The 576,716-nt window shown below is 38.8% G+C and overlaps 6 protein-coding genes and 2 non-coding genes across 13 annotated transcripts; 3 read left to right on the top strand and 5 right to left on the bottom strand.

The window, feature by feature from the left end:
• The first annotated feature begins 25,375 nt into the window (after positions 1–25,375).
• Positions 25,376–37,844, top strand: OCIAD2 (OCIA domain containing 2). Of its 3 annotated transcripts, none has more exons than XM_068975295.1 (7): positions 25,376–25,430; positions 27,879–28,006; positions 32,025–32,121; positions 33,756–33,809; positions 34,114–34,161; positions 35,331–35,448; positions 36,681–37,844. In XM_068975295.1, exons 2-7 carry the CDS (start codon positions 27,941–27,943, stop codon positions 36,760–36,762), a joined length of 465 nt encoding a protein of 154 aa, XP_068831396.1. In that variant the 5' UTR covers positions 25,376–25,430; positions 27,879–27,940; the 3' UTR covers positions 36,763–37,844. The 3 variants fall into 3 exon arrangements, with proteins under 3 accessions (XP_068831396.1, XP_068831395.1, XP_068831397.1); XM_068975294.1 differs by having other exon boundaries at positions 25,386–25,444; XM_068975296.1 differs by having other exon boundaries at positions 25,411–25,444; positions 27,883–28,006.
• Positions 37,845–46,560: 8,716 nt separating this feature from the next.
• OCIAD1 (OCIA domain containing 1) lies at positions 46,561–70,632 on the bottom strand. Of its 4 annotated transcripts, none has more exons than XM_068975068.1 (9): positions 70,516–70,632; positions 68,911–68,973; positions 68,408–68,488; positions 62,397–62,450; positions 55,772–55,819; positions 54,862–54,997; positions 53,812–53,987; positions 49,655–49,807; positions 46,561–47,073 (listed from the first exon to the last, which is right to left on the bottom strand). In XM_068975068.1, exons 2-9 carry the CDS (start codon positions 68,966–68,968, stop codon positions 47,036–47,038), a joined length of 744 nt encoding a protein of 247 aa, XP_068831169.1. In that variant the 5' UTR covers positions 68,969–68,973; positions 70,516–70,632; the 3' UTR covers positions 46,561–47,035. The 4 variants fall into 4 exon arrangements, with proteins under 4 accessions (XP_068831169.1, XP_068831173.1, XP_068831168.1 ...); XM_068975072.1 differs by lacking the exon at positions 70,516–70,632 and adding an exon at positions 70,295–70,378; XM_068975067.1 differs by lacking the exon at positions 70,516–70,632 and adding an exon at positions 70,131–70,214.
• A 62,476-nt stretch (positions 70,633–133,108) lies between these two features.
• On the top strand, positions 133,109–133,248 carry LOC138082468 (small nucleolar RNA SNORA15). The gene has a single exon (XR_011145098.1). It is a non-coding gene; the product is annotated as a small nucleolar RNA SNORA15 (small nucleolar RNA).
• A 5,054-nt stretch (positions 133,249–138,302) lies between these two features.
• LOC138082495 (U6 spliceosomal RNA) lies at positions 138,303–138,409 on the bottom strand. The gene has a single exon (XR_011145122.1). It is a non-coding gene; the product is annotated as a U6 spliceosomal RNA (small nuclear RNA).
• A 30,035-nt stretch (positions 138,410–168,444) lies between these two features.
• Positions 168,445–384,377, top strand: FRYL (FRY like transcription coactivator). Its single transcript, XM_068974804.1, has 63 exons — positions 168,445–168,520; positions 193,790–193,919; positions 244,902–245,101; positions 255,425–255,478; positions 258,501–258,640; positions 259,918–260,014; positions 273,383–273,462; positions 273,846–273,926; positions 277,730–277,898; positions 278,191–278,283; positions 281,703–281,801; positions 283,244–283,345; positions 289,192–289,295; positions 289,488–289,596; positions 292,592–292,678; positions 294,458–294,629; positions 295,146–295,278; positions 300,631–300,738; positions 303,663–303,900; positions 304,756–304,941; positions 305,209–305,295; positions 307,279–307,547; positions 309,769–309,964; positions 310,714–310,838; positions 312,753–312,810; positions 315,100–315,191; positions 317,285–317,457; positions 318,589–318,749; positions 319,298–319,408; positions 320,339–320,493; positions 320,792–320,891; positions 322,073–322,241; positions 326,213–326,472; positions 326,850–326,990; positions 330,364–330,532; positions 332,468–332,552; positions 333,058–333,170; positions 334,151–334,301; positions 334,965–335,068; positions 336,618–336,803; positions 338,076–338,280; positions 339,770–339,891; positions 340,910–341,100; positions 342,467–342,561; positions 343,707–344,314; positions 344,629–344,726; positions 348,547–348,717; positions 350,808–350,948; positions 352,321–352,518; positions 354,976–355,137; positions 355,253–355,327; positions 355,646–355,822; positions 359,231–359,434; positions 362,041–362,208; positions 368,230–368,480; positions 371,161–371,368; positions 373,074–373,223; positions 373,954–374,052; positions 377,127–377,195; positions 379,856–379,873; positions 380,669–380,779; positions 381,792–381,982; positions 382,301–384,377. The coding sequence occupies exons 3-63, from the start codon at positions 244,982–244,984 to the stop codon at positions 382,557–382,559; spliced, it is 9,048 nt and encodes a 3,015-aa protein (XP_068830905.1). The 5' UTR covers positions 168,445–168,520; positions 193,790–193,919; positions 244,902–244,981; the 3' UTR covers positions 382,560–384,377.
• Positions 384,378–387,508: 3,131 nt separating this feature from the next.
• On the bottom strand, positions 387,509–391,327 carry ZAR1 (zygote arrest 1). Its single transcript, XM_068975588.1, has 4 exons — positions 390,488–391,327; positions 388,927–389,019; positions 388,769–388,843; positions 387,509–387,652 (listed from the first exon to the last, which is right to left on the bottom strand). Exons 1-4 carry the CDS (start codon positions 391,325–391,327, stop codon positions 387,509–387,511), a joined length of 1,152 nt encoding a protein of 383 aa, XP_068831689.1.
• A 1,415-nt stretch (positions 391,328–392,742) lies between these two features.
• On the bottom strand, positions 392,743–397,991 carry SLC10A4 (solute carrier family 10 member 4). The gene is made up of 3 exons (XM_068975693.1): positions 397,369–397,991; positions 396,446–396,656; positions 392,743–393,252 (listed from the first exon to the last, which is right to left on the bottom strand). The coding sequence occupies exons 1-3, from the start codon at positions 397,989–397,991 to the stop codon at positions 392,743–392,745; spliced, it is 1,344 nt and encodes a 447-aa protein (XP_068831794.1).
• Positions 397,992–446,812: 48,821 nt separating this feature from the next.
• On the bottom strand, positions 446,813–518,722 carry SLAIN2 (SLAIN motif family member 2). The gene is made up of 8 exons (XM_068975388.1): positions 518,313–518,722; positions 487,866–488,014; positions 483,102–483,266; positions 479,658–479,819; positions 476,437–476,796; positions 475,912–476,049; positions 448,748–449,066; positions 446,813–447,267 (listed from the first exon to the last, which is right to left on the bottom strand). The coding sequence occupies exons 1-8, from the start codon at positions 518,699–518,701 to the stop codon at positions 447,201–447,203; spliced, it is 1,749 nt and encodes a 582-aa protein (XP_068831489.1). The 5' UTR covers positions 518,702–518,722; the 3' UTR covers positions 446,813–447,200.
• Between the last annotated feature and the right edge of the window lie 57,994 nt (positions 518,723–576,716).

Below are 576,716 nucleotides of genomic sequence, written 5' to 3'. Positions count from 1 at the left end.
GTAGACAAGAAGAGATACAATCCCTGCATCCACTTAAGGTGAAAGGCAGAGGGAGAAACACCCTGGCCCCTCTCACCAGCCAATTCTCTACCAGTGTTTTCCACTGGCTAAACCCGGTTGGAAACCAGCTACCAAGGGACCTGGAATCTCCAGCTGATCTAAGGCAGTTTGAGTCTACAGATATTGATGCTCACTCAGGGTCCCGTCTCCTCTTGTCAAGGCAGGGCCGTCTCTTCTAGCTACATGGAATCCAGGAGAGGTTGAATCTGCCCATTGCTGGGATTCTGGATGAAGTCTTTGTAGCCACTGCCCCACTCACCAGAACAAAATGCGGAAGTCGCTCAGTTGTGTCTGACTCTTTGTGATCCCATGGATTATACAGTCCATGGAATTCTCCAGGCCAGAATACTGGGGTGGATAACCTATCCCTTCTCAAGGGGATCTTCCCAACCCAGGGATCGACCTGGGCTCTCCTGCATTGCAGGTGGATCCTTTACTAACTGAGCTATCAGGGCAGCCCTACTATCACTCGCCAGTGACCTCTCCGAATCTACGGGTGAGAAATTTTGAACTGGTGGATTTATTTTTTTTAAAAAACTCCTGATTGTGTGCTCCTTATCAGTTTTCCTGGGATAATCATATTTTCACTTTTCTGAGTCCTGTTCTCTTTAGTTCTGCTCTTCCTGTTTGTCAGTCCCTAGTCCATCTAGTCAAGGCTATGGTGTTTCCAGTGGTCATGTATGGATGTGAGAGTTGGACTGTGAAGAAGGCTGAGCGCCGAAGAATTGATGCTTTTGAACTGTGGTGTTGGAGAAGACTCTTGATGGTCCCTTGGACTGCAAGGAGATCCAACCAGTCCATTCTGAAGGAGATCAGCCCTGGGATTTCTTTGGAAGAAATGATGCTAAAGCTGAAACTCCAGTACTTTGGCCACCTCATGCGAAGAGTTGACTCATTGGAAAAGACTCTGATGCTTGGAGGGATTGGGAGCAGGAGGAGAAGGGGATGACAGAGGATGAGATGGCTGGATGGCATCACTGCCTCAATGGACGTGAGTCTGAGTGAACTCCGGGAGTTGGTGATGGACAGGGAGGCCTGGCATGCTGCGATTCATGGGGTCGCAAAGAGTTGGACACGACTGAGCAACTGAACTGAACTGAACTGAACTGACAGCTGTTCACACGCAGGAGGCGATGGCACCCCACTCCAGTACTCTTGCCTGGAAAATCCCATGGATGGAGGAGCCTGGTAGGCTGCAGTCCATGGGTCGCTAACAGTCAAACACAACTGAGCGACTTCACTTTCACTTTTCACTTTCATGCACTGGAGAAGGAAATGGCAAGGCCACTCCAGTGTTCTTGCCTGGAGAATCCCAGGGATGGGGGAGCCTGGTGGGTGCTGTATATGGGGTCGCACAGAGTCAGATATGACTGAAGCAACTTAGCAGCAGCAGCAGCAGCAGCAGAGCTGTTCATAACCCAGTGGCTCCCACTTGCAGGTAAATAGTGGCATTGTTTGCCCTACCTCCTTTGACAGCAAGTGTGACCATGTGACTTATACTGTCCAATGAAATATAAGTAGAAGCAGTGTGTGCTGCTTCTGGTTGAAGCTTTAGGAACAGGACATCATTCACCACTTTTCCATTTTCTGCCTTAGGGACCATAAATGCATTAGTCAGAAGTGAACATAGGTCCCTGTATTCGTTCTTCTTGCTTCTATAACAAATTGTCACAAATTAAGTGTCTTAAAACAAACTTATTGTCTTATAATTTTGGAGTTCAGAGTCCAAAATCAATTTCACTGGGCTCATCAGAGCTCATTCCTTCTAGAGGCTGCAGGGGGGAATCCATTTCCTTGCTTTTTTTAAAGTGTCTGGAGGCTGCCCGCACTCTGCTTGTGACCCTCCCTCACATCACTCCAACCTCCTCCTTCCACTGTCACATCTCCCACTACTCCTGCCTTTGACCTGCTCTCCTCCCTCTTAAAAGGACAATTTAATGATAATTATAATCCAAGACATCTTCCCATCTCAATTCCTTACCTTAAACACATCAGCAAAGCACCTTTTGCCATGTAAGTTATATATTCACAAACTCTAGGTTTTAGGACATCGACATCTTTGCTGCTGCTGTTAAGTCGCTTCAGTCGTGTCCAACTCTGTGCGACCCCATAGACGGCAGCCCACCAGGCTCCCCTGTCCCTGGATTCTCCAGGCAAGAACACTGGAGTGGGTTGCCATTTCCTTCTCCAGTGCATGAAAGTGAAAGTGAAGTTGCTCAGGAGTGTCTGACTCCCAGCGACCCCATGGACTGTAGCTCATCAGGCTCCTCCATCCATGGGATTTTCCAGGCAAGAGTACTGGAGTAGGGTGCCATCGACATCTTTAGGAGCCCTTATTCTGTCTACTACAGTTCCTGAGAGGTTTCAGTGAGCAGAGCCCTACCTACCAAACTGCATTAGACATGTAATATGAGTGAAAACTGAACTTTCATGGCATTGAGTCACTAAGATTTAGGGGGCTGTTGCTGCTGCTGCTGCTGCTAAGTCGCTTCTATCGTGTCGAACTCTGTGCGACCCCATAGACGGCAGCCCACCAGGCTCCCCCGTCCCTGGATTCTCCAGGCAAGAACACTGGAGTGGATTGCCATTTCCTTCTCCAGTGCATGAAAGTGAAAAGTGAAAGTGAAGTCACTCAGTGGTGTCTGACTCTGTGTGACCCCATGGACTGCAGCCTACCAGGCTCCTCTGCCCATGGGATTTTCCAGGCAAGAGTGCTGGAGTGGGGTGCCATTGCCTTCTGATGCACAATTAAGTCCACCTTTATACCCTGTTTCTTTTCTGTCTCAGGCTATATTTTGAAAAATAACTTAGTTTTTTATTTTATTTTTAATCGGAGGGTAATTGCTTTATGTGGTTTTGGGGGCTTCCTGGTGGCTCAGATGGTAAAGAATCTGTCTCCAATGCAGAAGACTCAGGTTCAATTCCTGGGTCAGGAAGATTCCCCTGGAGAAGGAAATGGCAACCCACTCCAGTATTCTTGCCTGGAGAATCCCGTGAACAGAGAAGCCTGGCAGGGGGCTCATGCAACCACGGGGTCGAAAAGAGTCAGACATGACTGGTTGACTAACACTTTTACTTCTTTCATCTTGAATTCTGCCATACATCAACATGAATCAGCCAAAGAATCACCTCCCACACCATCCTACCCCTCTAGGTTGCCACAGAGCACCAGGTTCGAGCTCCCTGTGTCTTACAGCAAATTCCCACTGGCTATCTATTTTACATGTGATAAAGTATATGTTTTAATGCTACTCCCAATTCGTCCCACCCTTTCCTTCCCCAACTGTGTCCACAAATCTGTTCTCTGCATCTCCACTGATGCCCTGCAAACAGGCTCACCAGTACCATCCTTCTAAATTCCATATATATGAGTTAATATGCAATATTTGTTTTTCTCTTTCCGACTTACTTCTCTCTGTATAATAGTCTCTATGTTCACCCACGTCATTAGAACTGAATGCATTCCACAAATGCATTCCTTTTTATAAGTGAGTAATATTCCATTATATATATGTACCACAACTTCTTTATCCATTCATCTGTCGATAGACATCTAGGTTGCTTCCATGTCCTAGCTATTGTAAACAGTGTTGCAATGAACATTGGGGTACATGTGAATTTTTCGATCATGATTTCCTCAGGGTATATGCCCAGTAGAGGGATTGCTGGGTCATAGGATAGTTTTATTCCTGGTTTTTTAAGGAATCTCCATACTGTTCTCCACAGTGGCTGCATCAATTTACATTCCCACCGATGGCAGAAGTATTCCCTTTTCTCCACACCCTCTCTAAGATTTATTGTTTGTAGAATTTTTGATGGCGGTCATTCTGACCACTGTGAGGTAATACCTCAGCACAGTGTTTCTGGGTTTTTTTGGTTGTGCTAGGTCTTCAATGCTGCTTTGGGTTTTTCTCCAGTTGTAGCGAGCAGGGACTACTCTCTAGCTGCAATGTGAGGGCTTCCCACTGCTGTGGCTTCTTTTATTGTGGAGCACAGGTTCGAGGGCACAGGCTCAGTAGTTGTGGCACACGGGTTAGCTTCTCTGCAGCATGTGGGGTCTTTTCTGGATCAGGAATCAAACCTGTGTCTCCTGCATTGGTAGATGGATTCTTTACCACTGAGCCACCTCATTGTAGTCTTGATTTGCATTTCTTTAGTAATGAGAGATGTTGAGCATCTTTTCATGTGTTTATTAGCCATCTGTATGCCTTCTTGGGAGAAATGTCTATTTAGATCTGCCTGTTTTATGATTGGGTTGTTTGTTTTATGATTGGTATTGAGCTGCATGAGCTGCTTGCATGTTTTGGAGATCAATCATTTGTCAGTTGTTAAAAATAACTTAAAGTAATAAGTATGATATTTTCTGCATAAAGTACACTTTAAAATTCTGTATTATTTATTTTTGTTCTTGAACAAAAGTAACTTTAGGTCTGTAAAGTAGACCTAAAAATGTATATTATACACATTCAACTCCCTAACAAAATTCTTTGCTGATTCTGAAAAATGTTCACAGATTCCCTTTGTTTCCCAAAACTAACAGGGTAACGATGTTGATTTACTTAGATGTTGAACCAGGTGAAAGTAAAAGAAAAAATAAACAGCTCATTGAAAGATTACTAAACACAGTCTTGTTTTTCCTAGAAGTTTGAGGTGGGGGTTAGGGTCCTGACAATTGAAATGAAAACATTTATGTGAATTTCTAAAGTATAACCCTTACCTTAATTCTTCTGACTATGACATGAGTCATAGAGAGTAGAGTGGCAAGTGTCTTGCCATCTTAAAGTGCAGAATCCTGGCTGCCCGCCACACACACACACACACACACACACACACACACACACACCTCTTCTTAATAAGTCAGGTAGACAGATGGACACATCAGTTTCAGCCCAAATCAGTCATCTGCAGCTTTTGGGTCATGTCTCTCTAATCAGTAATATGTTTTCATACATGCTTCCAATATGTATGTATGCCTACCCAGCTATTACAAGCATTATAACAGGTGCTACAAAAAAGAAAATGAAAAGATGATATCAAGATAAAATAAATACTATTTTTAAATGCCTTGATAATCACATGGCATTATACTACATTAGTTAATATTTCAAGACACAAACACCCTTAAGTAGAGGTTCCTTATTAATGAGAGTAAATATAAATCAATAGATTGTAAATTGAAATTGTAAAGCAGCTTCTTGATAATTTTGAATAGTTTTGTCTGAGCTTTTTTCAGATCTATTTTTTTTCAATTTTTACTATTTTATTTTTTTAATTGGAATATAATTGCTTTACAATGGTGCATTAGTTTCTGCTGTACAATATCACGAATCAGCTATCTGTCCATGTGTATATAGCCTCCTTCCCACCACCTCCCCCATCCTCCCTTCTGGGTTATCACAGAGCACAAGGCTGAGCTCTCTGTGCTAAACAGCAGGTTCCTACTAGCTATCTATTTCACACAAGGTAGTGTTTATGAGTCAATCCTACTCTCCCAATTCATCTCACACTCTCCTTTCTCCACTGTGTCCAAAGTCTGTTCTCTACAAATGCGTCTCTATTCTGCCCTGTAAATTATCAGTACCGTGTCTCTAGAATCCTTGTATATGCATTAATACTTGATATTTTTTCTCTTTCTGACTAATTTCACTCTGTATGACAGACTCCAGTTTCATCCACATCAGATCTGATTTTATCCTCATTATTTTTACCTTTTCATGTGAACAGCAAGGACTTTGTTCTAAGAGTAAAAGTGCCCGCTTTGCCATTTTTGTTTATTTGCTTGCACTCATGTTCCTGTTTACACTTCATGGTTTCTTTGCAGGAAATCTTTTTAAGTCTTGTGTCTATTTTATGAGAGTTAATGTCATTAGAACTAGTAAATATTATCTAAAAACGGTAGTGATAATGCATCTGGGCATACATAAATATGTCATCCTGTGCCAAGAGCAAACAAAAGAGTGAGGAAAGCTCCATCAATCCCTCTGAGTTCTGGAAAGCCCACTCTTTCCTCAGGATGGCTCCCTGCGTGTGATCCCAACATCTTCCGACCTTGGGATTAGCGAGGGTGCTGTGTCAATCCATGTAGTTATTATTATATCACTTCTGAGAGGCATGCAGTGGACTTGGTAGAACTCTAATGTAAAAAGCTAAAATGCAAGTTTCTAAAAAGACTTTTACAAGAGCAATGAGTTTAGGTATGTAGCAGAAGATCCATAATCCATTCAATTAACTTGTCTGTTATAAAACATCTTACAAAACACTGAAGCCCAGAGGGTCTGGATGACTTCCCCCCAATCCCCAGTTAGAGGTTCTTGGCAACTAGGACTAGAAACCAGATCTTCTGAGCCTCAGGCCAACACACTTCTCATTACACTGGGAGATTATGAATGAGTAAATTTAGCAATTTCGTGACTGAATTAAGTCCTGCTGGCCTCTCTTCAGCATCATGCTGTGTGATGAGATAGAAAGACTCAAGCCAAGAACAAGGAGAAGAAACTGGGAGGTAACAGCTCTGGAGATGGGAGATTTTCAGTTCTTTGCAAGATATGAGGGTGAAGAATTTATCTTTCTGCCGTCTCTCTAGCCCCCAGTTTCTGTTTGTCTCACTGACAAAGATCTCGATACAGATTAAGGTTATCCTGAAAAGAGTTCTTCTGTGCCTCCCGTATAAGACATTATATTCAGTGTCTCATTGATTATACTGATATATATTCAATATGTTCAAGGACAGACAGCCAGAAAGCTGTGATAAAATGCCCCTAGAAATGTGATAGGAAAAAGTTAATTATCTTTCCCTCCTATAATAGTAAAGTCCAGTCAGAGAAGCAATACCGCTATGAGTATTATGGGAGAGATCGTTTATTATGGAATTAGATGTTGCACAATTCTGGGGGAAGTTGAGGAAGAAGAGGTCCAGAAATACTAGCGAAAAGTACCTGGTGCAGGTGGACAAGTTTGATGCTCACTGAAATCAACGGTGGGAAGGCCAATGGAGAGGTGTCAGGAAGGAGGTCTTTGTTTGCTCTTTTGGCTTCCACCACAGTGGGCTTACAGCAAAACATTTCCTGATGGGTCTGGGGTAACTGCTGGTCAATAGGGCCAGCATTTGGGAAGAAGAGCTGGACTAAAACTCACCAGCACTTTGGCAACTGCCCCAAACTCCCTCCACCAACCTTCAAATGGCTGCTGCTTCATTCTGCCTCTTAAAGATCACATTTCTCTCGTGGGCTGCCTGGTGCTGCCTCTGAGGATGCGGGGCTATCTCCCTGCAAGGCTGCTGCTTTATGTGGGGAATACTCTGGTTTGGAGCAGACCTGGATCACTGAGGATGTGGAGGTGAGGCAGCAAGGTGCCCCCTGCAGCTCTTCTTCTCAGCCTTTTCCTGGAGCCTCCAGAAAGGCATGCATCTCTGCTGACACCTTGACTTTAGCTGACTGCTATGGTCTGTGTGTTTGTGTCCCCCTAAACTTCCTATGTTGAGGTCTTAATCTGCAATGCAATGGTGGGTCCTTGGAGAGTTGATGAGTTTATCAAAGTGGAGCCCACGTGAATGGGGTAAGTGCCCTTATAAAGAAAACCCTGCAGAGCTCCCTAGCCCCTTCTACCAGTGACAATACAAGGAGAAGTCTGCAACCCAGAGGAGAGCCCTCAGCCCATCATGCTGGTATTTTGATCTCAGACTTCCAGCCTCCACACTGTGACAAATAAATTTCTGTTGTTTATAAGCTACACAGTCTGTGGTTTTTTGTAATAGCAGCACAAAGGGACTGAGAAACTCTCCTGGTGGCCCACTGCCAATGACTCACTGATTTGAGGGTATAAAAGGCCAGCCCACTGGTCTCAAGGGGGGATCACTCTGTACTGCAATCATGCTCCAGAGCTCCCCAAGGGCCAGTCCACACCAGCTGAGGCCTCGTCCTTGCTTAGCTCCTTTATCTGCTCTCTTCTGCTTTTCTCTCTACATTTTTCCTGAGAGCACATCCTTAATAAATCATAGGTACCAAGGAGATCCAGCCAGTCCATTCTAAAGGAGATCAGTCCTGGGATTTCTTTGGAAAGAATGATGCTAAAGCTGAAACTCCAATACTTTGGCCACCTCATGCGAAGAGTTGACTTATTGGAAAAGACCCTGATGCTGGGAGGAATTGGGGGCAGGAGGAGAAGGGGACGACCGAGGATGAGATGGCTGGATGGCATCACCAACTCGATGGACATGAGTTTGGGTAAACTCCGGGAGTTGGTGATGGACAGGGAGGCCTGGCGTGCTGCGATTCATGGTGTCGCAAAGAGTCGGACACGACTGAGCAACTGAACTGAACTGAATTGAACCTGAATTTCCATTTTAGGCTCTTCTTTGAATGAACCCCAAGGGCTTCCCTGGTGGCTCAGCTGGTAAAGAATCCACTTGCAATGTGGGAGACCTGGGTTCGATCCCTGGGTTGGGAAGATTCCCTAGAGAAGGGAACAGTTACCCACTCCGGTATTCTGGCCTGGAGAATTCCATGGACTGTACAGTCCATGGGGTCACGGAGTCGGACACAACTGAGTGAATTTCACTTGAAGGAGTCCCAGTGCATCACCCCTCTCTACTGCACTTTCCTCTTCAGTCACATGGCCCACTTGCAGTTCTTGGGCATTGGTTCATGATAAAGTTTCCAAAGTTTTATTAAAGCCATTTTACAGATGAGGAAACTGAGGCACATGGAGGTGAAGGTCATATGGCTTGTAAGTGATGGAATTCTGACCCTAGGTTGTTTGACCCTAGACACTGTGCTACTGTATTGCATTTATTTACATTATTTAATTATTTCCTTTATTTACTTGTTTACTTTGGTCATTGTGTGTCTCCTCTACTAAAATACAAGCTCCCTGAGGATACATATTTTTGTGTATTCAGTCCACTGCTGTATCCCTTAGCACCTAAAGAAGTCCAGACATCATACTAGGCCCTCAAATATTTATTAAACTACATAGTTTCTGTGACTTCAAGCCCTTCTTTCTGGATTCAAGGGGGAAACGAATTATAATAAGGGTAGACTGATTGTTCAAATTTCAGCCAACATCCATATCATGCAATAAATGCTTCTTCTTTCCCATCTCGATTCAGCTCTGTAATAAATTGAATGCAATATATTTAAGTTATGTGGTGATTGTTTAAGGATTTGGCTTCCATTTGAGAACTGTGAGTGCCATGTAGCTGTGTACTTGTTGGCTAAAATAGTGATCTCTGGCATCTTGAATGCCAGAATTTGCAATCATGTCATTAAGACCTTAACAGAAACATCAAGGCTGGGAGAAGACCTGCATGAGTCTAAGTGGAAAGTTCATGGCCAAAGTCATCTGTTATGACCATCTAGTACTCTCACTGGGACTTAAAGTGAAAGTGTTAGTCGCTCAGTCCTGTCTGACTCATCCAAGTTCTGAACTATTTTAGAAATATATTTCAATAATAAGACACAAAGAAATCAAAATATCAGGCTTGCTACTATGAAGGGTGGTACTGCAGAATGTGGCTTGGACCTAAAGCCAAATGTTTTCGTAATGCTAGACCCCTGAACTAGACAAACTTACCCATAGTGACTACAGAACCCCCAAGGCAGGGCCTTGGTCCTCTAAACTGATAGCATGAAAGAACAGAGCAGGGCACACATTCTCCGCAGGGACACCAGCTCCCAAGAGGGGCCCAGAGGGAATGGCTAGGAACTCTGTCCTCGTTCTCCTTCTAAATTCACCTGTTAGCCAAACTGCTTTCCCATCCCAAGAGCAGAGCAAGGATAGTGCAGAGAGAGGCCAGGAGTGCCTCCTGATGGATTTCCCTTCAATAAAAGGAAACATTGAGTAGGAAATGATATCGACCTTGCCACAGTACCGCCCATGGGCAATTGGATGACTCTTGGAGGAATTTGAATTACATTTTTGCTTTATGAATTTGGTTATGTATTCAAATACATACCAGAGTATGTATATTAGCCTCTTACAGCTAACATTTTGCTTCTTAGTTTCCATAGCTGAAACTAGATTAAATCATAGAATTTTGTAGCCAAAAGTGAAACTTCGGAGATCATCTGGTCCAGTGTTCTCCTTTTTACAGATAATGAAACTGAGGCCCAGAAGGTGGGATGTTTTGTCCTATAACAAAAATGTATCCAGGTCCCCTAGAGCCAGAATGGGACTCTCTGTTCTCTTTCTTAGTCCAAAGTCTTTATCCAATGCTGCTGCTGCTGCTGCTAAGTCACTTCAGTCGTGTCCGACTCTGTGCGACCCCATAGATGGCAGCCCACCAGGCTCCCTCATCCCTGGGATTCTCCAGGCAAGAACACTGGAGTGGGTTGACTTATCATCAAATTGTCCCTAGTGCCAAGGAGAGGAAAGAGAACCCCCCCCCCCACCCCGGCAATAATAAGAACCAAAACATAAAGATTATGAGATGGCAGTAAGATGAGGTGTTCAAGGTGAAGACAGCAATCATTTACACTAAATGATGTAAAATGATGGCCTTATCCCCTCATTGTCCCTTTCATGATGTGATACCTTGCACTGAAATTTCCCATCTATTCCTGTGCATGGCGCTGTGCTTACCTGAGACTCTCTGTTCAGGAAGATTTTGCTTTTTACTTTCATAAAATTCAGGAGAACTAGGTAGGTGTTTAATATGAATATAAACTCCAATATCCTAAGGTCATCTGTTTTAAATCTTCATGCACAGCTCAAACCTCCTGGGCATTGTTATTCAAAAATCTGACATTTCTATGAATCATATGAGCTTTTTCTCAATAAATGGTAAAAGAAATGAGTGCTATCTTCAGAAACCTGAAGGAGAGGAAAATCTTATTTCAAGATTCTTTCACTTCCTTTAATATAATATGCATGTATTAGGGCTGTAAAATGGGACTCAGATATAAAGATCATAAATCATCATATTTGAAAATAGAAGTAAAAATGTGTTCATCATTATAACTGTATAGTATAAGGATGATGATTTAAGAATTTTATATGCTCATGATTACTGCTGAAGGCATCCCATTATTTGCTTATCCCAGTACTTTTCAATATGAAAAGCTTGTGCTCTATTTTAAATTATAGAAAGTTTAGATAGGTGCAGAAGCTGCCTATAGGGAAATGTCACTATTTTTAAATGTCTTATTGAGACTCCTTGCCCATGTAACATAACAAACAGCAACCTTGAACCATAAATTATAGGTTAGATGTACATTTGGGCCATGGTGTTTGGAGATGCAGGTGCTTTGGTGTGCACTTTGGGTTCCCTAAGTAGGTCAGGCGACTGCAGAGGTTGTTATAGTTTGCAGCATGAGGGCAATTTGGTTGCTAAGGGAGTAAAAATCTTACCTGATGAACTACAGTCTCTCCCAGCAAATTCAGGTCATTGTATTACGGAAATACACTGAGGTTTTCTTTTTTTTTTTTGTACTACATGAAAATTATTGCAACCAGGTATCTATAACAGAGAAAAATAGTCCACTGGCTAGGCAATGCTGAATTGTATACGGTATTGCCTTATGTTCACAAAGTTTGTCTAAAATGGGTGATGATTTGAAAAGATACAGAGAAATGTATATGTGTTTGTGTGTGTGTGTGTGTGTTGATTTTTTGTTTTTTAAGGAAGTAGCTATGTCAAAGAGTATTTTTTATTTTTGGTTTTTGTTTATTTGTTTTTCTCAAGGAGTCTAGCTTTAGTCCAGATTTTCACTCTTTGTAGACTTAGGATGTGTTTGGGGACCTTTCTCCATCAGGGAAAAGAAGCCATCTTGTAGAGTTAAGCTTATAAAAAGTCAGGCTGGAATGCCACCTAGCCATGGAAGAAGTCGTTTTCAATTCTAACTGCTAGACTCCAGAGAATTGTGTTGCCAATTCTCAAAGCAGGAATTTTGATGCTTTATTCACCTGTGTATCTCCAGAACCTAGAACTGGGCCTGCCTGACACCTAGTACTACTGCTGTTAGTGCTAAGTTGCTTCAGTCGTGTCCGACTCTGTGCGACCTCATAGACGGCAGCCCATCAGGCTCCTAGTTCCTGAGATTCTCCAGGCAAGAACACTGGAGTGGGTTGCCATTTCCTTCTCCAATACATGAAAGTGAAAAGTATAAGTGAAGTCGCTCAGTCGTGTCCAACTCTTAGCGACTCCATGGACTGCTGCCCACCAGGCTCCTCCGTCCATGGGATTTTCCAGGCTAGAGTACTGGAGTGGGGTGCCATTGCCTTCTCCTAAGCACTCAACAAATATTGGTTGGATGAAGAATAGATCATTGATTCTAAATTTCAATCCAGTTTTTAACCTGTCGGCATATCAATTATCTCAAGGGAAACAGGCATGAACGATCCTTGAGTGTTGTGATAAGCTATGAGACATCTCATGTGAAGTATGTTAGCAAGGTATTTGTCATTCAGTGTCAGGAGATGTTAAATTATTCATGTGTATATTTCAAATAAAGTTTTTCTTTTATGAAATTATATATTATATAGTAACATCATAACAATGTTCTCATTTCTGAGGCTGTAAGTTTGATAGTGCAGACCTTATCAAATAAATGATTTTCATAATTTATCATAATTGTAAACTTTAACCTAGCCCTTCTGGACTTCCTCTAATACACATCCATTTAATCTTGAGATATCAGCTTACTCTGAAACCTAAGATAAATGTGCTGTTGGAACAATTTGCAAAGTCCTCACAGTGCCTAAAGTTCACAAGCTCTGTTTATATTAGAAGAAAGATACTAAAAAGTTATTAACCTGTACTCAAGGGCCAAAATTGACACGAAACACTGAAAACTAAAGCCATTTGAAGTGTTAATTGAGGGACAGCATTTATCTAAACTGAAAATCTGAAAATATAGTTACAAAATCATATTTATTGTCTTTCTATTCTGTTAACGACAGAGACCAACTGTAGTCCTAAGTCATCATGTGTCAGATTTGCTTGAAGGGATGTATTTATAAAGCCATGTTATATTGTGTGTTAGATGCAGATATGTATAGATATATATCTCCTGGCTTCCTTGTTGGCTCAGTGGTAAAGAATCTGCCTCCCAGTGCAGGAAACATGGGTTCAGTCCCTGAGTTGAGAAGATCCCCTAGAGGAGGAAATAGCAACCCACTCCAGTATTCTTGCCTGGATAATCCCATGGATAGAGGAGCCTGGAGGGCTATAGTCCAAGAGGTCACAAAGAGTCAGATACGACTTAGTGACTAAACAACAAACAAATATATCTCCTGCTGGATAGGCGAAAGAGACAGAGGTTATGAGGAATTGGCCTATGTAATTATGGAGGCTGAGAAGACCCATGGTCTGCATCTGCACGCTGGGGAGACAGGAAAGCTGGGTCAAGGGGCTGAGAATCAGAGGGGCCGATGGTGCCAATTTCAATCCAGGGTTCAGCGAGAATGAGATGAGGAGTCCCAGCTCTATCAGTGAGGCAGCGAAAAACAGAGCGAGTCAGACCTTACTCCACCTTTTTATTCTGTTCAGGCCCTCAACCGATTGGATGATGCTTACCCTCATTGTGGAGGACAATTTACTGAGTCCACCGATTCAAATGCTAATCTTATCCACAAACATCCTGGATCAGATAATTGACATAATCAAAAAAAATTTTTTTTCATTTTTATGTATTTATTTTTGGCTGCTCTGGGTCTTCGTCACTGCTCAGGGCTTTCTCTGGTTGCAGAACACGGGCTCTAGAGCGTGGGCTCAGTAGCTGAGGCACGCGAGCTGAGTTGCCTCATGGTATATGGAATATTCCCAGACGAGGGATAGAACCCGGGTCCCCTGCATTGACAGACAGATTCTCAACCACTGGACCATCAAAGAAGTCCACTTTTAGTGAGGGCATCTATGGGTAGTCAAGTTGACACATAAAGATAATCATCACACATTATTTTCACTAATTTTCTTAAAGAAAAGATGAATTTGGATTCTAGCATCTCTAATAAAGAAGTATTCCTGTCAGAAGATTCTACTTCTAGTAGTATCTTTGCTTATCTATTATTTAACTACACTTAAAACTTAGGATTTTTTAATAGGACACTAACCCCAAAGCCTTATTATAACCAATGAGAAAAAGAAAATGTTTTTAGGTCTCATTGTTGGTGGTGTCCCAACAATGGATGGAACATTTCTCAATATACTGTAAGGAAGAACTCAGAGATGGGTCCCTAGGAGTATAGGCTTCCCACAGCTACTAAAAACATATCAAAAATTTCAAGAAGCTGTGCTGATTATATCAGTTTTTGCCAACACAGCATCTTCTAGGATCATACGCCTTAATAACAAAAACAATAATAATGATAAGAGCTAACACTTAGCAGTTTACTTTGTGCCAGGAACTGTTTTAATGAGCTTATGTATACTAACTCATTTAATCTCATAGTTACCTTCTGTAATAGGTTCACTAATACTACACCTATATCACAGCTGGGAAGTAAGCACAGAGAGAAACATCCAAATTCACACACTTACTAAATGCAAAACACACCCCAGATTCCATGTACTTTCCCTACCGAGGTATTCGTGTACCATATCTACACTCGTGTACAGTAAAGCAGACTTTCACAGTAACTGGATCATGTAAGGAAGATCTAATGTGAGATATAACTCAGTTCTTCCAGATTTTATTCTTTTATATTCTTTTTTTTTTTTATGCTGGACATCATGGCATTTCACCCCTAAATACTTCAGTATGCAGCTCACAAATATAAGGACATCCTATGTAACCAAAATGAATACTTTTTACTCCTAACAAATCACACTATAAATCCTAATATTAAAACTTAATGAGCTTTAATATCATTTATAACCCGTCTTATTCCAATTTTCACAATTATTCTCCCAATAGATGTTCAAAACTGTTCAAACTAGAATCTAACCTAGGACCACAGGCTGCACTTGTGGTTGGGTCCCAATTTCTTTTCCTCCAGAACTTCCTTGGTTTCTATGGTGCTGACTTGCTGGGAGTCCAAAGCAGTTGTCCACTGGAGTATCTCACCTTTCAAGATTTGCCTGAATGCTTTGTCATACTGTTTAGCCTGTTCCTGCTTTTCCAGTTATTTTCTTTCTTGTAAATACTCTTCTGATACTTAGAAGGGCAAGAAAATAAATCAAGTCTGCAGGTTATTAGAGCAATCTAGAAAGAAATCTCTGAAGACTGAAGCTGGAGAGGGGAATGAGCAGACACTGAGAAATAAAGGAATATTTTTATTACTATTATCTTTAGATTTAAATCGTTTGAGTAATTCTCAGGTGAATGACTGCAAGTAACTGAGAGGAGACCAGCCTAAACAACTTTCATTCTGAACAAAGACCGGGAAATGTAGGTACAAGGCAGCTTTGTGAAATGAAGGGCGCTATGATCCTCACAAAGTAGGGTTTGGGTGTTTTGCCTAACAAGCTTTACCATATTAGGTGGGGCTTTGTGATACAAGTTCTGACTGGAGACTCCAATCTTTCCGGGGTCCAAATGTTAAGCAGCCAGGCTTAGCTGCCTGGGCAACCAACAAATATAAGACTGAGAGTTATAAACTCAACTTGTTGCTTACTTGCAGTCATGAAAGTCTTGTGAATCCTTCTTCAAAGACAGCTTATTTGAACGTTCTTTAAAAGCTCAGGAAATTGCCCTGGAAAATCTTTATTCAAAGCTGGTAAACAAAAACTACCCTTTCTATAGTATTATTCAAATAGATTGGATCCATTTCAAGATGCTTCCTGTGTCATCCACTTACCAAACACACTCAGGACTGCTTTGGCAAGGACCAGGCACACATTGCATGTGTGAATTTTAGCTCATCTCACCAGGGTTCAGAAAGAGCCACGTTCTTATGTCTCTAGATAAAACTGCAATTGTTAGGTGTACACTGCTACTCAGGAAATTCAAACTTGTGAATTTGATGGGGACAGAGAGGGGAGGTACCCTTCTCCTAGGGTCAAGAGTAGGGCTCTGGGACTCTGGCACAACCCAGAGCATTTTAGACGGCCCTCTGATCCCCTGTGGTGCCGTGGAGATGGTCAATGTCAAAGTCCACACAATCCCTTGAAATCTGTGGCCCCAACCCAGCACCACAACTTATGAAGGCAGGGAAGCTAAATGTTCAATGAACCTCCCTTCTCGGGGCACACTGGAGCTCTTTTGCCATGAGGTCCTTTCACAGACCAGATCTAGAAAGAGGGAGAGAAGTGTTGGCCTCCACTCCTCCAGGTTCCACACATTTCTGTTTCCTCTCCAGTCCCTCCAGAAACTCAAAATCTTCCCTCTAGGATCAGTCCGCTTCTCCCTCTCTCAGCTAGGGCTCTTTTTTCCTACAACAAAATTTTACAAAGGAATGATGTTCCAGATGCCTGCTTCACGCTTTTTTAAATGATCTCTCCCTTTATACTTCTGATGCAAAAGACATCAACAAACCTGGAGGTTGTCACAGCAACAACGGAAAATGAGTGAACAACCTTTGGCACATACCAGTCAAACAGGCCTCAAGTTTGGCCTACAAAAATTAAACAATCTTGGTTATTCTTTAGCTGTTACTACTAACAAACACGTGTAGCTGGACTTGTCCTTCACAAAGCAAATTACTCTCTGACCCGTAAACTATACCCTGCACCTCGCTTTCTTTTCCCCCTACACTCTTGTAGCATTTTGCATCTCAAAAAAGAAGGTCACAGGCGGATAACCTCAGAACACAAGACCCAGTTACTGAGTTATCTGATGCCAGCTGTGGCCATTTTGAAACTCTGCAAGAGAGGAAAAAAAAAAAGCAAAACCTTCAAGAAGATATTAAACCTCTTCCTATTCTTGCTAAAGGGAGACACAGTTCTTGAGACACTAGCCTGCTGTGTTTCTCTTTTGCCTGGCAAAAATAATAAAGCTCCTCTTTTCTATTTCCTCTAAACTCTGTCTCTGTATTTCTATTTGGCATTGCAGGTCAGGGAGCCAAAATTTTGGCCACAGAGTTAAGGCCACCCTTGAGGATTTTCTTGCTATGGGGCAGTCCCACTATTTGCTCAAGCTGCTGAACAAGTATGAAACAGAAATTAATATCTTAGGGTGGTTTTACCGCCACAGACATGAAGGTGAAAAAGACAGTCCCTGCCTCCAGGGATCTCACATCTTGAGAGGCAAATAAAGAGGTCATTCAAGTATAGCACACAGGAAGGATCACTGCACAAGAGGCTAGGGAGGGTTTTTCTGAAGGAGATGGGCATGAACACAAACTGCTTGCTCTACCTATGTGTCAGCTACCATGCCAAGCCATTATGTATATTAATATAACTATAGTCTATAGGCATACGATGGGGCTATAACAGAATCCAGGCAATCTAGCTCGAGTCCAAGTACTAAATTCCTAGGCTCTGAACTCTGGGTGAAAATAATGTGTCAACATAGGTTCACCCATTACAACCAACACACCATTCTTTTGGGGAAGGTTGATAACGGGAAAGAGGTACAGGATTGGAGGGGGGGGAGATCTTTGTACCTTCCTCTCCATTTTGCTGTGATCTAAAACTGCTCTAAAAGAGAAAGTCTATGTTTTCAAAACACATCAGCTTTACCCAAACTTCGATCAATTATATTTTGATTAATTAGCCTCTCTTCTAAAGTAGAATTATGCCCTGCAAGGAGCCAAATCCGTTCTTGTGTTTATCAGTCAGTTCAGTTCAGTCGCTCAGTCGTGTCTGACTCTTTGCGACCCCATGAATTACAGCACGCCAGGCCTCCCTGTCCATCACCATCTCCCGGAGTTCACTCAGACTCACGTCCATCAAGTCAGTGATGCCATCCAGCCATCTCATCCTCTGTCGTCCCCTTCTCCTCCTGCCCCCAATCCCTCCCAGCATCAGAGTCTTCTCCAATGAGTCAACCCTTCGCATGAGGTGGCCAAAGTACTGGAGTTTCAGCTTTAGCATCATTCCTTCCAAAGAAATCCCAGGGCTGAACTCCTTCAGAATGGACTTGTGTTTATACCCTGTTGTATTTTTCACCATAAAATCAAATTGCTTTTCTGAATCTGCCTGCAATGTAGGAGACCTGGGTTGGGAAGATCCCCTGGAGAAGGGAATGGCAACCCACTCCAGTATTCTTGCCTGGAGAATTCCATGGACAGAGGAGCCTGGTGGGCTACCATCCATGGAGTCGCAAAGCATCAGACACAGCTGAGTGACTAACACACACACACACAACACTGCTACCCCTACTCCAGCCACACTGGGAGGCCCTTCTAGAGAGAGGCTCAGATCAGACACCAAGACACCAAGATGACAGCGCCCCCTTGGAGAGAGGTGAAAATATCTGCCACAAGATATTATTGTCCTCTGTCTGACCGCTTATTCTCTCTGCCACAGCAGGAGCATTCTGGGTTTTGCATTCAAAGGGCTCCGCACATTGTAGGCTGTGGGAAGCAGCTCTGGAATATTAAAGTACTAAATTAACTTTCAGGATGTCAATCATGGGCATTCATGAGCAAAATAAAGGATAGGCCTGTCTCAGGAAGACTGGAGACAGGACCAAATTGATGTACACTCATCTTCATATTTCAGATTTTCCCCATTTGGGCCAAAATTATGATCCTTGGGTCTGACTTTGCTTCTTGCTGAGTCTGGCAGCCTGAGCATCAAATCTAAACAAAGCTAAAACAGCGGGGCTCTGGGTTGATGGCCCCAAAGCTCAAGCTGAGAGCCTGGCAACACGCCTATCCTGGCAGCCATGCCCGTTCACAAAGGAGAACAGAACCCGTGCTCCATCTTTGCATCATGCTTTCTGTAAATCCAACTGTTCAGCTTTTGTGAGACTTGACATTATTTATTCCTCAGAGAGGGAACAAGTGACTCAACGAGATCTTGTGATTCACAGAAGTAGGCAGCTGGCAAGTGGGGAGCTGGCACAGAAAAAGGAAGGCTGGAAGGTGAGAGTTGCTCTGGCCACTCCAAGGTCATTCAAGATGCCCACCCCCATCCCCCCCACACACTCCCCCCCCCCCACACACACACACAAGGAAACGTCCCCACCAGATCCCAGAGTCCCTTTTAACCAGCAGGGCAGAGGTGGTTGTGAGTGAGCCCAGAGCTCCCTAAGGCACTTATAGAGATTCCCACCAGGACTTTGTTTTCTATGCACCCCCCACCCTGCCCTCCCAACTAGGGTCTGCTCTTCAGTCAGTCTCGTGGCAGGCTGCTCCTAAGTGCTTATCAGGGTCCTTCTCCCTACCTCGCTGCCTGAGTTTCCACACTCTGTCTCTAGTTTTGCATCCGTTTTTGTGTCTTTTCTGCCCACCAGGGCTAGTGGAGACATATTTATTCTAGAGGTTCAGAGCATGAGTCTGGAGCCAAGCCACTAAGGTTTGAATCTTGGCTGTGCCTGTTCCCAGCTATGACCTTGGCTATGTTACTGAACTTCTCTTGGCCTCATTTTTCTTACATGTAAAGCTGGAATAATAATACCAATTTCTCAGGTTTTTTAAAAGGCCCTGCAACCATTTGGGGAAGGAAAAAAGGAGAAAAAGAGACTGTGAGTCTCTTGAAATAAAGGACCAGGTATTATTCACTTTTTAAATTCCATGCCTCATTAAACTCATTTACTCATTCTTGAGTTCATACTGTGTTCCATTTACTGAGCAAGATCAGTCCCTGTCCTCAAGGAGCTCACAGTCAAGAGGAATGGCCATGAATGACATCAGTGGTTGTAACATAATGTGATGACAGCTGAGAGACAGTTCTGACATGTACGGCCCTCAGTCCTGGGTTCAAATGTCGGTCCTGTCACTTCCTGACTAAGTTACTAGCATCTCTGTCAGGTGACTGCTGTGCAGATGGTTAAAAGGTGAAAAGAGACCAGAAGAACATGTGGCACATAGTGTTTAACACATGTTAGTTATAACTGTTAAACTTGTATACACATACGTCCGTAACAAATACATATGTATGCACACACATACACATAATAGGTATCCACTGCAAAGTGCAATGGGAACCCAGGAGTTGGGAAAGCAAGCTTGAGTCTGGCCAAGCTGTCAAGAAGAAGTGATCCCTAGGCATAGTCTTTAAGAATGAGTGAGACACAGCAGGATCCTCTATGATCCACCTCCCAGAATACTGGAAATAAAAGCAAAAACAAACAAATGGGATCTAATTAAAATTAAAAGCTTCTGCACAACAAAGGAAAATATACGCAAGGTGAAAAGACAGCCTTCTGAATGGGAGAAAATAATAGCAAATGAAGCAACTGACAAACAACTAATCTCAAAAATATACAAGCAACTTATGCAGCTCAATTCCAGAAAAATAAACGACCCAATCAAAAAATGGGCCAAAGAACTAAATAGACATTTCTCCAAAGAAGACATACGGATGGCTAACAAACACATAAAAAGATGCTCAACATCACTCATTATTAGAGAAATGCAAATCAAAACCACAATGAGGTACCACTTCACATCAGTCAGAATGTCTGCAATCCAAAAATCTGCAAGCAATAAATGCTGGAGAGGGTGTGGAGAAAAGGGAACCCTCTTACACTGTTGGTGGGAATGCAAACTAGTACAGCCACTTTGGAGAACAGTGTGGAGATTCCTTAAAAAATGCAAATAGAACTACCTTATGACCCAGCAATCCCACTGCTGGGCATACACACCAAGGAAACCAGAATTGAAAGAGACACATGTACCCCAAAGTTCATCGCACCACTGTTTATAATAGCCAGGACATGGAAACAACCTAGATGTCCATCAGCAGATGAATGGATAAGAAAGCTGTGGTACATATACACAATGGAGTATTACTCAGCCGTTAAGAAGAATACATTTGAATCAGTTCTGATGAGATGGATGAAACTGGAGCCGATTATACAGAGAGAAGTAAGCCAGAAAGAAAAACACCAATACAATATACTAACACATATATATGGAATTTAGAAAGATGGCAATGACGACCCTGTATGCAAGACAGCAAAAAAGACACAGATGTGTATAACGGACTTTTGAACTCAGAGGGAGAGGGAGAGGGTGGGATGATTTGGGAGAATGGCATTGTAACAGGTATACTATCATGTAAGAATCGAATCGCCAGTCTATGTCCGACGCAGGATACAGCATGCTTGGGGCTGGTGCACGGTGATGACCCAGAGAGATGTTATGGGGAGGGAGGGGGGAGGGGGGTTCATGTTTGGGAACGCATGTACACCCGTGGTGGATTCATGTCAATGTATGGCAAAACCAATACAGTATTGTAAATTAAAATAAAGTAAAAAAAAAAAAAAAAGAATGAGTGAGACAATCAGCAAAACTAACAGATAACCTACTGAATGAGAGAAAATATTTGCTGATAAGGTTTAATATGCAAAATATATAAAGAGCTCACATAACTCAACATCAAACAAACAAACAACCTGAGTAAAAAATGGGCAGAAGACCCAAATAGAGATTTTTCCAAAGAGGGCATGAAGATGGACAATAGGCACTTGAAAAGGTGCTCTACATTGTCAAAGAAATTCAAGTTAAAAACCACAATGAGGTTATCACCTCACACCTGTCAGAATGGCACACAAATGATGAATGTTGGCAAGGATGTAGAGAAAAGGGAGCCCTCATACACAGTTAATGGGAATGTAGATTGGTACAGCCACTGTGAAAAACAGTATGGAGTTTTCTCAAAAAACTAAAAATACAACTACCATATGACATAGCAATACCACTCCTGGGTATATATACAAAAAATCCCAAAAAACACTAATTCCAAAAGATACATATATGCAGTGTTCATAGCAGCATTATTTATAATTGCCAAGATATGAAAGCAACTTCAGCATTCATCAGTATGAATGGATAAAGAAGATGCGGTATACATACAATGGACTACTACTTGGCCATAAAAAATTTTTTGCCATTTGCAACACGTGTGGACTTTGAGAACATCATGCTAAGTGAAATAAGTCACAGAAAGACAAATACTGTATGATATCATTTATTTGTGAATCTAAAAAAATACAACAAACTAGTGAATATAACAAAAAAGATTCAGTTATGGAGAACAAACAAGGGGTTAACCAGTGGGGAGAGAGAAGGGGAGATGGAATCAAGAGGCACAAACTATTATGCATAAAATAAGCTACCAGGATACATTGCACAGCACGGGAGTAGAGTCAATATTTTGTGATAACCATAAGTGGAGTATAACCTTTAAAAACTCTGGTTCATTACTTTGTACACCTGTAACATATAATGCTGCACATCAGCTATACTTCAATTTTTTAAAAAATGGGTGAGGGAGGGGTGGAGAATGCAGAAGCTGAAGCCCCAGCATATGCAAAAGCATGAAGCATGAGAAGGGAGAACCTCAGTCTTTCTGTAGGACCCCTGAAGGGCCTAAGATCACTGTGCTGGAGAGACAGGCAGGGGCTGAATCCTGTAGGGCCCTGCTAATGAACTGGGATCTTTCCTGGGGACAGCACAGAGCTATGGAAATTGTTCACGCTGCAGCCTGCTATGAACGTTTTTGCACTTTCTAAATCAGCCACAGTTTCTGTAACATTAGCCAGCGATAATCAGCTTTGCCATCATGATCCTGAGGCCCCAGCAGCTACTGAGGCATGACCTAAGAAAGGCTCTGTTCACAAGATTGTAAATCAACTATATTTCAATAGAATTAAAAAAAAAAAACTGAAACTAACACACTGAAAATCAGCTATATTACAATAATTTTTTAAAAATAAAATTTTAGTAAAGAAAGGCTCTGTTCAGTATTATCCACTTCTAGGGCTACATATATTATATTTTATCCTAATTCTTTGGGAAGTGATCTGTCCTTTGTGAAAGGGACCCATGTCTTTTCTCTTTTATCTCTGAAAGTACCTAGAACAATACAGGGGCACCTCACATTTGTCCAACCAGTACCAGGTGATGAATTTATATAATCCATGCCCATGGCATATGGGTGCTGTGCTTAATCTCTCAGTCGTGTCTGACTCTTTGTGACCCCATGGACTGCAGCCTGCCAGGGTCCTCTGTCCATGGGGATTCTCCAGGCAAGAATTCTGGAGTGGGTTGCCATGCCCTCCTCCACGGGATCTTTCCAACTCAGGGATCAAACACAGGTCTCCCACATTGCAGGTGGATTCTTTACTATCTGATGCATAACTTCTAGTTATTTCAGACAATTAAGTAGAACATTCTGGTGGAAAGTAGAAATGAGGGTAGGGACATAGACTGTACTGTAGCAAGAGGTTAAAAGGTCAAATGCCTGTAGCATATTTGTTGGAAGATAAACTTCGGTGTAACGTACGGCTATTCAATTTTATCACAAAACCAATTAGAAAGCTCTTCCTTTTAGACCATGAAATAGAGTTATTTCTGACTTCCGGTAACACAAAGCAAAATTAGCAACAGAATTGTACCTCCTTTCATTTAGAAGGGGGAAGTGGGAGTGAAAAGAAAGCAGTGAATCACATGGAGGAACAGTGGTCTGGGGGTGTACTGGGAACAACAGATTCTCCCAAACAGTATCCTGACATCCAGCCTTTGAACTCAGACTCATCAGCTCATTCATTCATTCAGCAGTTCTTCACTGGGCCCTTCCAAATATGAGATGCTAAGTATACAATGGTGGGCAAAATAATACCATCTTATCTCTACCATCGTATCTCAGGAAGAGGACACTGAAGAAGGGGAAACAAATTTTAAAGGAGTAAGCACACTAACAGGAGTGTTCATGATAACGCATGATAAGCGCTATGAACAAGCGAAAGGGAGACCCACTTTAGGCTGCATGGGGTCAAGGCAGGTCCCCATGAGGAAGAGTCAGAGAAGAAAGAGCAGGAAAAAACCAGCACAAGCCTGATGGGGAGAGGAGTCCAGGCAGGGGGAGGCTCCATGCCAGGCCCCACTCAGGTGGGAAGAACTGGGTGAACACGAGGAACAGAAGGAAGGCCCAGTGGATGGCGGAGGGGCTCGCAAGAGGCCAGAGGTGTAGAGACTAATTAGGGCAGTCGGAAAAGATTGATAAGGGCCTTCCATCTGATGCACAGCCTCTCTTCCAACTCAAGACATTCCCTGAGTCCCAGTGGCATGTTCCAGGGAGGAATGGCAGCTGAGGTTGGGGTGAGTGACCCAGGTAGTAAAGACGTATCTTTTATTTTTTATTTAAATACTTTACCGACAAAGGTTCATATGGTCAAAGCTATGGTTTTTCCAGTAGTCATGTATGGATGTGAGAGTTGGACCATAAAGAAAGCTGAGTGCCCAAGAATTGATGCTTTTGAACTGTGGTGTTGGAGAAGACTCTTAAGAGTCCCTTGGACTGCAAGGAGAGCCAACCAGTCCATTCTGAAGATCAGCCCTGGGTGATCAGCTAAAGCTGAAACTCCAGTACTTTGGCCACCTCAGGCGAAGAGTTGACACTGGAAAAGACTCTGATGCTGGGAGGGATTGGGGGCAGGAGGAGAAGGGGACGACAGAGGATGAGATGGCTGGATGGCATCGCCAACTCAGTGGACATGAGTTTGAGCAAGCTCTGGGAGATGGTGAAGGACAGGGAGGCCTGGTGTGCTGCAGTGCATGGGTGGCAAAGAGTCAGACACCACTGAGACTGAACAACCAGTGTGGCCTGGCACAGCTCAGTTGCCTGGTCCATAAAATGCAGATAACAGTATTCTCTGTAGAGAGTTGTAGAAAAGATTGCATAGAGATCACCAAAATGAGTGAAGGGCATCAAAGGTGGAAAATTCCAGTTATAAAATAAGTCATGGGAATGTAACCTACAGCATGGCAACTATAGTTAATAATACTATATATATATATATATATATATATATATATAAATCCTCATCCAAGGGGAGGGGTGGGGTAATTTTTTTTGGTAACTACAAATAGTGAGGGATGTTAACTAGATTTACTGAGTGATCATTTTGCAACGTATACAAATATTGAACCATTATGTTGAGCTCCTAATATTAATATAACGTTATGCCAATTACACTGCAAAAAAAAGAAAAGACAAGACAAGCCTGCAGATAAGTGGAAGTAGCCGCCTCGTCCAAGGAGGGAGGGTGTTCAATAAATGGTTGCCGCTGTTTTCGTTGGGAGGAAAGGAGTTATTTGAAAGGCAATCGAGGAAGTATTCAGTAGAATCTACCGGGTGTCTGGACAAGACTTGGGGGTGGAGTCGGAGATTCCAACAGGAGCCGGGTTTCAGCCGGGGCAGTTGTGCGTGGGTGTGAGGCCACCGACAGAGAAAGGGACTGCGAGACGGGGGATGGGGTGCACTTGTTGAATGACTCACGCGAGGAAGCGAGGGGCGGGGCGCCACGGGGGCGGAGCGAGAGGAAGAAAGAGGCGGAGGGAAGGTGCAGAGCACAGGCAACGTCCTGGAAGCGAGCGCGGTAAGGGGACCACGGTAAGGGCTCCGGGGGTTCGCCAGGGGCGGGCGCGGGCACCGGGGAAGCCGGAGCATCCGAGCTGCAGCCGCGGCCGCACAGGGTGGCGAGCTTGGCTGGGCGCGCGAGGGAGACGCGGCCTGCGAGGCGATCCTCAGCCCCGCGGGTGTGCCCTCTTGGGGGGTGGGGGCAGGTAACAGCGGGTGCGATAGCGAGAGGGGGTGGCCTTCTTTGACTGCATGACTTCTGGGGTCCTCAGGACGGTGGTACTTAGCCTAGAATCGCCCCTTACACCGCCACCCCTCTGGCCCGGCTCCGGATGCGACCCCGATGGCAGCAATTTCCTGCACGCTGATCCCGCTCCACCCCAACCCCCACTCCCCGTCCCTACTCCCCTACCAGAAAGTGCAGGGACCCGCCCTGTGTCCGATCACACGCTCCCACCCCCCTATCCTGCCGACCGCCTCCCTCCCACTGCCCACCCGTCAGGACTTCTGCCACCCCACCCCCAACAACTAAAGAAGCAGAGGGACCCCAAACCAGATCTGGGCATAGGGTGGGGGCTACACCTTTAGGCAACACCCTGAGAAGCCCAGCTTAAATGTGGACTGAAGGCTAAGTGGGTGTGAAGGGACTTCACCACCAAAGCCCAGTTGTAGTGTGTTTGCTTCCGGATTTGAGGCAATGGCCTAACTAGGCAAAGATAATCTAATTTGGCCTTATGGCAGCAAAGACTTCCTGGAAGTCCTCCAGAAATAGGGTGCTCAGGGTTCTGACAGCTGCCCTTTACTGCTCACACACACGCTGGGTGCTGGTGTGGAACTGCTGACTTGTGGACCTCACCCCTCATCCTTGTTCTAGCCCCTTAAGATCCGTTACCTGCGCTTGGCAGTTGGGAAGCTGCGGCACAGACACTTCAAGTTACTTACCCCAAAGCCAGGCTACCAAGTAGTCAGGATCTGAACTCAGGTCTTCCTGATTCCAAGACTTTCCACCCTAGGGCATCATACTCCCTCTACAATAACATCAAGCACCGAAAGTGAAACTTGGTCAAGTATGGATCCCCTTGGCTGATATTCCTGGCAGCTTAGTAGGAAACTGAACTGTGTATGAAAATATGTTCATTTTGCATGGAAGTCAGTGGTTGTCATGGAGTCTGGACCTGCAGAGGACAGTGGCCCGTTGACTGGGCAGGAGGTTGGGTAGGGTTCATGGTTCACCTGGACTATGCCCGTTGTTCTGAGCCACGTGATACTGATGATTTATTTCTTCCTCAGACACTCTTTCCTCTTTGTATCAGATCTTCTTTCTCAGTCCTTTCCTTGGCCTGTTGTTGTTCTTCCTCCTGTGGTATTCCCTTGGCCTCGATGTTCACATTCTCTAGTCCTCTTCTTACACAATTTTAGTCCTGTTTCCCACTTTACCTGTCATCTCCTGGATGGCAACTTCCAAACTGATCTTTCCAGCCTACTCTTATTCTGTAACTCTAGACCCAAATCCTCAGATATTCTAATTCCTAATGGCTAATTCCAATGTATGCCCCAACAGGCACCCAAATCCAACATTTCCAGATGCAAAATTATCATCTCTAGCCAAGACAAGGGTCTTGGTTCAGGCCTCTTGACTTCATTCCCTAGACTATGATGGCTCTTTCCAATCTGGTCTCCCTCCCTTGAAGTCCATCCACTCCCCACAGGCCATCTTGAAAGCTCAAGAGTCTTAGCCTTTGGTGTCTTCAGATCTAACCAGAGAGAACATGGCTTCTTTCCTCTCCTTCCCCAGCACCCTGTGCCTACCTCTAGGGAAGACTTCTACATGTTGTATAACTGCCTGTCTTCCCAGTAGACTGTGAGTTACTTTAGTATTGATTTCGTCTTCTTTTGTATCCTTTGGTCTGGCACATAATAGACAGTAAATATTTGTGTAAGTTAATGACCTTGTAATGAATTGACATTTTTTCAGGGTAGTTGATAAGTCTTAAGGACTTCCCTGGTGGCTCAGATGGTAAGGAATCTGCCTGCAACACGGGAGACCCGGGTTGGATCCCTGGGTTGGGAAGATCCTCTAAAGAAGGGAATGGTTACCCACTCCAGCTTAGAGAATTCCATGGACAGAGGGAGCCTGGTAGGCTACACAGTCCATGGGGTCACAAAGAGTGAGACACGACCAGGTGACTGACACTATAGGTTGTAAACCATTTTACTGTGCCTTCTTTGACATCCCACTTGACTCCACCTCTGATCTGTCACCATCAGTCTGTTAGTGTGCGTGCGTGTGTGTGTGTGTGTTGCTGGGGTAGGAGCATTAGAAAGTAAGTTTGCTGGTGGTTGGAAGTTAAGATTAATGACAAAATGAAAGTAAGTTTCCCAAATAGGGGAGTTGATCCTAAGGGTGTTTTTATGGTTGACATAAATGTTCAGTCACTGCACGGTGACTCTCTTCTACTTTCCTTAGATAGTGGGTCAACCAGGAAGCTGAGTCCACTCAGCTAGAAGAGAAGCAAAGACAAAGTCATCATGGCTTCAGTGTCCACACATGAAAACCAAGAAAAGGGTCCCCATTTGCCACCACCAAGCAAGCAGGTATGTATTTATCATTTGAAGTCTGCCATCTGAAGAGGAATATACAGGACTTCCCCTTAAACCTCATCCTTGATCAATTGTCTTACTTTTCTCTGCCTGCCACATTGTGGGATAGGCTCAAGGAAAATAGAATGGAGAAGAAAAGTATGTTTCTGGCTGTCTTGAAAAGGAGATTTTTATTTACAAAATCTTTTCTTTACTCTTCCCTGTTTAGAATTCAACTTAACTAACTCTTCTATAGGTTGTCAGTGACTGAAGAGGTTTCCTTTAGCAGAGCAAAACTCTTTATTGAATCTAACAGAATGATACATGATGCAGGTTTTTTACATTTCTGTTACCAAGGCTAATCATGCTAAGGATATGCTGCTGACTGTAGTTACTGTTCGAGATGGCAGAGCCCTTAACTACTAAATTAGTCATCAGATTGAGAACCCAAGTGTTAACTGGGGCATAGTTTTTCAGCTTGTTGAGAATGAAGATTATATGTCTCAGGGACACATGAATGAAAAAAAGAGAAGGTATTGTGATGGGTAAGTAGAGTTAATGTTCTCTGAGGTCAACTTTTCAAGCTAAAAGTGGGTTATGAGGATTATATTTAAGAGCAAAGTTTAGGAGAGGCAAATGATATCGTGTCACAAGGAAAAGAATTTAGACACCCAAGCTGCCTCTGTGAAATGGAGAGCCATGAAACATTTACGGCTCCACAGAAAAGGCTCACCAGAGGTCCCTGAGGACACTCTGCTGGAACTTCAGTCTTGACTGTAGGACTCACAGCAGCTGTGATAGTCGGGTTCCCTGACCCTGCGTGTGTGTGTGTTTAGGGGAGGGGAAGGAGAGAGATGCTCATCTCTGCCACAGGCAGAACCAAGAAGAACTATTTACACTGGGGTAAGGAGGAGTGTTTGCTGAGCCAACATAAGTGGAGCATAAGAGCAGCTCCTCCTCCGGTTGCTGTGGCTTACCCTGACCACTGCTTCCGCGTGCTGCGCTGGGGGAGCTGTAGAGGAGGAAGAGAGGAGTGGCCTGCTTGGGTGGTAGGTAGAGCTCTGAAGGCACTGGCACCGCAGGGTCCTTGTACCTCATCTCACCAAGTAAAGTGCTTGGCACAGTGCCTGGCCCAGGGGCAAGTGTTCGAGAAATGGTAATCACCATTCACACTGACATCTACTACAGAAAGTCCAAAAAGAACATTTGCAAAATCAACAGGGTGAACTTCAAAAGCCATAGACCTGCAAGAAAATCACTAAAATTCCAAGAGATAAAAGGCAAAGGACCTACATAAGTAATTCACAAACAAGGAAATATAAGTGTGATTTAAGGAAAAATTTCAATAAAGTTTGTTTCTAAAAAACAAATGAATCACCCACAGAATGGGAAAAATTATTTATGAATTATATATCTGATAAGGGTTTAGTATCCATAATATATAAAGAGCTCTTACAACTCAACAACAGAAAGACAACCTAATTAAAAAATGAGCAAAGGGCTTGAATAGGTATTTCTCCAAAGAAGATATACACATGGCCAAAAATCTGATGAAAAGATACTTAATGTCATTAGTCATTAGGAAAATGCAAATCACAACCACCATTTCACAACCACTAGCATGACCACAATCAAAAACAGAAACAATTTAGCTTTTTAGTTTAAACAAATTAATAATTTACATTAAAAGCATTTAATGTGCTAATTTTAAAAAAGAAATACTGGGGTTCAACCCCTGGTAGGGAACTAAATCCCATAAATTGCACAGTGCAACTAACAGAAAAGAAAGAAAACAGAAAATAACAAGTGTTGACAAGGATATAGAAAAATTGAAAACCTCATACATTGTTGGTGGGTTTGTAAAATGGTGTAGCTCCTATGGAAAACAGTTTGGCAGTTCCCCAATAAGTTAAACACAGAGTTACAACATGGCCCAGCAGAGCGGAAAACTAAAACTTGTACAGGAATGTTCACAGCAGCATTATTCACAATACTCGACAGTGGAAACAGTCCAGATATCCATCAGTGGATGAATGGATAAACAGAATGTGTTATGTGCATACACTGGAACATTACTGAGCCATAAAAAGAAATGAAATACATGTTACAACGTGGATGAGCCTTTGAAACATTACACAAAGGGAAAGAAGCTAGCCATACGAGGTCACATGCTGTATGATATTGTTTGTACAAAATATCCAGAATCAGTTCAGTTCAGTTCAGTCGCTCGGTCGTGTCTGACTCTTTGCGACCCCATGAATCGCAGCATGCCAGGCCTCCCTGTCCATCACCAACTCCTGCAGTTCACTCAGACTCACGTCCATCGAGGCAGTGATGCCATCCAGCCATCTCATCCTCTGTCGTCCCCTTCTCCTCCTGCCCCCAATCCCTCCCAGCATCAGAGGCTTCTCCAATGAGTCAACTCTTCGCATGAGGTGGCCAAAGTATTGGAGTTTCAGTTTTAGCATCATTCCCTCCAAAGAAATCCCAGGGCTGATCTCCTTCAGAATGGACTGGTTGGATCTCCTTGCAGTCCAAGGGACTCTCAAGAGTCTTCTCCAACACCACAGTTCAAACGCATCAATTCTTTGGCACTCAGCTTTCTTCACAGTCCAACTCTCACATCCATGCATGACCATTGGAAAAACCATAACCTTGACTAGACGGACCTTTATTGGTAAAGTAATGTCTCTGCTTTTAAATATGCTGTCTAGGTTGGTCATAACTTTTCTTCCGAGGAGTAAGCGTCTTTTAATTTCATGACTGCAGTCACGATCTGCAGTGATTTTGGAGCCCCCCAAAATAAAGTCTGACACTGTTTCCATGGTTTCCCCATCTATTTCCCATGAAGTGATAGGACCAGATGCCATGGTCTTCGTTTTCTGAATGTTGAGCTTTAAGCCAACTTTTCACTCTCCTCTTTCACCTTCATCAAGAGGCTTTCTAGTTCCTCTTCACTTTCTGCCATAGGGTGGTGTCATCTGCATATCTGAGGTTATTGATATTTCTCCCGGCAATCTTGATTCCAGCTTATGCTTCTTCCAGCCCAGCGTTTCTCATGATGTACTCTGCATATAAGTTAAATAAGCGGATTAATGGTTGCTAGGTGATTAGGGAATGAGGAGAGACTCCTCGATGGGTATGGAATTTCCTTTGAGGGTGATGAAAAAGTTCTGGAACTAGATAGATATGGCTGCACAATATTATAGATATACTTAATGCCATTTATTGTATACTTTTTATTGTATACAATGGTTAAACACATTTTTGTAAACCAACTATACTTCAATATAGAATTTTTTTTAAAATAAAGTATACCAGAGTATGAAAAAAAATTTTAAGTAAAATGGTTAAAATGGTAACTATTATGGGTATTTTACCATAATAAAAAATTAATGAGTCACTGAACAACAAAAGATTACAACCCAGAGAGTGAGTAGAATTGCAGGGGAAGTGACTGTGTGCAGAGGCTAGAAGTAAGAAGAAAATGTGGGGACTTCCCTGGTGGTCCAGTGGGTAAGACTCTGAGCTTCCAATGCAGGGAGCCAGGGTTCAGTCTCTGGTCAGGGAACTAGAGCCCGCATGCCACAACTAAGAACTGGTGCTGCTGCTGGTAAGTCGCTTCAGTTGTGTCCGACTCTGTGCGACCCCATAGACAGCAGCCCACCAGGCTCCACCATCCCTGGGATTCTCCAGGCAAGAGTACTGGTGCAGCCTAGTTAAAAAAATATTTAAGAAAGAAAATGTGGCCTCAGCAGTAACGCATTCTGACCAGATATCTGCTTTATGCTCGCTAAACCATGAATCACTGTTTGCTTCTCAAAAAAATTCTTTTCTTGCTCAAGTTCACCCAGCGCTTGCATCTGGAAAGCACTGGCTGAAACTGGCTATTGCTCAGTGCTGGCAGCCGGGATCTAAGGCACACACACTGTGAGACCAGAGGGAAGAGACCTCCTTGCCCTCCTCGGGGGGAAAATAGAACAGATGCTTTTCTGATGATTTCAGTCAACTCATCATGTAACTTCTCTTGCAGAGTCTGTTGTTTTGTCCAAAATCAAAACTGCACATCCACAGATCAGAGATTTCAAAGATTATCCGGGAATGTCAAGAAGAAAGTTTCTGGAAGAGAGGTAATCGCACCCCTCTTAATTGTTGTTAACACTTTATTTGCTGCCTGATATAAACTGCCTAATATCATATTAGAATTATCGTAATGATTTTTTTTTTTTTTGAGCAGGAACTTTGCATAATTCCGGGAAGAACATTGGTATCTGAGGCTGTTTGGAATTTAAATTCATACTGAGACTTTTTTAAGGGCGGGGACAATATCTGATGTAGGAGCTGTTGACCCTCCTTAGGAAAAAAGTGATTCACCCCTAACACTTTCCTTCATGTGACCGAGACAGTGAACCAAGAGTGTTAACTTAGAATTTCTTGAAAGAGTAGACCTTCCACAATTCCACTGGACTCTAACCTTCATCAAGTTCAGGTTCATTGCGCCCTCCTAGAGCCAAGCACAGTGCTTCACGTATAAAAATATCTGAACCAGTTAAATATTTGTGGAATGAATGAAGAGTGGGAGCATTCTGTTAATACTTCCCTTACAGTGTCTTGAAATAACTTTTTCTGTCAAGTCTCTTTCTCTTTCTGGGCCTGCTTTATATAAGACAAGGGTGTGAATTCAGGCAGTGCGTTAAAGTCCCATCTAATTTTAAAAATTCATGACTTTTCATTTGAAAATGTCATACTAGAGCCTGTAGATATAGTCCCATTATTGCTGGCATAGAGATAATTTTACTTTGAAATACTCATTTTGATTTCTTAAATCATTTAAATCCAGTATCAATTGTTTTGGAAATAACACTGCTTAGAAGTTGATATTTGCTATGCATTACTGTTTATTGATTATGCTGTTAGAAATTATTTTCTGATAACCCATGAGTAAGTTATTGAAGTAAGCCCCTAGTAGATTAACATTACAGTATGACTCATTTGCCTACCATCAGGTAGATAGATTTGAGTGGAAAAGCTGGTTGCTATTTGATTTGGCTTGGTTACTAGGAAGAGCTAGCAACTAAGCCAAATCAAATAGTATATATATTATATAATAATCCTGTTAATATATATAAGATTATATATATGTATATAATCACTTCTCCCTGCTGGGGAAGAAGTCATTTGACACATTTTGACTAGAAACTGCTTTTGCCAGACCAATGTGTCTGTTTTTAAAAATCATCTCTAAACATTGCCCATGTTTACTGCAAATATAGTAATTTTCAGAAAATAAACATATCCAAATTGTGCAACAAAATGGCATTAAAAGACAAAAGCAGGGCACTATCCTAAACAGGATGTGCAATTTATTGTCCTTTTTAAAAAAAAAACTTTTTTGCAGGATTGAAATTTACTAACTATACAGCTCACGGCAACTCCCAAATTCCCCAGCTCAGTGCACACTCACACAAAGATGCCTATGTTGTATGTAGTGGTGAGAGTCATGATGCATGGTGGGTGCTGGGAGATGGAATTGCAGGAAGTCTAGATTTTGTTATGTTAATGCTGTGCATTAGGTTGAGTGCCTGGGACAGACCCCAAGAAAAGTCTCCATGTGGTGCTTAATATTTGTCAAATAAGTAAAGTAACAAATGACTAAGATCTCACTGCCCAAGTAAGAAGAAAAAACCAGAATAATTCTCCCTGACATCTAGGGGAGGTGCCAAATTTCACAATACCAATACTTAAGGGCTTTTTTGTTTTACAGCTCTGCCTTTTTCTCTTGTAAGCATGCTTGTCACCCAAGGACTGGTCCATCATGGTAAGAGTCGGTATTTAGTAAATGTTTTAACTTAAGAGAATCCGGTTTCCTGTGGTCTTCCTGTGGTACAATACTTGGCATTTCTGTTTTGGTGAAGGATTTATTTATGCAGGCTTTAGACTGTTTCTAGTCTATGTCCCCATACTTCTTTCCCAGAGATGTCCTCTTCCCTGGAATGAGTGACTGTGTTAGGTTACATGGCAAAGGGAAATTAAATTTGCAGATGAAATTAAGACTTCTTTATCCTTTATAAATTTAAATGTTATAAAATGAAATAATAATGTCTTTATACATTACTTCCTAGGTTATTTAGCAGCAAATCCAAGATTTGGTTCATTGCCTAAAGTTGCACGTAAGTGATAGAAGTTAAACAAAGATTCGTTTTTATAAAAAGGAAATGTTTATAGTAACTGGAGATAGGAATGTCCAGGTCAACCTCTCTGAAACACTAGTGTCCATTTTTTGCCACATTGCAGTTTTTTAGTTCATTCAACACTTTCTGACTGAAAGCTGAGCAGTAGGGACTTCACCTTAGTCTTCTCTGAAGCGTGGCCTAGGAGGGCCTGGCAGGAGACACAAGAGGACATTGCCAGCATAGCCTCTGAACAACAGCTCCAGAAGGGATTTTAATTTTTTATTTTGGCCAATCTTTTCCAAATATTTTCTATAATGGACGTGATAAATGAATAGTTTTTTTTTAAATCAGGGCTTTCTGATAACGTTGTTGTTTAGTTGCTAAGTCATGTCCAACTTTTTCGGGACCCCATGGACTGTAGCCCACCAGGCTCCTCTGTCCGTGGGATTCTCCAGGCAAGAATACTGGAGTGGGTTGTCATTTCCTCCTCCAGGGGTAATTCATAACTCAAGGATTGAACCTGAGTGTCCTACACCGGCAGGCAGATTCTTTACCACTAAACCACCAGGGAAGCCCGTTTTCTAATATACATTTACCATAAACTTAGGCTTTCACCTTCTTGCACTGATTATGCAGAGACCTTTTATGCCCACAGAAGATGCATTCTGGTGTACCATCCAAAACCTCATTCCCGGCAAGAATAGCATGTTAGAAATGTTTTCCATGGTCCTGCCTCGTGACCTCCCTCCCCTGCCTGCAAGATAATGTGGCTCCCCATACTCGATCCTTACAGAGAATTAAGGGGTCTCCTACCTAGTGATTTGGAGGCTACCCAGAGCCACAACTCAAGTCCCACCTCTCCCTTCCTGGGTGACTTCACAGACTGGTCTGCCAGTTGGGCCTCCCCCTGGCTGCCCGTGTCAGAGCATCACCTTGGCTTGCTGTAACCTGGCCCTTCTATCTCCAGTTCAAAACTGAGGAGATCAAAAAGTCTCTAGTTCCCAATCCTGCTCTTTAATAGAGAGCTTCATTCCCAGAGTTTTTGCTCATTGATTTAGTAAGGTACTTTTGATATAAGAATTGTTGCTGTTAATAAAGAAAGTTCTAGCAGACAACAGAGGTTCCAAATATTTAAATTGTTTATCTTTCCTAACCTGCTTTTACAGTTGCTGGTATCTTAGGATTTGGCCTTGGAAAAGCATCGTATATAGGAGTATGCCAAAGTAAATTCCATTCCTTTGAAGGCCAGCTGCGTGGAGCCGGTTTCGGTCCAGGGCATAACAGGTTTGTACTCTGTTTGGTTAAGGGATTATAATAAAGGTAACTATTAAAAAGTAAATGAAAGGTCATTCAACCATTTGTAATATTAAAATAGTTTTTAACATTGATATGTTGAAAAAAATTCTAAGTTTGAGTTGTTGCTATTTAACTTCTTTAATAATTATGATTTAACTGAGTTACCTATTTTGTTTGCTCATCAGTCAATTAGTAAGTACCTACTATGTTCAAGACATTGTACAAGTGTCTAATGAATGCCTTAATCAGCCAACACAGCTTCTACAGTCACAAGATTACACAAGTTTAATCAGGACTCTGAATTGCAAGACTTCTCAGAGCCTTTACTATTAATATAAGCTGTGATGTTCATGAGGGGATACAAGCAGTAGGACTCTGGAGTTAGCCACATTACCTCTGCTGTTAGAGTCGCTGGGTTCAAAGGCAGCTCTGTTTGCTTACCAAGTTGTGTGACCTTGGACATGTTTCTTAAACTCTCAAATCTTCAGTTTTCTCATCTGTATAAAATGGCGATCAGAATTTTTTTATGGGATGTTATAAGGAATAGGAATGATTGTTTATGACACTCAGTGAGTGCTCAGTGAATAATAACTATTTCTACCATGGTACTATAGGACTCCTGTTGGGGACACCTTACTCTAAACACCCCATACTTGTTTGAAAGGCAGCACAGCATGCTGACAACAACATTGGACAGGAAGATCATTGTTGGCCTTCTAGCGGATGGAATGCCAGGAGTCTGAAACCAAGAAACAACTCCGATTATTCCTGAGAAAAAACAAGCTTGAAAACTTTAGCTTAGAAAATGCTTCTAAATAATCTAAAATATGATGTAAATGAATTTATTTACAAAACAGAAACAGACTCAAAAACATAGAAAATAAACTTATGGTTACCAAAGGGGAAAAGGGGATGAGAACAAATTGGGAGTTTGGGATTAACAGATGCACAACTACTATATATAAAATAGATAAACAACAAGGCCTTACTGTATAACCCAGGGAACTATATTCAATATCCTGTAATTAACCATAATAGAAAATAATATATATATAAACATATGTATATGGAGAACTGAATCACTTTGTGTACACTAGAAACTAACACATTGTAGACTAGCTATATATCAATTAAATTTTTTTTAATCTCTAAATAATATTGTGTTCAGACTAGAGCTTCCAGTGTCAAAGTACAAACCAACATTTTTGCTTCTGTTTTAGGCACTGCCTGCTTACCTGTGAGGAATGCAAAACAAAGCATGGATTAAGTCAGGAGAGAAGTTCACAGCCTTCAACTTCCTAAACTCTGTCTGTGGGCACTGAAGTCTCTAAGAGCATCTGAATTTGTCCACCTTTAAAATGTCAAGTGTACTTTAAAATAACTTACTTATTGTGGAACAGCAACATTGTGATTCTCTTGCTCTATTGAAATGCTTTCCTGTTAATTCTCAATTTTGAGCATTCCATGTTTTCTGCTGTTTAAGAACATGTTGGGAGCTTTCATACACCAAATAACATTGCATTGCACTCTTATTTCCTTACAACTAAATGAAAGAGTTTGAAGTCTTCTCTGATTCACCCCCATTCACTCCCATTTCACTCTTGCTTTTGTTCAGGGTTTTAAGATCTCTGATCGAGAACAGGAATGAATGCTGAGAAACTTGGGAAATCATGCCCAAAGAAAACCAATGTGTATGGAGGTAGAAATACAGAAATACAAGAAAGACTGTGTCTATGGGAAGTGGTTTCTAAAATGTAGGGGCCAAGCTTTTTTAACTTAATAAAAAATATTTCATTTGAGTGCGTCACAATATAAATCAGCTATCCTTTTAGTGACCTTAGCGACTGAAGCAACTTAGCAGCAGCAACAGCAGTGATTTTATGTCTGCCCGGTTTGGTGAAGTTTTGGGAAAGCTGGTTGTTTTAGGTTACTTGCTTAGCTCATGGTCAGTTCTCGAGAACTGGGGCTCTTTTGTATGCTGCTGCTGGCTTAAAAGAATAAACACAACTTCTCCAAATGTCCCTCTGGAACAGTTTGCATATTTCTGGGAAGAATCACTGGAAGAATTAATTCAGACTGATAAACTTCAGGGTTTTAAAGGAGCTCAGAGGGAGCCAATCCAACCCCAAGAGTTGTATTCCTATTCTCACGCCGGGTTTTTTTTCATGAAGACAAACTCTCCCACTGGGGACCTTTTGTCTTTGTTAGGTTGTCTGAGCCTACATGAAAATTTCTGCATCTTTGTACTTTCTCAGGAAAATGCTTTATATATATGTGTCAGCATTCATTTAATGAAGGTTTGTGTACGTACACTTTACGTTTTACTTAACTCATCTTGAAAACTGTATCATGGAGGTAAAAAGGAAAACCTCATTGAAAGTTAATGCTTAAAAATAAAAAAAATTCAAAGAAAAAATTAATGCTTGATATATATTTTATTTTCTACATCAAAAATATTTAGAAGTTTTTATTTTTACATGGATATTAAGTATATGAAATGGAGTAATTTTGACCATGTCTCTTTTTATATTGAGGGCTTCTCTTATGGCTTATGGTAAAGAATCTGCCTGCAATGCAGGAGACTCGGGTTTGATCCTGGGGTAGGGAAGATCCCCTGCAGAAGGGAATGGCAACCGACTGCAGTTTTCTTGCCTGGAGAATCCCATGGGCAGAGGAGACTGTTGGGCTATAGTCCATGGGGTTGAAAAGAATCAGACACAGCTGAGCAACTAACACCCACACACTTTTATATTACATGCCCTGGGTTTTCTTCCTGTCAATAAAATTCTTTTTGTATAAATCAGGATGCAGAGTCAATATCCTGGGTTCATGGGTGCAGTTTAACTCCTGGTTCTGACAACTAGCAATTGATGACTCTGTATTATCTCAGCTATTGGCAGAAATTCAGAATTGGGCACGTTTATTTTCTGTGTTCCCGAAAATGAATTCCCAGGGATCAGAGTATTTTCACATTGTTGAGCACAGCAAGTCAATGTGAAAACCCATCTTGGGGTAGTGGGGAAGGATGAATCTATTATTGCTGAAAGGGAACATTATGCTTATTGCTGACATCTTCATAGTCTTTCTGACTCCAATTGGGATTATGGTTTGGGCTCTCTGATTTTCCTAAGTGGATAAGTTTCTTATTGAAGCAGTTTATCACAGTGATCTTAGTGTGAAAGCAAATCAATCAGGGAAAAAACCTCGAAGGTCAGCCAAGAAATCTTGACTATCTGCTGCATTATCTCTTGTGTTTATTAGGAAACAGGTGTCTGAGGGTGGCTCTGTTTTTGGAAAGATGTTAAAGGAGCAGCATTTGTCTGTTAGCATTTAGCAGTTATCAACACTCACCAGCAAGGTGGTCATAAGTTTTTGAAGCTGTATTTTCATGATTTACAACAAAAAAACCTTGGCAAAGAACAAGATAAAATTTTACATAAAATTGCATAAAAGAAAGAACTGAAGAGACTACATGGTAACCATTGGCTATCTAGCCAGCTTCCTTGGCAAAACTATCCTTATTCCTTATTGGACTGATGTTCAAGAGTGAAGAAAATGGAAAATTTTCACATTTGGTCTTTGGGATTTAAAATGTAATGTTTAGATACTGCGAAGAAATAGAGGAAAACAATAGAATGGGAAAGACTAGAGATCTCTTCAAGTAAATTAGAGATACCAAGGGAATATTCACGCAAAGATAGGCACAATAAAGGACAGAAATGGTATGGACATAATAGAAGCAGAAGATCTTAAGAAGAGGTGGCAAGAATACCCAGAACTATACAAAAAAGATCTTAACCACCCAGATAATCACAGTGGTGTGATCACTCACCTAGAGCCAGACGTCCTAGAATGTGAAGTCAAGTGGGCCTTAGGAAGCATCACTATGAACAAAGCTAGTGGAGGTGATGGAATTCCAGTTGAGCTATTTCATATCCTACAAGATGATGCTGTGAAAGTGCTGCACTCAATATGCCAGCAAATTTGGAAAACTCAGCAGTGGCCACAGGACTGGAAAAGGTCAGTTTTCATTCCAATCCCAGAGAAAGGCAATGCCAAAGAATGCTCAAACTACCACACAGTTGCACTCATCTCACATGCTAATAAAGTAATGCTCAAAATTCTCCAAGCCAGGCTTCAGCAGTATGTGAACCATGAACTTCCAGGTGTTCAAGCTGGTTTTAGAAAACACAGAGGAACCAGAGATCAATTTGCCAACATCTGCTGGATCATTGAAAAAGCAAGAGAGTTCTACTTCTGCCTTATTGACTACATCAAAGCCTTTGACTGTGTGGATCAAAACACACTGTGGAAAATCTTTAAAGAGAATGGGAATACCAGACCACCTGACCTGCCTCCTGAGAAATCTGTATGCAGGTCAGGAAGCAACAGTTAGAACTGTACATGGAACAACAGACTGGTTCCAAATCGAGAAAGGAATACATCAAGGCTGTATATTGTCACCCTGCTTCTTTAACTTCTATGCAGAGTACATCATGCGAAATGCTGGGCTGGATGAATCACAAGCTGGAATCAAGATTACTGGGAGAAATATCAATAACCTCAGATATGCAGATGATACCACCCTTATGGCAGAAAGCGAAGAACTAAAGAGCCTCTTGATGAAAGTGAAAGAGGAGAGTGAAAAAGTTGGCTTAAAGCTCAACATTCAGAAAACTAATATCATAGCATCTGGTCCCATCAATTCATGGCAAAAAGATGGGGAAACAGTGGAATTTTGGGGGGCTCCAAAATCACTGCACATGGTGATTGCAGCCATGAAATTAAAAGCTTACTCCTTGGAAGGAAAGCTATGACCAACCTAGACAGCATATTCAAAAGAAGAGACATTACTTTGCCAACAAAGGTCCATCAGGTCAAAGCTATGGTTTTTCCAGTAGTCATGTTTGAATGTGAGAGTTGGACTATAAAGAAAACTGAGCCCTGAAGAACTGATGTTTTTGAACTGTGGTGTTGGAGAAGACTCTTGAGAGTCCCTTGGACTGCAAGGAGATCTAACCAGTCCATCCTAAAAGAAATCAGACCTGAATATTCATTGGAAGGCCTGATGCTGAAGCTGAAACTCCAATACTTTGGCCACCTGATGCTAAAAACTGACTCATTGAAGGCAGGAGGAGAAGGGGACGACAGAGGATGAGATGGTTGGATGGCATCACTGACTCAATGGACATGAGTTTGAGTAAATTCCAGGAGTTGGTGATGGACAGGGAGGCCTAGCATGCTGCAGTCCATGAGGTCGCAAAGAGTCAGATATGACTGAGTGACTGAACTGACTGAGATACTTTATTTGTGGATGTAACTATAAGAAGAGACAAACAGTATCTGAAATCACAAGTGTTGTCCTGCGTGTGTATTTTATTTAGATACCATGGTAAAATGTTCTTAACAGTGGCATGCGTACCTGCTAGGTTGCTTCAGTTGTGTCTGACTCTTTGCAACCCCATGTCTGTAGCCTGCCAGGCTCCTCTGTCCATGGGATTTCCCAGGCAAGAATACTGGAGTGTGTTGCCATTATCTCCTCCAGAGGATCTTCCCAATCCAGAGATCAAACCCATATGTCTTATGTCTCCTGCCTTGGCAAGCAAACTCTTTACCCCAGTACCATGTGGGAAGCCCATTAATAGTGGAGAAGGGCAGTAATGAGAATAAGGATGATCCTCATCCAATCAGAAAACATCATTGAAGTGATTTATTTTATTTCCATGTGATACTTCCTGAATATACATTAGAAGGACTGATGCTGAAGCTGAAAAAGAAAAAGGAAGCTTCCTATACTTTGGTCACCTGATATGAAGAACTGACTCACTGGAAAAGGCCCTAATGCTGGCAAAGATTGAGGGCAGGAGGAGAAGGGGACGACAGAGGGTGAGATTATTGGATGGCATCACCGACTTAATGGACACGAGTTTGAGCAAGCTCCAGGGGGGTTGGTGATGGACAGGGAAGCCGGGCATGCTACAGTCCATGGGGTCGCAAAGAGTCAGACATGAGTGATGAACTGGCCTGACACTCCAGTGATGCCAGAAGTGTGTTCCTGTCTAGGTAACGTATGTATGGGTGACTAGAAAGGACTCTATAAAAGATATTTTCAATTCTGAGTCATTGCTCAAATGATCCACCCAGTTTTAGCTAGGGTGACCATGTTTCTAAATTTTGCTTTGGTGTGATCCTGAAGTTCAAAAGTTATTGCTGGAGTTTAACTATATTCTCCATGAAATAAACATCTCACAATTTAAAAAATAGTAGCAAAATCCTCTTATGTCTGATTCATTTACCAAAGTAGATCATAATTTCCAGATTTTTCAATATATATTGTATGTTATCTATCTATAACTATATATAATGATACACTGTATACAATGCTAATATATTTTCTAAATTCTCATTTAAGCAAAGATTTTATCTTCCTATGCTGTCAGAATGATTTTCCTAGCTTCTGTTAACATCGTGATAGTAATAATCTTGAATGACTTAAGTAATACAACTGTCATGTAGGTAATTTTCTTACTATTCAACAATGGAATTTGCTAATCAACAGAAAACATTTTCACTTTGAAACTCTACATCCAAATCTGAACTATGAAATCTGATTTCATAGACATTTATAGAGTTGTAGAGATTTCAGTGATTAACCCAGAGGCTTCAAAGTCTGGGACCAGAACATGTAGCTGTGTGAAGCTGGACCAGCGGCATATTATACAGTAGCATATTCTTCACTTCCGCACACATGCAATAATAGTTGCACCAATAAAGTCAAGGACTTTTAGTTCCTCCTCAATGTCTGTAGCTAATACTCTGAGCATGTCCTTTGGGATGTTTCGAAGATACTAAAACTCCTACCAGGTGGGAGAAGTTAACTGTATGCTGCCCACAAAACACATAGACCTCAAACTGTTGGAACCAGAAGGTTGATGATGTCAACTCCCAATTACCTCACCACCAACCATTCAGGCTAAGATCACCGGCTGTCTGCACCATGGTGGTTCAACCTGCTTCTGACCCAGACACCAGAGGACCACACAAGGGAAAAAGGAGGCGGCACCAGGAAGAACCCTCCCTCTTTTCAGAAAAGCAATGCATATGCCTCCCCCTCATTAAACTTGCCCTAAAATCTTGCCTCAGTCATCTATGTAAGAAGTTGATTTATGAACTAAGTTCCCATGTCTCCATTCTCTGGCCATTGAGTAAGGCTTCAATTTCAGCTTTGAACTCCTTTTTGACTGCATGAACCCCAATGGAAGAAGAACATTCCTCACTGAGGCAGGGGCCTCTGCTGGGCTAGAGCCCAAATGGGATCCTTATGACCTAATTCGCTAACAAATGGATGTTAGCTATGAGGATAACAACTAATTACTGCTATAGTCCAAACCTGTGTGATTGTGTCATGCCTTTGGCCCATGCTAGGCTTTTTCAGATGATCTGCCTTCAAGTTTCATCTGCCTATTTTATGCTTACGAGCTGGTCATTCTGAACTTCAGCATAACTCGTTATACACTTATCTCTTCTCAATTTCATGGAACTATTTTCAGACTCAAGTATCTGTCCTTTTCAGTCCAAAATTTGAGATTAAAGTTTTGTGTCACCTGTACTGAAAACTAGTATGACCTTTTGCTTTATTAATGTGTAATATTCATGTTGTCTAAAAAATCTTTTGACTGAAGGACTGTCTTGAAGAATTTATATTATAAAATACTTTATTAGATTCTCTCATTTCTAGAAGCGGCTGGGGCAAGAATAAGGATGGAAATGGGGAAGTGACAAGAGAAGGAACCTGGGAAGTAGAAATTAATGACGGTGAGGAAAGAAATATCAACAAGGAAGCTCCCTGGGGCTTCCCTGGCGGTCCAGTGGTTAAGATGTCATGTTTCCACTGCATGGGGCACAGGTTCGACCCCTGCTCAGGGAGCCAAGATTCTACGTGTCCCACAACATGGCCAAAAAATAGAGGGGGGGGGGGGGAGAAAAAGGAAGCTTCCTAACAATGTTTTGAAAACCAGAGCTTATGATTTGGAAGCCCAGAAAGGCTTCATCCATTAACTCCACAAATACTTTTCAGGACCTTCAATACACAAGGCAATGTGTTTGAAGAAATAGGGATACATACATATATAAACTAATCCCTGCTTTCAAAGAGATTAGTGCAGGAGGTAAGATATTTAAATACATAGCTATAATACAATGTGATGTAAAGTCTGTGTGAGATAGATACAAGCTAAATGCCTTTAGAATGCCAGGGGCAGGACTGGTCACTTCTGCTCCCCTTGTGATTGTACTACTGGCCCAATTCTTTTAACGATTCATTTATTTGGGTACACTGGGTCTTACTTGTGGCACACAGTCTTTTAGTTGAGGCAAGCAAACTCTTAGTTGCAGCATGTGAGATCTGGTTCCCTGACCAGGGATTGACTCCCCTGCATTGGGAAATACCAGGGAAGACCCTTGAGTTAGCCAATTCCTTCTCTCTCTTTACATGCAAGCTTTCTGCCATCTAATTTTGTATTTCTCTGCCATTGTTAGTGGGATGTATCTCTTGACCTTGGGCTTGTCCATATGACTTGCTTTAGGAAAAATATGAGGCAGAAATGAAGGTATGACAGTTCCAAATTTAGGCCTAGAGTGACCTGTTTCTACTTAGGTCTCTATCGTGACTGTAAGAACATGCCTAATACTAGTTGAAGACACAAAAAATAGACTGATTTATCAGTTTCACCATTTCCTAAGGTCTAATTCCTTAACAAATCTCTTTCATTCAGAACAATTCTACTTTCTTATCAAACTCTAATACAGAAACTGGGTAGCTGGAAGCAAGGAGCTGCCATAAACACCTAAAACACGTGGCACTGGTTTGGGAAACAAATGGCAGATGGATACTGGCAGGACCTTGAGGAGGTTTTCATGAAAACCTAAAGGGCCTGGATGAGGGTGAAAAGCAGGAATTATAGGGAATAAACGAAAATGTTATTAGAAACTGGAAGAGACCCTGTGTAGTGAAAGCCGCTTAGTCGTGTCCGACTCTTGGTGACCCCATGGACTATATACAGTCCATGGAATTCTCCAGGCCAGAATACTAGAGTAGGTAGCCTTTCCTTTCTCCAGGGGATCTTCCCAACCCAGGGATCGAACCCAGGTCTCCTGTATTGCAGGCAGATTCTTTACCAGCTGAGCCACAAGGGAAGATTGTGTAGTAGAGTTTAGCAAAACTGCTACCTGTGGTAAAATGGAAAATAAAATATATATATACCTAATAAACTTGATCTAGTTATTTCAGGTCAGTGCTGAGGATGTCACCTGGATTTTCCTAGCTGTGTAAGTAAAATGAGAGGCGAAACCTTACATAAGGGACAAATGTGATTTGGAGAAAACATAAAGGCTCAGAAGAGTCTTTTAAGCCAGTAAAGTATTCTCATATACAGAAATAGCTTCCAGGCAAAGGTCAAATTCAGAGAGGGGCACTAAGATTTCATTTCAGATCTGAGAAAGATGACAGTGCCTCAGAACATTTCAGACGCAAATGGCCTTCTATGAGTCTTAAAGGTATACTTTGAAGACCCTGTCCAAGGCTTCCAAGAATTTTAGGGAGGTCGTTCATCAGCCTCACAGGGAGGCCAACATAGAAGAGACTATTTCTAACAGACTTACAGGGGCTTTTGTGTAATCAAGTGGACCTACAAGCTCCACAGGTTTAAAAAAATCCTATCAGCTTGGATAGGAATAATATAGAGACCTTGGAATCCCTAATTCCTACGGGAAAAAGGCAGCTTGAGAGCACTACTCAATGGCAACCATGTGCTACCTCTGTGGGAAAGGATGACTCAGAGGGCAGGACCAAGAGCCCCAGGGGTTATGCCTAAATCCTAGTCAAAGCAACACAAGACTGGCTGGGTTTAAGTGCTGAAGATAAGTGTCTCTCATTCTCATTCCCCCTTTAAAAAGGAAAGTCTAAAGCAGCAAGAATTTGGGACAAACAGGGAAGATTACTTCTAGGTTCGCAGGTATTCAGACTGAGAGGAGTGATACTTAAGGACCTTTACCTCAGCCACACCTGGACCTGATTAGACGATGAGCTCCTAGACCCTGAGCTGTCACAATGGAGTTCTGGAAAAAGTATGACTTTATTTTGCATGTGAGAATGGTGTGAATTATTGTGGTCAAATAGGGGGCTGAAGAGAGCTCAACATCTTCCATCCCGTTTTTTTTTAAAAAAACGTGACTAGGTGTGAAGTTTATGCTCCTGCCTTGAGGCAGGTTTACAAAAAATGCTTCGGGACTTCTGAGGTAAGGTCAGGAAAAAAAAGGCAAGTTTCTGAAATGCTTGCTGCACTCACACAAGAGCCCTAATGATGAAGTAAACAGTCTAATGGCCTTGAGCACAACATGCTGTAGGGAGCCCACACTCTACCCAGACACAGCAAGGTCCTGAAGCTAAGAGAAGCCTGGCTAGGCCTCAGCCCAGCTGCCTGCTGTTTCCATTCTATCCAGCACCTGACTGCAAACCTCAGAGACACAGAGTCAATTACTCAGCTGAATCCTTCCTTAAATTCTGACACAGAAAAACTGACAATGCTGTTTTAGGCCACAAAGTTTGGGGATGATGTGCAGCAGTAACTAACTGAAATACTGTTTCTGGTGGAAATGTAATACAATTAAGTATAATTTAGATGAGATCACAATTTCACTTTCCATTCACCTGAACCAGAAACAAACATTACGTCAACAATGAAGAAAATACAGTATACCAAATTTTTATTCCCCTGGAATTTGCAAATTTTTCAAACACTGCTTTTTCAGGGCATTGGGCTATTCACTGTATGTTGCTTTATTTGAGTCACATTCTTTGTATTATAATTAAATATTCAGATAGATGACTTTATTTCCTATCCCTACAAAACTCTTTCTTATGATTGTACTTAAGAAGAGGGCAACCCACTCCAGTATTCTTGCCTGGAGAATCCCATGGGCAGGAGCCTGGCAGGCTCCAGTCCATAGGATTGCAGAGTCAGACACGACTGCAGCAATTTAGCACACAGGCAGACTAGAAACAATAAGACCATAAAATCAATGGAGATACACGTTCCTTTATATTTTATTTACCATAAACACTAAGAGAATACAGCAAACACTGGAGAAAGGCGTTTTAGTAATTTTGATGTAAAGTTTAACACTTAAAATTATGCTTGCTCCCCCCCCCCAACCCCAATTCAACATGCAGGTATCATTTATTTCCAGATGCAGTGATTGTAGAGCATTACATTCTCTTGAAAGTTTTATAACAGAGTATCCTTGTCCTGTAACTTAAAACAATTTCATAAACTATGTATAATCATGGCATAATAACATCAAAGAGTTTCCCAAATGACTATATTCACACAATATTAATATTAAAGTCTTGAGTTTTTAAAACATCATCTCAATAAGCCAAACCACAAAAACCCAGGTTCTAGTTTTAAATGTGTTTATGAAGACTGCTGCTGAGCTCAAAGCATGCAGATGTTCATGACCACCTAGATGAAGCTGGATACTGAAATTCCTTCAGTAGGTCCAATGATGCAATTTTTCACTCATCCCAAGTATCTCCATATTTGTTTACTTTGACTAGGAAAAAAGCACAAATAATTGATGATTCCAAATAGTAATAAGTGAAAGGAACTGTTTCATGTTTGCTATTATTATGACTTAAATTATGTTTCTCATTTGAATAAATGTACATGAGAGTCAAATTATAATTATAAAAAGGGGCTGGCTAGCCTTTTGTGAACTGGAGGTTTGACATAAATACAGTATCAAGACATTTACATATGTATTTGATCTCTAAAACAACCTGATAAAGTAAATATAACCCCCGTTCTAAGGAAAACAGATTAGTAACTTGCCCAAGGTACAAGCCTAATAAAATAGGTAGAACTGAAACGTGAACACAGGTCTATTTAGGTCCAAAGCCTGGGTACCTTTACAACTTTACCATCTAAAGTAAGCATGGTATACATTACAGGATGCACAACAGTTACCAGTAAATGAAAAATAAAACAATAATGAATATTTGAATGCCATTTTCCACAGAAATCTCAGATTAGATTAATTTAATCTCTCTTAGGAGATTAATACCAGTACAAGGAGGAAATGCTTTCCAGTATTTTTGTATTTTATGTGATATTATATTTTGAAATATGTTCTTCTATCTTCTCTACTCTTACTTTTTAGCCTGTCTTCTACACAGCCGTCATCTGTGAATTATAACTCTTCAGAAGACCCAAGTATTCACAACAATGTAAAGAAGCAGTTATCAAAGTATAAGGGGATTCCCTTCCTCAAGACTTTTTCAGTGAAGTCTTTAAAGTCAAAATTATTTCATTATTACACTAAGACATTGTTCTGCTTTTCCCCCTTGCTCTTCTTCCCTTATGTGTAGAAGGCAGTTTTCATGGAGCTACATGATGTGTAGGAACATCACTGCTGACAGCTAACTGAAAATATGCTTAGATGTTTAAAATTTCTGCCATAATTTCTAACTAGCTAAAGTAACAACGAATATAATCCACATAAACAAAAGCTGAGGATTTTTAAATGACACTTTCTGACCTAGTGAATCTACATTGTACTGTTAATTTTCTAAGTTCTAGAACAGAAATCACAAACTGTTCATAACTTTTTTCTTTAAATTATATAAAGCACAAAAAAAAAGCTTTCTTTTTACAAAGGAAAACAGTTCACATCACTGTATCATGAAACACAACTTCAAAACTGTTCACAGGCAAAAGCACCAATGTCCAAATCCAGCAAATATCACTCATCTACCATGTTATCTTTTCTTGGTTTTTAGCACTAGAAGGCCCAACCAAAACACAACATTCCTGACATATCAAACAATGGCACTATGCTACGCAGACACACAGCAGAGCAGATGACAAAAATGAGAAGAATACTGCCGCCTGCCCTCATGGAGCTTACAGTCTAAATTCTCAAATTAATTAGAAGATCAGAGTACCAGTGAATCTTCACATATTACAGAGTAATAACTACTAAATACATAAGGCTTATGTTTTACGGCAAACATTAACAAGTATTGCTGATTACAAATCTATTTTAAAGCTGTAAAGAACATCAATAATATGACAGAGGTGGATCACTGCTGTAAAATAGGATTAAATGAAACAATTACTACCGATTAGAAATAAAACTAGCTCTAAAGGAATGATCATAATAAAAAATACCAAGTATTTTTAATGTATTTTTGCATTCTCTGTGGTATACTCTCAAGAAGGTACAAAGGACATTTTTGTTCCTTTAATTTTTAAAGTAGTAAATAGAAAACCTTGAAACAATGATATATCCTCTAAAATTCCTCAAGATATTACAAAATTTTATACTGAAACAGCTACAAAGCCCTATTCAAAATGCCCTCTTGTTACTGACAAATCTTTGGTGTCAGAAAATTTACTCTGGGTTATGCGCAGCTGCTCCAAAAAGTCTTAAATCATGATATTAAAAATCTCTATGTATTAATTAATTAGAGAGTGAAGTACTGTTTAGGGGCTTCCCTGGCAGCTGAGTGGTAAAGAATTCACCTGCTAATATAAGAGATATGGGTTCAGTCCCTGGGTCAGGAAGATCCACAGGAGGAGGAAATGGCAAACCTACTCCAGTATTCTTCCTGGGAGCCTGGTGGGCTACAGGACATGGGGTCGCAACTGAGCAACTATGCACAAAGTACTGTTAAAAGTCAAACTCCCTATTTGGAAATGCCCTAGAAACTAGTTCATAAGCATGTAACTCTTTCAATTTCATAGACATACAAGACCATCATTTTATTACTCAATCAGGATTCTGTGATTCTGCCAAAAGTGGCATTATCAATCCAATCTGGTTTTATGCAGTAGATACATCATTTTAAAAAATGTTGTCAATTCCCAAGGTGGCTTCTCATACAATCAAATGTTTGTATTTCAATTTAGTCTTACTGTTTTAAGCCATACTATTTGGACTTCATTATTTTCTAACATAAAGTGGCTTTTGGAACACTAAAAAAGGAAGAACTGATAACTATTAATAGTTACCGTCTTAAAAAATGTTATTTTGGTTAATTGCTTGAGGGATTAAATCACACGTTAGTATAATTAAACTAGTGCTGCAGTTTCTAATTCTAAAGAGTAAAGTGATTCAGACTAGACTATCATACCTTCTTTTTTTGGCATTCTTTCCTGCATAGGCCTGACTGAGGGGTCAGTCTTATGTGTTAAAGTAACTTCATATGACTCTCTGTTCTTATTCCTTAATTCCTCATATGTAATATTTTTTCTTTTAGGACTTTCTTCAATGTTGGGATCAGGTCCTAAAACAACAAACAGTTAATAAATGGTGATAAAAGGATTTGAATAAATCTAAAGCAACTAAAGTTTACAAATGCTTCTTACCTACTAAAAAATTAAAGTGAAGGATCAGATTATTACCAGTATTCCAAAGGTTCTGTATTTTCCCCAAGGTAATTATAAAACCAAAATCTACTTTCTCTTACGATTTCAAGCTTATATTTCTAAAGTTAAAAAAATATTTTTTTAAACTACCCATGGCCAGAAGAAGAATGGATATAATATATACCAGCACAATTCACTCATTAAAATGCTAGTGTTGCTCTAAACTGGGAGGTTATTCATACAGTTTATATAATTAAAGAGAAATATATTCTACTAGCGACAATTGAACAAAACTAGACATGGTGTAGATTTAGTAATAGTTCCATAGTTAAATGTTACTGTATCCAGCCTATATGTACACAAGCAACTCCAGCAATTAAAAAACATTTATGCTTTCTTATATTTCAATAATACTTGAAAATGGCTATTGAAAGGTATAAAATATAGTCTTTAACCACAGGAAGCATCATTTTGATTTAGGTCTAATGGATACAATACTGAGGCAGAAAAAAGTAGCAACTTTTACCTGGGGAACCAGCATTTATTCTCTCTCTCTCCCAAAGAAAGTCAAAGTATGAAAACATTTTATCAAAGAGTCAAATACTGATATAAAAATAAGGAAATGGTTAGGTGACAGGACTAAATTTTGAATATAGTTTATAAAATATATAGTTAGCAAGCAAAGCCAGATAACATTTTTTAAAAGTCAATTAATGCTTACAGTGAACTATCTAACTTACAAAATCTAACAAACCACTCCCCAAATAATATTTTTCAGAGGTTTTTAATGAGACATAGAAATTAGGTATATCATTTTAATAATATAACCATATGAATTAAAATAATTGTTTTAAAACGGTTTTTATAAATGGTACTATTTTGAAAGTCAATAGTAAGGTCCCAGCGAATATGCACATTTTTCAAAGCAACATAACTATTCATTGAATATATTCAACTACAATCTTTTACCATAAAGTATACTTGCACTGATACAAAGCAGACAATTTAAATTTCTAATTAGTTCTAGTATTATATACCATGGATAAAACCAAACTTTTCTTGCTTAAAGAAAAATATTAAAACTGTATACTGCATTTAAAAGCACCTTGCATTTCATTAGTAATAAGTTATTGAATTCATTTCCTTTCAGCATAAATGATATTTTTTAAATTCTGAAGGAGACAGCTTATACTAGATGAGTAGTTAGGAACCCTAGATTCTCATTCCCACTCTGACAACATTTAATGAATGTCCTTGGGCAAATCACTAAGCTTCTTTGAGTCTTGGTTTTCTCAACTATGAAATACGGAAGTTTGAACTAGATGATCTTCACTAAAGTTCCTTCCAGGTCTAATACATTTTCTTATCAAAAAGAAAGACATTTCATTGTTCTGAAATTCTGCAATGAATAATGAAAACACAAATCAGACAGAAAATAGGGATAATTTCTTTCACTTGTAAAAGCCAAATGAAAATATCTTGCACTGTGTAGGGAGCAAGACTTACAGTAAAGAGCTGGAAGGAACAGGAAAATGTAAAAAAGCACTGATTTAAATCTAACTGTAATAAACTTATTGTAGTTTCATAACAACTATGAAAGAATGCTTTCTACTCTGAGAGATTAATAACTTCCAATTCCTGTTAAGAGAAAGCAGAGGACAAATAGGACTTAAACAAAAAGGGAGGATGTCCTGGTAAGGGAGGACTCCAGGAAAGCAAAGGAGGCCACTGTGGGCTCACGTGGGGAACTAAAGTGCAACTTGGGGGGCAGGGCTAAGACAGCAGAGCATGACGGATGGATGGCTACAGTGGAGGACTTAAAATACATGAAAGCTTGGTCCTTGCTGTAGTCTGTGGGCAGATACCAAAGGGCGTTTTGTTTGTTTTTACTGGCAGAGAAATTATGTAACATGGAATGAAATTTTCTAATGCAAATGCAAGGAAAGATGCAAGACACAGCAAGGGAAGACTTGGTACACGGCTAGAACAGAAGTAGAACAGATTTGAATTTGGGAGACTGGAGAAATGGGAGACTCTGTGAGACAGCTGACTGTGGAGATAAAACGATGACTTTAACCATTCTCTCCTATGCTGCTGACCTCTTTTCCTCTCTCACTAATCAGGTGTCTCATGTCCAGCCACTAAAGGGGGAAAACAGGTGAGAATTAAAAGACTTTCAAACTTTCCTGATGATCCAGTACAGCACATGGGTTTGATCCCTGGTCAGAGAACTAAAACTCCACACGTTGTACAGTACAGTCAAAAAATAAGACTTAATAATCTCTTCAGTTATCTTAACCCTTTAACTTCACTTTCTCCTATCTCTTTTGAAAAATTAAATACTCACCCCCCCCACCCCCACCACTGATTCTTGCTCTGAGACAGTGCTGTCCAATACAATTTTCTATAATGATGAGAATGTTCTCTACACAGTCCAACACAGTAGCCAGTAGCACATATGGCTACTGAGCAACTGAAATGCTACCAAAGCAACTTAGGAACTGAATTTTCAATTTGTCTTAATTTTAATGAATTTAAACAGCCACATATAGCAAATGGCTATTTTATATCCTGACCAACCTAGAACCCTTTCTGCACCATCTGGAACCTTACTTGATCACCTCTCTTTCCACTCTATACCTTCTGTCCTTTTAACATATTCATACATAGAGAATAAAATCTGTTCTGTCTAAAAAGAAATGAAGGCCCGAATGTCCCTTTAACCTTGTTTGCTCCCCACAGGTAGTAGCTTATTGTATTTATTTCAAAGTACGTGTTTTCAAATTCTCAGGTCCACAATCCCGTCTCCAAACCCTTGGGAGTCAGAAATGCTTCAAAAATCAGAGTTTTAGATTTTAGAAAAAACATTACCGTATATATCCCTTATCACTTAATGTCCATTGAAGTAGTGATGAATAAGCAAACACAACATTCCTAAAACAAAATCTAGAAAAAATATTAAGATAAATAAAGATTATCAATATAGTTCTATCCAGCTGAAATTGGTTTGAGTTCAGGTCAGAATTTTATCACTAATTATTTAAAAACCTGTTCTTTTTTAAAAAATTTTGGATTTTAGGTAAGGAATTACAAACTTACACTTTGTTTCCAATTCATCTTTCATGGCAAATTAGACTGAAGAAAGCAAGGAAGCAAGCTAGCTAACATTTGCTGACAGTCTATTATTAATACTTTTCGGGCATTACCTCTCATTAGTTCATTTCATTCCCAAAGTTCTTTAAGAGAGGTATTATCATCTCAATTGAAGAGATCAAGAGACTGAAGGCACCACAAATTACTTGTCTAAAGACATATAGCTAGCAAATGTCAATCACGATTCATATGCAGGCCTTAATCCAAAGTTGATGTTGTTTCACTCACATCACGTGATCTTCAAAGCTAATATTCACACAAACTTCACAAAGCACTTTCACATGGATTTTCTCACTTGACAACAGTTCTGTAAAGCAGGTAATTTTTCTCACATTACGAAGAAGCTAAAAGAGCCTTTAAGACCACAGTAATAAGTGAAATTTTTAAAAGACTCTTTCAAGGACCATTTATCATTTCATCTTTGCTATTTCACTAAACATGGTTAGCATTTTCAATTAATGGAGCATATTAATAATTTATTCTTCTTTTTCTATATCTTCCAGCAGACTGAGAGAGTTTTTCAGGGCAAACAGCCAGCTCTTATTCATCTTTACTTCCATACCTAGCAGAGTACCTGATACCTACTGGACCTCAAAAAGTGTTGAATGAATGAAGAATGAATTCAAATGAACAGATGAGCAAACAAACATGCTGAGTTTAGGCTGATGGTGGAATACATAGGTGATATCCAGCTAAAAAGGTCATCAAATAAAGTTTATACATACGTTGGACCATAAAAGCTGAAATTCATTTCAAGAGAAGTTTCTACCTTGGGCAATATGATCAGTAATACCAGTTGGAGTAGATTCATTCAAAGAAGCACTGAATGGAATTGGCTCATAATGAGGAAGCATCTCTTTTTCTAAGTTGTCTGCTGCTGGGGATGTTGCAAAAGATGAATGACCACTCACATTTGAGTCATATTTTGACCTCTGAGAATAGTGCCTACAAAATAAAATCATATTGTATAAAGAAACAGGGTTACTGTCTATGCCTTATTTAAAAAAGTGTGTTACAATACAAAAACTTAAGTCATTTTCTAAAGGAATTATATAATGTTAGTACAGTTATTTAAAACAGTAAAATAAAGTCTGTTTTTGCCACAAAAACAAAAATATGTTCTAACCCACTTATACAACTAAAAAATTGTCACTCTTAACATAGAGAAGAGAAAATATATACCCATTTTTCTATTATTAGGCTTCAGAGATCCTTTTAATGTGTTTAAAGTTCTTGGAAAGAAAAAGTACCTCAGATCAGAAAATGTGTCCATTTCTCACATTAACTTGGAAGTTACTTCCACAGGGAGTAGTCCATATCTACACAATTTTGCTGAAGCAAATATAAATGACAGCAGTTCTCATGGGGTTTCTGTTGCTGGCCATTTGTGACAGGACAATTTATCTACCAAATCTACTTAATTACCTTATTATTTATCTACCTCTCAAGACAGATTCACTTATCTGTACTTATAAAATTCTAAACAACAGGATTAAAAAGTTGAAATCTGTCAAGAGATGAGACTGATAATATTTGGCAATTAAAAAAAATAAGAGTATAGTAAGCAAACGAGTTTGCCAAATTAAAATCTCTCATTCTTGGACATGAACTCCCAATAGGATGCAACTCTTTATTTTAAACTAAACAAATCTTGTTTTTACTTTTAAAAATAAAACTAGCTTTAGCTTGCCGCAAAATGGCAAGTTTCCAGTGGTCCTTCAGTAAGGCAATGTTTCATGCACTCAACTACATCAGTATCTAGTTACAAGTTTTTTTTTTAGCTAAAATGAAAGCCTTTATAAAGATCTGAACGGCCTACCCAGTTGGTGAAGATCGTCGTGCCTGTCCTGATCGTAAAGCTTCTCCGAGAGGGGAATTCTCAAGATTCTTGAACTTCTCCTGGCAAGTTTTCACATAGGAAAGCTTTCCAGCAAAGTATCCCATGATGCAAGCAACTTATTTGTAAAAATAAACAAAAAGTGTAACTCAATGTGCCTCTTTAGACAAAAATCTTTTCTAAAAGAACACTTCAAAAAAATGTAGTCTAAATATGTCTCTGCTGTGGAAAAACAGATTTCCTGAAATACTGGTAAAAGTACAACACTGAGTTGCATTAAGAGTTCACAGAAAGATTCAGTGGATATAATTCACTTTCACAAAATCAAGTTAAGTTAAAAATTATGTGAAACAAATCCCTTAAAATGATAAATTATGAAGTGCTACCTAAGCATGTCTACTGTTTTATCTTTCCAATACAGAAGACAGAATACCCTGGAAAGATTCATAAAAAGCTTCAGGCACTCTCTTTAAGGGCAATTTACTATTTTTTATTAACCATATCATAAAATGTAAAGAAACTATACTTATAAATGCTATTACATTTATTTACTAATTGCAAATTAGGGTTTTTTAAAAATTACACTTAATTTTAAATATTCTTTGATTAATCAGAATAGCTGAACTTTCTTTCCTCATAGACCAAGATAACTTATTTTCAAATATTATATTTTTACAAAATAATTTAAAACTAATGGTTTTAGACATTATAAAAACAGGGGAAAATGCCTCTTTCAACTAACTCATGGTTTTTAATGCCAACAATAAAATGCCACAATGATTTATCAAAACAAATAACCAAATAACTGTTATTAGTAAGATAGAACATTTGTAAAAGCTATTTATTTTACTTAGGCAAAAAAGCTAAGAGAATTAGTATTGTTCATACTTACATATAAGTTTAGGAATGGAACCATATTTGGGATGACTTGAAAGGATTCCTAAAAATAAAACAGTAAATATTTCTGAGCAACACTGTTACATTTACATAATAAAGATGTTTTTTATTTTTTATTGCAAGGAAAGAAGTTTATGCTAACAGTATAAGAACGGTACAGAAATTATGGTCAATAATACAAAGAAAACAATTCTGCTAGTCACATATTCTGCTGGTCTTTTATAATGTGAGACAAAAGTAGTTGTAAGTTTAGCAGTACAGTATAAAGCAAGATATATATATTTCTCAGTGGCTTTGAGCAACCCACAAAGACATAAGGAAAAATTAGTACAGACTACCTTTATATATTATCTGACAGCATTAGCTCTTTCCAGAACACCAAAGCAGCCTGAAGCTATTCAAAAGAGAATTCAACATCAAGAGAAATATGAAGAAATCAAGATTCTAATCTATCAGAATGGATGAATTCAGCAAGATCACTTGATACAAGGTAAATATACAAAAATACACAAAAACAAAAAATACACATCTCTATGAATCAGGAACAAACAAACAAAAAACCCAATAAAAAAGGATACTACTACAGCACCAAAAACCATCAAAGACCCAAAAACAAATCTAATAAAAAATTAGAAAGATTCTGAAAACTGCAAAATTTACTAAGGGAAATGAAAGCTAAGTAAATGGAGAAACACACCATGTTCATGAAGTCAAAGATTAAATAAAGATGGTAATTCCTCATAAACATCTATATATTCAACACAACCCAATTAAAAGCTAAGAAAGTTTCTTCCCCAAACTGAAAAGCTTATTCTAATATTCATGTGGGAACACAAACGGTCAAGAAAAATCATGGCAATGTTGAAGAATACCACAATGGAGAACTAGCTATCACCAGGTATCAAGATCTATGATAAAGCTATACTAATTAAGATAATGTGTTATAAGTACAAGAACACATAAACTGATCAAATTCAGAAACAGACCCACAAATACAGTCACTTGATTTATAACAGAGGCAACAACACTGCATTGCAGTGAACAAAGACTAGTCTTCAAAATATAGTGCTGGGCCCACAAATCCGTACGGGGGAGACATGTACCTTGATCCTACCTCATATAATGTTCAAAAGTAATTCAGGATGACTCAAAAATAAAAGTATGAAAAGACAAAACAGGGAATTCCCTAGCATCCCGGTGGTTAAGGCTTTGGGCTTTCACTGGCAAGGGCCTGAGTTCAATCCCTGGTCAGTGAACTAAGAAGTGTGACAAAATAAATAAATACAATAAAGCTTACAGAAAAAGCACAAGAGTCTTCATGTCTTTATACCAGATAAATATCCTGAAGAGACTACAGAAAGCCCTTCTTATAAGAAGAGATCTGATAAACACACAAGATCAACTTCATTAACCACGAGGGAGATGCAAATTAAACTACAATGCAATCACTATCGTGTTCACTAACAACAGCTAAACTTCAAGACACAGAAGTAGCATGTGTTGGTGATAGTGGCACAAACAGAAATTAATGAACTGATAGTAGGAGTGTAAATTGGTCTAAACAGTTTGGAGAGTTTAGAAAGTATCTACTAGAATTGAACCTGGACATAATCTATGACCAAGCAAAACGTCTACAAAGAGACATGGAGTTCATGGCAGAACCATTTGTAATGTCAAAACTGGAAACTGCACAATCATCAATATACAAAAGGATGGACAGACTGGTATGATATATTCACATAGCAAAAAACTACATGCAATGAGTGTATATAATTTACAACTACATGCAACAATGTGAATGAATCTAGTGACATGCTGGTAAACAAGCTCTCCAAATAAAAGGGTCTGATTTGTAATGTTAGTTGATTTCTGTGGTGTAAATACTTGCCCTATGACCAATTTCAAGCTACCAATGTTTTTTTTTTTTAAGCTACCAATGTTTTAAAAATTGGTTTGTCAAGTTCCTAAAATTTTTAACAATTAGCCCTCTGGAGCTGGTAAAAGCCAGTTTGGGCATACTACTGGATGAATCTCACAATGCTGAAAGACGGTACATAAAAGATTATATCATGTATATGTAATTTTGCCATTTAATTTTATATAAAATGAACTGAGATGATGAGAAAAGGGAGGACTGTAACAGCATCTACATTTACACAAAAATATTGTTTCTTTATTCTGTCAGCAAATACCTATAAACCACCTATAATACACAGGCACTACATTCTAGGAAATAGGAATATAACAGTAAAGAGACATTATCTTTAACCTCACAGAGCTTTAGTCTACAGAGCAAATGAAGACAAACAGAATATAGTGTAATGGTTGCTATTCATCCACTCAAATATGGACACAGATTGGAGATAACTGCAGGTTCAGTTCCAGACCAGTGTAATAAAGCAAATCACACAAATTTACTGGTTTCTCACTGCATATTAAAATTCATGTTTATACTATGTTGAAGTCTATTAAATGTGCAATAGTATTATGTCTAAAAAACAATGTACATACCTTAATTTAAAAAAAAATACTTTGTGCTTAAAAATGCTAACCACCTGAGCCTCCAGCAAGCTATAATCTTTGTAACAGCAACATCAAAGAGCACTGATTACAGATCACCATGACAAATATAATGAAAAAGTTTGAATTACTGCAAGAATTACCAAGATATGACAGAGACACACAAGTGAACAGCTACTTTCAAAAAAAAATGATATCGATAAGACTTGCTCTATGCAGCTTGTCACAAATTTTCAATCTGTAAAAAAACAAAAGTATCTGTAAAGCACAATAAAATGAATTATTCTTGTATTTTAGTGTCTACTGCATGCACTATGCCCTGTCAACTGCCAAAAAAGAGTCCATATTTTAAAGGGAAGTAGCAAGAATGGAGACAAATACAATTACTGAGATTAACGCAATATTCTTACCAACAAATGATACATGATAATTCATGGGAGTGCAGATGAAAATAGATAGCTTACAGAAATACTTAAGAGCTAGACTACAGAATGGACAGTTGTTGGACAAAGCAGGTAAGGAATAGAAGTGAAAAATGTCTGTATCCTGGCTAGAGAGTGATGCCATTCAGACTCGGGGAGAATGGAGGAATTAATTTATGGAGAAGTGAATTCAGCTTGGGACTGAACTTGAGTTCAATTTGAGGAGCCTGTAAAAGGGCCATTCATGTGGAGATGTGCAGAACGTGGTTCTGGAGCCGATTACCTAGACTCAAGATAATTATGAGGATTTAGAGCAATAAATGGTCACTAAACTTCCCATCATTGTTGGATAGTACATGGAGTAAAAATTCAAAGGCAAAGTAAAACTTAACACAATGAAGGAAAAAACCCACACTAAGAATGTAGGCACTAAGACGTTGTGGGGTTGTGTCTTCAATGCTACATACCCAGAACAGTATATAGTGCATATCAGACATTCAAAAAACATGAAAAAATGGAGAAGTTGCCTGCAATAGGAGAAAAACCAGAAGAAAGTGCTACAACTGAAGCCAAGAGAAGAGAACATTTTAAGAAGGACTGGTTACAAAGTTGTGTAGTGGTCATGAAGAAAACCTGTCTATCAAATTCAAGCAACAAAAAGGTTGCACTGGTATGTTTTAGTACATGTCAGATTATATACATAATCTGTGACATATACTGCAGTAGGTCAAAAGAAAAAGTGAAGTGCTCATTCGTGAAGTCTGGCTTCAAATTCAAGACAACTAGGAGCAGCTGTAAAAGGATAAAAAAGATTTTTTCTTTTTTATGTTCTGAAGTTAGAAATGATCTGAGCATATTTAAATGTTTTGATTTAAAAGAATGACTAGAGCAGGAGCAGCCAAGACTACGTAGAGTATGACAAACTGGATTAAAAATCATACACGTGCATAAAATCATACACAAAATGTTAGGCATTTTGATTAAATGCAAAATGCTTTGCTGGATTCGAATTCCTTTCCTAAAGTCTCTCTCAATATTTTTTTTGAGATTGACTTTTTCATTAGAATACCTCACCCTCCAAAAACAAGACCCCAATACAATTTCAACAATAATAAAAAGCCCTCAATTCTGGGAGATAATTATATGGGTGACATATCACTCAATATTCTTTTCTGTATTTTTTACTCAAAGTATCAAAGTCTTTTTACTCAAAGTATCAAAGTCCCAACAACAAACTCTGACAAAGGTATAAAGGTGACGTGACATGCTCAATAGAAAATGTTATTCTACAAATTAGGTAAGTCATTTTCAACAATTCATCCTTTTTAAAAAATGGATTACTAAATCCCACTGAAAAGCTCCAAGCCCAGTCAGTCACTATGAAAAACTATAAAGATGCTGAAGATGGTTGTTGCTCATGGTATGACTTCTGCAAACAAAACCAGAGGCATAAATCACCATTAATTTCAAGTCAAATAATCACCAAACAGTAACCAGAAGCCCAAGATGATTTGGGCTGCAAAAATAATCTGTCATTTCAGTACTAGGTCCTAAGATTTTCAGTGGTAACTATGTAAGAACCATCCTGTGAAGATGTGTGTTCAACTACAAAAAGGAAATTTCTGTCTGTGGTTTGGTTGTATGTATGATTACCTACAAGGCATTCCCAAACAGGCAAAAGCCCAGCAAGTGTCATTTTATTGTTGAAAACATAAGGTCCAAGTGAGTAGGTGCAATCTGATTCTCCCAGGCTTTACCACTTGTGTCTTACCTTCAAGCTGTCCAAAGTCTCCTACTCTACGGAAGCCCCAAAGTTCCAAAATTTTGCGTTGCTTTCTTTTTTTTTCTTTTCAAAATTACCATTTCTCTTGGTTCTACCTTAGCTAAACATTTTCATTCTTCCCTTCATGATTTTGCCACTCTTAGCCATGTCAGTGGCCTGATTGTCCCCCCCAGCTGTCATGGTTATCATTCTGACAACCAGGTCCCTCCTTCCTGAGATACTCTTACATTTCCTTTAATCTAAATCCTACCTATCTTCAAAACCTTCATTACAGTAGCCCTACAAAGATCTTTCTTCTTTGAAAACCTATAGCTCTTGGAGTCTCTACCACAAAACTTAGAAGCTTATTTAATTATATTCTCTATTTGCTTCGACTTTGTATTCACAACTTTGTATTCATTCTGTTTTCCTTACATGAACCACTAGCTGTTATTAATTTTTCTTTTCTATAATCCACCCCACCCCATGTCTAGCTCCAATCATTAGTTAAATGACTGACAGAACTCAGATAAATAAAATGGGTAGCATAATAATAGACACTATAATTTCTCCATTGCTCAGTTTTTCCTTAAAATTAATGAAACCAAAATGTCTGTTTCACATTATAGAAACAACCCTAGTCTATAAAACAACTCTGAAAGACAAGTAAGAGTATATGTATCTTGATTCATTTGCTTTTAAAAAATTCCTGTCTAGTGAGGTTCTTTGGAAATTCTTGAAATAAAAACAAAATTTTACCTCAAAAACTCCTCCCATTTCCCTACAAAACTACTTTTCTCAAGTAGTTGTGTCAATACTACTAAGTATTTCATACTGCTAATATGAAAAGGCTATATGTTCCTATCATAGTAACATCTTGGAAGGAGCTTGTTGACTATCCTTTTCTGGAACATCTTCTAATTCCAAGATGACAGTTCACAAAATAAATGTAATGAGTATTTCTACTGTTTACACAACTAAATTTAAAGATGTAGAGACTGATATAGTTAATACCTACCTAAACGCAACTATTCTTTCCAAGTAGCATATTTTACTATGTAATTCAAATTTTTCATTTATTTTACTATATGCTGAAGCTGAAACTCCAATACTTTGGCCACCTCATGTGAAGAGTTGACTCACTGGAAAAGATCCTGATGCTGGGGTGGATTGGGGGTAGGAGGAGAAGGGGACGACAGAGGATGAGATAGCTGGATGGCATCACCGACTTGATGGACATGAGTCTGAGTGAACTCCGGGAGTTGGTGATAGACAGGGATGCCTGGGGTGCTGTGATTCATGGGGTTGCAAAGAGTCAGACATGACTGAGCGACTGAACTGAACTGAACTGAACACAATATCTATGTATTTTCTTTTTGCTCTGGTTATTGAGAGACTGCCAACTTCACTATTTAAACCAACAGAATCTGGACAAGGAAGACCTCCATTCCCCCATTATAAGACAAAGCTGGTTTAGGAAGCTAGGTAGAGAATTCAGTCTTTTAACCAATACACAAGATTCAGCTGGAGCCTTAACTCAGACTCTTGATTCAGTAGGCCTGGGATGGGGCCCATGAATATGCATTTCTAACAAGCTCCTAGGTGATGAGTTATGTGGATGGTCTACCTACCTAAGCCAGGTTTATTTCTCTACCTTCCTGTAAACCACCACTGGCTTTTAATTACTTTCTTGTTCTTATAGTGTTAATACACTACAGTGCAGGAGGACATCAAATTCTCAAACTTGACATTTGACTCTGGATTCATGGAGATATATCTCTTTTGATGTAGAAATTTTTAATGATAATTTTTAATATGATACATTACCATATGTCCCCTATCTAAAGATGAGAAAAACAGAACATAAAAACATGATATCCAATGTGCTAAACAAATTCAAAGTTTAAAATATTTACCTTTACTAATCAATCCTTGAGTAATCAACATACTTGTTGCAGCCAAAGGTACAGCTATAGGGGGAAAAAGAATTTGTCAACATCAATAAAAGGAAAAGATTTTGTCTGAGTTCATTAGGATAAATAGATGTATATCAGTAAATTGCAATTAAGATCTTCAAAAGAGATTGCTCCACTTTTAAAAGCTGTGCTATATATACTCAGGAAAACATAAAAAACATTTTAAATTTAAGAAAATGTAACAAATTATTAAACATAATTTCAGAACCACCCAGATTTAGGCTCTAAAATAGCCATTCACTGATATCATCAATTAAAACAACACAGTAATAAGTGATCAAAAGTTACCTCTGAAGTTGAAGGGGGAAAAAAATTACTGATGAGGTAAGCAAGACATATATTACAAACTGCAAAATTCCATGTACCATGTTAAGTGCTTTCAGCACATTATCTCATTTAATTTCTACCACATCTTTATAAGCTATATATTACTATTGCCCTTTTAAAGATAAGGAAACTGAAGCTTAGAGACATTGAGTAATTTGTTCAAGATCTTACAGCTACTTCAATGGCAGATTCCAGATTCCAGTGAATTCTGATGCCAGATATCAAGTTTTTAAGATCTGTATTACAGAGTGAACCAATACATAAGATACATTACTTGCCCAAAATCATATGGTGATTGGTACAATTAGAAAGCATATATTTTAAATACCAATGCTTTCTCTTAAACCAGGGAATTCTGTAAAACTCAATGAAAATATGACTGACATACATATGCATATTAATGCTGAGTGAAAAATCCAAAACTCTCATAATCTCAAAGAGGCTCATAATTTATGAAGCCAGTCTTCTATACCCAAACTGCCCAAAAGAATTTTGATGTTAAGTCTATATCTCTTTCCCAGTTAGGCAGTGTGCAGGAAGGATTTAACATGGCAGCCCGGAGACTGCTTTCCTTACAAAGGCTTGCTTTCAAGATTGGTCCTTCCCTTATATCTGGGAGGTTGACAGGTAAACCGATATAAAACTTTACCTGGATGATACGTGGCTCACTATGCACAAACTACTTGCACAAACACTGTTCATACCAAACACCTCCTTTCCTTCGGGGAGTCTGGAATTTTGTTACCTGCTAGGCTGAGGGAGCCTATGTGACCAAATCCCAATAAAAACTGTGGGTGCTAAGTCTGTGATATGTTACTACAACATGCAACTGGAGAAATTTAGTACCTTCCGTGTGTGTGACTACTTGGAGAGGACTCAGAAGCTTTGTCTCTGAATTTCACCCACTCCTTTACCTTTGCTGATTTTCCTTTGTATCCCTTCTGCTGTAAACTATTTTACATTGCAATAGCTACACATGGCTGCCACACTGGAGACTGAAGTTCCTGACTAGGGGTTGGGTACTGGTCTGTAAAGAGTCATGTGGTAAATACTTTAGGTATTGTCCGCCACACAGTCTTTGCCCCAACTATGAATTTTAAAACAAAAGCACTGAGATAAACAAATGAATACACCTATGTTCTAATAAAACTTTATGAATGTGAAAATAGGAATTCTAGGTAAATTTTATGTGTAATGAAAAATTCTTCTGCTTTTTTTCAACTATTCAAAAATGTGAAAGTCACCCTTAGCTCACAGCCATACAAAAACAGATCTGGCCCTTGGGTTACAGCCTGCTCAACTACGGTCTACAATATATATGGGCAATTTAAGAACCAAAGTCATTAAGCATTTGAATTATTAAAATATTCATGATTAAAATCCATAATGCTGGAACAGGGCATTAGCTTTGCCATCAGACACAATCTGCAGAAACTCTTAAGGCTTAAATCCTTGCTCTATTACTTACTAATGGATTTTACCTCAGCTGGAAAAATGATCTAACGTTGGTTGGTTAGAATGCCTTCATATATTATTTAAGGTTTTTCAAAGGATATTCCTTTAAAATTACAGCATCAGTACAATTTGCAATCACTTTCTCCTTCAGCTTGGTTCAAGAATTGCAACTTGAAGCACTGAAGAATCATTAAGGATAAAAGGCAATGAGTTAGTTGGCCATCTCTACAAAGGACAATTTCCCCATTTTGCTTTCTTTTTAGGCCAAGATGGCATAATGTAAAGAGCAACAGTTTGGTTAATGAGATTCTAGTATTAGTTCTGCCATTCACCACTGTCTATCTTTCCATAAATCTTCCAACTTCTTTTCATACTATAAAGGGTAATCGAGTAGAACTAAAGTCTCTTTCCAACTCATGCATTCTGTTTCAGAAAAAAAGAATGGAAAATTAAGAGACTTCAGAAATTTAGTCTTCATTCTAGTCAAAGTAAAGAACAAGTCATTTGCTCAAAGCAACCCAGATGGTTTGTGGTAGAATTTAGATCAAAATTCAAGTCTTCCGACTCCCAGGTCAGTGGTCTTTTCCCACTGCACTACTTGACTCCCACTCCAGAGTCCACTAAATGTTTCTTTAGGCAAATCAGTAAAACTGCTGACCAAATGCTATATTATGACCATGATCTCAATCATATTCAACACAAGAACCCCTAAAATTCCTTTTACTCTTTTCTTACACTAGCAAAATACTTCTCTAAACTCATAATCATTTTCAATTGAAACTTTTCATTCATCACAACAGCACTGACAGCCATTCAATATAACAGCTTAACACATAGTAAGTTAAACTGAATTAATCTCCTTAACAATCCCAGGAGATATGCTATTATTATCCCCACTTAACAGAGAAGGAAACTGAGGCATACAGAGATGAGGAACTTCTCCAACATCTCACAGCTAATATTTGTTGGAGCTGTAACTTGAATCCAGACAGTCAGGTCTCAGAGTCTATGCTCTCTCTTACATAAATCATATATTATTTTATTCGAAAACCAATACAGATGTATGAAACATCTTTCACAAAACCTATAAGATGCATGAAACAAATATGAATTCATACACTTTTCAGCAATTGCAGAGATTGAGAACTGCTGTAACATATAATACACATTAAACTAACCCTAGCATGTAGAATGTTACATTACCTGTATGTTTGCCCAGATGGAACTAGTTGTACACCTTCTTATTCTTCTAACCCATTCTGCACACTGCTAATGTTCCTTTAAAACAATAACGTTATCATCCCACTGGCCCAAGAACTCACAGGCATGTGCTAAGTTGCTTCAATCATGTCTGACTCTGCAATCCTATGGACTGTAGCCCACCAGGATCCTCTGTCCATGGGATTCTCCAGGCAAGAATACTGGAGTGGGTCGCCATGTCGTCCCCCAGGGGATCTTCACAACCCGGAAATTGAACCTGCGTCTCTTATGTCTCCCGCATTGGCAGGCAGGCTCTTTATCACTAGCACCTCCTGGGAGGCCCCAAGAACTATTTCAAATCCTGAAAGATGATGCTGTGAAAGTGCTGCACTCAATATGCCAGCAAATTTGGAAAACTCAGCAGTAGCCACAGGACTGGAAAAGGTCAGTTTTCATTCCAATCCCAAAGAAAGGCAATGCCAAAGAATGCTCAAACTACCACACAATTGCACTCATCTCACATGCTAGTAAAGTAATGCTCAAAATTCTCCAAGCCAGCCTTCAGCAATACATGAACCATGAACTTCCTGATGTTCAAGCTAGTTTTAGAAAAGGCAGAGGAACCAGAGATGAAATTGCCAACATCTGCTGGATCATGGAAAAAGCAAGAGAGTTCCAGAAAAACATCTATTTCTGCTTTCTTGACTATGCCAAAGCCTTTGACTGTGTGGATCACAATAAACTGTGGAAAACTCTGAAAGAGATGGGAATACCAGACCACCTGACCTGCCTCTTGAGAAATCTGTATGAAGGTCAGGAAGCAACAGTTAGAACTGGACATGGAACAACAGACTGGTTCCAAATAGGAAAAGGAGTACATCAAGGCTGTGTACTGTCACCCTGCTTATGTAACTTCTATGCAGAGTACATCATGAGAAACGCTGGGCTGGAAGAAGCACAAGCTGGAATCAAGATTGCCGGGAGAAATATCAATAACCTCAGATATGCAGATGACACCACCCTTATGGCAGAAAGTGAAGAGGAACTAAAAAGCCTCTTGATGAAAGTGAAAGAGGAGAGTGAAAAAGTTGGCTTAAAGCTCAACATTCAGAAAACAAAGATCATGGCATCTGGTCCCATCACTTCATGGCAAATAGATGGGGAAACAGTGTCAGACTTTATTTTTTGGGGTTCCATAATCACTGCAGATGGTGACTGCACCCATGAAATTAAAAGACACTTACTCCTTGGAAGGAAAGTTATGACCAACCTAGATAGCATATTCAAAAGGAGAGACATTACTTTGGCGACTAAGGTCCGTCTAGTCAAGGCTATGGTTTTTCTTGTGGTCATGTATGGATGTGAGAGTTGGACTGTGAAGAAGGCTGAGCGCCGAAGAATTGATGCTTTTGAACTGTGGTGTTGGAGAAGTCTTGAGAGTCCCTTGGACTGCAAGGAGATCCAACCAGTCCATTCTGAAGATCAGCCCTGGGATTTCTTTGGAAGGAATGATGCTAAAGCTGAAACTCCAGTACTTTGGCCACCTCATGTGAAGAGTTGACTCATCGGAAAAGACTCTGATGCTGGGAGGGATTGGGGGAAGGAGGAGAAGGGGACAACAGAGGATGAGATGGCTGGATGGCATCACTGACTCGATGGACTTGAGTCTGAGTGAACTGCGGGAGTTGGTGATGGACAGGGAGGCCTGGCATGCTGCGATTCATGGGGTCGCAAAGAGTCGGACACGGCTGAGCGACTGAACTGAACTGAAATCAAACCTTTAACTTCTTGGTATTTTATTTATTTTCCACCCCCAACAAAACACCTCTGCTCCAATCCCTTCAGACTCAAGGCTCCAGAAGAGATCAAGTTATTAGAGAACCTGCCTTTGTTCATTTAAATGCTCCCCCACCATTCTTCATTTACCTGAGGTTCTATTGGTTGTTAAGCCTCATTTGTTTAATAAAGCCTTTTATAGCTAAATCAATTCCAACTAATTTATCCTTTTAATTCTATTGCTGTTATGCACTTAATCTTTCTCAAGGTGTCTTATGAGTTAGTTTTGTCTCAAGTACATCATAAAAGTACTTCAAGACAATGACTGTCTCATAAAGCATATTCCAAGCACAGTACCCCACACACTATATGCACAAATACTAGGCTGACTGATAAAAATGTACATCCTTTTTAATTACTTGTCACCCCCTCCTTTTTCAAAATCCCACCTTGTTTTTTTTTTTTTGCTAGAATTACCTTATCTGAAAGGACTGCAGTTACCTCTTGAAGAAACAACATGGTTCTATTCAAAGGAAAATTATGTTGTGTTGCTTTCACCATTCTCTGTACTTAAAAAACAAAATCTTCACGTATAAGATCTCTAGTCAGAAATCAAGAGCTGTAGTGTAATAACACTTCACATCAATAAAACAGAAACTAACAAATTTTTATCCTATAGCTGTTAAAAGTTTAAGGGGCAGAATCATGAACTTGTTTCAGAGAGACATGGCTTTAAGTCCAGACACCATCGCTTACCAGCTGCGGAACACCAGATAGTATCTTTAATAGCTCTAAACCTCAATCTCTTCATCTGTAAAGTGAGGGTAATAGTTATCAACCTTACTGGGTTACTTTTATATAACCCATGTACACAGTAAATGCTATCACTATTGTCAACAAAAATACTTTACAATCTTGAAAAAAATCATTACTTTTAAATGCATACAATTCTGATCATTTCATGATGTATGCAAAGGTTAAATGACTATGGAGTACACTTGAAACTAACATCATACATCAACTGTATTTCAATTTTAAATGCTTAATAAAATGTATACAACTTTCTTTCTTTAACCAACCTCTTTTAGCAATAACCATACCAAAGTTAAAAAGCTGCCCATTCTTTCTATGTGAAGTCATCATAATTTCAGATATTAAAGATCAAATTTTGTTGATTAGAAAATTTAACTTACATCTGAACCAGAAGCTTTCATCATTGCACTCTGCAAAGACTCTTCTTTCTTCCTCCGTTGGAATGTAATCAGCCCCTATGTCTTTTTACCAAGGAAAATCAGTAAAACGTTAAAACATCCATGAAGAAAAACTAAGTCTAAAAAATTACCTTAGTCTAAACATTAACAAAACATAATTTTTAAATAAAGTAATGGAATAAGTGGATTGTAAACTTTTAACAAACTTTGACTTCAAATATAAAGTTAGTGCCAATATTCTACCAGCTATGTAGTCAAGATTGGCTACAAAATGGGCTGGGTCTAGTGCAAAATTAAAATTTGGGTCCTTTGTTCAAATTACTAAGAATTTAAGGGTGCCAAGAGTAGACCATTAATGGGTCCACGTGCTACCGCAAAGGTCACACAGCCATGAAGCCAGCCCAGTGGCTACTGTTATTCAAGGCAATGAAAATTTCTCTACATAAAAAATGCTTTTAATTATAAATAATTTAACTGATAGTTACGGGGAATTGGTCTTGGAACTTCTGCATTTGGCTCTCGAAAATCAGCCCTCCCATTCATCTTTCCTGCATCAAAAACATTTATGAAAAGCATTAGAAATGACTGCAACTGGCCAAAATAAATCAAGATATAACATAGTAAAATTACTAGTCTACATTGCAACCAGTCAACAAATATTTACAGAACACAACTACATCTAGAGTACTTGAAAAGTTACCTAAAAAAGTCTCAAACCTATTAACTATTTTAGAACGATTCATTAGGTCCTGTAATTGAAGAACAGATGCTTTACAATTATTTATCAGCTGGTTATATCAAGATACAAAGGTTATCGATTTTAAAAAAGATTTTTTCTTCCTTCTGAAGCTGGTTTATTTCACATTATCCTGTGTTAAGATCCTCTCCAAAACATATTATTAAGATAATTCACCAAAATAGAGAAGGAAATCTCAAGTCATTTCTGGGTTACATTTTTAAAAAATGAAATAATCACCAGGAAACATAATCTCTTCTACAAAACAGTACTTCCAAAAAAAAAAAAAACTGAAATAACAAGGACGTCATTTTGTTCTCCCAGTGGTGGGAAGCTAACAGCACATTCGATTGTATCCTCTTTCCTCCCTCCCCAAATGGAGACCTAGAAAAATAAACGAGATACACAAAAGGCATAGCATTTCAAGAACATACACTTTATTATTATTTGTAACCCATGTCTCTGGATTTAAGAGATCAACAGATTTAGACAGCTACGTATTTTACACAATGTTCACATATAGTCTTTATTCTCATCTTAAAGACAATTTAAATGAAAACGGGAAACATCCCACGCGATGAGGATAGCAATTGGGACCCTTCCAAAATTCACTTATTCAGTAAGTCGTCACTGAGGGCCTTCTATTAATTCATGCCAACCTCTTGACTAGGGAAAAAGAATAAATAGAGTAAATCAATGCATGGATGGATAGAGATTCCTTAATAAACTACGTATATCCTCAAACAACCGTGAAAGACAAAACCGAAAACCTCTTCTCACAACAGCATCCTACCTAGAAAGAGACTGTCAGGTTTGACAGAACTATTTTAATCTCTTGCTCCCAAAGAATAAAACCACCGTCGATTCCTGCACCCCATCCCCCACGCACTGCGTCTCCCACCTCCAACACCTACACACATCCGTCACCACCAATTTCTCCCATGCACACCCCCAGAAACGTTCCCTCACCAGCCCTGGTCACCGGCACCCAGGAGCCCGAGGCCCAAAGAGCGATCGGCCCACCCTCGCAGGCGGGAAAAATGGCGGCAGGCGCAGGGGAGCAGCCGGCCGCACAGAGATGGTGAGTGGGTAGGTGGGGGGCGGAACGGGGCTTTCTGCGTCATTTCACCCACCTCCCGACGACGACGGCGGCGGGCGGTGGCGCGGCGAGCCCGCTAGACCAGGGACAAAAAGCCCGAAGGGGAGTCGGGTGAGGTGGAGGGGGGAGGGGAAGGCGGAAGGCGCGGGACTGCAGCGGGGCTGGGGGGTGGGGAGCGGTCAACGCCACGACCGCCAAGAAGTCACCCAGATACGGACTCAAAATGACCGCGACCCGGAAGCAGTGGTGACCTACGCAAGGAAATGACGTCAAGACCTCCCTGCGGAGTCTGAAGGCGAGCAGCCTCAGAATGGACGCGAACTCCTGCGTCGGTCGGCCTTGTCCGCCTTGGCTTGTTCCTGCAGCGTTCACCTCCACCGCCGGCCGTGGCGCTCACGAGCTGCACTGCGGCTGCGCATTCCACCACTGCGGACCCGAGCCCCGCCCCCTCCTCACTGCACCCCGCGGGAGGAGGCTAAGGTTTAGGCTGCTGTGACGCACCGATGTAATCTTCCAGTTACTGGCCAGCAGGAACGTTCTGGAAGGCCTTTTATCCTCTGTTGAGAGTTGGCTATTTAGCTTTCTCTGCTTTTAGGCTTTACATAGTGCACTTCTTCCTTTGGGCCTCTAGGCTAAGTAGTAGCAAATAATTATTAAACGTGCACTTGGCTGGTACTTTTGAGCCTAACTTCTGTCTAGTTATAGAAACCTCAGGCAAGGTACATTCCAGCTCTCTCTCAACCTCAGGTTTTTCTGTGCTGAAAAATGGAAATACGACCTCATAGGGTTGTTGGGCCGTCCAAGTTCTCTAGTAATGGAAATTTGAGAGCGGGACTCATGACTTTTCAACCACCATTCATTCATTTCTTCACTATACAAATATTTGTTGAGAGCCAGCTACTGAAAGTTATTGGTGATTAGGTCAGGAATCAAGAGTTAGAACTGGACATGGAACAACAGACTGGTTCCAAATAGGAAAAGGAGTACGTCAAGGCTGTATATTGTCACCCTGCTTATTTAACTTATATGCAGAGTACATCATGAGAAACGCTGGGCTGGAAGAAACACAAGCTGGAATCAAGATTGCCGGGAGAAATCTCAATAACCTCAGATATGCAGATGACACCACCCTTATGGCAGAAAGTGAAGAGGAACTCAAAAGCCTCTTGATGAAAGTGAAAGAGGAGAGTGAAAAAGTTGGCTTAAAGCTCAACATTCAGAAAACAAAGATCATGGTATCCTGTCCCATCACTTCATGGGAAATAGGTGGAGAAACAGTAGAAACAGTGTCAGACTTTATTTTTGGGGGCTCCAAAATCACTGCAGATGGTGATTACAACCATGAAATTAAAATACGCTTACTCCTTGGAAGGAAAGTTATGACCAACCTAGATAGCATATTCAAAAGCAGACATTACTTTGGCAACAAAGGTCCGACTAGTCAAGGCTATGGTTTTTCCAGTAGTCATGTATGGATGTGAGAGTTGGACTGTGAAGAAAGCTGAGCACCGAAGAATTGATGCTTTTGAACAGCGGTGTTGGAGAAGACTCTTAAGAGTCCCTTGGACTGCAAGGAGATCCAACCAGTCCATTCTAAAGGAGATCACTCCTGGGTGTTCATTGGAAGGACTGATGCTAAAGCTGAAATTCCAATACTTTGGCCACCTCATGCGAAGAGTTGACTCATTGGAAAAGAGTCTGATGCTGGGAGGGACTGGGGCAGGAGGAGAAGGGGATGACAGAGGATGAGATGGCTGGATGGACATGAGTCTGAGTGAACACCAGGAGTTGCTGATGGACAGAGAGGCCTGGCATGCTGCGATTCATGCAGTCACAAAGAGTCAGACATGACTAAGTGACTGAACTGAACTGAAGCAGTGAACAGTCAGCCCTCTCCATTTAACTCCTAAAAACCTCTCAGATCACTTTTATTTCTTACTGAGCCCAACTGTGGCTATCCTCATTCCATCTTTTTTTCACTGCCTTCATTTTATTCACCTACAGACATATTTGGGAGACAGTCTGTGGTGATTCTCTAAAATTCAATCCTGTGGTTCATTCCTTAGAGCCTTTGCTATCTCCTATCATGCACAGGATATCGAGCCCTTTCATGGCTTGGCCTCTGTCCTCTTGAGCCTCACTTTTTTCTTTTTTTGTGTTCACTGTAGGAAACTCCTTTGCACTCACAATTCCCTGTATGCTTTGCCCCTGACGTAGTTATTCTTCCTGCCTTGTCAACACTATTGATAGTTCAAAATCCTGCTTTTACATTACCTCCTTTGCAAAGACTTCCCTGAAATACACCCTGAGGATTAATAACTCCTTCCTACCTCTTTGTGCAAAATTCTGTCAGTATAATGTTGTTCTGTCACTTTTGTGATCTTTTTGCTCATTTCTGTCTCTATTGCAGAGCTTCTTTCAGACTGAGAACTTGGCTTATAAATCGCTATACTCCCAAATATATCCATAAGGTCATCAATATTAATAATTAATATTAATTTTGCTCCTAGAACATGGTAGTCTGGTTCTGGGTTCGGGGCCTTTGCAATCATCGTTCCTCCTTCTACAACCACTGTTACTTTTTCAATAACATTGTTCCTCCAGATGATCACATGACTTCTTGTTTGTGGTTGCACCTGATGTCATCATATCAAAGAAACCTTCCCTGATCACACAATTAAGATAGCTCCCCAGTCACTCTCCATGTTACTCCATTTATTATTTTCATACCATTCATCGTGACCTAAACAATTATTTGCCTATTCTCTCTTCCCCCTCTCCCCCCTCCCTCTCTCCAGCACCTCACTAAAATGAAAGATCCGTAACAATAGAAGCCTGTCCAGCATAAAAAATGATTAGCACATAGTATGAAATCAATAAGTGTTTCTTAAGTGAATTTGAGTACATTTTTATAAAAGAAACAAAAATAGGAAAATTAGAAGACACACTGAGTGAGCTTAATGGTAAAAGGTAATCTGCTCTTTGTTTTCTGAATAAATTGCAAGAGTACAGAACATAATTTTACCCTATTTGTTATATTACTGAGCCAGCCCTAACACTTGGCACATGATAGACATTGATGAGTGTATTTTCTGTTGCCCACATATTTCTCAGCAATCAAGTTAACCGAAAACTTGGATTTCTATTGAAGAAAGGGTATGGTACTCTTTCTGTGGGGAAAAATAAGATTCTAAACATTCAAGGTAAATTGGCATTTTCTCTTCTGGCATTTAGAGGTTAATGAGTCTATTGGTAATGCAACAATTAAAGAATTTAAACATAGATTGGGTAGGCACCAAAGGCTTACTGAAAGTTGATTCACCTTTTGACTTCTCTCTCTCTCTTTTTTAAAATAATTGAAACATAGTTGATTTACAATACTATGCCAGTTTCAGGGTACAGCAAAGTAACTCATATAATTATATATATGATTTTTTTCAGATTATTTTCCATTATAGTATTGACTGAAAAAAAAATGTACACCATAAAAGTTGAGAATTATATTTTAGTCTGTGGACCTGCTGAGATCATCAAGCCCAGGAGACAGCCTCTCAGACAGCTCTGAGGGACTGCTCCAAAAAGTTCAGGGAGGAGCCAGGATATACAATATAGGAGTTTTGCAACAAAAACCAGGTAGTCAGAACATCAAAAGATTACTGTTGATTAAAGAATACCAGACATCTCAAGTTAATGATTTTAGTATTTTTCTATGTATGGAAAGATGCAAGAGTCATTGAGATCATTTCTTTAACATGAACCTTAGCTACCTAGAGCTAGTGTCCTGTTCTTTCTCATCCTGAGTCCCCTCATTGTACAGCACTGGGGGTGGCTGCAGTGGCTTGAGGGCTTGGCATCCAACAGCCCTTTTGTCTCCATCTTCAGTTCCCTCAGCTTACGGTTGTGGGCTGTGGTAGTACCGGTGGTTTGATGGCCACAGCCTTCTTGATATATCAGGCAACATTTTTTAATCCACAATAGGCTATTACAAGATATTAAATATAGTTCTCTGTACTGTACAGAAAATTCTTGTTATCTATTTTATGTATAGTATTTTTGTCTGGTAATCTCATACTCTAAATTTATCCCTCATACTTCCATTCCCCTTTGGTAACCATAAGCTAGTTTTCTATGTCTGTGAGTTTGCTTTTGTTTTGTATATAGACTTATTTGTAATATTTTTTAGACTCATATAGAAGTGATAACCATATAATATTTGGTATCAGTCAGTCTTTCTCTGACTTACTTCACTAAATATGATATTCTCTAGGTCCATCCACGTTGCTGCAAATGGCAATATTTTCATTTCTTTTTTATGACTGCCTGATATTCCATTGTATATGTATGCCATGTATCCTTAAGTCAATTGTTTGTTGAGGGGTACTTGGGTTGTTTCCATGTTTTTGTTATTATAATTGGTGCTGCTATGAACATTAAAGTGTATAAATATTTTTGAATTAGAGTTTTTGTCTTTTCTGCATATTTATCCAAGAGTAGGATTGCTGGAACATATGGTAGATCTATTTTTAATTTTTAAATGAATCTTCATACTATTTTTTATGGAGCCTGCAGCAATTTAAAGTCCCACCAATAGAGTTCAGTTCGGTAACTCAGTCATGTCCGACTCTTTGTGACCCCATGGACTGCAGCATGCCAGACCTCCCTGTCCATCACCAACTGCCGGAGTTTACTCAAACTCCTGTCCATTGAGTCGGTGACGCCATCCAACCATCTCATTCTTTGTCATCCCCTTCTCCTCCTGCCCTCAATCTTTCCCAGCATCAGGGTCTTTTCCAATGAGTCAGCTCTTCACATCAGGTGGCCAAAGTATTGCAATTTCAGCTTCAACATCAGTCCTTCCAAACACCCAAAAGGATGGATATCCTTTAGGATGGACTAGTTGGCACTCCTTGCAGTCCAAGGGACTCGCAAGAGTCTTCTCCAACACCACACTTCAAAAGCATCAATTCTTCAGCGCTCAGCTTTCTTCACAGTCCAGCTCTCACATCCATACATGACTACTGGAAAAACCATAGCCTTGACTAGACGAACCTCTGTTGGCAAAGTAATGTCTCTGCTTTTCAATATGCTATCTAGGTTGGTCGTAACTTTCCTTCCAAGGAGTAAGCATCTTTTAATTTCATGGCTACAGTCACCATCTGCAGTGATTTTGGAGCCCCCCAAAGTAAAGTCTGACACTGTTTCCCCATCTATTTGCCATGAAGTGATGGGACAGGATGCCATGATCTTTGTTTTCTGAATGTTGAGCTTTAGGCCAACTTTTTCACTCTCTTCTTTCACTTTCATCACGAGGCTCTTTAGTTCTTCTTCACTTTCTGCCATAAGAGTGGTGTCATGTGCATATCTGAGGATATTGATATTTCTCCTGGCAATCTTGATTCCAGCTTGTGCTTCATCCAGCCCAGAGTTTCTCATGATGTACTCTGCATAGAAGTTAAATAAGCAGGGTGACAATATACAGCCTTGATGTCCTCCTCTCCCTATTTGGTCCAAGTCTGTTGTTCCATGTCCAGTTCTAACTGTTGCTTCCTGACCTGCATACAGATTTCACAAGAGGCAGGTCAGGTGGTCTGGTATTCCCATCTCTTTCAGAATTTTCCACAGTTTATTGTGATCCACACAGTCAAAGGCTTTGGCATAGTCAAGAAAGCAGAAATAGATGTTTTTCTGGAACTCTTTTGCTTTTTCCATGATCCAGTGGATGTTGGCAATTTGATCTCTGGTTCCTCTGCTTTTTCTAAAACCAGCGTGAACATCTGGAAGTTCATGGTTCACGTATTGCTGAAGCCTGGCTTGGAGAATTTGGAACATTACTTTGCTAACATGTGAGATGAGTGCAATTGTGTGGTAGTTTGAGCATTCTTTGGCATTGCCTTTCTTAGGGATTGGAATGAAAACTGACCTTTTTCAGTCCTGTGGCCACTGATGAGTTTTCCAAATTTGCTGGCATATTGAGTGCAGCACTATAACAGCATCATCTTTCAGGATTTGAAATAGCTCAACTGGAATTCCATCACCTCCACTAGCTTTGTTCATAGTGATGCTTCCTAAGGCCCACTTGACTTCATATTCCAGGATGTCTGACTCTAGGTGAGTGATCATACCATTATGATTATCTGAGTCATGAAGATCTTTTTTGTACAGTTCTTTAGTGTATTCTTGCCACCTCTTCTTAATATCTTCTACTTCTGTTAGGTCCATACCATTTCTGTCCTTTATTGAGCCCATCTTTGCATGAAATGTTCCCTTGGTATCTCTATTTTTCTTGAAGAGATATCTGCTGCTGCTGCTAAGTCACTTCAGTCATGTCCGACTCTGTGTGACTCCATAGACAGCAGCCCACCAGGCCCCCCCGTCGCTGGGATTCTCCAGGCAAGAACACTGGAGTGGGTTGCCATTTCCTTCTCCAATGCATGAAAAGTAAAAAGTGAAAGTGAAGTCAGTCAGTCGTGTCCGACCCTCAGCGACCCCATGGACTGCAGCCCTCCAGGCTCTTCCATCCATGTGATTCTCCAGGCAGGAATGCTGGAGTGGAGTGCCATTGCCTTCTCCAGAAGAGATCTCTAGTCTTTCCCATTCTATTGTTTTCCTCTATTTCTTTGCAGTGATCACTGAAGAAGGCTTTCTTATCTCTCCTTGCTATTCTTGGCAACTCTGCATTCAAATGGGTATATCTTTCCTTTTCTCCTTTGCTTTGTGCTTCTCTTCTTTTCACAGCTATTTGTGAGGCCTCCCCAGACAGCCATTTTGGTTTTTTGCATTTCTTTTCCATGGGGATGGTCTTGATCCCTGTCTCCTGTACAATGTCACAAACCTCCATCCATAGTTCATCAGGCACTCTGCCTATCAGATCTAGTCCCTTAAATCTATTTCTCACGTCCACTGTATAATCATAAGGGATTTGATTTAGGTCATACCTGAATGGTCTAGTGGTTTTCCCCACTTTCTTCAATTTAAGTCTGAATTTGGCAATAAGGATTTCATGATCTGAGCCACAGTCAGCTCCCAGTCTTGTTTTTGCTGACTGACCAATACACTGACCAATAGTGTAGGAGGGGTTTTATTTTCTCTACACCCTCTTCAGCATTTGTTAGTTGTAGGTTTTTTGATGATGACCATCCTGACTGGTATAAGATGATACCTTACTGTGGTTTTGATTTGCATTTCTCTAATAGTTAGCAGTGTGGAGCACCTATATTATCTGATAGATCTCATACGTTGCTTTCTCTTTTTTTCTTTCATTTGTCTTTCTGTATGCTGTTCTGACTGAGTGGTTTCCATTATTCTATCTTCCAGATCACTTATTCATTCTTCTGTGTCACTTAGTCGGCTATTCATTGCTTCTAGAATTGTTTGAGAATGGAAAGAGTTAGTAGGAGGTTGCTGTCCATATGGTCAGGACCCAGTTTACTTCATGAGCCTCAGGAGTAAAGTCTAAATGTATCTGTGTATAGGATCCACTGTAGTCTTCAGACTTTTATCAATGTGCAGCACTTTTTGAAGACCCTCTAAAATGCAGGATGTGAATTCACTGGTACTTTCGCAGCTTGCTCTAAATAAGCATAATTTTAGACAAAGGAAGTTTCAAGACAATTTATCCCCAGCACTTCCTTACAAACACATCACTGTTCCTGAGTCTCTTCTATGGAGAGACCTTGCATCTGCCACTGTATAAATGTTTTCAAGAGCTGGGTGGAAGGCAGAAATCTTGAAATCATAGCATGCATCTGAACTTAGGCATGGACATATTCTCCTGGGTGTATTTTGTGTTTGGTTTCCCTCTGACACCGGGGCTTCCCTAATGGTAAATAATCTGCCTGCAGTGTGGAAGACCCGGGTTCGATCCCTGGGTCTGGAAGATCCCCTGGTGAAGGGAACGGCAATCCACTCCAGTATTCTTGCCTGGAGAATTTCATGGACAGAGGAGCCTAGCGGGCTGCAATCCATGGGGTTGCAAAGCGTCCGATACAACTGAGCCACTAACACTATACTTCCCTCTAACAGCAGAAGAGACAGAGAAGAATATCAATAAAACCAGGGGCCCAAGTTTCTGTATTAATGTGAACCTAAGAAGAAAGAGTCAGTTAATATTGCTGAGATCCCAAACCATATTAAATTATAAGAAAACACCTAGTACAGGGCCCAGCATTTAGTTTATATGCAATGAATATGAGTTTGTTTTTACTTTTCTTAAAGATTTGAAGTCCTAGAAAGGAATTTGAAAAAAAAAGGGGGGGGGAGGGATAAGCATACAGATGATGTAGCCTAGACTATTAATTCCTGGTTACCAATCATAAATAGTTAAAATTTAAAACAAGTTTATTTTTAAGGGCAATATGGGACTTCCAATGGTGAATAGTTTAGTACTAATCCAATGCTGTTTGATAGTAGTAAACAGTAGTACTAACCAATGCTTATAAATTCCAATTATATTAGTTCTTTGTTCTTTCATCTCTACCTCCAATCTCCTGAGTATTGTGTTCAAACAGGAATGTACTTTGTTGTAACTATGCAGAGAGTCAATTCTTTGTCAAAGGTTAAAAAAGAATTTTTTCCATGTCTAGGTGATTTTTTCTTTTATAGAAAATCTTTTCACTACAATGAATGTTTTTAAACAAAGACACTCTTAATAGCCATCCCTGCTTTTCTTTCTTATATGACCCTTCCATTTGCAGGCAGAAGCAGGAGTGGGGGTTGGGAGGGGCAAACCTTCACAGGAGGTGACCCTTGCCTTAGAGCTCCTCATGCTGTCAATCAACCAGGGAACCATCTGTCCTACTTTAGATTTCAGAAGCCATCTTGCACATCTGCTGCGCCTTTTCTAATGTCACTTATAGAACCCACTAAAAGCTGTTAGATGGATTAGGGCAGCCAAAGTGCAGCTGCATGTAGCTGATTTTGAAGTTTTGAATCTGGGTTCCACTCAGAAATTTCAGCTTTGAAGTTATTTTCTTATAAGATTAGAACCACAAAGGGAATAATTCATTTTATCATAGTAACTCCTAAGAGAGTGGGCCTTAAACTTCTTTTAAAGTTGAAATATATATATATATTATATTTATATATAATTAACTCCCCAAAAATGTTTAAGATTCAGGCCAACTGTAAATATTTAAATAATTATTCATGAATTCTTTAAAGAAAAAGTATTTCATGAAAAAATATTTTTAAAACTTTGATTCAGAGCCAAGGAGTTTCTGATACAGAAATAAGTCTGAGGTCTAAAAATGTAAAGTATTAACAGTGTCAGACCAGTTTCACTGTATCAACCTCAAATTGGCCAAAAAGCAAATACAAATATTTACTCTTCCATCTATGCAGGAAATGAAAACTTTCACATTGTTATAATGTTAAAACACAGAATTTTGCAAGTTTGCTCGGTACAGTTCAGTTGATAGTTGTGTCCGACTCTTTTCGACCCCATGAATTACACTACGCCAGGCCTCCCTGTCCATCACCAACTCCCGGAGTTCACTCAACTCACGTCCATCGAGGCAGTGATGCCATCCAGCCATCTCATCCTCTGTTGTCCCCTTATCCTTCTGCCCCCAAACCCTCCCAGCATCAGGGTCTTTTCCAATGAGTCAACTCTTCACATGAGGTGGCCAAAGTATTGGAGTTTCAGCTTCAGCATCAGTCCTTCCAATGAACACCCAGGACTGATCTCCTACAGGATGGACTGGTTGGATCTCCTTGCATTCCAAGGGACTCTCAAGAGTCTTCTCCAACACCACACTTCAAAAGCATCAATTCTTCGGTGCTCAGCTTTCTTCACAGTCCAACTCTCACATCCATACATGACCACAGGAAAAACCATAGCCTTGACTAGATAGACCTTTGTTGGCAAAGTAATGTCTCTGCTTTTCAATATGCTGTCTAGGTTGGTCATAACTTTCCTTCCAAGGAGTAAGCATCTTTTAATTTCATGGCTGCAATCACCATCTGCAGTGATTTTGGAGCCCCCAAAAATAAAGTCTGATACTGTTTCCACTGTTTCCCCATCTATTTCCCATGAAGTGATGGGACCAGATGCCATGCTCTTCGTTTTCTGAATGTTGAGCTTTAAGCCAACTTTTTCACTCTCTTCTTTCATTTTTATCAAGAGGCTTTTTAGTTCCTCTTCACTTTCTGCAATAAGGGTGTTGTCATCTGCATATTTGAGGTTATTGATATTTCTCCCGGCAGTCTTGATTCCAGCTTGTGCTTCCTCCAGCCCAGCGTTTCTCATGATGTGCTCAGCATATAAGTTAAATAAGCAGGGTGACAACATACAGCCTTGACATACCCCTTTTCCTATTTGGAACCAGTCTGTCGTTCCATGTCCAGTTCTACCTGTTACTTCCTGACCTGCATACAGATTTCTCAAGAGGCAGGTCAGGTGGTCTGGTATTCCCATCTCTTTCAGAATTTTCCACAGTTTATTGTGATCCACATAGTCAGAGGCTTTGGCATAGTCAATAAAGCAGAAATAGATGTTTTTCTGGAACTCTTTTGCTTTTTCCATGATCCACCAGATGCTGGAAATTTGATCTCTGGTTCCTCTGCCTTTTCTAAAACCAGCTTGAACATCAGGGAGTTCCTGGTTCACGTATTGCTGAAGCCTGGCTTGGAGAATTTTGAGCATTACTTTACTAGCATGTGAGATGAGTGCAATTGTGTGGTAGTTTGAGCATTCTTTGGCATTGCCTTTCTTTGGGATTGGAATGAAAACTGACCTTTTCCAGTCCCGTGGCTACTGCTGAGTTTTCCAAATTTGTTGGCATATTGAGTGCAGCACTTTCACAGCATCATCTTTCAGGATTTGAAATAGCTCAAATGGAATTCCATTCCACTAGCTTTGTTCACATAGTGATGCTTCCTAAGGCCCACTTGACTTCACATTCCAGGATGTCTGGCTCTAGGTGAGTGATCACACCATCATGATTATCTGGGTTGTGAAGATCTTTTTTGTACAGTTCTGTGTATTCATGCCACCTCTTCTTAATATCTTCTGCTTCTGTTAGGTCCATACCATTTCTGTCGTTCATCGAGCCCATCTTTGCATGAAATGTTCCCTTGGTATCTCTAATTTTCTTGAAGAGATCTCTAGTCTTTCCCATTCTATTGTTTTCCTCTATTTCTTTGCATTGATCACTGAGGAAGGCTTTCTTATCTCTCCTTGCTATTCTTGGCAACTCTGCATTCAAATGGGTATATCTTTCCTTTTCTCCTTTGCTTTGTGCTTCTCTTCTTTTCACAGCTATTTGTAAGGCCTCCCCAGACAGCCATTTTGCTTTTTTGCATTTCTTTTCCATGGGGATGGTCTTGATCCCTGTCTCCTGTACAATGTCACAAACCTCATTCCATAGTTCATCAGGCACTCTATCTATCAGATCTAGGCCCTTAAATCTATTTCTCACTTCCACTGTATAATCATAAGGGATTTGATTTAGGTCATACCTGAATGGTCTAGTGGTTTTCCCCACTTTCTTCAATTTAAGTCTGAATTTTACAATAAGGAGTTCATGATCTGAGCCACAGTCAGGTCCCGGTCTTGTTTTTGCTGACTGTATAGAGCTTCTCCATCTTTGGCTGCAAAGAATATAATCAGTCTGATTTTGGTGTTGACCATCTGGTGATGTCCATGTGTAGAGTCTTCTCTTGTGTTTTTGGAAGAGGGTGTTTGCTATGACCAGTGCATTCTCTTGGCAAAACTCTATTAGCCTTGCCCTGCTTCATTCTGTACTCCAAGGCCAAATTTGCTTATTACTCCAGGTGTTTCTTGACTTCCTCCTTTCGCATTCCAGTCCCCTGTAATGAAAAAGACATCTTTTGGGGGTGTTAGTTCTAAAAGTTCTTGTAGGTCTTCATAGAACCATTCAACTTCAGCTTCTTCGGCGTTACTGGTTGGGGCATAGGCTTGGATTACTGTGATATTGAATGGTTTTCCTTGGAAACGAACAGAGATCATTCTGTTGTTTTTGAGAGTGCATCCAAGTACTGCATTTCAGACTCTTTTGTTGACCATGATGGCTACTCCATTTCTTCTGAGGGATTCCTGCCCACAGTAGTAGATATAATGGTCATCTGAGTTAAATTCACCCATTCCAGTTGATTTTAGTTTGCTGGTTCCTAGAATGTTGACGTCCACTCTTGCCATCTCTTGTTTGATCACTTCCAGTTTGCCTTGATTCATGGACCTGACATTCCAGATTGCTATGCAATGTTGCTCTTTACAGCATCAGACATTGCTTCTATCACCAGTCACATCCACAACTGGGTGTTGTTTTTGCTTTGGCTCCATCCCTTCATTATTTCTGGAGTTATCTCTCCACTGATCTCCAATAGAATATTGGGCACCTACCAACCCAGGGAGTTCCCCTTTCAGTATCCTATCATTTTGCCTTTTCATACTGTTCATGGGGTTCTCAAGGGAAGAATACTGAAGTGGTTTGCCATTCCCTTCTCCAGTGGATCACATTCTGTCAGACCTCTCCACCATGACCCGCCTGTCTTGGGTTGCCCCGCGGGCATGTCTTAATTTCATTGAGTTAGATAAGGTTGTGGTCCGTGTGATCAGATTGGCTAGTTTTCTGTGATTATGGTTTCAGTGTGTCTGCCCAGTGTGTTTCATTGTGTTTGCAAGTTTACTGATCCAGAATATTAAGCCTTAGAAAATTAGTCCTGGCTGCATAATTAAATATTCTGAAATTTTTCTCCAATGCTTTTCTCAGTCTTAGCTCCTGTCGTATTTTCAAATGCCTTTTTGATAATACTTTCACCACCACATTGTTTGTCTACTTATTTCACCCACAGTACTAATTCTTGCTAGAAAAGATTCTGTGTCCCTCTATGTTTCTATCAACAGTATCACACATACTAGGCTCTTTTAAAAATAGTTAAATGAAAGGTCATTTATATATGCAACAGAATATGTGTTCTGACATTTCTTTAAAGGGCCTTTAAGAGATGCAATGAGAAATCTCAGGCTCTTATCACATCTGCCAGCCTACCTGCATCTGTGCCCATATAGTCTGTCTTTCCTCCTGTTACTGTGTGTCTTTTGCCTGTACTGCTGTCCAAGACCCACCGCACACTTGTAAGGTGGATCTCATTCTCTCTGATCTACTCCAGGTCATCCTTTCAGCAGGTCTTCTCACTCTCTCCCACATCATTGACTTCCCTTTACTGTTGGAATATTCCCACCAGCTTATAAACAAGCTATAATTCTCACACCTTTAGCAACAATAACTGCCCCCCACCAAACTTCCCTTGAGCCCACATCCTATTTATTTGCTCTTTTATGGAAAAACTTGAAAGAATTTCTGTACTTCCTAAATCCAACTCCTCCCAGTTTCTCTTGGACCTACTTCAAGCATGTTTTTTCCCTTACTCTTCCACTTACAAATGCCCTTGTAAAAAGTCCCCAAAATCTCCATGTTACTAGGCTGATTTATCAATTCTTAATTCTTGTATTACTTGATCTATTCCAGGAAAAGCATTTGACACAATTGATCTTTCCTTATTTAAACATTTTCTTCACTTGATTCTAAAATTTCCCACTTTTCCATTCTTAAAATCTTACTGGCCAGTATTTTTTGCTGATTCCTCCTCATCTCTGTCTTGTAAATTTTCGAGTGCCCTTGGATTCAGAGTTTGGACATCTCTGTGGTTACTTTCTTGTTAATCTGATATAATTTTCAGGTTTAAATAACATTTGTGCCCTGATAACTCCCAAATTTAGTTTTCCAGTACAGACCCTTCTTCTGGAACTCCAGACTCATATATCTGTCTCTCTTTATACTTAATAGGTGTCACAAACTTTGCACATCCCAAACCAAATTTCTGATCTTCAACTCCACAACAGAAAAAAATTAACCTCTTATTTTCAATCTTCCCCATTTCACTTGGAGGCAATTCCTCTTTCTAATTGGGCTAACATCATTGGAGGCATTCCTGTCCTCGACTCCTTTTTTGTCTCACACCCTACATGCACTCACATGGTAAATCCTTTTGGCTCTCTCTTCCAGTCATATCACCATAATCTCATTCCTTTTCACTAGACTCACCACTACTACCCTGGTCCATGTCATCCTCTCTTGCCTAAATTATTGTTCAAATCCCCTAACTGCTCTCTCTGCCTTGCCTCAGTTTACTCTTAACATGGCAGCCGCACTGATCTTATTAAAATCCAAGTCAGATATTCACTCCTCTTCTCAGAACCCTCCAATGGCTTCCCAGTGTTCTCCAATAAATGACAAAGTCCTTATGATGGCTAATAAGACCCTGCAAATCTTTCTTTGCCTCCCTTCTGACTTGTGTTTTTTTTTTTTTTTTTGAGGTGGGGGGGCATACCATGTGGCTTGCAGGATCTCAATCCCCCAAATACGGCTTGAATTTGGCAGTAAAAGCCTAGAATCCTAACCACTAGGCCATCAGAGAACTCCTCCTGACCTCATACTCTGCTGCCCTTCCCCTTCTAACTACACTACAGCAACACTGCTCTTGCATTTTCTCAAATATGCAAAGCAGATACTCATTTTGGGGACTATGTAATTGTTTCCTCTTCTGAATGGGATATCTGAGTGCCCTAGGATATCAACCTCTCATCTACTTAAGATCTTTGTTGAGCCTGATTCTTCTCAATGAACCTTTCTTGATCATCCTATTTAAAAATTGGAATGCTTCTCTTCCTTCTCTCCCATCAGCAACACTTGTCTGTCACTAGCATTTCCCATTCCCTCTCTGACTCCCTGTCTACAGCTACATGACATGTTTTACTTATGCCTTTCTGTCTCCAGGTAAGCACTATGTAGAATAGTGCCTGGCATAAGTGCTCAACTAATATTTGTTAAAAGACAGAATGAATAAAAGATGTATAGTCATTAACGAGTATATACGATATGGTAGGGACCAGATGAAGAGCACAGAGGTTAAAAAAACAAAACAAGACATAAACAAAATCAAACATAAACACAGCCTCTGCTGTTAAAAAGCTAAGTTCATCAATGGAGATAATAATAATAACTGATAGCTGTTAAGCACTTACTTTGTGTCAGTTCAGTTCAGTTCAGTCGTTCAGTCATGTCCGACTCTTTGAGACCCCATGAATCACAGCACGCCAGGCCTCCCTGTCCATCACCAACTCCCAGAGTTCACTCAGACTCGCTTCCATCGAGGCAGTGATGCCATCCAGCCATCTCATCCTCTGTTGTCCCCTTCTCCTCCTTCCCCCAATCCCTCCCAGCATCACAGTCTTTTCCAATGAGTCAACTCTTCGCATGAGGTGGCCAAAGCATTGGAGTTTCAGCTTTAGCATCATTCCTTCCAAAGAAATCCCAGGGCTGATCTCCTTCAGAATGGACTGGTTGGATCTCCTTGCAGTCCAAGGGACTCTCAAGAGTCTTCTCCAACACCACAGTTCAAAAGCATCAATTCTTTGGCGCTCAGCCTTCTTCACAGTCCAACTCTCACATCCATACATGACCACAGGAAAAACCATAGCCTTGACTAGACGGACCTTAGTCGGCAAAGTAATGTCTCTGCTTTTGAATATGCTGTCTAAGTTGGTCACGACTTTCCTTCCAAGGAGGAAGCGTCTTTTAATTTCATGGCTGCAGTCACCATCTGCAGGGATTTTGGCAGTGATCTAAGAATTTTATGTGTCATATCATTTACTTCTCAAGACAAAATAGGAGATGACTTATTAAAATAATACTTTTACAAACAAGGTGACCAAAGCACAGAGATTAAGTAGGTTAGTGTCATAGAGCTGTAACCAGTGATACCAGGACTCAGATCTATATACTCTGACTCTGGAATCCATATGCTTAATTACTTATGCATATAGTTCATAATGCAATTACTATTGTAACTAAGGGGATCCTATAGCATCATAGGGAACAAGGTTTTTGCAACAGGTAATTTTGAGAGACAAAGGAGTTATCTAAAGGAAGAACCAAAGAAAGGGTGCTCAAGGAGGAGAGTGCAGCATATGTGCCTACAGGCGAGAGAGTGGGTTGCTTTGAACATCTCCAAAATAATCGTATTAGTTATAGCAGAGAAGAAGTAGAGAAAAAGTGTTCAGAGTAATAGAGACCATACCATGAGGGGCCTCATATGTCATAGAAAGGACTTTCTATTTTATCCTAAAGGCAATAGGGAAGGCATAGATGGATCTGAAACAAGGGAATGAACACAGGATCAGATTTGAATTTCAGAAAAATCACCATCAGGTGTGTAGTTAACAGATTAAATTAAAGGCAAGGAGGGGGGAGAAAAAAAAAAAAGGCAAGGAGGGGACTTACCTCGTGGCCCAGGGGTTAAGATTTTGCCTTCCTTTGCAGGCAGTGCAGGTTCTATCCCTGGTGGGGGAGTTAAGATCCTACATGCCTCAAGGTGAAAAAACCAAAACATAAAACAGAAGCAATATTGTAACATATTCAATAAAGACTTTAAAAATGGTCCACATCAAAAAAAATCTTAAAAAAAAAAAAAAAGACAAGAAGAACAGCTATATCAATTAAGGCTATTTTATTCCAAAAAAGAAAAGATGAAAGCCTGAACTTATATGGTTGAAGTGCTAACAAAGACAGGAGAACAGATTTCAGGAATAATGAAGATGTATAATCAAAAGGACATTGTTACTGAGTAGGACAGTTAAAGAGAAAGAGGACAAGAGTGACTCCCAGGTTCCTGGCTTTGGGCACAGTGTTGAATGCTGGAACCACTGGCTGACAGAGAGTCAGGGGCCTCATGTGTCAAAGGACTTTCTGTTGGAAGGGGGTATTTTGATTGTTGGGATGAATTCTGAATGTGAGGATTTTACAGTATCTACAGGATACCTAAGTGGAGGGCTGTCATGATCAGTTAGGTATGTCGATCTGGAGCTAAGGAAAAGGCCTAAGCTAGAGTTGTCAGGCCATCAGTGGAACTGATGTTACAGTAGTGAATGGGTAGGGTGAATGCTGGGCAATACCAGCGTACCAAGCACTGATTCCCAGTCTGAGGACTTTGAGCATCAGATCACCCTGGGAGGATTTAAAAACACAGATTCTCTGGAATTTGTTTTCAGTCCGCAAACTGACTGAATCAGAATCTTCAGAGATGAGACTGAGGGATTTCTAGATTTTTGAAAGCACTCAGTTGATTTTTCTCTGGTTAGCCTGCAGCTTCCAAAGAAGCAACCTGGAGCCAGTGGTTTAAATGATGGTTGAGTCCAAGATGGAGAAGGCAATGGCAACCCGCTCCAGTACTCTTGCCTGGCAAATCCCTCCTGGTGGGCTGCAGTCCATAGGGCCACTAGGAGTCAGACACAACTGAGCGACTTCACTTTCACTTTTCACTTTCATGCACTGGAGAAGGAAATGGCAACCCACTCCAGTGTTCTTGCCTGGAGAATCCCAGGGACGAGGGAGCCTGGTGGGCTGCCGTCTATGGGGTCGCACAGAGTCGGACATGACTGAGCGACTTAGCAGCAGCAGCAAGAGTCCAAGAATTATTACTTGAAAGAAGAAGCAAGAAGAGGTAACCACTATAAATAATACCTAACATTTTTTGTGCCCTCACTATTATAAGGCAGGCACCATTCTAAATATTTTAGTGCAATATCGTGTGAAATTCTCAAAACAACCCTATAGGTCATAGGTACTATTTTTGTTATTGCTTCATAAATGAGGAATTTGAGGCACAGAGAAGTTGAGTTATTCAATGTCACATAGGTAGTAAGTCATAGAGGGAGGATTTGAATCTAGCCAGTGCTCTTAATTTCAAACTCCTTATGAATGACCTGGAGACTTATTAAAAAGCAGATTCTGCTTGAATGAGTCTGAGATGGAAACTGAGATTCTGTTTATGCAACAAACCACTCTCAGGTGAAGCCAGTTCTGCTGATCCTAAGATCGTTTTTGAATAGTAAGGGTCTACCACACCGCTGGTTCTCAGGTTGGTTACCTATTAGAATCACCTAGTCAGATTTGTAAAAGGAATGAGTCCAGGTCCTGCCCCAATCTAATTCAAGTGGAATTTTCAGGTGTGGGATGTAGACATGAAAGACACTGGGGGTGGGGCATTAAAAGTGACTGAAATTAATTTTAAGAATGGGGGTGGGGTGGGGTGAGGTGGAGGGAGTGATGATACTGGGCCATCTACCAAAAAGTGAAATCAGTCAAATCAATCTAATCCTGAGTATCTGTGGTCTAATTTTAAAAACAGCCACAACTTGAAATGATTTTTTAAAACATACTCTAAATCTAAAGAGTCTTTCTGAGTGAAGATAAAGAAAATTATAAAGGCAATTTAGGGAAAGGTTGAAAACCAACAAAGTATAAAATCTATTCCCAAAGCTGATAAAGAAAATGTTCTAATGAAAGCAATAAAAACTGATTACATTTTCCCAAATGTTTTCCCGAATTTAACTGACAAATGCTAAAGCCAGACATAAAACTATGAATGAATAAAATGCACATGGTTCTAATTTTAAAAAACAGGGACGTCATCTTTTCTAGATAGCATTAATTTATGAAACCAGCATAAAGTGTAGAAATCCACATACCCATGTAATAAATAAATTGCTCACCACTAAAATTTAAGTGATGTAATTTCTTCTAAATAACTGCAAACTAAACATACATGGATACATAGATAAACTTGAAAAAGAGAAAGGGAGAGTTCTGATAAATCTTATGTGACATGTCTTTTTCCAGATCTATCTGAAGTAAGTCAGAGTATTAGTCATGTGTGTGTGTTAAGTCACTTGAGTTGTGTCCAACTCTTTGTGATCCCATGGACTATAGCCCTCCAGGTTCCTCTGTCCGTGGGATTTTCCAGGCAAGGATACTGGAGTGGGTAGCCATTTCCTTCTCCAGGCAATCTTCCCGACCCAAGGATCAAACCCACATCTCTTACATCACCTGCATTGGCATTCGGGTTCTTTACCACTGGAGCCACCTGGGAAACCCGTATTAGCCATACAAAAATTCAAATTGTCCACCATCTGTATAGTGTATGTATTAGCTATCCGTTGTTATGTAACAAATTATTGTTAAGCTTAGGAGCTTATAACAGTAGACATCTATTGTCTCACAATTTTTGTGGTTCAGGAGTTTGGGGGGTGGGTTTGCTGTGTGGTTCTGGCTCAGGGTCTTTCATAAGGCTTTGGTCAAGGTGTAATGTGGGGTTACAGTCATCTGAAGGCTTTGCCTGCGGCTGGAATTCAACATTTCCAGGGCAGCTTACTCTCCCGGTTACTGGCAAGGGCCTCGGTTTTTCTCCATAGTGTTGCTTGAGTGTCCTCGTGACCAGGCAGCTGTTTCTGCAGAGCGGCTATCTAAGAAAGAGGAGGAAGTGGCAATGCCTTTTATGACCTAGCATCTGAAGCCATCACCGCTACTTCCTCTGCATGTAGTTGTTAGAAGAAATAAGTCCAGTAAAGCACTAAGTCTAGCCTATACCCAAGAGAAGGGGAAACTGAACTCTAGCTTTTTAAGGGAGAAGTATCAAAAGCTTTGGGCTTTCCTGATAGCTCAGCCGATTAAGAATCCACCTGCAATGCAGAAGACCCCAGTTCAGTTCCTGGGATGGGAAGATCCCCTGAAGAAGGGAGAGGCTACCCACTCCAGTATTCTTGGGTTTCCTTGGTGACTCAGATGGTAAAGAATCCATCTGCAATATGGGAGACCTGGGTTCAATCCCTGGGTTGGGAAGATCCCCTGGAGGAGGTCATGGCAACCCACTCCAGTATTCTTACCTGGAGAATCCCCATGGACAGAGGAGACTGGTGGGCTACAGTCCATGGGGTTGCAAAGAGTCAGACACAACTGAGTGGCTAAGCACAGCACAATCAAAGGCTTTAAGGACATATCAATGAATTATTTTAGTTTATTTTTTGGTTGAACCACATGGCCTATGGGATCTTAGTTCCCCAGGCAGGGGTTGAACCCATGCTGCCTGCAGTGGAAGCATGGAGTATGGACATGTGTTAAATCCACCACCGTCCCTATCATGTAAAATTATAGCTTGATATCAGGGTTGTCTTTTAAGTGGATGATTATGTGTTTTCTTGGAAAAAGCTGTCTACCTTCCAGATCTCCAGCATCTTGCTTCCATTTCATTTCTCAAGCTACTACTGTCTTTTACCCACAATTCTCCTCTGAAGCTCTTCCCCAAGGGTCAGTAATGGCCTTCTAGTTGCTAAATTATTTGGATTCCTTTCACATCTTAAAATCTCTGTAGCATTTGGTGTTGTAAATCATTCTCTACCTGAAGTTATCTTTCTTTTGGCTTCTGATACAGTACTGTTTCCTGGTTTTCTGCTTTGGTGTATTCAAGCAGTGGTGTCTCAACCCTGGGTGCACATATGAGTTTGTATGTTTACATAGTTTGTTTTATTGTTATTTTCGTATTGAGGACTATGTTTCTAAAATTCATCCATGCTGCTAGGGATTGTGTATATGTAACCTGTTATTTCTTCTTTTTTTAATTTATTTTTTTATTGAAGGATAATTGCTTTAAATAATTTTGTTGTTTTCTCTCAAACTGAAACATGAATCAGCCATAGGTATACATATATCCCCTCCCTTTCGAACCTCCTTCCCATGTCCCTCCCCATCCCACCCCTCTAGGTTGATACAGAGCCCCTGTTTGAGTTTCCTGAGCCATACAGCAAATTCTCATTGGCCATCTATTTTACATATGGTAGTGTAAGTTTCCATTTTACTCTTTCCATACATCTCACCCCCTCCTCCCCTCTCCCCATGTCCATAAGTCTGTTCTCTATGTCTGTTTCTCCATTGCTGTCCTGTAAATAAGGTCTTCAGTACCATTCTTCTAGATTCCGTACATATGTGTTAGAATACGATGTTTATCTTTCTCTTTCTGACTTACTTCACTCTGTATAATAGGTTCTAGGTTCACTCACCTCATCAGAACTGACTCAAACGCGTTCCTTTTTATGGCTGGTAGCCTGTTATCTCTAATGACTGCATGATACGTAGTCGTTGGTGTGTATTTACCACCTTTTCCCTTTGCACCTACTACCCAGCTATGGCCACACAGTTCTGCTTCAAACTTGTGACCACCACAAGTCACAATACACAAACCTCCTTAAACACATACCTTCATGGACCTTTATGAGAATTCTTTAGAACCTAAGTACCTAGGAGGAGAATGGCCAGGCATGTTCTTTACTGGGCTAAGCACTGTTAGCTTGCTCTCCAGAATACATCCCCCACCTGTGCTTCCCCTAGCAGGGCATGAGACTTCCTGTATACACATCCCCACATCCCAATCAAACCTTGGCATTGCCCAGCCTTCTAATTTTTACTGTCTTTCAGGCACGAAATAATGATCTCATTGTTGTTTTTATTGCATTTTACTGACACTTTGGGGGCAGGAGGAGAAGGGGACGACAGAGGATGAGATGGCTGGATGGTGTCACCGACTCAGTGGACATGGGTTTGGGTAGACTCCGGGGGTTGGTGATGGACAGGGAGGCCTGGCGTGCTGCGATTCATGGGGTCGCAAAGAGTTGGACACGACTGAGCGACTGAACTGAACTGACACTTTAGAGTGCTCCAGGGGAGGTAAGTACCATATCTTAGTTTCCGAAGGATAGCATATCAAAGAACCAAGAATCAGGTGGTTTAAAATCAGAAATTTACTGTTTCCCAGTTCCAGAGTTGCGAAGTCTGAAATCAGTGTCGGCGGCGCTGCACGCTTTCTCTGACGGCTCTAGAGAAGAGTTCTCTCTTGCCTCTGGAACCTTCCGGTGCTGCTGGCAATCCCTGGTGTTCCTTTGCTTGAGTGTGTGTCACTCCAGTCTCATGGCCCTCCTCTCCCTGGGTCTCCACATGGTCTCTCCCTCTGTGTGTCTGTCTCTGTGCCCAAACTTCTCAGTTCTATAAGGACACCAGTCCTGCTGGTTAGGGTCATGTTAATTTGATTACCTCTGTGTGTGTTAGTCTCTCAGTCAGGTCCAACTCTTTGCGAGCCCATGGAATGTCACCCTTCAGGCTCCTCTGTCTATGGAATTCTCCGGGCAAGAATACTAGAGTGGGTAGCTGTTTCCTTCTTCAGGGGCTTCTCTTGACCCAGGGATCGAACCCAGGTCTCCCACATTGCAGGCAGATTCTTTACTGTCTGAGCCACCAGAGAAGCCCGATTACCTCTGTAAAGACCCTATGTGCAAATCAGGTCACATTCTGAGGCACTGGGGGTCAGGGCTTCCACCACATATTTTGGAGGGTACACAAGTACACAAATCAGTCCATAACATGGGGTGTGTTTATTTCCATGTGAAATATTGACAAATTAATAAGAAGGCTGTAATGTATTATGTAACAAATATGAAATCAGTTGAGTGCTAAAGATGCTTAAAACTTAAAAATAAATCAGACAATGTAAGTACAAAGTCTATCCATTTAGACTATTTGGTAAGAATAGCTGAACTGCTCATCAGCAGATTAGTTATGGAACAAATTGTGATCCAAAAACCAAGTTAAAAAATAAGCTATCACCCATTGTAAGACAAATCTATACATACCGTGTGTGTGTGTGTGTGTGTGTGTTCTTGGTCACTCGGCTCTGTCTAACTCTTTGCAGCCCCATGGGCTGCAGCCAACCAAGCTTCTCTGTCCACGTAATTCTCCAGGCAAGAATACTGGAGTGGGTAGCCATTTCCTTCTCCAGGGGATCTTCCCTACCCAGGGATCGAACCCACGTCTCTTGCATCTCCTGCATTGGCAGGCAGATTCTTTGCCATAAGCACCACCTGGGAAGCCACTAGCAAGTATTTATTGGTGTATCTGCCCAGCCTCCTTCCTTTCTTCTTTTGATAGCAGTGCCCTGATTTTCCTTTGTGAAAGCAAGTTTTACTCATTTTCAGTTAGTGTGTGAGGCTGAGGTTGATTCTGCCTCTCAATTCTAGCTGTGAACCCAGGACCCAAGGTGCACTGATGACTGTCCATCCTGGGATTTTGGCTCTAAGTATTGGGAAAGACACACACTCCTTTCACGGGGCTTGATAAGCTGCTGGTATCTGCCTGGGAAGGAAGCCTTTGCAATGGAAGGCAGAGACCAGAGTGGGAGAGAAAGAGGGTTTCTTGATGCTATCTTCAAAGGACTTGGACCCAGCTGCACACGAGATATAGATCTACCTCTGGACTTCCCAATTATGTATGCAAAAAAGCAATCCCTTTGAATCTAGTTTGGTTTGAATTGGTGTGTAATTCTTGCCATAGAAAGAGTCCTGATAAACACATGAACTGACATGGAAAAATTTCCGTGAAGTTCTGCAAAGCAAAAAAAGCAAAGTGCAAATCATATATAGAATGATTCTATTTCTTTTTTTGGTCAGAAAAATTAAATGAAATTAAAATAGGAAAAAGACCCTGATAGATAAAAAGTTAAGGGATAAAGATATACCATGCTATCACTAATCAAAAGAAAGCAGGAGTTGCTATATTGAATAGTATACAACTGGATCTTATTTTTTTATCCACTCTTCAGTTTCTGAGTCTATAGTTGGTGTATTTAGGAGATTCACATTTAATTATTGATATAGTTGGATTAAAAACATGTTTATAAAAAAAATAAAATAAAATAGGAAAAAGAGTCCTGCAAAAATATATACAAAACTGTTAGAAGTGATGAACTCAATAGAAAAAAAAAAAAGAGAGAAAGAGAAAGAGGTAGGAGTAGAATTTCTTTTTGGAGAAGGGTGCTACAGAAGATTTTTACTTTCTTTATGATATATTTCCTTATTTTAAAAAAGTTTCAGGGCTTCCCTGGTGGCTCGGTGGTAAAGAATCCACCTGCTAATACAGAAGACATGGGTTCGATCCCTGATCTGGGAAGATCCCACATGCCAACGGAACAACTAAGCCCGCGCACCACAACTACTGAGTCCGTGCTCTGGAGCCCAGGGGACCACAGCTACTGAAGCCCATGTGCCCCAGAGCCTGTGCTGCATAGTAAGAGAAGCCACCACAATGAGAAGCCCCAGCACTGCAACAAAGAGTAGCCCCCACTCACGGCAACTGGAGAAAAGCCCATGCAGCACAGAAAGCCCACAAGTAAACAAATAGATTTTTAAAAAAGTGTTAGATATTGAGCATATATTTGAATATTATTAAACAAAAGAATGTTTAGTGAAAAATCGGAAATAAATTTAAGTATCCCACAATAGGGGGCTAATTAAACAAATCCTGACTCATCCAAACTACAAAGATTATTAAAAACCATGCTGCTAATTACTATATAATGACATAGTAAAATGGCCACTATTTCACAAGTGAGGAAAGTGGCAGGCACAGTAGGATTGTCGTACATGAAATAATGGAGTGCTCCACAGTAGGGACTTCAGCATCCCTAGGCAGCCCCCTGTATGTAACTTTCAGCAAGTTAATCTCTCTGAACTGATTCTTCCTCTGTGAAAAGTAGCAGAGGCTCACAGTATCTGCCTCACAAGGTGGTTGTGAAGAATAAATTAGATAATTCATATAAAGCCTCCGGCATGTACAAAGGGGCTTCCCAGGTGGCCATAGTGGTAAAGAATCCATCTGCTAATGCAGGAGACATAAAAGCTGTGGATTCAGTCCCTGTGTGGGGAAGATCCCCTGGAGAAGGAAATGGCAACCCACTCCAGTATTCTTGCCTGGGAAATCCCGTGGACAGAGGAGCCTGGTGGGCTACAGTCCATGGTGTCGCAGAAGAGTCAGACATGACTGAAGTGACTTAGCATAGCATAGGTATGTACAAACACTCCATAAGGTTATACATATGCAGTATGAAAAGATAAGAAAGAAATGCCACAATTTTTAATAGTTGTATTGTTGGGTGGTGAGGTTACTGATAAATTTCATTTTCTTTTATATATTTTCTGTATTTAAAAAATTATAATCATAAAAAATGACGTCAGTATCTCTGATTTCCTGTAAAAGCCAATAATTATAGAAGATATTATTGACAATGATATTCAATATCTCTGAAAGATTTAACACAGTTTCCCATTTAGAAGATAAGTTTATGATTACACTACTAGGTTTGTCTCCAGATTAAAATGCATGGGAAAGGGGAAATCCTGGGAAAGTTCTATCAAAAGGGGACATTTGAAGGAAGTAATAATAATACCTTGTATTTGTGTAGCACTTTTTACTTCACAAAGCATTTTTACAAATGCTACTGAATCCTCAGAAAAGCTCATATAGATATGGTTATTTCCCCTTTACAAACAAGAAGCTGAGGCTTGAAGAGATTAAATGACAAAAAATAACAAAAGTTGCAGATGACCAAGCTGGGACTTGAATTCAGGTCTTTTACGTTTTTTAAAAAAGAAAAGGATGAAGGAATAAAAAAGACATAGCATTGATGTTATTTCAGAATCTGGAGAACTTTTTCCTAGAAGTTACCCGTGATAAAAATATTAGATAATTTTTCCTGTGACTCATTCTGAAAAATCTTTTTGCCTCTTAGGGAAATTCCACATGATTTTCATCTTTTAAGAGTACTTTGTTTTTGGTGTTGTTTGATTTACATCGGACCAAAATTTTCAGTGTGGATGATTGCTTGTGTAGTTATTACAAAAATGATCAAATTTCGGGAGAAATTTGAATAAGGCAAACAGCTCTAGAGATTTTCAGTGTGTATGTGTTGTTGGGGTGGAGTAAATGGGAAGATTGAGGTAAAATGAGGAGCTCTTGTTGAGCAAAACTGAGTAAAATGTTTACAATCTAAATACTAATGAACATTAAGCTCAGAAACTGAAAGATAATCAACCTATGTGGAGAGGAAAATGACATGTGGGTTTGTAAAAATAGGTAGGAGCCTTAAATAAATCTGGGCAGAAATAGTGTGTTTGTCATCAGGGCAGGGCCCAAAGCCTGCCACTCACAGGGAGACCAGCAAAGGCCATTAAAGGGAGTTTTAGGATGGGAGTGACACTGTCATAATGGCAACAGAGGAAGTTGATTTTGGCAGCAGCTTTGGGAAAGGACTTGAGGAGGAAAAAAATTATGGAGAAGAAGCTTTTTTCAAGGGGAGTGATCGCATAGGTGAAGTTGTAAAAAGGGAAATACTTGAGCATGCAAGAGTTACCCGTTTTAAACTTTTATGGAACCTTTCTAGTTCAAGTCCTTTTAATCAAATCTTGTTCTTCATCTGACTCCCCACTATACTTTTAAATGTAGCTTTCATGAAGACCTATTCTAAATCATTGTAACAACAGTGTATTTTAAATGTGACTGTCTGCTCTGACCATCTGCACCTTTTGTTGTGTCCCGACAAGATTCAGACATGTTGAATCAGTTGTCAAGCCCAACCATCTGGGCATTCCAGACTCCAGTAGTAAGCAGTAACACCTTGGACTTGAAATTTTAAAACAAAACACCCATTGTTTCAAACATCATTCTATGTCATGAATTTATGTTAAGAGGTGTTGGGTAGGGGTGAAAGGTTATTAGTCAGGCTCTGTTAATAGCTTTTAGCTTGTTGAGATGTGTTTCAGTTCTTTGAACTCAAGTCTTCTTACCATTCATCCATAATAGTTCATTGCTGAATAAACACCTGTAGATTTTCTGTCTGTTTTTTTAATGTGTTTCTAATTTATGTAGCACTAAGCTTTTTGTAGTTTTAAACTATATCCAGACAAAAGGTGACTGTCAATATGTGTTTGAAGTATGCTGGGAAGTACGATCACAACTGTTGGAAAGAATATAATTTAAACAGTTATTATTTTCATGTATGCTAATTTTTTATCATGAAATTTAAGGAGTTTCATGAACATCAGTTAGCCTCTTTTTTCTTCATGACTTGATTTAAGTCTTTAGGATAGAGTCATTCCATCTTCACATCAATTTTCACTGGTGTAATTTAGGAAAGGCCAATGCCATTCCTGGATGGATGCTTTTTCATCTCAATACTGGAGGATTTGTAGGATAAGCAGGCTACGGTAGAAGTAATTACACCATTGATTAATGTGCCTGGGAGTCAAAGCATATGCCTTTGGACACTGAAAGAAGGAATTTTCTAAGGGAATGTGTTCCTGGAGGCTTAATGGAATACATCTTTTGAAAGGCTCAGGGGATTCCAGCAAGACCATGAGCATTCATTTGACCTTGGTAAAATCAGTCCTCTCCACGCTGTCATAGTACGATTCAGCAGGATTGAAAGCAAGGCCACACATCTTGCAAGGCTGCCACTTCATGACAATCATGATACCACCAGTCTCTCTCCTACAGAGTGCCAAGAAATCAGGCCCAAAGCACAGGCTACAGTGAAGGTCGGTACCTTCTCTTAAGTGACCATCAGAATTAATCTCATTATGTCAAATGCCTGCTATATTTCAGAAGCACAAACAGAAGTGTAAGCTCCTGGGTCATTCATTATCATTCATAGAGTTTAGTACATCCACTGATCTGAATCAGTTGCTCACTCTTCCCCAATTAGCCATACCCTTCTACTGTGTCTTGGAACTTATAGTACTTCTTTCCTTGACTGAAGTTTGGCTTTGAAGACATATTTACTCAGTTGTCTCAACTAGTAGTCTTGTTTCCTCCTACACCCCACTTGCAGAGGACCCCAAGGTGATACCCTTGATTTTCAATGCTACTTTTAGGTATCTTTATTGTTTTTCCTCCCTAATCAACATTGACAACAACAAACTCAGCTTTGTACTTCTCTGAAGTACATGCTCTCAGACCACCCATCTCTCTTTATTGAATTGTCTACCATCCTCTTGCTAACTTTTCCTTTTTCAGTGAAGATTTCAGATTCTGGTTTTCTGTCTTCTGCTCCAGCACTACTCTATAATCTTGTGTCGGGTGATATCAGCATTTATAAAAATTATTCATGTAAACACCCTAGCCTCTGAGTTCCTCAGTCTTCTCACTTCCAATATTATGTTCCTCCACTGCATTTTAGCAAAATGCTATCATGGTCATATGCCTTGAAGAACTTCCTACCATATTACTATATCACCTCTAGAAATCTTGATTTCCAGTATTCTGTTTACTCTTCTGATCAGTCATCTCTCGACTTTCTATCTCTACCATCACTACCATGCCCAGTCAACCTTTTTGGAGCAGCCAGCTAGTAGCCTACTACTTCTTCACTGGCTATTTTTTCTCTTGTGTTGCTGTCTTTTCTGTTTTTGTGGCTTACTGGAACCAATCATTCCATTGCATATACCACAATTACCACACCCGTCTCATTTTCCATCTTACTCACTAGAAAAACCCAACCCCATATTAAACAGAATTCTTTATCTACTTCACATCATCAATGAGCCATTGAACATGGCTTGAAAAGAGTATACAACTATGTTGACTGCTCTTATATCAAGAAAAATTTTAACCATAAATTTCAAGTCAGCCTTACTCTGTTCAATAGTCTTGCTACATTCTCTTGTTCAATTCACCTCTCCTAGGTAAGTATTTCACAGCTTTCCCTCTACCTTCAAACCTTAAACATCCCCCCAGTTTACTTCTCAGTCTTAGGTAATGACCACTCTTCTGATTTGACTGAGAAAATAGAAGAAATTGGAAGAAAACCATCTCATTTTTTTCTTCACTAAATCTATCAGCCTGCCAGCATCTGTACCTAAATATTTCACCTTCCCTTCTGTTATCCTGAATAACAATCAGTGCTCCCATATGAACTCAACATTTCCATGTATACACCTTATCCTGTGCTTTTGACCCATCAACAATTTCAGTCCAGCATTTCTTCCATTTCTTGCATCCACAATTTTCCCTTCTACTCTTGATCATTCCCATTAATATACAAGCAGGATATAAATTCTCCCTAGTGTCCTTGTTCTTCTAAACTAATATCACACTTTCCTACTCCTTTTTACTATAATGCGTGCATGTGTGCTAAGTTCCTTCAGTCTTGCCTGACTCTTTGCAACCCTATGGGCTGTAACCCACCAGACTCCTCTGTCCATGGAATTTTCCAGGCAAGAATACTGGAATGGGTTGCCATTCCCTTCTCCAGGGGATCTTCCCGACCCAGAGATCAAACCTGTGTCCCTATGTCTCCTGTATTAGTAGGGAGCTTCTTTACCACTGGCACCACCTGGGAAGGCCCTTTACTACAATAGTCTGTTACAAAAAGTCTATTATTAATGTCTCCACTTTGTCACCTCATAGTTTCAACTCAACTCTATTTCCAGAATTTACACTTGTCACGATCAAATAACCACCTCTGTCTTGCCAAATCCAGAACTCAGGTCTCAGTTCTCACTTGCTTGGCCTCTTACTAGTATTTAAACTGGGGATCGTTCCCCACTTAACCATTTCTTCACTTGGTTTCCAGATCCCATCTCTCTCCTGCTTCTCCTGCTTCACTGACCCCTGTTTGCAAGACTATTAAATATTGGAGCACATCAGGGCTGAGTTGTTTGCCTTTGTTTACTTATGCTTATTTATGCTCATTTTCTAGATGCTTTAGTCCCATGGCCTTACATACCATCTATATACTGAAGGCTTCCAATTTATCTCTTTCCGTGAGCTCCAGACTCCGAGCCCAACTCCTGCTTGATAACTCCCTTTGTGTGACTTGGATGACTACTTGTTATCTCTGACTTCTACTCCTAACTTCCTTCCCCAAAACTGCTCCTTTGCCCTGTGTCCCCCTTCTGAATGAGTATTTGCCACCATTGATCTGACAGTCATTCTAGACTCCTTTCTAAATTCCCTCATATTTAATCCATCAGCAAGTACTGTCAGCTCTATCATCATAGTATATTCAGAATTCAGTGAAATTTCACCACCTTCATTGTTACCACTCAAGTCCAGGCTAACAAGACTCTTCTTCTTCCCCTTTCTTCATCTCCCCTGTGGGCCCACATCTCTTTTCTGCATTCTTCTCTTTTCCCTTCATTCTTATTCTCCTTTCAAAATCTTAGTTCAGTTCAGTTGGTCAGTCGTGTCCAACTCTTTGCAACCCCCTGGACTGGGCCAGCAAGCCAGGTTTCCCTGTCCATCACCAACTCCCAGAGCTTGCTCAAACGCATGTCCATCGAGTTGGTGATGCCATCCAACCACTTCATCCTCTCTTGTCCCCTTCTCCTGCCTTCGGGAGGCATCTTTCCCAGCATCAGGGTCTTTTCCAATGGGTCAGTTCTTTGGATCAGGTGGCCAAAGTTTTGGAGCTTCAGCTTCAGCTTCAGCATCAGTCTTTCCAATGAATATTCAATACTGATTTCCTTTAGGATTGACTGGTGTGATCTCTTGCAGTCCAAGGGGTTCTCAAGAGTCTTCTCCAAACACCACAGTTCAAAGCATCAGTTCAAAATCTCTCCTCCAGTCTTTTGCAATATTCCTCTAACAAGTCTCTCTGGTTCAATTCTTGTCTTCACAAAACACATACTTTATATGTAATCCAGAAATATCTTCTTTAATTGGTAAATCCAATCTTGTCATTCATCAGAGTAAAGCCCTACAGTGGTTTCCCATTGCATTTGGAATACAAACCCAGTCTTTACCCATGTTTACAAGGCCCTCATGACCTGGCCGACCTCTCTTTCCTTCACTCTGATTTAGCAAGTTGGACTCCCTCCTCTTCTTTGAATGTGCCAAACTTGTTTCTATCATAGGGGAAAATACAGCTATAGAGAATCTCGCTTTTAGGGTAGACAACAACTTAACAGAGTTCTGGTTAATTAAACATGTTGGAATTCAGATGGATCTATCAGTTGAATCAAATTGCATCTTGTATATATTTGTGGATTGATTGTTGATGAGCAGTGAACCCCACAGGCGTGTCATAAAGCTTATAATCATTCAGTACTTTGGCAACTGCAGATGCTAGTTGCTCTTTAGCCAAGACTGCTTGATTTGGGTTATTTATATCACAATGTACTTCTTTTTTCCACTGGGATGTGAGATGGAAGACATCGCTTTCATGATTGATATCTTAATAAGCACTCAAGAAATCTATCTTTGGGTTATATTTGAATCAACTCAGGATTCTTCTTTCCTTCTCTCTCTTTCTTTATCTCTCCTGTGGGAAAAGACCCACACATCTCTTTTCTGCTTTCTTCTCTTTTTCCTTCATTCTTATTCTCCTTTCAAAATCTGTTTTACTTTCCTCAAATACTAAGCTAGTCTGTACTCCAAGCAATTTAATGGCAAAGTCAGTGCTTATGTTCTTCACTGGCATATTGCTTGGCGTATAACTGGCATTAATAATAATTATAGAATGCATGGATGAATGGAAAATAGAAATTACTCAGTTTGCAAACAGGAACCAAGCATTTTGTTGTTGTTAGGGCCGAATAGGGGAAAAGACCTGATCTTTGTAGAATTCAAAATGTTTCATTGTGGTTAGAAAAGGGTTGTCATGACAGAAAGGCCAGCAGTGGTCCCTTAAAAATTTTCTTAACAGTAAATGCTGGAAAGGATGTGGAGAAAAGGGAACCATCCTGCACTATTGGTCAGAATGTAAATTGATACAGCCACTATGGAAATTCCTTAAAAAACTAGGAATAAACAGTCCATGGGGTGACAAAGGGTCAGACATGACTGAGTGACTGAGCATATATACACAAACACAAACCCACACCCCAGTGTTCACTGCAGCACTATTTACAGTAGCTGGGACCTGGAAACCACCTAGATGTCCATTGACAGATGAATGGATAAGAAGGTGTGGTACATACACACAATGGAATATTACTCAGCCCTAAAAAGGAATGCATTTGAGTCAGTTGTAGCGAGGTGGATGAACCTAGAGCCTGTTACAGAGTGAAGTAAGTCAGAAAGAGAAAAACGATTATTGTATATTGTATGTGTGCTTAGTTGCTCAGTCGTGTCCAGTTCTTTGCAACCCTATAGACTATAGTCTGCCAGGGTCTGCTATCCATAGGATTTTCTAGGCAAGAATATTGAAGTTGTTTCCTGCTCTGATAGTATAATAACACATGGTGTTGGTTTAGTAGCTCAGTCGTGTCTGACTTTTTGCGACCCCATGGACTGTAGCCTTCCAGGTTCCTCTGTCCATGGGATTTCCCAGGCAAGAATGCTGGAGTGGGTTGCCATTCCCTTCTCCAGAGGAAACCCTGGGATCAAACCTGCATCTCCTGTTTCACAGGTGAATACTGCTGATCCACCAAGGAAGCCTGTAATACATACGTATGGAATCTAGGGAAAGGGTACCAGTAAACCTATCTGCAGGGCAGCAATGGAGATGCACACGTAGAGAACAGACTGTGGACACAGCAGGGGAAGGAGAGGGTGAAGTGAATTGAGAAAATAGCATTGACCTATATACACAGTGCTCAGTTGCTAAGGCAGGTCTGACTCTTTGCAACCCCATGGACTGCAGCCCTCCAGGGTCCTCTGTGCGTGGGATTTCCCAAGCGAGAATACTGGAGTGGATTGCCATTTCCTTCTCCAACATATAAACTACCATGTGTAAAATAAATAACTATTGGGAAGCTGCTTTGTAACACAGGGAGCCCAGCCTGGAACTCTGTGACAACCCAGAGGGAGGCAATGACACCCCACTCCAGTACTCTTGCCTGGAAAATCCCATGGATGGAGGAGCCTAGTGGGCTGCAATCCATGGGGTCGCTGAGAGTTGGACACGACTCAGTGACTTCACTTTCAGTTTTCACTTTCACACATTGGAGAAGGAAATAGCAACCCACTCCAGTGTTCTTGCCTGGAGAATCCCAGGGACGGGGGAGCCTGGTGGGCTGCTGTCTATGGGGTCGCACAGAGTCGGGCATGACTGAAGCAACTTAGCAGTAGCAGCAGCAGCATATATGGAAACCCACTCCAGTACTCTTGCCTGGAAAATCCCATGGATGAAGGAGCCTGGTAGGCTACAGCCCATGGGGTCGCAAAGAGTTGGACACGACTGAGTGACTTTACTTTCTTACTTTCTTTATAGTTACATAGTTATGACTGATTCACGTTGTTGTATGGCAGAAACCAACCAACACAATTGCTGTAAAGCAGTTAAACCAATTAGAGCCTGGCGGGCTATAGTCCACGGGGTGGCAAAGAGTCAGACACAACTGAGTGACTAAGCGACAACAACAGGAATTTTCCTAGGAACATGCATTACCTGAATGGTGGGATTTACAACCATGGCAGTCATCACAGTTGAGGGCTCAGCCTTAGTCTCACAGGCTCTAAAAACCAATATTGTCAACACACAAAGAATCCATTCATTTCTTAGGACTGGCCTAACATTACCTAAACTCAAAATAATGACGTAAGAACCAGGAAGTCTGGACGTGAATTTGAACAAACTCCGGGAGAGAGTGAAGGACAGGGAAGCCTGGCATGCTGCAGTCCATGCAAAGAGTCGGACACAACTTAGCAACTGAACAACAACAATGAATGTCAATTTATTAGTTTATAATGAGAACTATAATCATTGTGAGAATTAGAATATATGAAGTCTGTGTAATCATACATGTCTGCGGGTAGAACCTCGTAAGAAGCTATATCAAATAAGAAGGTTACTTGGTGAACAGGGATTGGGGACACATTACAACATAGTGATTAGGACTCAGACTTGACTTCAGATCCTGGGTCTACCATTGACTAGCTCTGTGACCTTGGGCAAGTTACTAAAGCTGTGAACACCTTTGTTTCTCCATCTGTAAGATGGAAATAATAATGGTTCCTACCTGCAGCAGATGTATTTTGGGATGTTTTCACACTGGTTGACTTCCTCTAAGAATAGCCATCTTCCCTCCCTCCATCCCTTCATATATATTGGCCTCTCATATCCATGTTTTATGGTATGATCTTGTACCACTGTGCAGAGAGAAATGAATGAGAGGACTCTTTATTGAGATGTGGCTAGTCAGATTATTTCTCTCAGAAACTTGCAATTTAGACCCAGAGACTGTATCCAGTCTCCTTTTTTTTTTTTTAATTTGGCTGCACTGAGTCTTAGTTGGGACATGCAGGAACTTCACTGCAGCATGCTGGATCTTCAGTTGCAGCTCATGGGATCCTATTCCCTGACCAGGGATTGAACCTGGCCCCCTGCACTGGGAGTGCAGAGTCTTAGCCACTGGATCAGCAGGGAAGTCCCTGCTCTATTTTCTTGAATGAAATAATGTGACCTTGGAGTTAGGGGCTGCCTATCTGTGTGCTGCCAGAGCTAGTTGAGGCTGGCCTGCAGAGAAAGGCAGAAGGGAATGAAGCAGACTTTGCTAAGAAAAGAAGAAACCAGGGGCCATAGGCCCCAGAGAGAGCGCCTGGGGCAGTGCCTGCCAGCTCCCTCTTCCAAGTCCTTCAGAGGCTCAGTGGCTTTACCTTTTCTGGAGACATCCCTGTGTTCTCTTATAAAGCTCTTCTTCTTGCTTAAGCTAATTAGGGTTGTTTCTGCTGTTTGCAACAAAAGAACCTTGACCATTACAGCACTGCATGGTGTTTGTAAGATGTCAGTAAGTTAAGACATGTAGAACACCTGTAATAATAGTGTTCCTACCCCTAGGATTGACAGATCAGCTTGTTCAGTCCTGGTTCGTTTCAGTTTAGTTCAGTCGCTCAGTCGTGTCTGCCTCTTTGCGACCCCACGGACTGCAGCATGCCAGGCCTCCCTGTCCACACCAACTCCTGGAGCTTGCTCAAACTTATGTCCATAGAGTCGGTGATGCCATCTAACCATCTCATCCTATGTTGTCCCATTCTCCTCCTGCCTTCAATCTTTCCCAGCATCAGGGTCTTTTCCAGTGAGTCAGCTCTTGTGTCCTCCCTCTATAGGGGCTGGATGAAGCCTGCTCTCAGTTTTCTGTGACTCTTCTATTTGTCTGCCTTCGTGGATAACCATCCCCATTCTGATGGACTCTTGTCTTTTTTAGATATAATAGCATATTTTATCCTCTTCAGACAAGTCTGGTGGGAGCCATTCTCTTCATGGTGACTTTGGATTTCTCCTCTCTGATTCATTATGTGTTGGTTTTCCAGTGAACTCCAGAATGACACTTAGAGTCCTCTCATTTCCAAGTTCCTTAAGGACATCTCAATGTGGTCTCCAAACACTTACAGCAGTCCGTGGCCCACTTGACTTGTCTGCTCACGGGTATTGAATAACCTGAGAGGACTTGACCATTCTATTCTCTGTCTCATTTTCACCCTCTTCAGATTCAACTGTAGGTTTCTTAGGGGCGTTTATTGGGGTTACAGCCAGGCTTCTCTAGCTCAGCTGCTCTCAATTCCTTCATGGTGGTTTAGTTGCTAAGTCATGTCTGACTTTTACGATCCTATGGATCGTAGCCTGCCAGCTTCTTCTGTCCATGGGGTTTTCCAGGCAAGAAAACTAGAGTGGGTTGCCACTTTCTTCTCCTGGGGATCCTCCTTACCCAGGGATCGGACCCCAGTCTTCTGCATTGCAGATAGATTCTTTACCAATTGAGCTACCAGGGAAGCCCCAATGCCTTAATGATTAAATATTAAATCTCTTGATTTCTTTGTTTACATTCTTGGACCCTGCTCTTCTGAGACCTTTCTCTGTGATGTAGGCAAGGGTAATGAAGGAATCTGGGGAATAGTGTATAGACCAATTTGATCCAAACATTAGAGCAAAGTGGAAGATGGTGCTAGAAAAATAGGATGGGGTCTATAATTGGATTGCTATTAAAAACAATAATCTGGATTCTCTGAGACTGACAGAATCTCCATGTCAGGAAAGGAATGAACTTGAAGGTCAAGTGCTTTTTCTCTCGCCATCACTTGACAATCACTGCTGACTCCATTATGCTGGTGAGGAAGAGCTCTCTCCCATTAGCACTGCCACTTCAAACTTGTTATAGTCACCACTTTTACTGCTTTTGCTGAAGGTTCTTCAGTCACAAGTTCTCCAACGTGAAGGACACTTTTTATGTTGGTACCATTTTGGAGGCCAGAACAAACTGTTTTCTTACTTCCCTGAAAATTACCAGGCTGACATCACACAGACTAAAAACGTTCACATAATGGGACTTCTAGAAACAGATCCAAAATACTACACTTTGTTAGGAGATTTCACTACAGCCATCAGATATCTACATATGGTTTGTAAAGCTTGTCTTATGGAAAATATGACCTGCTAAAGTACCGGCACATGGAAAGTTGAGAATTTTCTTGAAGAGTAAAAACCCACACAGATAAGATTTACATTGCTTTACTGATTGAGGGAAACATCATAATTTCTTAAAGGTAAGATGTCTCTTTGCAGGACAATTTAGAATATTGTTTGGTTACTATGGACTTTTTTCTTTCTGTGTTAAATGAGTAATTTATTGAAATAAGATTTTATTTTTTTCAGTTGGTTTGTAAAAATATTTACTTATATTGGCACTTTTATTATATGTAGAAAATAAATATTTTCCGGTGTGGTAAACATCCTGAAAAAATGAAAAATCCATCACATTGTTTTGGTGCTTGAATCTGAGCTTCTGCTTCTCTGTTATCATATTATCAGTGTGGCTACTATATTACTAATCTACTTGTCTTCTACTTAATTAATAATTAATATATTCTATGTCAGTTATTAATACACTAGCATTCAGGCTAAATTTACACTTTCAAAATAGTAGTAAAACATTAATGCTTTTATTTGGATACATCAAACAAACAAACAAAAAGACACTAACCAATAGATGACAGAATATCAAGATAATTGTGGCAAAGCTTTTTTTAAATGTATCAATTTGATTGACCCAATTCCCGATTTCACTTTGCTATAGATGACCTCATAGGAATATGTACCTATAAACCACTGTGTTCTTTCATTATTATCTTAGTTGGATAGTAAGATTACTGTTATGTATATATCTAAAGTGGTTTTTGCAGTATCTCAGAACCACCTGGAAAATAGGCAAGTAAAGCCAAATTTAGAAGATAAACCTTGAAAAAGATAATGGAATAGGGCCTGAGCCAAAGGCTATGGTCCTACAGAACCCACTTTTTTCATATCTTTCTGTCTCCTCTATTCTTCTCACTCTGTCCTGAGAGCTGACCTGATAGTACATTTCATTCTTTTTTTTTAATCAGATGAGGCTTCCAGCTATAGAAAATTGTGACATGTTTATCAAACCTTTTCTATTTACCTTGGAAAAAGTTATCAGTTTTCATTTTGAATCAGATTTAAAGGCAGAACAGAAGGAGAAAAAAAAGGGTTTTTCTGGAATCTGTAATAGAATCCAAGATGCTTCCCACTGGGTTTCTCCTGAACTTTTTTTTTAGTAATTTATTTAATTATTTGTATATTTATTTTTGGCTGTGCTGGGTCTTCATCGCCGTGCACAGTCTTTCTGTAGCTGCAGTGAGTGGGGTCTACTCTCTAGTTGCAGGCTTCTCATTATGGTGCCTTCTCATTATAGTGGCTCCTCTTATTGCAGAGCATGGGGTCTAGAGCATGTGTGCGTCAGTAGTTGTGGTGCCTGGGCTTACTTGCCCTGCATCATGGGGGATCTTCCTGGACCAGGGATCGAACCAGTGTCCTCTGCATTGCAAGGCTGATTCTTAACCACTGGACCAGGGAAGCCCCTTTCCTGAATTTTTGATGTATGAAGTCACAAGGGTGAAAAGAAGTTGAACTTCCCCAAGAAAATGATGATGTAACTGGTAAAAATGGGCCAAACTGGATGTGACCAACAGAGGTATCCCTCTTTATCCTGAATGCTGGCAAAAAACGATATTGAAACAACTTAAGAAAAAGTGCTTATTGTCTTGAATGCTGGCATCAGAATTCTTCTTAGGGAGAATGTCAAACTGTCTTTGTTTTGGAGGAATGCCTCAATAAGTGATCCTGAAGTCTTGGTCATCTGCTGGTGACAAAGCTTTAGAGAGGAGTCAAAACTGCTTCATTTGGGGATTTGCTCAATAGGAGGAAAGAAATTCTTGGCTACTAAAAGACTGTTGAGAAGACAGAGGAGGGAAAAAACCATGTTAAAACAATGAGCATGACCCAGGGATCATGGCAGAGGACCATGAAAAACCACTGGTGGTAGTTGGTTGAAAGGACTCTCAACAAATGAGTATAATAAAATTCTACTTTGAACTGTTTGCAAGGCTGTGCTTGATGGGACTGCTTCCTGTAACTCCTAGCTCTCCTGTGGTATCTACCATTCTCACAATGTTTCCAACTTTGTTGGTTTTCTTGATAGTGAAGGAGTTCAAAAGTGAATCTTCCAAATGGAAGAAAGATAATATGGTCCTCCATCCCATATCTCTGCCTTGGTAATTCCCAAAGTCCTTGAGAAGGTGTCTGCTTGAGTAAACGGTGTGCAGGCTAATTTTTTAAATCTTAAGGAGCTAGGTTTCTCTAGCTGATATCTTGGTTTTATGTGAGGGAATGTATTTGTTCCTTAATATAGGTTTGGGAGATAAAATACAGTATGCCTAGATTTGAATTTTAGATAAACAAAGAGGATTTTTAAAAATATAACTAAGTACCAAACATTGCACTGGGTATGAGTTCAGTTCAGTCATTCAGTCGTGTCCGACTTTTTGTGATCTCATGGACTGCAGCACACCAGGCTTCCCTGTCCATCACCAACTCCTGGAGCTTGCTCAACTCATGTCCATCAGGTCGGTGATGTAATGGGTATATTTCTGTACAAATGAGCACTCTCTTAAGGGTTTCCACAGAAGCCCAAGGCCGTCACCTCGCTGAATTTGAGGTTCATTCCCAGTAAATAGTACAACCTCTTGGGGAAAAGACTAGGGTCTGACCCAAGGCTATCCCAGGGAACACGTTTCTTCCATTTCTTTCTACTTCTCTCTCCTCCTCACTCTTACCTTTCTCCTACAATTCTTTCCCATGATTCTCTAAACTTAGCTGGGGCTGCACCAAGGGAAGAAATTGATAGGTAGCACAAGTTAAGTCTCCTCCTCCAAAAAGGGATGATAATAATGCCTTCTTATGGATTAGTTATGAAATTCAATTTTGTTAATATAGTAAGTCTCCTACAAATGAACAAGTTCTGTTTCAAGAGTGCCTTCGTAAGTCCTATTTGTTTGTAATGTCCAGTGAGGTTAGCCTTGGTACCCAACTAACACAACTGTCTATACAGTACTGTATTGTTCAGTTCAGTCACTCAGTCGTGTCCAACTCTTTGTGACCCCATGGACTGCAGCACGCCAGGCCTCCCTGTCCAACACCAACTCCTGGAGTTTACTCAAACTCATGTCTGTTGAGTCAGTGATGCTATCTAACCATGTCATCCTCTGTTGTCCCCTTCTCCTCCTGCCTTCAATCTTTCCCAACATCAGGGGTCTTTCAAATGAATCAACTCTTTGCATGAGGTGGCCAAAGTATTGGAGTTTCAGCTTCAACATCAGTCCTTCCAATGAATGCCCAGGACTGATCTCCATTAGGATGGACTCGTTGGGTCTTGTAGTCCAAGGGACTCTCAAGAGTCTTCTCCAACACCACAGTTCAAAAGCATGAATTCTTCAGTGCTCAGCTTTCTTTACAGTCCAACTTTCACATCCATACATGACCACTGGAAAAACCATAGCCTTGACTAAATGGACCTTTGTTGGCAAAGTGATGTCTCTGCTTTTTAATATGCTGTTCAGGCTGGTCATAGCTTTCCTTCCAAGGAGTAAGTGTCTTTTAATTTCATGGCTGCAGTCACCATCTGCAGTGATTTTAGCACCCCCCAGAATAAAGTCCACGTTCAAGGTCAGGAGAGGCAGTGGTGAGGAGGTACTCCTCGTCCACGGTAAGGAGCAGCAGCTACGCTTTGCTGGAGCAGCCATGACGAGATACCCCACGTCCAAGGTAAGAGAGACCCAAGTAAGACGGTAGGTATTGTGAGAGGGCATCAGAGGGCAGACACACTGAAACCATAATCACAGAAAACTAGTCAATCTAATCACACGGACCACACAGCCTTGTCTAACTCAGTGAAACTAAGCCATGCCATGTGGGGCCACCCAAGACAGGCGGGTCATGGTGGAGAGGTCTGACAGAATGTGGTCCACTGGAGAAGGGAATGGCAAACCACTTCAGTATTCTTGCCTTGAGAACCCCATGAACAGTATGAAAAGGCAAAATGATAGGATACTGAAAGAGGAACTCCCCAGATCGGTGGGTGCCCAATGTGGTACTGGAGATCAGTGGAGAAATAACTCCAGAAAGAATGAAGGGATGGAGCCAAAGCAAAAACAACACCCAGCTGTGGATGTGACTGGTGATAGAAGCAAGGTCCGATGCTGTAAAGGGCAATATTGCATAGGAACCAGGAATGTCAGGTCCATGAATCAAGGCAAATTGGAAGTGGTCAAACAAGAGATGGCAAGAGTGGACATTGACATTCTAGGAATCAGCGAACTAAAATGGACAGGAATGGGTGAATTTAACTCAGATGACCATTATATCTACTACTGCGGGCAGGAATCACTCAGAAGAAATGGAGTAGCCATCATGGTCAACAAAAGAGTCCAAAATGCAGTACTTGGATGCAATCTCAAAAACGACGGAATGATCTGTTCGTTTCCAAGGCTAACCATTCAACATCACGGTATCCAAGTTTATGCCCCAACCAGTAATGCTGAAGAAGCTGAACGGTTCTATGAAGACCTACAAGACCTTTTAGAACTAACACCCAAAAAGATGTCCCTTTCATTATAGGAGACTGGAATGCAAAAGTAAGAAGTCAAGAAACACCTGGAATAACAAGCAAATTTGGCCTTGGAATACTGAATGAAACAGGGCAAAGGCTATTAGAGTTTTGCCAAGAGAACTCACCGGTCACAGCAAACGCCCTCTTCCAACAACACAAGAGAAGACTCTACACATGGACATCACCAGATGGTCAACACCAAAATCAGATTGATTTTATTCTTTGCAGCCAAAGATGGAGAAGCTCTATACAGTCAACAAAAACAAGACCGGGAGCTGACTGTGGCTCAGATCATGAAGTCCTTATTGCCAAATTCAGACTTAAATTGAGGAAAGTAGGGAAAACCACTAGACCATTCAGGTATGACCTAATCGAATCCCTTATGATTATACAGTGGAAGTGAGAAATAGATTTAAGGGCCTAGATCTGATAGATAGAGTGCCTGATGAACTATGGAATGAGGTTTGTGACATTGTACAGGAGACAGGGATCAAGATCATCCCCATGGAAAAGAAATGCAAAAAAGCAAAATAGCTGTCTGGCAAGGTCTTACAAATAGCTGGGAAAAGAAGAGAAGCGAATACCAAAGGAGAAAAGGAAAGATATTCTCATCTGAATTTAGAGTTCCAAAGAATAGCAAGGAGAGATAAGAAAGCCTTCCTCAGTGATCAATGCAAAGAAATAGAGGAAAACGACAGAATGGCAAAGACTGGAGATCTCTTCAAGCAAATTAGAGATACCAAGGGAACATTTCATGCAAAGATCGGTTCAATAAAGGACAGAAATTGTATGGACCTAACAGAAGCAGAAGATATTAAGAAGAGGTGGCAAGAATACACGGAAGAACTGTACAAAAAAGATCTTCATGACCAAGATAATCACGATGGTGTGATCACTCACCTACAGCCAGACATCCTGGAATATGAAGTCAAGTGGGCCTTAGAAAGCATCACTATGAACAAAGCTAGTAGAGGTGATGGAATTCCATTTGAGCTGTTTCAAATCCTACAAGATGATGCTGTGAAAGTGCTGCACTCAATATGCCAGCAAATTTGGATAACTCAGCAGTGGCCACAGGACTGGAAAAGGTCAGTTTTCATTCCAATCCCTAAGAAAGGCAATGCCAAAGAATGCTCAAACTACCACACAATTGCACTCATCAAAGTTCTCCAAGCCAGGCTTCAGCAATACGTGAACTGTGAACTTCCAGATGTTCAAGCTGGTTTTAGAAAAGGCAGAGGAACCAGAGATCAAATTGCCAACATCCACTGGATCATGGAAAAAGCAAGAGAGTTCCAGAGAAACATCTATTTCTGCTTTCTTGACTATGCCAAAGCCTTTGACTGTGTGGATCACAATAAACTGTGGAACATTCTGAAAGAGATGGGAATACCAGACCACCTGACTGGCCTCTTGAGAAATCTGTAGGCAGGTCAGGAAGCAACAGTTAGAACTGGACATGGAACAACAGACTGGTTCCAAATAGGAAAAGGGGTATGTCAATGCTGTTTATTGTCACCTTGCTTATTTAATTTCTATGCAGAGTACATCATGAGAAATGCTGGGCTGGATGAAGCACAAGCTGGAATCAAGATTGCCAGGAGAAATATCAATAACCTCAAATATGCAGATGACAACACCCTTATGGCAGAAAGTGAAGAGGAACTAAAGAGCCTCTTGATGAAAGTGAAAGAGGAGAGTGAAAAAGTTGGCTTAAAGCGCAACATTCAGAAAACTAATATCATGGCATCCTGTCCCATCACTTCATGGGAAATAGATGGGGAAACAGAGGAAACAGTGTCAGACTTTATTTTTGGGGGCTCCAAAATCACTGCAGATGGTGACTACAGCCATGAAATTAAAAGACACTTACTCCTTGCAAGGAAAGTTATGACCAACCTAGATAGCATATTCAAAAGCAGAGACATCACTTTGCCAACAAAGGTCTGTTTAGTCAAGGCTATGGTTTTTCCAGTGGTCATGTACGGATGTGACAGTTGGACTGTGAAGAAAGCTGAGCAATGAAGAATTGATGCTTTTGAAGTGTGGTGTTGGAGAAGACTCTTGAGAGTCCCTTGGACTGCAAGGAGATCCAACCAGTCCATTCTAAAGGAGATCAGTCCTGGGCATTCATTGGAAGGACTGATGCTAAAGCTGAAACTCCAGTACTTTGGCCACCTCATGTGAAGAGTTGACTCATTGGAAAAGACTTTGATGCTTGGAGGGATTGGGGGCAGGAGGAGAAGGGGACGACAGAGGATGAGATGGCTGGATGGTATCACCGACTCATTGGACATGAGTTTGGGTAAACTCTGGGAGTTGGTGATGGACAGGGAGGCCTGCCGTGCTGCAATTCATGGGGTCGCAAAGAGCCAGGCACGACTGAGCGACTGTACTGAACTGAACTGAAAATAAAGTCAGCCACTGTTTCCTTTGTTTTCCCATCTATTTGTCATGAAGTGTTGGGACAGAGTGCCATGATCTTAGTTTTCTGAATGTTACGCTTTAAGCCAACTTTTTCACTCTCTCTTTCATTTTCTTCAAGAGGCTCTTTAGTTCCTCTTCACTTTCTGCCATAAGTGTGGTGTCATCTGGATATCTGAGGTTATTAAGATTTTTTCTGGCAATCTTGATTCCAGCTTGTGCTTCATCCAGCCCAGCATTTCTCATGATGTATTCTGCATAGAAGTTAAATAAGCAGGGTGACAATATACAGCCTTAACGTACTCCTTTTCCTATTTGGAACCAGTCTGTTGTTCCATGTCCAGTTCTAACTGTTGCTTCCTGACCTGCATACAAATTTCTCCAGAGGCAGGTCAGGTGGTCTGGTATTCCCATCTCTTTCAGAATTTTCCACAGTTTATTGTGATCCACACAGTCAAAGGCTTTGGCATAGTCAAGAAAGCAGAAATAGATGTTTCTCTGGAACTCTCTTGCTTTTTCCATGATCCAGTGGATGTTGGCAATTTGATCTCTGGTTCCTCTGCCTTTTCTAAAACCAGCCTGAACATCAGGAAGTTCATGGTTCATGTGTTGCTGAAGCCTGGCTTGGAGAATTTTGAGTATTACTTTGCTAGCATGTGAGATGAGTGCAATTGTGCAATAGTTTGAACATTCTTTGGCATTGCCTTTCTTAGGGATTGGAATGAAAACTGACCTTTTCCCGTCTTGTGGCTACTGCTGAGTTTTCCAAATTTGCTGGCATATTGAGTGCAGCACTTTCAGAGCATCATCTTTTAGGATTTGAAATAGCTCAACTGGAATTCCATCACCTCCACTAGCTTTGTTCATAGTGATGCTTCCTAAGGCCCACTTCCCTTATACTCCAGAAAGTCTGGCTCTAGGTGAGTGATCATACCATCGTGATTATCTGGATCATGAAGAGCTTTTTTTTTTTTTTTTTAGGTTTGTAATACTTTTTACACACATAATACATAAAACACAAGCAGAAAAAAAGAAAACATTTAAAATCTTACAGTACAGTATCTTGAAAAGTACAATAGTACAGTACAACAGCTGACACACAGGGCCTGGGATTGAGTGAACAGGCAAGAAGAGTTAGTGACTGGAGGAGGGAGAGTGGTCGGAGATGGTAGAGCTGAAGGACTGTCAGCAATAGGAGACAGTGAGCAAGCTGCAATTTCACTCATGCATGACATTGACGGCACCGGCTCTGGTTACTTGCCGGATTCAATTCTATGTACGATTCTATGAAGATGATCGAGTGATGTCTGTGTAGTAGCTCTCTTTTTCTCGTCATAGATGACATGGTAATACTGGACTTCATTCTCAACAGCTACTGCAAACTTGGTGTAGCATTCTACGTTAGGGTCCTCACATAAAAACGTTCCCCTTGCCGTTTTCCACATCATGAATCTCTTCTTTTCTTCAGTTACTTCTTCTTCCTCTTGTCTCTCTTCATCCTTTCTCTGGGCCTCCAATTTCAACATATCTTCATTAATAAGCTCCTTGTGTTCCACAGTAAGGAATTCAGTGAAGTCGTCCTTTACAGATTTAGCTTGAAATAAACATACTGTAGTTCTGTATTCTTTATAGTACTGTAAAATACACAAAAGCAGAACCTCTTGTAGAGGATGCTCGCATGCGACAATGTATGCCAGAAACGTGAACTAACTCATGATTGGACATGTAAACACATGTTCACATCTTTGAAAGTTTGCAACTTGAAAGTTCGTATGTAGGGGACCTATGTACATGTAAAATATTAAGAACATACTGGCTATTACTACTTTACTAGGTAAAATACTTATGTTAGACTCTAGGGCATGGAGTCTAGGGTCTAGAAACCTTTGACTATTGCAGTCATTATGGTTTCCCCTCATTAATTTTGCCCACACTGTAATGAGTGATCTTTGAAAAATGAAAATCTGACCATGTTATTGGCTTTGACTTAAAGCTTTGAAGGTTTTCTAGGACTTTGAAGAAAGACTTACTCGGCCCTGAATGCTTTTCCTTTACCTATATCTCAAAGTTAACTCCTTATGAACTCATTGTTTAACTTCTATTTCTCCAACTTAATTCCTTTCATTTTGTATTTTCCAGGCAGACAGATTTTTCAGTGCCATTAAGGTTCCCTATATGCTGTGCCTTCTGCCTGAATATTTTCCTTCTCCCCCCACTCCCAGCCCCTGCACTTCACTATGTCAGTTTGTACTAATTTTCCAGTCCTTGTCGAAAGTGAAGTCTTCTCTGACCTCCTAGTCTAGATTGCAAGTCACAGTTTAGAGCACCCTGTACTTTTTTTCATAACCACTAATTACAGTTTCTAACTTTATCTTTATGTGGTTATTATATCATAAGCCCCATGAGGACAGGGATTACGCCTATCTTCTTAGCCGTTATAGTCCCCAGGCCTAGCATAGTACCGAACATGTACTAGGTTGCTGCTGCTGCTGCTCTTTCATTGCTAAGTCTTGTCCAACTCTTTGCGACCCCAGGGACTGTGACCTGCCAGGTTCCTCTGTCCATGGGATTTCCCAGGCAAGAATACTGGAGTGGGTTGCCATTCCCTTCTCCCAGGCATCTTCCCGACCCCGGGATTGAACTTGAGTCACCCAGTAAACTCCTTTGGCAGGCAGACTGTTAACCACTGAGCCACTTGGGAAATCCACATACTAGGTAGTCAACCCCCCTCAAAATGTTTTTAAATGAATTAGGGTTATGTTAGACAAGAGGTCAGTACCACTGCCCATAGACAGATCTGGCCCAATACCTCTTTTTGCATGGCTTGCAAGCCAAGAATGGTTTTTATATTTTTAAGTGATTGGGACAAAATAAGGAGAATGATACACCTTGATATATGAAAATTAAATAAAATTCCATTTCAGTGTCCATAAATAAGGTTTTATTGAAACATAGCTCTGCATATTCATTTATGTATTCTCTGTGGCCACTTTTGTGCTACAGGAACAGTTGAGTAGTTGTGACAGACCCCATATAGCCTGCAAAGCCAGAAATATTTACTGTCTGGCCCTTTACAGAAAAAGTTTGCTAACCCTTTTAAACAATAGTAATTCTGGGCTCTGGGGCACTTTGTGTTCATAAGCACCTGCAGGTGGCTTTTCTCAATTGTTAACAGTTTGCTTCTGTTGCTGAAACAAGTGATCTATTTATTTTGCTTAGTGGGAAGGATTATTTAAAGAGACTTTCCTTTGTCCTTTGTTTTTTCTGCTTTTCTGTCAACAGACAGAACCCCCAAGGCAGTTAGTCATATGGTAAACGTCTTTGCCAGTGGTATGATGGCATAACTGTTTCCCTCCAACCCACAAACAATTTCCCAATTTTCTAGATGATTTATTAATTCCTTTCCCAAATGAGAAAATAAGTTGATAGGTGGTAGCAATGAGTTTTAATAGAATACCTACATTTTCCCATCAGTTTTCCTTCAACTCATAAACTGGGAATGAATTAAAAATGTTTTCTGTTTTCTCATAAAGTAATTATATTCCCTTCCAGTTACAAATTCATACTTACCAGAGCAACACTTTAAAATACATGTTAAAATCTATGAGGTTTTAAGATAGTTGCAAACTGATTTCACCACAGTACTGGATGACCATCCCAACAGGGACAGGTGAACTGTTCATTCTTTTACATAATTTAATAAACAAATCTAATCTGAAAAGTAACCACTGTTTATGTTCTTGGCTACTGAATTTAAAGATATTTTTAGTGATTGAGTTGATAAAGAGGATTGTACAGAATATGGGTGTCTTTTTTTTTTTTTTTTTGTCTGCACTGCATGGCTTGTGGGACCTTAGTTCTCCTACTAGAGACTGAACATGGATCTTGGTAGTGAAAGTGCGGAGTCCTAACCACTGAACGTATAGGGAATTCCCTTGCCATCTTTTTTATATTATGCCTTTTGCTTCTGAGAAGTTGTTTCTGAGTAAAAATAGATCTCATTTGAATAATATTCTAAAAATTCTCTGAGTAATTCACTTATAAAGTCAGTATTCCTTAATTTATCTCTTCTTTAAATTCACATTTTTACACAAGGAATCTGTTTAGAATGGAAGTCCCCTTGTAGTGATAAAGGGAAAGAAAAATGGTAAAATACCAACAAACCAGCAGTAAAATACTTTGGAAAAAATTATGTTACTGATAAAATATCTCAATTATAAAGCTCCTAAGTGATCTAAAATATGTATAGAATTTGAATGCAAAATGAATGTTATGTTTTATTAATGGAAGATGATAGGTGATACATTAATCACATATTCCATGAAACAAGAAATCAACTATTTGACTCAGTTTAGCAGGTGGTATTTCCAGACCTTTACCATGGCATCAGATTTCTTCTACAAGATGCTTAGGCATTATGAGCTATCCTATGATAAATAATTTATATCCAACTGGGTTGCATAATTTTAAAGAGCACTTTTATAAATAAATAAATAAATAAATAAATTTAAATAAATATACCTAAATATATATATTTGAATTACTCTAACACAAACATTTTTCCACTTTAATATGCTTTAATATGACTTATAGCATCATTACAATAACTGTGATACAGGATAGACACTATGATTTTCGTTGACGGCTACTGGACACTTAACCCACATTTTTTGAAACTCAGAAAATGTACGTATTATATGGGTAAAATTTTTTATAAAAGAGCACTTGAATTTTTATTGTTTGACACTTTGACAAAAAGGGGCAGCATTCTAAAGACTAAACAATGGTTTTCAAAGAGTGGTAAGTTTCCAAAATGAAAGGAGGGAAACTCCGTAAGATCTGGTAGATGCAAAAAAGAATTCAGGAAGCATTTTGCCAGGGCCTCCCATAAACAATAAGACTTTCTGTACAAAAATTCTGACAGGAAGCTAGCAAGTCTATTACTTATGAGGCTCTAATATTTGTTCATGGGTTCAGTGAAAATTAACAAAAAGTCAAATAGTTTTTCCTCTTCCCCATAAATGTTATGGAGGGAGAAGAAAATCTTAGGAATATTTTAATTTCTAAGCCATCTTTTTAAATGGATGAAAAGGAGCATTGGATCAAGTACTGTGAAATGTAATGAGTTTTCTAGACTCAGTTGGAGGTTTGTACAAATTCTTTATAATGTCAAATTTATTCAAAGAACTTTGATTCTGAAGTTATAACTCTCTCTAACCAATTTTTGGTTTTCAGATTTTCCTGTTTTATGAAATAAACTTCCCAATTTAGGTTTTAAAAATATCCTTATTTTATGAAATAATGGGGAGAATAGAAAAATGATTTATTTATATTTATTTTTATACCACTACTTTATGAAATAAAAAAGTTGTTAAACCTATATCAATTCTCAAAAATTCCTTGCAAATTTTATTGGTCATGAAATAAAAAAGTCCAGGAACCAGTGATCTAGACTAAGTGCAAAAATAAATAAGATATAAATAAATCTATGATAAGATAGATTTACAATAAAATATTAAATAATTAAAATACTCCTAAAATAGTGTTCTGGTTAATTAGATTTTCACATTGTAGGTTAACCTTTTTGTCTCAGCCTTGTTCATTCAATTTGACATGCATTTATTAAAAGCCTTCAGTTATGTCAGGCATCATTCTAAATGATGCTGATACAAAGATGTGTATGCATGGCCTTTGCTGTTGGAAACAAACCAGTTTAGTGCAAGAGGTAGAAATAGAAACATTTAAAATTCTTTCTTTAGTGCGATGCGCTGTGCTGTGCTTAGTCACTCAGCCGCTTTTGCGTCTTTGTGACCCCATGGACTGCAACCCGCCAGGCTCCTGTCCTTGGAACTCTCCAGGCAGGAATACTGGAGTGGGTAGCCTATCCCTTCTCCAGGGGATCTTCCTGACTCAGGAATTGAACCTGGGTCTTCTGCATTGCAGGTGGATTCTTTACCAGCTGAGCTACCAGGGAAGCCCCTTTAGTGTGATACCTATAATCAAAAAAAAAAAAAAAAAAAAAAAAATATATATATATATATATATATATATATATATATATACGGTATAAGAATGATTAAATCAGGGAGCGGGTACAATCAGAGAAGTCTTCACAAAACAGGTAAAGCTTCTTTTAGGTTTTGATGGACAGATGGAAGAGTCTGCCAGGTAAGCATGGAAGGGAAGTCTATTCCACACAAAGGAAACCTCATGCCACAAAGCACGGAGGCTTGAAAAATCATGATCATTGATACCTAAAGAGCAGCCATTTCAAGTGTCAAATGAAGGAGTAGCCAGAGAAGAAACCTGAGAGGTTATAAGAGACTTGTATGTTTTGTTGAGATGCTTCGACTATATTCAGTATATGCTTGGAGAATCTTTAAAGAGTTTTAAGTAGGAGAGTACTGGAAGTCTTTTAGAAAATATATTAGTATCATTTTTTTTTTCCTGCCTCAGTACCATACCGAACAGTAAGTACTGAACATAATTGAATCTATTACTGATAACTGAAGATCTTTCAGTGATCTTCTAAATGAATATTAGTTCTCATTTTATAAAAGAAGACATTGAAGTATAGGATGCATAGGACTTCCTCCTCTATAGAGATCCAGGAAATACTTTTTGAAATTTCTTTATAAAACAAATTACTATGAACAGATTTTGTTTTAATGTGTCTTATTCTTGTTAATACTAATAAAGGGCTGGGGAAAGAGATTTTGGTAGACAGCTTTTAGTGACTGGGTTTTTTCTTAATTTTACTATGTAAAATCACTGATTAATAGATGGTATCCACCTACATGAGAGATAAAATTGTGCCGCTTATGGATAGAATTTGGAAATTCATTATACTCTCTGGAGAATGGAGATACATTCATCAATTTCCCCCTATTGTTTACTCAACACATAATAATTCCTATGTGAATGTATGGTGAACTGAAAAGAATTTGCCATATACATGGTAACATAATTTTTCTGAGGAAAACTAAATTACTGGCTTAACTGGTAGTTCTTTGATATGGCTTACCGTTCTATATAAACAAAGGGAGAATAAGATATCATAGTGTGTGAATTTCACCTTTCCGAAATTTCACCATGTCTGAGTCTTTGTCACCCCATGGACTGTAGCCCACCAGGCTCTTTTGTCCATGGAATGCTCCAGGAAGAATACTGGAGTGGGTTGCCATTTCCTTCTCTAGGGGATCTTCCCGAACCAGGGACTGAACCCAGGTCTCCCACATTGTGGGAAGTCTCTTTACTGGCTGAGTCACCAGAGGATCCCTTTAAAAGTTTTTAACAAAGATCTATATGCAAGTATGTTGAAAAGCTTTGGTCTGGCATAAATTGGGGGAATATTTTTTATGGCTGTGCTGGGTCTTCGTTGCTGCACACGGCCTTTCTCTAGTTGCTGCAAGTAGGGGGCTGCTTGCCAGTTGTGGTGCGGGGGCTTCTCATTGCGGTGGCTTCCATGGGCCGACCATGGGCTCTAGGTGCGCAAGCTTCAGTAGCTGCAGCTCTGTGGGCTCAATAGTCGTGGCAGAAGGACTTCGTTGCTCCTCGGCTGTGGAATTTCCCCAGACCAAGGACAGAATCTGTGTCCCCTGCATTGACAGGTGGAATCTTAACCACTGGACCACCAGGGAAGTCTGGAATATTTCTTTTTGAAGAATGGGTATCTGTCTTAGAGATGGGAAACAAACGTAGGAAATATAAAGTCCCTCTGAAGGTAAAAGGGCAAATTATCAGTTTCTCCGGGGTTAGAATTGGAGCTCTGTTCAATAACATAGAACATTCTTAAGAATGACCTGCACATGCAGGCTTGTAGATTTTCTAAATTGTTCCTCAGTGTAAAATACCAATAGCAGTATTATTACCAGGAGTCTGGGTGTATAGGCTAAAAAAGTAATAAATCTATTGTGGGCAAGTGTGAAATAGAGAGAACACAATATAAATTACATTTGTTAGGTTATGATCATGGTTGGTTAGGTGTAAGGAAAAGAATCCAGAGGTTACTGTAGACTGCTTTCTGGAGTTATGAGCCCAATGTGCTAGTGTAACAAAATACTCATGGCCTCATGAAGCAAGAGATTTACAAAGAACTTGAAAACTTAACCTGGATCTTGATTTTTAAAAAATACCTGTGAAGGCCATATAAATATAATCCAGGTTATTTCCTTGTCTCTTGCCCCTAATAGAAACACCTAAACCGCCTACAACCTTTCCCTTTTCTCACTCTTCCATATTTAGGGTATTTCCAGGAGATTTTCCCCCTGAACTCTCCGAAAATTCCTGTCTACTACTGCTGTTTATCTCCCTCTTTCTGGTCCTAAATCCCTTCTGGGGTACTGCCAAGCGCTGCCACTTTCTTGGCACCGCTTGTTTCCGCTGGGCTCTCACTGCAAATAAACTAAATATCCTGAGGTCCAAAGTCTCTCTAAGTTCATTGGCAAAGGGAGGCATACATTTAACGATTTCTCCTTAACATTCATAGATAGGTACCAAAGCACTTGAGTACCGAACCTTAGTAGGTACAACCCTTCCGGTTCTTACAGTTCCCATGGGAAACTGGGGAGCTCCTAACACAGACCTTACCAGGCTGCCGAAGAATTCCTCCTTTTTCCATGCGTGAGGTTTTGCTGCAGGGTTAAGCTTCCGGTGCCAGACTCCTTCAATTCTCTCAAGGAATAACCTTCTGGTGCCCAATTGGGCTCAACCCAGGCTCCCCTTACGCAGCTCTAGCAAGAGGTAAGGACTTCTTCAACTTTGGAGGATGGCACGGTGGGTGGGCATCTATTCAATCTTTTCAGAAGAGTAGCTTAGATCTCGTGACAAACCCGAGATAACAGAGGACATGAATTAAACGGAGCTTTAAATAGAAGCGATTTAAACGAACGACTGTGGAACAAACAAGGGCACCCCTAGGTTTGCAGATATCTTTATTAAAGCTCTTAGGGGCAGTAAAATGCCAGTGGGATCGACAGTAGGAGTAGAGTGGACAGTGAGTGAAAACTTGTTGATTACATCTCAAGAGTGAGTACTAGAATTGCAGGTATTCTTCCTCATTCTAACCACTCCATTCAGTAGACCGAAGGATGATATTCCGCTGGATCCCAGCTCCAGTTCCCCGATATATTAAGTCATCAGAAGATTTTGAAATTTTCTCCTTTCCCTTTCCGTCTTTGCCCAGCACAGACTATGAGTTTGTCTACGACCCCTACCAACATTTAAAGGGAAAGGCGCTTCGAACTAGGCAAAGTGAGGAGGAGGACTTGGCGGTTGTGTTTCTCAAACCCGTGTAAAGAGAGCAATAATGGGTAAGGGGCGTGCAGACTAACTCCTTCCTTGTCCAATCAGGTGCACAGGAAGATGTCCTTTTACCAATAAAAATAAAGTTCGCTTTCCGGAGGCGGGAGGGTAAGCCTTGACTGCCAGTTCTCCAAAGCAACGACAGAGTAGAAGACAGAGAATGATTAGAGGTAGGACCAACCCAGGAAAAGGGGCGGGGTGAAGGCGGGGGTAACTCTGAGCGGCGGCTGCACTGGCCAGTGGGGTGTGAGAACTGCTGTTCCTGTTGTAGTGTTTCTCGCCAATCAGGAAGACCAGGGAGTAGGCGGGGCGGGGAAGAGGTGGGAAGAGCTCGCAGCACCGCCGGGCGCCCGTCGGGCTCTTGGGGAGTGAGAGAGAAATCCGGTTAAAATCTGGAGTCGGAGGGAGGTTTAACCACAGATCGGTTCCGATCGGATTATTCCTTAAAGGGGACGCGCCATTGTCAAGAGAACGGAGCCTGGGGCCCGAGGGCGGGGACCGGTGGCGCCTGAGGAGCGAGGCAGCTGCACTTGGACTGGGGACGGGTAGGTGTTGCCTGGGGAAAGGCGCTTCATTTCACTTTCTCTTCCAGCTCCAGAGGCGGGCGCCGGGATGCCCGTCGGCCGGCGGCCACAGCCCCGGCGGGAGACGAGATCGCCGGCCCTCGCCCGCTTTCTGATGGGGGCCGAGAAGGGAGGCGGGCCAGGATGGCTGGCAATCTGCGCCGCCCGGGCCAAGACCCTTAACGGACACTAAGCCGCGCCGCAACCCCCGTCTAAACCGAAAACTCGCCGGAGCGGCTGCTGGTCCTCGGGGAGCGCCGCGCGCTTGGCTCCCCCGCGCGCCCGGCTCCCGGTGCGCGCGCTGCTTCCTTGCGCGCCCCCTTCCCCTCGCGCGCCCAATTCTGCTCTCGCGCGCCGCGTCCTCGCGGGAGCCGCCCGGCGGGGAGGAAGGCGGCGCGGCGGAGGGAGGTCGGCGGCCACCGCTCTGCCGCCCTGGCCGTGAAGGCAGGGCTGGGAAGCAAACTTAGCGCGGCAGCTTGGCGACCCCGGGCGAGAAGGGGCGCTGGGGACCACGGAGAGTGCAGAATCGCCAGCCGGGCCCAGCATTGTCCTGCTTTTCTTCTGCTCTGGTCTCTCCGCCCACTGCTCGCGGTCGTGGGGAGGGGTGCGGATGCGGGCGCCGTGCCCGCGCTGCTCCGGGCCGGCGGCGCACCCCTAGACTCCCTGCCTGCCTGAGCTGGAGTCTGCCCCCACTGACCCCGCAGCCGCCGCCCGTCGGGGCCAGGGAGCGTCTTTGCAGCTCTCCCGTCTCCGCACCCGCGCAGGCTGCCTGGGTGCTGAGCTCTTTGTAACTTTTCTTTGCCTATTGATGGAAGTTATGGCTTCCGGGCGGCAGGTTCTTTGGGCAAAACATCGTTCCCTGCGTTTTGGAAAGGCTCACTTGTAGGACGAAATGGTTCTTGATAGCTGTCGGACTTTTCCTCCCATCTCAGTTTCATTCCTGGCACCTAAAATCGTTTCTTTTGTGGATTTGCATTGTAAGGGAGCATTAACCTCTCTTATTTCAGTTCAGATCAGTCGCTCAGTCGTGTCCGACTCTTTGCGACCCCATGAATTGCAGCACGCCAGGCCTCCCTGTCCATCACCAACTCCTGGAGTTCACTCAAACTCACGTCCATCGAGTCGGTGATGCCATCCAGCCATCTCATCCTCTGTCGTCCCGTCCCCTTTTAGGTCAAGATAATTTGAAAAAAAAAGGGGGTGCTGATGAGGAGCAAGATAGAATTTGGGTAGAAATAAAGTTAGTTTAACTATTCTGCCCAGCAGATACCTTCCGTAAAGTTAGTTTCTGCTACTGAACCCATAGACGTTGGAGTTAGTAACAGCAGCTTGTACTATTGATAAACAAGAAAGTTTTCCTCCTCCATCTTAAGCATTAGTGGTATTCTATACCTGTCAATCCCTGGAGAAGGGAATGGCAACCCACTCCAGTATTCTTGCCTGGAGAATTCCACGGATAGAGGAGCCTGATGGACTCCAGTCCATGGGGTCGCCAAGAATCGGACACGACTGAGTGACTAATACACATACCTGTCAAAGCATGCTAAAGAAGTTACATTTAGAAACAGTACATCCTTGTTAGAAACCTTATTTAGAAAAGGAATATTTTCATGAGCCTTCATTTTTGACAGTTTCTTCTTGTGCAATACTTTGTAGAGTACTTGCATGTGCAAGTTACAAGCCTATAAACAAAGTTGTGGTGGGTGTGTTATTATGTAGTCTCTTTTTGGCTACTCATTATCAAAGATAGCATTCCATCCTGGCTTTTCTTCCATTCTGAGTTATTTTGTAAAATTACTTTTTTAGAAAAGTGAATTTATTGGAACCTCTGGCCCAGTGGTTGGTGTGTGTGTGTTTAAGCAATATAACAACTTTCCAAAGTGTTCATTAACTGTTCAGTAACTTTATGAGTGGATGTGAAGCATTATAACATAAATTCACAGGCTCAGCAATAGCAAAGAAAAACTATACCTGGGAAACTAAAAGTCAGTTTCAGAGAATAATATTTGAGAGATGCTTTACTCTTCCTATAGAATTTTGGAAGTGTAGACGTACAAACACATGATCTTTCCTAGTAATCTTGATGGTATCTGGCATTGTACACATAATGCTCCCCTTTCTTCTCCTTTCCTTTGATAAGTATGTCAGGCAAGCTTGCTAGCATAATCTTCCTTTCCATCTCATAACAGAAAGTAGAAGATTAAAGCAAGTTTCCAAAATTCTATTTTTGTTCACTTACCAGCTTATTTAAACAATAAAGGAGAGAATTCCGGAACTTTTAAAAGATTACATATAAAGAAAACACTCAGAATTATCTTTGAAATATCTAGGCTGTGTTTCAGGGAGAACATATTTTTCCTGTGTGCTTTTCACATTGTTTTAAGCACATTGTCTTAAATATACACATTGCTAAGGCATTTCTTGAATTGTAAAGTGTCCCTTGAGATCCCTGGGAACTAGGACTGTCCTCTATTTCTGTGCAGATTCGCTCTGTCACCTAATACATTTCTAGTGCCCAGTAAATGGATTTGTTGACTTAGGACTTTGTGAGGGAAAAAGATAATGTTCTGTAAAGACTGCTTGAGAGGCCTATTTATTTATTTTTTAAGATACCTTTCTGAACAAGTTACACCAGAGACCAGCAGGTATAGTGTCTAGGGGCAGGTATATTAATCTAGTTGCTTTTTGTTCTGTGTACAAAAACGTGACTTAATTGTTAGTAGTGTTTGATCCACAGACATCTTTCGTGATGGTGATTGTCGTCCCAATTATTAGAACTAGGTTTAATTTGTCAACATCTGTTGAGTACCCATTTATTTGAGGAGTATTATGGAAACATAAAGTAGAAATGGATGATAGTCATTACTTTCAAAGTCACGGAGATTCATGGGGAAGATGCAAAATGATCACCCATAGGGAAAAGATAATGTGTATCTCATTGCAGTAACAGGTGCATAGTAACAGTGACACAGGATTCATGCCAAAATGGTAAAGGAATAGTGGAATTGTTAGAAACTTAGGTGATGTGGGAAAGTTTTCATTGTTTTATGTAGCAAATCTTATATTTTTAAAAAATAAAGTATGTTGGGGTGTATGTTCACTACTTGAACTATTTTTAATATGTAAAATATTGGTTGGGGGGCAGAGCATGTACTCTGAACTTCAGTTATTGTTACCTCATCAGTGGGATCATCCCTCTAACCCAGCTCATGTTACCTTGTCTGCAAGCTCTCCTGTTCTAATGCCAAGTGATGGCTCTTTTCTCTTGATTCTGTAAAGTCCTTTTCAGCTCAAGCCATGCTTTGACTTATATGTGTATTTCTTCATTATATTTTGAACTTTGGTAAAAAGCATTAACAAAAGTTGGAACTTTCCCTCCCCACTCCCATCCTAGCCCCTTTTCAGTTCAGTTCAGTTGCTCAGTCGTGTCCGACTCTTTGCGACCCCATGAATCGCAGCACGGCAGGCCTCCCTGTCCATCACCAACTCCCGGAGTTTACTCAAACTCATGTCCATCGAATCAGCAATGCCACCCAGCCATCTCATCCTCTGTCGTCCCCTTTTCCTCCTGCCCCCAATCCCTCCCAGCATCAGAGTCTTTTCCAATGAGTCAACACTTTGCATGAGGTGGCCAAAGTATTGGAGTTTCAGCTTCAGCATCAGTCCTACCAAAGAACACCCAGGGCTGATTTCCTTTAGAATGGACTGGTTGGATCTCCTTGCAGTCCAAGAGACTCTCAAGAGTCTTCTCCAACACCGCTGTTCAAAAGCATCAATTCTTCATTGCTCAGCTTTCTTCACAGTCCAACTCTCACATCCATACATGACCACTGGAAAAACCATAGCCTTGACTAAACGGACCTTTGTTGGCAAAGTAATGTTTCTGGTTTTTAATATGTTGTCTAGGTTGGTCATAACTTTCCTTCTAAGGAGTAAGCGTCTTTTAATTTCATGGCTGCAGTCACCATCCACAGTGATTTTGGAGACCAGAAAAATAGTCTGACACTGTTTCTACTGTTTCCCCATCTATTTGCCATGAAGTGATGGGACCAGATGCCATGATCTTAGTTTTCTGAATGTTGAGCTTTAAGCCAACTTTTTCACTCTCCTCTTTCACTTTCATCGAGAGGCTTTTGAGTTCCTCTTCACTTTCTGCCATAAGGGTGGTGTCATCTGCATATCTGAGGTTATTGATATTTCTCCTGGTAGCCTTGATTCCACCTTGTGCTTCTTCCAGCCCAGCGTTTCTCATGATGTACTCTGCATGTAAGTTAAATAAGCCCCCTTTACTATTGTCTAAAGTGCTTGAGCAGTTTTATTAGCCCAAAAGCTTCTGTAAAACCATAAAACAAAAAAAGTTCATATTGTTTTATTTGGGTCAAGTGTATATGTGTGTTTAAAGGAAAAACCAGGTTTTTCCATATCACCAGTTTCACATGCTCTTTGTAAAATATTGTTATGAAAAAAATGTAATTTAGAAACTAAATATCCCCCATAAAATTGCCTTCATCACATTATAGCTACTGATCATGGTTTGACTTTTAATTCCAGTTTTTTTCCCTTCTTTTTTTTATTACTTTCAGATAGGAATGCCTTAAGCTGTCTTACTTGAAAATTTTAATTAGCAAGTTACATTTACTGGAATGGAGAAGGGTAATCAATTTTATATACTTATTTATTTTTTATTTTATATAATGAAATGATTATTATTTTCTTCAGGCTCGGTAATTATGTTTATTTTTACCTGTTCTTAACAAGGCTTCCACCAGTATTTTTATGTTCAAAACAAAGTCTATGATTATAGACTATAAGAATCACAGTCATTTCAAAAATGGTCAAAATCTGTGTCCTTGAACATTTTAAGTGTCTTTACCCTAAAATGTTTTTGGAGTGCATACCACAAGCCTAATCTCTTCTCATTTCTTGATTCTTCTCATCTCTAGAGATCCTTAAAAATTGCTCTAAGGCTGCCAACTGGCACATCTCATAGTAGCCCCAGGAGGACTGCAGGAAGGTATTTGTTCCTGATCAGTTTACATGCAGAGGTCTTACTCTACCCTTAATGTTGCTCATTATAAAAAGGGGAGCTACATCTTAGGCTGATGAAGAAGGTGGTAAGATTCTGTTGTTCTGGGTGCTTCTTTAAGGCAGCCCAGAAAGGAAAGAGGTTTTCCAAAAGTTCCTAAATAGAAAGCCCAGCTGCAAGCAGCCAGTAGGGCTAATCAGGCAAGAAATCTTTTTATTCAGCAAGTTTTTAATTGAGAACTGCACCTAATTTGTGCACCACGTAGGCACTGAGGATAGGATGATGAAATTTGTCTTCACCACGAGTTCCTCTGAGTAGGATCCTTAAATAGACAGAGTGGTACATGTAGATGAAAAATAGCATGCACAAAGTGCACTCTTAGGTGTGTGATTCACCCTTGTTTATTATTTTGTATAGTTTGTTTAAAAGTATCCTAGCAGACAGACCTGGTATTCCGTAGGACGTGGGTTGGGATCCATGGAGCCTGTTAAAGTAAACATATGAGTTCTAGAATTTTTTTTTTTTTTAATTTCAAACACTGTTATTGCCATGAGGCAGAATATTTGTGAAATTATGCAAATGTTGATGTATCTTTCCTTATACCCTCCAGGGATCATACATTTCATGTATGATGACACTACATCTTTATCCTAGTAGGTGATTCCTAGTTTGCTGATAGAGTAGTAACACATTCTTTAAAACTCATCAGTTCAGTTCAGTTCAGTCACTCAGTCATGTCTGACTCTTTGTGACCTCATGGACTGACTGCAGCACGCCAGGCCTCCCTGTCCATCGCCAACTCCCGGAGTTTACTCAGACTCAGGTCCATTGAGTCAGTTATGCCATCCAGACATCTCACCCTCTCTTCCCCTTCTCCTCCTGCCCTCAATCTTTCCCAGCATCAGGATCTTTTCAAATGAATCAGTTCTTCGCATCAGGTGGCCAAAGCATTGGAGTTTCAGCTTCAGCATCAGTCCTTCCAATGAATATTCAGGACTGATCTTTAGGATGGACTGGTTGGATCTCCTTGCAGTCCAAGAGACTCTCAAGAGTCTTCTCCAGCACCGCAATTCAAAAGCATCAATTCTTTGGTGCTCAGCTTTCTTTATAGTCCAACTCTCACATCCATACATGACCACTGGAAAAACCATAGCTTTGACTAGACGGACCTTTGTTGGCAAAATAATGTCTCTGCTTTTTATTTTATTTTTATTTTTTTTAATTAATCTTTTTTTATTTAATTTTTAAATCTTTAATTCTTACATGTGTTCCCAAACATGAAACCCCCTCCCACCTCCCTCCCCATAACATCTCTGTGGGTCATCCCCATGCACCAGCCCCAAGCATGCTGTATCCTGCGTCAGACATAGACTGGCGATTCAGTTCTTACATGATAGTATACATGATAGAATGCCATTCTCCCAAATCATCCCACCCTCTCCCTCTCCCTCTGAGTCCAAAAGTCCGTTATACACCGCTGTGTCTTTTTTCCTGTCTTGCATACAGGGTCGTCATTGCTATCTTTCTAAATTCCATATATATGTGTTGGTATACTGTATTGGTGTTTTTCTTTCTGGCTTACTTCACTCTGTATAATCGGCTCCAGTTTCATCCATCTCATCAGAACTGATTCAAATGAATTCTTTTTAACGGCTGAGTAATACTCCATTGTGTACATGTACCACAGCTTTCTTATCCATTCATCTGCTGATGGACATCTAGGTTGTTTCCATGTCCTGGCTATTATAAACAGTGCTGCGATGAACATTGGGGTACATGTGTCTCTTTCAATTCTGGTTTCCTCGGTGTGTATGCCCAGCAGTGGGATCGCTGGGTCATAAGGTAGTTCTATTTGCAATTTTTTAAGGAATCTCCACACTGTTCTCCATAGTGGCTGTACTAGTTTGCATTCCCACCAACAGTGTAGGAGGGTTCCCTTTTCTCCACACCCTCTCCAGCATTTATTGCTTGCAGATTTTTGGATCGCAGCCATTCTGACTAGTGTGAAGTGGTACCTCATTGTGGTTTTGATTTGCATTTCTCTGATAATGAGTGATGTTGAGCATCTTTTCATGTGTTTGTTAGCCATCCGTATGTCTTCTTTGGAGAAATGTCTATTTAGTTCTTTGGCCCATTTTTTGATTGGGTCGTTTAGTTTTCTGGAATTGAGTTGCATAAGTTGCTTGTATATTTTTGAGATTAGTTGTTTGTCAGTTGCTTCATTTGCTATTATTTTCTCCCATTCAGAAGGCTGTCTTTTCACCTTGCGTATATTTTCCTTTGTGGTGCAGAAGCTTTTCATTTTAATTAGATCCCATTTGTTTATTTTTGCTTTTATTTCCAGAATTCTGGGAGGTGGATCATAGAGGATCCTGCTGTGATTTATGTCTGAGAGTGTTTTGCCTATGTTCTCCTCTAGGAGTTTTATAGTTTCTGGTCTTACATTTAGATCTTTAATCCATTTTGAGTTTATTTTTGTGTGTGGTGTTAGAAAGTGATCTAAGTTTCATTCTTTTACAAGTGGTTGACCAGTTTTCCCAGCACCACTTGTTAAAGAGATTGTCTTTACTCCATTGTATATTCTTGCCTCCTTTGTCAAAGATAAGGTGTCCATATGTGTGTGGATTTATCTCTGGGCTTTCTATTTTGTTCCATTGATCTATATGTCTGTCTTTGTGCCAGTACCATACTGTTTTGATGACTGTGGCTTTGTAGTAGAGCCTGAAGTCAGGCAAGTTGATTCCTCCAGTTCCATTCTTCTTTCTCAAGATTCGAGGTTTTTTGTATTTCCATACAAATCTTGAAATTATTTGTTCTAGTTCTGTGAAAAATATGGCTGGTAGCTTGATAGGAATTGCATTGAATTTGTAAATTGCTTTGGGTAGTATACTCATTTTCACTATATTGATTCTTCCGACCCATGAACATGGTATATTTCTCCATCTATTAGTGTCCTCTTTGATTTCTTTCATCAGTGTTTTATAGTTTTCTATATATAGGTCTTTAGTTTCTTTGGGTAGATATATTCCTAAGTATTTTATTCTTTTCATTGCAATGGTGAATGGAATTGTTTCCTTAATTTCTTTTTCTACTTTCTCATTATTAGTGTATAGGAATGCAAGGGATTTCTGAGTGTTGATTTTATATCCTGCAACTTTACTATATTCATTGATGAGCTCTAGTAATTTTCTGGTGGAGTCTTTAGGGTTTTCCATGTAGAGGATCATGTCATTTGCAAACAGTGAGAGTTTTACTTCTTCTTTTCCAATTTGGATTCCTTTTATTTCTTTTTCTGCTCTGATTGCTGTGGCCAAAACTTCCAGAACTATGTTGAATAGTAGCGGTGAAAGTGGACACCCTTGTCTTGTTCCTGACTTTAGGGGAAATGCTTTCAATTTTTCACCATTGAGGATAATGTTTGCTGTGGGTTTGTCATATATAGCTTTTATTATGTTAGGGTATGTTCCTTCTATTCCTGCTTTCTGGAGAGTTTTTATCATAAATGGATGTTGAATTTTGTCAAAGGCCTTCTCTGCATCTATTGAGATAATCATATGGTTTTTATTTATCAATTTGTTAATGTGGTGAATTACATTGATTGATTTGCAAATATTGAAGAATCCTTGCATCCCTGGGATAAAGCCCACTTGGTCATGGTGTATGATCTTTTTAATGTGTTGTTGGATTCTGATTGCTAGAATTTTGTTGAGGATTTTTGCATCTATGTTCATCAGTGATATTGGCCTGTAGTTTTCTTTTTTTGTGACATCTTTTTCAGGTTTTGGTATTAGGGTGATGGTGGCCTCATAGAATGAGTTTGGAAGTTTACCTTCCTCTGCAATTTTCTGGAAGAGTTTGAGTAGGATAGGTGTTAGCTCTTCTCGAAATTTTTGGTAGAATTCAGCTGTGAAGCCGTCTGGACCTGGGCTTTTGTTTGCTGGAAGATTTCTGATTACAGTTTCAATTTCCCTGCTTGTGATGGGTCTGTTAAGATTTTCTATTTCTTCGTGTCTCTGCTTTTTAATATGCTGTCTAGGTTGGTCATAACTTTCCTTCCAAGGAGTAAGTGTTTTTTAATTTCATGGCTGCAGTCACCATCTGCAGTGATTTTGGAGCCCCCCAAAATAAAGTCTGACATTGTTTTCCACTGTTTTCCCATCTATTTGCCATGAGGTGATGGGACCAGATGCAATGATCTTAGTTAAAACTCATAATGCTACAATAAATAGATATCTTTATCAGTATTTTTTTTTGGTATGGCATGAAAATAATTGTTTTGAAAAATCACTTATATTAAAATACAGTGTGAAGTATTTCTTGCTTTTACAAAACGGACTGCCTCCTTCCCTCATAAACCTGTTCTATTGCTTGATCTTTGTATTTGTGGAGATAGAATTGGTTAAGAAAGTGGGCTTGTAGGACTGTCAGTGACTGGAGTCAGCTAGGTAAGAGAGAGGTAGATGGAGGATACATCCCATGGACTTTGTAATGCAGCAAGTGTGATTTGTTGAGTTTTGAAAAGAGTTAAAAATTTTAAATAACAGCTTGGTATATAATTTACATACTGTACAATTCACCTATTTAGATTGTACAAGTTAGTGGTTTTTAGTGTATTCTGGAGTTATGCACTTCTATCACAACCAGTTTTAGAACTCTTTCATCACCCCATCACCTTCCTGACCTCCTTCCTCAGCCCTAGGCAACAGCTAATCTCCATTCCATCTCTATACATTGGCTGTTCTGATATTTAATATAAATGAAAGATAACATTTTAATTAATGTGTATTCTTATATAAATCTGTCCCTGCAATGTTCATAAATCCTAGGAGTAGAGAGGGTGCTCTCATGATGCTCCAAGTTTAGAAATATTTTCCTTAAGAGGAAATTTATCTAAATCCTTATTCTGCCTAAACCTGGAGAGCATTTTGTCTCCCCTTATAAAAACCACAAGATTAGGCATGGCTGAATACTGTGTTCTTTTTGTCAGTAGTTTACACAGCCAGACACCATGCAAAAGTAAAGTTTTCCTTTTAAAATGGTTTGATGGTATGCTAAGTTTTTTCATAGCATGCTGTTGTTAAAAAGGGGATACAAATGAACTAAAAGCTTGCAGGATTTGCCATGCGCTCCTTAAATCACTCTGTTGTTTGAGATGTTGCTTGTATCGCTTTCAAATGCAGTATTAAACTTGTTGTGGATACATGGGGAAAAAAAAAATCACAAGATTCATTTTGAAAGGAAAAAAAATACTCATTTTGGTGACGCTTTTAAAAAATATTCATTTAATCATTCGGTGACTCTACAAGTCAATAATTTATTTCTTGAGTTCTGCATACTGGACTTAAATAAAGGACAGTGCTTTGAAAGAAGTTGAAAGTACTTGGTTAAGTTCTAGTCATTGCAGAATGTAGTATGATGTTTACCTTACTGGCTTAGAAGGTATTGTGCAACTTGTCATTTGTTTGATCAGAGATAAATAAACTTGCTGTGTAAGTTGCTTGTGATGAACTTGTATTGCCCTGCTAGAGACCTTGTAGGCACTTAGTAAGTGTTTATTGGTTGCCTGATCACTATAATCATAGATGTTTTCATCAGCTTCCAGTCCTTATTTTCCAGCTTGTTAATAATAATAGTAGCCACATTTATTGAGCACTTAATAAGTAATGTGATAAGTACTTTATATGTACTATCTTTTAAAGTAAAAGGATGTAATTTATTTTTGAAAATTTTCCATCATTCTCCTTTGATTGTACTTTTACAGACTTCTGGTCATTTTTTTTTAAAGAGTATTTTGAATGACCATTTTTGATCAAACCTAAGCCTGGTAGGCTTGCAGTCCATGGGGTCACAAAGAGACAGGACTGAGCGATTTGACTTTCACTTTTCACTTTCATGCATTAGAGAAGGAAATGGCAACCCACTCCAGTGTTCTTGCCTGGAGAATCCCAGGGACGGGGGAGCCTGGTGGGCTGCCGTCTGTGGGGTCGCACAGAGTCGGACACGACTGAAGCGACTTAGCAGCAGCAGCAGCAGCAAGACACTTTGATGCCACTGCGTTCTTGATCTTTCTAGGAAATGTCAACGTAAAGTTTTACCAAGTAAATCTTGCTGTTGGGTGACAGCAGTTGTGAGATACATTGTTTTTAGGACAACCATACTTCAGAGAGGTTGAAGTGGTGGTGGTGGTTTTTTTTTGTAAAGAACATCTGGGAATCAAAGACAGGATACTAGTTTGTTCATTTACTGCAGTGCAGCTTTGTTTTTTAGGTTGTAAAACATTCACAGGTATGCCTTATTGCCTGCATGAATTTCAACATAATATTTCAACTTCTCAGGATTCCTTGTTGTGTTTTGTCCTTGTTGTTTTGGTATGTCTCTATTTCATGGTAACATTAGATGTGATGTAATTTTGATTTAGTTCAGTAATAAAGAATGCTGGAAAGATAATATAAATGTGATTTTCATTTTTCTTTTCCATTAGAAAAAGTTAAGATGGATAATGTTGTCTATAATACTGCTTAAAAAAAAATACTACTTTGGTGGTTCCATTCATGTGTCTTGGGTGTCATTGAACTCTTAATGATGTATTTGTAGAATCTCCAGTCATTAATCTCCTCAGTCAGCAATATACAGACCACCATATTTTGTTCGTTGGTGGAGCCATTCCTTCCTAAAGCATGTCTGGCTTGGGTAGATTTGCTTATTATTTTACTGTTAATGGTATCTTTTTGTTTGCTCTCATTACACACACCTGCAGTAGTTAACACATCTTTCTAATTTGGTATTTTCCATGCAATAGGAAAATAGAAACCATAGCTACTTGTTGAATGGTAGATAAAAATGATAGACGGTTCTGGGTGAGAAACCAAAGAATGTCCTGTACATGGAGCTTTAGTGGTAGGACCTTGTTGTGTTTTTATTGCTTAGAAGACTGTTGGCTTCTTTCCTGGTTTTGGCCTCTGTTTCAGGTAGGTGGTATTTCTCCATAGCAGAAGGTGGTGTAACAGGGTGGTATAATCACCTTGTAGATGTTTAACTTCCCCTGAATAGTGAGTGAATGTCTTAAAATTACATCTTATTAAGTCTAATTCAAGTAGACGGAGAATAATTACGTGGATGGAAAGTAATTCTCTTCTGGATTTCTTGATAGTCTACTTCTTGTGAGATACCAACCTGCAAACTTGTGTACAAGGACACCTGTATGCATTGGTGTATTATTTGCTGCAATTCAGAACCTAATATAATTCCATGGGCAGAAATTAGAGGCTCTAAAGAACTGTGAGATTGCTTGTAAAATAGTCACATGTACCTGTTATCTATATATATTTCAACAGGATGCTTTGGTAATCTGTTTTCTTTGAGCCAAAATTATCTTTGTAGATACACTTTTCTGTGTTTGTGTCGATGATGACTTAGACTATGTCTTTATTTAATATTCCTGGCGATACTGAATCCACAGTAATAGTTTCAAGAAATACTGGTTAGAGTTTTAGTCATACATTTCTTTATGGTTGTTTCACTTCTTCCTGTTGTAGAACTCATGGAGTCGTAGTGGTTTTAGAGCTGGACTGTCCTTGGGAATGATCTAATACAACTTCTATATTTCACAAATGAGGATGAGATTGTTACTTGTTTATATGGTTACAAATTGAGTTCTTTTTGATTCTCAAACCCATGTTTTTCCTGTTCTTACATGTGCTTGCCCAAGTAAAAAAAATGTAATAGACAGTCTTAGATTATTATAACTTCTGTAACAGAAGTCTGTGAAACTTTTATGTCTTACTCCAGCAGTGTAAAAAATTGTATCTGCATTCCCAGTATGTGTAAGTCTGTTATAAACTATATACTGTAATATTATGTACATAGTAAGACATTACCAAAAACAATGATAAAAATGAAAAAAATTTAGAACAATTTAAAATATATTATTTCCATATTTTTTGATTCTACCTAAAATATTAGTAATTTTAAAAATAATGATGCTTGAATGTCATCACTTTAAAAATTTTATTTTGAAGTAATTATAAATTCACATCAAGTTGCAAAAATAATACAAAGACTCCTGTGTAACCTTCATTCAGTGTCCCTCAGTTGTAATATCTTATATTACACAACATATTTATAACAACATTAAACCAGGAAACTGACACTAGTACAATACTGTTAAGTAGTCGTATTCAGATTTCATGGTTTTCAGTGTGCTCACTCATGAGTATGTGTGTATAGTTCTGTGCACTTTGATAACATTTCACGTCTAGATTTAACCACCGCCTCAATCAAGGTACAGTACTGTTCCATCACTGCCCAGAAACTCCATCATGTAGCTCAAGGTCTCCTCTTTCCCAACCCTCTGCATCCCTATTTATTGGCAGCGGGTAATTTGTTCTCCATCTCTGTAATTGTGTCATTTTGAGAGTGTTAAAATAGAATTGTACTATACGTATCTTTTTGAGATGAATTTTTTCACCCAGCCCAGTGCCCTAGAGAACCATCCAAGCTGTCCTATGTATCAGTATTTTATTTTTTTTTAATTAATTTTTTTAATTTAATTTTAAAACTTTAATTCTTACATGTGTTCCCAAACATGAACCCCCCTCCCACCTCCCTCCCCATAACATCTCTGTGGGTCATCCCCATGCACCAGCCCCAAGCATGCTGTATCCTGCGTCAGACATAGACTGGCGATTCAATTCTTACATGATAGTATACATGATAGAATGCCATTCTCCCAAATCATCCCACCCTCTCCCTCTCCTTCTGAGTCCAAAAGTCCGTTATACACAGCTGTGTCTTTTTTCCTGTCTTGCATACAGGGTCGTCATTGCTATCTTTCTAAATTCCATATATATGTGTTAGTATACTGTATTGGTGCTTTTCTTTCTGGCTTACTTCACTCTGTATAATCGGCTCCAGTTTCATCCATCTCATCAGAACTGATTCAAATGAATTCTTTTTAACGGCTGAGTAATACTCCATTGTGTACATGTACCACAGCTTTCTTATCCATTCATCTGCTGATGGACATCTAGGTTGTTTCCATGTCCTGGCTATTATAAACAGTGCTGCGATGAACATTGGGGTACATGTGTCTCTTTCAATTCTGGTTTCCTCGGTGTGTATGCCCAGCAGTGGGATCGCTGGGTCATAAGGTAGTTCTATTTGCAATTTTTTAAGGAATCTCCACACTGTTCTCCATAGTGGCTGTACTAGTTTGCATTCCCACCAACAGTGTAGGAGGGTTCCCTTTTCTCCACACCCTCTCCAGCATTTATTGCTTGCAGATTTTTGGATCACAGCCATTCTGACTGGTGTGAAGTGGTACCTCATTGTGGTTTTGATTTGCATTTCTCTGATAATGAGTGATGTTGAGCATCTTTTCATGTGTTTGTTAGCCATCCCTATGTCTTCTTTGGAGAAATGTCTATTTAGTTCTTTGGCCCATTTTTTGATTGGGTCGTTTATTTTTCTGGAATTGAGCTGAATAAGTTGCTTGTATATTTTTGAGATTAGTTGTTTGTCAGTTGCTTCATTTGCTATTATTTTCTCCCATTCAGAAGGCTGTCTTTTCACCTTGTGTATATTTTCCTTTGTTGTGCAGAAGCTTTTCATTTTAATTAGATCCCATTTGTTTATTTTTGCTTTTATTTCCAGAATTCTGGGAGGTGGATCATAGAGGATCCTGCTGTGATTTATGTCTGAGAGTGTTTTGCCTATGTTCTCCTCTAGGAGTTTTATAGTTTCTGGTCTTACATTTAGATCTTTAATCCATTTTGAGTATTTCATTTCTTTTTAGCCCTGAGTAGGGTCAGTGAATGGGTGTGTCACAGTACACAGTTTAACTCTTCACCTGTTGAAGAGCATGAGTTACTTCTAGCTTCTGGCTGTGATGAATAAAGCTACTGTGCACATTTGTATACAGGTTTTCTGTGTAAAACTAAGTTTTCATTTCTCTGGTGTATGTGCCCAAGAGTATAATTTCTTGGTTGCATTTAAGTGTGTATTTAGTTTTACAAGAAACAGCAGGACTGTTTTCCAGAGTGGCTGTATATTCCCAATAGTAGTGTACAAAGATCCAGTTTCTCTATATGTTTGCCAGAATTTGATTATTTTCAGTTTTTATTTTATTTTTTTTCATTATTATTATTATTTTTAAAATATGGAACGCTTCAGGAATTTGTGTGTCATCCTTGCACAGGGGCCATGCTAATCTTCTCTATATCATTCCAATTTTAGTATATGTGCTGCCAAAGTGAGCACTTCATTGTTAAATGTTTGCTCATTCTAATAGTTGGGTAGTGATACCTCATTGTAGTTTTGGTTTGCCTTCCCCTCATGGGCAAATTGTTTCCCGAATGAGCAGATTGGGTGGTTTGTTTTTCACTGTTGAGTTTTGAGAGTTCTTTATATATTCGAGATGTAAGTCTTTTGCTAGATATGTGATTGGCACAGATTTTCTTCCCATCCACAGATGTCTCATCATCCTCTTAACAAGGATTTTTTTTTTAAAGAGGCAAGAAACATTTAAATTTTCATGTAGTGCATTTAATTGTTGTTTTCTATGATTGTACTTTGGGTGTCGTATGTGAACTCTTCACTTAGTCCTAAGTCTCAAAGACTTTTTTCCCCTGTGTTTTCTTCTTAAAGTTTTATAGTTTACATTTTACAAGATAATCACATTTTTACCTTATAGTTTTTTTTATAAAGTACTGGTATTGGTAACAGACAGTTGTCAGCTCTATTTTCTTATTGCTTATTTGTATTTTGCTATATTAATACTATGTTTAATCTGCCTTTCTTTACAAAACATTTAAAAATTCATCTGTGAATGATAGCATAATTCTACTGAGATCTGCAGGTATTCTTGCTTGGGCCCATGCACTCTGCAGCACATTGTGATCTGATGAGAGTAAACAGGTGAGGACATCCCAGACAACCCCTCCAGGGTGTGAAACTGCCATCTCTCCCTGAGGGGATGTCTACCTACTGCAGGAATTCTAGAAAAACATCTACTTCTGCTTCCTTGACTGTGATAAAGCCTTTGACTATGTCGATCATAGCAAACTGTGGAGAATTCTTAAAGAGATGGGAATACCAGGCCACCTTACCAGTGTCCTGAGAAACTTGTATGCAGGTCAAGAAGCAACAGTTAGAACTGGACATGGGACGATGAACTGGTTCCAGATTGGGAAAGGAATACTCAAAGGCTGTAATTGTCACCCTGCTTATTATTTAACTTATATGCCGAGTACATCATGTGAAATGCCAGGCTGGATGAAGCACAAGCTGGAATCAAGATTGCTGGGAGAAATATCAATAACCTCAGATATACAGATGACACCACCCTTATGGCAGAAAGTGAAGAAGAACTAAAGAGCCTCTTGATGAAGGTGAAAGAGGAGAGTGAAAGAGCTGACTTAAAACTCAGCATTCAAAAAATGAAGATCGTGGCATCTGGTCCCATCACTTCATGGCAAATAGATGGGGAAACAACGGAAACAGTGACAGACTATTTTCTTGGGTTCCAAAATCACTGCGGATGGTGACTGCAGCCATGAAATTAAAAGATGCTTACTCCTTGGAAGAAAAGCTATGATAAATCTAGACAGCATATTAAAAAGCAGAGACGTTACTTTGCTGACAAAGGTCCATATAGTCAAAGCTGTGGTTTTACCATTTGTCATATATGGATGTGAGAGTTGGACCATAAAGAAGGCTGAGCACTGAAGAAGTGATGCTTTCCAACTGTGGTGTTGGAGAAGACTCTTGAGAGTCCCTTGGACATCAAGGAGATCAAACCAGTCAAACCTAAAAGAAATCAACCCTTAATATTCTTTGGAAGGACTGATGCTGAAGCTGAAGCTCCAATACTTTGACCACCTGATGCGAAGAACTGACTTACTGGAAAAGACCCTGATGCTGGGAAAGATAGAAGGCCAGAGGAGAAGTGGACGACAGAAGATGAGATGGTTGTATGGTATCACTGACTTGATGGACATGAGTTTAAGCAACCTCTCGGAGATGGTGAAGGACAGGGAAGCCTGGCGTGCTGCAGTCCGGGGGGCTGCAAAGAGTCAGACATGACTGAGCAACTGAACAACAAATGTTTGTCTCAACGTCACAAACAGAAGCCTTTCTGGATATTTTAAGCTGAAGAGATTTCATACAATGTATTAGGTGCTTGCAGAATTGTTAAAGTACCTAACAGCAGGTTTTAGGGGATCAGTCCAGAGGTAACCCACCAGGGCAGCTCAGAGGCCATGCTGGGAGCTGTGCTGGAATCCATACCTGGAGCCACCTCTTCCACAGCTGTATTAATATGTGCCTCTGGACACTCTGGAAAGTGCCGGACAGACCCCGAGCTGCAACCCAGGGTTAGGAGGTCAGACCCAAATACCTCTGCTGCTGGTGCTCCTGCTTTCCTGCTTCTCATTACCCAGGAAACTGGGGGATGGATGCTGGAATGATGCTGTGAAGCAGTCTCATATTTCTACAATTGTGCTTGCTTCCCAAACAACTAAGAAGCTCCCTTTCTAATTGCCCATAGGCAGGTGGGAGGTCGAGTGAGGCAGATCTGTCAAATCCAGCATAGTAAAGGCCCTAAGCAGCGTGACGCAAGACCAGGAGAGGGTACTGTTGTCAGTCTCACACACTGAATATTGTTAAATTTCAAATTTAAGATCACACATGTAATGTATCTTCTGCATGCATGCTAAATCGCTTCAGTCATGTGTGACTCTTTGCGACCCCATGGACCGTAGCCTGCCAGGCTCCTCTGTCCATGGGATTCTCCAGGCAAGAATACTGGAGTGGGTTGCCATGCCCTTCTCCAGGGGATCTTCCTGACCTGGGGATCGAACTTGTGTCTCCTGTATCTCCTGCACTGCAGGCGGATTCTTTACTCACTGAGCCATTTGGGAAGGTGGCTCATTATATCTTCTAGTATTTTCTTTTTATCTAATCGGCTTGAGAATCTATCTCAGGGTTGTACTTACTCCACTTTGCATGACTAAGTAGCAGGAAAATAGTAGGTCTGGTGTGATATTTTTTTTCCCCAAATATTTACATTGATCTTATTTCCCAAGTTTTGAAACCATGCCTTCCCTTATTTATAAATATGTACAAGTATAAAGTGTTACTGTTTTGGGAAACACTCATTAAATTCAGTTAGTATTCTCTTTACTGTCTGGACCTAAACTTTCTCTCACACCCAGCTCTTCCTGGAGAATTCTGCAAAAGAGGTGGGTTTTCTCCTAGAGCTGTGCTTTGGTGTCAGAGGCAGTACCTCCTGCAGCCATCACTATTTTGGTATCTGTTTGTTGAAATAATTATGAAGTTTGGTTTGTTTTACTGCATACTTTGAATTTTGTTTCTGGGTGTAACAAATTTTGGCGTAAAACCAAAAATTGAGACCTGCAGATCTCTTTCCAAAGACTGATTTTATATGGTCTGTAATGGCAGTACGTTTAAAATGCAATAAAAAAAGTTATATGAAAACTTTTGAATATGTGCTCATGTGCATTTTTCTAGTGAGAAATCCGTAGGTTCTTCAGATTCTCAAAACAGAGGGCATGACCCAGGAAAGATTAAAAACAGCTGCTCTAGAGGTATAAGTTCAATCAAGATATTTGCCAATCATTTAACGCCAAGGTTTCTGCTGTCAATCACATATCGCTTCCCTAATCCCCATCATGTATCTGTAGCCTTTTTTCAGTACATGAAAAGAAAATTATTTTTACCCAGGTGTTCAGGGAAGGCCCAAGGAGCATCCTTAAGAGTTCATTATTAGATGAACAGGGACACCTGGAAGTCAGTTACATCACCCCAGTAACCTTTTTTTTTTAAACTATTGATAATATGTAGTTCAATATATTACACCTTGGGGGAATTTATCTGAATGGTTGAAACAGTCATACATGTTCAACCCTAGAGCCTAAAATTGTACTAATTGGGAAAGAATCTATGACCTTAAACTCTGTAATCCATTTAAAATAGGTACGAGATGATTCAGTGACACATAACTTGTTCGATTTTCACATCCAATGTGTCACCTTTTCACATAGTTTTAGCCTTGTTTCTTATGACCTTTTCTCATATGCTGAAACCTAAATGGAATGTAGCATGGTTTGTAGAGGTTTAAAAACTGTCTCTTTAAACAAAATTGTGCACAGAGATCTCTAGTATAGAGTAAGGAATGGAGAGATAATTTTGCAATTTTAGTTGATGTGGTGGTGGTCCAGTCGCTCAGTCGTGTCCTACTCTTTGCAACCCCATGGGCCGGGCTCCTCTGTCCTCCTGTGTCTCCCAGAGTTTGCTCAGATTCATATCCATTGAGTCAGTGATGCTATCTGGTTGATGTAGGGGTCAAGAAAAGCCTTACTTTTTGTACATTTCCTTTTATATCCCTCTCCTTCTCCAGCATGCACAAATGGAGTTGTGAGGGTTTTAGAAACAGGTGGACCTAATGTAATCACAGGATTTGAAAAGAAGCAGGAGTCAGTGCAGTCAGAACCAGAGAGATGGCATCATGAGAAGGAAGAAACCAAGGCACTGCTGGCTTTGGAGACAGAAGAGGGCTGTGAGCCAAGGGAACTGGGCAGCTTCCATAAACCAGGAAAGGCAAGAAAGTGGACTTTTCTTAGAGCTTCTGGACAGGACCACAGCTCTGTTGACACTTTTGTTTTAGCCCCGTGAGACCTGTTTTGACTTCTGAAACTGTAAGACATGTATTTGTTACCACTAAATTTTTGGTAATTTGTGACTGCAACAATAGGAAACTGATACAGTGCTTACCTGATACATTTGAGAAGTTAAGTAAACGCAACCTGCTGAATTTTATCCTTGTCTACCTCAACATTTCTTTCTCTGTACCTAGTTTGCCCCTTTCAGAAGGGGAAGAACCAGAGGACCCTAAGATGTCTTCAGCTTTATCTGATAATTTTATTTTAATTCTTTATAGGTTTATAATATATGTGATATAAATTAATAAAAGAATCGGAGTGCTTACCTTTTTTATGTTGGTTGTGATGAAGTTAGAAAAGAATGCTGCAGAACCCTATTGTAGATAATAATTATCAAACTGTTAACAGCAATAACTACCAAGCATCAGATGATTGAGTGACTGGTGGGAATAGTGGGTATCATGAAAGGGCAAAGTAGCAGCTATTTTAGACTAGAATAATCTCGGAAGGCTTTGTAAAAGAGATTTTCGAGCTAGGAGTATGCTCTTAGAGGAACTGGGGAAATTGGTTTCAATAAGATAATCTGTTATTAGAAAACACAAAACTTATCAAATTGAACTGTTTAATTATTTTATTAATTTTGTGAGCATATGGGAGAAATATTTTTTTTCCTATTGAACTTTTTATGGTTGAGAGGAAACTCTTGTAGAATTTTAAAAACTTATAAAGTACAGTAAATTGACAACATATTTGTCTTGATGATGTGGAGTATAACAGGAAACGTTTTTATTCCCTATGTTGTTTCGAGTGATCCATACTGCCTTAAGTGATACATACTGCTTTTCCATTGTATTTTATTTTTTAAATTTCAAAATATTATTGGAAACCTAGTATGATCTTATCTGAGTTCATTGTGTTATAAGCACTAAAGACACTGACCATGATTACATTTTTGAAGGATGGTGTTACGTGCGCTCACTAAAGACAGTTATGTTAGACTAATCTTACTTTCTAGATAGGCTTATTAGACTGTGGGTCAAGAGACTGAATCCACTATAACTGGATTTTAGCCAAAGTATTTTTTAAGATGTCTCTCTGTTGACAAGGCTGTGAGCTGAATGGCCTTACAATTAGGTGGAAGTGTGATTGGCTAAGTAGCAGCTCTAAAAATTAATAATGAATTGATGACAGCTGGAGAAAAATTTCTAGTTGACATGTTGAAAGTCACTGTCCATATTTTTGTAATGATGTGAATGAAAATGTTTCTACCATGTTTATCAAATTTTTGGTTGAAATGAAATTTTTAGGGTAAACTTTTGGGAAAATATTTCTGACTGAAGTGGTAGGTCAAGGTTAAAAAGAAAGCTTAATGGGTATTGATGTGAAGTCCTGTATATGAGTTCAGAAAATAGCTGCATAATTATAGCGGTGAGGGAGGATGTGGCTGAGTACAAACCACTTAGGTATTTTAACTACTGTAATAAACTCAGTACGGATATAAAATGTAATGTAACTATAAGAGCGACTTCATAGGAGCACCATCTGGACTACTGGGGGAGGTGGTTCAAAGAGGAAAGGTGTTAGTCTTACTTCTGTATTGTCGAGACTATACCTGGAGTATTGTGTTGAGTTCTGGATGTGACATTTGAAAATGAGTCAGAAAACAGAAAATAACAAGTTTTGACGAGGACATGAAGAAATTGAGACACTTGTACATTGTTGGTAGGAGTTGAGGATGGTACAGCTATTGTGGAAAACAGTTTGACCTCAAATAGTTAAACCAAAAATTGTGATATGACCCAGATGTTCCATTTCTGTGAATATACCCAAAAGAGTTGATGACAGGTATTCAAATAAACACTTGTACATAAATGTTCACAGCAGTACTTACAAAGCAGTTTATCTAAAAGGTAGAAACAACCTGAATGTAATCAACTGATGAACTGGTAGCCAAAATGTGGCATATACATACGCTGGAATATTATTCAGCCATAGAAATGAAGTACTGATAAATGTTTTAAAGTGCAGGAATTCAAACATTATGATTGGAGAATGAGCTAGACACAGATGATGACATTGCATTTAAGTCAGTTAATATGAAATATCTGGGGCAGGTAAATCCTTAGACATAAATCATTTAGTGGTTGCCAGGGGCATGGGGAATGGGGAATGACTGCTTGGAAAATGTTTTGGAACTAGATAAGAGGAGGTGTTGATTGAAAAACACTGTGAATATAGTAAATGCCATTGACTTGTACATTTTAAAGTGATTGTGAAAGTGTTAGTTGCTTAGTCGTGCCTGACTCTTTGCAACCCCATAGACTGAGCCCGCCAGATTCCTCTGTCCATGGGAATTCCCAGGAAGGAATAATGGAGTGGGTTGCCATTTCCTTCTTCAGAGGATCTTCCCAACTCAGGGACTGAACCCAGGTCTCCAGCATTGCAGGCAGATTCTTTACCGTCTGAGCCGCCAGGAAAGCCCCTTAAAATGGTTAATTTTATTTTACATGGATTTTAGCTTAATTTTAAAAAGTGTCAGTACATATGGATAGTATTGAGTGTCCAGAAATAAGCCCTATGATTAGTTGACTTTTTCATTTTTTTATTTGACTGAAGTACCAAGACAATACAATAGGAAAAGAAGAGCTTATTCAGCTGTATTGAGGCACTGGAGATACCCATGCAAAATGGATTTGAATCCCTTCCTCACACTATAGACAGAAATGAACTAAAAATGGATCGTAGATCTAAATGTAACAGCTACACTTAAAACACTCTTAGAATAAAATAGGGATAAATCTTAGTGACCTTGGGTTAGGCAAAGCCTTCTGAGATATGACACCACCACAAGCAACAAAAGATGAAATAGGTAAATTTTACTTCATCAAAATTAAAAACATCTGTGGCTCAAAGGAGACCATCAAGAAAGTGAAAAGACAACCCACAAAATGGGAGAAAGTATTTGTATCTAGGATATATAAGAACATTTACAACTTAACAATAAAAAGATAAATGTCCTAATGAAAAATGATGAATAAATTAATGAATTTTATAGTATGTGAATTATCTCACTTAAAAACTTAAAAAAATGAATCAAGTGGAATATGTTTAGCGGTTTCTAGTCTTATGGGAATGGGAATCAAAATTGAAATCCTACGTTTCCACCGCTTTTCCTTTTGCCCTTTCCCATTCCATCTCCCAGCTTCCATCAGCTCTGCCTTTTATCCTGAAAGGTTGTAAACATTCTACATTCCATTCTGTAACCTTAGTGAAATCTTTGGTCCTTTGTGTTTATGTTGGTGATTTTTTTTTTTTTTTTGGTGATATATCTTTCAATCATCATGCAAATATTGACTGCAGAATGGAGTAGTGAGTTTATGGTTACATTTCTTTCTCTGCATGTGTATCATGATCCCATGCCAATAAAAGGATGATATTCCTAGTAAAAAAAAGACGAATGGATTCTCTCCTCCTGTAATCTATCAGTTGTTCAAAATCATGTTATAAGTGTATGTTTTCACACTTCAACCATTACTTCCTTAAATAGCTTTTTTATTTTTCCTGGTGTGTCATCTTGATTGTTTTTGGCAGCGTTTTACAGAATATCTACCCACAGGTGACATACCCGATGGTTCTGACCTTTCTCTTATTCCCAGTGGCTGCTGTAGCTCCCAGGCCTCTTTTTTTTTTTCACTTACTAAAAAGCAGGAGGAAGGGAATAGGATGGGTGCTGCTTCTTTTGAATCTTCCTCCCTTTAAAATATATTTTTGAAAATTTTGGAACATCAAATTGTGAAAATAGTAATACGAATTGTCTTTCACCCAAGTCTATCAGTTATAAACATTTTGCTATACTTGCTTTTCCCCCTCTTTATCTTTGTCTCTGTATATCTAGATCCATCTATTTTGGTGAATCTTTTGAGAGAAAGTTGCAGAGGTCGTGATTCTTTACTCTTAAATACTTCATCACACATCACATAAGAAAAGATGTGATCACGGAACAGTGATTAAATTAAGGAAATGTAGTTGTCACAGGTTGAGATCTCTGGGAAGCAGATGCTGAGCCAGAATTGGGATTGTACCAAAGTAGAAGGAAGCAGGATTGGGCAGGTGGCGCTGTCAGATTGTGATGACACCCTGTCTGCCAGTACAAGAAGCTGATTTGGAGTTAAGACTGTCCATCAGGAGAGTTTTATGCTAGGCAGAAGGTGCTTGGCTTGTACTTAAAACTTGTACAACTATACTTGTACTTGCCTTTCCCACTTATGGGTTAGGAGTCCTCCAGAGAATAGTGAGACCCTCTCTTAAAGGCTGAAGCAAACTCTGATGAAGCCTACAGCTTAACCACACTCCCCATGCCTGGTAGTGAGTTGTGGATGTGAGTGGTAAATTTCCATATCTACCACAAACCAGTACTATTAGCTAATATATGGAACATGTTCAAATTTACCAGTTGCCTAATAATGCTTTTTAAGGCAAAATCTTCCCTCCCACCCATCAGATCTCTTTTTACCTTGGAGGAAAGTCTTTCAAGTTTTCCTTGAAGGAAGCTCCCCAGATGACTTTCCTGTAAGTCTCATTGGCTTAAACTGAGTTGCTCTTTCACCTCAGTTGCTCAACCCAATTGCTGACAAAGGAGAATGCGATTTCCAGGGCTAGCTGAGACCTGTAGTGATTTATCCCATAGATCTGGGGGAGGGCCTGCCTGCCTTCTCTAATTCTGTGTTTCTCACCTGATACCTTAAGGAAGGAAAAAAAAAGGAAAAAGTTAATTTCATTTGGCAAGGAGTAAGGGAGGAAAAGCTGTAGATAGATAGCATTCTGTTGGAATTTTGGTTGCATATCTTTCTTTTTTTCTGTTGAGAAAAGAAACGTATGCATTCCTATCATTAAGCCAGCTTTTTAGTTATTCTGTCTTTTGAGGAGAATCCATCCGCTTCTTCCTTTCATGGAACTCACTAATTTTCTGTTTTAATAGGATGAATTATTGTCTAGTCCTGCTGCATAGCTGCCATTCTGGGGTTTCTTTTTCATTTCACTCTTGGATCATTTCCACTGTTTCTTGTGTTCTCACATCCACTTTATTGGTTTCCATTCTTGTTTGCTGAAGAACACCCTCAAGTAATGTTCTTACATGTCTGAAAATGTTTTTATTCTGCCTTCTTACTTGCCTGATCTTTCGGGTGTAAAAGTCTAGGTCAAAATTACTTACTTCTGGGAGTTTTCAAGACATTGCTCTGTCTTCTACAACTGAGAATTTGATTTTAGGTCAAATTCTTAGTTTTGTTTTTTTCCTCAGATCATTTAGAATAATTTTTTTTGGTTATGAAGTTTCACAGAATTTGTCTAGATGTCCTTTTCATGAAACCGAGAGTAGGTCATTTCTTCTATTCACTCATTGTATACCTGTATTTAATTTCTGATCTTCTTTTATTCTGCGTGATGTTAACATCAGTGTGGATGGTCCATTTAAAGCCCTTGACAATACCTTTGACAAACACTGCACTCACTAGTTGTTCTCTTTCTTAAGACCAGTTTTGTTCAGGTATTTGTTGTTCACAGGCTTCATGGATTCCTCCCCAACCCAAAGGAGGCAGCTGGTAAATGTTGCTCAGGCAGTATTGTTAGTATCATTCTCCTGGCCAGTGATTGGTTTAAGCACGGTGACAAATAAAAGAAGTGCTTCGGGAGTCTGGTTTCCTTCGGTTTATGAAGGCACGCCCCTTCTTTTGGATGTGGTCATGTGAGCTCATGATACATGTGGCCATTTTGTCATTGGGAAGAAAGCATGATGGATGATGACCCCAACTCAAAATTAACTTGTCTAAAATTGAACTCCTGATTTCCAGTTCTCTCCCCCAGTTTTTCACTTTATCTTTCCAGTTGCTCAGGCCAAAAAATCTTGCCCTTACCCATACCTTTATTGTATGCACATAGAATATGCACAGCCTGTATCCTGTTCGTTAGTTGATGCTGTAAACTTCCCCTTCGGATTGTATTTGCAATCTCACTACTTTTTCCTATTGACACCACTGCCGTCCTGGTCCAAGTCACTGCCATTTCTTGCCTGGGTTATCACAACAGAGTAGTGGCATTTTCTTAGGGTTCAGCTAGATAGATGTATGGGTTGCCACAGGCCACACTGGACTTCAGGTTTGCTTAAGAGGATATGGGACAGGAAGCACAGCTTCCCAGCAGAGAAGAATCATATAGTCTCTGGTAGGGGTCCCTGTAGCAGTCCACAGAGAGAACAGCCAGCTCCGTTCTTTGCGCCTCTCCTCTCTTCCAAGGGGAGCTTAGGTATGAGTAATGAGACTCACATGGTATGTAACTAACTTTACTTAGGAGCCCCATGTTCCACAAGAGCCATTATCTTATATAACAACCCATGAGCATAGCTTCCAGGATCCCTACAAGGTGTGTGCCTAATTATAGGAGCCACTGAACTAAGAAAAGCCAGCATTACAGCCACTCACCAGGTATTTATTGTTTCTTGTTTGTCTCAATCCCAAACAATTTACCGATGGTCATTTTTACCATAAGTGATGTTGCCTAGTAACACAGCTGGCATTCTGCCTGTATGGTTTCCGGGGGAACAGAGCTAGAATATGAACTGAATTCAAGAGCAATTTCTCATGCTCAAAGAGAAGGGTTTTGCGAACACTTCGGTCACAGATAGTCCCATACTGAGAGTTCTCCTGCGTCAGTGCTTCTCCCCTGTCGTCTGTTCTCAGCCAGAGTGATCCTTTCAAATGTATGACAGTCATGTTCCTCTTCTGCAAACCCTGCAGTGGCTGCCCAGAGCAAGTTGCCCACAGGCCCTGCCTGAGATGGTCCCCCGTTATCTCGGATCTCCTGCCTGAGTTGGTTCCTCACGACCTCTCTGATCCTGTTTTCCCATGACTCCTTTCCTTAGTCATCTGCTCTAATCATCCTTGTTCTTGGTCTGATGTTCCAGGCATGTTCTCATCTTAGGGCCTTTGTGACCGATCTTCCCATGACTGAACATGCTTACCCCTGATAGCTACCTGGTTGAGTCTTCAATTTTTTTTTTTAATGAGATGTATTCTGACTATTTAAAAATTGTAACCCCTGCTACCTCTGGCACTTGTTGTTCTATAATTCTTTACTTTCCCCTTTTTTTTTTCTCCCATAGCTTCTCATCTTTTTATGCCTCATAATTTGCTTATTTCTATTGTTTATTGTCTCCTCTTGTTAGCATGTAAGCCATAAGAAGGGCAGGATTCTTCTCTTTTGTTCATTGATGTGTCTCAGCTGCCTCTGACGGTGCCTGACACATAGTTGATGCTTAGCAGGTTTAAGTAACACACGATCACAAAGGGCTTATTGTACACTGAGCATCTAACATATATTCATTCAGTCTTCATGAAACCCTCTTGAAATAGGTAGTTTTATTATCCTTTTAAAAATAAGAGTAGAAACAGAGGTTGAGAGACTTGTTTCATGTTGCATAGCTCATAAGTGAATCCTAGCAAGCTCACTCTGGGGCCTGTGTTCTTAGCTATATGCAGTTAAGCATCTTTCCGCAATTTTTTTTTTTTACTTGATTTTATGTTATTTTTTTTTGGTAAATTCCCCTTTATTGAGTTAGAAGATACGGACATTTTAATGTCTTGACACATGTAGCCCAGTTATTTTCCAGGATTCCATCTACCACATGTGAATATATCTTTTTTAAAAATGATGATTATTGGAGTAATTTAATTGACTTCCTTTTGTGCTCTTTCATCTAATAATGAGCTCTTATGGTGTTCCCTAGTGCTTCCCTCAATACTTGGGTGACAAATTATTTTCTTTTTATATCCTTGGAAAGGGGAACTGATACAGGATGGAGGTCAGAGAGGGTTTCACGGTTAACCGTGTAGAAACCTCAGTTAAATAGTTAAATAGTAGGTGAATGTCTTGATTTAACTGTTACCTAAAAGCTTGCCATTTTTAATCTTTTTTTTTCAGATTTTTATTTATTTTTTAAAATATAAATTTATTTATTTTAATTGGAGGCTAATTTACAATATTGTATTGGTTTTGCCATACATCGACATGAATCTGCCATGGGTGTACACGTGTTCCCCATCCTAAACCCCCTTCCCACCTCCCTCCCCATACCATCCCTCTTATCTAAGTGATAGTCCCCTTTGAGAATCTAATGAAAACTATGAACATCTCACTTGAAAAATGCCTATAAGCACATATTTTATAATTTTTATACAACTTATTGCATTGTAAATTGATTTATATCACAGATCATGTAAAACCAGTTTCTGAAAATGTCTCGTTTTTCTTTTTGTGTAAAATTATTTTGTAAGATCCAAATATTTGATAAAACATTGAATTTTCTTTTCAAAAAGTTAATTTTAATAGGGAGACTGGTTTCTTGTAAGTCAGAATTGTGGGGCATTGCCTTTAATATAGCAATGCATGTGTTATTTAAACATTTCTAAACAAATTTTGTTTTAATGGCAACTAAAGCTGAAAACCTGATTTTTAAGATTTGTAGAAATAATTGAAATTAGAGTCAGATCACAAAAGGCAAGGTTTATTTTTTAAACTAAAAACCATTTTAATAGAGTTTATTTTTTATAAAGACTTTCTTTTCAGAGAGCAGTTTTAGGTTCACAAGCAAATTAGGAGGAAAGCACAGAGATTTCCCATATAATCCTTCCATTCATGCATAGCCTCTGGTGTTAACAACATCCCCCATCAGGGTGGTGTATTTCTTACATTTGATGAACCTCCATTGAACATCAGTATCACCCAGAGTCCATCGTTTACATTATAGCTAACTTCTGGTGTTGTATAGATAGATGTGTACTAATATATATCCACCATTATAGTATCATACAGAATATTTTTCCTGCCCTAAAATCCTCTGTGCTCTGCCTGTTCATCCCCTGACTCCCTCCCAGGCAACCACTGATCTTTCTACTGTCACCATACTTTTGCCTTTTCCAGAATGTCAGTATGTAGCTTTTGCAGATTATGCATTTGAGATTCCTCCATGTCCTCCTGTGACTTGATAGCTCATTTCTTTTTAGTGCTGAATAATATTCCATTGTTTGGATGTAGCAGAGTTTATCCATTCACCTACTGGAGGGAATCTTGATTGGCAATTATGAATAAAGCTGTTGTAACCATCCATATGCAGGTTTTACATGGACATGGTTTCAACTTGGGTGAATACCAAAGAGCACAGTTGCTGAGTTGCAAGAGTATGTTCAGTTTTGTAAGAAACTGTCAAACTTTTCCAAAGTGACTATACCATTTTACATTTTACCAGCAGTATATCAGAATTCCTGTTGTTCCACATCCTCTGTAGCATTTGGTATTATCATTATTTTGAGAGTAGCCATTCTAATAGACATGCAGTGGTATCTCATTGTTTAAGTTTTCATTTCCCTGATGAAATATTCTGTGACATCTTTTTCTATGCTTATTTGCTATCTAAATGTCTTTTTTGCTGAGATGTCTGTTAAGGTTCTTGGCCCATTTTTAAGTGTCATTTTTGTATTGAATTTTAAGAGTTCTTTGTTTTTGTTTTTTTTCCCCAGCAGCCCTTTATTAGGTGTGTATTTGGCAAATATTTTCTCTCAGTCAGTAGTTATTTTCTTATTCTCTTGATAGTGTCTTTTGCAGAGCAGAAATTTTTAATGTTAATAATGTCCAGCTTATCAATATCCCTACCATTTCTTTCATTGATTGTGCTTCTGGTGTCATATCTAAAACATTATTGCCAAACCCAAGGTCATTAAGGTTTTCTACTAATGTTATCTATGAAGTATTTTATAGTTTTGCATTTTACATTTAGGTCTGTTATACATTTTAAGTTAATTTTTGTAAGGGGCCTGGTACTTTCTGTGTTGGAATGTTATTATTGATTCAGTTTCTTTAATAAAAATAGGCCTAGTCAAATTGTCTATTTCTTCTTGTGAGAATTTTTGCAGATTGTGTCTTTGAAAGAATTGTTCCATTTCACTTAGGTTATCAGATTTGTGGACATAGAGTTGTTCATAGTATTTATTCATTCTTTCACATGTTCATAGGATCTGTAGTGATGTCCATTTTCATTTCTGTTATTAGCAATTTGTATCTGTTTTTTTTTTTTTCTTAGCCTGGCTAGAGATTTGTCAATTTTACTAATTTTTTTTCAAAGAATCAGCTTGTGGTTTTATTAGTTTTTTTCTGCTAATTTTGTTTTTAATTTCATTGATTTCTGCCCTAATTTATTATTATTTTTCTTCTCTTGGCACTTAGTTGCTCTTTCTACTTTTTAGAAATGGAAACTTCATTTATTGATTTTAGGATTTCTTTTTCTAATATATGCATTCAATGTTATTAGTATAAATTCCTTTCTATGGATTTTTTTGCTCTTTTCCACAAATTTTGGTAATTGTATTTTCATTTTCATTTAGTCAAAATATTAAAAAATTTTTTTTGAGATTTCTTCTTTGATTTGTGTTATTTAGCAGTGTGTTGTTTTATCTCCATGTGATTTGAGATTTTTCTTATTATCTTTGTCATTGATTTCTAGCTTAATTTCACTGCATTCTGAGAGTAGATGTTGTGTGATTTCTTTTTAAATTTGTTGGTGAATATTATCTGCGAGCCTGAGAAGAATATGCATCCTGCAGTTGTTGAAGTAGCCTGCAGAGGTTGGTTATAACCAGTTGATTGACAGTGTTGTTGAGTTCTGTGTCCTTATTGATTTTCTGACTGCTGTGCCTTTTTATTTCTGACAGAGGGGTATTGAAGTCTCCAGCTATAATAGTGGGTTCATCTATTTCTCCTTGCAGTTCTATCAGTTTTTGCTTCAGGTAGATACACATTGAAGATTGTTATGTCTTTGTGGAGAACTGACCCCTTGATCATTCTGTAATCCCATATATGGGCTTCCCAGGTGGCTCAGTGGTAAAGAGTCTGCCTGCCAATGCAGGAGCTGCAGGAGCTGTGGGTTTAATCCCTGGATTGAGAAGATCCCCCTGGAAGAGGAAATAGCAACCCACTCCAGTATTCTTGCTGGAATAATCCCGTGGACAGAGGAACCTGGCAGACTACAGTCAGGGGGTCGCAAAGAGTCCTGACTGTATGCATGCATGCACAGTCCCTTCTATATTCCGCATAACTTTCTTTGCTTTTAAGTCTGCTCTATATGGAATTAGAGTAGCTAATCTGTCTTTTATTAGGGCTTCCCTGGTGGCTCAGACAGTAAAGAATCTGTCTCTAGGTTTGATCCATCGGTTGGGAAGATACCCTGGAGAAGAGAATGGCTACCCACTCCAGTATTCTTGCCTAGAGAATTCCATGGACAGAAGAGCCTGGTGAGCTACAATCCTAAAGAGTTAGGTACAAAAGAGTGAAGGTCACAAAGAATTGGACACAACTGAACAACTAACACACAGTCTGTCTTTTACTAGTTTTAGCAGGGTATATCTTGCTCCATCCGTTTATTTTTAATCTGTGTCTTTATATTTAAAGTGGGTTTCTGGCAGATAATATAGTTGGGTCTTGGTTTTCAGCCCACTTTAATAATGTCTTTTAATCAAGTCATTTAGACCACTGATATTCAGAGTGATTATTGATACAATTGGATTAATTTCTTTCCTATTTGTTTTCTATTTATTGCCCTTGTTCTTTTTTCTTTTCTTTTCCTTTCAGTCTTTTTCTGCCTTTTATGGTTTTGAGTATTTCATCTAATTCTCTTTTCTCACCTTTGTTAGCATATCAATTATACTTCTTTTAAAACTGTTTTTAGTCATTTCTCTATAGTTTCCAGTATATATTTATAACTAATCCAAATCTACTTTCAAATAACACTATACTGCTTCATGAGTAGAGAATAACTTATAGTAAAATAATTCTAATTCTTCCCTTTCTTCCCTATATCAGTGCTGTCCTTCATGTCACTTCTAGGCATACATAATTGAATCCATTGTTGCTATTATTATTTTCAGCAAATTGTTGTCTATTAGATGAGTTACGACTAAAAATAGTAAAAGTTTATATTTTACATTCTTATTCTTTCTTTGATATTCTTCCTTTTTTAGTGTAGCTCTGAGTTTATGACCTATATCATTTTCCTTCCCTCTAAGGAACTTCTTTTAATATTTTTTGGAAGGCAACAGATTTTCTCAACATTTGTTTGAGAAAGTCTTTATTCTCTTTCTCTTTTGCAGGGTGACTTTGAGGGTACAGAATTCTAGGTCTGTTTGTTTTTCTGTCAACATTTGAAATATATCATTCCCCTCTCTTCTTGCTTGCATGATTTCTCAAAAGGAGGTGGTTTTAATTCTTTGTTCCTCTGAAGGTAATGATTACTTTTTCCTCTGGCTTCTTTCAGAATTTTTAAAATTTATCTTTGATTTTGGACATGATATATCCTGGGTGTGGTAGGTTTGGTTTTTTTTTTCCTTTTGTATTTTTCTGCTTGGTGTTTTCTGACCTTCCTGGACCTGTGGTTTTGGTATCTGATATTAATTTGGGGAAATTCTCAGTCATTATTGTTTCAAATATTTCTTCTTTTTCTTTCTCTCTTTCTTTTCCTGTTCTTATTACATGTATGTTAGATCCTTTGTAGTTGTCGCACAGTTCTTGAATATTCTGTTTTGTTTTATTCAGTGTTTTTTTTTTTTTTTCTTTGCTTTTCAGTATTCTATTTCTTTGCAGGTTTCTGTGATATATCCTCAAGCTCACATAATTTTTTCCTTAGTGCATCAGTGGTTCTCTTTATTTCCATCACAATTTCAGTTACAATGTTTTTGATCACTAATGCTTCTTTTTGATTCTTAGAATCTCCATCTCTCTACTTATTTTGTGCACCTTTTCTTGCCTGTTTTCTACTTTATCCACTAGAGCTATTAGCATATTAATTAGTTGTTTTGAATTCCCAGTCTGGAAACTCCAACATCCTGCTGTATATGAATTTGGTTATGATGCTTACTTTGTCTTTTCATTTTATTTTCCTTTTAGTATGCCTTGTAATATTTTCTTGGCACGGGCTTACGGTACTGAGCACACAAACACAGAATCAGGTGGGGCTCTTGGAGATAAACTCACACAAGTATGGGGTTCCCCCCTAGTACTGGTCCCCTTGGAGTTTTTAACGCTCATAGTTGTCCATGCAGAGCCTCTCAATTTGTCAATTACAGTTCAGGTTTTCTTACCCTGGCATTAGCTCCCATGGAAGCATCTGTTCATGAGTTTTGTTCTCAAAAGTACTTAAGAGCTTTTACTTAAAGTAAAAGAGACTGACTTAAATAGGCCTTCTTCAGTAATGTGGTGTTGAGATGTGGAAGGAGGGGAGGTGTGTCAAGACCCCATGATTAGATCGCAGCCTTTTAGTCAACCTATTCCTCCAGACTGTGAACTTCACAAGTGCTTCTCAGTTTTTTCTCCCACCTTAGGTGGTGGTGCAGGATGGCCAGAGGGAGCTGGAGTTGGGTATTTCCCTTCTCCTAGGTCAGTTAGGTTCTAGGAAAAGGCAATGGCACCCCACTCCAGTACTCTAGCCTGGAAAATCCCATGGGTGGAGGAGCCTGGTAGGCTGCAGTCCATGGGGTTGCTAAGAGTCAAACATGACTGAGCGACTTCACTTTCACTTTTCACTTTCATGCACTGGAGAAGGAAATGGCAACCCACTCCAGTGTTCTTGCCTGGAGAATCCCAGGAATGGGGGAGCCTGGTGGGCTGCCGCCTATGGGGTCACACAGAGTTGGACACGACTGAAGTGACTTAGCAGTAGCAGTAATAATTTCTTAGTTTCTCCTGAGGGCAAACTCTGTCAAGGAGAACAGAATACTTTGGAGTATTTCAAAATATTTTCCCCTTCTCCCTGCCAGAAACCTGAGGAGATTTTTCTTTGATATTCACTATTAGAACCAGGGGGCTTTCCAGGTGACTCAGTGGTAAAGAATCCGCCTGCCAAGGCAGGAGGCACAAGAGACTGAGGTTTGATCCCTGGGTTGGGAAGATCCCCTGGAGGAGGAAATGGCAACCTAGTCAGTATTCTTGCCTGGGGGAAATCCCATGGACAGAGGAGTCTGGAGGGCTACAGCCCATGGGGTCACAAAGAGTCGGACAGGACTGAGCACACAAACACAGAATCAGGCGGGGCTCTTGGAGATGAACTCACACAAGCATGGGGTTCCCCCTAGTACTGGTCCCCTTGGAGTTTTTAACGCTCATAGTTGTCCAAGCTGAGCCTCTCAATATGTCAGTTACAGTTCAGGCTTTCTTACCCTGGCGTTGGCTCCTGTGGAAGCGTCTGCTCATGGGTTTTGTTCTCAAAAGTTGTGATTCTCTGCATCTGCCTACATCTAAGTTTGGGACTAGTGGTTATGAATCTAAGAAGAGTTGTTGCTTTTTCAGTTTGTTAATCTTTTTACTTTTTTAAAAAGATAGAGTGGTATCTTTCATGCCAGAATGAAAACTGGAAGTCTCTCCTTACTTTTTCTATTACTTTAGTTTCCTTTCGTGGATACAACCAGTATTATCAGTTTCTTATGCATCCTTTCAGAGATAGCCTACTATTAAAATTTTTTAAGTTAAGATGAAATTATTTTGGAGAGATATTTTACTAAAATCCTCTGTTTCTGTGGATGGTTATAAACTCTCTCTCATTATGCTGTCATGTGTGTATGTTTTTCTGTCTCTGAAATATTTTCCCTTGTCTGATTTTCTGGATTCGCTAAGTTTTAATTAATTTTATTAGAATTTTAAAATAATCAAGTTAAGTTAGCCTATGCTGCAGTGAAAACAATCCTCAAATTATTTGTGCCAAAAATGCAAGAATTTCTCATTCAAGTCCATGCATTTTGGGCAAGTATCTTCTCTCTACAGGTTTAGCATTGTACTTTCATATCAGTTCAGTTCAGTTCAGTCGCTCAGTCGTGTCCGACTCTTTGTGACCCAGTGGACTGCAGCACGCCAGGCCTCCCTGTCACCAACTCCCGGAGTTCACTCACACTCATGTCCATCAAGTCGGTGATGCCATCCCGCCATCTCATCCTCTGTTGTCCCCTTCTCCTCCTCCCCCCAATCCCTCCCAGCATCAGAGTCTTTTCCAGTGAGTCAACTCTTCGCATGAGGTGGCCAAAGTACTGGAGTTTCAGCTTCAGCATCATTCCTTCCAAAGAACACCCAGAACTGATCTCCTTTAGAATGGACTGGTTGGATCTCCTTGCAGTCCAAGTGATTCTCAAGAGTCTTCTCCAACACCATAGTAGCTGCCTCTATAATTACAGAGACAATGGGAAAGAGAGGTTTGGAACCTAGTGTCAACAGTTAAATACTTCCATTGGAAGTTTATTTATCAATTCTACTCACATTTCATTGGCCAACATAAATCACATGACTATGCCTGACTTCAAGAGGGAGAAGGAAAGCCTAGAAGGAAAGGGGAAGTGGGTATTGTTAATATCCCTTGTATCTTTGTTATTCTTATGGAATGTTTTTTTTACTTTTTGAGAGGAGTCTCCTCAAGTCCCTAACCCTGATTGTAGATATACCTTTGTGGAATGTCTGCTGGACTGCCACTCCATGCCCCCAAAACAGTGAATATCTTAGAAAATCAAATGGCTTCACTTTCTTACCTCTTTGTTTAGAATTCTGCCAAGATCATTATCTTTGTCAGAACATTTTGATCAGTTCTGTATCTGCCAATTCTCTTCTTCAGACTGGTGATTGTTCTGTGTACACCCTATTCTGTGTTGATAAATAGTACAGGCTCACAGCCTGGCATGAGATTCTATTCTGTCTTCTTCTCTTAAAGGATAGTCAGAGTCTGTTGAAGGTTGCAGTTAGTATCTAGCCCCGTGAATTTGATGGCGGGACAGACTGAGCATTGGCCTCTGGTGTGTACCTCAGTGGAGCAGACTTGGAAGCTAGCTCTGAGGATACAGCCCATCAATGACACATTGCTTCTCCTTTCCCATTTTTCTTACTTTAAAATATCTTTGTGGAAGCTCAGAATTTCAGGGGTGGGGGCAATACTCCTTTTTAATTTCCAGTCTCTTGCTGAAGTTTTCCTTTTTATGTTGACTAAATTATCTTAGAGATTAGTGGAACAGGGGTCTAGTCAAATATGTATTCCTAGGTTATCCTCTAAGTATTGTTCCGCCTTTTAAACTGACTGTTTGGATGCAGGTTGATTCAGGTATTTAACAAGAAGAAAAGAAATAGTTTAAAACTTGTTATTTTCTGGAGACATTAGGTTCCATCTGAAAACGTATATAAGGTAGGGTATGCAAATATATTGAATTTATGTGCTGAAGACAAGAAAGTTCATTTCTTCTCTTCTCTCATTCTATGCTTCCCTTATCTCCTCTAAAGGTTGTAAAAGAGAACCTTATAAAGTGGTTAATATTCACTTTGTTCAATAAAATGTTTGAAAGTCTATATATTGGTTCTTGTTTTTTTTTTTTAGTGCATATCATATATTTGCCATCATTTATTTAATAAATTTTTATTGTATACCTGTGAGCTAGGAGATGATGATACTGGGGATTACAAATGATAGCCTCTGCCCTCCTGAAACTTCCTTTTTAGTCGGGTAGGCAAACATTAAACAGATATTAGATGATAGGCTCTATAATGAGAAATTAAGTCTGTTTAGAGTGTGATGAGTGTTGGTTGGGCTTCCTCAGTGGTTCAGCAGGTAAAGAACCCACCTGCAGTACAGCAGACACAGGAGACTCAGGTTCAGTCCCTGGGTTGGGAAGATCCCTTGGAGGAGGAAATGACAACCTGCTCCAGTATTCTTACCTGGGAAATCCCATGGACAGAGGAGCCTGACAGGCTACAGTGCAAAGAGTCTCAAAGAGTCAGACACAATCGAGCAACTAAGCACACATGCACAGGTGTGGGTTATTTCAGATAGGGTGATGGGGATGGCCTCCTTGCAGGAGGTGGCATTTGCAGTCTTCTGAAGATGGGCAAGAACAAGGCATACTCAAAGGAAGGCACTTTCCCAGCGGAGGGATTAGCAAGTACACAGGCCCTGATGTGGGAGTAAGCTTCTTGAATTTGAGGAATAGCAGCAGAGCTGGTGTAGCTAGCATAGAGGAAAGGAAACTTTAGGGAGACCACAGATATTTTCTACATTTGATGGAAAACAAGTGGAGAATCTTTGAGCACAAGTGGAGTGAATAAATTTATAGTCTAAAAAGATTACTTTGGGAGCTCCTTGGTGGTCTAGTGGTTAGGATTAGATGCTTTCACTGCTTGGTTCAGGCTCAATCCCTGGTTGGGGAACTGAGATCCTGCAAGCTCTATGGTGTGATGTGGCAAAAAAAAAAAAAAAAAATCACTCTAGTGACTATGTGGAGAATTAAGGGGTGAGCAGATTCATGGGTACCAGTTAAGAGGCTCCTTTAATTGTTTGGGCCAGAAATGATGATGGCTGTGACTAGGTGGTTGCAGTGGGTGGGAAAGAAAGAAGTGGTCAGATTTAAAACATCCAGCATTTTGAAAGTAGGATTGACACAACTTGTTGATGGATTAGATGTGAGGGTATGAGGTAAAGAAAAGAATAAAAGTGACTGCCAGATTTCTGGGCTGAGCAGCTAGAAGAATGATGGCGTTGTTTACTGCGGTGCAGAGCAGGGAGTAGGCAAAGGTTTAGGATACTGTGTTAAGAGTTGTCTTTGATACCCCATTAGATGAACAGACAGGTCTTTGAATTTGCAAGGCTAGTGCTCAATAGAGAGAGATCTGGGCTAGAGATACCATCTATATGCTGACAAGTTCCAGGTTTGAATTTAAGGCCTTTGGCCTGGATAAGATCTAGAGGTAAATGTCAGTGGAGAAAAGGGGATAGTAGTGGCCCTGGGCTCTCTAACATGTTGAGTTAGGAAACAGGCAGAGGAGGAGCAACTCCTGAGGAAAAAGAGAGAACCAGGAAGTGTGGCATCTTGCCATCCAAGTGAAGAAGGTTTTCAACAATGAGGGAGAGAAATGCTGCTGGCGAGTCAGTCATGATGAGTCCTGATTGTTGACCTTTGGATTTCATGAGGGGTAGAGGTCATCAGTGACACTGGCAACAGTCCTGTGCATAGAAGAGGGGAGGGAATGGAATTGTGAGATGCTGAAATACTGACTAGAGAATGTTGTCTGGAAGATGTTAATTATAAATGGGAGCAGATTAACAGGGCCATACTGACAGAGAAAGTTTTGTGGTCCAGGAGGGCTACCCCCTTTTATTCTCTTTAAGGTGAGTGATCCTTATGGTATGTTTGATACTGATGGGCATGATCCCTAAGGAATGGAGAGAAAAGATGTGAGATTTTTGTCACCTTACGTTGATATTCTCCACTTAAAAAAGCAATCCGCAGCTGGTTGGGGTTGGATTAGAAGTTTTATCGACTTACCCTCTTCAGGGAACCTTTGTAATTTTCCTTTGCTTTCCGCTTTTTTGGCTTGCTTAGTCTTATTGTGTATCTTGATAGATTTCTATCTTTTGCATTTCTGGTAAATGGTGATTATTAGGAAGTGGAACCAATTGTGTATTCAAAAATATGTGAAAGACATTTACCAGAGAACATGTTTGCCAAGGCCCATTGTTTACCACAAAAAGGAAACCACTGACTTCTTGTTACATCAGTGAAGATAAAATTATTTTGTGAATACAGTACTTTTGTAAGTAGCATTTTTCAAACTGTGATGAAAAGAAATTTATTTTTTGAAAACAGTAAACTAATGGGAAATGTAGACTTTTGTTGCAAGTGGGAATTTATTTAGTGAGAGCCCTTAACATTTTTTTATTTCTCTGAAGAACATTTAAAATTCTTCTTATTGTGAAGATATTTTCATTTAGATTATGAAAAAATGCAGTTTATGACATTTAGAAATTAGGCGTCTAGTTCTTAATTTCTTGAAATGTAATGAAAAATTTTAAGCAATTTTAAGGGAGAAAATGTAGCAGTACAGGGTGGTGGGAATATTTTTCACTCTGAAACAGAAAAAGGAAATCTATAATGTAATGTAAATATGGTTAATATTATAGTGACGATATATTCAAGGGTAACTAGACCATCCATCACAACCTAGTGTCTCTCCTATTATAAATTCTTGCTTGGTAAAAAAAAAAGTCCTCGGGTGAAGTTTGATTAAAAAAAACCCAAAATTTATAGAAGATGAGGATGTTATAATAGCAGATCTGGGCTTACTGGAGATCAGCCTTCTTGGACCCTTGGATTTTTTACTTGGAATTTTATTCCCTACTTCTGTCTTCCAATAACCCCCACCTCCCATACCTATTCAAAAAAAAAAAACAAACCCTATATCTTTGGCAATAATAAAGTCTCCCAACTTCTGAGTATCTAAGAAATGTACCTGTGGACAAGCATCTCAGAAAACCTAGAGATTATAAAATGTTCAGATTCTAAGCAGCATTGTATTATAGATATAACTTTGTTGCATAAATGTGATTCTTAACTTATTTTTTGCCTACATATAAGTTGTGCATAAGGAAATAAATGTATGTTTGTATGTCAGATAGTGATAAATGCAATGATAAAATGGAAATAGGGCAGTGACATGGGAGGTCCTCTGAATCACCTTTTTGTCATTTACCTACCAACTGAGAATAGTAATAACCTTTCTGTTTAGAGGTGTGTGGATTTCATTGTGTGTAACATGCACCTAGTTTGATACCTGGTATCATACCAGATTGTTGAGTACATGTTATTCTGCTTTCCCTTTCTTTCTATAATTTGAGTCAGGCAGATCTGCAGTCTAGTGCCTTATAATACAGAGTATGGTAAAACTATGAGTTTAAACTAGAATATTTGTTTAAACCATGTCCTTTATGTGGTTTTGAAGTTCTTGTTGAAAAAGTAAATGATAACACAAATGAACCTCAAAGAGGCCTCATGTTTAGTGAAATAAGCCAGTGACAAAAGGACAAATACTGTATGATTCCACTTAAATAAGATACCTGGAGTAGTCACTTTCCTGCATTGGAGAAGGAAATGGCAACCCACTCCAGTGTTCTTGCCTGGAGAATCCCAGGGACGGGGGAGCCTGTTGGGCTGCTGTCTATGGGGTCGCACAGAGCTGGACACGACTGAAGCGACTTAGCAGCAGCAGCAGCAGCAGAGTAGTCAAAACAGAGTAGTAGTATTAGAAACAGTAGAATGCTTGTTGCCAGGGCCTGGGAGTAGGGAGCGGAAGAGGAGTTATTGTCTAGTAAATACAGAGTTTCAGTTTTGAAAGATAAAAAGATTTCTGGAGATGGATGGTGGTGGTCTTTGTACAACAGTGTGAATGTACTTGATACCACAGAGCTGTATGCTTAAATTGGTTAAGATGGTAAATTATATATTATATGTACCTTACTTTTTAAAAACGTAAATGATGAAACTACTTTATGTTGATAAGGCTTGCCCTCACCGCCCATTTTTGGTTAAATGTTAAATTTTATTAGTTAAATTTTTTTCTTTCCATTTTATTTAGGTATAATTGACGTGCAACAGTGATTAAGGTGTACAGCAACATGACTTATATGTATGGTGAAGTGATTATAAATCAAGTTGTTCTTGACTAAATCATGAAATAGTGGGTTGCTGTTCGTACATGATAAATCTGTGTGAGATTCCTAGAAACTGGAAAGTTTTGATTATCAGAAATTTTCATCATCTTAACTTCCAGAGGTATCAGATCTTAAACTGTTGCTTTGAGAGCAAAGTTTATAGTATGGTGGGATAAGACTTCTTTGTTTTACATGTCAATTAAAAAATATGTATTGAGCCCTCATTATGTTGAATGGATAACAGTAACAACATTCTGTGCTATATGTTGGCTATTTTTCTAAATTTACACGTAGTAACACTTATAATACTTCTAACATTTATAATCCTTATAAAAAGTCCTTGAAGCTCTTATGGTTGAGAAACCCAAGCCTGTGATTTAAAAAGTGATTTTCTACTTTAAAAATGACTTTAAAAGAATGTAATGCATAGAAGCAAAGGGAGGGCATTCTAGATGGAAGGAAGATCTGGGCGTAGGAAGGAATGGCGTTTGTTTGCACAGAGCAGAGTTCTAGAGAACATTAGGGAGATGAGCTAGCAGTTTGTTCTCTTCCATTAGGACCGCGACTGTGAGGCTAAGGGATTTCTGGACTTTATTCTGTAAGCATTGGGAGTACCACTGAATTACCGAGTCAGGGAGCTTTGTGATCAGAGTTATACAATTTGAAAGATATACTCGGGAGCAGTATCTGAGGTGCATCAGAAGAGTGAGAGAGGGGAGGTGAGAAGCCTTGTGGAGTCCTTTTGACAGAAGGGCATTTTAGAATTGCAGTGGTTGGGGTCAGAGGGTAAATGGCTGACTTGATGAGTTGAGACTTGAAGAAGTAGAGGCCCAAATTGTAGTAAGAGGAAATAAAGAGAAGTCTGTGGCGCATGAATGTAAGATTTTTTTTTTTTCCCCTTAATGGTCATCTGAATATACAGGTCAGATATAGGTTTGGCTTCAAAGAGGGAGGGTTCAGAGGGCCCAAGAGCCCAGGAAGAGGGATTTTAGCAGCCTTGAACTGAATTTGATAAGTTTACATTGGGCATCTTCTTTCAGTTTGAGAGATGAAGTTATCTGTAGAGAGTACAGGACTGTGGTGGTCCTGAGACTTGAAGGATAGAAAAGTTTCAGCCTTTCTAAGAGACAACTCAGGAGGGTCAAACATCAGTCTTTTAGAGTGTGAGATAGAATACTAGTAATAATAGTGTACTTCTGTTAGTCTTTTATACAAATAAACTACATGCAATAGAGTCTCTTTTATACAATATTGATTGTGTAATCAACTAGTAGTTGGGATCATGTTACATAGGGATGAAGAATCATAGGGAAGATATATGCCTTAAATGTTTTATAGTTAAGTGTATAAATGCTCAGATATCATCAGTCTTTTGATGTAGAGCTGAGGCCTTCTCTTTAGGATATTTTAAAAGTGACTTGCCTTTTTCACATTCTTCGGCTGAAGTTTCAGAGACAAAGCATTTTCTTTTTGCACTCATATTTTTGATATATTTAACTAAGATATATAACTATAGTAAATACAATTAGCAAAGGTGAATTTTGGACAAATATAAGATAACTTACTCTTGGTAGGCATGCACTTCAGTCGCTGGGAGAAAAATGAGGTGCTGTACCAAAGAGGACTCCTCATTCCCCACAAAAGGAAATGGAAACTTGGGAGTTACGGTTTATCAGTGGTTTTAGGACTGATGAGAATCTGGTTTTATCTTGAATCTAATGCTTTTCCTGTTATATAGTGTTGCAAGTTGATAAGGAATAATATGTGAAATATTGTTGAGTGGTGAAGAAGTGATAGACTGTGTATATTTTTTTAATATAATAGCTTTATTGAGATATAATTCACATACCATGCAAGTCACCAGTTTATAGTGTACAATTTGAGGTTTTTGTGTATTGACAGAATTATGCAGCCACAACCACAATTGATTTTAGAATATATTCATCATCCCCTAAAAGAAATCCTGTATCCATTACCTCCCCATCGCCTCACTGTCCAGAGTCAACCACAAATCTGTCTTTTCTCTATATATTGATAGATTTGGCTGTTCATATAAGTGGAATAATGTAATGTTTAACCTTTCGTGACTTGCTTCTTTCACTTAGCCTAATTGTTTCAGATTCATCTATGTTGTAGCATGTACCAGTATTTTTTATGGCACACTGGATGGATACACCACATTTTATTTATCCATTTATCAGTTGATGACATTTGATTGTTTCTGCCTTTTGACTGTAATACAAATAATGCTATTATGACAGTTTCTGTAGTATAGGGTTATCACAGATAATGCTATTGTGAACATTTATGCACATATTTTTGCATGGATTTATGTTTTAATTTCTCTTGCTGTATACCTGGGAGTGGAATGGTTAACACATATTTTATTTTTATTTTTGAGGAACTGCCAGACTGTTTTCCAAAGTGGCTGTACTATTTTATATTCCTACCAGCAGTGTGTGAGGAGGGTTCTAGCCATACACTTGCCAACACTTATTATCTTTGTTTTGATTATGGCCTTCTTAGTTGTTATATATATGTTTTAAAATGATTATATTTTTCTAACTATAAATGCCCTTTGAAGACATTTTGGAAAATACAGAAAAGCATAAAAGGTAAAAACATCATTTATTTTAAATCACTATTTAGAAATAATATTATTTATCTGTTTCAATATAATTTTTAAAAAATGGATAAAATTATATATAATTTTGAGTCCTGCTCTTTTTTTGAATTGTTAACATCATTCTGCCCCCCTTTTTTTGAAATTGTGTTTTAATTTTATCCTGTCAAAGAATGTCTATTCTGTTCTCTCTGGCTTCTGTGTTCTTATTTCTTATTACTTTTTAAAATTTTACAATTATTTCAGAGGAGCCAGATATGGAGTAGGGATAAATATTTGCAGTTAATCTAACATGTTTAACTAGAAATTACTTCTAGGTTAACTGTAGCATACTGTTCGATCTGCTGAGTAAACCATAATTTAGCCAACTATTTCTCTATTTCAGGCGTTTATATTCCTTAGAATTTTTCTTTATAAATAATGTAAAATTTCTTTTAAAATAATGTAAAAAATTTTTCTTTATAAATAGTGTAAAAAAATTTGTATATAAAATTTTCTCTGCATTTTGCATTCGTGGGAATGCAGTTACTGGGTCAACAGCTATGAACGTATTAAAGATTCTTGTTACGTATTGAAAAATTTACTTTTCAGAATGGTTGTCAAATTTACATTTCCTGGTGGCTCAGACGGTAAAAGCGTCTGCCTACAATGCCTACATGTGAGAGACCCAGGTTCAATCCCTGGGTCAGGAAGATCTCCTGGAGAAGGAAATGGCACCCCACTGCAGTGCTCTTGCCTGGAAAATCCCATGGATGGTGGAACCTTGTAGGCTATAGTCCACGGGGTCGCAAAGAGTCGGACACGACTGAGCGACTTCACTTCACTTCATTTCTAGCAAATGTATACTTATTCCTTTCTTAGTGTACCTTCACTAGCAACGAGTAAATGAGTGACAGTGAATCTTAAGGTATCTTGGGTTTGTTCACTGATACATGTATTGCTGGTAGATAGTAGGCACTGAATATATGTGGAATTACTCCCAGTAGGAAAGAGAAGAGTTTCTCTGAAAGAAAAGGAAATAATTTGCCATTCACCATTCCAGGGCTTCCCTGGTGGCTCAGTGGGAAAGAAGCTGCCTGCAGTGCACAAGCCACAGGAAATAGATGCAGGTTCAATCCCTGGGTTGGTAAGATTCCCTGGAGAAGGAAATGGCAACCCACTCTAGTATTCCTGCATGGAGAATTCCATGGACAGAGGAGATTGGCAAGCTACAGTCCATGGGGTTGCAAAGAATCAGACACTACTGAAGCTACTTAGCACGCACTTAGCATACACACACATTCCAGGAGAGTAGCCTTGTTATACTGATCATATAACAGCTTGTGTTTTAATAAAAAAGGAATGAAGGAGTAAAAATAAAGCTTATTTGAGGAACTTGTTTTAAATTTTATTTTGTTTAACATTTACATGTTTTGGAAGTCAGAGTGACACTTTGAAATCTTAGCTTCCCTGTTTCCTTACTGTCCTTTATTGGTAACCAATCCCCTTGACTCTCCCGCCCCCTGCCTCTTTTTTTAGGCAATTTCTTACGGATCTTTGCAGTACTTTTTAGTAAAATTTAACCAATAAATATAGATTTTTTTTTCTCTTTTTCCCTCCCCTTGTTAAGAACACAGACTATAACAACATATATGTACATACTCTGATGATGTTTCCATAGAAATACACAGAGTGCTTCCTTATTCCTTATAGCGGATGCATCATAGATGATTTTAATCCTCTTAGGTTGTTTTCAGTGTTTCATTTTTATAGATTATCCCACAATAATCTTGCTGTACACTATATTTTGTGAGCGTGTAATTGTATCTGTAGGAAAATGTACCAGAAAGAGGATTGTTGGGTCAAAGAATAAGTGCATTCTTGATACTGTAGATGTTGATACTTCCACTAGCAATAGAGAATGCTTATTTCTTGGAGTGCCTTAGGGTACCCTTTGAAAAGGTCTATAGGGTCATTGCCCCAAAATGTATGTATACTCAAGTACTGTGGAAGGACTGTTATGATGACCCTTGTATCAAGAAACAGGTAATTTTTCATAGATGGTGAAGAAATTCATGATGTACTTGAAAAAAATGTTACCAGTGATGAAAGATTTAACTTAGAACCTATAAATGACAAATACTCCTTTCTTGTTTTTTCTCTCCAGACAGATTCTTTCCCTATATAGTTTGAGATTTTTTAGTAAGTAAGTTCTTGGCTAAATTCTCAAGTTTTAAAAACTAAGTTCAGTAATGATATATGTTATATGAAACCTGCCAAGTGTTACAACTATTGTTTTAAACATGGCTGTTATTAGTAACTAATAACTTACCGTGTTTCTTTTCTCTCTTTTTTTTCTTTGTCGTTCAGCCTTTAACATTCCACATTCTGCATTGTACATGGTGAATCACTACTGTTTTGCACCAGTGTGCCCACTTGTGTGCCTATAAAGTACAAGCTCCAGATTGAAAAAGCTTCTAGATGGATCCTTTCCATGTTTGGTATTTTTTCTACAAACTCTGTGCCTCAGCAACCCTTTCTAAGTGGTAAGTGGTATGTATGTATTGTGCTTTTAAAAAGGAATAATAGGGATTTATAAAACAGCTTTCATTTGAATTACCTTCCCCTTTTTGTGCCATATTCTCTTTTTACACATGGGTAAGCACCTATTCTTTTGTGTATTTGTGGTAATTTTCAAAATCATATCTAAGAATAACAATAATACCTAATTTTTGGAGACTTCAGAATATTTTTCCATATTATAATCTGGGTATAATAGAATATGCAATATTTATGAAGAATACAAAAATATGTAAACACCTTTTTGTGTGTGTACTTTTATATGCTCTGTATTATCTATTGCTATTCTATAATTTCATTTTCATTTTGAATGAGGTACAAGCGGTAGTTACTGATGTCATAAGATCATAGTTTATATTTATTTCATAATTAGAGATTTTTACTACAAGTGTTTCTTAAATAATGATCTAAATTTATATTTACTGCTATAGGTGATTACCATTTTTAGTGTTTATTACAATAAGTGAGCTTGCAAAAATGGGTTTACTAAAACTAGTTTTATTTGGGAAGAAAATTATTTTATGGAATGATAAAAATGTTAGAAGTAAAAAAGCTGTGAAAATAAAAGAGTAATTTCACTCCCAAACTAGAACTTGCATGGTAAGTGAATTGTGTTAGTATTTTATGATTTGTTATCGGTTCTGTTTTCATTTTGCTAGAGCCATGGATTCCAACTTTACGTCCATACTCTATATTCTCTTATGATAAGGCTGAGGTAGTTCTTCCTATTGCTATCTTTTCCTACCTACTTAGGTATTTTGAGTCCACTGGGTCAAGAACATCCTCTTCCTAACAACTGTAAATTATGTGCACATTTATGGAATTGATAAGAGAAGTATGTAATGCCAGCTCTTCTTTTTATAGCATGGCACTGGGTGTCCCTTTTTGTATTTTTAACCTTTTTTTTTTTGCAAGCATAGGTGCTAGTTAGCCAATATGTTTTTTGAACATCTCTGAGATTTATTTAAAACACATGTTTTGGGGTGGGGTGCAGAGGAGTAAAATTGAGCAAAACAAGTTTCTGACATGGGAAACCATTAAAATCATTGATGTAAAATATTGAAGACTCATTTTGAGTGTCAGTCAACAAAAGTTACCAAATTTTTATTTATAAATAAAATATATATGATGACAGTTAGCACTGTAAAGAGGTAAGTCTCCAAATAGAAACCATGTAGTTAGATGAGGAGGTCGAATGAAGAATGAGGTACTCTTTAGCTCTAATTCTAATAATTAATTGCATAGTGTTCTTAAGTGCAAGTTAATTAGTCTTCGTAGCCCTTGGTTTCCTCATCTATGAAATGAGTGAATTAACTAAATAATTTTATAAGGGTTTTTTTGGTGCTTTCATACACACAACACTTTATGTCTGTAATGAACAAGTTGATAGATATTTGTTTTTTTAGGATACCTTTTCTTTCCCAACCTATCTGATAGAGATATTTTTAGACTACTTTCTTTGAATTGTGGGGTTAGAATAAGGTCCCACTCTCAATTAGTCATTGTCTTTGGATTGTGATATCTTTTTTTTATTCTTTTTCTTCACATTCTTATCCTTCTGTCGTCCTGACTGTTAGAATTCTTCACTTAACTCATTTGTTCCCTTTCTGTCTCTTGTATCTTATTAGTGACTCTCATCATGTTTCCTTGACCTGTTTAGTATCCATTGTTTCCACCTTCGTATTTTCCAGAATCACTGCATCTTATACCAGTGATTCTAATCCTGGGACCCTTTTAAAAAATACAGATTCCTTCTAAAAATGAGCTTGGGAGAAGGGTGAGCTTGGGAGGTAGCTGAAACCTACTAGAAACCAGTATTACTAGCTCACCAGGACTGGAGTCCCAAGGTCTCATAGCCTGTCACTTCTTGCTTTAGATCACATCATCACTTAGTTGTACTTCTGAGGCCTTGGAGTCTCCTCTCATGATCATAACACTCTATCTGCTCTTTTTTCTTTATTATGACTTGTTTCTTGGCATTTTCTTGCTTTTCTAATTAAAACCCAATCCTCGTGATCGTATTCAGAGCAGCATCTTATGTTCTGTTGCCTTTTTAACATTCTGGAGACCCTGTCCAAACCACAAACTTAAGTTAATTTGCCAAATACATATTTCCTAGTTCTAGCTGCCTCATGCAGTTGGAAAAGGTCACATAACTAAGTTTGGATCTAGTAGGCAGTCATTTACTTTATCTCTAAACTAGTTCCTTCCAAGCTTGGCTTTTTACCCTTCTTTAGAAGACCCCACACCTTGTCACAGTCAAGTTGCCTTTTGGGGGTAACCTAGCATACTTCTTGACCTGTTCTTTTTTTACTTCAGAATTTTTCAGTGCCTAAAGAGGAAGTATTATATCTTATTATAATTTTTATTATAGAAAATTTAAGACATATAAAAGTTAACAGACTAGTGTAATGAATCCCCTTGTATTCATTACTCAGGTTCAGTAATTATCATATCATGGCCAAATTGTCTGTCTCTCACCAACTTCCCTCCCATTCCTATACTGTTGTAAAGAAAAATCCTAGGCATCATAAAATTTATTTGTATTTTTACCATTGATACCGTTATACCATTATTAACTTTAAAAAAGCAATTCCAGTATAGCCAAATATCCAGTTAATGTTAATTGTAATTCTCACACATTTTATTTATTTATTTATTTATTGGCTGGACCTCATGAAATGCAGGATCTTAGTTCGCTGTGCAGGGATGGAATTTGTGCCCCCTGCAGTTGAACTGTGGAGTCCTAGCCCCTGGATTGCCAGGGAAGTCCCCTCACACATTTTAAAAACAGTTGACTGGATAGGCTCAGGGTCTAGTTAAGCCCTTTCCCCATTGCAGTTGGTTGATTTTTCTCTTAAGGTTTCATCCTCCCCTCCCTTTTTGTCTTTAAAATTTATTTGTTGAATAAATTGGTCTTTGTCTCGTAGATGTGGATATTCCTGATTACATTCCTGTGCCGTGATTAAGCATACTCATCTGACCTTTATATTTCATGTTAATTGGTAGTTGGATCTAGAGAATGCTTAGATTCCAGTTCAGATTCTTTCAGCAAGGCTTTGTCTTTGGGCACGTCTTTTTCTGCTGTTTAGTTGCCATTTGTACTCCATGCTATAGATCAGATCTTACGTTTTCTGTAAGGAGGCAGATAGTGTGTATTTTAGGCTTTATGGCCCATCTGGTCTCCTCTGCTGCTATTACTAAATTCTGCTGTTGTAATGAGAAAGCTGCAATTGACAAAATGTAAATGAATGGGCATGACTGTATTCCAGTAAAACTATATTTACAAAAATAGGTGATGGGCTTCCTGCTTGAGATCTGTTAAATCCTTAAGATTTGCAAAATGGTGATTGTAACTTTGCTGTTCATTTATTAGGTGAAATGGTCTATAAAGAGAAGCTATTCCATGTATACTATTTGTTATGTGGTGGTTATTGTTGTTCAGTTGCTCAGTTGTGTCTGACTCTTAGCAACCCCATGGACTGTAGCCTGCCAGGATTCCCTGTCCTTCACTGAATCCTGGAGTTTGCTCCAACTCATGTATATTGAGTGATGCCAGTGAATTAATGCTATATAGTAGTACAGTTTCTATGGGAAAGGTTGGACAAAAGCTTGACAGTTTCCCTTAGCTTACCTATTTCAAAATAGTGCCTTGGTTATATTTGCTTTCTCCAACAGTGACTGAGTAGGGTCTCCCCTTCACCTCTAGATTCTTTATAGACTCTTTAAACATATTGGAGTTTTAAAAAATTCACTATGGTAATTACCATTGTTAATGCTTAAATTACTAAATCTTTGGCCAGTGGGACTCTTAAAGTTGCTTACTGAGTTATTTTGACATGGCTAGTCATTTTTGATAGCTTCTTGATTATCTAGTCTAACTCATCATGGACATTTCATCCCCATACCCGGTGTCAGCAATGTCTCCAAAGAGTCCTGATTCCTTTATTGGGGAATAGAATTTCAAGACCGCAGTTTGGGCTCTAGGGGTTCTCATTGCTAGTGGATTGACCATTGTATCTAGGCCTTTTCAGTACTCAGAACTAGGGAATTTTTTTTTTTTTTTAGGACAGAGTACCTCATGATTTGATACTGATATTTCCAATTCAGTTTCAATACTATCAGATTTTTTGTTAATCTTTTTTATTTTATATCTGTATTTTTCAGCTGAGAATTCTAGTTCTCAGTAATACTAAGGATAATATCTTATTAAAATATTTCATAGTTACTCATTTACAATACCCTCATTATACATGTAACAGTCTCAGAGTAGCAGTACAGGCATTTTGTCTTGTCAGGTTTCTTTTCTCATCTCTGTGAGATTTCAGTTCAGTTCAGTCACTCACTCATGTCCGACTCTTTGTGACCCCATGAATTGCAGCACGCCAGGCCTCCGTGTCCATCACCAATCCCCAGAGTTCACTCAAACTCATGTCCATCTAGTCGGTGATGCCATCCAGCCATCTCATCCTCTGTCGTCCCCTTCTCCTCCTGCCCCCAATCCCTCCCAGCATCAGTCTTTTCCAATGAGTCAACTTTTCTCATGAGGTGGCCCAAGTATTGGAGTTTCAGCTTCAGCATCATTCCTTCCAAAGAACACCCAGGACTTATCTCCTTTAGAATGGACTGGTTGGATCTCGTTGCAGTCCAAGGGACTCTCAAGAGTCTTCTCCAACACCACAGTTCAAAAGCATCAGTTCTTCACCACTCAGCTTTCTTCACAGTCCAACTCTCGCATCCACACATGACCACTGGAAAAACCATAGCCTTGACTAAATGGACCTTTGTTGGCAAAGTAATGTCTCTGCTTTTTAATATGCTATCTAGGTTGGTCATAACTTTCCTTGCAAGGAGTAACCATCTTTTAATTTCATGGCTGCAGTCACCATCTGCAATGATTTTGGAGCCCCCCAAAATAAAGTCTGACACTGTTTCTACTGTTTCCTCATCTGTTTCTCATGAAGTGATGGGACCAGATGCCATGATCTTCATTTTCTGAATATTGAGCTTTAAGCCAACTTTTTCACTCTCCTCTTTCACTTTCATCAAGAGGCTTTTTAGTTCCTCTTCACTTTGTACCATAAGGGTGGTGTCATCTGCATATCTGAGGTTATTGATATTTCTCCCGGCAATCTTGATTCCAGCTTGTGCTTCTTCCAGCCCAGCGTTTCTCATGATGTACTCTGCATATAAGTTAAATAAGCAGGGTGACAATATACCGCCTTGACGTACTCCTTTTCCTATTTGGAACCAGTCTGTTGTTCCATGTCCAGTTCTAACTGTTGCTTCCTGACCTGCATATGTGAGATTTAGCCATGTTGTTGTATGAAATAGTTTTGTTGTTTGTTTGTTTTTTCCATTTCTGTGTAGTAAATATTCTGTTGTGTGAAATGCCATGACTTATGTATGCATTTTCTAGTTGGTAGATATTTGAGTTGCTTCTAGTTTAGGAGCTGTTAGGAATCAAGTTGCCATGAGCACTCTTGTATGCAGCTTTTGGTTGGCATATGTACTTTCTTCTCTTGGCTATAGTCCAGCAGTGGAATTTGCAGTTCATTTTTGGACTTAGGGCTCATATCCCCAGGAATGTTTACTCAGTGGCCTGTGTGTGTTAGTTATCTATTGCTGTGTAACAAATCACCCCAAAAGTTAGTGACATAACACAGCAAATGTTATTATCTCACAGTTGCTATGAGTCAGTTTTTGTGGGGTACAGTTTAACTGGGTACCTCTAGCTTAAGGTCTCTCATATAGCTATAGTCAGGGTGTTAGCTGCGGTGCATATATCCCTGGGCTCGGTTGGAGAAGCCACAAAGGAGCCTTCTGGAGGTGCTTCAAGCACACTTAGGTCATCATTGGTAGGTCTCAGGTCCCTTCTGGCTGTTGGCTGGAGACCAGTTCCTGTGCCTCTCCACGGGGCTGCTAACATCATGGCAGTTAGTTGTGAGTTCAGAGCAAGGGAGGAAAGAGTATCCTTTTTAGTGGCCTTTTTAGTAATCTGTTCTTTGAGTGACAACCCAACATGTATGCTGCATTCTTTTGCTTATTTTTTAAATTGTTGTGGTAAAATATACATAACATAAAATGTCAGTTTTAATCATTTTTAAGTGTATAGTTATGCCACCAACAGAGTATACATCTAAGTTATTTTAAATATTTTGATATTTAATAACTTCTAAAATGTAATTTGGTTTTATAATCATATATAATAGTTTTATGCCTCCAAAGTCATCCCCATAAAACAAGGCTTATTGAAAGGAGTCTAACTTCTGTCTCTGTTTTCTCTACCCTTTTCCCTTTTTTCTCTTTCTCAGTAGTTATATGCTAAAAACCTAAGTTTATTCTTCCATTCTGCTTTTTAAAAAATATTCCTCTTTAGGCAAATGATAATATATGCCTTGCTTTTTTCACTTAATATATTCTGGAGATCACTCATTAGTAATAAATTATTCCTTTTTATAGCTACATAATATCTCATTGCATGAATAGAAAAGACATAGCTTATTTAACCAATTTTCAGTTGATGGGCATCTGAGTTGTTTCTAATTTTTTGCAAATAGCACTGCAGTTGGTAACTTTATTATCCATATATATATCATTTTATGTTTTTGCCACTGTATATTTGGAACAGATTCCTGGATGTGGAATTGCAGGGTCAAAGGGAAAATGAGTACACAGTTTTATAGATATTGACAGATTTATCCTCATAAGAAACAAATCACTTTGTGTACCCATCAGTAAAGTACGAGAGTGCCTCTTCATGTATGTATGTGTGTGTGTGTGTGTGTGTGTGTATATATATATATAAAACCTTATGAATAGAATATATTGTCAGAATTTTTTTTTGTCCCAATGGAATCTCATAGTGTTAATTTTTGTCTCTCATTATGAGTCAGATTGAATATCTTTTTTATAATTTATAGTTTTATATTTACACATTTCAGAACCATTTACATCAACTGTCTTTTAGACATAACATAGCATATGTATCTTGGACACCTTAGGCTGAGTATCTTTTTTATATGGGTGAGAAGCATTTGCATTTCTTTTTTTTGTTAACTGCCCATTTCTTTAGCTCTTTTTCTATAGGTTTATTGGTGTTTTCTATTTTACAAGCTTTTTACATCTTAGGAATATCCACATTTTATCCATTTGTTTCTTCTTCCTACCAGTTAGATAGAGATATTCTCTATTCTGCTTTTCTATATTCTGCCTTCAGCTTGCTTTGTTTTGCTTCTCATCCTTTTCTATTAATGTTACATTTTTTTCTTCTGGCTAAACAGTTATTCAGTATTTAGTGACTCTACTTCTGCAGCTCAAACCTATTCCATGATTTCTTCAAATTCAGCATACCTCAGATAGAGTTTGATTTTATCCACAAACCTGAAGTTCCCCTTGTCAGGTAATGGCATTACTGTTTTCTTACTTGGGAACTTGAAGTAATCTTCTATGATTTACTTATTGTTAATTCAGCAAGTATTTGTTGAGTACCCACCAAGTGCCAGGTACTGGACTAGTCATTAAGTAATTACAGTCCTAGCTTTCAGGGAACAGTCTGATATGGGAATAGCTAGTAAACACAAGCCCATGTCTAAACAGGTAGTATATATTTCAAGAGAGAAGTTAAGGGTGGGACACATGATTAGATTGGAGAGTTTAGGAATAGTCTTTTGGAGACAGTGACTCTTTTTAAAAAAGATTTATTTATTTCATTTTTTGGCTTTGGTGGGTCTTTGTTGCTGTATGAGGGCTTTCTCTAGTTGTGATGAGTAGGGACTGCTCTCTAGTTTCAGTGTGAGGGCTTCTCATTGTGGTGGCTTCTCTTGTTTCAGACTCTAGGCATATGGGCTTTAGTAGTTGCAGTGTGGGCTCAGTGTTGTGACTTGCAGGCTTTAGACTCTGGCTTTAGTAATTGTGGTACACCAGCTCTGCTGCTCTGCGGCATGTGGGATCTTCCCAGACCAGGGATTGAACCGGTGTCCCCTGCATTGCAAGGCAGATTCTTAACCACTGGGCCAGCAGGGGAACCTGAGGAAGTGACTTTTAAACTGGGAGTTGAAGGCTTGTTAGGCTTCACCTGGTGAAAAAAGTTGGAGTTCCAGGTAGAGGAAACAGCATGTGGAATGATCCTGAGGCACAAGAGAAGTTGAACTACATTTTAGGAAATGAAATGGCCCATTTGGCTGGCATATAGGCAGAAGAGATAGAGAACTATGAGATGTGATCTGATTTACTTTGTAAAATGAGGTTGAGGGGTGCATGCAGAGGTTGGTTAGGAGCCCGGTTAGGAGGCTGTGGTGGTAACTGAGAAGTAGTGGTATCCTGTTCATTCTTCTGTGAAATTCTTTCAGTTCTATACCTTTAGTGCTTTGTTCATTCTGCCCTAGTTCAAAAAGTCATCTCTTGGCTGGTCTGATAGGTTTTTATACAAATTGGTTCCGCTCTGTTTTAGTTTCTGTTCACCATCCAGCCTGCTTCAAAAGTGAAGAAATCACAAGTCTGTTCATATCGCTTTCTTTCTTGAAAACTCATGGTGGCTTCCTGGGATTGATAATTTTATGTGTCTACTTGACAGAGCTGAAGGACGCCCAGAGAGCTGGTTAAACATTATTTCTGGGTATATCTGTGAGCGTGTTTCCAGAGGAGATTAGCGTTTAAATCACCAGTGTGGGTGGGTGTCATCCAATCATTGAGGATCCAGATAGAATGAAAAGGCAGTGGAAGGGTGAATTTGTTCTGTCTCCTTGGGGCTTCCATCTTCTCCTGTCCTCAGACGTTTGAGTTCTTGGGCTTTGGATTCTGGGACTTACACCAGCAGCACATCATCCTCTGGCTTTCCAGGTGGCTCAGTGGTAAAGAATCCACCTGCCAATGCAGGAGACACAGGAAACGTGGGTTCAATCCTGGGTCGGGAAGATCCTCTGAAGGAGGAAGTGGCAACCCACTCCAGTATTCTTGCCTGGAAAATCCTGCAGACAAAGGAGCCTGGCAGGCTACACAGTCCACGGAGTATCAAAAAATCAGGCATGACTGAGCATCCCGCACGCACATCACCTTCACCCCCCAACCCCAAACCCTTCTGGCCTTAGACTGAGAATTTTACCATCAGCTCTTCTGTGTCTCCCTTCAGACTCATACTGAATTTTATCACTGGTTTTCCTGGGTCTCCAGCTTGCAAATGGCAGATCATGGGACTTCTCAGCCACCGTAACTGTGCGTGTGTATGTTAGTCGCTCAGTTGTGTCCAACTCTTTGTGACACCATGGACTGTAGCCCACCAGGCTCCTCTGTCCATCGAATTCTCCAGGCAAGAATGCTGGAATGGGTTGCCATTCCTTTCTCCAAGGCATCTTCCTGATCCAGGGATCAAACCCAGGTCTTTTTGCTTTCTAGGCAGATTCTTTGCCATCTGAGCCACCAGGAAATCCAATTATAATAAATATCCTCATATATATATTTTTTTATCCCATTGGTTTTGTTTCTGTGTACTCTGTGAAACCTAACACATTCCCTCTTTGCAGACAGATGAACGCCCACCTGAAATTGAAGCCTTTATCATTTTCTGTAAGCTCTTAAGTTCTGCTCCTTTGAGACTACGTCTCTTTAGGAGATCAAGACTGGTATTTTTCTACCTCTTCTTTTTAACTCATCTTCATCCTTGTCATGATATCTCTGCCTCTTGAACCCTACTCCCCCCCCTTTTATTTTCTTTCTCCTAAAGTCTCCATTTATATCCCCTAATCCTTCTTAAATCCTCTCAGTCAGGTTGGCTTTTAACTTTTGTTAATATGCTAGTTCTAAGATTCATCATAGCCTGTGTAAATATTAGAATTATTTTTATATTTTTTTGGAGTGCAACAAATTGTATATATTTCATTTTTGTGACTGATAAGAACTCAATAGATATTTGTTGAACTGTTGGAGATTAGGGAGCTTTCCATGTGCTAGATCCCTAACTGAAATCTCTTATAAAAGAGGTAAGTCTCAAGTACAAGTTTATAAATATCTTGTATTAAACCTTCAGGGAGTGACCTTATTTAGAAATAGTAAGATCTGACTTTGCTTTTGAAACAGTCTTTACAATTCAGTGAATATTGGATAATCCTTAAACTCTTTATGCTAGTTTGGCAAAAGATGTTTATATGATAATATCAAAGAATTCTGATGATTTACTAGGGTGTTTAGAACACAAATAGACAATTTCCATGACAGTGAGGAGCAGCCAGTAAACTTCTGACTGTGTGGCATATCTGAATGTACCTCTGCTTTCACTTGAGGAATCTTTCTGACTAATTGTCCATGGGGCCAACTTCTTTTTCTTTAATTAATTAATTTTTTAATTAAGCTTTTTATTTTGTATTGGAGTATAGCTGATTAACAATGTTGTGATAGTTTCAGGTGGATAGCAGTGGGACTCAGCCATACATGTACATGTATCCATTCTCCCCCAGACTCCATGAGGCCAACTTCTGAACAGGTGTCTTGCTAGGTTAAATATAGTGGTCTTGCATGTTGACTGGGTTTCCATGATGGCTCAGCTGGTATAGTATCGGCCTGCAATGTGAGAGACCTGGGTTTGATCCCTGGGTTGGTAAGATCCCTTGGAGAAGGAAACGGCTACCTACTCCAGTATTCTGGCCTAGAGAATTCCATGGACTGTGTAGTCCATGGGGTCGCAAAGAGTCGGACACGACTGAGTGACTTTCACTTTCACTTTTGTTTGTTGACTAAGTTTAATATACTTGATTCTCGTATGTGATTTTGTTTATACTGGGGCCAGCCAGCATGTTTCTTTTGTGAGGAGAAGGGTACTATCATTATGTATTCCATCTTTTAAAATTATAACAAATTTTCTTTTCTTCCTCTCTTATTCTCTCCCTCTCCTTCCCCCTCTCTCTTTCTACAAATGAGGCTAAGTTACTTTGTGTGAGTTAATATAGCTTAGTATTGTGTAACTGTGCTACATACATTGTGTTGCCTTCTCATACGAGGTCATTTCTCTGAACTTACAATGGAAATGGGGTTTATACAGATTTGTCTTACATGTGACTTTTTGGATATAAATCTACCTTTTAAGTCTCTTTGGATCACCTCTTGAATTAAGTGACTATTTTTGTCTTCTAATATATATTGGTACAATGAAAGGGATAGATTATAATTTTGCTTTCATACTAAATGAAATTTAATTTTGCCATTGGGTATGCAATAGATACTAAACCTTCTAAAGCTATTTTAAAATTAAATTTCCTAAAGTCACATTTCAGATTTTTTGTGTTTCAGTAGTGTTAACTAATGGGAAGTATTTTGGTTGTATTATTTTAAGGTAAAAATATCTTAATGGAAATTTTAAATGAGCTTGCTTAAGATGAAACTAGGAGATTAAGTCTTAGTTTCTGGAATTTGAGTTTTAAAAAATCACCATGAAATATCAACTAGGGTAGGTGATTATAGGTAAGAATTGAATTATCATTTGGTACTGTGATCTTCAAGTTTAGAATGATGAAAGATTTTACTTTTAAAACTAAATACCTATAAAACAAAAAACGTTTCGTGTAGCTCATGGTTTGACAGGTTTATGAAAGGCTTGAAAGAGAAAATTGTCATAGATAAAATACTGCATTATCTATAGGATTTACGTAACTAAGTAAATGAAAGTGAAAAAACCTGGTGAGGTGGGATAAATGACTCAGTTCCTCACTTTGCACTCTCCATATCTTATTTCCTCTCATTTTAAATTTTGCATGAAGATACAGCTTCAAATATAATCATAACATTAATTCAGAGGCTGATATGTTAAAGGATAAGCTTTTATTTTGTAATACTCCATTTTTACCATATTGGAACTTTCTAGAACACTCTCCTTCTAGGACAGTTTAGGAGTGGTCGTGTTGTTGCTCAGTTGTGGCCTACTCTTTGCAACCCCTTGGACTGCGGCATGCCAGGCTTCCCTGTCCTTCACATCTCCCAGATCTTGCTCAAACTCATGTCTGTTGAGTCAGTGATGCCATCCAACCATTTCATCCTCTCTCGTTCCCTTCTCCTCCTGCCTTCAATCTTTCCCAGCATAAGGGTCTTTTCTAACTGTGTGAGAGACCTGGGTTTGATCCCTGGGTTGGTGAGATCCCCTGGAGAAGGAAACGGCTACCTACTCCAGTATTCTGGCCTAGAGAGTCTAGTGAGTCTTTTCATCAGGTGGCGAAAGTATTGGAGCTTCAGCTTCAGCATCAGTCCTTCCACTTAATATTTAGGACTGATTCCCTTTAGGATTGACTAGTTTGATCTCCTTGCAGTCCAAGGGACTCTCAAGAGTCTTCTCCAACACCACAGTTCTAAAGCATCAATTCTTCAGCCTTAAGCTTTCTTTATAGTCCAACTCTCACATCGATACATGAATACTGGAAAAACCAAAGCCTTGACTAGACTGACCTTTGTCGGCAAGGTAATGTCTCTGCTTTTTAAATACGTTGTTTAGGTTTGTCGTAGCTTTCCTTCCGAGGAGCAAGTGTCTTTTAATTTCATGGCTGCAGTCACAACCTGCAGTAATTTTGATGCCCAAGAAAATAGTCTGTCAGTGTTTCTGTTGTTTCCTCATCTATTTGCCATGAAGTGATGGGACTGGAGGCCATGATCTAAGGTTTCTGAATGTTGAGTTTTAAGCCAACTTTTTCACTCTCCTCTTTAGGTCTTTAGTTCTTCTTTGCTTTTGCCATCAGGGTGGTGTTATCTGCATATCTGAGGTTATTGATATTTTTCCCAGCAGTCTTGATTCAGCATTTCTCATGATGTACTCTGCATATAAGTTAAATAAGCAGGGTGACAATATACAGCCTAGATGTACTCCTTTCCCAATTTGGAACCAGTCCGTTGTTCCATGGCAGGTTTATAGAGCTGGGTAAGTCACACCACACAACTAGTTTCTTAAGGTTTATGTCTTATTCATTGTTTGTGTCCTTCACTGTCTAGCTTGATAATATAGTTGGGCTCAGTGAAGGTCATAGAACTATGTCTGTTTTCATCTATTATACTATACCTGGCATTAGGTTTCTAGAAAGGCTAATGTGTTTTCTTTTTGTCTTTTTACTTTTATTCTGATAGATTTTCCAGTTAGCATTTATATCTAGCTTAGTATGATTGGAACATGTATTATTGTTCTTAACAATAAGAGCATAACCTGAATTGGGAAGTTGGTCCAGAATCAAGATTCAAAAAGTATAATTCCAGTGACCTCGAATCCACTAAAGTGAGCTAGAAACTAAAAGTTCTTGCAAGGTAGAGCAAGAATAAAGGAAAAGGGGCATGCAGGGACTCAGCAGGAAAAGGATGATTTAAGTGGAGTGGAGGGAAGTTAAACCACAGACAGAGCAACTGATACTTGCATGCTTCGTCAGGTTTCCCCTATAATGTAAATATTGTGGGCAGAGCATTTTACAGCTGATTTGAATTATCACTGTTTGCTGCTGCTGCTAAGTCACTTCAGTCATGTCCAACTCTGTGTGACCCCATAGACGGCAGCCCACCAGGCTCCTCTGTCCCTGGGATTCTCCAGGCAAGAACACTGGAGTGGGTTGCCATTTCCTTCTCCATATCACTGTTTAAACTGTGATAATTAAAAGTTATCATTAAAAGTTAACTATCAAAGTTAAACATCTTTGGGAAAACGTGTTTTAGGTTAAAGATTATTTTGAGAATTCTGGCTAAGACAGAGAAATGTCACTTTCCTTTCGAAGATTATTCTTGGACCTTTCATTTAATAGGGAGACATTAGCAGTAGAGGATTGAATTTCATCTTAAATGAGCATCCCTATGACTTGGTAGCCATAATATGATTTCCTCCTTCCTCCCTATTTTTTACTTCTGATAAGGCAAATTTATTCTTTCTTCATGAAATAGTCAAGGTAAATTATGTGTTAATTATGCTTAATTATCCTTTTTTGAGAGACCTCTTGCTTTTGTTCTAATGTTCAGAATCAGTATAAAAATACTGAAATCATAATTGCATTTTAATTTGAGAACTTTATCTTGAATAACTCCATATAAGAACTTATTCTTTTAAAATATAAAAGCATCCAGATGTGCAGTTTTTCTCATTTTACCTACTAGTTGTCAGTTTCCACAGCTGCATAGTTGAACATTTATAGAAATTATGGGTTTGTTTGGGTTAAAATGAAGTAATGTATTATGTTCAGCACCTAATCCCATATTTTTCATACATAGGCAGCTCTTAGTGATTAGTGATTGTTATTGATTTCAATTTCTAGGGCCCCATTTCTTAGGGTGCAGTGAATTAATTCTGAATTCTACCCTCCCATGTTTGTAATTTGTTTAGACTGACTTAATCACTGTGGAGAATAAAGCATATTGGTGGGGTGGAGCTTTTTGTGTGTGTGTGAGTCCTTTTTAGAGTTACTGGATGTACTGGAATGTGAAGGATTAAACTCTGTGGCATGTTCTATATGGTCATTCATAGTGACCAAACTGATTTGGAATGTTGTTTTGTTGCTAACTTTGAAATGTGTTATTTTCTGAACAGAGAATGTTGATCTGAATAAATTGCTTATTATTCTTTATAAATATCTAGAATGAGATGAATTGTCAATCAGTGTAAATCTTATCTGACTCAATACTTTCTTTCATAAACACAGGGAGGAGGCAATCCCAGGGTAACCTTTTGGGAATAAAAGACAGGCATTGCTGTGCGATTCAGAGGGTTATGTGGTAGCACCAGCTTTGGAGCCTGTCACAGTAGGAAGTCATGTTTCAGAGACCTACAGCAAAAACTCATATTTATTAATCATGTTTATTAAGCTTTAATATGTCACTTAACTGGCTCTTCTGTCAACAGCTAGTCAGTTCCTCAGAGAGAGACGAAAAGCTGTTCTTGTAGATTGTAGTTCCAGTTACTCCCTGGCAATGGAGGCTGTGAGGACCACCTCCTTGGCAAAGTCTTTCCTGTCCCGTCCTCCATTTAAATTGATGATTGACTCCCTTGTACCCAATTGTTGCTTGAACATATTTAAGTAACTTGTCTCAAAGCATCTAAAAAGGGTTGCCCCATGTATCTCTCCTCCAACTGGCCTGTAAGCTCCTGGTTGGTTGCTGTTGCATCTGTGTTAGTGTTACTTAGAGCAGATTCTGGAAACTCAGGGTGGATCCTCGGTCTGTGTTAAGTGTCCATCACACTGTGGCTTGTGGAAAGTCCTCAACACTAACTGGTCCAGTTATAATTGTTATAACTGTTTTATTAGTTATATTTGTTCCAAGTGCTCTCTAGTTCTTCAATGAAAAACCTCTACAGAGGCTCATTCTACCCTGAATCCTATACTCCAATTCTTATTTCTTTCTCTGCTGCCAATGCAAATTATCTCCATTTCCTTTATTTCTTTCAAGGAGCAATTCAAGTTTTTTTTTCCATGAAGGTTTTTAAAGGTATGTTTAATTTTAGTAGTAAATTCAGAAAGCCAAGAAAAAAGTGAGAAGTGTTAACTAGAACTGCAAACTTAGAATTGGCCTGTTAAAATACATTACACTTTTAAGTAACAAAAATATATTTGTAAATATTTTCCTCTTAAAAATTAGAAGTTATGTTAATTTTGGTAAAATTCTAAATTTTTTTCAAATTTAATTTAGAACCTTGGAGAAATGGGAATTTGGACTAAAGCTTATGGAAAGAAATCAAGAGGTGTGTTAAATTTTCAGGTTGTCATGAAAAAGGTGTCTTATTGCATCATATGTCATTTGATAACAATTTAAAAGGGATAAAGTTTGATCTTATTGTCCTTATTTGTAAAAGGATTTATTGGGCTTTAAAATTGGAAGTCATACATAGACTCCTTTTTCATCTTTCACCCACTTAAAATAAACCATCATAGTTTATTGAAAGTTAATGTGTATAGGAAAAATCCACAATGTCATTGACTTTTTTTTTTTTTTTTTGAGAAAACTGTTCCTTCTTAGACTAAAGCAGAGGAGACTGTTTGAGCCTAGAACTGTTAGACTTTAGAATGCCGAAAATCGTGGTTGAGTTATAAAAGTTCTACATTTTCGAGTACTCTGTTGTTATTTTTCTTCTTTACTGAGGCCATTGCTTAATTCTTTGTTCATTAATAGTATTGTTAAGGATGAAGGGAAAAAAACATATTATTGAAACTGAAAGTTAGTAATTTGATTTGATTCTGAGTTTTAGAGTAATTTTATGGTGAATTGTTTTTAATACCTTTATGAACGAAATAGCATGAATGTTAATAGTAGTTTTGTGACATGTATATTATCTATTACACACACATACACTGCTACATGATATGTATATATATTTTACAAATTTTATGCTTATGAGTTTGTAAATAATATACAATAGCATTGATTTTACATTTAATAGAATGTGGAAAACATACATTTTAAGGACAGAAACTTTTACGCTTATGCTTATTTTGCATATTATTGGTTGAACTTAATCTTTATTTAGTACTTTGTTATTTTTATGAAAGCTGGCTTGCTAGGTGCTGTGGGAGATATAAAATGAATTTCTTGCCCTTTAGGGACTCATAATCTCAGTGCTAACTCTCAGAAGCACAGGATTTTAGAACATGAAGAGATTTGAGAGATTCTCCTCTCGTGGGTGGGGGCACCAGTTGTGTGTGTTTAAGTAGTAATCCTTTGATTCTTGTCCACTTCAGTGTCTCCTGGACCCTGCTCCCCATTCTCCCAGACAAGTACTGATGCTATTTTCCATACAGGGTTGAGAGGAATTCTTCTGCTCTGTTTGGTAAGCAGGAGGACCTCGTTACAGGCCATTTTTTGGTTTGTTTTGTTTGCAGGCCAGTTTCTTAGTTCAGTATTTAAAACTATGAAGTCAAGATTATCATTTTAGTGGGTAGTAACTGGGTGGGAGGCTATTAAAGTGTATTGCAAATGTATCACATGTATCATGTGGGTATATTTATATTGACATGTTATATAAAATGTATTAAAAGTTCATTTATGCAAAATTCTTTTTTTTAAACTGCAGTGAGAGAGTTTAGAAAACATGTGTCTAGTCTCTGTTTCTTCCTTGCTTTAAACTTAGGGAACAGCCATTGATCCTTTTATCACTGGTGCTGCTGCTGCTAAGTCGCTTCAGTCGTGTCCGACTCTGTGCGACCCCATAGACAGCAGCCCACGAGGGTCCTCTGTCCCTGGGATTCTCCAGGCAAGAATGCTGGAGTGTGTTGCCATTTCTTTCTCCTTTTATCACTAGATATATTACTTAATTCTTTTTGCTATGCTCTTTTGTTATCATGTTCAGTTTAGTTCAGTTGCTCAGTTGTGTCCGACTCTTTGCGACCACATGAATTGCAGCATGCCAGGCCTCCCTGACCATCACCATCTCCCAGAGTTCACTCAGACTCACGTCCATCGAGTCCATCATGCCATCCAGCCATCTCATCCTCGGTCATCCCCTTCTCCTCCTGCCCCCAATCCCTCCCAGCCTCAGAGTTGTTATCATGACCTGACTCTAAGATAAAGTGTTTTCTATATAGTTAGAAATATACACAGGTGACATTTTCCCACAGTACTAAAGATGTGCAGTGAGGTAGTATTTTCATTATACTTGCATGCCTCTGCACTTTGGTGGATCTAACTGTTAAGCTGCAAGTATTGTTTATGATGTGCCTAGCTTGGTACCAAGATGTGATTTAAGCACCAAGAGAATTTGGATTATTTAATACTAGTACATAATAAAACTACTTATCAAATATTCATGTGGGCACATACAGAGGCATAATTGTATTCTTGTAATGCACAATATAAATACTAATATTGTCTTGGAGAATCAGCATGGTATGCTGAAGCCATGGTTTGGAAAAAGGCATTGTAGTATGTTTTTATCTGTGGGAATTACTGGCAAGTGTAATTGAGAGATTCTAAATACTGTAGTTGTTTACTTCACTTTTGAATTTGGCTTAAATATTTTTGGTCTTATATTTTTATAATGATTGAATTATGGTAGAAGTTTATAATTGTTTTGTAGATTTTAATTTATTTCTTAAAGATTTATTTTAAAAACAATTTCCCCTTGAAGATATTTAATATTTAAATATTTATATAAATAGAAATTTTATATAAACATTTATAGATATTTATACATTTATATAAATATTGTATTTAATATTTAAATATAATGATAAAATTTTAAACAGAGAGATTAGTGGAATGAATGTTCATATACCCATTCTTCAGCTTCAACATTGATCAGCTCTTTGTTAATTCTATCCATTCCGTTTCCCCAGTTCCCACTTACTTTGATGCAGTTCCTCTGTCATACATATCATCTGTAAATATTTTAGGATGTGTTTCTGAAAGACAAAGACTTCTTTTTCTAGTCATAAAAAGTAGATTCTTAAGAATCTTTTTGAGGAATGTACTGAAGTTATGAACACTCAAATTGTGTTTGGGATGTTAGAGTGATATAAAGGAAAAGTGAACTTCTTTAAATAGAATAAATGGAAAAAGAGAAACACTTGAAAAGCAATTGTACCAAAACACAGCAGAAAAGTTACAATGAAAAAGCCAGTTAATATCTTTGAAGTACCCATGGAGAAAGGAGAGAAATTGGCAGCTTTGAACACTTAGTATGTGTCTACATTCTATAGAGGTCAGTAGGAAGTAAGGCCAAGTGTATTTCATACCATTTGAGATAGAAATTCTGATTTTAGACTCTTTCTTGAGGGAAAAATCAAAGATGTGTACAGAGACTGCCAATCAGGATATTCATTGCAGTTTTATTTATAGAGTGAAGAACTGAACCTTATGTTCAATACCAGTGGAATGATGAAATGCACATACTATATTTATAAAATTTTAACAGTATTTTGTAACCAGTAGAAACAGTAAAACTTAACACCAATTGTATAAAATGTTGAATGCATGTTGAAAGATATGAAAAAAAATTAACCCAGATATTTACATGAATTAATACTGGCCATCTCTTGGTATTAGAATTATGAGTAACTGAATTTCTTTATTTCATTTTTTTAGAAGTATTACAGATTTTATCTATCAGCATATGGGATATGAGTTAATAAATAATAACAACATCTGAGTACTTATGTCAAGCACCATTTAAGCACTTTTCATCCAAAAGTGAATTCTCATGATAGCCCTGAGAGGTTTTTATTATCTTTATTTTATAAATAAGGACATGGGCATAGAAACATTGACTGCCTTGACAATTTGAGTCTGTCATTGTAAGTTTATTCTTCATTTCTAAATGTAGTTTTATCTCTAGTAATTGCAAAGGTACTATAAAGACTTTTGTTTTTCTACTTATTACTTAAAAATATATAGTGAATATTATGGCATATTAGTAAATGATTTGTAATTGATGGCTAACATTTCATCTAGTGACTATACCATGATTTGGTTTTTTTTTTTTTCATTGTCTGTTTTTGTCCTGCCCCTCCCCTGCAGTATTCTGCTCATAGGAATAATAGTACAATGATACCTTTGTGAATAAATCTGTCTGCATTTCTGATCATCTTCCTAGAAAAGGCTTTAGAAGTAGAATTATTGGGTCAAAGAGCATAGACATTTTAAAGGCTTTTGATCCAGTTTATGAGGCTGCAGATAACAGATGATCATTCTTCCTTAAATTTAGAGAAATTATTTTGGTGCTATAAATTCCGCAGAAATGGGTCAGCTAAACATCAGTGGGAGTTTGTGCTTTCATAGTTGCTCTTATAAAAGCAAGACCTCTCTTAAGTTTACAGACTATAAACAGAGAAAAAGAGAAAAGACACACTTTGGAGATGAAATTGTGGTCATTTACTTGCTCTGTGATCTTGCCTAGCTACTTCTTCATTTTTCTGAATAACTTAAAATTTGGATTAGCCTTGAGACCTCTTTACTATCAGTTGTTTCATATAACATATAAAATATATATACCGTATTTTCATAGTTTTCTTTAATGTTTGGTATTTTAGGACCTTAGGATCATAATTAGGTAATTTCCAATGTATAATTTTAAAAAATTATAGGTATAAAAAGCATAAGACATTGCTTAGAGACAGTAATAACCTTAGTTTTAGATGTTGTATTTTTAAGTAAAAAGCTTTTTACTAGTGGATCACTCTCTTCTTGTGAAAAGCAAGAATAAAAATTTGGGGGTCATTGATGATTTCTGTTAAGGTTAAAGTTTTATTGTGGTTTCTCTTGAGCATGTATATCTTCTTGCAAGCACTGTGGGTGACTTCTGTGGAGACTTCAGCTGAAGAGTTGAGCAGGGGGAGTGGGAATTTTAACTCAAGAAGGTCCAGAGAATAAATAATGAAGTCAGAAAGTTTACCTATGAAGTTATTGAAGAGGTTAGGATCAGTTTTCTCCTGGAAAAACTAAAATTGATAAAGGATACTATCAGTAGTCTAGAAATTTGTCTGAGGTACAAATAGAATAAATAGAACACATTCTATTGAAATTTGAAGGCTTTAAGTATTTTAATGAGTAAGAAAAAGCACAGTTGGTTCTCTATTTGTATATCTTCCACATCTACAGATTCAACCAACCTTGGATTAAAATTATTCAGAAAAAAGTTCCAGAAAGTTCCAAAAGATAAAACTTGAGTTTACTGTTCACCACAGAATTAGCATTTTATTTATAATTATTTACATAACATTTATGTTGTATTAGGTATTGTATAATATAGAGAGGGTTTAAAGCATATAGGAGGATTTGCATGGGTTATTTATACATACTATAAACTTTTATATAAAAGACTTGAGCATCTGATGCTTTTGGTTTCCACAAGGAGTCCTGGAACCATTATCTCCTGTATATAGAAGGATGACTGTATTACTTCTTAATACTATGAATAGTAAAATTATGACACTATCCACTATAAATGGCAGACAGAAAGTAAGCATTAGGAGGGTTTTTATCAGGGATTTTTAATCCATAATTAGTAATTGGATTACAGAGGTTCATAACCCTGCAAGATTCGCTGTGTTTACATTTTGGAAGGAGAGGCCTCCAACACTTTTTTCAGATTCTCAAAGGAAGGACTACAAAAAATTCAAGCTCATACTGGAAGGTAAGCCCTGTGAGCCTAGGGATTTTTGTCTCTTCTGTTCACTCTTCTGTCCCTGATTCTTGGCATATAGTTCTGCTCAATATTTGTTAAAGGTATGATTTTTATAAATTCATGTGTGGCATACATAGTTACAGCAATGGATTTTTTAGAAATTAGGGATGGGAGAAAATTCCAGATTTAGTGACATGATGTCTTACTGGGCTGTTTCTACATTTGTCCAAAAATTTTCTTCTTATTTAAGTCTAAATGAGTAGGTAGGGCACTTATACGGAGAAGGCGATGGCACCCCACTCTAATACTCTTGCCTGGAAAACCCCGTGGGCGGAGGAGCCTAATAGGCTGCAGTCCATGGGGTCGCGAAGAGTCGGACACGACTGAGTGACTTCACTTTCACTTTTCACGTTCATGCATTGGAGAAGGAAATGGCAACCCACTCCAGTGTTCTTGCCTGGAGAATCCCAGGGACGGGGGAGCCTGGTGGGCTGCCATCTTTGGGGTCACACAGAGTCGGACACGACTGAAGTGACTTAGCAGCAGCAGCAGCAGGGCACTTATATGATAGTTTTGTGATCTAGTTCTTTTTTTTTTTTTGCTGTGCCAACAGAAATGCTGTTGAATGGGTTAGAAATACTATAGAAATGTAATGCTGTAGAAATGTAAAAGGAAAATTATTCTAAACAATGCATGTTCATTCACCAGTTTACTAGAAAATGTACTTTGGGGCTGTGTCCGTATGATTCAGTGAATGAAACTGTTACAGAAACCTTCCCTTTGAATTTGTGAATGGAAAATTTTCCTAATTGTTTTCATTAAGACAAGTAGTATGATAACTGTTATTTTCGCTAAAAATGTAAAATCAACAAAATATAGAAAAATTTACCTGCAGAGAACATTGCTTTATCAGCAAGAGATTTAGATTTTTGCAGTGAGCCCAATTATTCTAGCTCAGTGCCATTATACAGCATTTTTAGCAGGTGATATTGTATAATCCATGCTTGCATTAGTCAGCATCGTAAGTTTCCATACTTCTTAAAAGTTGAAATAAAGAATGACAGAAGATTAAAATGCAGGTTTGTTTTAGATATTGTAAAAATTAAAATATTTGTAAAGTAAGAGAAAAAATGAATTTCTAAAAATTAGTGTAGTGGAGTCAGTGTTGATTTATGAATCATTAATTTTCTTTCTTAATTAAAGGGATGACTATAAATTCTTTAATAACTTTTGTCAGTCAGACAAAGAGGATAATTTGAGTAATTATTTGCTGCCTACACTTGAGTCTTTGTGCATAGATTTTTCACATCTTCCATAATCTTTGGCAGATTAAAAAAATATTTCATTTTCCATACTTATTTTGCCATTATAGATAGGAGCTATGATTATTCCAATTTATTTGAAAATCATTGCATCATTTTGGTCTTTTGCATCATTTAAAGAGGTCTTTCAATATTCCCAGAATAATTTTAATAGAAAGATGTTATAGATTTAATATCTTACATTGTGGTTTCTTTCTTTAGTTGAAATATGATTGAATCTTTAGGTCACCACACTTTCCAGTATTCAAGTGTAAGTACAAAATATATATTAAAGTGAAATTTAGGATTTCAAGTTGGAATCTATGAAGTAATTTAGCTTAGTGTTTTGACTCAGTGGTATAACCCTTTCTATAGCATTTCTAACAATCTTTACCTAAAAACTCAGCAGGAACTCCATTTCTTTATGAAGCAGGTTTTAAATGAATTATATAATAATTAAGTTATTCTTTTTATTATATTGAGCTCAAATCTACCTTGTGCTTGGAACCATAGCTTCTTGTTCTCCTTTTCAGATTATGAAGTATTCCAAGCCTGTAAATATTGAGAGTACTTACATTGAACATCACTGAAACTCATTTTTTCTTAATTTCTGCTCTATTTGTTCAAGATTATAATTTTATGTATCAATGTATATCAGAGATTTTTATGTCAGAAGTTTTACTACAGGTAGGGTACATTAGATTTGTGGCATTTCTTTTCTTCATTATTCTTGTAATCCTTTTCAGAAAGGAAATGATGTTAATATGTTACCTGAGCACCTATTCAACTTTCTCTTTTACTTTCTAGACTAAAGTGAAACAGAGTTGTCCCTGAAGGACCTCATTTGATCTGAGAATCCTTCCAAGCAGAGCTGGGCCACTGTTCTCTTTATTACACATGGAAGGTTCTAGATCATTAGTCTTATTGCTGATTTAAAGCCTTGAATCTTTAAAGCTTGTGCTATTTGACCAATTTACAGTCTTCTTTTCAGTGTTGTCAAATGCCATCTGACCTCCTTAAGTCACTCTTGAGCTTATTCTTTTAAAATAAGAAACAACAGGATCGGTCATGTGCGTACCACGACCGCAGTTACCTGACCTCTCTGACCTTGACCATCTCAAAGGTAGTAGTATAGAAGCAGTAATAAAATCTGTTCTTTTCAGGGCTTCCCCAGTGGTCCAGAGGTTAAGACTCTGCCTTCCAGTGCAGGGGCTGGATAAACTATTCTCCAAATTAATCAAGTGAAATGAAAATAAAAGCTCCATTTTAGGTAGTCTATATGGAGAGAAGATAAAAGTACAATTGACCTGCCCCCCCAAAAAAAACCCCATCACCACCAACAAAAAAACCCCAAACTACCCCTGAACAAAACAAAAATAGTATAAATTTCATTAAATGCAGACTAGTACATGACTGCTCTGCTCACTGTAGGCAAGAAATGATATGCTGTTTGTCACATAAGTTTTATTTGCTTTGAGGGAGAAATGATTCCATGAAACTAAGATAAAGTATCAAAAGTTATGGTGGGATTGTAGATAACCATATTGTTAGTAGATGCAGAAATATTTGGTAGGGCAGTTAAAAATTCATAAGTCTGAATGATAATTGATTATAAACAAGTACATCTATATTAAATTAGTAGGTTCGTATTTACCAGTTTGGGGCTTCAGAGATTTGGTTTTAGTCATGATTTAGCTGATTATGCTTGTGAATAAATGAAATATTTTTATATTTTTCTAACTTGGCTAAAGGAATTTCAGATTAAGAACTTTTAAGTACACAATTAATATTTTACAAAGTAGTTCTTTCTTTTGGGCTGGGAATTAAATTCATTAAACAAGAAAATAGTAAGAAACAGGATGTGATTTAAAATGAGGTTGATTTGTGGTTCAATGACAAATTAAAAATGTGACCTATTGAAAAATGCGCAACCTTTCATGGTACTAAAAACATGAAATGTATTTGATTGCATGTGAGGCCTTATATGCAGTTAAAGGATAACTCCTTTTGGTCATTGGTTTCATTCTTAGTAGTCATCAAATTATTACATATAAGGTATAATAGTTCATAATCCAGGACCTGCTCAGAGTTATTATAGTTGGACTTTGAAAAATGTGCACCATAAACACTGTCTGCAGCTGGAATAATATTAGGCCTAGTGGATATATGAACTATTTTGCAAATCTGATTATTTTGGTGAATAAAATGAAAATGGATTTAATTTATTATTGAACAGTTAGGGTATTGACGTATTAGTTCAATTTTTGTCTAGTAAAAGCTTTGTCGCTGCAAAGAGAAGAATGGAAGGGGAAAAAAAAACCAACTGTAGATTAACAGGGATTTAGGAGAAACAGTAACAATTGCCTGTATGGATTTTGTTTAGCTTTGAATTAGACACTTATGAGACAGTTGGAGAAATATGAGCCCTGATTGGTAGTTGATGTAATAAAGAAATTATTGTGAATTAATTGTAGATATTACAATGATACTGCCTTATGTTTATAAAGCAAATCTTTGTCTTAGAAAGAGACATACAGAATGGTCTGCAGATAAAGTGGTATAATGCCTGGAATTTGCTTCAGAATGCCCCAGAGTGGTGGGATAGAGGTTGAGGGGTGGGTGAAGAAGTAAATGCAGTAGGATTGGCCATGAGTTGATAAGGGTGGGTTTATCATAATAGTCTCAATAATTTTGTATTAGTTTGAAAATTGTCATAATAAAAACTTAGAAAAAACATAACACTAATTGAAAGAGAATAACTGTAGTACCTAGTGACCCTGCAATATAATATATTCATAAGTAAGGGTGGATGTGAGTCACACACAGATGTACTTATTATAAACATGTCTAATGTATCAATCTCATATTTTGTTTTTCTTCAGAGCTGAAGCCATTATTTAATCTTGGATGATTAACACCTAACTGCTTAATTCTCAAAACTGCTCAAGAGTCCCACAGCCAGGATTAGATGATCCAGCTTACCGCCAAGAAGTTATTGTCTTGAATTCTACGGTAAGATTATAATAAATATTCTAAAGGTGAAATAGTGACTTACAGTTCTCAAAAGATTTTTAAATGCTCTTTGAGTGACTATCCCTGTTAGTTATAATTTATAACTGCTATAATTTCTTAATTCTTTAACTGTTAACAGCAAGAGTTCAAAGTTTTGATAATCAACCAAAGATCTTAGAAGTAGCTTTATGGCATTTCGCCATCATAGATTCAGCTGGTAATGGATATTGCAGGCCCATGCTTTATACCTCGCTGTTACGTCTCAGGGACGGTCCTCCAAAAGCTGACACTGAAAAGGAGTTTGACTCCTAGATGTTTATTAGGAATCCACACCTGCAAAGAAAGGACGTTATTGGACAGAAGAAATTGAAGCATATTGCAGGCTCAACAAAACCTTGACCAAGCCAAACAGGGAGTCTTGTAGTTGTGAGAGTTAAGCTTCCTGGGGATGAAGATAAATCCTTAGTGCGTTTGCATCATGCACAGGCTATTAAAGAAGCCTCTCAGCAAACATTTGTTGAAAGAAGGAAATCTGAAAAAAAATCTTGTGGTCTCTCCTATATCACCTAATCCTTGCCCTTTCTTTTTCCAACTGAAAGTGTAGTTTAGAACAGTGAGGTTAACAGTGACGTGTGTGGTTGTCTTGTATATCATGAACGAACATGAAGGTAATTTTGCCCTCATAATCAGCATGTTTGTTGCATACTACTGTATTCCTGGGCTCCACAGATAAGGAAGACCTACAAAGGGACCTGAGAAAAACAACACACAAAAGTTTCAATGTGCTGGCTTCCATTGTAGCTCAGTTGGTAAAGAATCGGCCTGCAGTGTAGGAGATCCTGGTTCGAGGAGAAGGGATAGACTACCCACTCCACTATTCTTGGGCTTCCCTTGTGGCTCAGCTGGTAAAGAATCCGCTTGCATTGTGGGAGACCTGAGTTCAATCCCTGGGTTCGGAAGGTCCCCTGTAGAAGGGAAAGGCTACCCACTTCAGTATTCTGGCCCGGAGAATTCCATGGATGGGGTTGCAAAGAGTTGGACACGAGGGACTTGAACTAAGTTTTAAAGAACAAGAGACCATATCAGTAAAGAGGAAGCAAACAAAAGGCCAGCATGGATCTAGAGGGCATTATGTTAAGTGAAGTAAGTCGGACAGAGGAATACAAATACCATGTGATTTCACTTATATGTGGAATCTCAAAAACAAAAAAAGTAACACAAATAAATCAGAAATAGCTCATAGACACAGAGAACAAACAGGGGCTTGCCAAAGGGGAGGGCATGGGGATATGGGTGAGATAGGGTGAGGGAGATCAAGAGGTACAAATTTTTAGTTATAAAATAAGTCATGGAGATGTAATATATAGCATAGGAATATAGCCAGTAATATTGTAGTAATGCTGTGTGTGTGACAGGTGGTAACTAGACTTACCATGGTGATCATTTCATAATTATCCATATAAAAATCTTGAATCACTATCTTGTACACCTGAAACTATTATAATATTATAAGCCAGTTGTCCTTCGGTTTAAAAAATATGAATGAGGTAAGATGGAAAAACAAAAATAAAAACCTGGGAAGATATAGGGATAACTTCTAGGTTATTAAAGGACATGGATTATGGTTCTGACCAGTTTGTTTTTGCATTTTGTTGGCAATAGGATGATCATATATGAATTTTTATCCTTCTGTGCTCCAGGGTTAAGAGAGAATCTACTTCTGAGAAGGATTTTTTTTAAGTCAGTGTTTCTTTCTAGTTGGTATAGTCTTGCTTTAGGGCAAGAAACTTGAGTCCTTTACTTGACTTCCTTGTTTTTTTTTTCCTCCTTTTTACTGTAGAATTCCATGAGACAGGATTTGCATGAATAAATCCTCTAAATTTCCTCTGAACCTTAATAATATATTAATGCTTTATGTATAGAGGATTTTTACTTAATATCTTTTAAATGAATGAAATAGAGAATAATTGACTTCATTATTAATGTTAAGGATTAAAAACTCCTCTATTCAGACCTTGGTGGCTCAGATAGTAAAGAATCTGCCTGCAATGCTGGAGACTTGGCTTCGATCCCTGGATTGGGTAGATCCCCTGGAGGAGGGCATGGCAACCCACTCCAGTATTCTTGCCTGGAGAATCCCCATGGACAGAGGAGCCTGGTGGGTTATACTCCATGGGGTCACAAAGAGTCGGACATAACTGAGCGACTAAGCACATCACAATTCAGACCAGAAATTTACTTGTTTGTATATTATAGCAATTTCCTTGATATCTATGTAGACAACTTTATGCTTCATCTTTTAATATATGTAGATCATTCTCTTCCTACTGAGTGCTGGAAGAAAAAGATTGTGTTTCACTAAATGAATCAGGTTTTTTTTTTTTCTCTTAAGTGTGTATCCTTCAAAGTTATCAGTTTGACTACTTAGGGAAGTTTATGTCTTATCTGTTCATTTTGTTTGTTTTCATTTCTTTTTTGGTCACTTAGTAACCCCACCAGAGGGCAGGCAAAGAAAGGGAGAAAAGAAGATATTAAAGTGCACAAAGTCTTATTTAGTACCTTTCACTGGCACATTTTATCATGCTTCTGGATTACAATAAGGCAGTAGGATCAGTTACTTTTGCTGTTTTAAAATATTTAATAGGATGCTTAGTTATTTGGAAATAAATTATGTAAGGTTGATTACTGGGTTTATTGAATTGAACATTTATACTTTAAACTGTTCAATTTTATTTTCTTAGATTCATATATTTTAAATTATCAATTTTTTTTTAGTAATTCATCCCAAGATTTCCTTTGCTACTTTAGATAACTTATGATTTTAAGATTATAACTTATGATTGATTATAATGAACAAGTTTTTTTGGTGTGTGTTTAAAAGTACATTGGTACAGATTGGTAAAGAATCTGTCTGTAGTGCAGGAGACCTTGGTTTCATTACTGGGTCAGGAAGATTCCCTGGAGAAGGAAATGGCAACCCACTTCAGTGTTCTTGCCTGGAGAATTCCCATGGACAGAGGAGCCTGGAAGGCTACAGTCCATGGGGTTATAAGAGTCGGACATGACTTGGTGACTAAACCACCACCACCACAGATATATTAGAAAAGATAAACTTTTAAATGAAACAGCCACCAGAAAGTAAAGCAGAACCACAGCAGCAGAAAATAAAATAAAAATAAAAGTACATTGGGATGTTCATAATACAGTATAGTTTTAAATTACTCCTTTTCACCTTCTATAAAACTTGATCCTCCTGCAGTCTGCTAGTGAATTTCCGGAATGATAAGAATTATCTTTTGAGTTCAAGTTACTGTTTCACATTTCAGCTGTTAAGTGTGTTTAAAAGTAAGACACACCTCAGACCAAAGTAAATTTGTCCTAACATTATCACAGTGTAGGTTTTCAAAGTCTAAATGTTAAACTAGATGGATGCTAAGCATTTTATAGTCTCAGTATTGCTGTTACCACCCATTGTACATGTACTTGTATATGTATATATGAAGTGCAGTTTCACAGTTGGTAGCTGTTTGACTTCTTATCAGTATGAACAGCAAATGTCCTAAAAATCAGCTTCAAAACAGCTGGTAGTTGACCCACCTAAGTTCATATGACGTTTCTTTGCTCTTTGACACAAAGAGTGGACCTAACCTTCTCATCGAGGAAGTTGGTACAAATACTTGTCTGTGTACTTGTGGGTCCAGTAATGTAGAAAAACCTTAATATGGAATTTTTGAAAAGAGTTGTTCCTCCTGTTGTTTCGGGAGATATGGTTTTGGGCCCTGTAGAGAGTTTTCAGGAAAGTTCTCCAAGATTACTGAAATTGAAACGTCTCGGTTTGCTTTCATCAGAGAAGACAGAAGATCAGGAAGGTGGAACCCATTTCTGTCACAGTCATTATGACAAACACCAACATCAACAACTAGGTAAAGATGTGTTTTCAATCCTTTAATAAAAAGTATTTTAGAAAAGTAAAATTATTTTTACAAGTATGTATTCTAGTGAGCATAAATCTTTATTTGAAAATTAAGTTTAAATATTAAAAAAAATTTTTAATAGAGTAAATGTACAGTTGGCATAAATGTTTTTAGTATCCGAAATTTTGCTTAGGATTTAGATGGAGAAATATTGATTGCTTCAAGTTGAGATGGAGAAATATTGATTGCTAAGCCATTAATAAAGTTAACAGTTTAGTGATTGTGGAAAATATTTTGATTATGCTTATTGACAAAAATGTTATTGTTACAACCTATAGGATATATAAGTGAAAAAGAAGATACTGAGTTTTATCTATTGCTACAGAAATCACTTTTTTTTAAAGTTCCATTCTTTTTTTCTAAAAGATAAAGAGTATTTGAGGTGAACTATAAAAAAAAAACCCCACAACTTTGAATATAATTGTGATTATTTTGTGTCACAATACCTTTGTTTCATATAATTCTGCAAAGTTGAGTATAATGCATTTTAAAGTTTGAGAGCATGGTACTCGTGTTAGGAGAACAATCAGATTTGCATATAGTAGCTAGAAAATATTTTTTTTAGAAAGAAAATCTTTAGGAAGATGAAGAAAAATGCCTGCTTTAATATTTTGATTAAAACACTTTAAGATATTAAAATGTTCTTTATGATTATTGATTTTTATTATAGGGAATACTTAACTGCTCATATAAATTAACATAATATTTAGTAGAAAGAAAAGATTTTCTCTAAATTCCTTGAAAATTTCATATATATTCTTACAGCTGTTTTCCATGTATATTTAATATGTGTTTATGCATTTTATTTATATAATTCAAAAATTATATTTACTATCTAAATTGTTTTGATACTCACTTTTTCACTTAATGCATCATAAACATTTTTCTGTCTCATTTAAACTGTGCACTCCATTGTGTGATACAGTAGTTTATTCAATCAGTCCCTTATTGATGAACACTTAGAGTGACTTTAGTTGTTAATTATTAGAAGTAATTATTTAATAAATATCCATTTATTTTTTATTCATTTATTGTATTACTTTATGCCTTTGTATGATTGCTTCTTAGTATAAATTTCTGTGTGCCTTGAAAATTTTGATAGACAATGCCAAGTTACCTTTCAAAGGTATTTCAGTTTAAGCTCCCCAGGGCAGTATCCCTGTTTCTTTGTATCCTCCTTAACACTATTTCTTGTCAGTTTGAGAAATAGAGTCATATTTATAAGAAACCATACTTTTTGTTAAAATATTATGTAGAAGAAAAGAGAAGGAACTTTTAAGAAGAAATAAATATTGATATCTAGAATGTACTGGTAGTAGAAGTTAGTTTTTTTAATACTCTTCACTCATTTGAGTGTATAAAATGGAGGTGAGACCACTTCAGTTCAGTTCAGTTCAGTTCAGTTCAGTTCAGTTCAGTGTCAGTTGTGTCTGACTCTTTGCGACCCCATGGACTGTAGCACGCCAGTCTTCCCTGTTCATCACCAACTCCTGGAGCTTATTCAAACTCATGTCCATTGAGTTGGTGATGCCATCCAACTACCTCATCCTCTGTCGTCCCCTTCTCCCGCCTTCAATCTTTCCCAGCATCGGGGTCTTTTCAAATGAGTCAGTTCTTTGTATCAGGTGTCCAAAGTATTGGAGTTTCAGCTTTAGCATCAGTCCTTCCAATGAATATTCAGGATTGATTTCCTTTAGGATCGACTGGTTGAATCTTCTTGCAGGCCAAGAAACTCTCAAGAGTCTTCTCCAACACCACAATTTAAAAGCATCAATTCTTTGGTGCTCAGCCTTCTTTATAGTCCATCTCTCACATGCATACATGACTACTGGAAACACCATAGCTTTGACTAGACGGAACTTTGTTGGCAAAGTAATGTTTCTACTTTTTAATATGCTGTCTAGATTGGTCATAGCTTTCCTTCCAAGGAGTAAGCGTCTTTTAATTTCATGGCTGCAATCACCATCTGCCATGATTTTGGAGCCCCCAAAATAAAGTGACTCTTAATTTCAATTAAAATCTGTGAATCATTCAGCAGTTAGTTTTGTGTTCAATAATGTAGATATGCATAAATAAGCAATATGAATATGTTAGTATATGCAGTTATTTATGTTATTAGAAATTTAGTCTTTAGCTTTCAATCTTGAATCATTTAATTGCTTTCTTCACTGTCAGTTCAGTTTAGTCGCTCAGTCATGTCTGACTCTTTGCAGTCCCACGGGCTGCAGTACTCCAGGCTTCCCTGTCCATCACTAGCTCTCAGAGCTTGCTCAAACTCATATATAAGGGACCTGTGTTTAAATGTAGTATCCTATGCCCATTAGTTTAATACGGCTCCTTTTTTATTTTAAAAGACTATTTTACATATTTTTGGATATAGTATATATGTTATAAATTATAATAGAGATTTTATAATTTATATTAATTTGCAAAAAAGCATTCGATTTGCCAGTTAAAAGACTTTCCTTACTGTATATCTTTTTTACCAATCAGTCAAAATAAGCAAAATTATGGAACTGAAACAACTGAAGAATCTGTTGTTTGACGTTTCAGAGGCTACAGGTCCTTTGTGGAATTGCTCTTACCTCGTTTTTCTCTTCAGAAATAAATCTCAACTTTAGGAAATGATTATTAAAATTAATGGACTTTTTTGGCAATATCTGTAAAAAGATTTGGTTTCTTAAATTTCTCTTTATCAATAAAGTCCTTTTCTTAATCTCAAAATTTGATACTATGTTTTACACCAGTCTATGCACATGATTAACACCAGTCTACACATTGATTACTTGTAACTCAGCATGAATAAATTTTACCTCCTGTTTGCTGGTGGTTCTGGGATAGAGATAATGCAATAGTTTATTCAGAAGTGATGCAAAGAACTGGGTACAGTTCTTTTAAAGGGTGTTACAGTTTTGCTTATTTAATGAAAGGAGAGACCAAGAGTGTGAAAAGATTTCATATCAGTAGGGCAAAGAAGAAAGTACTCTTTTAGAGAAAAACTGGTATGTAATCTCATAGCTTTGTACTTGGGTCAGTTGTTTCCAACTTTTTTCATTGTTCATTCAAAATAAAAAAAGTTATTTCTGAGGAATTTAGACTGGATTTGATCAATCATATGGATTGATAATTGTACTTTTGTGAGAGGACAAATTGAGAATAAGTTTGCAGTATATAGAAATTGACCTTGTGTCTTTTAACTCCAGAAGTATTTATAGATGTTTATGGTTTCTTTAACAAAAATATGCATATTTGCAGGGGTTGATATTTTGAAGAACATTTTTCTTTGCTTTTGATAAATTTTTTCATTTTTTAAACTTTCTCTAAATATTAACTGACCTGATGTTTTAAAAGTTGATAGAAATTCTCAAACAACCCACTGAATTTACCTAAAATCTTCTATTTCTCTAGAATATATTAACAATTGCTTGTAGTACACTGCACACCATTTAAATCCCCTGCCACCACTTCTGCTCCTAACAAGTTTAGTTGTGGGCTTACCGAGACTTGGGTTTTCAACCAGACTTGTTTATGCCAATTATACTTGTAATTGTGATCATGTATTTTAATTAGGTATTACATAGCTCAGGAAAATCTGAGGCTGAAAAGAAAGTTATTTTGGTATAAACAGAGTTGAATACTTTGGTCATACTCCCCAGAAGTGAATTCCTCAAGAAAATTTGTTTTAAATTACACATAGGTCAGAGAAGTGTTCAAGAAGGATTTTGCCCTTAGAGCCCTTTAACTTCCCACTCCACTTTGAAGAAATTGAGACTGGGTTATCATAGATGATGTACATGGACTGGAATCTAGACGAGAAAGACAATAATTGAGTTATCAGCAAATTCACCTTAAGAGACAAGGACTTGGCACTACATCAGAAAGCTAGGGAATAAACATGGATTTTATGTTTAAGTTAAAACCTTTAGTAGACCTTTTGATTTTTCCCTCCTGATTCCTACTGTAATGGAGCTTTTTGATTAAATGATTAGCTAACAGTTATAACTTACGGTAAAGAGACGCTACTTTATATGGCTGTATAATGTTGTAAATTTGTTGTAACAAAGTAAATCATTTATTTGCTAACCTATTTCCTTAATGAGGAAAAGGAATTACAATTTTCCTGTGTTCATGTTATGTAATCTATTCATAAATCCTCGAATATCTGTATACTTTCTGTGTAGAGTCCTAATTATGTAATCAAAGGCTGATTTTCTGATAGATATTATTCATGCCAGTTCTACTAATATTAATATTTATCTTCAGGCATAAGAGTTGGTGGGGAGAAAATGCGCTTCACTGATTCAGAATATACTACAGTGTTGACTGACCATTGAAGGAGAATGAATGTTAGGCATAGTTATGAGTCAGATCCTAAGAATCAGGCAGTGTGTTTTCACAGGCTTCTGTTGTAACAGCTGCAAAATCCTTCTATCTCCAGGGTTGGGTTATTTTTATTCAGATGGAATCAACCTTAATTTTGTTGTTGTTCATTCTGTTTATAGTCAAGAAGTGAGTGTAAATATATTATGGCTGACTTTTATAATTCACCAAGAACAGAGATAATGAGACATTGAGCAGAATTGAGTATGTATCAACATTATTTGAGCACCTTATTATTCTGGGTCTTGTTTTCTTGCTTTAATTTACCAATTACTTAAATGGTCTCATTTGTCTACCCATTTAATGCATACCTCTCTCTTTTTCCCCTCAAATAAAATATTAGTTGAGCATTGGACTTTGCTCTGTCTACTGATGTCTTTCAGGGTTTGGAATATAATAGTTGCTCAATAAATATTGGTTAAATAACCAGATGTTGGAGAAGGCAATGGCAACCCACTCTAGTACTTTTGTCTGGAAAATCCCCTAGACGGAGGAGCCTGGTAGGCTGCAGTCCATGGGGTTGCTAAGAGTCAGACACGACTGAGCGACTTCACTTTCACTTTTCACTTTCATGCACTGGAGAAGGAAATGGGATCCCACTCCAGTGTTCTTGCCTGGAGATCCCAGGGACGGGGGAGCCTGGTGGGCTTACGTCTGTGGGGTCGCACAGAGTCGGACGTGACTGAAGCGACTTAGCAGCAGCAGCAAGCAGATGTTATCTAAGTCCTCATGAAAATCCTGTAAGATATGTTGTTACACAAAATTTTAGATGTTCAGGAAGGCTTAACCAAATTATTTGAGGTTTCTTGGCTACCAAGTGATACAGTAATGCCACTGTCCTTTTACTCTACGTCATGGCTGTGTTTGATGTTTTTGAATCTTTATGTATGAAATGTTTTTTAAAACACTAGTGTATCTGTCAAGATCTATTGTTCCACTAAGGAACACATACTTTTTTCTTTTGGTGCTTTCATTTTAATTAAGAGCGATATTTCAGGAGGAAAATACTGTAATTTTGATGTATCTGCATCTCTTTCAGATCCTTTGTTGCACTTTAATGAACAGTTGATAATTATTTTTATAACACTCTGGTTAGGTAAGCTGATTAAGTATATAGCTGTTTCACATGACTTTAATAAAAACAAGTGAGGCTCACATTAAGATACCATTTTCATTTCATTACAAAGTGTTAATGACTTCATGGAATATAAACATTTAAATAGAACGCTGGTATATCTCTCTTGAGGTGTTCAGCATAGTTCCCTAGGAGGAAGAAATCAAAATGTAGCACTAGTTATAAAATTCCAAATGCTTTTTGGTTGAGTTTTAAGGAGTTGAACAGTTTTACGAAGACCTACAAGACCTTCTAGAACCAACACTCCCAAAAGATATCCTTTTCATTATAGGGGACTGGAATGCAAAAGTAGGAAGTCAAGAAATATCTAGAATAATGGGCAAATTGGCCTTGAAGTACAGAATGAAGCAGGTCAAAGGCTAACAGAGTTTTGCCAAGAAAATGCACTGGTCTTCGGGAACACCCTCTTCCAACAACACAAGAGAAGACTCTACACATGGACATCACCAGATGGTCAACACCAAAATCAGATTGATTATATACTTTGCAGCCAAAGATGGAGAAGCCCTATACAGTCAACAAAAACAAGACTGGGAGCTGACTGTGGCTCTGATCATGAACTCCTTATTGCCAAATTCAGACTTAAATTGAAGAAAGTAGGGAAAACCACTAGACCATTCAGGTATGACCTAAATCAAATCTCTAATGAATATACAGTGGAAGTGAAAAATAGAGTCAAGGGATTAGATCTGATAGAATGCCTGAAGAACTATGGACAGAGGTTCGTGACATTGTACAAGAGACATTGATCAGAACCATCCCCAAGAAAAAGAAATGCAAAAAGGGAAAATGGTTGTCTGAGGAGGCCTTACAAATAGCTATGAAAACAGAGAAGTGAAAGGCAAAAGAGAAAAGGAACGATATACCCATTTGAATGCAGAGTTCCAAAGAATAGCAAGGAGAGATAAGAAAGCCCCCCTCAGTGATCAGTGCAAAGAAACAGAGGAAAACAATAGAATGGGAAAGACTAGAGATCTCTTCAAGAAAATTAGAGATACCAAGGAAACTTCATGCAAAGATGGACTCAATAAGGGACAGAAATGGTATGGACCTAACAGAAGCAGAAGATATTAAGAAGAGATGGCAAGAATACACAGAAGAAATGTACAAAAAAGATCTTCATGACTCAGATAATCACAATGGTATGATCACTCACCTAGAGCCAGACATCCTAGAATGTGAAGTCAAGTGGGCCTTAGGAAGCATCACTATGAACAAAGCTAGTGGAGGTGATGGAATTCCAGTTGAGCTGTTTCAAATCCTGAAAGATGATGCTGTGAAAGTGCTGCACTCAATATGCTAGCAAATTTGGAAACTCAGCAGTGGCCGCAGGACTGGAAAAAGTCAGTTTTCATTTCAATCCCATAGAAAGGCAATGCTAAAGAATGCTCATACCACCACACAGTTGCACTCATCTCACACACTAACAAATTAAGGATCAAAATTCTCCAAGCCAGGCTTTAACAGTACATGAACTGTGAACTTCCAGGTGTTCAAGCTCATTTTAGAAAAGGCAGAGGAGCCAGAGATCAAATTGCCAACATCCATTGGATCATCAAAAAGTGAGAGAGTTCTAGGAAAACATGTACTTCTGCTTTATTGACTATGTCAAAGGCTTTGACTGTGGATTACAACAAACTCTGGAAAATTCTTAAAAGAGATATGGATTCCAGACCACCTGGCCTTCCTCCTGAGAAATCTGTATGCAGGTAAAGAAGCAACAGTTAGAACTGGACATGGAACGACAGACTGGTTCCAAATCAGGAGAGGAGTACGTCAAGGCTGTGTATTATCACCCTGCTTATTTAACTTATATGCAGAGTACATCATGAGAAATGCTGGACTGGATGAAGCACAAGCTGGAATCAAGATTGCTGGGAGAAATATCAATAACCTCAGATATACAGATGACACCACCCTTATGGCAGAAAGTGAAGAAGAACTAAGAGCCTCTTGATGGAAGTGAAAGAGGAGAGTTGAAAAAAGTTGGCTTAAAACTCAACATTCAGAAAACTTTTAAGATAATAGTATCTGGTCCCATCATTTCATGGCAAATAAATGGGGAAACAATGCAAACAATGAGACTTTATGTTTGGGGGCTCCAAAATCACTGCAGATGGTGACTGTAGCCATGAAATTAAAAGACACTTACTCCTTGGAAGAAAAGTTATGACCAACCTGCTGCTGCTGCTAAGATGCTTCAGTCGTGTCTGACTCTGTGCGACCCCATAGACGGCAGCCCACCAGGCTCCCCCGTCCCTGGGATTCTCCAGGCAAGAACACTGGAGTGGGTTGCCATTTCCTTCTCCAGTGCATAAAAGTGAAAGTGAAGTTGCTCAGGCATGTCCGACTCTTCGAGACCCCGTGGACTGCAGCCTACCAGGCTCCTCCGTCCATGGGATTTTCCAGGCAAAAGTACTGGAGTGGGGTGCCATCGCCTTCTCCGTATGACTAACCTAGACAGCTTATTAAAGAGCAGAGACATTACTTTGCCAACAAAGGTCCGTCTAGTCAAGGCTATGGTTTTTCCAGTAGTCATATATGGATGTGAGAGTTGGACTCTAAAGAAAGCTTAACACTGAAGAACTGATGCTTTTGAACTGTGGTGTTGGAGAAGACTCTTGAGAGTCCCTTGGACTGCAAGGAGATCCAACTAGACCATCCTAAAGGAAATCAGTCTGAGTGTTCATCGAAAGGACTGGTGCTCAAGTTGAAACTCCAATACTTTGGCCCCCTGATGTGAAGAACTGACTCATTTGAAAAGATCCTGATACTGGGAAAGATTGAAGGTGGGAGGAGAAGGGGACGACAGAGGATGAGCTGGTTGGATGGCATCACCTCCTCAATGGACATGAGTTGGAGTAAACTCTGGGAGTTGGTGATGGACAGGGATGGATAGCCTGGTGTGCTGCAGTCCATGGGTTCACAAAGAGTCAGACATGACTGAGCAACGGAACTGACTAGTGAAGAAGTGACTAGTGAAGAATGGGGGATGCTAACTGTTACCAACTGGATTTTCTTAATAAGTGACCTTTTTAGTTTTGTTTTTGTCGAACCATTGCTCTCAGTGGTTAGATTTTATGTCACCTGAATAACTTGCTTTTGTTTGATACAGCCTGTATTGGGTAGAGGAATACCATTGCAGACCAGCTTCCTTTAAGATGGGAATGAGATGAGTAAAGAGTATTCTAAGTGTTCATCAAAGACTAGATTATTAATAGGGAATTTAGAGAAAGTCTTGTGAGAAAATCGAGATGAAGTTTTTCTTTTGCCATTTCAAATGCTAATAGACCAAAAGAGATGGAGAATCCTTTGAAATTCAGATGTCACTAAAAGATTGTTGGGCGCAGTAGAGTCATGGAAGAACCTGAGCTCCAGGTCATTTTCAGTCTGCTTTACAATTTCTGATTTGACCCAAATGATAGCTTGTTTTCATGTGTAAGTGTCTGAAGGAGTTCACGAATTCTTTTTTATGCAAATGGGATTTGGAAGTGCTGAGCTTTTCATTGTTGTTATTTTTCAGTATCTAAGCCATGTACAACTCTTTGCGACCCTGTGGACTGCAGCATGCCAGGCTTCCCTGTCCACCATTTCCCTGAGCTTGCTCAAACTCATGTCCATTGAGTGAGTGATTCATTCCAAACAATTCATCTTCTGTCCCCCACTTCTCCTCCTGCCCTCAACCTTCCCCAGCGTCAGGCTCTTGTCCTAAAATCAAGTAGGACTGCTTCCTTAAGTGGGCCTTTGGTTACTTTTCAGGCAGTACTTACGGAAGGTTGTAGGAGAAATCTTGTGGGTGGTTACTTTCAAGCCTTCTCTGAGTCTATGAGAATTCTTATGATAGAGAAGTGATATTGGAAAGACCTCCAAGTGTGAGAGGAGAGAGGCAGTGAAGTCTTGAGAACAGAGTCGAGTGGGGGCTTTGATCTAACCTGAGCTGAGCTCCGCTGGTGACTGGCTATGTGTCCTTGAACAGGCTACTTAATCTCTCTAGGCCAGTTGACTTCACCTGTCAATTTGAATGATATTTTCTATGTAGCATTGTTTTTAAGATTACCAAAAATGGCAATGAAATTGATACACAGTTCCATACATGGTGGCTACTATTGTTTACAAAGAATTTTGGATTTTTGACTTGGAGGTAGATGAATCAGTTTAGCTAGAATTTATCTTTGGAGCATTCCATCATAGAAAGCATTCTAGGAATTTGGACCTAGGTCTTTCATTGTGCATAATTCTGAACCATTTTAGCATGTGATTTATAGCTTCATGACAGATCATGGGAGCTTGGGTTGCAGCACCTTCTCCTGTGCTTTCCTTCTTTGTCTATAATGTGCACTCTTCCAAATAGCTACGGCCAAATGGTCTTGTGATTCAGATATGAAGGTTTTTAGAAGTTGGTATAACAGTATTCAGTAGTTTCTCTTGGCTGGTTTTAAAGTTCACATAAGACTTCTTAAGAAGGGTCATTTTGAACTGTCTCCTCAAATTACATGGATGTATATTTTTGAAAATCGGGGCAGTAAAATGTGGCTAGAATTAGGGGCAGTGTCTTTACTTCTTTGGCTTTTAGAAAGACTTTTAGAAGTCCGCCTGTAATGTCCTTTTAGAAAGGACTTGCAAGAAAATTAACTGAAGTGGAGATGTACCTGTTTCCATTTTTAAGAGGCCTGGAATGATTTCCTCTCTATCCCACTTACTCTGTTGTTTTCCTAATCACAGAACTGATGTTGATGTAGTATAAACACTGGTATGGTGATACCGGTTGTTCAAACACTACAATTTCTACTATCAGTTGATATGCAGCTATAGCTACATCCCTTCCCCAAGTGTTCCTGCAGTCTCAGCCCTCTTGCCCTACCCCAGGACCCTCTTAGCCTTTCCCTTCTCCAGGGGATCTTCCAAACCCAGAGATTGAACCCAGGTCTCCTACATTGCAGACAGATTCTTTACCAGCTGAACCACAAGGGAAGCCCAAGAATACTGGAGTGGGTAGCCTATCCCTTCTCCCAAGGATCTTCCCGACTTAGGAATTGAACTGGGATCTCCTGCATTGCAGGTGGATTCTTTACCAACTGAGCTGTAAGGGAAGACCTTGACCACCTCAGGTTTCATAAACTAATCAGTGAGTCCTCGCCACACCAGGGTCCCTGGACCCACCTCCACTCTGAGGCTGGGCTGGTTACATTGTTCAGTTACCATACTATCCTGGTGGCTATTTTGATCATCACTTCTGCTTATTCTCAGTTAGAGAAACAAAAGGCAGGAAATAGGGTGTCTAAGATAAAATAGTTGAAACAAAAGGGGATAAGAAAAATATAAACAAATATTAGAAATAATGCATAAAAAGATGAAAAATTGATAAAAAATAATATCCATATTGGAAGATTCTGAAAAAAGAATATAGAGGTTAAAACATGCACAGCAGAGCAGGTTAAGATGACTAAAGCTGAATGTAAATTTAAAATGTAACTAAAAGAATTATACTAGAAAGGTTAGACAAAAATAAAGTGTGCTATAAAGGGAATTCAGGAAGCAACATCCAGTCCAAGGGTTAACTCCACCCACCTGTAAGTTGTGGCCTTTGGGTTGAGGCAACAATCCGTAGTTATAAGCTTCTAATCATGCTTACTTCCTGCAGCTGGAACTCAGTAGGGGGAATAGAAGTCTCTGTGTGGTTGTTTTTGGGGTTAGCTAGTTTCTGTCAGCCCTAACCTCAGTTACTTATTCTCTGTCTTTGTCCACTAGCTTCTGTTATTCCATTCAATATAAAAGTGTTGCTTCTTTTTCTAGGTAGTGAATTCTTTGAGAACCAAGTTGGTCTTATCTGTGTGGGTAGCCCCAGAGCTTAGCCCCATGGCAGGCACTTAGTAAGCACTTATTAAATGTTGGTTGAAAGTTAAGAGTCTTCTGTCCTTTGATTCTTGTCCTTTATGTGCCAGAACAAGTTTTCACTTGTTATGAAGAGCTGCTGTCAGTTGCCATATTTAGCTCACTGACTTTTTCCTTCTAAACCATCTAGCACATTGCTCAGTGGGCAGTGGTTCCTGAGGCAAAACCAGCCTTCCATTAGTTTGAAAAGGAAAAAAGGTGGGGGGGAAAACACCTTCAAATCAAAGCAAAAAGTGGTCTAGAATAGAGATTGGCAAGCTTTTTCTGGGAAGAGCCAGGTAGTAAATATTTTAGGATCTGGGGGCCATAAGTCTCTGTCATAACTGTTTAGCTTTGACTCTGTAGAGCAAAAGAAGCCTGGATGGTGGAAGAATGTGTGTGGCTGTGTTTCAGAACAAGCGATGCACCAGATTTGGTCTAGGGACCTAAGTGTTCCGGCCCTAAGCTAGAATATGGAAAAGGATGTTGCTAACATCAGAGAGCTACATACAGGTGATTTACCTGGGAAGTAGAGAACGGACCGCTTGAAGAAGGGCTCCACTCTTATACTTACTTTCTGTAACTCTTGGAATAGTGTGTTATCCACAGTAGGTATTCATTAAATATTCATTAATTTGATTTGGATCCAGTTACATCATTTATCCTCCCTGGGCTTCAGTTGTCTCATCTAAGATTTGAGGGACTATGTTTCATGATCTCTAAAAATTCTTCAGTTAAAAAAAAAAAAATCTGTGATTCTCTATTTGTGGAAGGCCAGATGGTTCATTCTTTAAAGATAACAATTGTTGGCTTAACAGATTTCCCGTATGCCCTTAATACCCTGATGTGGAGTTTTAAAATAGTTGCTTTTTATCAATCATCTTGTTTTATGGACCTTTCTATAATGGAACTCATTGTCTACTAGGCTATACCTGTACTTTCCAACCACCTTTAGCACCCCATCCTGCTACACATGTGGATAGAATATGTACCTTGTCTTACTTTAGCCATAAGGTTTTTTAAACCTAGTCATTTTTTAAATAGAATAAACTAACTCTAAAGGTAATCCATTGCATATTTCTTTTTTTAGAATACAAGGATTCTTTAAAGACAGATGGGGATCAAGATGGGGATCAGTCCGCCTTTGAGAATTGTTTTACCAAATGCCATATCAGCAAAGTGAACATTCTATCATTGATTTATTCAAACTGTTAACTAATAATATAAAATAATTTTAGATATTATAGATGTAAATTACTGGCACATTAACTGAATTTTAAAGTCTACTTTTACTTAAACTTTTGATGCTTCCCACATGGTGTTAGGGGTAAAGAATCTGCCTGCCAGTGCAGGAGATGCAAGAAACATGGGTTCAGTCCCTAGGTCAGGCAGATCCCTGGGGTAGGAAATGGCAACTCACTCCACTATTTGTGCCTAGAAAATTCCATGGGCAGAGGAGCCTGGCAGGCTACAGTCCATGGGGCCACAAAGGGTTGGACAAGACTGAGCACACACACACATAGATTTTTGACAAAATTTCTGTTTCTAAAGAGTGATTGTTTAAGGTTAGGTAAGCCATCCAATGATCTCTTATACTGTTCTCAAGAAGTATAAACTGGCATATATTTCTAGAAATTTTAAAAAAACTCTAAAAAGCTCTTTATAAGGAATGCAGAAAATTTATTATATCTTAGGGCTCTGAATTTTCTTAATCTCTATTTTTAAATAAATATGTGCTATTATTTTAAAATAAGAGATATGTTAAAAATGATATAAGCAAGATAATTTTATATCAGTATATCTTATATTAATATATCTTAAAATTAGCTCTTCTTAAGCTTTACTGTGCTTAAGAATGACCTAGGGAATCTTATAAAGAAGTGGGTTCTGATTTACAAGGTTTAGAATGAGGTTTTAAAGAATATTAATGTTACGAAGGTAGGTTCTCCCAAATTAGTTTTTAATACAGTATAATACATTGTGATTAAGATTGATCATTCATAAACATTTCCTGGGTTTCAGACTTGCCCATTTAATTACCGTGAACAGTCTCTTCATCTTCCTAAAATTGCTGGTACTCTACTTCCTAAGTGTAATTTTTGTCTTTACATTTGGTTGCCTCTGCAGTTTGGTACTTCCTTTCCTTTCGTATTCTTTATTACAGCCTTGCCAACACACCTTTTGTTTTAAAAGTAAGAATGGTATTAAAAAGTGGCTCTAACAATAAACATTTCTAGTTCATTGAAAACTTATTGTGCTACTGACAATGTAGGAAAAATTCAGAAAGACAATGTTGGCAGGAAGTCATGAGCCTTTGCTTTGTGATGGTGCTTCATGGAGAAAGTGACCATTGGTCTCCATTGACCTTGGCCAGTTAATGGTTTACATCTCTGTTCTGACATGTTGTTATTAGCTAGTGCCCATTTTCCCATTCAAAAAAGCTCTTCTTTGGGCAATACATTTTAAGTTCACCTTCAATTATGGTCCATAGAATTTTACCTATTTTTCCCATTCAGTTCAGTTCAGTCGTTCAGTCGTGTCCGACTCTTTGCAACCCCATGAATCGCAGCATGCCAGGCCTCCCTGTCCATCACCAACTCCTGGAGTTCACTCAGACTCATGTCCATCGAGTTGGTGATGCCATCCAGCCATCTCATCCTCGGTCGTCCCCTTCTCCTCCTGCCCCCAATCCCTCCCAGCATCAGAGTCTTTTCCAATGAGTCAACTCGTCGCATGAGGTGGCCAAAGTATTGGAGTTTCAGCTTCAGCATCAGTCCTTCTGATGAACACTCAGGACTGCTCTCCTTTAGGATGGACTGGTTGGATCTCCTTGCAGTCCAAGGGACTCTTAAGAGTCTTCTCCAACACCACAGTTCAAAAGCATCAATTCTTTGGCACTCAGCCTTCTTCACAGTCCAGCTCTCACATCCATACATGACCACTGGAAAAACCATGGCCTTAACTAGACGGACTTTTGTTGGCAAAGTAATGTCTCTGCTCTTTAATAAGCTGTCTAGGTTGGTCATAACATTCCTTCCAAGGAGTCAGCGTCTTTTAATTTCATGGCTGCAATCGCCATCTGCAGTGATTTTCCCAGTAGGATTGACCAGTTTTAATGCATATACTCTTTTTTCTTCTCAGTACATCTGTATATCCTGTACTGACAATGAAAGTATCTTAGTAGTAAGAATTCTGGTTTCTTTGGGGGCAATGAATATACATTGTGCATGTTGTAAAAAATATAAATCCAATAACTAACCTTTTGACTAGAAACTTTCTATCTGGATTTTTTCACCTGTATTTTCCAAAAGCAATTTCAGGTGATTACATTTAATTTCTAGTGTCTAGAGTTCTTAAGGAACTCAGGAATCAGTTTTAAATATATTCAGAAATAGATTTTTGTTTTAATTCAAGAAATAATAATGTCTTAGCACTGGGCCAAATGATAGCAAATTGGTATGGTTTTTGAGGGCAGAGAAGAAAGTATACAGGGTCTGGACTACTTCATTTTAGGCAAAGGAAGCAATTTTTTTTGTTTTACGTGTGAAATACATAAAAAGAATTCAAAGCTAGGAATAAATTGGGCTATTAATCAATACCCTGTGTCAGGAAGGTAACAGTAATTATACCTTACGGCATTCTTGAATAATGTATTGCTGTATAGGTAACCACTCTCCAAGTTATTGACCTTAGTTAAAAGGCCTCTTTATTGCTTTTATGGTGCTAACTTGTGAATACACTAATGCATTGATCTAATCTGTGACATTGTCTGAAGCTTATTTTTATTAGAGACTCTGTTATATGACCATTAATTCAGAAACTTGATTTATACTTCTAAAATAAGTAGTTTACTTGGTCACGACCTGAATCCTTTCTCTCCAGAAATCTAGATGGAATTCTGGTCCTTGTATTTCAGGGGAAGAGTCCCATCATTACTCTTTTGTTTATTTTATTTTTAAATTATTGTCTCTTGCTTGTTTTTATTTTTCTTGGTTTCAGCTGAATTTGTTACTTTGTGGTTAGTATTGGCTAGCATGTACTTGGAGGTAGTGAACTCTGCTTACCCCCTTCATAAATGGAGAAGCTGGGGAACTTGTGAGAGTGGCTGTGTACTTCTGTCTTTGTTCTTCTCTTGCTTCTAGCCCTGATGCCTCTTTTAGACTTGAGATTTATGTTGCCCAAACTCTCCTTGCTACCCCTTGCAAACTACCCCTTGCCAGCCCATGTTTAATACCACTGTCCACCCAGTCACCTAAGTGTAAGGGTCACTTTTTTTTTTTTTTTTTTTACTATTTTAGCTTTGCCTCTTTTTTTTTTTTTTCTGTATGCTAACAATCACCAGATCCATCAAGAAATACCTATTCAGAAAAAATGAAATCTGTCTTCCTAGTCCCATTTTTATTTCCTTTTTCTGAATTATTCTAAGTATGTATGTGCTCATTTGGGTCTAATTCTTTGCGGCCCCATGGGTTAGCCTGCCAGGCTTCTGTGTCCATGCAATTTTCCAGGCACGAATACTAGAGTGGGTTGCCATTTCCTTCTCCAGGGGATCTTTCCCACCCAGGGATCGAACTTGCATCTCCTGTGTCTCCTGCATTGGCAGGCAGATTCTTCACCACTAGCACCACGTGGGAAGCCACTAAGTATGTATACTAGTTATCTTTTTAGTCCTTACCCCTTACCTAAGCGATATAGATAGCACATCAGCTTTCACTGCGTTCTCCTTAAGTCCATTCTCCCCTTCACTAATCAGGTTGGTCTGTCTGACCTTGTTCTTGATTAGAGAGCTCTGCTATGGCGTCCAGTTATAGACCTCAGTATTTTGTGGGGAGCCTATTCGTATTTCAGGGATTCTTTGAGAATCTCCTCAGGCAAGTGGCTAGGGCTCTGATGCTCTAACCCTGGTCAGCCAGAGTTACTTTGATTTCAGTCTGATTTCCTTTTGGGGATTAAGCATAAAATTCATTCTTCAGAAGAAGGTCCACTGCTGAACAGATTTCATAGTTGATATTGTTCCCTGTGAGTGGCCATCCCCGATCACTCTATCTTAGCTAGGCCTTCTCTGATTTTTTTTTCTCTGTCACTACACCTGCTTTATTACCGTCACAGCACTTACTCACAACTGGTTGTTTTGTATCTGGATGTATGTATGTAGTGACATGGACTTCCCTGGTGGCCCAGATGGTAAAGAATCCAGTCCTACAATGTGGGAGACCTGGGTTTGATCCCTGGGTTGGGAAGATCCGCTGGAGAAGGGCATGGCAACCCACTCCAGTATTCTTGCCTGGAGAGTCCCATGGACAGAGGAGGCTGGCCGGCTACAATCCACTGAGTCCCAGAGTCGGAGACAACTGAGTGACTAAGCACACAGCAAGTAGGGACGGGCACCCACACATACCACATACTCTTTATCACCACCATTGGATCCCAGCCTTCCCAAGGGCGCAAGCTTTGTTTTATTCACTAAATTATCCTTTTTGTACCTGGCATGATGCTTTCACACAGTGGTTAGACCATTTAGACCATTTATATTTAATTAGGGACATGGTTGGATTTAAATCTATCTTGCGGTTGTTTCCTGTTTGTCCCATCTGTCTTCCCCTCCTCCTTTGCTTTTTAGTACTCTAATTTATTCTACTATTGGCTTATTATTTAAAAATTTTAAAATAAAATTAGGGGTTTTAAATCTGAGGTTTAAAAAATGAATTTTACCTCATTGTAGTCTACTTTCAAATGATAGCACATTTTATGTAGACTGTAGGATCTTGAAACTTTATACTTGTTTCTCCCCTTCATCCTTTGTACTATTGTAGTCAAATGTTTTATTTTTACACACAGTATAAACCTGATTTTGTTGTAGATGGTTAACCACTTTTGCTTGAAGCAGTCAATTAACATAAAGAAAATTTAAAACAAGAAGCAAAAGTTCTTCTCCTTCCTGCTAGTGTACCATTCCTGACACTTTCCATCACTTGTTTTCGATGGTATTGTTTAGGTTATACAGGTTTTCATCTGGTATAATTTCTTCTTCTGCCTAAAGAGCTTTCATTAACATTTTTGTATGTAGATCTACCGGTGACAAGTTCTTTCAGTTTTTGTCTGTCTCAGAGAAGTTTTTGCTTGATCTTTGCAAGGTATTTTCACCAGATAATAGAATTATAGGTCATCAGTTTTAAGCTTTTCAGTGATAGCATGCATTCCAGCTTCTGCTTTGTATAGTTTCAGATGAAACGTCTTCATTTTTATCTTTGTTCCACTGTACATAGTTTATCATTTTCTTCAACTGCTCTTGAGATTTTTCTCTTTTGTCGTTGGTTTCCAGCAGTTAGCTTATGATGTGGTTGGCATATTACAACATGTATTAGATGATCTGATATTGCTCCAAAGGTCGCTGAGGCTTTGTGCATTTCCTCCCCCTTGTTTTATCATTTAGACTTCACTTTGTAGAGTTAATATTTCCATTTCGGCATACTCACTGATCTTTTCTTCCATAGACTCTAATCTTCTCCTTGTACCAGCCATTAAATGTATTTTTTAGATATTGTTTGTTTTATCTGTGTTCTAGTTGAATCTTTTTTTTTCCCTTTATCTTTCTTTTTCTCCTCATAGAAAAGATGCTCATTATAGACTCAGATTACAGGATTTTTATTGGGGCTGCTGACATGGCACATACCCCGTTTTGGACTTGCTGGAGGAAAGCAGTTGTTCAGCATAAACTATATTGTTTGTACCAAAAATTTAGGCATAATTGAGCGGCTCTTTTCAGTTCTGGGAATGGTCGCTGATGCTGCTAAGTCGCTTCAGTCGTGTCCGACTCTGTGCAACCCCATAGATGGCAGCCCACCAGGCTCCCCCGTTCCTGGGATTCTCCAGGCAAGAACACTGGAGTGGGTTGCCATTTCCTTCTCCAATGCATGAAAGTGAAAAGTGAGAGTGAAGTCACTCAGTCGTGTCAGACTGCTAACGACCGCATGGACTGCAGCCTACCAGGCTCCTCCGTCCATGGGATTTTTCCAGGCAGGAGTACTGGAGTGGGGTGCCATTGCTTTCTCCTGGGAATGATGGGCCCCTCTTAAAATTTAAGTTCCTTGATGCTAGCCAGGGGCCAATCAAAGCAGACCTTTCAAAGAACATCAGTCAAGCCTGGTAAGTTAACACTTCTGTATGTACAATATGAGATTTGTCTCTTCTCCTTTATTTACTTAATCATTTATTTATACAAGTATAGCCTCAATGCATATTTATTTTATACTTTGGGTTATATTCCATACTACATTGTTTATTTTGTTGCTCCAAGTGTTAGCTTTGACTGTTGGCAGCTCTATCACTTGGCTCCCATTTCCCTTTGACATACCCTCATTATTTTGTGTTTTGAGCCCTTTCCCACTTCCTGCCCTTACAAGATGTTCCAGGCCTATCTTGTGTGTTCTATGCTCTAGCCCTCGAATCAGTCATTTCTCCAAGGAAATGAATTTTTTAAATGTTAAATCCAATTCATGGTAGACAATTTGAGAAATATAGAAAGTAGAATTAAGTGTACTAAAAAGTAAATGTTAACTACTGTTATAGATAATTATTGTTAATTTTTTGTTGTATTATAAAGCAAAATAGGAAGTGATTTCTACAGCCTTTTTGTTTTTTCTTTTTTACATTTCATGTGTGATGTTAATTACCTGGTAGACCCAAGAGCATCTTTCCTTCCATACCAAAAAATTTTCAGTCTCTTTTCTAAACTCCAGAAATGATGAGGACTTTCCAAAGAGGCTAAAATCTGTGGGGACTGTGAAAGGCTCTAGGAGTGATAGGATATTTGACATTTTTTGCAGAAAAACTTGTCAAGTTTCTATTTTTTCCATACTATGATTATTTGGATACCAGTTTAATAATTGCTGAGATATTTTAAAAGGTGTTAATATAAGGCATAATCCATTATATTTGTACTGTTCATAAGAATTGTTAATAATTGAAGACTTTCGTTTCCTTTTAGGTTCGTAGAACATTAAATTTTCTTGGATTGTATTGTATGATATAGTCAGTTAAGTCCAAACTTCATTTTTTATTAAAGAACATTTTGTTTGGATACTATATCTAAATGGGAATATTTTTGTAGGATTTACTGGGAATTTTTCCTGGTATACACACTTGGTTTATTAGGATATACTGTTATCTGCCTTCTACTTAGAAATGTAAAGCAAGTAACCAATTCCATGAATCCTTAAAATGCCAGTGAAAAGAACATAGAATCAAATGGAAATTGATTAAAAGAAAGAACATCTACTTTCTAATTTCTTGGGGGCAAAAAGACTGGCACAGCCTACTTCTGTTCCCTGTGCTTGATAGTATCTGGCCCATGCCAAGAGGACCTCAGCAAAGGCTGATAATATTGAAATTGTGAATTTTTAAAAAATGTTCTAAATCTTAAAAATGTTCTTTAATATTACAGTCTAAAGTGTGGAGAGGTTTGTTGAAGGAAATGATCCAAAATAAATTTTTCTGCTTTTCCAAGAATATGCCATCAAGAAACGATTTGTGCAGCTATCTTTTTATGGTGATTAGACTAAAAAATATGTATGAATGATACAACTTGGAGAATTCTGAATTTATGGAATGAATAAAATGGAAGACTGACATTTTGACTAGTCTTCTGTCAAGCTTGCAATAAACTCTAGGCTATGTGATTAATTGATAGGTTAAGCTCAGCTGTTAAAGAATCCGCCTGCAATGCAGGTGACCCCTGTTTGATTCCTGGTTGGGATACGCTGGAGAAAAGGATAGGCTACCCACTGCAGTATTCTTAGGCTTCCCTGGTGGCTCAGCTGGTAAAGAATCCGCCTACAACACGGGAGACCTGGGTTCGATCCCTGGGATGGGAAGATGCCCTGGAGAAGGGAAGGTCTACCCACTCCAGTATTCTGGCCTGGAGAATTCCATGGACGGTACAGTCCATGGGGTCGCAAAGAGTTGACATGACTGAGTGATTTTCACTTCACTTTTTTAAGCTTGCAATAAGCTCTAGGCTATGTGATTGATTGATACGTTGAGGATAGAGAAATCACTTGAAGATGATAGGACTATTATTATTTGTGTAATATAAAAGTTTGGTTAGTAATTGAGGGATTGAGAAGCATTTGGAATGTAGTACGACTCTGGCCCAGTCTCCTGGAAGAATTGTTGAATGTATACATAGTTTTCAGGTATATTGGTGATGAACATTTGGCAAGGGTTTAGAAAGGAAATACTTAGTCCATTAATGTTTGTTAAAGTTTTAAGTAATAGTTGGAATAATAATGCTACTTATTTTGTTTTTTGCATTTCAGCATAATGGTAAGAACCCAGGCTCTGCTCACATGAGGTTGTTGAATTACTCTCCATAGGAATGGAAAGTGTCCTTTTCATTCACCTTCTGTTACCAGGAAGACCTGGTGTAAATGGAACTTCTGAAATAGGCCCCAAAATTGATTCTTATGTAGTCCTGTCTCAAAGAAGCTGTGGGTTTGCTTCAGCTGTATGCACCTAGTAATTGATTAGGTATAAGAGAAACTTTAGGTTCTGATTTATTCTTTTAGATCCATGTATGTGAAACTTAAGCAGAAGAAAATCCCCCTTTTTTTAAGACTGTGAAAAAAATCACCTATTATTTAACCCCTAGCCCCTGAAAAAATTGTCTTATTTGGACATTCTATGTGACAGTTAGAGTTTATAAAAGTTTATATTTTACAAAGGTTTACTAACAATAAGCTCTGATTACTTTGGTGGAACAAATAATATTAAGTAGGTTTTAAGTTTTGTGTAAGACTAACAGGCTTAGCTCAGTAGTGGTAGAAAAACTATGATAAAATATCTGTGTGTATGCCTTCTGACTTATCTGCTTGCTGAAATGCTTCAGTTCTGTGTCTTGACATTTGCTGGTGTAGTTTGTTTGGGTCTAGATCAGCTTATTCCCTGACTCTATTAACAGCCATTTGATGAAAAGAAGATTGTATTGTCAAATCACTTTGAGGAATATTTGATTAAAGGGAAAAATTGAACCAGTTTGTGTGTAACCGAGAGCCTTTTGTTGGTTGACATACACTGTTAATGTTCAAGAATGGATGTTGTGGGCAGTGTTTTTGGACTATGGAGTACCCTTTGTTCATGCAGTTCCTTGAGGCACTTGTGTTCCATTAGGCCAGGAGAAACCTTGTTCTTCCCTGATCCTGAGATGTGTTTGATCAAGAAGATGTGCTGAAACAACAGTATTGTGGTATTGGAGTTCTGTGTGGTTATCCTTTGTAGCCTTGGTTCGAATTTCGAATTTAGATCTGTTCAGGGGTAGGAATGGCTGCAGACTTATTCCAGAGTTCCTGGACTGCTCTGAAGAAATAAGCTTTAAATGATGCTCTCAGTAATACTGTTACCACTGAATGTGTCTTAATGAGTATGACTATCTTTTCTTCTTAATGTATTATGCATAGAAGAATATTCTTTTAGCTTTTAATACAGTGCCTAGCCTTTTGGCTATGAATTAATCTATTCAGTTATGACTTTGATCATGGAATTTACTTATTCCTTGTGGTATTTAAAGGATACAAAAGTATATAGATGGATCAGTACAAATGTATTGCCACAGATGGAAAAATACCACCTTCCCCCCCTCCTCCCAATACTGATCTTCAGAGTAATGGTAAATTGTGAGGTCAAGACATTTTTCTTCTGATATTAACATCAAATATTATTTGTCAGATTTGATTTTAGAATATTTCTACTATTTTGAAGAACAGTCAGACTTTAAATAGTGTCAGCTTTCCATTTAAAAATAGCTTCTATAGAATAAAGTTTTTAAAACGTGTGTTTTATTTGGCCAGAGGATTTCTCACTATTTACTGGTACTCGGACTCTAAGAGTTTGAGGGGAATTATGTCCAGTGTTAAGAATAGAAGACCCTATGTTTTAAAATAATCCCATTATTCTAATAGAGTTCTCTCTTGAATAAGTTGCCTGTAGCAGAGGAAACTTTGTCCTGAGCTGAGCAGTTTTAGAGGCTGATGGAAGCTCAGCCACGGTGTTCATTACATCATCCTTTCATTCCATTAGCCAGCGTTCTCTCTGGCGGGTTAAGTGAGGCAGTGGACTCTGCATCATCATAAGCCCGCTGAGAAAGTCACTGCTTACTGCCTGGGTGTGTAGAGGGGTGGAGAGAACTGACTATGAAAATCACCTAGAGAAACTGATTGGAGTGGAATAAACACCTCCGATGCTTTTTTGGCAGCAGAGAGGGTCAGCTGTTACAGGAAGAGACTTAAAGATCTTAGTGTTGGATCCAAATTCGTTTCTGACTTCTGAGGCTCTGAGCTAGAAAAGTTGGCACCCAAGGGCAGAGCGCTACCCTTGTCTGTTTACTAGCAGTAGTGACTACACTGAAAGCAGCCAGAGACACAGCTCATCAAAACTGATAACGGGGACAATAAACAGAGCTGGTGATTTCGGCCACGTGTGTATCTCCAGCAGGAAAGGTGAGGGTGTCCTTCAGGGCACTTGTGATAAACTTATAAGCCTTTATTCAGCTGAACAGTTCATCTGCATTCAGCAGCATTTCCACTATAGTTGTGCGTCACTGCGAGACTGCATGGTAATGAAGCTGAGGCTCTGTGGGCCAAAACTCTGCTGCCTGTGAAAGCAGAAGGGACAGCGGCTCAGAGAGAGATCAACAAATCCATTGCTGCTGCTACCGCTGCTGCTGCAGCCAGTTGGGACACAATGTTGAGTCTACAGGATTCTGTGTTTTTTGAAATTAGCATAAAGTCCTTGTTAAAGTCCTGGAGCAGCAGCTGTAAGTATATTTGCCTAAACAGAAATGCTTGAGGTATGATCATTGCCATTTCTTGCATGCTAATAATTCTTTAGCCCCATCCAAATTGAATGAAAGCTGTTGAAAATAACATGAAGAATCAGTAAGACAGCTAAAGCAACCTAGGTACGCACATGCTGGCAGCTATAAAATGAGTAAATATTCTCTGACCAGTCTGGGCTTTTCTTATTAATTTGTGTCCTTCTGGCAAAGTTTCTCTCTATTGGTCAAAAATGGGGAATAAAGATGACAAATAGACTCTGATCTCTGTCTGCAGGGTTATCGGATACCAGTACTATTCCACAGCTATGTTTGCACGAAATGTTGATTAGAAACAGCATCAGCTATCTTAAAGCATCAGACAATGTAATGTAATGACTGCAACTTTCCCGTAGTCCTATAACTGAAGTTACATTGAGTAATTTTCACGTGTAGTCAATTTTAGGATAAAGAATATTCAGGATGATATACTTTTGTATTCAAAGTTTAGATAAATCATTAAAACCAGTATCACTGAGCTCTTATTTTATTCACTCCTTTCCTAATATATGGACTTGGCAAATACTGATTTTGTTCAGTCTCCAGTAAATTCCAGTGGTACTTTTCTCTGAAGATCTCAAAGCACTTATGAAAATTATTATCATAGTCTGTTTTTCTTTTCTTTCTTTTTTCTGTGAAAAGTATCTTAATAAAATGATACCAGATTAATGAAGTAATAAGCAAGCAGAAATTCTGCTGTAATATCTGTTTTGCCCAAAGAAGACTGAAGGATAGAAAAACTGTGACTTTTCCAAGGTCATATGGTGGCAAAGAACTGGAATTAGAACCCAGTTGTTCTTACTCCCAACTGTGCTGTCCGTTTCTGAGGAGACTAATGAATAAAATATGAGAGACTAAATTTAATTTTTTCTGGCTAACTCTCTAACCAAAATATTTGATATAGTTTTGTTTTGTAGTCAAATAATATAAAAGAGCAAATGTTGATATGGGGGACCTCTTAAAATAGAACTTTATAGACTATAATTTGAGCTTTGTATTATGCCAAATATACTACATTTACAATCTCTTATTTCTCTTTTATTTTTGATATGTAAGTAATGCTTCCATATGGAGATATTATTGTGCCAGATGGCAGAAAATTATCTTTATATGAGGAAAGCTTCTAAGTGAATATACATAGTTAAAATATTGGAGAATTATAATTACTAACTAATTTAAATTAAATAATTTACTACTTAAAAGGATACTATAGAATACATTTTTACTAAAATAAACTAGACTCTGGTTGTTAATTTTTTTTCCTCTTTCCCTCTCCTTCTCCCTTCTTCCCCCATCCTTACCATGTACTTTTTTAAAAATAGTAAGACAGTTTTATAGTGAGAATGAAGCTATAAATGGGTTCTTATAGAGAAACAGTGTATATTAGATTATACACAGCAGCTTGTCCTGTAAAAACTTAGTTTGTTTAGATGCTTGTGAACTATGTGGTTATTTTGTTTTGTGACCATTTAAACATTTCTACATGTCATTACATGAACCATATAACAATCCGCAGCCAAATCTCATGCAGTCACATTCCTTGAATCCAAGAGTGAAACCAAAACAGATGTTTGTAAAACCTTTGCTGTTCTCTGTTAGTAAAAAAATGATTTGGTTTGTGGGCATCCCATTGCCTTTGGGCATTCATGGTACAAACCTCTTGAAGGTGTTTTTTAATAGTTTTAAAGCAGTAGATAACTACTGAAAAGAAGTGACAACTCTCACTGTTCAATAAGGCCCTAACCATGTCTACCCTAGTCCTGGAAAGTGGGAGAATATTTTTATTTCACCAGCATCTGTGGATATCTTTTTTTGAAAACTTTTAATCTTCATTTAACCCTACTGTATTTAAAGAGAGAGAGAAAAGGTAGTCTTAAGACCCTAGAAAAGGACAGTGATTATCTATCTCTTCCTAGTATCTGTTCATAATATGACTTCCCTCGTGGCTCAGATGGTAAAGAATCGACCTGCAGTGTGGGAGACCCAGGTTCAATCCCTGGGTTGGGAAGATCTCCTGGAGAAGGGGCTACCCATGCCAGCATTCTTGCCTGGAGAATCCCCATGGACAGAGGAGCCTGGCGGGCTACAGTCCATGAAGTCTCAGAGTCAGACACAACTGAGCAACTTAACACAAGCACACACAAGCACAACACTTGAATCAGCCAACGTTTATTGAGTACATAGTGCTCTGTAACCTTGTGATATTTGATTATGAGGAACTTCTATTGATAGTTTACTCAGAGACAGAAAATATACATGACAAGTTCACAGTAAGGAAGTTAAATGAAAAATGTTACATATGCATTATGACTTAACCAAATATCTGGTACACACTATAGACACAGGGAACCCTAGGGTGGAAGGAATCATATTGAACCACAGAGGGCAGAGAAGACTGAGCAGCAAAGGCATTTATTGGAATTCAGTTTTGAATAATAAGATGCTCCCCATGGTGGTAGGCAGTACAGCCACCCACAGTCTCCCCAAACCAGAAGCCAGGTTTCTGACTCAGCCCTTTGAGTCACTCACCAAGACTTGCCTTCTGAATTCTATCTTCTGAAGTGTCCTTAGTCTCTCCTGCCTCTGTTGCCACCACCACTTAGAGGTGCTTTAGTTCAGGCCTCTGCCTTATCACCTGGAATATGGCCATAGCTTCTTTTTCATCCTTTCTGCATCTTCCCCATTGCTGCCCGGGGCCCCTTCTAAATGCCTGCATCGTGAGCCTCTCCCCTCCTTACTGCGTAGTCTTCCTGTCCCCTGTGTGGTGGAGCCTGTCGTTATCTAGCCCTGCTCATCTTGCTGGTCTCCTCCCTTGCCATACTCACCCGGTTCCTGGAGCATGCTGTGCCTGTTTGCAGCTGCGTTTGCCTCGAATGCACCTCCTACCCCCTCACCCCTTTGTCTGCATCACAGTGAATTCTTACTCCTGTTTGAAGACCTACCCTTTCTTGAGTCAGCCAGATACTAAGTGCTTTGTCTGTCCTGTTCTTCACTTTAATATCACTGTTATCACTACACTAACCACATCATTCATGTCTTCCTCTGCTACTTGAGGATAAGTTCCCGAAGGGCATAGGTTGGTTGTGGTTTTGTTTTTCTTTGTAGACTTAATGCTTAGTTAACTTCTGATAAATGTGTAGGCAATTAAGATAAAGCTTAGAGCGGCACACATTTTTATTGGAATGGATTAATAATAGGAAAAAAAGTAGGAGGAAAAATATATGAGCCCTCTTAGATTATGTGATTATTATTATACTAGTGATGTCTCTCAGGGGAACAGTTTCTGAAGTAGGAATGCATAGAAGGATCCCTCAGTGATTAAAAAAGATAATAATGTTTGACTAAATTCTGTTCAGTAAATTCCTTGGGAAAAGCTGAGAAAAACTAGCTTTATTAATAGCTTTTAGGGAGAAGAAAGAAATGGAAAGTAATTTTTCCATTAAATAAGTTAATATATGTTTCAAATATTGCACCTAAGCTCCAAAGAAAAAAGGAAAGAGAAAGATCTGATTTTTGTTATTGAAAATAACCTAATAGCAGTATATATTATAATTCTTTATCATTAAATATAATAATGTTTCATGTAGGTGCATTTGCCATGATTTGTATTAATGATCGATGCCACATTTTATGTTATTTGCTAGAGGCCCTCTGGTTTCGAGGCCTGCTTAGCTGGCAGAATGTTGATGCAGTGCTGCTGAAGTTTGATTATAGTTGAGCTTATTTCTTTCAGTAACAACAATGAAGTGACATTCATATGGCCTAAATTCAGGATTTTGTCTTTGTGCCAACAGTTTTAGGCATTACTTCTTTTAAAAACTGAATCAGGAACATTCTGTTAAACCAACAGTGTAGTGAGGATGTTATCATTTTAAAGATTAGCTTAGCTCTCTTAAATTGATAAGACAAGGCAAGAATTAGTACTAAGATCTATTTAGTTATATATCTGCAGTGCAAGGTAACAGATACAGTTATTATCAATATACTACCTCTTGTAAATATATTAATTTATAGAATTTACATTCATAATTTTGTGACAGTGTTTCAAAGAATTCGGTTTTTATCACAGACATAGAAGAAATAAATGGACTTATTTAACCACAGTTTTGTAAATTAAAATGTGCGTAAGATAAAATACGTTAAAAAATGAGATTTGCATAATTTACTTGGATTTTTACACAGTGTAAAAATTCATAAGTAGTGTTTTTAATGTCCAGATGTTTTTCTTGAATTGCAAAAATAGTAAAAATCAAATCCTAAAAGCACAATTATGCATTCATCTAATTTCAGTTAAAACCTATGTTATTTTCTCAAAACAATATGCACCATTTATTGAAGTACTTATGGGTCTGGTATGTGTTAAGTGCATAGTATAATTGTGTAAATGTGTGTGTGTATACAATAACATATACATACTTTAAATCTCTTTAATCCTTAAAATCTGAGAAAAACTATTATTGCTTTTTTTAAAAAAAATAGCAGCTTTATTGTGATATACTTCACATACCGTAAAATTCATCCTTTCAAAGTATACAATTCCATAGTATTTAGTGTATTTATAACAATCACTACTTTCTAACTGTTGAACATTTTTATCACCTTAAAAGGAGACCACATCTTCATAACTTCTGGTAAAGTCTTCTGACTTCTGTTTGTTTATATAGATTTGCCTCTTCTGGACCTTTCACATACATGGAATCATACTACAGATGTTCTTTTGTGACTTCTTTCACTTACCATATTTCCAAGGCTCATCCTTGGAAATATTATGACCATCCAAGGAAAGTTATGACCAACCTAGATAGCATATTCAAAAGCAGAGACATTACTTTGCCAACAAAGGTCCGTCTAGTCAAGGCTGTGGTTTTTCCAGGGGTCATGTATGGATGTGAGGGTTGGACTGTGAAGAAAGCTGAGCGCCAAAGAATTGATGCCTTTGAATTGTGGTGTTGGAGTCCTTGGGCTGCAAGGAGATCCAACCAGTCCATCCTAAAGGAGATCAGTCCTGGGTGTTCATTGGAAGGACTGATGCTGAAGCCGAAACTCCAATACTTTGGCCACCTCATGCAAAGAGTTGACTCACTGGAAAAGACCCTGATGCTGGCAGGGATTGAGGGCAGGAGGAAAAAGGGACAACAGAGGATAAGATGGCTGGATGGCATCACCAACTTGATGAACCTGAGTTTGGGTGAACTCTGGGAGTTGGTGATGGACAGAGAGGCCTGGCCTGCTGTGATTCATGGGGTTGCAAAGAGTTGGACACGACTGAGACTGAACTGAACTGAACTGAAGGTTCATCCATTTGTAAGATATATTGGTACTTGATTATTTTCATGGCTGAATAATATCCCATTGTATGAATAGACCGTATTTTATTTGTCCATTCATCTGTTAAAAACTGATACTTTTATAAAAGAGTAGATAGGGTCACAGACAAGTTAAAGTGCACTAAGAACACTTCCCCTACAAAAAAACAAACACACATGCACACACACCCAGATGTTTTAATCCAACTAACTTCTTCTAATCCTTCATATTTCAATTTTAAAGTTTCCCTGAGACTTTTTCCCAAATGGCACTAGTGGTAAAGAATCTGCTTGCCAATACAGGAGACGCAAGAGATGCAGGCTCAACCCCTGGGTCAAACAGATCTTCTGGAGGAGGACATGGCAACCAACTCCAGTGTTCTTGCCTGGGGAATCCCACGGTCAGAGGAGTCTGGTGGGCTACAATCCATGGTGTTGCAAAGATTTGGACACGACTGAGCAACTCAGCATACACACACAGTGAGACTTGAGTGAAATGTGAAGGAAGAAATAGTTGACAGTTTCGGGGGGCAGTAGCTGGGTAGAAGGAATATGATGTGCTGGGAGTAGGAGGAAACACACTAGTTTGACTGGAGCTGAGGGATGGGGGAGAATGATGGGAATGAGCTAGAAAGGTTGTCAGAGGCCAGACCACATATCCTAAAGACTTTCTCATATATTTTGATCTTAAACCTAAAACAGAGGGGGAGCCATTGATGGACTTTGTGACAGTGATTCAGGTGATTTCATCAGAGATCCATTTTTCATAGGTTGGGGACAACAAAGGGGGTGAGAGAGGGTTGCAGCATGTATAGGAAGCTACGTTAGGTTACTACTGCAGTAGATCAAACATGAGAGGAAGGTGGAATGAATAAATGTTATTTCCCTAGTAAGCATGTATGTAACGCCTCCCACATGGGTGGGTCTGTGGGTACTCTTATAAATGCTTTACAAAAGATTAGCTCACTGGTGGCTCAGACAGTAAAGCATCTGTCTACAATGTGAGAGACCCGGGTTCGATCCCTGGGTTGGGAAGATTCCCTGGAGAAGGAAGTGGCAACCCACTCCAGTACTCTTGCTTTGAAAATCCCATGCACAGAGGAGCTTGGTGCAGACTACTATCCATGGGGTTGCAAAGAGTCGGGCACGACTGAGCGACTTCACTTTCTTAATCACGGATATGGGAACTATTTAAGAACAATAGTTCTTGGGTTAAATATGAAAGGTCAAGGAAGTTTTTAACTATGGTTTTATAAAATGAATTTGATAGCGTAATTTATGTTCTCATTGCTTCACAGATATATTCACTGGTCAAAGAGAACATAAATTACCTAGTTAGCAAAGGCATTCAAAACTTGAAGAATCTATTAATATCCATTAACATGCAATATAGTAACAGTATAACATAATAACAAATAAGAGATTTACATTAGATGCGTTCAGTGGATCTTTGTTGTTTAAAATAAGCTTCACTGGTGTTTATAGCAGCTTTAGTCATAATGGCTGAAAATTAGAAGCAACCAAGATGTCCTTGAGTAGATAAATGAATAAACAAACTGTGGTACATCCAGACTATGAAACATTATCCAGTGCTAAAATGAAATGAGCTATCAAAGCATGGAAAGACATGGAGGAAACATAATTGCATATTACTAAGTGAAAGAAGCCAGTCTGAAAAGGCTACATGCTGTATGACATTCCAGAAGAGGCCAAAATTGTGGGGACAGTAAAAAGATGAGTGATTGCTGGGGATTGGGGAGAGGGAGGAATGAGTAGGTGGTGCACAGACGATTTTTAGGGAAAATAAACTACTCTGTATGATACTGTAATGATGGATGTTGTTGTGATTCAGTCTCCCAGTCATGTCTGACTTTTTGCGACCATATGTACTACAGCTTGCCAGGCTTCCCTGTCCTTCACCATCTCCTGAAGTTTGCCCAAGTTCATGTCCATTGCATTAGTGATGCCATCCAACCATCTCATCCTCTGACACCCTCTTCTTCTACCCTCAATCTTGCCCAGCATCAGGGACATTTCTAGTAAGTGGGCTGTTCGCATCATATGACCATAATACTGGAGCTTCAGCATCAGTCCTTTCAGCTAGTATTCAGGGTTGCTCTTCCTTAAGATTGACTGTTTTGATCTCCTTGCTGTCCAAGGGACTCTTTGGAGTCTTCTCCAGCACCACAGTTCAAAGGCATCAGTTCTTTGGCGCTCTGCTTTCTTTACGGTCCAACTCTCACAACCGTATGTGACCACTGGGAAGACCATAGCTTTGACTATAGAGCCCTTTGTTGGCAGAGTAATGTCTCTGCTTTTCAACACACTGACTAGGTTTGTCATTGCTTTCCTGTCAAGAAGCAATCGTCTTCTGATTTCATGGCTGGAGTCACCATCCGCAGTGATTTCAGAGCCCAAGAAGAGGAAATCTGTTAGTACCTCCACTGTTTCCTGTTCTATTTGCCATGAAGTAATGGTGTCAGCATTGGAGAAGGAAATGGCAACCCACTCCAGTGTTCTTGCCTGAAGAATCCCAGGGATGACGGAGGAGCCTGGTGGGCTGCCATCTATGGGGTCGCACAGAGTCGGACACGACTGAAGCAACTTAGCAGCAGCAGCAACAGTGGGGTCAGATGCCATGATCTTAGTTTTTTTAATATTTAGTTTTAAGCCAGCTCTTTCACCCTTCTCCTAAAGAAGCTCTTAAGTTTCTCTTCGCTTTCTGCCATTAGGGTGGTATCATCTGCACATCTGAGGTTGTTGATGTTTCTCCTGCTTATCTTGATTCCAACTTGTAACTCCTCCAGCCCAGCATTTCTCATGATGTGCTTAGCATTTACAAAACAGGGCGACAGCAGACAGCCCTGTTGTGCTCCTTTCTCAATCTTGAACCAGTCAATTGTTCCATACGGGGTACGTTTGTTCAAACCTATGGGATGTACAACACAAAGAGTGAACCCTAAGGTAGACTCTGGGTGATAACGATGTAGTCTCATGAACTGCAGCAAGTGTACTAAAGGATGTAGATTATGGGGGAAGGATGCATGCGTGGGAGCAGGAAGTATATGGGTTGTCTCTGTACCTTCCTCTCAATTTAGCTGTGAGCCTAAAAACTGCTCTTTAAAAAATTGTTCTAAAAAAAAAAGATGAAAATTCACATAAAGTTTTGAACCATTCGTATTGTAGGGAGATTGTGGAAGAACAGAAAATGATGATTCCAGTAAAATGGCTTTAGTAATAGTCTTGAAAGTAAGGTTAGTGGTGCATTTTTTTGCAGAGTACAGAGGCCCTGCATTGCGGTGTTTGATATATAAGGACTTGTGTGCGTGTGTTCTCAGTCTCTTTCAGTTCAGTTCAGTCGCTCCGTCGTGTCCGACTCTTTGCGACCCCATGAATCGCAGCACGCCAGGCCTGTCCATCACCAGCTCACGGAGTTCACTCAGACTCACGTCCATCGAGTCCGTGATGCCATCCAGCCATCTCATCCTCTGTCATCCCCTTCTCCTCCTGCCCCCAATCCCTCCCAGCATCAGAGTCTTTTCCAGTGAGTCAACTCTTTGCATGGGGTGGCCCAAGTACTGGAGTTTCAGCTTTAGCATCATTCCTTCCAAAGAAATCCCAGGGCTGATCTCCTTGTTGTGTCCAATTCTTTGTGACCCCATGGACTGAAGCCTGCCAGGCTCCTATGTCCATGGGATTTTCCCGGCAAGAATACTGAACCCCAACCCAGGGATCGAACCCATGTCTCTTGCAGTCTCCTGCATTGTAGGCGAATTCTTTACCTCTGAGTTACCAGCAAAGCTCATATAAGGGCCCTTGTGTTGTTTAAAGTGTTACTTGCTCAATTGTGTCCGACTCTTTGCTACCCCATGGACTGTAGCCCACCAGACCCTCTGTCCTGAGATTTTCCAGGCAAGAGTACTGGAGTGGGGTTGCCATTCCTTTCTCCAGGGGATCTTTCCAACCCAGGGATCGAACTCAGGTTTCCTACATTACAGGCAGATTCTTTACTGTCTGAGCTACCACGGTCTCTGTATATAAAGGCCTCTGCTCAGTCGCTCAGTCATGTCTGACGTTATCCCATGGACTGCAGCCTGCCAGGCTCCTCCATCCATGGTATTTTCCAGGAAAGAATACTGGAGTGGGTTGCCATTTCCTTCTCTAGTATAAAGGCCTAGTCTGGTTCAAATATGGGCTTCCTACGAGGTGCTGGTGTTAAAGAACCTACCTCCCAGTGCAAGAGACATAACAGATGTGGGTTCAGTACCTGGATGGGGAGGATCCCCTGGAGGAGGGCATGGCAATCCACTCTGGTATTGTTGCCTGCAGAATCCCATGGACAGAGGAGCCTGGTGGGCTACAGTCCATAGGATCTTAAAGAGTCAAACATGACTGAAGCAACTTAGAAGGCAGGCACACACACATGGTTCAAATATAAAGTAGTCCCTTTGGCTGCTATATGAAGTTGATATTTCATCAGCTAAGAGGCAGGGATGACTGTGAAGGAAGACTTTTAAGGAGTTTACGTAGACTATTATTAGGACCTGAACTTAATTCAGTTATGCAAAAAGTTCAGCTGTGCAGAAAAAGGAAGTGGGGATTACTTTTAGTAGTCATGGTATTTGATGGCTAGACTAGATATGAAATATAGGGCACAGGGATAAATCAGTGATAACTCTTTTAAGTTTAGATCACTGAAACTTTATTCTTTGAAATCACAGATAATGAAAGGCAAGGATTGATTGGCAACCGAGATATGTGGTTTAGGTCATGGACAGTGAGTAAAGTGAAGAGACTGAAAGCCTGAGAGAAAAATCAGTTTAAGATTTCTAGTATGAATTGAGAGAACTGTAGATAACTTTTTAAAATTAGGTTTTTTATTTGTCCTATGAATGATCCTTTTCTCTGCTCCCTAGAGCTCTGCCCCTGACATGCATTCCTCTAACTCTGATGGATGTTGTTTGTGATATTATATAAGTTTCCTTGTTTATGGTGTTTTTGAAACTTTTTATCATCAAAATTAGTTTTAAATAAAATCATTGTGTAGAACCAATGTTCTGCTTTGGAAGAATAGTGAAAGACAGTGGTTTTCACCCTGGCTACTTCTCGATGGTTCAGCTGGTAAAGAATCTGCCCGCAATGTAGGAGACGCAGGTTTGATCCCTGGGTCAGGAAGATTCCCTGGAGGAGCGCATGGCAACCTACTCCAGTATTCTTGCCTGGAGAATCCCCATGGACAGAGGAACTTGGTGGGTTACAGTCCATGGAGTCGCAAAGAGTTGGACATGACTGAGCAACTAAGCGCAGCAAAAGAGTCACGTTGGGGAGTTTTCAGAAACATACAGATGCCTGGATCTCCCTCCAGAGAGTTTGATTCTGATTTAAGGAATTGCCAGAGAAGGCCAGCAAAGACCGCCATCAGGTCAGGAAATCCTGACTTTGCCAGAATGCTGAGAGTGGATGTGAAATCTTTCTCAAGGGGCAGAATTGTTATAAACAGTCTTCTGACAGAGACAAGCTCTTACATGTGCCAATTTACTAATTTACAATGAGAAATATGCCAAGTGAAAGAACGTTAATGCTGGAGCTGGCAGACTGACCATTCTTTGCTCTGCTTGTGGGGTAGGTCATACAAAGTTAAACTGTAATCAGGAAGTTGCGTGGAGAGCCTAAAGATCAAAGAAATTTATTATCTGCCCAGGCTCTGCTATAGGGGCCAGAACACTCATCCTTTGTCCACCCTACTTGACTGTTGAACAGGACTTTTCCATCAGCAATGTGTTGTGTTAATTTCCTTGTACCTTTTCAGCTATACATCCAATTATTCTTTTTAATATTTGCCCCAAATTTAATGTTTGTGTATAAAGTGAAAGCTCACTGCAAGTTTAATTTTCATTTTCTGGCCAGTACAAAGTCTGAATATTTTTTTCATATGTTTGTTGTCTTTTTAGACTGGTTCTTATGAGAGTTATCTAATTACATCTTTTGCCATTTTTTTCTCTGTTGCCTTGTCTTTCTATTGTAAATTTGTAAGAAGTCTTTGAATATTTTATACTTTCTGTCATCTACATTCTACTCCCCCCAACTTTTGTCCTTTCTTGTTTATGGTATCATTTCCTTATAAATATTTTAAAATTTTCTTTGGTCAAAGGCATTCTTTTTAAATAATTTGGGCCTTCTATCTTCACTAAATTCTCCTCTTTCCTGGATTATGCATGTTGACTTTGAATTTTTTTTCTAAGACTTTAAAACATTTTTACTTCATATCCATCTGGAATTTGGTCTTTGAATATATTATATTTATTTTTCTGCAGACAAGTAGCAAGATATTCCAAAATTATTACTAAATAAATCGCCTCTTTTCTTCTACTTTTGCTATGTTGAATTCTTTTTCTGAAATTTTGGCGAGGTTCTCCAATCTTTTATATTAATCTGGATTATGTACATTTAATATTCACTGAGTTAATTACTTTTACATAACATTCTGATATAATTATATGTAGACAGATATATTTTACCTATTTTACTAAGTTTTTTTAAATTTAGTTATATTTGATGTACAATATTATACAAGTTACAGGTGTACAATATAGTGATTGACAATTTTTAAAGGTTGACTCTATTTATAGTTATACTATATTGGGTATCAGAGAAGGCAATGGCACCCCACTCCAGTACTCTTGCCTAGAAAATCCTATGGATGGAGGAGCCTGGTTGGCTGTAGTCCATGGGGTCGCTAAGAGTCAGATATGACTGAGCGACTTCACTTTCACTTTTCACTTTCATGCATTGGAGAAGGAAATGGCAACCCACTCCAGTACTCTTGCCTGGAGAATCCCAGGGACAGGGGAGTCTGGTGGGCTGCCATCTATGGGGTCGCATAGAGTCAGACACGACTGCAGTGACTTAGCAGCATATTGGGTATATTCCCTGCGTTGTACAGTGTATCCTTGTAATTTATTTATACAAAACAGTTTTTCCTTCTTAATCCCCTGCCACTGTATTATTCCTCTCCTCTTCCCTGCCCTGTTGAAAATCACTAGTTCTCTATATCTATGAATCTGCTTCTTTTTCATTAGTTGGTTAGTTGTATTTTAGATACCACATATAAGTTATATTATTCAGTATTTGTCTTCCTCTGTCTGGCTTGCTTCACTTAGCACTATGTCCTCCAGGTCCATCCATGTCATTACAAATGTAAAATTTCATTCTTTTTTAAGATTAAATAGTATTCCACATACACGGACATACATATATGCCACGTCTTCTTTATCCATGCACCTGTTGATGGACACTTAGAGGGCACCTGCCGTGCCCTCTTCCTGGCCATCTTCCCAACCCAGGGATTGAAACTGCATTGCATCTCATTATGGAGAAGGAAATGGCAGCCCACTCCAGTATTGCCTGGAGAATCCCGTGGATGGAGGAGTTGCACAGAGGTGGACACGACTGAAGTGACTTAGCATGCATGCATGCATTGGAGAAGGAAATGGCAGCCCACTCCAGTATTCTTGCCTGGAGAATCCCAGGGACAGAGGAGCCTGGTGGGCTGCCGTCTGTGGGGTCGCACAGAGTTAGACACGACTGAAGCGATTTAGCAGCAGCAGCAGCAGCATGTCTTCTGCATTAGCAGTCAGGTTCTTTACCGCTAGCGCCACCGAGGAAGCCCTCCTCCTAGTATTGTTCAGTTGCTCAGCTGTGTCCGACTCTTTGTGACCCCATGAAATGCAGCACGCCAGGCTTCCCTGTCCTTCACCATCTAGTATACTCTAAGATAATTTTATCTAATACAACTTAAATAAAGTTGTACTGAAATCTTAATTCAAATTGTACAAATATATTTTCTGGGAATTGACACTTAAAAGAATAAATGCTTTTATCTGTAAATTTGTCCTTACCTTTGTTCAGGTCTTCTTTTTATGTTCCTTAAGAAGTTCTTATCGTTTCCTTTATGTAAGTCCTATGCTTCTTTATTAAATTTATACCTTGTATTTTATATTTGTGAGTAAGTTTTTATCCATTTTCATTTCTACATGATAATTGCTAGTTAATAAATTTCATATCTTCTTTCTCAATATTTATAATAATGATTTCATTTTATTATGTTATTGCATTTACTTATTATCCTGTAAACTTTAGAATAGTAGTGAATGGTAAGGCAAGAATCAGCATCTTTGTTTAGTTTCTGTTATAATTGAAATAGATTTGGTGGTTTGAAATCTACAGTGATATTTGCTGCTGGTGTATGGTAAATATTTTGTTCCTTTTGTCTCTGCTGGATACCAGTAAATTTCTTTGTCAGCTAATAAAGTGTGTGGGCCGTACAGCTATATGACTGTTTTAAAGTGTAATCCCAAGAGTGATGGAAGGAAATGCAGGCTCCGTGAGCCTTTCTTAGTTAGCAACCAATTAAAATATTAAGAGAAAGTCTGTTTTTTCTTGATCTCTTTACATCTTATCAGCCTCAAGGGTATAAAGAACTCAGCCCAACTGTTTAGATTCTGCTCGCTTTTTTGTAAGTCGAAGAAAACCGGGTACAAAACCATATGTAGTTATTTACCTCTCCCAGGCCCTGGGTCTAGGTACGTTTACTGGATGAAACAACTGGGTATGTTTACTGTAGGATTCTGGTATTCATATACATTAGGTTAGCAGAAAGTTTGCTTAGGTTTTTCCATGAGCTGAATGAACTTTTTGGCCAACCCAATATTTTTACTTTACGGCTGTGCTGTGGTAGCGCCCAAGCTTACGTCTGGCCAGAGGAGAGTTTGCCACTGTGGGTTTTTCATTGGCAGTGAAAATTTTTATGGGCAGAAGAACGGAGAACAAAAATGAAAACAACTTTTTTTGTTGCTTCTGATACCATACCCACAGTTGAGCTAAAACTCATTCATTTTTGGAGGGGGAGCAAAGCTTAGAGAGCTTCAATATTTTGACCAAGGTTATAATGACAGTCAGTAGCCAAATCAAGTCTAGGGCTCTCATCTTCTGACTCTTAGATCCATACATATTTTTAAAATACTACGTTATTACTAGATTTATAGAATAGTTTCCTAGCCAAGATTCTGATTGTTCAAAAATAATAACCACAGGGAGTTTCTGGCTGAGTAATGGATTATTTAGATGATCGGTCATTTTTCTTCATCTTTATAGTAAACAATATTTCTGTGGTAGATTTAAAGTAAAAAAAAAAAAGTTGGAAATGTGCCAAAGATGTCATAGGAACTTCTATGTTTAGAAATTGTTTTTGATGGGAATAGTTTAGCCTAGGATAAATAAACATTTTATGAACAGCTGTCCAAAGAACAAGCAAAAGTCTTATTTTTCCTCTCCATTGAAATTCATCCAGAAGCAAAATCTGTGGATTGAGTGATGAGGAAAATAATTTAATTTACACAGAATAGACAAAGTATTTAGAAACAGAAGAATTGGAGAGTTTCTCCTATGAAGCAAAATAGACATTTTTCTTTGGGTTCATGAAAGAAGACAAATTAGTAAGGGTATGCCAGGTTCTAGATAAGAAGTTAATTAAGGTGTCAGTTGTCTTCTAATTATTTTGTGAAGGTTTGTATAAACTTGGAAGTATAAGTAAATGACAGTAAATGAGAAATTCCTGAAGATAATGAGTAAATCAGGAGTATTTGTTTCCAACAGATAATAAAACCTATTATAAAGCTACAATAATGAAAAGAATGGTACTGATACAAAACTGATTGTTGATGAGCAAAATGGAAAGCATATTTGAGTATGAATTTAGTTTATGATAGTGAAAATTAGGGACAAAATTTTAGTAAAGATACTGAGAAGAACCAATTAAATGTTAAGGAAAATCTTTAAAATCTTTATTGTGTAACACCTCAAATAAATTCCAGTTGGACAGATTTAAATGGTGGAGTAAATGAGACTAAAAGAGAGTTAAAAGTAAACAGTGGTAAATATATGTCTGATCAAAATGGGAATACTTTTTCTTTTTTAGCCTATTTTATGTAAATGAATTTGAAGGTGCAACAATATTTGACTTGGGATAGTTATTCTAAGCAAATAGTACATTAATAATACAGACTTTTAAGGAGGAAAAATGGATATATCAAAATCTGGCAGTTTTAGAGGACATAAAACCATTGATCTGAAAGTTCTTAAACTGAGGACTGAAGTTCACATTCCATCCACATGGAACAATCGACTTTAATTAGAAGGCAGTTTCCTTGTTGTATGTGAACAATAGCTTGATGTGATGTTTTGGGTCTAGTTCCTTCCAGGAATTTTACCAGCTGGTTGATAAATTATTGATGGCTTGAAATCATCCATAAATGGGAGTGATTAAACAATGGAAATTAGCAAATGCTACAAATCAGGACTTTTTTTTTTAAAGAGGGCCATTTACCAGCTTATCACTTGAAATAAGATTTGGTTTGTTAGCATAAAATAAGATACTATGCAAAATGTCTTAATAAATATTAAATAATGTCTCCAAAATCATCAGCGAATGGTGTCTGGTGTGAGGTTCTTTCATTTATGAAGGAATTTTGAGGTATACGTTCCTTGCCTTTGGCTAAGTTGATTTCCCTTGTGGCCCTGATGGTAAAGAATCTGCCTGCAGTGTAGGAGACTGAGGTTCGATCCCTGGGTTGGGAAGATCCCCTGGAGAAGGAAATGGCAACCCACTCCAGTATTCTTGCCTGGAGAATTCCATGGGCAGAGGAGCCTGACGGCTTACAGTTCATGGAGTCACAAAGAGTTGGACACGACTGAGTGACTAACACTTTCAACTTTCCTTGCCTTATGTAGCAAATTGTGTTTGTGCCCTGAAGCCATCATATGATATTTTCATAATTTATCTCTTAACATGTTCAACATGCACATTATTTCTATTTTCTTTTTTCCTCTTCAGAAATAATTGCTTTCAAATGTACAGTTTTGCTTTGGATAATTGGTAGAAAGATACACGAATCCAGCTGGTCTCCCCAAAAGTTGAAATTTTCATTTATTCCCTAATACTGATTCTGCTACCTTTGTCTCTGTGTTCAGTTTGTCTACCATGTAACCTGATTTGTGTTTTTGATGTTTTAGTTTAATTGACTTAAAAACTGTTTTGCTCCTTTTTTCCTCTTAGCTCAATCCAAATACATTTTTGTTTTAAGCTTTGGCTTGGGCTGTTGTTTATTGTGGCTCTTCCCAGGCACCTTTGGTTCTAGCTGACAGGAATAGAATAGGCCTTTCTTTCTTTTCTGAAAAATTAATAGACTTTTTTATAAAGAGCAGTTTCAAGTTTATAGAAATTTGAGCAGAAAGTACAGAGAGTTCCCATGTACCTCTTTCTCCTGCCCTCCCTGCTCTGCCCATTTTCCCTCCTGTTGACACTTTACATTAATGTGATACATTTGTTAAAATTGATGGACCTACAGGGACACATCATAATCACCCAAACCCCATAGTTAACAGCTTCAGTCTTGGTGTTTTGCTTTATATGGGCTTTGACAATGTATAATGACATGTGTCCAGCATTGCAGTATCATATAGACTAGTACCATGCCCCTAAAAATCCTCTGTGTCCCACCTATTTATCCTGCCCTCCCTCCAACCCCTGGCAGTCACTCATCTAAGTTGTCTCCATAGTCTTGCCTTTTCTAGAATGTCAAATAGTTTAAATCATACAATTGGAATATAGCCTTTTCAGATTGGCCTCTTTCACTTAGTAACATGTATTTAAGTTTCCTCCACATCTTTTCATGGCTATGTAATTCATTTCATTTTAGCACTAAACAATATTCCATTGTCTAGATGTACCACAGTTTGCTTATTCATTCAGCTACTGAAGGACATCTTGGTTGCTTCCAAGTTTTGACAGTTAGGAATAAAGCAACTACAACCATCTGCATGCAGGTTTTTGTGTATGTATGTTTTCAACTCCTTTGGGTAAATACAAAAGAGCACAGTTGCTGTGTTCTCTGATAAGAGTATAATTTTGTGAGAATCCTTCAAACTGTCTTCCCTTTTACATTCTCACCAGTGATGACAGAGAGTTCCTATTGTGCTCACCACCATTTGTTGTTGTCACTGTTGTGGATTTTGATCACTAAGATAGGTGTGTAGTGCTGTTGGCTGAAAAAAGAAAAAAAGTGCAGCCTAAAAACTGAGAATTGTGTTTTATTTGGCAGACTTGCTGAGGACTTAGGCCTGGGAGGCAGATTCTCAGATAGCTTTGAAGGACTGCTTCTAAGAGGTAAAGGAGGAGTCAGGATATATATTAGAGTTTTTACAACAAAAAGCCGGGTAATCAGAACATCAGAAGTTTACTGTTAGTTAAAGAAAAGCAGACATCTGAAGTTAGTGAACTTAGCCGTTTTCTATGTATGGGAAGATGGAAGCGTCTGGGCTCACTGAAACCATTCCTTTGATATGGACCTTAATTACCTAGGGCCAGTATGCTGTTTTTCTCCATCCTGACTCTCCTCAGAGTGCACACGTGAGGGTGTCTGCAGTGGCTGATGGCTTCATAACTACAACTTCCTTTGTTCACTGATGAGCAGGTGACATTTTTCATCCAGAGTGGTACCTCATCGTTGTCTTAATTTGCATTACTCCGAAGATGTATGATGTGGAGCATCTTTTCATATGCTTGCTTGTCATCTGTATGTCTTCTTTGGTGTGCAGTCTGTTCAGATGTTTTGTCTGTTTTAAAACTGGATAGTTTATCTTCTTATTGCATTTTAAGAATTGTTATATATTTTGGATGCCAAATACATGTTTTGCAAAGGTTTTCTCCCAGTCTGTGTATTTTCGTTCTGTTACCAATATCTTTTGCAGAGCTGAAGTTATTTTAATAAAGCTTCAGTTTATCAATTTTTCTTTCATGGGTCTTGCTTTTACTGTTGGATCTGTAAAGTCATCACCAAACCCAAGAACCGTTAGATTTTCTCCTTATAGTCGGAATTTTATTGTTTTGCATTTCACATTTAGATCTGTGATCCATTTTGAGTTAGTTTTTGTAAAAGATGTAGGTTCCTTGTCTAGATCTACTTATTTTTGTAGTATGCAAATGTCTGGTTATTCCAATACCTTTTGTCGAAAATTCTCCGTTTTCCACCGATTGCGTTTGCTCCTTTGTCAGAGATTAGTTTCAATTGACTCTGTTTGTGTGAGTCTATTCTGGGCTCTCTTTCTGTCCCGCTGATGTCATCATGTATTTTTCATTAGTAGCACACTGTCTTGTTCACTGTAGCATTAAAGTAAGTCTTAAAGTTGAGTAGTGTCGGTCCTCCAACGTTGTTCTTCTTCAGTATTGTGTTGGCTATTCTGAGTTATTTGCCTCTTCATGTAAATTTCAGTCAGTTTGTTGATAGCCACAAAATATCTTGCTGGGAGAGGCTTGCTTTTTAAACTAAGAGTTTTGCTTTTGTCTGGTAAAATAGATATTTTTGACTTTTGGTCTTGTTCAAAGGCCATTTACCCTTATACCTTTTCCTTCTTAGTTCATCATCGACATGTTTATTATTAACAATATAAGTAAATAATTATTATAATAAGAAATTGTGTGGTATTTTGTTACTTTTCTGTATTATATAAATCTCTACATAAATATGTATGTATAAGATTATGACCAAAGAGTAGTAATTTTTATACCTAAAGACCTGGCCTTGGGCGTGAGGGTGCTGCATGCAGTTTTCATGGACTCCACTGGGATCTTTTAAAACTACATCTACTCACCACTACTCATCTTTTTTAGGGCAGCTCAATCACTGAGAGTCACTGAATTTAGACAGAGTTATTGTATAGAGTCGGGGAAGGCAATGGCACCCCTCTCCAGTACTCTTGCCTGGAAAATCCCATGGACGGAGGAGCCTGGTAGGCTGCAGTCCATGGGGTCGCGAAGAGTCGGACATGCCTGAGCGACTTCACTTTCACTTTTCACTTTCCTGCATTGGAAAAGGAAATGGCAACCCACTCCAGTGTTCTTGCCTGGAGAATCCCAGGGACAGGGAACCCTTGGTGGGCTGCCGTCTGTGGGGTCGCACAGAGTCGGACACAACTGAAGTGACTTAGCAGCAGCAGCATTGTATAGAGTGTTGCATGTAAGAATATAACGGAGGCAGAAAACAACAAGAACCACTGCTATAAAGTAATGAAATCAAACATGATTCAACTTAGGGTTTTTGTGTCTCTTCTCACATGTCTGTTCTCCTTCATTGAATTTAAATTTATCCTATAAGGGAGTAGGAGACTCATGAGCATGAAGAAGGTAAAAATTTTTTTTTTTTGTAATGAAACATGCTAAGTACAATGTTATACAGAGCTCACTGTCTAAAAATACCAAACTTCCTTGGTGGTCCGGTAGGTTGAAAATCTTCCTGCCAATTCAGGGGACATGGGTTCGATCCTTGTCCTGTGGAAGATTCCACATTCCTTGGAGCAACTAAGCCCATATACCGCAGCTACTGAAGCCTGAGCTCCTAGAGCCCCTGCTCTGCAATGAAAAGCCACTGCAATGAGAAGCCCTTGCATTGCAACTAGAGAAAGCCTGCACACAGCAACAAAGACCCAGCACAATCATACAAATAAATAAATACTTTTTGAAGTGCCATATTTACATTTTATTTGCACCTTATCTATGAGAATGGAGAAGGAAAAGGCTACCCTTTCCAGTATTCTGGCCTGGAGAATTCCATGGACTGTATATCCATGGAGTTGCAGAGTCAGACACAACTGAGCGACTTTCACACATATCTATGAGAAAGAGTACACAGGCTAGCTTTTAATTTTTATATCTTATCTTATTTTATATGTTAATCACTCAGGTCTTGCTTTATTCTTTTTATTATCAGAGTTTAATAGATTTATATTCCAAGGATGTTTAATATGACATTGGGTTTTTACAACTTATAATTCAATGCCTGAATTGTGTTAAGAATTACATTCTTAACAGTTACGTCATTATTCTCTAGTTCAGTTCAGTTCAGTTCTGTCGCTCAATTGTGCCCGACTCTTTGCGACCCCATGAATCGCAGCACGCCAGGCCTCCCTGTCCATCACCAACTCCTGGAGTTCACTCACATTCACGTCCATTGAGTCCGTGATGCCATCCAGCCATCTCATCCTCTGTCATCCCCTTCTCCTCCTGCCCCCAATCCCTCCCAGCATCAGAGTCTTTTCCAATGAGTCAACTCTTTGCATGAGGTGGCCAAAGTACTGGAGTTTCAGCTTCAGCATCATTCCTTCTCTAGTAGACATATGTAAAATTTTCAAAAAACTTTAATAGCATGTAGAGAAATAGTACTATTTAGCTTCATAAAATATTTGACTCAAGCAGTCTGGTGACATCAGGTTAATCTAGTTATGTAGTAACTAACCTTCTTAACCCTGCTTAGAGTGACTATCCCTTTTTCTTAACTATTAGCAGAATATGAGAAAAATTTACATATCTTAGCCAAGCTGAACATTGTAGTGAAATACACAATTGGGGGAAACCATTTTGGTACATAAAAAAAGTTATCTAATTTTTATTTATTTTAAAAATATCAGTGAAGTTAAATATTGTTTTCATGGTTACTGGCTTGTTTTATCTTTTGTAGCTTGTTTCTTCATCTTTTTTGTCCAGGTTTCAGTTCGGGTGTGGGTCTTTTTCTAACTGATTTCATTTTGAGGTAAAACTGATTAACTCTTAAACACTAAAAATTTGATTTTTCTTTCAAGTTGAAGTATTTTGATGTTAGAATGTAATGCAGATATTTGGAAGATAGACCTTTATTTGGAAGATAAATACAAGTTTCCCTAAAACTTCTGGTTGTATTGGCAAATGTCTTGAAAATGCAATTATGATACCTAGGGATATTTATTTATGGTTAACTTATGTTTATGCTTTTTAGGAAGTAGAAGACAGTAATGATGAGTTATTTGAGTGATCATTTTAATTAAAGTTTTTCTTTTTGAGAAGACTTTAAAAGTTAAAATCCATTAAAGTTATACCTCATCAAAGTCTACAGTTCAAGTGCCAAGATCTATTATAGACTTCTTATTTAAAACATTTATTATAAAGTTAAAGCCAAAGAAACTTTGTAACTCGCATATGACCTTATGAATCTTAATTACAGGAAAAGATATATTTTGCATCTACTACCATAAGTCAAAAATTTTAAAATGTTTTATCCTCATTTTTATTCCTAAAATGTAAATTAAAATTCTAGAAACTGAGTAGCCTTTTTGACTATTTTATGATTCTCTACAGCTATCCAACATAATGTGGATATAAAATATAAAATATTCTTAATGATCCAAAATAAAATTTTTAAATTTCAGATCTTCTTTCCCCATGGTGACATTTGTTAACACATTCTCTCCTTTATAATACGCAATGTTGGATCGTGAAACAGAGTAAACACGTCATTGTTTAAAATAAATAGCATACACTGTGTTCAAAGGACTGTGAATTTTATTTTGAACTCTTTTATATGATTTTAGTTCTGGAATACAATATATATTTTAATTTTATGTGATACAAAGATATTTATTTTATATGCAATATTAACTGTTTTTTTTTAGTTTATTTTTTTATTTTAATTTTTTCTTAATATATATATTTATTGAAATATAGTTGAGTTACAGTGTTTCAAGTGCACAGCAAGGTGATTCACTTATACATATACACATATAGTCAATATCTTATAATAACCTATAATGGAAAATAATTTCAAAGATAATATATGTGAATATTAACTGTTTAGAATAGTCTTTAGATTATTATTATTTTGAAAATATAAGCATCATGCATGACTAATTCGTAATCTTACCATTGGAGGACAATATTCTGTACTATGCAAAAATAAGTAAATGTAGATAATGGATAGGACATGAAAGTAAGCCATTCTTTGGCATTTATAAGTTCAGTCTTTAAAAAATATTTATTTTTTAAATTTGCAGATGATTTTTTTCTGAAGTGACTGCCCTCACCTGATTTTATATTACTTTCTGGAATTTTCTTTTGGAGTTACCACGGTCACTTCAGATATCTTGACATGTTATGTTTGGTAGAGTAGGTTTTTTTGTTTTTTTAGTTGACAGAAGAATTCCTTATGAGTTGGGAATGTATTTCTTTAGATTAAATTTATTGTCCTATGGTTATGTAACACACACATGAACAGAAAGTGTTTGAAAAATTGTGTTCTGCTTCCTATTTCAAGGAGGGAGTAATTTCTAGGACAGTGTATTGAAAGTACAGTCTCTGGAGATCAGGTCAAGGTAGAGAAGTACATTTCTTACAGGTTTCTCCATGGATATTCTAGGCCAAAGGGGTTGTCACAAGCTGAAGTTAGAGAATGGGAAGGTCTGTTTGATGCAGCAGGTGGGAAGATCAAGGCAACTGGAGAAACTAGATAAAAGCCAGGTAGGCTGCCCAGGCATCAAGAAAACAGAACAGCTGCTCTTCTTAATGTCACCCTTGGTTCAAGGTACTGTTTGCCAGGCACAATGTCATCTTGATCTCTCTTTTGAATGGTTCAAAGAGAAGTCCTATGAGTCATTGTTACTTGCTTGCCCTCCTGTCAGTATCAAGTCCACTAACATCTGACAGACCCTTCTCTTCTGTGCCATCATCATCCTCTTAGCCCAAGCTGTGATCATCTCACCTGGATTTTTTGTAGTGGCTCCCCCGATTCTACATTTGCCTTCATCTAATTCATTCTCCAGAGGAGCCAGGAATCTTTTAAAGAGAAGCCAGATCCTCTTCCTCTCCAAGTCATCACTTTGCACTGAATTTTAATTGCATTGAGAGTAATATCCATTTTCCTTATAGAGCTCTAAAACTTTGGTCTCTGACTGATGCTTCTAACTTCATCTCACATTGCCTTCCACCCCTGCTCCATCCCTTGAGCTTCAGCCATACTGGTCCTCTTTTTGTTTTTCAAACATTTAACTCAACTTTGTACTTTCTGTTCCTGGTGCTTTGCCTTGCTTCTTCTTTTTCAAAATTTAGATGTGAGTTCAAATGTAGTTCACTTTTTCAAATGTGTTTCCAGAGCATTCTCTCCAAAATAGTGTATTTTAACTTAACACAATTTGCATTTTATTTATTCACACATATTTCCTTCGTTGCATACAACTTTGTTTAGAATTCATTCATTCATCCACTACATATGTGTTGTATCCCCAGTATGTACCAGGCATTGTTCTAAGCACTTGGGATTCATCAGTGAACATATAGAATTCACAACATCAAGGCGAGGAGAAAAAGAGCACATAATAAATAGTACATAATAAACATGATATATAATGAAGTTATAGTTATGTTGGGCAGTATGTTAGAAGGCAACAAGTGTAATAGAAAAAATAGAGTCTGGTAATACAGATTGGGAGATCTGGTTGGGGTGTAGGGGCAGGATGCATATTAAACCAGGTGGTTATGGTTGGCCTAATTGAGTTGATTATTAAAGTAGAGTTCTTTTGTTTCTTTTCTTTTAGCTTCAGCACCAGTCAGCAAAGTGAATAAGTACTGCACTTCTTCCAACTCTCATTCCACTTTGGGGAAAAAGAATATCATCATGTCAAGCATTACAATTGACCCAGATGTCAAGCCTGGTGAATATGTCATCAAGAGCCTCTTTGCAGAATTTGCTGTTCAAGCTGAAAAGAAAATTGAAGTTGTAATGGCTGAACCCTTGGTGAGTAGAGCTGACCTATAAACCTGAAATATTTTCTTGCCTTAACCATTATATTATAGATTTTCCAAAGAAAATAACAGTTGAAAAATATTAAAGGAAGCCAATCTGAAAGGGTATATACCATATAATTCCAGCTATATGACATTTTGGAAAAGACAAAGCTATGGAGACAGTAAAAGATCAGTAGTTGCCAGAGGTTGGGCAGGGGTAGAGGTGGGATGAATAGGCAGACACAGGATTTTTAGGGTAGTGAATATGTCCTGTATGATACTGTAATGGTGATACACATCGTCATAGGGTTATCCAGACCCACCTGTTGTGAGCCATAGTGCAGTCTATAGAGTTTGCGTCATTAGGATGTGTCAGTTATGAATACGCCCCTCTAGTGCACAGTTGATAATGGTAGGGGCTATGCATGTGTGGGCACAGGGGAATACAGTAAATCCGTTCTTCTGCTCAGTTTCACTGTGAACCTAAAACTACTCTAAAAAATAATGTCTTTTAAAAAAATAAAGGGATAGGTGATAATAAGTGTTCATCTAAAAAGCTGTAATGACTCTAGAATACACTTAGATGCGTTACTGCAGGTAACAAAAGAACAGAAATGATTTCACCAAGGGGAATTATTGAGACAGATAAAACATAAGAGAAAATGAAAGAAAATCTAAAATATTCGATGAGTTGGTGATATGACAATAGCCAAACTTAGAACAAGTAAACAGCTTTGAATTTACAGTACATGAGGATACTTAAAAGCATGAGGAGCTCTACTTATGGTGAGGAAGAAGGAAGGAAAAAAAAACAAGAACAAGGGTTTGGGTTGGATTCTAAAGAATTGTGATGACTGTTTAATGATAGATATACAGTGGTTGGACAACAAGGAGAATAGATGAAAGGCAGAGACTATTTAGCTGTTGTATAAATCCAGGCTGAAATGAAAAGAGTCTTGAATTAGGGCATTAGCAGTGGAAAAAAAGTGAGATAAATAACAAAAGCAGAATCAGTAGAATTCGATGCACAATTAAAATGAACTAGGTGTTTTGAGTGAACATGAAGGGTTAAAGATTTTTTGAAGTGTTCGAAAAGATGGTAGTGTGTTTACTTCGGTAAAGAAAACAAGAGTTTTATTGGGATAGTAAGGATGATTAAGATGTTTGTGTATGTTAAGCTTGAACTACTAGCAGTCTAGACCATGTGGAATTATTTGGCAGCCGGAAATTCTTTTGGGGAATTTGCAGGAAACATAGATTTTGTCATCATCCACATGAGGGTGATGATTGAAGCCAATACGGGAAAGAAACTATAGAATGGCATTATTATTGTCAAATAATAGACGCAGAGTACAGTGAACACTGGGGAACAGGTTATTGGACTTGGAAATTAAATAGCCTGAGAACCGTTTCTGCAGGGTGAAGTAACTTTAGAAAGTAACTCTTGGGATTTGAAGGGAACGGATATGTGACGAATCAAGAGCATGTTGGTAGATTACAAGTTGGGTGGTGATAATGAAGATGGAGGTAGAGGATGTAACAGCTGAAATGTATTTATTCCTAACGTAACTGAATTAGAGATAGATGTTCACCACTGTTTTGAGACCCAGAGGGTCTGTTACTTGTCTGAGGCCCAAAGCCAATAAGCAGCAGAGCAAAGAGTTAGGCTTAACGCACCCTGCTGTCCTTTCTCAGAAGGAAGGAAGAAAGGAAGGGAAGAGAATAAAGATGACTTAAGAAAGGAGGGAAGAAGAAGGAAATACATGTTCTTAATTTTCTTAGTTAAGTAGGACTTACTGCTCATACTGTGATGGTCTGTGGGTGGGGTGCCTGGAAGCATCGAGTTTCTTTCTGATCTTTAAATAGAGGACACTACTCTGAGGAAAGCGTCTGTGAAATCATGTATTTGAGGTTTAAGAAATAATAGTACATAAAAGATCACTAACTAAAATGTATATTTCAGAACTGTACATCTCATCATTAATATATTCAGTTCAGTCATTCCATGATTGCTTTCTGCGTTCAGTTCAGTTCAGTCACTCAGTCGCATCCGACTCTTTGCGACCTCATTAATCACAGCACGCCTGGCCTCCCTGTCCGTCAATATTTATGCTAATGTATATATATATACATGTATATATATACATGTATGTAATATAAAATTCTGTTTTAAAAATTAGGATTATGAGAGTTTATAGATATGAAATAGAGCTTATAAGGTTCAATTAGAAAGGTACTTACTCTATAAAATGTTATTTTCTTCATCCATGGTCTGTGAATTACACGTTAGATTGCTTTACTGGCCTACTTAAATAGCATACAGTCAGAAAGGAAACCACTTTTGAAAGATACATTAAAAAAAGGCTTATGGACCATGATGATTATAGTTGATAATACTATATTGTTTAACTGAAAGTTGCTGTGTACACCCGTGGCAGACTCATGCCAATGTATGGCAAAACCAATACAGTATTGTAAAGTAAAAAATAAATAAATAATAAAGAGCAAAAAAATAAAAAAAAGTTGAATTTGTGTTCTCACTTAAAAAAGAAAGAAAGAAAAAGTGAATATGTGAGGTGATGGATGTTTTAATTAACTTGATAGTGGGAATCCTTTCAGAGTATATATGTATTTATCACTTTGTATACTTGAAATATATTATACCTTTATTTACTCATATATCTCAATACAAACTTATAGAAAAGTAGAGATTATAGTATAGTGACCCCTCTAGACCCATCACTTGGCTTCACCAGTTTGCAGCATACACAGCACATTTTAAAAGCTCTTTTCCTATTTTATAAAATGTTTTATAAAAAGCATGATGTAGTATGGTCCTGACAGCTCTAAAATGTCTTATATTTTTAAAGGAATTTCAGTTTTGAAATATAAAAGTCTCGAGAGTAACATAATTAAAAGAGTGTGAGTGAAATTACCTACTTTTAACGAGTCTATAACATGGCAGTTTTATATCTTGCTCTTTCCTTTTTCTACCAATGTAGTATTACTGACCTAACTCAGGGTCAGATTCTGTCGTGTTAGACCATTGCATTAGCCTTCTAGCCAATCAGGCAGTAGTCCGTCACCTTTCCATTTTCCTTGTTCTCACCAAACTGTCCCTCATCTACAACCCAAATAGCAGTATTATCACCCTCTTGCTTTAGAATTCTTGCTTCCTTTTCATTCCCATGTATTAAATTCAAGTTCTTGGGGGAGTCATTTCAGCCTCTTGAAAGCTTTGTTATAGCTTGTATAATGTTTCTTGATTCTCCTATTCTGATGTATGCTGTGACAAAAGTATTGGCCTAAAAGTATCCTCTGTATATTCTGTTGTTCTGATGTGTTTGTTTTTATTTTTCTCTTGATCTAAAATGCTTTTAACTCCTCTGTTTTTAAACCTCTACTCATCCTTGCAGCTTCCCACATGTTCCTTCTAACATAGTGATCCTTGCTTAAGCTAAATGAATCTGTGTTTTACCATTGTAATTTTGTTCACACTCCTAGATTCTGACATTGTCATATTATGGTTTATTGTTTACATATTTATCTTTACTGATGTAAGCTACTTGATACCAGGTCTCTCTCTCCTCTTATACCTACAGCACTGTCCTTGGTGGTAGGCTCTTAGTAAAAGTTTGTCATATAAATTGAACTTATTCTTGAGAACACTGCTGTGGCCTGCACCCTTATTTTCCTTCTCACAAAGCATAGTATCATTGTGCTAGACAGAGCTTCTAATATTTCTTTCAGAATAGACTGATGCTGACTGTATTTTATTCATTCACTTAACAGTTCATTTCAGAAACACCCACTATGTAATTTAAAGTGAGATTATTGAGTTATAGTGAGTAGTGCTCAGGATTCCATTAAAAAATAGGTGTTTCTACCCCATCATCACACTTAAGAGAGAAGAGACATTCCTTCCTTCTCCTTCTGACACCCCAGGAAAATACACAAATGTTGTAGACTCTGGCTGCTCAGGACAAACACTGGCTGAGAAAATCCCCATCATATTTTATAGATTTTACCCCCGACACTCCTATGTGTGCGTCGTGCTAAGTTGCTTCAGTTATGTCCAACTCTGTGCAACCCCATGGACTGTAGCCCGCCAGGCTCCTCTGTACATGGAATTCTCTAGGCAAGAATACTGGAGTGGGTTGCTATTTCCTCCTCCAGGGAATCTTACCAACCCAGGGACTGAACCTGTGTCTCTTATATCTCCTGCACTGGCAGGCCAGTTCTTTACCATTTGTACCACCACATCCTATGTACCAGCATAATTTCTTCCTGTCTAAATCAGATCTCTGCCAGCTCTGTTTCATTTATGTCCAAGTCTAATTAGATGGTGTATCATCTACCCAGCATCACAATTAGATAAATGAAAATACATTTAATCTAAAATTGTCACAGTGTTTTTATTACAGCCTCAGATGCCTTTATTATGATCTCATTTGTTTTGAAATGTATTTTGTATCCTTTCCAGTAATAAACTGCTGTTCAAGATGACTCTCTCAAGTTCTCGAATGAAACTCTCATTCTGTTTTAAAGAAAATAGTATCAACAAATTGTTACATACAAGGAGCCTAATGTGTCTCATCGTCAGATGGACAGTAGGTTACATGGAAAGTTAGAAGCACCCACGTGAAAGAATTCTGTTAAAAGAATTTAATCAACCACTAAAACGAGAGAACTGGCCTTTTCATTCTCATATTAGAATTCATAATAAAAGGAAATTAAGGAAGCTGAAAGATTCAAAGGTTAGCTGAGCTTGACTTCAGCCATGATTTCATTTTTATCTTGGAAGATTCAAAAAGGAAGGGCAACCATTGATTAAAATTTCAGCTTGTAAGCTATAGGTTTCTTTATTCCTAAAAAGAGGTAGATCAATCCTGGATAATTGATCCAAGCACATTTGTGCTTATTTGTCACTGTTATTAGATTACCAGTGACCTATAAAGAAGATGGGGAAAAGGGCTTTAACCAATCACCTGCTAATATAGACTGTATGTATTTAGTTTAGGACCGGCATTTTTATGACTGTGCACTATCCACTGTTTTTTGATAGTATTAAATATCTTTGTATTTTAAAGAGTTTCTGGTCTTGCATTTTTCTGTTAGCTTCCCCCCTTCTTCTCACATGTTTATTGTTACATGGTATATATTATTTATTATGATTGAGGCATTGAACAGCTGATTGGAAGCCCCACCTTCATGGAGGGGCCTTTTTGACTGTGGTCTTTAGTGTGTAGTTATCTGAACCATCAATGTCAGCTCTTTAGCTGGGAGCTAGTCAGAATCTCCTGAGAGGGGTGCTTCAGTAGCCCAAATGAGAAGGTTTAGGCTTGGCTACTAACATTCAGGGGATATAGAGGCAGAAGATAACTGTGGGGTTTTTTTCTTTTTTTTTAATATTTAGCATATACTTTTTCACTTAAGCTCCCTGTCTTCAGGATGATACTCCGTCTTCAAGTGTAGAATCTCCCAGCTGACATCTCTGTTTTGCTCTTTGCTAAGAAGGGCAATTCCTCTATGTGCAGGGTGGAGAGACGGCCAACTTGCTAAGTAAGAGTGGGTGAAGGGAGTGAGAGGTAGGGTTTAAACTTTTCCTAAACATTCCACCAACCTCTTTTTTTTTTTTTTTTTTTTAGTTTTCTCTTTTTAATAAAAAACCTATAAAACAGATCAATACAGTACCAGCCCTCTTATTTTTTAAATTTTTTTGGCTGCTCTGAGTCTCCATTGTGGCACACAGGCTTTTTCTCTAGTTGTGGCACATGGGTTTAGCTGCCCCATGACATGTGGGATCTCATATCCTCTACCAGGGATTGAACCTGTGTCCCTGCGTTGCAAGATGGATTCTTAACCACTGGACCACCAGGGAAATCCCTCAACATTCTTATTTTAACTTCCCCTTCATCCACACTTTCATAGTACTGAAGTCCTCCAATTCCTGAGCCTTTGGGGAGTTCCAAGGTACTGACTGGATTATCTTTCCCTCACTTTGCATGGCAAGCTCAGTCCCTTCCCTCTGATTGTGACTCAGATGTCATCTTCTCAGTGGTCATTAGGAAGTCCCCACCTCCATTGCAGCTTCCTATCCTAAAGTCTAAGATAATGTGCATTTTCTTTGCTCTGTCATTGGACTTTTTAATCTACAATGATAGGGATTGTTTAGTAGGACAGAAGGCCATGTTTAGTTGCAGATTATTGAAATATTTCAGTATCATTGTTACACTGTCAAAATTTTTTCAGTTAGCTCTCTTGCTTTTCCTGGAAGCTACATGTTGCTGTTGGTACTCTGCACACAAATACTAGTTAAAGGGTCAAATTAGAGTATAAGGGATTGTGAACTTTAGATTCATTATTAACATATTCTATTATTTTAAAATAATGACATTATAAAAAGTGAAAATAGTTTTAAAGGTTATGTAATAACAATAGTGATCCTTTCATTTTTTTATCAAGGTAATCACTGTCTATAGTTTTAGTTTACTATTTTTCATGTCTGTTATTTATCAATCTCTGTAGCACTTTCCACCTGTTAAAAAGAAAAAAAAACACAGCCATGAGATTTTATATACATATATTTTTTCTGTACCTATTTTTATTCAAAAAAATCAGAGATTGTTCTATTGTCAGCCCATATATATTTGTCTCATTCTTTCTAACAGTTGAATACTAGTTCACTTAGAGAAAGTACTATAATTTTTCTTATACCACTCTCTATGGATAAGCTGTTTGGGACCCCAATTTGAGGTCACTGCAAAAAAAGATAGTGTAGTGTTAGTTGTTCAGTCCTGTCCCACCCTTTGCGATCCCATGGACTATAGCCCACCAGGCTCCTCTGTCCATGGAATTCTCCAGGCAGGAATACTGGAGTGGATTGCCATTCCCTTCTCCAGAGGATCTTCCTGACCCAGGGATTGAACCCAGGTCCCCTGTGTTGCAGGCAGCCTCTTTACTGTTAGAGCTACCAGGAAGACAACAGCAGAAAAAGATAGTACAGTAAATATTCTTATACGTAAGTCTTTGCATTCATCTATATGTGAATATAGAGAATAATTTGGATGGCCATAGCACTCTGAATGCACCCGGATCTCATCTGATCTCAGAAGCTAAGCAGGATTGGGCCCAGTTAGTACTTGGATGGGAGAGTAACTTGTATGCTTTTTAGTTGTCATGTTAATGGGTTGCAGATACTATAAGCATGTTTTTAAATAGTTTATCTGTTCAAAGTCTCATATTGAAAGTACATCTGCTTGAGCAATGATTAGGCTGTCCTCAACCATATTATAATCAAACTAAGAGGTTAATACAAAGTCCTTGGTTAGTAATCTGTGTTTAGTGCAGTACGCTTTAGTTCAGTTCAGTCACTCAGTCGTATCTGACTCTTTGCGACCCCATGGACTGCAGCACGCCAGGCCTCCCTGTCCATCACCAACTCCCAGAGTTTACTCAAACTCATGTCCATTGAGTCAGTGATGCCATCCAACCATCTCATCCTCTGTTGTCCCCTTCTCCTCCTGCCTTCAATGTTTCCCAGCATCAGGGTCTTTTCCAACGAGTCAATGCTTCGCATCAGATGGCCAAAGTATTGGAGTTTCAGCTTCAGCATCAGTCCTTCCAATTAATATTCAGGACTGATTTCCTTTAGGATGGACTGGTTGGCTCTCCTTGCAGTCCAACGGATTCTGAAGAATCTTCTCCAGCACCACAGTTCAAAAGCATCAATTCTTCGGCACTCAGCTTTCTTTATAGTCCAGCTCTCACATCCACACATGACTACCGGAAAAACCATAGGTTTGACTAGATGGACCTTTGTCAGCAAAGTAATGTCTCTGCTTTTTAATATGCTGTCTAGGTTGGTCATAACTTTTCTTCCAAGGAGCAAGCGTCTTTTAATTTCAAGACTGCAGTCACCATCTGCAGTGATTTTGGAGTCCAAGAAATTAATGTTTTTTAGCTGATAGTGACATGAGTATTTCGCATTCAAACATCATTTCTGAGTTCTTATTAGGTAAAAAACAGCTAAGTCTCATTTTTGTTTTAGGGAACTCTGTGAGGGTATCAAATGTTCAGAAATCTTTGAGAAAGTGTGAGTTTATTGAGAAATGAAAAATGTTGAGTATAAGAAAACCGTGTGAATGTTTCTGGAAAAGTTAATTGCTCTCTTTTAGTCTTCTTGGTCATTACTTTATTTTATAAATACCCTATGGGGTAATGAACTATGTAGATCAGCGTTCCTCAAAATATTACTGAAAACCTTTCAATTTAGTATTACAGTGAAAGAGGGATCAAGTGAGGGGGATCAAGTAAGTCAAGTAAGTTGGGAAGAAACAGCTTATTCTCTCTTCTACACCATCCCTAGCCCAGGTTTCAAATACACAGTTCACATTAGGATAGCTCAGTAATTTTCAAACTTTTCAGATACTTACAGAAGCAGTGTTCTGTTGAACTTGCTGTGAGACTTGGAGCTAGTTAATTGGGCATACATATTATTGGACAGTATCATTATCATGTTGCATGTTTATCATGCATGCTGCTGCTGCTAAGTTGCTTTAGTCGTGTCCAACTCTGTGCGATCCCATAGACGGCAGCCCACCAGGCTCCCCTGTCCCTGGGATTTTCCAGGCAAGAACACTGGAGTGGGTTGCCATTTCCTTCTCTAATGCATGAAAGTGAAAAGTGAAAGTGAAGTTGCTCAGTCGTATCTGACTCCCAGCGACCCCATGGACTGCAGCCTACCAGGCTCCTCCATCCATGGGATTTTCCAGGCAAGAGTACTGGAGTAAGGTGCCATTGCCTTCTCCTTTATCGTGTATAGTAGTTGGTTTTAGAGAGAGAAGACATGTCTGCAAGATAATTACCAAAGTGTGCTTAGCATTTAAGGACTCAAGTGCCAAGGACATACCAAAAATCTTTGCCTATTAAGAAAGTCAAGTGGCATAAAACCAAAATTGAAAGAGACACACGTATCCCATTGTTCACTGGAGCACTATTTACAATAACTAGAACACGGAAGCAACCTAGATGTCCATCAATGGATGAATGGATAAAGAAGTTGTGGTATATATACACAATGGAATATTACTCAGCCATGAAAGGAACACACTTGAGTCAGTTCTAATGAGGTGGATGAACCTAGAACCTATTATACAGAGTGAAGTGAGGTCTGAAAGAGAAAGATAAATACTGTATTCTAACAAATATATATGAAATCTAGAAAAATGGTACTGAAGAATTTATTTACAGGGCAACAGTGGAGAAACAGAGAGAACAGACTTATGGACTTGGGGAGAGGGGAGGAGGGGGTGAGATGTATGGAAAGAGTAACATGGAAACTTACATTACCGTATGTAAAATAGATAGCCAACGGGAATTTGCTGTATGGCTCAGGAAACTCAAACAGGGGCTCTGTCAACCTAGAGGGGTGGGACCAGGAGGGAGTTTCAAAAGGGCGGGGATATATGTATACCTATGGCTGATTCATGCTGAGGTTTGACAGAAAACAGCAAAATTCTATAAAGCAATTATCCTTCAATAAAAATAATTTTAAAAAAAGAAAGTCAAGCAACATAAAATTCAAGTATTTTACCGACTCCAATTAAATTAGTTAGAAACATGATTCTCTGATAGTTAGATTAGGAATTTTTCAGTGACAAATATGTTTGTGAGTTTATTTTCATGAAGGTGAGCCATAAATGAGAGAAGGAAATTGAGGCTCTTAGATAGCTTCAGAATATACAAATTTCTTAATTTCAGTTTTTCTCTAAATTCTGAAATTCTAAATTTAAAACTCCGGGAGTTGGTGATGGACAGGGAGGCCTGGCGTACTGTGATTCATGGGGTCGCAAAGAGTTGGACACAGCTGAGCGACTGAACTGAACTGAAATCTAAAATTCTAAAAATTCTAAATTCTCTCTAAATTTCTAAATTCCAGTTGAAGAATGGCATTGGTTTTTTATGATACATATTTCAGGTAAAAATTCAATAAGAAAGCCTAATGTAGAAAGTTTAGAAAATCATCCTAAAGAATCTCAATAAAAGAATCAGTTGTAATAGATTTGAACATAATTTGAGACACCTCTCACATTCAGTAAGTTAAATAATTCTATGTGGAATAGGAAGCAAGAAAAGTAGATAGTAAGGCTGACAGAAAGGGTCACACTGTGTATGCTCTTCTAAATTAATTAAATTTTGTTTGTATTAGCACATCAGCACCTTTCCTTAAAACTAATTAATTACAAAGAAAGCAAAACCAACTTACAAATCTCAACTGTTTAATATATGTAAAATTTCTAATATTTTGCATATACTTTTTTTTCAATTGCAGGAGAAGCCATTATCTAGATCTCTTCAGAGGGGTGAAGATCTTCAGTTTGACCAGGTATGCCAGTATTTTTTTTTCCTGAAAAGAAAATGTTTATCCTAACAGTCTGATCCAAATATACACCCAGTATTTTATATTTTGTTTAGTGGCCCTATATATCGTTATATACTAGATTCTGTCTGGAGCTGATAGTCTGTTTTATATAAATATATACATATATTTTATACACACACACAAAGATACCTGACCAAGGACGAAACCCAGGTTACCAGCATTGGAAGCATGGCATGCTAACCACTGGACTGCCATGGAATTCCTTGGTAGTTTGTTTTTTAACAAAACAAATAGAATGAGTTATGAGCTGTAAACTTTATTGATATCTGTTTATTAAATATTTTAAAACTTTGCTTTTCATTGGTACTCTCTTTACTGTGCCCTTTGAAAATTTTCAGAAGGTTTCCAATTATATCTCTCAATCTTTCCTTGTATACAGTTTTACATATTTGACCTCTTAACATTTACTATTTACTGTTTTTCCTGTTGGGGCTTCAGAACCTTTATATTGAAGCATCTAGCCTGGTTTTCTCCCTTTCCACCCCCTTCTAAAGACAGAGCCAGAGACAAGGACTGGGCTCTAAAAAGAGATTCTAGGGAGGAGACTTGAGAGAGTGATGCAGGGGAAAGGAAGAATTTTGATAGAGATCACTGCTCTGGGCACTGGGGGTTCATTCCATTCTGAGAGCTATCGAGAATGTTGCCCATACTTGTCTGTCTGATGAATGGAGGGCTGCAGCATGTATCTGCAGCCCCCTCTGCAGTAGTTGTGGGTTGTCCTAGGAGGCATTGACTACACCCTGTGCTCAAACTTGTAGCTGTGCTTGTGCAAAGATCAAGGGGAGTGCCTGTGTTAGAAAGCCAAAGGAGCTTAAAAAGAAAATATACAATGGCCATCCCCCCACCCCAAAATAATCCCCAAACCAGAAATCTTTATAAAGAATACTAATATCTAAAATTTAGTGGTATTTTTCTCATGTCAGTTCTTTCCTCTTGCTAATATTGACTATTTGATCGAGTGTTATTTTTATCATAATTATGTTTGCTCAATAATTATTTCATTATATACTGATTGTCTGCAAAACTCAATAACCGAGATCAGCTTTCTGTTGCCACCTGGTACTCCTGAGCTACTTTTCCCATAATTAGGTATCTAGGAAATAGAAGTTAATGCTCATGTTAGTCTGCTTGATTAGATAGAGATGACTGGTTAGAATTACTTGGTGGAGGCGTACCAAAATACTGTGTTTCTGGATCCTGCTCCAGTTCTGCTGACCAAGAGTGGTGCTCTGGCACCTGTATTTTACAATAGCTCTCTAGGTGATTCTGATGCATACACTTAGTAAATAGCTGCTGGTCTAAGAGGAAGCTATAAATAAGAAGGCTTTTGTTATGGTAATAATAAGATCACTTCATACAGCCCTTTTCAAATCTTAATGCCATTACAGAAGATACTAAGTACTAGTTATTATTAATGTATTACTAATATTTTAAAGATAATCTAAAGTATTTTAGATTATTCACATCTTGAATCTATTTAACTAATGATGAATGAATGATCAGAATTTGAAACTTATTAAGCCATATTTTAAGGAAATTTTCATTTCTTTTCTTAAGTAAATGATTACTAAAACTAAATTATCATGCCCAATAGCTTGATTCTTTTTTACAATAAAAGCTATTTGTGAAATAAACTTTTATATATTTACAGTAGCAGATGATGTTTTATTGTTCCTTCTCTAAATATTAAGAGATTTCCTTTGATTGATAGTATTCATTGTTAATGAAATATAAAATTTCAAAATGCTTAAATAAAATTAGAATCTTGTTTTTATTTTAATTTTCTAGATTAGAAACTATTCATCTGTCAGGTTATGATAATTTATAAATAATAAATGCATGATTAAAGGAAGACAGATTATAAAAAGAGAGAAGAATGCACAATCAACCTGTTTCATTCTTTGTTACATGAAAAATATAAAATATTAGGAAAAATAAATGTTTAATTCCTAGAGGTAGCCATTTATCTTCATTAACTGACACTTCCTACAGTTGTGGAACTGAGTGAAACGTTGAGTATCCCCGCAGCCTGCAGTTTTTTTAGTTAAGTCAAACAAAGTGAAGCATATTTCACTGTACCCTAATTTTAAAATACTAATTTTATGAACAATGGATTGAATCAGATACAGAGTTTCTTATGAAGAGAGTATGTTTTTTCTCTGGATCCTCAAGATGAAGAGTGGCCTTAGGGGTGACTAATGGTAGCTGGTGTACCTCTTGCCACCACTACAGGCAAGCTGGGTTCATTCATGAAATGAATCTGATAAAGCTAACCTACAGTTCAGATAGTTTAAGGGATGCCTCAAATTGAGTGGCAGGCATCCGGCCCACTCCATTTATTTTTATGCTGTCCATTTATATATTTTGAGCTTGAAAAGCATGTATATAACACATTTCTAATATGTTTATTTGTGAGTATCACAAATTGTGTAATTATAATTCTCTGTTCCGTGTCATAGCAGCACAGAGGCAAGTGGAGCTTTTCCCATAGTTCTAACTGGTATGATCTCTGCATCTCTTTATCCCTTCCAGTGGTAACATTTTAGAACGTTTCACTCACATGAGTAGAGAGGAACTGGCCAGGAAAAGGAAGTAGGTGTGATTGTTTCATGTTGTGTGTAACAGTTCACCCAGAGGTGTCGTGAATATAATCAGGGATGTTACTGATAGTCATGTTTTCACACGAGTAGCATATGGAGGCAGGTAAAGGGGGGAAAGCCACTTAACTAAACTGCAAGGATTTGGGTAAATTTTGATAGTCAGTGAAATGTAACTCACTATACTTTATTACTTGGCTAGACTCCCAGCCCTTATTTTTATTTTGAAACACATTTATTGCTCTTGAATTACTATGTTTCGTGTTAATTTATTCCAGAAATATTGCTCATTTCTAAGTGATTGCAAGTAGAGTTAGAAGCATGGCACTTTGATGTATTTTATCTTTGGCAACATCTTGTGTTTTCAGTTGATAAGCTCTATGAGCTCAGTAGCAGAGCACTGTCTCCCTTCCTTACTCCGCACCTTGTTTGACTGGTACAAACGCCAGAACGGAACTGAAGATGAATCGTATGAATATAGGCCTCGGTCTAGCACAAAATCTAAGGGGTAAGTGGCACATTTTTTTACTTTTCTGTCTGGGCTTGAAGTACTTCCAATGAAGAGGCTATAGTGTTATCAGCTGATGATTGTTATTGTTCGGTTACTTTTGTTGAACAGGTAACAGAGGGAAAAGATGCTCACACTTAAACTGTGAATCAAGTGAAGGTAGCGGTTAAAGTAGGTGCTGCCCTACAGGAGTCACTGCTGGAGCTAGTCTTGCCAAAATGCGTTTCCAGAAAGCCATCTCTGTGGTGCAGAGAGGAGCTTTACCAGTCATCGACAAAGTTAAAAAATATTCAAAGAAAGTCTTGTTCATATGGTTTGTGAAGGGAAACAATTGTGATATTGGAAGACTGCTCAAACCTTATGTTCTTACACTTGAGACTCTTCTTGGAGTTAAATCCTTGAACTTGTCTTTTCTGTTCTTCAAATTTCCCAGGGAGATCATGGATTTAAGTAAAACACGTTTGTTTTCAGATGATGGCCCGTGGTTTAGAATTGGACTTCAGCAGAAGCCACTTGTGATTTTCCAACTTAGATTTGTGAAAAAATGACCTGGCACTGTATTTTCATATTTTCCTTCCTCTTATTCTTTTATTTTTGTATTTATTTTAAAATATGGTTTTATTTACTAAAAATTTTCCATTTGTATGTTTAATTTTTATTTTTTAAAATTATGAACATATGATAACACACTTACAGGAGACTTGGAAAATACAGAACAAGGTTACATATCGTTCCATTATATATTACAATAATTTTTTGAAGTAGATAAGATTTTTAGTTGGAGTTTCAATATCAAACTCTAAAAATTAACAGAATGAATATACAGAGAAGTAGAAGGATATCGTAGGCCTGAAAAGCTCTGTGAACCTATTCAACATAATTAAGATTTATACAATTTTCACACAACAGTAGGGTATAAATTATATTCATTTTTTCGGCTGTGCCACTTGGCATGTGGGATCCTAGTTCCCTGACCAGGAATTGAACCCATCCCCCCTGCACGGGAAGCACGGAGTCCTAACCACTGAACCACCAGAAAGTCCCTCTCATTCTTTTAGATTAGGTTTAATTTCTGACAGATGTAGTAGTGAGATTTGCATGTAAGTTCTTAATGTACAAAATGAGAACACAAGAAATGCAATATATATGTTGGGTGATTACAAAAACTTAACGCTTGCCATGAAACACCATATGTACTAGGAATTCAGTAAATAACATGAAATACTAACCAAGAGCTCTTTTCATAATGCAGTCCTAATCTGAGATTCTTGTTTCAGGGATGAACAGCAACGTGAAAGAGACTATCTTCTTGAAAGGAGAGACTTAGCAGTAGATTTCATTTTTTGTCTAGTTTTAGTTGAAGTTCTAAAGCAGGTAAGCTCTTTTGTTTCTGCAAAGTCTGTATTTCTTATTTTACACTGATTTGCTTTCATGTTTCAGTTACCTAATTTAGGATGTTATATCTAAAATTCTCACAGAAACACAATTCCTGTAATTTAATTTTATGCCTTTCAATTGCCTGAGGATTGCATGTCCTGTACCTGTCTCTCCCTATTCTTTCTACCTTCATTTGCCATCTAAGACATGAAACCATGTTAGTAAAATGGAGCTGAATAGAAACTGTGTTAAATATGGGTTTTAGCTGTCACTATAGTCTGCCTGTCATTTACCTACTTCAATACCTTTTTACCTCCACTTTTAAAGAAATTCTCTTCCTAGCCCTCAAGCCTGCATTTCAGCATGTAATAATTGTGCAGTGATTGTTGAGCAGTGGGGGTGATCTGAACTGTCAAGTGCAAATGATTTTCAGGATAATGAATTATTTATGTTTGTTCATTCAGCGGGCTTACCTGATAGCTCAGTTGGTAAAGAATGTGCCTGCAAAGCAGGAGACCCCGGCTCAATTCCTGGCTCGAGAAGATCTGCTGGAGAAGGGATAGGCTACCCACTCCAGTATTCTTGGGCTTCCTTGGTGGCTCAGCTGGTAAAGAGTCCTCCTGAAATGCGAGAGACCTAGATTTGATCCCTGGGCTGGGAAGATCCCCTGGAGAAGGGAAAGGCTCCCCACTCCAGTACTCTGGCCTGGAAAATTCCATGGACTACAGTCCATGGGGTTGTAAAGAGTTGGACATGACTTTCTCTTTCACTTTCATTCATTCAATAAGTGTTAAAATGTCTACTGTTGGGTGGTATTGTTCTAGGTACTGCATTCCTGAGCTCACCATCTCAGTGACATAGATAGTGAAGATATAAATATGTAATTTAGTATCAGCTATCATGTTATACATATTTTTACTATTCACGATCAGTACAAGTATATGTATAAGTGCCTGTACTGTTGTGAAAGTATGTTTTCTATAGTTTGTATTCTTTAAAAACTTATACAGTGTTCAAAGATGATCCATGTATTTCCAGCCATGCATGCTGTAATGTTTTGGGAAAAGAAAAAATCAGGTCACCTAAAAGAAAAAGAAATCATATTTTGCATATGACACATTTGGACAGGGAGTTTTGTTTTTGTTGTATAAAATGGAATAGAATACCTAATATGACATGAAAAAGCAAGTGTAAGATATAAAAAGTTAATTGATTTGATAGTCTTTTGACATAACCACTATAAAAATATTTGGATTGTGTAATCATGTGTACTTTGCCTTTGTTTTTATAATGTATGTGAAAAAAATATTGAAATCTGAATATCTGAAACCCACAGATAAAAATACATTTTTCTTATTTTTTATTTTGTTTAAAATAAAAGTTTAATAACTTTGAATATGTGAAATAGATAAATGCATTAATCAAAGGTAAAATCACTTTAATTTGTACCTTTCATAAAGATTTATTTAGTCAATGTGGGAAAGAAGTTTCCTCTGAAAGTTGTGCTTTCTGAAAGCCAGATTTGCTTTCTGTGATCTCTTAGTTTAGCTGGATCCTAGATCCTAGGGCTGAAGTCAGTAGAGAAATAGAAGGAGCTGAGGACCAGAAACATGATACAATGAACAGACTTGGGCTGGGCGTTCATCAAGGTTACATGCATGCTAAGTCACTTTAGTTGTGTCCGGCTCTTTGTGACCCCATGGACCATAGCCTGCCAGACTCTTCTGTGCATGGGGTTCTCCAGGCAAGAATACTAGAGTGGGTTGTCATGCACTCCTCCAGGGGATCTTCCTGAGCCAGGGATTGAACCCAAATCTCTTATGTCTCCTGCATTGTGAGGCATATTTTTACCACTAGCTCCACCTGGAAAGCCCATCAAGGTTGATCTCGTGCTGAATGTAGATCTTGTGACAAATTTAGTCATCAGTATTTGCATTTCTTAGTTACATGATAGAGGAATTTCTTCTCCCAGCCAAAGAAAGTGCAAACTCGTGCACTGACTTTCAGGTCCCTCCGTGATCCCTGACTCGTTTGTGCCTTTTCTCCCTTGTTTGCCATGACGGTCTTCCACTTAGCAACTGGCCTGTCTTCTCATCCAAAAGTTACCTATAGTTGCACTGGCTTCAGAGCTTCAGTGCACAGACAAGCCCTTGGAGGGTTTTCTTTCTCCCCTTACCCTTCCTTCTCAACTGTCCTTTACCCTTCTCTGTTGTCTTTGTCTTGATCTTCCTTTTCCTCCTGTTCCTTTAAAAAATCTAATAGTCCAGATAACTCTTCTAGTAGGGAAAAAAAAATTCGAGGTCCGTAAACCTAAGAAAATTCTTTCAGGCCCATTTTTCGAGTCCTCTGCACAAAATCCTTTCATATCCATGGTTCACATGGATTCACAAAGTATAAAAAGAGGAAATACAGTGGCTCTCATAGCTCATCCTTGTTTTTGGTTCTTGCATCATACTCTTCTAACCTACACTTCCCTTTCTGCTTAACATTTCTTTTAAAAAATTTTTATTTTTTAATTGGAGTACAATTTCTTTACAGTGTTATATTATTTTCTTTTGTACAACAACATTTATACCCCTTTTCTCTTTTACCGTTATCCTCATATTTTCATTTAATTGCACTCATCAAAGAAATATATACCAAAAGCATCAGTTCAGTTCAGTCACTCAGTCACGTCCGACTCTGCGACCCCATGGACTGCAGCACACCAGGCTTCCCTGTCCATCACCACCAACTCCCAGAGCTTGTTCAAACTCATGGCCATTGTGTCGGTGATGCCATCCAACCATCTTGTCCTCTGTGGACCCCTTCTCCTGCCTTCAATCTTTCAGAGCATCAGGGTCTTTCCCAATGAGTCAGTTCTTTGCATTGGGTGGCCAAAGGATTAGAGCTTCAGCATCTGTCCTTCCAATGAATATTCAGGACTGGTTTCCTTTAGGATGGACTGGTTGGATCTCCTTGCAGTCCAAGGGACTCTCAAGAGTCTTCTCCAGCACCACAGTTCAAAAGCATCAACTCTTTGGCGCTCAGCTTTCTTTATGGTCCAGCTCTCACATCAATACATGACTACTGGAAAAGCCATAGCTTTGACTAGATGGAACTTTGTTGGCAAAGTAATGTCTCTGCTTTTTAATATGCCTTCTAGGTTTGTCACAGCTTTTCTCCCAAGGAACAAGCATCTTATTTGATGTTCATTATTCAAAATCCTATATAGGTTTTCTCTTTCCCAGTAAAATGCAAGTCTTTTTAGCTTCTTCAAAATTACTGCAACTACAGAATATGAAGTAAAATCAATAGAACTTTCTGAACTATCATGACAAATGAACCCAATTTTTTCTGTGTCAAAATGATGTAGGGTTTAATAGATTCAGAGAGTAATCAATGGTAGTATATTTTGAATTTAATATGAATTTAATATGACTATTACTTTTGTCCCACATGATATATATGTATTAAAATGTGATTCAGTTTTATTTTGATGAGATGGATGGGTAGTACATGTTGTTTGTGGGTTAGTGCTTGATCTCATATATTACGAATTGTTTGTTTCTTTATTAATTTGTCATGTCGTTATCACACGTTATTATGTGTCATAATCACATATTTAGAACTCTTCACAATACACAAAGAGCTCTGTATCCTTATACCACCTGATCATTCTGATGAACTTTGGGAATGTTTTTTAATCCCAGCTGTGTCATTTACTTGCTTTGTAACTTGGACAAGTTATTACTCACTGATTTCTTTCCTCCTCTATAAAAAAATCATGAGAATTAAATACAATAATTAGATATGATAATATGAACATGGGAAGTGTCCAATAAATGCTATCTGTTGTTTTTATCTTATAGATAAATGTTCTTAGTTACAATGATTTGCTGAAGATGATAAAGCTAGTTCTCTTTTTAAATAAAACTATTCTTATTGGTAAAATCAGTGATATAAAATTAGGTGAAATGACCAGTATCTTATAAAATTAAAGTTTAAATCATAAGTTAGACAAAGGATTGAGATTATATAAATGTGATGGGAAAAAATCTGGTTAAATCAGTGTGATACATCATGGGAACAAAATTAAATCAAGATGATAAAGGACTAATTTTATTTTTTCAAGAAAGTCAGAAGAATAATTTTGGGGTCATGGCCAACTACAAATGTTAGAATGTTAGTACCAGAGGCTTTAGAATCCTTGATAAAAAGCATATTTAAACAGCACCATAGCATTTAGATGGAGAAAGCAATGGCACCCCACTCCAGTACTCTTGCCTGGAAAATCCCGTGGACGGAGGAGCCTGGTAGGCTGCAGTCTATGGGGTCGCAAAGAGTCGGACACGACTGAGCAACTTCACTTTCACTTTTCACTTTCATGGATTGGAGAAGGAAATGGCACCCCACTCCAGTGTTCTTGCCTGGAGAATCCCAGGGACGGGGGAGCCTGGTGGGCTGCTGTCTATGGGGTCGCACAGAGTCAGACATGACTGAAGCAACTTAGCAGCAGCAGTGTAGCATTTAGAATGTTTGAGGAAATTTTTTTTTCATACTGAATTTTAGCCATACATTTGTTCATTGAAACAGACAAGATTAGGAAACCAGTCCTGTGAGCCACTTCAAACTTTTGGATTAGTCTTATCAATCCTTACTGTGAAGTATCAGAAGGTGGAGTAGTAGATCCTTAGGATTTTCAAATTTGACATTGACATTTTAGATGTTAGTGAGCAGCCCTGAATGTTATGATGTTATTTGTGATTTTGCTGAGTCATGAGTTTATTCATTCTTTTTCATTGAGGACTGGTCATTTACATAATGAATGAACCTTGCTGACTCTCAGGTATATATATCTTATCTGGTTTTGTGGTTTTCCACTTTCATGATGTGCTAAAAGCATTAGATTTAGGGAATAGGTTTGGAATAAAACTTGAATATTCTTTAGATTCTACTCGATATAGCCTTCTTGAATGTTCAAGTAGAATTTGAGCTGCTTCTAGTCATGCAAATGATAAGATTTGAAAAATTCTTGATACTATAGATGAGGCTATTAATTTACTCCATGAAGTAGAGCTTTTTTCTATAAACTGAAATAGGATTCCGCCCCACCCCCACCCCCTTTTTGGAGATTCAGTTTGGAAATTTTTGTTGTTGTTGTTATTGTAAGTAAGGGGGAAAAGTAGAAATTTCAAGAATGTCTGAGCATTCTAATAGTGTCCATTCTTAAAATTTCTAGAGATTGTGCTTTTTTTTTCTTGTAAAAATTAAAACTGAGATAATGTTTCTTCTCTCACTTCTGTTTCTCTGTCTCTTTTCTAGCTACAATGTGATAAAACTGAAAGCTTTTTTCCTCATTTGTTCCATTTATTAAATGTATTTTCATTAATCAGAAGCTGAGCACACAGTATATTTTAGAGAAGTATGCTCCAACTTCTAAATTTCAGTCCTCTGATCTGCAAAACAGGGGTCAGATACTACCATGTAAGGTTGCTATAAGTGTCATAAATAATGTATATAAAATGCCTGGCAAATAAATACCCAGCACAGACACTTGGAAAGTGTTGGTAGTTCAGTGTTAAGGTAGTAATAGAGATCCAACCAGTCCATTCTAAAGGAGATCACCCCTGGGTGTTCTTTGGAAGGAATGATGCTGAAGCTGAAACTCCAGTACTTTGGCCACCTCATGCGAAGAGCTGACTCATTGGAAAAGACTCTGATGCTGGGAGGGATTAGGGGCAGGAGGAGAAGGGGACGACCGAGGATGAGGTGGCTGGATGGCATCACCGACTCTACGGACATGAGTCTGAGTGAACTCCGGGAGTTGGTGATGGACAGGGAGGCCTGGCGTGCTGTGATTCATGGGGTCACAGAGTTGGACACGACTGAGCGACTGAATTGAACTGAACTGAGAGAGCACACAACATGGCCAAATAGTGTGCCTAGCTGTCACTGTTAGACTTCTGGCATAATTGGAGCCAGTAAAGACTATGTAAAAGAAAGCATGGGTATAAGTTAGCTTCTGTTTCATATCTCTGGCCTAGAGCACACCAGATATCCCTGTGAGGAAGTCATTATGGTAAAACCACAACACCGCACAGTGAGTGGGGCACAGGAAATTTTATTCCTATCAAATGTAGTGTTGCATTATTGCAAGGTCACTGATGTGTCTGGCGCCAACCTGTATGATTAGCACTGTGAGCTCTACAGGAAGTTCTGGGAGTCAGGCTGCTTGATCCATATACAGCCTATTCCCGAATAAAGGTTGGCGTCACCTAGTGGTAGATATCTACTTTGTTTTAACCATCAATGGGTTAATCAGATGGCTTACTGGGACTTAATGGCAGAAAATGAAGAACTAAAGAACCTCTTGAGAGTGAAAGAAGATAGTGAAAAAACTGGTTTAAAACTCCCCATTCGAAAAACCTAAGATCATGGCATCCAGTCCCATCACTTCATGGCAAATAGAAAGGGAAAAGTGGAAACAGTGATGAATTTTTTTTTTCTTGGACCCCAAAATCACTGCAGACAGTGACTGCAGCCATGAAATTAAAAGACACTTGCTCCTTGGAAGGAAAGCTATGACCAACCTAGCCAGCATATTAAAAAGCAGAGCCATCACTTTGTTGACAAAGGTCCATATAGTCAAAGCTGTGGTTTTTCCAGTAATCATGTACAAATGTGAGAGCTGGACCATAAAGAAGGCTGATTGAGGAAGAATTGATGGTTTTGAACTGCGGTGTTGGAGAAGACTTGAGAGTCCCAAGGAGATCAAACCAATCAAAAAGAAATCAACCCTGAATATTAATTGGAAAGACCAAAGGTGAAACCAAAGCTCCAAAACTTCAGCCACCTGATGCGAAGAGCTGACTCATTAGAAAAGACTGACGGCAAAAGGAGAAGAGGGCGGCAGAGGATAAGATGGTTAGATAGCATCATTAACTTAATAGACATGAATCTGAGCAAACTCCAGAAGATAGTGCAGGACAGGGAAGCCTAGCAGGCTGCAGTCCATGGGGTCGCAATGAGTTGGAGATGACTTAGTAACCGTACAACAACAACTGGGACATAGGGGACAATAGCAGTGACTTCAGTAACCTTTTAGTTACCTTTGGGCATATTTTGTTTGGCTCAGTCTGGGGAAGATCTGTCTAGGAGAATACATCTGCCTCCCTGCTTCCTAATGAACTCTGGATTACTGCCATTTTCCCCTACAAGACCTTGTCCTCAGTGTCTGCATCCTATGTTCTAGTTCCCTCATCTGCCCTACCTTCCTAGGAGGTAAGAATTTTGTCCTAGTCCTTTTTAGAGAAGGGTAGAAAAAGTGCAAGGACAAGAATCAATCTCCTATTGTAATGCATTCTCTCAGTTTTTTTTTATTTCTGGTCTGATAATTACGGGCTCTAATCTGTTATCTGCAATTTTCACAGGTAAAAAAGTGGAAACTTCCTCCAGGTTATATAATTCGTGAATAGAAAAGCTCAGCTTTTCTTCATTAGAGTGATTAAAAAGTGTAGAAAGATATCTTTTATCACTTAAATGAAGAAAATATTTTACAATAGTATAAAATGATTTGATTATAATTTACTTATAATAAGTTGAGCAGCTTAGTGTGAATTTAAGGGAGCATTTTGGAGTTACTGGTTTTAGTTTCTGCTTTTGTTTTGTTATTGACTGGGGGATTTTTGCAGAAGCAAACTCCTGTGGTCTGCAGTTTGATTATATAAGTGAGTATTAATATGTCTCTGGTCAATAAATTGTTAATATGAGATGAATCGTGTAGCCCTAAGAAGAAGTACTCAAGGTACCACGTAAAAGATTGCCATGCCAAGATCGTACTTAATGGCCCAGCCAATATTCCAAAATTCCTATATCAGTGAGACGTGATTATTAACCTTATGCTTCTTTAATGGTGGGATGTGTTTGCCTATAAAAGATTGGAAAGCTTCTTATAATGCAGTCAGTCATAAAATTCCTACTTAAAAGTATCCCTAATTGCAAGAGGAATTTGGGGTTTATAATTTCAGTTTACCAATGGGAGAGAAAGGTTAAGACTGTTCTGGAGGCTGAGCTCTCTGACTTTACTATGTAGAATAAATTTAGGTCCTGGTCTGTTATTATCATGGGCTAGTGGTAAAGACCCCGCCTGCCAATGCAGGTTAGATGTAAGAGAGGCAGGTTCGATCCCTGGATTGGGAAGATCTCCTGGAGGAGGGTATCACAACCCACTCCAGTATTCTTGCCTGGAGAATCCCATGGACAGAGGAGCCTTCTGGGCACCAGTCTATAGGTTCGCACTCTCAGACACGATTGAAGCAACTTAGCATGCAGTCACACAGTTATTAGCATGGTATTTAAAAATCTCAGCTTCTACAAACTGATGCATAAACTTCATTTCTTTCTTGTAAGGTCAGGTTATTTTTAAATGGTTATCTGAGACCTTGAAAGATTTTGTTCACAGCTGGTTACTCAGCCCTTTATATGATGGATAGCATGGGGGTGTCCCTCAGAGTACATTTTCTTCTAATTGAATTTCAAGTTCAGGCTTTTAGGGCAGTACCCATTTCTAGGAAATTTCAGATGAATGTTCTTTCTGATTTCTTCTGGTCAACAGTAAATACTGAGCCACTTAGCCAAGATGTGGCTGTAGCCTTTGGTTCTGGAGTCAGGGTTCACCACAAGCCTTTTAGAGCCATGTCAGCTGCTGTGCCTCCGTCTGCTTGAGACAGTGTTTGAAAAATCCTAGTACTGTGGGAAGAGATGAGAGAGTAACACTGACATATATACACTACCATGCGTGAAATAGATAGCCAGTGGGAAGCTGCTGCATAGCACAGGGACCCCAGCTTGGTGCTTTCTGATGACTTAGAAGGGTAGGGTGTTGGTAGAGTGGGAGGGATGCCCAAGAGGGAGTGAAAGTGTTAGTCTCTCAGTTGTGTCCAAATTTTGTGACCCCATGGACTATAGCTACAAGGCTCCTCTGTGTCCATGGAATTCTCCAGGCAAGAATACTGGGGTGGGTTGTCATTCTCTTTTCCAGAGGATCTTTCTCATCCAGGGATTAAACCCAGGTCCCCTGTATTGCAGGCAGATTCTTTACCATCTGAGCCAATAGGAAGGGGATATATGTATACATATAACTGATTCACTTCATTGTACAGCAGAAACTAACACAACATTATAAAGCAATTATATTCCAATAAAAAATTTAAATAAAAAAAAAAAAACCCAGTGCTCTACTTACTGTGGTGTGAATTTGGTCACCTTCTCCTTAAAGTGAATAAATGTAAACTAATAGTTCCTTACCGGATTTCTTGCCCATCATTGTAATTTAACTATCTTTATTCTTATCTAATGTCTGTCTTGTATCCACCGCTTTTGGACTAGTTCTTGATCATTATTAAGGCTGAAATTCAGCCTCCTCCTGATGAGCACCTGGTTAATCTTTGTAAGAAATAAGTTATCTTCATTTTAAATATAAATCTCTTCTTTATCTAATCCCTGAGAAGCATTGTGATCATCTCTGAGTAGCTATAATCCTTTTTATTATCCCCAGTCTAGTTTGTGACTTTCTTGGTTATATTTAATATCTTTATTACAATTTCATCTTACTGATGAGGTGTTTTATAAACTATATTATTAACAATTTTAAGGCTTCCCTGGTAGCTCAGCTGGTAAAATTTTAAGCAAACATAAAGAATTCCTATGCGTTTGGTTCTAATTGGACCCTGAGATGCAGACTGGATAAATTATAATCCTGGTTCAAGACACACTTTTGTTGTTGATCTCTGCATGACTACTTGTATATTTATTTACAGTGTAAGGTAGCTTATAAGCCTACCACCTAAGACTGAGAACTCAACTATTACCTAAAATTTTAATCCTAATTATGTAAAGCTCCTATTTCACTCCCTGGCTACTTCCTTACTATCATACTGATTTTTATGTTAATTATTCCCTTAACTCTTAAAAAATGTTTTCATGTATGTCTGAATAATATATTAAATTTTTCTTGTTTTTGAACTTTCTAAAAAGTTGTATTATACTGTTTCTTTCCTCTGGGACTTACTTTTTTTCATTCAGTATTATGTTACTAAGATTAATCTGTGAAGTATGTAGCTAAACATCCTTACTTTCTTATAATGTGTGTAACTGCTAGTATAATGGAGCTCCTCCCTCTTAGGTTTAGTAGCTGGGGCCTACAGATTAAACTGACAGAAGTAAGCTTAGTAGAAGAAAAGGTTTACTACATATACATCTCGAGGCCTTCACAGAAGAGAAGTGAAGACTCAAAGAATGGTTCAACCCGAGAACCTGTTTTAACAAAGCTCAGTACATTGTGGAGAAGTGACAAGACAGAGAAAAGAGAGTGGGCTCCTAGAGATGGTGAACCATGGGAAGGTAGACACATGGGGGAAGCCGGTGGGAAGTAAGGACTGTTCAGTAAGGCTTCTTTGTGCAGCTCCATCTCTGTGCCTACTTTTGTGTTTCTAGTGACAGTGGTTTGTCCTCTTCTTGGTTAGGGAAAAGGAAGAGAGGAGGCTGCTTTTAGGGAGAAAGGAGGAGCAGAGTCCTTTTCCCTCATCTGTTCTTTCTCTCTTGCCTTCAGCTTAAAATAATCCTTACGCCCAAGGGCCATGTTTTGTGGTGACACACTGTGGTCTTCGCTAGGTTGCAGGCTATGTAAAAAATTGATCTAAAGTCTGACCAGCAGTGTTTGTGAGCCCTCACTCATTTACCTTATTTCTACAATTTGGTATTGTCAGACTTAGTTTTTTTCCCATCAGGTAAGGGCAAAATGATACCTTGTGTATTTTCTTTCTATATAGTCCAACTCTCACATCCATACATGACTACTGGAAAAACCATAGCCTTGACTAGACAGACCTTTATTGGCAAAGTAATGTCTCTGCCTTTTAATAAACTGTCTAGGTTGGTCATAACTTTTCTTCCGAGGAGCAAGAGTCTTTTAATTTCATGGCTGCACTCACCGTTGGCAGTGATTTTGGAGCCCCCCAAAATAAAGTCTGTCACTGTTTTCATTGTTTCCCCATCTATGTGCCATGAAGTGATATGACCAAATGCCATGATCTTAGTTTTCTGAATGTTGAGTTTTAAGCCAACTTTTTCCCTCTCCTCCTTCACTTTCATCAAGAGGCTCTTTAGTTCTTCTCTTTCTGCCATAGGGTGGTGTCATCTGCATATCTGAGGTTATTGATATTTCTCCCAGCAATCTTGATTCCAGTTTGTGCTTCATCCAGCCCTGCATTTCTCATGATGTACTCTGCATATAAGTTAAATAACCGAGGTGACAATATACAGCCTTGACATACTCCTTTCCCGATTTGGAACCAGTCTGTTGTTCCATGTCCAGTTCTAACTGTTGCTTCTTGACCTGCATACAGAATTCTCAGGAGGCAGGTCAGGTGGTCTGGTATTCCCATTTCTTTAAGAATTTTCCACAGTTTCTTGTGAAGAATTGATGCTTTTGAACTGTGGTGTTGGAAAAGACTCTTTGAGAGTCCCTTGGACTACAAGGAGATCCAACCATCCATCCAAAAGGAAATCAGTCCTGAATATTCATTGGAAAGACTGACACTGAAGCTAAAACTCCAATACTTTGCCCACGTGATGCAAAGAACTAACTCATTTGAAAAGACCCTGATGCTGGGAAAGATTGAAGGCGAGAGGAGAAGGGGACGACGGAGGATGAGATGGTTGGGTGTCATCACTGACTCATTGGACATGAGTTTGAGTAAACTCTGGGAGTTGGTGATGGACAGGGAGGCCTGGCGTGCTGCAGTCCATGGGGTCACTAAGAGTTGGACATGACTGAGCAACTGAACTGAATTGTGTATTTTCATTCTTATTACTGATGAAAGCAAGCATCTCTTCATATGTTTATTGTCTTAAGAATAACAAAAGACAAAATCAGAAAACAGTAAAACTTTCCTGAAAGCCTTTAAAGAAGTGGGAAGATATTTCATGCAAATGTATAAGAATATAGTTATCTCCAAATGGATCTGTAACAGACAGTTTTTGTGGACCTAGAAAAGATGGCTCTAAATTGAACAGGAAAGAACAATAGCCAAGCTGTTGTGGAAGAAAAATAGGGAGGCCTTGCAGTGCCAGACATCAGAACCTAATAGTAAGCTCTTATAATTAAGACAGAATGATTTTAGTATAGATGTGAATTAATTGATGAAATAGAGAGGTCAGAAACAGACCCGCACATATAAAGAACTAGAATCTCTGTAAATGATGACTTGGATAATCTTTAACTCATCAGTTCCTCCTTTTGAACTCTTTCCCATGGAACTATAAAAGTAAATAATACTAAATACATAAGATGTTTATTGTATAACATCATATATATTGAAAATCTAGAATGAAGTGTTCATTAATAGGGAGCTCATTAAATAAATTATAATATACACAGAGTTTTACATGGCTGATAAATAGTGTAAGGAGTGCTCAGTACTGACAGGGAAAGATGCATCATTCCATCAAGTAAAAATAAGGTGTGTGGGTGGGTGAGTGTAGGAAAAAACCTGCAAATAGATATATACCAGTAGTGATTATACATGGGGGAAGGGGCAGGGATTTTACTTTCTGGTTTTAATGTTTTAATGTGTTTTCCATATTAGGAACTAACATGTAATTTTTAAATAACTAAATGAAACAAACATTTAAATGAAAAATTTCTAATACTAGTAAAACCATAACTAATTTTAAATTGTTTGAAGTTGGAGTTCCTTTTGGATACTATTATGGTAGAATATCAGACTATGTGGAATATGGACCTGGCTCAATCAAGCTCCCTTTCCTAGAGGTGTCACAGAGAGTTACCCAGGAGTGCGTTTTTAAGTTTCTGGTACAGAATAGTACAACAATGACTGTTTTTTCATCTGCACAGTTTGTAGTTTAAGGGTCTGTGGTTATGAAGCTAACATTCTTGAATTTAGAACTTGTTGAAGTAGATGTTGAAGGCTTCCCTAGTGGCTCAGTTGTAAAGAATCCACCTGCCAATGCAGGAGACGTGGGTTTGATCCCTGAGTCAGGAGGACCCCCTGGAGGAGGGCATGGCAACCCACTCTGGTATTCTTGCCTAGAAAGTCCTATAGACAAAGGAGCCTGGTGGGCTACAGTCTACCAGGTCACACAGAGTCGGACATGACTTAGCGACTAAACAATAGCAAAGTAGATATTCAACTAAATTCTTAGAGAAAAATAATAACCTTCTTAGAAAAGGGGAAGATTGACAGATTAGTAGTAGATTATATGATGAAAGTTAAAATTGGTTATTAATTTGGTTAGTTGAAATGATGAGAATACTCATAAAAGACTTATAACCTATTTGGCACACAATTTTTTTTCCCCTAGATTCCTGTTCATCCTGTGCCTGATCCCTTAGTTCATGAAGTTCTAAACTTAGCTTTTAAGCACTTTAAACATAAAGAAGGGTAAGTAAAATACTTATGGCAATGTTACTTTTATCTGCAGCCTAGACTTAGACTGTTAATTTGAATTTTCCTCAATTATTTGTTACTGGAGTTCAAAGTAGTTATGCCTTTATATTTTTTAATCCACACAAGATGCTTATGGAAAGGATTTTGTAAAAATAATTCTTAAAGCCATTGATTGGATTTTTAAGAATCAGGTTAAATTTCCTGGCAAATTAAAATGTAGAGATAGGAGGAAATTCATGTGGTTTTTATCATCCTGCAAGTGAATCTTCAGAGAAAATTTATACAACACCCTGATAAGGGATTTTCAGATTTATTAAGAAAGAGAGTTTGTAGAAAAATTCAGTGAAATAATGTGTTTGTTCTTTTTGTTGCTTTAGATATTCAGGAACCAACACTGGGAATGTGCATATTATTGCAGATTTATATGCAGAAGTGATAGGCGTTCTTGCCCAATCAAAGTAAGTTTCATAAATCACTGATCTTGATATGTTTTAGAATGCCTCATTACTGACTGACAGAATAGACACTAACTACTTTACTCTGTTATTTCTGTTTTCCATAGAATTTTGTGAAGTTGGCTTCACTTTTTATTATTTTGCTACTGTGTTTTTAGACGATTTTTAAGGGACACCCATACTTCAATTCTACAAATTGTTTTCATTTATTTGGTATTTTCCATAAAACCTGAATTAAGGAAGTCAGAAATTGCCAAAAATTGTCAGGTCATTACCTTATTCCCTGTGTTTCACAGTTCTGTGAGAAGTGTTTTTCGAACTCTTGTCAAAGCTAATAATTACTTTTAGTGGTTTCTAGTTGAGTGCTTTTATCTCTGAGATAGCACTGCAGTGTCTTCCTTCTAACCATCTTAATTTGTTTTAATACTGAACAGTGTTTTGAATAGATAGAAGACATACCAAAAAGGGACGATAAGATATACTAGAGTGCTCCATAAAAAGGGTCATTCATTAGGAGTTACATGCATTGATTATATTGAACCATAATTATCATAAACACTAAAAAAGATGCTTGTCTTTCATATCTCTAAAGACTGTGGAAGATTTTGAATTGCCTTTGTTCCTGTTGGGAAATCTATAAGGCAGAAAGGATCAGTTTAGATTTTCTTGGGTGCTTTTTAAAGAGTCAGTCTTTGGCCCTGAAATCATTATATAACAATCTTTAAATTCTAAAGGACCAAACACAATTATTGTTAGCATTTAGTAGTTCAGATTTTAATACTAAGTAATGTATTTTATTTAGTATTTACTATCTTTTAATTTGGGCTTCCCAGGTAGGGCTAGTGGTAAAGAACCTGCCTGCCAATGCAGGGGACTCAAGAGATGTGGGTTTGATCCCTGAGTCAGGAATATCCCCTGGAGGAGGACATGGCAACCCACTCCAGTATTCTTGCCTGGAGAATCCCATAAACAGAGGAACCTGGTGGGCTACAGTCCTTAAGATCACATAGAATCGAACACATCTAAAGTGACTTGGTGTGCATGCATCTTTTAATTTAGTATTTTTTTTAATCCTTTGTAATTTACAAGAGACCCTTGTATACCCAGTGCTACAGAACTTGGAATATATTGGAGTATTTGAAATGACTTAGACAATAATATATTAATATTGCATTTATGTTTAATCAACAGTGAATCCCTGTCTCAGGAATATAGCTACTAAAACATGAGCAATGATATATTTCTTTTTATGGCCCTGTAGTTCATGACAGTTTGATTTTTATTTGGAGCCTATTATACAGAATGAAGTAAGCCAGAAAGAAAAACACCAGTACAGTATTCTAACGCATATATATGGAATTTAGAGAGATGGTAGCGATAACCCTGTATGCGAGACAGCAAAAGAGACACAGATGTATAGCACAGTCTTTTGGACTCTGTGGGAGAGGGAAAGGGTGGGATGATTTGGGAGAGTGGCATTGAAACATGTATAATATCATACATGGAACGAATCGCCAGTCCAGGTTTGATGCATGATACAGGATGCTTGGGGCTGGTGCACTGGGATGACCCAGAGAGATGGTATGGAGAGGGAGGTGGGATGGGGTTCAAGATGGGGAACACGTGTACACCTGTGGTGGATTCATGTTGATGTATGCAAAACCAATACAATATTGTAAAGTAATTAGCCTCCAATTAAAATAAATTTATATAAAAAAATGAAAATGATTTTCTATCAGGAAATGCTAAATAATACATGAACAAGTTGGATCCAGAAGAACCCTACATGATTGCTAAGTTAAATCTAATATGGTAAGGATAGTAAATAAAAATATTTATAGTAAAGGATAGTAAATATAAGGTAAATATATGAAATGTTTCTCAGTCTCATTGGTCTTGGCATAGGAAATGGCAATCCGCTCCAGTATTCTTGCCTGGAAAATTCTATGGACAGAGGAGCCTGGCAGCTACAGTCCACTGGGTCACAAACAGTAGGACATGACTGAGCGATTGAGCACACTTGCTGGTCTAGTTGTTAGAGAAATGCCACTCGAGCAGTAATGAGATGTTTTCCACCCTCACATCCAGTGAGCATGAGAAAAGACAAAGACATAGACATCCTCATTTGGTTGGGCTGACGGCACCACCATTTGAAAGGAAAGGTGGTGAGGTGGGAAAGGGGTGAGGAGAAAGAGAAAGGCTGGGGGTGTTTCAGAATCTTGTCTATGCATTTCCTTTGATTATAGTGACTGATAATTATTATAAGAAATTTAATGACAGAAAAGAATCTTTAGATTCTAATATTATTGCAATGAAAGGAATTTTATTCACTTTATATTTTCTTTATAAAATGTAAAAGAATACTTTCATGGAAAATGGTGTTGTATTCTCCAAGACTGAAATGGAAATAGATAAGTTATACTTCCTATCATGTGTCCATATTTCATTAAAATGTAATTAATATCTATATTTATTAATATTAATATGTAATCAGTGACCATTGGGTAGTATGCTTTGTCATTTTAACTTTCAAGAACTAGTTTCCCCAAGTAATATTAACAGTAAACTCTTCACTTAATATAAGCAATCTGTTTATTGTATTTTTCATAATATATATTATATGTTTCATAATATATAAAGGGTAAATGAAGTATTATTGATTAATGAACTATCAGATATCTTTTTGCAATGTAAACAAAGAAAAACTTAGTAGCCTTAACAACTGGGGTCATTTGAATCCAAGATGGTGCTCAATGTTTTGAAAGCATTGTGATTCTCTAGCTTTTTCAGATTGTGAGACCAGTGTCCCCCCATGCTTCTTATTCTACAATGTAAGAAGATAATAATTTTTAGTGATAATTAGTAGTCTACAGTTGATTGGTTTATCTCATTAAACAAATGTATTGCTTCAGTCTGCCCTCCTTGTCACTCAGATTGCAGACTTCATTAAAAAGGAACCTTAAAATTTAGAGACACTCTCTGATTTACATATGGATGTTTTATGGGTGGGTTATTAGATCTTATTTTTATGATGATTATTAATAAGTGGTAGTAGTGTTGTATTGCAGAGAAGGCAATGGCACCCCACTCCAGTACTCTAGCCTGGAAAATCCCATGGACGGAGGAGCCTGGTAGGCTGCAGTCCATGGGGTCGCTAAGAGTCGGACACAACTGAACAACTTCACTTTCACTTTTCACTTTCATGCATTGGAGAAGGAAATGGCACCCCACTCCCGTGTTCTTGCCTGGAGAATCCCAGGGACGGGGGAGCCTAGTAGGCTGCAGTCCATGGGGTCGCTAGGAGTCGGACATGACTGAAGCGACTTCAGTTTCACTTTTTACTTTCATGCATTGGAGAAGGAGATGGCAACCCACTCCAGTGTTCTTGCCTGGAGAATCCCAGGGATAGGGAAGCCTGGTGGGCTGCCGTCTCTGGGGTCGCACAGAGTCTGACATGACTGAAGTGACTTAGCAGCAGCAGCAGCAGCAGTGTTGTATTGATGGTATTACAGCAATAAGAAATTATAATTCTAATAAGAATTTCTAATTCTAATATGGAATTCCTAATTCTTATTAGAAATTAGAATTTCTCCTTAAGGCATTTTTGATTTGAAAAACTAAATGAATAGCAAATTTAGAATAACAAATAATTTTGTTTTCATCTCTGTGTTTTTCTGGTAGTTTTGATGAGGGCAGAGAAAGGAGATGGTGTTTAGGTAAAACACATTTTGATTTCAACCTTTAATATCATGTGAGACATGAGTATTTTTAATTCGTATCAAATTATGTATCCGTGTATTTTAAAGGTTTCAGGCTGTGAGGAAGAAGTTTGTGACAGAATTAAAAGAACTGCGGCAAAAGGAACAAAGTCCACATGTGGTACAAAGCGTCATCAGCTTAATAATGGGAATGAAGTTTTTCCGAGTGAAAATGTATCCTGTAGAAGATTTTGAAGCATCATTTCAGTTCATGCAGGTGACCTACCCTTTTCAACTGCAGTGATTAGAATTAGCCTAACGGTAGTTGCTTTTGCTTTAAATGACTTTTTTAAAAGAAACAAGATAAATATGAATTAATGATAAGAGTTAATTCCTTATTCCAAGTGTTAAATTGTCACAAGTGTGAATTAACTTTCTTTTTAAATTTGAGCATGAATTTGAACTTAGTTTTCTGATAAAATTGCAGAATGTTTAAGAAATTATTGTGATATTATCATTTCTTAATCTTCTTCCTTTGTTAATCTAATATATCTTTTTCTCCTCTCAAGGAATGTGCTCAGTATTTCTTAGAAGTAAAAGATAAAGATATAAAACATGCACTTGCTGGTTTATTTGTGGAGATTCTTATCCCTGTAGCTGCTGTAAGTCCATTTTTATTTTTACGTTGTATTTGAAAGTCTCTGTTCACTGAAGAGTTACCAGATGATACATTCTTACTTTCTCATAATCTCGTAGACAATAAAGTGGAAACTTTGAATGTTATGTGGGTGTAGGGAAATCTTCATTAGACAAATAGCAGAACACTGATCAGTCTTTTAATTAAAAGAACAAGCCCAGGCCCTTAAGATTTAGAGACCATTAACAGGCAGTGTTTTTGCAACCTGGAAGTAATGCTTATCTCAAGTAGCTCAGCATAACACACTGCATTTAATGGCATTTGCTCCTTACAGGGTGGCTGCCATTTTAATGCTTCTGAAGAATTTAAAAGTACTGTGACATATATCTTAGATTTTACAGGACTGTCTCACTTTTAAATGTTCATTTGTATAGTTGCCATAACATTCATCATACCTGTCAAAATATGTATCCTAAGTTATTTATAAAATATGATTATTATAAATATGATCATGGTAACTTCTAGGGAAACAGATTTATGAAAGCTTTTCTTGGTCTAAATTCATTGTATTTCTCAAAATTAATTTGTAGTTACTACTAACATGTGTGTGTATTAGTCCCTCAGTCGTGTCCAACTTTTTGTGACCCCATGGATTATATAGTCCGTGGAATTCTCCTGGCCAGAGTACTGGAGTGGGTAGCCTTTCACTTCTCCAGGCAATCTTCCCGACCCAGGGGTTGAACCCAGGTCTCCCGCATGGCAGGCAGATTTACCATCTGAGCCACCAAGGAAGCCCACACACTAGTCACATAATGTGATATAAATAGGATTTAGGGATTTTCGGGCTTCCCTGGTGGCTCAGACGGTAAAGTGTCTGCCTGCAATGTGAGAGACGCGGGTTCATTTCCTGGGTCGGGAAGATCCCCTGCAGAAGGAAATGGCAACCCACTCCAGTACTCTTGCCTGGAAAATTCCATGGACAGAGGAGCCTTGTAGGCTGCAGTCCATGGGGTCACAAAGAGTCAGACACAACTGAGCGACTTCACTTCACTTCACTTCAGGGATTTTAGCATACTTAGACATGCTAGAATTTTTTTGCTTCCTTTGTGGCTTTTTTGTGTGTGTGGTATGTGATAATGCTATTTACTTTCAGTTTACCATGTACTGCTGTATGAATGATATTCTTTATAGTTATACATACACACACATATTTCATTTTTAAAAACTTAATGGAGGTAAAATTGACTTAAACTACACATATTTAAATTGTACAATTGGACATATGTATATATCTGTAAAACCTTCACCGCGATGAAGATAGTGTACATTTCTACCATCCTCCAAAAATGTCTTCATGCTCCTTTTTAATCCCCACTACCACTCACCCCACATTTTTCTGAGATCTAACCATGGATCTTTCTATTCCTCTACTTAGTTTTGGGTTTCCTAGAATTTTATACTAATGGAATCTTTCACTACAAACTCTTTTCTGGTTTCTTTTGCTCTGCATAATTATTTTGAGTTCCAGCTATGTTACAGAATGTTTATCAGCAGTTTATTCATTGTTGACTAGTATTCTATTGTATGGATGCACAGTTTGGTTGTGTATTTACCTGTTTGGAGATATTTGTTCCTTAGAAGTGATTTGAGTTACTGCTTATCCATTCCGAATTGTCATGTGTGCTTCCCCTTTGTCTGAAAATCTGTTTTTACCAGGTATCTGAGAGTATGCTGTAGTTTTCAAGGCAGTTCATCAAGAGGAGCAGATTGTAGGAAGAAAGACTTTTGACTGTGGTCCGTTATTACTGTTGCCTAGTTCTTCTTTAATGCCATGTTTACTTTTTTAGTTTATTTACTAGGATTGCACACTAACAAAGTACCACAAACTAGGTGGCTTAAACAGCAAAAATTTATTGTCTCACAGTTATAGAGGCTAGATATCTGAGACCAGGGTGTTGGCAAGTTGATCTTTTTGAGTGCTGTGAGGAAGATCTGTTCCATGCCTCTTACCTAGCTTCTGGTAGTTTGCTGAAAATCTCTGACATTCCTTGTCTTGTAGAAGTTTCACCTGATCTATGCTTCATCTTTACATGGTGTTCTCCTTGTGTGCATGTCTATGTCTGCATTTCCCCCGCTCTTTGAGGACACTAGTCATGTTGGAGTAGCACCCCCTTCCCCCGCCAATACACACATACTCCAGTAGGACCTTATCTAGCAGATATAACTAACTATATCTGCAATGATTTTCTTATAAGGTCACATTATGAGGTATGTGGGGTTGGGACTTCAGTGTTTGAATTTTGGGACAATTCAGCCCATAACACCTGCCTCTGTACATGGAGCTTCTTCTGTCTGGAACATTCTTACCACTCTAATAACCCCCAGCCTCCTTTCTTAGTTGACCTCTGCTTGTTTATTCATTATCTGTATTGAGTGCTTCTTGTGTGTCAGGGCCTCTCCTATACACAGAGTAGAACAATGGTCAGGGTAGGTAAGACTTTTTTACTCTTCTATATCTTACATCCAGTTCAGCTAACTCAAAGTCACTGAATATGTACAATATGCAGTATGCCAGATGTGTTGGTGAGTACTATGGAGAAATGTAAAGCAAGGTAGGGCCCTAAAAATGCTGCAGTGGGTAGGGGAGTTGAAATTTTAAATAGAGTGATTAGGAAGATCAGGCTTCCCTGGTGGCTCAGCTGATAAATAATCCGCCAGCAATGTGGGAGACCTGGGTTCGATCCCTGGGTTGGGAAGATCCCCTGGAGAAAGGAATGGCCTCCCACTCCAGTATTCCGGCCTGGAGAATTCCATGGACTGTATAGTCCACGGGATCATAAAAGTTGGACGCGGCTGAGCGACTTTCAGCAAAGGCCACCACCTTGAAAGGGATGATAACAGTTGACCAAAAACTGAAGGAATGCAGGAGCAAGGCATACCAGATTTGGGGGAAGACTTTCTTAGGCAGAAGGAGCCAGCACAGTCATCCAGAAGCAAGAGCATCTTTGATGTGTTCTAGGAATAACAGAGATGCTAGTGTGGCTGGATCCCAGTGCAGGGGCCAGAGCAGTGGGAGATAAGGTCAGAGAGGTTACATGGGATGCTATAGTATCTTAGGCAAGGAAATGCTGGATTCAGTGTATATATTACTTCCTTATGGAGTTTTTCACTGGGGTCCGTTCTGAGTGCCCTAAGAGCACACAGAATTTTCTCTTGGAGCTTTTTTTGTCCCACATATTCATTGTCTGTTCACTTGTCTCTAGTCTCTGCTTGTTCACCCAGGGCGGGGACCTGGTTTGTCTTATTTACTTTATGGAACTTCCATTAGATACTCAGAGAATTATTAACCAATTTCAAACCTTACAAAACCTCTTTGTAATCCTGTATAGTTTGATGTAACATTTGTAACCATTTTCTTTGTTTTTGTATTATCTTTTTACCAAGGCTGTGAAAAACGAAGTGAATGTTCCCTGCTTGAAAAATTTTGTGGAGATGCTTTATCAGACTACTTTTGAACTGAGTTCCAGAAAGAAACATTCATTGGTATGAGAAACATTTCAAACCTTCACATATTTATTTGGAATTTTAATAATTGATTTATGAATTTTGTAGAGATTTTTTTTAGTAGAATTTAAAGAGAATTATAAAACTTCAAATTGTAAAATATCCAAAGTGTAAACACAAGGGGGAAATTTTACCTATTTTATCCTGCTCTTTTAAAAACTGTATGTTCTTAATTTTATTAGCTCTGTATTTAGTAGGTTATTCAGACTTTATTCTAGGTTTTGACAGATGCTTTAAATTTTGTATTAGAATATGTAAAGTGAAAGTGTTAGTCACTCAGTTGTGTCTGACTCTTTGCGACCCCGTGGACTATAGCCCGCCAGGTTCCTCTATCCGTGGGATATTCCAGGCAGGAATACTGGAATGGGTTGCCATTTCCTTCTCCAGGGGATCTTCCCAACCCAGGGATTGAACTTGGGTCTCCTGCATTGCAGGCAGATTCTTTACCATCTGAACCACAAGTGAAACCCGTATTAGAATATAGGAAAATTTAAATGTAGTAAGAAGTGAAAGTGTTAGTTTCTCAGTCGTGTTTGGCTCTTTGCAGTCCTGTGGACTGTAGCCCGCTAAGCTCCTCTGTCCATGGGATTCTCCAGGCAAGCATACTGAAGTGGGTTGCCATTCCCTTTTCCAGAGGATTTTCCCAATCTAGGGATCTAACCCAAGCCTCCCGCATTACAGTCAGATTCTTTACTGTCTGAGCTACCAGGGAAGTCCAGTTTGATATTATAATAAGTTGTATTCTGAAGCATGTGATTGTCTATATAATTACATCTTCTCTTTTCAGAAATTTAAGGTGATTTTTTTCCCCATTTAACCATACACTTCAATGACTTTGAGGGATTTTTCTGTAAATTTGTATGCAGCTTAGAGAAAATGTGCAATAGTGGATGAGTACTTGACCACTTAAGATAGAGGTATAATAATAATCAACAGTGACTGTGCCAGGCACTAAGCCAAGTGCTTTCCACTCTTTATCTTACTTTATGCCTCAGAACCCTATAGGATATGTGTGATGATCATCCTCTCTTTTCATGTTAGGAAAGTGAGACCTCTAGCACTTTAACGTATAAGTGACTGGAGCACACACTCCCTAAAGTCACCTGATGAATTGAAAGCTGAAACATTACCGTTGGTCTGTGCTCTGACCCCCAGGGCCGCTGTTCTAGTTAGAGGAGTATTGGGTCTAGAGAGAAATAACAGCATATTTCTAACTTGGGGAGAGGTGATAGGTCAGGAAATTGTTCTTACAGAAAAAATGCCCTTTGTCATTTCTTTGATTATTCCCTGATTGTATTTTTTATTACAAACAGAAAAATGCTAATAGAATTTTTTTTATGAGAATGAATGAAATATAATTGACAAGTCCAGTGCTGCCCTTTTTATGAAAAATCTTAATTCTGTTTCTTCCTCTCCTTTAGGCTCTATATCCATTAATTACCTGCCTTTTATGTGTCAGTCAGAAACAGTTTTTTTTAAATAACTGGCATATTTTCCTACAGAACTGTTTGTCACATTTAAAGGTAAGACTTAATCTCATTTCTGACCTGTAAAGACTGACTGTAGTACATTCACTCATGCATGTATATTAGACAGTATATAATAAAACTTTTAGTACTATAGTTCATTTGAATAGAGATATTTTACCATATTTCTTTTCTTATACATACTTCATTTCTTCTATAGGGAATCATGTTACAGACATGAATAAACTATTGATTAAATTTAGTTGGTCTTAATGAATGCAAAATTATATATTTTTAATGATTATTTATAATATCTTAGATTTAGCAATATTTATTAATTCCTTTAGAATTTTAGAGTATTAGTTAATCTTATTAAATTCTTCAAATTGTTATTTTGTGTTTTCTTTTGAGAAAATTCAGTAATGTTGGCTCAAGTCTGAATAAAATGAAAACAGCCTTGATAAAATATCACTAAAGGCACATTTAGTGTAATTATGCCTGGTCAAATCTAGAAGGATGGTTCTTGATCCTGACAGCTCCTGAAATGTTCTGGGTTGAATCAAGGGATAATTACTTGTTATTAACAGTATTTGGCACATCTGTGTTCAGTCTGAAAAGAAAACTATGAGGTAGAAGGATCTTCCCAGGATACTCTGCTGAAGGATCTCACAGGATCTTTTCTTCTGTGGACAGGAGCACAGTTAATATCTGACACAGAATGGAAATGTTCCACATCTGAATGTCATATGAACACTGGATTTGAATACTGTTTTGATGCATAAATGAATATATTTGAATATCTGCTTACATATTATAGAAATATGGCTGCCAAGTCACTTCAGTCGTGTCCGACTCTGTGTGACCCCATAGACGGCAGCCCACCAGGCTCCCCCGTCCCTGGGATTCTCCAGGCAAGAACACTGGAGTGGGTTGCCATTTCCTTCTCCAATGCATGAAAGTGAAAAGTGAAAGGAAAGTAGCTCAGTCATGTCCGACTCTTAGCGACCCCATGGACTGCAGCCTACCAGGCTCCTCCGTCCATGGGATTTTCCAGGCAAGAGTACTGGAGTGAGGCGGACATGGCTTTTTATTTTCTGTTATTCCTCTAAGTTAGGGTTAAAACTGAAAATCTTAAGCTTTGAAGATAATGAAACCAAGGCACAGAGAGATTAACTGACTTATCTCTGATCCAACAGCTAATCATGATGTGAGAAATAGGACTGGCTCTCTTTTTCTCACTTTTAAAGATTGATTTACTGGGCAACATTATTATATATGCATTTTTTAAATGATTTTACATATCATTTTGAAAAATACTTTTATTTCTTAGTAAGATATACTAAAAATAGGTCTTCCCAGAAGTATTTTTGGCTGTTTCCCTCCATAATATACATACATTGATGTTATTCATATTTGGATGAGAATTGATATATTCTCTTTGCTTTATTTATGAAAATTCTCAGGATTAGTCAAACTGGTTAAATTCTTTATGCCATGCAACCAGAAAATAAGTTTTGTTATATTGTTTCTGTCCTTATTTTGGTAATTCATACAGATTTAGGTGCTGAAAGGGAGGTGATAATTTTCTGGGTAGTATGATTCTTCAAACTTATAATAACATATTTTAAGGCACACAGTTTAAGTGTTTCTGGAAGATTGCTTTGTTTCATGACAATTCATACTTTTCTGTTGCTTGTTGGAATGTTTTATATATATACGTTTCCACCTAACATATTTGCAGTTCTTTCGCAGTACCTTAACTTTTTTTTTTTTTTTTTTTTTTTGTCTTAAGGCTTTCATTTAAAATGCTGTTTTCTTTGAACCCTTACCTCCTATTAAACATTTCTGGCATATTGTCCATTTTCATTAATGGCTGTGTCAATCTGCCAGGCTAAAGGAGATAAGAGCCACTTAGCATGAATATTTGGAATATAGTTGTCTTGACCATTAACCCTTAACTTACATTAAGGCTCTATTCAGCAGAAATTTTATGACTTGGTTCCTCCTTTTTAAGTTTTATATACTGTGGCTACGCTGCATAGTTGAGGTAAGGAGTTGAGTATTCAGGGAAAAACTATGTTAGTTATCTGTTGTGACAGGTACAACTTATTTGATTTGTATATAGGGAAACCTGGCCCAAGATGAAGGTCTTCCCTAAATTGATTTTGCTTTGAGATTCAAGTAATCTCTTGATCTCAAAGTAATCTTTAACACTGTTTTTAGAACTACTACTTCTTAAAATAAATTTTTATTAATATTTATTTTAGGCTAGATTTTCTAAGTATGGTATCTCATTTAATTTTTACTATAACTGAGGCGAATAGAGATAAGATTTGCATCTAAATCCATCTAGTTCCATAGTTTTTGTTCTTTCTGGTCTACCATGTTACCTTATAATGTACTAAAAAAGAATATTGCTATACTTAAATATTTAAAAATGTGCTTTTGGCTATAATTCTGGGGTATTAAAAAGGCATTATTCTATAGATTCATAGGAATAAAAATGATACATTTTCAAGGTACTTTAAAATAGTGCACAGTTTTTAAAAAATTATCATACTAGTTTTTTAAATTGGTGACCAGAAAAATGGCCATTAATCTGTAGGTCCATAAAAGCATGAGAGAACAACAGTTTATTTTCACTGAAAATGTTAAATCTGCTATTTTTCTCCCAAATGTGATTTGGTAGTTTCCCATGCCCCTGTATTTATGTCAGTTGAGGTCATTATTTTAAAAATGATTTTAAAGCTTCTGAAGAATAAGAAAGAGAGGAATAAGAGTAGGTGCCATATAAAAATAATTGAAATATTTTTTCTACAGTGTATGCTTCTTTTCTTTTAAAAATGGAAACTTGCCTAAAATTAAATGCTGTACTTTTAGAGGAAAAATTAGACAGTTGAAAATTTTAACTATTTTCTCTCAGCTTCAGTGTTGTAGGTGTATCCCATGATCCATGATGCCCAAATTATAGAATTGTTTTCCCTCAGTGTTTCTAGCCACTGTCTTGGAAATTTCAGATTTCTTCTAAATAGAGACCTTGGTGAAGAGCTGTCTTGTTTTGTGCTTATTTTCATCTAACATGCATGTGCTGCATCTCATGTTTATGTTTGCTGTCTCACATTGCTTTATTTAGATGCCATCTAACAACAGTATCAGAAAACAAATAGAAACTCTCCAGGTGAGTCGTGTTGATGTTACAAAGTAAAATATTGCTTTATCTCCTTAAGTGTGGCTTTTTTCCCCCCTTTACCCATTGCTGCCTTGCATGTCCAATGTATTTATTCAAACCTGCTTCTTGTGTTGTAAAAGAAGAGACGCATACAGCAGGAACTTTCTACCAAAGGTTTATGTTAATGTGGCCCCAAGAAGATGAATTTAATAGAGAGATATGATACCAAATACTGATCTTTAGCCATCATCTTCCATTTTAATATATTCTATTTAATTTATGTTAGCTGTTATGATACCTTTTTATATAGTTTTTTTAATAAATTATACTTTTAAAATATTTTCCAATGAAATTAAAGGGACAGTAACTCTGACTGAATATGATTTTGATGCAACACTTTAAAATTTCAATCCTACTGGTTTAAGTAAATCTCTTTTTTTGTTTTTGTTCATAGTAGGAAAAGGTGAAGAAACACTAAAATGATTGCTGCCAAGAGCATATTTGACTGACATCAAAACTTTATTATATGTTAATAAAACTGGACTTTATTAATGTAATCTGATTATTCAAATTAGACCAGAACTGTAACTAGGGAATTATGTATCTTTGTTTAAGGATTAGATTAACTGAGGATGTCTTTATTATTCAGACATGTATAGCAGCATTTCATTGACCAAATAAACAATTATATTATTTTTAATCACTTTTTATCTTGTTTGGCATTGTTCTTTATAAAATAAATCTGCTTTATAAAACACAGTAGTCCATCTTGGAAAGTTTGAAAATCAAATTTTATTTCACGTCAGATGCCTCAGCATATAAGATATTCTAAGTTATATGAGAAGAATTTTTATGTGAATTAGACTTAGATTTTTAATATGTAATTTATTACATGTTGGTTTATAATATTCATATTTTGAAAATATAATTAACAAAGTGAAAGTAGTATTTGTAATGTACCTAAAACTAAGTGAAAGTGAAGTCGCTCAGTCGTGTCCAACTCTTTGTGACCCTGTGGACTGTAGCCCACCAGGCTTCTCTCTGTCCATGGGATTCTCCAGGCAAGAATACTGGAGTGGGTTGCCATTTCCTTCTCCAGGGGATCTTCCCGACCCAAGGATCAAACCCGGGTCTCCCGCATTGCAGGCAGACACTTTAACCTCTGAGCCACTAGTGAAGCCCAAAACTGAACTCTTATTTTGATATCTGAGACCTTGTATTTAAGTGCTAGAAAAGAAAGTATTTCAGAAAGCTTGGTTGTTACATTAGAAATATACATTGTGTGTAACTATATATGTTACTTTATTTATATTAGTAATAAATTAATAAAAAAACTACTTGGGGAGTATATTTAAAATTTGGAATCATGGATTTGACAGTAGAGGAAAAGACTGATTTTTAGACTCTGACGAACTGAATAGTTGATATTCCATTCTGAATTATATCAAATCTTCATATACATAGATGTACAAAATTATAGCCATTACCTTCTGTAGGGGGGATCTTTCTGACCTAGGGATTGAACCCAGCTCTGTTGCATTGCAGGCAGATTTTATCGTCTGAGCCACCAGGGAAGCCCTATACTTTTTTCCCCCTAGTTTTTGTCTTTTTAAAAAACAACTCCAGTAGTAATCTTTTTGCATTGCTTCTAATTATCGGGAGCAGATGTCTATTTTTCTGTAGTCTGAGAAAATACAAGATAGAATGGCTCAGCTACTTCATATTTAAAAAGTCCCTTTTGTCCATTGTTACATATAAAATAATTGTTTAACAATAGCAAATCCCTCAAGCCAAATTAAATAAATGCTAATTTATAGGACTAAATGCATTATAATTAACAGATGCATAAAGAATTTCTCCTAATAAAAATGATTACTAGCTAATTTCAAATTTTACAGTTAACTCTCACTACATGACTTGTCATTTGAGAATTTCACTTTTTATAATAGCTCATATGAGGAAAAGGTTTGTTGACCAAATTGTACCCGAAATGGGTGCTTTTCTCATTTTAAATAATAATGTTCTTGTTCTAAACTAAAAATTAAGGGCAAACACTTGACACATACTGAGCATTTAAGATGTGCTAGGCAGTGTTCCAAGTGCTTTTCACATAATATAATAACTTCCTTAATCTGTGAGGTAGGTACGGGGTACCTTGTACCCTAATCTACATTTTAGAGATGAAGAAACTTTCACCAAACAATGTAACAGTCTCCAAGGATGAGGTTTGGCTAGTTATTCCTAATTTCAGAGTCTATGCTTTTAACCCACCATTCCATATTTTTTTTTAATATAATCACTCAATAATATTTTGCATTGTTTCATAAGTGCAAATATCTATAACAACATTTGGTGTTCTAAATTTTAACTGTTTATGAACTACAATGAATTATGGCAAAGATGAATAATCCTTTCATGATTATGTCAGTATTGTGGGACCCATTTACCATCAGGTAAGTTGAACTATATACACAGAAAATACATAATTCTAGTATTTTACTCTTTTGTTTTGAGAATACAAGGAATGACTCAAGTCCCTTATTTATGGTTGCTTTTGAGCTTTCTGTACTTACCATATACTAAACATATACTTACATATTGAAACCTGTTTTGTATTCAATAAAAAAGGGAATGGAAAGGGCTTTTAATTGTTGATAGAATATAATTGATCTTAAATTTATTGCAAGTACTTTAATAAATAAGCTTATTTTTATTCTCTTTTGTTTCTAAACAGAATAAAGATCCCAAAATGTCTCGAGTTGCACTGGAATCTTTGTATAGATTGTTGTGGGTCTATGTAATTAGAATAAAATGTGAAAGCAACACTGTAACTCAAAGGTGAGTGCCTTTGTTTTAAAGCATATTTCAAATAACATCTTGGTTAAAAAAAAATAACCACACTGATGAATATTAGTTAACAAAAATACCTTGAGGAGGAATATGAATTACCTTGACAGGATGGGAAGGATATTTTGCTAATGTTTTGTTACTTTCATTGTCTCATCATGACTAAATCTTTTCTCCTTCTAGTCGTCTTATGAGCATAGTGTCAGCACTTTTCCCGAAAGGTTCACGAAGTGTGGTTCCTCGTGACACACCTCTCAATATATTTGTGAAGATTATTCAGTTCATTGCTCAGGTGAGTGACTGACTCATAATACATATATACGTGGAAGTTATAAGAGTGACTCAGACTCCTAGAATTTGTTACACATCTAAAAGCATGGTAGTAAAACATTTATTAATACTGAATAGTGAAAAAAGTATGCTTTAAAAAGTAAAAAATAAATGAGGCTAATGATTGATTTGTGTGTGTGTGCAAAATATGTTTAAATCATTGATCTACACACTTGGAGAAGGAAAGGAAATTCCCACAAATGGAAGCACTCAATTTAGAAAGAGTTGAGGAAATCTCATAATCCTACTTTTAGTCTATAAACTAATTAATGCCCGAGTATTTTGAAAGATAGTGGAACACTGTTTTCATAATAATATTAATCTAGGTTCTCAGGTGCAGACACTAGAATCCACTGTAGAGAGCTGAACCCAATGGGGTCTTTTTATTTTTATTTTTTGACCGCCATGTGGCATGTGGGATCCTAGTTTCCTGACCAGGGATTGAGCCTGTGCCTTATGTAATGGAAGGGCAGAGTCTTAACCACTGAACCACCAGGGAAGTCCCCAAAGTGGTCTTTTAAGGAGTATAGATTGTTTACAGAATTGCTGATAGGACAGAAGAGACCGTAACACTGGACTCCCAAGGGAGCTGCTGCCTCTGCCACAGTCAAAACAGCTGCCAAATTAGGAAGCATACCCCCAAGGTGCTTCAGAATCATGCTGCTACCATGATCCCACCAGTAAAACAGATGCATTTCTCCCTGTCCTCCTCCTCCTCCTCTACCCCAGTTCCCTGGGTTTCAATCACATTCTGAAGCCTCTTGTTCAAAGGCATCCTGGGAAATGTCATGTTAGCTTTGGAGCCTCTGCAGTAAAGGCAGGTTTATTTGAAGAGGAGTAAATGGAGACTGAGTAAGCACATCTACATTGTCTTTTGTGACATCAGCCCTGGAGAAGCATAGGTAGGGTTACCGTCTCAACTTAGGAAAAACACTGGGATTCCAGGATGTTCATTGAGTTCTCTTTGAACTAAAACTGTTGACAACGAAGATGACCCATAAGGTAATTATTCTTGACAGTGAAGAAGTAAAGACTATTTTAAAAAATAATACATTTCTATTTACAGAAGCACCAAATTAATGATAATTAGGTAAGTATAAATGTGTCAGCAACATGAATGAAAGCAGATTGTGCTTTAGATCTGTGGTTCAGAGAACTTTTGCCATTTTATCACATCCCTTCTTCTAGGGTTGTACCCACTCCCTTGGATTAATCACTTCACACCAGCATTCCTCCAGAACTATAGAGCTCCTCTCAAACATCAGCTACTCTTGGTTGACTTTTTCTTTTTCCTTGGAGATTACCTTACTGGAGCCCAGTTTTTTCTGTCCCAGTTTGAATTTCTTGCTCTCCGGGCCTGCTGCATAACTATTATCATGAAGCTTCCTTTCATCATTATTTTGGAAATTACTTCACTTAGATCTTCAGTATGATTTTGGTAAATGAGTGTTTAAAACTTATATCCTACTGGTTTGGGTATTAAACTAATCATTTGATAATTAAATCACATATATATAATCATATACTTTTAACATTCAGTTCAGTTCAGTCGCTCAGTCATGTTCGACTCTTTTCGACCCCATGAACCACAGCACACCAGGCCTCCCTGTCCATCACCAACTGCCAGAGTCTACCCAGATCCATGTCCATTGAGTCACCGATGCCATCCAACCATCTCATCCTCGGTCGTCCCCTTCTACTCCTGCCCTCAGTCTTTCCCAGCATCAGGGTCTTTGCAAATGAGTTAGCTCTTCACATCAGGTGGCCAAAGTATTGGAGTTTCAGCTTCAACATCAGTCCTTCCAATGAACACCTAAAGGACTGATCTCCTTTAGGATGGATGGGTTGGATCTCCTTGCAGTCCAAGGGACTCCCAGAGTCTTCTCCAACACCACAGTTCAAAAGCATCAATTCTTCAGCCCTCAGCTTTCTTTATAGTCCAACTCTCACATCCATACATGACTACTGGAAAAACCATAGCCTTGACTAGACAGACCTTTGTTGGCAAAGTAATGTCTCTGCTTTTAATATGCTGTCTAGGTTGGTCATAACTTTCCTTCCAAGGAGCAAGCGTCTTATAATTTCATGGCTGCAATCACCATCTGCAGTGATTTTGGAGCCCCCAAAAATAAAGTCTGCCACTGTTTCCACTGTTTCCCCATCTATTTGCCATGAACTGATGGGACCGGGTATCATGATCTTAGTTTTCTGAATGCTGAACTTTAAGCCAACTTTTTCACTCTCCTCTTTCACTTTCATCAAGAGGCTCTTTAGTTCTTCTTCACTTTTTGCCATAAGGGTGATGTCATCTGCATATCTGAGGTTATTGATATTTCTCCCAGTAACATTAATTCATACGTATTCTCCTTTTGTCCAACTAGATTCAGGAACTTCTTCTGGTCACAGACAAGTATTCTTGACATTGTTTGTGTAATTCTTAACATGATCCATGGTTTGGGAAGATTCCCCAGAGAAGGGAACTGCTACCCACTCCCGTATTCTGACCAGGAGAATTCCATGGACAGAGGAGCCTAGCAGGCTACAGTCCATGGAGTCACAAAGAGTTGGACATGACTGAGCTAGCGTGATAACCTAACATATACTGGCAGAGCCCTGTTTTATTTAGTTTGCTTTATTTTTCCTTGTAGATACTGCACTTTTTTTAAAAAATCAAATTGAAGGTTTGTGGCAACCCTGTGTTGTCAGATGATGGTTAGCAATTTTTAAGCAATCACGTATTTTTTAGTTAAGGTTGTGCATTGTTTTTTAGGTATAATACTATAGTACAGTTAATAGACTACAATATGGTATAAACATAATTTTTATATGCACTTCTAAGCCAGAAAATTTATGTGACTTGCTTTATTGCAGTCTAGATCAAACCTACAATATCTCCATAGCATCCCTATAGCAGAAGAAACTTCTAAGATTTTATTGATTATTTTTCTCTTTTCTAGGAACGTTTGGATTTTGCAATGAAAGAAATAATATTTGATCTTCTCAGTGTTGGAAAATCTACTAAAACTTTCACCATTAATCCAGAGGTAAAAACATTATAGTAATTTACTATCCTATATAATTAAAAAAAATTTTTTTTAGAGCCCAGTTTCTGGAATCAGAACTCTTAGGCTTAAATTCCTAGTTAAAGACAAATTAAAATAAATGTTATTTCCTACTTCTTTGGTCCTATTATTCCCTAGTAAACTCCTATTTATACTTTAGATATTAAATTTTCAGATTGTTTAAAGATGTTTTGTGAACTAATTGCTTATTGGACTCTAATGACACTGGAGAATATATAAAATTATTGTGCTGGTTCTTCTCATAATCAAATCTTAGGTATATATTTAGTAGTTTAACAAGTGAGCTGGAAAGTTATTGAAGCTTTTTACTTGTCGGATTTTTAAGATAGGTTAATAATTATTTCCAGATTTTTAAAGTGAGCAAAAATGACTGATTTTTATAGATGACATGCTTAACAAAATGTCTTCTATGACTATGTGAAATGACCTTTTGATATTTAGACTAATTTCACCAGCGTTATGTCATATGTAAAGACAGGAGTAAACCTGAAAACCTTGATCTTGGACAAAAATATATATATAAAGAAAAGTTTTATTTTATTCCTGTATTCCAGTGAACTGTCTTACACACCCATTGGGATGCATATGTCCATTTAGCACTGGTGTAGGTCATGAATAGTGACAGCTTGGGCTGAGATGGTATGGTGGATAGAGAGATAATTTACTGAGAAAAGAAACACTGAGAAGATACTGAGTTTGTGGGGAAAGTGCCTTTTGGTTTGAACATGGTGAATCTGAGGCATCTTTTTGACATCCAAGTAGAAGTATCAGATTGGTCTAAGGGTTCAAGCTCAGAGAAATGAGGCTTAAAATTAGGGGTACTCTGGTACGAGTGGTAGTTGAAGACATGTAAATATCTGAAATTACTTTGGGAGAGAACACATAGTGGTAAGAAAAGGCAGCCTGGGAACTTGCCTTGAGGCAGCATAACGTTTAATACCCAGGTAAAGGCGGGTAAATCTGAAATGCAGGTAGATAAGATACAGCCCACAGTGGTACAGATGTAGTCAAGGAAGGGAGTGTTTAGAAAAGAAGAACTCTTCGGCTGTGTTCCATGCTGCTGAAAAGTCAGATAGAATGAAGGAAAAATGCCCACTGTTTTGAGCAGTATGCTCACTGATGAGTGAGAGGGAAGTATTAACGGGGAGGGATCATTCCATTATGCTAGTTGAGTATAGTGAACAGGAATCGGATATGTTCAGTTAAAAGGGAAATGTTGAAGGTGCAAGAAAGAGAAGGAATGATTTGATAGTGTAATTTCCCAGTAATGCAAGAGCAGGTAGGATTCTATATAATAACTAGGAATATCAGCACCCCTTGATTGTAATAAGAGCAAAGGAGAGGAAGAAAAGGTGCAGATATAAATAGATCAGTGTACTTTGTAGTGAGAAATTGAGGAAGATTGGTGGTTTTTTCCTATGACGTGGAAGACAAATCATCTACTCAGAGAAGGGAAGGTACAGTGTCAGGGCAGTAGAGCTGAGGAAGGAATGGGAGAGTTTTGAAGTAAGCTAGAAAACAGGAGAGCCAGTTGACCTCAGAGTGAAAGAGTGGCACTTGGGAATTGGATGTTAAATTCCAGCACCTGGGCTGGTTTAAAAAATGTTGAACAGAGAATGTTGTTCGTTTTTCTTCTATCCTTCTTCCTCCCATCCCTCACTGTTACTTGATGAGATGTTTTTAGCATGAAGAAAGAGGAATTTTCTGACATTTTTATTTTGAAACTTTTTTTCTCTGAAGAGAATGAACATAGGCCTCAGAGTCTTCCTTGTCATAGCGGACAGTTTGCAGCAAAAAGATGGTGAACCGCCAATGCCAACGACAGGAGTTATCCTTCCCTCAGGAAACACCTTGCGTGTAAAGAAAATTTTCCTCAATAAAACTTTGACAGATGAAGAAGCAAAAGTCATAGGTTAGTGTTAACTGGAATAAATAAATAATACAGTTTAATGTTCTTTTGTGAAAGTTTATGATCCAAGCTAAAATGAATATATTTGCCTACATACATTTATTTGCCTATGAATGTATGTGTCAGGTTATTCCAGGATATAGAGTGATACAAAATGAATACATTTTCTATAATATCTGTAAATTTTCATGTTAGGAGACTTTGGATTAAATATTTTCTTTAGTTCAGTTCAGTCGCTCAGTCATGTCCGACTCTTAATATTTTCTTACATGATACTATCCATTGCATCTTGTCCTTCTTCAAATTCAGTTGTGTGCATAATTTTTATACATTTCCTCCAGTATACTGAAGCTGATCATCAGGGAGAAGAGTATGTCAAAGTCAGAATTTCTTCTGTAACATCAATAAGCTAATGGCAATTAAAAGTCAATAACCTTTTATATTTTACAGAGAATAACTAATTATTCTGTGTCTAATGTTTTACATTTTGTAACTGAGCTTTTTTTTTCCCTCCTCCAGGAATGTCAGTTTACTATCCTCAAGTGAGAAAAGCATTAGATAGCATTCTAAGACATTTGGACAAAGAAGTTGGGAGGCCCATGTGTATGACTAGTGTGCAGATGTCCAATAAGGAGCCTGAAGATATGATTACGTATGTAGTCAGTAATTTCTCTTCATTGCTATTTCAGTTTTCATAAGTATAGAGGGTTGATTCTGCTTGTTTGTTCCCTGACTTTTTCTTCTGGAGTTTGCCCCTGTTGCCATCTGCTGCAGTTTTTGATACAGTGCTTCTTTCCACAGGCTCAGTTTTACCCTTTTATGTGCTGTCAAATCAATATAGATAGCAAAAGTCACCCTTGATCTATACAGTTCGTTGTCAGTGACGAGGCCTTATGGATAAATCCTAACTACCCCAGATGTGTGTGGACATGGCTGGTTTCAGTCAGTTCAGTTGAGTTGCTCAGTCATGTCCGACTTTGAGACCCCACGAACCGCAGCAGGGCAGGCTTCTCTGTCCATCACCAACTCCCGGAGTCCACCCAAACCCGTGACCATCGAGTTGATGATACCTTCCAACCATCTCATCCTCCGTCATCCCCTTCCCCTCCTGCCCTAAATCTTTCCCAGCATCAGGGTCTTTTCCAATGAGTCAGCTCTTTGCATCAGGTAGCCAAAGTATTGGAGTTTCAGCTTCAACATCAGTCTTCCAGTGAACACCCAGGACTGATCTCCTTTAGGATGGCCTGGTTGGATCTCCTTGCAGTCCAGGGTACTCTCAAGAGTCTTCTCCAATACCACAGTTCAAAAGCGTCAATTCTTCGGCACTCAGTTTTCTTTATAGTCCAACTCTTACATCCAAACATCACCACTGGAAAAACCATAGCCTTGACTAGACGGACATTTGTTGGCAAAGTAATGACTCTGCTTTTTAATATCCTGTCTAGGTTGGTCATAATTTTCCTTCCAAGGAGTAAGTGTCTTTTAATTTCATGGCTGCAATCACCATCTGCAGTGATTTTAGAGCCCAGAAAAATAAAGTCTGCCACTGTTTCCCCATCTATTTGCCATGAAGTGATGGGACTAGGTAGCATGATCTTAGTTTTCTGAATGTTGAGCTTTAAGCCAGCTTTTTCACTCTACTCTTTCACTTTCATCAAGTGGCTCTTTAGTTCTTCTTCACTTTCTGCCATAAGGGTGGTGTCATCTGGATATCTGAGGTTATTGGTATTTCTCCCGGCAATCTTGATTCCAGCTTGTGCTTCCTCTAGCCCAGCGTGTCTCATGATGTATTCTGCATATACGTTAAATAAGCAGGGTGACAATACACAGCCTTGACGTACTTCTTTTCCTATTTGGAGCCAGTCTGTTGTTCCATGTTCAGTTCTAACTGTTGTTTCATGACCTGCATACAGGTTCCTCAAGAGGCAGGTCAGGTGGTCTGGTATTCCCATCTCTTTCAGAATTTTCCACAGTTTATTGTGATCCACAGTCAAAGGTTTTGGCATAGTCAACAAAGCAGAAATAGATGTTTTTCTGGAACTCTCTTGCTTTTTCAATGATCCAGTAGATGTTGGCAATTTGATCTCTGGCTCCTCTGCCTTTTCTAAAACCAGCTTGAACATCTGGGAGTTCACCCTTCACGTATTGCTGAAGCCTGGCTTAGAGAAATTTAAACATTACTTTACTAGCATGTGAGATGACTTCCATTGTGTGGTAGTTTGAGCATTCTTTAGCATGGCCTTTCATTGGGATTGGAATGAAAACTGACCTTTTCCAGTCCTGTGGCCACTGCTGAGTTTTCCAAATTTGCTGGCATATTGAGTGCAGCACTTTCACAGCATCCTCTTTCAGGATTTGAAATAGTTCAACTGGAATTCCATCACCTCCACTAGCTTTGTTCATAGTGATGCTTCCTAAGGCCCACTTGACTTAATATTCCAGGATGTCTGGCTCTAGGTGAGTGATCACACCATCGTGATTATCTGGGTCATGAAGATATTTTTTGTATAGTTCTTCTGTGTATTCTTGCCACCTCTTCTTTATATCTTCTGCTTCTGTTAGGTCCATACCATTTCTGTCTTTTATCGAGCCCATCTTTGCATGAAACGTTCCCTTGGTATCTCTAATTTTCTTGAAGAGATCTCTAGTCTTTCCCATTCTGTTGTTTTCCTCTATTTCTTTGCATCGATGGCTGAGAAAGGCTTTCTAATCTCTCCTTGCTATTCTCTGGAACTCTGCATTCAAATGGATATATCTTTCCTTTTCTCCTTTGCCTTTGGCTTCTCTTCTTTTCACAGCTATTTGTAAGGCCTCCTCAGACAGCCATTTTGCTTCTTTGCAATTCTGTTTCTTGGGGGTGGTCTTGATTCCTGTCTCCCGTACAGTGTCACGAACCTCCATCCATGGTTCATCAGGCACTCTATCAGATCTAGTCCCTTAAATCTATTTCTTACTTCCACTGTATAGTCATAAGGGATTTGATTTAGGTCGTACCTGAATGGTCTAGTGGTTTTCTCCACTTTCTTCAATGTAAGTCTGAATTTGGCAATAAGGTATTCATGATCTGAGCCACAGTCAGCTCCTGGTCTTGTTTTTGCTGACTGTATAGAGCTTCTCCATCTTTGGCTGCAAAGAATATAATCAGTCTGATTTCGGTGTTACCGTCTGGTGATGTCCATGTGTAGAGTCTCCTCTTGTGTTGTTGGAAGAGGGTGTTTGCTATGACCAGTGCATTCTCTTGGCAAAACTCTATCATCCTTTGCCCTGCTTCATTCTGTACTCCAAGGCCAAATTTGCCTGTTACTTCAGGTGTTTCTTGACTTCTTACTTTTGCATTCCAGTTCCCTGTAATGAAAAGGACATCTTTTTTGGGTGTTAGTTCTAAAAGGTCTTGTAGGTCTTCATAGAACTATTCAACTTCAGCTTCTTTGGCATTGCTGGTTGGGGCATAGTCAAATAAATGCTCTTATTTCCAGAGCTTTGTTCAACAAAAAAGAAAACCTGAAAACCTCCTGGGAACTGAGGGTACAGAGGGAAATAATGTATGAGTAGTTTCTTGTATGAGAAACTGTACCTCACGTCACCCTCCACCCCACTCCCAGAACTGCTTGTCAACACAGAGTTTCCGTTTATTGTTAGGGACTTCCTTCTGAGAAAGATATATTTTATGGCAACAAGTTCTTTTACTTGCTAGAAAGTATCCGTGTACTTTTTACAAGAGGACTTCTTTATGCTGTTAATATCTGCTTTGTAGGTCTTAGACCACCAAATTGGATTCTGGATCTCTCAATGAATGCATGGTTACTATATACTAGTATATGCTAACATCTCTGTGCGTGCTAAGTCACTTCATCGTGTCTGACTCTTTGTAACCCCATAGACTGTAGCCCACCAGGCTCCTCTGTTCATGGGATTTTCCAAGTAAGAATACTGGCGTAGTTGCCATTTCCTTCCCCAGGGGATCTTTCTGACTGAGGCATTGGACCCTCTTCTCTTTCTCTCCTGCATTAGCCTTGGCAGGCAGGATCTTTCCCACTAGCGCCACCTGGCAAGCCCCAGGAGAGTTTCTCTAATGTGAAGGGGTTCTTTTTCCCCTTGCGTTACTTCCTCTGGGAAGTCATCCTTTTGGCCGCACTTGCCTCATTTATGCCCATGAATGTGCCTCACTGAGTTCCTCTGACTGCATATGTTGGATCTTCAGTGATAGCAGTGTCAGCTTCCCCTCGTCAGCTGTTTCTTCTGTAACTCCATTAATGTTTGATTTGAATTTCACTTCCAGTGTTCACTTCCTTTTTCCTTTGCTGTACTTTAATTTTTGCTGGCCAACTTACTCTTTTGATTATCCATTTTTGTCCAGTATCACCTGAGTTTTCCACTGGAGACAGGGAATCAACACAGCTACACACTTTTGCCGTGTGAACCAAATAACAGATGTATAGTGACCAATCATGACAGACTTAGACAAAATTGATGTGAAGAAATCATTGGTTATGATACACATCTGTTATTTACATCCTGATTTGTAGGCTGAAGAGCTAATAGGGAAGCTTGGCTATACAGTTACTTTCAGTTAATATCAGGTAACAGAAAATTGAACCACCCTGTTGGGGACTGGTATTATTTGACTAAATTATGGTAAGTAAAATCATGCATATTGGGACAAAGCTAAGAGAAGACTGACTATATATAAAATCACTAAAAACAAGTAGTAGATTCATAGACACTATAATGAATACTGACCCCAAAACTCTTAAAACATCCCAATTCTTTTCTATATAAAAATTGTTTTATTGGGCCAGCTGAAGGACAATTTGTGTCAAATAAATTAACAGCTTTCCCTTGAAATATAGAGCACAATAAAAGCCAGTATATAAAAGGTTAGATATTTAAAATAAATAAATAAAATCATTGAATAACTAGGGAAAATACAGGTGAATTAAATTCTATCAAGCATATGGAAGATCCAGGATTTCCAAATTTCACATATTTTATTACATAAACAATATGCTTATTTTTGTGTGTGTTTGTATATTCTGAAGTAAAATAAAAAGACAAGAACAAACCATACCACCAGTGGTATATGAGAATGTCTGTTTTCTAAAACTCCTGTTAGTATATGATCTTGAAAATAAAGAAAAATTTTTGTTAATTTTATAGGCCCCCAAATAACTAATATTAGGTTATTTAATGTCTATATTATTTAATAATTAAATATACATCAAATGTTAAATCAGAGATTTAACTTATTTGAAACAATTAATAAATATTATAAATGTATATGTGTGTGCTCAGCTATGTGTGACTCTTTGAAACTCCATGGACTATATAGCCTGCCAAGCTCCTCTGTCCATGGAATTTTCCAGGCAAGAATACTGGGATGGGTTGCCATTTCCTACTACAGGGTATCTTCCTGACCTAGGGATCAAATCCATGTCTGTTGTGTTTCCTGCATTGGCAGGCAGATTCTTTACCACTGCGCCACCAATAAATAATTTGCTTAATATTTACTATTTGAATATTTGTTATGCTTGTTTTCTTTTTTAAAAAGTTTTTTAATTGAAGTTTAGTTGATTTATTACAGTGTTGTGTTAGTTTCAGGAGTATAGAAGGGTGAATCAATTATATATATACATATATCCACTCTTTTTTAGATTCTTTTCACATGTAGGCTATTACAGAGTATTGAATAGAGTTCCCTGTGCTATGCAGTAGGTCCTTATTAGTTATCTATTACTAGTTATCTATTATTAGTTATTAATTGCTAATTACTGAAAACCTTTTTTTCTTGTTAGCTGTGTTTTTTTCCTTAATTATATATTATTTTTTTGCATTTATAAACTGATAGTTATTTACTGGAAATGTATATACTCTTTTTATTATGTTAAATACATTAAACTTTTAGAGGTGGGCTCATATTTTCTGTAATAATTTTTCTAAGTTTGCTTTCATTGTTTGATGTATGTAAGATTCATTTTATTAAGTCCTCTTGTAATCTGTTTTTTAGCGGGGAAAGAAAACCCAAAATTGACTTGTTTAGAACTTGCATTGCTGCTATTCCAAGGCTGATTCCTGATGGTATGAGCAGAACTGACCTTATTGAACTGTTGGCAAGGTAAATGAGAATTCCTGTTTGTGAGTTTAACTTTTATGTCAGTCAGTCTTTTTAGATTTCTAAAGCATCCCATTACTATTATCACTAAAAAAAAGTAGTGATAAAGACATTTTTAATCTGTGGATAACTCTCTAAACTCCCATTTTTGTCTTTTGTTTTGTTAACACATTCTCCTTACTCATCTTTCAACTTTTAAAATTCTTCTGGGTTCCCCTGTAAATCCTATTTTTAAATTCCTTGCCTTTCCATCTAGTATTTATTATTTCTTGGGATTTATAGAACATGTTCTGTTAACATATGGACATTATCAGTGTGTAATGACACTCACTAGGCAATTAATTATTGTGTTAACTCCTATAGTCCTTTCTTTAGCACCTAAGGTGATGACCAGGTCTCATTTTCACTTTTTTTCTCTTATTGGAGAGCCCATAGAGTTGAAGTTTTTATCTCTTTCCTCACTAGGCTCTATAAAAAGAGTAATTAATATGACATCCAAACTTAAATACCAGTTCCTGGAAATAATTCTAAGTTGAAGTGATGGCCTTTTGAAAAACTGTTTTGCTGATACAGTTGGGGATTCTCTTTAAATAAGGGGTCAACAGACTTTTTTTGTAAAAGACAAGATAGTGACTGTTTTAAGATTTGTGAGTCATGTGGTCTCTGTCACAGCTGTTCATCTCTGCCATTGTAGTGAAGAAGCAGCCACCTGTTAAGGAGCCTGGCTGGATTTGGCCCTTGAGCCATAGTTTACTGGCCCCACCCTAATGGGAAACCAAGCACAAAGACTATCAATGGAGCAGTGATATCTTACCATATTCGAAGATTTTTACTGCTTGCTGAACTCTTATTACTAAGTGTTAAGTTAAACTCACAATGAATAAACAGTTAATAGACTGCTCCAGCAGCCTTTCCCACCTCCGTGGTCACAGAGCATTTCAAACACCCATACACTACCCACCCTCAGCTCTTGAGGGTTGCACTAGGAGACTGAATGGTATTGGATGAGGAGGAGAAGAAAGAGGTGACTTTGAAACTTGGCACCATGAGATAAAGTCATCCCTTCCCACTGTATCTCTTAACTCTTGCTATAAATTAGATTGCAGAGTTAACAAAGTTCCTGTCAGCATTAGGGAGGGAAAACAAGTTTAATTATTTATATTATTCCTTGAGAAAGCAGTAAACAAGTGTCATTCACTTCTGCTCTTACGCCTCCCACCTCCATTTAGTTCACCATTTTGTGGATGGCAGTCCATATTCCCCACCAAAGTGAAGTTGCATCCGCAAGGGGCAGCGGTGGAGGAGCCGAGTAAAGGAGCAAACATCTAGCCAGTGATTGACAGTTTGCTTTGCTATTGACTTTGCTTCTTTCCCCTGTGATACTTAATTTATTTTGGCAGAGAGAAAGATTCCCGTGTCTGCTTATTTTGTCCCTAGCTCCTATCATTTGGAATTGTGATGTCTAAATCTTAATTTACTTAGAATAAAGCAAGCAAACAAACAAAGCAAAGATACACTGTAAGTTTGCAGATCTGTCTGCTGTCTCCCGGGAAGGTTCAATAGTTCTCCTGCCATAAATGAATCCGGCCCCTTTCTCTGCGTGGATATATCCTAAGACAAACAGAGAGGTGTAAATTCATGGATTTATGGAATGTTGAACAACCCTTATAGCCAGCAGCATGGAGTTGGTCACTCTCCTTTCCCACAGTCTCTCCTTTGCTGCCACTATCAGAGACAGAACACTGGACTGAGACCCTTGATCTGACCCTGTGTGGTATTTCCAGTGTGCTGCTGTAACTGCTGCTGCTTCATGGCTCACTTCCGGGTCTTTGTATTAAACAATTGTAATACATTTTCTCCGCAGTCTCATTATCAGTTGAAGGTTAGCTTAGTGAAGACCAGAACTGAGTTCTGCAGGGCAAAGACTGATATCACACAGCGTTCTTCCTCTATCATTGAGGATAACTCCATCTTTTCAGCTGCCCAAGCATGTAACTGTGGCGTATTTTTAAATATCACCTACTTATCTTTATTCATTCAGGCTGTTTCTAATCCTGATACATGTGTCTTGATGGTCAATCATGTAAATAATTCTCTGTAGCCCCAAACAGAAACTCTTAGTCATATAGCATTAAATATTAGTAGTTTCATTGCTGCAGCCATCTTTTATGATTTTCTTGTTTATCAAAATCCTTTAACTAATATTACATTCCTGTCCTCATATCTTATTGATGTCTTTAAAAGGTAACTATATATAGCCTCTCCTATAATTTACTTAACATAAATTCTCTTGAAGACTTCATATGTTACTTTTTTTTTTCATCTTCTTTCTAGGCATACCCCATTTATGAAGTTACAGCTTAATTCTCATTTTCATTTTCAGGAATTATTTCTGTTAAATTCATTCCATCTTGATTTGTATTTTTTTCTTCACAATCAGCCATCTTATGTTTAACTGTAAACTCAGCAGCGTGAAAGGAGCAATAAACTGTCCTTTCCAGTGATAGCATAGGACTAAATCAATGTGAGCTAGTACTAAGGTATTATATAATTCAGCATAAATTTGACTGATTATAGAATAATATATGGCATTTTAAGGATTAAAGAATTTTTAAATGTAATTCTGGTTCATTAGCCTGTGTTTTCTAAAGTACAACATTTGAGTTATGATCGAACTTACTATTCTGAATTATCAAACTTACTATTCTAATGCCAACTGATATTAATAGATTGATGTGAATTTAAATAAATGAATACAGGTTAGCATAAGGACAAATATAGCACAAAAAGTGAACATTGGTTCCTATTTTCTTACTTCTTATGAACCAATTGAGAGGATGTATTTTTTAAATTTAGTTTTGAGTTTTAGATGATAAAACTCTTTGGAAGGTTTTTGAGGTTTGCTAATGGAATTTTGTTCTTGGTAGGCTCACAATTCATATGGATGAAGAACTTCGTGCTCTGGCTTTCAATACCCTGCAGGCACTAATGCTTGATTTTCCAGATTGGCGTGAGGATGTCCTTTCAGGATTTGTTTATTTTATTGTTCGTGAAGTGACTGATGTCCATCCCACACTTCTTGATAATGCTGTAAAGATGTTGGTACAATTAATAAATCAGTGGAAACAAGCAACCCAAATGCATAACAAAAACCAGGACTCACAGGTACCAGACTCTTTCATAATGTTCCTCTGTGCATGGTCAGTGGTAAATGACTGGTTATGATGTTAAAACATTGACTCCCACAAAAATTAGAAGTTTCATTAGTTTTACTTCCTTTCAAAATGTTTGTAACCCCTTAAACAGAACTTTCCTATAGTTTATGTATTAAATATAGAAATTAAATTCTTCCTTTGGTAATAATTAGTTTTCAGTGAACATACAAAGTGGAGACAATTCTAACTCACATATAGGCTGTTTCCAATATATTGAATGCTGGTATAATAAAAAATGTTGGTAGCCTTTCAGTTGAGTTATTTGGTTGCTTATCAAAGGCACCAGTGGTCCCCATTTCACATATACAGTATATGTGCTTCTTAACCGAAAAGGGTGCTCAAATTATTGATTTGTGAAAATGTAGAAGCCGTAGAACCTTGGATATTAGAGCTGGATCATCTAAGCCAACCCAGCTTCTCAATGTTCAATAAGCCTGCACATCACCATCTCCTAGGTGATGCCACACTGCTGGTCCAAACTTTGAGTACAAAGGATGCCATTCAGTCCTTCATTTTCCATATAGAAATGTTGGACCAATAGTGATTAAGTGTCAACTCTAAAGCTTTTTACAAAGTAGCCAGAGAATGATAGAACTTAGGTACATTGCATATTCATGTGTTTTAGACTGTCAATTAAATGCTTTTTTCACTATATGATGTGAAATTTTTGTAAATTAAATGTTATTTAAATTTCTTGAGCTGAGGCAGACCTGTAGCAGTCATTTTTATGATTTGCTTTACTCTTTACTAATTGTTTTACTGGAATACATACTTTTTTTTTTTAACTTGTGTTTTATTTTTCAAGCATGGTGTAGTTAATGGAGCCTCTCATCCCCCTCCTCTGGAAAGGAGCCCATATTCCAGTGTATTCCATGTGGTCGAAGGGTTTGCACTCGTCACTCTCTGTAGCAGCCGACCTGCCACTAGGAGATTAGCTGTCAGCGTCCTTAGAGAAATACGGGCTTTATTTGCACTTTTGGAAATACCTAAGGTAAATTTTAGATATTTCATTCAGCTATCTAATGAAAATACTTAAAAAACTATCCTTTTGTCCATCTTTGTTCCATTTCTGTTTTTACCGTGCAGGTATAATTTACTTTTTAACAAGATCTTTTTGAGAGGTTCTAAGCTCACCTGCATGCCTTCTATTCCATTTGTAACAGATAGGGCTAAAGTATATTTGTAATGCTTATCTAGGTTTGGCTGCTGTTCTTAAACATTCCTAAACTTTAATAGACATGTGATGTCTTTTTTATAGGGTGATGATGAATTAGCCATAGATGTGATGGACAGGCTGAGCCCATCCATTCTTGAGAGCTTCATTCATCTCACTGGGGCTGATCAGGTAACTGTAATGATTTCATGCTATTCAGCAATGTTTTGAAACTTAAGATGTACATACATACATACCTGAGTTTCTTTTACAAATATCATGCATTAGAAAGTATTTGTGAATAAAAAATAATTTTTAAAAAGTGGCATACACAAAGTGGCACTACATTATGCTATGGTTAGTACTCTTCCCCACAAAAATATAAATATTTTATCTTTGTAAAATTCCAATCTTTCCAGTCTAAGAAGTTTCTATTAAATCTGGAGTTGCAATTGACTACTGTTTGCTATTGATTATGGCATATAGTATTCTTGACCTGTATGTGCTGGTTAAAGGGCTATCGAAATTTTTTCTGTTGAAATTCAAAGCAAAAAATTTGCACTCTGCACCTTGCAGTAAGTGTATTTGTTTGCTTTGCCATATAAATTCAAGTGCATAGAGTAAATATGTAATATCTTATGCCTGAGTCATATGTAATTTGGGGCTTCCCTGGTGGTCAGTGGTAAAGAATCTGCCTGTCAATGCAGGAGATGTGGTTTCAATCCCTGGGTTTGGAAGTTCCCCTGGAGAAGGAAATAGCAACCCACTCCCATGTTCTTGCCTGGAAAATTACATGGAAATAGAAGCCTGGTGGGCTGCAGTCCATGGGGTTGCGAAAGAGTCATACACAACTTAGCAGCTAAACAACAGCAACATATGTAATTTCACTCATTAAAATGAAGAAAAACACTTCATCAACACATACATTACTAAGAAAGCTTATGCTATCTTTCTTAGTTTGGTTTGGGGGAGAAAGGTCATATATGACGTTTTCAAAACTGATAAGAATAAGTATCAAACTTTACTAATTGAAATTATTTTCTTCCTGTTTTGCAATACCTGCACAAGAGGTTTCTATGCTTTCTACATAACTCTTGACTCTTACAACTCAAAGTTACATGTAACCAAGAGAGATAATAAAATTCTGTTCAATTTAAAGAATTCTGTTTTAGATTATTAACTATGACTTGGCCAACAAGAAGAGAAGTGAGTGAGTCTCTTCTAGTGCCTAAAGCAGTGCCTGACTGAGAGCAGGTCCTTTGTAAATATCTGTTGAATGATCAGGTGAATCAAGCCTCTGTTCAGTTTTTAAGACTCTATTTTTTGTTGTCTATTGAATCAAAAATAATTTGCTCTGAAGTCTTTATCTCTTCATTTTAAGAGCTTTGACTATTATTGAGCAAATATTTGAGAATGTGTAGCTCTTCTTGCCTGGAGAATCCCAGGGACAGTGGAGCCTGGTGGGCTGCCACCTATGGGGTCGCACAGAGTCAAACACGACTGAAGTGACTTAGCAGCAGCAGCAGCAGCTCTGGAGAGGAGCCCATTTTCCATTCTGTTCCACTTATGCAGACATAGTACACAGTGGCTCCCCTGACACCTCAGATAGTAAAGAATCTGCCTGCAATGTGGAAGACCCAGGTTCGATCCCTGGGTCGGGAAGATCCCCTGGCGAAGGAAATGGCAACCCACTCCAATACTCTTACCTGGAAAACTCCAGGGACAGAGTAGCCTGGCAGGCTACAGTCTGTGGAGTCGCACAGAGTCGGACATGACTGTGCAACTGACATTTTCACTTGTCTTGCAGTGCACATCAGCATGAAAGTTAATGGTTCATTTTTGAGTTCTCTAGTATCTTGAGTATCCTGTGAGTTGCATATTCATACAAGAATTACATAAGTGGTGATTCTTAACCTTTTTGGTTTATAGATCTTTTTGAGACTAATAAAAATTATATAATCTCTTCTAGAAAACTGCATGTGAACAAAAACCTTATATACAATTTCAGGAATTCTGTACCTCCTTAAATGTATCTCAGACTTCATATTATCCCTGTTTAAGAATCTCTGTTGTAGAAACTACCTGTAGACCACTTTTATAGTTTAAAGCAATTTATATGGTAAAACTTACAAAAGTTGTTGAAATATGCAATAATGAATTTTTTTCTCTGCTTAGACTACTTTGCTGTACTGCCCGAGCTCAATAGATTTACAGACATTAGCAGAGTGGAATTCCTCTCCCATTAGCCACCAGTTTGATGTGATCAGTCCATCACACATATGGATATTTGCACATGTGACCCAAGGCCAAGACCCATGGATTATAAGTCTCTCCAGTTTTTTAAAGCAAGAAAACCTTCCAAAACACTGCCCTACAGCTGTGAGCTATGCTTGGATGTTTGCCTATACAAGGCTTCAGTTGTTATCCCCACAAGTTGATATAAAGTAAGTGATTTTCCTAGTGTAAATTTTATAATATATAGGCTGTCAGCCTTCATAACACATGCACTTGAAAAGTTCTACAAATTGGAAATCCCATAAATGACATGCCATAATGTACTGGTGTGTTAAGGAGGACAATGAAAGTTATAAAGGATATAGTCATATAATCCTTTCATTCTCTTTGTATAATTTGGTCTTACAAATTATAATTGTTCATTTACTTAATTATCACACTGCTTGGTACATACTTTGTGTTCAATGATTGAATGAATGAGGAGAGAGTCTGAAGATGAATATGGATGTGGATATAGATAAGCTTGTAGATGGAGGGTGGGAAGTGAAGGGAAATGAGTTCAGTGAGTTTCTGAGCATGATAGTTAAGGGTAACTGACAATGTGACAGAGAGTTGACCATGGCTTTATAAACTGCAGGTTAGTCTTATTCTTAAATTGCAAAGAAAATTTGTTTGAAAAAGCATATATACGTTTTTTGGTTTTGTTTTTATTGTTTGTATATATGCAGTGGCACCCCACTCCAGAACTCTTGCCTGGAAAATCCCATGGACAGAGGAGCCTGGTAGGCTGCAGTCCATGGAGTCGCTAAGAGTCAGAAACGACTGAGCGACTTCACTTTCACTTTTCACTTTCATGCATTGGAGAAGAAAATGGCAGCCCACTCCAGTGTTCTTGCCTGGAAAATCCCAGGGACGGGGGAGCCTGGTGGGCTGCCGTCTCTGGGTTCGCACAGAGTCAGATACGACTGAAGCGACTTAGCAGCAGCAGCAGCATACATACTTGTTAATTATATATTGATACAGATTCTCAGGTATTGTTTATTGGATGCCATTTTTTTAATGAAGATTGACACTTGCCACCTTGTATAATATTTATGAACTTATTTAGTCTCCTTTATTTTACCATATTTTAAATGATAAAATACCTCTCCTACCACCTAATATACACTCTCCTACCACCATTCCCTGTATCCACTTTCTGCTCTATTTTTCTTCATCAAACTTAGCACCATCTGACACTTTTATTTCTGTGTTGTATATCTCCCCTAGCACACATGATGGTGGTGATTTTTTTAAACAGGTTTTTTTTGTTGTTGTTCTTTTACTCCCATCACAGTGCTCTGAACCTTTTTTAAGATATTAAGAAACTATTGATGAATCAGTGGCATGATATGTATTGTTTATCTTAGTAGATTATAAGCCTACTGAAAGTGAGGACTAAAACTTAGTATTTTTCCTGTTTTGTTTTGCTCTCAGTCGTTAATCCCAAAAGAATTTTCCGTTTTTGAGAATATTTATGGAATTGTTCCAAAATATTTTAGTGGTCTAATCTCTCAAAACAGAAATTTGATAGAAGCTTTAAAAATGTAGATATTCTTTGACTCTGCAATTCCAGTTTCAGGAATTTACCCAAGAAAATAATTAAATGTTATTATAATTAAGCATATATTCAAATGTTTAATATTGTGTATAATAGGGAAAAATTACTGTTAGCTTAAATATCCAACAGTGAAAGTGTGCCTCTATAAATCATCATAATCTCTATGATATATGGTCATCAAAAGTGAGGTCATGGAAGTATATTTATTTACATGAAGGATGTTTCAACATATATGTTAAGTATAAAGAGCAAATACAGAACAAATGAAGTAATATTATTCAGCTTTTATAAGCTAAAAGAGATACATTTATACCTTTATTCATGTGTCTGAATTGAAGATGAGTAGAAGAATATATAGAGCTTATTTTGGCGTTGGATTAATGGTGATTTCCATTTTGTTTTCACTTTTTTTCCTCTGCGTTGAGTATATATAATAAGTTATAAAATGTGACCTGATAAAATATTAACTGTACCCACAGAAATAATAGTTTATGTTAAAATGATCCTATAATGTTTTAACTTTCAATCTTGTATTTTACTCATTATATCTTATTCCACAGAGATTCAGTGGTTATGCTAACCATCTCCCCTAAATTGGTAGAAATTTACCTTTAGTTGGACTTTCCTGGTAACTGAGATGGTAAAGAATCTTGCCTGCAATGCAGGAGACCCGAGTTCAGTCCCTGGGCCGGGAAGATCCCCTGGAGAAGGGAATGGCCACCCGCTCCAGGATTCTTGCGTGGAGAACTCCATGGACAGAGGAGCTTTCGTTTAAAAGAAACTTTTTTAAACACATGTTATTTACATCTGCCTGTTCTTCTTTTTCTCAGTAGCCCCATCAATGCTAAGAAAGTAAATACTACCACAAGCAGTGACTCATACATTGGCCTGTGGAGAAACTACCTGCTTCTTTGCTGCAGCGCAGCGACCTCCACAGCATCCTCAACATCTGCAGGTTCTGTGAGGTGTTCTCCTCCTGAGACGCTGGCGTCCACCCCTGACAGTGGCTACAGCATTGATTCTAAAGTAAGTTTTTGAGTTCTGTCATTGAATCCAAATGACAGCATAAAAGGAATGTTTTAAAATTTCTTTTTCAGGACAATAAAGTAACTTGATTGAAAAGTGTGTTAGTTACAGGCACTAATACTGAAAATGGTTCAAGAAATCCCTGTTACTATTGGGTTGGCCCAAAAGTTCCTTCAGGTTTTCCATAGCAGCGTATGAAACCCGAACGAACTTTTTGGCTACCCCAATGTTTTAACGGATGCTTAGTTGGAACCAATAATATATAAAGTTTTTCTTTTAGAATCTCCCTAAATTATGTAGTAGGACAAATAACTTGATAAGAACAGTGATATGGTCTCCATGATATGAAATAAAATATTATCAGATGGTTGAAGGAAACTGACAAAACTTAATACTGGGTGTTTAACTTTAACACTGATGATTCTTTTAGAAGTAGTTTTTTGTTTTTACTTATTTTTACAGGTCAAAAGAAATAGGCTAAAGGAGGGATTCAGCCTGTATTACATGATAGTGAGTGTCTGTAAGGAATTAAGAGGCCTGCAAATCCCACTTCTGTTAACAAATTTGTAGTGAGCAAATTCACAGTGACCCTTTTAAGATGATGTACATTAGAGGTGAATTCTGAAGCACCATTCATTCTAAAATGTCATTATTCCATTGTCTGTGACCAAATATTGTTGAAATGTCATATTATTTATTTGAATGTACTATCATTAGTGGCTACTATAAATACAATATCTTTTTTTCAGATTATTGGCATCCCATCCCCTTCATCCTTGTTTAAGCACATAGTTCCAATGATGCGCTCTGAGAGCATGGAAATCACTGAATCCCTTGTTCTAGGTCTTGGCAGGACCAACCCAGGAGCATTTAGGTATTTATCTTTATATGTTTCTCTATGTAGTAAAATAGTAAATGTGGCTACTTTTTGAGAAGGCAAGGTAGCATACTTATCAGGATAGTTTCATATCGATCCTGACTTTTACCAGCTAGCTAGCCATTTAACATTTAGCAGTTCCTTTAATATATCTGCACCTTTATTTTCTAATTTTGCTTAACATTTACCCTATTTTCTTCAAAGACTGATTATGAAAATCATATATTATACATAAACATGTTCTAGAGATTATAAGATGCCATGTAAAGGTATATTTTCCCTCCTGTCTTACATAGTGATTCTGTTGCTTAAAAATAGTTTTTCTCCTTCTTGTTCAAGAGAGTGACTATTCTTAAAAGAATTATTTATGTACATATTTTATATCATTCTTGATGTTTTTAACAATCATAAAGCAATTCTTCCTTTTTGCCTGAGTTTCTTCTTTGTTATTGCTGACTATATCCTGAATTTAAAAAAATATTTATTTATTTATGGCTGCACTGGGTCTTCCTTGCTTTGTGCAAGTTTTCTCTAGTTGCAGCGAGCATGGGCTGCCCTTCACTGCGTAGTGTCGGCTTCTAATTGCCATGGCTTCTCTTGCTGAGGAGCACAGGCTCTAGCATGTGCAGGCTTCATTGTTGCAGAACGTGGGCTCAGCAGTTGCAGCATGGAGCTTCTAGAGTGATCACGGTTCAGTAGTTTTGGAGCATGGGCTTAGTTGTTCCACGGCACATGGAATCTCCTCGACCAGGGATCAAACCTGTGTCTTTTGCATTGGCAGGCAGATTCTTATCCACCGTGCCACCAGGGAAGTTCTGGATCCTGAATTTTTTCTTTTGAGGTTGTCCTCTATTGATGTGGTGTAATGTTTGATGTTTTGTCTCCAAGGTAACAGAGAATAGGTTAATAAATTATGTCTGTAGGTGTGGATAGCATTCATTATAAATGAAGTGTTGGAAGATTATTTTATGACAAGTAAATACACTGTTGTGCTAATAGAAAACAATGAGGTACAAAAATTATCTTAGTTTCACAAATCCCCATAAATAGAAACAATTCTGAAGCAGATACTTTGAATGTCTGCAGTAGTTTCTATAGACAATTAAATTGTGGATGGATTTTATTTTCTTCTTTTTTTTTTTTTTTTTTGTATTTTCCCAATTTTCTACAGTGAGTACATTTACAATTTAAAATCAGGATATAAGCAAAAAAAGATGATTTTCATGAAGTTCATACCTTTTGACTGATAATTTCATTTGTAAGGACTAATCCTATTGAGATAATCAGAATTGAAATCAAAGATTAATATATAAAGGTGTTCACAGGACATTATTTGTTTTAACAGATAAAATTTAATGAGTCAGTAATAACTGAAAATGGTTAGGAAAATTATCATATTCAACCCAATACTAGGGTATTATAAATTAATTAATGGCATGTGAAAGTGCTTATACTAGTGTTAATTTAAGATAAAAGGATAATATTTTATGTATGTTAGAGTTTCAACTATGTAAAGTATATATGGGTTATAAAATGATTGAACAGGTATTTATCTCTACAAATTAGAATAAGTGGCCTATACCATTTTTTTCTATTTTTCAAATATTCTACAGAGTGTATGTGTTATTTCACAATCAAAACAAAACAGAGACTTCTGGCGGTCCAGTGGTTAGGACTGCATGCTTTCACTGCCAAGGACCCAGGTTTGATCCCTGGTCAGGGAACTATGATTCCATAAAGCCATGTAGTATAATCAAAAAAAAAAAAACCACAATAAAAATTGTGTTTAAAACTGTAAGATTAGGGTTAACATTTGTCAGGTTATATCATATATTAATATTTACATATTTCTACAGGTCAGAGTGTATGTTTGGCTATTAATTGAAAGAATGTATATTATTTTTCTTCTAGGGAACTAATAGAGGAATTACATCCCATAATTAAAGAGGCACTTGAACGAAGGCCAGAGGTAAACTGTGTAGTTTTATATCATTAAATATTTATTTGGCAAACACGTAAAATTGGCTTCTATATTCTATATAGTATAACAAAATTTAGAAATTCAGAAGTAAATAAGTCTAGTGCCATTTTCAACATTTTTAAAACATGTGGAAACCACTACCATCCCCACTCCCCAGGAGATCTTACTCAGAAACCCATTCTGTAATACAGATGTTAAATTTTCTCTGCCTGAAGTTAGGGTGGTTAGAGTCTGGATCAGAGTCCACTGATCTCTGTAAACGACCAGATAGTTATTTTCATCTTTGTAGGTCATCCCATCTCTGTTGCAGCTGCTCAGTTTTGCTGCCTAGACAGCTAAATAGGTGGGTGTGGCTCTGTTACAGTTACAGGCAGCAGTGAGCTGGATCTGGCCTGAGGGGTATATTCTTCCAACCCCAGGTCTAGAACCCCAAATCTACACATCAGGTTCTGAGCTACATTGAGAAATCATAGTTCTTGTGGAACAGATGTTGTATAATCTATAATTACAACAATGTATTATGCACACAAATCAAGTAATAGGTAAAGGGTTAGATGAGCTACAGAGAAGAAAGCCTTTGATTCTGCCTGTGGAGTAAGGGAAAGCTTTTTAGTTGAGGTAGTGACATTTGAGGTGAATTTCTGAAGCATATTTCCCCAGTAGACAAGCAAGGGAAAAACATTCTAGGTAGAGGGAACAGCGTTTGCAAACTTTACTTTTAAAAATTTTGGACATTGCATGTTTTTCTTTGTAATTATGTTATGGGGAAAGTGATGGAATGTTAGGCTGGAAAGCAAGAAAGGAACTATCACGTGAAAGGATTAAAGCTCCTGGTTTCAGCTTTATCTAATAGACCAGTGGTCCCCATATGGCAGTAGAATCTGAGAATTAGCCAGAGAGCTTGCAAAAAATTATAGATTCCTGGGCCTAGCCTATTCAATGAGAATCCCTGGAGTAGAGCCCAGAAATCTATTTTCTTAAGCACCTTAGATGAGTCTGATGTAGAACACTGAATTAGAATGACTGCTAGCAACGATGGCAATCCTCTGAGGAATTTTAGCAAGAGAGGAAGATGACAGTAGCTACTTTATATGGGAACCTTATGACAGCATCTGTAATTCTTCACTTCCTTTTTTTCTAATTCAGCCCGGTGGAGTAGTGATAATTCTCCATTTTGTAATTGATTAGATATTTGCTTCAAAATAATATGTCGGTTACAGTGCAAGTGGAATTGGAAATAAAATTAAGTGGCAGTATGTATACTAATCAATTTCAGGACAAAAAGTCATCATAGCAAGGGAATAGATATGCACAGTGATGTGTCTGAATGTGCACTGTATTTTGAGAGCATTAGACTCACAGTCTTTCTATGAACACAGAATGAAAGCAAGTCAACTAAACCTTTGCAGAAATCCTCAAGCACTGTTAAGAAACCATTTCATTCAGTATGAATTGCAGCAAACTTGGTAAGAGCTCAGAGAAGCAGTAAATTTAATGAACTGGTTATCCACAACTGGCCTGTTTTGGAAGACAGAAAACTGGGTTGTAGGCAAGAAAGTGAGAGACGAATTCTTAGTAGTCTGTATTACATCATGAATGAAATGATGAGCTCAAGAAGAAAGTGATATAGGAGATTAATTATAGCTTACTATTATATTGGTTCCTGTTAGAAGGAGAATCAAGTTGAGATGTTACAATGACTCTTCTAGGCATTAATACTTTGGCCTTAGTAGGGTAAACATATTTATTCACACCATAATGATCAAAGGAATTTCTTTCTGCTTGTATATTTGTGTCAGAATTAACTGATAAGTGAAAAATCATGGTATAAATGAAATCTCTGAGGTTTCTTTAGTCCCCTTTGTGATATTTTCCCTCCCTTTCTGTCATATTATTGGGAGCATCTCAGGGACTCTTTATCATCCAAAGAGAGTAGTTTACTAACTGTTTCAGTTCCTCTAAAGTTGTCAGATTAGGAAATCTGACCTAAAAATAACCATAAAGTAAATATGGACTTAATTCTGTTTCTCCCTTCATAAGTTTAGTACTATATAAAATGTCATTTTATTTTATTTTCTTGTTAATTTCAAATTAATCCACACATACCTTTTTGATGTAATAGCCCGTAGACTGTCTGACATCTACCTTGCAGAAGCAAAATAACAAGCCTCCAAACTCGTAAGGCATTCCCAGTATTCCCTCTAAGTTACACCAGCAAATTTTCTGTCAACTTACTTAAAGGACTTTTAATTAGAATCTTTGTTATCTTTGGAATAGAATATGAAACGGCGCAGGCGTCGAGATATTTTACGAGTACAACTGGTACGAATATTTGAACTGCTGGCAGATGCTGGTGTCATCAGTCACAGGTAGGTATTGGATTTTGATTTTTTTTTTTGGATTTTGATTTTTAAAACCTGAAATTTATTAGAGAACATAATTTTTTTTTCTCTTAGGAAATATATAAAAACCGAAAAGTACCTTTGTAACAACAAAAAATCTGCACCACTATAAATATTATTTACTAAAGCTGTATCTAGCCCATGGCTAAAAAATATATTGAAGAACTATCACTCGTACAAATTGCTTCAGGCAAAGGTTGAGTGGAATGTACTTATGATTTTAATATTTCTTGAGATCTAGTAATCTAAGCAGTAGACAGCGACCTTTTCTTTTTCCAGGGATGGGTGTCTGTTTTAACTATGTCTTACCTTATTCAAGATCTATTTTTTCTAGAGTTGTAAAAATCATGTTATTTAAAGGCTACATGAAAGTTTAGCCTTTCATGTAGGCTAAAAAACTTGGCGAATTTACTTCAGTCAACTGTTAATCTATTGTGCTTAGAGCAATTATGAAATCCAAAAACATAATTTCTATTTCCACGCTTTACAAATAAAAAACATAAAACCTAAAATTATTGTTGACCCTAAGGCCAGCGCCTTGAGGAAAATTCCATCAGCTTTATGTAGGGAAATAACTGTTTCCCTAGAAACATAATGGTGTTGGCTGACCATTGAAGGAGTAAAAAGATGAATCTGACCATTTCCAGAAGAGATCATGAGGAAAAAAATATTAATAAGCAAGTATAGTATTTATTATTACTTTACCATTTATCCTGATCATTTATTTCAGAGTGTGCCTAACACATTTCATATTTAACATCGAATGTTTTTCACAAGTGCTTTCAAAATATAGCTTTAATGAGAGAGAATCTAAACCATTGATTTACTATTATAGTAAATGAAAAGCAAATGAAAGAAAAAAGAAGCATCATTCTTTTTTTTTCCTTTGCTACTTCACAAAAATAAAACAATGGAAGTTAGCCAAAATGAATTTGACACTTGCTGAACTTGATGCAAAAAATTAACCTAAAATACATCTGAATCTTTTTTCTTTTTTTCTTGCTTTTATTGTAATGTTAGTAATGCAGTTGCATGTTTTATTTTTGGATTTATCTTTTTTTGGTTGTTTTTTGCCCCAAGAGAAATCAAAATAAAATGAACACTATTATGGACTTTTTTTTTTTTTTTCTCTCTCGCTTAAGGTAAAAAAGATGAATTCTGGCATGGCCAGGAGGCAGGGATCTTCAGTTTGTTCAATCAGTCGATCCTCTGTGCCTGGCGCATAGTAGGTACTCAGTTATTCTGAGTCAGCTTACAATCTACCATGTTGGTTTCCCAGCCACTGTGAAGTGTTGACCCAGAGTTTAAAAACATTCACTTGAGGAATAAAGGAGAGTTTCATCATGAATACATTCAATGTATTTTTATAGTCATAGACCGGTATTTTTTATATGCTGTACAATCACTGTGGCTCCTTACTCTGATTTTCATGGCTTTAGGATGTTTATAAAAAACTATTTGTAGCTATTGAAAGAGTATTTTTACTTTTGGAATCATAAACTTTAGAGGTATTTTCAAATAAATATAACAAGGAAAAGATAACTAAATTTCTATTGGCAAAACACTCTCAAGTACCTACCGGTCACATACTTAATAACTGATGGAACAAGACTGGAATCCAGGATTGGGGACTCTCTCACCAGTGACATTCTTGCAGTTAGTGGACTCTAGGCCCAGAACCCTGGCCTCAGAGAATCTTCCTGTAGAGATTCTTGAAGAAACTTCCAAGGTCTAAAATAGAAGATTAAAAAACCAACAGTCTTACTTGAATTCTCTTAAATTTTTGCATCCCCAGTAATAGCAGTCATTTTTGCTGAGAATAGGTACCTGATGGGTATTTGATTGATTATGCTAAAGGCATATATGTAGGACAACTGTGTAAATATACACAATTAGTCTTTCTTCTTTCTACCTTCTAAACTGATCTTCCCTGTTCCGGTTGTGTCTCCTTATATTTTTATTTTGAAAAGCCATAGATTTTGATGGAGAGAATAATGTTGACTTAAATTATAGTTTAAAATCATGTTTTCCTTAACATGAATTTTCTTCCATATTTTCAGTGCAAGTGGTGGCCTTGATAGTGAAACACATTTCCTCAACAACACTTTATTGGAATACGTAGATTTAACTAGACAACTCCTGGAAGCAGAAAATGAAAAAGATTCTGATACACTGAAGGATATACGATGCCATTTTAGTGCCTTAGTGGCGAATATCATTCAGAATGTTCCAGGTATGATTTTTAGTTCCTCAAACCCATAAATGAATATTAAGAGACTCTCATAATCTTTCTCCCCCTGAGGAATGGTAATCTAAGTTGACAAGCAACTTGTGAACATTTGAAAAATATGTCAGGGTAACTTTTGGAACTTGAGAAGTAAATGATGCTCTATAGAGGAAAAGAGCATGGTTTCCTCTACATTGTCTGAGCTGAAGCTCACTAATGTAAAGATATGATTTAATCCATTACTCAGCACTTGTCTACAACTTCTACTTTGGTTCATTATGATCCTGTTGAGTTTCTTCAACAAGGAGTGCTGCAGAGAGCTTGTAGAATAGATTTTTTTTTAAGTGAAAAGATTTCTTGGAGATCACCTAAACCAGCAGCAAAAGGCAGCAGAGTGGGTTTTGACTCCAGACCTCACGCTTTACTGCAGGTAGATCAGCTCCCTTGTTGTCTGTTATGTATCAATATGTCAAGATTCCATGTAATGATTGTTGTATAGCTGAAAACGGTATATATAGTCCAAAGCCCTCTCTTACCAGTTAATCATGATCCAGAAGTATGTTGTGTTAATGTTTTGGCCAAGGTTAGCACGTAGCCAACAGCAACCCAGGGAGAGAAGCAGGGTCCTGATGCCCAGCTCTGGAGCATTGTGACTGCCATGCACTTCTACTCGGCCAAGATGCTGTATTTCACATAACACTGCATCTCACTTAACATGATAATGTACACTGCAGCTCTGTTCCTGTGATATGCATAAATGTAAATAATTTCTGTTACTATGGAGGTTGGGAGTAGGTTAAAATGAAAACTTTTGCTTTCTTTTTATATAATATTATATATCCAGTAACAATCCTGGGTGCTCAGACGGTAAAGAATTTGCCTGCAGTATGGGAGACCTGGGTTCAATCCCTGGATTAGGAAGATCCCCTGGAGAAGGGAATGGCAACCCACTCCAGTATTCTTGCCTGGAGAATCCCATGGACGGAGGAGCCTGGTAGGCTACAGCCCATGGGGTTGCAAAGAGTCAGACACAACTGAGCGACTAACATCACCACCATCCAATAACAAATAAACTGACATGCCTATTAAGGGAAGAAGAAATGGAAATAATTTTTTCTGCCTGTTTTTTATTTACAGTGCACCAGAGAAGAAGTATTTTTCCTCAGCAGAGCCTTCGTCACAGTCTGTTTATGCTGTTCAGTCACTGGGCAGGTCCTTTTAGCATCATGTTTACACCCTTGGACAGATACAGTGATAGAAATATGCAAATTAACAGACATCAGTACTGTGCACTGAAGGTATTTACCTAAAAATCTGACTTCTTTTTTCTTAGGTTAAGAGTGGAGTTAAAATTTTTTTCTCTCTCAGTGCCTGGTGTTATAAAAAGGATCAGGATTTCTTCAGAGTACCTGAGAGTAATAGAATATATATTTGCCTGTTGTATTCAAATACTTATTCTGGAACTTTATTTAAGTGCATAAAATGTAATATAGAAATATTCCAGAATCTATGAAAATTGGAAGCCACATTCTTAAAGAATTGAGGATTGCTTCCAAAAAATACTTATTTTTTTTCTTACTTAAGTACTTTCTCTTGATCTTTTTTTTCCCTTCACCTCCAGTACTGTTCAAACTCCATGTCTAATGTAGTATCATGTACATGTATTTATGTACTGCTCATAGTAAATTTCTTAGTTTCAAAAATTACTATTATGCTTTTCTTTGTAAACAAAAAAAGATATTGTGGCTATATAAGCATGAGTAAAATATCGTGCCTCTTCTCATTAAGCAACCAACATTTAACCTCTGAAATGTTTTAAATGTAATTCTAATATTATTGTTTGAAGGCTATGTCTGCTGTACTCTGTTGTGGCCCTGTTGCAGATAATGTAGGACTTTCATCAGATGGCTATTTGTACAAATGGTTGGATAACATTTTGGACTCTCTGGACAAAAAGGTAATTAAAATTCTGTAGTAAATTACCACTGCATTGCATTATTTGGGGGCTTCCCAGGTGGCACTAGGGTTAAATTATCTGCCTGTCAGTGCAGGAGACGCAAGAGATGCAGGTTCCATCTCTGAGTTGGGAAGATCCCTTGGAGTAGAAGATGGCAACCCACTCCAGTATTCTTGCCTAGGAAATTTCATAGACAGAGGAGCCTGGTCGGCTACAGTTCATGTGGTCTTAAGAGAGTATGGGCCCAAAACATATTATGTAAAACTAAATAGGACACCATAAACTAAGAGATTTCTAATTCTTATTTAGTTCTCATGTAAATAATTTTTATTTCCCTCTTAGAGGATTAGAATAGTAGTGTGTATTTATCTCAAAAAGGGTTTTAAATCAGTAAAAGAGTATTATTGTGGAATACTTTAAGCTCCATGGAAGAAATACGCTGTTTGCTCTGTTTAATTTTTTTGATAATTCTCCAATTAATCACTTTTCCCCCCTTATTACTCATACCATACACAGACTTCACAATTTAAAATAAGCCTTACATTTCTTCCCCTTGGAAGAAATGTATTTTGTATTGGGCTATCAAAAATAATAAATTTCGACAAAAATAGCTGGGGAGGTTAATCACTCATTTTCCTGAAAGCACTTAATCACTGTTCCTATTCATCAGCCACCTCCGGGGCTCTGCTGGAAAATTGAATTGTACGACTAAGAGTCTTATATAAAAAGCAGGAGACCATATTTAATTTCTCTGTGTTGGTGGTTCTGCTGGTTGAATAAAATCAGAAAGAGTTGAACTAAAGGAGACTTGAGTTTTGTGATGAAATACAATAAATATATGCACTGTATTATTTTAATTGAAATGTAAGAGGAGTAGATAAATAATATATCCCTTTCTTTGTCCTGGGCAATTTTGTGACCTTTACTTAGGTTCATCAGTTGGGCTGTGAGGCAGTTACATTACTGCTGGAGCTGAACCCGGATCAGAGCAACCTGATGTATTGGGCGGTGGATCGCTGTTACACTGGTTCCAAGAGAGTGGCAGCTGGCTGTTTCAAGGCCATAGCTAATGTTTTCCAGAACAGGTACTCTAGATTTTGCTGTCTTTCATTATTTAGCATCTCTTAAACAGAATGTGTCTTTTTGAACTCAGCAATGTTAATAAACCAATATTTTCTTACCTTAAACTCGAACAAAATCTAACCAAATAGTGATAATGATTACTATCTGTCGTACCTATTGCCTTTAAAAAAAAAAAATACAGTCACCCCATAGGCTTAGCTCCTGCATGCCTGCATCCTTCCCTTTATATCATATCATGTTTATTAACTGGCATGAAAGCCTCTAAACATTGTTTATCTAACATGTGAAATTTGTCCCTAGGGATTATCAGTGTGACACAGTGATGCTCCTCAATCTGATACTGTTTAAAGCCGCTGATTCTTCTCGAAGTATCTATGAAGTTGCTATGCAACTTTTACAGGTTTGTAAACAAATGTTAATTAAAATATATTTTTGCTCGGGACTTAACGAAGCACAGCAGTCTGTTCTTACCTTAAAAGTATGCTAATGTTCATCTTCATTTTTAACAGTGATGTATGGTATGATTCCTAATTATCATTAGAAATAGAAGACTAAGATAATATGGGTCATTTAAGTCTATAAATAATGCAGAGTTTTGAGTGTATTGTAGAGGATTGTGTGTGATAACCCCCACACTCACCTGTGTGTGTGCCTCTGTGTCTCTGTGTGAGTACTTGGAAAAGTTGAGTGGTTAGGGCCTCTGTGTGCCTTCACCTGTTTCTGTTGAGCAAATAAGAATAATGTGAGTCAGTTTTGGAGAATCAAGTGAAAAGTAATTAGCTCTTTTATGATAACCTTTTGTGAGTTTTATTACACTGAGACGAATAACTTAGAAATTTCACTTGGATATATGGTTATATCCATTGATGGTAGGATGTGGTTCTTCATTCTTAACCTTAAGAATGGGATTCAAGGAGATGCACATTTTTCCAAAGGGTTTGAAGTGGTTCTGAGGGATCATCCCTAGTATCTTTATTATATACGTATAATCTGAGGGATTATACCCTGGTGTCTTTATTAGTTAAGAAGAAGGTTGAGTGGTATAGCTCTTTGTATAGTATAATATCAAAAGAATTTTCTGCTTGTATTTTATATTTAATCCATGATTAAGCAAAATAGGTTTGAAGATTTTTTTTTCACATATGCATGTTTTTATATAGTCATAATTTTGAATTGGAAAAGTGGTAAATCTTCTTCAAATAATTGTATATTAAGTTGCAGGAGTTATTTTCAAATTGTTACTGGCATCCAATACAAGGAATGTTAAAGTCTTGTAAAGAATTACAGAGCTTGTCAAGATGGGACTGGTCCTTTTTTTTCCTTAAGTGCTATAAAGAAAGATAAATTGATCCTTATAACCCTCTGTCCTAGTATTCATTTGGAATTACAAAGCACAAGAGTTAGAGACCTTTTGCAAACATTTCTGGGAATTAAAGATTAGCATCCAAGAAACTTTACAATGTATACAACTCTGTAGCTTTCAAACTATAATGTTTCTTGGGAGAAAATTTTATGTTTTTAATTATAGCTGAAATTTAGAGGACCCACAAAATCTTACATGGATGGATTACATTCCTGTAGATCCTGGAACCGAAGATGTTTCGCTATGCTCACAAGCTGGAGGTCCAGAGAGCGGACGGTGCTCTCAGCCAGCTGGCCCCTCTGCCGCATCTGTATTCCGTGTCTTACTATCAGCTGTCCGAAGAATTAGCAAGGGCGTATCCCGAGCTAACTCTCGCCATGTTCTCAGGTATGATTGTTCAACAGGCTAGTAGTTTTTTTTTTCAGCAACCATTTTGAAAAAACTACTTTTCAGTTCAGTTCAGTTCAGTCACTCAGTCGTGTCCGACCCTTTGTGACCCCATGAATCACAGCACACCAGGCCTCCCTGTCCATCACCAACTCCTGGAGTTCACTCAGACTCACGTCCGTTGAGTTGATGATGCCATCCAGCCATCTCATCCTCTGTCGTCCCCTTCTCCTCCTGCCCCAAATCCCTCCCAGCATCAGGGTCTTTTCCAATGAGTCAACTCTTTGCGTGAGGTGGCCAAAGTATTGGAGTTTCAGCTTTAGCATCATTCCTTCCAGAGAACACCCAGAGCTGATCTCCTTCAGAATGGACTGGTTGGATCTCCTTGCAGTCCAAGGGGCTCTCAAGCGTCTTCTCCAACAGCACAGTTCAAAAGCATCAATTCTTCAGCACTCAGCCTTCTTCACAGTCCAACTCTCACATCCATACATGACCACTGGAAAAACCATAGCCTTGACTTGACGGACCTTTGTTGGCAAAAAATGTCTCTGCTTTTGAATATGCTCTCTAGGTTGATCATAACTTTCCTTCCAAGGAGTAAGTGTCTTTTAATTTCATGGCTGCAGTCACCATCTGCAGTGATTTTGGAGCCCAAAAAAATAAAAGTCTTCTAGGAAGTGTAAATCTATGAAATTTGAGGTTGAATTAAAACAAAACCGGTCTTTATATAAGAGAGGTTTTTTTCCTTTAATATGAACTCTTTAATACTGATCTACCTTGATACTGAGATTGCTTATTAAAGATCTCTAAAGGGATTCTAAACTTGACCTCTCTTCTCCACCTCACACTAGCCAAAAAAAGAAAAGTAGGAGGGGGCTTCACAGGCAATTTGAAAATAATCCTTTAGTAGACATAAAACTTCCTGAATCTTCTAGTGTGTGGTTTATCTTGTATATTGGTCTATTTTTAATAATATAAATGGGCAGGGATAAGGGTACAGGTTTCTTTCTATAAGACCTCTCATCATAGGGGAACATACTGCACTGCCTTAAGCAGAACTATAGCTAGGAACCCACCTTGCTTCCTGGTCCAGTTTCCTTTCCTTGGGTCCAACAAACATTCCTGCCTTGAGTTTCTAAAGCATGGGCTATGTGTCAAGCAAGATGTCCTATATGTATATATATGGGTTTCCCAGGACTCAGATTTGAGATAATTAGGGAGCTCATCCAGGTTGAGCCTTTTGGTCGATGAACACACTATTGCAGATGCCTCCATAGTGCTTATAAATCCTTTAACTGAATAGTTTATTAGTTATAATACAAAAGACTCTTCTGCTCTTCATCTTCAGTAAGATCTCGTTCTAATCTTAGTGCTGCAAATGCACCAGAATTGGTATGCAGGAGATACCAGGGCTCTGAACCTTCCATTCAGGTTCAAGGCACAGAGGCCTCCGCCTTCGTGGCCCATCTTTTCCACAGTGCCTATTTTAGCACTGGAGAGAGTTTGAGTCCCACCCCTAATTGATCTGATTGGTGGAAGAAACAACTTAAATCCTCCTAACATTCAGTGTTTAGAGCAGCACACACGTTAGGTTTGCACTGGTAAATAGCAGCAGTCATGCCTCTTCCTTCTTCCCAACTTCCGCAGTCCCGACATCCCTTTCAGGATGGACGTGGATGGTCGTCAGTGCAAAGCAGTAACCACATGCGTGCTAAGTCACTTCAGTTGTGTCTGGCTCTTTGCAGCCCTACAGACTGTAGCCCACCAGGCTCCTCTGTCCATGAAATTTTCTAGGCAAGATTACTGGAGTGGGTTGCCATGTCCTTCTCCAGGGGATCTTCCCTGACTCAGGGATCGAACCTGAGTCTCCTAAGTCTCCTGCCTTGGCAGGTGGGTTCTTTACCACTAGCATTACCTGGGAAGCTAACCGCTGTCTCCACTAATTCTTCTGCTGCTAGGCTTTTCTTGGAGGTTCCTGGGCTTTTCCTGGAGGCTTTAGCACAGAAGAGAGGAGTCCTTGGTATCTCAGAGGTCATGGAATTGGTCAGGATGGCAGTGGGTGCTGCCATAGCCTTGGCTCCCATACACACTTAAAATCCCTCAGCCAGGATCTCTTCATTCAGAGCTCCAGGTCTCATATTTCATACTTGTGGTAATAATATTGACCTGTTAACAGAAGGGGTTCTTTTAGACGGTAATAATGATCCTATATCCAAGGCAGCAAAAGAGACACAGATGTAAAGGACAGACTTTTGGACTCTGTGGGAGAAGGCGAGGGTGGGATGATTTGAGAGAATAGCATTGAAACATGTATATTACCATATGTGAAATAGATCACCAGTGCAAGTTCAATGCTTGAAGCAGGGCAGTCAAAGCCAGTGCTCTGGGACAACCCAGAGGGATGGGGTGGGGAGGGAGGTGGGAGGGGGGTTCAGGATGGGGGACACGTGTGCACCCGTGGCTGATTCAGGTCGATGTATGGCAAAAACCACCACAATATTGTAAAGTAATTATTCTCCAATTAAATTAATTACTTTAAAGAAGGGGTTCTTCTAAAAAGTTGGAATTGAGCATAATATGTGCAAGGCACTGGACTGAGCAGATTGTTGGCACTGTGTTGAGTTTGCACAGTAACTCCGTGACACAACTACTTTTGTTACATTCTTGGAGAATAATAAGGTGAGGATCAAAGGTTGATAGTTGGTCCTAGGTCAATCTGTGTACATGTGGTAGAACTGGAATTCAGACCCAGTTCTGAAGTTGTAAGTGTAAGATGTAGTGGGCAAAGGGGGACTTGAGGAAAGAGAAGGTTTTTACTTAAAGTGATTTATGGAGAGTAAACAGTATATAAAAACTCATGGGCTTTGGAATCAACCTTGTATTTGAATCCTCCGCCACTTGATCATTTTCTGACCTTGCACACGTTACTCAAACTGTGCACCTCACAGTTTATCATGAGCACTATATGAGATGAATGTAAAAGTAATAAGCACTTCATAGGAGTCTCCCCTAGATAGAACCTAAATATGTGAGGTTTTTCATGGGTCACTTTAAATTAATCCATGTATAAAGATTGTCTTACTTTTTTTATTTGTTAAGAAGCACATATAGTAAAATTTACCACATTAATCATTTTAACTGTACAGTTCAGTAGTGTTAGTGTATTTATATTGTTGTGAAACAGATCTCCGGCAGTTTTTCACCCTACAGAAGTGAAACTTATACCTACTAAACAGTAAACTCCCCTTTTCCTGAACTTCCCCCAGCCCCTGTTAACTTCCATTGTGCTTCCTATTTCTCTGAACTTGATTATATTAGATACCTTATAAAAGTGGAAGCTTACAGTATTTGTGGTTTTATGATTAGCTATTTTCACTTAGCATAATGTCCTCAAAGGTGATCCTTTGATGTTGTAGCAAGTAACAGGATTTCCATTCTTTGTAAAGCAGCAGAGTATTCTATTAAGTGTGTGTCAAAACACATTTTGTTTATCTATTTGTCTAGCAATGCACATTTGGATTGGTTCCACTTCTTGGCCATTGTAAATAGTGCTGCTGTGAACTAGGTCTTCAGGACCCTGCTTTCAGTTCGTTTGGATATATAGTCAGCAGTGAGTGGGATTTCTAACTCATGGTAGTTCTATTTTTAATTTTTTTGAGGAGCCATTACACTATTTTCATAGCAGTTACACCATTTACAGACTCACCAATAGTGTGCAAACATTTTTCTTAACTACCAGAGATATTTTATATAAAAGTTAAGTATGTGGTGTATGTTAGCTGTTTCCGTTTCTTTATGATGTCATCAAGGTCAGATTTATTAAAAGGAGAAACAATGCTCATAATTCTTTAGTGAATAAAATCTGGCTTGTTGTTTTTTCAGAATCAAAGAGCTACATTTAAATTCATTACAAATCAAAGGAAAGCACAGTTACATCAGTTGTTCCCTCTTTGACTTGTCCTTAACTACAGAGATAAGCCAGAGAATTCAGACAGCTCACCCTGCTGGGAGACAGGTAATGCTGCACTACCTATTACCGTGGATGAACAACATCGAGCTGGTGGATTTGAAACCCTTGCCCACAGCAAGGCGACACGATGAGGATGAAGATGATTCCTTAAAAGACCGAGAACTGATGGTGACTAGCAGGCGCTGGTTACGAGGAGAAGGCTGGGGATCCCCGCAAGCCACTGCCATGGTTTTGAACAATCTGATGTACATGACAGCAAAGGTAACAGGTTTTGTATTTGTGGTTCCTGCACAGAATTACCAAATTAGGAGGAGTAAACAGGTTAGAAATAGACAAAGAGATTAGATAATCCAAACAAGTATGTGTTATAAGTAAGTTCCTTTCTTTAAAGAAAAAAAAAAAGCTTCATATCAGATATAAAGTATCTTTTGGGGAGTGGAGCTAAAATCATATGTGATTAATGATATTTGTATTTAGATTTGTTGAAAGAAATGATTATTTCTCTACAATGTGGGGAAGATTAAAGCTGTCTGTCAAAGCATTATTTGCTAATATTTCACGATGTTATGAGTTTGGTATTGAATGGATGGTTGTTACTGAAGTGCTGCTGAAGTGTGTGCTGTATTTCCTGTATCTAGTATGGTGATGAGCTGGCCTGGTCGGAGGTGGAGAACGTGTGGACCACACTCGCAGATGGCTGGCCGAAAAACCTGAAAATAATATTGCACTTTCTGATCAGCATTTGTGGAGTAAATAGTGAACCAAGCCTCTTGCCTTACGTACGTGTTCAAGTTCATTCGCTTTCATAAATGTATATGTATATGTATACTTACCCAGTGTCTTGTGATGTCAGAATCTGGGCAGCAGCGGAACAGCAGAGGCGAAGCAGGGGCCAGGAGGAGGACAGTCAGGAAACAGCACATGGATTCGCTCATTGACTCACTTAATAAATATGACCTGGCTGTACTACAGGCCAAGTGCTCTTCTATGTTCTGGGCATTATAAGCTGATGGATGCCACAGATTTTATTCTTTGAACCTACACCTAATTTATTTAATGACTAAATCACTAGGTTAGTGATGTACAGTCATGGTAAGGGCTAGGGAGGAAAACTGCAGAGTCCTGAGAGTGGATAACTTTCGAGCCACCACTGTCTGAGAGGATTAGAGATGCTATTGGACAGAAAGTAAGATGAAAGTGGAGAGATGTTAGTAGTTTTTCCTATCAGCAGCTGACATTGGGATATTAGAGCATGATGAGAAGTGAGAGCTCAGTACCTATAGAATCATGCCCTAAAGGCTTCTGGAAGCAGGGAAAATCATAAGAGATATACAGTGAATAATGTACAGCCTTTATCTTCTGAAGAAAGAACAGTACTTAAATCTGCTCAAGAGAATAATATGGAACTATCAAACACAAAGGTTAAACTGAATATACACACATGCACACAGACGTGTGTATATGTAGATATAACTGTTAGACACAGGGTAGCATCTCCTTAAAGTATGTTCCACAGAAAACTAGCTCTACAGTGTTGCTCTAAAAGTTCTTATGGATCCTCCTTGAAATGAACCACTGAGTAGCCTTGCTTTACCCATCATCTCCTGTCCTGAAGGCATGTCACAATAATCTACATTGAGAAGCACTTGGAGAAAGGTGGGTATGTAGTACAAAACATGATCCCACATTAGCTATCTGACCACATGTCCTAACAGTCCCCCTCAAGCCCCCTGCCCTTGAGCCATGCTGAACCCCCTGCTGCCCGGCTCTCACTCAGGGATTTCACCCAGGGACCTTGCCATTTGCTTTCCTCTCTCCCCAAACAGTCAGTTGCTCATTTCTGCACATTCTTAAGATGTTTCCTCAAATGGCTGTTCTCACTGATACCTTTGCTGGTCATCTAGTTCAAATCTGCAAATGCCCTGCCCCCACATATACACTCTTCTTTTTCTTGCCCTGTTTCATTGGTTTTCCTAACACTTATCATTGAACTTACTGTATATTTCTTTGCCTCATTACTTTTGCCTCAGTTAGTCCAGGAGATTCTGAGCTCTTAAGAGCAGGAATCTGAGAATTCCCTGGCAACCCAGTGGTTCGAACTTGGTGCTTTCACTGCCATGGCCTGGGTTCCATCCCTGGTCAGGGAACTAAGATCCTGTAAGACGTGCACTGCAGCAAAAAGAAAAAAAAAGAGCAGGAATCTTTGTTTATTTAGTTCATTGCCTTCTTGTCAGAGCCTAGACTAGTGCCTGGCACACAGGAAGTTCCCCTTAATTGGAGGAATGAATGACTGAGTTGGGATTGGCACTAGAAACAGGCATGAAGTTGTAATTCCAAGAAGCCGAGATGAAATTCCTGGGCTTTCCTGGTAGCTCAGATGGTAAAGAATCTGCCTGCAGTGCGGGAGACCCAGGTTCAAGCCCAGGTCAGGAAGATCCCCTGGAGAAGGTCAGGACAATCCACTCCAGTATTCCTGTCTGGAGAATTCCGTGGACAGAGGAGCCTGGTGGGCTACAGCCCATGGGATCACAAAGAGTCAGACACAACTGAGTGACTAACACTTTCACTTTTCAAGATGAAATTCAGGGAATTGCCATTTGCCAGAAATTTTAAAATAGCTGTTTTTCATGATAATAATTTCTTAATTATCACTTCTTAAGCACTACTTACAGGCCAGGCATAGTACAAGCACTTCATTTACATTACTTAATTTCTGGAAGAAATCTGTGAGTTTGGTAAGATAACTGCAGTTTTACAATGAAAACAGTAAGTTAGCGAGAAAGAGTGACATAGCTCAAAGTCACATAGCTATTTAGGTCTGTCTCCGCAGAGCTGGAATTCCAACCCAGAGCTGTTGATGAAAAGTCCAGGAAAGCTTCCTGACAGGCCCTGCAGCTGGAGTGGGGGGTGGGGCTTGAAGACTTGACAGGATTAGAGTATCATCTCAGAGGTCCTGAGTCAGAGCAAAGACACAGAGGCAGAAATGTACCTGATGTGATTGGAGGAGACTGAACTTGCTAACAAAGAATTAGCAAGTAGAGCAGGTTGGATAGATCTAGAGCCGTGTGGGAGGCCAATTATCAGAGAACCATTATCAGATTGCTGGTGTGATGTGGTAAAGCATGTTTTAAAATTTAAGGCATGTCCGGGAGTGATGTAAAACAGAGCTTCTCACACATCTGAATGCAGCGTGAATCAGCTGGGGATCTTGTTCTCATTCTCTTTCTGGAGTTGGGGGTGGGGCCTGAGATTCTGTATTTCCCAAAAGGTTCGGATAATAATGCATGTTCTATGAGGACCACATTTTAAGTACTAAGGTTTAAATAGGGAGAAAAAAGAAAGATCGCTTACTAATTGATCAGCCTATTTCAATAATACATACTACCAAAACATATTTTTTGATCAAGTATGATTGATCAAGTAAGACGGATCAAACCAGTCAACCTTAAGGGAGATAAACCCTGATAACATGGACTGTATAGTCCATGGGGGTCACAAAGAGTTGGGCATGACTGAGTGACTTTCACTTCATTTTCCACTGAAAAAGAAACTGATTTATAAAAAGGCAGTTATCTTTTGCTTTTCTAAAAATAAATAAGGGGAGTGATGACTTTATGGACACCATTAAGCAATATATCTGCTGCTGCTGCTGCTGCTTGCTGCTGCTAAGTCACTTCAGTCGTGTCCGACTCTGTGCGACCCCATAGACGGTAGCCCGCCAGGCTCCCCCGTCCCTGGGATTTTCCAGACAAGAACACTGGAGTGGATTGCCATTTCCGTCTCCAATGCGTGAAAGTGAAAAGTGAAAGTGAAGTCGCTTAGTCGTGTCCAACTCTTAGCAACCCCATGGACTGTAGCCCACCAGGCTCCTCCAATCCATGGGATTTTCCAGGCAAGAGTACTGGAGTGGGGTGCCATTGCCTAACCAATATATCTAGGTCATCCTAATTCGATACGATATTGAGGGCTGAAGGGAAGAGTACTTATAAAGCTAATTAATGTCTAATTGCTGATCAGTGTCTATTCAGATTTAGATTGTGCTTATTCATCTACTACTTAAAGCTGAACTTACTCTGATAAAATTTGTCTCAAGACAAGTTTGTGTGATAAAAATTGTGCTTTTTCTTTTCCAAACGATTTTTTTTGTGACAGGTGAAGAAAGTTATTGTATATTTAGGTAGAGACAAAACAATGCAGTTGCTTGAAGAGCTGGTGAGTGAGCTCCAGCTGACCGAGCCCGTCAGTTCAGGGGTCACTCACATGGATAACCCCCCTTATTACCGCATCACTTCCAGCTATAAGATCCCTTCTGTCACCTCAGGTGAGAAGTCATTTAAAAGTGATTACTTTGTATGAGAAGCTTTCCACAACTGTTCATTTTAGCAGGCGTTTGCTTTAAACATCCTAGAGAAAACACGCAAACGTTAAGTTATAGATGTAATTAACTTGACAGAACTTTGTAAATCCTTATATGAGTAGAAAGGTTTGACAATGTAAGGATTTGTAATGTGATAAAGGGAACATTTATATACCTATTCAGAACTGGAATATATCCATTTTGTCCATTTACAACAGATGCTCTTATAAATGGATATAATTAATATGTAAATATTGGAATTGCTCACTTATTGAAATAACTGTGTAATTTCATATTATAATTATTTGAGACTATATTATACATAGTATTCAATCATGTGAGTGTATTTACTTTTATGTATATCTATATTATAATATTTTGAGTTGAAACTACATCCGTTGAAAATTGACATAATATCTAGACTGTTGTAGATTAAATTTATATGAAATTCTTTGTCACTCAGTTTATATTAAATGCTTTTTTGATGTTAATAACATTGTATAATTAGAGATCTTTCATGCTATGTTTTATAATTTACTTTTGTCATCTGGTTTCATCTTTTTGTTATACTTTCTAGGAGATTTCTAATAATGCTTTTATTGAATTTTTTATATCTGCTAAAATGTTTTTAATTCCAAAAAGAGTTTTTTAATTAAAAAAATTTTAGGAGCATCCCATTCATGTTTCACAGTTGGACTATCTTCTTCTATATTTTATAAAGCTTTCTACCTGGGAAAGTTCCCATTTTCTTTATATTGCTGTTTCTTTGTTTTGATTTGTCTTAGTAAAAGCTTTCTTCAAAAGCCTACCAATTCTAGATCTGTCTTTCATAAACAGTGGAATATTGAAGAGTTGATTGGATGGTCTGTAGGTATATATGGAACTTATTGATGTCCTTTTTTATACAATGATTTCATCAATGTAAGTGTCCATTGGTCTTTTCTCTTGTACTAATCAGATTCCCCAGAGAAAATTCTTCCAATCCTCTGCCTAGAATAGAAGATGTAGGGCTGTGTGTATGTGTGTGTACTGATACATATAATGCATAGATACACACACTTACAGTCTTCCAGCCTTCTGATAGCCCAGTGGTATAAGAAGGTTGCAGGGAGATATGTCTTCTCAAGTTACTTATGAATGTATATTTCCACTTAGTTCCCTTATTCTCAGTAAAGTACTTCCTCCTTCACCTGTGTATGATGTGCCGTAGTCTAGAAATCCTCTGATTTATTGTCATCAGAGAAGACTTCAAGTGAGCAGAGACAGTCACCCAGTTATAAGAGGTAGAGGGGTAGCTCTTGGGGCCCAGCTACTTCTGAAATAGATTTTCAACCATTCTTGCCATTTTTAGCATCTGGTACAACCCCTGCTTCCAGAGGTACTCTGTTGCCACTAATTCCTAAGTCTTTTGGAGGTTTTAACAGTATCAATACAGAAGTTTCTTGTTTCCTCCACTAACAGCTCTGGATTCATCTCTTTCAACCTTAGTTACTTCTTGTCCATTTGTTTTCCAGCATCCCTAACTTTGTTGCTGTTGACTCCTTACTCTGTTGGTCATTAAGAGTACCTTCCTTTTTAAAAATCACCTTTGTCTCATTTGGGCTTCCCTGGTGGCTCAGCTGGTAAAGAATCTGCCTGCAATGCCGAAGACCTGGGTTCGATCCCTTGGTTGGGAAGATCCCCTGGAGAAGGGAAAGGCTACCCACTCTAGTATTCTGGCCTGGAGAATTCCATGGACTTGTATAGTTCATGGGGTTGCAAAGAGTGGACACGACTGAGCAACTTTCACGTTTCCTCTCATTTTAGAGGAGTTTTGACATCTGTAGTATGAAATCTTCTGTTCTTATTGAGCTGTCCTAAGCTTTACATTCACTGATACTGTTTTATTTCTGATGACAGGAACTACTTCTAGTAGCAATACAATGGTTGCTCCCACGGATGGCAATCCTGATAATAAGCCCATAAAAGAGTGTATTGAAGAGAGGTAAGTACTTCTCTGTTCTTCATTAATCTTTCAGTTTGACGTATCCTGATTATCATCAGAATAAATGATAATTTCTGCTTTTGGAATGGTGTTAATATTCTAGTGAAGAAATATATCTCCATGCTGGAAATTTTTCGCATTAAAGACACTTGCATGCTAGATTTTTTTAATATGCACCAATGGATGAATAGGTGGAGTATGGTGAGTCACTTTTTGTGTTGCTACATTTTTTTAACCTTTTCTAAATGGATATTTCACTCTTGCCTGTTTTATATGGAATAGGTTTCCCCAGAAAGTTATTATCACAACAGCTTAAGAAAAAATTCAGGCAGAAATAACTGACTTCAAAGCTTTTGAATTGTAATGTGGAAGTTAAAATATATCACAGTAAACTTTAGTTAGTAATTTGTGTACTGTGTTCTTTTTTAAGCATAGAAAGTGAAACATACAGTACAAATACCATTTTACCATGAACTGTGACTAACTTCAGTGGTCATTCCCACAGCTACGTGCATCTAGACATCTACAGTGGATTAAACAGTCATTTAAATCGTCAACATCACAGACTAGAATCTCGATACAGTAGCAGCTCTGGAGGATCTTATGAAGAAGAAAAAAGTAATACATTCCAAATGTGTTTTTTTTTTAATAACTATGATCGTCAGGTGTACTGTCATTATAGTAATGTTAATAATTGTATTCTTCCAGTAAATTGTTCTTAAGAAGAGTATTTAACTGCCACTAGTGGTGTTCCAACATAATCTGAAATGTCTTGACTTTAAGAAGCAGCATCAAGTGGGGGAAATACATTTTAAAAGCACAGGTTCCCTGTAGGTTGATCAAAAGGAACATAAGAATTGGTTCTCAAGAAGCATCATAGAAAGAATCACAGAACAGACACACACGCAACAGGCTGCTTTTTTGAACAGGTTTGATCTTTGGTGGGACTCAGGTTTTATTGAACATTCTCCCTTGCAGTTGCAAAATGAGCACTCTGTCCGAGTCTCATTTTAACACTAAGGTAGGGTGAAATGGAAGCACAAGCCTTCAGACTGCAAGGGACCCTGAAGATGATCTGGTCCAATCTCCTCATTTTGCACATGATGGAACTGAGGTCCAGAGAGGTTAAGTGACTTACCCACGTCACACAGAACTCACATGTCTTGATGGCCTTTTTTACTACACCCTGCAGCCCCACTGCAGTAGAGCAGATTTCCTGTGAAGATGGGTTTATATCGGCCCTATCTCTAGAAATTTGAACTGAGTAACTTACCAGAAGGCCCTTGATACAAGGCAGCTTTACCTATAATGTGGTCTCATAGCTTGGACATCAGTTGTGAAATCATGATGAGGTGCTCATGTAGTTTTGCTTTGATTTGAAATAAAGGAATTTGAATTGATATATCTTTTTCTCTCTCTGATTTGCTTAATCTGATAATATTGGTACCCAGGTCTACCTAGCAAACATTTGTCAAAATAGTGGGAAATTTTCTTTTTTATCACTTTCCAGTGCTATAAATAGTTGGTATCTTACTAGAGTTTGCTTATATTGGCAGAAAGTAGATGGTGTAGACAATGAGATCATTTTATTTTGATAGGTGACTCAATGCCACTTTATTCTAATTGGCGACTGAAAGTGATGGAGCATAATCAAGGAGAGCCACTACCCTTCCCACCAGCTGGAGGCTGCTGGTCACCACTGGTGGATTACTTGCCTGAAACGTCATCACCTGGATTACCTCTTCACAGGTGGACCACAGCGTCATTCCTATTTCATACGAGCCAAACCGCTGCTTAATACTTTCAGCTGTCTCTATGCTATCTGACAACACAGAACACAACCAACCTTCTTTCCTTTGATAGTGCCACAAATTCTATCCATGTATTTAGATTTTAAGCGATCTGAAAACTCAGACTTCTCACTGTTTACAATGAATGGTATTAAATCTAATTCTGCTGCTGCTGCTTTTCTGGGTGTCTGGCATAGTTACTTGACCTTTCTGGGACCCAGTTATTACATCTGAAAAATACTATTTTACAGTAGTAGGCACTCATTTTGAGTTAAGCTGATTTCCTGCTTAGCAAAAATCACAGTAGAACAGTGACTGCATTCTTTCAAAATGTATTAATGTACCAAACGTGTACCGAACACCGACTATGTGGCAAGCAGTACACCAGGTCTTGGGGTTGAAGATGAAATAGCCGTTGGCTGGGAGGAGCCCTTAGCAGACAGGCTGTTTGTAAAACTATCACTGAATGGTTTCCTCAGCTGTATTTCTTTTCTTCTTTTTTTTTTCCTTGAGAAATTGTATTTTTCCATAAAATACAGTATTAAAATCTTAGAGTAATTTGCTTAAGATTTTCTCTAGGTTTGCTCTAGTGGAACATTAGTAACGCTCGTGTTTGTCATAGGTGTAACATAGCCGTGATCCTTTTGACGGATCTCATCATTGATCACAGTGTGAAGGTGGAATGGGGAAGCTACCTCCATCTTCTTCTTCATGCAATTTTTATAGGTAATAAATATTTGGTGCTGTTTCTTTCATTGTGTATTTCTGTGATCGCTGAAAGGCAGTATATGGTATGTTTGTTTTTTAGAGGTTGCATTTTATTCATTTATCTTGACTGAGGTGTAGTTGATTTAAAATGTGAGTTTCAGATAATGTACAAATAATGACTCAAAACTTTTATAGATTCGACACCATTTATAGTTATTATAAAATACCAGCTAGAGTCCCTGTGCTGTACGATACATCCTTGTAACTTACTTATTTTCTGCACAGTAGTTTGTAGCTCTTAATTCCCCACCCCCAGCTTGCCACTCCTCCCCCACCATCCCTCTTTCCACTACTAACTACTGGTATGTTCTTTGTATCGGTGAGTCAGCTTCTGTTTTGCTATATTCAATAGTTTGTTTTATTTTTTAGACTTCACATCGAAGTGATAACACACAGTACTTGTCTTTTTCTGTCTGGCTTATTTCACTAAGCATAATACCCTCCAGGTTCGTCCATGTTGCTGCAGATGGCATTATTTCAATCTTTTTTAACGGCTGTTGTAAATAATGCTGCTGTGAACACTGGGGTGCATGTATCGTTCATAGTGTTTTTGTTTTCTTTGGATGTATAGCCCCCAGGAGTGGAATTGCTGGATCGTATAGTAGATCTATTTTTTTTTTTTTTTGAGGAACCTTCATAGTTTTCCTCAGTGGGAAAAGTGGTATGGTTTTAAGAAAGTTTCTACATATTTCTGTTCTTATTTTTGTGTGTTGTTTCCATGACACTTTTTACTGGGATTCTCATGATCTAGAGGGGTGTTATTCCTAGCCTCTCTTTTAACAGACAAGTCTGTTACACCCATTCCTGTTCCTTTCATACAGTCTCTCCGCACACAAAAATACACATACTTTCCAGCAGGAAAGATTCTGTAACAGTAGCAAGAGTAAAATTAATTTACCTTAAGGAATGGGAACTTTCAGAGTAAATGGAAAATTGAAATGGGTACTGACTGTTTCCCAAAATAATTAGATTGTAGACAGTCTAATTATTATAGTTAAAGCTCCGCTGTGCCCTCTGTAACAAATATGTGGGGTCCATCACATCTCAGCAATACTTTTCATGCTTGTAAGATTGTTTGCCTGAAACAAGTCAAAATAGCCATCTTCTCCTTAATTTTCCTGCTATGTACACATATTATATATTACTTCCTTCCTTCAGTAAGCAAACATCTACTGGCTTTCTGTTGTGTTCCAGGCACAAAAAATGCTTGCCTTTAGAGGTTCATGTCGATCTAGTGTTAAGTAACAGAGTAATGGTTTCTAAGAGATTACTAAATTTTAGACATAAAACAAATTGGAAACTTGTCTTGACTCGCCCTAGTCCAGTAGGACCATAGAATATTGTAAAAGTGTGAACGAACTCTAGGGCAATAAAAAAACTTGATGTAGTATGTCATCTTTCACAAAATGTTTAATTTGTGCTTTTCTTTCTAAAATACACATTTGGTAGCAAGAATACTACTCATCATTTTCCTTTCCTGATGATAATTGTCTACTACTCTTTTTAGGGTTTGACCACTGCCACCCTGAGGTGTATGAACATTGCAAACGCCTGCTTCTGCACTTGTTAATAGTAATGGGATCCAACAGTAACATCCGAACTGTTGCTTCTGTCCTTCTCAGGAACAAGGAGTTTAATGAGCCCAGGGTGCTTACCGTCAAACAAATTGCACACTTAGATTATACTTTCACAGGTATTTGCTTTAAAAGTGGTTTGAAAATAGAACCGTACTCTGTTAATCTTGCATTAGAGAAGGTCAACTGAAGTTGAGATACTAGAGATTACTTTTTAATATAGTTTTATTATTTTAGGTACCAGTGACATTATTAATTCATAAAAGAAGGAATTAAACTTGGAGTATTTGAATCTCTGTTACCTTTAAGGATCTTTGTCATAAAAATGTTGAGTGGCTTAATTTGAGCACTGGTTATGAAAAAAAATGGTAAACTTGTATTAGACTCCTCCTTCTTTCAAGAGCTAAAAAATTGATGAAGGAAGACATTTAAAATTTTTTATTCATTCAGTTATATTAATTGCATTTACAATGTTATACATCTCAAAGTCTAGTAAGTTCCAAATTATATATTTTTAAGTAGTGAGGTCCAAATTAATGAGACTTTAATGTAGAATTTATTTCACTGTTGATACGAATTTGTTTTACTTTTCAAATTGTATTTTCTTTTTTCCTAATAGCCCTAATTCATTTATTTCATTCATCAGTACCATCAGGTTTATAATAAATGACCCAGAAAATAATTGGGTTTAAAAATTGAAATAAGGCTACTTTTTTTCCTAATCATATAATGCCAGATACAGGGTTAATCCATTTTAAAGTTACTTACTGCAAGCCCTGTAGCTTACTCAAAGCACCATAGTTAGTGAGAAAACAATCGTTAGTAAACTTAGTTGCCTTGTTAAACTATGATTAAAAGATGAATGGAATAAAGTTTACTGCCTTTTTTAAGTTAAGCATTTCTATTCAGAATTCCATAGTTTATATTTGTTGTTTGTTTTTAAGGCTCCTCTTGCCATTTTATAAATATGGGCGTTAGTGATAACCTTTAGAATTATTTAATAATTGCATAATATAAATATTACACACAGACTTTAAAATTGTCTTGATTTAAGTAAAGTGAAGCAGAAAGTATGGACCCCTTAATGTAAGAAATTAAAAATCAGCTAACACTGTAGAAATTATTTCCTTAACACATGTTGAGGAAATACGCCAATGTCAGGAAACTGCCAGTTCCAACTTTGTTCAGCAGATGGCAGCATAGGCTAGCACAGTTAATCCGAACCATTAAGTTTTAATAGGCTCTGAAAACAGTGTTTGCTCAAAAACTCAGTTGATGTACTCTGGTGCTTGTGAGGCTCCAGTATAATCTGTAAGGACCCATAGCTTAATCTTTAAATATTGTGGGAGATGGTTTCACATCTGGGTATTCACACCCATGGTCTCTTTCAGCAGGTGTTAGTGATTTTATACCTGATTACCAGCCCTCCCCCATGACCGACTCAGGGCTCAGCTCAAGTTCTACCTCCTCTAGTATCAGCTTAGGAAATAACAGCGCTGCCATTTCCCATCTGCACACCACTATCCTCAACGAGGTTGACATCTCAGTAGAGCAGGATGGAAAAGTCAAAACCCTCATGGAATTCATTACCTCAAGGTAACATTTGCGGCTCTTCCCATCCCAGCCATAAACCTCTGTTAAGTCGTCGTTTCATTTGTCAGCTTCAGCGAACCCTGTTTTTGTTTTCCAAAGTGTCATTGATTTGGAAAAGACAGGTTTATCTTGTGCAAGATTCAGGAAATTTGATGCAACCAGGCTTTCTTCTTTTGCTCACACAAGATTACATGTGAGGAAGGCCTTAATCATGTCTGAATGATTAAGTGCCCAAAGAGAGTGTAGTATTATCTGAACGTATATTCTGCCTTCATTAGCTGCATTACCAGTCAATCATCAAATATTTACTTACGGTCCACTCTTGGCAAAACACTCTAAGTAAAGAAGAAACACAGTTGGGGAGGAAGGGGCTGGCACACCATAGCAAGAGCAAAATCACAGATGTGAGAAACAAGGTATAATTGTTACTCACTCAGGCTGCTGAGTAATCCAGCTTGGATGTAATGTTGAGGGGCTCCTAGACAAGAAAGCTTGGGAGAATCCAAACTGGAGAACCAGAACCAGGAAGCCCAGGCCAGAGGTTACAGATCGTTCAAGAAAGGAGACATTATTGAAAATCTTTGAGCTAGAATGAGGAGTGTGGAGGAGGGCCCAATTAAATAACTGTGTTGAGAAAGTCAGTCTCATAGTACTTGATGAATCAGAGGTGTCAGGAACTAGAGGCAGTGTGACCACATTTTTTTGCAGGGCACCTTGGCCTGTGCTGATAAGGGGCTGAAACCTGAATAACCAAGCTGGTAAATGGCACAGATATTTTTAAAGAAAGAACCGAAGGATATTATTCTGTCCTAAACTTGTCCTGTAGTTTTAGCTTATACATTATTTTCTTTGCCTTACAATCTAAATAATGTGTCACCTCTATAAATTTTGACCTTTAATATCTAAGCAGTAACCAGTACTCTTCTCACTTGGCAAAATTTGCCATCTTTTCCTACTGCCTCTGAGAGCATTTGACTGTAACGATGGAACATTTTGAAATTATATGTAACTTGGATCTTCCGCTACTTGCGCTACTGCTGCTGCTAAGTCGCTTCAGTCGTGTCCAACTCTGTGCGACCCCGTAGACGGCACCCCACCAGGCTCCCCCATCCCTGGGATTCTCCAGGCAAGAACACTGGAGTGGGTTGCCATTTCTTTCTCCAGTGCATGAAAGTGAAAACTAAAAGTGAAGTTGCTCAGTCGTGTCTGACTCTTCCCGACCCCGTGGACTGCAGCCTACCAGGCTCCTCCGTCCATGGGATTTTCCAGGCAAGAGTACTGGAGTGCGGTGCCATTGCCTTCTCTGGCTACTTGCTCTAGATCATTGCAAATCCAGGTAGTCTATAAACGGTAGCAGTAGACTGTATGACATGCTGTTTGATTTACTCAACTACTATCCTTTCTAACTGCAAAAGCACATTTTAAGTGAGTGTGAGTAAAACTTACTATCAAATTAAAAACCAAGGGAATCACATCTGTTCTCTGTTTTCAGAAAAAGAGGGCCCCTTTGGAACCATGAGGATGTTTCTGCCAAGAATCCTAGCATAAAGAGTGCTGAGCAGTTGACTACATTTCTGAAACATGTGGTTTCTGTTTTTAAGCAGTCAAGCTCAGGTATCTTTTAAAAAATGTCTCAGATAATATTTACTTTCAAGTAGATCTTTTACTGTGATGTCAAAACTTCTGATGATGTTCAGCAAAAAATTGACAGTTGACATGTCTAAATTCAAAAGTCATAGACAGGTTTTCTTTTTTAACTTATTAGTGGTAACAGATTTGTTTTGGTTGAAGAAAAATTACTACTTGAAAATAAGACTGCTACTTTGGGGACTTCCCAGGTGGTCCAGTGATTAAGACTTTGCCTTCCAATGCTGGAGATGTGGGTTTGATCCCTGGTCAGGGAGCTAAGATTCCACATGCCTTGTGGCCAAAAAAGCAAAGCATAAAAACAGAAGCAATACTGTAACAAATTCAATAAAGACTTTAAAAGTGGTACATACCAAATAGATCTTTGAAAAAAAGAATGCCACTTTGACGTTCTTTGTTTGACATATGATAGTATAATAAAATGATAACATGATTGTTCATCATGAAACAATTATTTTGAAGGAACATATATAGAGATGACAAACTGTACTGGTTTGGGCTTCTGTGATTGAAAATTGAACACATCCTGAAAATCACAGTAAAACGTGTCTAAAATGGTGGTTCTTAGCTAGGGGGTGATTCTTGTTGGGACATTTTTCTTGCAATTAGGGGGTGGGAAGTCAGTGATTAGTTGCTACTGGTGTCAAGTTGTCAAGAGGCTGGAGATACCATTACACAACTGCACAGCACAGGACAGCCCTCAAAACAGAGTTATGTTGTCAAAATGACAATAGAGGTGACGTTGAGAGACCTATTCTCAAGGATTACTTCCCTGGAGATTATGATGAAGAGTCATCTTAAGTTCAAATAGAATTGTATGAAAAGGAGAAGCATTGACTTGGAAAATGTTAGCAAATGTTACTGCCTTGTTTGCCAGGTACTATGCTGGCACTGAATTTAATATTTGGTTCCTAGCTTCTGACCATCACCCCTATATATATCCTGAAAAACAGGAAGCACTTACTCGTTTCCTTTGTTTTCACAGAAGGAATTCACTTGGAACATCATCTTAGTGAGGTTGCTCTGCAGACAGCACTTTCTTGTTCTTCTCGACACTATGCTGGGAGATCCTTTCAGATTTTCAGGGCCCTAAAGCAGCCTCTCTCTGCAACTACACTTTCTGATGTTCTCTCCAGACTTGTAGAAACTGTAGGGGATCCAGGAGAAGACGCACAGGTAGTTCTTTCACTTCTTTCAGCAGGTGTTGAGCAGTTCCTCATTGTCAAGGACCTGTTTCCAAATGTGAATCACGGCAGGTATGACATTCACTTGGAAGAACCAAGTGAATGTCATAGAGAATTATGATGTCAGATGCTAAGAAGCAGAGAACTAAAAACAAAGTTAGATAATTCATCTTTGATTGAATTAGGTGGTACCTATAAAGATTGAATTAAGTGGTGCCTATAAAAACAGCTTTATGCACACACACCTGGATATTCTGTGATGACTACAAGGTAAAAGAGGAATTTAAAGTTAGATGTAAAGTAAAACACTGAAATTCATTTTTTAAGATAAATTACATGAAATACTACAGTAGAAAACTTAACATAGGTCTGTAAAGACCCATGATGTTATTTAATGCTGTTTTAGATACTGAGAATATAGTAGTGGACACCACAGAGTTCTTAGCATGGAGCTTACATTTCACTGGGGAAACAAACCTTTTAATCCATCAATAATGTATAATACAATTTTACTTAATGGTGAAAGCTATGAAAATAATAAGGTAGGGTGACAGTTTAAACAATGATAGGGGAGAGGGGTATTTTTTTGTTTTTATATAACCATCTAGAAGATGAGTTCTGAACACATGTGTAAATGAATAAGTGAGCCCTGTGATGATCTGGACAGAGAGCAGAGGGAAATAGGATTAACAAGTGCAAAGACCCTGAGGCAGAAGCAGTGGGCTCTTCGGAGGAAAAGCAAACTGTCCAGAGTGGCTACCGTGTATGGGATGGGGACTCCAGAGGCAGGCAGGCAGCAGGCCCAGATCACATGAGGCCTGGGGAGGTTCTGGCGAGAGGTGGGATTTTACTCTGAATTGATGGGAAACTACACATAGTTTTAAAAGGAGGAGGATGGGTGTGATTTGCTTTCTTAAAAATTCACACTGTGTGTGGCTTTGTGGCATCCTTAGGAAGGCAAAAGAGGTCAGTTAAGAGGCTATTTGTAAGAGCCTAGGCCAAAACGGTGATAGCTGGATTAAAGGAAGCTATGGAAGTAGAGAAGTCAGATATAGGATGTATTTTTAAAGTAGTATTTTCAAGACTTGCTGATGGATTCAGTTTAGACGTGAGAGAAAGAAATAAGGATGTCTCCTAGATTTCTGGCCCCAGCAACTTTGGGTGGGTTGTGTTGCCATTATAATCAATTTATACCATTAGTTTGCTACGTTTTCATCCATCCGCAAGATCATGTTGCTCAAGAGTTTAATTATTTTGTAATATTAATGTGGAACTTGTTCTATTTTAAAATCTCATCAGGATGTGCATTACAGTTTCATTCAGAACATAATTAATTAAAATCTGCCCCTTTTTTCTAGGGATTTGTGATTGAGCTGCTTCTCACGTTGGAATCTGCAATTGATACTTTAGCTGAAACCATGAAGCATTATGATCTTCTGTCTGCCCTTTCTCAGTAAGAATTGATAAGCCAGGCAACCAGTGGATTTGTATACAAAACTTCAGTAGCTAAATAGGCACAATATTATATTGTTCTAATATTGGTAGTGAGAGGAATACCCCCAAATTCAGATGAATTGCCAGTGGGAAAATGAGCCTTAGACAGTGAGGATGGGTGAAAGGTCTCAGGGCTAGTAAGTGGCAATACTGTTCCTCTCTCGTCTGTCCAGAGACCTTCCATACTGTGCTTCTAGGCTTCAGCCCCAGTAACAGGCTCTGTTCCCAGCACACTCAACAACCCATTGTCCCCCCCAGCAGGCCAGGCTCCTCAGGACTCACACTTGCCACCTATTGGTCCTTCTCCCTGGACCAGCCTCTCTTCAGATTCTCTCCTCTTTCTAAATCCCAAATTGATTTATCCTTCAAATCCCACCTCCATACCCCTCTCCTAGTTAAGCATTTCTAACTGCGACCAGGGGAGTGTTAAGCATTCTATCCTCTGGATTCTCACAGTATTCTTTTAATGTTTTAATAACAGCAACTAGCAGGCTATAATTTTCATGGACTTCAGTATTCCTGGCATTTTGCATACCACTGGCACATGTAGAAAATATTCTGTAATTATTTTTTAATCAATGATAATTAGATGTGAGGGAGAAGGAGAAATCAAAATTAAGTTTTTGAGCTTGGTTCTTTTGGAAAGAGTGTGAATTGACAGAAATAGGGACATCAGGACTGTTGAGTCTGCAGATGAGACAAACGAGGCCTGGGCTTCGGATATAATGTTCACCAAATCCCAGACCTGAAAATGATCAGCAGTCACTATAGCAGCATTTTCACTTCAAACCTCATCCAACTCAGGGGAAATAATCAGTTACAGTAGAAAAGATACTGTTGTACATTTTTTATTAATAGAGAAGAAAGAACTGAAATTGGTTTCAGCAAAGTCAGATAAGCTTTTTTTTTTAATATTTTAATTTTATTGGAGTAGAGTTGATTTACAGTGTTGTGTTAGTTTCAGGTATAAAGTCAGATATACTTTAAAAATGACTGTTCCTGGTAACAGTTATTGTTTTTCAGTTGTTTTAAGAGTACAGTTAATGTAGCAAAAGAAGCAGTTGTGCGTGGATTCATTTTTTTCTTTTTTTTTTTTCTTTCAAGAACCTCATACCATGATCCTATAATGGGAAACAAGTATGCAGCTAACAGGAAAAGCACTGGACAACTCAATCTAAGCACAAGTCCCATTAATAGTAGCAGTTATCTGGGATACGACAGTAATACAAGAAGTAACTCTTTGAGGTTAAGTTTAATTGGTGACCGGAGAGGGGACCGGCGGCGGAGTAACACACTGGATATAATGGACGGACGGATCAACCACAGCAGTAGCTTAGCGAGGACTCGAAGCCTTTCCTCCCTGCGAGAGAAGGCGGTGTACGATGTGCAGCCCCCTACTGAGCCCGCCAACTTGATGGCCACCATTTTTTGGATAGCAGCCTCTTTGTTAGAATCAGATTATGAATATGAATACCTCCTGGCTCTCAGGCTTCTCAACAAACTGCTGATCCACCTGCCTTTGGATAAATCAGAGAGTCGAGAGAAGATTGAAAACGTACAAAGCAAACTGAAGTGGAATAACTTCCCAGGCCTCCAGCAGCTCTTCCTTAAGGGTTTTACCTCAGTATCCACACAGGAAATGACAGTGCACCTCCTGAGTAAACTCATATCTGTCTCCAAACACACGTTGGTGGATCCTTCCCAGTTGTCAGGTGATGTGAATAGAATTGCACCAACTTTTTTTTTTTTTTTTTTTTGCTTTTTTAATGTAGTGAAATGTAAACTAATCATTTGTTTTGAAATCTACTAATTTCTGCTTTTCCACAGAGTTTTCTTAATATGTGAGGTAGCATAAATTTTTTGGTAAAAGCAAAAAAATACATTTTTTTTTAGAAGATCAAGTACCCCAGGAAATAAAAAGAAAATGGTTTCTGTGAACCAATGTAAAACAAACAAAATAAAAACCTTTAATTTTTAAAGTAATGTGCAATAAAATTGGTTATTGTTTGCTTTTTTTTTTTGATAGGCTTTCCTCTTAACATCCTTTGCTTATTGCCTCACTTAATCCAGCATTTTGACAGCCCAACTCAGTTTTGCAAAGAAACAGCTAGTCGAATAGCAAAGGTAAGCAAATGTTACGCTGAATGATAACACTGGAGGGAAATTTCTCTAGAGTCTATCTTAAGGGGGGAATCTCTTCAGAATCCTTTACTGTCACTTCTTATGTGAATTTTGCATCTAAATTTTTATTTTTATGCATATATGAAGGAGTAATATAGTAGCGATGTAAATTACAATTGCTCAAATGACAGTGAATAAAATTACTTGTTTAGAGTAACTGTCCTCTGAGTCTTGAGTCTTTTTCTGCTCCGTTTCCCTACTTTATCCTCTACCTGTCAGTTTCCAAGTCATTCATTTATTCACTACCAGATATGTACTGAGCACTGGATAAGGTGCTGAAATACAGTGATTATCAAAGTAGATAGAACCTTTAGCCCCGTGGGGCCTAGACTTCGAGGTGTGATTACCTAGAATCTGGTGACTTTGCAATGAAAGTGAAACTGTTAGCCGCTCAGTTGTGTCCAACTCATTGTGACCATGTGGACTGTAGCCCGCCAGGCTCCTCTGTCCATGGGATTCTCCATGCAAATATTCTAGGGACACATAAACCAAAATCTGCCTCGAGGAATTCATATCTAAGCTGACTTTGAAGGTTGAATAGGAATGACCAAAATAAGATCCCTGGATGAGAAACAAAAGCAGGGCAAAGGGTAGAAATTTTCCAAGCAGGAGAAATCACATGTGCAGAGTCCCTGAGGAAGAAGAGGGCATAATATATTTTTTGATTCTGAAAGTTATTTTTGTTTGCCTTTTAACATTCTCTTCATCTTCTCTCTGCTCCCTTCATTCTTTTTTCTTTACTTTTTTGACTCTTTACTTCCCATCATGCATTTCTTAAACAAGTATGTAGCTGTTTTTAAATCGCCTCTGGACAAACTGTGTATAAAAAATTTTATAGCTCAATCAAATTGTAAAAGAAAATTATTTTTAATTTTATATACTTAGTAATTTCCTCTTAAGAACAAGAAAGAAATCACAACTACTTTGCCTTCTGTTTAAACTTAATTCCGAACTAAATTTATGTATTTATTTATTTTGTTACATTGAGTCTTGGAAAAAAGACTTTTCAAGCTGAAAATACAAGTAGTTATAAGAAGGAGTCATATGAATTTACCAGTAATATATATACAACAGGAAATTAGGTGTACTGAGGAAGTGACTCAACAGTAATATAAGTAAAATAACCTGGTTAAATCACTGGGGAAAAATCAGAGAAGTCTGCAACATAAGGGAACAAGCACGTAAAATTCTCTGGAAGAGCTTTTTATATAAGCAGCTTTTTTCAAACCTTAGATTCAGGTAGCAGATAGCACATCAATAAATGGAAAGAGCAAGCTTCTAGAAAGCTAAACAAACACCTCTCCCTGGCCCACATCTCAATGTCGGTAAGTGCAGACTTATCTCTGGGTACCAATGGAGTGAAAAAATACTACCAACCCAGTTTCACATACATAGCTACAAGAGTAAGAACAATAGATGTGGAGAAATTCTTAACCATTTTAAAAGCATGTGTTTGAAAAGAAGAGTCATCATTATAGTTAATGGAAATACATCTTAGTTGTGAAAATGATGGTTTGCACTAAAAAACCTAACGTGTATTTGCATTAATGAGGTCTAAAAGTGATTTTAAATGTTTATTAAAATGACTTTCATTTTAATATTCTGTTAACATACCATTAGGAAAATGTAAACAAAAGGGTTTTTTTTTCCTACATGAGGGGTAAGAAAGAAAATATAAGGAAAAAACTATCGGCTTATTTGGGGATTTTAAGAAAATAAAAAGTATAAATTCCCTGATAAGGGAAGTAGAAACATTTGAGATTGGCAGCTGAAATGTGATGAGTAATTTGCTTAGTGCTGGGGCAGGTGAGAAGCAGTGTGGCCAGAAGACCATGGAAGCCCCTTGAGCTCCAAGCCTCTGCTGTCATGACCGAGGCAAAGCACAGGAATGTCCCAACTATCTTTTGTTTTTAAGAAATCAAATATATGGCTTTCTGTGAGTCATAAACTGCTGTGAAGTCTGTTTTCTTCCTGTTGAGTGGCACACAAAGGTTCCCTCTGTGGGCTTTCAGCAACCTGCAGGATGTGGACTAAATTGATGCCTTAATCATTCTCTCACTTCAACTGTTGAGAGTGATTTTCCGTCATTATGTGCTTCCTCATTATGCAAATATCACTGCTGCTGCTGTTTGTGCCCATGGAGAGCACAGCATTTCAAAATGAGGCAATACTTGGAACAAATATTGTCCTTTTTAGCTATTCATTATGGCAAAAATAACATGCTAAAAAAGTTTTGTTATAAAACATAACTCTTTGTGGCTCATAATTTAACCTGGTAATTCCAGAATTCCAAAATTAAGCTGGTCTTGCTTTACTATAAAATTGCACGGCCTATACTCCAAAGAATGTCTTTCTTTTCAAAAACTAGGTTTTAAAAAATCATTCTTTCAAAAAAATATCCTTTAAGAAGATAAGAATTCTATCAGAATGTCATTCTTCAAGCTAAGATTAAAGAATTCACCTCAAACTAAAAATTTTTGCTGAAGAGTAACAGATTATGAAATTATAAAGTTATATGGTTTTATAAAATAGTGTGAAAAATTACTATATTTTGAAATACAAGTAATTATATCTTGAAATATAAGTGAAATACAAGTTATTTTGAAAAACCAACTTTTTCTTTTTTCTTCCTGGTGTCTCTTTTATGAGTAAAAGGCTAATGCATGAAAACAACTGCTTTGAATGATTTTATAAAATAACTTCCAAGGTACTATGTTAAGTTTCTGCAGAGTCTTGCACACCTTCATATCTTGGGCTTATCCAGTGATATTGTCTGCATGATGAATAAGCATAAAAGTCAGTTACAGTCACCTGAAAGTTGAAAATTTATATATATTTTAAAAGGTAATACTCTTGTTTTATCAAATGCTCTAGGGAGTTTGTGAAAATAAGATGGAAGAATAAGGGAGGAAAATGAAAAAAAGGGGAACTACACTTACGTCACGGCTATCCTTTCATGATAGCTGAGACTAACATGGCCCTTTTCCAGTTCTTCACTGTTCAGTTATCCTTGGAGGAGGTTAAGGAACATCCTCAGCAGTGACTCAGGGAGCAGACAAGGAAGGTGCATTTGGCCCATTAGATTCTCCCAAACATTTGTGGATTCAGATACTGTAATACCATATCAAGCAAACTCTAAGAAAGTCAGTGTACTTTGTACCAGCCTATAAATGACTGGCCAAGGACCTTGAGAGCTTTAGCTGAACATTGGAGATGCAGGGCTCAAGCGTTTTATCAGCCCTCCAATTAAGTCCTTTTACTGTATCACACATGTTGAGGCTTCTGCAGCTGACTGCTTTGGTGAGATACCCTAAACACCTTGAGATTAAAGCACTTCTTCTTTGGCACAGCAACTCTGAACCTCCCTGAGGATTTCCTGGTTGAGTCTGCCTATTTAGTTTCTTGTACTTTGAAACTTATATGGATTTTATAAGATAAAACTCTTTTTACAAAATGATATGTAGGATTTACAAAAATGTTTAGGTTTTTACCAAATACATTTTTCTAGAATATTGGACTGAAAAGAAAGCTGTGTACTTAACACCCATGGAAGTGCTTGACATATTAACCATCTTTCCATATTATCTAAATCATTCCCTCAAGGATGCCTTGTGCTTTCTCCTTTTCTGTTTAACTTCTGTATTGAGATAAAATGCATTAATGCTTCAACATATATATCTAAATTATTTCATTAAATGAATACATTGAATAAAATTATGTTTAATGTCGTTAAGTAAATGAAATTTTTTTGTCATTTTTTTAGGTTTGTGCAGAAGAAAAATGCCCAACACTTGTCAACCTGGCTCACATGATGAGCCTGTACAGTACACACACGTACTCCAGAGATTGTTCGAACTGGATCAACGTAGTGTGCAGATACCTGCACGACTCCTTCTCAGATACTACGTTTAGTCTTGTGACTTATCTTGCAGAGGTAAATTTACCCCCATAAAAGGATCTTTCAACTGCTCTGTGACAGAATTTTCAAGAGTATTTATTTCTAGAGCAGCACTAATACTAACTTTCAAATTTCATTTAAGAATGAATAGAGGTAACATCTTTTTTAAGAGGAAAAAACATATAGGTAATATTGTTCAAGTACAAATGAGGTTTGTTTTTTTTTCATTTTCAATGTTTACTTCTTCATTCACTGTCTTTAAGTGGTATAAACTCAAAATAATGTAAACTTCAACTTTATTTAAAGTGGAAAATGGGTTTTTGAATGTATTTCTGCATTCACTGTCTTTAAATAACACAAAACTCAAAATAATATAAACCTCACCTTTATTAAAAATGGAAAATGGGTTTTTTTTCCATGGTCTTGATCCTAGGAAATGGTTATCATTTTTTGTTTCTGTAAATTAGCTCTTGGCTTTGAAATTCTTTCTAGAATAATAGTATAGCATATAAAGCCATTTCTGCTGGGCAAGTATTTATTCTGGTGATATGTTTACCTCCTAATCTAAAATATGATGGGGGGCCAGTAAATAGAATTTAAAACTAGTCCTAGAACAGCATAAAAAGTTAACACAGTTGACCTTGCACAGCACTGGAATTAAGGGTGCTAACTCTCCATACAGTCAGTTTCGAGTATATCTTAGTCAGCCCTCTACATCCGTGATTCAACCAACTGTGAGTCATGTACTGCTGTGGTACTGAAAAAAATCTGCATATAAACAGACCCACACAGTTCAAGCCTGTATTATTCAAGGGTCGACTGTATTTATTTGTTGAAGAAGTAACTCCATGCCTAGGAAAGTAAGTTACTGAGTAGAGAATACCAGAGACCTTCAAAAGGAAGAAATTCCTAGTCACTAAAAATGTCTGTCAGCAATAAAGTGATATCTTCCTTTTTAGAAAGTTGACCTCTAGAGATTAAACCTAACACACAAAGAGACTTAAATTATTTGTAACTCAATAAGCGTTTAAGTATTGCTTACAGCACTGTATAACTTATCCAAGTCACTGACGGTGCCCATCATAAAGTGCTCAAGATGGTGTGAATTTTTAAGGTATTGGTTTTGAAGTGAGCTGACAGAGTGAACTGTCTGCCTGAGAGCTCCCTGACATGAATGAGTGTGCATCACTAGGTTTATCTTATACCTGTACCTTTGGGACAAGAGCCAACATAAAGCCAGACCTAAGACCTACCTAAGCTCCTTTGGGTTTAAGTGCCTTAATCCAGCTTTCACTTTTGTGCCACCATAAAGCCCAACACTAACACTTGGAGAAGAAAATGGCAACCCACTCCAGTATTCTTGCCTGGAGAATTGCGTGGACAGAGGAGCCTGGTGGGCTACAGTTCATGCGGTTGCAAAGAGTCGGCCACAACTGAGCACATCATCACAGAGTAACACTAGCTCTCCTGAAGACTGATCCATGGGGTTCTAAGGTCTGACACTGGCGCAGTAGAGCCTTTTGGGTACACATATGGGCAATATATTTCCAGTCTGTAAAGAGAATGCTTTGCCCCAAATGTTACTCTTATTAGTATAAGTTATCCTTGTTCTATGATTATTAATGAATCTCAGATTATCACTAACAACAGTTCTAAAATTATATACATGTATTTAAAATTACACAGATATAATTTTAATTGTCCCACAAACCCTAATAGGAAAATGGTATCACTTTTTATTTTAAAAATCAGGGCTCAGAGAGGTTAAGAAACTTGTCCAAGATTACATGGGTAGTCATCAGCTGATGGGAATGGCTTGGGAATAGTTAGTTATTCTTTGGTAATGGTGGTAGAGCAGTTTTTAAATAAATGATGTTCAATTAAATTAGTTAAGGGTATGAAAGTAAACACTAAGGTTAAGAAAAAACAATCTACCTAATTCTCCTTTCTGAAGCAAGGACAAGTAACAATAATAGACATTACCTTTTACCTTCATTATTCTCTGGATTTCTGATAATCTGACCATAAACTCAGGTTAACTGTATTGTGGTTTTCAAAATCAGTAATGTAAATACAACGGAATTTTCTTGAACCTGATTGAAATTTATTTTTAATATTACTTTTAGCTGCTAGAAAAAGGACTGTCTAGTATGCAGCAGTCATTACTACAGATCATCTACAGTCTTTTGAGTCACATTGACCTCTCCGCTGCCCCAGTAAAGCAGTTTAATCTGGAGATCATAAAGATTATTGGCAAATATGTACAGGTGAGTAGCTACAATTCTTGTGTATAGAAAGTGATCATCTCAAAAACAGTATATAATCATAAAAAATTGGAAACACCTTAAATGTCTTAAGAACAGGGGAAGTGGTTAGTTTATAAACCATGTTTTCAGGAATATTTATGAGATGGGAAAATGTTCTCAATGTGAATGACATAAAGCAGAATCTGAATGGTAGGATTCAACAAGCAAGTACATTTAGGCATTCTTTTACATTTAGAACACTACTACCAGTACAATTTACAGGAACATCCCTGAAGAGGCTTACACATTTTACAGTACCCAGAGCTCCTAATTTTTTCCATAAGAAAAAAAAAATGACTTCTATTTAATTTTATTAAAGATAAACTGTTTCTATAGTGATGTGCTTTAATTGTCACAATATCATTTGGACATTTCTATTATCACTAATATTTTGTGCTTTAGATGGCTTCATATCGAGATGTTATTAAAATAAATTGGAAAACTCAGGTCTGCTAAGGATTTTTTCACTTCCTTTTTTTAGTAATATTTTACCTGGTTCAGAACTGTTAACTATGAAACAAGATGTATAATAAAAAGTTCAGGTGTGATTTTAGTACCACAAGTAAGAAGAAAAGTCATTTTTTTTTACATGATTCTTTTCAGTAGGTGGTAAAAGAGAAATGTTCTAAGTTCTTAATTAGACATTGATTCCTCTCCACCTATACATCTGTCATGTAAATCATTCCTAAATTATACTGGTAGAAATATACAAAATGAAAAGCAGAAAAATAACTCAGAAACATTGCCACCATATATGAGGGGGAAGGCTCACCCTATACAGGTCAGGAATCACTGAGAGGATTGTTTTAGCGCAGCACTTATGCTTATTATTTGGGGCTTGAGTCATTAAGAAATACCTAAATTTTAAAAATATTTTAATATTTTTATGTCTAAGAAATCTTACGCATTAAAAATGGTTTATCACTGAGGCTTAAAACATTTTAAGTTTAGAGTCTTAGGGCCATGTACTTCATTCATCTAGAAAGTTCACATACATACGACCCTTTGGCTTACCCCTACTGCCAGATCACTGTATTAGACTTTCTTAATGAATAACATTTATAAAGCACTTATTGAGAACAGTGCAAAATATCCTGAGTTGTTAGCATTATTATGCATATAATATCTTATAAATCTAACAGTAGAAATAATAACTTATTTTCTATCCTTGTGTAACTCAGACCCTCAGTTAAGGACCTCAGAGTAAAAATGAAGAATTGACAAGGAATTTTTATAGAAATAATATTTTTACTGTCTACAATGTAACTGAGCTTTTGTTCTTAGTTACATATGTATTTGTTATTTTTATATGTCTATTAATTTTTGAAACCAGAGTCCTTATTGGAAGGAAGCCCTTAACATCTTAAAACTGGTGGTGTCCCGCTCAGCCAGCCTTGTCGTGCCCAACGATATCCCCAAGACCTACGGAGGAGATATGGGCTCTCCTGAGATATCCTTCACTAAAATTTTTAACAATGTCTCTAAGGAGTTGCCTGGGAAGACCTTGGATTTTCATTTTGATATATCTGAGGTAAGATGCTCAGGTATTGGTAAAGGCACTGTATTAGAAATGTTCATTTGTTCATTCTGTCATTAATCAAGCACTGACTGAGCCCATACTCAGCGGGAGATGCTGTGACAGGTGCCCTGAAAACGAGGTGGGCAGGGGGAAGAGGCGTACTCTCCGCACGCCTGTAGCCTCTTGGGGAGATAGGCAAATAAACACAGTGCTTTGGTTGCCAAGTAAGTTCAGAGTTTGATAGGACTACATGGCATGTCCATCTAACTTAATCTGACTAAATGGGAGCGTACATGGAAGTGTGGGCAGGGGAGATTAATCCCAGAAAAAAGCAGCACGTGTGAGTGAAGGCTTGTAAGTGTGAGGAAGCCTGGGGCTCTGGAAAATTCTATTTAGCATGGCCTACCGTGAGCGTGTAGCACAGAGCATAGAGCAGTGTGATGAGAGAGAAAGCTGAAGCCATAGGGGGGCAGCACGATCATGAGGATATTGCCGGACCAGATGGTTATATCTTGAAGTAGTAGTGGCTTTTCAAGGATTTTTAGCTGGAGTAGAAAATACTAGGATTTGTGTTTTAGGGAGATCAGTCAGGGAACAGACCAGCAGGAATTGTTTAAGAGGGAAGTTATCAAGTATTTTGCAGGGTAGGGGGAGTTAAGAAAGATAGCAGTTGAAAATCTACTCACATTTTAATTGAAAAGGATAATACAGATTTTTTTTTAAATTTGCAGTTTAGTCTTGGTATTTGAGGGCTTCCCTGGTGGCTCAAGATGGTAAAGAATCTGCCTGCAGTGCAGGAGACCTGGGTTCGATCCTTGGGTCAGAAGTTCCCCTGGAGAAGGGGACGGTGGCTACCCATTCCAGTATTCTTGGCTGGAGAATCCCCACGGACAGAGGAGCCTGGAGGGCTACAGTCTGTGGGCAAAGAGTCAGACATGACTGAGCGACTAAGCACAGCACAGCACTTGGTGTTGAATTTATCTGAAGCTTATTGATTTATGTTTTTTTAAGATATAAAGTATTTTTGTTGCTAGTGTTTTAGTTAATATCACCTGAGAATTCCTAACATGGAGTACACAGCATGGGAATATTATAGAGAAACTAGCTTTGCTATTCTTCTGGGTCAGAAATTGATAATGTAACAATTATTTTGTTTGAAGAATAATATGAATCCTCAGAACATTTGATATATATCAGATACTTAATTTCAATTTATTTCATCAAAAATTCCTAAGTACCTGCTATGTGTAGGCACTAAAGATATACTAGAGGAACAGCAATGAGTCTTGCTCAGTCTAGGGACTCCCATATAGCAATTGGAGACGGGCAAAGAAACAAATCAACATCATTGAGTAAGCGTCCAAGAGTAATTACCCAGACATGGTGGTGGCATCAGCGTGGGCCTCCTTGGAAGTGTGGAGGCAGCATTCAAAGTGCCTCAGGGTGTGCTTGGTGCGTGTTCCATGCAGAGGAGGGGATATGTGTCAACACAAAGGTCCATAAAGGCGCCATATCTTGAGAAACAAACTCAGCTTTGATCGAGTGCAAAGTTCAGAAGCGAGTGGTAGAAGTTGAAGTTGGGAACATAAGCAGGAACCAGATCATAAAGGGACTTGGATGACATGCAGATGAGCTTAAAATTATATTCAAGTGCAAATTTGAGACACTTCATAAAGCCAGGTAAGCACCGTTTTGGATTCGTCATGGAATTTTACTGAAATAGATTTTGGAAATGTCATATATTAGATTTGCAATAAGACATGATATGATAGCTTTCACTTTGCAGTTGTTACTTACCTTGAATATTTGCAAAAGCACTTTTAGACACATACTTAACAGTTACATAAAAAACCCACAAAATACTGTGTGTTAGTTGCTCAGTCGTGTCCAACTCTGTGCCCCCATGGACTGTAGCCTGCAAGGCTCCTCTGTCCATGGGATTTCCCAGGCAAGAATACTGGAGTGGGTTGCCATTTCCTTCTCCAGGGGATCTTCCCAACTCAGGGATCAAACCCAGGTCTCCTGCACTGCAGGCAGACTCTATACCGTCTGAGCTACTAGGGAAGTCTGACCAAACTGTTATCCAACATTAAATCTGAGTGGTGAGATGACAGGTGATTTTGTAAAATCATTTTTGTATCTCTGAGATTTCAAAGAGGACATATTTTATAATCATGGGGGGAAAGACGTAGACGGTGGTTTTTAAAGACAACAGATCTATTTTTAAAGTAGGAATAAGTTCTCCAACAGTCTCCTCAGAGTCTTGTTTCCGATAAAGTGAAATCTTACTATTAAAAAAAAAAGTATCATCGTTACTTTTGATTTTTGTAGAATCTGCCTTTGCTAAGTAATCTTTCTCCTTATGCTGTTTTTTTTGATTGTTTGTAAAAAAATGTCATCACAGATACACTATTAACCCACTTATGTTGAACTGTGTGAGTGAAACACTGGCAATTTATTTCTTTGTAGACACCAATTATTGGAAATAAATATGGTGATCAGCACAGTGCAGCTGGTAGGAATGGGAAGCCCAAAGTGATCGCGGTGACGAGAAGCACTTCCTCCACTTCTTCCGGTTCTAACTCTAATGCCTTGGTGCCTGTTAGTTGGAAGAGGCCACAGTTATCACAGGTACATAAAAGTTCATAGAACAGATGAATCAATTTTATGGTATGTGTGAGCACTTGAGAATTTGCCTTATTTTCATCAGTAATCTTAACGTTTGCATTTTTTTCTTCCTCTTTAGCGAAGAACAAGAGAAAAGCTAATGAATGTGCTTTCTCTCTGTGGTCCAGAGTCTGGCCTTCCAAAGAATCCATCGGTGAGTAATCATGAAAACCTGTGTAAGGGTTTTGAAAAATCTTAGAAGTGTTAGTCCATGAAGAAACAGAAATTATTGTGTCTCCTTGTTTGTCTCTTCTTAACGGTGTTGACTAAGAATGAAAAAATTGTCACTTGCCTTTGTGACACTTGGCCACTGTGCTAATTCAGTATTCACAGAGTTAGACATTTGCCCAAATTAAAACTCGGAGCTCACTGACAGAAGAGGCCTGCAGTGGCTCCTAGGGCACTGATGTCATATTCAGAGTGACAGAGCTAATGGACGGCCTGTTCTGTTTTGTTTTTGGCTGGGCGTCAGGTTGTATTTTCTTCTAACGAGGATTTGGAAGTTGGTGACCAACAAACTAGCCTCATTTCTGCAACAGACGACATAATTCAAGAGGAAGAAGTAGCTGTGGAAGATAATAGCAGCGAACAACAGTTTGGCGTATTTAAGGATTTTGACTTTTTAGATGTTGAGTTGGAAGATGCAGAGGTAAGGATATGGGCTTTCATAATATTTATAGAATAGCTACAGCTACATGAGAATGAAGGATTTAACCACAGGATTAAATAAGGATAATCTTTCCTTTTTTGGGGCAGTGTAACGTCGAAAGGTACAAATCAAAGTTGGGAACTAAAGATGATTAGTACAGTTAGTCAATAGCAGAATAAGTCTGAAATAAAAGGAACATCTAATTTTTTCCATCTTTATCTTTCAAAATATAGAGTAAAAATGGATTTTTTTCAAAAGCATTTTTTAATTGAGGGCGTGCTTAGACTTAAGTGTTTGCATAAGCCACACAAATTAATGTGCAGCAGAAGAGTAAAAGTTTCATTTAAATCTATCAGACAACTTTGAAGAGGGTGGCCCTGAAACCAGATTGATGATTAAGGTGGCTTTGGCGCTCTCAAACACTTTCCTGTGACTGAGATTCTACCCAGGACATTACCCACCACTTTCTTCTTCAGGGTGGAGCCAGCTCTCTCAAATGCCTCATTTCGTTCAATACCAAGGACTTGCTCCTTAAAACTGATTCAGTTTAGAGAAAATTGATAGCTGTGTCAGTTTAGATGCTTCCTAAGTGGAAAGTCCAACTCAAAAGGTGAATTTACTTGCTTACAGAACTGGGCTAGCCCAGAGTCAGAGCTTATTAGGCAAAGCTCAGTGGAGTTCCTGGCTGTTTCTTTGCATTCTCTAAGCTCTGCCTTTCTCTGCAAGTCGGCTTCACCTCATGTGATCTTGGTTATGTCCATACGTGGCAGTGTTCAGAGAAAGTGAGGGTCACTTCCATAAAGGCTCTCAGGAAAGTGAAGAAGTTAACTCTCCTAAGGTTTTCAGCACACTTCTTGTCACACCTCATTTGGCCCAAACTGAGACATTTGCCAATCTCTAAAAAAAATCAATGAGCAATAGGCTTGCCCATCGCCCTGGTTGTGTCAGGCTGTTCGGGACCTATTCCCATAGCTGACATTAGTCCCGTAAGCCACAAACTCCTAAATCTGAAACGTGTACATCAAACAGATCACAGAAATGTTCCTCCTAAAATTGTTATAAATGTCTGTCTTCAAGAGCTCCAAATGCCTTACTGTCAAGTATCCACACCATGTCATGCTACACCTCTGTCCAAGGATGTTCAAGTCACTCGTATAACTCATGCGCATCCATCAGTCCTCTTTGAAGGGATGTTTCCTTTGACTCAAATAGGTGAGGTGGAGGAGTGAACTGTACAGCTTCCACCACGTTACACCATTACTTTTGATAGGAAACCAGTGTATGGAGGTCTTCCTGTATGCTTCAGCTACTACCACTGCCCCCCTCTCCCCCGCCACCCCGAGGATGTGAGGATATGACCACGGTGCCTCAGGGTCCAGCAGATGCCCTCACACTGGCTCAGGGGTGGCCACTGTTCACCACGTACGTATTCCCAGACGCAGCTGGACAGGTTCTCGGAGCCCAGGAACACATATTATTCAGTGTCATAGGGCAGTGGATTTTAGCCTTTTTTAAAAAACTATAGCCATTGCTAATACATCACATATCACATCTCAGTAGACACACTTTTAAAAGTTTAAAGAATATGCACCCTTACTCTATGTACACTAATATTTTCTATTCAATTTTTTTTTTTTCCAAAAAGAGCAGGTCATCACCCTCCAAAACTGCTGTCACTCCCACAGTTTAAAAAACATCGAAAGTTATAGGAACTAGGAAAAACCTACACAGTTAAGCAAGGAAGTGTGATTGGTTCAAGGGACCTGCTGCCCTACCTCACAGGCATAAGCCAGTTCTAAAGTCTTTTGCAGTTATTTGCTTTTTTCAGTTCAGAATTTAGAAGCTCTAAAGGTAGGCTGTTGACATTTTTGTAATGGTCAGGTTCTTTCTTTTTGTTGACCTTTTTTTTTTTTTTTAAAGATCATTATAATTGCTTTCAAGTTTATCTAGTACTCTGAAATGTTCCTAGTAATAAATATGGCTTTTGAATAGAACCCTAGAATGAATTTAAAATGCTTTTGTCTTTTAAGTCACAGTAATTTGAGGTGATATTAACTTAGGTCTCATAATTAGGCCAAATCAAATGATGAGATTTTCTAAAAACCTAGTCTTGCTTTGAACATGGTAACAGTAAATACTTTGCTACAAAATAAACTTAACTGCTGATGAAACTTCTAAAATCTTCCCCAGCCTTGAAAGCCCACAGCGTGTATTCATTCATTCACTAAATGCATTTTGAGGGCTGTTGCCACAGCCCTGGTTTTGTTATCACTTTTGCATAGTTGATTTCCATTGTATGTTTCATTTGAAATGAGTATTCGTCTGCTTTATTTAAGAAAAAAAAGATCTGAAAACCTCTATCCTTGACAATCCCTCTTGATAAAGGAAGACACATAAGTCAGATTTTGTTAGCCAACTCACTGTAATTTGTCATTAGAGCTTAAGAAAGAGTATAAGAATTATATCCTTATCAAAGGAGGATCAGCTTGGAATAACAGAAACGTAACTTAGATAAATCCATAAGTGGGGCAAAGCAGAAACTTGCTTATTTACTATTGACCTTTTGAAGTTGACCTAGGTTATGTTTTGATAACTATGATCTTGATTTTAAACTCCTCTTTAGCAAAAAATTACCACTGGATTTAGCTAGAACCATGCTACAGTCTAAAATAATTGTTGAACCTGTATGTTGTCAACTGAATGTGGGTATTTTAAGTCGGTTTTGCATTGTATCCAGTATTAACTCTATGTAAATTTTAAAGATTTCCTGAAGTTTGTGTTGCCAGAGTGTATCATAGAAATGTTGTTTTAAGTGTCTGTCTCTTTTTCCACGATATATTCTGCATAAAAAAATAATGTGAATCACGTGTTGACTTCCTGCACAAAGCTTCATCCAGAGCTTGAATCAGTCTTTGGGTTTGAGAAATCACCAAGCATTTTTTCCCCACGAGTGTAGTGTATATTTACACGTGTGTCTTCGTTCTTTCTAATTCTGTGTGTTTTCCTTTTTGCTATCCAGGAGCTGCAGGTAAGTTGCAGCCTGGCGTTCTGGATTATTTATTTGTTGTCATCTGTGAATGTATTTGTCTTCTTTGTGGTCTCATTTGTGTTTGTGTATTAGAGTAGAAATGGCCTAGGTAGTTGATTTAGTTGGTCCCCACTAGATAGAAAGTCAAGAGAATCCTATTCAGTTAAAACAGGTCATCGACCACATACTTTGATCTCTTTAAATATTTTAATCTTGAGTGATGTTTTAAAAGTTTCAAAAAATTGAAGGGCTGATTGAATCTCTGCTTATGACGATACACTGAGTATTTTTCATCTGGGTATATGTTCTCCTAGTGTATAACCTTCCCTATATTTATAAGCTTGTGTTTGAGTCTTAGAAATGACGCCTTGCTTTTCCAGGGTGAGAGTATGGACAACTTCAACTGGGGAGTCCGCAGGCGCTCACTGGACAGCATTGACAAAGGGGACACGCCGTCCCTCCAGGAGTACCAGTGCTCCAGCAGCACCCCCAGCCTGAACCTGACAAACCAGGAGGACACAGACGAGTCCTCGGAAGAGGAAGCGGCGCTCACGGCAAGCCAGATACTCTCACGCACGCAGATGGTACACTTAGCTTTTTGTACAGTGACAGCTGGCCTCCTCTTTGTCTTCACTTCCCACTTAGTAATTACCATTGCTCGATATTCTGATTTTCATTTCACTGTGGGTAAAATGCACATGCTGAAATGAAAACACAACGCTGTAGCAGCAATGGAGTGTTCCATTATTCATGATGGAACTAAACATTTGATCTGTGCACCCCTTGGGCTTTCCAAGTGGCACAGTGGTAAAAGAATCCACCTGCCAATGCAGGAGATGCAAGAGACTCGGGTTTGACCCCCAGGTCGGGAAGATCTCCTGGAGGGGGCAGTGGCAACCCACTCCAGTATTCTGGCCTGGAACATTCCATGGACAGAGGAGCCTGGTGGGCTGTAGACTATGGGGTCACAGAGTCAGACACGATTGAGCACAGACAGCACCTCTGAGCTGATGAGACATATTTTCTGTTGCTTCTCTCCTAGTCACAGTGAGCTATGCTGGGCACTTTTCGAGGCCTTCACCCTGAATGATACATTTTGGTATCAGTGCAAACACCAGCACTGCTTAATTCTCCACCTGCTTTTCTTTCCTTGTCAGTGTGGAAAGAGAGAGCACAACTTTGCTCCCTTTGCAAGATCAAGTCAGTTATATGGAGGTTCTGACTTACATTCCAAGGGTGAGTGGCAGAGATTCACAGAGAGAGAGAGAGACAAGAAAATGAAGGCTATAAGCATGGTCTGTCTGTTCCAAATATTGAGTGAGGGGAATGCTGAACTTGCAGTGGCAGTAGGCTGGAACTTGAAGATGGCAGAACAAGGAGAGAGCAAGGGTGTGGATTAGCCACCGTGGCCCATGTGATGAGGAATCAGCTGGTGAAGACCAGGTGCAGCCACAGTTACAGTGCTCTTATATGAGGGCCTTTTTTCACGCCCCTGTTGAATTTGGCCCATTTGCACACACTCAGTCTGCTGGTAAAGTGCTGGTAGTGCTGTTGAATGGCCAGGCTGAGCTGGGCTTTAGACAACGCGTATAGTTGTCGGTTTGTGGCAGGCTTCTTGTCACCTGTCCTGTTTTGGCATCTCACCATCATGCCAATATGTCTTTCCCTAACTCCCTGTCACATATTAAGTGATAAGCTGTTGCTAACACAGTAGCAGTAGTTACCACTTGCTGAGCTTTGGAGATACACCAGGCCCTGGTCACGGTGTTTTACATGGATTAGTCACTACCTCTCCCCTCAACTATGCGAGGTAAGCACAGTGATTGCAGCTCTGTAGACTAAGTGACTTGTCCCAGGACACACAGCCTGTAAGTGCATTTGAGCAGGGCAGTCTGGATGCCACCTAAGGCTTGCTCCTCCTCAGGACTGTGTGCATTTAAAGGAACGGTGAGTTGCTGGCAGCAGTGACTCACTGAATGGGGGTCAGACCAGAGGCTCAGAGACTAGCATCATGCCACCAAACCACTGTGTAACTGTGGTCATTACCTATCTTTACCTATCCTTTAAAACAGGACTCCTGGCAGCACCTGCCTCAGGGGGATTTCATGGGGAAGTCAGTATAGTAAGTGCTGAACAAAGTGTAGCTTCCATGAGAGCCTTGGGGCAGAACTGTCTCTTCATAAGGCCGACCCTAGTCCTAGCGGTATGCATGCACGCTAAGTCACTTCAGTCATGTCCGACTCTTCGCGATCATATGGACTGTCGCCCGCCTGGCTCCTCTGTCCATGGGATTCTCCAGGCAAGAATACTGGACTGGGTTGCCATGCCCTTCTCCAGGGGATCTTTCTGACCCAGGGATAGAACCTGCATCTCTTATGTCTCCTGCACTGGCAGGCATGTTCCTTACTAGCAGCACCTGGGAAGCCCTGTTATAGTGGTAGTGAAATTGAAAAAGAATTTGAAGCTACTTCCTCCTCATAGGGGGAAAAAATTAGCTTCTGCTTTTATCTACTAGAAATCATGAGCTTGATTTTTCTTATGTTAAATATTGATCCATGAAAAATGTATAGCCCTGCTTAAAAGAAGAAAAATTGTAGTGTTTTCTTTGTTCTAATTGATTACTGCTAGTTTTCAAAGAACATAAACCCACTAATGCTGGCCTGCCATTTCAGCTTCATTGTCCTAACTCTTTTTGACTTATTGAAGTTCTGTGGTATTGATTTGTGCCTCAGTAAGTTAATGGCCAGTTCATTCTTAAGCACCTGCCTCCAGTTAACACTGCTTCTTGAGAATCCATTGAGGGCTTGGTGCCAAAGCCAAGGGAGGCAAAAAAAACCCTTGCATTCGCGAATCCTTAGGCCAGCTGAAAACGTAAGACGTTACCATAAAAATAAGAATTTTAGATGAAGATTAACATAGTCACATAGAGCTCTTCCATTTTGGTGGTTTCTATTCAGCAAAATTTAATCCGTGTTAATGGAGACTTCATTTCTACTGATGAACTAGCTGCCTGCATTAATCGCACCAGTTCTGATACAGACTGAAATAAGGGGGAAAGGTGGTCTTAGGAAGTCAAAGAAGCTCTTTATAACTATGGCCTCAGAATATCTTATGACACAGGTTTCTTGTAGCCTTAGTGACCATCGCCAACTCCTAAATAAGTTTCCTTATTTTACTGTCTCTCCTTCAGTTAAATAACGATTCTGCTGCAGACGAAACCCTGCAGGACCATTCTGATTTACTTCTTCAGTCTCAAGATTCCACTGGCAGCCTCTCCACAGAAGAAGTTCTGCAAATCAGAGATGAGACCCCCAGTTTGGAAGCTTCTCTAGATAAGGCTAACAGCCAGCTGCCTGAGGTGGGGAGTCACGGGGGCTGGTGCATGGCCAATCTGGGCTCTTTTTAGCAATCTGTGATACCCCTTGCTTTTCTTTCAAAGGAGTTTTCATCTGATATGCTAATTATTTGATTTGTTTGCAGTATTTCTAACCTGTTGGTTAAGTGATTTAGTCCAAGTGCAATAGTCAGATCTGATCACTGAAGGAAAAAAAAGTGATGGATTAAGGAAATGACCTACAGGTTAAAAATAACCCTAAGTGTTTTTAATGAGCATCTCCTGCTGCAGAATGTGATTAGGTTAATATACCGGCGCTTCTCCGGGGATGGGAGCATCTTCTCGGGTGCTGAAGGACCGCTTTTGTTTTCTTCTTCTCTTTTTGCTTTGTATTTGGGTTTGGTTTGTTTTTTTTTTTTTGTGATTGGTGCTGTAATTGGGATGAAAACCTCAGGCCAGCTGTGTTAGCGATTGGTTAAATGAAACCTTTTAGAAAGACTGTGGAACTACCAGTGTTATGTTTTTTGGAAAGGCCTGTGAGAAGTAAGCCAGATTCCAAGCTAATGACCAAAAATAAGTGAGTATTCGTTTTCTTAGTTGCCTTTTTAAGACTACTGTAGATATCTCTTTAAAAAACTGTAATTGGTATAGCTCTGTCATATGTGCTGTTGTGCCCTGGTATCAGGAAAATACTACACTTTTTTTCAGTGTTAACCAAATTAATATAGTTATCAGAGCAAGACCAGTCTAATTATTAGATCTTATTGTCTGAATAAGGAGAAATCTCATGTTCTTATTACGCCAACAGTGTATCGTACGTCTTTACAGTAAGCAGATGTATTTTGAAATGAAGGCTTTTGGGGGGTAGCTTTTTTAAATGTTCATATGACTATGGCTGAAGCTTAGATAACTCAACAAATATTCATTGAGATTTACTAGATGCTGGGCATTCCATTAGGTGCTGAAAAGATGAGTAAAGCATGACCTTGTCTTCAGAGTGTCCACTGGCTATTAAGGGAGACAGAAGGTTTTAAAAAAAAAAAAAAGCACTGCAGGTCAGTATGAGAAACTCAGAAACAGACATGCTCAAGGCTTTGTGAAAACTCAGAGTGAGAACCAGTCAGCTGTGCATTAGGGGTTACGTGGCGAAGAACAGGCTTTGTGACATTTGAGACACTACAGGCAGAGGGACATGGCATAGAAAGACTCAGCCATGTGAAATAACATGGAATGTGCAGGCAGCAGCAGGAATCACTCTAGAGAAGGGGAGGAGCAACAGCGGCAGGAGGAAAGATGGATGGATCTAAGACACGCTGGGTTCCACTAAGGGCGGGCTTTATTTGAAACGATAGGAAGTCATGAATCTTCATTCTTTCCCAAGATGCCAATTATGTGCCAAGCCCTGTCCCAGATACCTGGGTGGGAATACCCAGGGCACCCAAGCACTCAATCATTTAAGCATATTTGTTTACTGAGCCCTGCCATGTGCCAGGCTCTGTCCTAGCCCTGGGCACACAGTGCTGTGTGGAACAGACAAAGGCTTCTGGTTTATGGAGCTTCATTTGAGCAGGAGAGACATAGTAAACAGGTAAAAACATAAAATATCAATGATATATCAGAAAGTGATCCCTTTTCTACCCATATTAAGAAAATCTAATGAGAATATGGACTTGGTGAGGGAGACACTTAGATAGGGTAGCATCTGGTGGAAACAAGTGATGAGAAGGAGCCAGTCATTGTAAGTGTGGAGGAAGGGAGGTCGGGGCCCAGGAAACAGGAGTGGAAAAGGCCCCCAGGTATCTGAAGAGCTAAAATGTCAGCCTGTGGGGCTGGAGTGCAGGGGACCTGAGAGAGTGGCATTGGGAGAGAAGAGCTGGCGGGGGCCAGGTGCTCACAAGGGAGATCTTAGAGGCCACACAGCGGGCAACAACTAGAGGATTTTAAGCCCCAAGGGCATAATCTGATCGTGTTTGTTTTTTTCAGTCTCGGTTTTTTTGTGGAAAAGTGAAAGTGTGTTCTCGTACCTGTTCCTCCTCCATGGAGCTTGCAGTCTGTCATCGGGCAAGGTTACAGTTTGACCGGTGTTTTAGTAAAGTCTCTTACAGAGGTGTGGAGGGAGGGTTGGAGAAGGCAGAGATGAAGAGAGACACCAGAAGCATATTAGGAGGAGATAAGGGGCCTTAAGTGACAGAGTGCGTGGACAGGAAGGTGTTTATGAAGGGAGCAGACTTCAGAACTGCACCTGAAGTAAACTGTATTCCTTTCAGTATGCGAAGGCTGTCACGTGAGCATTAGCTACTCATTGATCATCTGAGCTGTTGTGTCCAGGATAGCTCATAGCATGTTATAAGTCAGCAGACATTCTCATTAGAAACAATGGAAAATAGCTTTTTAACAAAAGCAATATGGTTAATGGTCCTGTGTTTTAACTATACAAATAGTTAACAAACAGGAAAATCTTTTAGTTTTGGTTACTAAAATAGCTGTATTCATAGTAAGTAAGTAAGCTACCTCCTGGAAGTCATTCATATTGATTGGAAATGAATTGGAAATTCATATGTATTCCCATACATACTGGAAATTGTGTTATTTCAGATGAGTCATTCATTTATCCAACAGTATCTAATGGGCCTACTTCCAACGCACTACCAAGTTCCCAAGGACACTTTTTTTTAAATGAAGGAAAAACACTTTTTAAATTTACTATGTTTTTTCCTTTTACAATAGTGTGTTCCCTTATCACTATAAACTTTGTAACACTGACAGAGGAGAATGGGGATATTTTTTGAAACATACTATTTCATTTAAAAATAATTCTGTTGACATAAAAATTCACCAGAAGAACAGTTGTCCACAAGAGAATGATTCAGGTTTGTGTCTGTTGGATATGTTGGCCTAGTTTGTTTTTCCTGGTGTGACAAATAGTGTCACGTAACCCAAAATTGCCCCTTTAAAGAAAGTATAAAAGCACTAATAAACCCATAACCCTATTATATAAAGTTATATATGAGTTACAGATACTATACATATCGCTATAAAGCAATTTCTTAAGATGAGGAAAGCAATTAACTTCACTGGATGAAATATTTTATGAACTAAAGAAAAAAATCCTAGAAATGTTTATTTGAATTTCTGCCCTTGAATTGTGTAATATTAGGACGCCATAATAAGCTAAAGCATTCTACCTCAAGACAGAAAACTTAGAGCTCAGGTTGCCTGCCTGTAATACGGGAGACCCAGGTTCGATCCCCAGGTTGGGAGGATCCCTGGAGAAGGGAATGGCAACCCACTCCAATATTCTTACTTGGCTAATTCCTTCTAGAAGGGATTATATCCTTGTGTTTATCAGAAGAACCTCCACAGAGGGATTTCTTCTAGTATTTATAGTAGTTTAGATACCAATTCATGCATGCCAGAAATTATTCCTTATACAAAATGAAACTTTGAAAGTGTGTGTTTGTGTGTGTGAGGCAGAGAGACAGAGAAGGAGTCACTGTGCAATAAGGAAATGTTCAAGAAAATTTGATTCTCAGTATTTACATATAATAGTGGAATTCATTCCATTAGCCAAAAAGTTCTCTCTTCATGAAACCTAGGAGTTACTAGAGAATTTCAGCATACATTATAATTTTAGATGAAACATGTATTTTCAAATTATTATTCAAGAACAAATAACAATAAAACACAGGTATGCACTAATGAAAAGTAATGGCATTAAACCAAGAAATTTGGTGGTGCATCATTTCAGTACGATATGTTCAAACTGATGCCCAAGGAAAAATTAATACCAATAAAAATTCTAGGTGTAGCAGTGTCTCTGGCACTGTTACTCACAGTATCTTTCCAAGTAACTAATTCTTAGTTGTTTAATGGCCAAATCTTTAAGAAAAAAATTCAGATGGAAACCTTAGAGTGTATTGAATATAAACTATTGCAGCAAATAAGGAATGATTAGACCATATTATTTATAAAGTACCATCCTGTGAAGACTCAGAGTTTGTACTTTCTCTGCATAACTATTCCAGACCAGGTGTTTCCTTAGTACACTTCGTGCAGGTCCTTTTCCCATCTGTCTTAGCTTTGGCTGCTGTAAGAAAAATACCATCACCTGGGGTGGGAGGGGCTTATCAACAATAGAAATGCATTTCCCACAGTTCTGGAGGCCAGAAACTCCAAGATCAAGGTGCCAGCCAGCTGCTGTCTGGTGCAGGCTCTCTTCCTGGGAGCTCTTCTTGCTTTGTTCTGACATGGTGGGAAAGAACAAAATAGCTCTTTATCCTCTTCTTTTAAGGGCCTGATCTCATTCATGAGAGTTCTACCCTCATGACCTAATCACCTCCCAAGGTCCCCACTTCTGATACCAGCCCACTGGGGCTTAGGGTTTCTGCATATGAATTTTGAGGGGATTGGAGCTTAGGGTTTCTGCATATGAGTTTTGAGGGGATTGGGGCTTAGGGTTTCTGCATATGAATTCTGAGGGGACAGAAACATTCATTGCACTATTGCTACCCCATCTTTGTCATACCTTACACTTACCATACTCTACTGTATATTATTGTGGTTTGCATAATTAGGCCCATATTAGTTTGCACACTAATTGTAGTTAGTTATTAATTTATCCCAGAGCACTCAGCCCAGAATCCTTCATGTTATACATGAATTTACAGGTGAGTAAATTAAGACCCGGCCTTCCCCAGTGGCTCAATGGTAAAGAATCCACCTGTAATACAGGAGATGCGAAGAGATGGGTTCAATCCCTGGGTCGGGAAGATCCCCTGGAGGAGGAAACGGCAACCCACTCTAGTAGCCTGAGGAATCCCATGGACAGAGGGGCCTAGAGGGCCACCGTCTATGGGGTCGAAAAAGAGTCGGACACGACTGGGCGACTAAACAACAAAACTAAGGCCCAGGCTGGTCTAAGATCAGGGGCGCTGGATTTCACTTACTTTTCATAATTTGGAAGGGAAAATTCTATTTTCATCTGTGACAAAGAGGTGAGCAACTGCTGTTTGACTCAATAGTAACCTTAGGTCTAAGTCCTGAAAGAAACTGAAAGACCGTTAGTGCTTATTTTCAAACTGATAGAACCAGTGTCCATGTGAATTAAAACTGGTGCTGATACATCATGATCTACACCCTGGAAGTATTTTTATTTTTCAGTAGTGGTAGCTCGTTTATTCAGCCAACACCTATTGAACTTTTACTCCATGCCAGGCACATGTATCAACATTATTTCAGTAACGTTACAATGGATAGGGGAAAAAATGCCACAACATGCTTTCCGTTATCATTTCCCTCATTGATAAGTGAGTTTATAGTTCATTTAATTCTCAAGAGTACAACAGTCTAAAATTTTCCAGCATTTTCTGAACTCTTAACTCAGTGGTGAAGATGTCTCAGTACTCAAATCTAAATAAATTATTATAATCTTATTACCTGAAAGCAAATCATACATCCCAGGTATTCAGCTCAGTTATACCAGTCAGGCTGCCCTCGTCGTTTCAGTTCAACAGCGTCCTGACTGGTCAAGACCTGTTCGTGATTCACAGGTAGCCCTGCAGAACCAGTGGGTTAAGCATTTTGAATTACCTCCCCTTCTTATATCTAGAATTCACTGGAGAATAAGTTCTAGCATAATGAAAGAAATGACATTTCCATAAGAGAGAATTTATAGTAGTAATATAAAGCTCTACCTATGGAGAATTAGAATATGCGGGAGAGAAGATATTTCCCCAAAGGATATATTTCTAAGTAAACAGCTGAGTCCTATTGAAAAAAGATCTCTTTGATGTTTCTGTGTGGCAGTCAGTGATACACTTTAATTTCAAAGGGTTTTAAACTGGAAACTATTAAAAAAAAAAAAAAAAGAACAATTTTATGTGATCAGAGTCCAAAAGCTCCCAAAATCAAACTGTGTAAATGAAGACTGCCTAATAAAATAAATGTAGATTGGTGGCAACAGTCATTTATTCTGTGTTGGTAAAATTTGCTTTTTAATGTTTTAAAAGTTTGTAAAAAAAAAAGCAAAAAACGATTGTTTTTCAGGATACAAGTTCAGTATTAAAGGAGGAACAGGTTCTTACCGCCTTTGAAGATGATGGGTCATATATTATTCAAGAACAGCAGGACTCTCTCGTGTGTCAAGGGATTCTGGATCTAGAGGAGACGGACCTGCCGGAGCCTCCAAGTGCTGAGAGCTACCCCGGGTCGGTCTGTGAAGAAGACGTCACCTTAGCTCTGAAGGAACTAGACGAGCGATGCGAGGAGGAGGAAGCAGACTTCTCGGGGCTGTCTAGGTGAGAGCACAGTGTCACAGACACGGCGACGAGGTGATGCCCCTACCCTGTCCCCTCCCGAACACGACCCTCTGTTCCAGTAAACTGACTTTCATTTCTGTGTACATTTTAAACGTGAAATGAGTTCCTGCCATGGTTTTACTCTCTGTTACTGCCGTTCTCTTAAAGAGAAACAAATAGGCCATTCCCAGAGCACAGTGAGTCTACACTTAGAAGTACACCAAATACCTATTTGGGCAGAATGCCTAGTGGCCGAGTGCTGAAATCCATATTGGGCCATGGGTGGAGCCAGGTATCAAAATTATGGAAGGAACTTCTGTGATACTAAAACAAATCTGAAATATATTCCAAAAATTAGTCTTATTACTAATAGTTATAAAGTTTGACTTATATAATGGGCAGAAGTATCATTTCTTAGTACTGTCAAATGTTACAGTGCTCTTTTTAAATGTTTATGCATCATACATTCAAAATTACCACGAAGTATGAAGAAATCTCACACAGGACTTTTTTCTACTCACGGGCTGACGGAATTGTGAAAGTTGCTCAGTCATGTCTGACTCTTTGTGACCATATGGATTATAAAGTCCATGGAATTCTCCAGGCCAGAATACTGAAGTGGGTAGCCTTTCCCTTTTCCAGGGAATCTTCCCAACCCAGGGATCAAACCCAGGTCTCCCACATTACAGGCGGATACTTTACCAGACAGAATTGAATGATCAATTATTACATAAAGTTCTTAAAGGAAATTCTGGTGGCTTATGTCACTTAAACATAAAATAGTCCTTCAGTGATGAGAATTATGATATAATCTATTATCTAATGTTTTGTTTTTATATTTTTTAATTTTATAAATATTTGTGGCTCAAAATAATGTTCTTTATAAAGGCATCTAATTTTGATGCATTATCTATCAGTGTATCTGTTTCCCTATTCAACAGTTTGAAGCTCATATAAAATTTAATATTTAATGATCAAGTATATCAGAGTTTTACTCCTACAATAAAAGCTTTTTTATTTATATTTCAAGTGATTACAGTGTTTTAACATACACAGCACCTAAGGAGGTGTTTCATTCTCAGTACATCTAGAATGCTCACCTGTATTTGAAAGTGTACACTCAGATATTAACAAGGGATCCTGGTGACACATGTTGTTCAGGTCACTGACTTGGCTGTGATGTATGCACGCACTCATTGATCACACACAAATTCAGAGAAGTCAGGAATGATGCAGGAATGATGCTCAGATATCTGGCTTTCTACGAGGCTGCAGACAGGAGAGCTGGCTTTGGCCAAGTACTAAAGATGAAACAATAAGTAGAACATCCTTAGTAAATACAGAGCTGTATCTGCTCAAGGTTACAGGATACATTTTCCTAAAATCAATCACCATAGTGACATCTTAAAAATTAAACTTTCTGAGGTAGAATTTAAGTTTTCACTTCGAATGTCTGCGTCCTTTTGACCTTTTCTCCGCAATCTTTTCAGATCCCTCTCTTCTATATGAATTGCTCCGTAATTTCTGAATGGTCTTGTGGAGGCCTGTAATGTGAAATATACAATTTTAAGACCTTGAGTAACACATTTCTTTATGGAGTCTGACTCCAAACACTTCTTCAAGACCCAGGGTCACACGTTTCTTTATGGGATGCTCAACCCAAATACCATATATCCCTCCCTTTTTTTTTCATTGTCTTATATTTGTGTGTATATATTATCTGACTGTGGGGATTATAGATTCCTCAAAAAAAAAAAAAAGGGCCAGATCTTCTATTTCTTTGAGTCAGATCTGTTACTGCCACACTGCTAGGCACATAGCATGCCTCATGGCTTTATAATACTGGGTTTGGTCCCATAGAACTGGCCTCAAATTCTGGCTCTGTCATTTCCTACCCAGCATCCTAGGCGCATCACTTAACCTCACTGAACCTTTTGTCCTTCACTGGTAAAAATCAGGATAATAATGGTACTTAACTATCATAGAGTTTCTGTGAAGATTGAATGAAAACAGCCCATGTAAGGCACCTAATATATAGCCCTTGACACAAAAGTACATGACAAAAAAAAAAATCATGATTGCCAATTTGGGCCTGTTCTAATAAAAAGCCTCTGAAATTGACCATTTAAAATGAAGTCATTCTAGTCTGTATTAGTCATAGAAGTTACTGAAATTATTCCATAGCCCTGGCATATTATAGTATTGCTCAATCACTTCAGACATGTCTGACTCTTTGCAACCCCATGGAATGCAGCCCGCCAGGCTCCCCTGTCCATGGGAGTCTTCAAGCAAGAATATTGGACTGGGTTGCTACACCCTCCTCCAGGGGATCTTCCTGACCCAGGGATTGAACCCACGTCTTCTGCATCTCCTGCATTTCAGGTGGATTCTTTACCCATTGAGCCACCTGGGAAGCCCCATTGTAGGATTAAGTTGTTTTAAGGTGGTTGTGTGAAATTAGATTTCTAAATCCAAAGATGCTAGGAAAGAACAAGATGCTAGAAAGAACAGGATGAGAATCTGCTTATTCATGCCTGCTCACAAAATTTAGGTGGTCGCCCATTTTCTGAATCAGTATGTGTACATATGTAAGAAATAATGTTAGATGACTTAAAGTATTTTAAATAATTGAGTGTATTCTTTTAAGATAATATGATGATGACTATGTATGTGTTAACAGTCAAGACGAAGAAGAACAAGATGGTTTTCCAGAAGTGCAGACATCACCTCTGCCATCACCGTTTCTCTCTGCCATCATAGCCGCTTTCCAGCCAGTAGCATATGATGACGAGGAGGAAGCCTGGCGCTGCCACGTCAATCAGATGCTGTCTGACACCGACGGGTCCTGTGCAGTGTTTACTTTTCACGTGTTTTCTAGGCTGTTTCAGGTCAGTAAGGTTGGAGACTTCTGAATTCGTGTTACGGTTATCTGATAAAGTTATGGGGTTTTATCTAAAATCAGTATCTCAAATTTTAATATTCTCACTAGTTTCCTTTAAAGTTTTTTTATTTTCCTTCGATAGTGATAATTTAAATTTACATTTTGACATTGTAGCACTGCTATGACATTATACAGTGACTAGTACAGACACTTCCCCTAAGGTAATTAGAGTAAAACTTCCAAATAACATTTGATCAAATTCTGGAATATGCTAGACACCTTCAGGGACACCAAAGCAATATAAAGGAGGGTTCCTGCCTTTAAGGAGCTTTCAGTCACTATCATAAGACAATCCGTCATGAAGTGTTCAATTCATTGGCACTTTCGTTACTGTGTGGGGACCTTAAAATTTTTAACCAAAGCTGCTTCCATCCCTGAAAGTAATATGAGCTAACATGTAAGGCACTAGGCTAAATGTTTTACAGTAAGTAATTCTTACAACAGACCTATGTAATGTATTTTTAGCATTCTGTAGCTAGGGAAACCAAGGCTGACATTTAAGTCATTATTTTCCCAACTACCTGCCACCTTTCCACCCCACCTAAGCAAATTTTGCCCATCTTAGAAGACCCAGCTCGGTACATAATCTCACTGAAGTTTTCCCAGCCTTCCGTCTTTCTCTCCTGAAAGTTCTTCAGTGCTTATTAACTGGAGCACTTATTTACTTAATGTAGTTTTGCATTGCTACTTGGTTTTCTATTTATATTCTTTTCTTTCCAGAGATACAAATTTCTCCATGCGTGAGACTGTGGCTTATACTTTGTTTTAAGTTAACCATAATGACACCTAATGGTGCTACACATATTCATGTAGGTACACATCCAAGTATTTGTATAGTAATTACATTGTTGGTATAGCATCTGATTCATTCCGTGTTCACTATGGTTTAGGCCCTGATGGTTTTATGTGAAAGAATATTCTTGAGTTTTGAGAAGATATTGCCCTTGGTGCATTTTGATGACTTCAGTTCAGGTCAGCAGGAGAGTAAACTCTCCAAGTAGATAGTTTATCTCCTTGGATATGTTTATCCAAGGAGAGTAAACTACTTTTACTGAAAGTTTCATTTGGTAGAATTTAACTTGGGAAGACCTAATTCCTCATGCACGTGAGGGCTTTATTTCCAGCAACATCTAGCATGTACTCCTTCTCTCTTTCCTAATGAAAAAAGTCTTAGGAATGGGGAGACGAATAGCATGTATCATTAGTTTCTTTTTTCAGGAATACTATACAATAAATCTTTGATCATTTTTAGAAATTATCATGTTTCCTAAGTTAGTTAATTTGCTCAGTCGTGTCCGACCCTTTGTGACCCCATGGACTGTAGCCCACCAGGCTCCTCCGTCCATGGGATTCTCCAGGCAAGAATACTGGAGTGGGTTGCCATTTCCTTCTTCAGGGGATCTTCCCGACCCAGGGATCGAACCCAGGTCTCCCGCATTAGTGGCAGACACTTTAACCTCTTAGCCACCAGGGAAGAGCCATGTTTCCTAAAGAAGTGCCTAAAAATAGGATTTATAGATTGATTTTTAGGGTTCTGTATATATCACTACAATCATAGTTTTAAAATAGAAGGTTGCTCTAATTATAAATTATGCTTTTTTACTTAAAGAAAGGCTTTCATATGAAATACATTTTCTTATATTTCTCCACAGTCAATTCAAAGAAAGTTTGGGGACATAACTAATGAGGCAGTCAGCTTTCTTGGTGAGAGTCTGCAGCGCATTGGTGCCAAATTTAAAAGCTCATTGGAAGTGATGATGATGTGTTCAGAATGCCCTACAGTCTTTGTGGATGCTGAAACAGTAAGTTTTTACATGAGGCTTACTTTATCATAAAAAGTAAATTGGAATGGCACCACTCAGTAAATGGTCTTTTTTAAAGGTAATTCAGAATTTTAAAGTCTAAAGGTTCGTATTTTCAACTTGATTATAAATACCTAGCAAAATATAGTTCCCATGTACTAGATGCAGTGACTTGTGACTGTTTCTGATTCTGACCTCTTCCTGCCCTCACCTTTCATAGAGTCCTGGATGGGAAAGCTAAGGAATCATGCTTAGAGATGCGTACTTTTCCCTGGTTCCTGAATCAAAGCTCATAGGAGACGGCTAGACACATTTTCACCACCCCCATCCCCCCCGCACCACCACCACCATGAAGAACCCAGAACTCCCTGGTCTTCTCCACTTGTCTCCAAGCACATTTGTAGATTATGTATTAAGACAGTTAAATAATTACAGTTTAAAAAGCTTCAAGTGTATTACTCTTAAGGTATACACTGGTGGGACATGCCACTTTTGCCTGAGCCAGGTTTTGAAAGCATTAGAAGGCATGCTTATCCTTTCTGACATTCCTGAAACCACACCGCACTCCTCTGTTTCAGTGAAAGGTCAGTCCTTAGTACAGGACAGTGGACAGTAGGGGACGCTGGCTTAACTTGGCTTGAAAAGTCACTAACCCATAACCCCAAAGTTTTTGGTCTCAGGATTGTGATCCGAAATAGTGATCTGGATCAATGTGTTTCTGATTTGACAGCTGATGTCCTGTGATTTGCTAGAAACACTAAAGTTCAGTGTTTTGGAGCTGCAAGAACACCTGGATACTTACAATGCCAAAAAAGAAGCAGCTGAGCAGGTCAGTCCCTTTTTACAATGTAAAAAAAAAAAAAGTAGTTACTTGTGACACTAGACATGCTAACCTGGCAGAACAGCCGAGAGGGAAACAAGACCTCTTACTACTTGCCTCAGGGTTATGCTGAGAATGGTGGGGAACTTGGAGTTCCCTGTCCAGTTAATTCCTATCTTCAGCTTTTAGAAACTGGCCTTCTGAGGGTCTTAGAACACAATGGAAAATTCGCTTTATAAAAAGCTTCTGTCTGGAGACTGAATAGCTGCTGTCAACATTGCAAGTAGGAATATAAAAGCAGTATTTCCCTGAGCAATGCATATGATATTGTGGTCCAGAAAGCCCGCCACTTGTGACGAACTGGTGATCTTTTTCCTGTGATGTGTATGTGTACATGGGCAAGCAAAGGGAGAAATGAGCATGTAGTAGACTATAGATACTGCCTGCAAACGTTTCTCTAACTCCAGTCTGGCCCTGCAAAACACAGCCAGCAGTTCTGTTCGCTGGGGGCAAATCCAGTGTGCTGTTTTCAACTGGCAGGGGCAGAAAAACTTAAAGCATCATAAGCAATCATGTCACTATTTTTTATCCTATCCCTTCCTTTGCTTCCTTTCTTCTTTTCTATCAAACAACTATTTTTCATTATTCAGTTTTTGCCCATCTAATAGTTTTTTGGCTGGATGGCATCACCGACTCGATAGACGTGAGTTTGAGTGAACTCCGGGAGTTGGTGACGGACAGGGAGGCCTGGCGTGCTGCGATTCATAGGGTCACAAAGAGTCGGACACGACTGAGCGACTGAACTGAATAGTTTTTTTAGTTGTATCAATACATTCTTGTATATTCCTTGAGGCTTCTAAGAATCACAAGTGAAAGCCTGGGGTATTCATCAGGACCCGCTGTCTGGGCTGGAAGTGAACAGTTTTTGTCTCCCCAGCACCATAAGACCAAAAAGCCGCTGTTTACCTTTTCAGCCTCCCAGATGCCACTGCTGGCTTTCTTAGCCTCTCCTGCACATGATAAACACAGGAACGAATGCGCCAAGGGGAGAGTGCACACGGACTGCTGGGCTGCCTCCTCTGCAGCTCCCTCTTCTCCAGGATCTTGATCCTTAGGACCTCACCACCTGTGACAGCCCTGCTTTCCCAGCCCAGTGAAACTGCAGGCCACTACTTCAGCTTCTGAGCCCATGGACAGGAATGAGCAAATCCCCTAGAGTAACGCTGGAATCAAAGTAGGGCTCTCTTGATACTTTTATTTAACTCCCTAAATATGACAGTTTGATATTTACTAATATTATCAGTTCTTTTGACTTCCTAGTTCTTTTTCAACTAGTTCTTACTCAACTTCCACAGTCATCCTTCAAGGACAGGCCTTATATAAGCTACTCCATCACACCCAGACGCCAAACCTCTCCAGTTAATTTTTAACATTTGAGCCCTGAGTTAAAATTTAAAAAAAATCCATCATGATAGGAAGACCGATTAACCTGTGAACTGGAGGTTATTCTGTACACAGACTGTCTATTGTGTTTTGAATACACTGACCGGGAAGGTGTAGACCGGTACTTTTCAGGCCAGTGTGCAGCCACAGCACAACAGGGTTGGGGCTTGTCTTGTAACAGAATACAAACCAGAATTATGTTGAATAGTGCCCCCCCCATGCCATATCATAGGCATACAGTGTAAAAAAATATATTTAGTAAGAATAAGCAATTTAAAATTTTTTTCATCAGCATACTGGACACATTGGGCTAGACTTGTGATGATGATGATGGACCATATAGGGACTCTTAACATTTTGTGTGAGCGGACATTCATGTACAAATTTCATGACAGATGTCAGCTGAGAGAGAGAAATCTGCTGACTGGCTTTTGACAGTGGCTGCCGGCAGCTGTATCTCACTACGGAAGCTTAACATGTTTTTCTTCTGACCTGCTGTCAAGCACAAAGCCTAAGGGCCCAGTCGGGCTGAGGGGCTGGGATAAAAGGGACAGAAGGTCAAAGAGACTGTTTTGAAACAACCGAGACACCTAATTTTCATTCTTTGCATGTAGACCATTAAGCTACAACTGAGAATTTCAAATGTCTAATAATGAAATATTTTCAAAGAATAAACAATGTAGCTCGTGGTTTTTCTCAAAGTCCTAATGAAAAATGTCCTAGTTTCATATATATAATTTCAAATATAATTCGTATTATATATTTCATAATATTATGTATTATATTGTTATTTTATCATGTTTAGTCTGGCACGTAAGAAAGAGCCAGGAAGGCAAAAGAATTGATTATTAATATCAAACTGTTAAAACCTAAGTGCTTAGCTTGAAGGCTCTTAGCTTTCACTTCAGCTTAGAAATTCTGAGTCCAGTGTTGTTCCCCACTAAACCACAGTACTGTTATTTTCTTTTTATCTGGCCAAGGAAAAGTTACCTTAAATAAATATCCATCTTTAGGACTAGCCCCTGGATAAGGAAAATCACATTTGGCTTCTGCAACCAGTATCTCTTTGGAGATAACACATTTATTCATACATTGCTGTCCAAAAAGGAAGGAAAAAAAACAAGATTTTAAATGGATTTTAGTTTCTGCTTCACTAATTAAAAGTGACACACGTCTTCTGAGAATTACACTTCTGATAAACAAACAGACCTGGTTAATTCTAAGTTGCCTTTATTAAACTGACAAGAGGGGAAAGCCCACTTTTCATTTCTCCATCTTACATTAGACACAGGTCAAGTATAGGCTGTGAAGATTTCCAGTAAAATCTACAAAAATGAGTATTCTTTACTGAAATGGAGCACCACAAGTCCCTGGAATAGAAGACAGCTGATTGTGTTTCCATTAATAAACTGTCCCCAGTGTGTACACGTTGCCACGTAGACAGCATCCTCTGCTTGGGTTTGTTGCATAGAAATGATTCTGCTCAAGTGGAGATCAAAGTCCGTGTCTACAACCAATCCTAGAAATTCAAGTTCACTTTTTAAGATTTTTGTTCTGTATGTGCAGGCTGTTACAGTACCAGTTTCATTGTGTACTATGCAATTACTGTATTAAAATTTTACTGTTACTTATTTCTTCAGTGGTTAGACAATTGTAAGAGGACATTTGGTGCCAAAGAAGACATGTATAGGATAAACACAGATGCACAAGTAAGTGTCTTCTTCTTAGTTTTGCTATATTTCCTATCAGGTAAAATAATGTATATGTGCAAATGTCCTTATTTGCTATTCCTAAAAATAAAGAATATTCGTAACATCTTTCATTTTTGTTATCAGAACAGTCTTTGTAAATGTTAGGTTCAGTGGAATGTTGGCTTAGTAATGAAAAACTCACTTTAATAAAAATGAACGACCAGCTTGTGATTGAAACTTAATAACATTCAATAGATAAGCTTGATGAATATCTGGATAGTCCAGGTTGACTTTTAGTTGAGTCTGCCTCTTTAAAAATTTTTTCATTCTGCATTAGTATTCTACAGATAAATTGGTCAAGAAAGCAAACTGGAGTAATACATTCATGTTAGTCCTTCCAAAGATGAAATTCTGGTTGGATAAGTTACGGTTTTTGCTAGTAAAATTCAGTGAAAAAAACAGTAATACAGAGAAGAGTGCACATATATAACACATATATTAAATGAGGATAAAATTAAGACCTACCAATTATTTTAACTTTATAAGGGGAACATGCATTAATCAATTAATAGCCTCTGCATTTGACATCAGAATTCTAATCTTTTACAATGTCAGACTGTCATAAAAGTTACTGTAGTACTGTAATAAAAATCTGAAGTTTTACAAAACTGAAATGTTGAGAAAATAGCAGTATACGCTCACTAAATGTTAACTGTTTGCCAGGCATTGTGCTGAGCATTTCATATTCATTATCTCTACCCATACACTTTCATCTAGTAGATGCTATAATTATCCCCATTATGAGATAAGGATAAATAATAAGCAATCAATAAATATTTTTAAACAAATAAGGAGAAAATATATATGCAAATTAAAATCGAGGCTCAAAGAAGCTAATTTATCTAAAATCAGTAAGTAAATAGGATTAAGATTCAAACCTAGAAAGGCTGACTCCAAATCCTGGTCTGTCATAAAGAAATTGTTATGTTATCTGTGTGAAAAAAGAAACAGGGCAAGATAAGGGATTAATCTCAGACTAGAATTTGATCCTTTGGTTCTGTCTTTGCCACTATGGCTTAAACAAGGAACAGACTGCTTTTCTCATATATAAATTAGATGGTTAGACTAAGTATTTCTTGTATCCCTTCTACCTGATGACAAGGAGTTCCATCTCAGAAGTCTATGTCAATTAAAATAGCTTGAGGTTCTCTACTGAGTAAAAAGTGAAAACTCTTTACATTTAAGCCTTCCATTTATATCTTAGCTCTCCTTTCACATTCAGCTCCTTGAAAGGAGAGGTCTCTTTTTATGCAACATTATGTACTGTCTGTTCCTATATACCAGTATAGCCATTTGCCTAATAAGCACTCAATAAATATTAAAGATAAATGAAAGAATTGTGTATATGCAAATTTCAACATACTAAAAAGCAATATTTTTAAAGGTACAATGTTAACATTTTGTGTGATCTAGTAATTCCAAACTAAGAAATTAATTGTTTGTTATTTCCTATAATTGTGATCATTATAAACTTTATCAGTGATATCTTTTCCATTATATCCTAAAGTGGATGCTATGGATATATGTGTATGGAGTCAGTTTTATGTTAATAGAAATAAAAATAGACTTAAAATTCATAGTTTCCATGCAAAACTATATGAAGTAAAACCTCAGAAATTTAGATATGCTAATGTTTGACATTGGATTGTGCTCAACTAACATTCACAGAATGACCATCCCCGTAATTTATGGTAAGTAGTTCAGAGCTAAAGTTCACCTATGCTTAGCAAATCCCTTCTAAATTGATAGCAATAAATGTTATATAAACAGTGCTTCAGAGGAAACTATTTAGAAAAGCAGATTTCAAAAGGGACTTCTGAATATTTCAAAAGCAATATTTACATATGATGATTGCTGTTTTAATTAGAAGTAATTCTTCTCCTTTAATGAGACCAGGTCTAAGTTGCTGTAGATATTTTCATGTAATAATTTTTAAATATTCCATAAGCTGGATGTTTGATTCAAACCTACTTGGGTTAAATTTCTGAGGTTTAGTAAACTTCATTTGAAATGTAATTTAAAACACACAACTGCTCTCAATATTTTACCTTCTGATTCAGTGCTAATTATAGTAACTTATGATTTAAGTAGACAGCAAAGGGTAACAAAGCCAGAACAAGCCGAGCTGTGTCAGAGGTAATATTCTCATGGGCAGATACTTATTATATAAAATTATATGCCAGTTCTCTTCTGAGAAGTAGGAGTAACTCATTTCTTATTGTAATTGGAAGTTTTCCACTTTCCTAACAGAAATTTGTTACATTTAGCTTTTTTTAAGGCTATAAAAACCCAGATAGATGACCACTTTCAGTAGCCAACTTCCCAACATCCCACTAGTTTGATTTTATTCTTTGTAGCTTTTGCACAAAAAATAAACTTTAGCCTAAATGTAATTTAGCTGTTATTTGGCAAAGAGTGAAAAACACCCTGGATTGTTACAGAAATGTCTAAAAAACTTTATTCTGGAAATGGCATCATAAATTTTTCTTTGGGGTGTAATTAAATGTTCTTCAGTTTGCCTGGGACATCTGTGACCCTAGTTAAAATGATTTCTTACACTAATTCTTGGTCTTTTTCTTCCTTTGTATTTTTTGTGACCCGATCACCTTCTTGCTTAGCAAATGGAAATTCTAGCAGTAAGTGACCTGTCTTAATTTATAGACTACTTATCCATGTCAGACAAACTGGTTTCATTTGCCATTTGTGACCTAGCAATGTTTTATCATGGACTGCTTTAAGAGTAGTGTGTGCTTTAGTTCTGCATAGCCCTAATCCATGAAATGTTTTAGTCCTACAAAGATAATGAGGTTTTATAATTAATATGTACAACCAGCAGTTGCCTTTTTACACATCTCTAATGAATCACCTTTTAAATTTCTTAATAATCCAAGTGCATTTAATTTGTCTTGTTTCAGTGAGATGATAAAATTGTTTTTCTTTTTTAGAAAAAGGAATTAATTTAAAAAGCAAACTATTCTTACTTTTTAGATGAAGTTATCCAGTTTTACTTTTTGCTTTATCAAGCACTTGTTGATAAATGCAATGAGATGTATATCTCAATGTAGCAAGCGTATATGAATTTGTAAATTATTTTTATTATGAAGTTAAAGTTTTAAGTTCTAGTGAATCCTTTTTAAAGATTCTATTTATTGCCTGCTAAAAAATTCTATTTGTCTAATGTGAAAATGTATCACACTAAAAATGAACTATGTAACCAATAATCTTAAAATTTTTATTTTAATCCCAGTCTTCAGAGCATCTTTCATCTGTGTTTCGTCAACTTCATACCATATTAACTTGCTTACTGCAGAAAGATAAATCTCAGAACAATTTAAAATAATTATTTTCTTTTAAATTTTTATTGTAACTTTGTTGTCTCATCAAATATGGAAAATAACACTTAAATTTAACGTGGTGTTATTTATTTCTAGGAACTGGAGCTCTGTCGAAGGTTATACAAACTGCATTTTCAACTGCTGCTTCTGTTCCAAGCCTACTGTAAACTTATCAACCAAGTCAACACAATAAAAAATGAAGCAGAGGTAAATATTCAGTTGTACTAGGCATTAGTAACTGATCGTACAAAATTAAAATACATTCATTCTTATTTCCTTGTAGGAGTGCTAAGGTCGAAAGTCACTTATGGAGAGAGTGGGTAGTGGGTCTTTTTCCCCCCCGTAGTTAAGTATTATCAGTTTTTGAAATGATGTGCTATTTTAGGACCAGTTAGTAAATCTAAAAGCAGATATCCAACGATCTTAAAAGGTTTGAGACCTTAAAGTTCGCAATAGCAGCAATAGATCATCTGTAATCAAAAATCAAGTGAGGCACGTCAATACAAATAAAGACAAAATTGTATTATGAAACCCCCTAACATCTTGTCCATGTAGTATTTCTATAGTTCTAGTAACTCACACAAAAATAAACACGTTAAGAACACTGCAAGTATTAGAAATCATAGCATGAACAGATTCAAAGGTAGGGGCTTTAGAATCTTTCCCTCTTGCCAACCACTGGTACCAGAACTATCACCAAGGAAATCACTGCATTTTCTAAATGTACTTAAAAAAAAAACATACATACCGGTTTATATAAAATACCTTGGAGAAATAGCCCTTTAAAATATAAAGACATCTCATTACTGTCAATTTTTTTTCATGATCCTCCCAGAATTCCAGGCCTTATATTACAAAACAGTAATATAAATGTATTTTTACTATCCTAGATGAAGTATGTATAACATGTTATCACATGTTAAAATATAGACCAATATAAACAACCTATTGTTTTACTTATTACAAGGTATTGATAACATTTATTACATTTAAGATAACCTGTTGTTTTATCAAGAGTATCTAAAGACTACTGTTTGGCAGCTGAAATTATTCCAGCTGAATAGAGAACTTGAAATATTAACTGTCCTAAGTTTAACAACTGAAAATAATCTTGAAGAGAAAATATTACCATCATCAGATGTAATTTCACAGCTAAGTACTCAGTATTGTTACTGAATGTACAAATTTGATCCCTTTAAGGTATATTTATTTCTTTTAGGTCTTCAACATGTCAGAGGAACTTGCCCAGTTGGAAAGTATCCTCAAAGAAGCTGAGTCTGCCTCAGAAAACGAAGAAATTGACATTCCCAAAGCTGCACAAACTACTATAGAAACTGCCATTCATTCTTTAATTGAAACTTTGAAAAATAAGGAATTTATATCAGCTGTAGCACAAGTCAAAGCTTTCAGGTAAAATGTGAAGGGATTTATAGGAGATGCCTTTATACCTAACTGGAAATTTATGATGGAGTTTGGGTTTTCAACTTGATGTCTCAATCTTTGTGAAAGGAAAACATGACCTTATTTTGTACACTTACCAATGCAATGACACCAATTCTAGACTTTGTTCATTCTCTGTGCTACTTTCAGTAATATTTGTTAAAATGTTAAAATAGATCCTCAGTGATTCATAAGTAAATTACTTTTTTTGTAAGTATTAACCTAAAAATACTTAATCTGGAATGATTGCTGTGACTCTCAGGACTTACAAATACTGTGTGCTTTCAGATCTCTCTGGCCCAATGACATCTTTGGCAGCTGTGAAGACGCCCCTGTCCAGACGCTATTACACATCTATTTCCACCACCAGACGCTGGGCCAGACGGGAAGCTTTGCAGTCATAGGCTCTGACCTGGACATGTCAGAAGCCAACTACAAACTGATGGAACTTAACCTAGAAATAAGAGAGTCTCTACGCACGGTGCAATCATACCAACTCCTCGCACAGGCCAAACCAATTGGAAATTTGGTGAGCACTGGATTTTGAGAAACTTCAGGCATTCAGGAAAAGACTGAACTGAAGATGATTAAGAATATTAACAAGCACCTTTTATGGACCCTTGCAGTTCACTGACAACTTTTTCTGGCAGCATCCACAATCCCAGTGTAACTAATGTCAAACTTTCTCAAGGTAAAAAAGAATGTCAGAACCACATCTGAAGGGGAAAAAACTAATCATCTTAACAGCTGCCGATACCTCCCACAATAAGCGTATAAAGAAAGAATTTTTTAAATGACTTTACCTACGTGAAAAGAAAAGGGCTAAAAGTGATGCATACAAATACAATACTTTCTGGAGAAAGAAAAGAACTCTAAGAATGTCTGCAATAATGGCCTCTAATACTGAGACATTGGAAAGCAGGTAAAATGAGGCTGAAATCGAGGCTGGTTCATTTTAGCTGAAGACCTGCAGAGCTGCTTGGGTTTCTAGCAGTCACAAGCATAATCGACAACTGATGCTTAGTCATCTACATGAAGAACATTCATTCGGATAGATAGACACAGAAAGACTTATTTGCAAAAACCATTGATTTTTTTTTTCCCAAAATGTGGGATAAGGGCGTGGGTGTTTTGTTCTTTTGGTCTGTATAAGGAATTGTGTGTGTGTGTGTGTGTGTGTGAGCTGAGATGTGTGCATATGTGATAGTCATATTTTCAAGGTATGGGTGTTTGGTGATAACGTCTCAGAGCATGCCTAAAAGAGCACTGCAAGATTATTTTTGAAAAAATTTATTTTATTAGCTCTAACTCTTCATAGTGTGTAAATGTTAGGACATTTTAATAATATTTTAAAACTGGGCTTTCCCAGTATTTCAAAAAGAAATAATATATCTGTTAACGTTATTGGAATGCTGCTCAGTTCTCTGATCAGTGCTTATGTTACAATTGTTGATAACTAACCAAAGTAGATGCCTGCGGAGACTTTAAAATGTACAATAAAGATGTATGCTGCCCGTCAGCGCTTCTCATTAGAAAAGTTAACTTATTTTACTCCATAATTATTATAGAAACTGTATAGATTAAAACTGGTATTTTCTTGTACATTTGTGCAATGCACTGTTATACAAGAAGAGGTGTACAAAGCTAAAGAAACTGTGGTCATTGATGGTAGAGTATGTGACTTGCAGGCACTGAAAGTCTGCAGAATTCAAGAAGAGAGATGCACACGCATTTGTGTATGTTTATGCAGGACGTACATGTTTCACCCTTAAGGAACCCGGGGCTACGGGGGAAGATGAAAGGAAGCCTGAAGACTGACTTAACCAAAACATGCAATACACTTATTCACTGTCCAAGTTTGCAGCATAACATGGACTGGATTTCTCTGTCCTTTTTTTAAAATAGCATTTTGTAAAAGAAATGAATGTAGTCCCACAAATTCCTCTGATTTGAAAGGAACACCTTGTATTTTTTATATGCATCTCTTATCCACTGTGACTTTTCTTTTAAACTGGGCTCTGGGATTCCAGAGTTTAGAATGTAGAAATGAAATGCTTAGCTTTGCCTTTTCTTGGCGGTGCGGACCCTGCCAGAAATGTAATTATGCTCAAGTGCATTAACTGAGGGCACCGCGCACGCCATTGGACTGCTGACTAGAGTTATGTTACCTATAAAATTCTGTAACTGGTCACAGCACATTCATAATCACTGTATTTTTTGACCCTGATAAAAACAATTATTTTGATGGTGTTCTGGTACTGTAAATGGTGTCCTTTAAATTATGTAATGACTTCTGGGTGTGGGGCAGGAAGAGAGCAGTGGTGTCTGGAGACACACCACACTTTACATCCTATCTCACCATCCTCTATTTTTCTCACCCTCCTTATATCCTTTTTGTTAAAATAAAAAGCATTGTAGCTGTTGGTCTGTGTTGTATTTTAAGAAAGGATGAATGATTATAGTGTGCCTCATTAAGGAACTTTTCAAATGTTGCCTTGACTATTTCTAAAAAAAAAAAAAAATTGTCCTTCAAAAGGGGAGAACACATTTAGTTCAACTAATTACCCAAACCTTCCATACATTTGAAATTTCCTTTTCCTATTCATATGTAACTAAGTCTATTAATAATGTAATAAAGATGAATACACCTACAGAAAGCAAGATGCAGATATAAAATCATTAGGATTTCCCTCTGCAAATCAGATTTTCTTAAAACCTATACTTGGATGCTCCTTGTCCTCTGGATCCAAAGTGTACATTCATTAACAAAATATATCAAATGCTTAATTTATTAAACACCTTAGTTTCAATCAGAGCCCAGTTTTTGTTCATTTACAACCTTTTTCTTTTGCCTGCTAAATTTATCATTTTTAAATAGTAAGTCTCTACAATAACATGAGATACTGTGGTTTCTCCAAAGGTTTACATGATTTAGAACATATTTTTACTTTTAGTAATGTAAGATGGGGAGGGTGTGATGCCCCCTGCCCCCACAAGAGTCCATCCTAAATTCAGAAAACAGTTACACAGTCTCGGGACACTCACCAAAGCCAGAGCGAGCATCCCTCCTTTTGGTCTCCAAGAACTGCTTATCCACCAGCATAATCTATACAAGAGAGAAGAATCGACGTCAATATAGTTGTACTTTATGGCATTTTTAAATTTTCAAAATTTCAAAACTGTCACTTTAGCAAATATAAGAAATATGAACAAAACTAGAATCACTTCCTTTGATACCCAGAGAGAATAGCATTCTGGGGTATTTCCTTCTAGCCTCTCAGTCTCTCAGAAAAATCATATAAATCTCTAATTATACATACAGTTTGATAGTGCTTCACTGCCAGAATGTTCTGACCATAACTCTTATCACGAGTTCTTATACCACTTTGTTCAGTTTCTCAATAGCCACTAAGTAAAACATACTCTGATCCTGGCTTTGCTCAACTGTAAAATAGGGTTAACTGCGCTGTTGGGAAAATTAATGGCAATGTTAAGCCTAAAGAATGATTAATAGCCATATTAATAACCACTGAATTTGTCCTAGGGCTCATAGTAGGGCTCATTTCTATTGTTCCTCATTTGTTCATCAGATGCTTAGAGTAAATATGTACCTCTTGCATGCCATGTAAGTCAGATTGGTTTCCTATCCCTGTACCTACCAGTGACCTCACGATGAGTTAACAGCATTAACACAAAACTCATCACCTTCACCTACACCCTATGGTCCTTGTCCTGCATTTCTCTTTGGCCCCACCGCCATTTGATCTTTGCAAGACTCCTTACGGGTTTACAAGCACACATGGTATTGCCAGAGTGATTATTTTTTTTTAAAGGTGAATCTGTCACTAAGCTTTAAAGCCTCCACCACAGCTTTAAAACCTTTCAGTGGATCCTCACTGATGACATGTGAGGACCGGTTGCCCCAGCCTGGGTACACCAGTGATGCCAGCCTTCACACCCACCCCTGTGTATTCTGCCACTGGGGCCTCCTGGCTTTCTCTACCACTGGGCCTTTGCACGTTTGGAAAAGTTCTTTCCCTCTTCGCCTAATTCAGCTCATCCAAACTTTAGCTCAGCTGTAGTATCATTTTTTCAGGCAAGGCTTCTCTTCCCTCCCCAAGTCAGATCCCTTTTGTTTTCTACTAGGTGCTAAGTGGCTCTTACATAGAGCATAGCAGAAGTTTTGTGCAAAAATTAATGGGCATACACCCACCACATTGGAAGCGTTATCAGGGCAAAGGCCACAGCCATGTTTTTCCGTGGGAACTGCAGGGCTGACTCAGTTGTTTTCACACTTCAATTACATAAGCAACATCTGGGGTGCTTATTAAACACTTCATCTCCAGGTAGTGATTCAGTAGGAACAGAAGCCTAAGAATCTGCATTTTTACAAACACCAGGCCATGGGGTTAGAGGCCTTCCCCCCACTATAAAAGATTCTAGAGACTTCAATTTTAGTTTCTTTTACTCCCCGTATTTGTCTACGTACAAACATCCAAGATGTTTAACAGACTTACTATATATACATGGTTGCTCTAAGGTAGTAAGGGTTAACTAAAGTGGGATGGTTAAAAATTTGGAAGGCATAATTAGCACCTGGTTCCAATTATGTTGTTTCTGTAACCAGGAAACCAATAGCTCTCAACTCTGATTTCATTAGAATCCCTCCTGTCATACCCCACCCCCACCAATGCTCCAGGGTCTCGGTGTTTTCTTGGTAATCTGGTAGAAAGCTATTAGGCACAGTCAGGATAGTGTTAAATGATGCCGAACACTTTCCACCCACAGAACTGCAAGTCTACAATGACAAAGGCTAAAGCTGCCTCTAACTTCATCTTTAAATACATTTAGGAGACTTTAATGTTCCATTACCAGTTGAAGTTCATTTGAAGTTATTTAACATCTTAAAACTGCCCTCAGCTCCCCCCACCCGTTTCAGTCCACATCTGTTCTGTATCTGTGATGCTGTCAGCAAGTCAGATTCTCACAGCCTTTGTCCCTCAGCACCTACTACACCGAGAGAATCTGGAGGACGTCCACTCCCGGTTCTGACTCTGGGTCCCCTCAAACATCAAGGCCTAGCTCTGCCTTTGCCTCCTGCAGAAGAATGCTCATTTTAATAGATGGCTTTTGTTCAATTAATTTCTTATAGGCATCAGACCTACAAGCAATAAACATCCCATCAGTGAGTCCCTTCATACTGTCAAGTAGTGACTAGACCCTGGCTGCTCCATAAGCAATGGACAAATATTAACGTAACAGGCACAGACTGTTAAAGACAGGCTCTCCTACGCATTTTATGCAGTGTATCAACTGTTTTGCAATGCTTTTATTTGACAGTTTTGCCAAACAGCCTTTCACGAAGTATTTCGAGGGAGCAGCAGAAAAGGAGGAGGGACATGAGGGGAAAAAAAGCTCAGCTCACTTGTCTGTGCCACCAGCACACATTTCAGCGGGACCACGGTTTTGGGGGGGGGGGGGTTTCCCCCCATTCACTTAAATGATATATTTGAAACTGAAAGTGCTGTCACAGGATAGGCGTTTGCCTTTGCATCTCCCACACAAATCTTGACGGTGGGGCCTTTTGGGGTCCACATGGCGAAGTTTCACTGGGCAGGAGCATCTAGTCTGTTTACAATTCTGAAAAAAATCAAAGTGAGACATGCATACAGAAGATAAACCCTTGGTGATATCCTGGAACTTCAAAGTTGTTTCTCTAGTCCATTCAAATACTAACTGAATGCACACTAAGCAAGGTTCTGTCTGCAAGGACAGGAATGGGAGGAACTGAGCGCTTCCGTCATGCACTCCTGCTCCCATTTTGCATAGGATTCAATTCTGAATTGTGAAGCTTCTTCTGAAGACGTTTAAGAGGATATCTTTTCCTACCCTTGAAGCCAGGGTGGAGAGCCACCAGGCAGGAGAGAGAAGTCTGACAACAAAAGTGAAGGTGTGAGGCCAGGAGCTAGTAGCAGGCCTGTCACCCGTGGCTGACCTTGGCCCTCTCCCTGCTGCAAAGGACCTCAAGCTGAGGCAGAAGGCAGAACAACAGCTGCTGGGCCAAGAGCAGAGCTGTTAGTAAGTTCGATTTCCTTGTCAGATTCCTCTCTACTTTAGAACTTGCTCTACTCTGAGTCAAGAGCACTGATTAGTCTCAACTGGCAAGTCAAGGTCCACTAGCGGTGTGGTTTAACAGCCTAGTTCCTTCTTCCCTCTTTGATTATCACAGCCCGTTATCACAAGGCAGTGCTCAGTTAACAAGCAACCTGTTACCACTTAACCTGATAAAGCCATGCAACTTAGGTTTATTTAAAAACAAATTCCTTTCTGAACTAACGCAAAGCAGAAAAGTTTGAAAAACTCGCATTCTTACTAAATACTTATAACTTGGGTACATGCTTCATGAAATGTATTTGCATAAAATTGTCAGCCTGTACTACCTCATGTTAAAAGGTATTCCGTTCTTTAAATTTACTCTCTCCTGAACTGGACTGAGTGTCAGGTAAAGCAAACATTCTTCTACATTGCAAGTGAGACAGCTGTCTCCAGAGATGTTCACACGACAAGAGCAGGAGGAAACGGACATTGAGACCTGGCTTCCCAGTTGAGTATTATTTCTACAACTCCTTCCAGAAAGGAATCAAAACCTCAGGTCACTGGGAATCTAGGCTCTCTTAGGAAATATATTTAAGAAACTACTCCTAAACCTTCTCATCACTATCTAGTTCACGCATAAAATGCAAATGTTCAGTTTACTTGGCAGGTGATATCCTCCACTCGGTAAGGGTTATAAGACTTCTGGCATGTTCGGCAAAACTGTTTGTAGTAAACCTGATGGGACAAAGGAAAAACTTAAAGTCCAAACCCTCCTGAACCTTTTGTCAGGATGACGCTGGTGACAGGGCATTGCTTACCTTGTTAGTGCCTTGTACACACCACACATAGGCACTTTCCCAGCGGATATTGCAGTCCTTGCAGTGATAGTAGCCATACTTCTGCTCTAAGAACTGAGCAAAAGAAGAGCAGAGTTTAACCAACTTGCCATCTGAATCAGCCTTCATCTCAAGTAGCCTGGAAAGGATCTGATACTTAAACTGGCACTCTGCTTCAGATCATGGAGGAAAGTAGAATCAGGTTCAAGTTGGTCTCCACAAGGTAACAATTAGGAAAGCTAATAGCTTAATCAAGTATGGAATAGAAAAGCATGGGCCCACAGAAGTTTGTTTTCCACATTCACTTGATTCAAACAGCAGTTTACTAAGCAGGTGTTTTCCTGCAGACAGGCAAGGGGAAGCCAAACATACAGGGTTCCTGAATCTTGGGATTCTAGAGGGAGGGTTTTTCTTTCCGTAAAATTTAAGGTCTGATCTTAGCACACACATATGAAGTAGCCAAAAGGAAGAAATAAGACTGCACCCTAAAATAATCTTGGGTGAACACCTTGAAAAGCTCTTTATGTTGCTAATTAAGTTTCTACCAAATGGTGCTGAGAGTTGAAAATATGGATAAGCCATTAATTCATATACAATATGAACAAAAGTAGTATTACCTTATTCTTTAAGTTATTCTCAGTAAGAAACAAGTTACAAACAGGTTTTTCAAGTTAGGTCTTTAGGATTGGAAGGAACTTTGGAAGACTCAGCATTTTCAGAGGTGAGCAAGCTAAAGTCCAGGAAGGTTAAACGTTGAGTATCAACACAGTTTACACGTTGTGACCGCTCCACAAATCTGTTTCACTCTATTTGCTTCCGGGACTCCCACTAGATAGCCCTGAGGGCCTGGAGGAGACATCAGAAGGACTCCTCCAGGCCTCTTACGACTTCTCATGTCTTTCTCCTCCGCTGGGTTACAACCCCTCAGTGCGTTCCAGCTCTTTAGCGTTCAGGCAACTACCACATGGCCCTCCATGCCTGCAGCTCTTGGGCAGCAATGCGCGCACGGCAGCGCGCACGCTCCAGCAGGACCATCAGATTTCCGAATAGGGGTGCGTCTTAAATGCAAGGTAAAATCCTGACCAGCACCCCAGTAGTCAATGGTTACAGTTTCTAACACACTGAATTCAAAACAGAGTGGGATCCACGGAATCGACTCTCCTGGCCAATAAGTTCACCTTCTCATGTTCTGAGACCCATCCTGGATCATCCAAGTGTACATACAATGTATTTGCTGTATACAGCTGACTACACTCTGGCGGTCAGCAAATACTCTCGGGAATAAGAATGTTAAGAGCTTTTCTACAGCCACCCCTGTGCAGCTGGAGTTCTACGATAATAGCAGCACACACACTACACTCGATTTAATGCTGACGGAGATAGACTTCAGCAGCCACCGAAAGGCACCGAAGCGTGCCGGCGCGTAAAGGGAACGCGCGCCTCCACACGTCGAGAGTAGCCGAGGGCGGGCACCTGGACGGGGATGGGAGCCCACACAACTTCGGGGATCCCCTGCCAGTTCCCAGGCCAACTCGGGTCTCACCTGGAAGCGCAGGCGCTCTTTGCCCAGCTGGGGGCTCCGGGGCGACGATCTCTCGCCAGCGGTGCCCGGGACCTTGGCAACGGGCGGGGGCTGCTCGCGGCTCGCCGGTACTGCGGCCTGGACCTCGTCCTCCTCAGGCTGCAGCCGCTGGGACACCTTGCTCGCCGACCCGTCTCCCGCCTCGGGGCCTCGGAGCCTCGCAGGTGGCGGCTCTCGCTCAGTCTCCGGCTCCCCGGGCCTCTGCTGGCCCGCCGCGGCCTCAGCCCCCTCCAGGAGGGTGGCTAGGCAGCGGGAGGTCACGGGCGAGTACACGGCCAAGGTGCGCAGGAAACGCACGCGCCGCGGGGCGCGGCTCGGCGGGCTGTCCTGCTCCCGGCCCTTGCGGGCGCGCTGCGGGGAGGCCGGGCAGCTGCCGCCCGCGTCCGCCGCGCCCTCGGGATCCGGACTCGGACCGAACTCGCGGGCCCTGCGCCCCAGCGTCCGCCGCCCCAGCGAGCACTGCGCCGACACGTCGCGGCACGGGTTCACCTGCACGGCCGCATCCCGAGTGCTGACCCGGCGGGGGCCCACCTGCGACAGCAGGGCCATGAGCTGCGCGCGGTGGTAGCTGTGGACGTACTCGGCGGCCGCCAGCTGCCCGTGGCCCGGGAACGACGACGAGGCCGCGCCGTCAGAGGAGGAGGAAACGGGAGGGTAGCCCCCGCCCCGGGGTCGCCAGCCACCCTCGTCCGCCCCGCTTTTTCCCTTAGCGGCGGCGGCCGGGTAGAGGCACCGGTACGAGTAGAGGGCGCACGCCGGGTACAGGTAACCATCCAGGACGACGTCCCCCAGGGCAGCCATCAGCGTACCCCTGCCGCCTGCCCGCCGGCCCCGGCGCCCTAAATAGACGACCTCCCAGGGGCAGCCGGACGCGGGCCCCACCCCCGCGGCCAGCGCTGCGCTGGGGCAGCGCCCCACCCCCACCCACCACACCCCCGCACCCTTCCCGCCACCCACTGGTGTCCTAGCTTCCTCGCCGAAGGGTTCCCTTCCCGACCTTGGTGTGGGAATATTCCACACCCGGAGGTCGGCACGAATATCCTTAAGATGATCTGCAAAGAAAGCTTTCTTTGCGATGCAAAACTGATCTGGAAGTGAGCTTGCCCCAGGTGAAGAGATACCCGCAGAACCATCCCCCGGATTAACCGAGCCAGGTGGTCGCCATTCCTCGGTTATTGTCTGCGCCGCCTCCGAAGTTGAGGCTAGGCTGGGTGCCTCTGGCTAGTGAGCAAAAATGCGAAGGTTTGGGGAGACTGTTGGGGTCTGATAACCTACGATCTCAGATTATATGTTATTTAATCATCTCAGAGTTGCTGTGAGAAATCTACGCATTGAACCCTTTCGGTAAGTGCATAGGGAAAGCACTCTAGGGCATCGTATCTAGGCTAATTGTTTTCTCCCTTGGAGAACTTACTCCCTCCCCGCCTCCCCGCCTCCTCCGTCCCCCGCCCATCTCAAATGGTGACCAGGAGGTGCTGTTAAGTACTCTTCTCTGGGGAGGATAGTCGTTCCACAGATTTTTTTGACCAAATACACTTTGCAAAGGAAAACTAATTTAGACTGTGTTTACATAAACGCTGAAGATGGAACCAGTCCCCAGTTGAAAAGCAAATGCCTTGTTCACTAGAAAGATGTTGGCTGTTCATTACAAATAGATATCAGATCAAGTAATCAAATACATTAATGTAATTTTTCCCTGATTTGAAACAGGTTGGACAATGAGATATTATATTTCATTGTTTAATTGACCTGTTTGTGGATTTGTCTGAATACAGGTCAAATTTTAACAGTGTCAAGTATTTATAAACTGAGCAAGCACACTTTAACAACAATTACATTCAACTCAATTATGCTTTACAAATATAGCATGTTTTTACTCATATAAGATAGTGCATCAAAATTCTACATTTCCAAGACCCTGTTTAACATATTTGAAACAGTCATAGAAATCGGTAATGGTGAAAACCAAAAAGCACACTTGTTCAGGCCATCAACCTAGCAGTCCCAGGTGCAAGTTACATTACAACACTGATTTGTAATTTATGTAAATGCTTGGTTGATATACCAATGCAACCTTATGGTGGGTAGATCAAAATTGTTACATGTATAATGATTTGAACCAGCTGTTGTTCTCTATGTAAACCATAGACACTACCACAGGCCATAAATATGAAGTAGTATTTCAGCAAGATAAACTCTCCTGTGTATCTCCATGTTTAGAGCGAAGTCTGAGTGGTTTCCATCATAATTAAATTATCTGCTTTCACTGTGCCATAGGACGTGTCTGCCATTTCCTCTTCTTTCAGTTTCTTATAAGAAATATCTGTATCTTCATCTTCTAGAGGATCTTGCTTGTGCAGTACTCCGCTTCCATACATTTTATATATTAAAACAAAAATCCCTGCTTCCGCAGACTGGAAAAGGGCATAAAGCAAGGGAAACATGTACATACTTCCTATGTTTTGTGGTGGAAATGCCAGTTTCAGGATGGCGGTACAGAGCTGCACATTTTGGCTCCCTGTTTCCAGGCTCACCGTCCTCTTGCAGTTGGGCGGAAGATGGAAGAGAGTAGCTAAGCCGTAGCCTGAGGCATAGCCTGCCAAAGGCATAAAAATCGCTACCACATAAACAGCTGCTGGAATACTGGCCAACAGTTCGGGTCCTAGCATAGTGCCGGTCAATATGAAAAGGACCACCAGCGTCATTAGCAGAGACCAGAGGGAAATCTAGTAAAAGAAAATAGAGAAGCCATCAAAAATAATTTTTGGAACTTCCCTGGCGGTCCAGTGGTTAAGACTCCACACTCCCAAAGCAGGGGGCATGGGTTCAGTCCCTGGTGGGGAAACTAAGGTTGTGCAATGCCAGCAGGGTATGCCCTAAAGACAACAATGATAAGATAGCTGCAGAGGAATTCAAACAAGGGGACCCTGGACTCTTGGAAGAGGAGAGCCATCTAGTCTGATCTCCTACACAGAATGCAAAGTTTTTGACATTATTTTTGAGAATGGGTAGATCACCTCAGGAGGCATCCAGGCCATGTCAGATAGCTCTGTTTGGTGACCTGTCCTTAAGTCTAGTGACAATGTGCCTTCTATAACTGCTAGCCCCTGTCTTGGATAGGCACTTAGGAGCAACACATACCAGACAGACTACTCATCCTAAAAACAGCCTACAAATGTTTAAAAAACAGTTATGAGGGGAAGGTTATTACTCTTCTCTGGGGGCAGATTGTCCCAAGTTTTCAGCCTCCATCCCATAACTGTTTTGGAGTCCCGATTTGTTTTGAGTGCTCAGTCCTGTCTGACTCTTTGCAGCCCCATGGATTGTAGCTCACTAGGCTCCTCTATCCGTGGGATTTTCCCAACAGGAATACTGTGTGTAGGTTGCCCTTTCCTCCTCCAAGGGATCCTCTGGACCCAGGGATCGAACCCGCATCTCTTGCATCTCCTGCATTGGCAGGCAGATTCTTTACCACTAGCACTACCTAGGAAGCCCAACCGTTCTGAACATTTCTTTAATTTGTGAATGTGCCTCTTAAAAACAGGGTGGTTAGAACTGAGCCCAATATAATAGGTATAGTCTGGTGAATGGAGTAGACAGATGGATATTACTTCCCCTGAACAGGACTCCATGTTTTCCATAAGAAATTAGTTCTGGTTTTACACAGAAGATAAAAGACTATTAATTTATGCAACTGAGTGTCCAATATTTTTAACTTTCAAAATACTTTATATCTCAGAGAACTGTTAGTAATACCCAACAATTACCAACTCAGATTAGGTTTAAGAAAAGAAAAAACATAAACGTAAGATGTGAGGAATTCTTTGTAGTTCTGCAACTCCCTTCTTTTTATCTGTTGATGAGAAACCTCCCACCTGTCTCTAATGATTCTTAGGAATTATTATATATAATAGAAAGATTTTCAATACAAAACAATTGACTATAAAACAGTATGTCATCTTGATGTCTGACTGATACATTTCACTCATGAAAGACAGGCTTGTAAATGGTAAGATGGAAACCTAGAAATTCTTCTTGTTCTTCAGACTGGCAGGTTGTTTGTTTTCAGTGGGGCAGAGGGTTGGGTGAGTGTTTGTGAGGAAGACAACAGTTCCAGAGCCATTTAAGTGTTGCTTCTGGCTTCATAGATATATGTGGGAAGATAATCCTTTGGAGTCTGTGGGATTGGCATATACTCTTTAAAAAAATCATTCAAAATTTATCTGGGCTATCTATCCTAAAAAGGGTACTGAAATAAGATTATAAGAACAAATGAACCAATCAAAACTTTTCTTATATTAAGTTTCAAAGTGTGTCTACATCAAAAGCTTTGACACGAAATCTGATTCTTCATTGTGAAAATAGTGGCTCTGAATCATTCCCTTTGAACCATTTTAAATCATTTAAATCATTTGACATTGAATACTCATTTTAAAGTGTTTGCAAAAGTATAAAAATATTATGAAGCAGATCTTATGAGTGTGCTAGTTAAGAAATAAGTCCAGCTTTAACTTTAAGTTACACAGTCTTATTGGATTGTCTGTTATTTAAATATATTTATCTATTTTTAGCATGAAAATAGGGTGTTTGATTGACTTTCTCTTAGAATTTCTAAGGTTTTATAGTAAATTCATCACATTAGTACTATTAGCTTAATGATCAAACTTAGTTCTTAATGCTCTCAAAATGATCTATAGTATAATATGTTTAACATTAAAATATTTATGTTTACATGTACATATATATTTATTGGGCTTCCCTGGTGGCTCAGACAGTAAAGAGTCCACCTGCAATTATTACATTCAAAGAATATATGTTTATTACAGAGCATATTTTTTTTACTCAAGGTTGAATATATGTACTGAAAAGAGCCCTCTATTTTTCATATTAAAGTTAGCCCCTCTGTATAATCAGATTATTTTAATAAATAAGTAAAACACAAAAGATTATGTCATCTTAAATCTACATAGTTTAAACATTAGGGTGAGACTTTTTCTCTTTGTTTTCTAAAGGAATTTGTATATACATTTTATAGTAATTAGTTATGTACTTTATTTAACTTCTTAAAATGGGAATCCTGTTCATAGTTTACTCTTATTTACTACTGTTTTTGAGTTTTCAAAGAAAGTTTAATTTACAAATATTCAGATCTTTTTCCTCCAATCAATTATTTCAAAATCTCTATTGCTACAAAAAGCATCACTTTTTAAAAATAAAGCAATGTTGAAAATACAGCACAAAACAATAGAAATCTCATCCTTTCACTAGCTTTAGAAATCATATGATATATTGCAATGGGGAAGGAAAAAGAAACACAAATTTAGTAATGGTAATATATTCTGCATTATTTACCCAGGACCTAATTTTATTTTGTGTATTCTATTATATTCCACAATGTAATTTTTGAATTACCTTTGGTCTTATTAGTGTAAAGTTACTTTTAGAAAACTAATAAAACATTTTAAAGGAATCTGCTAGAGTTTTTCCGAATTAGAGTTCCACTTTTAAAGAAGAGAGTAATGCATTTCTAAAATACTGCACAAATCCAATTAAAATCATTTTATTTCACCTGCTTTGGTTTTTAGTAATACATGACTTCTGAGTGAAAAACATGTTGCCGTTTAATTGCCCTGTCATCTTTTTTATTCATGATCTGTTTCCACCTATGGGTACTGATAGTTATCTTATGCTGTTTTTAATAAACCTTGGTATATTAATTAAAGCTGTTATTTTTGAAGTTCCAAAAGATGGGATGGAAGTTATCTTCCTGGCATAATTTTTTAAGTTTATCCACGCAAGGGCTGCCCAGTCCTTTTCTTCCTCATCTTTCTTTTCCAAACTTCTCACCATTTCGGCCATGGGTTGGAGACCAAGGGCCCTCTACGAACGTAAAGGAGGCAAAGGGAAGAGTGGCCTTACCTTCACAATGTAGTCAGCCACCCGGCTGTATCTGTAGCGAATGAAGACGCCTAAACCGATGGGGATGAGAGTGCTGCAGAGGGTCAGGATCACTGTCCCTATGGGCAGTAACTGCACCAGGGGAGTGTCGATCCAAGGCCGGCTGTAGATCCACAGGCACAGAGGCATCAAGACCAGGGCCAGGAGAGTGGAGGAGATGGTCATGATGATGCTGCAGGGAAGGGGATGGACAGCAGTTGAAACAGCTTTGAGCCAAAGAGCCTTGCTTGCACACTGGATAAAGGAGAAAGAGGGAGACTGCAAGCCCCCCAGTTTGAAGTCAGGGGTGAACCTGCTTCATCTCAGCGGAGCACCAAGAGAGCTGCGTGTCTAAGCCCAGTTGAACTAGGAACTTCAGGTAAGAGAATCTCAGGACTGTGGCTCTCTTTCTGCAGCCTACTGCACTGGTTACCCTCTGGATGATTGTGAGGGCAAGGAATATTTTTGTTATCTTTTCTAATCCTCCAAAGCACGCTGAAGGACATGGGAAAGCTGCCGGATACTACTTGTTGGACTGACCTCAATCACAACCTTATATATGAGATTACTTCCTTTATTGGAGCCAACAGCCCTCTTTTGCTTTTACATTTCGCGCGAGTCCTGGCTTCAGACTTCCCAGTCCCCTTTGTCTTCTGGGGCCCAGACCTGCACTGACCGTGCAACAGTCAGGGAGGGTCGGGGAGAGAGCTGTGGATGAGACCCCCAGACCTCAGAGAACCTCTGTTCCCATCTAGGTCTTCTCCCCTCCAACCCTACCTCTTCTGCCTGTACATTTCTCTGCAGCTCTTCCGCACCTCATGCTAACCGCCTCTACTTCCTCCCTCCTTGGTCTTGAACCCGTGGCTGTAAACGCGGTTGACGCCGATTAGATAGCCGCTCCGTACCTGAGGTTCATGTCGCCGTCCACGAGCAGGGACATGAGGTTGGAGAGATTCCCCCCGGGACAGCAGCCACATAGGAGCACCGCCACGGCGGCAGAGCCGTCCAGGGAGAAGGCGAGCGCCAGCAAGAAGGCCAGCAGCGGCAGGAAGCCGAACTGGCAGAGCGCGGCCAGCAGCGCGCCCACCGGCCGGCGGACGTGAGCCCCGAAATGGTTCCCGTCCACCGTGCAGCCCAGGCCCAGCATGGTGATGCACAGGGCGGCGCCCACCAACACGTTCAGCCCGTGGTTCAGCGGCGTGTCCCAGAACGGGGGCTCGTGGGCCGCCTCGGGCCGAGCGAACAGGGTCGGGCTTGGGCCACCCGCCCCGCCCGCGAAGCTGCCGGCCGTCGGCGCCGGGGTCGGAGTGGGGCCGGGGCTGAAACTGACTCCGGGCCCGGGTGCCACACTGAGCACGGGGCCGGGGCCGGCGCTGGAGGCCGGTGTGAGGGGTGCGCCCGGGCCGGGACTCAGGCTGCTGGAGGTGGGCGACAAGGTGTAATTGTCCGGGAGCAGCGTGGACTGGCCGAAGAGCAGGGTGGCGTTGTCGGTGCCGAAGAGCAGGGTGGCGTTGCCGGTGCTGTCCATGGCTCTGTCGGGGGAGGCAGCGGGTCTGGCTCTTGCCTGCCCTGCGGACTTCTCTTCCCTCCCGCCGCGCGGGCCTCCCTGCTCCTTCGATCGCCACCGCCGTCCGTCTGTCTGTCCGCCCGTCCGCAGCTGCCAAACGGGACTCAATTGCAAGGCTCTGCTGCGCGCGGCTGACGTCTGGGGCGGCCGGTTGGTCCTCCGCTGTGGTGGGGCGGAGTGGGCGGCGGGGGGTGGCGGGGGTTGGGGGGAGGTTGGCCGGCGCCCGCTGGCTGGCACTTAAGAAAGCGCAGCCCCCGAGGGTGAACCCAATCGCTGGGCCCCCCGCGCCCGCAGGCCCCGCCTTCGCCGGCCGAGTCCCTCCTTTTAATCACCAGTAAGTGGTTCTGTAAGAGTGTAGCCAGGGGCGGAACAAAGACCTGACAAAGGACAACAAGAAGAAAAAACCGTGCCTGGCTGCTGATCAAGTTCTCTGATGGGCTCTGACTCTTTCATAATGAAATCTGGACATCCAGACACATGAGAGAGAGAGAAAGCTGGTCTATGCACGCACAGACATCATATAGACTGTTCAAAGAGCCTGCAACACCGAGTGTTGCGAGGGATGCTTGACTTCATAGGAATGGCGCTCTGGTAGCAAGACACAATACTTGTGTTCTGACGACGTAGCAAGTAATAAAATATATTGGTGGGGTTTGAGTCAGGTCTTGTGCAAGTGCATATGAATTATTTTATTTTATTTTCTCTCAGCAGAGCCTTGTGAGAGATCCTGTTAGCTCGATTTTTCCACACCAGGAATCCGAGGCACAGGGAAATCTCAGCCTCATCAGCTAAATCCACAAGCACCTGACTCAGTGTTCATCGGAATATGGTGTTAAAACACTGCAGGGGAAGAGCTCTGCTAAGAAAAGTCTCCGTGAAAAATGTGTGTTTGGGAATTTTTGGCAGATGGGGAAAGGCTACTTCAGTGGTCATAGATTTATGAAGTGATTTGAGTATAGCCCAGGCTTTAGGATTAAAGAACTGAAAAGAAATACAGTGGTGAGTTTCCCTGCTTCAGACAGGTTTACCCAGAAAACAAATCAAATGCAGAGTTCTTGGGAGTGTTGACTTAACAACTTTATGTGAGTCCCTGGGTGCATCTGCAAAGGAAAGGGACCTCCCTGCATATCAAGAAGCCATGGAGAAGGCAGCTGGCTGACTGAAGTGACTATAACCTGATAGCCAGTTGAGCTGTGAAAGCCAATAGCAGGGATTTCTAGGCTGAAGTCTTAGTTCAGGTTCAGTCTGTATGGAGCCAAGATCCTAGAGTGAATTCTTCCTCCTGGAAACTTGTCTCTATCCCATTTTCTACATCAGAGGAGACTGGGTGACTTCCATTTCCCAGTGGTGCACTGAGTTCTTATGTTTATATTTCAGTTCAGTTCAGTCGCTCAGTTGTGTCCAAATCTTTGCAGTGCCATGGACTGCAGCACACCAGGCTTCCCTGTCCTTCACCATCTCCAGGAGCTTGCTCAAACTCACGTCCATCGAGTTGGTGTTGCCATCTAACCATCTCATCCTCTGTCATCCCCTTCTCCACCTGCCTTCAATCTTTCCCAACGTTAAGGTCTTTTTCAATGAGTCAGCTCTTCGCATCATGTAGCCAAAATATTGGAGCTTCAGCATCAGTCCTTCCAATGAACATTCAGCACTGATTTCCTTCAGAATTGACTGTTTCGATTTCCTTGCATCAATTCTTTGGCACTCATCTTTCTTCATGGTCCAACTTTCACATCCATACATGACTACTAGAAAAACCATAGTTTTGACTAGATGGACCTTTGTTGGCAAAGTAATGTCTCTGCTTTTTCATATGCTGTCTAGGTTGGTCATAGCTTTTCTTCCGAGGAGCAATCATCTTTTAATTTTATGGCTGCAGTCACCATCTGCAGTGATTTTGGAGGCCAAGAAAATAAAGTTTGTCACTGTTTGCATTGTTTTCCCATCTACTTGCCATGAAGTAATGAGATCAGATTCCATTATCTTAGTATTTTTTGAATTTTAGTATTTTAAATTTAGAATTTTAGTATTTTAATATTTTTAAAATCAGCTTTTTCACTCTCCTCTTTCACTTTCATCAAGAGACTCTTTAGTTTCTCTTTGCTTTCTGTCATAAGGGTGGTGTCATCTGCATATCTACTGCTTCTGCTGCTGCTAAGTCACTTCATTCGTGTCCAACTCTGTGTGACCCCATAGACGGCTCACCAGGCTCCTCCATCCATGGGATTTTCCAGGCGAGAGTACTGGAGTGGGTTGCCATTGCCTTCTCCGTCTGCATATCTGAGGTTATTGCTACTTCTCCTGGCAATCCTAATTCCAGCTTGTGCTTCATCCAGCCTGGCATTTCCCATGATGTACTCTGCATAGAAGTTAAATAAGCAGGGTGACAATATACAGCCTTGATGTACTCCTTTCCGACTTTGGAACCAGCCTGTTGTTCCATGTCTGGTTCTAACTATTGCTTCTTGACCTGCATACAGATTTCTCAGGAGGAAGGTAAGGAGGTCTGGTAGTCCCATCTCCTTAAGAATTTTCCACAGTTTATTGTGATCCACACAATCAAAGGCTTTGGCATATTCAATAAAGCAGAAATAGATGTTTTTTTGGAACTCTCTTGCTTTTTTGATGATCCAATTGATGTTGGCAATTTGATCTCTTGTTCCTCTGCTTTTTCTAAATCCAGCTTGAACATCTGGAAATTCTCTGTTCATGTGCTGCTGAAGCCTGGCTTGCAAAATTTGGGGCATTACTTTGCTAGTGTGTGAGATGAGTGCAATTGTGCTGTAGTTTGAGCATTGTTTGGCATTGCCTTTCTTTGGGATTGGAATGAAAACTGACCTTTTCCAGTCCTGTGGCCACTGCTGAGTTTTCCAAATTTGCTGGTATTGAGTGCAGCAAAGGTCCATCTAGTCAAGGTTATGGTTTTTCCAGTGGTCATGTATGGATGTGACAGTTGGACTATAAAGAAAGCTGAGTGCTGAAGAATTGATGCTTTTGAACTGTGGTGTTAGAGAAGACTCTTGAGAGACCCTTGGACTGCAAGGAGTTCCAACCAGTCCATACTAAAGATCAGTCCTGGGTGTTCATTGGAAGGACTGATGTTGAAGCTGAAACTCCAATACTTTGGCCACCTGATGCGAAGAGCTGACTCATTGGAAAAGACCCTGATGCTTGGAAAGACTGGGGGCAGGAGGAGAAGGGGACGACAGAGGATGAGATGGTTGGATGGCATCACCGACTCAGTGGACATGGGTTTGGGTGGACTCCAGGAGTTGGTGATGGACAGGGAGGCTTGGCATGCTGCGGTTCATGGGGTCGCAAAGAGTCGGACATGACTGAGCAACTGAACTGAACTGAACTCAGTACAGCACTTTCACAGCATCATCTTTTAGGATTTGAAATAGCTCAGCTGGAATTCCATCATCTCCACTACCTTTGTTCATAGTGATGCTTCCTAAAACCTACTTGACCTCGCACTCCAGGATGTCTGGCTCTAGGTGAGTGATCACACCATGGTGGTTATCTAGGTCATTAAGATCTTTTTTGTATAGTTCTTCTGAGCGTTCTTCCCACCTCTTAATATTTTCTGTTGTTAGGTCCATACTGTTTCTGTCCTTAATTGTGCATCTTTGCATGAAATATTCCCTTGAGGTCTCTAATTTTCTTGAAGCGATCTCTAGCCTTTCCCATTCTATTGTTTTCCTCTATTTCTTTGCATTGATCACTTAGGAAGGTTTTCTTATCTCTCCTTGCTATTCTTTGGAACTCTGCATCCAAATGGATATATCTTTCCTTTCTCTTTTGCCTTTTGAAAATATAAATATGTTTATATTTTCTCTTCCTCAAATCTTGTGAAAATGGAAGAGATTATGACAAATATGGGGCTTCCCAGGTGGCGGTAGTGGTAAAAATCCTACCTGCCAATGCCAGAGACATAAGAGAGGCAGGTTCGATCTCTGGGTGGGGAAGATCCCTTGGAAGAGGCAACCCACTCCTCCACTTCAATAATCTTGCCTGGAGAGTCCCATGGACAGAGGAGCTGGGTAGGCTGCTATCCATAGAGTCACGAAGAGCCGGACACAACTGAAGCGACTTAGCACATGCACACACACACACACATAACAAATATGATTAAGTTCATGGCATATTACACTCTTTATCACAAATAATTTATTTCTTCTCCATTAGACCATAAATCCACAAGAGCAGTGCTTCTGCAAGCATTTAGGAAAATAATATACCCCCAAACTGTCCCCAGACAGTAAACCTAAAAAAAACAATGCCATAACATCTGTAGAGCTTTGAAGGAAGTAGAATGTGACCAAAAACACTCCGTTTTCCTTTTGGCTTATGTGCAAATAAACAAACAAACAAACAAAATGCCACCCAAATACTTCAGTTAAGTGAATAGGAGACATGTGAACAAACAGACAAGATAAGGAGGAGGCACTGTGGAACCTTTACATTCTTGAAACCACAGGAAAAGATAAGCCAAGAACACAAATGACAGAGGGTGAGCTGAAGCCTGACTCTGCAGACACCACTCCAATTTGTGCTAATGGTATTAAAATCCACAATCAAATTAAAAAAGCAGTAACTAGAGGCAGGCCAACCCATCCAACTAACTCCTCTTGGGAACTGGGGAGGGATATGGGAGAGAATTTTTGCAGTGGGTGAAGAGTGAAAAGCAGAAGAGATGGGCTTGGGTTATAAATCAGCAGGAGAACCATGCTCAACCTGCAGCCTCGAGGATTTCTTGGGGCATGCACACCTGTCGTCTCTCCTGCTCGTGTGGTTGTTGTAAAGAAAGCATATGCTCTTGCCTCCCCTCTTCCTTCTGATCTTTTTCACTATTTAGGAAAAACCCTAGGATTAGGAAAAGAGAGCTCACTCTCCAATGGCAGGCTGCTGCGGGTCACTGGACATCCTCTATTGCCCTACCTTTTACTCATACTGCTGCCAAAGAGAGTCTGGCCCACCCAAAAGGGAGAAAATACATAGATGGGAAAGATGACACCATAGGTGGAAAATGCCAGCTGGGGGAAAAGAAATTTAGAGCATTCTTGCACACCATAGACCAAAATTAATTCCACATGGATTAAAGAGTTAACATTAATAACAATAACGGAACAAAATTTCTGGAGAAAAATATTAGCTAGTATTTATCTCATCTTTGGATAGGGAAAATGTTCCTAAGCAAAAAAGTAACAAAAAAAATCATAACAGGAAACTCAACAGCTAGGACGTCATAAAAATTTTAAACTTTGTTATAGTCAAAAAAGCATTGGAAAATTAAAAGCAAATTACAAAATAAGAAAAAATATTTGCAACTTTTATAAAACCAAGAGCTAATATTAATTTTATAAAACAGTTTTATAAGTTAACAAGAACAAACAATACAATAGGAAAAAAAGCACAAATGCTATGAATAGATATACAAGATCATACAATGAAAAGACCAAAGAAATTAAACTGAACCAATTAGATGCCGTTATCCTCAATGGTGAAAAATTGAAAGCATTTCCCTTAAAGTCAGGAACAAGACAAGGGTGCCCACTTTCACCACTACTATTCAACATAGTTCTGGAAGTTTTGGCCACAGCAATCAGAGAAGAAAAAGAAATAAAAGGAATCCAAGTTGGAAAGGAAGAAGTAAAACTCTCACTGTTTGCAGATGACATGATCCTCTAAATAGAAAACCCTAAAGACTCCACCAGAAAATTACTAGAGCTAATCAATGAATATAGTAAAGTGGCAGGATATAAAATCAACACACAGAAATCCCTTGCATTCCTATACACTAATAATGAGAAAATGGAAAAAGAAATTAAGGAAACAATTCCATTCACCATAGCAATGAAAAGAATAAAATACTTAGGAATATATCTACCTAAAGAAACTAAGGACCTATATATAGAAAACTATAAAACACTGGTGAAAGAAATCAGAGAGGACAGTAACAGATGGAGAAATATACCGTGTTCATGGATTGGAAGAATCAATATAGTGAAAATAAGTATACTACCCAAAGCAATCTATAGATTCAATGCAATCCCTATCAAGCTACCAACGGTATTTTTCACAGAGCTAGAACAAATAATTTCACAATTAGTATGGAAATACAAAAAACCTCAAATAGCCAAAGCAATCTTGAGAAAGAAGAATGGAACTGGAGGAATCAACCTGCCTGACTTCAGGCTCTACTACAAAGCCACAGTCATCAAGACAGTATGGTACTGGCACAAAGAGAGAAATATAGATCAATGGAACAAAATAGAAAGCCCAGAGATAAATCCACATACCTATGGACACCTTATCTTCAACAAAGGAGGCAAGAATATACAATGAATTAAAGATAATCTCTTTAACAAGTGGTGCTGGGAAAACTGGTCAACCACTTGTAAAAGAATGAAACTAGAACACTTTCTAACACCATACACAAAAATAAACTCAAAATGGATTAAAGATCTAAACATAAGACCAGAAACTATAAAACTCCTAGAGGAGAACATAGGCAAAACACATAAATCACAGCAGGATCCTCTATGACCCACCTCCCAGAATATTGGAAATAAAAGCAAAAATAAACAAATGGGACCTAATTAAAATTAAAAGCTTCTGCACAACAAAGGAAACTATAAACAAGGTGAAAAGGCAGTCTTCAGAATGGGAGAAAATAATAGCAAATGAAGCAACTGACAAACATTTAATCTCAAAAATATACAAGCAACTCCTGCAGCTCAATTTCAGAAAAATAAATGACCCAATCAAAAAATGGGCCAAAGAACTAAATAGACATTTCTCCAAAGAAGACATACAGATGGCTAACAACACATGAAAAGATGCTCAACATCACTCATTATCAGAGAAATGCAAATCAAAACCACAATGAGGTACCATTTCATGCCAGTCAGAATGACTGCTCTCCAAAAGTCTACAAGCAATAAATGCTGGAGAGGGTGTGGAGAAAAGGGAACCCTCTTACACTGTTAGTGGGAATGCAAACTAGTACAGCCACTATGGAGAACAGTGTGGAGATTCCTCTAAAAACTGGAAATAGAACTGCCTTATGACCCAGCAATCCCACTGCTGGGCATACATACTGAGGAAACCAGAATTGAAAGAGACAAGTGTACCCCAATGTTCATCACAGCACTGTTTATAATAGCCAGGACGTGGAAGCAACCTAGATATCCATCAGCAGATGAATGGATAAGAAAGCTGTGGTACATATACACAATGCAGTATTACTCAGCCATTAAAAAGAATACATTTGAATCAGTTCTAATGAGGTGGATGAAACTGGAGCCAATTATACAGAGTGAAGTAAAGAAAAACACCAATACAGTATACTAACGCATATATATGGAATTTAGAAAGATGGCAACGATAACCCTGTATGCGAGACAGCAAAAGAGACACAAATGTATAGAACAGTCTTTTGTACTCTGTGGGAGTGGGAGAGGGTGGGATGATTTGGGAGAATGGCATTGAAACATGTATAATATCATATAAGAAACAAATCGCCAGTCTAGGTTCGATGCAGGGTGCAGGATTCTTGGGGCTAGTGCACTGGGATGACCTGGAAGGATGGTGTGAGGGGGGGTTTGGGATTGGGAACACGTGTACACTCATGGCGGATTCATGATGATGTGTGACAAAACCAATACAATATTGTAAAGTAAAATAATAATAATAATAAATAAAAGAAAAGACTGACATAAATGATATTATATTATGGTGCCAAGGATTCTATCACCTGCATACCCTCTCATCCTGCTAGTGGTGTATCCTTTCTAGAAGAAAACTTGGTGTAGATGACAGTAGCCCTAAAAATGTGCATCTGCTTTGATCTAGCAATTCTATTTGTGGGTGTTTATCCTAAGGAAACAATCAGGGATTTTTTTTAAAAAAATGAGAGCCACTTGAGTGCTTACATACAGGACAATCTGCTGAGCTTTTAATCATGGATCATCTCATTCAGTTTTTATAACAGGCTTAATGAGGTCAGAAATTTGCCAAGTCGAAAGAAAGAATTTGCCAAGTCACCTCCTAGTAGGGATAGAGTCAGGCTTTTTGAACCCAAGCTTTTGGATCCCAAAGTCAGTCCTAAACCAGATATGATGTAGTTAAACAGGAAAGTGAAAGTGTTATTAGCTCAGTCCTTTCTGACTTTTTGCAACCCCATGGACTGTAGCCCTCGAGTCTCCTCTGTCCATGGGATTTTCCAGGCAAGAATACTGGAGTGGGTTGCCATTTCCTTCTCCAGGGGATTTTCCCAACCCAGGGATCAAACCCAGGTCTCCTGCATTGCAGGAGGTTTCTTTACCACCTGAGCCAATAGGAATTGCCTTTAAAAACTAAAATAGAGTTACCATATCATCCAGCAATCCCACTCCTGGGCATATATCTGGAAAGAGGAAAGCTCTAATTTGAAAATATACATGTACCTCAGTGTTTACTGCAGCACTATTTTCAATAGCCAAGACATAGAAGCAACCTAAATGTCCACTGAAAAATGAATGGGTAAAGAAGATGTGATACATATAGCATATAAACAATGGAATATCACTCAGCCATTAAAAAGGAATGAAATAAGGCTATTTGTAGCAACATGGATGGACCTAGAGATGATCACACTAAGTGAAGTAAGTCAGATAGAAAAAAAAAAAATTTCTATCACTTCTCTGTGAAATATTACAAAATGATACAAATGAATTTATTTACAAAACAGAAATATAGTCACAAACATAGAAATCAAATCCATGGTTACCAAAAGGGAAAGGGGCAGAGGAGGGATAAATTAAGAATTTGAGATTAACAGGCAGGGCTTCCTTGGTGGCTGAGCAGTAAAAAGAATTCACTTGGAATTCAGGAGACGTGGGTTCTATCCCTAGTTTGGGAAGATGCCCTGAAAAAGGAAATGGCAACCCACTCCAGTATTCTTGCCTGGAAAATCCCATGGACAGGGGAGCCTGGAGGGGTTACAGTCCATGGGGTTGCAAAATAGTCACAACTGAGTGGCTAAACAACAATAACAACAACAAGCTACTATATACAAAATAGATAAACAACAAGGACCTACTGTATAGCACAGGGAACTGCATTCAATATCTTGAAGTAACTTATAATGGAACAGAATCTAAGAAAGAAGATATATAGATATATATAACTGACTTTGTTGCATACCTGAAACACTGTAAATCAGCTATGCCTCAATTAAAGAAATTTTTAAAAATAAATAAATATGAATGTACTAAGACAAGAGACTACTATGCAGATGCCAAGAATAGTGCTTACAACCAGAGTTCCTAATCTGGAGTCCACGGATGAGTCTGAGACTCTCCTGAAATAAAGTTAGTTGTTGTACATATGGACATTTTTTTTCCTGAAATGTGAGTTCATGACTTTTCTCAGTAAGTCCAAGACTCATTTTGAGGACTATTTAAAGACAAAAGAGAAATTACGTGTTGACATAATCTTAAGTGATAAAGCTACAAACACATATTAACATACACTTATATTCTAGTAAATATATTTTATATATACGTAAACTTGGAATTTCTCCAATGTATATCTGCTGCTGCTGCTAAGTCACTTCAGTCGTATCCGACTCTGTGAGACCCCATAGACGGCAGCCCACCAGGCTCCCCCGTCCCTGGGATTCTCCAGGCAAGAACACTGGAGTGGGTTGCCATTTCCTTCTCCAATGCATGAAAGTGAAAAGTGAAAGTGAAGTCGCTCAGTCATGTCCGACTCTTCGCGACCCCATGGACGGCAGCCCACGAGGCTCCTCCGTCCATGGGATTTTCCAGGCAAGAGTACTGGAGTGGGGTGCCATTGCCTCTCCAGTATTAAAAGGGATTTTTATTTTGTTCTTTGTGTTTTACTGTGTTTTTCAAAATTATACATATATTTTATAATCAGAAAAATAAAAAAATTTTTTAGTTTAAAATCCAGAGGAAAAATACATTCTACAAGTATCAAAGTGAAAATCATGTAATCAATCTATAGGCCATAGGTTGATACAGAAAAATAGGCCAAAGATACAATGTATAATAGACAAATTATATTCTATTAAATAGGAAGAGTTTTAAATAGGGAAAGTTTTACCCCACTAATATTTAAATAAACATGTAATATGAAACTTTAAAAAAAAAAGTCAAATAGAGTATCAAAGTAACATTTAATTGTGATAATGGCATAGAAGCACACCTTTGATGGTGAGTCGGTATTTGATACAACTTCTGGGGAAAGCACTTTGATAATACAGTCCTGCTTGACATTTTTTTAAAAAAATTTGAATTATTCCAAGTGAGGTGCCAGAAACCCTGACTCAAATTGCTTTAAGCCAAAAAGGGAGTTTAGTGACTCATGAGAATGAAAAATCCCCTGGTGTGGCTGGCTCCCAGGTTACAGTGAGGACTCGGTCTCTGTCCATTTCTCAGCTCTACTTTCTTCTCTGTCATCTTTATTTTAACATTTACTTTCTCTCTAGGGGGCTTTTTTTTCCAGAAATATCCACCAGCTCAGAACCACCCATGGAAAGAGAAAGCTTACTTCCCAATGATTTTCATAAAAGTCTTGGGGTAAATTTGACCCAGGAACTGTGCCCATCCTCAAAAAAGACCTTGTAGCCACAAAGGGGAATGCTCTCCCTTGAACTTGGGGTAGTCTCAAACCCACATGAGACACATGAAACTCAGATTTGGGTCAGGGATTCCCCAGAGGAATACTGGGCGCTCTTAACAGATGGAGGAAATATGGATATTGGGCAGGCAGAAACTAGAGGGTCTCACCCTGCTGACTTAGAGAAATCATCTGAATTGCAGACAGTTTATTCAGGAAGCTAAAATAAGATTGTGGTAAGAGAAAAGAAATTTAGAAATAACCTGAATATTCAGCAATATGCAATTGATTGAGCATATTACACTTTATTCATATAACGGAACAGTATACAACTATTAAAAAGCTTAATAATCTGAAATGAAGAAAATTAATTATACAACAGAATGTAGACACAATTTGGTCCCAATTTCTTTAAAAATATTTATAGATTTGCATTCAAAAGGACTGGACCAATGTATACAAAATATAGTGGATGATGGATGATTTTTGTATTCTTATATTTGCTTTATCTCTACTCTCAACCACCACCCCCTCATAGAAACTGAAATTGTCAAATAAGTAGATCAAATATATAATCAATATTTTAATCAAATATTTTAATCAATAAAACAGGGAAGTTTTCTAAATTCCTTGAAGCAACTTGAATTACAATAATGTTTGACCACTTTTGTTGAAAGGAAGCAGGAAAATTTTCTTCTAATAGAATCCATCAAACAGGAGAGTTGGCTGGAATATTCCTCTCAGCTGGTTTGTATCTAAGAACAACATGGCCTGGTGATTATGCCTGATTTGTATAATCAAGCCTATTTTCCAGGATAAATGTCCATTTCTAATAGTGTTAATTATACTTCAATAACTAGCTAATGACAGATATAACCAGGGACTATCTTCTGTGCCCAAAAAGTGTTCCACACTTAAAATGCTGGTCTGCAGTAAAGGTTTCACCACTCTCCCAAAGCAGAGGTTCCAATAAACCAAAATGGCATAAAGCGAAGAAGCAATTACCTTAGGACACATCTTGCAACAGATGTACAAAATCAGTCAAGATAAAGCACAGATGCTCAGACAGAGTTCACAGCTCTGGCTGCCTGATGCTGAGATGAGGAGTGTCATTACCAGGAAGGGGTTTGTTGGGTCCACTCTTACTGCTTGGAGCACTCGACGCTTCTGTAACGGTTATTGCAAAACCAACACAATTTTCACTTTTTTTTTATGAAAGTGAAAATCCTCTTTGGATTGCTTTTGGTTAGTGAAAACAAAGACTAATGTGTAGGTCTTTTGTAAAAGTAAAGTGGTGTGAAGTGAACTTTGGAAAAGGGGAGGATACCCATGTCAAAATTATATAACTGGCATGAAAGCCTGAATATTTCGAGTTGGTGGGGGCTTGGATTGTTACTCCTGGTGCATGCTACTGCTGCTGCTAAGTCACTTCAGTCATGTCCGACTCTGTGCGACCCCATAGACAGCAGCCCACCAGGCTCCCCGTCCCTGGGATTCTCCAGGCAAGAACACTGGAGTAGGTTGCCATTTCCTTCTCCAATGTATAAAAGTGAAAAGTGAAAGTGAAGTTGCTCAGTCATGTCAGACTCTTAGCGACCCCACGGACTGCAGCCTACCAGGCTCCTCCATCCATGGGATTTTCCAGGCAAGAGTACTGGAGTGGGTTGCCATTGCCTTCTCCACCTGGTGCATGCAGACATGTTAAAACCTGCTCAGGAATGTATGGGTGACCCGTTGGACTCTGCAGGCAGAGGTCCTATTTATGAAAGCCTTACTGTAGAGTGGCCAGATGTAGTAAATAAAAGTATAGGATGCCCAGTAAAATTTGAATATTGGGTAAACAATAAAGTTTTTAATATAGATGTCCCAAATATTTTATCAGGCATTGTCACCTGGAGAAAGAGGATGATTAGAAAACTGACCTGAACTGAACTGAGAAAGCTGAAATGAAGTGGTGGCTTCTGAGGGCCAGGAGCACCATGTGGCTAGGAAGCAATCCTCAAATCACAGGAAATACACTAAATGGGAAAAGGGGAGGTGATAGGCTTGGGCCAAGGGTGGTGCCTGGGGAGTGATGAAGAGGAGACAGCAAGGCCCCTCCTTGTCTCCTGAGGAACATGGCCTGGTTCCAGGTGGAGAGAAGCACTGCTATTGCTGTTTCTGATTAAACACGTTCTGTAGTGAAGTCCAGTCGCATACAGTGGAAGGAAGACATTGATGTACACAAACACTATAGCAGGAAGTAATCTGGGAATGAAGGATGTGTTAATTGGACACAGAGTGGCTCTCAAGGGGGACAGAAAGCCAAGAAGGAAGCCCTAGGGAGGATCAGTGGACAGAGGTGAAGTCCAAGATGTCCATGGAGGAAGGTATTTATGTTCACCCAACTCATATGGCCAAACAGTCACTCCACTGAGCAAAACCAGTTGTTTTGCTCCCCAGAGTTCCTCCCCTTTTCTCCTGGGAGATAGACCCTCCTTTCGGGTGGGAGGATCTGGGCAGGGGCTGGGGTGTGGAAGTAGGGAGGGGGAGGGTATTGCATGTTCAACAGCTGCTGTCATAAACTCCAAATGGAAGCCACTGCCTTCCTAAGGACCCCATCTCTGAGTTATCAGGGACTGGTTTAGGGATGGACCTCCAGACCCTTCATAACTTGGAGAAATCCTAGGCAGAGGGTAGGTTTTACTGTCAGCTTGTGTGGAGAAATTCACTACGGGCAGAATTGTCCTTGAAAATCCTTTAGATACACATAACAGTATAATAATTTTTTTTTCATGAAGGTCACAATGACACATCACCCCAGTATTGGAACAGAGGGCTGTTTCTTCCTCTGAGCACCAGAGGAAGTGATCAGCTTGCAATTCAGGGTCAGGTTATATGAAATGACTCTCTGGACCTTTGCTCCAGGTTATCAGGCCATGACAAGCGCTGGGACCTCAGGTACAGCAGATTGTCTTCTCTGGGCTTGGACCCACTGTACTCGGTGGCTGGCCGCGTCACTCACACACAACCATCATCTCTCTGTTATTTTCCCCTCATCTAACTCAAAGAGTTGATTTTGTAAACAATAAAGTGTGTATATGATGTGACCCCAGGAACCAACCTCTTACCCTCGGTGACTGGTTCAGTAAGTAGAAATTGATCCACCATTAGAAAAGACCCCGATGCGGGGAAAGATTGAAGACAGTAGGAGAAGGGGACAACAGAGGATGAGATGGTTGGATGGCATCACTGACTCAATGGACATGAGTCCAGGAGACAGTCAAGGACAGGGAAACCTGGTGTGCTGCAGTCCATGGGGTTGCAAAGAGTCAGACACGACTGATCGACCAAACAACAACAAGGTCAATTAAGGCCTTTTCCTGTGATGTTTTTTTAAATGAGAATCACAAGGAAAAGCCCTGTTGTTAAGAAGTTGGCAAGTTGTTAACCCAGAAACTGATACTAACCATAGCTCCATTTTGTAAAACCACCCAGCTTGGGAGAATAAAGCCAAAAATAAAAGCCTAAATAAAGCTGATGAGAGGTGAAGAGAGAAAATGCAGACAGGTTCCTGTTTGGGTTCTTTCCAACAACACTCCTCACCTTCCTGGTTATACGAGCCAGTTCAAGTTGCAAGTGAAGGAGTCCTTGAATAATAAAACCATTTTCACCTAGTGTGAAAGTGTGAAAAGATTGGGAATTAGTTGTTTAGTAATTTTACAGGTGGCATTTGGCTATTATTTGGTTAGTTTTGGTGTAACTCACATTCCTGGATTGCAGCCCAATCTCATGCAGCCAGGGGAAGAATGGGCTGCATTAAGTTGTTGCACAAAATAAGCAGTTGTTAATATAGCGTAATCTGTCATCAAGGTATTACCAGCTTCCCATACTGGGAGGTGATCTTAACTGTTACTGAATACCTTAGAGTGGCATAACTCACCTAGTTCCTGTGTGGGAAGGATCTTGGTATCTCAGTACTGGTTTGTGCAGCTTTTGCTTCCAAACCTTCTGCTACTTCATCTGAGGCTTTGATTCCTTGTGTCCTCACATGACTTTTCCCAGCCTATCTTGCGTGCTCTGATAACATGCCAGATCTCATCCAGCAATCATCTTTGTAAAAATACCATCTCATCTGCTCGTGGATCATGTGATCCAATGCGCACTTCCTAGTCCCTACAGGAGGCATCAGTTGAGAGTTGATTTAATCCAGGTCCTCCTTTGTGTGTTATCTCAAAGTCTGTATCAGAAGGGCCATCAGCGTTCCACTCACTTCCTCAGTGATTTAACAATAGGGGTTTGCTTTACATGAGAAGATTGTTTTTTCTTTGCTTTGCTAAACTTCCATTCTTTAAGGAGTCCCATCCTTGTTCACCTATTCTCACCTATTCTTTAACTTTCTTACCACTATCAACTAAACAGAAAGGTGAGAAGTCTTGCTTTCCTGGAGTCCTAATATTTCAATGGGCTTCTGATACATAGAAGACTTTCCTGGGGACTTCACATAGCAGTCTTTGTATGGCATAAAGGCTTGTATCAGGAGGCATTTGTCATCTGATAAACTGAAAAGAAAGAAACGGTATCTACAAAGCTCTAGCAGGATATTAAACTGAGAATTATTTGATCTAAACACGAAAAGCTCCAGTGATATTTTTAAAGGTCCTCAACTGAAAGATTACCTCTTGTTAAACAGAAAACACAATAAATAGCAAAAATGAGATTTAAAATTAGACACCACTAATTAGTTTGAATTTCAGTTAAAAATACTTTTTTTTCCATCACCCCATATAAAGTAGAAAAACGTTAACATTTTTGAATTTGGGAAGTATTGTTTACAAACTTTCTTCAAAGCTGGCTCTCTTGGAATAATTTTAAGCATCCTGTCAATCACACAAGAAGCAAATCATAAAAACAACCTCTTACTAATTTAACGTTGGTAAGTAATGATACGTGTTCGTGGAATAACAATGAATACTGGTTTCATATGATCCTAAGACAAGACTGTGGTCTGTTAACAATTTTATATTTCATGTATTCTTTTCTCATTCTCAATATTGAATTAGTCTTGCCATCCAATAGATCTGAGAATTATTACCAATAGATACTGCTTTCCAGTATCTGTCATTGCGCTTTACTGCCCTACTTTGTGTAGAGTATTAGTTGGGTGAAAGTAGACAAGGTCCCTGCATCCCCCTTACCACTTCTCAAAATCATGCTGCAAGGACTTACAGGGGCTGGAGACGGGGGGATTATAAACTGGTGCGAGTATTTTTATCATACTTGTTTTGACTCTCTCCGAACTGGTCAAATAGAAATAACTTTTCAGAAAATCTGATATTTTGTAATATATATGACACATATAAGTATATATGTGTGTATGACATATATTTTAATAGTATGTGTGTGTGTGTGTGTGTGTGTGTGTGTGTGTGTATATATATGCTTCTCCTATTACTCTAGATTTAGAATTGTCTGTAATTAGTAGTGTGAGAGTTGGACTGTGAAGAAAGCTGAGCACCGAAGAATTGATGCTTTTGAACTGTGGTGTTGAAGAAGACTCTTGAGAGTCCCTTGGACTGCAAAGAGATCCAACCAGTCCATCCTAAAGGAGATCAGTCCTGGGTGTTCATTGGAAGGACTGGTGCTGAAGCTGAAACTCCAATACTTGGGCCACCTGATGCGAAGAGTTGACTCATTGAAAAAGACCCTGATGCTGGGAGGGACTGGGGGCAGGAGGAGAAGGGGACAACAGAGGATAAGATGGCTGGATGGCATCACCAACTCGATGGACATGAGTTTGGGTGAACTCCGGGAGCTGGTGATGGACAGGGAGGCCTGGCATGCTGTGATTCATGGGGTCCCAAAGAGTCGGACATGACTGAGTGACTGAACTGAACTGATAGTTAGTAGACATGGATTCTGAAAATTTCAGAGTTCTTTTTGTAATATTGTATTTTAAAAAATATTTATTTATTTATTTTGGTTGCACCAGGTCTTAGTTGCTTCATGCTGGATCTAGTTCCCTGACCAGGGAGTCTTAGCCACTGGACCACCAGGGAAGTCCTGTAATATTGTATTATAAAGGCTCTAATTCAAAACTGAGTATTAATCTCCCAACAATTTTCAAGACAGTAGAGGGCTTCCCTGGTAGCTCAGATGGTAGAGAATCTGCCTGTAATGCTGGAGACCTGGGTTTGATCCCTAGGTCAAGAAGGTCTCCTGGAGAAGGAAATGGAACCCACTCCAGTATTCTTGCTTGGAGAATTCCATGGACAGAGGAATCTGGTGGGCTACAGTCCAGGGGGTTGCAAACAGTCAGACACAACTAAGTGAGTAACACACACACAGGATGATAGAGGTAGGTAGATATGTGATCTGTTTCATATTCTCAAGGACTTTGCTGCTCCAAGTAAACAGTCAATTACAATACACGGCATATTGTAATGAATTGTATATATTCAAGTTCAAATAGAGATAGGTGGTGGTGATGAATTCTGGCTGTGGAGTCTAAGCCTGGTTAACCAACGAGTGTCTAGACTTTGATTGTGTGAAGGAAGGCAAGGACATTCCAAAGAAGAGGTTGAACAAAGTCATGAGTACATGACTTCCACAGAAGCACAGGGAGTGTACACAAGTGGCCAGGACAAGAAAAATATACAGAAAGATGGATGGGAGAAGTAAATTATGTAGGGGCTATGTGAAGTGAAAGTTGGAAAGCCATGTCCAGCTCTTTGTGACCCCATGGACTGTAGTCTGTCAGGCCCCTCTGTCCATGGAATTCTTCAGGCCAGAATACTGGAGTGGGTAGCTGTTCCCTTCGCCTGGGTATCTTCCCAACCCAGGGATTGAACCTAGGTCTCCCATGTTGCAGGTGGATTCTTTACCATCTGAGCCACCAGGGAACCCCAAGGACACTCGAGTGGGTAGCCTATCCCTTCTCCAGGGTATCTTGCTGACCCAGGAATCAAACCGGAGCCTCCTGCATTGCAGGACACAGCTATGAAGGGCTTTTTGTTTGTTTGTTTTGTTTTTAATTTTTTATTGTCTTGTAAAGATCTTTAATTTTATTTTGTGGACAGCAGAAAGTCAGCTAGGTTTTCTATGCAGGGAAATGACATATCCAGATTCAAGACTCAGAAAGATAATTCCAGAAACTTAGGGTAAATGGACAGAAACAGGCGTAAGAAGTGAGTCAAGCTAGGAGGCTATTATGGTAATGCCAATGGAAATTAATGGCAACTTATCTGGAGAATAAGCATGGAAATTGAGAAAAGATACAATTGCGGTGCTGGAGAGAGATGACTCAAAAGCAAAATTAGGTTCTAATTTGGAAGACTGGGTGGATGGTAATAACATTAACTGAGCTACATATCATAGGCAAAGTAGCAAGTATGAGACTAGGTTCTAAATATGTTGGGTAGGAACTTCCCTGGAGGTCTCGTGGTTAAGATTCCGTGCTTCCACTGCAGGGGATGCAGGTTTGAGCCTTTGTTGGGGAACTAAGATTCTGCCCCAAAATAAAATAAATAAATACATTGGATGCTGGATGTTTGGATATTAGACCAGTTGGAGTCCAATATGTAAATGAGCTTTGGTTCTGAAGCCTAAGACAGAGAACTGGGAATAGATGTAAATTAGTAGTCAGATGTATAGCAATTGTCACACCTGCGTCTACTTTCTGATAATATGATTGATTCTGCAAGCTGAGAATCTTTCTTTTACGAAAAAACACTGAGAGATGCTACATAGAAGATAACATCATCCTTTTAAAGACACAGACAAGCCCATAACAGAATCCTGGAAAACCTCCATTACATCAGTTGGGCATTCCAGAAGGACTTATGAAGGCTGGAGATGGAGGCAAAGAAGTAATATTTCAAAATGTAATAGTTAAAGATTTTCCAGACTTGGAAAAAAATGATTCCAGGTTAAGGAAGCATAGTGAGTCCTGAGAATGGTAAACAGAAATAATTTCATACCTAGATACATAGTAGTAAAAATGAAAAAAGACAGGATATCTTAATTATATAACTTTTGGCTTTACCATCCTCATTTTTAGATAAGATTGAATTGGATAATGTCTAAAATCATTCATTTTTCAGATATCTGGATGAATGTCAGGTATTCAGTTCAGTTCAGTTGCTCAGTCGTGTCCGACTCTTTGTGACCCCATGAATTGCAGCACGCCAGGCCTCCCTGTCCATCACCAACTCCCAGAGTTCATTCAGACTCAAGTCCATCGAGTCGGTGACACCATCCAGCCATCTCATCCTCTGTCGTCTCCTTCTTCTCCTGCCCCCAATCCCTCCCAGCATCAGAGTCTTTTCCAATGAGTCAACTCTTTGCATGAGGTGGCCAAAGTACTGGAGCTTCAGCTTTAGCATCATTCCTTCCAAAGAAATCCCAGGCCTGATCTCCTTCAGAATGGACTGGCTGGATCAGGTATTAGGGATGTAAAAACAAGGAAGACAACTTCTATAAAGTCAGTGCCTTCTCTCCACCACACACTTCTATGTTCCATTTATACTCTTCTTCAGACTCTCTTGTGTGATACTTGTCACATCCTTGCTGTTCTAGGATTTAGTCAGGGGCTCTTTTTCCCTCTACACATTCTTAGATGACTTCATTCACTTGCCTTTAGCCCTGAACTGTAGAGAATGACTCTCCAATCTCTACTTCTAGTCCCAAATCCACTACAGATACTGCAAACATGGCATAAACTATAATTCATTCTCTCCACCCCAAACCCCTATTCTTGACCTCAGTTAATGGCACTGCCATCATCAGCTTCTTGCCCTTATTTATGTTTTTCTGTAGCCAGAAATACACTTACTCCTTCTCTTCATCTGGTGAATAGCCAGTTCATCTTTCAAAATTCACTTCATAACTCACTTCCTCTGTGAGGCCCTAGAACTCACCTTTGGTTTCCCTGTGAGTCGAGTGTCATCTTCTTTGGTTCCCCAAGTTACCGTTATGGCCTCCCCAACCTGTAATATTTTTTTGACATCTGCCTTCTCCAGTAGACACAGGTCTGTAGCAGTGGGAGCTGAGCTAGTGCGGTTTTGTGTCCTGAGCACTGCTTTGTCGTGGAGCACTGCTTTGTCGTGGTTCCTGTCTTGAAAAGAGACCCACTCTGAATATAGCTGAATGAATGGGCGATGGGTTAATGAATGGATGTGTCTTATCCATCCAACACAGGCTGAGTCAAGAGATATTGTCATCTGGTGACCACGCTCACTTCAGTTAAATTGGCTGTGATTTGCAGTCTGGTGTGAAAGCAGAAATGTGTGCAGAGCACACTGGTGGCTTTCCAGGCTGCCTGATTTCCACAGCAGGGTGTTGCCAATCATTGTCATAAAGCCGTCGCCACAGCTCTGCTCCAAATGACCTGAAGTGAAACTGTCTGGGCTGTGGACTGGAATATTAAATGACATTGTGTTTCTGCGGCTAGCTGAGCTGCTTGAGTCACAGCTGCAGTAAAAACGTTTTAACAAAATTAAAATCTCTGTGGGGGAGGGGAAGCAGAGCATAAAGAAGGTTGGGCAGAATGCAGAGATGGAGCCAGGCAGGGGAGGGAGACCATGGTATTGCCTAATTTCTATATTTAGTTATAATAAGAAAGAAGAGGTTGAGACTGAGAGGTCTGCATTTGTGATTTAAAATAATCTAAAATTTGCTCCCCATTGAATTGAAAAAAAAAAAAGGAAAGAAATTCTGAAAAATACACACACAAATCAAAAGGGGCCATGGGGCAAAGGAATAAAATCTGTCCCCTGCCAGAGCAAATTGAAACAGATCAATTACCTCTTGTCACTTCCTATTTCCAAACTAATGAATTATCGTTTAAAAAGCTGGGCTCTGTGCACTGTTGGGTTTAGTACAAAGGAGGAAATTTCTGATGTGTATCTCACGCAAATGAAAAATGATCGGGGTGATAAAGTACTGCTGCTTCTTTAGGAAATCAACATAAATAATTCCTGTTCATACAGAAAAACTAGAACTTGAAAAATCTTTATGGTAAATTAGAGCCCTGAGGATCATGTTCTAGTTTATTTTTACTCAAATGAATATGTCTAGGTGTCACCTTGAACAAAGGAAAGAAAATATAAGGTAGCTTTCTTTGGTAGCTTTGCTCCATTTAAAAATGAAGAAACACTCCAATGTTCATAGCGACACTATTTACAATAGCCAAGACATAGAAACAATCTAAGTGTCTGTCAACAGTTGAATGGATAAAGAAGACGTGCTATATATACAATGGAATATTATTCAGTGATAAAAAGAATGAAATAATGGCATTCGCAGCAGCATGGATGGATCTAGAGATCATACTAAGTGAAGTAAGTAGACAAAGACAAATATCATACGATCGCTTATATGCTGCTGCTGCTGCTAAGTCGCTTCAGTCGTGTCCGACTCTGTGTGACCCCAGAGATGGCAGCCCACCAGGTTCCCCCATCCCTGGGATTCTCCAGGCAAGAACACTGGAGTGGGTTGCCATTTCCTTCTCCAATGCATGAAAGTGAAAAGTGAAAGTGAAGTCGCTCAGTTGTGTCTGACCCTTAGCAACTCCATGGACTGCACCCTACCAGGCTCCTCCATCCATGCGATTTTCCAGGCAAGAGTACTGGAGTCGGGTGCCATTGCCTTCTCCTCGCTTATATGAGGAATATCATATATTCCAATATCACTTATGTGTGGAATCTAGAAAAATGATACAAATGAACTTATTTACAAATCAAGAAATATACTCATAGACATAGAAAACAAACTTATGGTTACCAAAGGGGAAAAGAGGGGAGGGAGGGAAAAATTAGGAGCTTGGGATTAATAGAAACACACTAGTATGTATAAAATAGGTAAACAACAAGGACCTACCATATAGCACAGAGAGCTACACTCAGGTATCTTATAGTAAGCTATAATGGAAAAGAATTTGAGAAAAGAATATACATATATATGAATCCCTTTTGCTGTACACCTGAAACTTATACATTATAAATCATCTATGCATCAGTTTAAAAAAAAAAAGCAGAAATAACTTGTCATCCCATTGTTTTCCAGGCCCTGAGAGTATAAAAGTGAGTTAGATGAGATTTCTGCAACTCACAGCAAATGTAAAAAGATGAGACAGGGCCCAACCCAGAGTACCAAAGACCAGCAAAGAGCACAAAGGAGGAAGAACTATTGGACCCAGGAGGGACCAGAGGCGGGCACTGAAGGTCAGGAATCCACTTTCCCCAAAGTCTTAAATCTATAGCCTGTGGGGAACTGAGCTTCTAAGCAAAGAGAGTGATATTTTTTAATAAAACTCTGGTAGTAATTTGAAGGCCAGCCTGAATCCATGACATCCTTGATGATATCATTCCACTTTCCTGTATGTAACTGATATGGGGGTTTTCATCTTCAGGAAAGTGTACTGAAATGCAGGTGATTTTAAACTAAATTTATCACAAACTTTGGTACTTTAACTATTACTAAATTATTGACCACGTGCTTCGTAACTGATCACGGCTGGGCAATGCTAGAGCAAGGATGGTCATGTGCGTTCTGTGGACACTTGGGGGTTCAGGGAAGGTGTCTTGGGAAGCGGGGTAGGTAAGAAGACGGAGCCTGGACCATCCCCATTACACACACACGTGTACAAAACACACTTAAACCAAAGTAGCTGCACTTTAATTATGGTAGATCTATCACCAAAATTTTGTTTTTATAAGATGTTCCACCGCTTTTTTAAAAAGTTGTTTGCAAGATGGATAGAAGATGGGAGAGACTGGAGGCAGAGAAAATAAATAGGGCATAATTGTAACAGTTTGGGTGGGAATAATAAAACTGGTTCAGGGAGTTCCCTAGTGGCTCAGGTGTTAGGATATGGTGCTTTAACCCAAACCTTAGTTCAATCCCTGGTCGGGGGACTAAGAACCACAAGCCACATGGTGCAACCAGGGGAGAAAAATGAACAAAATTTAAAAATCTGCCAAAAAAAAAAAAAGGCTCAGTTAAATATAGTTGAATGGATGAATTAAACCAGTATGAATCACATTCCCTAGATATATTTCCATGATATATAATAGAAGACTATGCCTCTAATTTATACTGGCATGAGACTGGGGGCGTGTGTGCATGCTAAGTTGCTTCAGTCATCTCCTAATCTGTGCAACCCTATGAACCATACACAGCACTCCAGGCTCTTCTGTCCATGGGATTCTCTAGGCAAGAGTACTGGAGTGGTTTGCTGTACTCTTCTAAGCCAGAGATCGAACCTGAGTCCCTTGTGTCTCCTGCATTGGCAGGCAGGTTCTTTACCACTAGCACCACTTGGGAAGCCCTCGAGATGGGGTGAAAGTGAAAGTCACTCAGTTGTGTCTGACTCTTTGCGACCCCATGGGCTATACAGTCCATGGAATTCTCCAGGCCAGAACACTGGAGTGGGTAGCCTTTCCCTTCTCCAGAGGATTTTCCCAACCCAGGGACTGAACCCAGGTCTCACTCATTGTGAGCGGATTCTTTACCAGCTGAGCCACAGGGGAAGTCCATGAGATAGGGTAAAAATGAATAAATAAAATAGATGAGAACCGTGCTTCTCACATTTTAATGTTTATAGACATCACCTGGAGATCTTGTTAAAAGACAGATTTTAATTCCCAGGGTCTGGGACATAAGATCCTTCATTGCCAATAAACTCCCAGGCTCCTCCAAGGACCACACTTTGAGTAGCAAGGTATTAGGGATTCAACAGAGGATTCACAGTTTGATGAAAGAGCACAGGTTTTGAAATCAGAGTCCATTGAATTTACAGTCCAGGACTCACCAGTTACAAATTTCAGCTGCCGTCTGAATCTATGTCCTCCTCTAATAACTGTACTGGACTAGTGGCTGCACTGTTGTGAGGACTAAGAAAAATAATATACATACGGGATTAGCACAATGCCTAGCTCACAGTGGACGTTTAGTAACTGGTAATTATTATCATTATTTACTAAAAGCCAATTGTATAAAAGAGTGATCCACAAATCTCCTTTATTAGGTCACTGGAGGTGCTAGATGAGAAAGTAAGATACACGGACCCTGCATCAAATGTGATGAATCTGAACCTCTGAGGGAGGGCTGGCAAGCATTTTTAACAAACCCTTTACACACCAGAGCTGAAGGCTCACTGCTGGAAGCTGTGCACATGCGTGGCTAGACTAGGTCAGACCACTTCCAAAGAACGTTTATTTAGCATCTAGAGCTTATACGATGACCTGGCTTCCCGGAGCAGGTGGGCAAAAGGCAGCACCACTAGCACCACTTGGGAAGCCCTTAAGATGGGGTGAAAGTGAAAGTCACTCAGTTGTGTCTGACTCTTTGCGACCCCATGGGCTATAGTCCATGGAATTCTCCAGGCCAGAACACTGGAGTGGGTAGCCTTTCCCTTCTCCAGAGGATCTTCCCAACCCTGGGCCACAGAGATTATAACATTCCTAGAGCTGAAGGAGAAATCTATGCCCTGCTTTCCTGTGTTCCTTGTCTAGTAAGAAGCTCTTGTTCCAGGAGAAAAAAAAGCCACCTCCAGCCTCCTTCCCTCCCCCATTTTTACCAAGATTTCTCACCAAGATAAGGAAGGAATTGCATCTTTTCAGACCAATTCTTGGCAAAGCAGATGCTGGACGGAATATCAAAGCTTCTGCTGCTGCTAAATCACTTGTCATGTCTGACTCTGTGCGACCCCATAGACGAGAGCCCACCAGGCTCCCCCATCCCTGGGATTCTCCAGGCAAGAACACTGGAGTGGGTTGCCATTTCCTTCTCCAATGCATGAAAGTGAAAAGTGAAAGTGAGGTCACTCAGTCGTCCAACTTGTAGCGGCCCCATGGACTGCAGCCTACCAGGCTCCTCCGTCCATGGGATTTTCCAGACAAGAGTGCTGGAGTGGGGTGCCATTGCCTGGTCCAAGCTATTCCTGAGGCTTTCCGCTTTGCCTTTTCCCCCACCGCTCAGGTCGCCACTGTCTTCTCAGCCCGTGGTGCTTGTGTGCCACCTCATTTCTAGATCCCACTGCCTTGCGTTCTCCCTCACCTACAATCTCATCCTCTTTCCTACCAAGCACACAAGCTACTTCGGCAGAGGTGTAGGGATAAGCAGGCGTGCATCCTTTAGAAGAAGTGGGTGGGCTGAACCAAAATTCCAGCTCGAAGGACCTGAACTAACTCCACGACTAAATGGAGCAAAGCTGGTATGAGCTATAGAAAAGCCAGGGCTGTACGTAGGAAACAAGGTTAAATCTGCCCTGCTGCTGCTGCTGCTAAGGCGCTTCAGTCGTGTCCGACTCTGTGCGACCCCAGAGACGGCGGCCCACCAGGCTCCCCTGTCCCTGGGATTCTCCAGGCAAGAACACTGGAGTGGGTTGCCATTTCCTTCTCCAGTGCATGAGAGTGAAAAGTGAAAGTGAAGTCGCTCAGTCGTGACTGACTCTTAGCGACCCCCTGGATTGCAGCCCACCAGGCTCCTCCGTCCATGGGATTTTCCAGGCAAGAGTACTCGCCTTCTCCGGTATATCTAATATCTCCTTTCAAATGTGACAGGAACCACATCAGAATTTGAACTACAGCACTAGCACATTATTAATTGCTTTTAGTTCGGTGAGTATTAATTACCCTTCAGGTGGCAGGCTCTAAGCTAGCTGCAGACACTAAGAAGTGCATCTGAAAGTGTTTTCCCTGAATAGTTCATAACAGGCAGTGGAGAGAGAGGTGTGAGCACACAGATAAAGCAGGCCTCCAAGTGAGTTAAGTGAGTTACAGCCCTGGAGGGGGAGTGTCACAGGGCACTGCAGAAGCTCAGAGGCAGGTCCACTTGTCCAGGAAAATGTGGGAGGCTTTTATTTAAGAGTTGACCTTTGAATTGAGCCTGTAAAGGTGAATAGGATTTAACAAGATGACTTGTTCCCAGCAATACCATGGAATAAATATCCTAAAAACCCCTCTAGTTACAAAATACCAGAACTGTTGAATTAAATACAATAACTGTCCTTTCAATCAGGAACATAGAATCATGAACCAGTGCCGAAGCCCATGCTTTATTGAAAGTATTTGCAAGAACTAGGAACCCAAGATTGACGGGAGAAATATCAATAACCTCAGATATGCAGATGACACCACCCTTATGGCAGAAAGTGAAGAGGAGCTAAAAAGCCGCTTGATGAAAGTGAAAGAGGAGAGTGAAAACACTGGCTTAAAACTCAACATTCAGAAAACTAAGATCATGGCATCCGGTCCCATCACTTCATGGGAAATAGATGGGGAAACAGTGGAAACAGTGTCAGACTTTATTTTTTGGGGCTCCAAAATCACTGCAGATGGTGATTGCAGCCATGAAATTAAAAGACGCTTACTCCTTGGAAGGAAAGCTATGACCAACTTAGACAGCATATGAAAAAGCAGAGACATTACTTTGCCAACAAAGGTCTGTCTAGTCAAAGCTATGGTTTTTCCAGTGGTCATGTATGGATGTGAGAGTTGGACTATAAAGAAAGCTAAGCGCTGAAGAATTGATGCTTTTGAACTGTGGTGTTGGAGAAGACTCTTGAGAGTCCCTTGGACTGCAAGGAGATCCAACCAATCAATCCTAAAGGAAATCAGTCCTGAATATTCACTGGAAGGACTGATGCTAAAGCTGAAACTCTAATCCTTTGGCCACCTGATGCAAAGAACTGAAAGACCCTGATGCTGGGAAAGATTGAAGGCAGGAGAAGGGGAAGACAGAGGATGAGATGGCTGGATGGCATCACTGATGTGATGGACAAGAGTTTGAGTAGGTTTTGGGAGTTGGTGATGGACAGGGAAGCCTGATGTGTTGTAGTCCGTGGGGTTGCAAAGAGTTGGACACAACTGAGCGACTGAACTGAACTGAATAACTAAAGTCCATCTGTGATTCTGATTTCCTTAGCTTTTTGCTTTATGTTGTTTTTCTCTTTCAGGAGATACTACATTGCATTTAGTTGTCATGTATCTTCATTTTATTTTTATAAATATAAAAATTTCACACTAATTCACTTGTGTTGAAAATAAATTGAATTGAGAGCTAGCCGACTGGGAGTCAGTTTCCAGTGCCTCAAGAGAAAACAAGGTCTCCCCCTAGTGTTTAGAATACAAAATAGCATTTTCTCAACTTGGTACAAATACAAAACAAACCTTCCTTCAGTTCAGTTCAGTACAGTGGCTCAGTCGTGTCCAATTCTTTGTGACACCATGAATCACAGCACCCCAGGCCTCCCTGTCCAACACCAACTCCAGGAGTTTACCCAAACTCATGTCCATAGAGGCAGTGATGCCATCCAGCCATCTCATCCTCTGTCGTCCCCTTCTCCTACCCCTAATCCCTCCCAGCATCAGTCTTTTCTAATGAGTCAACTCTTTGCATCAGGTGGCCCAAGTATTAGAGTTTCAGCTTCAGCATCAGTCCTTCCAAAGAACACCCAGGACTGATCTCCTTCAGGATGGACTGGTTGGATCTCCTTGCAGTCCAAGGGACTCTCAAGAGTCTTCTCCAACACCACAGTTCAAAAGCATCAATTCTTCGGTGTTCAGCTTTCTTCACAGTCCAACTCTCACATCCATACATGACTACTGGAAAAACCATAGCCTTAACTAGATGGACCTTTGTTGGCAAAGTAATATCTCTGCTTTTTAATATGCTATCTATATTGGTCATAACTTTCCTTCCAAGGAGTAAGCGTCTTTTAATTTCACGGCTGCAATCACCATCTGCAGTGATTTGGAGCCCCTCAAAATAAAGTTTGACACTGTTTCCCCATCTATTTCCCATGAAGTGATGGGACCAGATGCCATGATCTTCGTTTTCTGAATGTTGAGCTTTAGGCCAACTTTTTCACTCTCCTCTTTCAACTTCATCAAGAGACTTTTTAGTTCCTCTTCACTTTCTGCCATAAGGGTGGTGTCATCTGCATATATGAAGTTATTAATATTTCTCCTGGCAATCTTGATTCCAGCTTGTGCTCCTTCCAGCCCAGCATTTCTCATGATGTACTCTGTATATAAGTTAAATAAGCAGGGTGACAATATACAGCCTTGATGTACTGCTTTTCCTAACTGGAACCAGTCTGTCCTTCCATGTCCAGTTCTAACTGTTGCTTCCTGACCTGCATATAGGTTTCTCAACAGGCAGGTCAGGTGGTCTGGTATCCCCATCTCTTGAAGAATTTTTCACAGTTTATTGTGATCCACACAGTCAAAGGCTTTGGCATAGTCAATGAAGCAGAAATAGATGTTTTTCTGGAACTCTCTTGCTTTTTCGATGATCCAACAGATGTTGGCAATTTGATCTTTGGTTCCTCTGCCTTTTCTAAAACAAGCTTGGATATCTGAAAGTTCATGGTTCAAGTTTTCCAAATTTGCTGGCATACTGAGTGCAGCACTTTCACAGCATCATCTTTCAGGATTTGAAATAGCTCAACTGGAATTCCATCACCTTCACTAGCTTTGTTCATAGTGATGCTTTCTAAGGCCCACTTGACTTCACATTCCAGGATGTCTGGCTCTAATTGAGTGATCACACCATCATGATTATATGGGTCGTGAAGATCTCTTTTGTACAGTTCTGTGTATTCCTGCCACCTCTTCTTAATATCTTCTGCTTCTGTTAGGTCCATATCATTTCTGTCCTTTATCAAGCCCATCTTTGCATGAAATGTTCCCTTGGTATCTCTAATTTTCTTGAAGAGATTTCTAGACTTTCCCATTCTTTTTGTTTTCCTCTACTTCCTTGCATAAAAAGTTGATTTTTTGAAAATGATATTAAAAATCCTAGTTTAAATATTATCCACAGGAAGAGAAGGCACAGTTAATTACTAAAAAAAATGGCCAACAACCTCAACATCAAAATATCCTTGAAGAGGGATGGAGTTTTGGACCTGGCAGGGGGTTCATGTAAATGTGTGCAAGGTTGGTGAGCAGGTGTCCCCTATAGGGCCTGATGTCATGCCTCCTACAGAACAGGTAATCAAAGACTGAATGGGCAGTTTTCTGTGAGTTTACACTCTTTATATTCATTATAATATAATCAGGATTAATGAGTATAAAAGATGAGGCATTCAATTCCTGTATCTGTCCACTTCACTAGTCTTAATGAGCACTCCAGTCAACAGCGCTTTTCCCCTCTCCTACGTCCCTCCCCAATTACTGGATATTGGATTTCTATCTATTTGAACATTTGAACATAGTGAAAAATCAAGAAGAATGCCAAAGGAAGCCTGTGAAATAACTGTCCCAAAGCAAGTAAATAGAAGTCTGGCATCCATGCAAAAATAGACATAGCTAAGAACTTTGAACTTACTGAATATTCTTCTATGTAATTCTAATAATTATGATAATTTGATTTGCACCCACAGGAAAAAAGACAGCACCTTTGTAAAGGTGGCTTCAATGCTGTATTTCTGGCAATAGGAGAACATCTACTGAACACAGAATAGTCATTGGTTTTACTGATGAGCTTAAATTATTAAGCAATATTCACATCATAATCAGCATCTTCTGTTTATGAAAGCAACCGAAAAAGATTTTCATCAGATACTAATGAAAGAAATTGAAGAAGACACAAATAAATGGAAAGATAGTCTGTGCTCATGAGTTGGAAGATTTAATATTGTTAAAATGTCCACACTACCCACAGCAATCTACCGATTCAATACATTCCTATCAACATTCCAAAGGCATTTTCCACAGAAATAGAAAAACCCTAAAATAGGTATGGAACCATAAAAGACTCTGAGTAGCCACAGCAGTCTTGAGAAAGAAGACAAAAATGGGAGGCGTCATACTCCGATTTCAAATTGTATTACAAAATCATAGTAATCAAAAGAGTATAGTTTGGGCATTAAAAACAGACACATAGATCAATGGAATAGAATAGAAATCCTTGAAAAAAAAACCCACACATATAGGGTCAATTAATTTATAAGAAAGGAGCACAAAAACATACAATACAGACAGTGTCTTCAATAAATGGTGTTGGAAAAACTGGATAGTCACATGCAAAAGAATGAAACTGGACCACTATCTTACCATACATGAAAATTAACGCAAAATGGATCAAAGATTTGAACACGACCCGAAACTGTCACACTCTTATAATAAGAAGACACAGGCCACAAACTCGTTGACATCAGTCTTGGTGATTTTTAGATTTGATATCAAAAGCAAAGGCAACAAAAGCAAAAATAAACAAGTGAGACTACATCAAACTAAAAAGCTTCTTCACAGCAAAGGAAATCATAAAGCAAAATGAAAAGTCAACCTACCAAATGGGAGAAAAATTTTGCAAATCATATATAATAAGGGGTTAATATCCAATATATATAAAGAACTCATAAAACTCAATAGCAAAAAACCCAAATAATTCTATTAAAAATGAGCAGAGGATCTGAAAGACATTTTTTTCAAAGACAGAGGATTTGAATAGACATTTTTCCAAAGATGGCCAACAGGGACATGAAAAAATGCTCAAAATCACTAATCAATAGAAAAATACAAATCAAATCCACAATGACATATCACCTCCCAACTGTTAGAATGGCTATTATCAAAAACACTAGAAATAATAAGTATTGCTGAGGATGTGGAAGGAACCCTTGTATACTTGTTGATGGGAATGTATTAATAAACTGGTGCAGCCACTATGGAAAACAGTATGGAGTTTCCTCAAAAAATTTAAAATAGAATTACTATATGATCCAGAAATCCCACTACTGCATATTTATTTGAAAGAAACAGAACATTACCTTGAAAAGATTATGCACCTCTGTGTTCACTGCATAGCTCAGTTGGTGAAGAATCCGCCTGCAATGCAGGGGACCCAGGTTTGATTCCTGGGTTGGGAAGATCCCCTGGAGAAGGGCTAGGCTGCCCACTCCAGTATTCTTGGGCTTCCCTCGTGGCTCAGCTGGTAAAGAATCTGCCTGCAATGCGGGAGACCTGGGTTTGATTCCTAGGTTGGGAAGATCCTCTGGAGAAAGGAAAGGGTACCCACTCCAGTATTCTGGCCTGGAGAATTCCATGGACTATAAATACAGTCTATGAGGTCGCAGTCAGTCAGACATGACTGAGTGACTTTCACTCACTCATGTTCACTGCAGCATTATTTATAATAACCAAGCTCTGGAAGCTACCTAAGTGTCCATCAATGGATAAATGGCTAAAGAAAATATGTATATACATATACATACACAATGGAGTATTATTCAGCTATAAAAAAGAAGGAAACCTTGCCATGTGCAGTAGCATGGATGGGTCTTGAGGAGATTATATTAACTGAAATAAGTCAGCCAGAGAAAGATGAATATTGTATGATCTCACTTTTATGTGGTATCCAAAACAAAACAAACAGAAGTATGAACAAACAAACTGAGTTCATGGATATAGAGAACAGATTGCTGGTTACCAGAGGTGCAGAGGGGAAGTGGGAGGTAGTGTGGGAAGTGGGTGAAATGGGTGAAGGGGATTAAAGAGTGGAAACCCACAGTTATAAAATAAATAAGTTGTAGATATATAATGTACAACTTGGGGACTATAGCTAATAATACTGTATTGTATATTTGAAAGTCGCTATAGCTAATAATCGGAGAAGGCAATGGCACCCCACTCCAGTACTCTTGCCTGGAAAATCCCATGGATGGAGGAGCTTGGTGGGCTGCAGTCCATGGGGTTGCTAAGAGTCGGACACGACTGAGCGACTTCAGTTTCACTTTTCACTTTCATGCATTGGAGAAGGAAATGGCAACCCACTCCAGTGTTCTTGCCTGAAGAATCTCAGGGACGGGGGAGCCTGGCGGGCTATGGGTCACACAGAGTTGGACATGACTGAAGCGACTTAGCAGCAGCAGCAGCAGCATAGCTAATAATTCTGTACTGTATATTTGAAAGTTGCTAAAAGAATAGAACTTGGAAGTTTTCTTCACAAGAAAAATTTGTAACTATGTATAGTGATGAATGTTAACTAGATTTACTATGGTGGTCATTTTGCAATATATACAAATATCAAATCATTATGTCATACACCTGAAATGAATATAATGCTACATGTCAATTGTATCTCAATACAAATAAAAAGATTAATAAAAGAGAAAGTTAGTGTTAAAAAGAACTCTTTTTTGGTATTTATGAGTCTACCTGGTTTGGTGGCATCTACAAGAGAATAATCTACAAGTACTTCATTTTATCTAAAAGATAAAGTTTAAGTATAAATACTCTAACTAGCTGCTGACCAAGTTGCCAATTCTCAAAGAAAGCTTTCCCTCTCCCCCACAGTTTTCTGGAGTGTATATTAAAACAAGGATGTCATTGCTTACACTTTAGTAGTCACAGTAGTCATAGTCTCCTTTATTTACTATAAACCAACATGTATAACTTGATTATGAAATTATATTATCAGAAGTATTTTTTTCTCAGTGCACAGCTTAGGGCTGTGCAGAGTAAGTTAAACCTACAGAAGCCTTTCTGGCTTGCTGAAGAATGAAAATATTTGGAAAATTTTAGTATTTAGGTTAAAAATTTCATCATGCTCACCTTACCTCTAAGAGAATAATTGTATTATAAAACAAAAACACAATCAGTATTCTGAAAAGGAAGAAGAAAATATGCCACATGAGGTTTTTTCTATTTTCTTCAGCTTCATGTTTTCTTGTCCAGTAAAAACTTCTTCTTCTTCTATTTATGTAAATCACTTTTTTTTTTTTGGAGCAAAACAGACTATAAAGAAATAAATTCATATATATTAGCTTGGTGACAATGTAATTTTTGTTTTTGCATTGTTGAAATTTGCCACTTGATATTGGAATATATTCTTAAATAAATGTGGTTATGTTTATACATTATTTTAATGAGCATTTCTCACTATTTTTTTTGCTAATGACTTATTATTTGCTGTGTATTTTATATTTATTTTACACTATGGAAATGCTGCTAGACAAGAAGCAAATTCAAGTGATTTTCTAAGAAGATGGGTTGTAAAGCAGCAGAGACAACTCTCAACATCAACAATGCACTTGGCCCAGGAACTGCTAATGAACATACAATGCAGTGGTGGTTCAAGGAGTTTTGCAAAGGAGATGAGAGCCTTGAAGATGAGGAGTGTAGTGGCCAGCCATCAGAAGTTGACAGTGACCAACTGAGCTTGGTCACTGTAGCTGACCTTAACTACATAAGAAGTTGCCAAAGAACTCAATGTCAACAATTCTACAGTCGTTGGGCATTTGAAGCAAATTGGAATGCTGAAAAAGCTCGATAAGTGGGTGCCTCGTGAACTGACTGAAAATTTAAAAAATCATTTTGAAGTGTTGTCTTCTCTTATTCTACACAACAGCTAACCATTTCTCAATGGGATTGTGATGTATAATGAAAAGTGGATTTTATACAGCAACCAGAGATGACCAGCTCAGGGGATGGACTGAGAAGAAGCTCTAAAGCACTTCCCAAAGCCAAACTTGCACCAAAAAAATATCATGGTCATTGTTGCTGGTCTGATCCATTACAGCTTTCTGAATCCTGGTGAATCCATTACATCTGAGAAGTTTGCTCAGCAAATTGATGAGATGCAATGAGAACTGCAACACCTGCAGCTGGCATTGGTCAACAGAAAGGGCCCAATTCTCCGCAACAACACCTGACCGCAAATCGCACAACCAACGCTTCGAAAGTTGAATGAATTGGGCTACTAAGTTTTGCCTCACCCACCATATTCACCTGACTGCTTGCCAACTGACTACCACTTAAAGCATCTCGACAACTTTATGTTTCCACAACTAGGAGGAGGCAGAAAATGCTTTCCAAGAGTTCATTGAATCCTGAAGCATGCATTTTTATGCTATAGGAATAAGCAAACATTTCTCATTGGCAAAAATGTGTTGACTGTGGTCATTTTGATTAATAAAGGTGTATTTGAGCCTAGTTATAATGATTCAAAATTTAAGATTTGAAACCACAGTTACTTTTATACCAACCTAAGAAATCTACACTTTCTGGCAAAGGAAGAAAAATGCAAAGCATAGGACAAAGCACAAAGGTCTTATAATCAAAAGGGCCACCCTCAGTTCCTCAAGAGACACAATGATCTTCCAGTACTGCATTCTAGAATAAAGTTGTTACAATGGCCCCTTATACAGGGGATGTTGAACCACAGAATGAACAATGCCCTTGATAATTTTACACCAGAGAGAAGTAGCTTTTGTGGTTGTTCTTCATAAAACTCTGGATAAAGCCCAAAGCACAACACTAAAGTAAAATTTATGAAAGTGACTTTCATGGCCCAAATATCTAAGAGCATGTGCCACAAACCAGATTCTATTCATTTAACTAAAAGTCAGGTAAGTTTTTGGCGAGATTGGAGAAGTCAGAAGAAGAGCTACATTTCTCCTATTTTTTGAAAAACCATTGGGTGTACATATGCACATGGTGAATAATTCAGAAGTACAAGAAAGATTTCTGGTGAAATGAGTGTTTTTACTAAACAGAGTCCCTAGTTCCCCTCTCCACAGGTCAGTCACCAGTTTCTTTTGTTTTCCTCTAGAGGAAGTCATTGCTAATCAAGTGAATAGCACAAACAAGCCTCTTTTGCCACAAACGGCATTGTTTGGTACTTCGTTTTTGCTTCTAACTCTGTATCTTGGGTATCATGCCACATAATTATACAGAGCTCTTATATCTTGGTCTTCCTAATTGGCTGCATGATATTTCAGTGAATAACGTATCATAATTTAACCAGTGTCCTATTGGTTGTCATTCAAGTTCAGCCTTTGCCACAAGTAACACTATAATAAAGGTTCTATATGCACAACTATGTAAGCACATGTGCAGGTATGATACATTCTTGGAAATCACTGTGTGTGCTTAGTTGCTTCAGTCATATCCAACTCCATGCCACCCTATGGACTGTCGCCCACCAGGCTCCTCTGTCCATGGGATTCTCCAGGCAAGAACAGTGGAGTAGCTTGGCATGCCCTCCTCCAGGGGATCTTCCTGACCCAGGAATTGAACCTCTTACATCTCCTACATCTCCTGCATTGGCAGGCAGGCTCTTTACCACTAGCACCACTTGGGAAGCCCTGGAAATCACTCTATCTACATTTTAACCTACACTGTAAATTTTGTTCAGTGTTACAAATCGCTCTCTCAAGACATTCTCACCAACAATGCGTTCATTCAAGATTTAAGTGCTTACAATGTGCTAGGCACTGTTCTAGGCACTTGATGTACAATGATAAAGATCTCTGCTCCCGTGAAGCTTATATTGTGAGTGTGTGAGAGAGAGAGACAGAGACACAAACAGAAAGACAGAGGGGTTACAAAGAATGACTCTGAAGTTTTCATCCTGTTGCCATCAGCCAAGATGGATGCAGGCTTGCAAGATCAGAAGTTTGTTTTTGCACATATACACCCTGAGATTTCTACTGGATTTCCAAGTGAAGATACCGAATCAGCAGATGGGTACGTAAATCTGAGTTCAGGAGATGGGTCTGAATCTAGACACATAATAGATGATTTCTCTAGTCAAGACTATGGTTTTTCCAGTGGTCACGATGGATGTGAGAGTTGGACTGTGAAGAAGGCTGAGTGCCGAAGAATTGATGCTTTTGAACTGTGGTGTTGGAGAAGACTCTTGAGAGTCCCTTGGACTGCAAGGAGATCCAACCAGTCCATTCTGGAGATCAGCCCTGGGTGTTCTTTGGAAGGAACTGGAAGCTGAAACTCCAGTACTTTGGCCACCTCATGCAGAGCCTCACTGGAAAAGACTCTGATGCTGGGAGGGATTGGGGGCTGGAGGAGAAGGGAACGACAGAGGATGAGATGGCTGGATGGCATCACTGACTCGATGGACGTGAGTCTGAGTGAATTCCGGGAGTTGGTGATGGACAGGGAGGCCTGGCGTGCTGTGATTCATGGGGTTGCAAAGAGTCGGACACGACTGAGCGACTGAACTGAACTGAAGCCAAGAACCATTGAGTGAGTATAGACAGAGAAGTGGACCAAGGATTGGGACTTGCTGTGCTGTGCTTGGTCGCTCAGTCGTGTCTGACTCTTTGTGACCCCATGAACAGTAGCCCGTCAGGCTCCTCTGTCCATAGAATTCTCCAGGCCAGAATACTGGAGTGGGTAGTTGTTCCCTTCTCCAGGGTATCTTCCCAACTTAGGGATTGAACCCAGGTCTCCCACATTGCAGGCAGATTCTGTATCAGTTGAGCCACCTGGGAAACCCAGAGACAACTCCTACTAATCAGTTAAAGAAAGCGCAATAGAAAATCAGAGGAAAACAAATACTGTATGTGAATACATAATATGGAATCTAGAAAAATGGTACAGATGAACCGGATATGTGGACACAGGTAAGAAGGGGAAGGTGAGTAGGATGAACAGGGAGATTAGAATTGACATATATACACTATCATGTACAAAATACATTAGCTAGTGGGAACCTTCTGTATAGCACAGGGCGCTCAGTGCTCTGTGATGACCCCGAGTGGTAGGGATGCGAGGGTGGGAGGAAGGTCTCAGAGGGAGGGGCATATGTATACATATAGCTGATTCACTTCATTATACAGCAGAAACTAACACAGCATTGCAAACACAGCACTGTATACTCAAATAAAAAGAAAATAAAACCAGGCAAGTTCTCAGAACAAATTTCAAGAGGATATCCAAATGATCAACAAGCATGTGAAAAAGAACACAACCATCATGAATTATCAAAGAAATGAAAACTAAACCCACAGAGATATCACAGTGTACTCTGAATGACTAAAGTAAAGGGAAAAAGGTAAAAATATAGTAAAAAGGACTGTCAATACCAAACACTAGCAAGGATGTGGAGCAATGGGAACATTCATGCACTGTGGGTAAGAATGGGAGCTGACACAACACTGTGGAAAACAGCCTGGAAAACATCTGTTGATGCTGAACACGTGCACATCACTTTATCTAGCAATTTCACTTATAAACGTTAAGTGCATCAAACAGAAGCGCATGCACATGTACAAGAAAGTTCACAGCAGTCCTTTGACTTCACTGATTTCCTCAATTGTTTTTGAGTTCAGTCTCACTGAAGTCTGCTCTTAAATTTTTTTCCTTTGGCTTCTCTTTGTAGTTTCTTAAGGTAAATGCTTAGATAGTTGATTTGAGATCTCTTATCAGTTTCCTGTGGCTGCTGTTAACAAATTACCACAAACTTAGTGGCTTCAGCTCAGTTTAGTTCAGTCGCTCAGTCGTGTCCGACTCTGTGACCCCATGAATTGCAGCATGCCAGGCCTCCCTGTCCATCACCAACTCCAGGAGTTCACTCAAACTCACGTCCATCAAGTCGGTTATGCCATCCAGCCATCTCATCCTCTGTTGTCCCCTTCTCCTCCTGCCCCCAATCCCTCCCAGCATCAGAATCTTTTCCAATGAGTCAACTCTTCGCATGAGGTGGCCAAAGTATTGGAGTTTCAGCTTCAGCATCATTCCTTCCAAAGAACACCCAGGGCTGATCTCCTTCAGAATGGACTGGTTGGATCTCCTTGCAGTCCAAGGGACTCTCAAAAGAGTCTTCTCCAACACCACAGTTCAAAAGCATCAATTCTTTGGCGCTCAGCTTTCTTCACAGTCCAACTCTCACATCCATACATGACTACTGGAAAAACCATAGCCTTGACTAGATGGACCTTTGTTGGCAAAGTAATGTCTCTGCTTTTCAATATGCTATCTAGGTTGGTCATAACTTTTCTTCCAAGGAGTAAGCGTCTTTTAATTTCACGGCTGCAGTCACCATCTGCAGTGATTTTGGAGCCCCTCAAAATAAAGTCTGACACTGTTTCCCCTTCTATTTCCCATGAAGTGATGAGACCAGATGCCATGATCTTCGTTTTCTGAATGTTGAGCTTCAAGCCAACTTTTTCACTCTCCTCTTTCACTTTCATCAAGAGGCTTTTTAGTTCCTCTTCCCTTTCTGCCATAAGGATGGTGTCATCTGTATATCTGACGCTATTGATATTTCTCCCGGCAATCTTGATTCCAGCTTGTGCTTCTTCCAGCCCAGCATTTCTCATGATGTACTCTGCATATAAGTTAAATAAGCAGGCTTAAGACAACAATTTCTTTATTCTTTCACAGGTCTGGAGTCCAGAAGTCTGAGACAACTTTCATTGGGCTAACATCAAGGCCTTGGTAGGCTTTTATCTGAACCAGGAAGAATGTGTGGCTTTGACTTTCCTGTAGGGAACAAGGTATAAAGAAGGTTGAGAAGTGCTTGCAAATGAGACTCTCAACCAGGGCTGAACATTCTTGCAAACGAGATGTTCTGCCCAGTGTAGGGAACTAGGTTTAAGGAAGGTTGAGAAGTGCTTGCAAACGAGACTCTCAACCAGGGCTGAACATTCTTGCAAACGAGATGTTCAGCTAAGAATCCTGTTTGTTCCCGTGGGAAAAGAACATTTCTTGCACACAAGGATGTTTCTCTGATTCCTCAAAAGGAACAGACCCTGGGACAAAACGGATTCTAAGTTGATAAGGAAGTTCCCCAAAACAAAGTCTTAGCTGCAGTAAATAAGTCAAGGTAAAGGTTATTTTGCCCTGCGCCTGCGCACTGTATAGTCTCTGAATCATAGTGCTTGGCAGCTTGCCCTGTAGGTTGTTGTGCAAGGGATATAAAATAAAGCAGCTGTAAGAAGCAAGTGTTAAAATATAAAGATTTAAACCACTCTGCAGTGTTGGTGTTTCATTCCGTCGCCGGCACTTTCCAGCTTCTAGAGATGGTCCACATTCCTTGGTTCACGGCTGCATTCCTCTGGCAGTGTTGAGCTGAGTCCTCAAGTTGCCATCTCTCTGGTTCTCCCTTTTGTCTCCTTAATCCGTATGTGAGGACCTCTGTGCTTGCACTGGGGTTATAACAGCATATATTTAGTGGGTCTTTTTAGGCAATCTGAAAATCTAATCTGGCGTGCTTAAATAATTTAGTTAACGTAAGAATGGTATAGTTGGATTTAAGTCTTCCATTTTAATGTTTGTTTTCTGTTTGTCCTCTTTTTGTTCTATTCCCCTTTTCCTGCCTTCTTTTAGACTATCTGAACTAAATTATAACATCTGTATTCTCTCTCTCTTAATTACAATACACACACTCTAGGGATTACAATATACATAGCTAAACTTTCACAGTCTATTTAGAGTTAGTATTTTGTCTATTAGTTAGTCTAATAGAGTTAGTCTATTTAGAGTAAGTGACAAAATACTAACTTGCAGCTCTACAGTTCTCTTTATTCTTACAGTTGTCATATGTATTAATGATAAATACACTGAAAACTTTTGACAAAGTTACAGCTTTTGCTTTCAACAGTCATACAGATTTTAAAGAACTTAGAAAATTTTTATTTTTACCCACATGAAGTTGGCTTAAAGCTCAACATTCAGAAAACTAAGATCATGGCATCCAGTCCCATCACTTCAGGGCAAATAGATGGGGAAACAGTGGAAACAGTGGCTGACTTTATTTTTCTGGGCTCCAAAATCACTGCAGATGGTGATTGCAGCCATGAAATTAAAAGACGCATACTCCTTGGAAGGAAAGTTATAACTAACCTAGACAGCATATTGAAAAGCAGAGACATTATTTTGCCAACAAAGATCCATCTGGTCAAGGCTATGGTTTTTCCAGTGATCATGTGTGGATGTGAGAGTTGGACTATAAAGAAAGCTGAGTGCCGAAGAATTGATGCTTTTGAACTGTAGTGTTGGAGAAGACTCTTGAGAGTCCCTTGGACTGCAAGGAGATCCAACCAGTCCATTCTAAAGGAGATCAGTCCTGGGTGTTCATTGGAAGGACTGATGCTGAAGCTGAAACTCCAATCCTTTGGCCACCTGATGCAAACAGCTGACTCATTAGAAAAGACCCTGATGCTGGCAAAGACTGAGGGCAGGAGGAGAAGGGGATAAAGAGGATAATGGTTGGATGGCATCACCAACTCAATGGACATGGGTTTGGGTGGACTCTGGGAGTTGGTGTTGGACAGGAAGGCCTGGTGTGCTGTGGTTCATGGGGTTGCAGAGTCAGACACGACTGAGTGACTGAACTGAATGAACATTTATGCTGCTTTTCCTTTGTTCTTGCAGTTCTAAATTTCCCTCTGGCATCACTGTCTTCAAGTCTGCAGATTTTATATAAAGTCTTATTTTTCCCTCACCGGAAAATGTAATTTTGCTGTGATTACTGTCCAGTGTGTAGAAATTTGAATTGATTATTCTTTTTCACCACTTTAAAGGTCTTATTCACTATTTTACGGACTCACAGAGATCTGTGATCATTTAAATTGTTGTTCTACCATACATAATGCGTTTCAATCTAGCTGCTTTCAAGACTTTTCTCCTTTATCTCTGGTGTCAGCACTGTAATTGTCTGTATGTGTATTTCTGAGTTTTTGCTTTTTGAGTTATGAAGTTTAATTCACTTCGTTGTCTTAGTGTGGTTTTATCTTATCAACCCAGATAGGTTCAGTTAACTGAGATTCTTGAAATCTGTAAGTTTATGTCTTTCATCAAATTTGGGAACTTTCATTCGTTACTTCTTCAAGTAATTGTTCTGTACCTATCTCTTTCTCTTCCTTTCTGGTATCCTAACACTGGTGTGCTAGAGCCAGCTTATGAACAAACTCTCGGAATGGAACTCATTCGTATGTAGGGGGCTTACTGTAAGGCTCCACAGAGAAGAGGCAAAGAGAGCAGGAGTATCATCATCAAGGAGCGTGGGTTCTAGAGTGCGGGCTCAGCAGTTGTGACTGATGGGCTTATCTGCTCCATGGCACATGGAATCTTCCCAGACTAGGGATTGAGCCCGTCTCCCCTGCACTGGCAGGCAGATTCTTAAATCACTGGGCCATCATGGAAGTCCCTACAAAAGACTTCTTTTTGAGAGCCAGAGTCCAGTGAAACAAATGTTGGGCCTTTTGATACTGGTCCTCTGGTTCCTGAGGCTCTGCTTATTCTTCCAATCTTTTGTTGCTTTGCTCTCCAGGTTTAATAAATTCTATTGATCTTTCTTCAGTATCACTGACTTTCCTGTCATCTTTAGTTAGCTACTGGATCCATCTAGCAACTTTTTAAAACTTGATTATTTTTTCAGTTCTAAAACTTCCATTAAAAAAAATTCCACTTTGTTGAGAGATTCTACAGTTTCATTCATCTCAAGGGTGTTTTCCTTTATCTCATGTTGTAATGGCTGCCTTAAAATCTGAAAATTCTAACATCTGGACCATCTTGGTGTTGACATTTACTGTCTTCTTCAGAATTGATCTCATTTCTCTGGTTCTTTGTATGTTGAATAATTGTGGATTATATGTTAAATTGAATATTATTTAGACTCCGCTGCTGCTGCTGCTAAGTCACTTCAGTCGTGTCCAACTCTGTGCGACCCCATAGACGGCAGCCCACCAGGCTCCCCCGTCCCTGGGATTCTCCAGGCAAGAACACTGGAGTGGGTTACCATTTCCTTCTCCAATGCATGAAGGTGAAAGTGAAAGTGAAGTCGCTCAGTTGTGTCCGACCCTCAGCGACCCCATGCACTGCAGCCTTCCAGGCTCCTCCGTCCATGGGATTTTCCAGGCAAGAGTACTAGAGTGGGGTGCCACTGCCTTCTCCTCAGGTCCTGTTAAAATGTTCTGGAGAATGTTGATTTTGTTTATTTAAACAACCAACCCAGACAAGTTCAGAATGCAACTTCTGTTTCATCTTCTGCAGCCTGTGGTTCCAGTGTCAGTTTAGTTTACAAAGGTTTTGTTACACTATGTGGGATCAACCTCACACATGCACTGCTCAGTAGTTATGCTGTGTCATAATTAGCAGTTTAAATTAGTTCAGTTCTCAAAGGCTTTGCTGTGCTGCTTTGGGTCTGAGTATGTGTAGTGCAGGGGTAAACTTAGAGCTTACACTGATTAGTTTGGATTAAAACACAATAAAGGACCCCTTTCTCTGGGCTCTCTTTCTAGTTTCCTCCTTACCCCAAAGGGTGCCTTTGCTTTTCCTCTGACCAGATACAAAGGTTCTCTCAGAATTTTAACTCCATCACTATCACTGTGCAGTTGCCACAACTCAGTTCACCTTTATGACAAAAAGTAGATAAAAATGGAGATTATTCTTACTCTTTAGCCTGCTGAGGTTCTTTTTCCATTTTCTCTATCAGAAAAATAGGGGTTCCACCAATTTTAACTGTTGGCACTGCTTGCTACCAGGGCTTAATGGGGTGCTTAACAGCGACAAATCATGAAAGAAAAGCAAAAGTCCCCAACAAGCTCTAGCTTCCAAGAGCTTTTTTTTTTCCCCTTTTTTTGGGGGGAAGGTGGGCAGGGTTCCTTTCATAGGTTTTCCCTCAGAATTTTCTCTGGTTTAACCTATCAGAGGAGCCATCATGACAGCTCTGCTGGGTGCCTTCTCTGAGGACAGGGCCAAGACAAAAGAGAAAAAACCACTCATTTCTCTGAGTCTCTTCTCCAGGTCTGACGCTCCTCCCAGACCACCTGCTTTTGTTTGTATTTCTGTGTCCACAGGTAGGTACCTTATGCATTTTGTCCAAAATTTTTAGTTGTCAGTAGGAAAAAAAAGCTTTTGAGAGCTTGCTCTGTCTCAATTATCTCTGAAGTCCAAATCTGCAATATTTTTAAGAGACTTAAACTGGAAACAACCCAACTGCTGGACAAATTGTGATATATACAATGGCATTTGACAATTAGAATGAACACACTACAGTAATATCAATATGGGTGAATTTCACATTATCTTTGCTGTTTAGTTCTTGAGTCAGATAAATACCATTGTTAGCCTTTAATCAAAATGACAGGCAGAAAAAAATTACAGTGTCTGGTTTGTTGTTCAGTTGCTAAATTGTGTCCGAGTCTTTGCGACTCCATAGCACACCAGGCTTCCCTGTCCTTCACTATTTCTCAGAGTTTGCTCAAACTCATGTCCATTGAGTCAGTGATGCCATCCAACCATCTCATCCTCTGTTGCCCCCTTCTTCTACTGCCCTCAATTTTTCCCAGCATCAGGGTCTTTTCCAATGAGTCGGCTCTTTGCATCAGGTGGCCAAAGTACTGGAGCTTCAGCTTCTCTGGTTACATTTAGATAAAGTTCAAAAATAGGCAAAACTTAAATTATAATGTTGGAAGTCAGGACACCTGTTATCTTTGAAGAGGAAGGAAGTAGTGATTGGCAGATGGCATTAGGAGAGCTTTTTGGGTACTCTTAAGAGTCTAACTCTTGCCTGCATGGTGGTTATACATGCAGTCACTTAGTAATTCACTCAGCTGAACATTTGTTTTGTACACTTTTCTGTACATATTCTATGTGCCAATTTAAAAAACACATTAACTCTTCCTTCAGGTGGCAGATGACAGAACCCTAGTTTAAGCCAATCTGTGTATTAAGGGGAACTTATAATAAGGATAAGAGGTGTTTCGTGGAATTCAAGGTCAGGAATGATACTGGGCTGCATGAACATGAACCAAGGGATCCAATACTATCAGAACCTGCCCTCTCACCACAAATGTAGTGAGGAAACATGACCACTGACATGAAACAACCATTCTATATGGTACACACAGACATTTTTGGTGTGTACCTATTGTTTTGTTTACTCAAGACAAGGCCTACTTACTGGAGACAGCACCACTTTTAGGGAAAATGGTCTTCCCTCATCCTATCCATATGGTTTCTCACAAGAGATACATGTTTTTTACTTAACCCCAATCACCTGCCATAGTCAACAAGCCCAGTAATGGGCACCTGACCTGTGCTGGGGAACACTATTCCTAGATGTTTTATTTTTGGGGCCAGTGCTCTATTTTTAAATAGGCATGCTTGGGGTAGGGTGCAGAAATCTGCATTTTAACAGCTTGTCAGATGATTCTGAAGTTTGAGGACTGTAATCTAGACTATCTTGATTCTTTATTTGGCTGTGTCCATTTCTTCAGAGGTGTTTTGTTTTGAAACTGGAATTGTATTCAACCAAACCTGTCAATTCATGGCTTGGTAGTCTGTGTGTGTATGTGGGGGTGGGGGGTTGGGGGCTCAAGTGTCAAGAAAAGAAACTATATAAAGAATATGAAAATACAGATGTGGGAAAATTTGGGAATATTTGTACATTTTTTCTGGAACTTTTTTCTCCCCTAGCAGAATCCATCTGAATGATAGGAGTCCTCAGTGACCTCAGAGTTAAGAAAAAGTTACCATGTCAATCATGAATATGATCCCAATTTCATTGGGTGGGTGGGGGGGGGGACAACATCCTTAAATTTAAGTGGCTTATTACCTATGGAGTAAGTGATTTTTCTTCTTTATAAATTTCCTCTATTCCTCTATTTTTCTGTAATAAACATAATTTTTCATAAAGACAGCTGATGTTATGAAGATACAGTGTGTGTATTTTTAATCAAGGAATATCTATAATAAGGAACCGAGAAATATGTCAAGCTTTCAACAAGCAGTTAATGTACACCTCTGCTTCAAGAGGAAACTCATGTCAGTATTGTATAAGTGAAAAGTATTTCCTCATCTCAAACAGAAGACTTCTTACCCTTCCACTTAATACAGGTTTCCCACTACTGAAGTTGAGAGCATTTCTATGAAACTTTCCTGAGCTGGAATGGCATAAAGTGAAGAAACAATTATCTGAGGACACAGCTTGCTAACAGAGACACAAATCAAGTAAAGCACAGATGCTCACATGGTTCCAAGCTACGGTGGCTTGAGTCGCTGAGTAGCTCCTGGTGCAGGGGCTTCAGGGGTTGGGCTCACTGTTCCCTGAAAAATAAACACTGAACACTATTCCTTTTTTTGTAAAAGCAAAAACCCTCTTTGAACTTCTTTTGGTTAGTAAAAAGAGGTACAAATTGGTCTTTCAAAAAACTGAAGTGGCATACAGTGAACCTTTGAAATGTGGGAGATACCTGTTATTTTATAACCATGCTAAGGTCAGCACTTAAATCTTTATTTCTGGGAGGAGAGATTGCAGGATCCAAAAGTAAAATGTGGGATCATTTCCCCTTTTATGTTTCTTAATATGTTCAGTTAAGTAAAAAGTAATGAGCCTGTTATTTTCAAAATCATTAGAAACAAAGCTTTCTTCCCCTCTATCTAAAAAGAAAACACGGAAGTTACCCAGTGTAAAGAACTGGTTTGAAATTAGAATACAGTTAACACTTTTAACTGAGTTGTATTAAGAGAGGTCCATGAGGAAAATTTGTTCCATTTACCAGTAAACAGAAGGCCATTTCGTCTGCTCAGACTTATTCAGGATCATTAAAAATATGTTAGTGGTTGCTAACTTTGGCTTCATGCTCATATGAACACACTTTTTTCCTCCAAGTTAGTTTCATTATCATTTATTTTGCTTTTGTAGCTCAAAGCTAAACTTGGATATAGCAAATAATTCACAAGAACCACCATATATATTTTTGTGTTGTACTGGGTATATAAAAAGCTTAAGTAAACTTTTCATTCATGAATTTACAAGTATAATGACATTCAATTTTAAATGATTCTTTAAAAAAAGATTCTTAAAAGCTTTTAGATAGACTTGGGAGAAAAGTCAAGCATGAAAGTGTCATGTCTCTACAACTCATTAGTGAGACCAATTTTAATACAGAGAATGGTGAAAACTTCCAAAAGGGATGGAGGGAACTAATAAAACAGTATACAATTCTTGATATTTTTTTTCCATTCACCCATAAAAGAAAGATGCACATGATCAACTAAATAAATATGCATCCTGCTGCTGCTGCTGCTGCTAAGTCACCTCAGTCGTGTCCGACTCTGTGTGACCCCATAGACAGCAGCCCACCAGGCTCTGCCGCCCCTGGGATTCTCCAGGCAAGAACATTGGAGTGGGTTGCCATTTCCTTCTCCAATGCATGAAAGTGAAAAGTGAAAGTGAAGTCGCTCAGTCGTGTCCGACTCTTCGCGACCCCATGGACGGTAGCCCACCAGACTCCTCCATCCGTGGGATTTTCCAGGCAAGAGTACTGGAGTGGGGTGCCATTGCATTTGGTTTGAAAAGGTATTAATTTCCTCTTCTGGATACTTTTTTTAAGGTTGTTTTTAAAAAAGGATTTATTTGACTGCACTGGGTCAGTGTTATGGCACGTGGGATCTTCCATTGTGGCATGTGGACTTCACAGCATGTGGGATCCCAGCTCTCTGACCAGAGATTGAACCCCTATCCTCTGCACTGCAAAGGGAATTTTTAACCACCGGACCACCAGGGGAAGTCCCTGGATCCTCTTACATAACGGTGTTTTTGCTAGTTTATGTATGCTATCTTTTTTTAACTAGATAACATTTCACAGCAAGTTAAAAAGTTATAGGAATCTACCAGTTTTGAGTAAACTACAAATTTCACCCATCAAAATCTATATATGAAGTAATTAGGACAGAGAGAATATAGCATGATATATTCCAACCTCACAGAGATCAAGTCCGAAAGGACAATGCGACTTGGGTTGCGTTTAGGAAAAAAAAAATCAACTGAGATATTTATTATTACCAATTGTAAGCAACTGGCGAAAAGGAGGGTAGATCTTACCGTACCCAGAAATTAATAAAACACTTGAAAAAAACAAATATAAATTTAATAATAAACATTACGGTCAGGTTGTTTATTAAGGAGGCAACCACACATACAAGTTCGGCTATAGAAATGTTTGCAAATCAAACTTCATGTGATCTAAAAGGACCATGCGTAATGTCAAAAATGGACGCCTGTACATTCAGTAAAAAGTTAAATATACATAGTCTAGATCATTCTAGAGTTATACAAACATCTGGGGACACATATGTATCTTATTTCCTTCAGAAAAACGTTTTTATAAAAGTGATGTATTGAGATAATAATTTTAAAAAGTATCTGACAATTATGAATGGTCCCCAGTATTACAAAATGTGATTTTCAGGGTATGAAAACCAAAAAAAGCCAACCCTTCAGGGTGCTTTATATTATACAAACAAGTTTTGTAGAAAAATGATCCAGCAAATGCTTGAGTTAAGAATATTTATATTTTTCCAATTCTTTACACTTTTATTAACACACTTACAAAAAATAACATTCAAACACTGAAAAATTAAATAACTTTGGAAGCAGAGCTCATAGCTTTCTGCTCACATATAAGTGACAATTCTGGGCTGTTGGCACAAAAAAATAATCAACATTCATAAAACCCTTACTACTATATATCAAACATAAGTTAAAATCATAGGCACTAGTTTATCAAATCCACATTTCATCTGTAAGAGTAACCACAGCGAATCCTTATATTTTTCCCAAACAGAAAAATTGGCAATACACAAAGGCTTTCTAGTAAAAAGGCAATTTTTCTCTTTAGGAAACTAAAAGCCAATAGTCTGTGGTAGTATAACAGCAGGTAAAATAATACTTTACCTAACTCAGATCCACCATGTTCTTAACAAGTGAAAATTTTAATTAAAGAAAAATAGACATTTTTTTTCTGATGCAGCCATTAAAAAAAAAGTTAAATAACCTGAATATTCCTTTTGAAACTGATAATCTAACTTAAAAATGTAATGGGTGTTTTATAAGAGTTAAAATTCCTTTTAACTATTAGATTGCAGCATTTTTTTTGCAATGTTGCACTGAAAACTGAGACCTATTTTTCCTTTTGTGTATATGTGGTTTAAAAGAGACAGTGGCTAGTTCTTTTACTTACTTAGATTTTTACAAGAGATACCCCTCTACCCAAAACAGATGCATTATCTTCCTCTGAAAAGCAACATTTTAAAGTTCATCACTATATGTGGAATTCTGGCGCCATCCTTTCCTGACCCACCCCCATCACCCTCAAATCCAAGAATAAATTTCTTCCTTGCATTATACACCAAAATACACTAGCACTGGCAGTTTAAACTTCCAGCAGCTGTGCTAACTGAATGACTCCTTACTGGTCAAGCTAATAAAGACTACCATGGTGTCCATCATGGCAGAACAGCAGTCTTGATCTTAAAAGTTTTATCCTTCTTTCAATCTATAAACCTCAGTACTATCCTGAATATAAGCTTCCCATTTCTCTCTCAATTTCTTTTGCCAACTTACAGAATGTCTTTGACTAACAGAAGATGAACGTATATTCAAATATCTAAAATCCTTTAATGACCTGACTGCCAATATTTTAGAGTTCTACAAATTAAATATTTAAAAACAGACCTCACCATGAAAAAATGAGAAATCTGCAGAAGATGGAAGCTTTAGTCTAGTAATAGTCAAATAAAATCCAAATTAGTTATTTCTAGGATATACATAAGGGCCATCACAGAGCGAGTGTTTAACAGGTTAGAGTCATATGTAGTAGGTTTCATTTGTACCCCCAAATGCAAAAACTGACGTCAGACAGAATCTAAAAGGGACAGTATTTTCAAAGGGTGTTTTGAAACAGTTGCTCAGTTTAAAGCGGATCAACTTAAATAGGATTCAGCAGGCTATAATTTCCCACCACATAATAGGCTGCTAGGTCAATTAATAGTAACAATACAACTGTCATTACCAGAGTTTTTGAACATTAGTGCATAGATTACACCCCCTCCCCCTTATCGTATGGTTTTGTTCCAGGTTATAAGCACTGAAGTGGTGTTATTTATATCAAGAATAAAGACACATACTACTTGCTCTTTCCCATCATGGAAACCTGCTAATAAAAAACAAGATCTCTTAGTCCTGTAACAGATAACAGCATGTGAAGAAGTTGGCTTCAATAGCAAAGGCTATCTTTCCTGAGCCAGGAGCTATAAAGTTTAGAAAGATTGTACAACTGATATTAAGCCCTTTCGGCAATCAAAACAAACACACAAAAGTCTGATGTGTCAATGCAACATGATGGATGCATGGTTAACACTATCTGGTGGTGGTGATATGTGAGCTACATCCAAAACTTAAGATTAAACAAAATGACAATTTTTCTAATGAATCTGCAAAAATAATTTCTAGGATTCTCCCAAATTTAGGTATTGTGTTTTAAATCTCTAGCCCAGGTTTCTTCCCACCCTGTCCCCCTCCATCTCAATCTAGTTTCCTGGAGTACTAGTGAAACGTTTTAGATAATTAGTCAGAATATTAGTTCTCATTAACACAAGTATTTATTGATACTATGTATACAGTAACTTAGGTTGAACGTGAAGTTTTGGATAGCTAGAATTCACCTTGTGCACAAAGGTATGCTCTCATTTACAGATGGGCATTTCTCTTTGGCATCCATTGGTTTTTTGCCCAGATATTGGCCTCTGTCAAATATTAAAAAATCAATTTAGTTGCTATTAAATAAAACTAAAAGTGATTCCATGGAGAGTGATTGTATGATTACCAAACACATCTGATGTTAAATGTCATTAAAGTGCTGTTTGATCATCTCTGTCAATTTGTGCTAATTAAGACAGAGAGGGCTGGGATTTTATAAATCCCAAGAGTCTTATCTGAACAGTCTGCATATAAAAGTTGTCTTTTAGTCTGGTGGAGGGGTATCCATGAAGCTGTGGACCTCTGCATTCTTGTTTTTGCTGGTCAGTAACAGCCATCTTTCCAACTGTCATCTTTCATGCTGCCATAGGTCTTAGGAGCTGGCAAGGATCTGAAATAAAGCAATTTTACAGAATGATTTGCAAGGTTTTATGGAACATTACCATGCTATCTTCCATGCATATCAATTACTTTGTAGGTTGCAACACAATCCAATGTTCCGGGGGACTGCCGAGATCAAAGCTCTAAACAGCTATCAGCATAACCATTCTACATCAGGCACGTCCACAACTTTTAAGTTTTACTGGGCATCAGGTAACTCCACTAACCTCTTTTTTGTTAACATAGCCACTGTAGTAAGAGAAAAGACTGTCTTGTCTTTTCCAACCAAATGGATCACCAAAACTTATTACTTACTTATTTGAGGGGTAAACTGATGAATGTGTTATTAGTGGCACAGTGTCACCATCGTTAGAGAGGCAAAATGGGATAGTGCTTAAAAGGACTCTGAAGTCAGACATACTTGGAACTGTAGGTCTTACTAGTTGAAGTCTCAGGCAAATTACTTAACTTCATTAAATTTTAATATTCTCTGAAAAATAGGCATAATAACAGTACCTATATGTCTAATGCTATAGTAAAAATTCAGTAAGGTGTGCATGTGCGTGCTAAGTCGCTTTAGCCGTGTCTGACTCTGCGACCCTATGGACTGAAGCCCGCCAGGCTCCTCTGTCCATGAGATTCTCCAGGCAAGAATACTGGAGTGGGTTGCCATTTTTTCCTCCAAGGGATCATCCTGACCTAGGGATTGAAAAACTGTTGTACTCTACTGAACTCAAAAGTGTAATATATTATCTTAGAATAAGAGAAGTATGGTTAATTCAGTTTCAATGCGTAAGGCACAAAAGCACTTTTTTCATGCAAATAAATATTTCAAGTTTAACACATTCAACACCTAATGACGGTGGTAAGCACATTCCTTACCACCATATGTGAAAGGTACAGATATGACTACATATACGTGACTCCCAATCTGGTAGGCTCAGAATCATCTGAAGATTAAACAAACAAATTTAAAAACAGCATACCTACAGATTTGGGGCTTCACACCAGATCTACTTTGTGGGCAAAACTCAGGCCTCTATATTTACATAAATTCCACAGAAGATCCTGAACTGTAGTGAGATTTGAAAACCAACCTCCTGGATTACACACTCAGACCTGACAGCTAAAGTTTTATCTTAAATCTCATTGTAGGTTCTACTATGCTTTTAATATCTTTACTGAATATCATTATATTCAAAACGAACAAATACCACAACTAGATGGAGTGGTTCTAACAATTTTTCCTAGGAATTCACCAAGATGCTTGATCATACCAGGCATCTGGGCAAATTTAATCTAAATCAAAGTGATATAATACCCCAATGTCCCAAGTGAGAATTTCTTGAAAGTAATGTTTTATTCAAATTTTAATGATTTTAGTGGGAACCCACTAGGACTCCTGATCTTCACTATCAGAACTGAAGGTAATTCCCGTCTACCCACTTTCCTATACTCAAGAAGGTCAAAACAGAGTATTTGCCACTTACCTGCGAACAGGCTGTGCAAGTTTGCTGCGAGGCACTGGTATACCCCCAGCAGAAGGGGCACTGGGTCTGGGCAAGCCACTTCTCATCACAGTTGTCCCTGCAGGTCTGGTTAGAGTAGTGCTGTTGATATTGCTAGGAGGATTTGCTGGGGCTGTGTTCTGAACCATGGGAGGCCCAGGTGAGGAAGTGGTTTGCATGAGCTGTGTTGTTTCTTGGCTACCAGGAGAACCAGAGCCATGGTTACTAAATGCTTTTACTGGTTGCCGGAGAGCCAAAGGAGACGGTGCTGCAGGGGAGCGGAATTTACCTGGAGAAGGTACTGCAGAATGGCAAAGAAAAATCAATGTTTTCAGTGGAAATCAAGTGCAAGTGAAACTGCTGCTTTATGACTGGGCACCAGTACATCTGTATTCCTGAAAATTCACTCTAGAGAAATGCAAGGAGTAAAGAATATTTCTGGGGTAATATATACATTTACATAAAGATCACTAGCAGCTCTTAAGTAACCAAGTCCTTACTCAGAGGACTGTAACTATCCTTGATAACAGTGTTTTAATTTTTAACTAGGTCAGCTAGGAATCCACAATAACGGAAAAGACACTGCAGCATTCTGTTTCAGCATGGCAACCAACCTAAGCCACCTTCTAGAGGTGAAAAAAGTGCTGGCTACTAGATGGTTGACTAGAATTTCAAACACACTTTCCCCTCAAAGAAACAATCATGTAAACATGTTATGAAGTATCTGGAAAGTAAGTCCTCTCTCATCCACAGTGTAACTTAAAATTTAGAAACTGAACCTGCTTCTACTGTGCTTCAGCAAGTAGGGAAGTTAAAATTTAGGGGCACATCAAGAACTATATGAAGTCATAGGATAGATATGGTATGTTTTGCTGGAATGTCAATTCTACTAAGTAGTTAAAAGACATTATTAAAACAAGTAATGATACACAAAAGAATTAAATGTGCAATTGAAGTAATTTTTGTCAAAATAAGACTATGTACCAAAATCCCAAGGAACATTAAAAGGAGGGGAGAGGGGCCCAAGCACCATCCCCAGAAAATCTAGTTTGGAATGAAATCAATATACTTATTTTAAAACCACAATAGGAGCTTCCAACCATGTTGACAAAAACAGGGCTTACCCTCCTGCTATAAGCACCTCTATAATTTGGGTAAGATAAATAAAAACGATTTTCAAATATTGAACAACAGGTAGTACAGGACTGTAATTCCTGAGAGAAGGAAAATAAATGCGATGAGCTCTCAGGCTTTTTTGGGGGAGGGGATGGCAGTGGATTTTTTGGATTATAGAATAAGGAGGAGGATCCAGAGAATATCAAAATTATCTTGCTAAATTGAGGAGACAAAAATTGGAATCTGAGGGGCAAAGCACCTTAGAGGAGGGAGGTGCTCCAGAAGACCTCTATAACTCAGGTCTGTTTGAACCTCTGCCTGAATATTGAGCTGTGCATGCACCAAGTAAAGCTCCATAAGACTGAGCAAAGAAGGCACGTAGTAAACTGAACAGTTTCCAAAGCTTATACAGGACTAGGATACGTTTGAGTTTCAACCAGTTAGAGCAGAGAATCCTTGCCAAATATTCAGGGCAATCAGGGGACACTCTAAAAGATATAAACTAGTTCTAGACTAAAACGACTCTAAATCCAATCTAACAAAACTCAACAAAAAGCCACTAAAGCAGGGATCAGCAAGTTACCACTCATGGGAAACTAAAATGCTTTTGTAAATAAAGTTTTATTAGAATATGGCAACATTCATATGTTTATATTTCTTGTCTATGGCTGCTTTCCAGCTACAAAGTGTAGTTAACAGTTACAATAGAGACCATATCACCCATGATCCTAAGATATTTACTGTCTGGTCCTTTAAGAAAATGTTTGCTGATCCCTGCTAGAAGGATCACACTAATCTATAAATAACTGTTTGCCAGAATAAAGTCCACACTATTTAAAATTAGATAACAAAATCCAGCATACAATGTAAAACTTCACAATGTCTACTAACCAATAAAAACTAGTAGACATATAAAGAAACTGTAAAGTGATAACCAAAACTAGGCTAAAAATTAGTCAGGAGAAACAGATTAAGAAGTCACAGGGATGACTGAGCTACTGAACTACTGTAATAGTTTATAAAAACTATTACATACAAGGTTAAGGATATAAAAAAATATATAAACATGAGATGAGAAATAAAGATTTTCTGAAGAGCTAGATAGAACTTTTTAAAAAAAACTTTAGGAATTCTATTCTTCTTATTATTTTTGGCTGCACCCTGTGGCTTGTGGAGAGAAAACAGACTTAAAAAAAAAATCTCCCAAGGCAATAAACATAAAAGTGAAAATAAACAAATAGGACATAATCAAACTTACAAGCTTTTGTATAACAAAGGAAACCATAAACAAAATGAATAAACAACTTAAAGAATGGTATAACATATTTACAAATGAGGCGTACAAACAGCTCGTATAACTGAACAGCAAAAAACAACCAAACAATTGAAAAATGGGCAGGAGACCTACATAGACATTTCTCCAAAGACAACATACAGATGGGCAATGCACACATGAAAAGATACTCAACATCACTAATCATTAGAAAAATTCAAATCAAATCTATAATGAGGTATCACCTCACACCCATCAGAAAGGCCATAATAAAAAACTCTACAAAATAATAAATGTTGGAGATGGTGTGGAGAAAAAGGAACCCTCCTACACTTTTGGTGGGAATGTAAATTGATGCAGCCACTATGGAAAACAGTACAGAGGATCTTCAAAAAATTAAAAACAGATCTACCATATGATCCAGCAATCCCACTCCCAGGCAAATATCAGACAAAACCACAATTCAAAAAGATAAACGCAGTCCTATGTTCATAGCAGAACTATTCACAATAGCAAAGACCTGGAAACAACCTGAATATCTATCAACAGATGAATGGATAAACAAGACATGTTACATATACACAATAGAATCCTACTCAGTTGTAAAAAAAAAGAATGAAATAATGCCATTTGCAGCCACATGGATGAACTTAGAGATGACCAGACTAAGTGAAATATGTTAGAAAAAGAAAGACAAATACCATAAATCACTTACATGTGGAATATAAAATATGACACAAACGAACCTATGTATGAAACAGAAACAGACACAGGTAAGAGACTTGTGGTTGCCAAGGGGGAATGAAGTCGGGGGAGGGATGGATTGGGAGTTTCAGATCAGCAGAGGCAAACCATTATATATAGAATGGATAAACAACAGGATTCTACTGCATAGCACAGGGAACTACATTCAATATCCTGTGATAAAACCATAATTAAAAAGAATTTTTAAAAATGTATATATATGTACAACTGAATCACTTTGTTGTACAGCAGAAATTAACACAGCATTGTAAACCAACTGTTTATAGTTCAATAGAAAAAAAGAAAGAAAGAAATGAACAGAATTTTCAGGGACCTGTAGGGTTACAACAGGCTTACATCTGTATGTCACTGGAGTACTAGGAAGAAAGGAGAAAGAGAGGACAAAAAGTATAGTGGGAAACAATGACTCCCGTGTATGAAAACTCACCATATTTGCTAAAGGACATAAACCTGCAGATTCAAAAAACTAAGAGAACACTAAACTAGATAAATCCAAAGCAATCCATGTCAAAACACATCACAGTTAAACTTTTGAACATGAAACACAATAAAAACCTTGAAGTCAGAGAGAGAGATAACACATAACCTACAGGGGAAGATGAATTTTTAATAACAGTGGACTTCTCATCATAACCCACAGAGATTAGAAGGAAAGTGGCATAAATTTGTCAAGAGTTGAAAGAAAAGAAATGTCAACCCAGAATCCTATACCCAGAGAAAATATCCTTGAAAAATTAAGGGAAAATCAAGACATTCTCAAGACAAAAAAACCTAGACAATGTGTGGGCAGCAGACCCATTTCCTCCCCACCACCCTGCCAAAAAAACCCAGCTGAACAAGTTCTATAAACAGGCAGAAAATGATAAGAAGATGGAACCCTGGAATACCAGAAAGGAAGAAAGAAAAAGGTAAACAAAAATATAGGCAGACACACAGGCTTTCCCTCTCCTTGAGTTTTCAAAATTATATTTGCAGGTTGAAGAAAAATTTGTAATATTAATGTCATTGGAAATATTAAAGTAAATATTTAAGACAACTACAAATAAGGTGAGGGTAAAGATACAGGAAAAAAGGTAAGGTTTACATACTTGAACTGATAAAATGATAACATCAACAGTGAAGTGAAGTGAAAGTCACTCAGTCGTGTCTGACTCTTTGTGACCCCATGGACTATACAGTCCATGCAATTCTCCAGGCCAGAATACTGGAGTGGGTAGCCTTTCCCTTCTCCACAGGACCTTCCCAACCCAGAGATCGAATCCAGGTCTCCCTCACTGCAGGCAGATTCTTTACCAGTTGAGCCACAAGGGAAGCCCAAGAATACTGGAGTGGGTAGCCTATCCCTTCTCCAGTGGATCTTCCCGACCCAGGAATCAAACCAGGGTCTCCTGCACTGCAGGCAGATTCTTTACCAACTGAACTATGAGATACTGATATGTATATATGATGTTATGCATATATAATGTAATACAGCCACTACAATAACTATGCAAATATATGCACTCAAAAACACTACATTTAAGTCATTTGTGGTTGCCATAGTGGAGAGAGAAAATCAGACAAAGTTGGTCAAAAGGTACAAACTTCCAATTATAAGACTAGTAAGTACCAGGGATATAATGTATTGATAGAACTTAATTAACCGCTGTATGTTATATATGAAAGTTGTTAAAAGAGTGAATCTTAAGATTTTTTGGTTTTGCAGCTGCATGAGATGATGGATGTTCACTAAACTTAATTGGCTATCATTTCATAATGTATGGAAATCAAAATCATTATGTTGTATACCTTATATATATATACAGTGTTGTATGCCAATTACATCTCAATAAAACTGAAAGGGAAAAAACACTGTAAGTCAAAATGGAATTCCAAAGAATGTTCAAGTAACCAACAGGAATGCAAGAAAAAGAAAACAGATAAATGAAAAATAGGGAAAACAAACAGAAAACAACAAATAAATGGCAGACTTAAGCATATCAATAATTACACGAAACGTAAATGGCCCATCTGTACCAATTATTAAGCCAGATTTGGTAGAAATGCATTTAAAATATAACCTAACTTTATGCTGTCTATAAGAAACTCACTTCAAATATAAAAATATAGGGAGGTTGAAAGTTAAGGGATGGAAAAGATATATCATGCCAACAATACAAAAAGCAAAGCATGATGTTTACAGTAACATCAGACAATTAAAAAGAAAATTACACAGGACAAGGCAGGGTAATACATAATGAAAGCAGGGTCAAATTACCAAGACAAGCCAATCCTAAATGTGTACATACTAAAGACAGCTATAAACATGTGAAGGAAAAACTTTGAACTGAAAGGAGAAATAGACAAACCCACAATAGCTGGAGATTTCAACATCTCCCTCTCAACTAATGGAACTAGACAGAAAATAAGCAAGCATATGTAAAAACTCAACATCGTCACCACCAATTATAGGATCTAATTGACATTTATATCAACAGAACAGTCCACTCAACAACAGGAGAAAATCCATTCTTTTTAAGTGTCCACAGAAGCCAAGTCAAGATAGAGTACACCCTGGGCCATAAAGCAAACTTCAAGTTTTTAAAAAACTGAAATTATAAAGAGTACTTTCTCTGATCATAATACAATGAAATCAATAACTAAAAGGTAACAAAGATTTTAAAAATCACCTGAAAACCAAATAATACACTTGAATAGAAATTTTATAATATATGAAACTGAATAAAAATTAAAATACAAAATATCAAAGTTTGTGGGTCATGATTAGGAAGAAGTCTTAACGTCAGTAATCTAAGTTCCTATCTTCAAAAACCTAGAAAAAGTAGAGCAAAAAAACTCAAAGCAAGCAGAAGAAAATAATAAAGAGCAAAAATTAATGAGACTGAAAATAGAAGAGCACAGAAAAAAAAAATCAATGAAATAGAGAGTTCTTTCACAACTGACAAACCTGACAAAATAAAAAGGAGAGAAAATACAAAGTATTAGTATCAGTAGTGAAACGGGATATCACGACAGACCCTGGAGACATTAAAAGGATTACAAGGGAGTACTGAAAACAATTTTACACATGTTAATTTGACAATTTAGATGAAAAGAACCAACCATTCAAAATGCACAAACTACCATGACTCATCTGGTATGTAACAGATAAACTGAATGGCTGTATAATTATTAAGGAAACTGATTACCAACAATGGATCATCTAGTCAAAACTATGGTTTTTCCAGTAGTCATGTATGGCCGTGAGAACTGGACTATAAAGAAAGCTGAGTGCCGAAGATTGGTGCTTTTGAACTGTCGTGTTGGAGAAGACTTTGAGAGTCCCTTGGACTGCAAGGAGATCAAGTCAGCCAATTCTAAAGGAGATCAGTCCTGAATATTTATTCTCTGCAAGGACTGATGCTGAAGCTAAAACTCCATTATTTTGGCCACCTGATGTGAAGAACCAACTCCTTAGAAAAGATCCTGCTCCTGGGAAAGATTGAAGGCAGGAGGAGAAGAGGACGACAGAGGATGAGATGGCTGGATGGCATCACCAACACGATGGACATAAGTTTGAGTAGGCTTCGGGAGTTGGTGATAGATAGGAAGGCCTGGCATGCTGCAGTCCATGGGGTCGCAGAGTCAGACATGACTGAGCGACTAAACTGAACTGACTGAACTGAATTTCATAACTCGAAATCCTCTGAAAGAGAAACTTCCAGGCACAGACAACTTCACTGAAAAAATCTACCAAATGTTTAAAGAGGAATTAACACCAATTCCATATACTCTCTACCAGAAAAGAGAAGAGGAGAGAATAAATCATAATTAATTCATTTTATGAAATGTCAACCATAGTATCAAAACAGAAAAAGACAGTGTCAAAAAAGAAACTTGAAGACCAATACCCCTCAGGAATATGGACATAAAACTCTTAACAAAATATAAACAGAAAGAACTCAGTGATATATAAAAAAATTATACACCATTATCAAGTGGGGTTTTTTCCAGGATGCGAAGACAGTTCAATATTTGAAAATCAATCAACATAATCCTCCACAGTAACAGGCTAAAGAAGAAAAATTACATGAGCCCACCTATTGATGGAAAAAAGCATTTGACAAAGTTTAACACATATTCATGACAAAATTTTCAGAAAAACATGGAATACGAACTTCAACTTGATAAAGAGCACCTACAAAAAAATCTACAGCTAACATTATACTTACACTATATAACAATATAAACAATATATAATAATAACCTCAAATATCCAGATACCACCACCCTTATGGCAGAAAGCAAAGAACTACAGAGCATCTTGATGAAAGTGAAAGAGGAGAGTGACAAAGTTGGCTTGAAGCTCAACATTCAGAAAACTAAGATCGTGGTATCTGGTCCCATCACTTCACAGCAAATAGTTGGGGAAACAGTGGAAACAGTGGCTGACTGTAGTTTTTTGGGCTCCAAATTCACTGCAGATGGTGACTGCAGCCATGAAATTAAAAGACGCTTACTCCTTGGAAGAAAAGTTATGACCAACCTAGACAGCGCATGAAAAAGCAGACACATTACTTTGCCAACAAAGGTCCGTCTAGTCATAGCTATGGTTTTTCCAGTAGTCATGTATGAATGTGAGAGTTGGACTATAAAGAAAGCTGAGTACCAAAGAATTGATGCTTTTGAACTGTGGTGTTGCAGAAGACTTCAGAGTCCCTTGGACTGCAAGGAGATCAAATCAGTCAACCCTAAAGGAAATCAGTCAACCCTAAAGGAAATCAGTCCTGAATATTCACTGCAAGGACTGATGCTGAAGTTGAAACACCAATACTTTGGCCACCTGATGTGAAGAACTGACTCATTTGAAAAGACCCTGATGCTGGGAAAGATTGAGGGTGGGAGGAGAAGGGGATGACAGAGGATGAGGTGGTTGGATGGCATCACCAATGCAAAGGACATGAGTCTGAGTAAACTCTGGGAGTTGGTGATGGACACGGAGGCCTGGCATACTGCTGTCCATGGGGTTGCAGAGAGTCAGACATGACTGAGCGACTGAACTGAACTGAACATTATACTTAATGAGGAAAGACTGAATGCTTCCCCTCTAAGATCAGGAACAAGGTAAGGATATATGCTCTCATCACTCTTATGCAACTCAGTGCTAGAAGTTCCAGTGAGTGCAATAAAGAAGAAAAGAAAACAATGGACTTAGGTTGGTGCAAACATAACTGAGGTTTTTTACATTGTTGAAACTTGCCATTTGATACTGTAATAGATTCTTAATAAAGGTGGTTATGTTACACATCATTTTAACGCACATTTCTTGCTTTATGCTTTTTGCTAATGACTTATTACTTGTTTTTTATATTTTAGACTATGGAAACGATGTTAGACAAAAAAGCAACTTCAAGTGATTTTCTTATTTAGTTCAAAATGGGTCATAAAGCAGCAGAGACAACTCAGCATCAACAACACATTTGGCCCAGGAACTGCTAGCGAATATACAGTGCGGTGGTGGTTCAAGAAGTTTCACAAAGGAGACGAGAGCACTGAAGAGGAGGAGCATAGTGACCATCGATTGGAAGATGCCAACTGAGAGACACCATCGAAGCTAATCCTTTTACAACTAACCACACAAGAAGTTGCCTAAGTCTCAATGTCGACCATTCTCTGGTTGTTTGGCAGAGAAAGCAAATTGGGAAGATGAAAAAGCTTGGTAAGTGGGTGCCTCATGAACTGACTGCAAATCAGAAAATTGTCATTTTGAAGGGTTGTCTTCTTTTATTCTACACAATGAGCCATTTTGCAATCTGATTGTGATGTATGATGAAACCAGGATTTTGTATGACAACCGATGACGACCAGCTCATGGTTGGACTGAGAAGAAGATCCAAAGAACTTCTCAAAGCCAAACTCGCATGCAAAGAAGGTCATGGTCACTGTTTGGTGGTCTGCTGTGGTTTGATCCACTACAGCTTTTTGAATCCTAGCGAAACTGTTATATCTGAGAAGTATGCTCAGCAAATCGATGAGATGCAACAAAAACAGCAACGTTTGCGGCCGGCATCAGTCAACAGAAATGGCCCAATTCTTCTCCATGACAACGCCTGACTGCACGTTACACAACTGATGCTTCAAAACTTGATCAAATTGGGCTACGAAGTTTTGCTTCATCCGCCATATTCTCCTGACCTCTTGTCAATCGACTACCATTTCCTTAAGCATCTTTGACAACTTTTTGCAGGGAAAATGGTTCCACAACCACAGGAGGCAGAAAATGCTTTCCAGAGTTCATCAAATCCCAAAGCACAGATTTTTATGTTCTAGGAATAAGCAAACCTATTTCTCATTGGCAAAATTGTGTCTATCGTAATGGTTCCTATTTTGATTAATAAAGATGTGTTTGAGCCTAGTTATGATTTAAAAGTCATAGTACAAAACTGTAATTTCTCTTGCACCAACCTAACACATTTCTGGGAAAGACTGAGGGCGGAAGGAGAAGAAAGTGTCAGAGGATGAGATGGCTGGATGGCATCACCGATGCTGTGGACACGAACTTGGGCAAACTCCAGGAGATAGTGAGGGACAGGGAGGCCTGGAGTACTGCAGTCCATAGGGTCACAATGAGTCAGACACAACTAGGCGACTGAACAACAACAACAACGGGTTAGGGAAAAAAAACCTCTCTCCATGATTGTTTACACAGAAAATCCCAAGGAATCTAAAAAAAAAGATAAAAAATAAAATCTTCCAGAAATTCTAAGCTCAGGAAAGCCACAAAATGGAAGATAAACATATAAAAACCGATTATATTTCTATATGCCAGCAGTAAGTGTATGGAAATATAAATTTTAAATGCAATACCATTTGCACTGCACCCCAAAAGAGAGAAAAACAAATACACAGATGTAAATCTAACAAAACAAGTTTCAGCAAATATCAGGTTAGCTGTGAAGATCAAATGAGTAATGTATAAGCAAACTGTTGATAAAATGTAAAATATTACAGGATTTATAAGACAAATCATAGCCATGCCTCCCATACCCAGGGAATATGGTGACTTTCAGCCTGCTGCAGCTCAGTTCTCTGGAAGATATTCAACAATGCCACTCAGGACAGTCTCCTGGGCTGTTCTGATACACTGACTAAAATATAGGCATTAAGTAAATTAGGCTCTATTGCCCAAATTAATTATGACAGCAGGATATAATTTCTCTTTACTCATTTTGGATATCAAGAATTACACTTGAACCAAGGCACAAAATGAAGGAATGTTATCTGCTCCAAGCAAGAATTAGAATTCTATTTATAAAAATGACATGACTAAGAATGTTAACTGTGGTGTCAGAGTCATCTCTAAAATGGAATGGTGGGTGATATGAGGATTCTTGTTTTTCAAATATTCATTTTTGTCTTTTAATAAGCATTTAATAAAAATCTGTTTATTTTCTATTTAAGGCTTAAATAATTCAGCAGGCACTTAACTCTAAAAAACAGAAACTGATTAAACTGTATACTGTATTTATCTTGATAAATATTCACTGAATTTTTTACAAATAATCGATCACAACATTAAACACTATCTTGCAATATAAAAACTAGACATATCAAGTGGTTGTTTTTGGTCATGTGTCAACCAAACTACAAATTACATTAATTGTATAATTTTTAAAAGATATGTAAATGTCCAATAAATATATAGTTTGCAATAAAAACACACATAATGCCAAACATTGGCCACCAAGACTAATGGGGAACAAAATATTTATTAAAACACATATGCCATTCAATTAATTATTTTAATAAATACAGAAGAACAAAAATACTTCCTTGTCAATTATCCAAGTTACACTACTCATTCCAGCCCCTCAATGATCTACGCACGATAAATGATGGGCAACAGGTTACTGACATAATAAGGACTTAAAAAAAATAATTTCTGGTTACTAAAAACCATAGAGATGAAGTAAATATGATTCTCTCATTACAAAGTTAAAGAATCCTTGTTAAAAGAGATGGTAGTAACCATCTAGTACAACCCTTCCACTCTACAGTGAAGGAAAATTGCCATAATCACAGAAATCAATTGACCAAATAAATAGGAAAATGAGGCCTTGAATCCAGGTCTCCTGATTCCCAGACTGGTAATAACAAATGAGAAACACCTCTGGGAGTAAAAGTTAAAATATCATTTTTAACATTTTAATTTTCAACTCGACTCAGAAAGTTTATTTGCAGGACTATTCTATGCAGGTTTTATAAGATATGACACCAAGGTATATTAATTTTTTTATGGCTGACAAGTAATCATTAAAAAAACCTTTGATTTCTTCTTTCATTAGTATACAGTACTTGCCATTATTTTTTTAAGCATATAAAGAAAATATTTATTAAACATAGAGGCAGAAGAAACCTGTGAGGATCGGCTTCACTAGCTTTTCTTCCATATATACAAAAACACTGATAGATAATAAATAAGCTACCAACACACATCTGCAGCATCAGCAGCATTATTCACAATAGGTACAAAATGGGAAACAACTCAAATGTCCACCAACTGATGAATGGATAGACAAAACTGGTTTGTGTCCATACAATGGGCTATCATTTGGCAATAAAAAAGGAACAAAGTACTAATTCATGCTAAATACGATAAACTTGGGAAATGTTACGGTAAGTGAAATAAGCCAGCTGCAAAGATCACCTATTGTATGACTCTACTGATATGAAATGTTTAGCACAGGCAAATCCAGAGGCAGATTAGTGGCTGCCAGTGCCTAGGAGTGGGGAATGGGGACTGACTGCTAAGAGGCACTGTATTTCTTATGGGGTGATAAAAATTTCTAAAATCAGGCAGTGGTTAACAGTTGCTCAACCTATGAACTGACCTTTGAGTAATTCAAGGAGTTAGAGGTGCTGACCATTTGCACAGTGGAAATCCACACATAACGTTGCAGCTGGCCCTCTGTATGCATGGTTCTGCACCTGTGGATCCAGCCACTCCAGACTGTGTAGTATTGCAGCACATGTGTATAGTGAAAAAATCCAGGTAGAAGTGAACCCACAGTTCAAACCCATGTTGTTCAAGGGTTACTCGTATTACCCTTTTTTTGCGTACACTTTAAAAGAATGAATTTTAAAATAAGGGAGGGGAATAAAAGCAAGAAACCTCAAAAAAGAAATAGCCCTATTTTCGAACAGTTCCCTAAAACAACAGAAGAGGGAGCACTACAGCCATAAATTGGAAACTCTTAAAACTCCCTAAGTGTTTAGAAAACCAATTTCACAGAACAATAAACAACAGAAAGAATGAGGCCAAATTTCATATAAAGCTATTATATGAAAAAAAAGAACATAAGAAAATAAAGAATAGAATAATACTTCTACTAATGGTGAAATCTTGCCAAATATGTCTACCATGCATACGCAACAAAGGTCCATCTAGTCAAAGACATGGTTTTTCCAGCAGTCATGTATGGATGTGAGAGTTGGATGATGAAGAAAACCGAGCGCTGAAGAATTGATGCTTTTGAAGTGTGGTGTTGGAGAAGACTCTTGAGAGTCCCCTGGACTGCAAGGAGATCAAATCAGTCCATCTTAAAGGAAACCAGTCCTGAATATTCATCACAAGGACTGATGCTGAAGCTGAAACTCCAATCCTTTGGCCACCTGATGCAAAGAACTGACTCATCTGAACGGACAAAGAATTAATCTCAAAAATATACAAGCAACTCCTGCAGCTCAATTCCAGAAAAATAAACGACCCAATCAAAAAGCGGGCCAAAGAACTAAACAGACATTTCTCCAAAGACGACATACAGATGGCTAAGAAAAATATGAAAAGGTGCTCAACATCACTCATTATCAGAGAAATGCAAATCAAAATCACAATGAGGTACCATCTCACGCCAGTCAGAATGGCTGCGATCCAAAAGTCTACAAGTAATAAATGCTGGAGAGGGTATGCAGAAAAGGGAACCCTCTTACACTGTTAGTGGGAATGCAAACTAGTACAGCCACTATGGAGAACAGTGTGGAGATTCCTTAAAAAACTGGAAATAGAACTGCCATAGGACCCAGCAATCCCACTGCTGGGCATACACACCAAGGACACCAGAATTGAAAGAGACAAGTGTACCCCAATGTTCATCGCAGCACTGTTTATAATAGCCAGGACATGGAAGCAACCTAGATGTCCATCAGCAGACGAATGGATAAGAAAGCTGTGGTACATATACACAATGGAATATTACTCAGCCATTAAAAAGAATACATTCAAATCAGTTCTAATGAGGTGGATGAAACTGGAGTGAAGTAAGCCAGAAAGAAAAACACCAATATAGTATACTAATGCATATATATGGAATTTAGAAAGATGGTAATGATAACCCTGTATGCGAGACAGCAAAAAAGACCCAGATGTATAGAAGTCTTTTGGACTTTGTGGGAGAGGGCGAGGGCAGGATGATATGGGAGAATGGCATTGAAAGATGTAAATTATCACATGTGAAACGAATTGCCAGTCCAGGTTCGACGTATGATACAGGGTGCTTGGGGCTGGTGCACTGGGATGACCCAGAGAGATAGGATGGAGAGGGAGGTGGGAGGGGGGGTTCAGGATGGGGAACACATGTACACCCATGGCGGATTCATGTCAGTGTAGGGCAAAACCAATACAATATTGTAAAGTAAAAAAATAAATAAATTTTAAAAAAAAGAAAGAAAGAAAAGACCCTGAAGACCCTGATGCTGGAAAAGATTGAACACAGGAGGAGAAGGGGACAGCAGAGGATGAGATGGTTGGATGGCATCACTGACTGGATGGACATGAGTTTGAGCAAGCACTGAGAGTCGGCAATGGACAGGGAAGCCTGGCATGTTGCAGTCCAAGAGGTCACAAAGAGTCGGACATGACTGAGCAACTGAACTGAACTGATGTGGTGGTGGTGGTGCTGCTGCTGCTGCATCGCTTCAGTCATGTCCGACTCTGTGCGACCCCACAGACAGCAGCCCACCAGGCTCCCCCATCCCTGGGATTCTCCAGGCAAGAATACTGGAGTGGGTTGCCATTTCTTTCTCCAATGCATGAAAGTGAAAAGTGAAAGTGAAATCGCTCAGTCGTGTCCGACTCTTCTCGACCCCATGGATTGCAGCCTACCAGGCTCCTCCATCCATGGGATTTTCCAGGCAAGAGTAATGGAGTGGGTTGCCATTGCCTTCTCCAAACTGATGTGCACACACACACAAAGATGAAAATTACAAGCTACAAAAGAACATAGATAATAAATAATGAAAAACATTCAAAAGTGAGATGGTGGAACACAGAAAAGAATTAGACATAAAATAAATCATTTCAAAGTGAAGTCTAAGATGGAAGGAACAAGAGTCACCATACACAACAGAGTGCTTTAAGAGAAATAAACAATGAAAATAAACTTTTACAGAACAAGAAGAAATTAAGAAAGATGAAACGGATTCAAGAGAAGGCAACAAATATAGAAGAAAGGCAAAGAACACCTACTATATGTACAAGAATACCCACAAAAAGAGAAAAGCAATGCAAAAGGACACAATAATGAAAACTACAATTCTAAAGAACTTGTCTAAAATTTTTAAATCTCTGCAACTTTAAATTGAAATAACACATCACAAGTCTGGGGAAATCAACTCAGAAGAACCAACACAGAGATGCATTCTCATAAATTATTGACCTTTAAAAAGAAGAAAAAACCTTTGGACATCTAGATAAAAATATCAAATGATTGTAACAGAAACAAGTCTTTATTCCTGACAAAAAATAAGAGTCATATATTTAGGATACTCAAGGAAAGAAAATGTGAGCCAAAGATTTCATATCTAGCTGACTTTCAAATATAAAAATAGCAAACAAGCTGTTACCAACATGCAAAAAATGAGAGAATGGATATTGTTCCCATAACTCCTTCCGAAGGAATCTACTAGAGGATAAGCTTTAAATAAGCAAACTGACTGGTGAGACAATATCAACAGACTGGTAGTAAGCATGAGATATTATTTAAATGTAGAGCTATCTCTAAATGAGGCATAAAGGAGAATATGGAATAGTTATATATGGGAAATGTTCTATAAGCTGTTTTTAGTAACCATACTGTATGGTGTATTACACTAATGTTATTTATCCCCAGGAGATTCTGTGTAAAACATGGGAGAAAAATTGTTACATGATACTCTATTTCTTTGTGTTTCCAAGAAATAGGCTTCTCAGAGCAGGATAAAAGAAAGACAGATAATAAGTTAAAAGAGGCTAAAGCCCTAAATTTGAAAGGGAAGTATTAGCATGAACTCATTAAGGCTCTCAATCTTAAAAAATACACAAACCTACACATATACAGGTCTGGTAACTGAAAAGACCTAGAAACAATGACCAACAAGAGAGCAAAGAGCGTAAGTAATAACTAAGATTTTGGTTCTGAGATTCCACTGCCTACCAAAAAAAATCAAGGTTTTCTGGAAAAAAAATAAATCCAGGTCTGTGGCAGGAAATGCAAAAGATGAGCCAATCTTGTCATATCAGTTTATTAAGACTTTACCAAAGACTACCACAGTTGTGTCAAAAAGACCTGAACGCCAACTTGATGATGCTTCTACCAAAGTTGGGAAAATGCCCAGAATAGATTGAAACACAATAAAAAAATGTTTGTTTAAATCTATACATTTATAATGACACATATTAAAGAAAAATACTGGTTATCTTTGGAGAATTCTGGGTTGCCAATTTTTTATTTTGCAAACTGGTAAATAAAGGGAAAGAACAAGCACTGAAATAAACCTTTAGTGCTGGTTTACCAAAGAATAAGAAAAAGTTTCTCTGCATACTAGTTTTTTTATTTTAAATAAAGGAATGTTAGAATTGAAAAACCCAATTCTGCAATTCCTAATAAAGTAAGGATATAGGCATTATGCATCAATGCCTGTTAATATCACATGAAACAGGCAACCCCAATGTACACACCTTTGCCTGAAGAAGTGCCACCACCAATGAGATAGTCTTGCCAAAAATAACATTACTGAATCTAATTAAGCATGAAGATAACTACCAATTTATAGGAAATACAGAGGAACCTGATAAAAGACATCACAGAAAATCCAATTTGTGTGAACATCTATAGGACAAGTGATTTGGTGGTTTCTTCAAACAATAAGGGGTAGTGAAGAGTTGGAGGAGAGCTATAAATTAAGGGAGACTTACAAAGACATAGTAAAGAGGCAAAACTATAGTTTGATTACTTGGATGACAAATACAGAGAAGTAAGGAACTTCTGGAAGTTCTAAAATAAAAATTATAAAAATCTGGGAGAATGGCTTGGTGAAAAGAGGTCAAGAGAGGATTGTGTTTGAAAGTAGATGGATGTACAGCACTCTAAGGGAGTAAGTTCTCGTCTCCTGATATAAATGGTAGTCACAAGGTTGTTGCCTTATAGGAATTCATTAAGTTCTCTATGTATTGTATGGTTTTCTGAATTGGTGTTGTATCTTAAAATAACAAGGATTAAAAGATAAGATTTATAAATCGGAAATCTTTTTAACTGTATTAATATTTAAGTTCTTAGATGAATGAAAGGACTCCTTTATGAAAGAAGAAGTCAAAATGTTCTATTAACACAATCTCAAGATATGGAGAGAAATACTTTAAAAAGGTTAATGTATAAACTGAGGGAAAACTAGAGAGTTTGTAAACAGGTACACTAAGCTGTAGCTTCACTACTGTAAAAAATGTTTCCTTCTCTAATGGCAGCAGCATTTTGCCTTATCTATAAACTTGAGGGCGAGGGAGGAATAACAATATGAGGGTAAATTGGAATCAGGTGATCTTTTTAAGACCACAGAATATTAGATTGTTAACATTCTAAAATGCAGTCCTATTTAATCAGGAAAATCAAGGCACAAATTTCAGAGAGGAGGGAATTTTGAAATAGGATTTTCTCAGAAAAGGAAATTAATCAATGTACTTAAGACTTAACTAGAGAAGAAAAAAGAATCTTAGAAAATCACGCAAGCCTTAGCAAGTCTAAATGTAAATACAATCCATTCAATCATCATTCCAAAACAGCATGACATGGTCTAACAGAATGTTTGTGTTTGAAGGGAGCCCCAAGAACAGTCCTCTGTGCTCTTCTTTCCCATTCTCCCACTGTATATAACAAAGTCATGGGAGCGAGAGCAACTCCTATCATTTTAACTGCTTCGAAAAGCTGTTTGTGGCAGAGGCTGGCTTTGATCACAACCGTTAATAGAAGAAAAAGTAAAGAGGGGCTAAAACAGAGAAAAGGATATAACGCATGTACCCTGTTTGATTCAGATTCAGCACATGTTAACGGACAGAAAAGAGAACACAAGAAATTTTAAATTTTAGATCCAAATTATAAAATTCCTGGGTTCATTTCATTAAGGACTCTGATTAACTATTGCTTATCTCATGTTAAATATCTCAAAATACAGTGAATTAGAACATTAAAGCAGTATTAGACAACTACCATCACAAACTCCTTAGTTGCTTCTTTCCTTCCAAATAAAAATAAAAAACATTTAAATTAAAAAAAAAAAATTTAAATTTGCCCTTAGCTCTGCATTCACTTTTCTAATTAGTCATTTTCTTCCCCTAACTTGGTTAGGTTCCCACCCTGTTTATCTCTACTTCACTGATTCTCCAACAACTGAAGGTAGATAAAACGTATCTTTATCAAAGCAGTTTAAGCAGTCATTTCTATGAAGTCTTAAAAACACACAATAGGTTTCTTCCCTCTTCTCAAAGGGAAAAATTGGACGAAGAAAGCCAAAAGCTTTGCAAGAAGAAAATGCAAACAGGGATGTGTCCAGCCTCTTGAGTTAGTGGCATGATCGTATTCATCAACAAATGTTTATGGTGTGTTTCTTTTGTGCCATGCAACATAGTTTTACTTCTCTTCCCATCTTCAAACTCCAGCCACTACTAAATGCAATTAAAATCAGTTTCCAAGAGTTTAAGGAAAACTTCTTCCTCTTCCCACGATTCTTTGAGCCCTTAAAGTAAGTAAATCAGCTTTCTAGAAAACGTTATAGGTTCATCCCCAGGATAAGGAACATTTGATTTACGTGGCAATTTACCATCTAGTCCATGTTTCTCTGCTGGGCAGGTTTGTAAAGTTACCTGTAAACATATGTCCTGTCTGCTTTACATCCTCCAAGATCAGAGAATCCCACAGTCCAAGGCAGACCCCTTTCTCTCACAAAGTCAAGACATGAGGGGAAATTAGAAAATCCATTTTGGCCTTCCAGTCAAGAGAGATTCTCCAATTCAGCTTTACCAGTAATTAAATTAGTATTTAAAATCCTGTCATAAACCATTTCTCAATTGGTTTAGAACTTACAGTGTAAGTGATCACCAAGTCACAACACCAACCAGAAAATATGGGAGTCTGGATTAAGATAATTAAGAGATTAAACAAAATGAAATTAAAAGAACAAAAATATCAAACATGCACATGCACAGACTACTCTTCCTTTACCACGTCAACTAGACAGCTAGAGGCACCAGGAACTATAAGACTCAGTGTTCCTGCTATCACAGAGGGTAGGTAGTCTGGTAGCTCAGATTCACAAAAATAATGTAATCTCCATAGGCCCTACCCACCCCTCCCCCAAAAAGTCAGCCAGAAATTACGATCTTCTCAATCTGATAATGGCTTCCCTTGTGGCTCATCTGGTAAAGAATCCGCCTGCAATGTGGGAGACCCAGGTCCAATCCCTGGGTTGGGAAGATCCCCTGGAGAAGGGGAAGGCTACCCACTCCAGTATTCTGGCCTAGAGAATTCCATGGACTATATAGTCCAAAGAGTCACAAAGAGTTGGACACGACTGAGTGACTGTCACTTTCACTTTCAATCTAATAAAGAGTAACACAGAATCAAGTAAAATTTTTAAATTATATAAACTTAAGGCGCCCAAAATGAAGCAGCTTGTAGAACATACCAAAAAATACAATATATATAAACAATATACTCTCCTGCCCTTTTGTAGATACTACAATCCTTTCATGATCATCTGTTTTCACCTTCCTCCCATACCTAAAAATATTCAAAAGTATTTGGGAATCTCAAAAAAGAGGCTTAGGGTCCCCCCAAAATTTAAGAACGTTTTCTACAATGATCTTTAACAAGTCACCTTCTTCTTCAATAAAAGAGCATAATCTATTCCGCATTTCTGACAGAGGGCACTGGAAAACAAGCCCCCTACTGGAGGCCTAAGATCAACTTCTGACATCCAAAACACAAACTTTCCTACATTCTTATTTTCTATTTGACTATTTTCCTGGGATTCTAATATCTAAAAGTACTTCCTTAAATTATACTTATCCACCAAATCATTGCTAAATCATTTGCTTTTAATGAACTTGCTGAAGTACTGATACCTATTTCAGTACTTCTGTCGCCATATTAACTAAATCGTTTTTTCAACAAATCAAACCTCAAACTTCCTCTTCCATGTAACGTTCTGTTAGTGTTTTATCCTTCTATTGTTAGTTGTTGAGTTCTGAAGCTGTCAGGAAATCTATGCAGACAGGGGAAATATTTTTCTTCACTGCCTGTATTTATTCTGGCCCATATTCTCCGAGGTTTCTATTCATTCTTTTTCTCTCTTGGCTGCTCAGCATTTGGAACTTCCTTGACCAGGGGGACCAGGAATCAAACCCTGCCCTGAGAAGCAGAATTATGGACTATTAACCACTTCCCACCAGGGAAGTCCTATTCATTCTTATTACTGTTGGTCTATCCAATCCCACAGTGTTTCTCCCAATTCTTTTTCCTAGCTGTCCATACATTCAATCTCCTGGAACCAATATGATAGCTTTGATGTCCAACCTTCAGATATTTCTTCAAGACTCAGTTCTTATAAAAACTACCATTCCATAAATATTCCAAACATCATCAGTTAACCATAACTCTGCTCTAACCTCAATCAATCTCTAATATGAAAACAGGCCCATTTCATCCTACAGGTAAGTAAATCCAAACACCAAAGTCAGAAGAAAAAATACTGCATACAGAATGTCTGGCATTTCATACATTTTAAAGCATTTATTAGTTTATCTAACAAAATTACAACAGTGACTCTCAGTCTTAGGTAAGAAAAATGATAAATTCTCTAATATGAAAAGCAATCATAAATAAATATCATTTATTCCTTTCAGAATTGCAACTCAATACATACCTCTGTAGAAAATTAGTTTCTTCTGGATTTATCCAAGTAACAGAGAATGAATCCACATTATTTTATTATTAAAAAAAAAAAGACTAAAACGTGCCCTACAGACATCACTGACTCAGTATGCCAAAAGGTGAAAGATTTAACAAACTTGATCGTTTGCTGAAATTTAAAACTTAGTAAGAGGCTGTAGTTACCTCTTTTTGTAGATGAAGTTTGAAGCAACTGTTTGGCTTTGAGGGAAGTACGAGGCAAATTTTTCAGCCTTTGCGAAGCTGTTGAAAAATAAGGAACTGTAATATTTGCCTGGAAGGACAAGATAAAGGCTATAGCTTCTGTAAACTTGAATATTTTAATACAAACTTGAAAATTTATCAAGAAACAGATAGGCGAGAATACCTCAGAAACCTAAAATCAGAGGAATCAAAGTGATGCTTAGTGCATTAAGTTAGAAAAGAAAGGGAATGGAAATCTTAGTGCAAAGTGCATACTTTAAGAAACTTTCTTATAGATGAGAAAATCTATAACATGTAAACTGATCAAAATATCAGAGAAAACAAAACCACCAGCAAACATGCTACAGGATGCAAAGAATACAAAGCTAATAAGTAAAAGTGATGAACACAAGCACACAGTACAGAAAAAAATAAATAAATGTAGTACTTGTTCAGTGCAAAAAAGCAGACTTTGGCAAAGCAGTTATTGTTAGATGAACTGTCCTAAGGTCAAAGCGTAATCCTCATACTCAAAAAGGAGAAGAAAACTCAGAACCAGGCAGGTCCTCAAGGGAGTCCACAATCTAGTTGCTTTAAATATGTTCAACAACATCTTGGTGTAGAATTCACCTAGCTGCATTTTAGACCTGGTTATCTGGACTATGTGCTCATGCATATGGATGGTGAGGGGTAGGGATGTGTGTGTGTATGTGTTGGAGTTGAGGGATTTGGAGGAATCAGAGCATCTGTTTTTCAAGTGTTCAAGGAGGAGTTCTAAGCTTTCTTCACAACTCCTCATCTATTAACTGCAGTAAAGCTCTCAAAACTGGCAACTAAGCAGCAGTTCAGAGACATCCAGAGTTAAAGCTCACTATGGCTCCAATGAACAGGTGAGTCCCACAGCCACCAGTGCAGTCACCTATGTAAGTGGTTCTAAAACATCATTCTGTGATGTGAAAATCAGACTTCATACACCTCTAGGCCCCCAAAAAGAGACCTCAAACCATAAATCTGGCCAGCATTCAGTCATTTGTGGATAAATGTATTACTTGATACATCACCAAAAAGAATTAAGGAGAATTTTTCTTTATCTCTATTGCTTAATCCAATCAATGGTGACAGGATTTTCACTAATAGGAAACATTTTTAAAAAGTAACAAACCCATTTGATTTCAATTTCTACCAATACTTATTACAACACACTACTGCAACTCAATGTTGCGTGCCAGTTTAAGTTAAATATATTGCCAGGTGGACTAGCAAAAAATTCTCCAAACTTGAAAAAAAGTATCAATTTTATAATGCATTATCTCCTATCTATCCCACAGAAATATCAGGCACTATCATCATTAAATATTCTTCATTTATATATTTATTCATACATGCTTTCTACCATTCATATTTTCATTCATTCACTCACCCATTCATTCCTACTTTCTTTCTAATAATTGTGTACTTTATTCCAGGTACTGTTTTAGAAATAATGAATACATAGCTGGGTAGACAAAGTTCCTGCTTCCATGGAACTAAGAGTTTAGGGAAGGGGAAACAGACAAGAAACAAAGAATAAAATCCATGGGCTGCCAGATGGTGACAGCTGCTAAGGAGAAAATTAAGTAGGAAAGGGGGACAAGAAGTAGGAGACATAAGCTGCAATCATAAATAGGATGATTAAGAAATATTTCTCCTGAGATGACATTTGTCCAAAGATCTGAAGGAAGAGTGGAAGTGAGCCATACAGATGTTGGGGGAATGCATTCTAGACAGAAGGAAAAGCAGTAGTAAGGACCTGAGCTAGGAGTGTGCTGGACACACATGAAGAACAGAAGCAGGCCACAGTGTTTGTAGTGGAGCAAATGAGGGCAAAGGGTAACCAACTGCGCATAATGCTGGCAATCCACAATATCTATTAACCACCAAGATTTCTTAAAAGAGGGTTTAAATATAAAATATCCTCTATAACCAATTGTTCTGGAAAGATCTTATTTAAATTCACAGCTATAATGACTCCAATGGACTTTATTTATCCCTCAAGATTCATGGTTGATGTCACAAGAACAGCATCTACAGCCAAGTGATGATTGTCCAATGGAAATGCAAAGAATCAAACTGTAAATAGGTTCAGGCAGTATACTCTAAATTTGCCTGATACAGAGAATAAAATGAATGATTTTCATGATACCACAAAGAAACAATGTTACACAAATAAGAACAAAAACTAAATTTTAATCTGAATTATCAATCTTAATTTGATCCATTTTCCAATGGCAAAATCACTTTTATTTCTTTATTTTGACCATGTGGCTTGTGGGATCCTAGTTCCCCTCTAGGGATCCAACTCATGCCTGCTGCAGTGGAAACACAAAGTCCCAACTACTGGACTGCCAAGGAGTTCCCAAAATCACTTTTTAAATGACAAAGTATACTAAACTGAAGTCTCCAAATCCTTCTAGAACTTTAATCCACTCTTCACATTGCTATCAGATTCAATTTCTTAAGAAGGAACCCTGATTAAAAGCCTATGATAGCTTGTTAAGATGAAATCTGTTTCCTGACTAGAACCTGTGCCCTCAGCAATGAAAGTACAGAGGCTTAACCACTGGAGTGCCAGGAAATTCCAAATATGGTATTTTAAAATTCCCACAATCTATCCCCTACCTGCCATCTCTCATTCTTGTCACTGAACCGACTAACCATCCTGTGACCCACACTTTAGTCAAACAAAACCACTATAATCAGGGTGTCATTCTTGCAATTTCATTCCTGGTCCCACTGTTGGGAAAACCTATACTTTCTTCCCTCATGTGACACCTTCTCCAGAGCTGGCTGAGATATCTTTCAGTATCTTCCCAGAAAACCTCTTTATACTGATGAGTGTAATACCTCTGTTTCCCCATCACTTCCTGCTTTTGAAGGGCATGAGCTCTCTCTTTCATATTTATATTCCCAATGCTTGGAACATAACATATACCCTATAAACATCTTAATTATTTACTGAATAATTAAGTAATAATAATAATCTCTGGATAATATCTGGAGACTTCAATTAAATATTCAAGATCCTCCACAGCTGAGATCCAATTCAGTGGTTCTTAAACTTAACTATGCCCCAGAGTCAGCTGAGACACTTCTAAAAAACAGATTCTGGGTCCCCATTCCAGATGTATTCTATCAATGTTTCCAGAAGTAAAGGTCAGAAGAATTATACTTAATATCAACGTTTTTGTGATAACTGACTCAACATAATTATATTGGGGCTTCCCTGGTAGCTCAGACGGTAAAGCTTCTGCCTACAATGCGGGAGACCTGGGTTCAATCCTTGGGTTGGGAAGATCCCCTGGAGAAGGAAATGGCAACCCACTCCAGTATTCTTGCCTGGAAAATTCCATGGACTGAGGAGCCTGGTAGGCTACAGTCCATGGGGTCACAAAGAGTCGGACACGACTGAGCGACTTATTTTACTTCAACTTCATGTTTCATAATTGTGTAAAATTCTAGTGTTTTGGTCACAAGTGAAATTTGGATGAGAATTCCTTCCCCATGGGCCAAAGTGCAGTCTGGCTACACATAAGCTGGCAACTGCCCTGAACACTCCCTCCTCAGTGTGAGGTCCTCACTACAATACTGATCCTATACATCTCTCCTCTAGGAGTACCCTGTATCCTGTGCAAATATGTTCTTCCACTTAGTCACATGTAAGCAAGCAAATGATAAATGTTACACAGACTTAGTTTCTTCTTTTGTGGTAATTCACAAAGTATTTATAGTTCAACCTCAAATCATGCTCCAACAGAGTCATCCAAGAATATTTTCCAATGCCTCCTTATTTGCAGTTAGGGTCAGCATCATGTAATCCAAACAGTAACTGGGAGGAAATCGGGTGACACAGAGGAGCTGAGAGTTAATCTGGCTTGGTTTTGCCAGTTTTCTAGTTACTTTGCATTGTACATATAATTTACATGGATCTCTGCTCCCTCTCTATAAAAATAAAAAAATGAGATGTTGTGAGGGTCAAATGAGATAATACATATAAAAGTAAATATGTACTACTTTTTCAAAACCAGCTGACTGTCTTGGGTTTTTCTCCCTTCTCTTATTGCTGAACCAGTAATTCCTATATTTTTCTGAAAATTAAGCCTTCTACTAAACCTGTTCTCTAGTGGTCTTAGAAAACAAGGAATACTAGTCTTTTGAAAAACTGTCCCTGACAAACATTCCTTCAACTGGAGAAACTGAAAAAATTACATGTATTCATGACCTTTGCAATGCTCTGGTTTTCTTAAACTTTTTAAGTTACTCACATTTTCCAAATATAAAAGTCAAGAATTGGTAATAGCTATCAAAATGAAGTATATTAGAACTCTCATAATATTCATATTTGAATGCCAGCATCCACAATAATGCAGCCATAGCAAATAAGCATATAAAAATAGTGATTGCATAGTAACAAGGCAAAAGAAGTGGTCCCTTAGGTGGAAACAACAGCAATCTTGCAAAGTTAGGTTCATGCAGACCAGCAAGTAAGAACCAAAGCTTTACCACTTAAGAGCTGGAAAAATACTTAAAAGAAAACAAAATGCAGCAAATATATGAACTGGTTTGTATAAAATATTTAAAATGCTATTCATGTATAAAACGTGCCATTATAATATTTTTACATAATTACCATATTAGTCTTTTTATTTTGATATGTAATAGTACATCTAACACACACACTAATTGAAACACATATTATATATCAAAGATATATGTAAAATTTTCAGAAAAATAGGTAACATTTTATTTTGCTTCATAATGTATTGACTTTAAACACAAAGCTTTAATTTTTTTTCTTTTTTGGCCGCACCATGTGGCTTGTGGGATCTTAGTTCCCTGACCAGGGACTGAACCCAGATCCATGGCAGTGAAAGCGCCAGGTCCTAACCACTGGACTGCCAGGGAAGTCCAAGTTTTAAATATTTTTATCAAATGAACTTTATTAAATTTTAAACCTGCTAATATTCTGGATTTACTACTTTTCAAATACATCCTGTGAACAGTGTGACTCTATACTAAAATAAATGTTTCTGACATTTTCATCATAAACAAGTTTCACAACTACAAATATAAAAATAAACAAGTATATGCAATTTTTAAAAAAGGATGGTACCTTACTATTTCTCCTGCCTATACATTATTCAAGTACTGAAATATACTACTATGAAACTGCATACATATATTCATTCCACTTAAAAGTAAATTAGTGATTAGAATCTCACTATGTTTCTTTACCTATTTTTAATTATCAACTTCTGAGGGAAAACAGAAAATAATTCAACTATAGGGAAAAAATTCTAGGGAATGAGCAAGTGATAAGCTACATAGCCTTTCAAAGCTTCCAGTTCCTAGTTTGTAAAAATGTATTAGTAACTGAACCTACTTTATAGACTTGTTCAGAGGATTAAACAGAATTATGAATATAAGGTATAGCACAATGTGAGTTTTATAATATAAATAATATCATTTACAATTGGTAAATAAGGAAAACTTATCAATATTATCACAAAAGTCATTTTGGTTCAAACTGAACCAAAATTTTTTTCTAGACTGTGAATTTTTGAGCCACCAAATAACAGCAGCTTAATATAAAGTACACCAAGTCAGCTAAACACAACAGAGCCAAGGAAGAATGCAAGGGGACTTACAAAAGAACTGAACTCTGTTAAAGTTGTTACTCAATACACAAGTTACAAATGGACAGTCAATAACTTTATGTTTGTATCACTTCTTCATCACAGCTTTGAGGAAATGAAGGAACACATCACAGTGACCACTTTAACCACAAACAGTAAATATGTTACAAAGGAACTGAATAAATCAGACTACAACACTGATGTGAACTGTGGGATAGAAGGCATGCATACTGAGCATTTCAGAGATTGCAGAAATAACTCTGATAGTTGTTTAAAACTGGGTTTAGTACATGCTCATATCTGCCTTAGTTAATAAGCAATAGTTCTTGGAAAGTGTTCAATTCTTTTAAAATCACTCTGTAAAGTACAGAGTGCCCATCTACTCCCACATCACTTCTTGGCTCAGTCTGGCCACTTTGTCTTAGGCGTTCCTTCTGTGTGATTCTCTAATCCTTGTTTATGTTGCATATTTCTCCTTAAATCAACAGTTTCAGCCTTTCTTTCCATCAAGTTACTTGCAACCTTTTTTTAAAAAATAAAATTCTACCTTTGGTAAAGTATTTATTAAGAATTTAGCAAGCCTTCATTTGTATATTTATAGGAAGATTATTGCTTTTATTAATATTCTAGTAAGAAGGCTCCTTGGGTTTTAAATGGTCTATTTCAGGACTATTCCCCCTCCACCCCCCCAGATTCTGTCACTTTTAGTGTTCAGTACTGCAGAAGTTTTTTAAAGAATATATATATTTATATATATTTAATTTATATATAATTTAATATAGCTATGATCATCTTATAGAACTAATAAGCATTACATTTTACTATAGTACAGCTATTCAGCACAAAATTAAACTCTGTAATTTTCATTTTTCTTTAAATAACTGATACATAAAAGGTACTTACTGGCTGAAGCCTGAGGTTGCATGCGAGGTATACCTCCATTTGGCACTTGAAAATTTGAGTCACTTCTGCTGCTTTTCACTGAGTCAACTTGTGTATTAGATGTTCGGGACAGGTTTGGAAGACTGCGTCTTAGTTTTTCTATGACAACAGAATTTTAATTATAAAAAAACAAGTCAAAACATTTTTTAGGATGGAGAAAATTAAAATATTAATATTAATATTCAAAAATCATTCTTTAAGTATTCTGGAGACTTTAGAAGAGCTAACAGGAAAAAAACCATTCTTATAAAAAATAACTCAATACAGTTTCTATAAATGGGTAGAACCTTTAAAAAAAGGTAGAATCTTTAAAAAAGAACCATAAATTACTTAACTCAAAATCTAAACACTTCATGAGCATGGCCAACTAAAACTAACCTAAGTAAAAATTCTTGATCTACTTATCTAAAATACAAAACCTTGGTAAAAACGGTGTTACTATATACCAAAATATGAAGGACAATTTTTTTCCATTCTTATGGTTACCTTCATTTTTAACATTGGTTGTCTGTAAATCTGTTGGATGGCCTTGAAGTGAAAGGCGAGGTTGCTGTAAGCGGCTAATCATAGGCTGTGGGGACACTCTACTGTACTCTATTCCCCGAGCAGGAGATCGAGAACGAGGTGAATTTCGGGGTGACTGCTTAGGTGAAGGTCGAGGTGAATTGCGTGGTGATGGTGAAAACCTGTTAACAGCAGGGTATACCGCATGATGCACATTGTCATCTTCGTCATCTAAACTCTGCGCGTCAAGCTCCTGATCACTAAAAGTACCCCGTCTTGTAGAATTGCAAGATGAACCAGAACTGCGCCGAGACGCTGTGGCTGCATATTCTTGCCGGAGACCTGACAATAATGAATGTGTTATTTCTTTGGTATTAAACATTTAAGGTTTAAAAGCACAAGATTATCATTGAGAAACACAAATAGCATATAACATGTAAAGGAAAATTCCCTTTTACTTGATTCACCTTAGACTTCCCCACACATAAGGATGCATATACTACATCTAAAAAGCTATTTTTAAATTACATGAAATTCATAAACTTTTACCCAATTTCAATATTTCTTCTTGAATCCAAAATCTATATTAAAAAGAAAACCATAAATTTAAAAATACTTCTATTTCAAAAGACAGAGTCCAAATTTGAGATTAACATTAAAGGAATATTGAAGGAAAACAATTACCTGTCCAACCAGGGTAAAGAATACATCAGTGAGTAAATAAACATCCTGGATACTAAACCTTTGGGTTAATCTTACTCAGAAGATGATGAAGGAAACTTCTAACCCACTCTTAGGAATTCAATACTTGGGTACAAATGTATTTTCAATTGCTTCAGAGGCTAACGGACTTCATTAAAATAAGCTTATATTCTAAACCATCAAGTAAGAATTTTCAAAGGAGTCCCTTTTTTTTTGTTTTTTCCAGAAACACCCAAGCAACCTAAGAGGCCCTTCAAATTGTATAAAAACTTCTGGAGTAAAAACAAATGTGAAACATATTCAATGAGAAAAAAATTACAATTGAAAAAGAGTGTCGAATTCAGATAGTATTTTAAGGCAATCCTGCTAACTATTGGCAGTTTAGTCCAGAAGATCTGTCTGTTCTTGAGTAGTATTCAAACTTTCTAAGTTATATAGTCATACACAGAAAGTGTTATCAACATGGTTCCCCAAAGAAGTGAAAGAGAATCATATCAGGGTACCTATAACACTATGGTTTCCTAGGGCCCACCTAGCCCTTTGGTCAGGTTGGGAGACCATTGTAGTAACTGACAAATTACTTGGTGTCACCTAGCAAAAGACAACAGACCCATGAAAAGAGTATTGTTTTAGAAAAGAAAATCCCAATCCTGATGCAAGTTCTCCGTTAACAAGTGGGTCTTAGGGAGATCACAACCACTATGGGCATTGTGCTTTTCTCATCTTAAAAATGAGGGAGCTGAACCAAGCAAAAGCCCACATCTGTTACTTTACAATTTTGTTAGCAAGAAACTGGAGAAACAATGTTGCAAAAAGGAAAATCATTCTCTTAAAAAGAAAACGATGGGGTTTTCAAAGAGGTATCACTCACATTTTCAGTATCACTTTCTTTTTTTAATTCACCAGAAAAAGAAATATTTATGCATGTGAATAGCTTAGAAAGGATTTTTAAAGAAAGGCTAAAATTTCTATTATGTGTTACCAACATACAATATGAAAACTATAGCAAATATGTGACTGAATTTCTAACGAAATATTGCAGTCTAAAAAGTCAGGGTTCAAAGAAGAAATGAATCACTTTAGTCTAAGTGACAGGCAGCATTCTTTATTCTTTCTCCACATCTGTGACAATAACCCCTCATTAGCTGACAATACCATACTTGGAGTGAGCAGTTATGTCTACAAAGTTATAGAACAAAAGGGTAACATGTTATTGGTTTCTAGGGCTAAAGACAGATAAGCACCGAACCTTTCTTTCTTTCTAAGGGAAGATGTGTAAAAATGGGATAAGAATTAGCAGAGTAAGAAACCAACATTCTGCAGTTTCTTAATGTTACAGCTTGATAAAACTTACATAAAAGAAAGGACAAACAAAATTTCTCAACTAAATTATAGCACTGCTCCACTACCTCAGCCAACTGTCAAGACTGAAACCTGTGCTTTAAGGATCTTTTCATTGTAAAGCTTAAAGAGATCACTTTAGAGAGACTGCTTCCTTCAGTTAAACCCATACAATAAAATGTACAGGCAAGAATAATACTATCATCATCTTATATTCAGATGAGAGTCAAGTCATTGATGAACCCTTGAAATAATAAAAATTTTGTGCACATGTATATTTTGGGGACAACACTTCTATCAGATTCTCAAAGGTACCTGTTACCCAAAAAGTTGCAAGGACCACTGTGCAAAGCAGTATCACATGCTTCATTTAATGTCACAATTTCAAGTTTCACAATTTCATAAAGGTCTCTCTCTCTCTTTATTTAATCATAATACACCATACACTGTAAGAAAGATATACTTGCCTCCAAGGAGAAAAAAATCGATTTTGTGGGTGTGGAAAAAAATCGATTTTGTGGGTGTGAAAAAAAATCTTATACAAACCAACAGTTTGTGGTTCTTAGAGTACACACAAAGAGATATGGAACATATCAGTGGTATTAAAATTTATTGGGAGCGGAGGTGAGTAAAAAGGAAAAGAAAAATCTAAATAGGCTCCTTAGGGGACAGGTAATAATGAAGGAACAGCTGAGAAATGCTAATCTACACTAAGGAAACAGAGAACAGAGTATAACTATACTAGTGAATTGGAGAAGGAAATGGCAACCCACTCCAGTACTCTTGCCTGGAGAATCCCATGGACAGCAGAGCCTGGTGGGCTACAGTCTACAGAGTTGCAAAGAGTCGGACACAACTGAGCGACTTCACTCACTCATACTAGTGAATTACAGTACAAAGTAACACGCAGGGTATGATTTCCAGTCACAGCAGAGCAAAGCCTGCTTTTCTTCAGAACTCACAAAGCAAACTGCTCAGCATACAATGGACTCTAAAAACAAGTATATGAACAAACCAGACCACATGCTGAAAAAGCCTCTGAAATTTCAACATTTCTATTCTTATTAAACTACTATTCCACAACACTGTAAGACATTTAATAAGGGCAACAAAATTATACCATAATGAAAGACCTAAGCTTTAACCATTAAAATACTTACTTTCTTCCTGCATCCGAGCTAGAATTTGCACATCAGTTACATCATTTAGCTTATAATTGGATCCAATTGAATCTTCATCTAATTCTGAAGCACTTAATTCACTGTCTATAGAGGACTGAGGACTGAGTGGAGGATTTCTGTCTGATGAACCTTTCAAATTACCTTAAAAAAGAAAATGATTCAAACTTCGGTGAACAAAAATTGAATAAACATCTGTTGCAATTAACTTGATATTATATCTTTGGGTTGATTCAGTTTATTGTTTTTCTGTCTTTTCTGTTTATAAAATTCCCAGATGTTAAAATTAAAAACTGACTTAAGAATAAAGACAGCTATAGAGACTCCTTCATATACAATGACAAATACAAAACTCATTTTCTTATAGCTATAGTTTATCCATATTCTTATGAAAAATTAAGTTTTCAAAACAGTACTGGAAAAGTAGTTAATGTTCACATAATACATGCTAGAGGATTCCAACTTTTACCAGGTAGCCAATGAAACTGCTCTATAAACAGATGAATTATGTCATGTTTTCCCCTCCTATTCAGTCATTAGCAAACACCATCATCTTTTCCCTTGAATAAAACCACCTACTTTTCCTAAACAAGAAAACTATAATTTGAGGAAAATCAGGATTCCTTAGAGATTTAGAACCAAACCAAAGAAAGAATGCTAAGCTCGTTTCTCCTAGGTTATCCCATGTTTACAAAATTCCTTTGTCAAACTAGTAATGGGCATCCAAGGAGTTCTCTGATGTTTAGTAGTGAAGCACAAAGACAGGATGAAGGAAATGACTGGATTAAAAAACACATTTTATCACTATAAACCAGAGGAGGATGGAAGACAGCTCAAAGGAATAAAGGCTATACATATCCAAAAGAGTCTTATTAGGTTCGTGAAAAAGTAATTGCAGTTTTGGACCGTGAATTTTATATCATAACTAGGCTCAAACACATCTTTATTAATCAAAATAGGAACAATTACAATCAACACAGTTTTGCCAACAAGAAATAAGTTTGTTTATCCCTGTAGCATAAAAATCTGTGCTTTTGGGTTTTATGAACTCTTAGAAAGCATTTTCTGCCTCCTGCTGGTTGTGGAAGCATTTCCCCTGCAAAAAGCTGTTGAGATGCTTAAAGAAGTGGTAGTCGGTTAGCAAGAGGTCAGGTGAATACAGTGGATGAGGTAAAACTTTGTAGCCCAGTTCATTCAATTTTTGAAGTGTTGTTTGTACAACATGTGGTTGGGTGTTGTCATGGAGAAGAACTGGACCCATTCTGTTGACCACTGGCTGTAGGCGTTGCAGTTTTCAGTGCATCTCATCGATTTGCTGAGCATACTTCTCAGGTGTAATGGTTCTGCCAGGATTCAAAAAGCTGTAGTGGATCAGACGAGCAGCAGACCACCAAACAGTGACCAGACCTTTCCTGGTGCCAGTCTGGCTTTGTGAAGAGCTTTGAAAGTCCAAATACAAGCTGGTCGCTGCCAGCTGTCATATAAAATCCACTTTTCGTTGCACGTCACAGTACGATCAAGAAATGGTTCATTGTTGTTACATAGAATAAGAGAAGACACTTCAAAAGGATGATTTTTTTGATTTGTGGTCAGCTCATGAGGCACCCACTTATCATGCTTTTTCACCTCTCAATTTGCTTTGAAGGTCAAATGACCATAGAATGGTCAACGTTGAGTTCTTTGACAACTTCTCAGGTAGTTGTATGGAGAAGGCAATGGCACCCCACTCCAGTACTCGTGCCTGGAAAATCCCATGGACAGAGGAACTTGGTAGGCTGCAGTCCATGGGGTCTCTGAGGGTGGGACACGACTGAGCGACTTCACTTTCACTTTTCACTTTCATGCACTGGAGAAGGAAATGGCAACCCACTCCAGTGTTCTTGCCTGGAGAATCCCAGGGACGGCGGAGCCTGGTGGGCTGCTGCCTATGGGGTTGCACAGAATCGGACATGACTGAAGAGACTTAGCAGCAGCAGCAGTATGTAGTTGTAAAGAGGATCAGCTTCAGTGACCCTCTCAATTGGTCACTGTCAACTTCCGATGGCTGGCCACTCCACCCCTCATCTTCAAGGCTTTCATCTCTTTTGCAAAATTTCTCGAATCACCACTGCCCTGTATGTTCGTTAGCAATTCCTGGGCCAAATGCGTAGTTGATGTTACAAGTTGTCTCTGCTGCCTTACAACCCCTTTTGAACTTGAATAAGAAAACTGATTGAATTTGCTATTTGTCAATCATCATTTCCATAGTCTAAATATAAAATACACAGCAAGTAATAAGTCATTAGCAAAAAAAAAAAAAATAAAGTGAGAAAGGTGCATTAAAATGATGTACAACACAACCACATTCATTAAGAATGTATTCCAATACCAAACAGCAAAGTTCAACAATACAAAACTGCAATTACTTTTGCACCAACCTAATAACTTCTTTCTAAGGAAATGCTTTCATCTGATCAACTTCCAATGAAGAACTGAAAAATCCCAACACTGTTACTAATATTTCTAATACAGATGTATTTGAGATTCTTGTTTTCTGAATTTTTCACCGTAACAGTCAGCTCTAACATGAATGGCATGTAAAAAGAGCAAGAAGAATACAAACATAGTTAATATTTATATTATCAAAAAGAGTATAGTGCACATAATAGGAAATGTACTACAAGGTCAGTCTCAAATAGTATCTGAATAAAAATTTTTAATATTTTTTAAAAATATTAAACAAATATGGTAGATCAAACTTTTTAGTACAACAGTCATGGGTGAAATAAGTAGCAACTAACAACCTATGTACAGAGCAAAGAGCAGGATCAGTAAGTGATGAAACTGGCAAGTACACAGGTCAAAAGTTTGAGGTGATTAATACTTTTTAAGGGCACTATAATAATTAATCATAACAACAGCAGTAATAAGAGTAACTGAATGGGTGAAATCTAAAGAACAGTAAGCTATACAATAACAGTCTCAGTCACAGAACCACGCAGAACATTCTTTCCTCAATTATAGCAATCTATCCCTCTCCTACACCCTTCATGGCTCTAAACACCCCCTTGGCACATTCATACACAGTCTAATACTATTATTAAAGTACAATATCAAAGCTCATTAAAACTCCTATTTAACTGTAGCTTTTACAACTCAAGCAAGCATTTGTTAAGAGAATCAAACTTATGACCCTATTTAATCAAGCCACATTAAAAAAATTTTACATATATGCTAAAGAAAACTGGATGTATCCTGGCTTATCTGTATCCCTGGTGCCCAGTACAGCACTACCTGGTGCTAAGTAGCTCCTTGACAATATCTTCTCTAATCAGTTGGAGGTTTCATAAATAAAAGAACTTGAGTTACTGATGAATAAATTATTTTCTGAGGCAGGGCAGTAAGTTAAAAACTATTTCTTAATTACTTCAATTCATTTCTCCTTACCTGAATTTCCAGGAAGTATTAGCTGTTTGACAATAGGAGGTCGAACTGGGGTTGAGGACGGAGAATTGAAACCACTACTGTATGGGCTACTGGCATTTGGACTGTAAGGACTTGTATAACTGACGGAGTTGAAAGGATTATTATACAAATTCTGCCTCTTGAGAGCTGCATTAATGACAAGAGAAAAAATCAAATTGAACAAAAGGCTAGTAACACTTCAAAAAATTTCCTGTTAGGCAATTCAGTAATTCATTACCTCAATTTAAATACAGAAACATTTCTGGGGGGGTATATATCACATTAATAATCCCAACAAAATATCTCCACTATCTTAAATTTGGTTATGCAAATAAAACAGAAGCCACATCAAACAAAAATATTTTAAGATGTTACAGAAAAACCCATACGAACTTTATGGCTAACCCAATAATACCACAGGAGGAATATCTCCTCAATAAATTATTAACTACTAAATTAAGTTACTTCTGTCTTGTTGGGAAGTTTATTCCCACTGTTGAATAGCCTTTAAAAATAAAATGAATATAAAAGCAATTTGTGTCTTCTCACTTTTTGAATACATATTGCTAGTAACAACAAAAAACTATGAAATAATGAGTTTTAAACATAGGCTTTCCTAAGTTTGGATTTTAGAAGAAATAAAACAATACTGACTATATAGTGAAAGTGAAATTGCTCAGTTGTGTCTGACTCTTTGCAACCCCATGGACTGTAGCCTACCAGGCTCCTCTGTCCATGGGATTTTCCAGGCAAGAATATTGGAGTGGGTTGCCATTTCCTTCTCCAGGAGATCTTCCCGACCCAAAGACTGAACCCAGGCCTCCCACATTGTAGGCAGAAGCTTTAGCTTTACCGTCTGAGCCACCAGGGAAGTCCATTGACTATTTAGGCCGTATTCAAGTCAAACATGCAAGAATTCTAAAAAAAAAAACAAAAAATGTTCCCCCCACTCCCATATTCTGGGCCAAAGAGAATACTTCTGCTAGAAAAAGGTAAAACATCTGTGCTACGCATATAAAATATAAAAGTAGTATGAAAAATCTCAAGTGCAATTATATGTAAGAAAAATTAATACTTAAAATATTTTGGGGGGCACTTTCCTTGTGGTCCAGTGGTTAAGAAGCCACCTCGCAATGCAGGGTACTCAGGTTTGATCCCTGGTCTGGGAAGATTTCACATGCTGCGGAGCAACTAAGCCCACACGCCACAACTACTGAGCCCACATACAACAACTGGAGAATCTGTGTGCCGCAACGAGAGATCCCACATGATTCAAGAAGGATCCCGTGTGCTGCAACTGAGACCCAACGCAGCCAGCCAAATAAATACATATATAAAAGTATTTTTTTCTTTCCTCTACTCTATTCTAAAATCTACCATTTATTCATGTTTATGACCATTACCGAAGTATGACGTAGAATACATACACAGATGTGACATGGTACTTTTTCTCAACAGGCCTATCTCTAAGTAGTGCAGGGAGAAAAAACAATGATTTCAAGGCAAAATGAAATGAGTAGTATTAAAAAAGCGCAAAGAGGCTAATGGAAATGAGGAGATGGGAGTAATTCATTACAACCAACAGAAAATAGGTAAGGCTTTTTGGAAGAAGAGGCAGTGGAGCAATCTTAAATGGATGAGTAGTAATTTGATAGGACCCTAGTACTGAGCAAAGTATATGGTTTCATCTGTGTTTATAACAAACTAAAGCTGTGTCGTGAAAATGCATATTGTGTTTAAGGAATAACAGTGAGTAATCTAGAAAGGTAAAGTACACGGTGAGGGACAAAACAAGAAAAACCAGCTGGGGCCAGGTCACAGGAGGCCTGGAACGCCATGCTTAGGAGTTTGAAGTGTGTCCAGTAGCAATTATAACACCATTAGGGACTTTGAGCAAGAGTACTGTGATCTAATCAGCACAGGAAAAATAAATGGTCAAAATCCTAAAGTTAAATGGATTAGACTGAACTCTAAAAAAGGTGACCAAAAAAGGGAAGAAAGGGATAAACATTAAAAACTAGAAAGGATTACTAAAGGAAAAAAAAAATAAGATGGTTCTGAAGTTTCTGGTTTGCTTATAGGCAGAGCACTGGTTTTGAGAGGAGGCAAACATGTTTTCTGTTAAGTTGGATAGTACAGTAAGCTGGTCAGTAGTATAGTTTTACACATATTCACCATGAGACAAGACATCATTAAACATACTGAGTATGAAGCACATAGCCTGATCTCAATATATCAACCTGAGCAGAAATAGGGGTGTTCGTTCCTTCCTCTTCACTCTGATTTCCTTTGAAGCATGTTCTCTATTTGGTTATTTATTTAATTACCATCACTGCAAATTCTCAACTCAAATTTTAATTTTTTTTCTTGAGAAATTTCAATCATACTCACAACATTAGTTATTTTACCCAAATCCCCATTACTTATATCTCTAAGCCTAAGTTTTCATGGGCTTCAGTCTCATATACACTGCCCACTTAATGTCTCCCCTGAAGGTATGGCAAATGTACCCCCAAACCAACTCATTCTTTTCTCATTTTCATTCTCAAAACTAATTCATGTCCAAATCCAAGCTCATTCTTTCTGAGCTAAAACAAATTTTAGCTGCTGTCCTTATCTCAGAACGGTAAAAACATTCACCCTATCACACTAGCTGGAAACACAGAAATCAATGCCGATACTTTCTTCTCCCCCATTTCCTCATATTTGGCTTATTCCTTTTTCCCTTCACACCTTTTCATCTCGACTATGACCCTTTCCCCCAGCGCACACTGCTCAGCTATCATCATCAACCCTCCTCAAAACCATCCTATGTTCACTTTTGGCCTTCTCCACTCTAATATAGTCTGGGATGACAAAATGTTCTAGAGATAGAGGCGACGGCACTGTGAATGTACTTAATGCCACTGAACTGTACATTTAAAAATAGTTAAAGGGGGGAATTTTATGTTAAATAAGTCTTACCACCAAAAAAAAAAAAAAAAAAAGATGGGCAGAGAACAGAGAAGGGAGAACCTTAAAGACTGAAAAGAAAACTAGGGAGTGTTTAAGACAGGGTAAAAAAGATAATGCATTATCATTAAAAAATAAAAAAACAAGAAAAGAATGTCTTGGGAACACATGGTAGTTCACTCAAGAGAAGCTGAGTGTGAAGGAGCAGAAACTGTTGTTCTGGAATACAACAGCTAAGTTTCTAGGAAGATGTGCCTTATCAAAAAATACATTAAAAAAAAATCTTTCCTCCAACCTGGGAAAAGAGAGGTTTAGGACTATAAGCTTCAAACTTGAAACAGCCAAATTACTATTCCTTTAAATATACACAGTTATAGCTACTGCTCTCTGCACACAGCTGTAAGATCTAAGCACTGTTACGCAGATCCAGTACTTGATTACACCTAGTTTCAGTTCAAGAGTAACATCTTCTCTTACATGCTCCTACTATCTTTAATAATTTTGTCATAATAAAGCAAAAAGCTAGTCACTCCAATTGCTACTTCTGAAGTGTAACCGCTTTGGTGTTCTCCACTATGTCTATCCCATACATTATTTTCTTATAATAACCATTGCTTACTACAGACAAACTACACTTTACTATATGCCAGTTTAACTGTGTACATTCCCCATGCCTCCCCTGACCACTTGCAGCTTACACCCTGAAAAAAAGAGCATGTACTTCAACAATAAAGCCAAAAAAAGTACTCTTACGGACATAGCTGCTAAGCAAACACAAAGTGAAAAACAAAAACCTATTCCAAATTAGTAATCATGCATCAATCTTTTACTACATGAGTTTTCCTGAAAACTATTACTTTTTTTGGTCTTCTGTTTTTGTTTTTTTGGCCATGCCATGTGAATTGCAGGATCTCAGTTTCCTGAACGGGAACTGAGCCCAGGCACCAGCAGCGAAAGCACTGAGGATTGACCACTAGACATCCAGCGAATTCCTGGAAACTGATATTCTTAACAGAATGACAGTAATTCCAAGAGAGAGTCAATAATATTTTTCCTATATTTCCAACACACCAGTATGCTACATTAAATGCCATAAATAGTGACACATGTATTTTATTAGCTTTGTGAATGCTATTAAACAACAGGGCATAAAAGCAATTTAAAACCGAAAATGCCAAATAAAAAAACAAAGCAAACAAAAAGACAATAGGCATGAATGCATTTACTAATCACTACCATGAGCCAGAAAAACATGCAAGGCTCTTTCATAAACATTATCATTTAATCCTTAAATAACACTTAAAAGGTTTCATCATCCTTATAAGAAAACTGAGCTCAAAGGAGTTAAGTTAACTCACAGGGTCACAAGCAACCAAGTGACAGAGTGAGAAGGAGGTCTCTAAGGTTCTCCCTCTGATTCTTTCTATCACATCAGAATTTCCCTGAGGCTGGTGAGATGATTTCAGATGATACCAGGCAAAACATTTTTTAAAATAACCATTTGTTTTAGCTTACATTAGAAAAAAAAACTTGCCATAAAATCCATTATTTCACAGATATTTTTTAGCATGAAGCTAAATAAAAAAGAGATTTTTTTTAAAAAGAACTTATTAAGTAAATAACAGAACAGGGTTATGTGCATATGGCAAAACCTCACAACAGCATGCACAATGTGATCTGAAAAACACCACCAAGCAAGGAACTGCCTTCCTAAAAATATACCATTCAACATTTATCTGTTTTTTGATTAAAGAAAGCAAAGGGGTGAATTTACAAGAAAAATTACAGACATACCTGACATAGTTTGATCAAGTTTGTGGATAAGAGACTTTTTAGCACATTCAACATCAGGACTTGGGTAATCCAAAACTTGCCTGCACCAAACTAAAGGACTAACCGATTTCTGCATTGGTGTAAGTTTTTTCTTTGGTGATGAATATAGCCTAGGAGAAAACAAAAAACAAAAAAGACTAATGTTAGTTACTAAACACAAGGTTATAAAATAAGGGATCTTTTGAACAGATTTAAATTAGGGGATGAGAAGTAAAAAATGATGGAGTATTTTTAAATCACCCACATCTACTTTCTACACAGGAAGAAAATATTATAACCATCAAATCTCAACTATTAAGTGAACTCAAAGGAGGCCAACTGTCCAGTCCTAAAGTGTGTCTTATTTTTCTTTTACTCTCATTCAAAAACTATGAGGAAACATGTTTTTACATTAGTTTATTCTGTTCTCGTAGTTCTTAACTCCCTAACATAATCATATCATTTGGTCTTGTCTAGAAGGCAGATAAATACCTTCCTTGCTTTCCAATTCCCAGTTCCCTTCCTACCACAAACCACACGAAAATTTATCATTAGCAATTCATTCCTTTTACTTAAGCAGCAGCCCTCTGTAGCCCTCTTTTCAAATGATGGTACATTAGAAAAAAGCAATAATGAAAAAAATCCTTAATAACAATATGATCCAATTTACTACATTACTTCAGTTTCAGTAAGGCAGAAAGAAGACATATTTTATAAGTTCCTGGAGAAGGTATATAAAAACAAAAAGGTTCGAGAAGACAGGAGACTTTAATTTCCTAAGTAAGTAAATAAGTGTTAGTCGTTCAGTCGTGCCCAACTCTTTGGGACCCCATGGACTACGGCCCACCAGGCTCCTCTGTCCATGAGATTTTCCAGGCAAGGATACTGGAGTGGGTTGCCATTTCCTTCTCCAGGGGATCTTCCCGACCCAGGGATTGAACCCAGGTCTCCTGCACTGCAGGCAGATTCTTTACCGACTGAGCTACAAGGGAAGCCTACTTGATTGGTTTTTCCTCGAATGAGTTCAGATCATATCAACTGATGTTCATTTCAAATGTGACTCTACAGGAAAAATGTGAAGTTAACTGGACTCTAACCAGAGTGGTTTCCAAATTAAGACACTTTAGGTGAAATTTATGATGTAAACAAAATTATTATATTTCCAATGGATGTGATGTAAAATCAGCTCCTTTCTTGGGTCCTACTGACACACGGAGGATGGGGAAAGGGAGACAGAGGGCCCCATCTCCCACTGCTTCCTTGTCTTGTTGATGCTGTATAGAGGTGGAAGTTCAGCTCTCTCACTGGGCCTCTATGACTTAATTTTAACAGAAACAGGGTAATGAAGTAATACTTTTCAAGTTTTATTGACAAGTGAAAACTTGATAATCTCAACTACTGTAAATTATATTAGCCATCAATAAATTGGCTGTGTCCATCAGAACGCAGTCCCCCTTGATTAAACTATGTATTATTTTTTTAATTTTTATTTTTACTTTATTTTGCTTTACAATACTGTATTGGTTTTGCCATACATTGACATGAACCAGCCACGGGTGTACATGAGTTCCCAATCCTGAACCCCCCCGCCCACCTCCCAACCCATATCATCTCTCTGGATCATCCCCGTGTAAACTATGTAAGAAATTCAGAAGTATCAGAGTGAAAAAAATGTTTTCAGTATGCAAACAGTTATTTTAAAGAAGTCTATGTATGTGTAAGAGATGAGCAAAGGAGATAACACGTATAATTACTGCAAGCACTTTTGTTTGGGGTTTTCTTTAAAATTTAGGGTTGGGGAAACACTTGGTTTTGCTAAAGAGGCATTCAGTTACATGCTACATAAAATACAGCTTATATGTCCTCTGGCAGGTTTAAAAGTACTGTGAAATGTCAATCAAAGGTTCCCTGACTAAAAAATAATTTGGTGCCAATATCATATGGGCCAAAGTGTTTTATTTTTAGGGATCATTTTAGTGATGGGACACTGAAATAAGAGAACAGAGTGGCAGAAAATAGTTTGCACACACAAGGGTTACTGAATCAGTGTCCCCCTTTTCATCACTCGAGGAATAGACAGTTTGCTACATTACCTTTTATCTGTTACCAGAAGGCAAGAGCATTCTCTATTGCCACTAAGGGGATTAAATATAGGATCTGTAGGGAGAGAAGTAGTTTATACATGTAGCATCAGCAGGACTTGGTGACAGATTAATGATGAGGGTAGGAAATAAAAAAGATGGAGAAATCCAAAACTGTTCTACAGTTTTTAGCTTTTTGTGACTGAAAGTATTACAGTGCCACTAACAAAAACAGGAAAGCTACCATTCGTGTGGTATAGGGGAGATCATGTTTTAATAGATTCTGAATTATTGACGCTTTATTCATTTAGTTTATAGTAGTTTCTATATTTTTAAGATGCTAAAAGTACCTTACAACTTTTTTTAAAAGTACAACTTTTTCAAGATATAATTTACATACCACAAAATCAACCTGTGTAATCTCTGTACTATAGAACCGATTGTATAATTTGATAAATTTAGTATTTAGTTATTCCAACCACCATCACCATGTAATTTTAGAATTAATTTATATCACCCTAAAAAGAAACCCCTTTTCTGTTTCTACCTTGAGCCCTAGGCATTAACTAATGTGCTTTCAGCTCCATGTCCTTTTCTAGACATTTCATATAAATGAAATCATTCAATGTTTTGTGTGTATGGCTTCCTTCATGTGAATTACCAAAGTCTGAAAGAAAGAGTGAGCACTGCTAAAAACCAAAGTCTGAAAGAAAGAGAGAGCACTGCTACCAATACTAAAAGAACTGTAAGGAATATCACAAAAAATGTTATGCCAACAAAGGAGGTATGACAGATAAATTTCTAGAAAGATACAAGTTATCAACTGGGACTCAAGAAAAAATTGAGACTCTGAAGAGATTATAAAAAGAAATTGAATTAGTAATGAGGAATCTCCCTGCAAAGAAAAGTCCAGGCCCGATGCCTTCACTTATTTAATTTTATCAATACTAAGGAAAAATGCCAATCCTATACAAAATCTTTCAGAAAACAGATCTAACAGTGAAAGACTGAATGCTTCTCTGAAGACTGGGAACACAGTTAAGGATGTACAGTATTATCATCTCTATCCAGTGCGGTACTGGAGTATCTAGCCAGTGCAATATGGCAAGAAAAAGAAATTCAAGGCATCCATATGGGAAAGAAAAAGTAAAACTGTCTTTATTCACAGACAATATGATCCTGTACGTAAAAAATCCTTTGTAGAATCTACTGAAAGCAAACAAAATCAACTAGATTTAGCAAGGTCATAGGATATAAAATCAACAGCTCTCCCTCCACAAAAAATTGTACTTCTATGTATCGAAGAATTCAACAAGAAATAAAAATTCCATTCACAACAGCATCAAAAAGAATACTTAGGAATAAATTTAACAAATGAACTGCAAGAGTTGTACACTGAAAACAATAAAACATTGCTGAGAGAAACTAAAGAAGCCCTAAATAAATGGGACAGATGCATCATCATGTTCACAGACTCAACATTAACATGTCAATTCTTCCAAACTGATCAACAGAATACAACCCCTAAAATATATCATCAGACATTTTTATAGAAATGGACAGCCTGATTCTAAAAGTTACATGAAAATGTAAAGATACAGAATGGCCAAAAGGATTCTGAAAAAGAAAAGTCCTTTTTTTAAAAAAAATTTCAAAATCTCTGATCTTGCTCCCTTCCAATTCATTCCATATACTGCAGGTGAACTGTTTTCTAAAATATGAATCTGACTATTAATACTACTCTACTAAAAATTCTATGCCAGTTTTTTAAAATATCTATCTATAGGCTGCACTGGGTCTTTTTTGCTGTGCATGCACATTCTCTAGTTGCAGTGAGTGGGAGTTTCTCTGAGTTGTGGTGCAAGGACTTTCTCTGTGGTGGTTTCTCTTACTTTGGAGCATGGGTTCTAGGAGCATGGACTTCAGTAGTTGCGGTTCATGGGCTCAGTTGCTCGGCAGCATGTGGGATCCTCCTGGACCAGGTATCAAGCCCGTGTCCCATGCACTGGCAGGCAGATTCCTAACCCCTGGACCACCAGGGAAGTCACTATGCCAGTTTCCTTTTGCCTTACAGTCTTTTCCAAAACACAGCTCCCATGACCCTTGAGACACAGCAATGATCTAACTGTTGTAGTACTTTTTTTTTTCAGCTACATTTCTCACCCTCCTCCATCATCCAATCTCAATAACTGCCATATGGTACTAATTTCTAGTCTTGAAAGCCCAATACTTTTGCTTCTAGGTCACCTGTATATGCTGTTCCCCTTGCTCAATTCCACTTTGGGCTTACTTTACCCTTCCCTTGTCCAACTTCAGCCAGCCCACTACTACTTTCTACTGAATCTCAGCTTAATCGTCACTTCTTAAAGGGAACCTTCCTTAAGTTTCTTTCATAAGACTATATTAGGTGCCCCTCTATGTACTACACAGTGAAGAAAGGTGTTTTAACAAAGCATCTTTGCATCTACTTAGACATGGCTCACCAAAAAGAAAATTCCACCTCTAACCTTCTTTGAATTACAAGAAACTTACTTCATTCATTTTTATCCTGTCTCAAGTTTCTGAGTTGGTATTTCTAAGTTGAAGAGAGACCTGTAAAAAACTGTTAGCAGCAATAAAAACATTAAACATGGATAAACCTCAGAAATACTAAACTAAGCTAAAGAAGTCAGCCACAAAAGACCACAAACTGCATGACACCATTCATATGGAATGTCTAAAATAGGCAAAAGTATGAGATGGAAAATAGATTAGAGGTTGCCTAGGGATAGGAGAGAGGGTGGGGAAAGAGAAATGGGTAATGACTGCTAATGGGTATAAGAATTCTTTGGGGAATACTGAAAATATTCTAATCCAAGATTATGGCCATGGTTGTACTATTCTGCAAACATACTGGAAATAATACTACAAACAGGTGAATTTTATGTAAATTCTATCTTAGTAAAAGTATTAAAAAATCTGTTAGAAATAACTGGCCTTTCAAGATACTGCATTTTCCCTTAGAGTAATCAATACAAAGGAATTAAACACCATTAAATGTAATTTATGTATATTGCTAAAAGAGCTCTAATAAAGATAAAAGAATATGAATACTAACAATATAAATATTAAGAAACTGATCATTACAAATCATATTTTGACCCATATATCACACATGCCTGTATACTATGACTTGTGATTTTTTAAAAAAATCTAAGAATATAACTATTTTGGAAGAGTAAAAATTTTAGTAATATATTTAAAAATATATATTATGGTCACTATACAAAATATATCTACATGACCCAGATAACCATGAGGCTGTGATCACTCACCTAGAGCCAGACATCCTGGAATGCAAAGTCAACTGGCTTGGAAGCATCACTACGAACAAAAAGAATGGAGGTGATGGAATTACACCTGAGCTATTTCAAATCCTAAAAGATGATGCTCTGAAAGTGCTGCACTCAATATGCCAACAAATCTGGAAAACTCAACAGTGGCCACGGGACTGGAAAAGGTCAGTTTTCATTCCAATCCCAAAGAAGGCAATCCCAAAGAATGCTCAAACTACCACACAGTTACACTCATCTCATACGCTAGTGAAGTAATGCTTGAAATTCTCTAAGGAAGGATTCACCAGTACATGAACCGAGAACTTCCGGATGTTCCAGATGGATTTAGAAAAGGCAGAGGAACCAGAGAACTAAACGCCAACATCCACTGGATCATCAAAAAAAACAAGAGTTCCAGAAAAACAGCTACTTCTGCTTTACTGACTATGCCAAAGCCTTTGACTGTGTGGATCACAATAAACTGTGGAAAATTCTGAAAGAGATGGGAATACCAGACCACCTTACCTGCCTCCTCAGAAATCTGTATGCAGGTCAAGAAGCAACAGCTAGAAGTGGATGTGGAACAGACTGGTTCCAAATAGGAAAAGGAGTACGTCAAGGCTGTATACTGTTACTCTGATTATTTAACTAATATGCATCATGAGAAATGCTGGGCAGAATAAAGCACAAGCTGGAATCAAGACTGCCGGGAGAAAAATTCAATAACCTCAGATATGCAGATGATACCAAACTTATGGCAGAAAGCAAAGAGAACTAAAGAGCCTCTTGATGAAAGTGAAAGAGGAGAGTGAAAAAACTGGCTTAAAATTAAAAAGTTGGCTTAAATTTAAAACTAGTTTTCCAAAACTTAAGAAAAAAAAGTTTTTACAACATTCAGAAAACTAAGATCATGGAATTCGGTCCCATCACTTCATAGCAAATAGATGGAGAAACAATGGAAACAGTGAGAGACTATTTATTTTCAGTCAGATCAGTCGCTCAGTCATGTCCACTCTTTGTGACCCCATGAACTGCAGCACCCCAGGCCTCCCTGTCCGTCACCATCTCCCGGAGTTCAATAAAACTCACGTCCATCGAGTCGGTGATGCCATCCAGCCATTTCATCCTCTGTCGTACCCTTTTCCTCCTGTCCCCAATCCCTCCCAGCATCAGAGTCTTTTCCAATGAGTTAACTCTTCGCATGAGGTGGCCAAAGTACTGGAGTTTCAGCTTTAGCATCATTCCTTCCAAAGAACACTCGGGGCTGATCTCCTTTAGAATGGACTGGTTGAATCTCCTTGCAGTCCAAGGGACTCTCAAGAGTCTTCTCCAACACCACAGTTCAAAAGCATCAATTCTTTGGCACTCAGCTTTCTTCACAGTCCAACTCTCACATCCATACATGACCAGTGGAAAAACCATAGCCTTGACTGGACAGACCTTTGTTGGAAAAGTAATGTCTCTGCTTTTCAATATGCTATCTAGGTTGGTCATAACTTTCTTTCCAAGGAGTAAGCGTATTTAATTTCATGGCTGCAGTCACCATCGGCACTGATTTTGGAGCACAAAAAAATAAAGTCTGACACTGTTTCCACTGTTTCCCCATCTATTTGCCATGAAGTGATGGGACCAGATGCCATGATCTTCGTTTTCTGAATGTTGAGCTTTAAGCCAACTTTTTCACTCTCCTCTTTCACTTTCATCAAGAGGCTTTTCAGTTCCTCTTCACTTTCTGCCATAAGGGTGGTGTCATCTGCATATCTGACGTTACTGATATTTCTCCCGGCAATCTTGATTCCAGCTTGTGCTGCTTCCAGCCCAGAGTTTCTCATGATGTACTCTGCATAGAAGTTAAATAAGCAGGATGACAATATACAGCCTTGACGTACTCCTTTTCCTATTTGGAACCAGTCTCTTGTTCCATGTCCAGTTCTAACTGTTGCTTCCTGACCTGCATACAGATTTCTCAAGAGGCAGGTCAGGTGGTCTGGTATTTCCATCTCTTTCAGAATTTTCCACAGTTTATTGTGATCCACACAGTCAAACGCTTTGGCATAGTCAATAAAGCAGAAATAGATGTTTTTCTGGAACTCTCTTGCTTTTTCCATGATCCAGCGGATGTTGGCAATTTGATCTCTGGTTCCTCTGCCTTTTCTAAAACCAGCTTGAACATCTGGAAGTTCACAGTTCACGTATTGCTGAAGCCTGGCTTGGAGAATTTTGAGCATTACTTTACTAGCGTGTGAGATGAGTGCAATTGTGCGGTAGTTTGAGCATTCTTTGGCATTGCCTTTCTTTGGGATTGGAATGAAAACGGACCTTTTCCAGTCCTGTGGCCACTGCTGAGTTTTCCAAATTTGCTGGCATATTGAGTGCAGCACTTTCACAGCATCATCTTTCAGGATTTGAAACAGCTCAACTGGAATTCTATCACCTCCACTAGCTTTGTTCCTAGTGATGCTTTCTAAGGTTCACTTGACTTCACATTCCAGGATGTCTGGCTCTAGGTGAGTGATCATACCATCATGATTATCTTCGTCGTGAAGATCTTTTTTTGTACAGTTCTTCTGTGTATTCTTGCCACCTCTTCTTAATATCTTCTGCTTCTGTTAGGTCCATACCATTTCTGTCTTTTATCGAGCCCATCTTTGCATGAAATGTTCCCTTGGTATCTCTAATTTTCTTGAAGAGATCTCTAGTCTTTTCTATTCTGTGGTTTTCCTCTATTTCTTTGCATTGATCGCTGAGGAAGGCTTTCTTATCTCTTCTTGCTATTCTTTGGAACTCTGCATTCAGACGCTTCAGTTCAGTTCAGTTCAGTCACTCAGTGTCTGACTCTTTGCGACCCCATGAATTGCAGCACGCCAGACCTCCTTGTCCATCACCATCTCCTGGAGTTCATTCAAACTCACGTCCATCGAGTCAGTGATGCCATCCAGCCTTCTCATCCTCTGTCATCCCCTTCTCCTCCTGCCCCCAATCCCTCCCAGCATCAGAGTCTTTTCCAATGAGTCAACTCTCCACATCAGGTGGCCAAAGTACTGGAGTTTCCTTCCAAAGAACACCCAGGGCTGATCTTCTTTAGGATGGACTGGCTGGATCTCCTTGCAGTCCAAGGGACTCTCAAGAGTCTTCTCCTATACCACAATTTAAAAGCATCAATTCTTCGGCGCTCAGCTTTCTTCACAGTCCAACTCTCGCATTCATACATGAAAACTGGAAAAATCATAGACTTGACTAAACAGACCTTTATTGGCAAAGTAATGTCTCTGCTTCTCAATATGCTATCTAGGTTGGTCATAACTTTTCTTCCAAGGAGTAAGCGTCTTTTAATTTCATGGCTGCAGTCACCATCTGCAGTGATTTTGGAGCCCCAAAAAATAAAGTCTGACACTGTTTCCACTGTTTCCCCATCTATTTGCCATGAAGTGATGGGACCAGATGCCATGATCTTCGTTTTCTGAATGTTGAGCTTTAAGCCAACTTTTCCACTCTCCACTTTCACTTTCATCAAGAGGCTTTTTCCTCTTCACTTTCTGCCCTAAGTAAGGGTGGTGTCATCTGCATATCTGAAGTTATTGATATTTCTCCTGGCAATCTTGATTCCAGCTTGTGCTTCTTCCAGCCCTCTTTCCTTTTCACTTCTCTTCTTTCACAGCTATTTGTACGACCTCCCCAGACAGCCATTTTACTTTTTTGCATTTCTTTTCCACGGGGATGTTGGTAGGCTCCAAAATCACTGCAGACGGTTACTGCAGCCATAAAATTAAAAGATGCCTGCTCCCTGAAGAACAGCTATGACCAAACTAGACAGCATATTAAAAAGCAGAGACATTACTTTGCCAACATAGGTTCGTCTAGTTAAAGCTATGGTTTTTCCAGTATTCATGTACGTATGAGAGAGCTGAACTATGAAGAAAGCTGAGCGCCGAAGAATTGATGCTTTTGAACTGTGGAGTTGAAGACTGTTGAGAGTCCCTAGGACTGCAAGGAGATCCAACCAGTCAATCCTAAAGGAAATCAGTCCTGAATATTCATTTGAAGGACTAATTCTGAAGCTGAAACTCCAATACTTTGGCCACCTGATGCGAAGAACTGACTCACTGGAAAAGACCCTGATGCTGGGAAAGATTGAAGGTGGGCGGAGAAGGGGACAACAGAGGATGAGATGGTTGGATTGCATCACTGACGCAATGGACATGAGTTTGAGTAGGCTCCAGGAATTGGTGATGGACAAGGAAGCCTGGTGTGCTGCAGTCCTTGGGGTCACAAACAGTCGGACACGACTGAGCGACTGAACTGAACTGACTGTGGACAGTGACTGCAGCCAAGAAATTAAAAGACACTTGCTCCTTGGAAGAAAAGCTATTACAAATCCAGACAGCATATGAAAAAGGAGACATTAGTTAGCCAGGAAGGTCTGTATAGTCAAAGCTATGGTATTTCCAGTAGTCATGTACAACTGTCAGAGTTGGACCATGAAGAAGGCTGAGTGCCAAATAATTGATGCTTTCAAACTGTGGTGCTGGAGAAGACTCTTGAGAGTACCTTGGACAGCAAAGAGATCAAACTAGTGAATCCTAAAGGAAATCAACCCTGAATTTAGTCATTGGAAGGACTGATGCTGAAGCTCCAACACTTTGGCCACCTGATGCTAAGAGCCGACTCACTGGAAAGTCCCTGATGCTGGGAAATAGTGAAGGCAGGAGGAGAAGGGGACGTCAGAGGATGAGATGGTTGGATGGCTTCGCTGACTCAATGGACATGAGTTTGAGCAACTCTGGGAGATGGTGCAGGACAGGGAAGCCTGGGGTGCTTCATGCAGTCCATGGAGTCTCAAACAGTCAAACGTGACTTAACGACTGAACAACAAGAAGTGATAATAATCTTCCCCCTACCAATTCTGTCCTCTGAAGTTATTAATATTTATAGTTTGCATAGGTTTCTCCTGAGGTTTCTATACATACACATAGAAGACACATAATTAAAAGATGGGGGTAGATGGGAGACTGGAGATACTTTGCTGAATTTAAGATAACCACAATAATCACTTTTCATGTTGCACTCAGCTGAAAGTAGGCTAATAAAGTTAAGATTTAACTTAAAGTAAAAATAAAAGCTGTATTAAAATTATTACTGAGAAACTTCTGCAGATTGGTGTGAAAACTTTTACAAGCTAAGGAAAATCAGATTTGAATACCTCAAAATCATCCTTCTCTATTTACTGAGTAAGGCATACTGAAAGCAAAAGATTGGAGCCTCTGTCTTCACAAAGCTCAATATATATTCCCTGCAATAGTAATGACATTTCCAGACTATTAAGTATTTGATCCTGAATAAAGTGTTAGTTGCTCAGTCATGCCCAACTCTTTTTGACCCCATGGACTGTAGCCCGCCAGGCTACTTTGTCCATGGAATTTCCCAGGCAAGAAACACTGGAGCAGGCTACCATTTCCTTTTCCAGGAGGCCTTCCTGACCCAAGGATCGAACCTGCATCTCCTGCGTCTCCTGGATTGGCAGGTATATTCTTTACCACTGTGCCATGTGGGAAGCCCAAGATTTTTTGTCCTACCACATCTAAATATAATTTAATAAACTATTAGGATTGTGTTGCTGTTGTTTAGTTGCTTAGTCATGTCTGACTCTTTTGCAACCACATGGACTGTAACCTGCTAGGCTCCTCTGTCCAGGGGATTTCCCAGGCAAGAATACTGAAGCGGGTTGCCATTTCCTTCTTCAGGGGATCTTCCCAACCCAGGGACTGAATTCACATATCCTGCAATGGCAGGTGAATTCTTTACCACCAAGCCACCCCAAAAGCACAGCTCTTATGAGATAGGTACTATTATAATCCCTGTTTAATAAATGAGGTCACTGAAGCACAGTGAGATGAATGACTTGCCCAAGGTGACATAGCTGTTAAGTGGCAAAACCATGAGTGCTTGAGAACAACTGCTCTTAACTATCATATTTTTCCAACTAATACCATTACTTTAAAAAAATGCAAAAGATACTTGTAAAGACTTCTATATAGCAATCATCCTAATGGCCTTCTGCTGTTTCCTGCTTTCTTCTAAGCCCTATGAACCACAAAATATAAAGCTGTAATTGATCCTACTATTACAAGGGATAAAAATCACAATGCAACTGAAGAAAGAATCTTCAGTTTATATGTAATTATGCAATTGAAGAAAAGTATCTTCAGTTTATATGCAATAAAAGTCTTTTTGAAATTTCAGTAAATAACAGTGGTAATTATTTGCAAGGCAAATTCATTAATAAAGTCTTAGAACAGTTTAGAAGCCCCAAAATGACATCAGCTGCAGGGCAGAATACAGATATAAATTGCTAGTATGTCAGCAAAACACAACAAGGTGAGTCAAAAAATGGCAGAGCAGGTAGCACAGACTGAAGAAAGGTTTAAAGCAGTGAATCTCAAACTGCTGGACAGTGACATGCTGTGCTTTCATTTTCATTTCATGAGTCTCTTGATTCTCATTTTGCTGTGGTATGAGTTTTTTAAGAAAATAAAAACAATTTTGATATTCCTTGGGATGACACAAAACTAGGCTGGAAATTACTTCTTTAAAAAGGCAAACATCTAGTGTTGAGGCATAATCATGTACTGCTGGAAAACAATAGTAACCGTGAGATCAACTGGGAGTGTAGCAATCAGAAAATGAGTTGTTTCTTTTTGAGAAAAGACATCAGGAAGACTGGAAGTCTCAAACTATACCAGATGCTGCAAACTGTAGCAAAAGCATGTATCACATCTATATATTTCATGAAATGTGTGTGTGGTTCATATTGATTCTCTTCAGAGTATTTTGCTTGTCAACAGCTAATTTTATCTGTGAAAGGCCTTAAACAAGACTTCAGGTGTTTAAGAAACCATGGTTCTTACGGCTAAAAAGTTAACTTTTAGCAAACTATATGTCCTTCAAATCCTAAATAATAATAATGTATGTGTGTGTGTGTCAGTTGCTCAGTCGTGTCCGACTCTTTGCAACCCCATGGACTATAGCCCACCAGGCTCCTCTGTCCATGGGATTCTCCAGGCAAGAATACTGGAGTGGGTTGCCATTTTCTTCTCCAGGGGATCTTCCCAACCCAGGGATTGAACCCAGGTCTCCTGCATTGCAGGCAAATTCTTTACCATCTAAGCCACCAGGGAAGCCCAATAATAATGTATACTGACTTTTAATGGTTTGTCAACCAAGCTTAGGTTTTTAAAATTAATATATATTTTTCTTAGTGTTGGGAAGGTTTCTGCAAAACTATCTGATAAAAGATGTGAAAGCAGCAAGTTAGAATTTACTAAACACTGGTAACAAAGATTCATCAACATAATAAACGCCAAACTGTCTGCTCAGAGAATCTCCTATTTGCAGTATTCCTACAGGTTCTGAAATTATATTTTTGGATTATTGTAAAATTAGAATATTTTGTCCACTTTGTGAAAACACGAATCAAATAGGAATAGAAGAAATCAAAATACATATATTAAGATAAACATATATTCAAATATAAGGATTTAACCTCAACAATAGACTAGCCTAAAACATTAGGTAATTACAATGCTAATATCTTTATGTTACATGACAGAGCAGGAAGAGTAAGTAATACATTATACTCTGCTTTTAGAACTAAAGTTAACGTTAAGGCCAGTCCAGCCATTCTCTTCTCTTTTACTTTTGAAAAGATAGATATAGAAAGATAGGAATAAGTATGTGAGGGTTCCTTATTATTAAATTGTACTGTATACCAAGATGGTTAGAATGCATAAAATACATTTTAGGGGGATGGGGGAAAGTATTTAACAATGTCCTTGAGAGAAAACCCAATCTAGTCCTCTACTGTTCAAGCCTGCAGTTGTATGTAAACATAAAAGTTATACATATTTAACTCTCTGTCATATACAACTCCAAGCATCTCAGGGCCAGAAATATTCATATCATCTCTTATGGTCCACTCTTAGTCCCAAAGATAACTGCCTGGCACACAGTAGTTTTTCCTAATGTTCAGAATATTACTATTTTATGACTTAGACATGTGTATGAAGCAAAGTTACTAAATCAGATACTTATTCCTGCAATACAGCACTAAATATTTCTGATTAAGGAGACAATGTAAGTATGCTTTAGTGCAATACTTGGGGTGATTTTGCCACTAGGAAACATCTGGCAACGTATGACATTTCTGCCTGGCCAGGGGTGTTGCTAGACATCATATAATACACAGGACAGCCCTCACAACGAAGTATGTGGTCCAAAGTATCAATTCTCTCATATAAGAAAGTAAGATCAAAATGCTATTTTTAAGCAATGTAAATTAACTTTCTTAAAAGCAATGTAGATACAAAACATCTACATTGCTTAAAAATATCATTTTGGTATTACTTTTAAAGGGCTTCCCTGGTGGTTCAGACAGTAAAAAATCTGCCTGCAATGCAGGAGACCTGGATTTGATCACTGGGTTCAGAAGATCCTTGGGAAGGGAGCATGGCAACCAACTTCAGTATTCATGCTTGGAGAATCCCCATGGAGAGGAGTCTGGCAGGCTACAGTCCATGGGGTTGCAAAGAGTCGAACACGACTGAGCAACTAAGCACACAAATATTTTATAAGAGGAATTAAACAAATCTGATCTTGAATCATTTAGCTTGATATAACTGTTTTTTTTTGCAATCAGTCATAAGTGGTTGGGATGAAATGGAAAGACCATCATCATGGACTCAGTACTTTGATTTGAATTCCAGTTTTGCTATGTGTTTCTGGACCCAAGAGGTGGGTAAAGATCAACCTGGCTTTCTAGCACACAAAGATACCTACATCTCCTGTTCCTATCCACATACTACTGCCACACTATTCTTTTCAAAACACCATTTTGTTAAGGATATTCCAAAATTCAGAAACCTCCGTCTAGATTTCAGAGATCATCTACAGTATGGGCTCCAATCCAAAGATTCAACTTTCTTCGGTTCAGTTCAGTCTCTCAGTCGTGACTCTTTGTGATCCCATGGACTGCAGCACGCCAGGCTTCCCTCTCCATCACCAACTCCTGGAGCCTACTCAAACTCATGTCCATCGTGTCGGTGATGCCATCCAACCATCTCATCCTCTGTCGTCCCCTTCTCCTGCCCTCAATCTTTCCCAGCATCAGGGTCTTTTCCAATGAGTCGGTTCTTCACATCAGGTGGCCAAAGTATTGGAGTTTCGGCTTCAGCATCAGTCCTTCCAATGAATATTCAGGACTGATTTCCTTTAGGATTGACTGGTTGGATCTCCTTGCAGTCCAAGGGACTCTCAGGAGTCTTCTCCAACATCACAATTCAAAAACATCAATTCTTCGGTGCTCAACTTTCTTTATAGTCCAACTCTCACATCCATACATGACTACTGGAAAAACCATAGCTTTGACTAGACAGAGCTTTGTTGGTAAAGTAATGTCTCTGCATTTTAATATGCTGTCTAGGTTGGTCACAGCTTTTCTTCCAAGGAACAAGTGTCTTTTAATTTCATAGCTGCAGTCACCACCTGCAGTTATTTTGGAGCCCCAAAAAATAAAGTCTCTCTCTGTTTCCATTGTTTCCCCATCTATCTGCTATGAAGTGATGGGACTGGATGCCATGATCTTAGTTTTCTGTATGTTGAGTTTTAAGCCAACTTTCTTACCTGTTCCCTAACAAACTTCTATCTTCACAGGCTTTGCTTCACCCTACTCAAATGAGTAAAATGAAGAACTGTACAAAAAAAGATCTTCACAACCAAGATAATCATGATGGTATGATCACTCACCTAGAGCCAGACATCCTGGAATATGAAGTCAAGTGAGCCTTAGAAAGTATCACTACGAACAAAGCTAGTGGAGGTGATGGAATTCCAGTTGAGCTATTGCAAATCCTGAAAGATGATGCTGTGAAAGTGCTGCACTCAATATGCCAGCAAATTTGGAAAACTCAGGAGTGGCCACAGCACTGGAAAAAGTCCGTTTGCATTCCAATCCCAAAGGAAGGCAATGCCAAAGAATGCTTAAACTACCGCACAATTGCACTCATCTCACACGCTAGTAAAGTAATGCTCAAAATTCACGAAGCCAGGCTTCAGCAATACGTGAACCGTGAACTTCCAGATGTTCAAGCTGGTTTTAGAAAAGGCAGAGGAACCAGAGATCAAATTGCCAACATCTGCTGGATCATCAAAAAAGCAAGAGAGTTCCAGAGAAACATCTATTTCTGCTTTATTGACTATGCCAAAGCGTTTGACTGTGTGGATCACAATAAACTGTGGAAAATTCTGAAAGAGATGGGAATACCAGACCACCTGACCTGCCTCTTGAGAAACCTATATGCAGGTCAGGAAGCAACAGTTAGAACTGGACATGGAACAACAGACTGGTTCCAAATAGGAAAAGGAGTATGTCAAGGCTGTCTACTGTCACCCTGCTTATTTAACTTCTATGCAGAGTACATCATGAGAAACTCTGGGCTGGAAGCAGCACAAGCTGGAATCAAGATTGCCGGGAGAAATATCAATAACCTCAGATATGCAGATGACACCACCCTTATGGCAGAAAGTGAAGAGGAATAAAAAGGCTCTTGATGAAAGTGAAAGAGGAGAGTGAAAAAGTTGGCTTAAAGCTCAACATTCAGAAAACGAAGATCATGGCATCTGGTCCCATCACTTCATGGCAAATAGATGGGGAAACAGTGGAAACAGTGTCAGACTTTATTTTTTTGTGCTCCAAAATCAGTGCCGATGGTGACTGCAGCCATGAAATTAAATACGCTTACTCTTTGGAAGGAAAGTTATGACCAACCTAGATAGCATATTGAAAAGCAGAGACATTACTTTGCCGTCCGTCTAGTCAAGGCTATAATTTTTCCACTGGTCATGTATGGATGTGAGAGTTGGACTGTGAAGAAAGCTGAGCACCGAAGAATTGATGCTTTTGAACTGTGGTGTTGGAGAAGACTCCTGAGAGTCCCTTGGACTGCAAGGAGATCCAACCAGTCCATTCTGAAGGACATCAGCCCTGGGTGTTCTTTGGAAGGAATGATGCTAACACTGAAGCTCCAGTACTTTGGCCACCTCATGCGAAGAGTTGACTCACTGGAAAAGATTGATGCTGGGAGGGACTGGGGACAGGAGGAGAAAGGGATGACAGAGGATGAGATGGCTGGATGGCATCACTGACTTGATGGACATGAGTTTCAGTGAACTCCGGGAGTTGGTGATGGACAGGGAGGCCTGGCGTGCTGTGATTCATGGGGTCGCAAAGAGTCGGACACAACTGAGTGACTGAACTGAACTCAAATGAGGCACTCATTCTTTTCCCTGCACTTTTTGATTCAGAAAGAACAGCAAGACATACCCTTTGATCTATCTGTACCCATTGTTGGAAGCTGGTAAAGAATCTGCCTGCAATGCGGGAGACCTGGGTTCGATCCCTGGGTTGGGAAGATCCCACTCCAGTATTCTGGCATGGAGAATTCCCTGGACTGTATAGTTCATGGGGTCACAAAGAGTCAGACAGAACTGAGTGACTTTCACTTTCACTTTCTCACATTCAAGTCCATATAAATTTTAAGAACTCTCACTGCTGGTTTTACAGAAAATCAAATTCTGTTCTCATAATGTTTCCAAGTTAAACTCCAAGCACTTGAAGGCTTAGTATAAAGTCACAATCAGTCATTTAAACAAACATTTATGTGGTAGCTACCACTGGCCAGGCATGGTGCTAAACAGGAATCCAAAGATAAATTAAGACAAAACTGAATGATTGTACCTAACACAGTACTTGTTAGCTCTCTCACTCATAGGCAGTACTACCATCGAAACCTATAGCACCTATTCATCAAGTTCCAAACCTCCAGGTTCAGGTTTCTAGGATTCATCTTTCTTGGGAGGATTTTGTTTTTTTCAATACTCTCCAGATCAGCCCGAGCGAAAAATAACCAATGGTAAACAAGAGTTTCACTATGACAAGTCAATGAAAAACCCATTATCTTCCTCCTAGGGGGGAAATTAGCAGGTTCACTCAAAAGATAGTCACATCCTAAAACTATTAATTTACTCTTTCTATATCTACTAGTTATTAATAGAGACATACAATATAATCTCTATAATTATAAAATACAGCACTAATTAGGCACTAAATGCATATACTTAAAACCTCCTCACTAACTTGATAGCATCTATTAAATTCCATTCCTCAAGTTTATCAGACTCACAGGTTATTTGTGGACTTAGCCTGGCTCACCCCTTGCTTCTAATTCATACTTTTCAAACAAAACAACCCTTAACAGCCACACATGGTTGGGTACTTTCTGACTCTCTCACAGACAGATGAGCAGAAGTTCCTGAATGGAGTAGTGGAGGGTTGTGTGTGGGAGGAATCTCCTTCTAGTAAACTGTTAGAAGTGGGATATGGTTTGATTCATCCTCATGAATTCTAAACCTCTAAATTTTAACTAAACACTATTTCTCTATTTCTAAGTATTTGCATAAACTTCATGGTATTGCATTATCTTGCTTAACTATTATTTTTCACATTTCAAGAAGATATAATCACTTTTTATTTTCCTCCCTATAGTTCTTTAATATGGTCAAGAAATTGCAATTTTACTCCAGAATTTGAACCTTTTCCAAGATTAAAGCAAACTGTATATTTTGCATTTTGTGTCTTCCTCTTAAATAATCTAGTTTGTACCTAAAGGCGTCTACATCCTCCATTAGATTCCCAAATGAAAGATCACAGAGGATGTGATTTTTGAGTAAACAGAACAGGCAAAGTAAGAACTTGTATTACTAAAAGACTTCAAACCTAAATGTTTTTACAAGTTCACTTTTGTTACTAAACTATCATAACAGGAGTCAACATGCCCAGTGCCTTGGCTAGCACAAGTCATTATCATAATGAATTTGTTGCTGTTTTACTGTTTAATTGCTAAATTGTATTCAACTCTTTTGTGACCCCCATGGACTGCAGCACACCAGGCTCCTCTATCCATGGGATTTTCCAGGCAAGAATACTGGAGTGGGTTGCCATTTCCTTCTCTAGGGGATCTCCCAACCCAGGCATCGAACCCACGTCTCCTGCATTGGCAGGATTATTTACCACTGAGCAATCTGGGAAGACCATTATTAGGAATAGTAGATTATTATTAATATAACTCAATGCATTTACATTAAGACATTATTTAATGCTATTTACTATCTACATTATTTTTTTAATCATGTCAAAATTAAACAAATTTACTGATATATAGATATGCTCCCAACAGAAGGCAAGAAAGCAGGGATCTGGGAGAAAAGGAGCCTTTTTGGGCTACCTGGGCATCAGCACCAGCCAGGTACTTCAGGAAGTCTGGCACAGGGATCTGCATGCAGAGTAGTCCTAAAAATGAGACTGAGGAGAGCAAGCAACATCAGTGGCCCAGAAGGCTCACAGAATGTGAACTCCAAGCTTTAGAATTCTTTATCTGGTATCCTTGGAAAATTAAGCTGTTTGGATCCCTCCCCCCAACAAAAACAGACTACAGATGACAGTAATATCTTTTTGATCCACCTCCTAATGAAAATAAAAATAAATGAATGGGAGTTAATTAAACTTAAAAGCTTTTGTAGCAAAGGAGACCATAAACAAAAAGACAACCCACAGAATAGGAGAAAATATTTGCAAATGAAGTAACCAACAAGGGATTAACCTCTAAAGATTCAAACAACTTACGTACCTCAATAAAACAAACAAACAAAAACCAAACAACTCAATCAAAAAAATGGGTTGGGGAGGGGTGGGCAAGAGAAGATTAAACAGACATTTCTCCAAAGACATACAGATGGCCAAAAAGCACACAAAAAGATGCTCAATATGACTAATTACTAGAGGTATGCGAATCAAAACTACTATGAGGTATCACCTCACACTAGTCAGAATGGTCATCATCAAAAGATCTACCAACAATAAATGCTGGAGAGGGTGTGGAGAAAAGGGAACCTTCCTACACTGTGGGTGGGAATATAAATTGGTACAACCATTATGGAAAACAGTATGGAGGTTCCTTAAAAAAAATACAGAACCACCACATGATTCAGCAATCCCACTATGGGTATACTATGGGCATATATTCAGAGAAACCGTAATCTGAAAAGACACAGGCACCCCAAAGTTCACTGCAGCACAATTCACAAGAGCCGAGACATGGAAGTGACCTAAATATCCATCACGTTGTATTATGATCCCTACTCTATGTGGCCACAGACTATTGAAACTGACTTCAATTAGCAGGATTTATCACCAGGATTTTTTAATTATAAAATCAACATGTTCATAACAGAAAACTGAGAAATCATAAAATATACAAAGAAGTATAAAATCTTTTATCCTACCAAAGAGACAATTTTGAAGCTGATTTTTGATATAAGACACTGTATCTTGACGGTATTTTAATTAATTCATGGGAGAGTACAGTTTCAATACTGCCATTATGCAGGCTACATGTGAAATTCCTTACTGTTAACTGGCATTGGGGGCATGCAAGTCATGCAAAAAATTTAGTCTCATTATTTTCAGCTTCACCTAGTTTCAACTTATCATTGACAATCAGATTGATTCAATTCAATATAACTGAACTCACAAGATTCTGAGAGTCTGTTTTGGATACACAAAGATGAATATGATACTGCTCCCTCTGCTTAAAATGCTCACAATCTAGACAAGACAGACCAAAGAGGAGGTTATGATGTTACACGTGCTCTAAAAAGAAACATAAACAGTAGTAGGTAACACTGAAGAGGAAGTAAACTAAGTGGGAAATTTAGAATTTCAGAGAGAAAAAGAAGATACTCTATACAGAACAAACATTAAAAGGTAATAGGCCTGAATGTTCATGAAATTTCCTGACAACAGCAAGTAAATCTAGGAAAAAGGTGAACTGGACTTACACTGCTGAGAGCTTCAAATATCTTCCTAACCCATTTTTATTCACTAGGCATAATAATGACTTTAGACAGTTTTCAAAACTGAAACCTACCCTCAACAGGAAAAGAATTTGCCATTACTAAAGATATGCAAAGACATGTGCCACAGATTTATAAAAACTCCATGATGCTTAAATATCTCTCCCACATTTAAGCTTAGCACTTTGTCTTGAAGGTTATCTTATGTTCCCAAAAGACTACAATATTTTAATCACAGAAACACAACTTAAAAGAACACTTAGAAGTAATCAAATTCAACTTTTACCTCTTTCTAACATCCCTTGCCACAGGACAATTAACTTTTACTGCTAAACGTTACACTTTTTAAAGGCAGTTCATACTGTCCAGGAACAGCTCCACTAGAACATTTTCCTTCTATTAATTAAATATTTGCTTACCTCTAATATATACCTTGGCCACCTAATGGGAAGAGTCAACTCATTGAAAAAGACCCTGATGCTGGGAAACACTGAAGGCAGGAGGGAAAGGGGATAACAGAGGATGAGAGAGTTGGATGGCATCACCGACTCAACAGACATGAGTTTGAGCAAACTCTGGGAGATGGTAAAGGACAGGGAAGCCTGGCATACCACAATCCATGGGTTCGCAAAGAGTCGGACACAAACGAGCAACTGACAAACAACAATGTATACCTATTGTCCTAGTGATGATCTCCAGAGTTATACAGAATAAATCTTAAAAAATCAATCTATCTACAGGTTAAACAAATCAAGATAAAATGTTATTTATCAGGCATGATTTTAAGGCTTGGTATAAATCCCAATGAACTATATTAGCTGTGCGACTTCGAGTTTAATTTCCTTCCTTGTAAGAGGACAAGTAAGATAACATGACACCTTCTTATCAATATGATAGAGATAAACTTTGAAGACACAACAATAAATGAAATAAACCAGACACTAAAAGATAAATTCTACATGATTCCACTTCCATGTGGTACCCAGAGTAGTCAAATCCATAGACAGACTGTAGAATGATGGTGGTGGTGGTGAGGGGCTGGAGGCAGGGTGAATATGGGAATGAGGAGTTACTGTTTATACAAAATTTCAATCTGTAAAGAAAGTTCTAGAGAAGGATAGTGGAGATGACCTCACAACAACATAAATGTGTTTAATATGCCACTGAACTATACACTTAGAAGTGATTAAAATGGTGAAGTTTTTGTTTTGTATATTTCACCCTAATTAAAAAAAAAGGGGGATAAATAACAATTACAATTCAAAACAGATTAAATGATTTAACATGTGTAAAATGCCTTGGTATAAAGAACATGCTCAAACAATAATGACTGTAATGTATTTTACCAATCACGTGGCCTTTCTTGGTCAAATTCAATTTTTTAAGAAAGCAAGAAAATGCATCACTATGTCTAACTGTTCTAACATTGGGCTGCTCACACATACAGGCTCTAAGAATTTGTTCCATTGAAGAAAAAAGAAAATATAAAGTCATGTTAGAATGACTGGGAAACCAGAGTTAAGAAGGGAATAAAATGGTCATCTGGTGTATAACTTCTGATTCAATTAAAACACACACAAACCATGTTACTTTAAAATAACATCTCCTTGGTACAGAAGAATCCAGAAGACAAAACTTTAAGATTTTAATCAGTGAGCCACTGCCAAATCATAAGTGGTGGCAAGTATACAAATTAAATTGCTTTATAAACCTGGGCTCATCATATTAAATTACAAATTCTACCGACAGTCTCCTACAAAAAGCATACGTAAAACAAAATGGTCAGGTAATAAAGTCCATTCTCAAAAGTGAAGGGCTATGAGAAAAAAAATACAGTAAGTAAAAACTACATACCTATCGATCGCTGAGCTGGGGAAAGTTTATCAATAAAATTTATTGATGAGCAGTCTGAGTGAAAGTGCCTTCATAAACTTAAAACTGATTTAAAGTAAAGCAAATTTAACAGGATATGAGGAACAATTTAGTTTTCCAATCTCAAAAACTTTTAAGGGGACCTCCCTGGTGGCACAGTGGATAAGAATCCACTTGCCAATGCACGGGACATAGGTTCAATCCCTGGTCCTGGAAGATTCCACCTGCCAAAGAACAACTAAGAAATGAAAGCACAGAGACACTAAAACTAAATTTAATTAAAAATGTTAACTAATTATAAAACTAATGATGATATTACAGGAACTGACTACAGGCCAATAGGCCAAAGAAAAATATGAATGATGTTACTTACCTAATACAAATTCCATACAAAGAAAAGATGTAATAGTGATGATCTAAAAACATTAAGAGCACATTTGATGATATTAAAGATGGGAAACTGGTATTGTAGTTATGTTTAAAAAGAGTCCATATCTTCTACTATAATATTTAGTAATTAAATGATATGATGCTTGAGATGAAATTTACTTCAAAACAGTCCAAAAGGTGGAGGTTTTAATGCTACAGATGAAACAAGAATGGCATGAGCTGGTAAGTGTTAAAGATAAGTGATAAGTAAAGGTTCGTTACATTGTTCATTCTACTTTTGTACATGTTTAAATTTTTCAAGTTCACTGCAAAGACAGGCCAGTGTAGAATTAAAATAAAATGGTGATGATGATGACAAAGCTAACACTTATATTTTTAATTTGTACCAAGAACTTGTAAATGCTTTGCAGATATTTAATTATATATGGCTGGTATAATAATTAACTCTACAAACAATGAAGAGTCTCAAGCACAGAGAGTAAGTGGTTGACAAGGTCATGCAGTTGACAAGGGTGGGGCTACAGTCTGACTCCTGGGGCTCTAAAGGCCACTTCAGCACAAGAATAATGAGTACCAAAAGAGGTCATCAGATAAAGAAATAAAAAATGTACCTAGGGCTCAGGTTGTTAAAAGATAAATGATCAAACAAATTAGGTGGAATATAGAACAGCTAAAGGTGAATAACAGTACAAATCTATGAAGAGTAACATTAAAAAAAATACAGATAATTAGAATTAGGTAAAGGCTTCCCAGGTGGCACAATGGTAAAGAATCAGCCTGCCAAGCAGGAAATACAAGAGCTGTGGATCCAATCCCTGGGTCAGGAAGAGCCCCTGGAGGAGGAAACGGAAAACCACTCCAGTATTCTTGCCTAGAAAATTTCATGGACAGAGGAGCCTGGCAGACTACAGTCCATGGGGACGCAAAGAGGTGGACATGACTAACCATGCACACACACAACGGTTGAAAATGTTTAAATACAGTCAGAGTATCTGTGTTCCAATCCTAGTTTGTCCATATATTTGAGTGACTATAAGCAAGTTATTTAATCTAAGCTTTAATTTCTTCACCTTTAAAATGGGGATTAATAATAGAATGATCATACTGGGTTATTAAAAAGATGAAATACAGTATATAAAGTGCTTAGTATAGTATCCATCATGTGTTAATGTAATAAATAATTGTTAGCAATTATTAAAAATAAAAGAACAATAAAAATCACATTGACGGATGTCTTCTTTCACTGCTTATACCCAACATGATACTGGGTGTTCTAGTTTCAGGGCATTTAGGCAGGAAAATGAAATAAAAGGTATCCAGCCTGGGAAAAGAGAAGTTAAATTACCTCCATCAGCAGATGACATAATTTTATATATAAAAAATTATGGATTTTTATCATTTTATTTTTATGGATATAAAAAACTATGGATTCACACCAAAAAACAAACTATCACAGCTAATAAACAACCTCAGTAAGATTGCAAGAGACAACGACATCAATACACAGAAATCAACTGTACTTCTATACAGCAGTAATGAGTCCAAAAATGAAATTAAGAAAAACAATTCCATTTACAGTGACATCAAAAAAAGAATAAAATGACTGAGATAAAATTAACAAAAGGAATATAACACTTGTACACTGAAAATTTTTTAAAAGTTGAAAAAAACTAAAAATCAATATTGTTAAGATCTCAATAGTTAAAATCCCAAATTTACCTACAGGTTTAACATAATCCCTATCAAAATTCCAGTGTTTTTTTTTTTCTGAGATTTACAAGTTGATCCTAAAATTCATATGAAAATACAAAAGTCCCTGAAGAGCCAAAACAATCTTGAAATAAACAAAATCAGAAGACTCACACTTTCCAATTTCAAATCTATAGTAATTATGGCTGTGTAGTACTGGAATAAGGATAGTCATAGATAGATTAACAGAATAGAATTGAGAGTCCAGAAATAAGCCCATACATTTATAAGCAACTGAATTTTGACAAAGGTGTGATGACAATTTAATGGGAACAGAAAAGTCTTCTCAACAAATGGGACAGAGACGACTAGATGTCCACATGCAAAATGAATTGTCGGACCCCTACCTCACACCATATAAAAACTCAGAAAGAAGGCTCCCCTGGTGGTCCAGTGGTTAAGAATTCACCTTGCAATGTATGGGACACTGATTCAATCCCTGGTCCACAAAGATCCCACATGCTGTTGGGCAACTAAGCCCGTGAATTGCAACTACTGAGGCCAAGTGTTGCAACTACTGAAGCCTACACACCATAGAGCTCGTGGCCTGCAATGAGAGCCCACCTCAATGAGAAGCCCACACACCACAACCAGAGAAAGCCCGCACGCAGCAATGAAGACCCAGCACAGCCAAAAATAATTTAAAAATTTAAAAACTCAGAATGAATGTGAGTATTGGTAAGAATGTGGAAAAACTGGAACCTTTGTGTAATGCTGGTTGGAATGCAGAATGGCTTAGCTGCTGTAGAAAACAATACAGTGGCTCCTCAAAAAATTAAACGTAGAATTACCACTTGATCAAAAAACTCCACTTCTGGTTATGAATCCACAAGAAATGAAAGCAAGGACTTGCACAGATTATTTGTAGGCCCACATTCATAGCAGCATTTTTCACAACAGCCAAGAAATGGAAGCAATGCAAGCATCCACCAAAAGATGAATGGATAAAGAAGCTGTGTTATACACATAGAATGGACTATTAGTCAGCCTTAAAAACAGAAGGAAGCCCTATCATATGCTACAACATGGATGAACCTTAAGAAAATTATGCTCCGTGAAATAAGCTTGTCACAAAGGAACAAATTCTTCATGATTCCACTTATAGGCATCTAATGTAGCTAAACTCACAGAAATAAAGTACCTAGGACAGTACTTGCCAGGAGCTGGGGGTTCTGGGGGTAAGGAGTTGCTGTTCTGTGAGTGTCAAGTTTCAGTCATGCAGGATGGGAGGGTTCTGGGGATCTGCTGCACAGAAGCAATGTGTATGCAGCTGACAGTACTAAACTACAAACTTGGAATTGTTGGGAGGCTAAATTGAGGGAAATTGAAGTCCAAATTGAGTCAAGGTGATAGCAAGCTGAAAGGCAGCTTGAAACAAGGTTAGCTCTACTCTTCTAAATAATGGAAAATAACTGAAATTGTATCACCAAATTACTGCTGTTGATCCAAAATATTCTGGAAGGGTCAAAAGCCTGAATAAGAGGAAATATTAGAATTTCTAAAGCGAAAAGGAAGCAATGTTTAGAAATTCCAGACAGATTGATTCCTTGCAAAATTCAAAATTATGTTAAACAAAATGTAAAGTTAGAAAAGGTAAAAGCCAGAAGATTCATCATGAACAAGTGAAACCAAATTAACTGCAATTTCTATTTTGATAAGTTCACTTAACTGTAGGTAAGAACTCTGTAGGCACCATACAGCTTAATTATAGCAAGACATTTGGCAAAATCTTTCATAATATCCATACAGGCAAAATGGCATATAGGCTTGATAAGAAGAAATAGTACTAACAGTTATTGAATAACCACAATGTATGTTGACTAATGATGTTAATCTGGAGGAAGTCTAGTCGCACTGCATACTTCAGAGCCCTTTATTCTATAATTTTAGTATTTTCATCAACAACCTGAATGAAGACCCATTAAGTACTCCTATGAAGTATCAGTGAGTGAGTGAGTGAAGTCACTCAGTCCCGTCCGACTCTTTGAGACCCCATGGACTATATCATACCAGGCTCCTCTGTCCCTGGGATTTTCCAGGCAAGGGTACTGGAGTGGGTTGCCATTTCCTTCTCCAGAGGATCCTCCAGACCCAGGGATCGAACTCGGATCTCCCACATTGCAGGCAGACGCTTTACCGTCTGAGCCACTAGGGAAGCCATGAAAATGACCAAAAAAATTGGAAGGAATAGGTAATATCAAATGCCTAAATCAAGACTAACAAAATACAAAAACTTAATATTTAAGCTAAAAAAAATAGTTACAGAAAACCAGGGTTAGGAAGACTTGGTTTAACTACCTATGTATAAAAATATAGAGTGTAATTGAAACTACTGGCTCATATTGAGCATAAGTAACAGAAGTCAAAACTGTTAATGAAATACCTGGTTCCAAATAACAGCATTTAGCTCATGCAAAATATATCCACCACACGCTGGTCAAATATCATCTAAAATTCCAAGTTCAGTTCTGGATAACACATGTAATGACAAGGAACAACTACAATTTATTAATAGAAAAATGACTATGGTTGAAAGATCAGAGAATTACAATAAGTTAGGAATAATTAAAGGGCTTTCTAGGTGGCTCAGTATTAAAGAATCCACCTGGCAGGCAGGAGAAGCAGCTTTGCTCCCTGGGTCAGAAAGATCCCCTGCAGAAGGAAATGGCAACCCACTCCAGTATTTCTGCCTAGAGAATCCCATGGACAGAGAAGGCTGGTGGGCTACAATCCATGGGATTGCAAAAGAGTCGGATATGACTTAGGAGCTAAATAACAAGAAGGAAACAAACTGAGGTTGTTTTACTCTGGAGATTAGAGTGCTCAGTGTGTGGTAAGGAGGAGTCAGCAGGGTTATGATGGTAGTATTCAAATAATATAAGGCGCTGTTCAGGTGGAAAAGGAATTATACTTGGAGAAAGCAAAATAAAGTGGGACAACAGAAGCTATGATGTCATAAAGACCTGGATTCAAATCCTGGCTCCATCATTTACTGTCTGCTATTTGATGCTTAGAGAGTGATTAAGTTTCCTTACCTGGAAAATGATACCTACTTCATAAATGGATAAAAAATTAAGTGCAATTAAGTGTAAAATTGTTCATACATTGCCTGGCATCGCATGACACACTGGGATACACAATAATGTAAGTTTCCTTCTCTAGATTTTTCTGAGTTGTTCTATAAGAGTAATTTTCAAACTAATAATTACCATTAATGGGTCACCAAATCAGCTCAGTGAATTGTAACCAGCATTTTTACCCTAAAGAAACAGAAAATCGTAGCACTTTAACATATATACTAAGTATAGTTTTGTGAAACTGTTTCAATTATTCACATACATGTGTGTACTAAACTGTGGTATAAAATGTATTTATCAGGAAGATGGATCTAAAAAGAGTGAAAGTCACTGCTAAAAGTACAGTGGGCTTGTGTGTTGTGTGTGTGACTCAGTCATGTCCGACTCTTTGCAACCCCATGGACTGCAGCCCACCAGGCTCCTCTGTCCATGGGATTCTCCAGTCAAGAATACCTGAGTGGTCTGCCAGTTCCATCTCCACTAAGTAGTAGTACACTGGTTACTAAATGTGTTCTACAGAAACTAGTTCCTTGGGAGCTCAAATAAGTTTAGGAGACAAACCACACCACTTAAGAGATTTACTATGTTCAACACATACTAGGATATCAAAAAAGTTCAGCATAAAAGAAAACTTTTTCGTTGTTGTTGAACCTTTTCCCCAGATATATCTGATCTCAGACCAACAATTATTTTTTCACACAATATCTACTAACACCTTCAGGAGTGGCATTTTGTGGTATACATTTGGGGGAAAAAAAATTTCCCTAAATGAAAGAGAAAGAAATGTGTATGTTACAGAAAGTAGATTTTTAGTTTGCTAAGAAAAACTCCTGATTTAAAATCTTCCTCTTGCTGCTAACACCCACCACCCTTTATAACTTAATACTTTATACACATACTCCAAAAACACTTTAAACATGATTTTCAAACTTTTAATTCACACAAATCTTTTCAGAAAAAGGGTAGGACATCTATAACATCAAGACATGTAACCAGGAACCAACTGGCCAAAAGAAACTTCTGGCATAGTATTTTAAAAGACTTGCTTTACTTGAACAAACCCTATGCTCAGAAACCAAAGCAGCAAAAGACTTAATCAGCCTCTCCAAGCAGAGTTAATGTGTTCTAAGAATATGTAATCTAAAATGGGGGATGAGTGCAGCTAATCCTCGTTATTATTAAGAGCATCATTCTCATCATCACTTGGAAGAGGCATGCAATGGTATTTAGATGATTCTCACTTCTTCTAAAGTGTATACATACCTAGGATTCCTTTGTGAGGACATGACTTCACACTAATATGAAAACTGTCACTACCACAGTCAGTTCTAATTATATTTGGTATCACTTGGCAGTATAATAAAGGCCTGACATCATATATTCAAGAGTATCTCTGTATTTCAAACCTTTTTAATCGAGAGTTACAAATATCTCTGACTCTGCTCTGGCAGTTGTCAGAGCACAAAATGCCCCTCACTCCTCAGGCTCCACCTCTCCTCAAAGTTTTCCCAACTACCTTAGACCATTATTTCCTTCCCAATTTCTCAGCACTTTCGGTCCTTATCAATCTTTTAAGCAATTCACAATGTATTTCCCAGCCTATTTCTTATTTTGTTGTTCAGTCGCCAAGTCGGGTCTGACTCTTTGCAACCCTATCCTAACAAGACTGTAACTGCCTTAATGAACAGGGATCAAATTTAAGAATCTCCCACAAGATCCTGGAAGCACTCACTAAATAAATATTTCTTGATATTAACAACTTGGCTTAAGAGTAATAGCAGCTAGTGTCAGAGAGCTTATATACCAGACCCATGCTAAAAGGATACATGGATTACCTCACATGATCTTCACAAGGCTATAGGATAAAGAACTATCATTTTCTTCATCAAATAAGGGGAGGAAAGTGCGGCTCAGAGTAACTTGCCCAAGGTCGTACAGCTGTGAGTAGCAGAGCCAGGGCCTGAATCCAGGCAAAGCTCTCAACTATATCAGGACATTCAGTAAAGTTGCAGCCCTGCAAAACCAGAGTCTATGAAGGATTTCAATTTCACTAAGTTAGAAGTTTCCATTTCAACAAAAAACAGAGATACTTTAGCTAAAAGATGAAAACTTAAAAAAAAAAAGACAAATTAAGAATTTCCCATAGATATTTTTATGCAATTGCCATAAAACACGAAAGAAACTGCCTCTCATGTCCTCTCTATATATGGAAGTGATATTATGCCGTGGGTCACAATTTTATCGAGTAGCTTGTGACAATACAATTCAGTTCACATTTTTAAATAGGGCTCTTTTTCTCTGCCTCTAGCATGACATGGAAATGAAAGATGGAAAACTGTCACTTCACACCTTAGGAAAACGCCAAGCCTAATTCTTGTTTAAAAAATGAGAGTCAGGGCTCTTGTTCCACCGTTGACTGTTACACAAAGCGGCACCATCCTCTGCCCTCTTCACACAAAGCAAGCTTCACCCCACTACCCAAGGGGGAGTGCTGATTCACACGGTCTCCCCATCGCCGCCAGAAATGTACCCAACTCCCACTGGTCCAAAACGCTGACCACTGCGCGGACTTCGATTACCCTGGTCTGCTCCCCGCACCGGGTGACACCTCATCAAGCAGAACCCCTCCCCGACACCCAAAACACCCAGGCCAGCATCCGAAAGCCAGGATTTCACACAAAGCAAGATCCCTTCCTACAGAGCAGTTTCCCATCTCCGACTCCTCCCACGGCGAGCAGCCTTTCCTAGGCTGTGCCAGTCCCCAGACCCCAACGGGGCCCAAAGCCCAGAGGGTCCCCCAACACAGGAGAACTAGCTACAAACCCTGTTCCTCTCGCAAGCCCCGAACCCCCAACTCTCGCTGACCTTACCGCTGCCAAAACAAGAAAACCACGAGTCAGAGAGCGGACCCCGCTACACAAAGCGAGGTGTCTTACCGGGGGACCCCCGTCCCCGCCCAGCCCCGGCCCGGAGCCCCGCGCTCACCAGCTCTCCTCCTCCTCCTCCCAGCCTGACAGGCGCTCCAGCTCCTCGGGCCGCAGCGGCTCCACCTCGTCCAGCAAGCCGCCCTCGCCCGCTGCCAGCAAGGAGGTGGCGTCCCGCAGCTCCTCGCTACTCGTCCGCCTCGGGCCCGACCCGGCCCCGCTGCCCGATTTGGCGCTGAGGCCCAAGGGGAAGCCCCGAGGAGACGCCGTGCCGGAGGAGGGAGTGGACGCTCCGGCCCGAACCGGGCTGCCGGGCCCGAAGGAACCGGCGCCCTGCACGGCCCCGGAGCGGCTCCTCAGCTGCTCGTTCTGCTTCTCCAGCATCTTCACCAGCTCCTGCAGCTTCCGCACCTCCTGGTCCGCGTTCACGTCGGAGTTAACGTCCTCCATCCCGGCCCCGCTGCCTCTGCCGCCCGCCACCCGTTCGGACTCACAGCGACAGGCAAAGAGCCGCAGGAAAGAGGCGCCGCCGCCGCCGCTCACTCTAGCCGAGGCGCCGGCATATAGCAGGGCCAGGCCCCACCGCCTGTGTCCCTCCTGCTCCGGTTCCCAAGCGTCGCCGGACCCAGCCGAGCCGCCTCATCTGCGCCGGCTCCAGGATTGGGGGAGGCGGCGCCAATATCCGGCCTCGGCAGCCATCTTCCCTCCGTCCCTCCGCCCCTTCAGCCCGGCCCAGTGGGTGACCTCAGAGCGTCGTGGGTGGACCGGCCGCCGACCGGCGCTAGGAACCCAGCTCAGATCTCGCGGAGGGGCGTGGCTATGGGCGAGGCTGGTGGGGCGGGGCCGCGGGGGCGGGCCTTAAGCCGGAAGGGGCGTGTCCGGAGCGTTGGCGGAGGCGGGTCACTGCTTTTCTGGATGAGACGAGTGATTCCGGGCGCAGGCGGGGCACGAGGGGAGTGTGGACTAGGCAGCGGGTGGGACCAAGATTGCAAGTCGAGACTCTTAGCCCCACCAATTGGCGTTGGTTGAACACCCGCCTGTGAGTCCAGCGTCCGATCCTGTTCTCCTAAGTGGGTTCTCTGGTGGGCGCTGAGCCTGGCCCCATGGAAAGAGTTTTTCTTCGTGTGTTTAGCAAATATTTAGTCGATGCCTTCTTGAAATAGGGTATTGTCGGGTCTGGCAGGAGCCGCAGACCATCTGCGACCCGTTTCTTCTGAAAATGAGAAAGCCAAATCTCAAATGGTTAAGAGACGTCTAAAAAAGAATAACCATAAATTGTTGAGTGCTTACTACGGAGAGACACTGTGCATTAGATAAAGACATTATCTAGAACAATTTTCCCGACTTCACTGCTGTTTTCAGCACACTCAAGGAAGCAGGGATAGAAAACTGCTCCTTTCTCAACTTTGTCTGTTAGTCGATGCATAATTTCTTCTTTGTATTGTTTTCTTCTGAAAAGCTTTTCCACATTGTGTCTTGCCTTTAAAAGGTTGTGTATTGAAAGTACTTAATAAACATGTTGACGAATACTGATAAACGCTGAGAGAAGTATGACTAAAAATTTGTCTTCGGTGGCACCCGTTTGTAATTTGTCCCAGGTGGCGCAGTGTTAAAGAATCTGCCTGCCAATTCAGGAGACACAAGCGGCCTGGATTCGACCCCTGGAGATCCCCTGGAGAAGGAAATGGCAACCCACTCCGGTATTCTTGCTCGGGAATCCCGTGGACAGAGGAGCCTGGTGGGCTACAGTCCATGGGGTCACAAAGAGTCGGAGATGAATGAGACACACACACATACTCTGTTTTGATCACATTCAGTGCTCTTGAGACCTCGGTTGTGAACTATGGTTTGTGTTTGCAGCTTTCCTCTAATTGCCTCCTCCACCCTTTGCTAATAATGGCCCAGTCCTGCTACACCTGGGTGTGGACTCACATGCCCTGTCATACTTACTTCTACCCTTGAGTCCTCCTGCGCTGTATTTCCCTTATACTGAATATTCCACCTGCCAAGTCTGATTCTTTTCTTAAAACTCCTGCTCACCCATTTAGGAACCTTTTCCTGACAATTCCAAGAAGATCTAGTTGTTCTGTTTACTGTAGCATTGCTGTTGTTCAGTTGCTAAGTCAAGTCTGACTCTCTGTGACCCCTTGGACTGTAGCATGGCAGGCCTCACTGTCTTCAGTATCTCCTAGAGCTTGCTCAAACTCATGTACATTGATCAGCATTACCTGATCAATAATTTTCAACAGGTATTTGCACTTTTGAAAAATTTGATTCTTTTTCTAAGTCACTTTCAATTCTTTTTGTCTTTGTACCTGATGGAAAGGGACCATTCATTTTAGTTTTGCAGGTCTAGTAAAGTGCCTGACACAGTGGACATTCAATATTTGACTTGTTGAAAGTTATGAGGAATGTAAATTCTGACAGGTCAAGGACCAGATAGATGTTTATTCATAGCCAAAAAAAAAAAGCATTGAGTATTTTCAAAGTTTGCTAACTATAAACAAGTAGAATATTTTCCTAGCTATGCACACCTAGTCAAAGAATGACTTTGCATCACAGTAACTGTGAAGCAGTATATATTACTTGTATAATGCACATCTAAATATCATTGCTGTCCCTGGCACATCTGAATTAGTCACCAGAGGGTTAAACATCATGGTTGCTTTACATAGAGCACTTTCACTTGCATTTAATGGTTTGCAAAATAGATCTCAACCAGCCAGGTTCTGTAACAAGAACATTCCAAATATATTCCTTGCAAAGAATAATAGTTCATATAACATTATGAAGTTCATGGGGCAATGTGAAGGAATGAATGGGTCATCAAAAGACTGGTTGGCAGATTCTAGCTATACCATAAATATGGTGCAAGTGTGCTAACTAAGTTGCTCCAGTCACTCCAACTCTTTGCGACCCTACCATAGCCCACCAGGCTCCTCTGTCCTTGGGGTTCTCCAGGCAAGAATACTGGAGTGGGTTGCCATTTTCTTCTCCAGGGAATCTTCCCGATTCAGGGATCAAACCCACATCTCTCACTGGCAGGTCGGCTCTTTACCAATAGCACCACTTACTTGACCTTAACCTCTGGCCTTATTTTCAAAATATGTTTGAATACTTCCTTGCACCACCACTAGTACAACTCTAGTTTAAGCTGCTATCTTTTCTTGTGGTTCTCTCTTAATGAATTGTTCCACGTTGCTGCTTACAATCTGTGATGCACATAGTAACCAGATGATCCTTTGTTTAAGTCAGACCAGGCCACTTCTTTGCTGGGGATCCTCTACTCGATTCTTAACATACTTAAAAATCTCAGGTCCTTTCCTTTTCCTGTAAGATTGGATACTTGGCTACTTCTTCAGGTATCTCATTGAGTACCCTATTCTTCCCTTCTATCACTCTAGTCCAGCCACACTGGCCTTTCTGATGTTCTTCAAACATGCCATGCAGATCTCTACTTTAGGGACTTTGCACTTGCTATTCCCTCTATCCAGGGTCAATTCTTCTTCCACACTGTCACATTACTAATCTCCCTTCATTCAGGTCTCAGCTCAAATATAACCACCTAAGTTCACTATCTTCATTATTATGACCCTCACAAAACAGCATCCTTACCGTTCCCTACCCTCTTAACCTTTTAATTTTTTCTCGGATACATCATCTATTTCTTCCTTTAGTTTATTGCCTATCTCTCCCCAGCAGAATATGAACTGGGTGAAAACAGGATTCACTGATGCCTGGTGCCAAGAACAGTGCCTACTATATGGTGGATGTTAATAAATGTTGAATGAATGGATGGACTTAGGTCAAGTGGATTTCAGATAAATGTATTTGTTATGTCTCAGATCATTAAGGTGGAGATTCCTAATAATGTTGAACGGTTGATTTTCTTAATTATATTTCCTCTTCCAAAAGAGCAGCATGTCATACACATATGTCATCTTCAACATGTCCTGAACGCCAACAGCCCTTACAAATTGCTGAGGAGAGAAAATCTTAGGTTTTCACTGAGAAGTATGAGGATAAGAATATTATATTCCATCCTAAAACTATCTTTCTCTTCCAGGTTAACTGCAATACTGTCTTCTCTGGTGATTCTGAATTGTTAGAGCATATTTTTAAAGTCACTCTTAAAGTGACCTCATGTAAGTATGAGGTGTAAAGCTGGGAGGTGTCTGTAGTATGCATCACATTTAGCCCAACTAGCTCTTCAAGTGTTGTCCTTTATGATAAGCTTGCTTTGTTCCTGAATGAAGGAGTTGCTTCTTTTCTAAGCAGGTGTGGCCCCTTCCAAAACTTGCTTCTACTTGCATGTTAGTTCTTGGCGAAACTCCTAACAAAGTGGAAAATATTACAAACCACCAAAAGTATTTAAGGAAAAACTATTACTCAATGGTTTAAAGATATTCAGCAGTCCTAAAATGCTAAACCAATATGTGTATGTGTATGTATGAGCATATGCCCAAAAGGAGTTTAGAAATTACTGGGCACTTACAGAAATATTTGCATTTGTTTTAAAAATGCTCAAATTCTTTGAAGAAACCTTGTCTATTTAGCACATCCATTTTGTCATCACAGGCACACACTGGGCTAGTCATTTCCTAGATATTCTCTCGCACCTAATCCTCACCAGCATTTTCCCCTGAGATCTACCTCCTTCTGGTCTATCTTGGGCCCTTTTCTTTACCGCCTTGACACATACTACTTTAAGAAGGAATCTCAGGAACTTTAAAAGGCTATGCATATAAGAGATTCTGAATTGAAATCTTGGGAACAAAAAAGAAGAGGAACCCAGGATTTGGACCTAAAATTTTTCCAGTCAACATTGATTAGGCCTTACAGTTATGGGATGCCTCAAAAGTGGCCATGATGTCAGGCATCACTTCCTTAAGAAGGTCCTCTGGTCTAGAGTGGCCCCCTATCTCACTGTTGGGGGCATGTATTATACTGATGTAAAGATGGGAAGGCCCATGATGAGGGCAGAGGTGAACAGACTCTTATAGTCTTCGGAGGCTATTGTCTGAGCTCCAAATGAAACATTACTTAATCTCCCACCGTTTTGTGGCAGCAAAAGGGAAGATAAGATTTTAAATAAAATTTATTATTTCTTCCTTTTTTTAAGTAGTATATCAGCAGAACAGTGAAGCTGGAAAAGAAGACTGTGAATCACTTCTGAATATCAATGATGTTCTAGGGAACCTACCATTCAAGGATAGGAGAAAACTTTTTAAGAATCATCCAAATCTCCAAGTTGATACAAGTCCCAGTTATCTGTCTAGGATTGAAAATAGGTTGTTCTGAGGACTAACTTAAGAGATGCTAAAGAGATAGTAGACTGTGAATAAAGGGCTGGATTAGGCTTAAATAAATTAAGCTGTCTAGACATTTATACAGTTACTCTTCTATCTAAGAAGTTGAAAGAATTCTATTCCTAAGTCTTTGGGATACTCCTGGAATATTACACAGACTGACAGACATAATCAACTATTCAATTTACTGAAGCACATCTAGAAATTTCCTTTCTTATCCATCATCACCCTTATATAAACAAAGTTATATGTACCCTGGAAGTGTAATTCTGTAAATATCTAGGTCTTTCTGGATTAGCCCAATAATAGTGACTAACAAGGAGCTTTCCTGGCAGACCAGTGGTTAAGACTCCATGCTTCCATTCCTGGGGTTGTTAGTTCAATCCCTGGTCAGAGAAGTTCCATATGCCACAAGATGTGGCCCAAAAAACTCCTTGAAAACAGAACAACAAAAAATAGTAGCTAACAATTATTGACCACTTTTATGATACATAATAATTCATTTAAAACTCACAATTGTCCTTTGAGGCAGCAGCTATTAGTATCATCATCTCTGTTTTGCAAATGAGGAAACCAAGACAAAAATGTTAAATCACTTCCCAGAAGTAGTAGAGCTGGTTTTGAACCCAGGTGGTCTGACTTTAGAATCTGCACTCAAATCTCCCATAGTTCATGACCAAGATGAGTTCTCCATTATTTTCCTTCCAAGAATTTTGACACCTCAGTCAGCTACCATCTGGAGTGGGGACTGGGAACAAGGGTTATTGCTTTCATGATACCCAACAACTTGATCCTCTTGCTGTAAGAGCACGTTTGCCAGTTTTGCAGTCTCAGAGACTCTGGGACTCGACACATAGAAGCAATCTGTTCCTTAAGAGAGGGAAGTAATTCCTCCATCTCTTGTTCAAAATACTTCCTAGTAAGCCATTTACTCTGATAGTATTGGGCTTCCCTTGTGGCTTAGCTGGTAAAGGATCTGCCTGCAATGCGGGAGACCTGGGTTCAGTCCCTGGGTTGGGAAGATTGCCTGGAGAAGGGAAAGGCTACCCACTCCAGTATGCTGTCCTAGAGCATTCCATGGACTGTATAGTTCTTGGGGTTGAAAAGAGTTGGACATGACTGAGCGACTTTCACTTCACTTTTTCTGATAGTACTCCAGATACTTGAGAAGCAGGAGGAAGGGTCCTGAAGACCATGTCCCTCCTGCCCCCAGTCAGCACTTTACTTAGATGAAGCTTCAGCATCTCAGCTTCTTACCCAGAAGAAAGGCTGGTAGACTAGTCCAGTTCTTTAGGAGTTTTATGGGGAAAAAGCTGACAGAGGGAGTCTTTTACCCAGAGCAGTAATACCACCACAATCAACAAAGCATGAAGATTTAAAGGCCAGAATTTAATGGGAAGAGTCCTAGGCCTATACATGAGAGAAGGAAAATTTGAACAGGTCCTGAAATAAGGGAAACGAATTCAGTTCAGTTCAGTTCAGTAGCTCAGTCGTGTCCGACTCTTTGCGACCCCATGAATCGCAGCACTCCAGGCCTCCCTGTCCATCATCACGCAGTTATCAAAAGACAAAGTATAAAGCAAAGGAAACACATGAGAGCAGGAGGCGTGGCCTCAACAGTAGATGAGACTGTGAGTTTCCACTAAAATTAAGTGTTTGCAGGCTTAGGAGCAAGTTGTGTGGGAGGAAGAGTTGCATTTAAAGGGCCAGTGATGCTGTTGCCTGGCTGGGTTGTGTGTTTCTAGCCTTGGGACACATTGGTAACCAGATATGCTGGACCAGGGCCCGCTCTACAGAGTCGCTGATGCACAAGAGTCCACCATTGTGCCGATCTGTAAACAGATTCCATCTCCCCAAAGTTCCCTGAAACCAGATAGCCCTCATCTCACATCTGTACCCTTGTCTAGAGAAATGAGGGTAGGGTGTTGGCAGGGAGATGAGAAGCCGGGCACAGGTCGTTCCCCTGTTATCAGTGGGTATGGTTGACTTCAGATAGGGCACCTGCACGTGAAGAGATGACTCTCGGTTCAAACAGAGCTGCTCTGTCTGTCGGCGTGGTTGTCTACCCCTGCTTATGGGAAGACTCGCTTCCCCTTTCAGTCATCACCATTCTCCCAGATCGCTTGCACTTTTGCTATTGCCTATTTTTTCAACCCCCTTTCAGTTGATCAGGAGGTGTGGCCAGGTATCTAGGCAACCTTCCGTGACACAAAGCTGTCAGTTCGCAGTTCTGGTCTTTGAATGTTGTTCGCCTTTCAGTTGTTCAGTCATGTCTGACTCTGTGACCCCATGGACTGCAGCATGCCAGGCTACCCTGTCCTTCACCATCTCTCAGAGTTTGCTCAAACTCATGTCCATTGAGTCTGTGATGCCATCCAACCATCTCATCCTCTGTTGTCCCCTTTTCCTCCTTTGAATATTGGACCCAAATGATGATATGATATCTTTGTAAACAACTCTTGAGAAAACCACCAAGATTCTGCTGTGTGTGGGCAGCAGGACAGATCATGGTATTGACTGTCATGATCCTGGCAGAGAGAGGGTATGTGTACTATGGGCTAGCAGGACAATGTGTATTGCTCTCATAAATAGAATTACAGGCTGCATGGAAGGTGATGAATTTCTCCAACCTGTCCACCAGGTAGGATAAAAGAGATGCTTTTCTACATCTCTACCTCAGATACCTTTAGAGCTACATCATAATGTTGCACAAGGTCCCCTCCAAGAATAGGCATAGTCTGAGTTCAGGCAGAAAAAACAACTCCTCCTACACTTAGTCAAAAGGCTAATAAAGGCCAGCACCTCCACACAGAAGCTGATGTGCTCCCTGAGCACAGTAGTGTAGTTGCCAGAGCTTCCAAGCGATTGTAGCAATGGGCTTGGCTCTGGAGTCTTATATTTGAGCAACAACATTCAGTCATCCCTTGTAGGGTCAGCCCAGCAGTGAACCAGCCAGGATTAGTACCATGAGCAGAGAATATGAGCTGGAGCTATGTGAGAGGATACAAAGTGATGTGCAAGAGGGCTCCAGGCTCATTTCTATTGGGTCAATCTAGCTTAATGCCCAAAGTTTAGACAGTCCTTTCCCTGACCTCCAAACAATACTAAACATCAGATCTTTTTTCTTATAGTTTCCTAGAATGTTTACATTCAGCTTTTCAGTTGACATGAGATTTATTGTGGTGGGTGTGTAAGGCATAAATCTATTGCTTTTTTTTTTCCTTCTTTTTTCTGGCCGAGCAGTGTGACATGCGGGATCTTAGTTCCCTAGGCAGGAATGGAAACTGTGTCCTCTTCAGTGGAACCCCCAAGTCTTAGCCATTGGACAGCCAGAGAAGTCTCAGTAAGGTTTAACTCTGAATGGACAGTTTTATATGGGTACTGTAGTATGCTGGGTTACACTCTATATATTCATTCAGTCTTTGTTACTAGTTCAAAGTACACTGTTAAGGGCCAGAGAAGATAAAGGCCATATAAGGACTGTGCCCCTTACTCTGCAGCAGCTTACTGTCCAATTAAGGGGATGAAATGTACACAGATAACTATGCATACAAAGAACCTTGTGAAAAGTGCCATGTGAGCCATATGGACAAGAGAGAATACAAGGGCTTTTTTTGTGTGTTTGTTTTCCATCTGTTTTTTTTTGTTTTTGTTTTTGTTTTTTTGAGAGAGAGAGAGAAAGAAAGTATTAAGGGAATAGAAGTAGCTTGAGTTTTCCCAGAAGAAGTGTGATTTCAGATAGGCCTTCAGGGATAGGTAGCTATTTTAATCAACAAGTTGGTTGTAATGAGCAGAAAACCACTTGAACCATCTCAGTTTAAAAAGGGGGTTATCCACTCATCTCACTTTTAAGAATATATTCCAAAAGTAAACTGGAAAAAAATATTAAACAGAAATATGCACAGGGCAATTTACTATTTTTATGCCATTATCGGTAATAACAAAAGCAACTCCAGTATTGAAAGTATGGGACTGGTTGAGACATCATGATGCAGCCACACCGTGGAGGACTGTGCAGTAAAAGGAAAGAGAAAGATAACTTGTCTCCAAGATAATTGGTTTAGAATGGTGCTTAGTGTCAACAGGAGGGACAGATATAAAGTATGTACATATATGCTTATATTTTCAGAAAGAAACAACGGAAGACTAACACAAAAATGATAAAAACAAAAAACAGTGACCCAGTGAAAAAGGGTGGTGCTAGTGGTAAAGAGGGCTTCCCTGGTAGCTTAGACAGTAAAGAATCTGCCTGCAATGCAGGAGACCTGGCTTCAATTCCTGGGTCAGGAAGATCCCCTGAAGAAGGGAATGGCAACCCCCTCCAGTAACCTTGCCTGGAGAGTCCCATGGACAGAGGAGCCTGGCGGGGTATAGTCTATAAGGTCGCAAAGAGTCAGACACAACTGAGCAACTAACACTTAGTCACTTTGTGGTAAAGAACCCACATGCCACGGCAAAAACATAAGAGGCTCGGGTTCAATTACTGGATCAAGAAGATCCTCTAGAAGAGAACGTGGCAACCCACTCCAGTATTCTTGCCTGGAAAAATCTCATGGACAGAGGAGCCTGGTGAACTAGAGCCCATAGGGTCGCACAGAGTTGGACATGATTGAAGTGACTTTGCACTTATGCACGCAATGAGAAAGGAGGAAATAGAGTGAAGGAAATATAAATTATGATACAATATTCATATTTTATTAATTTGGGCGAGATAAAAATTTAAACATGGAAAAAATTTTCTCTGCCGTTTGGCCTCCTCTCTCCCCAATGTATATTGTGTATCTGAATTGTGCATTGACCAAATCTCCCCATCAGCAGAAATACCTGCTCAACCATAAAGAGCAACATTCTGTCTGGACCAAGAAGACAACTCCTTTAAAGATAACATTCCTTCCTGATGTTCTAAAGGGGTCTGAATGACCCATCACTGTGCACTTACAGATCTGGATTGCATAAGCTGTTAATAATATATCATTTAATATACAGCCCTCTTATCTCAAAAAATTTACATAACTATGCTTTGACTTGTAACAGGTGGAACAGTTCTCAGGGCTTTCTGAAGAGCTTATCCCAGGTTATAATCCTCAATTTGGCTTGAATAAGTTTTCCATTTCTTCTTTAGATTGACTGATTAATTTTTCATCAACAAAATAGAATTTATCTTGAGTTTATCTTGTAACATAGTTTTGACTTTGGAACCATGTAAATATTGACATGCTTAAGAAAGAGAAATCGAAAGTAAAAAAGGCGAGGAGGGGGTGCTTCCCTCGTGGTTCCATGATAAAGACTCTGCCTACCGATGCAGAAGACATAAATTCAGTCCCTAGTCTGGAAAGATCCCACGTGACACAGCAGCTAAGCCCATGCACGACGACTGTTGATCCTGTGCTCTAGAGCCCGGTAACCACAACTCCTGAGCACACACACCACAACCACTGAAACCCCCATGCCCCAGAGCCTGTGCTCCACAAAAAGAAAAGCCACTGCAATGCAAAGCCTGTGCACCACAACTAGAGAGTAGCTTCTGCTCCCCACAACTCGGGAAAGTCTGGGCAGCAATGAAGACCCAGCAGAGCCCAGATAAATAAATACATTTTTCAAAAAAGTGAAAAAGTGGAGCTATTAAAAAGTCCTACTATAACATGTGATGATAGGTAAAGCCAGTTGAGGAACAGAACTACAAAGTAAGAAACCAAGGCAAGGACTTCCCTCGTGGTACAGTGAATAAGAATCTGCTTGCCAATGCAGGAGACACAGGTTCCATCCCTCTTCCGGGAAGATCCCATGTGCCTCAAGGCAGCGAACTCTGTATGCCACAACTACTGAACCCAATCTCTAGAGCCCTCGAGCTGCAACTACTGAAGCCCATATGCCTAGAGCCTGTGCTCCGCAGCAAGAGAAAGATTATTCCTCCCTCACCAAAACTAGAGAAAGCCCATGTGCAGCAGCAAAAACCCAGCACAACAACAAAAAAATGCGGTACTCTATATGACCATAAGAACTATCAGTCATGTTTCAAAAGAAACCAAGGCAATGTCCTCCGTCTCCTTTAAGTTGCTCATTTATTTATCCAACATGTTTACTGAGCACATATTAGGTACCAGGAATTGTTATAGGCATTAGGCATATAGTAAAAAATCAAAAGGAAAAGACTTTATGGAGCTTACATTTTAGTGATGGGTAACAGATGATTAATACATGAGTAAAATATAGAGTTTGCCATATGATAATGGTTCTATGGAGAAAAATCAGGGAGGAGAATAAGGAGCATGGGCAGGGGTAGGATTGTAATTTTAAATAGTGGCTAGGCAGAGTCTTGCAGAGAAGATGACATTTGAGCAAAGGTCTGAAGGAGGTAAGAAAGCACAACAGGCAAGTTACTTGGGAAGAGCATGCCCACAGCATTGCAAGTCAAAGGCTCTGAGGCCATAATGTGCCTGGCTTCGAGGAAGAAGTTCCCTGTTGCTGAACTGGAGTGAGTGGTGGGGAGGGGCTTGGGAGACGGAGATCAGAGGGACAGAGGAAAGCTTCCATAGGGCCTATGAGGTACTTGTAAGGACGTAGGCTTTTACTCCAACTAAAATGAGAAGAAAAGGGAGGATTTGGAGCAGAAGAGTGACATGACCTGATTTGCATTTTAACCAGGAGCTTCCTGGTCTCTGCTTCTTGCATTTTCAGCAGTGGCTCCATGCCTTTTGTTCTCTCTCAAAATTTCTGCTTGCTCATGGCTTCTGAGTTCCCATCTTAACATCAGCTTACATGTGACTTTTTGTTTGGTGTTATAACAACTGTTGACATTTCAGCTTGTGTGCCTACTGTGACCTAATCACTCAGTCTCTCAGTGTCTCAATTCCGGATTCTTGGGTGACATAATATTAGACTCACCATATTACTAGGCTAACTAAGATTAGCCCATTGCAAGAGAACAAGCTGAAGCAAGGGTGGGCAGAAGTGATTAGCATCCTATAAAATGTCCAAAATATTATGGGCAGAAAAGCAATGGTTAGTACATCAGCTTCAACAGGTACCTCAAATATTTTGATTATTCAACATATACATAACAATCAGTAATTTGGCATATTTAGTAAACAATCTATAATCCAATTAGACTGCTAGGGTGCTCAGGAACCACCTAGGAGTAATAGTAATAATAGATGACTTTACAGTGCTTTATACTAAAAAAGTTACACGGAGTTTCCCTGTAGCTCAAATGGTAAAGATTCTGCCTGCAATGCATGGGACCTAGGTTTGATCCCTGGGTCAGGAAGATCCGCTGGAGAAGGGAATGGTTACCCACTCCAGTATTCATGCCTGGAGAATCCCATGGACAGAGGAGCCTGGCGGGCTACAGTCTGTGGGGTCGCAGAGTCAGACACAACTGAGCAACTAACACTGCTACACTGTACTAAAATAGAGCTTCTAAAGCTGTCCATGGTAAAGACTACTTTTCTCATTTCCAATCCGTAGGAGAATTAGACTTTTGTAAAAGTGAATTCCTAGAAAAATTAAATTTAAGAAGATATATACAATTAAAACCTACATTTGTTGTTAGAGAAAATTTTCATTTTTTTATTTACTTAGAAATTTATACAAATAGCTATAAAAATTTCAAAATGCTTAGTCTCAATCTCTGTACTTATCACGCACCTGTTACAAATAGTTCTAAGCTTTAAATAGCACTGTACTAAAGCTCACTTATTGAAGTAGTAGCTAAATTCTACAGTAATGATGGAAGATTAAGGGCATTTCATATTCTGAATAAGCATATTAAAGAATATGAATTGTGTTGCTGATGTTACTTTCACTTTCCTCATTCTTCTCATTAAATAAGCTTAGTGCCCTGCTGCAGTTTCTAATGAATCTTTCTTGATTGAAATATTTCTGTAGTTTGAGAATAATTTTATGCAAAACAATGTGTAACTTGTTCTATTTAAATTTATTATTACAGATTAAATAAATAGAGGAAAGCAAAAAAATAGAGGAAAACAGTAGAATGGGAAATACTAGAGATCTCTTCAAGAAAATTGGAGATGCCAAGGGAACATTTCATGCAAAGATGGGCACAATAAAACAGAAATGGTATGGACCTAACAGAAGCAAAATATATTAAGAAGAGGTGGCCAGAATACACAGAAGAACTATACAAAAAATACCTTCATGACCCAGATAACCCCGATGGTATGATCACTCACCTACAGGCAGACATCCTGGAATATGAGGTCAAGTGGGCTTTAGGAAGCAACATCACAAACAAAGCTAGTGGAGGTGATGGAATTCCAGTTGAGCTATTTTAAATCCTAAAAGATGATGCTCTGAAAGTGCTGCACTCAATATGCCAGCAAATTTGGAAAACTCAGCAGTGGCCAAAAGACTGGAAAAGGTCCGTTTTCATTCCAATCCCAAACAAAGGCAATGCCAAAGAATATTCAAACTACTGCACAGTTGCACTCATCTCACACACTAGTAAAGTAATGCTCAAAATTGTCCAAGCCAGTCTTCAGCAATACGCAAACCGTGAACTTCCAGATGTTCAAGCTGGTTTTAGAAAAGGTAGATGAACCAGAGATCAAATTGCCAACATCCGTTGGATCACCAAAAAAAAACAAGGGAGTTCCAGAAAAACATCTACTCTTGCTTTATTGACTATCCCAAAGCTTTGACTGTGTGGATCACAACAAACTGTGGAAAATTCTTCAAAATATGGGAATACCAGACCACTTGACCTTCCTCCTGAGAAATCTGTATGCAGGTCAAGAAGCAACAGTTAGAACTGGACATGAAACAACGACTGGTTCCAAATTCGGAAAGGAGTACCTCAAGGCTGTATACTGTCACCCTGCTTATTTAACTTATATGCAGAGTACATCATGTGAAATGCTGGGGTGGATGAGGCACAAGCTAGAATCAAGATTGCTGGGAGAAATATCAATAACCTCAGATACACAGATGACACCACCCTTATGATAGAAAGCAAGGAAGAACTAAAGAGCCTCTTGATGAAAGTAAAAGAGGAGAGTGAAAAAGGCATCCGGTCCCATCACTTCATGGCAAATTGATGGGGAAACAATGGAAACAGTGAGAAACTTTATTTTTGGGGGCTCCAAAATCACTGCAGATGGTGATTGCAGCCATGAAATTAAAAGACGCTTGCTTCTTGGAAGAAAAGCTATGACCAAACTAGACAGCATATGAAGAAACAGAGACATTACTTTGCTAACAAAGGTCCATCTAGTCAAAGCTATGGTTTTTCCAGTAGTAATGTATGGATGTGAGAGTTGGACTATAAACAAAACTGAGCACCAAAGAATTGATGCTTTTGAACTCTGGTGCTGGAGAAGACTCTTGAGAGTCCCTTGGACTACAAGGAGATCAAACCAGTCAGTCCTAAAGGATATCAGTCCTGAATATTCATTGGAAAGACTGAAGCTGAAGCTGAAACTTCAATACTTTGGCCACCTGATGCAAAGAGCTGACTCATTGAAAAAGACCCTGATGCTGGGAAAGATTGAAGGCAGGAGGAGAAGGGGACTACAGAGCATGAGATGGTTGGATGGCATCACCGACTCGACGGACATTGAGTGTGAGCAAGCTCCGGGAGTTGGTGATGGACAGGGAAGCCTGGCATGCTGCAGTTCATGGGGTCAAAAAGAGTTGGACACAACTGAGAGACTGAGCTGAACTAAACTGAACTCTAAATGCTAAATATGGCTGAAATAAGTTCTGGTTTCTCTTGGGTTAGAAATGGGACACTCAAGGGGAAAAACAAAATATCTTCTTAAATACGCAAGTCTCTGATGTCTCCTGTATTAGCATGCAGTTTCTTTACCCCTAGTGCCACCTGGAAAGCTCAAATTTCAGATATAGACAACAACAAAGTACTAAAACAAGAGGGAAGGGGGCAGGGCTCAACCTCTAAAGAATGACATAGACCAAGGACACAACATAAACTGATTAGAACCAAATAGGTCCAAGATGATGGAAGAGTCGGAAGAGTCGACTTCCACTAGACCTTGAGCCTCATCATTCACTCATTATAATACATCAGCAAACTAAATGACCCACCCACAGGCACCATGACCTTTCTAAGGTCAAAAGTGAGCAGTGGCTCACTTCCTGAAAAATCCCCATCCTTTTCCTAAAATCTGGCATCCCAGCTGGTGTTAGTGGTAAAGAACCCGCCTGTCAATGCAGGAGACATAATAAGTGACACAGGTTAGATCCCTGGTTTGGGAAGATCCCTGGAAAAGGAACTGGCAGCACACTACAGTCTTCTTGCCTGGAGTATCCCATGGGCAGAGGAACCTGGTGGGCTACAGTCCATAATGTTGTAAAGAGTCGGACATGACTGAAGCAACTTAGCACGCACACATATCGTCCCTGAAATAGCTGGAAGACTCCTCCCCCTCATTAGAGCATGAAATTACTTACCCCTATAAAAACTGACAAGATGCCCTGGAGAAGGGAATGGCAACCCACTCCAGTATTCTTGCCTAAGAATCCCGTGGACAGAGGAGCCTGGCGGGCTATCGTCCACGGGGTCACAAAGAGTTGGACGTGACTGAGTGACTATACATTCTTTATTCATAAAAACTGACAACGCCTTACCCTCTTACCTTCTTGCACTTCTGAGTGCCACTCTTGCCTTCTGAGATAGCCCATATTCTGTGTAGTGTGTGTGTGTGTGTGTGTGTGTGTGTGTGTTAGTTGCTCAGTCGTGTCTGATTCTTTGAGACCCAGTGGACAGTAGCCTACCAGGCTCCTCCGTCCATGGAGTTCTCCAGGCAAGAGTACTGGAATGGGTTGCCATTCCTTTCTCCAGGGTATCTTCCTGACCAAGGCATTGAACCTGGGTCTCCTGCATTGCAGGCAGATTCTTTACTGTCTGAGCAACCAGGGAGGCCCCTCTGTGTAATGTGTTTCTCTCTAAATAAATCCACTTCTTACCTATTTGTCTCTCACTAAAGACTTTCTGTGATGAAACATGAAGAAGCTAAGCTTCATTAAGTTCTGTGACCAGGTATGATCTCAGTTAGAAGACCATGGGTTCAAGTTCCAGTTTGAGTCATATGGCTTCAGTACTAACACTAAATTAGAGGGAACAGTGCTTCTAAATATTCACATTTCATTGAGACTGAAAATCCTGGTTCTGTAATTGATTTGTGGACCATTTTCTAATATAGCTAGTCTTTAAGCACTTAATTGCTATGCTGGGTTTTCTATAAAGTGAATTAAGCTAATTAAAGCCCAATATTTTATGGTTTCATCATCTAATACAAATGTATCAATAAGTATAACTGAAGAAACAGTATATAAATCATTGATTTATTTACAAACTACCATTCTATAATCCCTGATCGGAAAGAAATTATAGAATTAGTTTACTCTGGTAGCAGTAAGCTTTGACTACTGGTTTATTTCTGAAGACTATATGACTTTCTTTATCCACAGAATTCTGAGTAACCAAAATTTAAACTCATGCACAAACTGATTTTAAAAACCTGAAATTGTTATGAGGAATTAAGTGAGGGTGTTTAAGTCTCTTAGTATTGCCTTGAATTTCTTTCAAAGATAGCATTAAATGTTCCAAGTTTTGTTTTTATTCATACAGAATCAGAGTAGTTCAGCAGGAAAAACATAAAACAATACCCCGTTTGACCCTTGGCCACAAGCTACTCTTTAAAAAACAGAAAAAGAAAATTAAAAAAAGGAAATTGTTTTTAAAGAATTATTTCAAGTGCATCATTGTCAGGAATTTAAATCGGTCTCCTCCATACCATTGTTGTAAAAAAACATTAATATTGTTTTCAAAATATTTCTATACCTTTTGGGATGAGATACCTTTTTTTTTCTTTTTTAAAATCAAGTTCTAATGGTAAGGTTCTGTAAGATACAAACTAGTAAATATTCCCTGCATTCACTTGTAAAAATGCTAAACCTATCCCATAACCATTCTAAAAACTATCATTTGTACTTATTTACTTCAGAGGTCTAAATATTTACATATTCACTTCAGAGGTGTAAATAGGTTACTGACTGCTGTTTCTTTTGCTTAGCTCACCCTCTTCTCACCTATCTGGAGAGAGACATTTCTCCTGGATCTCTTGCATTTCTGCATATCTTGTGACTGAGCCATTACCACTCTTGTTCTGGATTATCTTTTCAAGGATATTTACACAACAAAACAGTCTTGGAAACTACAGATAATGCCTCTCTGTAGAAAAGAGCAGGTTTTTCTTTAGCCATCAAATACAACCCAAATTGCGTATTAAAAACCAGAGACATCATTTTGCTGACAAAGGTCCGTACAAGTCAAAGCTATAGTTTCTCCAGTAGTCTTGTACTACTACCATAAAGACCATATGGACCTTCGTCTTTATTTTTGGCTGCCCTGGGTCTTCATTGCTGGGTGTAGTCTTGCTAGTTGAAGTGAGTGGGAGCTGCTCTCTACTTGAGGTGTGAAGGGCTGCTACCAGTTTGACCATAAAGAGGGCTGAGCGCTGAAGAATTGATGCTTTTGAACTGTGGTGCTGCAGAAGACTCTTGAGAGTCCTTTGGACTGCAAGGAGTTCAAACCAGTCAATTCTAAAGGAAATCAACCCTGAATAGTCATTGGAAGGACTGATGCTGAAGCTGAAGCTCCAACTCTTTGGCCACCTGATGCAAAGAGCCGACTCATTGGAAAAGACCCTGATGTGCTGGGAAAGATTTAAGGCAAAAGGAGGAGGCAGCAGAGAAAGAGATGGTTAGATAGCATCACCTACTCAATGGACATCAATTTGAGCAAACTCAGAGACAGTGGAGGTCAGAGGAGCCTGGCATGCTACAGGCCATCGGATTGCAGAGAGTTAGACATGACTTAGCAATTAAACAACAAACTGTAAAGATAATGTTTCCTCTCAGGGCCAAGGTCAGGCATACATCCTGCTCATTATAAAAGATTTGGGTTCCCTTGGACTTCCCTGGTGGTCCAGTGGTTAAGAATCCACCTGCCAACCCAGGGGGACATGGGTTTGATCCCTGGTTTGGGGAGATTCCACATTCTATGGGGCAACTATGCCCACACACCGCAACTACTGAAGCTCGCTTGCCCTAGAGCCTGAGCTTTACAACAAGAGAAGCCACTACAGTAAGAAGCCCTCCACACCTCAAGTAGAGAGCGGCTCCCATTCACTTCAACTAGCGAAAGACTATACCCAGCAATGAAGACCCAGGGCAGCCAAAAATAAACAAGTAAGATAAAAAAGATCTGGGTTCCCTAAACTTGCAGGTTCTCAATCCACTGGGTATGTAAGCACCACCTGGCTCTGTTCATGTTGCCCGGTGGGCACTGGAGCTCAGAACGAGTGCAAATGTTGATACTCTGGCTACTGCTATGAGTATGAATGATATATTGTTCTTTGTCTACAGCTCAGGAACATTTTTGTTTTCTGCCAGAATGAAACTGTGGCAAGCAAACTTCTTAGCTTGTAAATAGGGTAAAATTCCTGGGTTCCTTGCAATACCTCAGTTCTTGCATTGAGATCTTTCCTAAGATGCCCCTTACCTTTTTGCCTTTCAAGTTCCAGAGAGAACCTGTGTCTCCATAATGAATTTCCTTTTTATTTGCATTTAAATGAGCTCCCATTATTTGTAATCAAAATAGTCCTGATACTGTAGCCAAAAGTGGGATCAGACTGCTCACCACTCAAAAGCTGATAAAGTGGCAAGGTTGGTAGAAAGGAAAGCTTGCTTTACTTTAGATGTCAGAAATTGGAGGAGGGGGAGGAAGGGAGAGAGATGGTGTCCTGTCCAGAGACCGACACCCTACAATCAGGGGCAAGAGCTTTTATAGACGAAGGAGGCGGCTATATGTAGAAACAGTACAGATAGCTCTGAAAGGCATCCTGAAATTGGTCATCGGTGGTCTGATCAGCATCGTGTTGGTTGTTTTAAGTACAGCTACTCTTCAGGTCCACAGTCCGTTTTGTTTCCATTTCCAGGAGCCCAGTTCTTAGAACTGTATCATGACTACAGTCTGGTCAGCGTGTAGTTAACTTCTTCCACCTGGTGGGGGTTTTAGTATCCACAGGATGGCTCACAGTATATGGCTCAGAATATTATCTATAGCCTTTGAGAAAGAGCTAAAGGTATTTGACTTGATTATTGACTAAACTACTATTGTTTTGTCCTATTTTCCTTTGCTTCTATATTTTCTTGCTTTCCTGTTTAGATTTATTCTTTGGCTAAAGTTTTTGCATAGACGAAAGGCAGGCAGAGGATATGGAAGGGAAGGACCACAGGGTCCTGTTCAGTTTCAATACCATCAAGAAAATCTATTTCTTTTTGGAAATAGAACTATAGGGGGGAATATTCGAGTGGTGTTCTAAATGCTTTCATTCAACAAGTCTTTGTTGAGTCGTTCCAGGTATTATGCTGGATGCTGGGGCTACAATAGCAAGTAGCATGTGGTTCATAGAGGTTCAATTATCCATAAGAGAAGCAGCCTTAAGTATAAGTAAAGCAACACATATTAGTTGTAAACTGTGAGAAGTGGAGGTGAAGGAAAGGAATAAAAAGGGAGGCTACTTTACAAAGAGCGATTGGAGAAGGTGACTTTGGGAGAGGCATATTTAAGCTGAAATGTGAAGGATGAGAAGGCCAAAGATCAGTATAAATTGAAGGAACAGTACGTGCCAAAGCTTTGAGATGGAAAAAGCTTAGGAAATGTGAAAGCTGAGAGAAGAACAATTGTGAATAAATGTAGTGAGTAGCGGGAAGAATGCCAGGTGGGGACTTAGGCCAGATTATTCAGGGATTTACTCTGTGTACAATGGGAAGCCATTGGAGAGTTTTAAGAACTTAAATGACAGGACCCAATTTACATTAAAGAAAACAAATTTTGCTGTTGTATGGAGAATGGGTTGGAGGAAAGCAAAATTGGAAGCAGAGAGACCCATTATGAGGTTGTTGCTTTATCCAGGAAAGAAAGAATGGTGGCCAAAAACAAGTGGTAGCAGTGGAGACAGGGAAAGTGGGTCCTGTGTGACTGGGACAGTGGATGTGGGTGGGGAAGGTCTGGGGATGTTCAAATCAAAACTGCCATTTGGGGCTATGTTTAGTTGTGCATTTCTGTGCAGTACCCCAGGGAAGATATCAAGTCGGCCATTGGAGGTTGAAGCCTAGAGTTAGATATAAATTCGAGGATCATCAACATATATATAGTATTTGGTCCCAGGATCATAATTTCCTTTCAGTTTACTGAAAGGTTTCTTTCAGTTTACTTTCTTTCTCAGGACTTACTGCTCATCCTTGGTGTCTCAGATGGTAAGGAAACTGCTTGCAATGCAGAAGACCTGGGTTCAACCCCTGGGTCAAGAAGATCCCCTGGAGGAGGAAATGGCAACCCACTCCAGTATTCTTGCCTGGAGAATCCCATGGACAGAAGAGCCTGGTGGGCTACAGTCCATGGGGTCACAAAGAGTCAAAGAGGACTAAACGACTAACACTTTCACTTTCTCCCCAAACTGGGATGTGCAGGAACTTCTGAATCTCCTGCAGACCATCCACAGAACATTAAGAAACGGAAGCACCATGCTCAGATTTCTCTCTTCCTAATGGTGCCACCATGACTATTTTTTTCTTACTCTGGCAGTTCCAGGTTGATGAGGGCCTTCCTACAAGATGGCCTCTTTCCAGAAACCCTGACAGAAAGGTGCCCTTGCTTTCAAGCTCCACCTCAACCTACCTGAAGGGTTTTGCTGACACAGTTTAATGGGGATAGAGTTCTGGGCCCCTTCTCAGTTTATATCCACCCATGTTCATGTCTATAAACTAAAATAACATTGCCTCCTTCTCTCCCAAGCATAAGCGTTTCTTCTTCAAAGACTATTTTTTAAAACCACGTGGGTTTTTTGGACATATAAGTTACATACCAAAACATTCACCCACTTGGGTGTGTAATTTAATGAATTTTAATAACACTCAAAGTAATAAACATAGCTGTGCAGCCATCATCACCATTCACTGTGGACTATTTCCATCACCCCCTAAAACTCTTCTGTGCTCATTTGCAGGCATTCCTTGTTTCCTCCGCCATGGCTCCAGGCAACCACTCATCTATTTTTGGGACTTTTTTGGCCTTTCCTAGACATTTCATATAAATGGAATCATGCAATATGTGGTCTTTTGTGTCTGGCTCCTCTTACTGAGCATAATGTTTTTGAATTTCATCCAAGTTGTAGCATATAGCAACATTTCATTACTTTTTTATTGCTGAATTTCCTTCTATTGTGTGGATGTACAACATTTTGTTTATCCATTTGCTTGCTAATTGTCATTTGGGTTGATTTTGGCTATTAAGAATAATGCTGCAGACATAGCATTCTTATTCACCAGCCTTAGTCACATGTTGAAAGAATCACACATAATTTTTAAAAATTGTGAGTTAAGGGTGTAATTTGTTGTGTCTTTTCCTCTATTTTCCAGTTCTTTTGAAAATTTGGTTATACTGTATATATAGTTTTAAAAGTAAACTTTATTCATTTGATTTAAAAGTTATCATGAGATAGTTCAGTCACACACAAAGGCATTAGGATAATAACAAAAAAAATCATGTACCTACCACAGTTCAAGAAATATTTCTCTGTCTAGGAGATAACTGCTCTCATTAATTTGTATTTTCATTCCCATTCATGTCTATGCACTTTTACACGTAGACATTCTTATAAAATGCATAGTATTTTCTGTGTGATTTTAGACTGAATATACACTGTATGAAAAATAATGGTACTATGTATTCTTCTTAGTACTTTAGGACTAACTTATTTTTTTTCCATAATAGCCACATTAAGTTGAACAAATATTATCCCCACTTCACAGATAAGGAAACTGAGGCCAACAGAGGTTAAGTTACCTGCCAAGGTTACATAGGTAGTAAATAGAGCTGGGTTTGAACTCAGGAGTCTGACTCCAGAGTATCTGCATGACTATGCCTCACTATTTCAAATATTACATTGTTATACTGTGTTTCTTTTGCAACCTGCTTTTCCCTTCAACACTATATTTGCAAGATTCCCCCATAATGATGCATGAAGCCATAGTTCCTTCCTTTTCATTACAACACAGTATTTTGTTCAGTGACTAGGCCACAATTCAGTTATTCATTCTACTATTAATAGAGATGATTACCAACAATACTGCAAGTACATTCTTGAACAGGTCTTCCTATGCACGCATGCAAGAATTCCTATAGGGTATATATCTACAGAAAGAATTTCTGGGTCATATGGTATGTGCATCTTCAAACTAACTAGATATTTCCAGTTATTCTCCAAAATGATGATGTCATTTCACTTGCAAGAAATCAGCTTGAAAAACATTCTTCTGTCCCTGGTTACAATATAAAAAATAACCAAGCACTACAAAATACTGGAATAAAATGCCAAAAAAAGTGAAAAGAAATGGAAGTTAAAAAGAAGAATATGGTAACCCAAATTTGCCATTTATCAATTTTCTCATCTCCTTTTCCTTTCTTCCTAAGCTATATTCAACTCTTGTATCTTTCCTGAAAAGCACAAACCTGATATATTACTACAAATATTAAAACCCCTGAATTCTTTACAGAGGAGTGAATTATTTTGAAGTGGAGTGCCTTCATAGTTCAGTGTTTCGTTGATCCCCTCTTTTCCTTAAACATTGCCATAGGTTTCTTCTCTACCAGCCTGAAACTTGCTATTTTTTATACTCACAATCATGGAGCAGTAAAGAGTTGAAACTCTCTTTCATATATAAATAGAGATATAGACCCCAAGGGAATGGCAACCCACTCCAGTACTCTTGCCTGGAGAATCCCATGGAGGGAGCAGCCTGGTAGGCTACAGTCCATGAGGTCGCAAAGAGTCGGACACAAGTGAGCGACTTCACTTCACTTCACTTCATAGACCCCAAGTAACTGTTTTCAGTGAAGAACCTGTAAAGTTGTAAGAAAACAAAAAGTTTAGTGTAAGAGATTTTAGTTCAGTTGTTTGATAATTTACATGCATCTAACTGTAATACTGCATAAGAAACTTTCTTTCTTTGGCTGTGCTGGGTCTTCATTGCAGTGCGGCCTTTTCTCTACTTGTGGCTACTCTCTAGCTAAAGTGCACGAGCTTATCATTGCAATGGCTTCTCTTATTGCAGCTCCCAGGCTCCAGAGCACAGGCTCAGTAGTTTTGGTGTACTACGCTTAGTTGTCCAGCAGCATGAGGGATCTTCCTGGACCAGGGATTGAACCCATGTCCCCTGCATTAGCAGGTGGATTTTTTACCACTGAGCCCCCAGGCAAGCCTGAAAATTTCTTACATAAAAGGAATATAAGCAAACTTTGGAAGGTAAATGTTCTTTTTGGAATATTTTGCCTTAAGATTCTTTTCAAATCTTTCTCTCTCATACATTTAAAATGGAATCAAGTGTAGTTTGCTTCTAAATTATGAGCAATGTTCTGCTTCCTCTGCAGCTTGAAGGGACATCATGGATGATGCCTTTCAGGTATAGAGAAGAGCACAGGATTAGTGGGGGTGGAGGGTGGAAGGAGAGAGAGGGAGCCTCCTAAACATGAGCTCATGGAAGATTGTAAACATTCATTGCATTTTTATTCTTCAGATCAACTAGGCACCTTCACTTATTTGTCTTGCCCCTCTACCTACCATGCTTTCTGAAGCTGCCTCACTTTCTTCTGTGTTCATCTTTCATCAGTCTCTCCTCCCTTGTCCTAGGGTGGCAGGACAGGATGGACAATGTGTAAGTGCTCCCCTCTTGGATACTTTCTTTCACTTGATGCCCCATCCTCATAGAAGATATACTCTTTCATCTCACAGATGCTTCCTGTCCTTCCTGGTGTGCCTTATAAAGCAGAGGCTGCAAAGTCAAATGCCCACAGTAGCCAGAAAGGCAACTTTACTGAGGAAAAGTGGGAAGGGATCACAGAGAACTGGAATGATGCCCATAGAAGGAAGTGGCTACTACCAAGCTCCTATTGATTCTTACCATTGGAAAATGGGATCCCAATATTGCCAGGTCTTTTGATTTCTCAGGTGATCTGGAAATACAGATTTTTAGGTGAAATTCTCCCACTGTTAAATGTTGGAACCTAACTCAGTATAGACAACAGAAACATTCTACAACTTAAACTAAGTTGGAGGGCTGGCAGTGGCTTGCAGGTTGCCATTTTACCACCTTTGCTTTAAGGAGAGTTCTGTCTTGGCCAGCTTGATTCCCAGACCTTTTGCAGAGTTGATAATGCAGATGAAAAAAATGAGTAGAGAGAACCAAGATCTCGGGGGTAAAATGAAATACATAAGGACCTAACTGAATGATGGAGGATGATCTAGATAACAAAGAGCTGGGAGGAAAGGGGGGTAAGAGAAACAGAGTTTCTGGTGCTGGGCAGTCAGGTGTGGAAAAGTGGGAAGGACACTCTAGAGGAGTGCTGCACGAGAAATCTTCTTATGGTGGAGGTAAGGTGAGGAAAGAGCACGAATAAGTGTCAGTAAACATGGGTCACATTTTAATGATCCTCAGAGAAATTAGGTAGAGATTGGAACTCTTTTTTAAAGATCTTTTTGGATGCTAAGGATTGGGCTTTTAAAATGTGACAAAAATAAAGGAAGGAAGGAAGAGAAGAAAAATTAATAAAAAAGAAAAAACAAAACCAAAATGTAACTCCATATGAAGACCAGGTCACTTCGAGTTCTGGGAATTAGTAGGAATAAGTTTTTTGATTGCTGACAACAGAAACAATTCTGGGTAACTTAAGAAGAAAATAGATTGATTGGAAGGATATGGGGCACATCAAAGAATCAAAGAATTTTAGGAAAACAAGAAAAGCAGGCTAAGGAAATGAGCAAGAATGAGGGAACAGCCTGGAAGACAGCCAGCTCATACACCGGAACAGCCTGCCTCTCTTGTCACTACTGGACACTCACTGTTACACGCCTGGCTCTGATCTCACTGCTGGTACTCTGTTGGGCACTGGCTGCTCCCACCAGCAACAGAAATAATGCTATAATCTACTGTTCTTGCTTCTTTGTATCAAGACTCGAAATCCATACGTGAGACAACAAAAGAGACACAGATGTATAGAACAGTCTTTTGGACTCTGTGGGAGAGGGCGAGGGTGGGATGGTTTGGGAGAATGGCACTGAAACATGTATATTATCACATGTGAAATGGATCGCCAGTCCAGGTTCGATGCATGATATAGGATGCTCGGGGCTGGTGCACTGGGATGACCCAAAGGGATGGTATGGAGAGGGAGGTGGGAGGGGGGTTCAGGATGGGGAACACGGGTACACCCGTGGCGGATTCATGTTGATGTATGGCAAAACCAATACAATATTGTAAAGCAATTAGCCTTCAATTAAAATAAATAAATTTGTATTTAAAAAAAAGACTCAAAATCCTAAATCGAGAGTTTCCAACTGTCTAACCTTAGGGCATATGCCTATTCCCTAGCTGGGAGGAATCTGAGAGCACAAGGGTAGTTCTTAGCTTTCCCAGGAGGGGAGAAGCAGCCTTCTGCCCAAATGCATGCATTGGCAGCTTCTCCAGACAGGAAGTTCATTTGTATCAAGAATTGGGCAGTCACACGTCTACTGCAGAACCTCAGTGGAGGTAGTCCCCGGTGTGAAAGACTGAGCAGGAGACGGCCAGTGTATCAGGCAGGATATGATTCTTCATGCTGCAGTAAAAAATAACTCCAGAATTTCAGTGGTTCACAGCAACAAAGTTTTACTTCTCATTCACAACCATTGCAGACTGTCCACACTGTCCTCATTTTAGGACCCAAGCTGGTGAAGCAGCCTCTACCTGCAAACATTACTAATCTCATAGCTTCAGTGGGGGTAGGGGGGTGGGTGGGAGGAAGAGCATAGCAAGCCATATTCTGACTCTTAAAGCTTAAGCTTGGAAGTGATAAACATACCTTCTGCTCACATATTCCTCATCCAAACAAATCATACAACCAAACCTATTATCTGTGGGACAGGGAAGTATATTATGAACCAAAGAAAGGGCAATTTACTATTTGTAAAAGGAATTAAGGCCATTATTGGGGAGGAGGGGGATACGCCAGATAGTAGGAATGAAAACATTAGAGGCAAGAAACAAAACGGTGTTTGGGCAGTGGCTACAAATAGCATGCTATTACTGAAGTATAAGGGTCAGGACAGGAAGAATTAAGAGTAATGAATGACAGGTGGGAAAGAGGTCACCAGGCCCTTGTCTTCAGGATGAAGAACTTGATCCTTATTCTGTAGGCAATGAGGCATCCTTGTGGGTTTTTAAACAAGAATATGAGATGACTACATTTGTGCTTTAGGCAGATTACTCTATGCAAAAGATGATTTGAAAGAGGTCTGTTTGGAGGCTCTTGTATTTATTCAAGTGAAGGATGACAGCCTGAACTGGAGAAGCTAATAGGGGTGAAGAGGTCGTGACAGGCAGAGAGAAGGCAGAATGGCTGCGTTTGTTGATTGATTAGATGTGAAGGGTGAGAGAAAAAGAGACAGGGAGGGTGCTCAAAACTACTCATTCTGCACAATTCAATTTCCTTCACCTTCCTACTAAGTGACAAAGCTGAATGTCTAACATCACCAAAATATCTTAGAACTTAGAATTTTCTGTTTCCCTAGATGTGTACATTGGAAAAGGCTAAAAGTTCCCAAGAAAATAAAAATGGCTAACCATTACCTCACATCCTAGTGTAAAAAGAAGTTTAAAATGGGCATACTTCTTCAAGTGACTACCTGATCTCTCTTTTCCATTTATCTCCCTTTTTAATCATTCGATTCTCATGTTTTAGCCTATCCTTCAAGGTATAGTATAACAATGAGAAAGGCGTGTCCTCTTTTTTCTTTTAATAATTTTTATTTGTTTATTTACTTTTGGCTGTGCTGGGTCTTCACTGCTGCTAGGGCTTTTCTCCGGTTGGGGTGAGCAGGGGCCACCCTCTAGTTGTGGTGAGTGCAGCTTCTCTTTGCAGTGGCATCTCCTGTTGCAGAGCACAGACTCCAGGGCCTGTGCCATCAGGGAAGCCCAGCTACTTTATGGTAGAACGCCAGCTAATCAGGTGGCTCAGTGGTTAATAATCTGCCTCCCAATGCAGGAGGCACAGGAGATGCAGGTTCGATCCCTGGGTGGGAAAGATCCTGGAAGAGGAAATGATAACCCACTGCAATATTCTTGCCTGGAGAACCCCGTGGACAGAGGAGCCTGGCGGGCTATAGTCCATGGGATCGCAAAGAGTCGGACACGACTGAGCAACTGAGCACACACACACTGTACTACCAGTAAGAAGACACACTGACGTCATTGCCTACTGATATAATGCACTGAGAACATCTGTAATACTCCTGCCCTTCAAATTATAACTTGTATCTGATCATGAGGACACAACAAACCCAAACTAAGTTCATGAACCTCAGCCTCAAAAATACCAAAATTATAAAAGACAAAGAGAGTTTGAGAAACGGTCCTGATTTTGATAGGGATTCTGTGGTTTTGTAAATAGTGCCCTTCTTTACAAGGCCAATGGGACATCATGTCTGCAACTTACTTTTAAATGGTTTAAAAAATTATACATCATTGCTGTCTCATATATTTGTACGGGTGAGATAAGGGGAGGGAGGGAGAGAAAGAGAAAAAAGGAGAATGTTGAAAATGTTAATAAGTAGGGAATCCAGGTCTTGGGTAAAGGGTGTATAGAATTTCTTTGCACCATTTTCTATAATTCTGGTCTCAAACTAAAACAAAAATTAAAACTAGAGAATGGAACTACTGAATATAGAAAAACATTCTTCAGAAAAAATATCCTTGATACAGTGTTAAGAGAAAGATCTTACTAAAGAAATGAATAAAATAAATGACTTGGGGAAACAACAAGCTTCAGAGATGTGTCCTTAGTACTGACATGGTGAGACAGGACGAAAGCAGATATGGCTGCTTGGGTCTGGATCACAACTTCTCCAGTGCTAGAGGCTATTCCCTTCCTCCGAAGATCAGGGGAGAGTAATGAGAGAATGTAACAACATAATGGAACACAATACAATAAACTCCTAAAAAGCCAATAAGCACCATCTAGTGGCAAGAAGATGACTTTCCCCACAGTTTAAGAATCGGCGAATTCAAATTGTACAGGTCAGTTTGCGTGTCTACCAGTGGAGTGTGAGAGGTTCCAAAGTTTCACATCTTCCCAATCTTCGGCAGGCTTGCTAAGGTCACCCTTGTCCAGTTTTATCATTTGATAAGTATGGAATGGTATTTCCCATAAGTGAAAGTGAAAGTGACTCAGTCATGTCTGACTCGTTGCAACCCCAAGGACTATACAGTCCATGGAATGCTCTAGGCCAGAATACTGGAGTGGGTAGCCTTTCCCTTCTCCAGGGGATCTTCCCAATCCTGGGATTGAACCCAGGTCTCCTGCATTGCAGGCAGATTCTTTACCAACTAAGCCACAAGGGAAGCCCGTAAACTTTCCCATAAACTTGAGGTTATATTTAGAGGCTTGGTTTAGATTCAGGTTTGTTTGTTTATTTATTTTTTAAATTGGAGGATAATTGCTTTGCAATATTGTGTTGGTCTTTGTTATACATCAACACAAACTAGTCATAGGTATACATATATCCCGGAGAAGGCAATGGCACCCCACTCCAGTACTCTTGCCTGGAAAATCCCATGGATGGAAAAGCCTGGAAGGCTGCAGTCCATGGGGTCACTGAGGGTTGGACACGACTGAGCGACTTCACTTTCACTTTTCACTTTCATGCATTGGAGAAGGAAATAGCAACCCACTCCAGTGTTCTAGCCTGGAGAATCCCAGGGATGGGGGAGCCTGGTGGGCTGCCGTCTATGAGGTCGCACAGAGCTGGACACAACTGAAGCGACTTAGCAGCAGCAGCAGCATACATATATGCTCTCGTTGTTGAACCTCCCTTCCTCACCCACCTCATCTCACCCCCTCTAGATTGTCACAGAGCACTTGATTTGAGCACCCTGAGTCCCAGCCATTTCCCCTGGCTATCTATTTTACATATGGTAATGTATATGTTTCCATGCTATTCTCTCAATTCGTCCCACCCTCTCCATCCCCGGCTGTGTCCACAAATCTGTTCTCTATGTCTGCATCTCCATTGCTGCCCTGCAAATAAGTTCACCAGTACCATCTTTCTAGATTCCCTGTATATCCGTTAATATACAATATTTGCTTTACTCTTTCTGTCTTACTTCACTCTGTGTAACAGGTTCTAAGTTCATTCACCTCATTAGAACTGACTCAAATGTGTTCTTTATATGGCTGAGTAATATTCCATTGTATATATGTACCACAACTTTCTTTATCCAGTCATCTGTCAGTGGACATCTAGGTTGCTTCCATGTTCTAACTATTGTAAATATGCTGCAATGAACATTGGGATACATGTGTCTCTTTCAGCTATGGTTTTCTCATGTACTACCGGTATATGCCCAGTAGTGGGATTGTTGGGTCACACTGTAGTTCTATCCCTAGCTTTTTAAGGAATCTCCATATTGTTCTCTGTAGTGGCTGAATAAATTTGCATTCCCACTAATAGTGCAAGAGGGTTCACTTTTCCTCACACCTTTCCATCATTATTGATTGTAGATATTTTGATGATGGCTATTTTGACTGGACATCCTGGAATGTGAAGTCAAGTGGGCCTTAGAAAGCATCACTACGAACAAAGCTAGTGGAGGTGATGGAATTCCAGTTGAGCTGTTTCAAATCCTGAAGGATGATGCTGTGAAAGTGCTGCACTCAATATGCCAGCAAATTTGGAAAACTCAGCAGTGGCCACAGGACTGGAAAAGGTCTGTTTTCATTCCAATCCCAAAGAAAGGCAATGCCAAAGAATGCTCAAACTACCGCACAATTGTACTCATCTCACACACTAGTAAAGTAATGCTCAAAATTGTCCAAGCCAGGCTTCAGCAATACGTGAACCGTGAACTTCCAGATGTTCAAGCTGGTTTTAGAAAAGGCAGAGGAACCAGAGATCAAATTGCCAACATCTGCTGGATCATGGAAAAAGCAAGAGAGTTCCAGAAAAACATCTATTTCTGCTTTATTGACTATGCCAAAGCCTTTGACTGTGTGGATCACAATAAACTGTGGAAAATTCTGAAAGAGATGGGAATACCAGACCACCTGATCTGCCCTTGAGAAACCTGTATGCAGGTCAGGAAGTAACAGAACTGGACATGGAACAAGAGACTGGTTCCAAATAGGAAAAGGAGTACATCAAGGCTGTATATTGTCACCCTGCTTATTTAACTTATATGCAGAGTACATCAGGAGAAACGCTGGGCTGGAAGAAGCACAAGCTGGAATCAAGATTGGTGGGAGAAATATCAATAACCTCAGATATGCAGATGATACCACCCTTATGGCTGAAAGTGAAGAACTTAAGAGTCTCTTGATGAAAGCGAAGGAGGAGAGTGAAAAAGTTGGCTTAAAGCTCAACATTGAGAAAATGAAGATCATGGCATCTGGTCCCATCACTTCATGGCAAATAGATGGGGAAGCAGTGGAAAACAGTGTCAGACTTTATTTTTTTGGGCTCCAAAATCATTGCAGATGGTGATTGCAGCCATGAAATTAAAAGATGCTTACTCCTTGGAAGAAAAGTTATGACCAACCTAGATAGTATATTGAAAAGCAGAGACATTACTTTGCCAACAAAGGTCCGTCTATTCAAGGCTATGGTTTTTCCAGTGGTCATGTATGGATGTAAGAGTTGGACTGTGAAGAAAGCTGAGCACCGAAGAATTGATACTTTTGAAGTGTGGTGTTGGAGAAGACTCTTGAGAGTCCCTTGGACTGCAAGGAGATCCAACCAGTCCATTCTGAAGGAGATCAGTCCTGGGTGTCCTTTGGAAGGAATGATGCTAAAGCTGAAACTCCAGTACTTTGGCCACCTCATACGAAGAGTTGACTCATTGGAAAAGACTCTGATGCTGGGAGGGATTGGGGACAGGAGGAGAAGGGGACGACCGAGGATGAGATGGCTGGATGGCATCACCGACTCAATGGATGTGAGTTTGAGTGAATCCGGGAGATGGTGATAGACAGGGAGGCCTGGCGTGCTGCAATTCATGGGGTCGCAAAGAGTCGTACACGAGTGATCTACTGAACTGAACTGATTCTGACTGCTGTGAAGTGATACCTCATTGTAGTTTTGATTTGCATTTCTCTAATGAGCAATGTTGAGCATCTTTTCATGTGGTCATTTGTCATCTGTATGTCTTTGGAGAAACGTCTGTTCAGGTCTTCTGCCCATTTTTTGATTGGGCTGTTTGTTTTCCTGATATTGAGCTGTATGAGCTGGAAATTAATTTTCTGGAAATTAATCCTGTTAGTTGTTTCAGTGGCAATTATTTTCCCGCATTCTGAGGCTTTTAATCTTGTTTATTGTTTTCTTTGCTGTGCAAAAGCTTTTAAGTTTAAGGGCTTCTCAGGTGACACTAGTGGTTAAGAATATTCCTGCCAATGCAGGAGACCCAAGAGATGTGGGTTCTATCCCTGGGTCAGAAAGATCCCCTGGAGGAGGAAATGGCAACCCAGTCCAGTGTTCTTGCCTGGGAAATCCCATGGACAAAGGGGATTGGCAGGCCACAGTCCATGGAGTCGCAAAACACTGACAAGACTGAGCCCTGCTACTGTACCGTAAGTCCCATTTGCTTATTTTTGCTTTTATTTCCATTACTCTGCTGCTGCTAAGTCACTCCAGTCGTGTCTGACTCTGTGCAACCCCATAGACGGCAGCCCACCAGGCTCCCCCGTCCCTGGGATTCTCCAGGCAAGAACACTGGAGTGGGTTAAGTGAAAAGTCAAAGTGAAGTTGCTCAGTCATGTCCAACTCCCAGCGACCCCATGGACTGCAGCCCACCAGGCTCCCCCGTCCATAGGATTTTCCAGGCAAGAGTACTAGAGTGGGGTGCCATTGCCTTCTCCATCCATTACTCTAGGAGGTGGGTAAAAGAGGATCTTGCTGTGATGTTTATCAAAGAGTGTACTGCCTGTATTTTCCTCTAAGAGCTTTTTTAGTTTCTGGCCTTACATTTAAGTCTTTAATCCATTTTGAGTTTATTTTTGTGTATGGAGTTAGGAAATGTTCTAGTTTAGGCAAAGATACTACATACACAATTCTATATACTTCCTATTGTATCACAACAAAAGGCACATGATACTGATTATAAGCTATACAAGCTAAAGCAATGAGGGTACTTTTAGCTTTGTATCATCTTTGTGTTATCATTTATTATCTTCAAAGTGGCTTAACAATTGCAGTGTATTTTGATTGTTTCTGTCCATATTTTTAAGCAGGTAAGGTAGGTTTCTGAGGCTTTTTTGGTTAGTAAAGGACCACACTTTCCCATGTTTACTGTTATATTTCTGTTCTTTTCTTATTATATTACTAAGATAATAACAAATCATTATCATACAGCAAAACCTTATCAATGTTTCCCTTAAAATTTATTTAATTTATTTATGTATTTTAGATTTAAAAATAATTCATATTTCTAGTCTTATCTGAAACCCTTTTGGCATACTGAGTTTTTCAGGTTTAATAAATTTAATAAATGCACATAGGGGCTTCTCTAGTGGCTCAAGAATCTGCCTGCCAATGAAGAAGATGCAGGTTCTATCCCCGGGTTGGGAAGATCCCCTGGAAAAGGAAATGGCAACCCACTCCAGTATTCTTGCCTGGGAAATCCCATGGACAGAGGAGCCTGGCAGGCTATAGTCCATGGGGGTCTTCTGACACAATTTAATGACTAAATAACAACTGGTTGTCAATCAGTAAGTTCAAATGTGGCCAATCTGATCCATCAATACATACAATAATAAGACCCCTCATCAATATTTCACCAAACGTTGATAATCTCCTATGCTTCACTTCTCTAATCCCTTCCTCTCCCAGAACTTCTGGCAACCAATAATCTTTTTCCTGTCTCCATAGCTTTGCCTTTTCCAGAATGTCATATAATTGGAATTATACATTACGTAGTCATTTCATATCTGCTTCTTTCACTTAACAATATGCACTTAAGTATCCTCCATATCTTTTTTTCCCTCTATGTCTTTCTGTGACTCGATGGCACGTTTCTTTTTATTGCTGACTAATCGTCCATTGTTTGGTTGCACCACCACTTATTTATCCATTCACCTACTGAGGGATGCCGTGGCTGCATCCAAGTCTTGGCATTTATGAGTAAAGCTGCTATAAACATTCGTGTGCAGGTTTTCCTGTGGATGTTTGGGTAAATACTGCTTTCCTGATAGTTCAGTTGGTGAGGAATCCACCTGCAAGGCAGGAGACCCTGGTTTGATTCCTGGGTTGGGAAGATCTGGAAAAGGGATAGGCTACCCACTCCAGTATTCCTGGGCTTCCCTTGTGGCTCAGCTGGTTAAGAATCCGCCTGCAATAAGGGAGACCTTGGTTCGATCCCTGGGTTGGGAAGATCCCCTGGAGAAGGGAAAAGCTACACACTCCAATATTCTGGCCTGGAGAATTCCATGACTGTATAGTCCATGGGGTCCCAAACAGTCGGATACGACTGAGCGACTTTCACTTAGGTAAATACTAAATGATATCATTGCTGGGTCATATGCTAAGGGTAAGCTTAGTTTTGTAAAAAAATGCCAAACTGTTTTCCAGAATTGGCTGTTCCATTTTGCATTCCCACTGGAAATGAACAAGCTCCCACGGCACCACAAGCTCCCCAGCATTTGGGATTGTCTGTGTTTTGGATTTTAGCCATTGTGATATGTGTGTATTGGTATTTCATTGTTGTTTTAATTTGCAATTCCCTAGTGATCTACCATGTTGAGCATCTTTTTTTTAAAAAATTGTTTTATTTTTGGCTGCACTGGGTTTTGATTATCGCACGTGGGCTTTCTCTAGTTGCTGTGATCAGGCTCCTCATTGCGGTGGCTTCTGTTTTTGAGCAGCATGGATTCTAGGGTTCATGAGCTCAGTAGCTGTGGCACATGGCCATATTTGCCTCGTGGCATGTGGGATATTCCTGGGCCAGGGATCAAACCAGTGTTCCCCGCACCACAAGGTGGATTCCTAACCACTGGATCACCAGGGAGACCCCCAAGCATCTTTTCATAAACTTATTTGCCCTCCCTTTCTTCTGGGTTTTTCCTGCCACTATAGGTAACCATTTTTTATTGACTTTTGGTTTGCCCTTCTATTTTTACTTAAAAAATCATATGTACTTATATATATAGTCCCCTTTCTTACACAAAATGTAGCATACTGTACAGATTCCAAAGCATTTTATAGAGCATCTTTTACTACAGCAGCACAGAACCCATCACATGGACCTACTATTGTTTCATAAATGCTGAACATTTAATGGTTTCTAATCTTTTGCTATTACAAATAACACTACAGTGAATAAGCTTGTGCACACATCATTTCATATTTCTGTTTGTATATCTTTGAGATACATTTTATCGAAAGGTGATTATAGTGTCCAAGGTTAATGAATATGTAATTTTGCTAGATATTGCCAAATTCTCCTGATACCCCTGCATTCCACCAGCAATGTATGAAAATGCATGCTTTCCTGCAGATCTGCCAATAAGATCTTTTGTTAAACTTAAGGATTTTTGCCAATGTGATAGAGGAAAGCTGTAATGTTCTACATTTTAGCACTATAGAAGTCTGTTGTGTTCTAAATTATACATTTTTATGCATCTAAGATATTTTATAAAACAAGTTAACATAAATTATTTTTAAAGAAGATAGGTTTTCTATTTCAGTCTTAGAAGAAATATACCACTTTTATTGATAATCTAACTACTGATTAAAGAACTAGAACAATTTGCAGCTAGAATGAGAAAGAATTTCAGAGGTAAGAAAGTCTGATCTTATCTTTTAACAAAGAAAAACTCTTGAGCTCAAAAAAGCCAGGTAATTAACTTCCAGCTACATGGTTCATGAAAAATGAGCTCACATTTTACTAAAGCTAAAAATACTGCAGTGAATACATCAAAATTATGAAGAATGCTCTCCAAAAACTGGAAGGCATAACACCCATCTTCATAACAATTTCACTAAGTTAAACTTTGATAGATTACATCAAAGCCAAAGCACTCGACTGACTACTGCTGTGTTTTTGTACAATTCTGGAAGCTGATGTGAGCAGTGAAACCCAGAGTCACTTGGTTCTAACAGCCTTAGCAATCATCTTTCTCACTTCTTCAGCTTTACAGTCAAATAGATCTGCTAATGGATTTCTGCCAATAGTTCCCAAATTTACAATATGTAATCTGAAGACAAGGCCTATATATATTAGAATTTTTCTGTCAGTCTTACTATGACAGAATTGTTTGTAATTCTTGAGAACAGAATTATCTTTTTGACTTGGCTTCTTCTTATGGAGTAGCAGGATGAAACTGCAACACTTTTACAGTTTTGGTCTCATTAAAAGGTATAGACATTTACTTAGAAGTATTTTACACTAAATTTGCATTCAGAGACTTCTTAATAAAAGCAAAAAGTTGGAGCAAATTAATGGTGTCATTCATAGCACAAGAAAAATAATTTTTTGGTCCAGCATACAAGCCATTTCAATATCACATATTGCGTTTAGTTTCCATGTTTGCTTTAGTCTTCTTTCATCTGGAATAACACCTCAGACTTTCTTTCATGGCTTTGATGTTTTTGGAGCATCAGGTCTGTTACTGTGTAGGATGTCTGATGGTCCCTCATACTTAGACTCAAGTTATGAGTTTGGAACAGGACTAACACAGAAGTGATGCTGTATTCTCAGTGCCTTGGGTCAGTTATACATCAGTTCACATGACACTAATGTGTCCCAGTAGCCATGATATGTATCTTAATTATTAATACTTGTGTTAAAGAGATGTCTGCTTGGTTTCTCCACTGTAAAGTCACTATTTTTTTATAAATAAAAAGCAATTTGTGGGGAGATATTTTGAGACTATATCCTATTTCTCATTAAACTTTCATCTACTAATTTTAGCATCCATCGACGATTCTTGACTAAGCCAATAACTATGTGATAGTTACCAAATGGTGGCATAAGGATATTGTTTAATTTGGATTTTTTCTCTTTTGGCTGTGCTGTGCAGCTTGCAAAATATTAACAGTGGCTTGTGGGCTCTTAGTTCCTGAGCCAGGAATGGAACCTGTGCCCTCAGCAGTGAAAGCACAGAGTTCCAACCATTGGACCACCAGGGAATTCCCAAGTTTGGATTTTCTTAACATACGACAATTGTAATAATACATTTGTTTGGATGTTCATAAAATATATACAGTGCCAGAGAAAATAAAATAGCTTAAAACAGCAACCCAAAGAAGCTGTGTAATGAAAAATTCAGTTCGGACAAATAAAAACTATTTAGAAATATGAATGAGCAAGTCTCTTACAGCCTAAACCTTTTCTTCCTTTCTAGTTTTATTGAGATATAACTGACATGCAGCACTGTATACATTTAAGGTATACAGCATAATGGCTTGACTCATATATATTGTGAAATAATTACTATAATAAGTTGGTTAACATCCATCATCTCACATAGGTACAAAAACACTCCAAAGAAACAAAAGAAAAGGAAATGTTTTTCACCCTAGTGATGAGGACTGTTAGAATCTATCCCCTTGCTGCTGCTGCTGCTTCTAAGTCACTTCAGTCATGTCCGACTCTGTGTGACCCCATAGACGGCAGCCTACCAGGCTCCCCTGTCCCTGGGATTCTCCAGGCAAGAACACGGGAGTGGGTTGCCATTTCCTTCCCCAATGCATGAAAGTGAAAAGTGAAAGGGAAGTCGCTCAGTCGTGTCCGACTCTTAGCGACCCCATGGACTGCAGCCTACCAGGCTCCTCCATCCATGGGATTTTCCAGGCAAGAGTACTGGAGTGGGGTGCCATTGCCTTCTCCATCTACCCCCTTAGCAACTTTGAAATATACCATCTGGCAGTTTAGCTCTTAGTCATCATGTTTGTTTTGACCTATACATATAAGGTCAATGAAATTTTGGGAAACCTTTTAAATTTTAATTGTCACACATATCTTTGGGGGTAAATAAAAAGGATGCCCACCCAATATAAGCTTGAAAAAAGATGTTTTGATGGGGTTAACTGGAGCAGACTATCATATCATAAACTTATCACAGGGATGAAATTAACTCTATTAATAAGCTTGAATCTTACAAGATCTATATGCTTTGCTTTTGTATTTCTCCAAATACAAAAAGTGTTTTCCTTAATAATAACTTAAATGAAATTAAAAATTATTGTAATTATTAAATATTTCAAACATACAGAAAAAAATTACAGATATCCATTTACCCACTATCTGAATGTAAATGATGTTTACATCTTACTATCTTTGCTTCAGAATGTTTTTTTCTCTATATAAATAAAGTATTTTGGATATACCTAAAGCCAAACTTACATCTTTTTCCTTTCCCTCCTCAGGGTTAGCCATTTCCTATCATCAATGTGTCTTTGCCATGCATGAATCTATGCTTTGAATATATATCGTTGACTCCAATATCTTAATGAGCTTCCCTCATAGCTCAATAGGTAAAGAATCTGCCTGCAATGCAGGAGCTCCGGGTTCAGTTCCTGGGTCGGGAAAATCCTCTGGAGAAGGAAATGGCAACCCACTCCAATATTCTCGCCTGGAGAATCCCATGGACAGAGGAACCTGGTAGGCTACAGTTCATGGGGTTGTAAGAGTCAGACATGACTTAGCCACTAAACCACCACCACCTTATTAATATATCTATATAACATTGTTTAATGCATCACACGATTAGATTAATGATTATAAGTTGCATCATACTGAATGTATCATATTTCTATTAACTTTCATTTTTACTTAGTCTAATATTTTTGGAACTTATCTACCTTGATACATGTACATCTGACTTATTCATTTTAACTACTGTGTGGAAATTTATTGTATGAATAATCATCACTATTGTTTATTTCCCAGCTGATGATGAATTAGTGTTTTATTTTAATTTATTTATTTCTGCCTCAAAGGGTGATGTAATAAATATTCTTATATGTTTTCCTTGGTATATGTGGGCAAGTTTCCCTGTAGTAAAAAAAATGTGAGTCGTGGAGTAACCATATCTTCAGTTTTACTAAGTATTGCCAAATTGTTTTCTAAATGGTTGCATCAACTGATACTTATCAACGACTCACATCTTCTCTTGATTCATCAGGCTTTCTAATTTGTTTACAACTGGAAGTATGTGAATTATTATCTCCTTATTGCTTAAATTTGAATTTCTTAATTAGTAGTACACAAACCTTTCTTTTCATGTTTTTGCTATTGCATTTTCTTTCTCTATAATATATCTGGTTACATCCTTCACCCATTTTTATTGGGTTATTTATAATTTTCTTGTTCATTTGAAAGAGTTCTTATTTATTATGAATATTAATTCTTTGTTCTATGCCTTGCATCTCCTGCCAGGTGTAACTTGGTAAACTTTGTATACAGTGCTTTGGATACATGTTTTAAATTTAATGTGGCTAAACTTAGTAACCAGATAGTTTCATTTGTTTTGGGTCATGAAGACCAGAAAAATCAGCGTTTCTCAAAACTAGTGTTTATTAGCATTAATATACCTGGATGAGATCTAGTTCTCTGTGCTAAACATTCCCTGGTTCCATATCCCTTCTAATGCCTACGGAAGCAGAAGAAATTGAGACAAATTCTTAGAATTTGGATATAGTTGGGAATCTTAAAACTGGCCATAAAAAGCTGCACTTCATGCAAATATTTTTCCTGGGGTAAATGAAGGAGACTCTCACCAAGTTAGTTTTATTATCAGTTTTTGTTTTGTTTGGGGAAGGACAGGGGTTAAACCAGGTAGATGAGCTTTTGTTTCTTAACAGCTACTACTATCTGTGTGTGTTAGCCCCTCAGTCATGTCCAGTTCTTTGCGATCACGTAGACTGTAGCCCACCACGCTCCTCTGTCCAAGGAATTCTCCAGGCAAGAATACTGGAGTGGGTTGCCCTGCTCTTCTCCAGCGGATCTACCCTACCCGGGGCTCGAACCCTGGTCTCCTACGTTGCAGTCGGATTCTTTACTGGCTGAGCCACCAGGGCTATTATTCCTAATGGGGAGTATTGATAATCTGGCATATGCTACTCTTCAAAAAGAAAGAAAAAATATTAAGTTTTTAAAAAACTTTTTATGTTGTATTCGGTATAGCCAATTAGCAATGTTGTGATAGTTTCAGGTGAACAGCAGAGGGTCTCAGTCATACATATACATGTTCTCCCAAGAAATATTGTCTTGAGTCACATTAGAGGATAGGAGTTGCCAGGATATTTTCCTAACATCTTGCTGGTTCTGTGGATGACAGCTGGGGTTTTGTAATACCTGATGCTTAATTCTCTGCCATTTGTTCAGAAATTTCTTTCCTGCAAGGATTGGATGAGTAGCTATTTTTCATATCCATATGAAATACTTCATACCCAACTCCACCTTGCTGAACATTTGGATAGTAGGATGTGTAAAAAGCTAATATAATAGCTACTTAGCTTCCACCAGGAAGAAAAAGGTAGTATACAGCCTCTTTTTTAATGACTGTAAGAACTAGAAAAGTTACTTTCCCCTAAGACTACCTAACTGAATCAACCCAAACTCTAAAATGCTTGGTCAATTTTCCTTATTATGAAATATTTTCAAAGCAAAATTAAATAATGATGTATTAGTCATTACCAATACTAAAAATTACACCCCAACTGATTCTCCATAAACAGAGGCTCATCTTCCAGAGACGAGGGCAGAGAGAAGATTGGTTCAAGTGATCAACTCCTTTTAATGCTTTCTGTTATGTTTATATGCGAGGTGAAGCTTTTTTCATTTTTAAGATAATTTCTCTAACCCGTATTAAAGACTGTTTTTTTAAGCTATTGAATTTTCATTTCTTATTAAAAATGATTAAGTTCAGTAAAATTGTTAACAATGAGAGTTAAAAAAAAAAAACAACTGGTAATTCCCTGGCAGTCTGATGGTTAGGACTCTCACTGAGTGGGCCCCAGGTTCGATCCCTGATCTGGGAACTAAGATCCCACAAGCCTTGTGGTGTGGCCAAAAAAGAAATTAATGAATAAAAATAAATAACAACAATAACAATATCTTTGAAAGCTTAATCACAGAAACAATGGATAATAATTACAGAAAATTATAATAGAGAAAAAAGAATATAAAAATCTATAAGCATACCACCTAGAAGTAATAATTATTAATATTTTGGAATATAATTTATTTTTTCTATGCATATCTATGTACATTTTAACCAAAGATGAGATAATAAAATCCATCTGCCTTATAAATATATTTTTCACTGTTTCTTTCTTGATATAACATTTTACTTTATCAGTAAATATTCATCTAAAATATAATTTTGTCTAAAAGATCCTTTTACTTATATATGCCATCAGAGTTGTGTCATAATACATATATATAGAAATGTACCTAATCATTTCTAAATGTTTATGTTATGAGTTTTAACATTAATGAAAATCATTAATAACTTTTTACACATGTCTATGAGTAGTTCTTTGACGGACAGTCACTCCAGAGCAAATGGTATAAAAATTTTTAGGGCTTTTGATATTTACTACAAAATTTATCTTGATAAAACTTACATAACTTACACACTTAAAAGCCTTTTAATTTCTATTTTTTTACTTTCTTACAGGTAAGATTTCAACGTTGTTGGCCATACTTTAATGTTTATCAATATCCAATAGAATATTGACCCATTAACATCCATTTAGTATAGTGCTATGCATTAGAAATCTTATCATATACTATTAATAGGTAACTATTAATTTGAGAGCCATTTCTAGCATTAAATGATGATGAAAAGTAAATGTAAAAACTTATCTGTGAATTCTTAAAAATATATTCAGGAAAATATCTTTTTAAAAGCTTTTAAAAATATTTATTTGGTTGTGCCAAGTCTTAGTTGTGGCATGAGGGCTCTAGTTCTCTGACCAGGGACTGAAGTCTGGCCTCCTGCACTGGGAGTGAGGAGTCTTAACCACTGGACCAACAGGGAAGTCCCTACTTTTTTTTTTTTTTTTAATAAACTACTGTATTATTGGAGAATGAGTGAGAGTCACAAAAAGGTAGGTTTTGAGCAGAACTATATATTATAATATAAATATTTAGAAGTGAAAGTGAATGTGTTAGCCAGTTGTGTCTGACTCTGCGACTCCATGGACTGTAGCCCACCAGGGTTCTCTGTCCATGGACTTCTCCAGGCAAGAATACTGGAGTGGGTTGCCATTCGCGTCTCCAGAAACATTTAGAAATTATCCCTGAAATAGTATAGGTTGAAACTATAGTAAAAAAATTTTTTAATTTAGATAAATTATGGATAACTGAACAATGATTGACTCAAAATAGAGATTATACTACATACAATTATTTCATGGAGCAGCACTTTCCCACAAACTAGATTATAAATATTAGACTAGTAATATGATCACAAATGGGATTATTATACTCTATTGTCCTTGCATCATTCATTCAACTAATTTTGAGTGCCTACATGTGCCATTTAAACATTTTCAGTTTTTTTTTTTCCTATAAACAATCTCACATTCACCATTTCATGTTCTACATAGCTGGAGAAGGAAATGGCCAGACACTCCAGTATTCTTGCCAGGATAATCCCAGGATAATGGATGTAGGAGCCTGGCTGGCTACAGTCCTTGGGCTCGCAAGAGTTGGACTTGATTGAGCGACTAAACCACTACCAACATTCTTCATAGCAAGAGTTTAGATTTCCATGATACCAGGGGGTGAAACTCCAGGCTTCTGATGCAGGGGGTGTGGGTTCGATCCTTGGTTGGAAAATTAAGATCTGGCATGCTGCACATCATGGCCAAAAAAAAAAGAGTATTAAATTTTTTATATTTGTGGAGATAAATACTACAGGACTGGTGAATGACCTTGGAGTCCTGGAGTAAGAGTTGCTGGGACTGGGGTTCCCCTCTTTCTGCAGTAGGTGGGCTGCATCTTCCCACTAGGTCTCCAGATGCCGGGAGCCACTTTCTCAGCACTGCTCAGAACTGCTGGCATTAAAGCTCAGGCTGCCCAAGCAGTTCGTTTATCCCCACAACACTCTCATGCTCACCTTGCCGAAAGAGAGAGCAACAGAGGGGCAGGTTTCTCAACTAGAAGATAGCTTTCACGTTGTACCCACTATGTCCGGGCTCAAGTACATCTCTTTTTAGAACGTGTACAAGGGGGAATGCATCCATCTGCTGCTCCTTCTACCTGGGGTTTCTGCTGGCTCCAAGTGATACCACTGATACTCACTGGAGCCATTCACCTGGCAATATTTAAGTAATCATTGTGGGAATCTTAGATCTGGCAGGGTCTCACCACCCCCTCCCAGCATTTCCTCAACTCCACCATGTCTTGGCAAGTCCCAGGCAGGACCATCAAGGTTCCTTCCGTTCTCCGCTACGCTCCTCCCTGAGAGTAGCTCCATTGCTTTTTGTCCCCTCACCCAGAACAAGCAGGAGCTGGGATGTGGGGAGCTGAGTGCATGCTAAGTCGCTTCAGTTGTATTTGACTCTTTGCGACCCTATCAACTATAGCTCACCAGGCTCTTCTGTCCACGGGATTCTCCAGGCAAGAATATTGGAGTGGACCGCCGTTCCCTCCTGCAGGGAACGTTCTCGATCAGGGATTAACCAGAGTTTGTCTACCACATTGGCAGACAGGTTTTTTTTTTTTTTTTTTTTTTACCACTAACGCCACCTGGGAAACCCTTCTTTTTTCTTCCCCACCCTTCCCAGGTTTGAGGAATATTTCTATTTTGGATTTTGGTGATGGGGAAGGAACTGGTTCTCTGCTGCATTTGCTTTCAAAATAATTTTTTAAATGACCTTACATTTGGACTTTCCTTTTGAATTTAGAAGCTAGAGTTCAGTGTATTTTTTTTTTCCTCACACTAAAAGCTGATCTCTGTCCTGAACCTACCCAGATGGCAGCCTCCTGTCTTGCAGCCAAAGGGGAAAGATGGTCAAAGTTTCAGGGAACAAAATACATGGACCAAAACCTCACAAGATCATTCCATCAAACAGCTCATGAATATTATGTCTTACATGAGGAAATGGTTATGTTGTCATAAGTGAAAAAATAGGAAAAATGTAACTATGTCTTGAATAAAGCTATATAAAATGAAAATGTCTACATAGAAAATAAGACAGGGATGAAGAACACTAAATTGCTAATTTAGGTTACATTTAGAGCAGAGGGATTATAGGTTGAGATTTTATTTTTTGTTTTCCAAAACGCTTGTGATTACTTTCATAAGTTGGAAAAAAATGAATGTACCAAAACTAAAAGAGAAATGTCTTTCATTGTTTGCAGTACATTTCCTTGAACAGACCTTGAATAATGAAATATACTACATTTGTAGATAATGACCCTCTTCTCTTGTGGTAAGCCATTCTAGTGTTTTAATAATCTTCTTGGTCAGGAAGTCTTCCTTCTATCTGTCATAAATATAATTCGCTATATTACTATAATGTTTCTTATGTCTCTGGCAAAATTTCAGTTTGTCATTTAGCCAATGTTATCATTGTGGTTAACCACAAAGGAAAAGTATCCTCATATATTATAAATAATAATATGTTAGCTAAACTATTAGTTGTTTATGGAAAGTATTGCAAGTTATATAAACCTCTGTCATAGCGTATCATAATATATTGGAGTAAATATAAGCAAGACAAAATAATTTGTCATTATCTACCAGATTTCTTAGCATATGGGATACTTCCAATAGGTGATAATTAAATAAATTCAATTTTATGCTTTTAAAAGTCCTGATCATTTCATAAGAACATAAGTGATTTGAAATATCTTGATTTTTGAAAGTCTTTGGATTAAAATCCAGATCAAATCTTTTAGACATTTATTTGAAAAATTATCCTTGTCTATAGTATGAGAGGTTTGCCTGGAGAGCCTCTATAAAGGTATTTTTTTGTCTGTTTGTTTTCTGGCTGTCCTGTGCAGCTTGCAAGATCTTATTTCCCCAACCAGGAATTGAACTCAGGCCTTCTGCACAGAGCCCTAACCACTGGACTGCCAGGGAATTCCCTAAAGATAAATAATTCTATGACTTTATGATTCATTGGCCCACAAATGCCAAAAAATTAAATCTAGTTTTTTTATATTTGAATATTTTTTTTATTTAAGAAACATTTAAAAAAAAGGAACTGGCATATTTAGGCCAGACTTGTATTGTCAGTGGAAACAGAATTGAGTGCTTCCCTAGTCTAGTGGATTCAGAGAGCAGAGCCATGTGACTAGTCTAAACACTCTTTCAGCATGACAGAAGGTAGGGTATTTTTACACATAGTGAGGATACTTTCTTTAAATGGCTCTATGCTTCATACAGTCGTTTTCACACTCCATGTTGACTATGCACACGGCCTGAAATAAAATAGTATTGGAGTACAGCAGACACACTGGAGACAGCTCATTGGCAATCAAGAGCTTTATAAGCCTCAATTACAAAATCACAGAAATTTTCTGGAGAAAAGGGGAAAAGTAAAATCCACTAACTAACAAGGTATCCTTCAGCTGCTGGTACAGAATTTTGCATAGCTTCAGCAATGGCCGAAGGAGTCACAAATCACACGGAAGTGAATTTTGATGGGTCTGTTCCAGTTTTAAGACAGGGTAATCAACCCCTAGTCTGGAGGTCCCTCCTTATCTCTGAGGAGATTGTGGGCAGTTTGGGGATTAACCAAGGAATCTTGTTCAGTATAAGATGCCTGTGCTGTGCTTAGTTGCTTAGTTGTATCCGACTCTTTGTGATCCCATGGACTGTAGCCTGCCAGGCTCCTCTGTCCATAGGCATTCTCAGGCAAGAATACTGGAGTGGGTTGCCATGCCCTCCTCCAAAGGATTTTCCTGACCCAGGGATCAACCCGGGATCTCCCGCATTGCAGGCGAATTCTTTACCAGCTGAGCTACCAGGGAAGCCCATAAGATGGCTAGGGATCCCTTAATATCATGCGGAAACTTCAATGGCAGTGTTTCCCAAAGTGTGTCACCTGGAGTATTGAAGGCAGTGCCATTTTCCCTGCCTGGCTTTCTGTGAATGTACGCCCACAGTATGCTATGGACCCATGTTGTCCAATCTGGGCACACCAGACACAAGCAGCTATTGAATACCTGTACCTGACTAATCCAAATAGAAATACACTGTAAAATACACACCCAACGTTGAAAGCATAGCAGGAAAAAAATAAAGTAAAATGTCTCACTAATAATTTTTTGTATGCACCACATGTCGAAAAGCTTGTATTCTAGTAAACTGGGTTAAGTGAGACACGCAATTAACCTTGATTTTACTTGTTTCATTTTTGATAACATGAGTGGCCTGGGTTTGTGGTGCTCATTGGATTTTGGCTGGATGGTGCTGCTCTAGACAGATACCACTGGGAAGAGCTCCTGTCCGTCCCAGCACTCCGCTCGCACAGCATGCTGGGAATTACACCAGGGACCACTACAGGAGGCCCTGGCTCAGAGAGGAGGAGGATTTATCTAATGGTCAACAGCAGGGGGCTGTGTTGGAAGCTCCCTGCTGGGTACTGCAGCTGAGTCTGGGGCTGAAGGCGGATGAGGTCAAGGGAGGAAATAACAGGTATTTGCATTTTCAGTTTCCTGAAATTTTCTTATTAGATTGTTTTATTTAAGTCGGGGAGGGGGGAGTGGAAGCAAGTGAAAAGAATATATTAGTACAGGTAGGTCTTTAGATATGTAAATATACAATTGAAGTTTGTTTTATACATTCAACATGACTATTTACTTAAGATTCTTTGACTAAAACCATTAATATATATATTTTAGAGTATGACTTTCTGGGTTTTATTGTAAATCCTTAGTTTTTCTGTTTCATAGTAAATACAGGGCTCATTTTCTCCATTGCATCAGGAGATGGCTATTCATTCAAGGGAAGGAGAGAAGCCAACTTCTCTGTCCCACACGGCTTCTTCTCTATCTTCTCGCAGGAATCATGCTGTCTGTGTTGCTGCTGACACTTGTTGACTTTAAAAAATATGTACAATATGAGAGTTGCGAGTTAAGTTTTAACTGGGGCAAAGTGAGGACTGTAGGCCAGGAGATAGCACCTCAGATACCTCTGGGAAACTGCTCCAAAGAGGCAGGGATGAAAAAGGTCAATATGTATGTGATTTTTGGTGAAAAGAAAATGCATGCAATCAAGCACATATTTTTCCAGAAGATTTCTACTTGTCTCTTGAAGCCTTTGCTAGTCAGGAGGAAGAGTTACCACCATGAAGGATTTTAGTGCTTTTCTAGATATGAGGAGATACAAGAATTGGGCTCATAAAATCAACTCCTGAAAATATATAATTATCTGAAGAACTCCCTCCTTCGCAATGAGCACAGAGTGCCTCATTTCTGCTCTCCACCCTGAACTTCTTGCAGGGGGTATTGAAGGTCAGCATTTGCAGAAGTGCATGACTTACTTAATCTTTATAGAGGTAGATGGCACGTGAGTGCCAATTTGTAGTTGACACTCTTAATCAAAGAGTTTGCAGTTCAGAAGTCTGGGGGAGATGCTTAGCTGTCCTTTTGAATGTTTCTATCAGCCCCTGAGGAATAGATTTGCATTTGCATTATTATGGAAGGATGTTCAAGAACTTTCTGTTTAGGATATAGGAGTTTTACTAAAGGAATTCTTTTTTTTTTTGCTGTTAAAGTTAACAATGCAGGATATTATAAGGAGCAGAAAAACAGTCTGAGGATGAAGGCAATTTTGCAAATAGACTTGAGCCTGTTAACCATCTTCCTCTATGAAAAGAAGTTTATATATTTATTCATTTACTTGGCAATTTGATGATAGTCTCCCAGGTAGGTGCAAGGCACCTATTGTAGTACCTATAGTAGGTGCTAGTTTCATGAAATCTTGCAGACAATTAAGAAGATATCTCATAGAGGACAATTTCTAGCGTAGATCTGAAAACTTCAAGATGGAGAAACTTAAAGTTAGCAAAGAGGGGAAGAAATTCTTTATAAAGAGAAAGATGTTAATTTTTATCTCTTGAAAAAGACCAAGAGGGTTGCCATCATTTCTAGCAGACTGCCTAACAAAAATGTGTCTGGCAGGCCACATTTTCTAATGGGCTTTGTTCCCACTATTGTTTAGAAGCCAAGAACTAAGTAGAACTAAAGAAGTCTAGCTTGTTTTTGATCATCATATTGTGTTATCAATGTTATGAAATAACATGCAATGTTAGAAAAACAAGCACAGGAAAAGGTTCTTTATAACCTTTTAATTTCTTTTGTATTTAAATTAATCCTCAGGGAAAAGAGAAGAGAAAAGGCAAAAATATTTCTTCCATTTTATAAAAACATGTAGTATCCAGTCTCCTTAATTTGGAATTAAATTGGCTGAGCACCTCTGGGTGGGGACTTCTGGGAGATGATGTGGAACATGCCTTGATCTGTTTCTAATGCAACCAGCTGCAGCTATTAATGATTCCATACCACCAGGATATAAAGCATATCATAGTCCTTAAACCAAATGTCATCGGTATTGAGCCCTCATCTGTTCACTACAGGCTTCCCTGGTGGCTCAGACGGTGAAGAATCTGCTTGCAATGCAGGAGACCCAGGTTTGATTCCCCAGGCAGGAAGATTCCCTGGAGGAGGGTGTGGCAACTCATTCCAATATTCTTGCCTGGAAAATCCCATGGACAGAGAAGCCTAGTGGGCTACAGTCCCTGGGGTCACAAAGAGTCGGACAAAACTGAGCAGCTAACACTTCCACTTCTCCCTGTTCACTAGGCAGGAAATCAAATCTCAGTTATTATTCAATCCCTTTTACTCCCCACCATGGAATCATACAAGAATCACAAGCCTACATTGTTCCAGGAGCTTTGGGAAGAGGCCCATACTTAGTCCTTGAATGGATGTTGACTTCACATCAACTGCTTCTTCTGTAGAAGCTGGTCTTTGGTACTTTGCTGGGCAAGACTGTGGTGAATGAAGTAGACCCTTGCTTAGTTTCCTAAGTTTACTTGGAGGAGCTACCAATGTCCACCCTGAGTGCAGTGCATAAATGAGGCCCACAGCCGCCATTCTTAGAACCAGATTGTACTTTGAGTCTAGGGGCAGGCCCTGTCTTGGCTTGGGTTCTCCCAAAGCAGAGCTGTGATAAGCGCTCTTACTTAGGCAGTATACTTAGAGTGATACGGCTTCCCTGGTGGCTCAGTGGTAAAGAATTCACCTGCCGATACAGGAGATGCAGGTTTGATCCCTGGGTTGGGAAGATCCCCTAGAGAAGGAAATGGCAACCCACTCCAGTATTATTCCCTGGGAAATCACATGGACAGAGGAGCATGGTGGGGTATAGTTCATAGGTCTGCAAAAGAGTCAGACACAACTTTGCAGCTAAACATCAACAGCAACAACACTTAGAGTGACCATAGGAAACAGGAGTAAGATAGAGGGGAGAGTGAAGCAGAGAAACTGGAAAAGCCGTGTGAAGGTGTGTTTTGGAGGTCAATGCTTTGGGTAACAGGGCTTTGATTTGGCTAAAACCTTCAGTGCAGTATGCTAAGTGACTTCCAGAATAGTCTGTTCAAAATTGTCTGTACTGGAGTTGGAAAAATTCATATATACATCAGGTACTGTCTCCCATTTGTCTAGGGTTGCTGTGTTAGTTTGTCTGGACTGCCATAACATTCCCAGACTGGGCAGCTTAAACAATAGAAAATTATTTTCTCAGAATTTGGGGGGCTGGCAGGTCTGGATTCTCCTGAGGTCCCACTCCTTGGCTTCCTCATGACCACCTGCTAGCTGTATCCTCACCTGGCCTTATCTCTCTGCGTCTCTTTTCCTGATGTCCCTTCTCCTTCTTACAGGGACATTCGTCCATATAAGGTCCACCCTTATGACCTCTTTGACCTACATTACCCCCTGAAAGGCCCTAACTCCAAATACAGTACGTTCACATTGGAGGTTAGGGCTTAAAACTATGAATTTGGCAGAGCTCGGGGTGGGGGTAGGGTGACACAGTTCACTCCATAATGGTTACCCTTGGCAGAGCTAACTTGTTGACCAGGGTAGAGAACAAATGCAGTAGTGTAAAGTTACTGGAAATTCAGACTTGGATGAATTCAGAGGTGAGGGGGAAAGAATGTTGTTGTTGTTCTGTCGCTAAGTCATGTCTGACTCTTTGAGATCCCATGAGCTGCAGCACGCCAGGTTTCCCTGTCCTTCACTATCTCTTGGAGTTTGCTCCACTATTCTCTGGAGGGGAAAGAATACAGAGTTGGGATTTCAGATGCTTGGACTGTCACCTTTTTCCTTCTCAAGTCAAAACTAGATCTTCCCTCACTATCTAAAATGAACCAGGTTAATCCTTTTCAATGGGCTAGAAACAAAGCCAATCTTTACTTCCCTCCTGGGTGAGGAAAGTATTTTATTTTTAATTTTTTGGCCATGCTACACAGCATGTGGGATCTTAGTTCCTCAACTAGGGATCAAAGTTGTGTCCCCTGCATCAGAAGTACATAGTCTCAACCACTGGACTGCCAGGGAAGTCCTAAAGGCTATGTTTTTTAAGACGATATGCTGGTCTTTCTTTCCTGGGATGGGTGTCTTAGGCTAAGGTGTGTGCTCATCAGAACTAAGACAAGGATTTCAATGCAAATGATTTATTTCGGAGGCAATCAAAGAAAAGAAAGCAGTGAATAAAGTGTGTATTAGTGAGCAGATTATCACTGAGGGCAACTGGCCCTCCATTCACTAGAATGTGCCTCAGAACTGTCCTACCCAAAGGCAAGGAAACTGGGGTATTTATCCTCCAGTCCTCTCCTGTCATTGGTTGGTGGGAGTTTCCTGGTGATGTTAACGCTTCTGGGATTTCTGGACTATTCTGTATAAGAGAAAGCTGTCAGGCACAAGTTGCCTAAGGAAGACCTTGTGTATCTAAGGAATATGAGGGACACTGACAGCTACTATGGTGGGGTGAGGCAGGGAAAGGATGTCTGGAAGAGGGATGAACTAAGTAATTAACAGTATGAGCAGAACTGGACCATCGGAAGATTTCATTTAAAAAAATCAATAAATATGCTGTGATATTAGCAGTAGCTATTCGCATTTGTTTTATTATAGTTACTCAAAACGTATTCTACTATTCAGACTTTGCTGTTGTCCGGTTGCTAAGTCATGTTCTACTCTTTGTGACCCCATGAACTGCAGCATGCCAGGGTTCCCTGTCCTTCACTATCTCCCCAAGTTTGCTCAAATTCATATCCATTAAGTCAGTGATGCTATCTAACCATATAATCTAATTCAGACTTTATATTACTTTTACTTGCCTATCTTTGTTAGGTTTAAATCAATGAAGTTTTTTAAAATTTAAATTTATTTACTTTTGGCTGTGCTGGGTCCTCATTGCTTCGAGGGTTCTTCTCTAGTTGTAGAAGCAAGGGCTACTCTCTCCTTGTGGTGCACAGGCTTCTCACTGTGGTAGTTTTTCTTGTGGAACACGGGCTCTAAAGGTCACGCAGGCTTCATAGTTGTGGCACGTGGGCTCGGTAGCTATGGCTCCGGACTCCAGAGCACAGGCTTAGCTGCTCTTAAGCACGTGGGATCTTCCCAGATCAGGGATCAAATTCATGTCTCCTGCATTGGCAAGTGAATTCTTTACCCCTGAGCCACCAGGGCAGCCCTAAATCAGTGTAGTTTTAATATTTTTCTTCTTCTTCATGATTGTTTCATTTTGCAGGCACAAAGTAATACTGTATTGTTGTTCAGTATTGAATGATACTGATTTCTGCTTTTATCTTTAGTATTTCTTCTGTTTAAATTTATATAGCTGTTCTTCCTTTTCTAGGTTCTTGACGGCGGGAGTTTAGATTTTGATTTGGGACTTTTCTTCTTTCCTAATGTAGGCATTTACTGCTATAAAATTTTCTCTTGACACTGTTTGGCTGTATGCACAAATATTGATATGCTGTGTTTTTGTTTTCATTCCAGACAGAATATTTTTTTGTGTGTTTCCTTAATACACACTTTGATTCATGGATTATTTAAAGTAAGTTGTTATTTTCCAAGTATTCCGGAGTTTTCCTGGAAATCTTTGTTATTGATTTCTGGTTTGCTTTCATTGTGACCTGAGAACACATGCTGTATGAGTTCAATTATTTAAAACTTGCTGTAGTTTGTCTTATGGCCCAGGATATGATTATCTCAGTATATGCTTTAAGAACACTTGAGGACTATTTTAAGAATTCTATTTCAGTTTAAATACAATGTTTTTGTGTATATCTCTTTCTATAGCTTTTTAAGTGGTTCAGTTCAGTTCAGTTCAGCCGCTCAGTCGTGTCCGACTCTTTGCGACCCCATGAATCGCAGCACGCCAGGCCTCCCTGTACATCACCAACTCCCGGAGTTCACTCAGACTCACATCCATTGAGTCGGTGATGCCATCCAGCCATCTCATCCTCTGTTGTCCCCTTCTCCTCCTGTCCCCAATCCCTCCCAGCATCAGAGTCTTTTCCAATGAGTCAACTCTTCGTATGAGGTGGCCAAAGTACTGGAGTTTCAGCTTTAGCATCGTTCCTTCCAAAGAAATCCCAGGGCTGATCTCCTTCAGAATGGACTGGTTGGATCTCCTTGCAGTCCAAGGGACTCTCAAGAGTCTTCTCCAACACCACAGTTCAAAAGCATCAATTCTTTGGTGCTCAGCCTTCTTCACAGTCCAACTCTCATATCCATACATGACTACTGGAAAAACCATAGCCTTGACTAGATGGACCTTAGTCAGCAAAGTAATATCTCTGCTTTTGAATATGCTATCTACGTTGGTCATAACTTTTCTTCTAAGGAGTAAGCGTCTTTTAATTTTATGGCTGCAGTCACCATCTGCAATGATTTTGGAGCCCCCCAAAATAAAGTCTGACACTGTTTCCACTGTTTCCCCATCTATTTCCCATGGAGTGATGGGACCAGATGCCATGATCTTCGTTTTCTGAATGTTGAGCTTTAAGCCAACTTTTTCACTCTCCTCCTTCACTTTCATCAAGAGGCTTTTTAGTTCCTCTTCACTTTCTGCCATAAAGGTGGTGTCATCTGCGTTGCTCTAGGATTTATTGATACATTACATATATATAACTCCTTCTGGTGTCATCATTTTACTAGTTTGAGGGAAACAGAGAAACTTTAACTCCTTTTGCGTATCTTTACTCTCCAGGTGGCGCTAGTGGTAAAGAACCAGCCTGCCAAAGCAGGAGACATAAGAGATAAGTTTGATCCCTGGATTGGGAAGATTCCCCTGGAGGAGGGCGTGGCAACCCACTCAAGTATTCTTGCCTGGAGAATCCCCATGGACAGAGGAGCCTGGTGGGCTACAGTCCATATAGTTGCAAAGAGTTGGACATGACTGAAGCGAGTTAGCAAGCATGCACTCTCCCCAATTTATAATTGGCCTTAATAGTGACTTCTGTTGAAAATCTCATTTAAAAGGGTTTAAGGGCTTCCCTGGTGGCTGAGTAGATAAAAAATCTGTGTGCCAGTACAAGGGAAATGGGTTCATTCCCTGGTCCAGGAAGATTCCACATGCTGTGGAGCAACTAAGCCCGTGTGCCGCAACTCCTGAGCCCACACAACTACTGAGCCCATCTGCCTAGAGCCTGTGCTCCACTGCAATGAGAGGCCCATGCACCATGATAAAGAGTAGCTCCCACTTGCCGCAATCAAAGAAAACCTGTGTAAAAGCAACGAAGATCCAGTGCAGCCAAAAGTAAACAAAAATAACAATTAAAGGGTTTCAGAGTCGGACACGACTGAAGCGACGCAGCAGCAGCAGCAGCATACTTTACTCAATCCATTTTTAGATGACTGATCTTTCTACCAGAATGTAAGTACCACCATAACAGGGAGTTTTCTTGGGATTGTTCACCAATGTTGCTGCTGCTGCTAAGTCGCGTCAGTCATGTCCGACTCTGTGCGACCCCATAGATGGCAGCCCACCAGGCAGCTTTCCACTAATGCAGTGATGGTCACATTTTCATAACTGCCACCATTGACAGCTCAGTGGTAAAGAATTTGCCTGCAATGCAGGAGACGCAGGTTCAATCCCTGGGTCAGGAAGATCTCCTGGAGAAGGGAATGGCAACTCCAGTATTCTTGCCTGGAAAATCCCACAGACAGAGGAACCTGGTGGGCCACAGTCCATGGGGTTGCAAAAGAGTCGGATATGCCTCAGTGACTAAACATCAACAGCCATTGAAAAGGAAGCAGCTTCAAAAAGCTGTGGGGCTAGATCATTCTAGGTAGAAGAAACAGTAAGTAAAAGCCATTAGGCCACAATATACTTAGAGTTCTACTAATAATACTGAGTATACCATTCTATGTGACATAGCTCATTTCATCTCTATCCTCATAACTATAAATTTGTTGATATAGTATGACTCATTTGAAACACTACTTAGATCCTAATCCAAAACAAAAATTGGCCAAACCCACATGGTTTCACTCAATATGTTCCTCTTCTTACCTTTTTATGTCTTTTCTTCTGAGCATAATCTGGTTTTACTTTGGGCCTTTTTTTCTAACTCTGTAATTTGATGTGTTTTTACTTACTGTTAAATCAACATTAAAACTTTATAGAAGGAATTAAAAAAACACACAATGATCCATGATTCAAACATATTTTCCCTGGCAGCTTTGAATGGTTAAAGCTGTAAACTCTAGAGTCATAAAGCTTTATATTCATATCTTGGCTGTGTGACTTCAGGCAAATTATACTTAGGGCCTCTGCATTAGTCCTCTGATCTGTAAAATGAAAAGAAGAACTGCACAGTTTTTTGTTAAAGCTATTGTACCTCACACAGTTGTTGTGAGAATTAGGTGAATTGATCTAATGCATTTAAACAGTCTGGCACCTAAGAACCCCCCCTCAATAACTGTTCATAATTCTTATTATCAACCCAACAATTTTCTTCCCACATAATTTTTATTTAATTGCAATCATAGGATATGTACGGAGTAGGGAATGGAAAACCAATTCAATATTATTGTCTGGGAAATTCCATGGACAGAGGAGCCTGGCAGACTACAGTCCATGGGACTGCAAAGAGTCAGACATGACTGAGCATGTGAGCACGTGTGCACATACACGTGCATGCACACACACACAGGATATGTTAAGGATGGTGTTACACTTTTTAAATTTAATTTTCATAAGGTTTCCTCCACACTTATTTAATTAATCTACTGTTTTTAATGATACCCTGATATGCCATACTATTGATTAATTTTGCTTAAAAATTTCCCTGTTACTGGGCATTTATTATTATGAGTGATGATCATATAAATTTATTATTATGAGTGATGAATAATATTCTTTATTATTATGAGTGATGATCAGTAAAGTGTGGAAAATTCTGAAAGAGATGGGAATACCAGACCACCTGACCTGCCTCTTGAGAAATCTGTATGCAGGCCAGGAAGCAACAGTTAGAACTGGACATGGAACAACAGACTGGTTCCAAATAGGAAAAGGAGTACGTCAAAGCTGTATATTGTCACCCTGCTTATTTAACTTATATGCAGAGGACATCATGAGAAATGCTGGGCTGGAAGAAGCAAAAGCTGGAATCAAGATTGCCGGGAAAAATATCAATAACCTCAGATATGCAGATGACACCACGCTTATGGCAGAATGTGAAGAAGAACTAAAGAGCCTCTTGATGAAAGTGAAAGAGGAAAGTTAAAAAGTTGGCTTAAAGCTCAACATTCAGAAAATGAAGATCATGGCATCCGGTCCCATCACTTCATGGCAAATAGATGGGGAGACAGCAGAAACAATGGCTGACTTTATTTTTTGGGGCTCCAAAATCACTGCAGATGGTGACTGCAGCCATAAAATTAAAAGATGCTTACTCCTTGGAAGGAAAGTTATGACCAACCTAGACAGCATATTAAAAGGCAGAGACATTACTTTGTCAACAAAGGTCTATCTAGTCAAGGCTATGGTTTTTCCAGTAGTCATGTGTGGGTGTGAGAGTTGGACTATAAAGAAAGCTGAGCACCAAAGAATTGATGCATTTGAACTGTGGTGTTGGAGAAGACTCTTGAGAGTCCCTTGGACTGCAAGGAGATCCAACCAGTCCATCCTAAAGGAGATCAGTCTTGGGTGTTCATTGGGAAGACTGATGTTGAAGCTGAAACTCCAATGCTTTGGCCACCTCATGCGAAGAACTGACTCATTTGAAAAGACCCTGATGCTGGGGAAGATTGAGGGCAGGAGGAGAAGGGGACTACAGAGGATGAGATGGTTGGATGACTCAATGGACATGAGTTTGGGTGGACTCTGGTAGTTGGTGATGGACAGGGAGGCCTTGCATGCTACAGTTTATAGGGTCTCAAAGAGTCTGACACGACTGAGCAACTGAACTGAACTGAACTGATGATCTTATGTACATGCTTTGTACATGATGCTTTTTCCTTCTTTCGAATGATTAATTTCCCAGCTGTCCCCAGGAGTATAATTTTTGATTTTGCGTCCAACATAAAACTCTTTCCTCCCATGTATTTAGTTCCAATGAAGCAACCATTGTACTTTTTACATGTACTTTCAGTACATGATGGGAAGAGAGGCAGACATATCATATCACCACAATGAAGTGATGTTCATGTAGGAACAGACTCTATACAAGACTGATAAGGTCTACATTATTAGCATCACTGTTGTTATCATTCATTTATTCCACAAACACTTACTATTCACCTTGGATGGGGGTGGACAATGGTTAGGAAGAAAGTTACAAAAGGGGGCCAGAGATGTACAAAAAAGAGTGGAAGAAGCTCCAAATGCTAAACACCAGTTTATTTACAAACTTTCCTTGTTGATTCTGCATGTCTTCTCAGGCATCATGTGGAATCTATCTGTAAGTTAAAAAGAGGCATTTTCTTTTCTCAAGGAACTAAGATTACATCAACCTGATATTTCTCACCTAAATATATGAATTTTATGAAGCCATGTGGATATATGGTAAAAAGGGAGTCCCTCTCTCAAAGAAGTCATAGATCGCCTTTTTCCCCCCTTCTGTATTTCAACTTTATTAAAATAAATAGGGCAGTAAGAATGTTTGCATCTTCTCCTTGGAGGAAGAGGAAGAAATCTTGTCAGGTCCATCATCAGATTCCTTCTTTGAAGAGGCCCAATCTAAAAGTTTGAGTTACATAAGCCTAACCTTGTATACTATTTTCTTTTCTTAAAAAAATTTTTTTATTGGAGTATAGTTGATTTACAATGTTGTGTTAGTTTCAGGTACACAGCAAAATGAATCAGTTATATATATATATATATATCCGCTCTCTTTTAGATTCTTTTTCCATATATGCCATTTCAGAGTTACATATATTAATAAAAGAATGAAGTTAGAACACTCCCTAACACCATACACAAAGAGAAACTCAAAATGGATTAAAAACCTAAATCTAAGGCTGGATATTATAGCACTGTTAGAGGAAAACATAGGCAGAACAGTGACATAAACTGCAGCTAGATCTTTCTTCACATTAAAAAAAAATTTTTGTATTGGGGTATAGCTGATTAAGAACCAATGTTGTGATAGTTTCAGGTGTGCAGCGAAGGGATTCAGTCATACATAATAAGTATGCTGTTTTCTATTAAAGCTACTGCCCATTTCACATAAGAAATAGTACAGGTTAAATTTTTTTTAAGTCTACCACATCCTGAGTTCAGTTTTACACCTTTTCATTAATGTAGCTGAAGCTCTCTTTCTGACACTGTCTCTAAAAACACTGCTGAAAACCAATGCCAGTACTCTCTATTGGCTTTGGAGATGATATACATGTGTTAGTCACCTACTTATGCTTGTTGACTGGTAGTATAAACAATGCTTTCTTTAGGAAATGGTATAACATTATGGAAACTAATTATTACCAAAAGAGTTATATTTACCTAGATGTTTTGTTTACAGATCAGTCTATGGTTTTCTTGAGATCAGGGAGTGACAATACAGACCTTCTCTTCTAAGAAGAGAAGTGATTTATGAAGGTGTTATGTGAGGATCGGGATTTGCTTCCCTTTCCATCAAACTTCACAAACTTTAAGAGCCTCATTTCCACCAAGTCAAAAACAGGAATCAACTGACTTGCCTCCCTCCAGGGAAAGAGAGCTGAAAATCAGTTCTTTTAATCACCACAAGTATCTGTTAAACTCTTAAGACAGTAACTTTTACCTTTTTTGGGAGCAATTTGATGAAAATTCTAAGTTCTCTCCCTTATACATATATATGTGAGCATCTTTTCTTGGGAGAAAGCCAACTTTATTACCATAATTACATAATTATAATTTGTGCACACACAGAAGTATACATTTTGCATACTTTCAGAAGGTTCCTGACCTCTGCTCCCTCAAAGAACACCCTCCCTGGGGGAAATTCTTTAACCTGTCAACAGGCAGCAGAGAGAGAGTGGGGCTGCGAAGAGGCAAGATCACCAAAGAGAAATTTTACTAGATTCATTCTGAGACATCATACTCAAGGCCCTCACCTGAGTGAAAGAGGTTTTGGAATCAGAAAGCCTTGGTTCAAATCTGTGCTCTCTTCCCATCGCCCCTTCCTCTTAGGCAAATCATTAATCATCACTTTTTTTTTTTTCTGTAAAATGGAATCTTATCAGACTTCTCAGGGTTATTGTATGAGCAAAAGAGAGATAATATATAGGAAGGCATGCTTTTAGGTCTCCAACAAGCACGAGGTAGAATGAGGATTAATGAATGTGACTTTCCCTTTGCTTCATCTTCAGGCTGACTACCTGGCTGATCAGCTCCCAGCTCCACTGTCACCTCCTTTGAGAAGCCTCGGGAACAACTAGATCTGTGGTCTTCCCCTCCTCACACTCTCAATTCCATCACCCTACTGTATTTTAGTCAGGACGCTTCTTGCACGTGCAGTGGCTTCATTTTTCACTTGCTTATTGACTGACTGTCCCTTTCGCCCCATTATACTAAAAGCTTCTGGAGGGCAGAGTCCTTGTATTTCTCTGGGCTTTAACAGCTCATG

This window comes from Capricornis sumatraensis, chromosome 7 (genome assembly GCF_032405125.1).
Source record: "Capricornis sumatraensis isolate serow.1 chromosome 7, serow.2, whole genome shotgun sequence".
NCBI classification, from domain to species: domain Eukaryota; kingdom Metazoa; phylum Chordata; class Mammalia; order Artiodactyla; family Bovidae; genus Capricornis; species Capricornis sumatraensis.
This window is presented reverse-complemented; position numbering and strand designations above follow the sequence as displayed.

Coding starts and splice junctions, on each gene's coding strand:
- SLC10A4 (XM_068975693.1), bottom strand. CDS start 397,991: ATGGACAGCACCGGCAACGCCACCCTGCTCTTCGGCACCGACAACGCC. Junction 396,657..397,368: donor GACGGCGACATGAACCTCAG/GTACGGAGCGGC, acceptor CCTTCCCTGCAG/CATCATCATGACCATCTCCT. Junction 393,253..396,445: donor TGGCTGACTACATTGTGAAG/GTAAGGCCACTC, acceptor TTCTTTTACTAG/ATTTCCCTCTGGTCTCTGCT.
- OCIAD2 (XM_068975295.1), top strand. CDS start 27,941: ATGGCTTCAGTGTCCACACATGAAAACCAAGAAAAGGGTCCCCATTTG. Junction 28,007..32,024: donor TGCCACCACCAAGCAAGCAG/GTATGTATTTAT, acceptor CTTCTCTTGCAG/AGTCTGTTGTTTTGTCCAAA. Junction 34,162..35,330: donor TTCATTGCCTAAAGTTGCAC/GTAAGTGATAGA, acceptor CTGCTTTTACAG/TTGCTGGTATCTTAGGATTT.
- FRYL (XM_068974804.1), top strand. CDS start 244,982: ATGTCAAGCATTACAATTGACCCAGATGTCAAGCCTGGTGAATATGTC. Junction 350,949..352,320: donor TTATTGGCAAATATGTACAG/GTGAGTAGCTAC, acceptor TTTTGAAACCAG/AGTCCTTATTGGAAGGAAGC. Junction 373,224..373,953: donor TCTTTGTGGATGCTGAAACA/GTAAGTTTTTAC, acceptor CTGATTTGACAG/CTGATGTCCTGTGATTTGCT.
- ZAR1 (XM_068975588.1), bottom strand. CDS start 391,327: ATGGCTGCCCTGGGGGACGTCGTCCTGGATGGTTACCTGTACCCGGCG. Junction 388,844..388,926: donor GTGTACAAGGCACTAACAAG/GTAAGCAATGCC, acceptor TTGTCCCATCAG/GTTTACTACAAACAGTTTTG. Junction 387,653..388,768: donor TGGAGGATATCACCTGCCAA/GTAAACTGAACA, acceptor GATTTTTTTCAG/AATTGTAAACAGACTAGATG.
- SLAIN2 (XM_068975388.1), bottom strand. CDS start 518,701: ATGGAGGACGTTAACTCCGACGTGAACGCGGACCAGGAGGTGCGGAAG. Junction 479,820..483,101: donor AATACTTCCTGGAAATTCAG/GTAAGGAGAAAT, acceptor TTCTTTTTTAAG/GTAATTTGAAAGGTTCATCA. Junction 447,268..448,747: donor CTTGCACAGCCTGTTCGCAG/GTAAGTGGCAAA, acceptor GCTTTATTTCAG/ATCCTTGCCAGCTCCTAAGA.
- OCIAD1 (XM_068975068.1), bottom strand. CDS start 68,968: ATGAATGGGAGGGCTGATTTTCGAGAGCCAAATGCAGAAGTTCCAAGA. Junction 55,820..62,396: donor TCAAGGATTGATTAGTAAAG/GTAAATATTTTA, acceptor TTTTATTTTTAG/GAATCCTTTCAAGTCATCCC. Junction 49,808..53,811: donor TACTGATCATATTGCCCAAG/GTAGAAACTTCT, acceptor TTGTTGTTTTAG/GACCTGATCCCAACATTGAA.